Source organism: Anser anser (assembly GCF_964211835.1).
Source record: "Anser anser genome assembly, chromosome: 4".
Classification (NCBI taxonomy): domain Eukaryota; kingdom Metazoa; phylum Chordata; class Aves; order Anseriformes; family Anatidae; genus Anser; species Anser anser.
The window spans coordinates 34,356,843-34,933,558 of record NC_139724.1 but is presented as its reverse complement, the minus strand read 5'-3'; the positions used below and the strand labels follow the sequence as shown (position 1 = coordinate 34,933,558).

The 576,716-nt window shown below is 37.6% G+C and overlaps 4 protein-coding genes and 2 long non-coding RNA genes across 15 annotated transcripts in view; 3 read left to right on the top strand and 3 right to left on the bottom strand.

Moving 5' to 3' along the window:
- The first annotated feature begins 99,479 nt into the window (after positions 1-99,479).
- On the top strand, positions 99,480-102,811 carry LOC310899666. Its single transcript, XR_014584466.1, has 3 exons — positions 99,480-99,615; positions 100,843-101,121; positions 101,430-102,811. It is a non-coding gene; the product is annotated as an uncharacterized lncRNA (long non-coding RNA).
- A 5,895-nt stretch (positions 102,812-108,706) lies between these two features.
- Positions 108,707-113,754, top strand: LOC310899669. Of its 4 annotated transcripts, none has more exons than XR_014584470.1 (4): positions 108,707-110,038; positions 110,869-110,950; positions 112,587-112,763; positions 113,617-113,754. It is a non-coding gene; the product is annotated as an uncharacterized lncRNA (long non-coding RNA). The 4 variants fall into 4 exon arrangements; XR_014584471.1 differs by having other exon boundaries at positions 108,707-110,387; XR_014584473.1 differs by adding an exon at positions 113,051-113,139 and having other exon boundaries at positions 108,707-110,950; positions 113,617-113,731.
- Positions 113,755-117,314: 3,560 nt separating this feature from the next.
- Positions 117,315-222,551, bottom strand: LOC310899664 (uncharacterized protein). Its single transcript, XM_083836385.1, has 18 exons — positions 222,494-222,551; positions 221,890-221,953; positions 219,032-219,085; positions 217,062-217,115; positions 215,570-215,597; positions 210,049-210,174; positions 209,419-209,917; positions 207,812-207,876; positions 207,040-207,112; positions 188,691-188,793; positions 175,099-175,260; positions 174,301-174,397; positions 163,679-164,338; positions 151,938-152,032; positions 141,943-142,025; positions 141,580-141,710; positions 135,716-135,842; positions 117,315-117,410 (listed from the first exon to the last, which is right to left on the bottom strand). Exons 3-7 carry the CDS (start codon positions 219,041-219,043, stop codon positions 209,823-209,825), a joined length of 315 nt encoding a protein of 104 aa, XP_083692511.1. The 5' UTR covers positions 219,044-219,085; positions 221,890-221,953; positions 222,494-222,551; the 3' UTR covers positions 117,315-117,410; positions 135,716-135,842; positions 141,580-141,710; positions 141,943-142,025; positions 151,938-152,032; positions 163,679-164,338; positions 174,301-174,397; positions 175,099-175,260; positions 188,691-188,793; positions 207,040-207,112; positions 207,812-207,876; positions 209,419-209,822.
- On the bottom strand, positions 221,805-413,662 carry IQCM (IQ motif containing M). The gene is given in 16 exon segments (XM_083836382.1): positions 221,805-222,618; positions 222,620-222,696; positions 244,616-244,774; positions 279,016-279,150; positions 281,919-282,063; positions 283,416-283,605; positions 289,364-289,425; positions 299,168-299,265; positions 314,523-314,590; positions 318,108-318,198; positions 323,737-324,037; positions 340,250-340,329; positions 342,829-343,112; positions 343,392-343,526; positions 405,146-405,213; positions 413,316-413,662. Coding segments are annotated over 13 exon segments (1,587 nt in total). The 5' UTR covers positions 342,950-343,112; positions 343,392-343,526; positions 405,146-405,213; positions 413,316-413,662; the 3' UTR covers positions 221,805-222,558.
- Positions 413,663-413,770: 108 nt separating this feature from the next.
- Positions 413,771-500,387, top strand: DCLK2 (doublecortin like kinase 2). 5 transcript variants are annotated; one of them, XR_014584457.1, is made up of 18 exons: positions 413,773-414,634; positions 426,703-427,037; positions 455,067-455,169; positions 457,188-457,289; positions 458,618-458,668; positions 461,942-462,036; positions 471,279-471,351; positions 472,590-472,698; positions 476,497-476,554; positions 480,280-480,399; positions 482,093-482,239; positions 487,970-488,103; positions 489,051-489,128; positions 490,587-490,683; positions 492,448-492,528; positions 493,577-493,693; positions 494,753-494,835; positions 498,940-499,078. XR_014584457.1 is itself a non-coding variant. In XM_083836365.1 (17 exons), exons 1-17 carry the CDS (start codon positions 414,220-414,222, stop codon positions 499,159-499,161), a joined length of 2,337 nt encoding a protein of 778 aa, XP_083692491.1. In that variant the 5' UTR covers positions 413,771-414,219; the 3' UTR covers positions 499,162-500,387. The 5 variants fall into 5 exon arrangements, 4 of the variants coding, with proteins under 4 accessions (XP_083692491.1, XP_083692493.1, XP_083692492.1 ...); XM_083836365.1 differs by lacking the exon at positions 494,753-494,835 and having other exon boundaries at positions 413,771-414,634; positions 498,940-500,387; XM_083836367.1 differs by lacking the exons at positions 494,753-494,835; positions 498,940-499,078 and adding an exon at positions 495,369-498,933.
- Positions 500,388-508,238: 7,851 nt separating this feature from the next.
- The window catches only part of LRBA (LPS responsive beige-like anchor protein), a 397,026-nt gene continuing 328,548 nt past the window's right edge, over positions 508,239-576,716 (bottom strand). For all 3 annotated transcript variants that reach the window (XM_083836333.1, XM_083836331.1, XM_083836332.1), the window contains 10 exons: positions 567,173-567,340; positions 551,838-551,927; positions 548,269-548,446; positions 545,479-545,541; positions 542,015-542,170; positions 537,198-537,365; positions 519,968-520,069; positions 518,512-518,726; positions 512,006-512,157; positions 508,239-509,765 (listed from right to left, as the gene is read on the bottom strand). In XM_083836333.1, the coding sequence (XP_083692459.1) occupies positions 509,675-509,765; positions 512,006-512,157; positions 518,512-518,726; positions 519,968-520,069; positions 537,198-537,365; positions 542,015-542,170; positions 545,479-545,541; positions 548,269-548,446; positions 551,838-551,927; positions 567,173-567,340 (1,383 nt within the window). In that variant the 3' untranslated portion in view covers positions 508,239-509,674. The remainder of the gene's footprint in view (positions 509,766-512,005; positions 512,158-518,511; positions 518,727-519,967; positions 520,070-537,197; positions 537,366-542,014; positions 542,171-545,478; positions 545,542-548,268; positions 548,447-551,837; positions 551,928-567,172; positions 567,341-576,716) is intronic.

The window sequence follows — 576,716 nt, the reverse complement described above, 5'->3', positions numbered from 1 at the left end:
GAGCTAGTAGCTGATGGTTTTACAGTCTCTCAAAGGGTTTTGTACTTCTTAAAAGTAGCAAAATGTGTTATCCAATGCCATGAAATGGCAGAGAGAATGGCAAAAGCAGCTTTGTTCCTGTAGACTGCCTGAACAATGTGCTAATCCTTACCTTGAGAGATCACCTCTGGAAAAACAGAGGAGGCTTCCAATCTCTCTGTAAGTGTAAGCCAGTTTTTCTACTGTTGCAGCCAAAAAAGGTGCCAAGTGACAGCAATATAGGTGTAGTTTTGTGATGAATAGGCTTGAGCAAACCTTGGCTTTGTGCATCTCCACAAAACCAGGGAGGTGGAAAGAAAATAGAAGAGCTCAAGTGAAGATGGAAAAAAAAAATGTGTGTGGAAAAAAATAAGGTCATTATTATTACCAGTCATCTGTTAATGGATGGTGCCCCAGTGCAGTTGTACCAGAGCTAATGATGCATAAGAGGATGATGCAGGCTTGACTTTGTATTGGCACCCATCTTGGTGCAGGCAGACCAGAGCTACCTTGGAAAGCCCACCAGAGGCAGGGAAGCTGAGCTCCAAGGGTTCCAAAGGCTGAAGAATGTAAACTCCTTGCCCAAAAGGAATGGTAAGGGGTTAAGTATTGCCTTCACCATTTTTCAACATGAAGGAACTCAACACACTACTCACACTCCTCTCAGGAAATGTGGAAACCTGGACTGCTGAAGTGCTTCCTCAGTTTTATTTAAAAGTTCATTTCCCTAAGGAGGTTGTTGGAGGAGAATGGTCTTTTTTTTTTTTTTTAACATCTGAATGTTTTGCAACAGAAAAAAAATCTTTTTGAAATGTTTCTGTCCCATTTAAATATAAGTGTTAAAGAATCTGCTGTTAATTATCCATCCAGGATGATGGCATCTGTTATTTCTTTTTAAATGCTCCATTTACTTTAACTTTATAAAGAAGTGCAGTAAATTTATTTGCAGTGGTTGTTAACTCTTTGAATTACTCTTTCAAATGTTCTGTTTAATACAAAGTTTTTTTCAGATTTTTGCCATGCATTGTCCTCGAGAAGGACAGAAAAGAAAGCTAATATATAACATTTCAAGGAGGTTTAATTCTGACCTGTTATGAAACCTCTCCTGATGCTTCATACAAAAATTAGAACTTTAGAAATTTTGAAGGAAACAAACTATGTAATTCATCTCAACATTTTATTTTTTGAATTGCCAACATTTCATACAAATTTGCAGTCCAAAATCTTTCTGTTAGAAGCTATTTACATCAGAAAGGAAGAATGGTGGAGCTGGGGACAGAAAAGAAAAGCAGAACTTATATTTTTTTTCCATTTTACATAAATTTACTTTTTTTAAATATATATGTTATTTTATTTTTTATTTTTTGTTTTTCTTTTTTTCCCCCAGGTCTTTGTAACACACTGTGTTCCAGATCTCAAGCTGGATAGATTAAGTGGCATGCACTTTATTTGACATGTCAAATTTCTGTTACTACTGCCTGCAATACATGAAAGCATATGTCGCCTGTATTTTTTGAACACATGCAACAAATTTCAACCTAGTCAGCTCATGGGCATCTGTTCTTTCTTTCTTTCTTTCTTCTTCTCTTTCTTTCTTTCTTTCTTTCTTTCTTTCTTTCTTTCTTTCTTTCTTTCTTTCTTTCTTTCTTTCTTCTTTCCTTCCTTCCTTCCTTCCTTCCTTCCTTCCTTCCTTCCTTCCTTCCTTCCTTCCTTCCTTCCTTCCTTCCTTCCTTCCTTCCTTCCTTCCTTCCTTCCTTCCTTCCTTCCTTCCTTCCTTCCTTCTTTCCTTCCTTCCTTTCTTCCTTCTTTTTTCTGTCTTTCCCTTCCTGCCTTCCTACCTTCCTAGTAATGCCAAAAGGCCTTACAGCCAATCTAAATTTAGCTGACATCAGCTCTGTGATTTCTTACACCAAGTATTGGAAGGAGATTTCAGTAAAATTGAGAATCTTTCCCTCTGGGATGATTCTCTCAGCATATGCAGCCCAAGAGAGCTCAAAAGCTGGGAGCACTCTATGTCTGTTTGAAGCAGACAGACAAAAATTGAAAATCTTACCCTTTATCCCAACAACGCCTATTAGGTCCCTGCTCTGCAAGTCAGGTAAACTGGCCAAATCCAGCAAAGCTGGTGGAATAAGCAGGCCTGCCTTTCCCCCTATCCATGACCGTTACTGAAGATGTCTTTCCCTGTGCCCACTGGCAGGCAGGGCCATGCAGTGGGAGGTGGGTTTGAGGGGGATTAATCCAAAATGACTGTCTGCCTGGGGGCTGTGCCAGGTTGCAGCAGTGCCAAGGGTGTCTGGGACCAGGAGGAGGGTGGGGAGATATTGCACAGGAGTGCTGGCTTGAAGTGTTCACAAACCCTTTTCTTATAGATAATGATGGATGATCACTGAGAAAGTATATGCCTTAGTCACTTCTCTTGATCTGCCATTTTATTTTGCTCCCCTCTTGCAATAGCTTGTGTTTTATTTTAACTTAACAAGGTAGTTCTAAAAAGTACCTCTAAGATGTGATTCCTATTGCAAAATCTTGCCATCCCTTTAAATTGCTACCATAAGTTATTTCCTTCTCAAAGCCTGTTGTTGTGTGTAAGCTGCAATTAATCAAGGAAATGGGTTATCCTTTCTAATTCCAAACTGGTTTAAAAATCCTTCTTATGAGTTTGAAAAAGGTTGTTATAAAAAATATCTGTATGCTATAAGAAGTAACAGTGCAGCGTCACTTCTACTTTCTGACCATTGTGCACTGCTAATGTTGTTATGATGGAATGTAGAAGTTCAAAGCGTATAGAAATAAAAAAGTTATTCTATACAGGAAGGAAAGAAAAAACAGATCACTTTTTAAGTGAATTTTTCATAAAAATATTTAACTTGACAGTACGTAATTTGATGAAATACAAAAACTGGCTGACATTTATTATGAAACGTTGCATTTTTGCAGTACTATGTAAATTTGAAAAAGAAATTAAACTGTACCAAAGAGAATGTTATTGTAAGTCAAAACAGTAATTATGTACAGTTTCATAAATACTTTGGAGACTGTTTCTTCACTATGAGCAAGTATTCTGTCTGGAAAGACTTAGTGGACTCTATAGAGATACTTATGAATGGCTTCTCTCCTCAAAGAAAAAACTGAACCAAAATTTATTGCAACTGCTTGACCAGTTTCTCTGAAATTTCATCCAGAGCTGTGGAAAGCCTTTGAGATATTCTCACAGTTTTGCTACTCAGCTTCCAGACCTGGTGGAGGATGGAGGTTTCCTTTTTTTTCCCAATACTTCCAATTTTCTCCTCTACAGATTTCTGTCACCCAAAAACTGCAAAGCCAGGGAGATTATTTATTTAAATATTAAAGCTAATCCTACTCAAAGTGGAATTAACTGCTGTGAAAGCCTCTGATTAGCAGCCTGGTGTCTGTGCAAAGACAGAAAAATCTCTGATAATTAAAAAAAGCAAAATCTTTATTTCCATAAGTCCAGCTCTCTTAGTTCAAAGTAATAGAATTTCTTCTCTTCTAGTATGTTGAGCTGTCCTTTAATGCTTTCCTTTTTTTATTCTCTCTCCCTCTCCCATCCCTCCCCAGGCAAAAGAAAAAGAAAAACAAAAAAATCCTATTTTAGCAGGCATAAACATTGCATTTCATATAATCTGAACCACACTTTTCAACTGAGGAACTCTTACCTCCTCAGCCCTTGCACGTTGCCTGCCTGTGCTCCTGCTAGCCTTGGCTTTCTGCCCAAAGTTAAAGTGCATGTTTAGTATCTTTTTAATATTTCATGTGTCTCCCATCTGGTGGGCTATGTTCTAGTGTCATAGGAAACGGACTTAATGATCTAAAGTTAGGTGGCCATTTCTCACTACATATGGGTATTATAAACCGGTCTGATAACATACTGAAGTATTATTCGTTAATAACTACCTGGCTCTTTTCCTTTTCAGGATACCGTGTGATCACTTTACTGATGCTACAGCCCACATTTAGATTATTTTTCTTACGACCATTATTCTATATTTATCTGCACTATAGTGTATTTTTAGCCCATATATTTTATCAGTTAGAGGATCCATGTCCTGTTAGACCTATTTCATTCTTCCCTGCTATTTTCTGTATTTAGATAACTGGCATCTTCATACTACAACTTACTCTTTTGGATTGTTACGCTAGTGCTAAGGTTTTGCTGATGAACTATGGCATAAATTGCCTTGCTCGTTAATTAACATCAAGCATTATATTTTACAGTGAGTTCAGGATGAAATAGGATTTCCCCTTCCTACAGGATACGTCAAGGATATATGGATTTTAGAAATTAGAGACAGGCATGCATGCACACTGCATAAAAAAAATATATTCCCAGAAACCAATTTCCTGGTGGCAAATTATTGGCTGAATATCTCAGTACAGATGGCTGTCTAAAATGCAATAATGCTAGGCATGTGTCACCGTGATGTGGGAACTCATTCAGAAATGGAATGCTGCAGCATTGGAATAAATAGATATGTAGCTGAAATTACAGATTGTGGAATACAGGATGGGCGCAGGCTGCTGCTGCCGCCTGGTATTGAGGCTGTAAGTTTGCTTCCTAAAAAGTGTAGTTCTCTGTAGGCATTTTGTCATGTACTCGGTGCAATTTCAGCTCTTAATTACCTATTACAAAATGCGAAAAAAGAAAAAAGAAATAGGGTTTGGCATAGCCGGGAGCTAATGCTCAAGGTCCATCATTGTCGTTATGATCAATAAGGATCCAAGCCAGGTGGCTCTGTCTGCAGTCAGAAGCTAGCTCTGCTCCTAGGTGTAGCATAAGGCATGCCTTGTGATCAGAAAGAGATGGTATCCCGTGCTAGGGAGGCATGACATCCAGCATGAGGTGGGAGAAGTTTCTGTCAGTGATGTTTTCTACTGTGAAACTGAGGCCTTGAGACAGACTGAGTCCGAATATCCCAGATGCTGAGGTGAACTGGGGATGCTAGATGGCTATATAAAATTAAATAGTTGCAAAAAGATCCTTAAAACTATTGAAACAGAGCATGCAGATGCACTTGCACATGGTGAAAAGTAAAGAAATCTATCAAGTATTGAGAAGCTGTTCAGAGATGTCCATGTTACCTCAATATGAATTTACAAGAGCATCATGCAGTTATACTGGCTCTTTTTAAAAATACAGAATTAAAACAAGGGTCTGGGCAAATAGCATGAGTTACATTCCTGGCTGGAGAGCACTTACAGCTCTAAGACAAAAGTAAGTGTGTGTGCTTGCACATGTGTGCAGTCAGCACAGTGGAAACACAAGTTTGTGCAGAGCAAATTTTCTCTAAGCACATAACTTGGGAAAAGGCAAATAGCTGTATCTCATAATTGAAAGAAGGCAAAAATTCTCTCATTATTTTTGGTCCCAGTGCTCAGCCGGGACCCTTTAAAAAAATATTTGGAACTGTTTGCAAACAAAAAAAGAGCCAGATATTCTCCACAGTGCAATGTTTTATAATCACTAAATCTGTATGCGTGCAACCCTGGTTTTATTTTGAAAGAAAATTAGCTGGCTTTTCCAGACTAAACTACCTGTACAAATATTTTCATACATCCCTAGCACAGGAGGGAGTATGAGGGAGGATGTGAGCTACTTTGATGAGCCTTGTTCCAAATAGGACTTAGGACAGGAACTGCTATAAACCATTGCTGTGTGGTTTCCAGTGGGTTTCAGATGATCAGTTAGGTTTGGAAGTTAGGGCTGATATATTTGTTATATTTCTTACATGAGCAGGATGCTGTTGGCTCATCTTCCAGAGGCAGCCCTAAAATTAAAAATACAAGCTAGACCAATTGATCTGTTGAGTAATATGGGAAGCATTAGTACAGGTCTGTGTCTTTCCAAGAAATCACCAGTCAGTAGCTATGAAGTCCAGTTTGGTAACTGTTTCATTTTCATTGGCATCTTTCACTTAAGAGAACAATAGATTTGAAAGAATTGTGGATATCCCATATTTTGAAAAAAAAAATAATAATCCTTTCAATTAGACTAGGAGTTTTTGGTTTAAAAGTATAATCCTTGTAAAGGATACACAGGATACACTGTTTTTAATTTTATGCTGGTAGCCAAAGAGATCCAGTCCTCATGTTGTATTTCTGCTCCTTAACACAGCATCTTAACACAGACATCTGTAAATGCTGTGAACCCCATAAACACAGAAATAACTAATTGTTCTGAAGGTCAGTAATGAAGCAACTGTTTGAAATCTTGAAAGGACTGCTTTAAGGACCATATGACAAATTTTGAGTTTACAAGAAACCCTCTTAGAGTTTCAGTAAAAATGGATAATGGGGCACTTATAGCTTTTAGACTTTACTGCACTTCATGCTCTTCAATGACACCACACAACTGGTTATCATCTGATATATGAGATATAAAGATTTTATTTTAATTCTTTTCTACTGATTTTTTTGTATTTTTTCTGTGCTACAGTAGAACTAAAGAAGAGGAGATCAGACTTTGACAGCTGTGCCATCACAGTATATGCATAAAATTTCTTATCTTTTTTGCCCTATCAAGATATGTTAAAATCAATTTATTTAAAAAGTTGAAACAATTCTGATTAATACTAATCATTCTCCAAATTATCTTTGTCATGTCTTAAAAGCACTGGGCAAAAGAAACAAGGAATGCACAAAGCATTTACATGGCCCTCATCACACAGGAAATCAGTGATATTTCCTTTGTATACATGCGTACATAGTAAAGGACCTAGTTTGTCTGCAAAATAGATGTTAAGTCTGAAAAACCTGAAGACTATGGATTTGCTTCGATATCACTTTGAATAGTGATCAAAGAGGAAAATCAATGGTGTTTCCTCTGTATGTATGTATAAATCACTCTAATATCCTTATGCCAAACTGTCTTAAAGCTGTTCAAATACAAAAGCTCCCTAAGGTACAAAGATCAGACTATTCTCTCTGTAGCAGAATAGTTAGATATGTTACTTGTAGACCTGTCAATAGAAGCTGAAAATAGAGAAATTTGGCATAGAATCCAGCTTCCAGTGACAGATTCATGCAATGCATGGGCATCTAAAGTGTTGCACTGAGAGCAGAATTTTGCCATCCAACTTTGCTTAGAATAAAATCTGATTTTTGGATTAATATAATTTTTGAAAAGATCACAAGAAGATTGCAGTTCACAAAAGTTTTAAAATATTTTAACATTTAACCAAGCAAAAGTCCTGGTGGAAGCTGAAACTTTTTTTTTTTTTTTTTACTCTTTTTTTCTTTCTCTAAGTCCTGTGAATGTTTGTTCTTGGAATGTAAAAGCATAATATGAAAATCTGAGAATTCATGATATATTTGGGGAACAGCAATTATAATTGCTTTTCTCACTCTCTCTTCTTGTATGGGCATACTTGTACATGCATCTGCTAAATATGGTACGTATATTTCTCTCAGATTAGAAACAAGGCTGACCTTCATAACCATGTGTACTTATGTTCTGCCTAAGGATAAATACATTTTCTTTGAACACACTCAGAAGAGTCTTCTATTTAGTCAGGTAAAAACAATTCATGCTGTAAGAAATGTGCAGTTTTGTATTTATATGGAACCCTTTCGATGTGAAAGGAAAGAATATTAATTCAAGAAACCTCATGTTTTTCTTTCATCTTCAATATAAGAATTACTCTGTCCAACAAATTTTTTGTCCGTTTTGTAAATTAATAGTACTTATAAGTATTAAACAATAGAAGATGAAACATCACGTTCATTTACTATGTCATCAAAAAGATGTTTCATTAGACCTTTACTTTGTCATTCAAAAGCTAATTCAATTTTTAAGTCTAAAGGTAGAATTTACAGGGTATGAGACAACTTGAACTGAGTAAAAGCAACTTTTAGTAATAAAGGCTTAATAATAAATATGCTTTAATAAATTGGAAATGGGTCAAAAAAACATTCACTATTACTACGAAACTGCTGCTGCTACTACTACTACTACTACTCATCCTAAACGGCTCCTGACTTTTAAGAGTTGCCCCTAAAACAATTTCTTAGTTGGTCTCCTAGTCGGATTAAATCTTAATAGATTTAATGTGGAATTAGTCAAATCTCTTTTATGAGGCATGGACATTTTAGAGGTTATTTGCAAAACTCTCAAATGTCTTTCATAAAGGTCTACACTTTTTAAGAGAGTTTTGGAAGAGCTTACAATTTAAATGAGATGGAACAATAAATTTCTAGAAATAAACAAATGGAGAAAACTAGAAATCTGTGCTTGCACATGTGCTTTGCTCTCCAGTATGCACATATCCCCCAACACAAGCACAAACTGCAGGCTGCATCCTCACCTGCTATAAACTTACACTGTTTTCAAAACCACCAGTGGTATGTTCATACATCTATGATGATAGCTTGGAAAAGCTTAATAACACCCTTTCTATACCACAGTATATGACATACTGAAGGAAGAGAGGAATGAATTTAAAGCTGCTGCATCTGGTCCAAAGCAAACTTCCTTTGCTTTTTTAATTCCAGAATGAAAAGGTTATCACTCAGACATTAGCCCCATATTTCCATAAGAAGTGGCTATTTCAAATTAGGAAGTATATAACTCAACTAAAAGAAAAAATTGTAAAAGAAGGGAATAACCTCCCCTGCGTTTTTCTGAGCTCGGCTGAGGTATGTGTAGATTTATTAAAAAATCAAGCTGTATTTGCCTCCTTACACTAAAGGGCTTGATGCTTTCCTCTTGGCTTTCATGGGCATTTTGCCCAACTACAGGGCTCTGGGGGATTTACTGGAGAATGAAGGCTAATTAAACTGTTACATGTTGACATACCAGAGACTCCAGTCCAAAACCATCCTGAAATGTTTACTGCATTACCGTTTTCTTTTCCTTGTGGGCACAACTCTCTGACTGCTTTGGAAGCTTGTAGCTGCACGGAGTGACTGGTGATAAAGTCTATGTAGCTGATGGTGGTATTCTACTGTATCCTTCCCCACTGCTTGTGCCATTTATTGCATGTCAAGGTCTGTTGCACCAATTGTTACTTTTGACAAATTATCACAGCCACTCAGGTTGGTGGGTTCAGCTAAAATTGTTTGTCTGGCATATATCAGGATGAAGAAATCCATAATTTGTATATTGTTACTGACTCCAGAGCTCTTGACCCATAAACCAAAACATAAACAATTCATAACAAAAAGAAATTCCTTGTCCCTGTAATCTGAAAATTGTAATAATCATTAAAGATTAAACTTTTTTTTGTGATCATGTGATAGCAATTACGTATTTTATACTGTAGCCTAACTACAACATTTTTGTTCTCATAGATGTGCACCTACCATCTCTCTCAGTAATTCTGCAGTGATCATTTCTATAGGAATCTTAATGCTACACAGCAGTGACTGGTCCAATCTCTTGCCTCCACTCACTTTCACAGGTATTTCAGCTGAAGGAAAAATTACACGTTGGTGCCTTTTTTGACACAACTTTGCAAACCTTCCATCCTCAGGGAATTTTTTCTGACCTTATTCTATACCCTAAAGTGCAGGGCAGTGACGGTCCTTGTCATTTCAATGTAACAAGTATAAGTGAAAAAAAAATGTTTTAATTCACGCCATGGTGCAATCATTTCCTGAAAATGTAATTTATGTCTCCATTTCATACAGAAGTGTCAGCAAGTTGCTTTTACTCAGTTCAACTATAGTTTAATCTGCTCTCAGTTCCCAGGAATTCAAAGATGCACCTCCTATCTCTAAATGGAGAGACCTAAGCTGCGAGCAATAAACATCTTCAAGTCAAGAGGAACCACGCTCCCTACGTTACTTCTTGAAATCCTTCAGTGGTGGCAAAGAGTTCAGGATTTATTGATTGTCATTGATCCCAGGTCCCAGACACATTTAATTTGTGTTAGATTTACAGATGTCATTGTAGCCTCCTATGTGTGCTTGATTTACGAACAGATCATCTGTATAGCTTTGCAGCAGACAAGGTTACTGAGAGGTCTGGGGCCTGGGATGTGCTCTGGGCCTTGCCTCAGGACTGGCCTTCTGCTGCTGCGCCTGCCCTGCGCAGCCGTGGGAGCGCGGCCCTGACTCACTGCCCTCCCCTCTTCCCCAGCGGAAAAGGACCAGGAAACTGTAAAGTGTGTGGTGTGACTCCAGGCTTAAGTAAACTGAACTGAAAAGTTGGGCAAACCTCCATAAAGGAAAGAGCGAGGAAATGGAGTTTTGATTTTGAGTGCTATCAAAGGTGGTTTTGGGGGGAAGCTTGGGCTAGAGCAGTCAAAGCTCTCTGATGTGGGAAGCAAATAAATCTTGGCAAAAGCCATGTGTGTGAAGTTTTCTCTTCAGGCTTTGCTGAGGATTTTAGTGCAGTGCTACATACGTGTTTAGATCTAGTTATTGGATGGTATACAGAGATAAGGCAGGTGTACCGCATCTATTTTTAGATAGCCTCTTAGAAAAGAAGAGGAAAGACACATGCATTGAAATTTTACTCTGGCAGAACAACATAAAAATAATTTGCTTTCTGTATGCAAACAAATTTAAATCCCTATTTTGCAGTATTAAAAACAATGTAAAATGAACAGTTAGCACAAATAAATCCCCTTATTGCTTGGTGGACTCAGCTACGTCTGATAAAGAATGTAGATGCCCATATGTTTAGATGCTGCAAAGTGAATATTTAGCCAACTGGTCCCAAGAATAGAAGCAAAAATCTAACGTTAAGTGCTTGGGCCCTTCAGACAGCACACAGGCACATCAAAAGTGCTTGTTAAAAAAAACACAAACAAACAAACAAACAAAGCACCTCAGATCTAAGCAGAGACCTGTCTAGAGATAGCTAGTTGGAAACACAAAGCCCAGGACTTAGCTGTAAATTTGTCCTTCTACGCATGAGGCAGCCTTTCCTGTGACCCCCATCTCCAGCCTTCTGATCCACTAGTCTGCTGCTTGTTTGCTGTCCCTACTCTTACTCTGCTTTTCACACTTGTGGGTGCTGGGTGTGATGCTGTGGCCCTTTGCCGATGCTTGATGGCAATCACGGAAGCACGTGGCCATAGCGACAATTTCTTAATTTCCATTCTCCTGTGGTCAGAGCTTGCTGAAACACTCCTCCAGTTTATGGGAGCAGTGGCAGCCAGGTTTGGAAAGGAAGTCTGTGGTTTTGCAGGAACTCAGAGCTAATAAAATGATAATAAGGAAACCAAGAGAGAAAGATGACTACAGATCTGACGGTTTGATGACTAATCTGGTCGATGTGGGAAGGCAGATATGATTTGTGGATTAAGGTCAGCAGTAATCTCTGGTTATGATAACTGAAAATAAAACTAAATTGACCATATTTTTCAGAATGAGAAAGAGGATACTTTGATGGTGGCATTCAAGAGTCACAAACTATTCCTGTACAGCGCAAACGTATATTAATAACCTGCCGGCTATGCTGTGATTTGTCAGCCCCAGGTGACACACATGTAGCTCTCGAAGAAGGGAGTGTTTGAGTCCACCATCTTAACACAATTGTTGTGAATCAAAGAGAACAGATATTTATTGTGCATGAAACAACAGCAACATCCATAGCTATTCAACATTTTCTTGAGTCCAAAAATTGTTCTCAGCAATGATAATTTGTCCTTCTGAATTACCTGTTTCTGGTAAATATGGAACACATTCTGTTTGGAATCAAAATACAATTAAATACCCAGTTCTGTTAGTTAGAAATATAAGTCTTTTAGTGAAAACCTGGTGTATTTTATGTTTACTGAAAGAAGTTGTTGGAACTTCTATAAAAAATCAAGCTGGCTTGAAGAAATCCCCAAGATATAATCAATTTACATTGAACTCCCAAGCCATATCCGGCATTGAACTGCTTGCTTCCCATAAGAAGATATTCTAGGGAGCATAGAGGCTAGATTTTTGAAGATTTTTTAGATGTCTACTTCCTACTGATTTCATAAGGAACGTCTGTAAGTCCTGATTTCAAAGGGAGATCAACACCTACCTTCTTTAACCAGTATGGTTCTAAATTTCCTGCACATAAAAGCTGTGGCAGGGTTGGGAAACAAAGCCAAACTACAACCTCCCTGCAAAATCCTTTTGAAACATTCATTTTAGGTCTTTTAATAAATAATTACAGAGAAGTAGCATGCCAGAACCTGATAACCTGCAGATGTGACTGTATCAGAAGCATCCTGCTGAATCTCCAGGCTTTGGCCACATATTTGAACATCACAGAAACAACCACAAAATGCTACTTCTTTCATATAATTCATGTCACATTTTCCTCAGACTGAGATTTCTTAACAGAAATTATGTTATTACTTTTGTAAACAAATATTGAGAATTTCATGGCATTACTGTAGTTTTTATGAAGGTACAATGTATCTTTTGGCTACCCGTCTGTTAATGGTATTGGATTATGCAGTAACAACAGCAACAACAAAATCAAAGATCAGACTTCTGGGGTGAACTTGAAGCAGAAACGTACACTTACTTTATGCACTTGTGCTTTTGATGAGGCTAATACTGCTAGACCTAATTCCTGCTTCTCCCTTCAGTTAGACCAGTTTTTAATTCTAGAGAAGTTCTGGTGATTTCAATCAAATGTATATAAGCAATTTGCATCACATCTGTCCATGCACTTTAAAAATCTTTAGCTACTGCATATTCAAGACTTGGTAAACCGAGATAAGTTAGGGCAAGAAGGAAATTTACAGGACTCACACAAATATTCCAGGCACTTGGTAATTAGATTTATACTCTCAGACACGGGGAGAACGATAAGCTGTAGGCATTTTGAAGTCATTCCATAGGGGTCAACATCCTACTACTTAGATGCATATGCATGCATGAAGTAAACCAGCAATGTGGTGACACACCAAAGAAAAATGTTATGCTAGATCTTTCTTTTTAATTACATACAGAAAAATAGTTATGTGAGCTTCTGCAGGGAATTTTTTTTTTCCATAAAATATTGAGAAATCAGTTTGTTTAAACGTTAAGCTGTTCATGGGAAAGTAAGTCCCTGGAGGTTAGAGAAAGTGTTGTCACTCAAATCTGTTCTCCCAAAGAGCAATTACTGTAGTCATTAACGTGCCTCACTCCAAAATCTAGTTTGACATTAAATACTGCTTGAAATGTTCAGCAGACAGTTAAAAGGTAGGGATGGATTCTTTTCTCATGTAACATGCTGAAAATCTTCCCTGTGCATTCAGTCATCTGGCTTCACAAATCCTAGTGGTACTCTTATGAAGCTGTTGTGGAGCATATTGGTTGCATATTTCATTTGTTTCTGGCAAGAATAACTAGATGAATGTTTAATTAGGAGTGATTTTCTTTCATGAATCATGGCCAGCTGACTGAAGGGCTGATGACAGTCCATAATAACTAAGAGTACATGTATCAATATAACTCTAACTTGCTAGTATAACAAAATTACAGGTACCCTAGAAATACCCCCAGCAATAGCATAAATCCCCAGTTGGTATAAATCAGCGATTCACTGAAGTTGACAGGACTATTTTATTAGAAATCTCTTAAGAATCTAGGCAAATTTATTGAAATGAACTTAAGAAAGCTTTCTGCTTCATTGCACATTCCAGTATGGATTAAGAGCCATGCAAGGCATAAGACACTGTTCAGCCCCATGCCACCAGACTCTCCCTGCATCCAACTCACTTTATCCACCTATGCCCATTCCTTTGGTCCTACTCATCCCTGCCACCCTGGGATGCTATTACTCCACCCACCTGGGGTAAGGTACAGCAGGAGGTCATATGTCAGGGAGGAAACACCACCTCCTTTCTCTCTGGTAGCTAAATTGCCTCTGAGGCAGCACAGCAGGGCCAAAACCCCCTCTCTACTCCTGTATACTTACCTTCAACTTGCAGTAGCACCATGGGGCTGGTCAGACACAGGTGAATTGTCCATGAAATGAGGGGAAAGATCCTCAGAAGAAGGGCCAAGAAGCTGCCTATTTCAAGGGTATGTGGGATCCATGGGTGGCTAAATCTCTCCTGTATCCTATAACTTGTTTTGTCTGCATTCAATGCATTTGTTTGTTGATTCAGATTGCACGTCTGGGTCACTAAGAGATCTTTCATAACCTGTCTTTTTTACATAAATACCATGAACATGATATGTGTACCTGTAACCTGGAAGATTCATGTTCTTTTGCAAAGGAAATTCGGTTATTTTACATCCCACATTTTTTCCAGTTCTTCCTATTAACCTTATTAGTTTGTAGGACCAATATGTACATGCTTGTACCCAGTCATTACCAATTACTTTGGACCATGTCACGTTTGCTTGCTCTGGGATACCAGCAAGGAAACAGTAATTACTGAGATAGTTGCTGCTTTCCCTTGAAAGATAAAGAATAGAATTATGCTCTTTTGATAAACTAATAGGCTTGAATCAATTTAATGTATTTAATAGGAATGCATGATAACAGGAAGACACCTCAAAGCCTTTGCCGTGAACTTGCCCCATTACTTCAAAACTGCAGACAATGAAGATAAATGGAATTGCAATTCATCAACTATAGAAAGGGTAGGGGATGAAATCTGCCTAGAATCAAAGAATGAGCTGAATTGTGATTTTCTAATTAATGATCATTATAATTCTTCTGACATCTGCAAAATGCTTTGCAAACTTTAACTCTCTCATAAGTTAGACAAGTGGTATTATCCCCATTTTACACACCATAAATGTAACCAGCATTAAACCTGAACGTGCTCCTTGCCTCAGTTTTCCATCTGAAATGTTTGACACCAGATCCAGTGAAAGTTGTAGGGGTGGGAAAGACAAGCTATTGCTCTCCTTTGCAGAATATTTTAAAGTGGAACCATAGTTTGTGATCCAGCTTGGCTGGCTTTTGCAGACTTAAAGCAGGGAAACATTTGGCTCACTAAGATCAGTTGTGAAAGCTAAGTCTTGACCAAGAACTTGGTGCCTATAGGAGGATTTAAGTAAAGTGTGAACACTTCCATCCAAAAAAATCATTTTTTCCATGTTCACCTGGATGTGAGTTCAGTGTCCTTCAGCAGGAGCCCACACTTCAGTTTTTCTCAAGCAGGTTGAACCAGAGGAAATTTGGGGTGACTCACTGGCATGTCTCTTCTTGTGGTGACTCTGAGATGACGGAGACCTTGAGAGTGAGTGGTCCTCTTCCAAAAGATCAGTTTTATTTTGGTTGGCCTCCACCCAAGATGACACCTATTTTGGATCCTGCTGGAACATCTCAAGCACTTGTCCAAGCACTTAATCTGAGGCTACACTTCACTTAGTCCCTTCTTTTTGTATTTAATTGTTAATTGCAGATCTCAATCTTCAGACATCTGTAAGAGCCTAAACTTCTAATACCCAGAATAAGTAGTCTGATATTCAGAATTACTGGGTATTCATTTTACTCAGCAATACTTAATATGTCTGCTCTAGTTCATTTGCATGTCTTTGTTTCTTACCGTATCTACCTTTATGGAAAGAGTTTTCCTCTCCTTCCTTTTATTTGCCTATTGGCTGTTTGATTTCAACCTTGATAACAGTCGGCCAAATCCCATCTGATCATACAAAGTCATTTAATTTAGTACCTAATTGTCAGAATCTGGAAATTTACCCAATTCTCTTTAATACTCTAATAATAGGGTGCCTTGTCCCTTGCATGTTAAATTGGATGAGCAATACTTTGCTACTTCAAATAAGTTTTGTGAAGGTCAATTAATAAATACTCTGAAAAACTCAAAGTTAGTGAGATAACACTAAATAAGAAACACTAGAATGGCTAAAAACCTAATATACCAGTCTGAATTCTGGAACAAAGCCAAGGACAGGAGCACTGTGACGGGGCTTCGGCTCAGAGGAGAAAGGTCACAGGGAGGAATATGGAGCTGTATTTAAACATTTTTGGAACTGTATCTCATCCCATGAATTAACCAAACAATTGCCACGTGAATATGGGCAGGAAGTGTATTTACTAGCTTTTACTCTTCGTCATCTGCAAAAGAGACGAGTTAGGTAAGCTCTATATAGTGATTTACAGCTTCTGCCTTTTTTTTTTTTTTTTTTCCTGTGGATGAGTTGGGAGGAAGGGTAATAATCTGAAATACAAACAACCAGAACAATTATATAGCTTTAAGGTTAACCTAGTTCTGCCTTCAGACAGGAGGGAGGCAAAAGAACTTATTTATTGCCTCAGATTGCCTCTGTCTACAAATCTCAAGTGCAGTTAACTCCGCCCTGTCTTCTGGGCAAAAAGTAACTGGCATTAAGTACATAAATTTAAAGCTTAAGTAATTCTTATGTCAGGGTAAGCCCAGAAACCACCCACTGGTGGGGGTTTATTGCTACTGTGCATCACTAGGAAGAGGACTTGCTGTCTTAAAAACTGTAAGGTCTTTTGCTATTCATTTTGTTTGTTTGTTTGCTTGCTTGCTTGCTTTATATTTATGCGTTAATTAATTAAATTTATTTTTTATACTACGTAGTATTTTTTGCACACTCTAGCCTGGGAAGAAGCAGATCTGTATGGTGAACTTAAACAGGCACACCTGAAATGCAAAATAACATGCCACTGGTGTTTCTTCAAGCTGTTGATGAAACATTGTTTTAAATTCTCTAAAAGAAAATCCTTTAGCTTAGCTTGTCCAAGGAAATTAATATTTTTATGGCCTGCTTTTCCCCACACCAGCAGAAATACAAATATATATGAGTAAAGCTGGCTGAAGTCAAAAGGCCTGGTTGCTAGGTAGCCACTGTCATGATAGTGAAGGTACCAGTGAAGCACAGAGAGGTGAGTCCCTCATAATTGCAGAGATCCATTTCTCATTCTCCTTGAAAATGAGCTGTTTTTTTCTATACAGATTACAAGATCACTGGCTCAGCAAGAAAATTCTGCGGAAAAACACAAGAGGCTTTATTGTGTCTCCCCATAGAGACACAAAGATTCTCTGATGCTTCCTAGATGTGGGTGGGGAAATGAGGGAAGGAGCCCGCACTTTAATTATGAGAAGATGCCTAGATGTAATAACAATGGGTGGCAAACAAGTGCTGCATTGAACTGTCAGTGATGCATGATTATCAGTATTAACTGACAGAGCATGAAAAAAAAAAATCACTGAAACCTGATTGCTCTTGTTTCAAGAGCTATGGGAGCAGCTGCAGGCTGTGGGTCTCAAGTGAATTCTGGCCTTTGAGGTTCTTCTTTGGTCCTCTGGACAATGATGGTTTTAAAAGATAGTGAAACATCTGACTGGGAAATTAAATGCTGCTAATAAAGTCACACCTTAACTTGAGCCTGTGGGTTCTTTGGTGTAAATATGTAACAGTCCAACCACAGATTGGCTGGAAACCCTTTCTCTTTGATAATCACATTACTCACACTATGCTGACAATCTGTGAAATCACTGCCAGCTATTTACTTTGGTCCTGCTCGAGTCCTCCTTGGGGTAGGGGTTAGTGTCTTGGGGCACTATAGGGCTACTCAACTCATCCTCTGAGAAGGGATTGGTTCTGCTGATTGTACTGAAAGGGAAATGAGTTACAGGGAAGGTTAATTCATTTGCTTATAGGTGGACAGAAAGTCTGCAACTAAACCAGGAACTGAAACCAACCCAGGACTGGATCTGCTAGCACAAGCAATTATTTCTATCTATTTACAGTTTGTGTGCACATGTCACATTTTATGATATGTTCTTAAGAGACAGCTGCTTTTTTAAACATTTACTGACTGAAACAATAAACCATAATTGCACTGGTGAGGAACTCCTTACTTTGAAATTTGCTTCAAAAATCCTGCCCTATCACTTGTGGTGTGAAAGATTTACTCAGATTTCATCCTCAGAGAAGATAAAAGCAAGGTATTGATAGCAGGTGAAAGGAATCAGGGATCCCTCTGCAGAGTGTGTTTTGCAGAGGCAAATGTTATGACGTAGGGCGAGAAGCTGATTACTCAACAGGATGGATCTATCCAGTATCTTCTCTTTGCAGTTGATGTCTTAGGGCTGTGGGACTTGCTGCAGTTCTGAGACTGTACTATACAAGGTGCTTTCTCAGGCCCTTAAGTCTGAGGGAAAAAATAGGCTATATTTTAAACATAAGTTGTACACCATACAGTTGGGGCACTGTGTTACTCTTCATGTCTTAAAAACTGAAACTTGCTGTTTATCCTCCACACTTCAACAGATTACACAGCAAAAGCTGAAGGTTTTATGGATCTTGGGATTCAGTGGACCTTTGAAGCTTTTCTCTGCATTATGTCTGTTGTTATTATTACTATTATTATTAATTATTTTGTTTATTTACTTTTAAATTATGCTGGCAATGTGCCTCAGTCCTGATCTGAAAAGACAACCCTTGTGGCAGAGAAGCTCTTATGTCCACTCAGCCCATGTTTTTCTGAGAAGACAGCAAACAAGCCTGACAATTAATTCTGGGCCAGCTCTAAGACCAAAAATGTCTAAACCACCCTGTCCTGAAGATTCAGTTGAACTGATTTTGGGTAGCTGACGAGGCGGTGGGTGATGAAAGATGTGGGTGGGCTGGTTGGGCAGAACAAGGTGGGGGTCTGCTGTGTGGGCACCAAGCGATGTTCAGGGCAGCCCAGGCAGCGGGGTCTGCCCCGGGCCACCAGCAGGTGCTGGCAACAAAACCTGCATGGAGGAAGCAGGGGCCAGAGGAAGCCAGAGGTAGGCTGAAAGACAACTCTAGGATGCCTTGAAGCAGATCTGGGTTTGAGTCTTGAATGGAAAAGACTTTTTAAAAGGTTCTTGTGGACTCTTCTGGAGGTTGGTCCACCACCAGCAGCGGGATGTAGCAGGGCAGTGGATGCATAAGAGGGGGTGAGCTGCTGCTAGGCAGCCCATGGGGCAAAGACACATCTCCAGTGCAGCCAACACAGTGGTCCAGGTGCACAACTATTATCAGAGAGGGACATCAGTGTCTACATCCCACCAGTGTTAAAGCAAGCAGGCTGCTGGGTGAAGCATGTGGAGGAAAAGAAAGCAAAAGCCATGAGTTTTTGTTTCATGCACAGAGAGAGAAATCTTGAGGACTCGCATGACTCAGCTGGACAGGGATAACCATGTCTTGACTGCCTCGATACTCAGTCCACGTCATGATGGTTCTGTGTTTTTCTTGTTTTAAAGAAGGAGAAAAGGGGAAACAAAAAGCAAGATAATATAATGCATTCACTTGAAGCAGGCAACAGGGCTTTTTCTGAAGGCCAGGCATCTGCAGAGCCTGAAGGGATAAAGTTATGGCAAAGGTTTGGCTGCACAGCCAGTTGAAACAGGCAAGTGTAAGGCTTTAAAGCTGGCACAGTGTGCGTAGTAATAGTGGGAGGTTTACTCAGTAAACACTCAGGAACAGCTGGAAAGGTCTGCATTTCAGGTTGATTGGCATGTAGATGGTTAATGAAGTTACCATTCAGTTAGTTTAGTGGCGTTATCAGCTTTATGCCAATCTTTAGTTAAGACAATGGTTAACTGCTTATCTCACTACAAAGTGTGAGGTGTGGCCTCATGAGTAGCTATTTTCACTGGAAATAGTATCTAGAGCAAATACATTGATTACACAGCTCTAGCAGATGATTCAGCAAATAAGGTTAGGCCTCTGGCTCTGGTAATGGTATGAAAGAGAGGTGAACACAGAGCTCTCCTAGTGGTGTGCTGAACTGCGTGCCGGTCAAACAAATGACTTAATGACAAGGCAACCTGGCTTATCAATGTCATTGATCTCTAGCACATCATTAGAAGAGTAATTCTGAGAATACTTTAGTTTTCAAAGCATTGTAACACACTCATAAAATAATGCTCACAACATGACTAAGAAGAGATAGATAAGCACTATCCATATTTTATGGCTGGTGAACATAAATAGGAGAGGAAGAGAGATGTGCAGCACAACACCACATGGGTAGAGCTGGGATTAGGAAAGGGGAGGTCTTGGTCTCCACCTCAGTGCTTGCCATCTTAACCAAAGCCGGACTGTCCTCTACTATTTGGCTGTTTGTGGTAGGCTTCAGATAAAGGGGATAAGATAAAAATCACACTGACAGTGACAGCAGCACCTTGGGCTGACTCCCAGCCACTTCCCCACCCACTGTGGCAGTGGGGTTCAGCCATGGTGGGGATTGCCTAGGGACTTGGGGGCACCTGCACCAGTGGGCATGCTGTCCTTGCTCTGGGGCTTGTTTCTAGTATGGTACCCCAGTGTCTTTATGGTGGCACATGTGAAAATTCACACTCCTGATACTGCAAAAGCTGACTAAAACATGTCCCAGTGGGACCCCAGTCTTTCCCACCTTGTTCTGATGTTCCCAGTAGATTAATTTCATTTCCAGAGCTCTGTGAAGTATGATACCAGCATCTGAGGAAAACACAAGCAGATGCTGGTAACTGAAGATTCCACATGTGGTGACTTCGTGGTCTTCTCACAGGTAAGAAAAGATGCAGTTTCCTATGGGATTACCTCCTGCACATCAGCACTGGGTGTTTGCAGGCAGGGATGCCCCAGCTGCAGAAGCACAGCCCTCACCTGCACTCTGCCAGAGCCTCCAGTTTTCTCACATACCATCTCAATGGGAAGCAATACATTACACCGTGGCATCTGTTAAACTCTCTCCACCTTAACATGTATTTTGAAGAAAGCATCTTTTTGATCAAACTGTGCCTTCTTGGATTACCATTGATCTGCATGTGTTTTCTCTGAATAATTCTGATATTGCCTGACACAGAGCAGTCAAACTTCTCTGAAGTAGGCTGGACAAAGTGGAAAAGCATTGTGCAATTTGGCAGCAGCCTCAGTGACAAACAACACATTTTGTAGCGACTTGTTGACCATGCTGAGTCTTTACTGAGTGGACTCACAAGTGATCAATGCTAGTCACACTCCCAACAGAGTCATTTTAGCTGAGGTATGGAGATTTCTGTTAAGAAACAGCATACATTATAGATATTTTGACTGTTTAATCTTCAGAAACAATTATAAAATGTAACAGCAACATTTGTCTGTGCTTCCTAATGGATGGCTAAATAAAGCTGAGCAACTTCTATGAGTCTGGGTAGGAAGGACCATAGAAAAATAGTGCTCCTAGTTAAGATAAAAAATTAGACCTCAGCCATCATGACATTAATGATTACTAAGGCTAAAATCTGCGGCTGCTGAAATCAATGCACAATCTCTTTTATGACCATCTCTACCTACTTGAAATATATATATTTTTTATTTCCCCACTTCCACCATGTATTCTCATAGCGCTGGGATATGCACTAAGGTAGTGAAACTTTCAACTGAAATAAGAAGTCTGTGAACACCACGGACAGATGTTTCTCAATAGCTAGACTCAGAGCAAGAAACTCACTTCTCAACAGATAAGAGTGATTATTAACCTCGCTATACTTAGAACAGATAGATACATCTTCTTGCTTTGAACTGGCTTTTAATAAAAATAGCTGTTCACATACAAAAATAAGAAAAGACCACTAGTAATTATTAAAAAAAAAATAATGTTTGTATTTAGTTAGGAAGAGAGGAAAATATTCTTGTTGTTGCTTGTGAATAATTCTGGCAATTTAGACACTGTGTCACTAATTATCTACCTTTATAACATTTTGGAATATTTCTCTAATCTCACCTCCCATCCTATCTCTTAATTATCTCCTTCTTCCTTGTCTTTGACTCCAGATGTAAGAACTAACTTCAGCTAGGATGTCCAGATTTCAGACTGCTTCCTCTGGCAGCCTGTCATAAGCACCTGTAACATTATCACATTTTTACTGTATCTATCAACATTATCCAGATATTAACCATCAGGTACTAGCAACCTCTCCACACTGCCAACTATCTTGTCACTATTTCTGGGCAATGTTTATAAAATACATTTTCTTCTGCTATCACAGAATAGTAAAGGGTTATATATGCAGACTTTCAAAGAGAATCCTTCAAACATGAAACTTTTTGATATACAATTCTGGGCACTAGAAATTCATGAAATATAAGATTAACAAACCTTCCTCAAATGGTGAGCAAAGCACGTTGTAATCCTGCAGTAATAAACATTGCTGATTTTCTTGCAGAAAGCATGCATGCCTCACTTTAAAATTGAGATAGCCAGTAGTGACTGCTGGTGACAAAACATGGACAGCTCTGAGGACCAAATACATTTTTTTTCCAATTGACGTTATCACTTTGGAATAAATGATAGTTAAATCACAGATTTTGAAGAAATGAGTTGCTGGGAGATGCTTAAATTACAATTAAAAAAAAAAAAAAGTCTCGGCTGCTGAAGGACAGAGGAATTCCCTGCCCCCAGAATACTAATTTAGCTTTATGGTGTGTGAATGGTGAAGGGCAATGGCACAAGACAAGGCACTGATCGAGTGAAGCAGGCAAGTTTTGCCTCCCAACAATAGGGAAACTCAAATCAGACAGTAAGTGATTATGAAAGTGTTTTGTGCACTCCAGAATCTGAACACATAATAAACCAAATGCGCAAGAACGGCTTCTGTACTTTCGGTATTAGTGCTATACTCTTAGATATGAATGCGAAAATGAGTCATCATACTCGAGCATGTTTCCCCCTCTTAAAGCAATTTACATACATTGATAAAAGATGCCTATTTTTAATAGCAGAAAGGCATGTAAGTTCTTTTTTCTATAGGTGGCACTTCCACACTGCAGGTGGCTGTACCCGGTGCCCCTCCATGGGGCTGTGGCTGCCAGCAGCTTTGCCCTGACTTCTCCATGCCCTTCCCTGCAGCACCTCCCCAGCGCAGCAGCACAGTGATGATGTTCATTCTCAGACCTGTTTAAGCTGTCGTAGCTTCAAGCAGTGCGATTTTGTGATACGGTTCTCTTTGTAAAGGTGCTTAGCAGCAGCTGGGCTAAGTAATGCCATCTTCTGTCTTATCTGCTGTAGCAACTTCAGCAGAATAGCAGTGCCTTAAGTGTAAATGCTGCATGGTACGCAAATCAAGTGGTGGTGCTCCTCCTGAAGTTAGCTGTCATTACAAGCTCCTTTTTTTGACTTGAAACTTTGTAAAGAGACAGATGGAGGTTGCCTGGGAGGTTCTGTCATATTTTGGACAATATGTACGTGCATATAGAAAGCCAGTTCCTAGTCACACTTGGCTTCCCATGACTTTGGTGGTAATTCCAGTACTGAACTGCTGCTACCAAGATCAGATCCTGGCACCTAACATTCATTGTACCAACATTTGGAAGCCTGCCCCTGCTTTCAGTATGGCTTTCGCTGTTTTATCCCTTTCTTTGCCTTTCCCTGATATCCTGATGACTGCATAGCATGGGGTACAGCAGGCCATTGCTGAATGCCCTGTGTAGGACAAGGGAATCCACTCTGCTGTACCAATGTCCCTGGCAAACCTCTAAGGAGAGCGTGCTTGGGGCAATGGGTGCTGGTGGGGCTCAGGTACATGAAAGGAAGTGGATTTTCAGAAGTGTTTAGCATCAAGAGTCAGGGCCAGATTTTCAAACGAGTTTGTCTGCTTGCAACTTTTGCAACTTTTTTTTGGAAAAAGGAAGATCTCACTCAAATCACAATGGGAACTACATGCTGAGGGCTCTGCAGAGAATTGCCCTCTTCATGCCTAAATGAGAGGTGAGCTCATCTGAAAGCTCAACTCCAGATGTGGGGCTGAATGCTTGAAAATTTAACCCGGATCTCCTTTGAAAATCTGGTTCTGTGTTGGAACATCTGTCACTGAAATGGTAATCAGACTATTATCCATGTACAATTTTACCATTTACATATTCTAATGACTCTTGACTCTTTCAAGCAACTTTGAGAATGTATTTTCTTCAGGCGCGATGGATATGTTTTCAAAGGCAAAACCTAGCTCAGATGTTCAAGCTTTCATATTTCCTGTGACCTCCACAAACCAACGAGGTGTTGGTGTTTGGGGGTCAAACTGGGCACCCTCTTGTTTGCTGATGGGGAACATGGAGGTGAGAAGGAGCTGTGAGGGATCTTGGTGCATTCCCTGATCCCAGGGATCTGACTCACCCAACCCACTGGGGCCAGGGGCAGGGCTGTGCCAAAGCCTGCCAGGGTCATCTTCAGTTTCCCCAGGCTCCCTCATGGAAAGACACTGATGTTCATTTGGTGCTCGGAGGAGGAGTGACTGTAGAAGGAGTGGGGGAGATTAGTCTCATTTACTCATCTCTAATGAGTTTTCATGAATCCCTCCCGTCCCTGCATGTATCAGCGGGCATAATATCAGGCAACAAAGAGAATAAACTAGTTCTTGGAATCTCCTCCCTGTGCATTTTCTCTGGATGGGGCCTTATATCCTAGAGGCAGGCTGGGCCTTGTGCTGGCAGTAAATGAGGAAAGTCATCACATTGCCTTCCTGAGATATCTGCTGGAAACCACAGGCAGGGCTGTCTTTTTGTTATATTCTACAAACTGTTGACAAACCCAAAGGCATTCGGCTGCATGAAGAGGATTTGCATACATGTGGTTGTTTGTATAGTTGACGGTCTCCTTTGTTTGCACATAACAACATTAGCATATACGAGTCACTCATTAAATGCACACCTTTATCCAAAACTGGTGTGTAAATTCCAGCACAGCAGGGGCTAGAGAAATATAGCACAACTTTCATTACTGGCCAGGTTGGACACAAGGAAGTCTAATTCTCAGAGGCCAGCTGGTATTTTCTGAGCTGACAGTTCACAAATAAAGGTTTTTTATTTATAAATTGAAAAGAATATTACATCTGGAAGTCACTGAAATATAAACATTAGGCACTCTAATGCCATTTTTACAGTCACTTTTAACCACACTTTAGAACGAATGATATGTCTTGCTTCTGCTTAGCTATAAAATAAAAACAAAATGTGAACATATGCCAATTCTATATGCTTCCTATTGCCCTACTCAGTCTGTATTAGCTTCTTTAAGTGTGCAATTTCATTCATTTTATTGCTTCTTTCACAGTTTATCTTCAAACAAACAGCAAAATTCCCATCAGTGTTACTGTGTTTCTTGTGTTCACATGGATTTACCTGCATTTGGCTCTGATTTGCCAGTCAGGTGCACATATCTCCACCTCACCACTTGTGTGACACCCTATCACCTCCAGTGGGGCACTGTGCCATGACATCAGCACCTCCTCCTGCAAATGGGTCTCCAGAGAGCATTTGCGAGGGGTAGTGTATGTTACTGTCAGCTCCACTGTTGTTGGATATTGCCCTGATATAGCCATGGCACCAGACCTTGCTCCAGAAGCTCTTTCCCTGTTTTAGATGAAGTCTTCATCATATCTCTTCCCTGACTTGAGCCTGAAACGGTTGCTTACTGTTGCGCACCACCGTACAACTAAACCTTAGTTATGAATGGGCTAGAATTTCTTATAAACCAGTTTATCAGTGTGTTTCTTCAGCTTTCAATGGAAGAAAAAAAAATAAAATAACAATTTACTTGCGTAGTACAACAGAAGACAATGGAAGATGATAATTGAAATGAAGCTCTGCATAAGGGAATACAAAAGCAAAAGGAATTTATAGGCAGTCTTCAAAATGTGTTAACAGCAAACAGCTAATTAATTTCAAGTTATCACAGGTCCAAATAGCTTAAAGCTAATATTCATATTTGTACAGCTTTCTCTGAAGTGGTATTATTATTCCTTGATGGCTATTGTTAATAAACAAACAAAGCCTGATATTAGTCACAGAATCAGTGCATGGCTGCTTCAGAAAACAAAGTCTGCCAAGTACACTGCATGCAATAATAAGGACCTGGGGCGTTTTTCCTTCGTGGGAGGGAGCACTACCATTCACGTTTTGCTTTTGTCTGACACAAACTGCCGCTTGCCTGCCATTTCCACCTAAGCAGCATTTACTGTGTGGTTTGAATAATGTAACTTGGTCACTTATGCTGACAGGGTGTCAGAAAATATTGGAAAAACTGATGCCTTTTGATAGGGTTTTATAGAGAGACCTGGCCAACACAGATACAGAGGCTGAAGCAATATTTTGAAGTTAATGAGACAGCACAAGAGAAAAGAATTATATTTCAACAGCATTTTACAGGAGAAAACACACAGTTTGCTGGGTGCTTTGAAGGTTCCCCAGGGCCCTGCTAACAGAAGATTTGCACAAATTATAACATTTCTATAAACTTCAGCCTCTTGTTATTGATGAACAGTTCAGAAAATAAATCAACGTGAAGCTGAAGCCATTAAGAAACCCATCAGTGTATCACAGTTTTAAGAATGCAGATTAGCACAGGGAAGCCAGGCTGAAAAACTGGTGTTGGTAAATATGTTAGGCAGGTCTCACATCTTACCAAAACCTTGGAAGTTCAGTACATGTGGAAACAGTAGTAAAAAGTGCAGTAGTATGAGAGAGCAGAGATGAGGATGAAGCATAAAAATGATGTGACCAGCAAAAGGTTAGAGGCAAGAATCCCCGTGGGCAGATGCTTATTGATCACAAGAAAAATATCTGTACTTTTCTTGAATGCAGACTTAGAGGCAATTAAAATAGATGGTGAAGGAGCAAGAGCTAAGGCACTGCTTTTCTGAGGAAAAGAAAAAGCCAGAAAAGGGAGTATACCCAAGAGGAGAATGAGAACAAAAGGAGAACACTTGCAAGGGAAGATACAGATGATATTGGAGTTGGCTGACAACTTTTCAGTCAACCATTTTTTTAAAAAAATGTATTTTTCTAATTATGTTATATGTTACCCTGTGCACATTTTCCTAGAAAAGTTTATTTTAATACCACTTCCTTAATTAAAAACATGCTCTGTCTTCTCCCAGCCAAAATGAAACACATTTTTTAGCAACTAATTATTCCTTTGAGGTGGAGTGACTAGGAAGAGGGAAAGTCCATGAGGAGCATGGCAGAGAGAAAACACCTTTGCTGAAAATTTTTTCCAACATTGTTGACTCTCCATGGTCAATCATAATAGAAAGTTAAGAGAAATATTTTCCTTACTGAAGAAAGCAAAGCTATTTATAAATGTTAAGCTCTTTAAGGGTTTAAGAAATGTTTTTAAGCTGAAAAAAATAATTGTAGCTTTTCAAAGGCAGTGTTTGTGGTATGTCAATCATATGTGTGAAGACAGATATGCTTTGATACATTTCCCCTGCTACACACATGGTTGTGTATCTTATATGCAGAGAGGGCATGAACCATTTTATATCCATTTTTCATAAGTCTAAGTAGACAGACTAGAGGAAAAGCAGAGGAGAGAGAATCACACTCAGAGTTATTCACATTCATCCTTCTCATTTAGGTTAGTAAACCAGTACTGATGAATATATCCTATTGCTAAAGCCATGTAATGGCAGAATAATTTCTGTTTGACCGGTGATGGAGAACACCACAATAACTTATTTATCTGCTCTGCACATAAGTGAGAAGCAAAGCGTAGCTATCTGAAGTCATAAATGGTTCTCAGACTTCAGCAAATTTGGCACTCTGTTATGGTGCTTCAGTAACTCTTGCTGCTCAACAGCTACACAAATAGCCTAAATGCAAACATGTTACATAATCAGGTATCTGTGTACTCAGAGATATCAGAGCCTACAAATATATACTTTGATAAAGGAGGGTTCATGGTCCAGATATTCATTCTTATAGAAGTGTATTAAATGAAGTTGGAAATGAAGAAATAAGCATGTGACCATGGCAGCAAATTGCCACAAACAAACGTGGCCTTGAATATACATAGACATGTGGACGTGCATGTCTTCCAAAACAGGTCTCAGCCTGTGCTTCACAAAAGGAACAGCTCCCAGAGGGCGAGGAAGAGACATCCAAAGACACGCTAAGAGATTTTTACAGCGGTAAAATCTTTGAGCTGATGTAGAAGTGCAGCAGAAATGATGAGGTCATACGTGTGCTAGAGGAAAGAACAAATGACTACATAGGAATGGATGGAAATTTTCAGTGGGAGATTTGTACCAAGAGCCCCAGAGCAACTTCTGTTGTATTTCAAAGCTCTCCTTATGACACTATCTGATAAATTAGGGGCAAATCTTTATTAATCATTTCCTATCTTCAGCTGATATTTAAACTGAAATGGAGGCCCATACTGTACCGTTCTTCCAACAAATAAATTTTCATACTAGCAGAAATACACAGTCTCAGCACCTGCTTTTGAGTAACAGAATAAGCACCATGAATTTCCGTGCATCCTTAGATATCAATTTTATTCACATTAGATTATTGAAGTGTCTCCTACAGATAAGCAGACTTAGAATATTAAAAGAGTGCAAGCTAAATACAAATATAAATAAAGAGGATGCCTGCATACACACACTGATTTCAAAGCTGAATCTTTTAAGAAGTGCTGTGGATCATGGACATTTAATTGATGTTTAAAAAGCACAGAGATTGTAAGAGAAACAGAAGAGCTATTCATTCTGCATCTGTTAACACACACAATGTTGCAGCCATAATCAGGATGTAGGAAGTTCTGTGGTTCCTGAGTAACATGGCTACAGCACAGACAGCCTTTACCCAAATGCAGCATGTCAGAAAATGGCCACTGACAATCTGAAATAACTATTTTTCCAAAACCAGCATGCAACCCGTAGGTTAAGCACTCTACCGGCTGCCTCCATTTCCCTTTTTCACCTCCCCATGAACATACAGAAATCTATATGTCTATTCCTTTCCCAGGCTGGTTTATTGAACAACATAAAATAAGCACAAATAATATCTTTTTTTTTCCTCTCACACACAGAAACAAAAAAACCTTTCTCAGTTCATTGTAACTCATATTTCTTCTCTCTTGAATAGCAGCGAGCTGAAGAGAACAAGAAAGTATATTTTTTCCTTGTTTCTGCTTGGCTTTTCTCTGGACCCAGTAAATCCATTTAATCCTTTTCTGGGCTCAAAGGCTTCTTTGGCTTTTATATCCGGGCTTCTGGCTCCAAGACATTTAGCCTCAGGGCCCTGGCTGAGGGTTTTCCACGTTATATGACACTTGGCTTCCTGTTCTTTGCAGCAAAAGGCATCCCAATTCCAGGGGAGTTCTGCCAGCTTGCACGGTGAGCATAGCCGGAGCTGCAGGGAGGAAAGGGCAGGGGTCAGACACCCCTATCCTGCTGTGTCCGGGATTGCCCATGTGATACTCATGGGACAGGGAGGCACTATGGCATCCTGGCAAGGCCTTGAGCATCTCTGGCAAGGTGGCTTTCAATGGTGAGGAGTGGATCACTCACAGTTGGCCTCTGGACCTGCTGGGCACAGGTCTGTTCTCTTGCAAGGGGATCATTGCAAAGTGGATCAAAGTTCCGGTTTGGTCATTTTGGTGCCTAAATATTGTTTTGTCCATTCTTTCACACACTCTCAACAGACAAGTTATTCCATCATATGGCCAGGCATGCATCCTCACTAGAGGGGCAGCTTGTTGCAGAGTACCTCTAGCCCCTTGAAAGGCTCAGTGGATAAAAGGGTCAGCTGTTGTCCCCGCTTCCCTGCCTGTTCAGGCTGCAGCTTCTGAAGTCCTTGGTGCAAGAAAAAGTTCTCTGACCATACTTCTGGAGCATCTTCTTTATTATTTTTATTATTATTTTGTGATTCAGGCTACTTTATCTTTTGAAATGAAGGGTTGAACGACGAATGGGAAAATTGAAAGCATTTTATTTAAATTTAATAATTCCCAAATGTTACAGTTTTAGAAGTTAGTACCCTGAGGTTAAATCAGATGCTTGTAAGCCTTGCTGATGTGTATGCGGGCTGATCTAATCAGCCCATGGCGTTATATGAGTTGTAATGGAAAGAAAGAATCAATGTTAAATAGGTTCTACATTCATATACATTATCTTGTCTAAATATTTATTTTCCATAAAGTATTTGTGATACTATTGGGAAAATTTTAGTTACGGAAGATTAAAAATACTGGAGGATGAAGTACTCTGTTAATGCACAAATTGAGGGCTTGATCCTGGAGGACTTAGTCTTGCTAGCTTCAGTGGGGACTCTTCCTATGAATAAGAAGTGTATACTGGTAAGCACAGAGTTTTAATACCATTATGAGAATATAGGTACCTTCTACTTCCTGATCGGTTCCTGTAAAACAATAGCACTATACTTGTATAGAACAGCTATTTCAACATAAATCATTTTTAAATGCAACTGGTTTATTTTCTGAAGGACGTGTGTGTTTTGGATTTGCCCAGTGACTACATATTCATACAAATGCATAGTAAACAGCCAACTGTCCACTCTATTTACATTTTTGATACTGTGCAAAATGCCTTTCAGCTGGTTGATTTTACTAGACAGCATTATTTTGAAAGAGCATTGTTGGATTCTGGCGTGATGCATGGAAATATTCCTGCTACAAATAATCTTTTCAGTGAACTCCACTGCTCCTGACAAACTGGCAAGTTGAGGGTGAGCCAGGCTGCAGCGCCAGGTACTGAAGGAGATGCAGAGAGAATCAGGGCACAGCACCCTTGTCTTGCCTGGTGTAGGGAGCTTCATGGTCATGGTTCTTCCAGCCTGAGCCACGCAGCACCTGGTGTCAGGTCAGGGATGGCCCATGCAGTAGAGCAGAGGTGTGGAGTCATATAACATCTGATTGTGTGCTCCTGGAAAAGATGCCCTTCTTTCTCTGCTCTGGTTCTTCCTTTCCCTGTCCTCACGGGATTTGTACCAAAAATTTCTGCAGAATGGAGATTAGACCTGTCCTCAGCAGGGATGTAAGCATGTATTATTTAATTTTTAAAAACAACTGTGGTTGTTTTTCCCCATTTGGAGAAAAACAAATTTAGATAAAGAACTATATTGGACAGCTTAATCCAACTCTAAATGCAACATTGTCCAGGTAGAGCTGCCTGCCATCATGAACATTTTCTGGTAAGTAGAATGTGCATTTGTAAGTAGCTACCTGACAAAGTGATATCCTGTACCAGAGTCTGCAGAATATGCTCTTACCTCTGAATCTGTATGATGCTGGTGTCCCGTTTGCCAGGCTCTCTGTCCCAAAATATCTGTATATACAGATATATGCAGTTCAGTGAAGCATCGGTGCATCAAGGCTCATTTGTGATCCAAAGGAGCTGAGTGGCCAGTCATGTAGATGGGCATGCCTGAAGTGGGGAAAAAGAGACATATAATATGCAGTCTTGTTTAGTGATCCGAACTCAGACATACAGTATTTGCAATGGCTATTTCTTATATGGCATCTCTTTTTGTTGTTATTCTAATTACAAGTCGATGAGAACTTCATAATGAGCTTTCCTAGGAGAAGCAGGCTTTATGTAACATTCAACTTTATCCCAAATCAGTCCATGTTCTTTCTGTTGAAAAAAGACCTCATATTGTGCAATGTGCTCTAGGTCATCCTGCTCGGCAGGGGGATTGGACAAGATATCTTCAGAGGTCCCTTCCAACCTCAGCCATTCTGTCATTTTTAGGCTAATTCCTCACTTACAATCTGTTGGAATATTTCTGGAAAGTAGAAGAAAGATGTGATGCCTGTGTGTTCACACAGAAGTAGCCTGTGAGTCTATACAAAACAAATCTCATTAGGCCCAGATGAGTTCTGAAAGTATCATTAAGGTGATATTTAAAGCCTATCGGAACTCAAATGCAGCTTTATATGACATTAAGATTTTAGTTAGTGACATTGAAAATGCACCTGTTCTTACAAGCCAAAATGGGAGTGCCTCTCTATGGGAGGATGGCATTAGAAGACTCTGGGCAGGTGACCAGTTCAGGCTAATAACTGATTGCTAACTATTCAGGAGCAGGGAGAGGGCAGCATCCTTTTGTATTTTCTTTAAAGGAGGTGTTGCCTGTAGTCAAATGACATTTCTTTAGACTTGCTGATAATTCCCAATTTAGATCTAATACTTACTAGATTAGATAATAATATATATATATTTTTGTTTAACTAATTAAGGTTTTAAAAGTGTCTACAATTTTTTTAGGAGTCCTTACATATATTTTACTTATTTACCATTTTCAGCTGTTAGGGTCATATGCAGAGACATGACGTAAATAATTAATCATAAGATTCTATTAATCTATTATTCATTCATTTAAGTGAGGCTTTAGTGTAACGATTTCTTTTGTTATGTTTATGGGAGGGGATCTCTCTTAGGTCTTTTTGCAAACAGTGAAAAATATTTGAAGGACTCCCTATAAAAAAAATCTCAGACATGCCACTAGCTCTTGGTTCTGCTGCTGGGGGAAGGGAGTGCATGTAATAGCCAAAGTAAGCAATTCATTTCATATCCTCTTCTAAAAGGAGTAAGATTGTGTCAGCCCTTTTTGAGAAGCCCTTTTGAAATCCTTCACAATATTACACAGATGTTGTTTCCATACTTAATTCCTGTAAGCAGCAGGGAACTTAAAGAATTAAGAAAAAGGTCTTAATATATTTTCCAAATTCTACACTAATTTTTTTTTTGTCTAAAACCCTATTCAGAGGCAAATTCTTTGGTAGATATTTGAATATGCAAATCAAATGTTAAATTAAGTAAGTTACGTAAATGTACTTTTACACAAGTTATATAGAGTACCTGCAAGAAGGACAAATCAGCATGACAACAAAAGGGGAAAAGATATGGTATACGTGGTTGCACACCAGTGCAGTACCCATAACTTGGGTGCTGGTAATCCTGCGCTCTCTGAGTGTGAGATGAATGTACAGAGAGCATATATACCTGACGGTGAACAACAGCTTATCCCTGTACCTGTCTGGAAAATCCCTCAGTTCTTCTAGAAACAAAGGCAAAGTGACCTTTATTAATAGCCTGCTCTATTTTCTAAGCAGAAAGAGATCATTTAACTCTCTCAGCTTTCTGGCACGCGCATGAATGAGCTGACTTGCCTTTTGGATGAATCCCCCAAAATGATCAACGTGTATTTCTGTTGTTTTAATGCAAAGGGAACAACTGGGCAACACGCTGCCTGCAAGCCTGCAAGTCTGCCATGGGCTTCCTACGTGAACCTGTGGTTTAAGGGAAGCACGGCAGCTGCCTCTGAAGACTGAGCTCAGCCGCAGTTCAAGTCACTTCTCACTGAAGCTGGATTTGGAGCAGTGCTGCAGGAAAAAAAAAAAAAAGATTAAAAAAAGAAGTGATCAATCATATTTTCAGCATGAATGTTACTTACATGCTTCTGGCTATTCTCTCATACTAACACAGCCGTGCTGGCAACTGCTGAGATACTCTTTGTAGTTTCACCCCTATAAAAATGTTATCAAGATGGAGTTTTGGCTGCAGCGTCTCACAATACCTCCTTCAGCTCGCACCTCCTGTGGGAGAATAAAACCCCAAGCAAACATTAGAAAACCAGGAAGCGCTCAGTTAAGATCTCCCCACAAAACCACACGGTTACCGAGAGTGGCACTGCGTTGCTCAGGTTCATTTTCACTCACAGCTGTGGCCACGTGTTTTCGGTCTGCAAGTGGCTTGCCAGCTGCAGGACCCTCGGGGAGAGCCTGTGTGGGCCAGGGACCTCCTGGCAGCGAGGCTGGAGGCCTGGAGAGGCCACGCTCCGGCTGCAGCCAGCAGTGAGCGGGTCAGGAACCGGGGCAAAGCCTGACCCAGAAGTTAATGCATTTCTTTTTATGGGGAAGGCATGACGGGAAAAGACCTGAATGAGCTGGTTGGTGGCTGTTTTGTGTCCAGCAATCGTTAGCTTCACTTATAAAAGGTGAAAGCCTGAGGGCGTTTGGGGGGAAAAGTCCTGTACTGAGGTCTTGCTCTTTTTGTCCTTGCTTCAAGATCATGCCAAATCTGTAGAAGAAACAATTAGGGATAGGGTAATATACACCGTATGGAGAAATGTGTATTGAACACCATCAGGAGGTAAACCGTACATAACCTTAAAAGGCAATTCTGCTGTTCGGTTATCTTGTTGCTGCTTTTCCGAAACAGAGCAAAAACAAAGCTGTTGATCCCAACAACTGCACAATGAGAGGACAAAGCACTGCATACTGTTTCTACTCCTGCTTATACTGCCAGGGATAACCAAGGGCTTTATGAGCGGTTTTGGGCATAGCCACACAATCTCATTTGGTGCCCACAGAGCCAAGCTGGGGAGGGCGAAGGGGCCTGAGGCCTTTGCCAGGTCACCTGGTGGGGCAGCCGTGAGGACCAACACAGAGCCAGCTCTCAGCCTCTTAGTCAGCTGCTGTTGTGGCGATTTCAGATTCTGCTTCCAAAAGCCAGTCCAGCAGCTGGGGCAGGACTCAAGGCATCTAAATCTAGGTACCACAGGCTAGGCAAACTGGGAGATAGATAAAATTTCCATCCTGTGCTTGCTGCAGAGGGGTGATGGTTATACAGTATGAATCTGTGGAAATGTTTGTGTCCACTGCCAGTAATGCTGGGAAAGCTCAGACAAACCATTCTTCAAGTGGAGGCAAATGAACATGCAGATTAGCCACTGGAAGAAGAGCAAGTGAAAAATATTCTTCCTGGCAGGCACATCTGCAGTATAAACACTGACCTCCCACAGGAAGAAAATAAGGATGTGGTGTGTTCTTCTATCTGCAAAAGTGGTGTATTCTGGTCTTCCGCAGTGCTTACATTGTTCCGCACTTCACATGCTTCTGCAGTTCCACACTCTCTTGTACCCAGATCTCTGCTGAGTGTTTCTGTGGAAAAAACATTGGGCACGTATTTCTCTGGGCTATGGTCTTGCTTCTAGGAGGTGCTGCAGACTGCAAGAGGAACAGGGGTTTCATGTTTAGCTTACTTTCATCCATTTTAAAATGAAAGCCATTGTGGCTTTTTGCACTTTGTGAATGGGAAAGCATAATCACTTCCTTTCAAAATTATGTAAGCAAACATATTCTGCCTTTAAGACATTGAAAAGAAAACCTCTGCTGTAAGGTATTGATCTCTATTGTAACTGTGTGAATCCAGAGAAAAAGCATCTATATTTGGATTCCTCTATCGGTTGCTGTACAAATAGAGAAACTTCGCAGAAGTCCAGCTGTGTTATTTTGGTGTAAAATTGTGGTAAGTAATAAGAGAATTAAGTCTGATGGAATGTAAGAAAATGTTTACCACCCTTGTTTACTCCAATAGCAACACATGAGTCAGATTTGTACTGATTATTACACTTCTCACATTGATCAGCCCTTCTTCCTTTAAAATTTTTCAGAAAAATTGTTTTATAAAAAGCAGTTTTATATTGGTGAAGCACACCAATACTGTGGTGTGAGGCAGAGATGAAAATTTTAAACTGTGCTTATTGTCACAGATATTCACATCTCTGGCTGAAGCTAATGCTAATTTATTCTTCTTCACAGAGAAGAACTCTATGACCCCAAATTAATTTGTTTTTGTAGCTGCTCTTCCTTTTAAATTGTATTTCAAATCCAAGAAATGCAACACTCCCACATTATCTGAATATGTTTCAGGTCTGTGATTTGCTGTTATGGCTCAGTGTCTCAGTCAAGTAACCTACACTGTGACTGTTGTATGGGTTAGAGAGTGCTTAGGAAGCCGGAGCTGTTACATCGCTGAAAGAGTGGTCCATCACCATGAAAGCTCACAAATCTTGCCAACTTAACTGGGGCCAGCATCAGGGAGTGAACGTGAAACCCTGGAACCTGGGCCACCAGTAGTGCCACTGGAAGTTACAACTAGGGAATACGGTAACCTGGAGTCGTGCGTTCAAGAATGATTTTCTGTGTGTGAACAAGAGTAGCTACTGATTTATGACACTGCTTGCCAGTGAATGAAAAAGATACATAATGTTTTGCGCCAAAAATATACTAGTAATACACACAGATACTGGTTGAGTCTTTTGTTACAAAATTAGAAATATTAATGCCGTACTAATTATTAGAATGAAAAATAAAGGAGAAATCACTTTTTTTGTGTGTGTGTGTGGCAAGATTTTAGAGAGGAAATATTTAATTGTAGATCCACAGAAATTTGTATTGGTACGTTGTGATATTTTCTGAAGAAGCAAAAACTTTTATACAAATTGACCAAGAACACATGATAAAGGAGTTAGCAAAATCACCTCTACTTAAGAAACATAACTGGCTATGGATGAGGCCCTCTCACCAGAGTAGATGGATTTTTATCACAGAATGTGTGGTCTTTTCAAAGTGGCGAAACATTACCAATTCAGTATGGGATGTAACCTCAGAGCAGCTGGAATTTGCTGCTGTGGAGAAAGCCCGTGTAAGACACTAAGAAATAGACAATCCAATTTGTATAGCTTATTAGTTCATAAGTAGAGTCTAATGTATATTAAGCTGGTTTTTCATATGCATTAAGGGTTTTTTCTTTCATGTGATTACATCCATGAAAATATTTAGTCTGAAATATATATACAGGCATATCTAATATTTTAGGAATCTTTTGGATCATCTCACATGATCTTGGCTGTTTGCAGCTGAGCTGAAATTGCCAGAAAGCTGTCTGAGCTTGATGCAGCTTGGAAAGAAACTGACCCCTTACTAAAGTCAGCAATCCAGAGGCCAATAGCCTTTTTCTCTGTTCTACAATTTTTATTTGAGCAAATACGAATTGGAAAGCCATACTAAAGTTAGAGCAGAGAGAGAGAGAGAAAGAGAGAGAGGAGAAATAGACATTGAACTCAACCCCCAACCTCAAAATCCAGCAGAACTTAATCAAGTTTGACATTTTCACCGTCAGATGACTAAAACATTTTACAGAATACTATGCTTGAGATGTGTATACATATACTTAAAGTTATGCAGTGGCTGTGTAAAACAAACTTACATAAAATTTTCTGTTTCTGTAAAACTTTAAAGCAATTTTCTGTGAGGACATGCATTTCTGTCTGCTCTATGTTCTTTTTTTTTTTTTTTTTTTTTTTTTCCCAGTAAATATATTTACTGGTTATAAAACTACTAGCCTATACTAACAGAGAATCCAGTCTGTTTATGGTAGGATTGCCAGGCGGATGGTATGTTTCAGTTCCACAGTAAATCAACTTGATGAAGCAGTAATTGCTTACATCAGTTAGGAACTTGGATTTATGTATTTTATGGTATATTAAGATGGTGACTGCAGCTGTGCAACACTTTCACTTAAAATCAAATCTTCCATCATATGAAATTTTCCTGGTCTTTTCTGTGCTTACTGTCATCTAAACCTAAAACATCATTACCAAAGATTTCATGTCATTCACGTCCCATGTGAGCAAATCTCGGCCCAAATTATTTTCTTAGTTCATATATTTCGTGTATTTGTATTTTATATTTACCGTTTGCTTTGAAAACTATCAGGACCTGAACCTACATGGCTTTGTGGGGCTGGCCTATCAGGCAAAGAAAATTGGTGGTAGAGATTGTTTCAGCTATAAGGAGCTGGGAGGCTTCCTGGTCATCTCAGGATTTTGCAAACCAACCACAGTAAAAGAGGAGCAGATCCTTTGTGCTGCTAGTGGTGGACAGCATTGCTTCATCAGTGGCACAACACGTTGCCAGTGGTCAGAACTGGACTTTCTGTTCTGTCAGAGGCTGTGCTCTAGAGTGAAGGGATATGCTCAGTGCAGCTCTCATTGCTGGAAAAACTTGGTCGTAGCTCATGGAGTCTGGCTGGGAAGCTGCACCTCACCCAAGACATCCCTTCTCTGTACCCCTTTTGTAAAAGGATCAGGCTGGCCAACATCTCAACATAAATCAGAAGTCAGCTCAGACAATAATCTACACAATCTTACCGCCTGATTTATTTCCCTTCACTATACGTGAGTTACTTAGCAGGAGAAGGAACTACTTTTTCATTTTGTCCCATCTGACCAAAATTTAAAAATATGCACTGCTAGTGCATGTGCTTGTAAGCATCAACAGCTGAAATTCAATCTAAGCTAGTTTTGATCTTGCAGATCACATTCATTCCTCTCTTGAATGGATGAGGATACCTGTTTGGAATAAACTTCTGGAGCCAGCACCCATATTTCCAAATTAAAAATTCATTTCCCATATATATTCTCTAATACTTGCTTAAAATTTGCTGTTTCTACAAACGTTCTTGCCAGAAAATGCAATAGCTAGAACATGCACAGTAAGCAAACACAAAGAGGGCATTGAAACAGTTGAAGAGAATATGTTTATAAACTGAAATGAATATTCATTGGAAACTTTTTTAACAGTGCTCACCAGTTCTATATTGGAATACTGTGTAAAGTTTACACTCCATATAAAGAGTTGCACTGTTCCCTTGTGAAATCCGTCTTCTCTACTACCTCCATATTGGATATTTGCATTTTTAGAAATACCATCTGCCAAGCCCCACACAGACTGCAAGTGATTTCCTGGTTATATATTTTGGATATTCTGTGGTTAGAAAACTATGGAGCCATATTACATGTCCTATCCTCCAGAACATCTGTGAGACTAAAACCACATGAATGTAAGCAAGTTAGCATGATAAAAATGATGAAGAATTTCAATTATATTGTATAGGAATGCAATTTTTTTTTAATATATCTCTGTATATAAGCTGCTTTCTTCTTGCGTGTACAAATAGCTCCTTATTTTTTTTTCTAACATTGGACCAAAACAGGTTCAAAACTCCTCTCCCCTGACTCTTCTTCACTGTCTATTTTCTCTCCCCACCGCAGGACTTTCTGGCAGCATCATCAAAGGAAGGCACCATTAATGTAGTAGTTGGCCTTTCTAGTCCCCCAAAACTGGTTTGACTTCCACTTTTTCTGTGTTTGCTTTTCCACAGGTGCAAATAAGAAGTGGAAGGCCTACAGGCAATTGAAACTGAGCTTCTGGTAGATGTGGTTTACTATGGGAGGTGATCCTACATGGCATTTAACACATTCTCTTTAACTGGAACATTTGCTTTAGTGTAAACTGGGTCAGCAGCTGAACAGTGTCTGTGGGCAGTTAATGGAATAACTATGATGCTTCAGATTCAGTGTAACCTGAGACAAACTTTCATGCCAAGCCATTTCCTCCCTGAAAATTGGAGAAGTTGGATCTAGTTTCAGTTCTGTCATGATATTGCAGGGTATTCTTGACAAGTACTTCACCTGTCAAACATTTTTTGTTTCACCTTCCTCATTTATGAGATCTGGATATTATTTATCCATCTTGCAAAATTGCTGGGCTCAGTTATCTATTATTTCTCAGGCACTTCTGGAGAAATAGTTGTTATGTTCCTTTGTCAGTGGAACATGTTATTCAGTATTTTGAAGCTGGTGAATCCCTAAAGCAAATGAAAAAATGACAAAACATAATAAGTGCAAGGGACTCCATTCTGCTGCGTAACTTGGTACAAAAATCACTTTTAAAATCAAATGGATATATGCCTGTTTAAAGACTGAAGAAGTAATCCAGGGAAAGTAGCAAAATGCCTATATATTAAACACAGGGTTGTGTGTCTCATTTGTTTCTGTGAGCATTTAAAAAAATGCCATTGAGATGTAGATCACAGAGGCTTTGTAGAAATCTGTTGTAAGTCATTATAACAAAGGATCTCCACCTACAAACATGAATATTAGTCATTTCACTAACATGATGAGACTCCCTGGAATTTATGGTGCTTTTACCTGGGCCTTAAGCTATAATTTTGTCATGACTAGTTTGTATGATCAAGCCTCTGACCACAGAATTGTTCATAAAACCATTGATTGCCATTGTGGTCTCTCTTTGCTTCATTAGAACTTTTCCAAAGAAGTTGCCTTATTTAGGGCTTGTTTGGTATTTTACTATCTTATGTATGCTACGTTCATATGTATGTAAGAGAAAGACAAAGAGATTCATGGATTTTCACTTGTATATGTATAAAGGTTATACATACATTTATATGCTCTTTCATTAATGTATTCTTAAATTTTTGTGTAAAAAATGACCATTTCTTATAAAAATAGTCTAACTGTAAAAGGAAAGGTAATGGTTCACATAACTGGATTTATATTAAATGCATTTAGGACATGACAGATGTTTAATACAAACTGTATTTTTGCATATTTTATATACACGTGCATGTGTGTGTCTATACATACATTTAAATATATAAAACTAGTGGCTTGCAAAGGGAGTGCTATCACAAAGGAAGTCAAACCTAATTTTAGCTAAGAAAGGAAATACCTGTATTTTGAGATAGATTTTAAAAACAAGTTATTGCTATTAATTTGTTACCCTTACAGAATGGAAGTGTGTGAAATACAGCCCTACTGAAGACCGTGGCAAAGCTCCCACTGTCTTCAAAGAGATCTGGATTACACCCGTGTATTTTCTCAAAGAGAGCTGCCAGTAACATCTGCCAGCTGGAGATCCAGTTAGACGGGGGTTAAAACAAAAGAAATGCATGTCAGCATTTCGTTGCATGACAAAGGATAGAGGCTTTGAAAGTCTGCTGTGGTGGATTAGCACAGAAAATGAACTTCTTCCTTTAAAATGGGGAGCACTTGACGGATCTTTGTGTTCTCATGCATCTTCTTCCTAGGTGTAACCACATAGGGCACAACTGTGGAGTGTCCCTCACCTGAGCTACCAGGTTTCAGACTGTTCCCGTTCTCATTTCATACAAAATCTTACCTCTGCCACATCTGGAGGTTGTGTGGATGCTTTTCTCTTTTGTACTCTCTCTTTGCTTTTCTAGGGTAGTGTCCTGTACTCTGTCACTTGCTATCTAGATCCTCGCTGAGTAAGGAGGTTTGTTGCCCCTCATTTTCCAAAACCCCTCTATGTTCCTGTAGAAAACGAGCATTACCCAAGAGAAATCTGCCTCCTGACCACACCTGCTATTATTTCACTCATCTCCATCATTATTCATTAGGAAAGGAAAGCAGTATATAACCTCAAGTTGTGCAGTGCTGGCACTGCAGCAGATTTGCTCTAGAAAGGTCAATCTGTGATACCCATGTTGGGGATTTGGATTTTGCAAGATCCCTTCTGTGTGCTCAAGGGCAATGCTGATGATGGCCGCTGTATATTTTCAGTTTATTCCCTTTAAAATTCTACACATGTACAGGAATAGCTTTGAAATATTACTTTTTCTGATTAACAGGCTTCACATGGGTAGGAAAAATTGGAAAGTGTAAAGTCTGTATTCCTATGGGACATGAATTAAAAATGAAAACCACAGGTGGTTTGGGTTTTCTCCTTCTAAATCAAAACATGATGACTGAGGCTTAGCCAAAACCAAAATATGGCTGCCCATGGCCATTTTTTCAATAAAAGTCTCCCAGATTTGTTATACATTCCACTGAAAATCTTTATTGTGTGTTAGACACCATGAGTTTCCTGCCCAGAAAGGAGTTTCTCATTTGACTGTTTTTATACTTTTTTTTTTTAGCATTCCTAGTATTTTGCAAGTACGGTACTTTTTATTTGAATAGGATATATCTATCAGATTTCCTACAGTATTACATTCTGATATTTCTTTAAGAGAGAAATCTTTGTTTTGGCTTCTAATAAACATTATATTATGATAGCCTAAGAACCCCGAAGTCATGCAGCTAAAGCATTACAAAGATAAGAATTCATTCTTTTATCTTCTCTTTGTAATATCAAAAGATGTTTTGCTTAGTTCATTGTGTCAAACATTTAATAAGATTAATCATTTTCTGACCTTGGAAATTCAAACACTTCAGTACATTGGAAAAATGATCAGGCATATAAATGGAAAAGATTTACATTGTTTGTGGTGTCCAAGAAGATATAGATCTGTGCAGCAACAAATACCCAAGCTATTTCTCATCATTATGAATAGTAAACTGTAGGCTTTAGAGGGTCAGAAAAAGGTGAGTGTTGACTTATTAAATCATGTTCCACTGTAAAAAAAAGTAATCAAGAATTAACTAAGTAATAATCCTGCCTAAGCTAGTTAAAAAAAAAAAGAGAGAGAAAAAAAATGCTACAGCTATTGGAACGCTTCTCTGCAGGACGAAGATTTTACGTATATTGCCCTCTCCCTCTTCTTATTTTTACTTATTATTAACTCTGAGGACTTATTTATTTCAAAAGACCTAGAAACAGAATTAGAGAAGATCTTTAGACTTTCTCTTTGAAGGCTTTTGAAATCTGTCAAGTGTCTAAAAATTGTCCGAGAACATCAATGGCAACGCAATAATAAATGAACGAAGAGCCCAAAAGATGAAACTGGCAGCATTTACAAACTGACTGCCTCAGTTAGGTTCTGCAGTAAAGTTTGGACAGAAAAATGTAAGTGTCCCATTTCAGAGAAGTGTCACACATCCTTCAGTCAGAGATGTCATTCAGAGATGAGGTGCATGAGTGTTCAGTCTAACCAAATGACAATGAATTCGGAGCGTTAATGTTAAATGCACAAACTTGTTTTTTTGTTTTGTTTTGACAATAACGTTATTTAACTAAATGCTGTTAGAAAACAGTCATTTTCCTAGATGCCTACAATAAATATAAAGTTAGTCTGGATAATTGAAATTTTGAAATTTGGAAGCTCCCCTAAAGCTTGAGCTACTAATTGTGTACTGCTGCTGACATTGAGTCTTTTTTTCAGGAATTATAATTAGAGTTATGCTTAGGTACTGGTAAGGTAACCAGCCTGTGTCTAAGAAACTTCAGACAGATCACCAACAATACAAAAAAAAAAAAAAAAAAGGCTGTTTTGCAATCAGCTGCCAAAAAAATATTCACTTAACTTTATCTGAAATCCATGTCTTGGTACAGTGTCAGCTCAAAAGCATGCACAGAATATCAGTTTTGTTCCACTGACAGCAAATTTAACTTTTTAAAAACATTGTAAATCTTAAAAAAATTAATATCTCCCATTTTCCTAGGGAGATTAAGACTTGACTTTTATAGGCAGGCACTGTTTTTGAGGATATCTCTTACCAGGATAAGCTTCACTGCAGATATAGAGTGATGAAAAGATTCTAGCAGATGAAATGGAGGAAAATATTTTGACAAAACACTACAATTCTCCAAAAGATCTACTTGTCATCTACAAGCCTTGTGATCTACAAGCCTTGTCACTGCTATAGGCTTGAGACACTTCAATCATAGGAGTTGAAAATATTCAGTCGCTGTGTCCTGAATAGATAAGATTAATTAAAGACAACAGTTAGTAAAGGCATAAGGAATTTCAGAGGGCTTTCAGGGAACCATTTTTAGGCTGCGGTCTGCTCTGAGATTTGAGAGGCATGAACCTCTGTCATTGTTAATTGTTATATCTTCTTCTAGCAGTGCATAAAAGGTGGCCATCTTCTACAGGTACTTTGCTTGCACTGTGAGCTCTGACCTCAGCTGTCACTGAAGAAGTTGCTTGATTTCCAGATATAATGAAAACGTTTTACCTGTAGCTGAAGCAATGACAAAATACTTTTTTTTTTCCTCTCCAGGATTTAAAATCAATAAGATATACCAAACTTGAGACTTCAAGCCTTGTCTGGTTTTTAAAAATAAAAGGAAATTTCAGCTAGAAAAAGGTAGGTTTAGCAGACTGAATTTTCTTTCAAACATATATATATATTTCTTTTAAAGAAGCAAAAATACCCTGATGTTTTTCAGATTTCATTTCAAACCACAGTAATTCGAAAGGCAATGTGTCTGAAAAAAGTATCAGCAGATTTGGGCAGTTTAACGATAACCTTTCCTTTCAGAGCAAGGACTAATGTTTTCTAAATACTGTGTTCAGTTCTTTTCATTTGTCTCTGGTAATTGAATTTTTAGGTATTAAAAAAGACATCAACATTTTCTCTGTAATGTGACGACAAAAAAAAAAAACACCCTATTTTTAAAAAGCTGAAGTTGGAGTTTCAGGAGCAGAGACTTTAGAAAACATCAAATAAGGAGACCTCACTGAAATCGTGGGAATTGGCAAGAGAATAGATTTTGATTTAAAAAAATGTTGCCATTTATAAATAAAATGAAATTTTCAAGAGAGATGCAGCTGAAAGTTCTGCAACTTTTTGTCTAGTGTCTGGTAGAGAATAAGAAAATATTTTTATATATAGGATTTGATTGACTGGGTGTGTTGATAGATTATGTTGTTGCAGGTTTATATAAGTATATATAGATTGTATAATTTTGTGTTTTAACTATACTGTATATCTACTAACATATGTATTTTTATGTAGTGAGTAATACTGTGGCATATGTTCATGTTTTAGTACTTTGGAGACAGTTCAACTGAAAAGGAAACGGGATTTTATATCTCCTGGATGTTTACTTTGACCTTTACATGTACTTCTGCAAATCTGGGGGGATAAAGTTAAAGTTGGATGGGCAGTAGCAGTTGTGTGAGTCATGAGCATTGCATGGGACTTAGAAACTGCAAGTGTCTTGTTTCTGTATCTTAGAGGGATTCAATTTAATTTCTAGTGTAATGTTTTTAAATGCAATTATTGTCCATAGTATATTTTAAGGTTGGCTGGACTTGGTTAAACCTGGCATGCACATATCCCTGCACTACGTTTGACTGCAGGGCTGGCTTTTGGAGTTGTTCCTGGGGCAGGACCCAATACACGCCCACAAGCATCACCTTCTTAGAAGCCCACCATGAAGGCTGCACACAACATAACAAGGCCATCAAAGTTAGATCATATCCTTATGAAATAGGCCTAATATTTGATATATTTACATGGAAGTGCTGACCAGGAAGACTGCATTTTTGTTAGTTACTCTAGTGATTTGCATTTAGTAGTCTGACACAGGCCCAAGAAGAAAAAAAATGGTACATGTTCTAATTATGTGTACAACAGCTACAGATGCTTTGAGGTGCACTAACAATTAATGGAGGAATAATATTTTAGTTATGTAGTGAAAGCCCTAGGATTTTTTTCCAGTTTACCTGCCATGAGTAGAGGCCAATAAATTTTAAATCCTTTCAGCAATTCCAAGCACACTAGACAACAGTCTGGGCTTCTTACACCTATTTCTGATCTGAACTCATAGTCTCACAGATACAAAAGCTTGCCATCCCTGATTTCTCATGAGAGCAAACATCACAGATCAAATGAGGTAAGATATCAGTTAGCCTCTGTTCCTGGGAATTTTGACAGCAGTGATTTAAGGTACTGAAAGAGTTTTCTCGAGAGCAAAGGAAGTTGTTTAGGATAAGGCAAAGTTGAAAGTTAAAACCAAGGCAACCTATGTTCCTTTTAATAAAACCTTAATGTTACCTTGCAGTCAGTGTCGAGTTTCACTGTCAGGACATCTCTGTCTTGGGATAGAGGAAGAATCTGCTTTCTATGATGTCTCTTGTCACTGCCAGCTCCTTCCCTTTTCTTATTTCCAGCACCACGAAGCTTGTAGTTGGATAAGTAAATATTTCCATGATGCTTGGGGCCAGGCAGGGGTGTGCACTAACATTATTGTGCTTCCGTGTCATTTTCTATTATATCCTCCACCATGTTCCCTTGACTTCTTTATAATTTTCTTTTCTTTTAGCCTTTTCCTTTTGATTTAATGTAATGCAGCATGTAATGCATGGTACAATGCAGCAAGATCTCAGTTAAAGTGAGTTAAATGGAGGCGTATGTAATATTCGTAAAAATACAGCTATTCCTTTAACTCACCATGGAATTCAGTGTGTGATTTGATTGGCATTCAGTTTTACAGTCAATCAAGCTGTGCTGGTTTCCATTGGCAAAGCAAACATCTGCTATTGTTATCTAATTCAGGCTTTGGACAAACATTCTAACACATAAATCATTTTTGATTAATTTTTTACTTCAGCTTTAACTTTTAATTAATGTCACCACATATTTTACAAGAAAGAGAGTGGCCTTCAAAAAACCCTGAACCTAGTGAAATACTTGATTATTGATCTCATTGAACAAATTTATATAAATGTCCAACTCAAATCAGTGTGACTTTTATATTTCCTGTTCTGATCATTAAGACATTGCTAATACTCTCCAGATAGTAAAAGCAATAAATAAAATCATTTTCTTGATTTGCTAGAATGAAGGGAACATAGAGGAATAATGCAGTGGAGAATGCATTTATCACAAAAAAAACAACAAAAACAAAACAAAACAAAACAAAACAAAAAACAACCAGAAGACTTGCTGTTCCCTCAATATGCAGATCATGCTTTAATCTTTTTCTTTACAGGGGAAGGGAAGGAGGAGTTGTGATAGAGATTAATCAATTAATTGTTGCTCATGTTCCTATCTGACATGGGTATTGCGATCTGACTTGGATTTCCATAGTTGAGTACCCCAGAATAATTAAGACTGACAATACTTGGAGGATTGCTCTCTTCCTGTGGAAATCCTCTTTTGACACACATTTGGAGCTCCAGTTTAACAAATGCATCAACATTCTTGCTTTTGGCTGTTTGCTGTATTTCTATCACTTAAAGTAAGACTAAGACTCTTCCTTAATTTCTACAAATAAAAAGTAGTTCTCCGGCTGTTTTTCATCCAGTTTTGTAAGGCTCTCCTCCTTAACACTGATGCGATGGATAGGAAAGAAACTACTAACAAATAACAATGTAAACAGATCTAGAATACCACTGTTTCCTGCCATAGGTATAATAGTAGGGGAAGCAGTTGACTGATGTGTTGAGTCTGCAAAAGCCTTACCACAACTGGATTTGTCATAGAAAATCTGCACTTCAGCTGCTAGTGAATATATTGTTCAGGGTGGGCAGAAAGATAATATCCCTGAAAAAACAGCCTTACTAATTCAAGCCCTGTCCATCCTTATCATACGGTCATAAGCACCTAAGTGCTTCTGTTCTAGATCCAGCCTTAGGGAAACAATGAAAACAGATGAGAAGTTAAATAGTTTTTGCGATAGAGTAGAAAAAAAAATAAAGTTAATAGCTATTTGAACTAATCCTTATTTCAAGATTTTTCACCAAATATAATCTATGACTTGAAACTGCTTAACACTATGAGCAGTACAACTTTTTTTCTTTTGGTGAAGTGCTACTGCTTTGAGATCTGAAAGCTGTGCAGCTTGTTCATTACCAAAATGTAGAAAACAACAAACTGGGATTAAAAAAAAAACACATATAGACTGATTTTCTTCTGAAGTTATGCTCAAAATGGTACTGTATTGTAGTGTTCAAGCCTTAAAAACAAATCTACTATTCAGAGAAATCAACAGGATTTACAATGTTTTCTGATTCTTTCCTTCTTTAAATTAAAGGGGACTTCCTTTATAAATTTCAGTATTTAATATCATGAGAGAATGGAATGGTTTATTCCCTATATTACAATGAGGTACCATTCAAGTACTATAAGACAGGAGAAACTCACTCAAGTAGAGAGTGAGTAAGAGATACATGAACCTTTGAAGAGGTTTGTCTTCTCAGGAGCAGGATCATGGAGCTCAGGAGCTCTTGCTGTAGGCCAGGACTCCCTGAGGTCTGCACTGCATGAAGGTGGGTTACCTCCTTCCAGCCTCTTGCCAGCTGTTCTTGACTGTTTTTTGAGAGCAGTCATCCTCTCCTCACTGTATTTGTTGTCAGGTGAAAAGCTTCATGGTCTGCAATAAGTACAATGGTGACCTATTACAATTATCATTAATTTGCTATCCACACATTTTTTGTTTTATCTGCTGTAGGTCACACACAAGACATCACCTCTCCAGCTCCAGCCCCTGCTTTAACACACAGCCTGGACAGGTCTCAGTTTCAAGGGCAACCACAAATGACAAATCCTTTGTCATTCCTTCAGGTCTGTCATCTAGGTGTACACTGCTTCTCGGACCTCTTCAGGGGAGGACTTGAGATCTAGTAAGTCCCCCATGATGGCTATGAAAGTGTTATAGGGAAAGAGGTAGGGAGCTCAAGTGCTACAACAGCAATGAGATCATGCAGCTTAATCCAAATGTAAGAGGCCCAGAAGTGGCAGCATGACTGCACAAATATCTCAGGCTTCAGTGGTGCCCAGGTGAACAGTAGAGTTAACAGGGTCTCTACACAGCTATGGACATGAGTGATTTTATGTGTATATGGTGGTGGGGAAACAGCAACAACAAACAAGCAAACACAGCACAAGAAGCCTACCCAAACCTGTTACCCACCACTAAATACCCTGGGACTATGGGAGAAAGGAGGAGTAAAGCTTTCTTGTGGCATCATCCACTTATAGGCAGTGCAACAGCACCTGATCTGTGTAAGAGAGGTCTGTCAATACACCTGAGCATCAATACACCATGATACTTGCTTTTGTCTCTTAGAAAGCAGCATCAGCATAAAGCACAGGTTAGAGATGACTCTGGTGATACCTGTGCAGTGTCGGTATTTACTAAAACAGTGTTCCAACACCATCATCATAACATACTTGTGAAGGACAAGAGAAGACAAAGCTAGCACTAAACCAGCAGTATTATACACACTGTTGTAAGACATCAGATATATCACTAAAGCTTCCAGAGGTGTGAAGCATTTCAGACTTGTCTTTGACTCCATCTTCCCTAACACATGCATGTTCTGCACTTGGTTCTTATTGATCTGGCCTGAAGGCTGGAAAGAAGTGACGCACTCTGTCTCAGAGCTGAATTGACACTAGTAGAGAAATGAACAGTTTCTCTGCTCATGACCAGCATGAAATACATACTTTTTCATGTGTAAATGTGCATTAGATATTGCCATAAATACTTGGGATAACAGTCAGGCAGATCTGGGAAAAGTAATCCTGTAGAGGAATACTACGTCATAAATGGTAAAAGCAATCTCACCAGAAGATGCAAAAGCTTATTTAAAAAGTGTGCTCTCAGGAAACACTGAACAAGGAAGTGGAATTACTACCAGTGAATATCCCTGCCAGGACTTGTCCACATCTGTCTAAGAGGTGTTGATCCCCATTTCTGCCCCATCCCCACAGGAAAGAAATGTTGGTGTGTAATGACTGCAACCATCTGGAAAGGAGGGCCTACCAGCATGGTGTCTTGGACACCATCCACAACTCTGATGCAGTGGAGGAAAATAACAAACATTTTTGTTGTTGTTATGAAGGTGTAGTACGGTTTGTTCTCAGTACCACTGAGTTATATGAGGTCCTTCTTAAAGGAAGAACAGAGAAAGAGAAGAGGAAAGCAAAAGAAAGGTTCCTAATTGGAAGCACTAATGGTGTGCAGCCCAGTAGTGCACTGGGATACAGCCCCTCATACATGAGATCCCCACGTGTTCCCTCTAAGTAAGCACTAGCAGACATGTAACTAAGAAACAACAACATTCAAAGTTAACACAAAGGCTCAGAATAAATTGCTTTGTAACACAAGTAATCCACGACACTAGTAGAAAACAGGCAAGATTTGCTCTCCTCTACAGGACATGGCAGAAACAGCAGGGCTATGCAATCTCCCAGTATATTTACTGTGACAATAGCATAGGCAATTAATGGGCACGATGCTGTAGGTGACACCATGCTGCAATGCTGTGTAGGAGGGCACTCCCACCACTCAGGCAGTTGAATATAGGAATTGAAAGCAGTGAAGGGTCTAATGCTGAAGAATGCTAAATGACAATGCCAAAGATCACTAGCTTTTTTTTTTTTTTTAAGAAAATAAAATTAATAAAGAAAACAAAAATACCTTTATAACTAGTCACCTAGCATCATGAGTTTGAACCATTTTTTCTGTAGCTAACTCCCTTTTTAAGGTGAGCATTTATTTAGAGAAAGAAGTTTTAGAAGGGCTGAAGAATTACCGCTGGCTGGCTGGCTGGCTGGCAGAGTAGTCCCTGCAGCTAAGTAGCCAGTGGAGGCAGTGGTGTAGCACTTCTCCACAGCTACCAGGGCAGCCTCCTTTGAAAGCACTTCCAGTTGTTGAAGTAGCTCTTCAGCACTGGGTGGTCTCAGTCTGCTTCACAGGTGAATTTTTTTAGGAAGATTAAGGATGATAATTAATGTAATTCTCCCTTTTAACACAGACGATCTTGGATCCAGACTCCTCTGAACCAAAAAGGCAACTGTGAAAGTGATTACCTTACTCTGTGGTGGATTTTGGTGTAACATTAATAAACTTTTCCTATCAGCAACATTATTCTCAACACAGAACCTGTGCTCTTCAGAACATAAGTCTCTGTGGTGCTAAGGGTGCAGAAATCTGCCAGACTGACCTTATGGGCACTGATGAAAATGATCACTCCAGTAAGAGCTAGATAGAAACTTTAACATGGAGACTTAAGGTAGAAAAATCTATTTTTCATATTAGTATCTCTAGTCTTGTGTAGTTGGAGTATCTAGGTCACCAGAAGCTGAGCTTCCAAGGAACAAAGCATTAGATGTAAGAATACCATTTTAAGAAAAAGAAAGAAGAAGAGGAAAAAAAAAAAAAAAAGATGTAAAAGTATGTAAACCATAAAATCCTCCACACTGGCTGAGAGCAAAAGTCAGTCTAACCTCCAGTGTTGTAGGGATACTGGTGCACACAGAGGCTGGTTTGTTTAAGTGATAGTTTCCGCACCATGGTTTGTGATTTGGTTGAACTGGTTCCTTCAGCTTCTTTTGATGAGTACTATTTTCTTTAATTGAGCACATTCTGATTTAAGAACATTTTTTTTAAAACTTCTACCGACACATGTTGGGATAGGTCTTTTGTTTCATTTCTCCATGAGATCAGCTTCTGTTTGGGAGCTGCGTGGCTGCCAAAGTTACAAATAATTCACATAGCATTTTTGAGGGTTTTATTGTCACCAAGAACTTTGCTTCTTTCAGATCTGGGATTCACCCCCACTGAATTTCTGACAGACTTCCTGTTCCTGAAACACTTGAAAAAGGTTTTATTATTAACTTTTATTCCTTTAAAGAGTTCCTTTAATAAGTTGCTCCTCAATAAATTGGCATGCCTTACTGAGGTTTAACATTTAACCTGTCAGAATTTACACACTTCTCCTTTTTTGGAAGTGATTTGTTGTTTCTGAAAGGTATCATTTTACCTATGGCCACCTTTCCTCTGCTTCCTGAGCTCTCTTCCAAGCCTTCTTGTAGGCAGTGTACTTTGACAGAAGATAGGAATTCTGAACATCTCACCTGGTGTTGTTAAACACATCACCTTATTGCAAGCATTTTATTCTTTTTTTTTTCACCGCTCCTTTCACTCTCCTTCTCATTTTATGTAAGGTCCAAATATTGGATTTGGGAGTGTTTCTCATCTCCTATGGCAGTGCTGAATTTGAAAACAGTGTGGTTATTGTCATACATATTGGAGTGCATCTTGTCAGTGGTTACTTTCAGCATGATTCTGTGCACTACTTGAGGCCTAAATTAGCAGTGGCTGTTCCTGCCATTAAATACCTGACAAGTATCTCCAAACAGCAGCCCCACGGGTTGTCTAAGAATTGCACAGACACTGGGGATCTGCCTTCATGTACTCCTGCGCAAAATGGCACCCTGGCTGCAGCCCAGGATGACTGGTCCTCATGCCAGATAGGAGGCTTCTCTGAAGGTGGATTTTCCTGATCTTCCTGCCTCCATGTGCAGATTTGATTCTGGGGAAACAGAGATCACATCTGCATAGGTTAAACACCTGGGGAACCTGGCATGGGCAGTTCACAGTTCCTGCACATGTAAGGCTAATCTCTGTGTGAAATGAGCATCTGTGAATGATGAGGCCCTGTCGCTTGTGCTGAGGTTCTGCCATTCTCCATTCTGCTCATGCTGGCAAGCAGCATCTTCATGAGGCAGCTTCTCCTCTTCACCCCAACCAAAAATCATTCCCATTTTATATGTCATTCAGAAAACTGAAAAACAGCCAAACATTTTTTTTTTTATGTTGGTGATAAAAATTTGTTCCAGGTTGGGATTTCATGTGCCAAGTTTCAGCATAGAGTGAGTTTTTATGACTGAGTTATAAACCCCCTAAAATATGGTTTTATAATGGAAATGCTGACACAACCTTTATACACACCCGGCCATAATTCTAGATGATGTAAAATACCTTATATAGAAAGCCAAGATAAGTGGATCTCTTTTTGCTATAAAGAGCAAGTAGGAGATCAGAAGTACACCTTTTAGCTAAGTATTTTCATTCTTTGTTTCAATTTTGACCGAAGAACAAACCATACATCTTGAAGGGCAGATTTTTTAAGACATACTTCATGTTTGTATAAGACTAAATTATGTTTTTAATCTTTCTAGCAACCTAAAGTAATTCTCCCAGGAAGTTCACTATTTCCCAAGGCAAAAGTCAGGCTTATGTCTGCTACTGATAAATAGGCATTTTTAAAGGAATTTTATTAAAAATCTGGAGAATATCACAGCAAACATAAAGTAACATTTTCAAATACTAGATAAAGTGCTCAGAGGAAAGTGTGTTAGAAGTAACGGACTGGTTATAATTGAAATTGACCTCATAAAATCTACAATGTATTTTTGTGTTGCTGCTTTTCCAGGTCATTTCAGGATAGGTGAGTGTCCAAGAAGTAATGGTACGCATCACTGAACAGCACTCAGAGTTTAATTCAGCCATAGCATCCAAAACTTTGGGTATTTCCTTAATGATAATGTGTATGACCAAAGTTCCTTCAATTTGAAAATCAGCCTGATAACAAAATAGAAAATTACAAAAGGCTACTCCTGTTATTTTCTGTTCTATATTTTTAAAACAGATTTTTTCTCTGTAAATATATTTTTATTTTAATATTTAAATTTGTTTTCTTCTACATCTTCCTTTTGTTAAATTCAGAAGGATAGAAAAAGGAAATGGGAATTTTCTAGGCTTTTGGTAACTTGTAATGCATAAATTAAAATTTCGGACCCTGGAGTCCATTGTACTTCTGCATATACTGTAATCTCAAGTCAGGCTGTTCAATATCATACTGAGAAAGGACTATTTTCACTAAAAAAATATGCGTTTATATATATGAAATGTTTTAATATTAACTTATAAATTGATTTAATCAGTCAGATTTTCACCTCTGTGACATTTTCAAGACTTCACCTCATCTTTCAGAGAAGACTCAGTTGCGAAATATTGACTGTTCTCAGCTTTCTGACACCACCATTTCTGTCATCAGCTTGGTGGAAGTGCATATCCTCTGCATAGCAGACGAAGAAGTCAGGCTGCTGATCAAGCCGTCAGCTTCCGTTTGACGAGGTGTGCAGAGCAGTTTGTGCTATGGCTCTGAGTTTCTCTGCCAAAATTAAAATGGGATTTCAAAGCAGCTGAGCATTTGTTTGCCTTGCCCCCAGAGCAGGTCCTCCCCAACTGTAGTGATTAAGGTCACTCTAAAAACCTAAACAGATTTACAGACAAGGAAATGGAGACATGGAGAGGTTATGTGACTTGCCTCAGACTGAACAGGAAATCTGTGGTGGGACCAAGAATAGGTCTGAGGTGCTCGGCTTCTTCGCCTAGCCCTGTATCTCAACCACAAGACCATTTTTTTCTTCCTCTCAGTTAAGTAATGTCACTGCTATAAGGGCTAACAGAGAAAGTGTTGTGCTATGTTAAATAGCTACTCTCTCACAGCCTGGAGATCAAATATTTGCCCACAAATGTTCGGCATATCTTTGTGAAGAGAAAAGCTGCATATGTTGGTTGCAACTATGATTATAATTATTTTTAAAAGAAGATATTGAAAAGAAAATGTTTATTCAAATTAAAACAAAATATTATCTTCTTTACATGAAGTTCCATTTCTTTGTTTTTGAAGAAAACAGATGCTAATAGAGAAAGAATTATCTTTTTTTTTTTCCCTTGGTTTCAGTAAACATTTTTAAATGTTAATTTACTGACTCTTTATTTTGAGTTAGTCATATTTCGACATCCTCCCAACAAACAAGGATGCTGCAGGCATAGCAGAGGCCTTACACATGGCTGATTTTGCTGAAGGGAGCCTATGCAAAGCCAGCTTTGGTCCATCCTGAAAATGCTTGACAGAGCTGCAGACAGCACAGACCCAACCTTTTGGTGTGCTCAGCCTTCTCGAGAAATCACACCCATCTCTTAGAAAAGGGCAACACAGAGTCAAAAAACTCACAGTACCCTAAGGTGAGCAGAAGAATTTGGGAAATGTGAGAAATGCTGACAACAGATACAAACGTCGCAGCACAAGAGATGACTTTTGACAGTGCTAGGACACCAGTAAGTCTAGAAAATTTTAACAAAGAGGAGGCAGATGCAAGGGTTGAGAAAGATGAAGGATTGCAAACACCGTCAGCATTCAATGGCTGCCATCTCACTTGCCAGCACTCTTAAGGGATGGGGGCAAACTAGAGTTTGTGAATGTGGCTGAAACTGCAAGGAGCATCAGAGGAGAACTGGTTTTAAAGCAGTGTAAGTTGGGGTGAAACCCAAAGGCAGATGAATTTACTTTGGGCCAATTCTGTGTGAAATTCTGTGTGAGGTCGTGAAAAAAAACTATATTTTATTTTTCCTCAGACAGAGGAGAGCTGGCAGGTTGCTTCTCACAAAACATCTGGCTGTGAAGTGGGTGTTGCTGTCAAGGAATTTACAAAGAGCCCCCTGACTAGGACTAAGTATGAAGGACAGGAGAAATCCCTTTTTAGGCTACACTCCTTAGGAATAAAGTAAGAATCCAGGTTCATAAGAAAACTGAAGCATTTGCTTATACTTTGAGACTCTAAAAAAATGTGAAGTTGGCTGACACTACATATGCAGGGAAGTGTTATCCAAAAATGTTACAGAAAAAGATGAATCTATTAAATGGAAAAGATCTGGGTTATGTGATAATGGTGCAGGTTTTACAGAAGGCAGACTATAGATATTTCTGATAAATCTATATTATTTTTTTTACCAATGAACATGCCTTCATTTGTTGAACCAGCGGACCAGAGAATTATAGCTACCTGTTAAACATAGCCCCATGCTTTGCTTTGCTGAGGCTGTGCGCTCCACTGAAGCTAACAGTGATGAACATGCTGTTGCACTGGCAAGATACTAAAACTGTGTAACTCTTCAGTTTACAAGAGGAACTTGCCTCTATCTATCACTCACAGAAGTTAAAGAGAAAGGGTTTAACTGAAATTATTGCCTTCTGTTCTAAATCGTATGCAGTAGTTCAGTTTATTCTGGGGTGGGTACGGGCCCCATCTCAAGTACGTGTCACAGTGAGCAGTTCCAGTGGTGAAAGGAGGAAACAAATGTCATCCTCTTCCATCTCTGTATTTCCTCACTTTCCATGGCATAACATGATGACTCATTGCACACGATGGAATCAACTTCAGAAAGAGTTGAAATTTGTTGGTGTCTATCCCTGAAATGCAAGAAGGTGCTCCATCTTTAAATAGAATAATAGTGTTCGTTAGTTTTATTGATGCTTGTTTCTGAAAATTAGAAAAACATCTCTAACAATTTCAAAAATTGTGCAAAAATCTCTTTTACTTTTGCAGAAATGAAAAATGTTATGTGAACTTCCTTCTAGGAACAGTACGGAAAGGCTGAGGTGTGTTAGGGTAAGGAGCTGGCAATGTTACATGAGGCAAACAGCTAGTTATGGCATTCACTTGGACCCAATAGCTGTAGTACCCAAATATTTCATCATCTTTAGTGTGTTTAATGTGTCTAATTATTGAAGTTAATTTATGTTTTTTGTGAAAGAGGCTTTTTGCCAGTCCAGAAGACTTTGATTCTGAATGAATTGTGGTGAGAGTAGGCAGGGATGAAAACACGTATAGGCTTGTCCTCGGTTATTTACTCCATTTGTTAGTGAGAAGAGAAGAAGATTTAGGGACATGCAATGCAATCAATCTCTGGCCAACAGTATTTCAGCCTCTTGGTGACCATAAAAATGGCATATTTTCTTTCTGAATTACAGAAAAACACAAGGGACTTGTATCTGTTGTTCTCTGTTGGCTAACTTATCCTTAAAAACATTTAAAAACATACATATGTTTTTATAGAATAACAAAACAAAGACGTTGGGATTAAATAAAAATTTTGTGGTCTTTGGTGCTGTTCAGAAGACAGCTAGGATTTGGGCAGATTCTTGGGTGCTGCCAAGTATATTCCAGGACTGCAGGAGATGTGAAGAGTGTTCAGTACCTCCCGGGAACAGACTTGATCCTGAAGTCACTATTTATGCATCACTCCTATTCCAATCTGTGGGAGTTTTGCATGAGTTAAGTGTCAGTCACTTTGACATTTAGCCCAGCTGGTTGAATGATATACCATGAATATATAGTGCATTTTCATCTGAATTTCCTTTTCTACATAGTTTTCCATCTCTTGCTTTGCTATCTGCCCTCTAGCTATTCTGTGAATGCTAAAGGTACCATGTAGTATATTTGGTTTAGAAAGCAGCCTTACAAGGAGTTTCCCTGAAACAATTGAAAGCTGAATAATGGCAGGGGTGGAGGAGAAGTCAGCCTGAAGAGGATGCAGGAATTTCTGAACATGGCTTTACCACTAAAATTGATGCGAGTACGTCCCACCTTTGCATGATTCAGGGACCAGGACAGTGGAGTTTACCTCCATATCTGGCTCAGAGGAGCATACAGGTTATACTGCAATACCCAGGACAAACTATGTTAGTAGCAATAACTGTAAGCTGAAGGAGGTGTTTGGAAATGTTGTTTGATGAATCCTGCCATTTTCCTTTTGTGAAGTGAATGTAAGCTTGCAATTCACAAGTGCATTTACTATAAAATTCATAACTTGCCTCATTACTTATGCTGTGTCTTTTTTTCCCTGACATGACATCTCATTTTCTTAGTTGATCTGAACTTATCTTGTTTCATTTGGACTCCACAAATCCTATGGTATTGCATCTCACTGATGGATGAACATAACCAATAAGAAGAAATACCTCACAGAAAACCTGAAAATGCTTAATAGAAAATTAATGCTCAGCAAATGCTACCTTCTAATTTGCTTAAACCTTTTTCCATTTGCATATTCACACAGAACAATAAACACAAAAATAACTAAAAAGACTATGTTTTTTCTTTACCATCAAATAGTTTCAGGTTCTTTCCCCTACCACTGCCCACTGACTGACCTGATATTCTTGCTTTTACCTTCTTGCACTGGTTTCCCCTCTTACTCTTTGCATTTTATGTCTTTCTTGTCTCTGTTCTATACATATTTTCTTTGGCTTCAGTTTAATGTAGCATTTAAGAATAAGCTTATCTTGGAGCACACAAGCAGTGCTATTTCTCTGTGGTGGGAATGCTTTTGTACTCAAACAAATTGTTTAGCCAGATTTTTGCTTCCACAATAATATTCTACTTAATGATTTATCTGAAGTGAAAAGTTGTGGTGATTTCCATCCAAGTTACATCATAGTCATATTTTCTGCATTGAAGAGGTGGGATTGGCATGGGAGAAGCTTGCCACACACAAATTTTTGTAGTGCCAAAACCTTGAATTTGTTTTTAGTTTTAGCAGGTTCGTTAGTTCTGCCACATTTCTTACTGGGAAATATGTGCATAGGTACTTTAGAAAAAAAAAGAGGATTGTATTTCCAGAAATGAGCTTTCAGGTGACCTGGAGAATTTTTCAGGAGCCAGCATAATCATCTATTGTAGTTTTCTACACCCTCTGTGTCTAAAGTGTCTATGTAGAACTGGCAAATATGACAAAAGACCTATGAGTGATCCATTCAAAAAATAAAAAAAAACATTCAATAACTAGCTGGGCATTTAAAATAGCACTAAGCAGACATGCTTAAGCATTTGCATTCCACCCCAGATTTGTGTTTTAGCTCTCTGAGGACATTTTTGCAATAGAGAAAATGTTCAGTTGGAGAAAATATTTAGCATCCTTAATCATTATGATCACAAAATATTAGCAACCTCTGGCAAAAGTATAAAAATGGTCATAAAACTACAGGCAAAAATAAACATGCTTTAGTTGTAAATTTGCTTAAATATGCCTGAAATGTTCCTTAGGCTTTGTGATTTTTCACTCCAAATCACTGAGTGAAAAGTTTAAATTTCTAAGTCACAGCTTGACTACCAACTTCTTTGTAAGACAGTGAAACACTTTGCTACCGTGTGCTCAAGGGTATCTAAAAAGAGGATCTAACCTCCTTAAGTGTGTTCATCATCTTGTATTCACGTATGATTTAGTACAGATTTAAAAGACCTACAACCTTCTTGGTTTGTAGGAGTTATGCATCATCTGAAGGCTGCCCTGGGACTCTAAATCAATCTGTTCTTCAGCAGTCTCCAGTGCATTTTAGTGTTTAAACTTAGTATGTCTCTTGAAGAACAGGACTAACAGATACAGGAATTTATACTCTAAGACCAGGTGTGACAGCAAAAATGTTGATGTGCAAACCTTGACAGCATAGGAAATCTGAAATAATCTTTTTCTTTTTTCCTTTTCCTAAAATAGAGACCATTCTGGCTCTTATATTTGATTCAATTGCCTTAACCTTGTTACTACAGTAAAATAGCTTGTGACTAGCAAATAAGACAAAAAAAACAGTGTGACCTTCCATCCCTGAAGCAATTCCTTAGTAAAATGAGATACTTCAAACAGACCTCTGTTAAAACAAGAAAGCTTGTTAAAAACAAGGTTATCCAAAGTGCTGCACTAGAACTGTTCACTTCCATGGAGCTCATCACAAAAATCAATGTATTAGAATTTAGAAGATAAAGAAGAAAGCATGTTATTTTAATACTTACAGATATACATCCATATACATATACATGTGGTATACAAACTTGTTTCTTACAGTCAGAGACCAAACATATGAATCTTCTTATCAGATGACTCCTATGGGAGAAGCACTGTGAAGAAGACCTACGTTCAGAAAGTGCAGCAGAATTCAAGGCATACCAGTTCAACCAGGAAGTCTCCTTTTAAGACTCCTTCAGGGAAGCTATCTATTAGTATTCCAGTATTAAAAAGGATGGAATATAGTGATCAGATTGGATCGTCTTATCCAAGTCCTCAGAATCTAGAAGAAGAGAGAAATATAAGTGACTGCTGCAGTTTTTTTCCATCTTTCCTTTCTGTTTATTTTCCCAGCAGTCTTATAAAACATTGTACCATTGCACCATTTTATAAAACTCATTTTACACATATCTCTTCACAAAAACAAAACAAAACAAAAAACAAAACAAAACAAAACAAACAAAACACAACACATAAAGATTTAACACTTGTGCTTTAAAATAACTATATGATAGAGAACTAAACTGGCTAATTTCTGCTGCCTCACAAAAAGACCCTCCCAATCTGCCCTGCTATGTCCTGCTTCACGCACCCAAGCAGGACGATAATCTGTCAGGTGGAAAAGAAAGTGCCATTCAGAATATTTATCTGTACTTGCTGTCCAGGCCTCTTCAGAAGAGAACTCCTGCTGATACACGGCAATTATATTTTAAACAAAGATATTCTGCAGACCACAGATTCCTGTAAATCTCCATTATAATTTCACATAAACAAAATAGAGATGGAGGGTTATACAGATGGCTAGGTACTGCAGTGGCTTTCTTCAGCATGTAATCATTCTCATACAGTTTGAGAAGACCAATTAGGAGCTGAAGTCTCAATTTAAGACACAGTTTCTCTCTGCTACCACTTAAACTCTATTAAATATAAATACCTTATTCTCATTAGTGGCTGAAGGAAGGTTTTATTTTCCAATAAAACAACTCAGAAGTCATGAAATCTCAAAATTATGCGGTGCTCTTATCACTAGTAGACATTGCAAAGTTTTTTTTTTTTTTTTCCAGAAAACTATCCTTGAAAGAACTCTGAGCTGTAAGTGGAGGAATGCATTTAATACCCTGGTATTCATCACACACATGGTGCTCCATTCTTGTTTACAGAATAATAACCCGTGATCTGCCAGCCAGCATGGAAGTTAGTCTGTGACTCAGTTCCCCCAGTCAAAGCTGTTAGATGACTGATGACCCAACTAATTAAACAACTAGCCTAGCATCCCTGATTTTGCAGAGCCTGGCATCTGCAGCTGCTTGGAGAGAGGGCTGGTCCCAGGGATGCTGCATCAAAGCTAAACTGCTGCATCCAAGCTAAACTGCTTCAGGTGCAAAAAGCCCTTACCTTTGCAGAGGAAGACTTCCTAACACGAAAACATGTTACTGAGGTCAAGTGTATTGCAAATGTGTGAAGAACTTCTCTGTCATGCCATCTGCTTCTCCCTGACCCATGCCAGGCACCTGACAAGAGCTGTAAGAGGGGCAGTGCATCACAGGCATTTCTCTCTCTCCATGCTCCCCTTCGGAGCTTCTCAACTAAGAGAGGGAAAAGGAGGGGCTATCTAAATTAACACTTCCCTTCTTGCCAGTTTGGCTCAAAAAGTTAAACGATTTTTAGTGTAGGCTTATTCTTTCCTTGCCTCAAACAGATATGGGCCTACTCCCAGATGAACTGTAAGAAAGCATAATTTACATCCTGAGAGGAAGAGAGAGTTGAAATGAAACCAATTTAGATTATTTAGGGATTCATTCTGACCTCTCTTGACTAAATTTATAAGGTTTCTGCTTTTTTCCTTCCGCAGGAGCTACTGCAAAGTTCCTCCTTGCAAAGTAATGAGTTACATATTCAAGCTATTCAGAATGCTATGTCCTTCAGGAAGTATTTACATTTGTAATTTACACAAACATGATGAAACATAAATTTGTTGAAAGTACCTCATAACTCTAAGACACTAAAGTTTGAAGCCTTGAAATACTGTGATGAAGATTTTTAAGCCTAATTTTGGATTTTAAGTATCTCAGGCTCTGAGTTCCCACTTAGATACATCATGAAAGAACCCCATTTTCAGAGGACAAGTTATTGGAAATATTAAATTTTTGTAAGTTTCAAAAAATGGTCACAAAAGATTATTAGCTGGATTAGAAAGTATAGAAAGGACTTTTTAAGGCACGTCTATTCCATTAAATAAGGCATGAGGCAGTGCTCAACAGTTAACTGTTGAAGTGTGGGAACACTTTTAGGAAATGAATTTCCAATCACCTTGAATTGGAAGAGGAAATCTTTTCAAATCATGGAAAATAATCTTCTAGCTGCATTCTGTTTTAACAGGTATGATCTGGGAATCCATCTGAAATATCTAATACAGGATAGGGAAATGATTTTCTGCTTAAGTTCTGTTCTGAGTCTCTTTGCTACAAATGTGAACAACTGAATGATGCTTCCCTGTGGAGAAAAAAATCAATAATAGCTTAGAAGTAAATTATGGACAAGTACATACGAGCATTTTACTGTATTAAAAAACTTTGTTAAAACTTTCTTGCTGAAATAATGTGACAAAGTATGTAAGATACAATACAAGAAGATTGAGAGAAGAGCAGTGATTTTAGATTTTAATGATGTAACAACTTCCTCGTGCTTATCACTGCTCCTACTGTCAACTATGCACGACAGCTCATCTCTTTCTCTCTTTTAGTCATATTTGTGTCAACTCGAGATGACAGCATTCCAGTCTTAATGGTAAATCATAAATAGTTCTTTACTCTTCACTGTAAAAGCTTAATCATTGTTAACCACACTGGCATTCATGTGAATGTACTAAGAATTTTTCATAAGAATTCTATGATAATTTTGCAGAAGAGTTCTATGATAATTTTACATTGCGTGAAATTCACTTGGTATAGAACTATAGTGACAGTTTTGAGAGGATAGATATTAAAGGTTACTTCTATTGTCTTACATAATGTTCTGAGCCTTAAATGAAAATTGAGGACTTAATCCTACACAAGCAAAATTTGTGTCAAAATAAATGGATTTCCCTTCAATTGTAAGTGGAATCGAATTCCTTGCTATAATTAATCAAAAACTTTGCTTAGTGAAAGGTAAGTTTGCTTCAAGAAATGCTTGACAAGATGTTAGAATAACAAAAAAATCATTGACTATCACAGAATAAGTACAGAATGAGAGCTCATCTTATTTTACTTTGCTTGGTATGGTTTGTGGCGAAGACCTTTCATTTCGGTGAGATGAAAGTTACCAATAGTTCTGAAAACAACAAAATGTACAAGATTTGTTCTTGCTGTCCCTAGGCAGTGAGAAATCCTGGTTAATTTTAGTTGCACCTAAGTGAAATTTTATATATATATATATATATATATATATATATTTTTTTTTTTCCATAGTGTTGTGTACCTCCCTGGGCAGCTCTTTGATGTGAGGAAATGGAGAGAAGGAAACAGCATCTGCTTGAGAAAATGAGGGCGAATGGCCATCTCAAGGTGCTGCTTGCTCCCCTTGACACTTCTGAAGGATGCAGAGGCCATTGCAAAGGCACCTATATGATATTTCAGGGCTGTGAAACACTGCTCAACAGGCTACAGCACAAAAGCAAGTGACAGTGACAGAATCAGTAGTGACCCGGGCTGGAGTCTCCATGAAGAACTCTGCTTTACTGTGTCTTGAAATAGCAGGGATGTGACACGTACAGATGCTTACTATATGCTTTCTGCCACCATGTCACCAACACCCAACACTGTCATGCAGCTCTTCCTGCCTTTAAATTTATCTCTGCTTGATAGCAACAACTAAACTGTGTGAGAAATGCCTGAAATGTTAATAAAATATTTTTTTCCCTGAAACTTACCCTTTTCTGTGGTTTAACATGGTATCAAGTCTAAGTTTAAGTCCTAATATACATAGATGTAAACACATTGCAAAAATCTCTTCCTGCACCCTTTCTGTGGACTGGTGACACTTCCCGCCATCCTCTTGAAGCCTGCCTGCCTCTTGGAAGAAGCAGTAAGCAGGGGCAAAAGCACCAGGCTGAGGGTTTATGGAGGAATGAACTGATGGAAGTTTACAACAAGTACTGGGCTGCCTGCTGGCAGCCACTGGAGGCAAGATTCATTGTACAATAAAAAATTGTTAATGCTGAATAGCACCATCCCAACATTCCTCAGGACAGAAATTTAGAGGTTCAGTTCAGGAATTCAGCTTGGGTAATTGCAAATGCTGCTTTTTAATTCTAGAAGTCTTGGCCATAGTACTAGAACTGAGCTATGGGAGGTATCATTCATTACCAGTGATCCAACTGACACTGAGAGGCAGAGTCCCCCAGCACCAGTATGTCCTAATGTCAGAGGATGGTGTGGCATTTCCAGCTCCTTCATAAGTCAAGCAGTATGAGTTTCTACTGTGAAAAACTAAAGGACAGTATGTGTTATTATATGAACAAAAACTTTGTACTGTGGCAGCCTTGGCGATCCAAGTTTGATTTTTCAAGTGGTGCCAGATGTGGTCCATGGAAAGCATGGATATCATGAAGCGGAATTTCTGTAGCTTCTGCTTCCACCAGCCATCAATACAAAGCTATTGCCAATACCCATCACTGATTTTTATTCTGCATTTTAAGATACCGTTGCTGTCATTACCTGGTTCCATAATGTATTCAATTCTCTTTTGAAATAAGTAAATAAATGCCAATAGTTCTTCTATCTTAGACATTTCAATGCTTTGTTCCTCAAGGATGTATGTGTGATCAGTGAACAGGTCCAGCTGCCATGAGAAAAGAATAGATGCATGCCCTGCCCTGGCCCATTACCCTCTTATTCATTTCAATACACTGCTTGATTTGTGGCTCTTGCTCCTTGCTCAGCTATTTATTTTATGGCAGCTCATTGCAATTCCTGTCATTGCTTCCTCCTTATTTTTCCATTTTACCTGATGCAGCTTGGCATGTTTGATAAGTGTAAGAGGGCCCAACTCAGTCTTGGCATCTGCAAGCACAACTCAACAGACATCAGAATAAGCCACTAATAACAGGATGGACTTGGCACTATGGGTGCACTGCAGATCTCAGTGCAAACCAATGACTTAATTATTACCTTTATCAGTTTCACCCACAATCACTGCTTCTAAACCCAGCTGTAAAATAGTGCATAGTTTCAAGAAATGTGAACATTTTCTGCAGCTTGTTACATGTGGCTCCACCGCCAGTCTTGCTTCAGATTTCTACTCTTGGTGTTTTCTACTTCCATCATGGGACTACTTTAGGTTCCATTGTCCATGGTCTGAGCAGCAGTGCTTGGGAAGATGAAGCAGTTTGACCTGTGCTGTATTATCTGCACCTGCTTTCCATTCAGCAAGAAATGACTCTGAACTCTTTGCCCTCTCACTCTCCCCATGAATTTCTTGCCATTTTCCCCTAGTCGTAGGAATCAACAGAAGTAGAAATTCTAGATATTCTTGTGGTGTTGGATTGTTGTTGTTTTGCATTATATATATATATCAATCTCTATTAAAGGTAATCTGTTCTTCTAACTGAAAACATGTTCAATATGATTTTCTATTAATTTTGAATTCACAAGAAAAAAAAAAACACTGCAAGAAATTGCTGCCATCATGTAGAGAGAATAAACATTTCATACTCTGCTTGCAACTTTATGAATTTGAAATGTAGATTTAAGTCTTTTAGTGCTGGCTGTTTTACAGGAAACACCTAGGTAACAGTTCCTGGGAGTAACCAGGTATGTTTATTTGCTGTGCCTTGATTTCAGAGGAGAGGGAAATTGGTTGCAAGACTTCTGTTTTCAGAGTAGTGGATAAATCTCACTTTATTTTAAGGATCTTTAAAAATTGAATTTATCAGGGTTATCACATGCACACAAAAAGGAAGATTGCCAGGTGTGATTTTCTCTCTTCTGTAAACTCTACTCAGCAGCAAGCAGAAGAATAAGTTATATGTAATAAGTAAATTACAAAAATAAATACATGGCATCTAACACTGTTTTGTGAAATTAAAGTATGAAAGTAGACATAGAAGGGATAGAAAACAAAGAAAAATCCACTGATTTTACAAGAGGTGTGGACAGAGTAGGGAGAACAAGGAAATTGTACAGACTTTTATCTCAACTACTTATGACTTTTTCTGGGGGTTGTCTGTCTTTGTAGTCTTCCTCTACCCTACTTGACTCTCCCTATAAAGCATTTTACGAGACATGTTAAGTATTTTATGTAAAAAATAAGTTGCATTGCATTGCACTATAGGTCAAGGCAGGAAGGACACATTGCCTGAATAGCTAGTTAATCTCTTTCATCTTTCTCATGCTGTCATTAATGCTTATCTGTTCCCATAGGTATTGCACAGTCATCTGTTTTCTCCAGTGGCATAGTACAATAATAAAATCTTTTGATTTGACATCCTAGCTGTTTGTGATGCTGCTTTTATTCATTTGATTTTGAGATCAGATTTGTGCTTTCTTGTCTGTAATGTTTTTATCATGCTCTCTAGATTTTATTTTCTGGGAATTCAGGAGTTTAATTTCACATTTCTATCATTTCCCCCTGTGAGAGTGGTTTGATGTTGATGCACATGTCGTAACAGGACTTGGTTTAGATCATGCTGTTTAAAGATACTATGAATTAAATGGCTGGGTCTCTTTGTGGAGCTTTTTATCCCAGTGATTATCTGATAGTGCGTCTCTTACAATCAAAACATATCTAGTGTTTCCCTGCTTGCCTTGTGCTGAAATGGGAACCCACCATGAGCTACCGTGTCGTGCTCTGATGTCAGAAGGGAGCTTTCTTTATTCAGAAGGAGTCTTTGACCAGCTCTGTCAGCTTCCTGAGCACGCACAGGGAATGTATTTTGCCTGTGACAGTAAAAGGTTTATATAAAATTAATTTAAGGCAAACAAAATAGCTGAAGTTATTAGCAGCTACTCTTTGTTAATGTAACTTTCAAATGTCTCTCATTTCAGGATGTCTAAAATTCCTGTTTCAGGAAAAGACTGGCTTGCATTCTGTTGCTTTTGAAAAACGTTTCTAGTATTGTTTATTATGAATAAATGGGAAGCAGAATTTATATAAATGAATTACCTTTAGGAAAATAATCCTGCAGCTTTTTATGTATCCTTAGGGCTTTTTATTTCATTTCTTTTCTTGAAGGTTCTTTTGAGATGTTACAATTTGCATCAGGGCATCAGCGAATCAAGAAATATGACCTGCACCTTATCTGTGATTGCTCAGTTGGTTTTGGTAGTTATTCCTCAGCCATTCAAGACTGTGTGTGGTGCATGTGTATCAATACATATGTAACTGGAGAAGTCCTAATGAACTGGAGGGTGAGGAGGCAAATGCTGGGCAAATCTCTGTTGAGGGAGCTGGGAATAGTCAGCCTCATGGTGACAGGGAACACTGAAAACTGCTCTTCCAAGGTCTGTCACTGCCAAAGAGTCCAAAGATATAAATACATTTCTCAATAAATTAGTGTTTGAATAAAAATAAATAAATAATAATAATAATAATAAAACACAGAAATAATTTACTTTTCCATTCAAAGTTAAGACCAAGGCTTGGGGTGGTCCAACCACCAGGACGGTTATGCAGACACTGGACTATTGGGAAATATGTATATTTACAGAAAATATATGTGGTTTGCTACTCCAGGAGTTATAGAGAGGGAGGGAGCCCTTTTCGTGTGTGAGATTAATATACTGATAAATTCATGAGAAAGTAATTTGATCTTAAAATTCATGTCTGAGCTTTAATAGATCTAGTCATTCTTAGCAAACAGAAGAAATTAAGGTAAATGAAAACTAATTTTGTATGAGAGGACAAATGTCTGTGAGAGGGAGCTTTCGCCCCTGTCTAGTTTGTTGACTTGCAAAAAGATTGAAGTTGAATATTTTAGCATGGTTTAGTAAAATCCATAATTTTAAAGCACAAGAGAACTTATTTTTACTTCCTCAGGACTTTGACCCTTTTGTTCACGATAACTAACTAAGCAGTGATGTCAATATGGATTTCACTGCAAGCATCCTGTGAATACTTTTCCAGTCTGTGCAATGACATCTAAATAAATGTATATATGTATACATTTTAAAACATTACAGATTATTTCATCTGTATGACTGAGAAGAATATTTCTGTATGTTTTTCTCCTATCCAGGTGTATCTAGCTGTGGCCTGTTTTTCTATCAGTGTCAGAGATACATAGCAGAATCTATCATTGCTCCTATTTCTGATTATATGTTTGGTTGTTGAGGTTTAGTATTTAACAAAAAAGCAGATATGGGACTGATTTTTACTTTATGCAGGAATGATTATGAGAACTTATATCAGAACCCTCGGCACATCAAAAGAGCATCAAAATGAGTTTTATTGCTTACATTGGGCTTTTACACAGTAGTTTTCTTTGAAGTGACTCAGTGCATAAATGGAGGAGACACTGCCTGGGGTGTCAGGAAAAAGAGAACTTATGGTATAACTTCTCCAAATGACAAAAAAGTATGCAATGATCAAGTCTACCAGAACAGTGCTGTATTTGTTTATTACACTATATAAAGGTCCACTTGTTCTATATAGACCAATATTTTCAGGCTATCATGTGAGGATGAGGGGGAAAATACTCCCTCCACAAGTTAGCATGAACATCTGAGAAGATTTTTGTGCCCATGCTGTTTATGAAAGCTCATCTCATGCACTGTGATAGATGGTGATGGAAAGCTGCAAGGCAAAAGTCCCTAACTTGTTTCCCACCCCACTTCCTCTCATCATTTATGGCCAGTAACTTAGATGCATCTTTTCTCAGACATTTTTTTTGCCCAAAGCATAGAATCTAATAGCCTTAGTGGCATTTAAAACATGCATGGGTCATCATCACTTCAACTTGTAGAACGAGAAGGAAATGGGCCTCAGATGCATCATGCTGTGTGTGGTCATGCTAAATTTGGGTGCTTCTGACCACAGTTTTAAGGGACTACTAGAAGTATCTTTTTCCACTGTAGCCATAGCAGTAACCCTCTAGGCTTAAGTTTTGAATAATTTTAGTATCTTTTTTTATGCAAGTATCTCACAGTGATTTAACCGCCACTAAGTTTAAAAAGTAGGGAACTAGACTAAAAACTGTAGTATGTTTTTATACATTCAGAACAGTTTTGGTCTTTAATTCTTGTGCCAATGCATCTTATTGCAGCCTACCTTGTTAGTACCCCTTTTTTACTCTTTGTTTAGTGATGTCAACCCAGGAGTGCTCACTTGGGTTTCATTTGTGTTAATGAAAATTACTTACTAATATGAAATATATTACATCTTTTATATAACCTCTGCTAGGTTTTACCTTTTAAATACTTGAGATGAAGTTTAAATCTAATTTCTCTTTTGTCTCCAGTATAATTTTTGTTGCTTTTCTTTAATTCTCTTGCCATTTTAAGAAAAGATCTGTATTTGCAACATGCCACAAATATTATTTGGCTTTGAAAATGCCAGATACTGGTTTGTCAAAACCGTCTTGCAAAAACTAGCAGCATAGCTACTCATAGTATGTAAGGACAACTACATTTTAGGAAGCAACTAGCAGTTTTGCAAGCAAGAAACAGTACTGTTTTCAGGAGCCAGTAACCTCAAGGAGTCACTTATTTCTCTCAAGAATAAATGGATTTGAGCCTATTGTTTATATCAATAATGATTTTGGTTTTCTATAAAAACTGACTGGTCAAAGGACAAGTAATATTCTGTCCCATTTATGTGGGCTGTTATTATTTGCAAAACCTGTAATTTTTAGCCTGGTTTCTTCATGCAGCTATGTCAACTTTGGATGCAAAATTAAGTCATGCTGTTGTTCACTACAGAGGGTTTCTCTGCACTTGAACACTTAAGAACTGTGCTCAAAATGGGGAAGATAAAAGGCATCATTGAGCCCCAGAAGCTGGAAGAATAATTGCAAAAGACTAATAATTGACCCTTATGGAACAATGAGCAGACACTCATATAGATGGTCTACACTTAAAGAAAAAGACTTTTAAAATAACTAGAAATCCACTGAGTTGTCCTGTGTTATGAATTCTCTCCTTGGCCAAAAGCTCTTTGGCTGTCATTACACCAGCAGGTTCATAATGATGAATCATGGTAGGCAAAGGCTATTTAATCTTTGACTCCAGGATTGTGTTCAACCTTGAACAAGTCCATGACAGTTATATTTATAATTTGCTGTCTTAAATACTGATATATTTGATGCAATTAGGCAATAACAAATGCTTCCCATTAACTACTTAATTTTGTTCCTATTCCTGCTTATGTCCATTTGAAATGGCTGCCTGGTACTGAGCACTGAACAAAATAGCCTGAGCTGGATAAGGCAGGAATTATGCTCAAATAGTTTTAGGCAGCATTTGGGTTGTCATTGAAATATCGTCTCCAAGGGAAATCTCCTTGCCTTACAAAAGCATCTTGTGGTTTAACTTCCTTCTGCTTGACATACAGTTTCAACCCCATAAACTTAGCAGGAAGGGTGTTATAGGCAAGACAGAGGTGCTGTAGGAGAGGTGCGTACTTAAAAGCTTGCACAGACCTACCCACAACTATTCCTTGGTTCCTGCTCGTGGTGTTAACCTCTTCCTTTCTAAAGCAGCAAGACCAAAGCAGCTTTAAGCATTTCAAATGGATCAAGAATATTGTTGAAGGTGAAGGAAAAAGGCAAGTTAGGGGGTGGAGACCAAATTTTGGGGGCGTTTAAGTTCTTTAAGTCAGCTTTAATGACAAAGCTTTCTACGTGTTCTATACAGTTCCTCTTACTGCTTTACCACTTCCTCTGTGTATATGCAAATGTTATTTTATGATCAAATTCAGGTTCTTTTCTCCCTGACATCCTTCCTCCTTTCAGTCTGAATCCTGCCTTTCACACTGAGGCTTCCTGAATCCAGAAGCAGTCTTGCATGCAATCTTACATATATGTAAATCCAACAAGGACTGAATACTCAGAACTTTGGATGGAAAATGCACACCAGTTCTCCCAAGGGCTCAGTGTACTGTGCAAGTTCTGTTATGGGCCCCTGAGATGAGAATATGTTGCTGTCTTGCTGTCTTTGGTAGCTTTGCTTGTCTTTTTTATATTCAGGCATTACAGTGAACTATTGTACTGTAAATAAGGCTGTTACAGTAGTGTAAACAGAGCAGTAAAAGTGCATCACTTGATGAGTCAGTTTGTTTCAAGCAAGAGACCAATTGAAAAGTTGTAGAGCATGTTGCAAAATTATAGCAGGTCAGGAAAAACTGCAGAGTAAGAAAATTAGATCAGAGGGTGATATTTGCTATTAGTTTGATAGGAGCTTTTTTAAGGGCTGTCACTTGTCCCTCCTGTAAATGCCTGGTTGGCCTCTTTTTCTCTAGCTCACAGAAAATACCTTGGATACACTGCAGTCTTTGCAGCCCATTTGATTTATTCCTGCCTTGAATCATGATTTTCATGTGTTAATACTTTGCTCCAGTTCTTCTCTGTATTGCAGCATGTGGCCATTATTACTCCCCTCCCCCAGGCCCATTTCCCTTGTTATATATCTGTTAAATTTTCTTAGTTAAGTTGAATGTGAACCTGGGGTCAAGAACAGACAAGTCATGTGATGGGACTGAGGTATAACTGCATTTTCCAGTTTTTTTCCACCACATTGTCTAGGGGTTTGGGAGAACAATCTTACACACTGTGCAGAAAAACAAAGTTCACAGTTCAGCTGTCAGTTATAAAATAGGCTCATGAATTAATGTCCTTAAGGAAGCCTGGGCTGGAAAGCTACCTGATGTGATTTCTCTTTAAGGTGTACTTGTCAAGGTATGAAGCCTCCTTTTGGAAGGTATATTGATTACTATCCCTCCATAAAATCAATCTTCTGGAGGCCTTTCAGAGCCCTATAATGAGTCCATCCTGGCACATTACTGGAACAAATGTTCATTGTTTTTTAATCAGTTTTCCACAACCTTTAGAAATACACTGTCATGCCCTTGATGTATGGAGTAAAGCTGAACTTCATACTTAGCAAATGTGACAGGCACAGACAAACAGACCAAACACTGGACCTGATATATTAATGAAGTACTGTGCCTGGTTGTCTGGAGTTAGCTCCATGAGTGTGTCTCAGTACATGTATCTACATAAGTAAGACTCTTTTTCTTGGGCTATTATGCTGTTATGCTACCACCATAACTTTAATAAGTAGTGGGTCACTTTGCTATTGAGCTTCAAGGAACACAACATATTTTGAATGCAAGAACAATTATTAAAGGCTTGTAGTAAAGTAACAGAACATTTACCTAAATGACAGAATGGCTGTTGACAACCTGAACGGCAGTTAAAGTTACATTTAAGTTTTCCTGAGACATTTTTCATTCAAATTATGTCACTAATTCTGAGGATCCCTTTTATAAGTCTTGCTGGCATGTATCTCTATAGTGATAATCCCTCACTGTCAATATAGCCAGTCATTTCTTTTTCACATCAGTTTTGATTGAGTTTTCCCACACACCTATGTGTGTATAAACCTGTGTGAATGATTGATATGGATTCATGCTTTTATTCTGAATTATCCTCTTTTTTTTTTTCCTCTGGAACAACTACCAGAGTTTTTTCTGGTTTTGTCTCTATAGCGTGCAAACCTAGTCAAACCTGGAATAAAAAAGCTGTAAGCTGAGTATGGTTTTAGTACATTGTTGTCAAGTATTTTGAAAAGCAATATATCTTTGGGGCATGCAGTGGTAGACTGTCAGTCAGGTATCCCCACTGCTGAAATTCACACGACCTTGGCCAGAGTAAATTCTTTGCTAAAGCAGAACTGGGAGGAGCAGCCTTCTGAAAACAAAATATTGTACCATAAATTTATTTGACAACATTGCACAATTTAGCGCGGCTTCACGGCGTCTCTCCAGCATGGAGGGCATTGCTGAAGAATGAGTGATACAAGTCACACAAGGAGGCAAAAGAACTTGAGGACAAAAGTGAGTCTTCGTTCACACAGGTTACCTGGGGGGGAAATATAGTACATGATGTACTGTGTGATATGTCCATCATGCAGGTTGTTTCTGGAAGGTTTTACTTACTGGAGAGCTGTTGTTCATTTAGGGAGGAATTCCTCCCTGGGCAGAGTGCTTTGAAAAGGCAAATGTACCTCATATTCTCACTGAAAGAGTGTTTTGGCATAAAGGGCACAGCCTTGTACAATTCCCCTGCACATGGGTGAGTTCTACCTTTGCTGAATTGTCAGCTTAACATTCTTCAGATCTGAAAAAGTACAGGGGATTTATAAAGACATTGCACTTTGTTCAGGTTTTTGCAAAGCAAATCAGTCAAACTATCATCCCGAACTCTACCTCTGATGAAAGAGAGTGATTTTGTCCTATCAGGTCTTTCTGTAGAACTGATGTATTTCTGTCGTTGCTGGGTACTGAACTTTGCAGCAGGGGAGCTCCCCAGCTAACCGGTCCCACCACACATGGCTGCAATGCTCAGAGAAGTTGTGCACAGCTAGCAGGTATTTTTAAAAAGCCACTGATATATAAGCTGTGATGTTTGGCCAGCAAACATCACATGCAATGCGATATCACTGCACACCAAGCTGTAAAGGCAAGACTGAAGGAATGATATGCCTGTGTGCGCTAGTGTGGCTGATAACTAGACAAGGGGATGGCAGCAGAGATGGAGGTGGGGTATTGCATCTAGCTGGAAGCCCCTGATACTTACTTGAGGCTGCAGTGAAGATCTGCTGCTATTTTGCAGCTAGGTTAAAACCACAGACCATCACTTACCTCCTCTGTAAACAAGCTTTTTGTTGGTCTGCAGATGTGCAGAATTTTAAATCCATCCTTATAGGCAGGAAACACCCTCTACATATGAGTGATTTCCATTGCACAGTGCAAGTGACAGAACAGACGTGGACCACAAATTCCCTCACACAGTAGCTGCTGTTGTTAGTTTTATTGTTGCTCAGCTCTCAAGCCACGGGTCAGATGTACCTCTTGACTTGGCCTAGCCAAATTAATTGTTTATGACTGGAATATTGATTCAGCTATTAGCCATGAATACTCTAAGAGAAATGTTATTTATGCTTTACCAGCCTCAGCCTGTACAACTAGTTTGTACCATCCCTTTAAATATATCTAAATATTTCCCTTAGTAGCTATATTTGCTGGCTTAACTTCACAAAGCTTCATTTACTGTTCAGCCAGCCCTGAAGTGGTGATGCTAGGGCTGAGCCAGCATCCATAAAAACCAATACACAAACATACCTATCTTCAGCATCTCTTGAAAGGTGAAGAAATGTAAGTATTAACGTATACCATCCCCCCTCCCCAAGTTCAAGAAGTATCTAAGAAAACATTAGAGTTTCTCTACAGCCAGAGCTCCCTTTCCTCTTTTCTCCTTCTGGTTTGATGAGAGGATGACAGTGGCTCATTGTTTAGAGGATGAAAGCTAATGCTGGGTGTGGCTATGTGATCTGGATTTTTAAAGCAGCCTCTGTTTTAGTGAGCTGCAGTGAAGCTATGACCGTTTACATTAGCGGCAAATCTGGATTTTCTGCCATAACCCCATTGTTTCTGTCCATGTTACACAGGTCATGCTCTGTTCTTCTGCATCAACTTTAAACAATACATCTACATATAAAAGTAATTTCTCATGTAATCAGTATTGACTTAATTTCTGATGCACTGGTTGAAATACACAGGATCTGGCACAAACAGTGTACCAAATTAATTTGCTAATGTACCTAGTTGCCTGAAATCTCTATTGGAAGATAATAACTCTTTAATTCATTAGACCCTTTGTGCAGTTCATCAGACACACTGCTTTAATGAGGGCCTCAGATAAGCTATGCCTGATGGTGCTGAGGTAGGTAGTGATCAGCTAGGACAACCTCCTGCTCAGTTATGATGATAATGGAGATTTTTCAGCCTGCGACCCCCCCGCCCCTTGAATTTCTTTCTACTGTTCACCAAACCTAAAGTCTTAGTGCTCTGTCCTGTGTCTACGAGGTCTGGCATTTTCATTTATTTTAACATTGTTTAGGGCAGGATTACCAGAACTGTTGTAGTCAGCCTTGTTTGGCTAAAGTTTAATTTTTCTTATTGCAAATTAATACAGTACTCAAAGCTGTTGTATCCAAAACAGTTGGGCCAGCCTGCCTTGATGCACAGCTTTTGCAGTAGTGGGTTTCAGGCTGTTCACGTGGGGGACTACTGGGCAACTGTTAAGTTATGAAGGAAACAATCATCTATGCAGCAGTCTTTTAAGAGAATTATGTTAGGATTTGGTTTATCATCATTTCTGGCTAAAGTTGTAAGGACGATTTCTTTATATGGTTGCTTACAACTTTGGCAAATTCAGAGTCTTCCAGGAAAGCAAGTTGTACTCAACTTGCCCCAAGACCTGACTTTGCTCCTTATCTTGTGTCTCCTACCATCCCTCTCCAGATTTAGTCTTTCTTCAGCAATGTCTAGATGTTTGGAGGTTCTCTTCTTTTCCCTTCAGAAATGAGCTGGTCTCCTCTCCAACTTCCAATTCCCAGAAGCCTCTTGGAGAATTAATAATTCATCAGCAGCAATATAAAATTCGGTGTCTCATCCACCTCCTCTTGGTAGGATTGTTCATGCTGCTGTTACTGCTGAAAAAAAATGCGAAAGAGCCTGATCGTCACTTGCAAGACTTGTGGCTAGTTTAACAGATTGTGCTTGGTGTGTTGTATCCTTCAAGAGCAACTGGTGAACAAGACGAGAAAGTCTGGAGAAGTGTCTCTGCTGAACTGCCTCGAGAATGGGATAGTCCATATCTTGTAGTCAGAGCTACACAAAGCCTGTCCTTTTCTTACGGATGTATTTATTGCTTGGGGATGCATCTCTGGAGGAGGAATGAGAGACTTTACTCTGATGTTGCTCCACCTATGCAAAGACATATCTACCCTGAGCTCCACAGTGTAGTGTCTATACAGTGGCTGAGATGGACCTCAAACCCAGTCACCTAGGAGCTCCCCAGATCAGCTGCTACCCAAGAGCTGTACTTTTTGAGGGAGCTTGCATCCTACTCTACTTGTTCAGAGCAAGACTGTATTCTGTGCTTTAAATCCAGTGATGTCTTTGCTTCAGTTTTACAAATTATATCCCTTACTTATATTGTATAAATAATTAATTGTCACTCTATGAAACAGCTCTAGAAACCTAGAAAAAAAAAGTCTGTTGAAGACTATAAGCTTAGCTGTCTGCCTAAGTTAGTTCATCCCCATGGACTTACAACGAGGAGGAGAGGACATGAACACAGGAAAGGCCTACTGGGGACTTTGTAGGTCACTGCTATCTGCCAGTCAGCTGGCAACCAAGACGCTTCCTTCAGCCAAGCAGTGCATCTCATCTGGCTCTAGAGAAACTACACCAGTGAGACATCAGTGCTGTCTCACTGTAAGCAAGTGGGTGAAAAAGGATCTTCATATGCAGCAGATGCTCTGAGAAGACTCATGCATTGGGGTATAAAGAGTATGAGTAGCATGACATCCTGTTCAGATCTTGGATCCCGGCTTCAAGGATATCAAGTGTGTTTCCAGTCTCCTTGCTGGGAGAAGACAAGAGGAAGAGAACCTTTGATTAATTCGGTGACTCAGTGCACAGCGAGCGGATGGGCTTGTCCCACACACTAATCAGCATGAACAAGGATAGCAGCTGCTGTGGCACAAGGACAATAAACACAGCAAAGCATCTAAAACATGTCCCAGGACATGTCAGAGGACCTTTGGTCAGGCTGAGGAAAGTGAGCTCATTGCGGTGCACCATCATGTCCCTAGAAATAGAAGGTTTTGTTGATTATTGTGAAATGTCAATGCAACTTTACCTTCAATATGTATGCAGACCAAATGCTGCTGGGGTCCTTATGCCAGGATGACCTTCTGATCCACTTGGAAGACTGGCATACATAAAAAATGAACAAAACTCCATGGATTGCCCATGGACATTCCCCTGCATGGGAATGTAACCAAGGACAATGAACACAAGGCAGCACCAGGACAGCTTCAAGCTCAGACAATCAGTTCTGCCTGGCATTGTGCACAGTACAAGAAAAAGACCTGTTGCTTTCTCATTTCACAATAAACAATCTGAAACTTTGTATTGAAAGGAGAAAGAGTGCTTATTAAGCTCTCTAGCCATTTTTTCAGTCTTTTTTCATAGCTTATCATTGTTAATATATGTATATATGTCTGTATTTGACAGAACATTTGCTGTATGACTGGAGGTTTTGTTTTTTTTTTTTTTTTTAAATCAAACCCAGGCTTGTCCACATGAATGGATAGAAGCTGACCTGTTTATTGACTTACATTTTATTGTCTACTGGTTGGTCCCAATTAAAAAGAAAAGGAGAGCAAAGATCAGTTGTAGAAACAGAGTGTTGGTTAGAAAGAACATTTTTTTCTTTCACCTTTGGAAGTTTGTGGCAATCAGCAAAAGAAAATTAAATGGTGAAAATATTGAGAGAAAAGTCTCCCTTTTCTTTTTGTATTTCACTCATTTGAAGATGTATGAAATGTTGTGACAAATTATGTGAATCAGTATCAATAAGAAATTGATTTTGTTTTGAAATTCATCTGTCTTCATGTTATTCTGATCTGTTTTTATTTATTTTTAAAAATTATTTTACGTTTCTACTTAGAATTCAATTAATAAGAAATAAACTAAGGAAGCCCCATGAGTAGTTATGTCTCCCAGTGGATGCAATAATTTCAATTTCAGATTGGAATATTTCCCATAAGTTTTATGAACATAATTTCCATAAGAGAGGTCAATAGGTAAGCATTTTGCTACATGCATCGATCCAGGCTATCGGGAGACTGCAGATTTTCAGTGTCCCTTTGGAATCCAGCCTCATATCTTTCAAGCATGTTCACATTTTTTCTTATAAGTACACCAATTCTATTTTCATTTTTATGCATTTTTATTGAACTAGGATATTATTTCAATGTTTCTTTATCAGTTTAATTTTAAGTAAACATCTTGTCTGACTTGTTTCAGTGACATATGTAATGGCTCATAGGATGTGGTAATTAATAAAAAATTAAGATTATTTTTTTTTTAATCTATAGATCTTTGATCATGGCCTGTTTTTGTTGTTGTTCCTGTTGTTATTTGTTTTGTCCATTCCTGTGGATGAAGAATGACTTTAAGTCCTGCTCCTTCACCATCACCAGCAGCACAGATTATTATGGGGCTTTCAGTATTTTTATTGTACTGTCTTTTGAAAGAGAGGAGGGAATTCATAGCAGCCTTTTTTAAATTGCAAGTCAAACCTTATTATTTAGACTACTCATGCTGTATACATGTGCCTGGTTAGAAAGGAATAGAAGATCAAATAAACAATTCAATTTTGCAACAAGAAGACTAGGTCCTGTGGGATTTGCTCATGTAAGTCCTTCCATTCTTTTCAGGGGAACTAGTTTATGCTTAGCAATTTGCTTTTTCTGGCTTTTAAAACACAAATTCATTTTTTTAACTTTTAGTGATTAATCATATGGTTAAGCAAGACACTATCAATTGGAAATTTGTATTTCTTACTGTAAAAAAGTGAGCCTAAAGTGGATACATGCAATGCTGGAAATTAACTGCAACCTGAACAACTCTGTGAAAAGGTTTTTTGGAAACCATCTTTCAGCATGTCCTCTTTGTGCGCATTCGGCACAATTTTGCTTCACTTATATTCCTGGATTGTCAGGGCCAGCTCCAAACTCTGCTGAATTTGATTACAACAATTATAGGTTGGCCCCTTAATTTTTCCTGTCTGAAAATAAATAAATAAATAAATAATCTTATAAAAAACATATGAAGATTTAAAAACGTAATCTACTATATGTCATTTGCAAACTATCCAAAGTAGAATTAAAAACAAAACAAACAAAACAAGCAAACAGAAACACCACTAAACCAAGCAAAGCCATTGTCATTTTTTTTAAAGTTTAGGTTGTCTGTGTTGCTTTAATTCCAGACTCAGACAGATGCAGACTTAACTTAGAACATTTTTTTATTTAGGAGTGTAAGTCAAATCCTTAATGCTAATGTAGGAGCGTTTTTGTATTTAATTTAACATACATTTTGTTATCGTTTGGCTCAGTGCCTCAGGAGTCTGAGCCAAAGCTGTTATACTGTAAAATCCATGAGGTTCAGTTTTCTCTTTCACCTGCAATACTGTACTCTCAGTGTAATGCTAATGTGACTCCTGCAGTATAACAAAGAACCCATAATGACAGCAGCAGAGGGGCCTGAATGTCATTTACACCTATTTGCTATATTCAAGGTCAGCAAGAATGCGCCTGCAAAACACACGCACTGCACCCAGACTGGCTACAGGAAAATGGTCTACTGAGATGAGATTATTTTGAATAAGAGACTTTTTTTTTTTCTATTACACTCCTGAAGGTCTTTGTATGGAAGATCACAATGAGATATTCAAGGCAAGCATGTGCATTTCCCTGGTAACAATGAAGGAGACACATTTTGGGACAATGCTAAAGAACAGAAAAAAAATCTAAAAATCTATTTAATGTATTTATAAATACAGAGGCAGAAATCTTGTTTCCTCATAGCACATTTCATAGACTCTGGTAAAGGAACAAATTGTTGATCGAGTAATAAAAACAATCCAGAGTTACTTTGCAGCAGAAGAAAGACTAATCACTGCCTTTATTGCAAAGAGTGCATCAAGTTCTGTGTCTTGTAAAAGGAATGAAAAGCAAACGGTGGTGTTCTGATGTAACATCTTTTATTAAAGTATATTGAAAGACATCATAAATGTGTTTTTATAAAAAATCAATACATTGCATTCCACTGTTTTCATTCTCTGTAACAGTCCTGAAGGACAGTCCTTCTGACCAGCAGAAGCAATGAAGAAATAACATGCTTCAAAGTCCTCGGTACAATGAGTTCATTCTACCCTCTTGACTCCTGCAGGGTCCCTGCAGCCTAGGTTTCACAGACATGCAGGACCAGCAACCCCAGCAAGGAGATGCTCGGGTCCCTGCACTACTGGGGCCGTGGCTGGATGCCCTCTCAAGTCTCCGCTGGAGGCTCCCATCTCTGCAGCTCCCCATCACCTACCTGTCCAAAGCTATCACCTCCTCCTCTGCCATTGCTCTGGGTATAAGCCACCAAGTTCTGCTCACCTGTTTTGTCTCACCAGAAGCAGACCACACAGCTCCCACACTCCTGTGGCCTGCTGCACACATGTCCACGTGTTGTAACATCATTTATGTCCACAGCTCTTTTCAGAAGTCACATCTGTCTTCCCTTGCACATGGTTGGGAGTGACGAGACCTTGCTGGTTAGGCTTGCATGGGTATTTGGCTCCATGGGATCTCCAAGGACAAGAAGTCAAGTGGGGGAGCTGATGGCACTTCCCTGCCTGTTGACACTCCAGAAGAAAGTCTAGAGTGCAAATCTAGATTTATATTTTAAAATATAGATCTAACCTGGGTCAATAACTATAGGTAAGAAATCATTGCCAGACAGAAAAGCCATTATAAGAAGGATTTAACAATAATAATATACACCACTTCTGAAAGGAGAGGTCCCACAGCAGGGAGTGAAGGTTTTCACCCCACGTTTCACTAAGCAGAACTGACAGTGGTATATCGGTGTCAGTCATAACACCAGATAGTGATTCCCCAAATTACTGCACCTTCCCCCTACCCACAACCTCTGTTCTCCCCACTTCCACAGTGGGTCCAAATTATCATAGCTTCAAGAGCTCAGGGCCAGCTTTAGAGAGCAACCCCCCTTGAATTTACAATTAAGATAGGTTTTAGACAGAGCTGTGTTAATATTTCAGCATACTACATTTTACCTTTCAAGAGGAACATCTAATGTCAACTTCAGAGCAAATATTCATATATTCAAGCCTTCAGGTGGTTTTACCGTACAAGCAACACAAAATGATAACAGAGATTTCCTGTATTTTTTCATCTCTCTATGGAATGAAGAAGAAAAATTTTGAGTGAGGCAAATTTTATCTAATCTGAAGGTAAAGATTCATGAAAGATAATCTGAAGTACATGGATGAAAATAAACTTGTAATATAACTTTGTAATGTGTTCTTCCATTCTCAGTCCAAAACAAATTCACAATAGGCACAATTTAATCTTGTTGTGGTCGTTATATTTGCAGACTGGCAAAGCTCTGTGTTCGTGCACCTGTATACAAGTAAGAGTATACTTTGGGATTACTCCCATATTTTATATACAGCATGAATGACTACGTTGTTTTTCAGTGATCATAGACTACCCAATCTTTCACCTACACAGTTCAATTTGTTATCCATCACTGGTCTGTTTAGAAATAGCACAGATTTGAGAAAGCAGTCACATTTGGAAATACAATATACACAGAATTTATTTTGATTAACACCTGAAGAAAATGTTTAGAAACAGGCATAACTCATGATCTGGCTCAGATGAAACCCTTAGTTATATTAGATTCAATGCCTGCCTCAAGTGTCTTTTCTGTATTATTATGCTCCACCACAGTCTGTTTCAGGTGCCAGCAGCTGGCATATCTATCCCTGAATCTGTGTTTCTCTCCAATGCTGTATCTCCACTGCAGTATTTCCATAGGCATAACATCATTCTCATGACTCTGGGCATTGATTTACCAAATTTAATGAGATTTCAGTCAAAATTTAGGCATGACTTTACTGATGCAAGAACAGCTGAAATATCCTGGGCATACCTCTTTGTTGCACAGCATACTTTAATGAAAATTAGAGGTTTGTTTGTCTCAATTACAGACTGCTGACTGCCCTCTTGGATCCATTTAGTCCCAATCCCTTATGTAAATGAGTTTATAATTTATCCTTGTTTTTATGAGCTTTTACTTGTGGTCTGGGGTTTCACTTATGTAAGGGTAGGATCCTGGTGCAGAAGCTTCATTTAGGTGACGGTGACAAGCACAGCATGGTATGACTCCACTTGGCCTTGTAAATGATGTGAGAGATTAAAAGAGCTCAGCCTGATTAAATTGTCATAAAGGAAAATGATGACTGTGTACAAGTATGCTTTGGGGGAAAAATGGGGATACTGAAGGGTGCCTTCATCTGATGAGGGAAGGTGTGCTAACAGGAGCCATTGCTCAGGAGCATGGGGAAAGCAGCAATTTTCCTATGAATGCCTCTAAGACATGGTGTCCTCTGGAAAGCAAACTTCAGTCAAAGGTCAATGTAAGCAAACAATAAGATTTAAGAATCTACAATATAAAGGGCATCAAACTAGAGATGCATTTAGATCCTTCAACTGCAATATTTAGTATAGCTTGCATATATATAAGCATATACAGATATAACTTGCACATATAAAAGCATATATAGATACAGTCATATAGTAATATTCTTGTTCAGGCACCATTTTCAGATATCATGGACTTAGATGCAGTTGCAGCTCTCTCATGCATTCCCTTTTCTATTTTTAGCATGGAGCTTTTTTCTGTTTTTCAGTCTCAAGGAGTATTGCTAGTCAATCTGTCTTAGTGCAAGAGGGGTATTTCATGGTGCTCATAGTGGAGGATTCACTTTAATCTTGTATTCCCCAGGAAACTGCTGGGCTTTATGACGTGAATCTCTGTATTCTTCCATTACATCTTCTGGCTTAATGCATGCTGGTAGCATTGGAACTCAGATGGTTCCCAGTCTTAATATCTACACGATCAATTTAAGATTCAGGCATGGTTTGAAAGCAAGCTGTAGTGGAACATTGTATCTGCAATTTAGAATTGTAAATATTTTATCTTCTTTAATGCACATGCACATCTTGCACGTTCATGACTAAGCTGCAAAATACGTCCAGTTTTCTGACAATGACTGTGATAAGCTTGAATAGCTTTACCTGTTCAAATATCTTTATGGATATTAAAATAATATGTGCACTAAATATCAACTAATGTTTATCCTAGTGTCATTTCTCCCTGCTGGTAACCTCTGTGAGTACCTTGTGTATTATAGCTGAACCTACCGTTATTTCTATTCATGCAGTATCATACATCCACTGCTTCATTCCTTCTGTGCTGTGACCCTGAGTCCATCATGTTGACTTTCTGAGATCTGCAGATTTCCAATTTCCTAGTCTTTTTTTAGACATTCATCTGTGTTTTGTGGTTTCATGCACTTCCCACTTCCCACTGCTTCTTTTTGCTTACAGCTTCATTGTCTGCTAGCTTTTGGCATCAAAATTTTTTTTTGGTAATCTGCATTAAAACTCAGTGAAGCATTATCTTCTATTTAAACACAGATTTTGAGTGGAGTTGTGTGCCATTCTGTGTGTTTTAATTGTTTCATATAAACCTATTTCATTTGAACTTTGATTTAATTCAAATGTATTTTTTACATGACCAACACATAAACTTTCAAGGCATAAACTTTTGCCCAGCACTTCACATGTATCAGTAAAAACACAAAACACTTACCTAGGAACAGTAATTCTCTCCCAAAGTATTTTGTAGGCACATTCAGATGTTACACTCTTAAAGACTGCTTTGCTTTTAAACGCTAAGATTACCTTTGGGATGACAAGAATAGTAGGTCTATTAATAGTACACCATCACTAACAACCTATTAATAATATGTCATCAGTTGTTTTTTTCTCTTCAACTAATATATTCATCTAAATATCTACAGTACCATTTCCCCTTTTCATTCTTGATTACAGAAGACTCTTAGAGCATCATACTTCAGAAGTCCAGAAGCACTCTTTTTCCTGGGAAGTGCTGTGTTCCCAGGATTAATTCTTAGTCCTTCATTTGCAGAGCCATCCCTTCCATGGAGAGCAGTACTCAGGTGGTACTCCCAGGTTCATGTACAACTGTGCTCACTGCCAGGTTTTGCTTTGTCTGCACAGGCATATCTCTAAGCAGAAGCAAATGCTAAGCAGCCATCTTCAGCAACTGAGGAAGAGGCAGAGAACTGCTTAGAACCAGAGTCTTCTGATCGTATCTTATTTAGTTTCCTGGTTGGCATAAGTAGCTCATGTAACCTAAAAGAAATGCATATGACTAACAGAAAGAATGTTGTAATGAAGATCCTGATGAGCAGGAAAAAGGGAGTGGAACAAGACAGGTGGGAAGGTATGCTGTGAAATCACCACAGAGGCCCAGACAACCACAGACACCAAAACACAGTACAGTTTTCCTTAAAAAAAAAAAAAAAAAAAAAAAAAGTAAATAATATGAACATGGCTAGTTGTTTGTGGCAACAGTATATTATTCCAGTGAGAATGAAAGAGCTTTTGGTCCACTTCAATAATCAGTCAAGTCTGTATGAGCATTGTATATTTAAATAAACTTTTGGAGAACATTCATATTCAAAGAATGACAAAATACAATGATGTCCGCATCCATGTCTTGGAGGCATCCAGTTGTGACTCAAAATTGAGGTGAGAGGACTTTTGAGTATGTTATATTTGTCAGCCTACAACTGATTGTCAGCACACAAGTGCAGGCAGGTGTTTGTTGTTATTCTTTGCACCTTCTTGGAAGTAATAAAATGCAGTCTGGAACTTCAGCACAATGTTGCATCTCCTAAAACCCACACGGAGAAGAAACCTCTGAATGTTTCATTACAGTTTTTTTTTTTATTTTATATTTTATAACATGCCGCAAGGTGTGGAAAAGAAATCATAAGTAAAGGTTAAAAAATGGAAGAGGAAGACAGATCATATCTGAAATTGAAAATAAGTAAACGTATAGTGGTGTTCTTTACAGTAAAGGAAAAAAATGAAAATACATTTAAACGATTATTTGGGAAGAACATTTTTTACCTAGAAAATATAAAGAGTAATTATATTAGATATTTAAGGAATAAAGATAGCAATGGGACCAAATTTACTGTGTAGGAAATTGAAGGAAAGAGCTGAAAATTTGGTGGGAAAATAGAGCAGAAGAGTGGACTTGCTGCTAAAGGACAGCTTTGAGATATGAGAGATCTGGTGTTTTCCATCACCACATCAAGTGTTTTTTGGTGTCTTATATTGGCTGCATATCTAAGCTCTTCACATTTTTCTGTGTGGGTATACAGATGTAGATATATGTAGATTTATAAGACGCAAAAAAAAAAAGAAAAAAATAACCATCATCAGAAAACATACAGATTGACTAATGCACTGATTCTTTGGCTTAATCTGTATTTCCTGAATTGTTACACAGATGTACTTCCAAAGCCTACACTCCGTTGTGGAACAAGGACCCCCAGCGCCAGTAAGAACAACCTTCCTGGCAGGACTGAGCTGCTGATGTGCACGCAAGAGCAGATGAGGGGCCAGCCTATCCCTTTCCCCATGGAGCTGAGGTTTGGGCCTGGCCCCAGGCTGTGTCTGCAGCCGATGGAAGAAGCAGCTCCTCCATCTGTGTCAGCCCAACACCAGACTCCTCAGAAATGGTGCGCCATGTGCTGTTCCCACTGATGGAAACAATGCAAATAAGACCACAATTATTAACACCCTACATGTTGCGTACCGTTGGCATAGTAATGCCTCTGTCAGCAAAAGCTACATCCCACTGTCCTTCTCTAACCTTAATAATGTGAACTACTTCTCTGCACTGAGGCATGGATCCTCAGGCATGCAGAAAGCTGTCCTGTGCAGCCATGCAATACCCCTAACAGCCTCCCCACTCAGCCTGTTTTGCTCATTTCAGTACAGCTGTCTCCAGTCCAGCAGAAAACACATTAAAAGAGGCTTTTCATAGTAGGAACATTTCACATCTAACTGTCTTTAATATAAATCCATTTTTTTTTTGCATGCTTTTTCATAACTCTGGCAGACGTGGAAGTCTCCAGAAGAACGTCTGTTCCACAGGGTCTCTCCCACTTAGCACCCCATCAGTTGGAGCTGCTCCACTGGCGCGAACATGGGATGATTTCTCCAAAGTGCTTGAGGGGATGAACAAATTGCCAGGGATATTGAAGCAAGAGCATGAACGTGACCATGAAAGTGCTGGGACCCCAAGGAAAAGTGGAAGACTCCTGCTAGGTAGCCACGGCACTGTCAACATGCTATAAAATCCCACCCCATCTTATCCCTGGAGGTCACTGGTCTCAGGGCAGCACAAGTCCAACAAAAGAACTCAACTTTCATGTTAGGAAGTGCAAGATTCAAGGCATTAATACTTCTCACACATTGTTGGTGATGGTACGTATGTATTTTTTCTAGGTCTAAGTGTTGCAGGCTTAGTGAGCAGGAGCACAGCTCAGAGTGGGAGGCAGCAATGAAGGGAAGGGAAGGGGACTGTATCTTCTTCTGCTCTTCAGTAAATCCATCTTTGTACTAAAATGAATATCATGATTAATAACAATAGTGGCCTATGACTGTTATGAAAAATTGCATTGCTAGAAAATGAATGTTTCCAAATTTCTCAGAGGAAGGAGGACTTAAGAGGGGGAAAAAAATACACACAGAGCTGAATTTGAAACTATTTACAACTGTAAATGCTGACAGTAATCAGGGAGACGAGCATTTCAGTACGCTGTCCTTGTAGTACTTTACCTCCCTCTCCTAATCTGCTAGAAAGAGTAGCATTTTCTATCTTTGGCTAGGAAAATTTAGAAATTTATATATGGTGAATATGACATGCTTGTAATAGGGTGCCAACTGAAAGGGGACCAAATAAGAAAATCTGTTGTACATATCAATACACCCACACTATACCTCTTACTAATACTGCTATGGTGAAGAAATCTTCCTAGATGTTTTCTTTAACTTGTTTTATCAAATTTGAGAATTACAAAATTACAGAAGGAGAAGATAAGGATGCTGCACTGCTTTTGCAGAATGAGCTTTTACAGGGAAAGTTTCATCTATTTCTCAAACAGTAACTTTCAATGGGGAAACGATGAAAACTCCAGAGCAAAGGGAACCTGCTTGACAAATGATGTCTTAATGTTTGATCAAGTTGAAGGCATTAACGGTATCGTGCAGCATAATTTCTGCTTTCTTGAAAAACAGTGGAGCTCATTTAGAAATTGGAATTCCCTGGGGAATGCCAGGGGAGTGCAGACTATTAATTACTGTGTTCTCGTTATCTTTCTTTCAGAACAATAGTGCTCTGGAGGTCCTGTGGAATCCTTCTCCCCTGCAAGGTGTCGGGTTTTGATTAAGCATCATTTCATACAGTTCATTAACAATGTATCTTAAAATGAGCTTTTGATTGAACATTTTTATTGGGCATTTAATATAATTTATGGTTTCTGTTGAAATTTTACATACGACATTTGCCAAGCTAGTTATTATATATTTTTCATTAAACAATGGAGTTTTACATTTTCTGAAAGGTTCTATTTTATAAGTAAAGGAACAGATTATATAAAAATTGATTATGAATGCAGTATATCATGAAAATAGCCCTCCTGGCCATCTTTTATTCCAGTGGAGCTACAGCACATAGGTGAATGAGCGGGTCCATTTGCAAGCATCGTCATTTAAGACTGCCAAACTGAAAACCACCCCTTATGCTTAGTTGTCCTGTTTAGAGTGCTGATATTTCAGTCAATCTCTCTGCTTTTTTAAGAAGTTACACCCTAAAGTGACTGAGTTCCGATTGCCAAAATTCATCCATGAAATCAGAAATATTTTAGCCAATCTAAAAGAGCAGGGCAAAGAGAGGATATTTTGCCATGACAGCTATGTAAATTTTGTAAATATTTGTAGGAGTCTTGTCCACAAGTCCAGTTGAACACCTAGATGCAGTTACTGGGGAAACAATCTTTTAGAAGATTTACCAACAAGTTCAGAATTTGGCCTCTTGTAGTCTGGAATACTGAAAGCTGGTGAGTCCAGTCTGTGAATGGTCAGGCAGAATAGCTCTATGTCTTTTGTGTGCAACAGCCACAGCAGGAGCAAAACACACACTGAATGCTGAGTGGGTTTTGGATCAGCCAAGTAGACGTACATTTATACCCTCCAGGTAGAAAGCATTGTTCCAGATGGGAATCCTGATGGAAATATTTTTTTTTTTTTTTAACCTGGGAATGCATCTTCATTGTCTGTGTGCAAGTAGATTAAAAAATAATTGTTATATTGTTGAAATTGCATGTTGGGGAGAGAGTGTGCACAGAGAGACATGTTATAGTTAGAAACAAACTATTGGAATTTGTGTCCAGGGAAATTATTGGAATTATTTACATGCACATGTGGATATGCAGGGAAGTGTTCCAACACTGACTGACTGCTAACTTAGCATACAAGTCTGTTGGGAGGAAACAAGAAGTCAAGTTTTCACTTCAAAATACTCAAAGCAAAGCAAGCAAAACCCATCAGAAAGTTTTTTGCTGAGACTTGAGGCATTTCAGAGAAAGTCTTCCATAATTTTTTTCTTTTATGTGGACCCCTGACTTTGTGGTTGCCAGTGGGATGGGAATACTAGAATATTCAGCACTCTGTTTCCTTGACACACTGAGTATTAGAAAGCATCAGGATTTTTCAGGATATCTTGCTATAAATATTTCCCATTAAATTGTGCATATCCAGAGGTTGATACCGTTTGGGATTTAGATGCCTGACCAATAAAAAACAGAAATCTTTTTAAGAGATATGGGTCCCAGACACATCATTCAGGTTTAGATAGACGTTCCTGCCATAAAGTGGGGGGGAAATTGGAGCCAAGGTGTTCTGCTGCACTTGTCTTGAATAAAGGGGGTTGGCTGTAGTGTTTGGAGCTGCATCCCTGCTTTACTCCAAGTGGGCGCTGCATTTGCCATACTCAGCTGTAGGATCAGAGCCTATCTCTGATGCTATGAATGGCTCCCATCGCAAACAACCTTAAGTAAGGACTCATAATTTATAGAACAGCCTCAGTTTTCCCCTGTGCCTCTGGCTAGAGTGATAGTTACTGCTCTGTGATCATTCACATAGTCTTGCTCTTGAACCTGGTGACCCACACTGTGTTATTCAATCAACCTGGCTAAATTTCAGAGATCTTCAGAAAAATGACCTCTCACACTATTGGCTGCATCATGCCAACTTTGAGTCATCTCCATTTCCCAGGCCTAAAGGGTCACTAGGATACTGAAAACATAGTTTTTCTGATTTTTCTTAGGTACTGATAATGCTTCTAATACTACTGTAATTAATGGAGATGTGGAAATACGTATTCTAGGTTTTAATGCTGTGTTTGTATCTGATAGCACTTTATATTTCCATATTTTTTTCTAATTAATAGTGCAGTCAGATTTCCCTGTTCTTTTTAAATGACTCATTGCATAAAAGAAAAAGAAATGAAATCACTTAAAAACAGGAAAACAAAACTCTATGAAATGGATTATATTTCAAGCTGACAATGCACTTTTCCCTTCCTCAGTCTTCCATTAATAGCTGTAATTGATGCATATATTCTATATTATTCTTCTTTGTCTACTTTTCTGTCTTTATGATCCACTGTAAATTTACCTATGGTTCCCACTCCAGTCACAGTTTTGAGTGCACTAGCCTATTTTTCATTTTGTATGTAAACTCTCATGTCTTGCTTCCCGGAACTGGGAATCATTTCTTTCACAAGTACATTTTTCCTGAGTGGTTACCTTTTCTGTGAGTCAACCACTGTGCCAATCCCATTAAAATAAGCTTATTTATTGTTTCTAATCGAGAAGCTAAGATAAGGACATTCCATAACTAATCAGTGATATCATCTTATTTGGTAACCTTTGCCTCTCCTAACCCCGTCTGCTCCCAGGGATGCTTTATCCTCCTGTGTCACCGCAGGTCTAAGTTTAAGTTTCAGACACCTCAGGACAGGCACAATGTCTTCACGTGTGCTCTGTGAAGTGACTGGCATGCTTTTCAGCATGCTAAATGCAATAAACAGTAGTTGACCGGTGCTTGCACTCATGTTACTTACCATGTCAGCAAGTTTCTGTTTAAAAAATTGCTGTCTTAAAAAGAAACAAATTAAACTGGCAGGTTCCCCTGACTAGAAAGCTTATTACTGGCCAACACCCTCCTGTGTCATGTGGGTGTGCCTGTGAGTGTGTTTGTAAAGCCCTGAAACATCCAAGGTAAGGTAAAAAGCAAAACAGTTCAAGAAGAAGCTTCAACCTCAAATGCTAGTCTTGATGAGTGAAGGGCTAGTAGCAAAGTCAGTGCTGAGGATTTTATTCTTTAAAGCAAACAATGCAAATGAAACAGGAAAAATTTATGATTTGAAAAATAGGAAAATTTCAATATTTGGTATTCCTTATTTTGGATGGGGGAAATCAGAGGCTGTCCATGCTGGTGGCAAAGTCTGCTTCTGTGCCCTTGGCTCGCCGTGGGGGCATCCCCTCCTGTTCCACCACTGCTGGTCTCCCACCCCATTTCCAGTGTGGGAAGGGACAACTCTTTGGAGTTTCCTATGTGCCTGCCCAGCAGAGGTACTATTTATTGCAGACAGAGGGTTCCTGGGGAAAGGGCATCGGCATCACTTGGCACTGGGCTCGCAGTGAAGCAGCAGCTTGCTGCCGGGCTGTCTTTCTCTTACAACCCTGTCACTCAACCCTGGGGCACTTTTTCAAGTTGTATGGTATTATTTCAAGACACAGAAGATTACAGTAATAAAGCTCTGAGGCACTTATGTCTGGGACACTGCCGAGAAGCTGGGATGTGGCAGGAAGGGAGATCTCCCCTGACTAGCTGCAAGAAAGGAAGCAGCAGTTTTGGCTGTCAGCGCATCCAGTCCTGCAGAGGCCATTTGAAGACTAACGTTGCTGCATTTCTTATTTGCAAAACTTATTTAAGCTGAATTTCATCTCTGAAGACATTTATGCTTTCACACATAATAAATAAATAAATAGATTAAGAGGTGATGAGACACAAACACTCTGAGTATATTAGTGTATGTTTGCTTTCCTCTTCCCTTAAATGGTGAGCATAGCGAGCATTTTTCCCACCTCTCCAAGGCAAGGAACAAAGGGAAAGGGCTGAAAGAAATTTTCTGAGTTCTTCCTGGAATAAAGTTTGTTTTTCCCTGTTTGACCTTCAACTCCCAGAAAGCCTGAGTTTAACTGCTTTGATTTACTTCCATAATAAAGTGATCGATTAATGTTAAAGGCAGGCTTTATGAGGCCTGTCCTCAAACAGTCTTGGAGCCTGCCATAGCAAGGATGTTATACTGCCATGCTCTGCAAAAGGTCACATGAAGGGAATTAAAGACAAGATAAGTGATGGTTTACACATCAGAAAAGCTCTCCATAGTACAGGCAGGCAGTGGGGAACATGATGTCTCCTAGGGCTCCATGCAGATGGTATATAGTAAATATAGCCTGAGCTGCCTCCCCAGGGTTTAGCAATGTTGCTGCTGGGGTTGTTTTGGGTTTTACTTTTGGACAAATCTGTGCCCTGGAAGTGTGTGACACATGTACAGCCCTGCTTAAAATCTAGCAAATGAAAATGTCTGATAAGCAGTTTCAATGTGCTGGTGTTGAAGAACTTTCTCAGAATTTAAGAGTTTGATTTTTTTAGATTTTCTGTCCTCAGTTAAAAAACATAAGTTCACTTTTGTTTTCTAGCTAGGCTTCCCTGTAGGCATATTTCCTTAAAATAGGCAGGCAAACTTAATAACCAAAATAAGAATCAATTGAAAACTTCAGCCTTTGTTTGTATCTGTATGTCCTAAGAGGGAAGTTGTGTGATATGAAACAGAACAACAAAATTCTCTGGGTTTTCCCTCTATTTTTTGATGAGAAATTGTTTATTCTTGCTCCATTTTTGCCATTTTGCCTTCTCTGGTGTGCTGGCAAGTGGGTGGGCAGGCAGGGAAATCCCTCCAGAGCTAGCTGCTTCATAGTCCCCAGGGGAAAGAGATGGCTGTGGGCACAGACCCCAGATGCACCTCCAAGATCATCTTGAACAGTCTGACCAGCACTGTCCTGGCTTTCCCTCTGGCATAAGCCAAACAGGTAGCAAGGTCACTGTTAGCTTGTTATCTCCTGCAGGATGGCTGCCCCAGGTCTGCTCTTCTAGGCTGTAAAAAGGAAAGAGTGAATATAATGTCAGTTTGTGGTTTGTATCGCAATCAGTGAAAATGATGAAAATCCCACTGTGCTTTGCTGTCGGGTTTCAAGCTCCTGGGCAATAACAGCCACCAAATTAACCTGCGAACAGCCAATACACGTAACTCAGGAGCAAGTGGTATTATGAAAATTGTGATTCAGGAATGCACTGACTGCTGCTGGTGTTCAAGGATGGGACATCAAGGTGCTGAAATGCTGTGGAAGACCTGCCCTTAGTGTCCTCTGTCAAGAGGCACATGAGACCAAGGCAGTTAGTGCTGCCTCCTTTGAAAATAAGTTCCCCAAATGTCCACTGAAGGCACTTGGTTGCTGTGATCATGCAAGTCCATGATAAAATTTGTTGTGGTAGAAGGAAACCAGCCGAGCAAGAAGCTTATTATTAAAGGCTTATAACAAACAGGACTTTTCACGTGGCAGTAATGTGGTAAGACCAGGTCTGGCAAACTCATCTGTATTTCCATTTCTGTGGTATCCTTTGAGGGGAGAAGGGAAAAAAGGGGAGAGATCTATGGGGAAAGGCTCATCTCAAAATACACAGAGTAGAACAGTCGATGGCAAGGCACTGATTGATGCAGCCTGCTCAGAAAAATATTTGGCAAAAGGCATATAATGAGTTCTTCAGACTTCTAATATTTCCTTTTTATTATTTAGAGGACAAGCAGAGTTTAAAGACAAAAAATGATCTCCCTTAACAACATTCTAATCACTTATAAATAGGCAAATTACAATTAAAAACAGCGCATAAAATTGTAGAAAGAACTGATGAAAAAACTCCCGTCACTTATTAAATCCAACGCTTGCCAGTACAGAGTTGCAGCACACATTATACTAGCACTTCCATTCAGTCAAGTTTTAGAGCTGACTTTAAATATTCTTTTTACATCTGAGGTTTTCTTGCGCTGCCATCCCAGCCTTTTAGAGTTGCAACCCGTTAATATTCTGCTTGGCCCATGGGAAAAGATGTGTGTATTAAGGATCCAAATACAAAACACATTTCTTTCTGTGTTCAGTGTAACCTGACTAGACAGTACAGTTGGCAGACACCAGATGGTTGATTGGAGTTTCTAGTCAGTCTCTGCAATTGCCGAAGCCTTAAGGACAAAACAACACCAGGGAAATGGATTTGATATGATCATGAATCACTTCAGGGACCACAGCAGAGAAGTTAAGATAGGAGTCATGCGGGTCACCTTCTAGAAGCTCCTTCTGGTACCAAGTGCAAACAGAGACAGGGGAAGATTGATATTGGAGAGCAAATGATGATGGATGGTGTTAGTGGGGTAGTGAGGTGTATTTGGCATTTACTGAACATCTTCACACATTTTGAGAGGATCGACTAGCAGAAGTGTATGGGCTTTTCAGAGTCAAAAAAGGCAAATCTTGTTGAGGTGGAAAAGAAAGAAAATGAATGTTTCTGCTTCATTTAAATGATAAAGCAAGTACTTCTAACAAACAAACTATCAGATGGTTGTTCAGAAATATAGAATGAGGGATATGAAAATGTCCCCATTAAAGCTAGGTGGTTATTATTAAAAAATCTTCTTGAGCAGCTATTCAGATTATAAAATGAATTTCCTGCAGCTGTACTCACATCACTTTTTCCATTTTTCATAAATTCTTGAGTAACTGATTTTTTTCTACTCAAGTTTTCATGGAGAGGAGCAAGCATTAGGTTTGCATGCTCTAGAGCCTTGTGAGTTTCCACTAGAAAGCATACTATTTGTGTGAGAAACAGTTTGTACAAACAGAAGGAAGAGGTTTCTGAAAAACCTCTGTTAACACTCAGAGCAGATCTCAGTGGGTATTATGTGACCCAGACAAGACTCTGACTTTTGTATCTAGAAGTATATTTGTATGCAATTATTTTTTGTCATTTGGACAAAAGGAAAATTACATTTATGTTACAAACACTGCCAAGAAATCCATAGTAACAGATTTTTCTTATGTATGATGCCTCGGACCAGGTTTTTGAATCTCAGAGAATACTTTTTTTTCTTTTTTTTTTTTCTTTCTTTTTAAGAATCTGGTTGTTAGACATAAAGCTGTTTTATATTCAGGTTCTTCATTAAAGAAGACCCTCTCCAAATTAAAATTACAGTTAATATTCTGGTGTTTGCCCTTACTGCAGCTACCTGAAATAATACAGGCTATCTAGTAGAATGTTTCATATCAGACAATAGAGTAGGGCTTTATGTATGAAGTAAAAAGATTGGCCTTGACTGAAGAGCAAGAGATTTGTTCTGATTTGGTGGATAAATGAACTCTGAAATTAAGGAGATCATAAAATGATCACTGCACAGAAACAAATGTCAGAAGGAAAGCAGACTCTGGATGCTCTCTTGTTTTCTTTTGCTCTAGTTTCTATGCTCTCTGTGTGAGAGCTTGAAGGGTTTACTATAGCGGATTGGATGAATTACTAGGGCAGAGATATTTTGTACTTACTGTACATGTACTGTATCTGGAATTTCCTCCTTCATTGCCTCCCATTGCATACATATTCTAGCAAAAATGTACATTTCACTTTCACACCATTTCAGAACAATTTTCCTTTATTCCTTGCCGAAGCACCAGAGATGGACTATACCTGTCTGCCCAGAAATTAGCATAGTTGGTACTCAAACTATGTCCTCTGCTCTGAGTAAGGGCTGGGAAGCATTGCTTGCATAGCTGGCTGGCTATTTACAGCAGCTATTAGGGCTCTAGTTCAGAGCTGGACCAGGACAGAAGACAAATACAGTGAAGCCACTTGACTTGCTGGAAGATGACAGATGAAGCCAAGCACTAGCTTAGGACTGTGTGGAGTGTTGCAACTCCAACATAAGGTGCTGATGTAAACCCAGAATAATGTCCTGTAAGAATGAAGAATCTTCCCAAAATTTCAACCACTGAATAAGAGTAATACTTGCTCTTGTACATTTTTACAAGAGGAGAAGAAAAGGACAAAAACACCCAAGGTCAGTTGGAAGAGCAGCAGGAAGCAGGTTGTACTGGGAGTTAGAAGGCTGGCACTACCAAAGCATGAGATTATTGTAAATAAAAGGATAATATGCAAACTTGTCATTACTACTCTTGACTACTATTATTTAAAAAGTTTCATTGCCCTTTATGGAAGTACAGCATTATAAAGGTAAAGAAGAGATATTGAAGCTCTACCTAAATTATTTAAATTCTTTTGAAAAACCTCTGCCTTCACAATCACTGCCTATCATGCCTGGCTTTCCAGATGCTGCAAAATGGTGTCTGGCCACTACAGCTGGCAGGTGGAGTCCTGGCAACAGACTACCTGAAAAAAACAACCTCAAACTCCTTTTTACCAGCACCCATAAATAATGATCCTCAAGCCAAGCTGGTTGCAAGTCAGGCACATTTAGTTCTACCTTCAGATGTTGCAAGCCTTGTATTTTTATATGAGATGGGTGACGGAAAAGACTCCTGAGAGAAGAATGGGGTAATGTACTGTGGAACAACATCATCACTCCCTGGCACTGAAATGTTAACTGTAGTGCCTCTTAAATACAGTTCATGGTATTTTGATTGATTCTGTCTGAAAGATGATAAATGCCCAGCCCCTCTCAAAACTTCCAATCCTTGCAAACCTGAGTGGTCCTACTGAAGGGGTGCCACAAGTGGAGGGGAATTTTCTGACAATGAGAAAAGCTTCCTTAAACCATGTGCAATTTATTGGTCTAGTCGAGTCAATTACAGCCATGACTCACCCTCCAAAAAATGCAACTTGGCTTTTGTTATTGCACTCACACAGAGCCAAGTGGCTGGACCCATCCTTAAGTTTCAGTCATCTCCTTGTGCTGTACTTGTGCGAGTGATAGTTCAGTGATTGCAGAGTGGAAAGACAGAGGATTTCTTTAATTACTTTTCTGTACCTGTGTCTTGGATCCTGTCTGCGTAGAGTTGAACATGTTTCCTATAAAGTGTGCAAATATGTGTCTTTTCGCAGTTACTCTTTGACATTTGCAAAGATAGTTCCCTCTTCCCATCTCTAACTTGACAGTCAATCAAGAACAGAGTAACAAGAGAGAAAAAGACAGAGGATCAGGGTGTGAAGACAGAAAAGGAATACAAGAAACAATAAGAAATGTGAAAAAAAAAATAGAGAAGGATGAAACAGGAAAACCTTTGTTTAAAAAAAAAAAGTCATAAAAAAAAAAAGAAAAAGAGCTACTTTGCAACAGCTCTCTTGCGTTTTCCCATAGTCATCTATTTCCACCTCTTTTTTTTTTTTTTTTTTTTTTTTCTTTCTATTGCTATGTCTCTGACTTGCAGATGTCTAGCTTTTGGGGCCATTGGCTTCACTTGCCTTATTCTATCGCATACAAATTTGTAAAAGGAGTTCAAGATGTTCATGTGCTTGCTTACCACACAAAACACCGCTAAAACAAGCTGCAGTGTGACAATTTGCATGAGGCACAGGAGACCTTCAGGAAATGTCTGCTGATCTTTCCCACGGCTCCCCCGTGGAGAATTTTCCATGGTTACTTACTGCTTGCAGGTGTCACCAGGCTCCCTTGCTCTGCAGTCTCACTGAAGTCAAGGAGATCTGAATCCAAGAGCAGAAGTTGGCCTTTACAATTCACTTCCATATAGCATATGTTACTATATTGTATACCAAGAAATGTAACCAAGAGCCGTGGTATTTGCAGTATGCTAAAATTTAACTGTTGCTGTAGCCTTTTGAAGTCCGTGGGCCACATCCTAAAGACTTTGCCCATGTTTTACTTCATCTAATGAGAGCTAGAATTCTTACTGCTGAGGAATGAATGATGCAGTATGAATAAGGATTCAGGATCTGGTCCTCTGCCCGCTAGCAAACTGAGATTGTCCAATGGTGACTAATTTCCTTAATGAGTAGGGCAGGAGAGGTAAAACAGAGAGGAGTGAGGGATACTGATTTATTTTTTAATTTATTATTTTTGGTAGCAATGTCAGAGAATAGGATGTTATTTTGAGACAATTAGCCAGTAGCAATAGGTTTTCTTTTTCGACCCCCAGAGGAATGAAGTTGAAAGTGATACAATAGGTATGGGGACTGCTGCAAAAACACGTGTCTGTGGCACTTTTAGAAAGATACTGCTTGTAAAATCACTGCCATGGTGAACAACTTATGGCACACATGGTAAATTTTAAAGGACAATAATATGCTGTCAGGTATCTGCATTTTTCCTCCACCTGAATATTCCTTCTTTTAGGAGGCTGATGTTCCCCAAATAGTCAGGTGATCATCATACAGAGGAGGTATGAGAGTCTGCTCAAATTTGGTTGTGTCTCAGTCTCTGCATTTCCAGGTGAGTGATATTACCCACACGCTTGTGTCCATACATTCCCCTGTCTGTAATGCAATTTTGCAGCAGCAGGATTAGAACAGATTGCTGGCATTATGGCAGCAAGGATATTGTTGGGAGTAGCTTGGCAACACTTGTAAGTGTTGTGATGCTGGCTCTTTGCTCAAGGGCAAGGACAGGGGAGGGGATGCTGGATACAAAGCAGTGAGAGAAATAATGTCAGGGAAGTTCAGAAGATGAAAGCACTGACAGTAAATAAGGCTGAAATTATTTTAGGTTTACATACTTTAAGTCCTCAGTGACTGAAAACATAGCCAAGAATTGCTTCAGCAATATTTCTTCATAAATCTGCATAATAATCTCTCAGAGGGGCCTTGGTGAAATTACAAGTATTCATTTACTAAATTGGGTTCAGTGTCTGTATCATACGCCATATGAATATTCAGTACCATGAATTCGTCCAAACTATATTGAAGTTAGTATGGGTCCACAAAATGTCTCAAATGATAACCCAGTTAGTGGACATGGGCAGAAAGGACTTCTTTCCTTCCTTCCTTCCTTCCTTCCTTCCTTCCTTCCTTCCTTCCTTCCTTCCTTCCTTCCTTCCTTCCTTCCTTCCTTCCTTCCTTCCTTCCTTCCTTCCTTCCTTCCTTCCTTCCTTCCTTCTTTCCTTCCTTTCTTTCGTTCTTTCGTTCTTTCGTTCTTTCTCTCTCTCTCTCTCTTTCTCTTTCTCTTTCTCTTTCTTTCTCTTTCTCTTTTTCTTCTTTTTCTTTCTTTTTCTTTTTCTTTTTCTTTTTCTTTTTCTTTTTCTTTTTCTTTTTCTTTTTCTTTTTCTTTTTCTTTTTCTTTTTCTTTTTCTTTTTCTTTTTCTTTTTCTTTTTCTTTTTCTTTTTCTTTTTCTTTTTCTTTTTCTTTTTCTTTTTCTTTTTCTTTTTCTTTTTCTTTTTCTTTTTCTTTTTCTTTTTCTTTTTCTTTTTCTTTTTCTTTTTCTTTTTCTTTTTCTTTTTCTTTTTCTTTTTCTTTTTCTTTTTCTTTTTCTTTTTCTTTTTCTTTTTCTTTTTCTTTTTCTTTTTCTTTTTCTTTTTCTTTTTCTTTTTCTTTTTCTTTTTCTTTTTCTTTTCTTTTTCTTCTTTTTCTTTTTCTTTTTCTTTTTCTTTTTCTTTTTCTTTTTCTTTTTCTTTTTCTTTTTCTTTTTCTTTTTCTTTTTCTTTTTCTTTTTCTTTTTCTTTTTCTTTTTCTTTTTCTTTTTCTTTTTCTTTTTCTTTTTCTTTTTCTTTTTCTTTTTCTTTTTCTTTTTCTTTTTCTTTTTCTTTTCTTTTCTTTTTCTTCTTTCCTCCACAGACTCCAGTAAAGAAATAATTAGCAGTTATGTCCCTAAGAATGGCAGTAATACATGCATAAGTCTTTTTTTTCATGGAATTTCTGATCTTACAGCTCTGAATTCGGCAACAATATTTTTTTTGCTAGAAAGGGACCACAAATATAGTACAAAGGATTTATGAGTGATTTATCAAATAATATGATGATAACTGCCAGCCAGATACAAGAAAACTGTTTGACTGGGAGACTAATAGTAGAAACACTGGATATAAAATACAATGACCTTCAAAAAAACCAGTGATTGCTCTTTGAGGACTGAGAAAACTTTCCAGAAAGTCAAAGTTTGTATTGTGATCTGTGATAAGCTGTAATCCTGCATAATTCTCCAGTGTTTTGTACATTGTGAATCAAATATCTGGAAAAAACATGCATAAAGAAAATCCTGGGTAGCAAGCATCTGAAAGGTAAAAAATTCTCATCTGACTATGAAATGGATTGAATGTAGTTTACCCATGCTCTTGCTGAGCCTTCTCCAACCTTGTTGCACTCACTCTTGGTTTGGTCTTGTCTGGGTAACACAAGCTGGCAGTCCTTTCTCTCTGAGGCTGCTGCTTCAAACATAAGATTCTACAGTAATTCTACAAAAATAAAAGAAGTAATTCACAACTTGGAGATTTCTGAAGCTGTCTGTGGCAAATTGAGAGAGAACCAAGAAGTCACTCATACTACATAGGAGAAGGTGGAGCACTTCAAAGGCAAATGTTCAGTGGGTGGTTTCTCTGGGCCAAATGGCAGAAAGTGAAATGCAGAGCAGAATGGTAATTATAAGAAACTGCTCCAATGGATAGTTTCTCAACTTCTTATGTCAAATGTCATGGGAGTTGGAGACTATTTCCTTAGAAGGTATAATTAACCGAGGTAGTATTTTTGTCAGCAATCATTGCAGACAGACCAGTAGATATTTTATCTTCTTTTTTTTTTCCTGCATTCTAGGTTTAATTTATTTCCCCATCTGAGATTTCCCATATAAGATTGTGTTAGTTGTTATTCCTATTTTACCTAAAGTTTAAAGGGAGATTAATTCAATCTTTGGTTCACAAATCTACAACATTTCTTGGGGTTGTGCTTGCATCCTTTGTAAGGTAAATTCTGTGATTTATACTCAAACTGTGCCTGGCGTTCAAACTCCCCTGAATTTCTGCTGGTTATTCTTAGCCCTCCTTTATTGCATGATTTGTATCTTAAACAAAGGTCCAGTATTGAGGAGGGGTGTTTTGAGGGAGCATGTATGTCATTATTACAGGGCATTTAATCTTTATGTCACTTGCTCTAGGGGTAAATGAGGAGATTCAGATGCTATGGCTGCCAGTCCTGCCAACTTTTCTAGCAATAAATTCATTTGTATGAAGCCAAGGTGTATCTCTAATATTTAAACATTTATATACTTTTTTTGGTCTTTTTTATGCTATCAGAATGGAAATACACCACAAAAAGGGGTGCAAAACTCAAGTTGATAAAGAATGAGGAAGTTACTCCAAACTAAAATGAAAAAAATGCATGTCATGGCAACAAGGTCCTATAAGGTCAGAAGAAAATTTGTGAATCATGCAAGGAAATGAAATTCTGAGTTTCAAATTTTTTTCAGAATTTTCAGAGAGTGCTCTAAGAATGAGCATCAAGAGGAGCTGGGAAGCAGAACCAGCCCAGGTCTGTGATTCGGCACAAGGCATAGAGCCTGGTGCATTTGTTCTGGGTGAAATAGAAAAAGTTGAACTCCATGTCTACTACAGAAAAGGAATTACATAAAAAATGGGGTTTATCACCTGGAGACTTCCTTAAACTGCTGCCAGACTAAACAAGCAAGCAAACGAACAAAAATCAGGAAGAATAACTTCGCATGCAATAAGTATGACTGATACAAAGCCTGATGTTTTTTTTCCATTGCTGAAGAACTATCACAGCCTGCTAGGGAGAATGAAATTCAGCCAATGACCAAAGCTTCAAAGATAAGTAGTCACAACTGGGAAACATTAATTAGTAAATAAAGCTCATATTGATGACTTTAATTTTGAAAATGATTTTGAAAAATCATACCTTCAGTTTTGATCACTGAGTGTCATCCTTAGAACTGCTCATCTATTGTTCCACAATGTCAGGAGAATCCTTTGAATTCAAATTGTTTGTAAAGCAGCTAAATGGATCGTGGAGATTTCATCATCCAGGAGCTGTTTCAGAGGGGGATAAATACAAGAGTCCAGAACTTCCTTGCTGGACCTTGAATCCTGAATCACCTTCTGCCCCCCCCCCCCCCCCCCCCCCCCCCCCCCCCCCGTATTATTTTTATTTTTGGTAAAGATATCAAGTGACATTAAAAAGGAATAAAGGGAATTGATTATCATTGTACTTTTTCTTCAAACAGTTTTGTTTTTTAGATACAGTTTGAAAAGATTTCACACTTTCTGAGTCTTTCACCTGAACACCCTCCACCGCTGGATCACTTTCTTGGCTATATTTGCCAGGTTAGTATTCAGAAAATCTTGATCAACACAGTTCCTTTGCACTGGTTGCTCTCCATTAATATATAAATTCACGATCTTTTATCAAAGAAACATGCCATATCATCAGACGGTATAAAACACATTTTTGTATTCAAGAAGCAGAAAGCATAATAATCACTTAGATTATACATTGTGATACTACTCTGTTGCTTAGCAAGGGCATTGATTATGCTCAAGAGAAGTTTGAGGAACAGCTTTCTTTAGTCTCAGATTTGCGACAGTTCCCCTTTGAGTTGGCAGTACATTAATGGAAATGGAAACTTGCCTCATTCTAAATGTCAGAATAATAGAGCACCAAAAACAATTCAGTCATGTCTTTCAAACCACGCACATATGGTTCAGCACCAAATGTCACTATTCTTCCCCGCTTCCTTTCCATTTGTCACTGTCTCTTTGATTATCATTGTTTGGGTTAAAACTTTGATGAAAGCTCAGTGTGAAGCTCACCTTGACAGTAACTAGAAAGCCTCTGCCCAATATATTCTATACTTGGTGTATGCCTAGTCTTTCCAGATGCAAAGGATTTGAGATACAGGATAGTACTACTGCTTATATACTCCAGAAAAAAGCTCAATCTAATTCTTCAGTCTTTTGAGAGTTTCATTCTGTCACCTTGCTGACTTCTGTTGGGCAAGTTACACTAATAATACTCTGCGGAATAGAAGGAATTATTTTTTTCTACATTTTCTTTTGCCAAGTGCAGAAAATTTGCAAAGTAGCTAGCAACTACTCTGCCATAAGATCAGTTTTTTGTTTTAAACGTTTTTCTTCCTTTTGAATGCTAAGACTTTAATCAGCAGAATATGATTTTCCTTAAGAGTGTACCTTCTTTCATCCTTCTCCTAAAGCAGTGTCCTTTTGTGGCTTAAAATTGTAACTCAGGTTATCATTATTACAGGTGTTATGATATTGTTTATATTCAAGTTGCCATCCATACTTACAGGCAGATACTTTCTGCCCTAAGAGGTTTCAGTCTGGTGGCAGATGAAAGCAATATCTAAGAGAGGCAAAAAATGTAGAAAAGGAAGTATATGGACAAACCATAGTTATAAACATGGTATGCAAAAATCTTAAAGGATTGGTAAATCCTCAAAAATCTGATATTCTAGAGTTGCAAAATGCTCCAAATATGCAGCCTATGACCATATGATTGTATGCTTTTTTTTTTTTTTTCCTTTTTCTTCCCAGAGAATGTGGGCCTCATTCAATGAACAGGATGGATGACACTCATTTAATGGTTTTCTGTGGCAAGGTGCTGGAACACATAAAATAAATGACTCAGTGCTCAGTGATGTTTTTAGTTGGGGAAATTTTATTATTTTATTTTTTTTTTTTTACTTCTGGACCCTTTCTGTGAAACAAATAAAATAAATAACTTCAACTGGAAACACATATATGACTTCAGAAATTTTTAAATGCTTGAAGCTTCATCAGTGGATAAGGGACAGAAAATAGAGTTGTATAATGGTAAATGTCATTCTTTCCCCCAAATTTTAAACACTCTCCCCTTTCCCTATGTTTTACCATAGAACGGGAGATACTACTGGAGATTATTTCACCAATCCTTGCTTTTTCTTAGCTACTTCTGCCAGTGTGTTGCTGCAGCAACATTCAGAAAAGACTACTGATATATACAGGTATAAGCAAGTTCAGCACACCTGCTTAACATGAGCAGCAAGTCTAAGCTCAAGACTGGTATTTTCTCGGTATCAGACAGACACTTTGCTCTAAAACTTCTGCTGGGAGACTTCATTTTTGTTTTCTTTTTCACTCAGATCTTCTCTTCTTGGTCCAAATCATGGCTTGAAGAAACTGCAATGTAGCGTATACCATCACCTGTAGAAAAACCTCTGCAATTTTTTCCTTTTCCACCCTTACTCACATATGTAAGACAGGATCGGGTAATTTTATGCCTGCCAGTACCATGTGCCAAACCTTTTAACTGATGAGGAGAAAGAGTATTGTCTGCTGGTTTTCCAACCATGGCATGATGTTGTGGTGGGAGTAGGATAAGTGTGAAAGCCCCATTCCTGCTGGAGGGAGTAGAGACAGGCATAAGTGGTTGGGGGTGGGTAGCGTCAAACATGGGGTCAAATCGTTGCCATGCTCCAAAGGGACGTGAATGTGGCAATGTGGCCAGGAAATATCCTTCTAAGGAGGAAAGGCAGGGGAAGCAGATCCCAATTAATATTTGTATCAAAACTGTGTTATGTCAACCAAGTAGTATAAGGGGCCATTTGAGCGAGGTAATTTATAATTAAGTAATGTAAAAACCCTCTTTGCATTTCTATCCTTCAGTACGAAGAGTTTAGCATAGCTGAGAAGTCAGGCCATTGTTCTCAAAATGAAATGTGGAAAGTAGTAGTTTAGAAATATCCTTACATTTCTTTTAATGTTGCAACATGAACAGAAATTTTGTGTGTGATCTAATTATGTTAATCTATTATTCCAAATCGTGATTTGTTCTGTTTTAAACGTGCATGAAAAACTGGTTTCTCAACAACCATTTTTAATGACTATTCCCTTTACTAAGCTAAAGTATGTTAATTTATTTCTTTGTGACAAAAATTAACAGAAGTAGAAATAAAATTGAAAACACAGTACTTCTCTGAGTATTCAGTAGATAAGCATTCTTTTCCAGTCTGAGAATCCCTTTACACAAAGAGGTCTTATACATAATTTGCAGACATACAAAGAACAGATGTATTCCTTTAGCAATACAAGAGTATGTAGTAGAATTAAAAATAAAGTTGAAATATATTTTAAGTTCCTTAAAATTCGCTGGGAGTTCCTTTACATTCTGGTGAGAAGGATTTTCAGGAGCTACAGCACATACATCACAAAGCTTTTAAACAAAACATCTTTCACTTCTCCAGGAAATAAATATCAGTTGTACTTTAAAAATTATTTAACAAAGCTGTTTTATGGCCACTGTATATCAGCACTTATTGCTGTGTAAATTAAAATAACTAATCAATTAATACAGAAGTAATTTTATTACCAAATGGATAGAGAAGGTATGAAAAGCCCTAATTAAAAGCAGTCTGCTCTGCTTCACACTAATGATTCTCTAAGAACCAATGTTATTTTTGAATTAGCTTAATCACAAAAGAATTAAAGAGAACAAAATTATTTGTATGAAAATAGTGCTCTAAATGCATGGAGGCTAGACAGAAAAAGCACCCAGAGTCATTTCTATATCTGATCAACTGGCTTGTCTAATCCATTTTACTGTGGATAGTTGGCCTGACATGACTTCAGATTAGTTTAATAGGGATTAAAGTGGCATGAAGTGTATAAATCTATGAATTTGCAAGTACAAACATGTTTAGGAATTCATTTATCTTTGAGGGCAAGAGGAAGGGAGCAAGTTCAAAGTAAAATCTGGATACATTTGTAAACACAGATAATTCTGTGGGAAATTTGGAAAACAACTAAAAACCATGCAATTTGGGCAGCGAATCCTGATGACTTTAGTCAGTTTCTCTGCACAAAAGCAATTACTAAAGTCAAACAAGAAATACCCCAAGACCTGGTGTTTGGAGAATTGATGTTGAAGTCCTCAGGTAAACCTACAAGTCCTGTTGATTACTGCCCAAATAAAGCAAACCTCTGGCATTCAGCTTTCTGAGCTGGCATGATCAGCGCATAATGTCTTTAGAGGTAGAGCTGCCAAGAGAAAGGGATCAGAGACAGCCAAATTATGATATCACACCAATAAAACCTCATCGTAGTGACATACATAAAACACTCTGTAAATTGCTTTTTGTAACTTTTAATTTATTAAGAGCTTTTGAACTATGTTTTCGTTCTGTGACATGTTTTCATTTACCTCTCATATCCTTCATTAATTTGTTTCCTGTTTGAGAAATAATACCACATTTTTGGCAGTTTGAAACTGCTGAAAAAATATATCATACCCTACATGAGGTAGCTTGCCAGAGAATCAGGAATGTGCAGTATTTTGAACTGCTAGGCTGAATTACAGTGAATTATTTGACTATTCATTTTGCCTAGTATCGAGGTTGAGTCATGATAGCTGCCAGTCATGCTGCTGTTTGCTCATCCCTAAGCACAATTTCAAAACAGCTTCTACAGCTGAAAACTGGAGCCTTGGAGAGTTTGAAGATACTGTATTCATGCTCTGGAGAGTGGTGCATAGACCTGTTTGCTGGATGGCTGGCAGTGCTAAATAAAACAGATCAGATGCATTTTTCACCACTGGTTCCAGGAATGGCGAGGAAGTATCATCAGCAGATCTAGCTCAGGATCCAAACGCTGGTGTCCTGCTCACTTTCCAGTCACTACGTTTCTCTGCCATAAGTTCATAAAGGTGACTTAACCATTCTGGGAATGGGACCAAAGGCATAAATGGACAGAGTAAAGGATTAAAATAACTCAATACTGCATCATGAAGTGCTGACCCCTTAGGTATCCATCCATAAATCCATTTGAGAAGCATTTATGCTTCTTCAATAGCCTGCTCGGCACATTTTTCCAACTGCTCCTGTACAAAAAACTGTTCAGCCACAAGCTGCAAAATTTCTGAAGGAAGCCTTAAACTCTCTCCCCAGAATTCCTTTTCACCCTTGCCTCTTGAAACATTCCTTGCCTAAACTGTGACTGACTTTATGGTCCATTAGGTAAAATACAGCACTGTTTTGAAGTAGTAGGTCTATAACTTTGGAGAGCAAAACAGTGATATCTTATTACAGGTAGAGTTCGCAGCTATTGAAAATATATAGCACATATGGAACCCTACAGATATTATGCCTTTTCACTTCACTAATACCAGTCCCTTTGTGTTACCTGTGATCTAAGTTGTAAAATTTCTTTGAAATTCAAGAAACTGGAACAACAAAGAAATGCCTTTAAAAGTAAGGAAATAAGGTACAAGGCTAGCTGAAGTTTCCTTTTCTTTCCATTCTGCCACCACATATAACAGTGGTCAAGAAGGGAGTTACAGCACTTTTGAAGATGACCTTTCAAGGCCAGGCCATTCAGGTGATATTAATATTTCTCACCAGCTTCTGAGTTAAACCCCATGGGAGCAGAAGGGAGTGTTCGAATTGAGGGACACTGAACCCAAAGTGGCTTTTGGAATGGATTGATGGGAAGGGCTTAAGTGCACTTGGGAAAGATTTCTCACTATTCATGTGCCAGACAGGGAGGAAAGATCTTATGAAAGCAACAGGGGCCAAAGGTTTTGTGATGAAAACTGGGGCAGAGAAGAAAAAGCTTATTTTTGTTTCCTTCTGAGATATGACTGGGTTTTGACATGAAAAAATATCAGCTTCCTCCTGTGTAGGAAGCTCATACCATGAGATCAAAAATACTGTGTGTCTAGCTGCAAACTCATATAGCTTTTAAAAGCTGGGCATCTGGAATTAAGAGTGTCAAACCCTGATGCAAGCAACAAACGAATGAATGCTCAGCACTCAGCACAGTTTACCTAACAAGGGAAGCTGGAGACTGATTTCCATATATTCAGGAGTGACCCTAGGGAATGTCCTTGGACGTGCTGCACTTTAGCTGAAATCTGGTGATGACGTAGTCGCTAGAGGGTACCATAAGACATGGATTGGACAGCCCTTTTCATCTTTCTTGTACATGGCTGATGTTCACTTTTCCTGTCAAAACTGAGTTTTGTCATCCAATTTCTTTTTGGGAGAAGCTGATGTAAATAGAAAGAATTTTATTATTAATTCTGTCTCCAACTGTCTGCCTAGGCTCTTTTACCTGGGTATCAGTCCACCAGAACAGGGCAATGCCTATATGCCATTCACCAACATCTTTAACGGAGGACCAAAGGAGTCATTGGAAGTGAAACTGAAAGAGAACCTGTGGTCTCCCTAACACTAGTTTCTCCTCTGAATACAAATCAGCTTGCAGTAGAGTGAAAACTACTTCCAAAAAGCACGCCAAATTTTATGCAAATTATCATTGTTGTGCTGCATGGGTTCAGAGAGGTTATGATCTATAATGCAGAAATACATTCAAGAATCAACCCTCCAGGAAGCTGGACACTTTCCTAGAAATAACTTGAAAAACTTTGATGCTAAGGACCTTTCTATGTACTGCTGTCCCGGGATTTGGAGCAGGTATTTTCCACAGTGCCAAGTGACACCATTCAGAGTTGAGGCTGAACCTTGCGTATATTTCTCACCTTCTGGCCCAGATGCCTTCTCATCTTTGAGTCCCTAAGGGCATTGCCAGGCGTTCTGGGAAAGGGTGTGAAAAAAGAGGTAACTCACTCCCCCTCTCCTCTCTCTTATTTTAGACTTCCAGGAAGGAGGAGATTTACACACAGCTCCTGAGAGACTTTTATTGCCAGTGGTTAGTTGTACTGCATGAATATATTTTCTTTTCTGAGTGCCTTTCATATATCTATAGATCTCTCTATATATGCATTTCACTACCTTTAAATCTGCATTTTGTGAATTAATTATAATTCTGCTATCAGAATGAATGATAAAACCTGGCTATGTTGCCATCTAGAAGGTTAGATATTCTCTTTTAGATTTGGATAACAAATTCATGTTTGTGATTATTAACTCAGTCTAGAACATTTGAACTGTTGTCAGATCAAGCTGACATCATTTAGTTGTAGGTGCTACATATGTGATACTGGAAGGCTAAATATGGGTCTCTCTTCCATTCTTTCTTTCTTTCTCTTGACATTTGATCTCATGTAGCTACTCATTTCTTATCTTGTAGTTTGCAGTTTCAATTCCTTTTGGTTGGCAAGTTGTTGTCAGTGTTATTTTTGCTTCCTGTGGACATAGTAGTTTTTTACCAAGAAGTCAATGAGTCATGGTATGATTGCTCTGATTATTTATTTTTGCTGTGTGAATGATTATTGAAGTCATGTGGTTCTTTAATAGGAGAAGTAAAATAGATACGTAAGTAATCACATTTCTGATCTTTATATTATTTATATACATTTGCAGTGTGCTACTTTATGGTTAATCAGACTTCATTTTCTTTACCAAAATATTTATATATATATACGTATTTCAGAATATTTTCAAAATTTCTGTCAAATTTCCCACAAGTAATCCTTGTAACCAAATCATTGGACATTGAATTTGTCTCATTGAGGAAGACTTCTAATCACAGAGATATTAATTTGTGTTTTATTTTAAACATGTGAAAACGTCATTACTTTTAACTCACCTCAGTGAATTAAGTGCAAACATCATTAATTACAACAAACAGGAAAGTATTATAAGCACAAAAAAATAGTGAGAGAAAAATGATACACAGTACGCTAAATTTTTTGAAAGTAATTTTCCACAACATTTCCTAGAAATAGCTGTCCATTTTCTGAACTTTTCTTATCACTTTCACAGTATCACAGTATCACAGATTTCTAGGTTGGAAGAGACCTCAAGATCATCGAGTCCAACCTCCGACCTAACACTAAGTACTCCACTAAACCATATCGCTAAGCTCTACATCTAAACGTCTTTTAAAGACCTCCAGGGATGGTGACTCCACCACCTCCCTGGGCAGCCCGTTCCAATGCTTAATAACCCTTTCGGTAAAGAAGTACTTCCTAACATCCAACCTAAAACTCCCCTGTCGCAACTTTCGCCCATTCCCCCTCGTCCTGTCACCAGGCACGTGGGAGAACAGACCAACCCCCACCTCTTTACAGCCTCCTTTAAGGTAACTGTAGAGAGTGATAAGGTCGCCCCTGAGCCTCCTCTTCTCCAGGCTGAACAAGCCCAGCTCCCTCAGCCGCTCCTCGTAAGACTTGTTCTCCAGACCCCTCACCAGCTTGGTCGCCCTTCTCTGGACTCGCTCGAGCACGTCCATGTCCTTCCTGTAGCGAGGGGCCCAAAACTGAACACAGTACTCAAGGTGCGGCCTCACCAGAGCCGAGTACAGGGGCACAATCACTTCCCTAGACCTGCTGGCCACACTGCTTCTTATGCAAGCCAGGATGCTGTTGGCCTTCTTGGCCACCTGGGCACACTGCTGGCTCATATTCAGCCGACTATCAACCAATACTCCCAGGTCCTTCTCAGGCCAGCTTTCCAGCCACTCATCTCCCAGCCTGTAGCTCTGCTTGGGGTTGTTGCGCCCCAGGTGCAGGACCCAGCACTTGGCCTTGTTGAACTTCATACAGTTGACCTCAGCCCATCGCTCCAGCCTATCCAGATCCTCCTGCAGAGCCTTCCTGCCCTCGAGCAGATCGACACACGCACTTAGCTTGGTGTCATCTGCAAACTTACTGAGGGTGCACTGGACGCCCTCATCCAGATCATCGATAAAGATATTAAAGAGGACCGGCCCCAGTACCGAGCCCTGGGGGACTCCACTAGTGACCGGCCTCCAACCAGATTTGACTCCATTCACCACAACTCTCTGGGCCCGGCCATCCAGCCAGTTTCTAACCCAGCGAAGCATATGCCAGTCCAAGCCCCGAGCAGCCAGTTTCTTGAGGAGTATGTTGTGGGGAACGGTGTCAAAAGCCTTACTGAAGTCAAGGTAGACCACATCCACAGCCTTTCCCTCATCCACCAGGCGCGTCACTTGGTCATAGAAGGAGATCAGGTTCGTCAAGCAGGACCTGCCTTTCATAAACCCATGCTGACTGGGCCTGATCGCCTGCTTGCCCTGCAAGTGCCGCGTGATGACCCTCAAGATAATCTGCTCCATGAGCTTTCCTGGCACTGAGGTCAAACTGACAGGCCTATAGTTCCCCGGGTCTGCCCTGCGGCCCTTCTTATAGATGGGCGTCACATTGGCTAGCCGCCAGTCAACTGGGACCTCCCCCGATAGCCAGGACTGCCGATAAATGATGGAAAGCGGCTCGGCCAGCTCCTCCGCCAGTTCTTTCAGTACCCTCGGGTGCATCCCATCCGGCCCCATCGACTTGCGCACATCCAAGCTCCGTAGCAGGTCGCCAACCATTTCCTCATGGATAGCCTTTGTGGAGGCTGCCATTTTACTTACAATCCACAGTAGGCAGTCTGGATTTATTACACAGAGCAGGACTGGAGAAGGCAGAAACCTATTCATATGCAAAAGAAACAAGGGACTTTGAAAGGTGTACCTATGAAAAGTGACTGTGTAAAATGGCACTTTTGTCCCTAGTTTTGCTACCTGATGTGCATTCAGAGTTACATCTGCTGTCATTGGTTACAAAAATAATTTTTACTGACCTTTTAAACTTACTAACCCTGAACAACAATCTAGTCCAATAGGTAGAGCTGCATCCTATTCCTCCCAGTTCACTATCAGCCAGGTAACTCCCTGTATATCTCACTCTAAAGAACAGCAAAACACATCTGTGCCTACCCACTGATGGCAAATGGGGTGCTCAGAGGCTGCTGAAGGTGTACTCTGAAGACACAAGGGCTGCTCAAGAGCAATTGAGAAAATGATCTGGCTCTCTGGCTCCTTGTTACCAGCAATAATGGGCAGGAAGGAATAAGCCCAAATTGACTTTCATGTTTTAACTCGAGTTTGCCAAACTGACAGAAAATAAATGTGCTCTCTCTTTTCCACCCCCACCCCTCCTTCTGAAATTAAGCAGAGTTGCTATAATGCTCCTCCAACTGTACTCCTATATACAAACTACCCAGCCCTCTCCCCTTTCCCCCCAGTGCAACCCTTCTTTCTTTCCCATATACAAGTTACAAAAGTTTGCTGTCGTTCAGGGTAAACGTAAAAACTGAAAAGCATAATGGGTGAATCAACATTTCAGGCACAACAGAGCTTTCAAACAAGACCTTCTGAAAAGCAGAAACAGAAGTATTACTCATCTCTCTTTTTCTTTCTGTTAAACTTTTTTTCTCCTTCAAAATCCTCCCTCGTTTTTTTTTCCTTCTTCTCATTTGTAATCATATTAGAAAAAGGTATGGAAATTAAGTGTCATGCAAAGACAAGGATATTTTGTGACAGAAAATGTTTGCTACACTGTCAATCTATCTGTCTATCTGTGGCTATATGTAAACAATAACAAAACAGTAAACCAAGCCCAGCTAATTGTCTCCATGTGTGGATTTTGTGATAGCCTGGAACTAGGAGTCTTACGACATGCTTTCACTATGGAGGGCATGATTAGCTTATTGCAACTTCATGTGCCTTCATGGTGTAATTTAAGACAGCTGGTGGTTGCCCTAAATTATATCAAAGGACCACAGAGCACCTTCAAACTTTGTTGTGAGAACTTCTACCATTGTAAAAGCATCATCACCCTGACTCATGAGTCATTCTTTTTTACAACCTCCTGGGGAGGAGAGGTCTTACTGGGTGAATACTGTGCCCTCATACACAAAAACTAAAAAAATACATATTCTTTAAAACTGTGTGAGATTTGAAACTGAGGTGCTTTGCTGCCCTTTTCCCTCAGGAGCCAGGAGATGAGGGGGTGGGTTTGTACTTGCAACCATCCTTCCAAGTCTCAGGCTCCCAGATGGCTAATATTGCTGCTTGTTGTGGCATTGGCTACAGTCTTAGCTCAAACAGGCTTTATTGAGTCATCTGCTACTGAATTGTTATGGGGCATTGGCTTTCTCTTCCTGGTTGTGTTTTTTTGTTGTTGTTGCTTTGCTTGTTTGTGTGCTTTGTGTTTTTTTTTTCCCCTCCCCATTCTCACTCTTCTATTATGGCTTCTGCACTTTTATCATTGTAACTGAAGCACTCCAAAATGATGTAACATGATGAAGTTGGAGGTCAATATATGTACTGTACAGGTCAATCTTCTGTACCTGGCAAGTGTATGCAGTTATTTATTTTTCTGTTTGTTATAACACTTTCATTTAAAGTTACAGAGATCAAAAAGAATGTGAAAGAAATGATGGCACACCCTGTACTCTGGGGCTCCTGAGAAGGCAGGGCTCCTTCTTCTCTTCAATGCAACCTGTATTTTTGTTGTTGTTTTTATTAATATATATATATATATAGGCATTCCTTTTGTTGTTGTTGTTGGTTTTTTAATAAAAACAAAAACAACAACAAAATCAGCACAACAGCTATACAACATAACTGATTTCTTCAGTGATCCTTAGAAAACACATTTTTTTTCCTACACACCATTGCCATAAATGAAACCCGTCTGATTCTGCTCTTGTTGAAACATTAGTATATAGACTATTGCATTTGTCACCTGGAGGCTTGGAGAGGACTGGTGAAAAGTTTAGCAACTGTAAGTTTTGCATCTCTCACTATTAACAGTGCATCTGTGGCTTTTATGAGCAGATTGGCCATGTATGTCTTTAGGAGACAAGCCACAAGGAAGTATGACTAACTTACATGTCAGCTGCTTCTTCATGACTCCTTCGTAAGTAGATTTCTTTTTTCATAACAAATGAACATGATTTCTTGTAGAAGTGAATATGCAGGATTCGAATAGCACAAAATATGATAATTAAGATAATATAATTTGAAAGGATCTAGGGACAATCGATTTTTACTCTTAGATTGCTGTTGTACAGATTGCCTTTTATGGACAGTTAAAATAGCTAGTGTTATCAGCATTTTGGTCTAAAGAGACCAGGGTTGTCATTTGTAACATGAAACAGAAACCCTGCAGAGTTGAGCAAACAGCTTTTTTAGAAACTAGTAATCATAGTAAGAACAACAAATACTCAATCCATTTGCTGACTTTAACAGGAGAAGGATATTGCTCACAAATGCTTGCTAGACTATATTCCATTGTACATATGAAATTTCTTATTCCTTCTCCAGGCAATTTCAAATATTGAAAGTATTGTTTCGTAGCTGGATATAATTGAGCTGAATATAATTGATACAGGACATGAAGTTACTGAAAGTACTTCATCCTACTACTGAAATTAGTTCATCCCAGTCAGGTTTGGAAATCTAAATTCTTCCATGGTTAAGGCAGACAGAGAATACTGTCTTTGCAGTCAGTAGAGAGAAAAAGGTGTGTTTTGGTTACATACATCTCATCTATTTTAGGTGTCTGCTTTTGGATGAAAAGAATAGTGCCCTAGACTCTCGTCTGTGTTGCCTAGATGCCATTCAACTGAAAGGGAGACTAGCTTGTCTATAGCTATGTAGATGAGCCCCTCTTCTTTTTATTCTAAATAGTATAATTAGTTGATGCTTGTCAGATCCTTTCAACCTACAAATGCTGTATATGGGCATGTTCTACTCCTCTCCTATGAGGATGCGTGTAAAATATGTATGTATTTACAATGATTTGTTTTGAGCGAACAATTAAGAAAAAATGCATAGGGTGTCCAATGCACTGGAAGAAGCTGAGTTAAAGAAGTTTTAGAAAATTGTGTATATGCAATCTCCATATATGCATCGTCAACAGCTTATTACCGTTTTTCCATACCATGAGATCTAGGCTTTCTGCCAGAGTACTCTTTGGGTATGCTTAATAAGCAGCACCTGGAAGTACTTCCGAGATCACGAATTGAGTTGTGTAACCCAATGCCACCCTCATTTCAGAGGGCAGATTTACATATATACACTTCTCCCTTCCTCAGTTCCTCATTTCTTGGGGGAAGTAAACTAGCCACGTGGAGCAGACGGGAGTCATGGCACAGTTTGGCTGGGGATAGACTGGGATCCAGGCTATTTGGAATGGTGCACTTATCAAACAGTTTAGACATATGCTATGTGCCAAATGGTATTTAAAGAGCGTAGCACACCTCAGCACAGCAAATCAAGTTTTGTTTTTTACTAGACTTTCTTATAGTGTTAAGGTCAAATAATAGGGACTGAATTCAAGCTGCTTCCCTTTTTGCTGACCATGAGTTAAAGGGTTCTTCAGTAAATTGTTTCTTCACTAAACCATTTAGGCATCCCTTCCATTGGTGTTTGTAGAGCACACATGTAGATTATTACATCACACAAGACAATAAATATACTTGAAACAGTCACATTTTCTCTATGTTCTCCTGAGAGTGCATTTCACAGGCTTTGTTGTTTCCTTCTATTAGTGGTGGGAAATGCTCCCTTGTTCTCCCCCAGTCAAGAGGACTGTCACAAGCAAGAGTCACTAGAAGCAGCAGCAGCATTTTTCCAGAAAAATGAAATCCTCTGGGATCAGACTGGATGGAACAAAGGCACAGGGGAACTTTATATTTACTTTAAATGGAACCGTCATAGTCTTTGAGGTAATAAAATACCTTATATCTCCCTTAATGTCTTGCATATGGTATAACTGTAGTTGGAGGGAACTGTGTGCAATTGTTTTCATCTGGCAAGGATCATATAATATTTAGAGGGAATCTCACAGAAGATTTCAGGGGAACAAAAATGCTCCAGATTGACTGTTGTCGCAATATGATGGAATCTAGACTCACTTTGCAATTCAGATATAGGATTCAAAATCCACAGCTTATTTCTTTGGCACGCTTTTGTATTCCTCTCTTTCCTTGAAGTCTTTCTGAATTAATTGCAGTTCTGGGGCCAGTGCCTAAAGCTCTCTACAAAGACTCTGTTTTCATCTGTTGAGGCCTGAGATGCCTGAAAGATTATCACCTTAATAAGGTACCTTTTATTATGGTCAATCCTGCCACTAAGATGATGTTGCATACAAAACTGCATGTTGACTTCATAAGTGTAGGTGATATACAGTAAAATATTGTGTGCTAAAACGATTTTCCCAACTTTTCTCAGAGCAAGGCTCATTGCACAAGACAGAAAAGGCATCACGTTACTTTTAAAAGATATGGCATCACTGTAAAATGTTGTGCACAAAATTCCTATGTAATACTACTATTAAGCCAAGTGCTACTACAAACAATTATATGTGTATCTTAATCATGATGTAATATGTAAGTAACAAATTGTATTGCCAAAATTCCTGGTGGGAAAAGGTGTTTCCTAAATATACCTGTGTTATTCGTACACAGAGGTAGCCACTATGTGCCACTAAGTAATCTTAATCTATCATTATACATATTTACTTCTTGATTATTTATACATTAATATGCTAGTCCTCTGCCTCTTTTTTTTTTTTTTTAGGTATTTAGGTATTCCTAGACCTGGAAAATCAGCATTTGTAAAACGCCACATGCTTAACAGAGTTTGGTCTTCATTGTACACTACACTCTGGTATACCAGAAGACAAAGAAGTGCGGGGTTCTTGCTCAAGATCACAAGATAGATCAGTAGTATGAAAGTAATTCAGACATGTTCAGTGCCTACATGCTCTAACTTTCCAGAAGTCCTCTGGGACTACTTCTTCCCCACACAGGCAGGCACAGGATGCTTGGACAGTGCTCACTCCAGCACCTGGTGGCAAAAAAGTACGGGTATGATAAAGCAGAGGATTGGGGGTGGATGTACAATCTTTTGCACATTGTGTCTTTTACACTTTCAGCTTTATTAAACACAATGCAGCAAGTGTACTGCCTACCAGCTGAAAACCCCCACGAGCTGCATTTGCGGGAACTAAGAAGCTGCATTTGCACATCTGAAGGCAGGAACAGACTTTCTGTTTTGAAGGCTATTAAGACACGGTGGCACCTGTACCTTCTACCCTAGGCTGAAAAAGAGATCCACAAATTGTCTGCATAGATCACTAGGGAGCTGACCAGACCCACAACAAATGTGCTCTCTTGTACACAATCATGAGCAGTCCCAGACTGTCTGGGATGTTACTGGAGCTCAGATAGCTAGGCTATCTGTCTCTATCATTTTTTCTAAGCACATTTCTCATCACTTATCAGGGATATTGGCCATGGTATCTAGATATCAACCTGGAAATGGATTGTATGTTCTGAAATACCACGTTCTTAAACTGAAATCTCTGTTGATTAACAAATTTTGTGGAAGCCGACAGAAGTACCATGGCATTGCAATGGATTTAAAGATAAGGGTAGGGTATGAGCCAGCTAAGTTCTATTATTAACAAAACTTTTTTGCTTGGAGAGCAAAAGTGTGAATGCAAATCATTTTCTTTTGTCCATATGTGTTTTCCACAGAGGGAAAATTAGTCATCATCTTTTTTTCTTTCCTCCCTCCCTCCCCTCCCCCCCCCTTAAGCACCTGACAAATGTGTGAAAGACCTTTCCCCCCTTGGAACTTATTATTTTGGGGTTTCTACTAATTTCCATCATAGTGAACCACTGAGTCTATCACTGGGCAGCATGTGGAGGTGGCAGGTCACCTCAGAAGAAGATGGATAAAAGGTGAGATTATCCTTATTTTGAAGCAAGCTATCTAGCCAGGTGAGGAGGAGAATGACAGGTGATGTAACATTAGATGCCTGTCATTTTCCAGGGGCATTAAATCTCTTACACGTTGCGTCTTGGAAATCCTGTCATGTGTAATGCCTGCTTTGCTCTCTCCTTAGAAACAGAGCGTGGAGGACAAGCTGCATGATAATTTACTGTTCCTAAGCTGGATAAAATGCAAATTTATCAACACAGCACTCTTTTTAAAAGTTTTCATTAACAGCTAATGATCTGCAACAAGTAAAGGGATACACCCAGATTGCTGGTTTTTGGCCTCTTGTTATTTCCTAGGAAATGATTACTATTACTATAACCTTTTCCCAGTTTTAGTCTGTATCTTCTAATTGTTTTCCCTGCCTTGTTTTTGTGTAACAAAGTGTAGTCACAAGACATCTTCATGACATGTCAGGCTTCAGATGAAGCTACTACTGGGATGAGAGATATACGGCCGGTAACGTGGCAGGCAGGGAGCAAATTGTGCCCATGGAGCACTACAAGGGGAAATCTGTTGTAATTAGGTGGGAAACAAACAGCTGATCCCAGACACAGACGTTGCTGGCTGCTTTATGTGGAATGGCAGCTGCTCTTTTATTGAACATAATTTTAATAATCTTCAATGATAGTTTGTTTTTAAAGAGTCTTGCAGAGCATGGTTTATTCAGACTCTTGTCTTTTTTTCTTAGTTTGCCTGGGCTACTCTTTCTTTTAGGTACTTGAGTCAATGTAGAAACAACTTATTGGCTCATTTGCATTTGATAACTGCTTCCAGAATACACTTCAACCCACCTTCATCTAATTCCAACTGTACTCACAGAGACATTTTCAGTACAACAATTGATGTTTTGTTGTGAACATCTATGTCTATGTAAATGAAGCAATTAGGCAACCATGCTTTTCTGGGTCCTCATCACTCTGTTATATTCACAGAGATGCCTTCTCTTGGTGATTTATATCTATGCTTGTTCTTCATGCTAATGCTATTTTCTGTTAATATATACAACTATTCAAATGTTGAAGTGAAACAATCACAAATATAAACCTTGTAATGCAATGCTGGTGTTGTATTTTTATTATTATTATTTTTTTTAATCACAGGAAAGTGTACAGATGAAGGCATGCTGTTGAATGTAATTATGAAACAGATAAATGCCACATAATGTGTTAATGTTTCCTCCTTATTAAATGCTGAGTTTAATTAAATGAAGTCTTTACCTAAGAGAAGCAAATTGATTTTGTGATTTGGATACTGTGAATAAAATCATTATGACTAGTGAGATCAGATGTTAATAATTAAGAACAAATGTACAATTGTAACTTCGAGGCCATTAGTTGTCAACTAATGGAGAATCAAAAGAGCAAGGTTTACCAAGAAATTCATTCACAAATTATCCATTTATCTGACAATTGTATTGCTATGACTGTTGTTATCATTATTATTACTGTTACTAAGACATACTACTTAGTGAGGAAATCATTTATCACCAGGTTGGTCAATTCATTGATAATAATACAAAAAATGGGATTTAAAGTTAACATCCTAAAGTGATGGTTAAATACACACAACCTCTTATATCAAACAAACTCAAGCATATAGGGAAACTTGTGTTTCCTTACTGAACTAAATACAGATACTCTGTTTTTCCTACATGTGTATCTATGAAAATTAGACTTTTCCTTGGGGACAAAACAGTATAAGATCACCAGACAAAAGCTTGGCACTTTCTGAGATGTGGTCATTGTTTTGGGGACATAGTTTGAAATAGGTTGAAGAGGTTTCATTTCCAATAAGGGCTAAAGACTGAAAAAAAAAAAAAGAAAAAAAAAAGCACAACAGTTGACAGATCAAGACTGGCCTTCAAAGTTTCTTCTAGAAGACTTTCTTCCATATATTATTAATCTATTATAATTGGCCTATATAGAAAATTGCATTACATGTATAAGATAAAAAAAAAAGAATCAGAAATTTATGTTGCACTTTAATTCAGGATAGATATAACATAGCCTACTGAAGGAAGTTGAATGATTTCTTAAGCTTCCATTTTAGTTTAGAAGCTTAGGTTTGTCAAGGTTTTACATGTCTGGATTTCTGTCTGTCCCTTCTCAGAACTGCTCCTGTCTGAGATACTGACTGGGTAAACTCAAACACAGGGCTGCTAAACAGAAAGCTACGGTTACCACTCATCCTGTCAGACTTCATTAGTCTTGTTGTACATTTGTCTGGGAAAATACCTACCTATCTGTTTTGATTTACTGCTGAAAGATGAATAGTTTCATTTTAAGTCCATAATTATTTCATGACCTGTGTTCAGAAAAGATGCCAACTTTTTTTTCTTTTCTTTCTTTCTTTTGTTTTTTTAAGGACTCCTGTCTGACTTCTATGCAGACATTGGGATCGACTTCTTATATTAGACAGACTAGACACAGATGGACTTCTTATATTAAGAAGCACTTAACACACACATTCTGATGCTGTTTAGAACATACATCACAAAGAATATCCGAAAGGGATGTCTCTCAGCAGCAGAGTTCTTGGTTTGACTTCTAGCCAACTAGTCAGCTGTCCTTGTCAACAGGGAACACCTGCACAAAGAAGATGGGTAGGTGGATATGAGGAAAGAAATATATGAAAAATGCCTCCAAAAGCTCTTTGGTTTGGTTGGTAAATAGACATTTAAATTTGTTTCATTTGGAACCTAAAGATCCTATGGTACTCTAAGCAATAAATAAATAAATAAATAAGTAGAAAAGTGTTCATCTGTGAGAATCTGTAGTTCAGTTGAACATGATAGCTTCAAATGTAATTCATGGCATAGGAATCTTTGAGGTTTGATTCTGTTTGGGTTTTGTTGAATATATCATGTTGATATGCTCCAGTTGACCTTTGAAAGCTTTCAATCACAGCAGAAACTACCCCAAGGAATCTACATTAGTAAAAACAGCACTTTAATGTTGATTGATTCCAGACAGTGCAACAGCTCCTTCTATGAATGAGAAGTGAGGAAATCACTGGTAAACAGGGGTTTTAGAGAAGGAAGCAATAGTAGTTCAGTTAATCCAGGAAGTACAGGATCAGGAAAGGCAATCAGAATTCTATGATTTTTTCTACCTTCCAAATCCTGCCACAGTGGCACACAATTACGTTTCTGTGCTTTGACTTGTAGGCTGTGTGGTTCTCCTTGTCATAAAGGCAGTGTTTCTACAAAGTTGCTGTGTCATCTGAAGGACTTGACAAAGTCAAGGTGGCATCTGAGAATACTGTTTCCTGAGCAGCTTGCACAGAGACCCCCATGCCAATCGCTAACACCCGCTGGATGTATTCCTCAGATTACCTCCTCAAGGATACTAAGGAACATCCTCTAGGTTGCTGGAGAGAAAAGAGGCAGTTCTTGGTGTTCACAGCCTTACATGGTTGTGCTAGATTTTATTTTATTTTTTCAACAGAGGGTATTGATGATATTGTGGGAAGAGATTAGAAGAGGATTGAGAAGCAGTAAATCTATCCTACTACCCATTGATCATATTTATGGTGCAGAACGAGTCTTTCAACTCAAGGGCAAGCAAGACTTGCCTAGGGGGAGCCACTTTGTTGACAAAGCAGCTGAAAAGTAATTTCAGAGCAAGGAGATGTCTTGTGCACCTGCCTGTTTTTGCAGGTGTAAGGCCAGCCTTTGTTGCTCTGAAAAATATGATGGAGTAGCTGACCAAATGCTGTGGTACAAATAGTTCAGCTATGTTTTTAACACTGTCTGCATCATCTGATCTTGCATCTGACTGTGTTTGTATTACAGGAATATTTCAGCAATTGAATTCAGTGAGAGAAATGTTTTCCAGAGTACTCAAAATGTAGGTACAAAGTTCATTTTTAAATTTGGGTGCACAAATTTTTGTGGGGATTTTAGTTCTAGGTTTTTAAGACAATGCAATAAAGACAGAGAACGGAGCATTTTGGGCAGGAAAACCACCTGTTTAAATCATATGAAACCCCTCAATGTGGTGGGTGTTGTGTATTTTTATAAAGCTTATATTTCTAAAGGTCTTTATATAAAAATAGATGTTGATATATAAAGCTTATTCAAAACCTAACAGTGTTTTACATAGTAAGTATTTTCAAGGAAAATATTTGGAAAATTCACAAATTAAGAAAAATAAAGAAACAAATCAAAGATGCTGGTTTTAAATTAATGGTTTCATTTTTTTGTATTATCATCAGCAGGGTTCGGAGCCAGCCAAATTTTTCTGCAATGTGGTGTTTATGGTGGTTTTTGTTTACATTTTATTAGCTTTTTCTTCATGTCCCTTTATTGTGAGTTTCAATTAATCACTGTGTTCCCAAGGGGAGCTGAAAACTGTCTTGTTTTCTAGGGAACATTTTTTTCACCAATGGGTCCAGCCCAGTTCTTAGATCCATCTCCAGATTAGTTTTGCTGTTGTTCATTTTATGGGTACAAGTAAGCAGCTTCTAAGCTGCTGGTATATTTTGTTGTTTTATAACTTTGTTTTCAGTTAAAAATCTACCTGCTGCAGTTCAAATTAGGATTGAATTATGCACTTCTATAACTAGGTTTAGAACAACCATCAACACATCTGGCCATCATATTTTTGAAAAGGAAAAGGCGTCTCTCCCATTCAAAAATCCAATATTAAGTCTTTACATCTGTGACTGAACACAGGACATACACTTCAGTCAGCTTCACCAGGAATTATATTTTTAGAAATACGATATATCTTTATGGAAGTAGAAGGATGGACTCCTTGTCTTAAATTGAAACCCAAGTTCTAAATCACGCCTAGAGATGTAGCTGATTAATACTTGTCACCTGAAGCTTCCTCACTCCAGTCTGAGGTACAATTTCATCATCCCTCTCCGGATCCTTTTTCCTACAAAACTGAGGCCATATTTAAGCTTAAGCTAACTTGCAGTTTAAGAGAACAGGTTGAAGATAGGAAGACAGTCAACCTAATGATCTTCTGGTGATGAAGGTAGAAGCTAGCCTGAATTAGCACGACACACTCTGTTTCTGTTCTGCCTAGTATTGTTGACTTACTCTGGTTCTCTTCGTTTGAGGGATATGACTGTGGTACAGTAATAGTAGCTGCCTCTTGCGGTGGAGATGAGCCTTCAGATAATGCCTTTCATGTTGCAAAAACATGGGGTCAGCTTTTAAAGGCATTTAAGCGTGCCAAGATTTGGATAGGCAGAAAGTTGATTTTAAAAATTCATAGGTACCTCATTTAGATATTTAGAAGCTTTCGAAAAGTCTACTTATGGTCTGCCTTCCCAAATACACCTTAAAAGTCAGGTCCTTAGGGCAGGACAGACCACTGTTTGCAAACAATTGGTTTCTCAAAGGTTAATTTTTTCCTCCTATTTGTAAGTTATCCAGAAATATGGCCTTTTTAAACAACAGCAAAAAAAGTAATAAAATTATTTAAAATAGGTTGGCAAGCAGTTTTGTGGACATTTTTGAGTTATGAATTGCCATTTGTCAGCTGTTTGTAGTAAATATTTAGTAGACCCTTTGATGTAGGGTTGGTGTTTGGCTTCCTAAATCACAAGTCCTGCATTATTTTCCTGGAATGGATGATGTAACTTTATAAATGACTTCTGTTTCTTTCCATAATGAATTTTCATCATAAAATACATTTTGTTTGTTTTGTTTAAAAGGATTTCAGTAAGTGGGGCTTAAATTAGCTGTTTGGGATCAGTTGTACAGACAGCTCTTTAGTTGTTCAAATGCTAGTAAAAACTCATTAGCAAAGGGATAGGGACAATGTGGTTTCAAGGCTTCTTCCCTTCTTTTGATAAATGCTTTATGTATTATGGTTTATGACTACCTTTATCAGCTCTGCACAAACATTAACTAATTAGTCTCCAGAGACTGCTGTGAAACAGTTAAGCCTAGTGTTCGTCATCCACTTTTACAGTGGGAAACACCTAGGTGAAGACACACAGAGGTCCTACAGTGGTGGAACTGCAGGGACAGGTTGAGTCTGTGGTAACTGGTGCCATCCCTGCTCAGGTCTGGTTGTCTTGCTGTTGTGTGGTACATAAAGTGCAGCTGGTAGGTCTCTGGTAACATGCGAGCATGGTCATATAGAAATGTTCTGCTGAGAGTCTCTACATTTTATTCTCAGTGTGTTAACTTCCCATATTTTTGGAAACTGGTCAGAAGACAGTAATTCTCATCCTCAAAAGCTAAAGATGTTTTATTATTTTAAAAATAGTGTTTTAACAGATCAGAAAGCATAACCTCTTTTTACATCGCACGTAGAGAAGATAAATCATTGGATGCCTTAATTTATAAGTACCCATTATATTCCAGCTTCATTGCCAGTATCTATTTACACATTTCCCACAAAGAAATTAAAATAGAAGAACATATTGTTCCCCAGACTTGTTGATTGACTTACTGATTTATGGGCTTGGTTTCTGAGACTCAACCAGAGCCTTTCCCTTTGCACCACACTAAGAATCATGAAAATAATGGAACAGAAATACCACATGGCCAAGCCATGCATGCTTTCTGTTTAAGCAACTTCAGGCTGACCTTGAAATTTTCAGCTTTTCAAACCTTGAAACCTCCAGAAAGCCACACAAGAAATAGTTGCTCTACACCAACAAAGACATAGAAGAAAAACGGTGTTACAAAGAACCATCCATTTATTTTTCTTTCAACACTAACAGCAGAGAATTGATAAAACCTACAATGACACTGGATGTCTTCAATTTAAATTTCCTGGTAAAGCAATCCTCAGGTTCTACTCTGCTTTCAGATACACTGGCGTAAATGTAGAGTAGATGCTGTGCATAATCTATCTTGTTCACTCTGCATACAGCACAAACACCCTTCCTGGCTATGTCTCTTTTTTTTTTTTCTTTTTTTTTTTTTTTGTACTTCACAGTGCATACTTTTACTATATAGGTTTTCCTGCAGGTAATGCTTGTTTATTTTTAGCACAGCTAATGGTGTGCTTACTTACAACATAACTGTTCTGAATATGGGGAATGACTCACATTCATTAAAATGAATCTTGATACATTTGGCTACTCATATAAAACAGAGGTGCATAATGTGGGGGAATTAGAGGACACAGAATTCATTAATCCATGAGGTGGCAGTGATGCCAAGCAGAGACAGGAATAAATTTCTCATATGTGTCTTGGTGACAAAGTGATTGTTTTGGGAAAAAAGAAGAGAAGCCTTGAATTTGTGACCATTTAACTCTTGGTGGGGGATGTTCCAGAGGTTGAAAAGAAAAATGGATTGCGGAAATCAAAATGATAGAGAATCTTTAAAAGAACATTCATGTGACATCTTTGTATTTTTTGTTTCATTTTGAGTTTTGGTAATCCTTCAGACTGTTTTGATTCAGTAATTTATGTCTCTTGGAACAATTTAGCCTAGTAAATTATGTACTGGTGCACAGACCGAGAACAAAATCCATTATGTGAGTAGCAGCAAGAGGTGACATAAGCTTCATGCTACGTGGTGATTTTGATTGTGTGTGGGCTGGGTGTAAGTCAGCCCCTTCTGTTTAACATAATGGTGTGACCAATACAAATAGTTGCTGATGTGGATTCTTGGGGAAGCAGAGTAAAGGACAGAGAGCGCAAGAACTCTATGTAACTTTTATCTAAGAAAAACAGCTCTCAGCCCAGCATTTCTTTTAGGACCAGCCACCCACTGACTTCAAGAGGAATTTGCAGTGAGTAAGGGAGAGGAAAGTGGTCCAGCATTTTGAAACCAGGATACTTCCCATAACGCCAGTCCTTTAAGGCTGTGTTAGTGTGGGAGAGGGTCATCTTCACCACACACTGGTGGTTGTATGACATCCATTCAAACAGAACATTTGCCTCAGTTAACTTGCATGCCAAACACATGGTATTTTACAAAGCCTGTGTAGCCCTCTCACATCCTCCAGTATCTATGACAATATGTTCAGTGTTGATATATTTTAATATAGACAAAATAATACATAATCACCAATAATTTGCATCTAAGTAGCACATTTTATTCAGTGTCTGGTAAGCATATTACTGATTTGAATTGACTGGGTTTCCCAAGGTGTTTTTTTTTCCTTTTTTTTTTTTTTTTAAGAGACAAGTAAATGAAAGCTGACACTTTCAAACTTGGAAGGTTAAAGTTAGACCGAAGCCTCAAAAACAGTGTTCCCATATTCAAAACATCTGAGTCCCTGCAGTTTTAAATACCTCCAATATTAAGCAAGTCATTCAGCAAGTCAATGATGCAGAAGGAAAAGTTGTGAGGAAAAAAAGCCCTCATGCTCAGATCCATGTCACTCACACATCCATCAGGCAATGCCATGTGTCAAAATGTTTATAACTCGAGAGCAAGACACCTCACAGATCCCACTGGTCTCCTCCGGGACTTTGCTGCTACCATCTCAGACCTGCTGCAAAGGTCACAAGCATCAAGTCCTAAAGCATTTGAGTAGTTTGTGGAAGAACTCTTCCAGCCTGAGATTCTGGGACACTAACAATTTTGGGAATCTCCATTTGATATCTGTATCCCAATACATCCAAAGATATAGCCTTGATAGGATGTCTAAGGGGAGAAATGACATCCGTTGTGGATGAAAACCTTCCCTGCTCTTCTTTATTTTCATGCACTACAAATGAAAACAAAACTCAGGAAGAACAGGCTGAGCCTGACCTATGTGGCAGGATGCTGATGCTGGTGCCAAGCTCTGAGATGTAGACATTGCTTCTGCTGCGGATAATGCTGAACCCAACTCTTGCAGCTTTCCTATTGCTGTCCAAGATTTTCCACTAGAGCTTGCATTTTGCTTAGTTTTTAATGACCATGCCAAGATGCTCCTGGCCTAACAAATGCATAAGCAGTGACATATAACTCAGTGTCTTCAAAGTCTCCTTTATTCTAAAGGATAATTGTTTTTATTATTTTAAATTATGTAATAATGCTAAGACACTGCAGTAATGGATCCCCTAAAACACACACACTGTAATAATGATCCCCTTTTTATTATGTCTCTCTAGGATGCTTAAACTAATCATCTCTGGAAAGTTTTCCCTGCACCAGATGTAGCTAGTGAATGGTTTTATTGTTATTCCCCACACTACCAGCAACTAATCCATAGAAGCTAGCAAAGACTGTCCAGAGAAGGAGCAAATCAGCATTGATCACTGAGGGACTAATTTCCAACAGAGTGGATAAATCCTCTCTCTCTCTCCTAATGTTCTTCCTGGCCCAAGGCACCCTGACGAACCACTGGCCTCCATCCAACCCACTGCAAAAGGAAGTCAGAATTACAGTGAGATGATTCAAGGGAATAGTCTCATCAATTGCACCCAGACTGCTTAATTTTATTGCAAAGACCAACACCAGCTCCCACTGCCAAATCTGTCTTGCTGAGATATACATGAGCTGAAGTTGAGTCTGATCATGTGTCAAGGACAACAGCTAATCTGCTTCAACTGAAGCCATGAAATACCAGGAGCTGGTTGGGAGTGGAGTTAGGTCCATCTTCACTTTACAACTGTGTTCAAACCAAAAGCACGTCTCTTCATTTTAACGTTAGATGCTGTGTCAGACACGATGTCTATAGCAAAGTTATCCTGAGAAAGAGGGGTTGTACACGCCAATTTGTCTCCAAAACATGAGCAGATGATGGTTACAACTTAAGAAAAAATGACCAAATACTCTGTCTTTCCAGCTCTGTCAGCAGTGGCTGGGCTGGCACCAATGCCCTGGAAATGGGTGACGTTAGCTCTGCTAGCATGGGAGCTATGCTGGTGGTGGATGTTATTGCTGAAATGTTCATGGTGTTGCTGAAATGGGTGCTGCAGAAGGGTGTACTACATCAGCTCCTCAAACATATGCACCAGCATTATGCACAGAAAGACAACATTATGGATAGATATTATCATAAGAAGTCTACTTCTCCATTTTGTCCCTAACATCACTATGATATGTGTGATTTGCAAACTAGGGATTTCCAGGAAATGACATACCAGAACCCCGTCACCTCTGTGTGTGAAACCAAGAAAAATCTTTTCGTGACAGGACAAAACATTTTTTAAAAGCACTGGAGCAGGAACAACCCTGCAGCTATAACTCACTATTCATTAGCTCGCATTTCATTAAATTTATGGCACTTTTTTTTGAAACTGTGTTTGACCCTTCCATTTTTTCTTGGTTTTGGCTCAGAGTCTGCAGAATTTTTGGGATTCTAAAACTTTTCTTTTCTTTTCTTTTCTTTCTTTTCTTTTCTTTTCTTTTCTTTTCTTTTCTTTTCTTTTCTTTTCTTTTCTTTTCTTTTCTTTTCTTTTCTTTTCTTTTCTTTTCTTTTCTTTTCTTTTCTTTTCTTTCCTTTCCTTTCCTTTCCTTTCCTTTCCTTTCCTTTCCTTTCCTTTCCTTTCCTTTCCTTTCCTTTCCTTTCCTTTCCTTTCCTTTCCTTTCCTTTCCTTTCCTTTCCTTTCCTTTCCTTTCCTTTCCTTTCCTTTCCTTTCCTTTCCTTTCCTTTCCTTTCCTTTCCTTTCCTTTCCTTTCCTTTCCTTTCCTTTCCTTTCCTTTCCTTTCCTTTCCTTCTTTCCTTTCCTTTCATTTTCTTTCCTTTTTTCTTTTCTTTTCTTTTCTTTCCCTGAGCAGCATGCAAGAATCTGTCTGGCTCAAAGATAATTTTAAAAATAAAATATGGATGAATTTTCTGACCTTTATGAGTATGTTGGAAAGCAGAGAGCCATCTGAACAATGTGGTTTGACTAAAAGACTGATATTTTAGTGAAGCTGAAAGAGCACTAGACACTTATGAATATAATAGCAACTGTACTCATACTAGCAGGAATTAAATTACAAGGTCATCAGTCCTCAAGCTATGAGGCTCTGCCAGCAGTTTCTACCATTCCCAACTCTCCTACCATAAACACTATATTTTATAATGTAATGTAATGTTATATAATATATAATGTAATCGATATATTAGAATGTGTATAATATGATAGAATACATAAAAACACAGGGAGAGGACTTCAGATAAACCTGCATCCTTTTTAGAGTATGCTGTCATTTAAACCTCGCTCATTGAGAAAATGATGTTTATGTTATGATACTCTGAGATTTCCTACCCTAATCACGGAAGCACAGGAAAAAACGCATAAACAAGAAACACAAGGGGGCACAGCCTTTTTAAATTGCTCCAGCATATGTTAAGGAATACAGTTACCCTTTCAGTATTGAAACTGAGGGCTCTCAAGAAAATTTCATAATGTGCCTCGTGGTTGTTAACACCTACAACGAAACTAAGCTAGGCATACATAGATGAGCCTTCACAAGAGAAGTGTTTGGCTCACACCCTCCATGCTCTCTGACCAGTTACTCCCATTATGCCTGAAAGCACGGATGTGTTTTTCTCCTCCCACAGGCACACTGACATTGTTGAAAATATTCATTTAGCCCAGTTGCTGATGGTAGTTTTCCCTGCCTAGTCACTGTGGACCAGTAGGTCTGTTTCATAATTAACTGTTTTTTCTCTTTCACACTCAGAAGTAACAAGGGCTAATTGGGGAAATGTGTTAAAGTGTCCCCATTATGTTGAGTCTGTTATGACTGGTCCATGATGACTTTATGCTTCTGTTTTGAGCTGTGCATTTGAGCTCCGGAGGGCTCCGCGGGTCGCCTGACACCCAATGATGGATGTTGCCCATCCAGGACAGCGAGGCAGAGTGCTGCTTTTATTTGCAGCTAGCCTTCCTAAAACAATAGCCCATCCATTGTTCAGGGGGATTGTAGCTTGTGTACAAACAGGATGGCACGACAGTGAGAGGCCAAAGGGACAGCCTGCTCTCTATAAGTTCATCAGGGGTGGTAAACACAAGAGAGGGAGAGAAGCTATTTAAGCTACAGAACAATGTTGGCACAAGAACAAATGGGTCTGAATTGGCCATGAATAAATGTGAGCTGGAAATTAGAAGAATATTTCTAACCCTCAGCACAGTGAGTCTTGGGAACAGCCTTCCCATTGGGGGCAAGAAACCTAACTGGGTTGAAGATGGAACTTGATAAATTTATGAAAAGGATTATATGTTGTGGTTGCCTAAGACAGCAGGGGACTGGACACAATGACGCAGGATGCAGTTTCCAGGCCTATGTTCTTCACAGCAAAAACAACAATTACTCTTTCATATGTGTGTCTTTCAGGCCTTCTTTTCCAGTCCAAGGCTGCACATCTATTCATAACCACGTTGGAGGAATTTAGATTCAAATGTCGGCTTAACCTGGCAGATCGCTTACTGTGTGGTGACCATGCTGAACTGCCTTTTGGGAATGAAACTCAGCCTCGATTTCATGTGAAATTACATTATTTGATGCAACTGGAAAATGACAGAGCCTTAATTTTTACAGTGCTTTTACTGATGCAGAGACTGCTATGCAATTTGGCACAACATGTCATTTCTCATCAAGAAAAGCCTGAGACTGGAATAATAAGGAAGTTCCAAATCAAGGTGAAGGTGCATTGGCAAAACTGTTTTGGGAAGCTTAAAAAGCTTGTCACACCCTGTATACCTGGAGGATGTGATAAAAATAGTTGTTCATGCTCAGAAATGAAATTGTTGTATAGCTAAGTTGAAGATTTGCGTATTAACCTAAATTTCATTTTTAATTTATTATTTTAAAAATATTATTTAAGAAACAGTACTTGACATTAAGATTTCTGTATAACATACGTGAAACAATCATAATGCTTTTGCAGTAGGAAACAGTGGTGATATCATTCCAATATCTCTATTATTTTGTTTCAGGAAATGCAGTTATCACATTGTTTTAGTGCTAACTCATGGGCTAGGGACAGCAAAGAGACTTCCTTACTCCTATCAGACTTCCTCCAAATTACGGCTATGGTCCACACAGTCAAAGACACAGTACCTGAATGTCAGGAATTGCGTAACGTGACATTCCTATAAACACTTGAGCTACTAGGGGGAGATTCAATTCACGCAGAAGGAAGACGATCACTCTTCAGAGGAACTTCCCATTACATGTTTGTTATTGTCTGAACAAACTACTTACAACTCCAAAAGGGTCACATCAGCCTCCTTAGGTGAGAGCTGTTCTCAATTCTCTCAGCATTCAGCAGCCGTAGCTGGTTTCAGATCTATTTTTCATGGTCTCACTCTGGACATGAATCAGGAAATATTTTCAACAATAGCAGCGGTCTCTCTCTTTTTGGTGACTTCCCTTGTGTGTAATACAGTACAGCAAACTCATGTCACATACAGTACTGTATTAACCATTTTAGAAATCTGAGACAATCGTGTAACATAGTTATCTATCATCCTCTCATAGCTGTGTTGGATGTTGGTTTCTTGGCTGGCATCTGTGATCTGTTTTGGAAAGACTATAAAAGCTTTATGAAAAAGTTGAAATGTGGTTGGTCATGCTTCTCTGTCTGCCAGTTTTGCTATTCATATATTAGGGGTAATGATATTTACCTCCTTTGTAAAGTACTTTGAGGTGCAGTAAATGAGATTGTGATTAGTTGCTACTTTATGTTATAAATACAGCTGGTTGTTTCAGAGCTGCATTAACTTGAATCTGGAGTTCTATAAAATTTTATTAAATCAAGAAGGCGGATAATCATTTTACAAACACTATCTTCTACATGTCTATACTCACTCTTTACACAGATGAATTCCAGATGCTTCTCCAAAAGAGCTTCATTGTGCTTTATCTCACAGAACCTGGTATTTTAAACACCAAGGAAAACATGACTTCCAAGTACTGAGGGCAAAGCAAGTAAAGATATTGGTTGGATGCGGGCAGTCCATAGGCACCGTTTCCAAAGGAAGTGTCTCAAAAATTAACAGACTGCACCAGAACTTCAAACTGTTTTTGTAAGGAAGGCTAATCAAAAACAGCAGCGGTGATAGCCAGAGAAAAATCACTGAATGTCACAAGCTGGTTTGTGCATTAGAAATTAATTCACCGAAGAATCATCTTACTAGGAATTTATATTTTACACCAGGAAGATACCAGCAAGATTAAGTTTCAATGTATATAGTTTTGCAATATCGTCAATAGTTCTGTGTCACTAATTTCCATACCAAAGCACAAAGTACTCTCTCATGATGTTTGGAAACAATCATTTAAAAGTTATGAACAAAAACTATGTGATTGGCTCAGTGGTGTTGTGCAAGGTGGGTATTTATATCTGTGCATTTCAAAATTATTTTTCCAAAAAAACACTGCTCAGGTACTGTTACTGTATTTATATTTGGTTGGATTTCTGCTTGCAGGCTGCCTGCAGTTATTGCATCTGTCAGTGAATAAGATACTCATAGGCCACAAAAGCATCAGACATCATATGATGAGAGTAACATTTCAGTAAGATGATGCAGTCATACCGACTGACATTAATGCCTTATTCAGCTTTTTCACTATGATGTACTCCTCCACAATTACAAAAAAAAATACCGATGCAGCATGAACGTAGGATTTACCATAACAGATTGGCTCTGGTAAGAGCAGGAGTGCAGGATGGACACTCTGGCAGAGACACAAGATTCAATTCAGATGAAGAAGATGAGGTTTGATCTTTCCTTTTGTTGGAGTCAGTGGTGAAGTGCCATATAACAGCTAAAATGTAATTCACCCTGTGAACTGTGCAATACCAGAGTGGGATGTGTAGATGGTGTCATAAAATCATCCAGATTTTTTTTTTTTTAAATTTAACAGTAGCATTAAAATCTCTGCCTTCCAGCAGCAATAAATTGCAGAGGCAGGAAGAAGAAGTGGACATATTTTGGTTGGTACATTTTGATTTGAGGTCATCATCAGGTTTCCACATTTGTGTCAGAAGGCTTTAAAGCAGAACGTGCTTCCACTTAGAAATAAATAAATGGACACGTGAGAAGTACTCTTCCTTGCATGCTGGCTGCTGTATTTGTAAAGAAATCTCATCTGCACATTCAAAGCAGAAGAATTTCTACACAGTTTTTTTATTTTTCATTTTTGTTTTTTCTTGATGAAAGGAAGAGATGAAATCAATGTGATATACAGAAGTACTCGGACAAGCTTTATCAGCTTGGTGAATTTATGAGATCTTAGCAAACAGTCAGCAGAGGCCATTGTCTTTCAATTCCATAATATGCCACCTATGACTCACAGAAAGTATTAAACTGGTCTAACAAGGAGCATTTGGTATTGTACAACTTATTGACTGTTGAACTAAAACTTCGTTCAATGTTTTCTTCTTTACTCATCACCATCCTGTATTTATTAATAAGGACACTGCCTCGTGACAGATCCCAGCTGCAGATTTCTTGAGGTGATACTGTTCCTTGTTTTCAAAACAGCACGTGAACAGACAAGAGAACAAATGCTTTCTCTGTACTTTGAACCCTACCACTCCCACACCCTGCAATAAATAAATAAATATATATATAAAATCACAGTAGCATCATTTCTATCTGTGTATCTGCTAAGCAGAATCAGCATACTCTTTAATACAGCTTAACAGTTGTCAATTGGCCGATAATTTGCATTCTTAATGTTTCAACTTGCGGTCATCATTATTGAGCTGGCCCTTCACAATCTTAGGGCACTGATGTGATTTGAAGTATTTAACCTCTTGGATCAAGGGATCTGAAGCTCTGAATTTAAAACAGGAAAACGGAGCTTTGCTAAGCAGAATTGGAGTGCACGCTACCAAAGTATTTGTATTAAGCTCTAGTTTCCTCCTATTAAAAAGGCACACTGGGAATGGCTTTCTCAGCTGGAAGTATTGTTGTGTGTATGTAGCACACATACATCCCCAGGGAGAGAAGCTACGTATGATTTACAGTTTTGCTCATTGTAGGTTTGGAAGCTGCTCCCAGTGGCAGGATAATGCCACTGACCAGAGCAGAGTGGCATTGCAGCAGGATGCCATCTGGGGTAGCTCACTGCTGCGTCTGGCTGCCTTGTGTCCCATACACCTCACAGAGCAGAAGTAAACAGTGTGTTCCTTCCCAAAATGTGTCCCCCTTTCTGAGTACTGTTATGTTCAATTAGAATTTTTATGACTCTCCTATTTATGGTAAAACATTGTGGTTGAGATTAACACATAGGGATACATCTACATACACAATACGGTACTTTATGAAATACTGTACACATTGGTATTAAATGAAATGGTGGGTGCATTTTTTAGAAAAGTTGCAGATTAGAAAGTTGTTTGAGCAGCATCGTGACAGAGATCCACAAATCGCTTTAACTTTGGCAAAACAACATCAGCTGGTGTTACTCCCTGTCATGGTGAGAGCACAGCACAGAAGGGGACACTTCGCCCGTCTCCACCACACTGGTCCTGTAACGCTCTGCTGACCCATGCTGACAACCCCCTGAGCAGTTTGGGATTTTTTTCCCTCATGGTCTTGGGCCAGGTGCTGCTGGAGGAGGCACTGCAGCACAGGGGAAGCTTGTGCTGCAGCTGTACATTAAAAAAAACCTCTGGTGTTATAGCAGCATCAGAGCCTAGAGGCTGCCCTGATTGTTGTACAGGTTTATCTACACTTTGCCTGCTTTGAGCTCTGGCAGTCCCAGCTTGCTGCAGGGAGCACTGGGCAAGGGCAGCAGGCGCAGGGCTCTCCCTCTTTGCTGGAGGAGCGCCTTGCAGCAGCTGGAAAAATGCCTTAATAAATCTTTCACCCCGGAGGGTTTTCCCCACAGTATACAAACATTTGGAGATCACCCTGAGAAAGCCAGAGTGCTGCAGGACTCGGATGTTCCCCAGGCCTTCCCCTTGGATGAAGTTTTCTGCTCTGGAGCAACGTTTTCCCTGGGAGGTGGTTTCTCTGGACAGCCTTCTGGCTCTTGGCAAGGCTGGAAGTGGTGAGTGCCATTTTTTGAAGGGGAATGTTACTAATTATTCCCTCAGTGAAGTACAGCTACAGGTGCCATCTATCTTTTCTAAGTGACTACTCTACAAGAAAAGAGAAAAGTTTCAAAAACCCACTTCAAAAATGACGTGGAGAAGTGTTTGTTAGTACTCATATTACACTTTAAAGCTCAAATTATGCTTTACAGCTTCAAAGAATTTGAGAAAGTCCTCACTGACATAATGAGCCATGCCTCCTAGGTGTGCCTCTCACCATATAATAAAGAGAGAAAAGGAGCAGAGAAGGCTGGCCTTACCTGAGGAAGTCTGTGCAGGGTCTGCCCCATGGCAGCGTCCAGCAAAGCCCCCCAAATGTTGTCTTGGGGTGGGGGGTGGGGGTAATGTGTATATTTGCTGCAGGTTTTTCCCAGCTGAAAGTCCAGTTTGCATAGTGTGCAATTTCATATGCTCTAATCCTGCAGCCTGTCCTACATCTTGTTTGAGCACTGACTACAGATAATGTGGGTTTTCTCTACTGCACCTTCCAAATACATTAACAAGACCAATTAAAAACTTGTCCTCTTATCCTAGTATGGAAAAAAGGAAAACATTTCAGTGAGTTATTTGACACCATCCATTAAATTAGTGGAAAAATACTTTAGACCAAGATCTCAAGTTCTGTACATATTCTGCTAAGCCTCCTCATCAATACACTTAGGTGGATTTAAGCCTGAACATGGTCCTCACTGTATGTCTCCTGACTTCACAGTCCAGAAATAGCTGTTAACAAACAAACAAGCACAGTAGTAGTGCAAAGGATGCTTTTTCAGAAAAACACCACTAAGTGTCATCTCTGCCACAGGACATTCACAATAATAAGAAGCCCTCAAAATATCTTATTTTTGACAAAGCAACATTGAGTCATGGCAGAGAGGAAACTGAATGGTATTTCAACATCATTTGCACCAAGCGACTTTTACAAAATGTAATCTAAAATGTCAGAGTGTTTTCTTATGGCATAAACACAGAGTACTTGCTGGTATGAATTTTCTCATTCTGTCCTCTTATATATAGTGAAGAGGAAGTCCAAAAGCTGATTTCACAGCCTCTTTGCTGATGATGATCCATAGAAGAGGCATCATGCTCTGCAGTGGTGGCATAAAGGTCTGTTTCCTTTTAAACTAGCAACTATCAGACAGGCCACCAACTACCCATAAAGTTCATACTGTTAGAACTGATCTTGTCAGGATTTAAGATGACAGATGAAAAGCTTTTGGACACAGGCTCAGGATCTCTGTCTTTATGCCTCCTGCAATTTCCTGTTTCGCTGCCCATGACTTATTACTAAAAACTGGAGAAAAAAAAAAATCTGTCTTCCTCTCTGTCTTCTCAATCCAGAATTGAGTGATGGGTTCTTCAAATGACATGTGAGGTGTCTTTTCCTGTTCTGCACACCCACAACCCACAACCTTGACAATTCTGGTCATGTCTTACTGCTGGAAAAGGAAAGCTACCTCTGTGATTAGTTACACTCACGCAACGTAATGTCTAATTGCAAGTCCTAGTACTCCTTTGCATCTCTGAGGGCTTGTTTTGACTCTTAATGTCTCATAAATTATTTTCTCTGTAAGATCATCAGAGAGAGCAAGAGACAGAGGGAAAAATCCCAGATAAGGTGACATAATTGCTTTCTCTTCAGACTGAGCTTTAATAGAGCTGCTTAGACTCAGGCATTATTTAAAATCTGGTGCAAGAATCCCCACTGTCAACAAAAGGAGAGGAAAAATTATTACCCATGAACTTCAATACTCTAAAATAAAGGAAGCTAATAAAATAGCTGACAAGATGGTAAAAGCCTATTGGCCTTTTTGATGGATCACCAAGAACTTGCTGAAACTCCAATTGACAGACATTATATAAAATCTAAAATCATCAAATAAGTGAAGAAAAAGTTAAGAATCTATAACTGTGAAATCAGCAGAAAAGCCCCATTGACTTAAGTGGAAAGGAAACCTGGCCATTAAACAACAACTTGCCACAATCATAATATAAAACCTAATCACGAAATCAGAAGACCCCATACATTTTATTGCTCCTGCATTACTGTCTCCTTCACTGAGCCACAAATGTGGCAACAGAACAATCTCTATTCCTAAAGCAGCCCTCGTCAATAATGTATTTTATGCAAGTTATCAAACTGGGCCTGATGACAGAATTATGAATTGCAGCATTATTATTTTTCATTCCCATCCACCCCCCAATCTATCTCTTCATCACAGCCTGGGCTCAGGCTCCAAGTGCCACAAGGGCAAAGTGCTCACTGAGGGAAGGGGAGGGAGTGGTAGCAGGCAAGAGGAGGACCTCCATCTGCACCCTACCACAGAATGAATTAGTAGGAGACTTTTAGTATTAGTGACAGAAATGAGCTAACTGAAGCATTTTACCCTTTCTAAACTGCTTTTCAGTTTCTTTTCTTGTTAACTGTGAGAGACGTCTGCAGACTTTTTTAAGCAGATGATGGTTAGCTACCTGTTGACTTCATTTTGGGGGATGCAACAGAGCAGACATGGCTCTCTCAAAAGGGAAAGGAGTCACCGTGTCACCAATGCAAAGCTTTATAAAGCAACCTTTGAAGAGTGCCTCTTGCTGCCTGAGCTCAGGAGAAGGTGAGAACTATGGTCCTGTGAAGCAAGCCACTTTTGTGGTCTTTGTTGAGGCTGTGCAAAGCAGCTTGCAGCAGCCAGGGAGGACCTGCCCTCCTGCACCAACTCACAGCATGGGCTGTCGGAGGTGAGGACGAGGCTTCTGGCTACAGATCTCACACTTCCCTGGTTCTGTCTGCTCCTCTGAAGTTCACCTCAGTCAATGCTCAGACCTCGTATCTCCTCCTCAGAAGGAAGGAGCCATACCAGAAAGTTTCCCTCCAGAGGAACACTGGTGGCATTGCAAAAAAACTGGAAATATGTATGTGTTTTTTTTTCCCTGTAGCTCCAAGGTGAGAAGAGTAGGTCTTTCTGTAGTATTATTTTATATAGGTGTGTTGTGTAAAAGTTAGTCCAAGGAAAGAAAAAGGTGATATAAAGTGACTTTAAGATTTATTCCTGGTCATTGTTGTTGTAGCTGCTTTTAACATTGGAAGCTGCTCAGAGAGTAGCAGCCTCTTGTCTAATTTCATAAACAGTATTCTAATATTAAATTTATGATTGCTTATCTTTTCCAATTGCATAATCACATAATCAGTAGAAACACAGTGTTTATGCCCCAGACATAAATCTGGGATAATGTTCCCATCCCAAAAGACATGACTGTCAACTGTGAGAGTAACAGGAGGTTTCTGGTATGTAATGTTGACTGCTGTTGCTATTCTTCATTTTGAGAGCATGCTATTGCCTTCGGTAAGGCAGGATTTTCTTCTTCCAGTTCAGCTCTTTAGGAAAGTTACCATTAAAAAAAAAAAAAACAAACAAATAATGTATATAATTTTCTCCATTCACCATTTCTGCTGGCAATGGGAGGAAACTAGGTGGTTTACCAAATATGTACCAATCTCTGTATTTCTATAATTTTTGAACATCCCAATGGCATCTAAATGCAATCATATAAGAAAAGGTTGGTTTTAATCTTTCAGAACCAAGAAAGGATTAATGCATATTTGAAACCCTAAAACACTTAGTATTTTACAAGATACTGAAAATTGCTCTTGCACACAATACTAGAAAAAATCAATATAAACTTGTTTAAATTTGGAAGAAAAGTACCTAATTCCCATCAACTTTCAGGTTAAGGAAAATTGAAGAAAATAATGTCTCTTTCAGAGCAGGAATATCTCAGTTATTTACTTATTAACTGTTTTCAGTTATATTGAGATAGAGGGATGGACAGACACATACACAGAGACATTTCTGTGTGTTTATTTTATTGTAGTTGTAGTGTTGTAAATCCTATGGAGGGAGGGTGGATCAGTCTGAAGGTAATTCTGCCATTACAATCCCAGAGCAGGGCTGTGGTTTTATCCAGAGTAACTGCATGCTGAGAGTTGCGGTACTTACAGATATTCTGTTCATTGTATCTGTCGGGTAGACAGGTGGTCTTGTGAACTGTCTTTGCACTTCCCTCACATACACGGCTGTGTCAAAGGGTTTTGTTTGCCACTGTTTTGCCTTGTGTTGGAATTTCCTGCACAACAACAGAGAACAAAATGGTTAATGAGGATGAATGAATTGGATTTTATAATCCTGTTTAATGCCCTCCACCCAAAAGCAGATGAGACTGTTCAAGGAAAAGCGAAGAAGATTAAGGTAACATGCAATAGCTAGGTAATTTGAAACTGAATATATATTAATGAATCAAGGAGCTTGTACATCTAGTAATTCCCTGGCAGAAAGAGGTGTCTTGCCTCCAATATTCCCCCCATTCCTCTTCAAAAAGCATACAAGACATATTGCAAGGATGGCTGGAAGAGGCAGCCCTTCCTTCGCATGTGTCCTGCATGCCTGTTTACAAAGTCACTTTGGAGCAGTCAGGAGAGTCTCCATTTGAGAAAGTCCTGTCAAAAATAATTTAATAGTAAGAGCTCGCTGCAATTACTCTTCATATCACAATTTGACTTGTTTGATCTTGGGGATAAGTCAGGTGCAAAGGATGTTAAATTCATGCACTGGTGTACTTCCATCCTACTCATAAGCCTATTGCTAATATGGATTTTCCATTGATTATCAGAAATGGGCCATCTGGGACCATTTTTTGTCACCACTTATTCTGCACTTCAGATGTTCCCGTTTTCCTCCATTTACTCCTGTCATTCCACCTCATCTTCTAGTTGTACAGACAGTGAGATAATCATTTACACACATGATCTTTTATCCTTGCAATCATATTGAATCGCAATGCTCTTTTACTCATGCTCAGGCATATTGAATCAGTCACTCAGTCACCTCACATCACGTCCAGGTGGGCAGCCAGGCATATTTACCGCCAGACTTCCTCCCAGTCATATTTCCTGACCTGTTCACTGGCACTCCTTCATTACTGCTAACCTTTAAGCAGCAGCAGCAGCTCGGGAGAACTTGGATTCATAGAATTATTCCATGAAACTCTCTTTTGCTGTTATATTTCTCAGACATTCATAAACTACAGGTTGGTTTATTTTTATCTCTTTGAAGGAAACAAACAAAGGGAACATGTTTTTTGGATGCCTCCTGTGCTTGTAACTTGGGAACATTCATGTTCCCATTGAGACCACAGGATTTGTTTTTTAGTGGCTATTTCTAGCTCTATGTTAACTTCCTAGCCAGCACAACTGGGACAGGACTGATTGCAACTCTGAGGATGATTATATGATTATATATGCATATAAATGTTCTTATGTACATGTGTATAATTAATAGAATCCAAAGCCTAGTTCTCCTCCTTTATTTTTCACAGATAAACAGGACAGCCAAGCTTTATATAGACAGATAACACACTTTATTTGATCAACTCACAGAGTTAGAAAAAATGACACTTTCTGAGCCACATAAGCCTATTTGGCATTCCCTCAAGTTGCCACTTCTTTCTGTTCTTTTCCCCATAATTTTTCAGTAATCATATGTGGGTTTATACCAGGAAACTATGATTATTCATGTAGCAAACAACAGCACAGAGAGAACAGTGTACATGCAGTTTTGTGAGGTATGCAGAGATCCGAGTCTGATGATTGTTACCTATTTCTGTTCCACGTGCAAACGGAGTATGTGTTTTATGAGTGATCCCATGGAGAATATTTTCAAAACAGGAATTAATTCACGAGTTCCCTGCTCTGCTCCATCTGGAGCAGCTACACCAGAAGCCCAGCAGCAACCCTCTGTGCAAAGCTCTGCCACAACGCAGTCTCACTAGCGCTAATGAGTGCACATTTCTCTTTTAAACAGGAGCTCTATCCTATGTTGCAAATCAACTGAAAATATAGAACTTTGATTGTAGATACAGATAACATCATATTAGTAGTAGCAGCTGCTGATACCAAGTAACTAATGAAGTAAGAGAGCAACTGTCATTTTTCTCTGCCTTGTACTTTGCTCATCTGTCTTGTCCAGGAAAATGCTGTGATCACATCCATTTGCCATCTCTTGGCAACCTTCATTTCTCTTATACATCTATGACTGCTATTCTGTGACTTAATTTTGTCCACTGCATGTCCTGTTTTTGAGCTAGCTGTCCTACTTAGTTGCAATTACTTCTCTTTGTATCACTGATGAATATTTTCCTAGATGGATGTTTGTTATAAACCCATTCATTGATCTTCCTGACTGGCCCTGAAATATTTAACACCTTATATATTTCTCTGTGCTAAAAAAACATTCTGTAGAGACCTTTTATTTCTGCACTATACATCACTGTTAGCAGGATGCATTTTTTTAGTACTTGTAGAGAGAGATGATCCTATTCTTCAGAAAGTCGCAGAATTTGTGAGCCACTACATCCCGGTCTTGTTCTGATTCCCTTCTCTCAGGACCTGTGTTCTTTAAAGAGACACCATTATTCCTAGTTTTGCTGGGGTTTCCCATTCCACAGTAATCAGCATTTCTGACAAGACGCATCTATGTCCTCTGTGTTTGCTTCTTCCCTCGATCTCACCCTTTAATTTCCTTTCAGCAGTTCCCTTACCACAAACATGGAGCCCCCAGCTTTATCTCCTCTGGTATAAACATAGTGGAAGCTGTAAATGTCTAATGCTTAGACCACAGTTATGCTTACTTCACTCACGGAAAGAGTCTTTGAGGCAGGCTGTAACCAGTGCAGGTGGCATTAATGCTTCTCACAAGCTCATTTTTTCTAGTTACATGAGATGACTGCTCTTGCCTTCCTTTGCTGTCAATGCTGGGACAATTCTTGCTTGATATAGGGCTTTCTAACCCCAAACCAAGATACTTCAAATGTGAATGCTATGAGCATAAACCCAAAGAATCTCATCCAGTATCCAGGCAGAAAATCTGCAGTAAAACAGTGCATTATTGGACAGCATGGGCCCCTTGATTAAATATAGGAGACAAATCGCAAGGACTCTTACATTCTGCCAGCACTTGCAGTAAGAATACGAACTGTGGGCATATTTTGTGCAGCTCATCTCCTGAAGGGAAGGGAAAGGTTGAATGAAGGACCTTGCATACACCCCTTCTCCTCACCGATATACACCACGATATTGTCATCTTGGCAACCAATCTGAAAATGGGATATTGGTAGTGCCTGAGAATCAAGGTCAATTCTCATTTACTCCTGCAATTCCATTCTCCAAATTCTATCCCACTGCATGGAGATTATGGGCTTGTGACAGACAGCTGATTTCAAGGGTATAACTGAATCCTTTATCAGTTAATTTCAAAGGGTTCATTCAAGTCATGGCCGTGATTTATGTAGTTGATTTTAGGATTTTTTTTTCACCCTTTCACAGTGAAGCTTTTCTTTGTTTTTCCAGTTTCCAGCGAAGAGATCTTAGGATATTCTTGAAGTTTGATATAACTTGTAGGAATAAATTCAGGATGGCTCAAGACCTGGAGAGGTGATTTACAATTTATCCAGTAGGTAAATAATGTTTTTCTCAAACAAGCACTGACTGCTGTTCTATGCCTGGAGGAATAGAAACTCAAGACCAGAACTGCTCAGCTTCTTCTCCTTTTTTCTCCTGTTTATTCTGCAAAAGCCAATCTCCTTTTACACCCTAATTAAGAAAAAGGCAATTCTTCACATATTACAGCAGCTTGTGTACAATGGTAGAAAACAATCTGTCCTATGTGAGTCTCCATGCAAGGCTGCAATACAGATTATCGTGACTGTGGATAGTAATAACAGTGATAATCATTGTTACTGTATATCCTGTAATCAACCTAAAAAGACATAGTCCGATCATTAAGACATGCAGATTATGATGAATAGTTAATAGGATTTTTTTCTCAGATCCAAAATCATGGGTTGAATATCCAGGACAGAATTTGAGCCACATCATTCTTAAACTGTGGGTGTTTTCGACAAAGAACAGAATTTGGCCTCCTATGCATTAATCCTGTCTTCATTCTCCTGGGCCGTGTGCTGCTCAGGGTGGGGACCTGCAATTCCTTTTTGTTCTGTAAAATCCTAAGCATGCTCCTGGGTCTTATAATAAATAATAAAAAACAGTCCTAAAAATAAAGCAATAGAACTGCTTTCAAACAAGGATTTTTATTGTTTTCATAGCACAGACTTCCATATGTTTCTCAAAGTTTTCCTTGTGAATTATGTTGCCTTTGATAATTACATCGAAGGAAAAGGAAACGGTATTCAACTGGCTACTGCACAAATGTAAGCTAGCCTGTAATAAATGCAGTCTTTCTCTGGTGCACATATCTTTTTTACAGCATTTTTCTTAACAGTTTGTATGCAGCTGCTGTTCTTCTACGCTCAGGTAAATTACCATTGAATAATTGCAGTGCAAGGTCAAAAATCAATTAAATGGAAATTACAGTTATTTGTTTAAAAAGCTCAAGCAATATTTTATATCACAAGTCTCTTAGGTGACAAGTCAAACAGGTTAATCAGCAACCAGTTTTCTCCACGCTCCTGACTCAAGTCTGCCTTTAGCAGGAATGATAGAAAAAGAGTCTGAAAAGCTCACTTATGGTCAGGGGCCTCTGAAGAAATTGCAAAAGTTACTGGCATCTACCCCTGCTCTGCTACTAATGTGTCTTACTGTACCCGGATAGTACAGATTTTAGAATAACTTGGAGGAGAACTACACTGTGTACTGCTGAATGAATACATCTAGCTTTTCAGCTCATTCAAGCTTTTGAAATGTCTCAGGCCAAACCCTGTGTTACACCATCTTTTGGGATCCAGATTTGCACAGCTAAAAATGTAGATTTTCCAAGTAGTCCTTGCCTGTGAGCATTAGAAAATGTCTCAGTTTCTTTATTCCTCTCTTTTTCCATTTAAATTGTGGTTTTCCAATTTCTTCTCATTTCCTGCAAGTGTCATAATTGTAAAGCAAATATTGTAATGTCAGAAGCAAATATCCACACCTTCAGTTGTAAAATATGATATCAATATATCCATGATACCTGTGTTGGAAAAGTAATGAGAATTTTGTTAAGCCAGTGGCTTGGCTTAAGAAGTGATTTTTAACTAATCCAGAGCTTGTTAAGAAAATGTAAAAAGGAGACAACACAACAGGTTGTATGTGTGGGGGGGCTTAGGGTCATAAACAGCATCTGGCACATCTCTTACAATCTGTTGGTATCATCTAGCCCTATATCTTTATCTTTATCTTGACCAATATATATCCAGCATGCTTCACCTCCAGCTGCCATCAAGTCTTACAGTGAAAGCACTGCCAAACATGCATTTCCAAGATGATCCATTTCTGTCATGTGTTTGCAACATATCTAGGCACAGTACAGGAACCGACTTGTTATGTGTATGTATATATATGTTGTTTGTGGTGAATGTTGAAATGTAATTTGCAGCTCCAGACCTAATTACTGATGGAATTACAACTTTTTTATATCCAGCTGCTTTTCTTTAAATAAACAAAGCATAAAGTTCTTTCCTGTACTGTAATTAATGTCATGGTGACCTCAGCTAGGTGCACAGTGAGGTGATTTCATCTTGATTCAAAACATAGATAAATATTTAGGATGCCCATTATAGATAAGGACTCAAACGAACCACCTAGATCAGCAAGTCTCTGGCAACCATGCTCTGAAATACCAGCTCCATCTTAAAGCCATAATGTATTCTCACCTTATCTGTAGCTACGAGAGTGATGCTCTGTAGAGCATCAGGAGTGCTACAGGGGTGTTGCTCCAAGGGCTGGAAAACTGATGCTGGTTTTCAGACCCCTCTAAAAAAAGAGGGAAGAGCTAATTCTAGATTGTAATCTAGAAGTTAATGGTGTGATGCTTACCTGTTACCACACTTGTCTGCTTTTCTACACTTATGCTCATAGTCATTTTATTCATTTATTTAGTGGCCAAGAACATAGGCTTTAACTACAAAACTTGCATTGGTCTCATCAGGGTTTCCATTCATTATTTCCTGTAAAAAGAAGATGATAGATATGTCTAATGTATAGTTATAAGATTCATATACTGAGATGACAAAAAAATTAGGTGAGTTATTTAAATATTAATAGTTAGGCTGTTAGGGGCTACTTGTTTTCAGACTTTTTTTGGTGTTGTTCCCCTTTTCTTTGGAAAATATGACTCCTTTTTCCTTATTCTTCTTTCTTTCTCCTACTTTTCCATTCCCTTTGCTTTGCTGTCCTTACCTTTCCATAATACAATGTCTTATCTTCTATTGATTTGTCCTCTTTCCTTTTTTATTTATAATTTATTTTGCCATTTCCTTTTTCTGTTGGAGGGCAGGAGATAAAGCACATGGAGTGGCGAAATGGAAGAAGAACAACATGGTAAAAGTTATTAGCAAGGAATACTTACTCATTACAATTTTAGACTGGCCCAAGAATGAAAAGGAGCCACAAAGCACCAAGTTCTTTGCTTTTTATATCATTCAACCAGCTACATGTTTTACAGTCAATAGTGTTAAAATATTGCATTTTTTCCTCATTTCTAAGTACAATTAACTTCAAACAAATAGCTATGTGAACTAATTTTTTCAGAGGTTATCCCAATGCTACTAGTTTAACAATGGAGCATTTCACTACTTATTGTATGATCCGTGTTCTAAACTGTACCTTATATTCATAATTACCAAATAAAACTAACAAACTTCTCTGATAATGTAATTATTTACAGCCTCATATTATATTTTTGCTTTGCCAAGAATGTATAGATCCTAACCCCTTTAGAGAGGTCGCAACATCAGTGGCATGTTGTGAAGTGCTGCCTCTAACAGCCATGCCATAGGGTGTCAAACAGGATGATTTTTTTTTTTCCTGCAATAATACCAATGAGTAAAGCAGGGTAGAATTAAATGTGTACTGTATATCCTTTGAGAATATTATTTTGTGCACTAGATCATAGAGGGAAGTACAGTGAGACCGTTTTTACATGAATACTCAACAAAATAATAGACGTACTGAGCTAAGTTATTCTGAGGACACTAACAGGTGAAATGTGATACAAGAATGAGCCCACTTAAAGGAACACCTGAAAAATAAACTTTGCATTGTAGAACGATATAAATTTCACATACCAGCAGGGAACTTCAATGCGAATTAGTTTTGTGCAACATGCTTGTATGCGTAAAATGGGTTTCTACTGTACTTTGGCTTTAAAAACATTATTCACTGTTTCCTAGTACAAAGCCCCAGCAGGCATGCACTTGGCTAGCTAGTGAAGAACTCTGCCCCAGTTTTCCATAATGCATTCATGAAGGGATTTGTAACAACCAGTGGTTACTGCAGCAGAAAGACTAAAATGTTGTACTGTGGCACTTCTGAAACAAACACAAAAGTTCAATCACTACAGCTCTAACAGGCTAATGATGTGCTGTAAACACTGGCATATTGCTAGCAATGTATAATCCATACTCAAAGCAGCCATTCATTAAGACTTATAATTTCTTTTTTTTTTTTTTTTTATATATATATATATACTCCACTCCTCAGATTAAAACTATGGATTTCAGAACCTCTCCTGGTGACTCAGCCTCACTGTGGTAAGTACTTGCACCCTATGGGGCTCAATTTACCAAGAGTTTACAGAGAGTCCCCAGCATGCGTGCCTCTCAGCTCCCTACATCTCTCAGCTCTCTTTGGTGCAGAAGAGCCATTGTCTGGGCATCTACGATGAGGCTAGGAAGGTCAAAGGGCTCATTGGTATATCATCAAGGTGTAGAGCCTTGGGCTGCAGCAAATGAGCCTGGAGAGAGCAGCAAACTGCAGTCAAAACGAGCCTCAGGGCTGGGCTAGAGAGCTGTGACTGTTAAGCAAGAATAATTAGGTTGTTTAATACAAGCTAGGCTTAGCTAAAGGTGAAGAACAGCACAACCTCAGCCAAGAAATCACGGCTTGTTGGAATCGATGTCCTCCTCAACCCTGATTTCTTCCTCCCCACCTTTAACACTACTGAGAGCTTGCTTCTCCCTCTTTTCTGTCTGTTTTGTTTGTTTCCAGCAGTTCTCAAGGCTCTTTGCCTTAGTTTCACTCCTCCTGTCTTCTAGGAATTTTTCCTGCCTTTTGGAAGCTCTTTTTAATTAATAAAAGTTTAGCCTGAAGCTGTATGAGGAACAGCGTGGAAAAAAGTTGGAAGAAAACTTTATCATACAGGAGATTTTGTCCAAATCTCTATGGGAGGAGACAGGCACAGAGAAATAGATGCCATGTATGGGCCTCTCTCTCTTCACAGACCTTAGATCTTCCTTTGAACTCGACTCCACCAAAAAATAGAGCTCAGAAGCCTGCTGAGATGGTGCAGTATTCAATTATAAGAGAATGTGTCTTATGGGTGACAGCACTGACAAGCTACATTATTGCAAATTCAAGTAATTGGGAAATGCAAAAACAGATGGATGGCACTTTTCTGGATCTTCTGCCCATGTGCCCCAGAAAAAGATTAAGAGCAACATCTGCCCCGGGAGGAGTCTGGCCACTATTCAGCAGCTCAATCTGGGCAAAGCAGTGATGGTCAGCAACCCTCTATCAAAAGGCATGATCAAGTATGGTGACACAGATGGCATTTCATTCTCTATACCAGAAGAAAGGCACTAAACTGCATTGGATGAGGTTTAGCCCTAAAAGGGGAACTAGCAATAAACATTGTTCAATGCAACCACTATGCTATAAATATGTAATGTTATAACTGAGAATTTTCTAATGACAGGCCTTGTGATTTTCCAGAGTTTACCCTGAAAGATGCAAATTCCATCAATCTTGCACTTGCAAGGTTGGATTTAATCTACAGTGACTGCATTTGTATTTGATTTAAACCCTTGCAGATACTGGATATCAGCTTTCATCTGTGCTATTTGCTGGAACTAATCCCTTCTGGATTATACCCTTCTGTATCTGGATGAAGAATAAAATATACTGAAATTTGTAAAAGAACAACAACAAAAAAAATCCAGGTATGTTTTAACACTGACATTGGTGCAGACTGTCTTTCTGGAAACTTGATTTACGTGTGTGTCTCTGAAGAAAGAACACTTGAATTAGAACAAAAGTGCCTGTGAAGAAAACATTTTCCTCTTGAAACTCTAAGAGGAGAATTTTTCACTCTGAAATGAGACAAAGCATGTGCTGCAGCTCACATGCTGCAGCTATGGCAGAAACCAAGCCTCTTAATGTACAAGTCTTAGCAGCTCATACCTTTCTCATGAGTCAACCTGAAATTAACCCTTTCATGTACTGCAATTCATACAGAAAATATAGTTTGAAATTTCTTACATGTGTTACTTGCTTCTACAACTCCTGTGTTGTTTTTGCATGGGCCTTATTTTTATGGCAGGGTAAGAATAGTGCCATCATGTATTGGAATAATACCATGCACACTGTGCTCAGGTCTGTGTCATATCATTTATGAAGCAGAAATATCAGGGAGAAGGGTGGGGATTTGGGGCAGCCGGGGAAGAAGTTCAATCCAGGAGCCTCAGCTGGGCCTCCTAATACTACTGTTATGTCAATAAATCCTAATAATAGCAAAAATGAACCAGTTGAGAAGGCATTATTATCCTTTTTTATTTATTTATTTTTTATTTGCTGCAGGCCAAGGAAGTTATTCGTTTGATTTGCAGTCAAATCTCAAGTAGAGCTGGATGGTTGCCTGGATCCAAAAGTGTTCGCCAAGCACACGCAGTGAGGGACACGAGGCCCAGGAAACGTGGAGACCAAACCATGTGCACACCTTGTGGGGACTTGAGGCTACAGCAGTGGATTTAAAAGTCATGTTTAAATTTAAAATTTTTACAGCAGGTTTAAAAGTCACCTTGCATAAATAACCATCCTGCACAGGTTCTTCTCTAACCAGATTAACTGAGCCTTTTGTGTTTTCTTCACTTGTGATAATAAATTCACTTTAAAGTGATAAAAGATGGGGCTGAAGTCCATCTTCAAGGTTTAGAGAACAATGGTAAAACTTAAGAAAATGCTTCTGGAAAAAAAAGACAGTTTGCAAAAGTCTGAATCCTTTTTTTCCAAGTGATTTGCTGCTTGTTTAATTATACATTTCTGTTCCTCCCTCGGTGGATCTGAACTCTGCTGACTGAAATCCAGAATTTCCCCTCCCAAGCGGAGGCACGAACCCCCGCATACTGGAGCCCAACAAAAACAGCAAAAACCTACAACTGGATTTTCTTTCCCTAAAATTACTCCTTACCTTTCATAACTCCCACACAAATAGCTGTGATATTGTAAATATGATAAATCCCTCTATGTGAGCTGAATAAATTGATTAGAAGCAAAATAGTCATGTGGGCTGGACTAGATTGGCTTATTAAGGATTCAAGAGATAATTGCTTGCACAGTGGGACAAAAAAGAAGGAAGAAATAAATACAGAATGAAATATATGTTTGTTTGTAGAACAGCTGATGGGCTACTGGCCAGGGCAGGCTGAAAAAGACTGCAGGAGTTTTGGATACAGTGAGAACCTATTACCGCTAGCTGTCATGGAACAAAATTCAAAGGAAGAAGTCCACAGACTGCGGTGCCTGGAACAATATAGCTGTGGTTCAAGGGTTTTTTTTTTATTGCCTGATTACAAATGCAATATAATTAACTGCACCATATACTTGCACAGTTCCTTTAATCCAATGATTTCAAAGAACTTTACAGAGCATAATTAAGTAAGGAAAGATATTGACCTGGGAGCAAAACTTGGAGATGGATCTCCCAGCTTCCCACCCTTTCCTGTCTTCTTTGTTGGATGTTTCTCTGTTTACTGGATTGTGAACAGTTGGGCTGGAAGGCAAATCTAATTAATAGTAAAACTTGTTTGTATGAGGTAGGAAGGGCAGGAGCATGTGCATTTGAGTGGCAGTGTGAAAGACAGAAGGTGTCTAGCAAGAGTAAAGAATCAGGTAAGCATGACAGAAAAGGAACAGAACGAGTCTGTGTTATTAAAAGGGCTAAGGAGGAATGTGGCAGCCTTGAAAGCGTTGCCTCTCAAGGCAGGTTTTGTAAAATCCTTTGTCCACATGAGCTCAGAAGTCCTGTCCTCTCTAATAGTAAACATGGTCAGTTTTCTTCCTTCTAAATAAGGGTATGGACATAGTCCTCAGCAGCCAATGCAGAGCACAAATCTATAACTTCAGGGAGAAAAAAGAGAATCCCTAAGTCCTCTCCTTATATTCATTTTTCATAACTTTCTCAGCAACAATCAAAGGACCAGATACACGGCACACAAAGAGAAAATGACGGATTAATTTGCTCCCAGCAGATCTGCCATACCCTGGCCATGCACAATCTTCTGTTAAAAAGAAGTCCCTGGTCATTCTCCTAGTGTGAATGAGTGGGAAAGTGATTGGCTTCACATCATCCACATCTTAGGCAAAAATGACTAAAGTAGAAGAGAGCTGGACTGTTAATAAAGGAGGAGGGAATTAACAAGTGGCACAGTAGTAGCTAAGAATCTGAAGTACGTTTTAAAAATTGCTGATCAGTTTTCACCAGATGAAGGGAAATCCTAGAGCTGTGGACAGCTTAGGTTTTGTGTAGAAGGAGAAGTCATGATTGCTGCAGAACAGCTGAAGAAACTTTTAGAAATTCTGATCATTTACGCATAGGTTGATCTGAGGAGACAGACAACAACTCAACGACATTTCTGTGCCACTGAAAATCTATCAAAAATAAGAAGAGAAGCCTTTTTCTAAAATGAGTATTCCAGGACTATAGGCTGCATGGCTACTTAGTCAAACTGTCCCAGTGAAGTCAAGAAAAGTTTGAACAGTATAAATTTGTCTGTAACACAGTTAAAAACATGAAATAAGTTTTGGGATAAAGGTACTGTAAATCTACGAGCTGTAGATAAATGTAGTTTTTCTTAAAAATAAAAATGGAATGGTAAAAAAATAAAAATAAAATAAAATATATATTAAAAAAAATAGTCCTAACACATAGCACTAGGACCTCAGGCAACCACTGAATATAATTTCTCAAGGTATCAGAACTAAATAGTAAAGCCTGCCCAGAACTCCTGCAGGACCCTGTGCTGAGGCATCTCCCAGGAGAGGATATCGTCTGTGGCAGGAAGAGGAGAGCCTCTCCATGGAGGTGGATGGTGATGCTTCATTCACAAGTGCTCGTAACGTGCTTGGAGATCCTTGACAAAAGGAGCAGTGCTATACACATGTGAAGTGTTATTATTATTCCTGTTGCACAGGTTTATTAAATTTAATGAGGACACTGAGGGATTCCATTAATCCTAACCACAATACCAGTGTCTCTCAACATTTTCTTGATGAAGCCATTGAAAATATAACAGCTCTGAGTGCCTTGCATTTTTACACTGTGAGATTGTTAAGTGCACTCTACATGCAACTGCATCTACTCATTACACCCAACGTCTATTCAGGCTCATGCTTCATCTGCTTGGCCTCTTTCACAGTAGAAGAATAGGATCCTACGTAAAGTCCACAAATATATTTTTCCCATAACACTTTGCTATAAGTGAACATTAATTCATACTAAATTACAGTGGAGCTTCCATAGAATTACATACTACATCTACATGAGTATCCAGGGAGCAGCTTGATTAATATCATTATCACAATGAATAGTAGAGGAATTAATGTGATTTGATGCTAACTATAACAGAGAAGCATTTAGATTTCACTTTTGGAAGACATCTTCCTTATTTTCCTATATGAAGTCCTGCCAGCTAGAAGATAGAAAGAGTGTAAGTGACAGTCAGCTCACCAAGGCCTTTCCAGAGCAGAGCTGTCAGATTTTCACCTGCTATTAGGATTTGCTTTTTTTAAAGTCCTGCTGTGAATATATATATGCATCCCATCTACATTTTTTTCTCTTTTATAATTTGAGATATATTTTACAATAAAGTTTGTACTTGCATATAGTGAATTTGGGAAAGCTTCACCAACACATTTACAAGTACTCCTAATGATTTCTCTCCCTGTTATTAAAAAGTTATAAAAACTAAAAGCAAAATTATAATGAGATGCAATACTGAAGTTATAAATAACAAATACCCACAAGAAAAAGTATCCATAGTAACCAGCCAACAGAAGCATGTCTCTATAAAATACACAATGATTTGTATTATTTGTTACTGAGCATTTCTTTTACAGTACTATCTACAGAGCTCAGTGACATATACTCTTAGCTACACCTTTGTAAACTAAGTAGATGAACCCCATAAAAAATCAGGAGCATACAAACACAAATAAATATGAAATAAATTTACTGCTTAAAATACCTTTTAATAGGCAAAGACCTTCTACTAATATACCGCCAAACTAGCAAAAATTTGGGTAATGCAAGTAAGGCTACACAACTTCAGTGTACGAAAATACTGGCTCTGAAATACTTGTCTTCCTGCCAGGTACACATAAACATTGAAAAAAGTGCAAAGGGTGAAGTGACTGTTGTACAAGATGTTACAAGTTCCTGTTTTCTCGTATTTTTTCTTTGTTATACTACATTAAAATTTTGTAGAATGTTACCAGCCCACTTCTCTGGGGTGCTGTGCTTCTGAAAGGTGAGTGGGCTGGCATCCCTACAGCCTGGGGCTTCCTTAATGCTAGTAAGGATCACAGCAGAGCAAGCAGCTACTCATGTCTTTTATGAATGACCAAAAAAAAAAAAATCAAACAAACAAAAAAAACAGACTTAAACTATCCTAAAATGGTTATCCTGGGGACATTAGTTACTGTTCTTAAGCTCACTAACCCCCACCTACTTATGGTTAGCAGCTGCTGACTTTCTTTAGGGATAACTGCCATTCACTGTTGAATTTGAGACAAATAAAACTAACCATGATGTTTACAAATGCAACCTGCTCACTGCAAACATATTCACTACTGAAGAAGACTACACTGACTACTTAGGCATATGTCAGTCATGTACGCCCATACTTTCAAAACAGCATCCAAACAGGAGCCCTCACAGTTTCCTGCTGTAACATGTAGCCATAAATTAAGCTATAAAAATAATCTAGAATTATGCACAGGTCTTAGAGGTGTAACATGATGACAATCAGCCTTCTACTTACTACTTCAGGGCTTACTTAGTTCACCTAGTACCTAGTTTTGTATCTAATTAAAAGGTCCTTGCACAGATTTAAAGCAAGCTATCGTAGGGTGAGAGTAGGTGTGGAGCAGGGTCCTGCTGCATGGACATGTCATGTCATCTGCAGAAGTGCCCAGTTTGCTTGGGGTGAAGCTCTGCTGCCCTGAACTGCAGTTCTCAGGCTGCCCTGAGCTCCAGTTTCTCAGGCTCTGGTTTGCCTTCCCAGCTCCAGGAAGCTGTGGAGCAAAGGGGCAAAGGGCCACAATGGTGATAAAGAGACAGGAGCATTTCTCCTATGAGGGAAGACTGGAAAATAGAAGGCGCAGGGGAATCTTATCAATGCATATTAATACCTGAAGGGGGGATGCAATGAGGACAGAGACAGGCTCTTTCAGTGGTGCCTGATGATAAGCAGCAGTGGGCAAAAGCTGAAACACAGGAGGTTCCTTCTAAACATCAGGAAACACTTCCATTGTGAGGGTCACAGGCACAGGCTGCCCACAGAGGTTGTGGAGTCTCCCTCCCTGGAGATCTTCAAAAGATGCCTGGACATGGTCCTGGGCACCCTGTTCTGGGTGTCCCTGCTTGAGCAGGGGGTTGTTGGACCAGATAACCTCCAGAGGTTCCTTTGACCTCAACCATTCTGTCATTCTGTGATTTTTTTGGTCAGCAAGGCACAATTAGCATGTGGAATCAGCAAACAAAATGAGAAAAGCAGAAGATCACTAAAATAGGGGGCACTGGAGGGGCACTGGAGTCGCTGGGGACCACTACTCTGGAGCCGTGTTTGGCATGTTGGGCTGAATGAACCCTTTTTTCCTTGGTAGAACAGGAGTAAAGAAAGTCTTGCAGAGTGCAATTGTTGAGACTAGGAATAGGAAGTACAAATACAAAATGGTTTCAAAGTTTATGGCCATAAAATTCACAGCCTGCAAATAAAACATGCAGAAAGTCTACAAGTTGTGTTTCTATGATTTTTTTTTTTTCTTTCCTGATATGGTTCAGTAGTTATTTACTTTTACACAAATTAGAGAAATGTCTTATAACAGACATTAACTTCTCTCCTATCTCAATGCCTATCAAATAAAGGAAGTTTAGCAAGTTTCTGTACTTATCACCAACAAGTAGTGACATGTTCCTTTATCATTACATCCCTTAAAAAAAATAATAAAAAAGTATTTAAATGCAGTTCTATCTTAAGAACTAATGTGATAAAAAATCCTTACAATGCCTTCTGATTAACAAGACTCCTAAACTTTCACTGTAGGCATTGTGATTTAGATAAGCAAAGACTAAAGCAGTGCAGGAGTGCATTAGATATTATGTTGTTTTGTTATAAGGAACAAAATGAAAAACAGCATGAATTATACCTGAAATTCAAGAGACACATCCTGACTATGAGGTTTATCTAGCTCATTTTCTGAAGCAGAAGGCAGAAGTGCTGGTACTTCAGAATTTTAGGCTGCACTTGGACAAAACACTAGAAAATAGATGTAATAAGTAAATCTGCCTTCCCAGGGTGAAAAAGATCTAATGTATTTTACTGATCCCCAACTTTTCTGACAGCATGTTTACTCACATTATGTTTTTGGTGGGGGACAGTGAAAGACATTTAGTTAGCTCACTGCACGTCTTCAACTCAGCAAGCTTCATATGAAACTTCTAGATGTTGCAGACATGAGTGCTAAGTGCAGTGTTAAGGCACTTGTACTTATCCAGCTTAGAAAACACAGAGAATATTTCCTGCCCAGCACAGCAAACACTTTATACAGACCTCCTTCATTTTGCCAGAGGAATGAAGCTTGCTGGCGCTTTTCTTTCCTACACAAACACAAGTATTTAGGTTTCAGTTTTGACATAGGGATTAAAAGCCTCGACAGAGAGGTGATGGATGATGCCTGCCGGTGGGCTGGCTCCCTCGGGCAGTGCCTCGTGGCAGCCCTGGTACCAGCCCCACTCCATGCTCACATCTTGCTGGTGCTCCTATTGTAGCTACTCTGCTGCCCAAGCCAGGACAAAGCAGGATCTCCATTTCCTGCACCAAGGCTTGAACAGGATGTCTGCATCATGACATTACAAACACATTTTTTAAAAACATTAACAAAAAATTAAAGTTTGGTACCTCAATGATCTGAAATGTTCCATGAACAGCAACAGACTTCACAACGTTAGAGCTTCCTTTCAGCTTTTACTGGTGTAAAAATGGATTCTGTGATTCTAGGAAAATAAAGTTTTGTTTTGTTTTGTTTTGTTTTGTTTTGTTTTGTTTTGTTTTAAACAAGAACAATTTGTCTTTATTGATCTTTTCAGGAAAGGCTTGTCCTTTGGTAAAGCTAATGTGCTGTATTTATACAGTAAATGTGTACCAATGTGTTTTTATGCACATTTCCCTTATAGATGGGTAGAACTGCCCATACAAATGAACAACTAAAAACACACTGAAGAGGTACTTAGAAACAAAAGCCTAAAACTGAGAACATAACAGGACTGTTAGTTATGATACGATTATACAGTTCCAAACTTAAAAAATATGATCTACTGCCACCTCCCTCTTGTGGACAGCTATTTATAGTGACAATTGAACTGCAGATAGTTGCTTAGTAGTTTTATGTTATAATTTATACTCCAACTGAGGTAGATAGCTTATTGAATGTGAAAAATTACAAATGCTGAGTCCCATCTACCAACATTTATACATTCATTATCTCCCACATTTACCAGAAAGCGTGCTTACTAGGATCACTGCCACAGTAGTAATTTACTAATACACAGCAGGCTCTGAAAGACCTAAAAAGTTTGCTAGTTACCATGAGAAATATTGCCCTCAGGAAATACATGATTCAAAACCAGTTTGTACATGGTGAATGCCTACCCATAACCATGTATAATTCAAGTAATTCATGAACCAGTAGGAGCCTCACTTGTTACTCCTGAGACAACCAACAAATGTCATGGTATGAATAATAGAAGAACATGTATATTTGTATAGCACATTGAATTACCTACTGCAACTCCTCAACTTATTGCAGCTACTAGCAATTATCTCTGTGCTAGCGGACACTGAGTAAATGGAATATTTACCTGATTGTTTCTAAAATTCTGAAACCACTTGTCCAGAGCAGTCACCATTACCTTACTCTGCACAAGGGAGTCATCAAGAGCTATCTAATGCTGAGGGTTTGTTTTACAGCTTGCAGCTCAGAGTGATGCCAGTGTCTAGTTTCTTTTCCAGTGGGCTACTTTAATTTTGCAACTGTAGGTGTGGATAAAATTCAGGTCACATCATTCAGAGATAATCACCATCATTTAACTGTAACTATCTAAGCTGGTGGGAAGGAATATGTAATTTGTTGGGTGGTCTATCTGGAGTATAATAAGGCTCTGATCTAGTACACATCAGCACTACAGTGGGTTTGTTCACTTGCATTGTCCTGGCTGGGTTTTATCTTCAACACTTCAGATGTCTGGAGTGTAGACATAAAGAACCATGTAGTAGTCTAGACTGCTTGCATACCCAGTGGAAGAAAAAGGCATTATTCATTTCAACATCTAGCAAATATAATAATAATCATAATAAATATTCATTTGAAAGTTAGATGGTTAGGGGAAGATGAATTTTTCTCCAGATGTACCTACCCCTTCAACTGACTAGAAAGATTCTAGAATGACCCCATCATAAAAACAGACATCTAAGTTGCATATTTAAGGGAGATGAGCCATACATTTATTGTCAACAGAGCAACTGTTCCGGGTGTGAAATGCTGAATTTGGATCCATGAGTACTTCAGATCACAACCGCACTTTATATTTTCTGGACTACCTGTTTTTCAGCTTCAACCAGAGGCCAGGTGTTAATTAGTCTTCTAAATTCTATGAATATTGTTTTTTTTTTATTTTTTTTTTAGATGTATTTCAGTATTTACATTTAGTATCCCAAAGTCATTTGCTGAGTATGTGTTCTTCTTCTGTTTAAAAGCACAAGCAAAAACAAACAAACAAACACACAAAAGCCAACACATTTTTTTTCCCTTGGTTTTGATTTACAGAAAATGCAAAAGGAAGTTGCATCTTCATATTTTGTTTCTTTTCTAGCCAAATTGTTGATCAAAATGGTATATTACCCAAAATGGAAAACATTTTTAGCTCATTATACTTTGTCTGGTGTGAGCCATTTGGTGTTTTGAAATGAGAATAGTACAGATATTTGCCAGAAAATCAATGGAAAATTGCACACATTTGAAGAAACTTGCATTTCTGTTTTTAAGACACGCTAGCTTGCCACTCTGCCATATTTTTCCCAGCACATCTGTGCTTTTCTCTGTAAATGCCAGGTGAAGTTGACAAGATACAGAAGTGTTTGTTGTCACTTTTGTGTTTTTTAATGTGATTAATAAATGTACACAAGCAGCCTGCCCATGAATGCAAGTGAACTATATTCCCTGGGCATTATTCAAGAAACCAAAAATAGTCTCAAGTTAAAAAAATCTTGATATAAAGCAACCTAGCAATATTTGGCATAGTGCAATGTGCAGAACAATTGGAGTGTGGTAAGTCTCAGGAACGTAAGTTGCACAGATTGGATTAATGTGACTGGTAGGGATTTAGCCCAATGCAACTCACAAAAGCCTATACAATGCTTGTTAAGTGATGTGAAAGACAAACTGCTAAATACTAAGGAGCAAGAGAATCACAAATGACGTGCAGGATACTTTTCTCCACCTTGCAGGAGGTTTAAGATGTTCAGGGCATTCCCCTCCTTACACGCAGCATCATTTTTTGCTTCTCTTCTTCCCAGGCTGAGCACATAGCAGCTGGGTGGTGCAAGACAGGCCCCAGGGAGGAATCCCTGCAGGGGTCTTTTGTATACTTCGAGGTAGCCACCATCTGTCTCTCAGTCTTCTCTAAGAAAATGCATTTCCAGCCTTTCTTATAGACCATGTTTCTAGAACTCTGATGATTTCTTCTGGGATCTCTGTATTGGTTTACATTTTTCCTGGGAAGCAACATCTCAAGCTGGACATAGATATCATCAGTGAAAAGATGAAGGATTACTTTGTGTTTTATATCTATGGCACTCCTAGTTACATGTTTCAGCATGAAACTTGTTTTATTCCAACTGTAACTAGTGGTTATTTTACTTATGTTGAGTTTGCAATCCATCAGATACTTTTTTTGCAGAGTTACTGCCTACCACATCATTACTCCCCGTAATTGTGTGTGGTTGATTATGCCTATTTAAGTAGAATACTTATCACTCATCTTTACTGAAATGCTTCTTATTGTATTTCAGACCATTTATATAATTTGACAAGAACTCTTTGATTCCTAATCCTATACTACAAAGTTTTTACTCCCTCACAAATATTCTGAAAGTTTAATAATGTATTTTGTTATACCAGCAGGAAATAAAAACCTTTTTCAGTATCAGATGCAGGACAGGTCTGCGCAGAGCCAAACTTGATACATGTTACATGAGAAACCATGGACAACTGTCTGTTGACTGAAATTTTCAAATTGTCACTTTTATTTCACAGCAGTTTCAACTAGAGTGAGCATTCATCTCCAGCTCTCTTAAGCAGAATGTCATCATATATTTCCCCTGTTCATATACACGAGCTCTAGGAGGCAACTGGCTGGGGCTGAGATGATAAAACTGAAAATAAATGTTCATTATGGCATTAGGGACACCATTTTCAGTGTAATTCCTCCTGACCTTGAAGATCCTTATAGCTGGCTTCTTTTCCACTTACAGTATGTCTGGCTCAACCCTACAGCATTCGGGTTTGGCATGTGAGAGGCAGGAAGTCTGCTTTTGGCAATGGTATGTTTGTCTTACCCCCATAGGACAGGTAGATACACAGAAACAGAATTCCCCAGAGAGATCTGCTCATGACTTGGCTCTTAGCTGAGGTTTGGGATGCTTCAGTTACCTTTTGCCCTGCAGTAATTTAGGTTCATCTACGGTTTTGCTCCTGGTCTAGCCCTATTTTGTTTCCTGGGATAATAAATCTTCGGATACAAGAAGTGGCTACTTCAGGGTGGTTGCACAGTGCCCATCACAGAGGTCACCATCCCTGGCTATGGTGTGTAAGTACTACTCACATGATGATCATCAACAATAATGTATATTTCCTAATGTTTTGCCAGCTCCTATTAAGTGGATCATGTGTCATGGATTCCGTACCATTCCTGAAGATGTTTCTTAAGTAATTTTGTCTTCTTGTCTAGATTTCCTTTATATTTAATAAGCACAAAGGTTGTTCCTGTGGAGCAGGAAGCCTACATGATGGAGACCACATGAAATCCTGATGGGAGACGTTGACTTGCTGGTCAAGATTTGTTCTTTGTAGAATCATTCCACTCAGCACTTGTGTTTCTACTGTCCTCTACTTGCTTCCTTTCCCATTATGTAATGCTTCATTTCAATATTTACTACTTCGTTTTAAGAGGGAAAGAAATTAGTTTTAAGGGATTTATGTAAATAAAGACTTCAAAATAATTTTCTTGTGAATCCTTTACTTTCCTTTTCTTAGAAAAGCAGTTTCTATAGAGGAAAATTAACAGCTACCATTGTATAGTCAGTTTCATATTATAGTGCTTTTAAATGTTAGTTTGGGATTTGCATCTTTCTCTGCTTTATTTTGGATAAGCTAATTAATGTTAAAAATAGTCTCCATAACATGCAAAACATGGGAGAAAAGATGGTGGAAGCCAAAAGGTTGACTACAGTACGATTTGCATTGAATTAAATTAAACTCCAGTACAGAACAAACTCTGTGGAGTGCAGGAGGACAGTCTAATTTAAAAGGGTGTGCCTTGCTATGCAGCCTCTATAAACGTGATCTGCTTTTGGCCTAATTTTCTGTGACAGTGTATTTAATAACAGTGGTCTCTTACTGAGAATACCTTCCGCCTCTTCTGCCACTGTGGACATTATGGCTCTGTAATTGGCATGCCTTTGTCAATTCAACACTTAATTTCTTTAAGGGAATTAAGATCTCTTAACAGTTAGCCATACAGCTCTAGGTGAAGAAATTTTATGTTGGTATTAAAGCACCTCAAACCTAAGCCATTCCACATTCATTCCTCCTATGCTTTGTTAGCTATCTATTAGAAAAAGTAGGAACTTATAAAAAGGTTCCCTTGTTAGACTGATTATTTAAAATCCTAGAACAGACTCTCAAGGGCAGATCAGGAGTTTCACAACAATATGGATTAATGTGATTTTTTTTAATGTGTGTGCTAAAAATATGTGGGCACTGCTGTTTGATAAACGTATTATGGGGAATATGCATTTTTCATTTATGAACATTCATCATTAAGTGGTTTTATATTTAAAACATTACCTAATGGAGCTGCATGGAGGCAGGAGCCAACATGTAGATGTACTTCAGAGCTACTTGGTTTCCAAAGCAGCAGTCCTATTTAAATGTGTACATGCCTTCTGTGACCTGACATATTAGAGGTTCTGAATTCAATTAAGTTTGAGTGTGCAATTTTTTTCTTTTTTTTTTTCTCCACTGCAATTATGCAGGATACAGAGTATATATAGTAAGTCTATGAACATGTTGTGCCTGAAGAGCCCAGCAGACATGCTGAAGGATTATTTTTCTCTTTCCTCAATATCATACAAACAATTGTAGGATTAAAAATCAAAGGAATCTGCATTAATATTTAAGGGTCTTCTGTCTTGCTCTGCTAGATTTACTATAGACACAACAGGATAAAAACGATACTTGAATCAAGCCAAGTTCCTTATCTTAGGGAGTTTTGCATACAGTATCCAATATAGCATGTTATGTATCGCTAGCATATAACCAGTTTGGCCACTGGAGCCACAACATGCACAGCCCCAGGCTCGCAGCAGGACTCCTGGTACCCTGCCTCTTGCTGCAGTACAAGTATCCTTGTTACCAGCAGTGGTGAGGCAGGAGACACGCAGGGAGATTCCTCCTTGCTCCCAGGGCAACATGACTGTCCCATCCTCTCCCTCCAGCCCTTCGTGCTCTCCAAAATGGCGCCTTAAACCCTCAGCAGACTGTAGCTCGTCACCTAAAAGGGGCACAAGAAGCTGAGGAAGGTGGACCTTGTTGCCTTGCAGGCAACATCAGCAGGACATACCAGTTTCTGGAGAAAGCAATGGTCCACTTTTGTAGTCATGGGTGCAGAGCAATCTCCACTGCCAGGTCTTCCAGTGTAATGTAGAATAGGAGCAGGCGCACTGATGAAACACCAAGTTAATGGGTTTCCCATAAATGCAAACATATAGCAGGACATACCTTGGCAGCACCACTGAAGCTATCCTGTTGTCTGTATTTTTAAGGTTAAAAACTGTTGTCACAGTCTTAGCTTAGGAACAGGAGGCATCTGATCAAATAAATCTGAAGAAATGGAGACTGCTTATTTTCACTTTCCATTCCCTATGCACAGGAAAGGAGGCCACAATGAACTGTCTTGGACTAGACTAGAGAAAATGGATTTCAGCGCAACCCCATTTTGTCAAAGGGGATGTCAGTTTCCACACTGTGAAGCTTTGGGATTTTGTTGCGGTCTAGAGCAAAATTGCAAAAAAGCATAGCCATCCTCCCATTAGCTTTACCCTTCACCTTCCAGTTTACCATCACACAAGGCTAAGCAGAGATAGAAAGCCGAGGTGGCAGCAATTCTGCAAGTGAAGGTGGCAGGTAGAAAGCACAGGCTTAGGGGACCCCAAAGGGAGTTTTAATTTTAAAAGGGTTCATTATGCTACTGCATTTCATATAACAGTGTTTGAGAGGGGATGCAGTTATACATAATGAATTATTTTACATTCTTAAACCACTCACTAATTTAAGCCAGACACGGGAATACTGTATGCATCTTTTTATATAGTATGCATATTGTCTAAATTATCTCTTTATTACTCTCGCTAAGAAGTGTATGTATGAAGTTCAGAAAAGAGACAGCACATAGCCAACAAGAAGGAAAAAAAACAACAACACAAATATATTGGGGGGATTACTTCATCATTTGCTTCATTCATCTCAATCCAAGACACAGAATTTATTTAATGCTTCCTGCAGCACATATGTCCTAGGGTAAAAAGATCAAGGTGATTTCAAAGGTGTTCATGTTTATCTTCAGCAGCATTATTTGCTGATGAGTTTCACTCAGTCTCAATCTTTTAAATGACTTTACAAAAATGGAGTACCATGATTTCTGTCTGGAAAAGAAAAAACCTTCTCTCTCCATGCTATCGGCAATCATATTTGAACTGAGAAAAATCTTTTGGTCATCTCTTCTACAGTGAATGCTGGCTTTATAATGATAGTCATAGTATGCATTAAATTTACTTAGTGATACATTTGTATGACTAGAATAATGGCAATTGTCTCCCTACTCCACATTGCCCCTATACCCTAACATTAACAAAGCCATGTCTTTAAGTGCATCTTTCTCAAGCACTGATTGCCTGCCACAGACACCTGTACTCTGTGCCTTGTTAAAATGTTAACAATAAAACTTGCAGGAGTGGATTGATGTGAAAAGGTGCAAAAGTCAAATGGAGCCATATCTAATTTTATCTTGCTGTCATCCTATGGTGCATTCCCAGTCATGTAATAATAAAGAGAACAGAGGGAAGGCTGAGAAGAGAGGAGAATAGTAAATTGCTTTTTGACAACTGGCTTCTGACTTTTAGTTTCACACACACCTCTTCCTCAGGTCTATAAAAGTGTACTTTTCAGCATATGAATTCAGCGTATGAAAATATAAGAAGTCAAGGCAATATTTTCCACAAGCAGAATGATGAAAGAAGCAACTTTATACAGGGATATAGCTAATGGAAAGCCCAACAGGAATTTTCAGTGCCTGCATTTTTTAATGCTCTCTTCTTGTTTAGGGGTGCTTTATTACAGTCAATTGCTCCTCCTCATTAACTTATAGTTTGGCGCTGATAGCTCTATAAACTGCCCTAACAGCCCCCATGAGTACTGCTGTAGTCGAGGCTCTGGTTGTGTTTCCATTATAAACCTAGTTTCAGAGATATTTATAACTCGACCATTTTAATTTGCATCAGACTTTGGGGAACTTGGCTCACAGGTCAACAAGTGAAACAATTTTCAGCTTATGTATTTGAAAATAAAAGATTTTAGCCAAGAGCAATTTTCAGTACAGAAAAATTCTATCATGATTCAGAAGCTTCGAGGATAAGGGAAATTATATGCTCTTATGCAGCAATTATATAATGTGAATAATATATGTTAAATTTGTTTATATAAATGCAGATTAATGAGACACCGTATTTATGTTTTAAGATCCTTTAAAATCAGCATCAAAATACATTACTTTCACACATCTAAATAGTGAAAAGCATGGTTCATATAACTTCACTTTCATTTCTTGAAAGTTTGTAACCTTTTTTGCATTTATAACTGTTTCACAAAATGTGCGACATGAAAATATTTATGGATAATAGCAAAAAAATAAAAGCACAAGAACTACAAGATCATCTAATTGATTACTTCATGTTATGTAATGATAACCCAATGCATTAGTACAAGAAAAAAAAACTGTCATTTCCTCTTTCTGGGTTCTTGTATTTGCCTTGAAGGTACACAGTACCACATTCAATCACTAAGTTATTAATAAGGAAATGACAGAGGATTAACTCTCCTTTAAGTTTTGGGCTGGCTGGTAGTTACCTTTTACAGTTGGAGTGTTTTTCTACTGTGGATATATTTACATAAATATATTTGTAACATGCATTCAAAGATTTGTTTGAATATTCAGTAATGTTTGTCTTCTGGCAAATAGTATTTTAACTTATATTTATGGTAATTTTCTCAGTTTAACTTGAGAACCTAATAAACAAAATTTCTATTCCAGATAACTTCATTGAGATCCCTCTCTTTATTAGTGTTTTCTATTGCACATCTGCTTGATGCATGTATTTCATTTCTGTCACTAATAGTCTCAGCTCTGCTCTAAACCACATCGTTTCTAGTTTAAGTCAATTCAAATGCTCCTTTTCACTTGATAACTGGTCTTTCACTCCAGCTCCTCTGTCAGCAAGCTGCATTACCTCTTCTAGTTCACTGATACAAAAATTGAACAGAATCATCCTTAATGATTACCCATGTAGAGGTCCATTAGTTGCATTCCTTTTTCTGAAGTTCACAATTACACTCTGTCTTCAATGTTTAAGCCAATTTTGCATCCGTGCACATACCTTACCCTTTTCTCTGTACTTGCTGACCTTGTAGATTAGCATTTTTTTCTCTTTATTTTGTCTATCAAGATGCCTTAAAGTACAAGTAAGTTGTGATGATGGTTTCAGGAGTTCAGGTTTCAAGAGTTGGACTTGATGATCCTTATGGCTCCCTTCCAACTCGGAATATTCTATGATTCTATGATTTCCTTTCCCTTTTACTTTACCTGCCTTTTCTTCCCCCCTTATCCCTACCTGCTTCAGTAACATCCCTTTTTAATATATTCTCAGATGTCTGACCAGAGCTGTTCCCTGCTTTATATGAAGCCGTCTTCCCTATCATGAGTGCCGTTTAGCTACTGCCCACTCTGTCACAAAACTTTGATCCAGATACAAAACAAGCGTTCGTTTAATTTTAGATATACAGGAGCTATCTTTGAAGTAAAAGAGCATGTACTGCTGTTTATAGGTATGTGTACAAAAATCATATTGCTAGTACTGCTAGTCCACAGGATAGTTTGGAAATTGTATATATAATTTACAAATATTTTCACTTGGTTTTATTATGAATGAGATTTTAAATAGGACATTTTTCAGTTCTGCACTGTTTTGTGTTAAATAAACTCCTATCTGTACTGGTCAGTTTTCCATAATAATATATTAAGTATTTCCCTGAATATTTTAATTCAGTTCATCATATCTAAACTAGCTAGTTTTAATGAAGAATAGAGTATGTATATCCACTTTATCTGCTTTATCTGCAGTGTCAGTGTGTTCAGGGTTCTGTGTTCCTAAGCTTGGGGGGGGGGGGGGTAGTTGATATGTTGGACGCATGGTTTATATGCAAATGCAACAACATACCAGGAAATACTGATGTCTCAGATGGAAAGTTTTTTTCTTTTTTTTTCCCTTTTAATTTTTTTTAGTGCTTACAGAACGCTTGAAGCTCTGAAAATTTGATATCATAATTACCTTCACTAAAATTCCAAATGTTTCAGTTCACAAAAGGTTACAAAATAAATACATAAATAAAATAGCATTTTCTATTCATCCTGAACTATAATAAAAGGTCAATAATTTTAAGTTGCTGCAAAACTCAATTTTTGAGAATTTTCATTATCAAAACATGACATATAAGAAATAAACTTTTAAAAATCGAGTGTCTGCTTTCATGAGGGTCATAACTTTTTTTCTTACCCTCTGTTGAACTTCCATCATTCCTACATATCCTATATGGGGATATAATATGATCTGACAACTGGAAAAGTCAAAACATGCACTTTATCAGCCCAACACACTCCACGTTATCAAGACAAATCTTTACAAAGACTAGCAGAGTAAGACATTATTCTCTTTTTGACAAATCAGCATTTTCTGACTGCAAATAGTTGTGATTGTTCTAGAAATGATCCAAAATATTTGACATAGTTATCATGAAGTTTGATTCATGTCTGCTGAGATCCTCAAAGGAAACACTATAAATGGAAGCATGTATCACTGAAATGACGCCCACAGTTTCTTAGGTTCTTTTAATTTTGTTTTGAATAAGTCATCGTTGTTGTTGTTGCTGTTTTTTCTTCCACGAAAACTCAGAGTGGTTTTACAAATGAGAAATTTGGGGAGCTTTATCTAAAATATGGTAGAACTAAATACTCATTTAAGAATTATATGCAGCATCTTCACTGGCTATATAAGGGACAGAAAGATCTCATTATCTTCACTCTAAATCCAGTCCCTCTATAACTCCTATTTCCAAGGAAGATTTAAAATCTTTCTCCTTTGCCTCTTCCTGCTGAATTATAATTGAGCTTCAAAAAGACTACATAACTGCTCAGAAACCTCTAAAATAATGAAATTGAATTTTACAGGATTTCTCAGATTTTCTGCTCTACAGAGACTTCTTAATCATTTCCCCAGCTGTAGAAAGGCCTCGGTGAGATAAAAGAAGCAATGGTTTATTTTATTTTATTTTTTTAAGTTCACTAGTCATGTTTTTTGATTTTTCTTCCATGACCATTCCTCAGGAATATGTTCTCTTTCTCACTACAATAAATAAGACTTCTGTAAATAAGATCTGTGTCTAATGAATGAGTGGACTGTATTATATTTTGTCACCATAGTAAAATTTGTCTTCAGGGAGATCAAAAAAGACAAGAGGAAAGAAATGCCTAATGTATGCCTTTGAAGTTGCTGCAAAAAAGGGAATGTAAATAGTCATGGAAGAATACTATATTGTATCTTCACTAAATAGCGAGGGGCTTTGAGCTGTAGGAATGATCTACTAGACCACCCAAGATCAAGTAATATATACCATGTTCTGTGCCTTATGTATTCTATCAAGTCCTTAACATGAGGATACATTTACCACACAAAAATTTAGCCACAGGAAAGATTGTTTCTATATTCATTTAATCTCTTATGCATGTATGTTGGAATAATTACTCATGTACTAAATATTGTAAACTAGAAAAGAATTGTTCAGTTGCAGCTATCTGCAATGTAATAGCCAGTAGAATAAGCAACAGCTAGATATCTTGAATAAACAGTTCATTATAGTTAATTATCTGGATCTTATCAATATCAAATTAAGTTGAAAAAAATGCAAATTCAAATAAGATAGCATTTTAAAAGTTACAGGAACAAACAACAATGCTTTGCTTCAAAGCCTTAATCACCTGTTGAAGGAGAGTTATGGTGTTCACTGATGTTTGTTGTTCCATTCACAACAACACACAACTATTGGAGAGAGAATACATTGAAAAAGCAAGCCATTCAAATGTAAGATGAAGTTTCAAAAGTAGCAGAAGGAAAAAAAAAAATAGAATGTCTTAGAATCTGTGAGTTAACCTTGCAGACTCTTCTTTCACACCACGGGATAGAGAAGGAAGAATCAAGCCCTGGAGAAGGCTGCCCTCCAACAAGACAATAAAAATACTATGTTGTGAACCAAATTCATCAAGAACTCAAACTTACTAAACAAAAAACCATAAGGTTGGTGTTCTTTCCAAAATTAATAGAAACAGAATTACAAATAAATGAAATACTATTAATTGGTACGCAGAGGGCAGAACATGCTGACCCTCATCCACAGGCACCTTCTTTGACTCATACACAGACAAACAGAAAAGGAAAGTTATCAACTTTAAATGATTTAATTTCTTTCCAATTTAAAATATCACCATGTCAGAAACACATACCCTTCATCTTGCAGATATATCACTCAGAAGCTCTCCTCCTGTCTACAGGGTCATGATGCCAAGCAGCTGATACTCTTAGGAAGCATTTTGGCTTGAATTTCTGCAGCTGCATAACTCTCTTTTCATGTTTCCTTTGCCCTATGAACAATCCACAAAATAGCCTACTGGAGGTCTGTATATATTCAGAAACAATGAGAACTACATAAAGACATGAACATAAGCATTGTTCATATTTTTTGTGATATTTGCATGAACTCGCCAAACCAACACTATCCTATTCCAATTTATGAAACCACTTGCTCCTACTCAGTACTGCATTATATTTACGTGGGAACACTTGCTAGTGTGTTTATTTCCTTTTCTTTTTCATTCTTGATTTGGTCAGTTTCAAAAATACTCCTGCCACTCTGCCCAGGACCTCACAACACCTTGACCACAGGACTTTGAGCAGAGCTGCTTCAAGAGAAAGACTGAAGGGAGCTTTCTCTGATTTTGATGTCACCAGGAATTCACTTGCTGCTGAATCTGTTTCGGCCCCTTGGGCCTGTCAGTTCAGTATCTTGTAGGGATCCAGGGTGTTACACTCCAGAACATGCAGGGAAATGTCCTGTATAAAAATGCCTAAGTGCTATATAGATCTTAAAACTATCCAGATTTTCAGCAGGACTCTGGGGGAGTCTGTGTTTCAGCTTACAAAAGTTGATTTCTAATTGTACATATTTTTTCCCTTAGGAACACTTTACTGAGCACGCTGTACAAATAAGCCTGCTCCACATATCCTCTGTTAGAAGAGTTTTGTTGCTTTTCTTACATTTTGGTCTGTTGTAAATGTATCTCATTTATATGCTATGCACTACATGCAACTGAAATGTGCATTAGTCCAAGTGAGATAATAAAAACTAGAATCCTTCAGTGTCCTTGCTGTCTTCATTTTTCACTACACTTTCAACAGAATTTCACCTGTCACAGTCTTCAGCATTCAGTTTATACTTTTTTTTTCTCTTTGCACATTTGGACTGCCTCTACAGAAAAGAAAAAAAAAGGAAAAAAAAAAAAAAAGAAAACATACTAAGGAATATTTAACAAGAAATTATATCTCTGTGATGAGGTACATCATTTTTATTTTATTTTTTTACATTGCTGTGGCTATAATTTTCAAGAATAATGCTGCAAAAATCAAGATTGCTCCTACACGGAGAGGTAATATGCTAGTAATATATTTTCACACCACTTTTCTTACTTACCCTTTCTTACACCACTTATATTACCCCCAGGTCTAGGAACAATCTCATTTCTGTGTGTGCACTTGCAAGCTCATGTAGAAATCAATTTTGAATGAATATGACATTTCATAGTAAATACAATTTTCACCAATGCCAGAGTTTTTACATCTGAAATTTCATATGTGCAATTGAAACTATTTCTAGTAAATTACAGATACTTTGGAAAGATTCATATGTTCATATGTTAAGATGGTTTTAGATGATCTCTTTCTTTGGTGTTATGTACTGCTTCTGCCTCAGACTAGCCCTGAGACCCCAGGTTGACATTCATTTTTTATTCCAAATGAAATGAGGCTCCTGAGAGGTCTTAATGGTCTGAGCTGGGAGGGAAGATGGTATGTAAACCTCAAAGGACATAAAAATGAGGACTGTCCAATAAGCTAGCATCAGGAAAGTCATCAAAATGAACTTTACTACTTATATCCTTCAGCTTCACAGTGATATTAGCTCTGGAAGAAGAATACTCTGTATTCCCATAGGTAGGTAGCCATGGAAACGTTACTTCTGGGTACCAAAAAGCTGTTATCTCCCCACTGATACCACTAGGGCAACTTTATCCCTTATCTTATAACCTTCATGCTCCTCTAAGAATCCTTCTTCCATATCAATTCTTACACTTCATCCCTCCCAGTAGCTTGTCAGAGTCTCAGTCCTGACAGCATTGTATGAGGGTCACTTTTATTCTTCCCTGTTCTGGCTTGTTTGTGCATCACATAACACTGGAGGCTACTCTATACCTACTCACGACAACTTCTATGGGACAAAACAGCAGACGGAAAGGGGGCAGGCAAAGTTGGGTCCTTCCTTTCTGCTTACTACTTTGGACTTTAAATAAGCAGCAGAAGATAAATCAGAGAAGTGTCACTGGTTCTAATTTCATACAATGGTGGTCTTTTTCCATGGTTAGCAAAGAAGCCATTTCCCCACCATCTGGTTGTATAGAGTCTCAGGAATTAATCCTCAGAAAGATCCTACAAAACTATCTAGACTCGTTCTCTCTGTTCCCTACCAACTGCATTCTTAAGCCCTTACGCTTAAGACCTTTCATAAGACCTTTGGGAAGGCAGGAGTCTTCCAGAGTACTCAATTTGGTCAAGCATTTTACTGCATTGTCAGGTAAAAACTGTTCCCAATATCCTTCATCCTATTATCCTTTTTTTTTTTTTTTTTTTTTTTTACTGTTAATTCAACCTGCTTTCTCCTTGCCCAACCCTTAATCCATACTTCCATTGTCATCTCTGTTTCATAAATGTTTCGGGACACTTTCATTCTCTATACTCCTTTTTGCTTGAATCCCCATTTAACAATTAAAAAAAAAGAAAAGAAAGAAATAAATAATAATCATTAATTATAATTAATGAAGGTTAGTTTCAAAATGAAAAGAATGAATCCAAATTTCTCCTGATCTGGGACTGCACAGTTCTGAGCTTTGGCAAATGTCCGTATCTAATAATAACAATGCTCAATGACACAATGACTTTTAAAAACGAGGTTTAAAAAATCTGTATAAGCCAGTAGCCACATTTGTCACCAAAAATTCCCAGTATTACAGAGAAGATGGATTATCATGAGAAGAAGTAATCCCATCAAACTGTCTGCTAATTCTATCAAAATTATGCAAGTGACAAGTACTCTCTTAAGCACTGAATAACCCTTTCAGAAGTATCCCTATCTGTCACAGTATGTTGATTTTGTACTAGCTCTCAGCAGCTGGAGAACACATTACTCTCTATGTAGGTATATGCAGTACTTATTTTTAAAAGGACACAAAAGTTTTCACTTTACTGCTAGCATGTCGTTGTCTATCTTGTTGCTTAAACAGTTGTCTTTTTTTTTTTTTTTGCTCCCATGGGCAATAGATATGTATTCCTTATTTACAAAACACACAACACTGCTTATATTATAATTCTTTTCTACTTTCTGTATTCCATTCAATAGCCAGTATTTTAGCTTAACTTGATGAATTTTTATAATCAGAGTTTCCTATCTCATTGTACTTGTTTAACTGCTGCCAGTGGAAGGGCAGAGAGCCCTCAGACCACCAGTGGACTGAGAGTCATTATGGTCTAGATCTGAGTGTGACCTTCATAGGGGTACTTGGAGAATACATTACATACATTTCAGTAAGTACTTGTGATCAAAAGTTGTAGCATGCCTAGCTTGCATAATTTCAAAATAATTGGAAAAGGTGATTTATCTCCTGCCAACATTTAAAGATCTTTATAAAAGTATGCAATATGTCCCAAAGTGTTAAACTCTGTCCTAAGGCTGCTAGATTTTACCCATTTGCATGGCCTTTTAAATCAGTTCTAAAGCTGTTGCTTTCAGTTATTTTTAATGTGGTCCACAAAACTGATACTGCTCCATTTTTACCATTCTCTTTGGTATCTATGCAATGACAAGAATTGTATCTTTGACCTTTAATCTAAAGAACATTCAGACAAGACTGAGAAAGTGCACATTTGGAAATATTTCCTTCAGAGACAGGGGAGAGAAAAAAGAGAGAAAGAGAGAGACTTAGCAAGGGAGCAAACAATAAAGCACCTCTTTCATTCTCTGTCTCCAGAGTCTCTCTGCGTGATATTTGGGAGATCCAAATGTGCAAGTGGTCTCAAACAAACAAAAGAAAACATAGCAGATTTCTAGCAAATGAATCTTTAAAAAGAATTAGAAAATGTTGTTACCTGCCAGCACTAGGAAGTGGAAACAGACAAAATTTCTAATCTAAACTCTCAATCCAGAACACTAAATATATCTTTTTTGAAGGCTGGGATAGTTTCTGCCACTGCAATCCTTTCTCCATCAGCACCTCCCCACCCTCTATTTCCATGCATTTCAGGCTTGAAGTGGGAGTGGGATGAGAAGCATGAGAAGTCTGCTAGAAGAGCTCTGCTCTCATCCTTTCACCCTCGTCTCCTTTACTTGGCTCAAGTTGCACACATCTGCTTCGCCAGCTCTTTCTCTGGTGCCTTCTTCAATGGAGCCCCCCTGCCTGAAATTCCCTTCGTGACCCAATCCATTGTGCCTCCACCCCTTATTCTTTAAAGTCTCTTCTCAAAATACTCTTGTCTCATAAAACCCTCCCATTGAGTCCATCAAAGGAGCATAGATAAAAAACAAACAACCCCCTGCAGCCTTAAGACATGAAAACGAGCCAAATGCAAGTGCTCAGTTACTCTTCCTTTTTAGACTTTCTTCCTGCACTGTCTGTCTTAATTTGTCTATCTAAACTGATTGTTAACTGTTCTTCTGCAGTTTTATACCTAGGCTGCAAGTTTCCCAGAACAGGATCTTCCTTTTAATAAACATAAAAGTCCATACAAGATAAAAACTCCTCTTGGCACAGAGAGAATTTCTGTTCAAATATTCTCTAACCGATTACTCAATATCAAAAATTACTGAAAAGCTCATGATGGGCTATCACAAGATGCCTATCACAATTTATTTAGCTGAGAAATGCAGATAAGCATCTGGGTTTTCGGATGCTTCTGGAGACAAAGAATTGTATTCATCAGATGCTTGGAGACACAAAGTAACTATAAACTCAACTTTTTCTGGCCAGGGAAACAGTTTTACAGATGTTTTCTGTTGTCAGAATGACTGAAACCATATGGGTGAATCTGGTCCCAAATCTTCTGAGATCCTCCAATCACTTGCTTTCACCTAGACAGCTGCAAATTTAATCAGTTGCACTCTGACATCTGAAATTTTTAAACTGTTATTTAAGTCTAGAAAAGCTCAGTCTGAATCACCTTTTTTTCCTCCCTTCTTTCAGGATAGCATTCACCTCCATGCACAAGTCAGGCACAGGGCTGATTCGCAAAGGCTGTCCCACTTACATGCCAGGTTTCAGTAAGACTGAAGTAAGGAAAAGGCCTTCTGCTGACCATTTGTAAGGTAAGAAGTTCATTCTTTGTTACCCCAGGATTTGGGTCCCAATATATGTAGAACTGGGGCTGAACTCCGACCAAGGTCATTGCACTGTGATTTTATTTGAAGATTTATTTTACTTCACAATTTTGAAGAGCTCTGTACCACCTGCACTTGAGACAGCTGGATTTCTCCGTAGTTACATGTCTCAGTTGGAAGGTAAATGTGTTGATTTGCTCATTATTATGTGCATAATGGAAGAAGACCATTTTCATGATCCAGTGATGAAGTGTGAAAAAATTGTTGTTATGGAATACTTTGCTATGCTATTTTTTAAAGATATAAAATCACCTATCTAATCTACTTCAAAAAGTGATCTACAAATCATAGTAGATTATATCCTGACTCCCTCAGGCCATTTTGTGTGACAAAAAACAATAATTGTTTTGTTTGATTTTAAAAATGTTTTCCTCTGGTCATGTATAAAACACATGTAAATCAGAGACAAGATTTTTGAAATCTATAAGCAAAACAAGGAACTGACTATTTGCAAAATGCCATCAGATTTACAGGGGAAAACCTAGAAGCCTCTCTTTAACCATTTCACTAACACTTTTCTTCTTTTTTCCACTGGAAGTTGTTTTCCATAGTAACGTAAGGCACAGTGTGTTCAGAAAAAACTGAAAGCATGATTTTTAAACTGATGAAGTCTTTGGGATCTGTGCTAAATTATTTATTGTTTTGAGGAGCCTATACGCCAGATTTTTAGTGTGAAGAAGTGGTGAGCACTCAGCAGAATGTCTCATATTGATCTCTTCATAAAGAGACTTACTCCTTGCTTGAAGATCTTATCTTTTTTGTGCTTGTAACTTGAAAGCTTTGTGGGCCTGATCACTCATGCATAGCATGTATGCCACCACAACTAATTCTCATCTCACCAGTCAGTTTTGAGCAAGGTGGGCAGGATGTGTTTTCAAAATCTTCTTCCATCTTCTTTACCAGAAAATACCAATATTTGCCAAGGAGTTTAATTTAAGATAATCACTTCAGGCTACAATTTTTGGTACCTTTCTTCTTCTTTGCTTGGTCCTCTTTAAAAAAAAAAAAAATAATAATCTCAGTCTTTTTCTCACAGGGACACTGAAGGTAAAATGTAAAATGATGATAAAATCTAGAATGCAAGAAAATGTAGCTCTGGCCCAGAGCAGACAGCTACGTATTAGAGAAACCACAGGCAGGTCAGACAAAGTCTGAAGAGATCACAGTCTCCGTTTATAGTTGATCTTTGGCCAAACATATTGCAGGCAAATTTTGACATTGCGCAGAAGGCCGAGTTTCTTATATAACTGAGTAACTGGCCTGCCCAGCCTGAGAGCTGTCACTTTGTCACATTTATCTTTAGAAACTGTTGAATTTATATAACAATTCAAGACACCAGTTTTAAGGGGGAAGAGGTTTACCATAGTCAGTTGACTAGTTGGTCTACAGAGTTCCACCAGCAAGTTCACCTGTCTCTGTGCTCTGTAAAGCTGTTTTTCAAAAGAATTTATCCAAGCCAAAGGTATGAGCAGTGGAAAAATGGGAGCAGCAAACAGCTTATGCAACTGACCTGCTAGTCCACATTCCATGAAGTAAAAGCTGAAAATTGGCATTTTATTAAAATACTGTATGCAAAGACACTATGTTCCATATTCCCATATCAACTGTCTCTTTTTTAACTACCTTTGCATGAAGTATTGTTTTTTTCCTCCCTCTTGGGTTCCATTTCCATATTTTATTTAGAACAAAAACTATTAACTCAAAACATACCTTTTGTTTTCATTTGGCTTGCAATGGTTTTATTGACCACTATGTACAGACAAACGGATTGCATGTCATTGTTGCACGCGAGTGAATAAATTTATGTGCATTTCGTCTGCCGGTCCTCTGGCAGATGGGTGACTTGTTTCCTTTTTCTTGGCTAGGTAAGACTGTTCTCCTTGTACAGGAAGAAGGTAAAGGTTCTAGAAGGTTCTTGTACAGGAAGAAGGTAGAGGGAGCCTTGGAGCAGGTGCTACAGCCTTCTCATGCTCAGAAACCCTTCATGCTCCAGTTCTTCGGTGGCAACATCCAAGCATTTCAGGTGGCAGCACTGTATTCTGTACCTCCAATGTCAGGGTCAGCCTTATTGGTGGCTCCTGCCTGGTCATGATCCCGAAGAGCATGTGTAACATGAAGAGGACATTACATAATACTGCATGTGTCTGAGAGCTATGGGGCTGAGAGATACTGAGGCTCCTGTCATGTGTTCCTAATCAACCCCTCAAAATTTACCCTAGCATTTCAAGACTGGGTAGGGTAAATGGAAATTTGAATACTTAGCTATAACTACAAACTGCTTTGGTTATTTGCCTAATTTTCCATCATATTTTTCAAGTGTTTCTATTTTTACGATCTTTCTTTCCACTGTTCTCCAGCAGTCAAGAGGGCAAATCTACAGCCAGTATAAAAGTCTTACATCTCTTTGACAAGGCAATGACATTTATTTACTATCCTGTTTTCAAATCCTAGTTACAATAACACCAATGATTCTGTGAAATTCTCTCATGTTTCACTTATGTAAGAGAGATTAGTAGCATGGCTATTTGTTTTATTTGGCCATTTCATTGCTTATTGGGCCAAGAACTTGCCTAATTAGCCCTAGCTTGCAATAGAAGGAGAACTGGTGGTAAAGTAGCTTTCTGGTGTGTGAAAAACTTAACCTTTTCCAAACTTCACTTTAATCAAAACTGAACCAAAACCTAAAATGTTTTACAAGTTCCTATGAACGAGAAATTGTAACACTTTCTTTCAGAACCTAAAATACATAACACTTCCCAGATTAAGTATTTTCCCCAGAAGCTACATCAGCTCAGTAACATTGCCATTTTCCAGTTTCACTGATGCAAGAAAAGTCATTTCTGCTGAACAGCTGCCTGCAACTCCAAGGTTGTGGCCTGTGCTATAGCTAAGGTTTCCTGGCCTTTTCTGCTCCTCTTGCCAAGCAGAGAGGTGGGAAGAGCTAGCTCATCCCCAGTTGATGACCCTGGACTCCCAAGGACCCCAGCTCAGGAGCAGGCTGGCCCAAAAGTCACCAAATGAAATCCTGGACTGTATTTGGCAAATATTTTGTGCCAGAAATCTTTCAGGCTCAACACAGCAGCATTTTGTTGTTTGTTGCTGTTGTTGGAAATTGTTATGAATAGCACTAACTGAGAACAGCATGGGGTTGTCCCACTCCAGGGTAAATTTTGGGAGTTCAGAAGAAATCCCTGTAAATAGGTTATAGAGAAGAGTAAATACTGTCTTCCGTATCTGTGCCAGTGAAACCGGCAGGATCATGCCCAGGGCACATACTAAAAGAGAGACTGTTGTCTGTGGAATGATGATAAGAGACTATTTTCTGGCTTCTATCTTGTGTCATGATCAGGGCTATAAAAACGATGCACAGAATATATGGCAGGTTTCCACAGTTGCTGAAACCAGGCACTGCTGTTATACGTCCCATTTCCTCCCTGTCCTTTTTGATGACAGTGGGACTGAGCCACAGTCACAGCAGCATCCTCTGCAAAAGTGAGCACGGGAAAGGGTGGAGTTTGCGCGTCCCTCCTTTGGGATTATCCACACACCAGTCAGGTTTGACAGGGCCCCTCATCTCTAAACATCTAGAAGATGCAAAGATGTTGCTGATGGCACTGCTATAAACCAATTTTAGAATTCATTATTCATTTTTGTTTATGACCACGAACAAGAACAAAACCCCATACCTCCAAAAAAGGATGTTTATGTGTCATTAATATTACCTTTAGCTAGTTTCATAATTGACAACATCTGGTGGCCCAATCAGGGTCATATGTTATTAGGCTGTGTTTGTATATTTACATATATGCCATGGCATCTCTCTCTCTCCATGTATAGACATATGTATGTGTAAGTGTATATACATTTTAAAATGTACGCATACTTCTCAAAAGGAGGCCACTTTGTGGTCTGTTGGCAAGACAGCACTTTAAGGTGTACAAAGAAGGGACGACGTAAACTTGTGACCAGATGCTGCTGTTATCTGAATATGCATGCATGCACATGTGCACTTCTGAACCAGCTGCCCTCTGTGGTTGCCTTTCTGAGCCTGCACATGAAGCCGTGCAATGCTAATGGTGACAGAGACATCTGCATCAAAATCTGATGCTCTGTTAGATCTGGGCCTGAGGGTGATGGGTAAGTGGGCATAAACTGAAATAACTACAAGTAGTAGTATGACCCTTGTAAAGCAAGATATCACATTTTCAAAGGATAGTGTATTTTGTTCTACAAATGCAATTTGTGCTTGTAATTTCTCAACTGCATTTGAACCAATAAGAAAAGGAGGCATTTTCCCCTGTGTCCATCTCAGAAATCACAGGGTCAATAGCTGCTCCTTCTTCAGATACACCACTGAGTCTGGGGTCAGTGGGAGGAAAGAGATGTTCTTCAGTCTGTATGAAGATGCCATACCCCTTTGCCATGTTTTACATGCAGTCCATCCCAGAAAAGAAACAGTAAACATGAAAACAGCAGGCACCTTGTCCCTGTCACATGGAGCTTTATGAGCTGCTATAGTATACTCTGAAGCCAATGCAAATCCCTTTAGTAGTTTCAAAGTCCAGCTAGTGCACAGCCTGGTCAAAAATGTTAAGAGCCAAGGCAGTAACCATATTAAACTTGACTTCTTGCTTCAGAAAGATGCCTAGGTTTCATAAGAAGAACTATTTTCTCAATATTAGTTATTATAAATTAATGTTTGTTGTATTCATCATTGAATTATGTTCAATAGTATTATTCCACTTGATTTTATTATATTCTTTTGTATCTGTTCTGCACAGAAGATTTCAAGAGAAAGAGATCAAGAGTGAACGTGAATCGATGTCAACAGAAACTAAGGCTTCCTACCCCGGTTCCCATAGTGAAGATGAGTATCCCACACGTCAGTGAATCCAGTGCTGGTTGTACAGTTCATGACACGCATTGTGCATAGCTGCGAAAAATCCTGTGGAACAGAAGAATGACTATTCCCTGGGGTAGAGGAAAAGTCAGGGATAAGGGTGACTTTTGGGGCAACAGATGGGAAGGATTAAACAGGAGAAGGGAAAGACAGTAGCTACAAGGAGGGAAAAAGCTGAAGAGAACTGAGAATGTCTGTGAGGACAAAGTAAGAAGGTGCTACCAGAGCATGCTTCCACACAGAATATACAAAGAGCTTATAACTGCACTAATAAATGTTAACAGTTATCATTGTTAATTATGCTCTTTACTATATTAAGAACTATCATAATCATTGTGATGGTACGATTATTAACATAAATGTAATAACTATGCTAATGAGTTCATTAATAATTCAATTGCTGTAGTGTCCAGAACTCTGACATTCCTTTACTGTCCTGGAGATTGCTACCAAATCATTGGTGTGTCTCCACTTGCCTTCAGGGCCAACAGGTACCAGTTCATCACTGAGAATGAACCTGCGTTTTGAATCCAGAAAACCCGACTCTGCTGCTAAACTGATTTGTACCACGTGTTAAAATTTCAGGATGGGGAATTCTTCATTTTGAGTTCTCTAGGTATTTAGCATTCAGCATTTAAAAATATGACACTAAGAGACCCTTAAGTTTGTGAAGTGGTTGTAGAAGTGCCTGACTGGGCAGAATTATAGTTCTTGCTGTTTATCTGAGATACCTGAAGGGAACTTACCTTTTTTAAGATGATGTTGAGCATCTTCCTAAGAGAGGACAGTTCTGCTAGCAGTTCCCTCTGACAGCAGCTTATCTTGAACTGATAATGACTCAGTCCATTGGACAGCACCAGCAGTAGTAGGTCAAGATGGACACATTTACACATACTTCAGGATGTGTTCTGCAATTTTGACAAAGAAAATCTTGAATAGCTGTTAACAGTTTGCTAAAAAAGATGTCTTTAAATGCCCAATAACTTTTGCTTTTTAAGGGTAAAGCACCATCAATGTCATTTCAAAAGCCCTGCAAATTCTCAGGCATCCACTGAAGATCTGCATTAATATTGGCTCATGGAGACTACAGCAGCAGAGAGGTGCATCCTGCAACATCCCTGTAATGTAATCCCATTGTGGTTGGGTGCCTGGTTTCCTTCCCTACTGCAGTAACCATCATGCTAGAGGCTAAGGGGAAAAGTGAGAAGGGGAATTGTGCACTTTGACTTCATCTTAAGATGGAGCTGGGAGAGCATAGAGGGTCCCTTCATTTTGTTACAGTCAGAGGTATCAAAAACTTTCCTTTTCTGAGATGGAGAGGCTGGGTGTGGGGGCAAAGGGAAAAGAAAGAGGATGAGACAAGGGTTCATGCAGAGACATTTCAGAAAGTCTTAAAAGATGCAGAAAAATGAAGAGTTCATTTTTTCGCAGATCACTTTAACATTATTTTTAACCTCACTACTTTTATAATGACCCCTCTGGAAGGGTGAAACATGCATTCTTACCAGCTCTTTTTATTCAACTTAAAACATGCGTGCTGAGTTGTTGTTGGCTTTTACACTTGGGAAGTAAAAAGGAGCAGGATGTTAAGAGAAAATATATTTCTGAAGCATTATTTGTTAAAATGTCTACAAAGAATTTTGTGGCCTTCACAAATAGATGAAAGTGAAACAGCTCACAGCTTGACCTTCCAACCTTTCCTGGGGTCTCAGTAGGTGATACTGCAAAACCTGGAGCTGTCTGTTTCTCGTTGAAACTGCATTACATTAGATTTGCACCATAACTTACCTTCTTCCTAACCCCCACACAAATGATGGGTTGCCCCATAGTCTCATGAGACTGTCAGGGATATGTGTGCTGGGACAGTCCTTGCAAAGCATATCAGCTCTGACTTTGCTCCAGCAAAAAAAGATTTTTAAAAAGCGGTCAACAGTGAGAACAGGCAATGAAAGTGGGGTTCCTGCAGCAATCTAGATGTAGGTGAGGATGACAACACATTGGCAGATCTGAAAATATGAACTGAAAAAGAAGAAGACTCCAAACCCCCAGCCAAGCAGAAAACACAAGTGCATCAGCACTCCACCCCAAATAAATGAAGATGTTGCCAGGCATATTCTGTACTTCCACGAATGTGGAGACAAGGCTGGGTAGTATTAATGGAGTAATATCCATACCTACACTCGCACTTTAAGGAACTGTGTCTTGATTATGTTGACAGGCTCCTGATGCTTGTAGGGTTTAGACAGAACAGAACTTCATCTACTTTCTATAGTATTCCTAGGGGTCTAGACTCCCAGGTATGTCTTAGACCTATACTGTTTCAAAAAATTTTGGTAACTAATAAAAACAGTCATCTAAAGAAAGGCATACTCATGATTCAGGAGGTCTGTATAGAAAACTCTATATAGAAAATTTGGTCTGGAATGATAGCTGTATCAATGGGGGCAGTGAAAAAAACAAAGGAAAAGATAGACACTAATATGATATAAATCCATGAAGAGTTGCCACAGCACTATGTTTAAATATCAGTGAAGTGAGCTATTTCTCAAAATGTCGGAAACCAAAGATTTCACCCTTCCAACTCAGTCAGTATTATTAACCTTTGATTTCCTAGAAGTTCAGATGAGATCCCTGGAGATATTTTATCAGTGTGGAGTCCAGAAAGTTTTTCCTTGTGCAATCATGAGTCAAGAATATAATTACAATAGCCAGAAATGTAGACTCAGGAAACCTGTTCAGCTAAAAATGGAGATAGTTATAACCAGGGATTGGAATGATCATAAAAATGATCATAAAATTTCATTTATTTTTTCAACCACTAAGTTAGAAGAGGAAATTGAGACAACTCCAGATGCAAGCTCAGCATCCCCTTGTTCTGTTTTAAGATAAGGATATTAAATACACATCGTAATTACCCAAGCAGAATCCATAATGTAGATCAATAGTCTTACTGCTTCAGAAACACTAGATTTGATGAGTGTGAAGTGTAGCTAATAGACAAATTTCATACCAATAAAGTCTCCATTTCTCATGTCTGTATCTGCATATATTAATTACTGATAATTAACATGCTAATTAACCTCTTAGAATTCAACAAAAATCATCATTCTTCGATATTTATGTCATATCTAACTATGTCTGTTACAGAAGACATGAAAAATCTCAGCAATTTTAGGATCACAATGCAGGTCTGGCTTTAAGGGTTAGGGCAAGGCAAAGTGTTTTCTTTCTGCCCCTAAATTCTGACTTTCAGGTTTTGTAATTTGTCAAACCTTAGAGGCTCTGTCTTCTTTTGTTGTATCTTCTGATATACCCCATGTAGTGGCACATAGTATATCCTCCTACAAATGTATATTACTTTACATGTAAGCGAAGAATTGAGAGCTAAGTTCCTAGGTACTTTTCTAAGCTATTAAATGTGAATTGTTTCCTGGTTGTTGGTTTAGGGTAAAGGCATTTGTTAGAAACTAGGACTGGCAATATTTTCCCCCTAAAGGTACTTCTGGCACACATTTTTTGTTCCAATTATTGATATTCTGAAAGATCCTCCAAGTTAGCCCCTCCTTTCCGAGGTCCAGGAAGAAAAAGAAAGTCCACTGAGAACAGGGTGATCACACAACTCCTTCCATGGCTATTGCTGCTGGAGGTGAAATGAGGGGCTCAAGAGTGTATTTTGGCAAACTGAAGTGATTCTCCTCTCTATGCGTTATGTCCTGGGGAATAAAAACACTTGCAATCTCCAGACTGCCAATCTCCATCTGACACTTAGTCAGTGGGATTTGAGGTGGAAAGAATAAACACAGACGGTTAGAGTCCAGTCTTTGACCCCAGGAACGGCTGGAGACTTCTGGCTTGGATTTTGTAGTCACCTACTGCAAACCAGCTGTAATATGTCTTTTAAAATTTCAGGTCTTCCAAGTTGAATTGGGTATGTTTATTAAATGTACTGCTTACCCACCTCTCTTTCACAAGCGCAGCAGTCTAGTGCCCTTTGTAAGCCTTGCACAGAAGGTACAAAGTTCATGCTCAGATTCCATGCCTTCCGTTGATGATTTTCCACAATATTGCATAATTCTACCCAGAGTTGTTCTAAACAGATTTAAAGCCTGTCCCTTATTCAGGGAACTTCCAGTATAAATATGAGAGAGAAAAAGCACCAAATCAGGGAAAGGATATCAGAGCAAGACAGGAAGCACAAGTGATTGTTGATAAAAAGGACTGTTTGCTGGAGGTGGCAAAGGAGCAGGTAATCAGACACTGCATCCTTGGATCACAGAATGTGCCAGGTGGCCATGAACCCTGGGGTTTTGGCTTGGCCACTGCAGAGATAAGGCCAGCTGCAAAGCTTGGATCCCAATCAAATGTTTGCAATCCAAACACCCTGAGAGTTGGGGTTATTTGGCATGGGCCCATGTCTAGTTTATATTAATGTTTATTGCCCCTTGGCCATTTGGAAACTAACTTTCATAATTCACACCTCAGCAGTGCACGTTTGGCTGTCCTGATGGCAGGCTACAAATGCAACTCTGCTATCTAGCAGCACTCCTTTCAGCTCTGTGAAGCTGCCTTGCATGTGGCTTACATATTACAGCTGACAAGGGATGAATGACAACTTCATGGCTCACTGTTAGAAGCTTAGCCAAAAAGGTACAAAAGGCGTGTCTCCTGCTAGGGCTTTCATCTTTCACACCCACTCAACACTTTTTACAGTAATTCTTTGGGTGAGAAGATCACTGTCCTCTTTGCTTGCCTTCCTTTCCACAAGTCTCACTTGGCACACTGGCTATCGACAGCTGTTTCATTGGCTCCTTGGTTGCATGACTTAGAGGTTTAAGAGGGCTCTAAACTGATTGCTTTCCTCTTAAATATGGCTTAGACCTATCCTGTGATATTGAAACCTTCCTGTTAATGGTACTTAAAGATTGGAATAGATTCACCATCCACTTTATGCTCGTCAAATAACAAGACCAGAAGAGACCAGTCTGGAATCATGCTCCTTGGAGCAGCGGGAGAAGCCAATCATCATAATGAATAAAGTTACTTCAATATCTCCAAAAGATGAAGAATTCAGCCCAAGATCCTCCTGTTTCATTTTATTCCTCTGGCAAAAATTATATTTTATTAACTGGACTTTTACATTTAAGTCTACTCTATCCTTTCAAAGATATATTTCATAGAGTCTACTTCTAGGATCATGTTGGATACCTAATAAGTTCTTCCGTGAGCAGCCATTTCATGTATTAGACCATAATGATTGCTTGGGTTCAGTCTGCAGCCCACATTTTCTCTCTCTGTTAGATCTCCTTACTTGATGCCAGAAAGCCAGAGTAAATGTTGTCTTAACAGTACTTTCATCTGCTTACTGCTCTTCCTCTGTTCTGAGTCTTTCCTTTCCCTATTCATAATTTGTCTTGCTAAGTATTGATGGGCATCTTCACGGGTAGTGAAAAGTGAAGGAGGTAGCAGTACTAAGAATTACTGTTTTCTCCAGTGCTACTAAAATAAATCAGTCCTCAAAGACTTGCCTTATAAAGAATGAAGTGTACTAGCCTGGGCAATGAAAACTAAACTTCCCTTGGTAGTCTCCCCATTCATGTTATATGATAGGGCTCAGCTTGGCCTGTTTCTGGCCTCAAATTCTGTAATAACTAGCATGACCACTGAAAGTACCAACTGTGTGAGATACCCACAACCCAAATTGCCCTGCTTTCAACATTGTCAATCTCTCTTTAAAGGAAAAAAAAAATAGCCAACAAACAAAAAGAGAAAACAACACAACAGAACAACAACAAACACAACCTCAGTTTGGATGAACCAATGTTACAATGAATCATTTTTCTTTCTAATGCTAACAGAAAGCAGTTGCATCTCAGGCTCCTGATGACTTGACCTAAATAACCTTTTGATTGCCCTGTTGACTTCTGTTGTAAGGGGAGGACATTTCCCCTGTTCAGGAGCACTTCATGATTACTAGTTTTTCTGGAGTTTTTATTAAAATAAATAAATAAATAAATAAATAAATAAATAAAATAAAGAGCCATCAGGGGCTCTATTTTCATCTTTCTCACCCCCTGTGTGTTCCCCGTCCGCTCTGAGCTCGGCTGGCACAAAGTACTGCCAAGTCAGACTTAGGGAAGTGCTGAAGTTTCACACCCAGTCATCAGTGTATAAATGACCATACAAGGTGAAAAACAGTTTTCCACTCATGGAAGTAAACATCCATGATAAATCCCCAAGTAAAATATTTGCCTTTTTTTTTTTTTTAATGAAGTCACCATTTCAAAGCAGCCCAACATCTTTTCTCTTTTTTTTTTTTCTTTTTTTTTTTTTTTCAGTGGCTGCCACCTTCTCTGGCCTCCACCTGGATCTGCACAGCAGTCCTGCCTGGAGCAGCTGAGGGCAGCTGAGGGAAATGTCACTGGGAGGCATTTTCCCACTCTTATTACTCCAGCTCTTGCCTGGCCACCGGCCAGAACAGGCTTTGGCATTTTTTATAGCAGTCTTAAAATATTTGAGTCTGCGACTTGTGTAGCTAGCTGGTGGGGGAGCCAAGGGGCTGTCGGTGCTCCATGCAACACCACCAGACATCTGCATCCCAGGAACAGGACTCGGGGCATTTGGGGTCCCTCCAGGTCCCTCAGGGCAGGGATGTGGACAGGGAGTGCAGGGTAATCTAGCCTGGCTTCACACACCCTCTGGTGGCATTTCCTCGTGCTGAGGAGACTCTGGGCTGCTCTCAAGGTCCATTCATCCTTGCAACATCCCTGTTGCACAGAGAGGTCCCAAAGCGAAGCACAGGGCACCCATGTGTCTTTAGGTAGCACCCTTTCAGCATGGAGTATAATGAGCCTACAGCTGGACTAATTACAGAAAGCAACTGTTTGTAGATTAGCACCTTGATATTCACTATCTGTTACAAACTTGGCATCTCTCTCCACACCACCTTCCCCAACATGTTTTCTCTGCTGCTGGAGACAGCCCTGCTGCAAGGAATGTGTGCAGATCGGACCCCAGTTTAGGTTTGAGTTTAACCTTTAATGATGAGAAACACAATAACCTGAGTGAGAAAATATGACTAGACAATTAATCTTGCTCATATATAGCTCTTTGTGGAGAGGAGCTCTGTCTCCTGCTTGAATTTGAATCTTAGTTACAGAAAAACATTACTCTCCAGCATAGCCTTGAGATCTACATGGCGCTGTTTCCATTTAGATCTGCTGAGGCTAGAGATAATTTGTACACCCTAAATACAAATTACATCATGCTAATGAATTCACAGTAGTCAAAAGCAATCTATACGGAATAGATCTGAAAAGGCAAAATACATAATATTAATATATTTTAAAGAAAATCTGTCAAGAATCTTGTAAATCACAGTTAAATTAATATAACAATGCAGACTGTTTGAAAAGGATGCTTTTGACAATATTTACTAGAAATTTATATTTTAATATTTATTTCATCAAAACAATTATTTACGATCTTGTGCAATGTACAGTCATTAGTGTCTTCTTTTCTAAGATGCCAAGTAATAAATAGAGATATAATTTTCATGCTTCTCTGTATACCTACTTAGTTTGCATACAAACAACTCCATATGTTGCAGTGCATAGGATGATCAGGCCCTGCAGTGGAGAAGACTCCAAGAATACTCATTAAACCCAATTAATTGTAAATTGGATTGTTGCTTTATCATCGGCGCAACCTTGTCACCTCAAAGTCTTCTAATTTGTAGTGTGACCTCATAATCTCTCTCTCTTAGTGTGTATGAAATAATGATGCATATTATTTAACCAGTATTCTAGCAGTTTTTTTTCTTTAGATTAAAGAAAAAAAGAAAAAGAAAAGAATATGAGTATTGCAAGATTTTATGTTCTTCTCTCTCTCTTCTTTTTCTTCTCTCTCAACTTAATCCTGTCTTCAGTGACATCAATGGCAACACTTACACTGGTATCAAAAAGGATCCATAGTGTATAGAGGGAAATATGACTCTGACTATTAGGAGCCACAGAGGAATAAAAATTTTCTCCTCTGAAGGAAACTAAAGAGGGAGAAAGAAGAAAACAAATGAAATGAAAATACTGCATGTCTGACCCTATTTACTTTCTAGGAAATTACATTAATGTCACGTAGAAAACCTCAGTGCAATTTTGAAGCTTAATCAGATACATACATGTGTGCACACACTCACAACCCTGCAGAAGGCAGTCAAGCTGTGAATAACAGATATTTGTCCAAGCATCCTTCCCCTTTGCCCTTGCTGACAATCTTTATTGCCGTTGTATATTCATAAGCAAGTATATTAGGCTCTTTAGTCTTCTAACACACCAGACGTTAACCTTCAGCAAGGTAGTTTTAAATCTTTATTTTCTTCCCTGATTATTACTTCCAGTGCAAAAAATAAATAAATAAATCCTTTTTTGTTTATGAAGAAAAATCTTGACAAGTGGGGAAATGTCTTATTAATAACTGTCTCTTTTAAAGATCTGCATTTGTTAAAGCACTGCAGAAACTATGATTTTTGTACCAAAAGATGAGTCTGACTTAGAATCTATGTCTCCCATAGCCAGTTCTCACTGAAAAGTGAGTTCTCAACTCATTCTGAGTTTCTGGGGGAATTGTACAATTCTCTAATTTTTAATGTAGTTGGAGCTATAAGAATTGCTAGAGAGAGCAAGCATGGCATTTGGACATTTTTAGATGTACCTGTTCACACACACTGTTCTGCACAGACTTCCTCTGTAACATTCCTGTATTCGTATTACTAGGGCTTTTGTCCTTTGAAAGGGATATTTTCTACCCATGCTGTACGTCATGATCCAAAATTTTCACGTTGACATGTCCTCCACCCCACCAGTTTTTTGTATTTCTTCTCTTTTTGTAAACTGAAAGACATTTTCTTAATCAATATGGCTACAGTGGGTGAATTGCCTTTCACAGAAACTTCTCCACTCTCTGCCCATGGCTTAGCCATGTCCACTGTTGATCACAACTAAATACAATATTGTAAGTGATCTATTTTTAACAAGGACAGTCTTGAATTTGCTGAGCATTTCATATTGGCACCTTTTTAAGGAAATGACATCACCGTAGCTGTATTTCAGAGCGCATTCCAAAGAGACCCATTCCCTTCTCAGGAGACTACAAAGCATCCATGTAGAGAAGATGCAGAAGCTTTTAAAACGTGGGCAACACTGGGCAAGTCAGGGGAAAAGGGGTAAAGAGGTGCTGTGTGGTCAGCTCTGTGTGACTGCAGTCTGGTGAAATCCTGTCAAGCTGAAGCCACCATGCGATGAAATGAGGCCCCCAAAGCTATTAAGAAGCTTTGTTCTTAACGTCTCCAAATGAGGGCACTTCTTTATGGTTTGGGTGACAGAGCACTGGCAAAGGTTGCCCAGAGAGGCTGTGGAGTCTCCTTCTCTGGAGATATTCAAAACCTGCCTGGATGTGATCCTGTGCAATGTGCTCTAGGTGACAACGCTTGGCACAGGGGCTGAACTGGATGACCTTCAGAGGTCTCTTCCAACCTCAGCCATTCTGTTATTCTAGGAGGACCTTCCTCAGCAGCGTACATCCCCAGCACACCCTTTTTGTGCACTGTGGCAGAGCAGCTTCCAGTCAGCTCATTAAGTCACCACAACGGTGGGAACAGGGAGGGATGCAGGAGCATAAATCAGAGAAGCTGAACTAAAGCCCCAAGTTTGCAAAAGACTTGGCATTGATCAGACTGTGTGGGTGGACAGTATCTCTCTTTATGCACTAGGAACATGGAGTAATGATTAGGCTTCTGTTTTCTTCACTCACTTATGCTGGCTTGTTGGTACTGAACATGTGCTAAAATACTATGGTGCTTTACCCGTAGTCAGTCTCCATGTCATGCCACAGATGGCAGGTGACCTGAAATCACCCAGAGGAGGCAAAACCAATGCTTTGTTAAGATGGAGACTTACAGGAGAATGCTACTCTCTCTCTCGATGGTCGTGGAAATATTGGAAATAGCATAGAATATTAAAAAAGTGGTTGATACTGTAAAGATATCTGAGCATCTGTTTAGTAATAAATTCTGCACCGGCTATCCAGAAAAAGCTTTTATTTTAAAAAGTATCTTTAAATAGAGTAGGGCTACAGAAGGAAGTTTGACTCTATTCCCTCCCTTGAACTTTGGGCTGAGCCATAGATCTAAACCATTCCCCAAATTATGGGCTACAAAGCCAAGAAGTGTCTATTTTCTAACCTCCTTTCTTCTTGATTGTGTCTAAAGTCTCATAAAACTCTTGATGAGATTTTAGCATAGCAGAAACCTAGGTGATTAGCTTCAGACACCCAGAAACAGGTTTGCAAATGATCTTCCTCTCATTTTCTAAATTTTCAGCTAATTTTTCTGAAACTCGAATTTAGTGTATTCCTAAAACTGACTGGGACTAGCAGTCACTGGTCCCCAGCTGTGCCCTGGATGTGGCCACGCACAGCTGGAATGTTTGGCCACAGTAGGAGCTGCCTGCCTTATTTATCCCTGTGCATCACTCCATCAGGGTTATTCCAGGATGCCACAACAGCCAAATATTTAACAAGATGATTAACTTGTAATGCATGGAGCTCTTGATCTTGCTAGCTTCAGCCATTTTAGCTGTGGGAGCTGTTGCATCTCCATTGTGGCTAGAGCATCGTTAACGTCATGGTATGAGCCAATTCTCCTGATTTCTTTCAACTGGTCTCTGCTCTTTGTTCTTGAATCCCACTCACTGCAACATATGCAGTCATGGCCACATTGTCGATTCAGTTCTCCTGACAGTTATGGATTTGTTGGCACAACACAATGTATTCTTCATTGTGCCCATTTTTCTAAGTCTCTGAAATGCAGATCTTAGTGCAGGAAAAGTGTTTCTAAGAGATACTGGCATTTTTTTTCTGCTTAAATCATATGCACTTCAGCTTACCTGCTTACAGGTAGATAATATCTTTCTCGAAAGTGTAAATAGTTGAATCCAAAGAACATTTTGTGGGGATGCCAATCAGAAAACCAGCAGCTATTTGGGCACAGAATGAATCTAAGCCTGCATTCTGTGGAGCTTTTTCTTATAAGTGGTCGGGTCTAGCATACATGAAAACACAAACCCAGCTGAAGCTAGCTCCGTGTTGGGGCATTTACAGGAGCCTTTTTCCCATGTGGCTGTTGTAGTGCCTAATGATGTGAGACACCACTCTGCAGCTTTTCCCACAGTAAGGGCATTTACAGCATCTGTCTTCTCTACCCATTTGTCTATTTTCATGACATTTGTTACTTAATTATCTGGGAGAGCTTTAGCCCTCTGTTACGTTTGGCTGAAATCTGTCTTTGGGCTCAAAACTTAGTAACAGGCAAAGAAAAAGAGACAGACATCCAGTCAAACCCTATGCTCCCATAAACCTCATTCCCTTAAGAAACAAATTAAAAACCAACAGCAGCAACAACGACAAAAACAGCAAAACCACACAGTGAGAAAGATCACACACTTTCTAAAGCAATCCCCACAATCCTTGAGGAAATGGTGGGAAAACCACGTGAGGGCAATACCTCCTCCCTGTCCCATCAGCAAGACAAGTTCACAGGGCACCCAGCCCAGGAAGGGCATGGGAGGGGGATGTCTGACAGCAGCTCCATGCAACCTGTCAGCCCCAGGCTTTAGGCAGCACACAAGGAGAACAATTTCAGCAGCCCAGTCTCTCCTGTAACAGCTCCTCTCCAGGCTCGCACCAGCTGTAGGTCTGTCTTTGAGCCCTGACTCCCACCATCCGCTGAGCATTACAGAGGGCACCCCCTCTCTCCCCATGTGCCAAAGCCCACAGGGGAAAGTCTTCTGCTAGATTTTCCTACAGATTTTCCTACAGCAGTTCCTTTCCACCCCTGCTTCGTTTGCAGCTCTGTGCTGTGCCAGTGCTAAGCAGGAGAAGACACCAGAATGGTGGCTCTCCTGAATTCCCCCTGGTGCTTGTGTAAAAGTAGCACGTGCATAGGGATAGGAAATCTGTGGGGTGCTCTCCCACATAACATTCTGAGATGCTGCATATCTGCTGAGCATCCTCCCTCTTCTCAGATTTGATTCTAAGTAGAAAAAAATGTTTTTTACAGTTTAATTTTCTTGAAATGCAACCTTACACCACCAGCTGCTTAAATAAAGCAAGGCTGAATTGTGTATCAACATGGAATACTTATTTCCTACTCTCACCTACCTGCTATGATAGAGTGGATTTCCTTAACTATGGACTTTTATTATCATCATTTTTTTTCTTCTACATTTTAGAAAAATCCTTTTATACATATTTTACCTTTCCCTTTGTGCCTTTTACCCATGCAGTGCAACTGTCGTCTGCAGCTTTCCTGTCACAGGAAGTGAGATCCTTGGATTAGCACAAAGAAAAATAAAGCAACTCCCACCAGCTACAGCATAAGTGTAAATTACCATGTGGATAGTTGGGAACTCAACACTTATGCCAATTAAAATATTAATGAAGAATTCTAGCTGATTTTTCTATATTAAAAAGGAGGAAATTTTGAAGTACATGATTAATGTATAATATGCAATTTTAAAAGACCTCTTTGTTACTTGGTGCTCAGAATCACATACTTTTGAATACTGGGTTGGAATTTACCCCTGGATCCTTTTGAGAAGCAGAACAAAAGTTAAAAACACAGGAAAGGAAAAGTATGAGGCAGCCCAGCCTCCCTGAAGTGATGGATTGAGTGGGTGGTAGCCATTTGTCAGGGAAGTTCATCTGGTAAATTCACAAGTGACTTAATGTCAAAGGGAATAACTGCATTTCGTCTCCATGTTAGCCAGGCAGATCAGCATTTCAGAGATAACTGGACTGCAGTAATATTTCATAGCTCCCATACTTTCTTACGTGGGAAGATCATTTTGTAAAGCTCACCTGGCTGCAAATGCACCAGCTGGGTTGGAAGGGAAACGGGAAGGAAGCAAAGACAAAGGATTTTATAGGCTGGTTTTGTTTCTAAGGCTTATCATATTTATACAATGCAACCACGATAAGGATAAATAATTTTACTGTTTCTCCACATTTACTTATTTCCAGTGTGATCTGACAATAGTGAGTATGCAGGGTTTCCTTCTAAAGCTGGTGGTTTGCTCTCTGATCAATGTAAAGTATTGATGTATTATCGATGTGCCCTGAACATGGCTACCAACTCTGCTGGGACTCTGCAGGTTCAGGCATGCTCTCCATTAGTAGCCACATACCAAGGTTTTTCTGCACACAGAGAGAGACGTTTCTTTTCTCTTTACATCACTGTGTTACTAACTCCCAGCTATAGCATCTTACATGGTCATAAATCCTCTTCCTTTTCAGTGTTATGGAGAAAAGTAAAGAACTGCCAGACACTTGTAAGAGTGGTTCAAGCCCTGCAGCTGCAAGGACAGCCCCAGCCATGGAGCATTTTGGTGCTAGCTAATGACCTAGAAATGATGCTTCAGTTAAGTTAGGTCAAAGTTAAAAGCAGACTACTTACAAAATTCACAAAAATAACCAGATACAAAGATACGGATTGCACAGATGCAAACAACAGAAATAAAAGCAAGCTGCACTTAATCTGTTTGAAGTAAGGATAAATCTACAAGATTGCTCTTTACTCCTCTGTACCCAGCTGACAGGCTACAGATGTTTACCTAACCCATTTGGTTAGGAAATGTATCCTCTCGCATACATATGTCTCACACTACAGCCTAGGAGTGCATTCTCTTTTGGCAGCATGCTCTGGCTTGTATTCTGTGTTCCTTTCTTGGTTTCCCAGTCCATTCCACAGATTGAACACTGTATCTCATATCAACATGGAAATCCACAGTTATGCTTAATAGAAACACATAAACAGAATCAATGCATGCATGATTTTACACTGACGGTGGATTTGGGGTGACTGAATCCTACTCTGACCCATAAGTGAAACCATGATAACAACTTAATGAAAAATCTGCATTTTTCTCTTAGGAATGCCCTTAGTTAGATGGCAACGATATTTGCAAAGGATACAGTCTCTGTGTAAAAGCTGTATATGGAAATGAAACAAAGCCTTTGCTGCTAAGAAATAGGGATTTTTGGCCACAAGATTTATAAGAACTGTTTGAGAAGCCAGTTCCAAAGCATGTCCATGATTATCTAAAGCCAAGCTTTGGCATATAGAAAAGAAGTGAGATCAACCCAGGGGGAAAAAAGAAAGAAAAAAGTAAAACATAAATCTAAAAAATCAGTATAGATGGGGGAGTAACTAAGACAGCAACAGTTACAGTGGCAGAATTAACAACAAATTGAAACACAATCTGTGAATTATATTTATATCATAAAATACCTCAATTATATGGTCTTGAAAATGTAGGACTGGATCTTCAGCACTCTACTTAAAGACGATCTTGCTTATTGGAGATGATTTCTCGAAAGTTGTGGATATGTCACTGTAGGTGATGGGAAATAAAGGGTTAATATAATGAAATGTAGCTTTCAGCATAAAAAAGGTGAAAAAAATTGTGATGTCAGTTCATTGGTATTGGATAAAGAAATACTTTAATGAGAAAGAAAAAAAAAAGTGGTTTGATTTTGAGAAAAAGCTGTACTTAGGGTTTTTTCACTAATATATCAGGTTCCTATAACAAAACTGAATAAATCTATTTTATATTAACTTTAAATGGGATAATTATTTAAAAAATACAAAAGGAACAGATGTCATTTTGCCTGTCTGCTCCTTTTGTCTGCTAATCATATGAAAAATGAGTGTTTCTTGCAGATTTTTAAAGCCTCAAGCTCAAACACAGAAATGGAGAAAGAAGTTATTTAACAAATGAAAGCCATATTAAAGATGGAGATATTACACAATTGTTATAAAGATATTTTCCTTATTAAAAAAATGCACTACTATGTTAATGTCAGACATAAATAAATTTCCATCTTTTCCCTAGCAAATAAAAAATCAACCTTAAATGCAACCTATGCAGAGCTTTTGTCTCATGCTGTGGGCTGCTGGTTCAAGTTCCAGGGCTGAAGACCATTCTTGTATGAGTAATCCTTACTGGCACATGTATTTTCTTTGACTTCAAGCTACAAAATCAGTCATAGGCAATGGTGAATTAGCTCCTTTTAGGAATACGTTCCCAAATGTTAGTTCATCACACTGAAAATACCCACACTGATTTATTTTATCCTACCACATTAGGGCAATTTGGGTGGCATTATTGGAATATTTATTTATTTTTAATGTTTCTCATGCACATCTACATTCTTTAGGAGTCCACATTTTTTGAACATGGGACAAATTAAATCAAACATAACAAACAGCTCAAATAAACTGGCATAAGAGGCCTGCAGGGCTACTCTAAAATCTTTTCCCCAGCTGTTTCTTCTGGGATACATAGAAAGAAAAAAATATACACAAAAAAATGCCTCAAATAAACCAAACAAAAACCCATCAACAAACCAGACCCACCAATAAACCTCCCTGGCCATTGCATACATTGCTTGAAAGAGGTGCTGCTGCACATATACACACAAGCACTCAATAAAATCCCTCCCCAGGGAAAGCATGGAGCAGCTGGAAACCCTTTCTGTGTGCCCTAATTAGCCACAAAACTGTGCAGCAGAGAGCTAAACTGGCAACTGAATCCCAGTCCCAAGGACTATTTTACTCCCACATAACTTTCTTTCAGTAACAGGGATTATTCATTTCAGTGCCCTCATCCGGGAAATATATGCTCTTTTTCAAATAGCAAGATCCAGCATGTAGTTGCACACCAACATTGAAGATTCATTGATCTGGTCCATGCACCTTTGCTGTCACAGTATATTTGTGATTGACTTCAGTGGGAACAATGTCCCCAAAACAAAGGGGATAATAATCCCCTCTCCTCCCACCTTTCTCTCCACTCCATACCCTCCTCCCATGACACACGAATCCCCTCCACACCCTAACTTCCCTCAGATACAATTTGGCTGCTTTTAAAGTCCAATGAGCATTGATTAATAAGGGAGCTGTGTAACTCTTAATTCCTGTCACAGTCATTCTGTCAAAGTGGTCATTTGGTGAAGCCACTGAAATGTAGGTATTCAGTTGTGGCCATTTCACTTAGGCCTTTAACCATGAATTAAAATTTCAGGTATTAGATCAAATGAGAGTGACATGAAATGACAATATGATATCAATTGCAGACAGATGCATGAACAGACTTTTGGAAAAGAGACAATTGCATGAACTACAAAAAAAAATCTTAAATGATTAGGCTAATTTTGTAATTTAGCTATGTCTAAAATCTATTGTTATATTAGCTACATCCATTAATGCTCTTGTTTACAGCTGGTTGTTGAGGAACAGAGGTGTGGAGCACCTACAGTGCATTCTACCCAGCCCATTATTTCACAGAGGCTGGATCTAACCAAGACCTTTTTATTTTTTTCCTGCTCTGCTCCCACAGGTTCTTCAGAAGTCTTTGAGACTACTCAAAAAGGGGGTTACCATCACTTTCCTTTTTTGAGACCATAACAAGAGTCCATTTTGCAGCCCCCAAAAGCTGGATATTTTGGAGGGGAAAAGTGTCTTCAGCTTTCACTCTCACAGCAGGACTTAGAAAAATACACCTTACATGTATGTTTTTTCTGCCTTACCTCAACTTTCATTTCACTGCCTGAGTAACCATTAGTAACCACTGAATCTCCAGGATACTGACCCCAGGCATATAATAGGGCAAAATCTTGATTAAATGTGACTCATTTGGTGGGACTGCAGCCAAGAAAAGAAGTTACCAACAGTACTAGTTATCACACCTTCTGTATTGGAGGCATATTTATCCCTTAATGCACAAAAAATATTTATCTCATAAAGAAGATATTCTAATTTTGAAGATAACTTTTTCAAATTGTCAAGCTCAGAAGTAAAAGCAGAGGAGGACAAACTGAGTCTCACTAGGACAATATCCAAGTATAAGATAACATGGCTTGGCTTTTTTGTTTAACATATACTAAATAAACATTATTATAATAGTAAACTGAAGGGCAAGCAGAGATTTTGTTTTCAACTTGCTTATTTTTTCCTTTTCTTATCTCTTTTCATATATGTATGTGCACATATGTTTTTTCTTTTAACAGAGGACAACAAATGTTCCATACACAAGTGAAAACATACTTGTAAATATGCATTAGGGTAGCATTATGAATTCACTAGTTTTGTTTCACCTCAAGAAGATTACTTGTGTGTAATTGTGTAAAATATTCCTATGTATAAATTTCTGTACAATCAGTCTACACTATTCTAGTTGAAAATCTTAAAAAAGGAAAAAGAAAAAGTTAATTAACCATTAACAATGGAGATATTCTACGACACTGAGTGTTCAAAAGCAATAAATTATTTATTCATTTCTGATTGAGTGGATTTTTAAAAAATATTAATTTTCACTGTGTTCTCTGGCCTTAGCATGACTTATATCTACATATTTTGGTGGACGTATAGCAGCATCAATCAACCTTTTGTTTGTGACAATTGAATTATTGACAAAACTAGAAAACAAATAGAAAGAAGAATCAGACAAATGTTAATTGAAATGTTGGCTGATAAAAAGAAGGGTAACATATTTGTAACTACTTTGTTTGTAATGAAACATTCACTGTTAATTTTACATCAGAAATAACATATACTGTGTGTATATCATTCCTTCTGAACAATTAAAGCAAGCTGAAAGATTATAAATTAAGCTCCATAAATCTCTTTGTATAAACCCTATATATAAAGGAATTAATATTCCACTCCAACAGATGGCAAAACTGAGTAACCAAGATTAAGATCTGAATCAAGGAAGGGATATAAGTACTGCAACAGCAACTGAAAATCAGGGTCCTAAACACTCTTCCTCAGCTGCTGTCTAATGCTGTGAATCTCTAAACTGGATTTTTGACTTAAATGTGCTTAAGGTACCTCAAGCATCCTCTCTGAGCATTCTGCTTTTGCTACAGTTGCTTCCTCTGGTCCAAGCCCCAGAAGAGACTCAAGCTTACACCTTTCCTCCTCCACATTTTCTGACAAATTTTCTATGCTGGAAAAGTGTCTTGAGGTTGGGCCTAGCACCAAAATAGTCAAAATGGCATGGCTTCTCTACCTTTCTCTGACACACTGACCACCAATGTTCAGAGAGTTCACAGAAGGAGCTATAGACGCATCTCCCTCCTTGGCCTGAGAAAGCCAAAGCCCCGGCACCATCTCCCTGAAAGAGCAATGAAACTAATTTTGGCGAAGCTCATTGCAGCGGGAACACTGCCCTCTTACCTAAGCCAGGCTGCCAGGTTTCAGTATCTTATGATTCACGGAATTAAAGAGGAAGGAGGGGAGGAGCACAGTAGCATCCCATTTCAGGTATTGACCTGGTAGTGGGGCATCTGCTTTCACTCCATGAAAGGTTTGTGCATGGCTTACAACACCCAAACTGGTGGCTTGGGCACCTGGAGTTCAAGGCCATCACTCATGAAGAAGTGCTGTCTCTCACCTCTCGTAGTACTTCTTTCCTCATATAAACGCAAGAGCTTTCCTTCAGCTCTTTGTGTACAAGCTTGTAGCTGTCTGCCTTCAAGTCTCAGAATATGAAACTAAAGGGATATAAGGCACCTCCATAAAGCACAAACTAAACCACTCATGTCCCCAAAAGGGTTGGTATTTCAGATTTTCCCTTCATGTATCCTATTAGCATGCTCTAGACAGCAACTTGGGTTGTACATGCTGGGGCCACGTCCTGCAGCCTTCTGCTAGGCCTGGGCCTCAGAGATGTAACACTTCCTTAAGTCAGCTGAAAAGCTGGATGTAGAAATCAAAACACCTGGCTCCTGTGTGTGTCCTTTATACTTTATACTATGCTCCACTTAGAAGTTTGATGCATAATCATTTTGATGTAATGTCCACAGAAGCCATAAATTGTCCATTGGACCCATTGGGTAATTTATGGCTTCTGTGAGGGCATATCGATCCGAACAAAGTATTAGGTAAACTACACTTGTTCAAGTAGTTCCTCATCTAGTGATCCAGGACTGACTAAATGGCCCCAAAGAGCAAGTCCAATAAGGCAGAAATGTAAGCATCACATGAGTTGTTCCAAAAAGAAGGTAATTACTGATCTTATCATTAATATTTAAAGGATAATATATGTTCTGTGACACGTGGCACACTCCAGAAAGCACACAGGGAGCATTTTCATAGTCAATGAAGTATGCAGGTATTGCTATGTGATTAAATACCTGATCCTAACATTCAGTCGTGTTACTAAATTATTATGCCTAAATCTCTGACTTTTAAAGTCAAATATGACCTCTGTTCTTTGCAAGGAAAAATTGCTAAAAACGCACATTAAATGTTTTATTCACACTTCTTCTTCACGCAAAATCAGAATCTGGACACAGTGGCCAGTATATTTGGTGCTAGCCAATCTCCTCACTCTGTTCAGTGACAACATACACTATACCACCTCTTTGTCTTCTCAGTAGCCAAATCAGGTTGGGCTTCACAGGGAAAGCTGAAGAAATGAGGCTATTATCAATCTACAGGGGAAAAGACTGCTATAAACTCTGGGGTCCTAAGAGCGAGCAGCCTGACAGCTACCTCCTCTCTTTTATGATGATGGGACTTCATGGTGCAGTTGCAACCAGTCTGTTGTTGACTGCTAGAGGCTTTCTCAGACAGATACGTCACAGATGATTTGCCTTTTATTCTTCAAAACCAGTGTCTCCACATTGATCTGGACACCAAGCAGCAGCCAGAGTGGCTGACAGAATACAGGTTCAGTAAGCTCTCAGATAACATACAGCACTCAACAGGCTCAACAAGTCCAATCCTGCACATTTGGTTCTAAGGTGAATTTAAGCCCTGAAAGTTATTTATGTTTTTTCTATTTTCAAATAGTGAAGCTGTGCTTGGATGTAACTGAAACTTACCCCACACACATGCTTGCTCTTTCTGGACATTTCTTACAGCTCTTTATGCCATCCAGAGCGCTATGTCCAGAGCTATATATCAGCTGCGCTCTGCCAAAGAGCATCTGCCAGAGAACACTTCTTTAAAAAGAAAATGACATCTATTATATCAGACATAATTTTTGCTAAACATCCACTTAGCTATCTACTGTGTTAGAACCAACCACTACCATCCTCTTTAAAACTGGGTTGTTAAAGCTGGAGGAACCAGCCAAAGAATTTTAATCAGTGTAATCAGCTGCACAAAGTTTGATGTGGACTGAAGACTGATTCAACACCAGGGTGTGACTTCTACATCAATCCTAATTGAAAAAGGAAATGGATTTGTTGGACAAACACAATGTCTCAGGGCAACTTCTATCACAAATGATAACAGCTACCAAATTTTACAAACAACCTAGTATAATACCTCCATCAGAAGAAAGCTAAAAAGGGTAGAGCAGCTTGAAGAATGACATTGAGCTAGGTGGGAAACTCTGCTAATGATTTATCTCACAATTTCTTTTGTAGCCATAAAGAACTGTCTTTTTTGAAAGAGAGGAAAATCAAAACTTCCAACCGAAAAAAGAAAGTTAGCTTTCTATTTTCCAGTTGTGGATGAAGACACAGAATTTCCAATGTATTTTCACTGCAGTATTTCATAACGGAGAAAAAAAGCAAAACAGTGCATTTCTTTCAGTTAGCTTTACTGATCAAGTCAGGAATAGGAGTTGTAGTCACTGCTCTGCTTTATTGTATAAGAGATCTCATTTCTAAAATCTTAAGGTTGGGTACAGAAAAATACTGACTAGAGCAATGTAGAAGAATAGAAAATTAATTATCTGAGTTCAAGCTCTCTGCTATTCAGTCATCACTCTGCAGCAAGGACCTTGTCAGCTGCTGTTCGTTCACTGTTTCCACTGTACCTTGATGCACCTAGGTAGGACCTAGCACATGTATCTGCACAGGACAGACCCCACAGCATTATTCTCCAGATCTCTTGGATGACAAGTGAGCAGTGTTTGCATAACACAGGATCCCAGGAACTTCCAGACTGACTACAAACTAACCTTAATAACAACGTCCAGCTAGTCCTTGACGTTACTGATTCCTAAAGTTGTATGTCTCCTCTGATTGTGAATACTTATGTCAAGGAGCAGTAAGTGCCAGGTCAGATCATATGTATTCCTCTGGTGTGACAGTCTCAAAGTACATCAGGATAATCTACACAGCGCTTCTGCAGAACTGGTAGGGCACTACCAGCTCTGGCATGCTGCAGCAAGAGCAAAAGCATCCTCTCTGTGTTGTCCTAAAGATGTCCTTATTTATTTTGGCTCCTATCACTTCAGGATCATACCACTGGATAAAAGAACTGGCATCCTTATAACTCAAGAAGTAGCATTCATATCCTTGTTACTATTTAACTGTGGCTATACCTCAAATACTCCTTTACTTGATGTGTAAATAACACTCTTTATCAGTTTATCTTTTGTTTTTGAGGCTTTTCTTTAAGCTCTTTTAATAGAGTTTCTGGGAACAGTGGTTTATGCGTCAGTGTGCAGCTTGGAAATAATAGCTGTCATATTTACTTTCAGGTCGACAGTCTTCATATTTTGGCAGAGTGTAATTTGTTGCTGCTATGTGGAGTTCATCTGAGCTAGAGGCATACTTGTCACCTTTTGCCTGTGCTGGCCACACTCTGGGGATATCTGCAATCAATTAAAAAATGGTGCAGCCCATTGCTTTTTTGGGTCTATATTTCTTTTTCTGGACACTGTCCTTTTAATTGGTGGTTATCCAAACTATGCATGTTGCGGTGTTATTCTTGTTTGGTTCTGTGTTCGAGCTTTTCTTCCTTTTGTACCTTAAGGGTGTGCGTGTGTGATATTTTTACATACCAAATCAGGCCTGCAGTCTCAAAGAACTATAGAGTTCACCCCATAGCTGTACTGAGTTACTTCCTTCTGCACTAACATCCATTAACCATCACCTTCTAGCAGCTTTGCTCAGCTTCACTCTGGATTTTCCAGTAGCTTCTCTGAATTTTGTTCACAGCTTCCATTAGGATCCAGTCTCCTCTCAGCCTTCAAAATTGCAAGACTCTGCTCACTCTGAGCCAATCTCACACATATGTTTCATTTTTACATGGAATTCAGGGTTCCTCACATTTCTGTACTACCACTTCACAGTTAGCCTCTGCTCTACTTTACAGAAAATTATTAACTGCAATAAGCTTTATGGAGCCAGCCACCATTAAAAATAAGGCTACCTTCTGAATGTCTTCCTTTCTACAGTCACTGCTTGCTTACAAACACAGAGAAAAGTGCCTGCTGAAATTATTCCAGTTGTCTTCCACATTTTCAAAGAGTTTTGGCTCAGACAGAGATTTTAAGTTCTCCATTTCTTCACTCATGTTATTTTTATTCTTGGTACCATGTGGTGCTCTGTAACCACTTGGGGACAAGGTGTTTAACAGGGATCTACTCCATTCAGTGTCTCTATTCTAGCTGTTTCTTTATTACAGCAAATGAGTCTTTTAAAGATATAACTACTCACATTTAATTGATTGCAAACTATATTTGTGTAGGTATGTTCATTTTCTGATGAACAGCTTTTTGAGTAATCTTTCTACAGGTTATATCTGTGTGGGACTGTTCACCATGACAATTTGTTATTCTTGCTGTGTGATTTAACATATTACTGCTTCTGCCCCATAGTTATTGCTTCAAAACTTGTAAGTCTGAGGTGGTTTATTTTTGGTAGGAATACACAAGAAAATTCAGATTTTACAAGACAGTTTGCAATACCAGCATACTTCTTTGCAAATGAGCTCCTAAGAATGTTACTATAAAATGCAATTTAAAATGTTGGAACTAATGGAAATAAATAAAAGTTCTTCAAATGAGTGGTTACAATCTACTTTTTTTTTAAACATGTTTTTGCAGTACACACCAACACGCAGCTTTTATGCTGCTTTGGGCAAACTGGAAGAAAAAAATATGGATGTTTTTACTGCAAAGATGAAAGAGCAATTCCAGTGGAATTTCAATCACATATACTTCAGGAATTGTAAGAGCAAATAGAAGGTGGTGTCCTTAGCTGCTATGATTGGTACAACTCTATTGAATTTCAATGGCTTGTCTCAGAGAGTAATGAGCAAAGCAAGAGAAAACTATCAGCTATTTAAAAAGTCAAGACAGTAACTAAGGTGATGCGGGCACAGTGACTCCACGAATCTCCCTATGGTGATAAAGACATTTGATGTAGATTTACATCCAATGCCAGTAGCTGACCTGCAAGTGACATTGCATGACCCTACATGACCTGTTTAATGAGAACTAGAACTTCAGGTTAGGAAATGCTGAGCAATTTGATGGGACATGGTCTTTTAAAGTGGTTGATTTGTAAAATTGTACGTATGTGTTCAGCCAATATACAGGTGAACATTTCAGTGCATCCTGACCTGCAGAGGCTCTGAAACTGAAGATACGTGTGAGAATCAAAAGAGATGTCCTCTGGAGGTCTCCTTAGCCAGTAAAGTCTCCCTAGCCAATATAGTCTATAGTTGTTCTAACACTAGCAGATGATTTCCCACACAGGCATATTCCTAGGCAGGTCTCTTACCTTTGGTAAGACAGGTACAGTACACTTGAGAAGGTTTGGTGGGAATAGGTAGAAAGAGAACACTTCATGCATATTTATTTATCAACAAGAAAAGTTCCCTTTGTGAGTTGGCAGTTATGAATGTAGTCTATGCTTCATAATTACTTTAAAGGGCCTTTTTTTTTTTTAAATCTCCTCTTGCAATATTTCTTAATTCCCCTTTTTTCATAAACTAATTTATTAGGGCTACTTTATGTTCTTGTTTTATACATTGAGTCCAGTGCTTTTTTCCCTGAACAGCAAAAGTCTGGTGTTAAAAAGGGCCTTCACAATACATGTTACCAATGCTGAAGGCAGAAAAAAAAATAGATTTGGCCTCCATGTATTACAAGAGGCACTGAAGCACCTCTTTAATCTATGCCTATGTGTTGCTGTGGTGGGCAAGACCATGTCATCTCAAGGGGGTTTTACACCTTTTCAAAACCGAGAATGTTTGCTACAAAACAGCTTCTTCAGATGGACAAAAGCTTATTTGGTTGAAGTGTTTTTACTTTATATAAGAATAAAAAACAGCTAAATGCACTCTCCTCGCATGAGTCAAGGTCTGACCCTTCTCTCAAGAGAATCAATAACAAAAATTCCCATGCATTTTAGGAAGAACAGATGGGAAACTTCCCTTGGCAAGTGGGAATTGAGTCATTTTCACTTCAGATTTACATTCTGTCCACTTCTAAAGATCTTGGCCTCAGAACAAAAAGCATTTTTGATGACTTGGAATACCGAAATATTCATACTTTCACAGCTCTATTGACTATCTAGTGTTAATAAACACAAAAAACTTCAGTAGAATACACAGCAAAAATTCAGAGCACTCCTACCTAGTACATAACTGAGATGCATGGTGCCATTTTATGGCACAAAGTTGCTACTTTTAAGGTATAATAATGATTCCAACTAATGAGAGACATCACCAAGATTGGATAGAGTGACAGAAATTATGGTAGGATATTTCTTCAAGGTCTCCTTTCCTACAGGTTTTAAAAGTAATTGATTTTGGATGAAACTTAGTGAATATAATATTCAGTTTATGAGAAATTAAAAAATGATGAGGAAAACCAACATCCTCTCTCACTATTAAATCACATGGAGACCTTTGGTAATGATTAAAGCTAATGTTCATGTTTTGATACCAGCTAGGCTGAAACATGTTGAGAGAAATTGTGAATATAAATCAAATTGAAATTCTAGGCCAAAGACCTTCATTTTTCATGAAATGGAGATTAAAAAATGCTGGGCAAATAGTGTCTGTCTATCAGCTTAAAAATGTCACCTAGAGTAAAAAATATATCCATTTGTCCCCCTGCAAGATGCTTACAAAGAACAATGATTTTGTAACCAAAGACACATTGCCCTAAACAGAAATGGGTCAGCTGCTCAGCTGCAAATTGGAGAGCTCCAACAGAGATCTCAAAATTTTCCCTGATAAATGCTAGAGACAGCTCAAAGGAGTCTTTACCAAAGAGTTAGGAGATGAACAGGTTGAAGGTTGGAAAATATAGAATAATTAGAAGTAATTTCCATGTATTGAGACCCAGGGTCATTTTTGTGTTAGTCTTCAATACCATAGCAAATGGGTTTTGGCTATCTTAATGCTGACACATTTACTGCACTTGGCTTTCTGAACATACTGCTGTGGTGCCTGCGTGGAATACTAGACTTTTGTAAAAAATATCTTAAATGGATTCACCTTGAGTATCTAACTTTTCAAGGGTTACTGTAAATCCATTAGGTATAGATAATCATTTGCAGGTGGTGCAAATGGAAAATAAAGGCAGGCAGTTATAGAGAAGACTTGCATTAAAAGGACTGAGAATAAACATTGCGTCAGACATCTTAAATGTGTTCTGGAAAAATCATGCAGAACAATAGATTAATGACTTAAAATGAGCTTAATTAATTATTAGGCAGGAGGCTTCATGAAGGCTCATATCTTTGAACAGAATATAAATCATAAGCAAACTAGATATAGGGCCTGCATTATACTGAGAAATAAAACTAGAATTCATTTAGATGCAGACAAAATTGAAAAGACATTGCTCAGTATCATCATTTACTTCATCAGGGACAACAACATAGAGTTGAAGGTGCACAAAAAAAAATGAAGCCCAGCAATAAAATGGCAGTAACTCAGGACTGAAATATTTGAAGAATCTCCCACATAGACTATGGTCTCTGCTTCCACAGCTCACATAAAAACAGAGGGATGGAAAGAAGCACAAATAGAAGAAACTAAAGATAAGACAAGAAACATGAAAGAAATTCTTCTTGGCTGATGCTGAGGCCAGACTATTGGGCCAGTCAGCGTGTACTGAAGCTGCCTCTGTCATCAATCCTCAGCAGTGCTGGGCTTTGCTGTTAATTGCAGTTGTGAAGACATACTTTGCATGGCTGGTTAAACTACATACTGTCAAGAAGTGTCCGCAGACTCCATGGGCCATCTCTCTCTCTCTCTCTGCCATACAGCTGGAGAGTCTAGCAAGGAAGTTCAAGAAAGTTTATTCAGGAAAAGTGTGAATGGGCTAAAAGTAACTCTATCCAAGACCTGGGAATCGAACCCAAGACTGTCTTACCTTGAGAAATAGTCATGAACAACTATGACTAATACAGGGAAGTAGCGTTTCTTTCCTTGTTTAAACAAAACTTTTGACCAACACAGAAGAAATCTACTCTGAAAGCACCATTTATATCCATCTTCCATCATCATCCTCCCATTCCTGAGCAAGATGACAGAACTAAACCTTTGATTTCATAGCTAGGTAAAGCTAGGATGACGTGTTCTCTTTTATTTCCCTTAGGCTTTGTCTATGCTTAAAGGATTGGGTTGTCTATGCTTCTTCAGAGCAGGCTCACATCATGCCATTTGCAGGATAGACAGAAAGAAACCATGATTTCCTGTGAAAAAGCAGTGCTGGCTGGCTGCATGAAAAAATAAACAAATGTCTTTATGTGGATGGAAATCTTACTATGGAGAGTCAATAGCGAAAGTCCTCTTGCCAATGTAGGTCATTCTGCTGTGTGTTTAAATTTGCCTCTAGGCGGCATTACAGCTAGCGAGCCTGACTTCAGGGGCTTACCCTCAGGGATAGCTGTAGGCAAGCAAGATCAACACAGCTGCAATGGGCCCTGTGCTTAGCAGGACCCTAGGCTACAACACCCTTTCATGTGAGCCCAAGCTTTGGAGAGGTCTGAATTTAGCAAAGTCCTGCCCTAACACATCCCCTTGTTAATTATGGCAAGCACTCCACACATGAGCTAAATGCACTGACAGACACCCATTTTGTCTGTTCAAACGTACTCTAAAAGGCAAATCAAATTTATGTTGGTCCACATGTCCCAGCTTAAGCAGAACAAAGTGAATAAATAATAAATGGCAACTGGGGTTAGAGCACAGCTGCTCTGACTTCCCAGGTCTTGTAAGCTGCCTCTTCCTACAGTGCCAGCCAACCCAGTTGATTGTAGTGCGTGTACTGTGGACATGTTTTATGAATGATGTTTTGTTTGTTTCTCCATCATCAAACCTTGGCAGACTACAATTACCTGCCAGACACAAAGCTCTTTGACTCCTTTGTGAAAGGCTCAAGGAAATAATGTTCAGTGCCATTCAAACAAAGGCTTTCCACATTGGCCTCTTCTACCCCTTCCTTTAAGTAGCTGTCTACCTACCTACCTACCTACCTACCTACCTACTTATGTCCCTCCTTCCAGTGCACTCTTTCCAGTGAGGCATATTCACAAGAAATCTCTTTCTGACAGTGGAAATAATGAAAAAGCACTCTCTGGGCTCCAGAAACATATTCATGTCATATGTTCACACATATTAATGTACTGATTTCAGTTTTGATGCTTGGCTTTTGGCCTTCCTCTATCTAAGAAAGAAAATGCCAAAAGGGTAGCAGCTGAAGAGGCAGGGACCTAGATTCATATAGCAGGTCAGACTAATCGTTCTTGTCACAGAGGATGGCTGAGACTAAGCCTGCTTAAAAATGCAAATTTAAACATAGCATACAATCTTTATTGCATGCACCAAGAAACTACAAGGCACAGAGGAAACAAAGAGAGGTGCTGCTTCATAGCATCACAAAGTGTCCCAAGGACCAGTGGGGCACCTAGGGTATGAGGCAAACAAGCTGCCTGCAAGCTGCGCTCATGCTCAGCACCAAGAACGATTTCCAATTCAAAATACTTTACAAACAATAACAAAGGGAAATGTGTGTATGCTTGCATGCAAAATAGAGCTATTGTGGGGGAACTGTGTTTGCTTGCATGCAAAATGTAGCTACTACAGGGTGGGGGTTGTGTTTTCCTTTCATGAAGGAAAAGAAAATGCTTCTTCATCATAATCAAAAAAGCTGCACAAGAGTATTTTCCACTGAACTTTAACTTGTGTACTCTCTCATGTCCAGGGTAGAATATCTGCCAAAAGGAGAATGAAAGCACCCCCCACCACCACCCCTTCCTGCCCAGAAGCCTCCCACCAGACGAGCAGAAAATGACAGCACAGCCACTCCAGCCCAGACTTCCTAAGATTGGGAAGATTCTCTATGCACCTACCTACCAGGAATGACCTTCCTTCTTCCTGAAAATAAATGTTGGATTCCATCCTGGGGAAGGGGCTTAGGAGAAGATATATCTTAAGTTTTGCAGGCTGGGTATTCTGTTTCCTAGCTAGCTCAAATCCAGGCTAGTACAATTCCAGCTCTCAGGAATAAGGTCATCCATTCGCAGGGGCTGCTTGATGTTAGTTGTAACTCTGTATAGATACTTGAAAATAACAACATTGCAACCACTTTTTCTGTATTGGCTCCCTCCCTCCAAATGTTTTAAGTTTTTCCAGTGAATTCTACTAGGTGCAATATGTAGGGGTTAAGAGAGAGATGAGATCTGTCATGACCAACCTAATCCTATCTTTTGGGTTTTCCTGGGCATGCTGCTTCAAGACGGTTATTTTTCCTCCCTAATTTACTTGATAGGAGTATGCATGTTTCTAGTGGTGGTGAAATTTCTTGTCTCTGGCTAAAAATCCTGGTTGTAGAAACCACAGGGGAGTTGTCCTGCACATAAAAATGAATAGTCCAAACTTCAGTTATAATTACCTCCAAACATCAGTTATTATTAATTCCAGCTGTTGGTTAAAGAGGATAAATATATGTATTTTTATATTAATTTAATTTTGCTGTCTGATATATAAGATCAACATAATTGCTATAAATAAATATCTTTGCATTGTTTTAGTTCTATAGTAAGGTAAATAACAGGATTGTCAAGAGGATAGTTTATATCTTAAACTTAATGAGGTAGATATTATGTCAAGCTTGCCATCTGCAAAGTTACAGTAAAATATTTTTAGTGTCATAATGAGGGCAGGCTGGAGATCCTGCTCTAATGCATTTAGTCTCCAGTCCAATTCAGGGAATCAAAAAATGGTCATACGCATCTTTGTGATTCCCTGATCTTTGCTCATTACACAGCAGGCTGGACCCAAATTTCAACTTAAAAGACATTCAAGACGGTTACTGTATGACTCTGACTGCAAGGAGACCATTCTGGCACTGCAGGAGAGTGCATAGTACAACAGCAAGTCAGCTACTCCCTCTTTTCTGTAGGTATATGCAAGAAATCCTGAAAGAAAGGGTTTAAAGCAGCTTCAAGGTTATTTTGAGTCTTAAAGACCCACAGATTCAATTGTCTCGCATGTAATTCCTGCTCTGAATATGCATGCTGCCTGTTGTCCTTTTGCTGTGTGTGGCGTTTTCCAAGGCACTAACAACACTGAGCAGCGTTTCTAGACAGCCTTTGGTTTTGTATCCTCAGTAGCCTGGAAACATCTTGACAAAGAATGGTCTTATCTCAGCCTGCCAGGCAGCTGCTGACCCTGCATCAGCATGGGGCCAATAGCAGCAGCCACCATACGTCCTGCAAATGCCACCGGCTGCCACAGGCCATCTTTATTCTCCACGCAGCAAAAACAGTATAACTGGAATGTATAACCCAGGCCATAGATGGTCCCACACCAGTCCCGCTGCTCACTGCAGGCAGATGATATCCAAAAAGGGTTACTATGCTCTAAGCTCATGAATTGCCATCCGTGCTGGACTCAGGGCCTGAGGATGCAAGAATGCTTTGAAAAAAACGAAGGGACTGTTCGTACCGAGTTTGATGAAGCACAACTTGGTGATGTCCTGTGGGCAGCCAACTCCTGAGTATGGGATAAGTGACTGAACCTAATCAAAAAAAGATCCAACTAAAGTGTTTTCTTTTTTCTCTCTACCAAAAATAATGCACAGTAGCTACTTTCTGAGATATGATGACCTTTGAAGCAAGGCACAGTGGAGTGATCACACTGTATTTATCACTGCATGTAAGAACTACTGCCCACACCAAACATGATCACTGGATGCAATGCCCCCCTTCTTCCTCAGCTTGAAATCCCCTCTTCAAATGCATGTGGTTATTTGCAGCAGGGGAGTGGCAGGGGGCCCCTTTATTGGCTTGCTGGGTGAGGGTGGGTGTTTCTTTAAAAAAAAAAAGAAAAGAAAAAATAAAAAAAGAAAAGCCTGCAGCTAACAGCTTTCAGTAAACCAATTTTAAAGCATGGAACCGAGGCTCGTGTTGAGTTTTGCCAGCAGCCCTGGCAGGTGGGCAGGAAGGGGAGGCTGGGAGACCCCAAGGTCAGGGGCAGGGGCAGGAAGAGACCAGGGCCAGGCCAGGCAGATGCACAGCCAGGGATGCTCCTTCCCTTTGCATCGTTTGGGCTTTAACTTAGACATCTCTAATCCGCTAACCATCCATGCACAAAAACCTCTTATCCAAGGTTAATTTAGTCCTTTCAGACTAAGTTAGTTGGCTTGTACACAGCTACAGGCGAGATTTCCCCTCAGACTGTGAACATTCACTCTGCTGAGAGGATTTAGGCTAAATCATGCAAGCACTGACAGCCCTCCAACATTTCTCCAGTCTCCTTAAGTGCCCCAAAAGTCATTTAACTTTCCTACAGTTCACTCAGGAGGAATCACAGCTTGACCCCATGCAGGTTGAGGACCCAGGGGGTCCCTGACCAACATGGGATGGGTGCCCACAGCATTGGGTAAGCTGGCGGTGGATAGCCATGCTATTGCTGCAGGGCCACAGCACTGCTGCGGTGGCTGTGGGGCTCACTGAGAGCCCCAGCCTGATTAGCACATTTGTGCAGACCTCCATACCACTCATCTCCAGCTCCTGAATGTGTATTTGAAAGCTTTTCTCCCCTGGTCAAAGCCTGAGGATCAACAGTTGATGCCAAGGCTGCTTTAGAGAAAATCACAGCTCCACAGCAAGTTGCCCAAAAGGAGAGAGTGCAACTGTACAGTCAAGACATGGCACGCACAGTCCCAAAACAAAGGATCCCAAAGTGCGACGCATCCCAGTGAGCACAGGGTGCAGTGTTTGGCGGTTCACACCAAGAAGCCCAGTGACCCTGATCTGCGCAGGCTTCAAAATATTTCTAGTCATTCTTGGCATCTGTGTTCAAGTCTGGATTACTTCTAAGTGTGTTAACTTCCTTTCATAACTTAAAGCAAACACTATGTATCCCCTTTGAAAATGCTAGGGAAATGTGTGGAATGCTACCAAGAATTGTAATAATGTTACATTTATTTATGGAGAAAAGGCAGCCATGTAAGCATAACTATCACAAGTGAAAATGAAGACAACCTTAATTTTCAAAATAAGTATTATAACACCACTAATATTCCCATCCTCTTCCTTTGAACCAGGGTTACTTTCCTGGCTCCTTGGGGGTTAGAGGCTCTACCACAGCCAGGAAATTCTTCAGGACAGAGCCAAAAATATCCCTACATATCACCTAATATAGTATAATACAAATAACATATTGAGAAAAGGAAAACTAAAATCCTGTCCATAAAACCTCAGTATAGTTGTGGACTGCAGACCACTACGGATCAGGCTTGAGAGGTACCTGGAGGGGGTGAATTGGCTCTGTAAGAAGAGAAATCCCACTCCCCCAGGCAGCAAATGCTGCTGCCCACTGGTCTTTATTAGGGCATCACAGAGGATGCATTAAGCCTAAATCTTCAGAGCTTTCATCCCAGATCACTGACCCTGGGCCCCTTCTTGCACATTTTCCCACCTATGGCAAAAGTGGCCCAAACCTTTGTGCAACAAAACTGAGTTTTCCTAGCACTGCTACAAGTTCTTGGGCTACCCCAGGGTAAGGGTGTAATGACTATCAATCAGCAGAGTCACTCAAGAGTGGGAGGCAGCCAAAGCAGTGGAGAGATGTGCCAATTCCCCTGCATCCTGCTGACCAGTATTTTAAAAGTAATTTGTCTGCTGTAAAAACCTCATAGACCCCACTTCAGACAGGAGGACTAAACACGCCAAGGTACTGCATGGAGCAGGCTACCAATGTGACTCAAAGATAATGACAAATTATTTTGACTGTTATACTAAAGCTGTTGGCCAGTTTCAGATCAGCTGAAATGCTGTAAAAGAAAACAAGCACAATGGCTGGTCACAAATGGTGAGCACCCAACTAACCAGTGACTGGTGCTTTGCCACCAAGAACACTTGCACAGGGTAGGTACAGAAGGCCACCCCTCAGATCAGGTGTATTTTCTACCTGAAATTATCTTAGATGGCTACAGAAGGGAAATTGCAGGTCAAGCCATGCAGAGGCGTTTCGTTTCCTTGTTGAGGCCAGTGATGACTATGCAGTCAGAATGTGCGCATTTAGAATTGCCTTTTAAATAGTCTTTTGCTCATCCAGCCAGAAGCCTCTCAATCTGACATCATAAGGCATTGCTGTGGGGAACATTTTCCTGTCACACTGGGAAGATTAGAGATGAAAGAGGGCTATACGGAGTAAAGTTTGATGCAACGAGGACGAATTTGCTCTATAAGTTGAGTGATTAGGAGAGATATCTAGAAGTAAGACATACAGGCTAGATGTCTTTTTTGGACCATGAGCAAACAGGATTTAGAAAGTAGAAGAGAGACAGTGACAAAGTGAGGCACATGAGAGCTAAATGCAAACAGGCGTCCTCCCAGCTTTCCAACTTCTTACTCACCTGGCACAGTAGAGAGCTGGGAGTACCACAGGTTTACGATCTGTCTGTGCTGCCTACCTCTTCTGCATGAGTACTTGAAATACAGCAAAAGAAAAATGAGAGTGAGCACTAACCTTTTAGACATTGACCAAACTTCATATTCCACAGCCTTGCCTTTCTGCCCTTTTGACTGTGCATTAGGGAATGCCTCTCCCTGTTTACACTTCTGTTGTCATGTGAGTAGCCCTGCTGGGCTTATAGCATATTTATTTTAGTAAATCTTCCTTGCTAGAAAACACATTGCATTTTATTGTTATTCTTAAGACACTCGCATAAACGTTGTATCATTTCTATAATTACACACCTAAGTAGGTAGGATGCCTGATTGAACAGATTGTTTACTGTTATCCTTTTATAAATCTTTTTATTTCAGTAGTTTTCTTTTAGTAAGATGATAATGTGTGCTCTCACTCTGATACAGTACAAGACGCATGCTAGGAGGAGCAGATTGTTGACTATTGTTTTAATAAATATTTTTATTAAGCTGATTTGTATTAAAGTGATCTCTTTCACCAGCAGGGAAAAAAATGGTTTTGAGAATGACTAGCCAACTGCAACAGACATAATAATAGCCATCAAGTTTATAGCAGTACCTTCAAACAATTGCAAATGAAGACATATGTTGTTTCACAAAAAACCATGCATTATGAAACATGAAATTGCATCATGTTTAAGGTATTCTGCATACAGTATGTGTTAGTGAAGTGAAAGGGCACATCTGTGCCGTACTTACTCAGATGACTGTTTTATTCACTGGATGATGGCAATTTATTCATTGATTTCTGGACCCCAGATTGCCTAGAAGATATCAGATATCTGGCTGATGTTAAAACAGTTGGACCTTGCATTTGAATCTCATTCTCTGTAGCTGTTTAAAAATCATAACTGAATAATAAGCAAACAAAAAAGAACAACAAAACAGAAATAAAGAATCAAATAGCATTCCCTCCTCTCTGATCCCTCAGATGGAACAGTATGCACTTACATACTTAATTAAAACTTACTTGGTCTGTGCATATACTGAAGTCGAAGTCTGGACCATAAAATGAAGATGTTATAGGGAATGACTGTAGACAATCATATTGTTGTCTGGCAGTGCCATAAACAGTTTTCCAGAACTTAACAACAACAACAAAAAATCTTTCATTTCCATTTTTTTGCCTAAAGCCCAGTATGTGGGGGAGGTCTCATGCCTTCCTTCCCAAGCTAAGAGCAAAAGGGTCGATTGGTATACTCTGTTTACCAAGTAGAGGTGTAGTATACCACTGTCTAATGTGGCAGTTGCCAGCGCACTGTCTCGTCCTTGTTTCACTTAATAAATGTGTGGGCCTGATATGGGAAAAGAATCAAGGCTGGTACTTCAGCCACCATGTGCTAGGTAGGGTCCTCCTCATGGTCTGCTTGACTTCCATGCGTGGCTGTCTCCTCCCCATCCCAGGGACCATACCCAACCACCCAACTTTAGAAGGAGTGTTCCCAATGCAATTTTCACTTCTCAGGATCCTTCATTCGGGGTAACCAACCTGTACGAAACAAAACTCTGCCCAGAAACATGAGAAGATCCTACTCGCCCTCCGTCATCCACTGCTTAACAGATTATACAACCTTAATGACATTGAACTCAGAGGGACTATGCAGACAGATACATCAAAGCACCATTGACGCTCTGTAAAAATAAGATTACGACAGGATTCCCCTCGCGCTCATTGCAATGTGCAGTCTTTGTAAGAAATCTCTTTTAAGCTCACATAGCAGAACATGGCTGGAAGTTTTAAAAACAGAAAAGTGTACTCCCAACTTTCATTTCTGTACCTCAGAGTCTCCAAATATAATAAAAAGTGAGGTATATTGAACTGATACTCAGAGTAGAAAAATGAAAAGTTCATTTCTACTAGCATTCAGATATTTTTCTATGAAAAGTATTCATTTCATTGTGGTAGAAAGCAACAATGTTTTCTCAAGTTTACTCCCTCTCCCCTTGGGAAAAAAACATGCAAAAATCACAGCCCTTCCACACCAAAATAGTTCTTGATGGAAATATTAAAGGTAGAGGACTGATGTTTCTTCTGAAACAACTCACAACATTGTATTTACCTTTGCCTGATCGGTTCCACAGAAAATACTATTTATATTTAAGCTAAAATGGAACATTTTCCATTTTTTTCTGGCCTATGTGGTCAAGGCAATCTCAAAGCCATAGAGAATTGTTTCTATTAAGAGGAAAGAAGAATGGTATCAATCAGATAATTGTTCTGGAAAACACAGTGCTTTCACCACACTCTTCCTTCTGTAATGCCAAAACAACCCATCCACCACCAGTGTGTTTCCAAATATACTCACAGCTGAACAAACACAGAGGAAAACAAGGAGATGCAGGGCATCACAAGGCATCCCGCTTCGCTCCCCTGTGGGCCAGCCAGTGGTGCGGGTGGGCTGCGGAGAGGATCCCTGGGGACAGCAGTGGGCACCAAAGGGCTGCATGGTGGGCACGTGTCTGTTTACCAGATGCCGTTAAGGTCTTTCACCATAAGAAGAGGAGAAAAGGAGAAACTCCTCCGCCTCACTGTGGATAGATCATCAAAAGTCATAGTTACAATCAGTCAACCATTGCTCTGCCACTAGCAGTGGCTACTGCCATATTTCCTCAACGATAGAGGAGTGACAATTAAAACGTTTGCTGGAGGAGGCCTTGGAGGTAACCAGCTCCCAGCCCCTACTTGTAGCCGGACTATTGCCAGCCTGGCTCAGGTCAGCAATGGCAGTGCCGAGTCTTGAAAACCCCCAAGGACAGCATCTTCGCAGTCTCCCTGGATACCACTTTCCAGTGCTGCACATCCTCCTAGCAAGGACAGTTAACTCTTACCCATTTCTTCCCTACGAGCAAAGGAAGGTGTGACCGCTATGCTTGGTGCAGCAGGGATCACCTCTTCCTGGCACTGAGCACTCCCAGTCATCCCTCCTCAGACCTACCAAAAAGGGGGAAGCCGGGGCAGCATCCCCCCGAGATGAGCCGGGACGCTTGCCTTGGTGCGACCGCTGGCGTGGGCAGCCCACACAGGAACAGGACAGGACGCCTCGCAGCTGCACAGTTGTGATCTTATGAATGCATTTGCAAGAGAGAGAAAAAAAATTGGCATTATAGAAGGAAGAGTGTGGTAAAAGCCATAATTTGGCTGGGATTAAAGAAACCACTGGAAGTTCCTTAGTTTTAAATTTTGCACAGATGTCAACTATACTTGTTCCTACTGTCTTTAATTTAATGTCTGGAATATTGTGGTAATGTAATTCAGATGACATATGACTGGGAAACAGCCAGACCAACAGATTTGTGAAATTTTCTTTTTATGTTTAGATTTAATAAAAAAAAATCTCTCATGTGTGGCTTTTCTACACAGCAGTGTAAGAAAATGCTCTAGAAAGCTATGAAAAATGGAAGTGCGGTGCACTTGAAAATGCCTGCAGCCAGGCTGGAAGTCAGGGACACCTCGTAGCACTGGTGGCAGCTGCCATTTTCTCATTTTTCCCAGCTCAGCATGCCAGAGCTCTCCCCCTTCCCACTGTGGAGAAGAGGCAAATGCCGGCATGATTATCATTTGCTTCAGCTCCTCGGCCCTTTTTGGCATGCGCCAGGGTGCAGAAGCCAGTGTGCCCACGCTAAACGAGTCCTGTGCTCCATCCTGCTGCAGGACAGCTCCCTTCCCTTACCACTGCTGGTGGGGGCTGCTTTCCACACCCCCAAAATCCCTTTGCAGTACACAGGTGAGCAAGGAAAGTGAGCTTCATGACATGCTCTGCGTGTGTGATGAAGATGGCCCATGCAGCTGCTGCAGCCCGTGCAGCACCGTGTTAGAAATGCCCAGTGCCAGTCTAAGTTTGTGCTGCCTTCAAACCCGTCTTGTCTTGCCACCGGCCACACAGAAGATGATTTTGGTGAAGAGGGGAAGTTTTTCCACCTACGAAAATGTACCTGCCCCTAGCAAGCACTGAAGTTTCCTGAAACCTCACGTTTCAGGAAACAAACAAAGCTGAAGGGATGCTGGCAGCATCTCTCGCTGCTGGTGCTACCCTGTCTCACAGGGATGAGCAGGGCACTCAGCTGGGCCCCACATCAGCCAGCTGAAGGAAACCTCCAGTGGGGTGGTGCACCTTTCCCAAAATACTTCAACTCTCTGCACAGGGATTTACCTGTTCGTATATGGAAAGAGCATCAGAAATCAACTTTAACAAATAAAGAAACCTTGTAAGAACCAAGCGCATCTTGCTCTCATTATAAAAAAAAAAAAAAAAAAAAATTTGGATGATGACGTGAAATTAAAAAAAAAAACAAAACAACAACTTTTGGAGTGACCCTATCTGGTCCTTTTTGTCCTTTCAGCTCTTTCACAACATATTGTAAAACAAAAGTGGAGGGCATCAAGGCTTTTGGAATAGTAATGTCAGTATTTAAGAGACTTAAGACAAAATGAACCAGAGGCAGATTCCTATTATTTTGTATGCACCTGCATCTTACCCTAACTGTGTCTCCAGTAAGGTCCTGCTTAGTCTGGAGTAAGTGGTCCTAGAGATGACAAGCTAAACTATCCTTTCCACAATGCATTCATAACTACTTTCTCCCTGTCCCTGTTACCATGATGTGGTGAAGGTAGCACTGATTCCTTAGCACATGCCTCTGCCTGCCGGAGGAAACAGTAGCTTATATGATGTCTGGCAGCAGAGATGCCCACGCATTGGCAGTGCAGCAGCACCCTGCAGGAGCACCTTTGGGTAAAATGAAACCATCCCAACTGGCATGCTTAGTGCTCAGGTTGGCAGAGGAGTTGGAAGAACACTTCAATAGACGACTTCTTTAAAATTTCAGTCTAGCCTCACTCTGCGTGCAAGTGACTCATATTGTTTGGAATCTATTTGCATTTGTCGCATTATGCAACTGCAATAATCCAAATTTCTACTCATAAAACACATTAGAGCCATGTTCAAGCACAGCGAAAGGGCAGCAACAGGCTCCCACTGTCCTCTCTCTAGTTGCCATCAGCAGCTTTCTGAGTTAACTGCTCTTTCATGTATTTTAACTGTGAGTTTATCAACTTACTTATTGCCAAATTCTCATCTTTGACTTAAAAAAATACAGTAACTGATACGGTTCAAAATTTAGCCACCAAAAGAAAAGCATGGCAATCTACATGCATCTTTCTGCTGACCTCTTTCAACAAAACGTTACCTACACAATGGCCTCAGCAGCTTGGAGACCAAAACTGCTATTTCGAGAAATTTACCCCTTCGCCATATTACTGTAGGTCTACAAATGCATACGTTTTTTTCACTCAAAATGTTGACTCGGCTTTAATCTTAAACATACGGATGTCATTCTCTTTTTGCTCAGAGGCACTGATGCAACTGAAGAAAAACATTAAGTTTCTGGAGGGAGGCCAAGCTGGAGAGCAGCAGTGTAGGATATACACTGCCTCCATTGACATCAGATCTGGAAGCAGATCAGATGTGAATGGAAGACCCACAGTGAGTCAGGTTTGCATGTAAACCTCCACCAAGCCTGGATCAGCTCCAGAAGCTGATGTGGTATCAATGAAAGAGCTGCACTGTATCCACTCTCAGATACTTCTGCAGCACAATCAGATCAGTTTTAGCTCACAGATTAAAATTTGGCCAAACTGTGTGGATAATTTTTTTAAATGGACTCATTGAAACTTCATTAAAAGATTGTTAAGACATTACACAAAACAAACAGAGCTCAGAAACCCATGGTTAAACGGGACTCTGTGACCAGTCTTAGTTAAAGAGAGAGAAAGATTGGACTCTGCCAATTTTACCTTTTCACATTTGACAAACATTTATTTTCAACAGAGGCCTTTTGTTATTATCTTTTATTTCCTATTGGCAATTTCAGGTGTTTTTATCCCTTGGCTGCTGATTGATGGATTTATTAGTTCCTGGAATCCAGGAAGATTTTTGTCTTGGGATTAAAACAATTTACAGTGACCAAAACAGTAATTCCTTTCTGAGCAGCTTTCAGTTACAAATATGTAGGCTATCAAGCATTCCCCTGCTTTTTAATATATATTTACCTTTTCTGTTTTCTGAAATGTATATTTTACTGTTACATCCATGCTGTTTTCCCACTCTTCTAATTCTCACACCAGGTTTTAGAAATCGAATAATGCAAATGGAGAAGTCAGGAAGAAACAAAGCAAGCCAATTTCCATTAGTAAAACACCACCTTCTCTTAATTTTGTGGAAAACAATCTGCACGTCATGTATCACAAACCAAAGCAAAGTATATAAATGCTGCCAGATCCTCACTTCTACTGAAAGGTCAGGGTTCTTGCTTTTTATAACGTTGTAATCTCAGAACTTCCTACTTACCAATTTCTTTCTGTTTCTGCTGAACAGGAAGAACGGAAATACAAATCCATTCTCATTTTAGTTGGTAGGTTTAAAGGTTCTCACACACACTTAGAATTCAGTCCCTGCTGTGCAGCCCTGTCCTAACCCACCATGCTGATGTCTTCCTGGGTCTCTCAAATATCATTTCTTCACAGTAAACTCAGTATTTTCTTTTTTGTGTGCTGTGCAGTTACATAATATCAAACTATTGCAAGAATCTATTACATTTCATAGCCTCAATTCAAGACCAAAAAAACTTTGCCACCTTTGCAAGAACCCAGTACAATTTGAATGTGTTTAATTTGAGGTACATTTGCAGCCAGTAGGTTAGATGTGAGCAGAAAGGAGAAACTAATTTGTTTGTGTGCCAGGTCAGCAGTAAGTGGGTGAACTCTACAGTGCCCCTGTAATTTTGGAGGAACTCTCTCCACCAATGCTTACAGTTTTTACGCCACTATATCAAAGCATTTAGGGTTACAAATAATTAACAGGCGTCACATTGTGCATATAAGACATTTGAAATTGCAAGAAGGTCCAGGAGACACAGGTCTTTCATTGAGGTCAGAAAGCCCATACACTATTCTGCTCCCTCTTCTCATGTTCCAGATATACAATAGATACTGTAGCCCCTTCTGCACTTTTCTCTAGATCCCAGATCTGGGGCTACCTATAAGCTGGTGGCAGCCTTGAAAGACATGCATGGAAATGCAGGAGTTACTGTATCCTTTTTTTTTTTTTTTTTTTTTTTACCATGCATAAGTATGTATTAGCAAATGGAGATGAATCCTGCCCTCGGCAATAGACACTCAGTACCACATTCATTCATTCACTCCTTTGTTCATTCTACGGCTATGAAACAATACACTCCCACAAATTAAAAACATGCTAAACATTAACCATGCTCGTGGTTTTAGAACCATATGTATATAACCTGGTTCCCCATTTCTGTTGAAACCTCTGGGAAAGCTCCCACTTCAGACTTTCTCTTTTGGGGCAACAGTGGAGCCCTCTGCCTTATCCATTTTGTGACTATACCAGGATTTTACTTCCCACCTGTCTTCTCTCCCCTTTCCTACCCTTATGCATGTACACCAGGAATTGCTCCTGATGTGCCAGGTACATCCAGCCTTCCCTTCCCTTCCTTACAAGGGAATCTAATATACCTTTGTTACCTGCATTGTGGGGAAGGTTTGTAATGGTGCTTGAAGTTCCAGGCTCAGTGAAAATGCCACGCTTCATCTTCACTGCCTTTGTGAAATTCCTTTTTTTTTTTTTCTTTTCTTGTTTTAACGCAGTAGAGATGGAGTCTGACACTAGAGTCTTTGCATGTGTGAACTTTCTAGGTAAATGCCAGCTTGACTCATCCCATAATTAAAACTTGTCAGAAGGATATCCCAGTTTATATATTTGAGCAGTATTATTGTTCAAGGGACAAGCATAAGCAATTTATCTTAATTTGAGATGGCAAAGAAATGAGTGAGAAAGACTAGCAGCAGATGTACTTTTGTTTTCTTTGTGTGATGCAAAAACAAAATAGAAACTGAATCCCTCAGTTATTGTTTTTGTATGCATATTAAAAAAGATATCAGACTTCAGTCAAGGTTTTATCTCAGCAGTACATTTCATGGATTAACCCCCTCCTTTTATGCACTGCAGGATAAATTATGTCTCCTCTCAGCTGTGCCGGAGCACAGTATGTAGGGGAAAAGGTAACAGCTTCCCTCTTTCCTCCCTAGTGCGTAGGAGGCATAGACCAAATCCAGGTATAGGGATAACCAACCACTGCTGATGAACATCTTAATGACAGAGAGATAAGGTACTGTTAATGAAAGCTAAGAATGGCTTTACTGAGTCCACACTCCAGAAACACCCCTTATTTCAAAGCAATAATGCCATGGGACTGAACATCCTTTCTGTCTTCCTTATGAGGTTGGTAGCCTTATCCAAGAGCTATATATGACTCCTACATGTGAGGATGGTAAGCATGTAAAAATCTTTTGGCTTTGGCAGCTATAGGGTAGGAGTAAACCTAAGAGCTACTCCTGTGACACGTATTTATTTTGGTGTAGCTACTTACCTGCCTGTTACTTACCATACTTTTGTCTCGTGCCCCCCATGGACTGTAACATGAAAAAAAAATATGTTGGTGAGGTAAACTTTTGTTTTTCTCTCCATATGTAGAGTTAGAATGACTGTACGGACATCCACAAACCAATCTTGATTAAAAATTATGTAAATAAAAAGATTTAACCCTTAGAATTGTATGCAATAAATGGTGTTAATCTGCTGAAGATAAACAGATAATTTTATCCCTTGCTACTAACTTAAGTCATAAGAAACAGTTCAAAAATTGTTATACAACCCTCTCCATTTGAGCTCTCATAGTTTCCAGTTTCACCCATTGTGCTGATCATATGCTTTGTGTACGCAATCCTGATGGTATCCTTGGTACTTTTATCCCAGAAAATACCCATAAAGGTGTATGTAGTCTTCTTTGTAGGTTTCTCTGAAGTCTATATCCTTTCCAGAATACATCACAACCTTGCTGTCTCCAATTCAAATGCTCAGTCTCTCCAGAGACTCCTCTTCATCTCATTTTTCTTTCAGGGCGGCAGCTGCTGGACTCCTTTTTTGAGTCTCTCAGCAAAGCTCAAAAGCCAAATAAAATACACAGAAACCTCTGAACTAGATTTCCAGTTTTCTATGGGCTCTTGACCTATGGGTCTTCTCAATCTTCAGGTTCAGTCAACACAAGAACTAGCTCCTACCTTGTAACTTGACAGTGGCCCTAGCTGTAGACAAACTACTCGTTATCACCATTCTTTTGGCAAGCACACAAAACCTGTTAGCTTCATTCCTCTCCTCCCTACATCACTAGCCCCTTTTTATCTCAAACACACATCTTTACCCAGCTGCACCTGGGTCTGATGGAGTGGGGTCTGAACATCTGCAGACACAAGATGGCAGGCCGAACCCTTAGGAGCCACACTAGTGAGTTAGTAAGTGTGGAAAAAAGGTTTCAGTGTAGTCATATAAAGTTTTGATTTTAGAATTAATATTTAGCTTTAAGTCCCAATCTGCTAAACAAGTAAGTTTACTTAAGTGTCAGGATTTCAGGAAAACCACTTAGATATCACTTGTGTAAATGCTCAGTTTCATGAAAGGCCTGGGCAGGAAGGCATAGCCCCTGACTGCAGCAGAAGTCCAGAATTCACCTTTGTGCTGCAAAGAATTTGGTCCATGAGCATCGAACAGTATTTCTTATAAATGGGATACCTATACTCTTGGTAGCAGCCTATATGTCCAAACACTACCAACTGCTGCAGTCTAAGAAGTCATAAAAGAGTCATAAAAACAATTCAAATGCCAGTTTGCTCCAGGCACTGTACTTAATCGGTATGTCATCCAAACACATGTGCTTGTCATTAAAGAAATGGATTTTCACTGGTGAAGTAATATCAGCAAACTCTCTGATGATACCGATGATACCATTGATGATGGTAACATGCATTTCATTTTCATACATGAGCGTAACACAGGCTGACCAGGTGGTTATCTCCAAATAGAGGTTTGTGAATACTCACCAAAATGGTTAGGCTGCAATACCAATTGTTGATCTGAGGGATTTCTGGTGACTTCTGCAGAAAAAAAAAAAGGAGGGGGGGGGGAGGGGGAAGAAGAAAGATGGATCCAGACAGCAGTCCTTATAAACACAGTTTAAACAATGTGATTTCACAGTTGCTTAAAAGTCACAGAGCAGCTGCGTTGAAATTGTAAAATCTGCAGTTTTATTATGCCAATGACTTTCTATTGGCCTCAGTCATAAAATAACATACTCCTCACTGAAGTTCTCTGCTAAACAAAAAACACATCCAGACTGACTAAAAATCAAACTCAGACAAGCAAAAAGCAATTTGGCCTTCATCTAGCTGGGCTCAGTTGGTCCAATAATAAACAATTTTATTTTTCTTCTTCACTGCTACTCCTACTGATAACAGTGATAATAATACTGATACCTTATTCCCAATGGAGAAAATAAAGCTCTGAAAAGTAACTATCGCTGACAGGAATTCATAAGTAGTGTTTCACCCTCCTGAAGAAGGTAATGGCATGCTGAATTTTTTCTAAATTTTTTTTCTATTACTGTTTTTGTACAAATTTCAAATTTGTCAACTGCAGAAGAGGATGTGCTGAGGAGGTTTCTCTCCAGCAGAGAAGACATGCAAGTCTTAATCATTCAGTGCTGCTTAGGAATTCAGGCAGTGGCTTTCAAATTATTGCTTCTAGAGTAATAACTATTTTTAGCCCATATCTTCTGTGCCCATGTCTGTACACTTAGAGGGTACATTAAGGTCTAGTGTACTGTATACTTTAGGCAGAATAAAAATAGGTTCTAAATATAGCACTTACTTGAACACAAAATAGATGTTCCAGATAATACGTCAGACAGTGAAACTACTACAACACCGTACTGCTCATAGGTATAATGTCAAAGCACCAGGGAAAACAGTCCTTTTGTCAATCTCTGTGACGACAAGTAACATTTGAATCATATACTTTAAAACAAGGATATAGGTAGGAATATTGCCCTTCACTCATTTAAAGATAATGTTCAATATCTGATTTCTTCATGCTTTTTAGACTCACTTTTCTAATATTGAATGTGTTTTCTCATGCTTTGTACTCTCTGGCAACAGTGACTTGTCAAACAGTCAAAGTACAGCATGCCAGGATAGAAGGGGCACAAAACCTTCTTGAGAAGCCTGTAAACAATCTACTGTGATTTGTATCAAGTTATACTTGTATGGGATTGTGTCCACTAATTTGATATTTTTATTGGTATTCAATGATCATACGACAGGATAAAAGATAACATGGTATGGTGTTGCTATGGTCAGGGTATCAAATATTGAATCTGTAGGAATCTCCCAAATACATTCTGATTATCCAGTTACACTTCTTAGATTTAATTTAGTCTGTTATGCATACCCTTAGTTTTAGAAAACAGTGAATATTAATCTTCTGAAAGTATAAATAAAATTGATCTCTGTGGACATTAACTGATGAGTCATCTCTTGGACTATGTAGAAATTCAGTTACTATCAAATAAATTTTATTTTTGGTACAGCTAAAACTAATGCAGTCATCATGCTCACAATGTTTACCATTTAACCTTAGAGCTTATATTAATTTTATGGTGGAACTAAAACCATAGACCACAGTCATTTAATAGACTACCTAGCTACACAAGCATAGAACTGAGTCTAGATTCTTCTGCCCTCAAAAAGACATCAAACTGTGACTGTTCAATTTCCAGGTTTAGCAGCCGATTGAATTGGAAGGGGCCTTTCACACCTCTCAGAGAGATTTCAGATCACTTTGCACACTCAGCCTGATCCTCTTAAAGTATTTCTGGTTTACATTTGGATGGCAATGGCTAATGGATTAAACCATTCAGGTCAGCAAGAATTATTCAGGCTTCTACCTGAATCCCACCTTGACCTTCCATTGAAAAACTAGCATTTGAAAGTTAGAGCATCATTCAAGTCCCTACCTCGAGAACCATGTCACAGAGGAGTTACACTCCCCCCAGCATCGTAAGACTGCGCTGTGAAAAAAATGACAGATAAAAAAATTGATTTTTTAAAATATATAATGTATTTTTAAGTATATCTTACATAAGTTCCTGAGCAGTTCCTACCTCCCAGAGCTGTTGTTTTATGTACATGGCAACTCAACTATGAATGCATTAATTCTCGGAAAATTGGTGACTGATGAGTTTCTTAACAGAGTTTCCAATATTGAAGATAGCAACTGGGCAGAAATGGTGGTAGCGTGCACCACCATGTGCCTCCATACAATCTCCATACAGTTGGAAAAGGGAGTGATCACAAAGAGTGCTGGATGATTCATGGAAAGCTGGAAAAAATCACATGGAAGGCGATTCAGAGCTCTCCTGTGCTGGAAATTGAGGCTTCATTGCTTTGTCTTCTGGATACTCCACTAAGCATATAGGCAGACCAAAGTCCTAATTTAGGTACCCAAGGTCTCACATCCTGTATTTACATTTGGCATGTAAATTCTCTTGGTCAAAAATATGAAGCCCAGGTTACACGGACTGTGAAAAAAGGCATAGGTTCCCTCCCATCTGCTTTTTGAACTTTGAAGCTTCCAAAAACTTGGTGGTAAAAAGCTGCCAATGATGACAAGAATAAAATAATAAATTTAATAATGTCAATAATTTTTATGCAAACTGGACCTTTTGAAACTTCCACATCTTTATCCCAAATGATGTATGATTTGCAATTCTTAAAAGACAGACAACTTCGCCAAAACATGCTGCCAGCTTCATTTTGATTGTTTCTTCCCCCAAAATGTAACAATTCACAGAATTGATCTCTCTCTTGTTTTATTTTCAATAATCAAAGGAAGGAAGTCATCATCCAGAAATGCACTGTAAAGCAGACTGTTATCTAATGCAGTGAAACACAGTGCGTGATTTGTGTTTTTTTTTAACTGATTTAAATCACAGCTGAATTGCAAATCCCTCCTTGTCAGAGAGAATGTAAAATTTGGGCAGCACTGGAGTTCTAGCAAACCTGAATGATGACCTTGTACATCCTTTCTTTCCCTTTTGAATGCTCATGAACTTAATTTGAGCGTAAGTGTTTCAAGGATCAGTCTGAAACAGTGTTTTTGAACTCAGCTGGGTCATAGGAACTTTCTCAGCACTCTATTCTAATTTGCAGGTTTGCTATAATAAAAGCCTCAAATATATTGCTACTGTCTAGACATTTTATCTGAAACAAGTGTCCTTTGTAGTCTCAGAGGACTTTTCTATTTTATTTCCAGTAAATCAAAGTCTGTGAAGAGCTTTGGTTCTTATTAAGACATACCCTTCACAGTTCAGCGATTGCCAACGGAGGCAAGCCATTGACAGTTCATTTACATATAAGTGATGACTTCCATCAGGTAGTTGGCTCAAAAATACAATGGACATTTAGAGCATATCCAATATTTCTTGTTCTTTGATGAGCATCAAGTGCCAATTTATATATAGAAACTGACTATTGGAAAGTGAAGGTTTCTTTTCACTGACCTTACACTGTCTTTTGCAGATCTGGAGTGACAATATGTCACTCCACTAAAAGTGAGTTCATTTCCCCAAAGAGACATGTGAAGAAATACCAAAACAACTGTAATACCCTCCCACCCCCTTTCCCACTGCATTCCTTGGTAGTGCAAGTCACCGTGCTGTAAAGCAGCCAGCGGGGCAAGGGTTGGGGTCCCGGGGGGTTGAACCCCACAGTGCCAGAGGGCAACGTGGAGGTGTCGAGCAGCCAAATGAACAGCCACGCTTTCTCTCAGGTGGGAAGCCCCAAGGGTGGAAGGAGTGGGGAGTGAGGGCAGCTGCCTGCCAAGCACAACCTGGATGCCACGCTAATAGTGAATACTGGTGTAGTCACAGCAGGTACAAATACAGCTTGACAAGGCAGAGGGAGGTGTTGGGGCTGCTGCATGATGCAGCTGGCTCAGACAAATCCAAAATGGGGTTCCGTCCTTGATATGATTTCATGCTTGGGTGATATGGCAAGTGGAAAAATGGAGGAACTAGTGGTGAGCCATATCCAAAGGTCTAGCAGTGATAACAGATCATGGATGTGCACCCTCTGCCTGGAGAGGATGAGGAAGAGCAAACCGCTCAGGTAATGTTAGCTATTTTACTTAGTGTGTTCACTATTGGATGGCATTTTTTACAGTCAAGAGCAATGCAGAAAAGTATTAGAAAAAATTAGGAATATAATAAAAATAACATAATTTTTATTTAATAGTAGAAAAAAAAAAGAAAAACAATAAAAAATAATTTCAAAGCCAGAAGCAGGCAAAGGTGAACACGAATACCTTCCTTTTAGAAGATGGATGGGGCCAGAATACACGCCCCGCAACAGCATCTATTCAGAACAGTATTTTTTACATTTGTATTTAAGATGAGAAAGGAAGGAGAGAAAAGGAATTCTTCCAGCTATCCTACTACTTCCACTAAGAGAGAGCAAACAGAATCTATCCAGCAATACTAAATGCTTCAAATCTTCTTCCCCAAGTGTTTTACTGCCTCCAGGTCCCCATTAAAGCTGCAGCATGAGTTGCACGTATGCCACATGTGTATGCCTTCAAATTAATCGGGGGGATGCAGAAAAGTGGTTAGCTGATAACCTGGTAGGTCATTTTTATCTCAGAAATAGTAATCAATTCTTTCTTTGAGCCAGATTCTTAAGCACCTTGTTTGGGCTGAAGGAGCATGAACAGCTGGGGATGGACAGTTGGCAGCTCCTAAAGGGAGTCAGCTGGCAGTGGGTAGACACTTCTCCCTGAGCACCACATCTATTTTAGAGCATCCCCGTTGCCTCTCACCTCCAGGTGGGATGGATGCTGAACCAGCTGCTGGTGTGCCTGTGCAGCACAGGAGAAAAAATCTCTGTGAAAATAATAATGGGTTTCTTGCATCAGTTGTTGGCTGTCCTTACAGAGCAAAAGAAACAAGCCCTGCCTGCCCTTATTGATTCTTGTCTCCATGTTGCACAACACAATTATGCCGGTTTAAGGGACAGAAGTTCCACTGTACCCAATGAAAAAAATCAGAGGCATAATTTACTCTTTTAGGCCTCATGTTCTGAAATACTGTTTTTTTAGAGAAGGAAGCTACTGGAAGACTGGTAGAATAAAGATCTGTCCCTTATACATTTGAAAGACAAATTGCCTTAAAAAAATAAACACACTGGCTTATATGTTGCTCTACGAAGGCTACTGGATGGTACATTTTTATGTTTTTCTTCTCAGTTGACTACATCATAGTGTTTTAATCTTTGAATCTATTATGTACATTGCACACTGTTTTACCCTATCAAGTGCAAACTGATTGGTCTAAAATTACGTAACCTGATGGAGATTTTCACATTTATTTTTATAACCTACTTGAGAATGTCTTTAACATGAAGGAGCCCTGTGTCTTGCTTACTCTCAGATGCAATATTCTTTCCTATGAAAGAGTGTTTCTACACTGGAGATTGATTTCTAAAGACTTCACCAGCTCTTTTTCATGCAGTGACACCAGCAATCCTGATCAGAGAGGTGTTTTTTTTTTCTGCTCTTTCATTGAAGAAATCACTAATGCAGCTGACACTTGAAAATCAGTTTTCTTTGACTTCTTATGGGAAAATGCTGCAATAAGAAAAAAAAAAGCCATTAATTCATTAAAGTATATCACAAGTTTAATAATAAGAAGTTAGACAAACAAGGCAAATAACATTTCAACATCAAAAAATCCATAGATTTTACATTGTTGGGAGAAGACTGATAAATGCATTTTCCCAGCTGAGACTATGCAGAAAACCTAGGATGAATTTTCAGCTTGTTTCAGGAACACCAAACTCTAAATAAATAAATTATTAGCCAGAGTGACTTGACTTCACCCCATTTACAGAGGCATGCTGTACATGCAAGCCACTCTTAGTTCAAGTGTCCAAGGAAGACATAATATTACTATATTCATTACTAGTTTCGTTTTCAGTTACCGGATTCCTCCGCCAGTAAGTTTGCAGGCAATGTAGAACTGTTCTCCATGTGATCAAACAGATCTGACTGCTGTTTTAGATCACCTTAAATAGTTTCTAAGATTTTTCTTCTTCGATTGAGAAACTTGCTAACATGTCCATAATTTGGCCTTGCTGTAATACATCGTTTTTTAGACTGGTTTCAGGATTTGCTAACACAGTTGCTTGGTAACATTTTAGTTTTTTTAAACAAGGAGAAGTCAAGTCAGATATGTAAAATATGAACATTACAAAAAGAATGAACAATTTTTTAATATTTTATAAAGCCAAATAATGAAAAAGGAAGATAATTTCCACTTGGTCCTGTAATTCCAGGAAGGCCACTGCTTACATATTCTGGCCCGAAATGGGGCCATGCTTTGTTGTAAAGTAGAGGACTTGGAGAGCTCATTTAAGATGTTCTACTCATCCTGACCAAGCCCAGGAAGAAAAACATCAATAGTGCACAAGAGGAAAGAGTTACTTGCACCCATCAAAAAAGAAGAAAAATGGAACCAAAAATACACTCCTGTACACCAGTCAATCATCCCTACAGAAGGTTATAAGAGTTGACATAGAAGCTCCTAAGTACTGACACTAATTCCCCAGAACAAGACACTTTTGTCATCTTTATATCCCCTGGAGATACCCTCCTAACCTCTAAGCAAGAGAAAAGGGATTGCTAGGGAGCCAGGTATGACTGCATCAGGCAAACAAGGACATGCTGAGCAGCACGCTTTGCCAAGAATAGCAAAGAATGTGTTTTTACAATTAAAAGGTATGTTCCCTGTAAGGAGAGGAAGAAATACTGCTTTCTGTACTGCATTCGTATAGCAGCCCCTTACCAACTCGGCTTGTTGCACAGAAGTGCCTCACACAGTAAATACTCATTTGAAAATAGGACCAACACCATCCAGAGCTATGTTCTTGGTATGTATTTTGGCTTGCTTTAAAGTAAAGTAAAATAAAATAGCATATATTTAGCTTTAAAATGGCACATACTTGGCACAGTTTTGATGAATAGGAGTTTACCATGTGGATATTACTTTCTACAGAAAATAGACTATTCAAAAGAAATAACAAGAGCAGGATGCTTTCTAATATGTTCCAAAAGTAGAGAAAACAAACACACACACACAGGCAAACAAACAAACAAACAAAGGACTTCGTTCTGCAAATACTTTCACATGTGAGAAAATGGCACTTTGCTGCCTTCACGCCAGTTGTTATTTCTGAAAGGAGGAGGACCGATTCCCTTCTGACAAGACTAAGATTAATGCCGTCTGAGTAACAGGTAGTCAAGTGACTTCTACAGACATAAAAAAACTTTTTCTTTTCTTTTCAAACTATTTATCATTAATACAGTAGAGGATTGGAATGACACACAGAGACATACATGGACACACACCCCTAATTTGTGCATTCAGCCAGTACAACACTATTGTAAAGGGTTGGGTCAACAAGATAGTCCCACAGATTTCACTGTTGCTGACAGTGACTTTGCAGGCCAAAACGGACATGAGGTTTTCTGTCACATATAGACTTGGTGAGGTAAGTTAGGGACTAGGTGGGAAATGAGCTGCTTAAAGAGGATTCCCTCCTGCATCACTACTGTTAACACAGCCAAGACCATTTTGACCAGCGTGTTATTCCTGCAGTACCTCCACATCCAACATAATCCTTATGAACCGTGTTAAAAGGTTATTTAGCATTTACTTTAGTATTCGGACTGAGCAATGCAGTCCTCAACTGGAAAATGCAATTGGAATCACTGGAGAATTATAAAGAGTATAGAAAGAAACAATTGCCAAGAACATTTATATTATGATTTCAAAGTCTAACCAAGCCTCTCCTCCATCAGTAGTGAAAACAAGGAGACAGGAGGAGAATAACAACAGAAGGGAGAAGAAGGAGAAGCAGCTGGAAGAAATAAGCAGGAAGCCCCAGAATGGAAACTCTCTTGGCAGGATGTGTGGAAAATAGACCCATATCCATAAAGCTGAATTGTATAAAATAATCCATTACCAAATAAAGATTTATATAATACACATATTTAAGCTTTGCTATTACCTTCTCTGCCCAAGTAAAGAAAAAAAAAAAAAAGAAAAAAAAAAAGAAAAAAAAAGAAAAAAAAAAGGACCTTTGATAGTTTGGATAATAGTCCAAATACGAAGGGTCAACTGAAATTTATTTTAAATTTTTTCTTCCTCTGCATGTGGTGCACTTGGTCTCTTGACCTTTTGCATATGAAGGACACAGTCTCACCTAAACACTCCTTGTTGGACAGAGTATGTGGGGCTTCTTAAAATCTCAGCATTGAGGTAACATCAGAAGTGGAAAGTGGGACCGGGTAGTGGGAAGTACAGGAAACAAAGCTAGGAGTATTCCAGAAAACTAACTAACTAACAAACAAAAAAATCTAGAACCAGAGTATTAAATCCGTTTCCAACATAAACCTGACCATGGCAAGTATCCTTATAATTACTGCTGAAGACACTTCAAGATACCTATAAAGCAGAGAAGCAAAAAGCTGCCATAAGCCATCTCTCCACAATTATCCTACGCTACCCAAAAATTAACTTGCAGTGTTCACACATGAAGCTGTACATGCATATCGTACAGCAGAGGCAGCCGCTTTACAATGTCTTAAAGACATGTTGTGATGAGGTACTGGCTCCTGTGGGCAAAAAATTAGGGAAGCCTAATTTAACTGAAGTGGATTTCATGTGTCCATCTCTGCAGCTGTTCATTGCCTCTGATAAATGCTTCAAGCATACTTTGTCAGTGTGCTAGTACACTGTAACAAATTACCTTGGTTGTTTCCCCGGTTTTCTCATCCTGAAAATTACAGTAATACTGAACTCTTTTGCAACCATTAGTTATCTACTATTTTTTTAAAACTACAGAAAAATGTGTATCACTTACTATTGAAAATACGTCAGCAAATATACATGTTATATTGGTTAGCATCGGAAGTACAATGGCCTAACTCCTCCTGGACAAAATTCCCTTTAACTGACCAAAGACAGAACTGTACGAGTCGGCAACAACTCAGAAGAACTGCAACAGAGTAAAGACGGAGAACTGCAACTGATGTTGAAGGGATAACATGTTTAGGTAGTGTCACGAATACAGATATTGAGATGATGCATAGCTGTCCACTGAAAACTGCTGAAATTGAAGGTGTAATCCAGAATGACCCAGAGCACTGAAAAGTAAACAGTCAGTTTGCATCCTTTCATGAGGGGGAAGCTATAGCCTGAAATCTAGAGTGGTACCTGTCCTGCAGTCCCTGGCTAACTCTCGTTATCATGAATGAACCATACTTAAGTTACTTTTCAATTCTAAGATATTACATGTGTTAGAGATGCGTAAGTCACCTTGCCAGTTTAGATGGATATTATCGCATCTGTTTACTGCTGGTAGACATTAAAAAGGAGTATGAAGACACAGCATTTTATTCTTGAACCATTTACACTCCTGTAAGTACTTAGGATCATAACTATTTATTTGGATGACAAAAAGAATTTCTCGTTTTTCTTCTTTTTTACTTCTTTCTATTTTCACTTCAGCTTTTTGCTGAACCGATAGAGCTGTAAAAACAGCCTCAGTCTTACAGAAGTTAGCAGCAATATTGTAACATAAGTTTATGCTGGAGAAAATTCATTAAAAGCAAAGATGACAGCTTGACATGCAGAGTTACAAGGCTGGCATGCAAAGAAAAAATTCATATTGTTATTGGGTATGGAATTCTCTAAGAGATAATAAATATGAAAACCTGCAATGACTTTTTAGGTCAGTCTCCTGAATATAACTAATACTGAGATATTCTGCAGTATCCCAAGCTGGGCTGCAATTTACAGTTATGCATAGGCATACTTCCCAACTCACCATACAGACAACACAAATAATAATCAGGATGTACAGAGGGATGTCAACTACGTGAAAAACAAAAGATGTCTAGCAGAAAAGCAGCAATGGATGAGCATTAAAAAACTTGGATATTTTGTCTATTTTTCATAGCTAAATTTGCAGTTTTGTAGGGAGGGTTGGGAAGAGTAGGCTGTCTCTCACCCTCCAGGACTGTCATTCCCCCACAAAAGGTCAGGAGAAAGGCTGCTGACACATGGTGACACAGCCTCGCCTTGCCTTCAGAGCAGTATCAGTGACGAGAAATTCAGGAGTTCTGCCTGCCTCCAGTGAAACTGATTCATCTACCTAAGCATGTCTTTTTAAGTTGGAAAATCCAACATAACAGCGTTCGGAGAAAGGAAACTGGAGTCAATCGAGTCTCTGAAAGCTCTTGAGGGACAAACAACTCTCATTTTAAAGGAAATCTATGCGTAATACTATAAATCTATTTCAAATTCACCAACTATGAGTTTTTAAATTTAAAAACAGGAAGAAAAGTACAGTTTATATAATCACTGGTACATACAGCATTTGTACATATATACAGTCTAATGCATGTAATGTAACGCATGTAATGTAACCAGCTCTTGCTGTCTAGTTTCCCCAGTGGGTCCAGTGGTTACTCTACACACAAGATTGCATTATGATACAAGAGCATGGAAAAGCTGGTCTCTCAAATCATTCATTATTGTTTTAAACCTAGAAGCACAAAAGCTGGAAGAACGACATTTAAAAATGGGTAGAAGAAACAAGAAACAATAAAAGACACAAATGTTATTGAAATATTTGCTAAGGTGCAAACTTTTCTCTACATCATCTCGCCAGTAGAGCTTCTCTATCTCAGCTACAGTATATGCATGCTGGTATGGGATTATGTTCTTTGCATTATGGCTAGTTAAATATTTCTCAAAAGTTAATCCACTTTGAAATTTATTAAGCAGTAAAAGTAAAATTCTATTAACCTTAATGGGATTTACACGAGGGAATTCACACTTAATATGGATGCAACACTGATGCTTAAAACTGTTGCCAGGAAAAGAAGACAGGCTTAGAGAAGTTAAAGCCATCACATTTTCTATTTATGTAGTCCTTCACAAGGGTAATCCTCTGTATATTAAGGAGACAAGAAAATGCCACAGACTGGTTAGTATTTAAGCTTCTCAGATGCCAAGTGAGATAGCTGCCTGTGCCAATAAAGGGTGGTCTTATTATTGTGGGACTAATAAACATTGTTAGAAGGATGGGAAGGCATTATCTTTGGTTTTCTTATGGGTCCTGAAAGTGCTATTGCTCACATTTTCTACTGTATAATGCTGTACAGTAACAACACTGTTGGAATATGTTCCCTGTAATATAATATACATGTAATTCAATGAATACAAATTCACATTCTCCCTGTACCAGCCATTCCTCATAACCAAAATAAAGTAAAACTCCTCAGATTTTTCTCCAGAGATTGTCCATCTCCATTGTTTTCAGGGTAAAATTATTTGTTTGGTTGCCTCTAAATCATCTAGTTAACATGTGGGATATAATTGACTTCATTTGGGAAGGCTGAGTGAGCTCTGAGCATGTGATCCTGAATTCAGTGGTCCTTACCAAGAAGAAATTTACCCAATGTAATCCAAAATGTAAGATTGCTGAAGAGTTGAGATTTCACTAGGAGGGATCCAGGAGGTCCTGAGTTTTGTCCACAGGGGACCACTTAATGGTCAGATTGAGGGCTGCACAGAAAAGCATAAGGGACCCTGAGGTTTGGGCCCCCACCATGTGCCCCAAAGGAGTGGCATTTGGTGCAGACCCTACCACAGCTTCTCCCTACCAGCAGAAGGCAGCAGAAGCCAGAGAGCATTTGGCTCCCACAGGTATAACTGCAGGGCTACCTCAGCTTTCAGGCTTTGTGGGATCACACACACCACCTGCAACAAGCAGTTAACTCTGCTGATGATGGCAACCATTTAGAAGTTACCCTGATGGTGGTTTCATGGGTTTCAGCTGGCATGTCAGCCCCATTTTGGGTACCCAGGTGGTAGAGAGGTTGAATTATTTGTCCAGGCACTCCGTCCTGAGAGTACATTTCACTCAAAGCAAGTCATGTTACCCAGGTGGTATCCTACCCTAACAGTCTTAAATACAAGCCCCAACAAAAACATTTATAATACTGAGGTCTAATATTCTACAGAATAAAATAAAATAAATAAAATAAAATAAAATAAAATAAAATAAAATAAAATAAAATAAAATAAAATAAAATAAAATAAAATAAAATAAATAACACATTTGGAACAATCATGAAAGAATTAGAAAAAAGACAATCTTGTATAAGTTAGTAGAAACATCTCAGACTTCACAAGGTTGACAAATTTGAATACCCTGACCTAAAAGTAGCAGCCTGAAACAAAGCTACTGAAATCGTGCTGTAATACAAATCAGCTTGTTCTTTTAAAATAAACCATATTGTAAGTGCACTTGGATATCCTGACAATAACACGCAGTCTAAAATGATGAAAAAGAATCACTTATTTTCTTATTCTGCTTTTCTTTCATCAGGATTTAAATATTCTCATGTTTTTAGCATCTTTCCCTTCTCTGATAAAGCAACGCCGATACACTAACAACAACATAAAGCTGTCTAATATATATGGATTTGCATCTAAAAGACTGGTTTGTTATTCCATTCGTGTCGTTCTGCCCAGAACTGTTTTGAAGAAGGCCATTTTAAAGCCAGTAAAGACGAGTTCCTCTCCGAGAAGCATGATCTGCTGTGTCAACATTCTTCATTAGATAAGATAAACTACGCAAAAATCTGAAAATGAAATTAGACAGCGCAGAGATGAATTTAATGGTAACTATCTTCTGAACATAGAGATAATTTGATTTTGGTCTTACAGTAAGCTTTCTCATACAAAGAATCAGAGCCAAGCTACATACTGTGAAACTAAGCCTGGATCTTTTCTTGCTAGGCAGCTAGAGGGTTCATCTGCAAGGGCATTTGGGTTTGAAGATCTGGGGATCCTGTATTCTGGACTGCATTCTCCTTTCCATCACATAATTGTAATAATAGAGTGATAAAGTGATTCGTCTTTACATGTGTGTGCCAGGAGCCTTGAAATGTTGATTGATTTTGGTCACAGCAACTGATCTTCCTAGCAAAAGAACAGGGAGAACAGGAAGAAAGTCCTGAGCCAATCTTTTAATAAAGTATCTGAGATCGCACTGGATAGGTACCCAAACCTTCACTGGAAAAAACACTTGATATAGCACAAAATATAACAGATTTTTTTCATAAGCCCACCAAACTTAACAGAGCCTTTCCCTGACATTTAAAACCAGAGGATCAGGATCATAGCAGCTTGTCAGACCAGTAGGGACTTGGCGCCTGTCAGCATTGCAGCACGCCAACATGTGCCAACAAAGAGATATGTCTGGGCATGAACCCTCCAATGGCTTTGGTACTGTCAATGCAAAACATGGCAGCCTCTCAGCAGAGCACAAATGCACTTGCTGATGGCTTAGATTGCATGGGCAGGGCAAATGCTTGTGCAGTGAGTGAGGTTTCCATTCACTTGCTGCTCTCACAGATGAGCATTCAGGTTTTCCCACCAAGGTCACATCGAACTTAGACCCCCCATTGGATATGAACAGTGAGTTCACCATTGCTATACTCTCCAACAACCAGGGCTTACAACTAGTGTCCTTTTGATGACTGCACACCTATCTAGTTAGGAAACACAGAGGAGCCATCCCACAGACCTTTCTCTTGAACCCACTACCACACAGGGTGAGAAAACTGAGTACCTCTGAACATTCACACTCACAGTCCACTGAACTTCACGCTAAGATCACTGAAACAAACATTGCATTGCTCATCTTGTATTTGCATTTTTTTTTTGTAGTGATATTGAGGGGTATTTTACTTTCAAATGCTATCTGTCTCGAATTAATGAGGATAAGAAGCACGCAGTACATTGCTACATATTTTCAGTAGCCCTTATGTTGTTTTCACCCTGTGAATGTTCTTGAGGGGAAATATACCACTAAAAAAGACATATATGAAAGCAAAAAGTAGTTATACTGAGTTCTCTCTCCCTTCCTACTCATATATCTGTCTTTGTTCTCTCTGCAAAGTATCCACATGGCCTGATGGGCCACATGAGAAAGGATAGAGAGAAATATATTGAGTGAGAAAAAAATAAATTTAAAAGGTTTATTTCCCTTAAAAAATGTGCAGCAGACAGAGAACAGATAGCATAATTCTTTCCTAATATTCTAAATTCTTTACCATCCCCAATCATATTCGGTAAGGACACAGGCACTGCATCTGTACTTCCTTGCTAATTTGTCATCTACACCAGGCTCCAGAACCCAGATTCCCCATATCAGGCATCAATCTGTATCAACACACACACAGTCATAATTCCTTGCTATGAAAACCCACACACCAGGAAATGGAAGTGCAAACGGGTTTGTGCACATGGATGCAGGAATTCAGAAGCCCAGTAATACAGACAAGCACAAACGGCACATATGCAGGCTGATTGCCCAAGACCAGTTTATCTTCTGCTTTTTTTCTCAATTCCCTAGACATCTTTATATATATATATATGTATGTATATACATACACATGCACACATATGTAAGTATGTGTAAGTAATATACAATCTTCTCTTTTCAAGTCTGTACCTATATTATCCTCAAATATACAATTAAATTATTATAAGCTTCACTGCATTATTTAAAATACTACTTATAAGTTTTGATACATTTCATTGCATCTCTTTTTAAATAAATTCATAAAAATATTTTAATATATCATTGGTATTAATCTTAGTTGAATATTCAGCCTTAATTGAATTAATATTTAACAGATTCTTGCAATCTGTCCAAGTCCTTTTGCTGCAGAACAATCTCTTTCTACTGCAGCAGCTGAAGCAAGAATTCCTTGAAGTTTGAGAAACTGACAAAATTTCACAACAGAATATTAGATCACGTCCTCACAAAACGCTTCTGAAACATGCAAACATACCCACACATCTGGGAAGCTATTGCTGTAAAATTTCTCTCCTGCAAGTAATCCTTACTCAGCCTTTAGTCAAACTCCAACCACTCAACAGAGCTTGTAATTTCCTGAAAAGTCAACATTTTCTTTCAGAGAAAGTGGTCACTGAGTCAAGTGATGAAATAGAAATGCAGCAATAAAGATGCTAAATCAAGAATTTAAGAGAGAATGCATATTGCTCAATTAAATCCCTTTGCAATTTTTCCATTTGTCCAATATATGTTTTTGAATAATTTTTATATCTAGAAGCAAATAACTTCTTAACAATTAAAAGCCAGTGCATCACTGGCAGCAAAAACATCTTTTGTCCTATAATGATTTACTTTTTTATCAATGTGTGAATCTTGGGAAAACAACACTTCAGTCTCCTGTCAATATGGGTCCTATCAGGACCCACGGACTGCTTTATGCCCAGTTAGCTTCAGTATTCTCTAACCCGATCTTCTTTCACCAAGTGCATGTCCCCATCATGCTGCCTTGTAGGCACTTCCTTGCTTACATGCAAATGCTTGAGATGAGCGTTGGAGGTGACCCTGTTTTGCTGATTAGGTGTTCCCACATTCACATCACCCCAGGCCCTTGCAGAAGACCCAAGCAGCACAGTACAGCCATGTCTCAGCTGCTCTAGCCCTTTATCTACATAGGACCTGAGTCAAAAGTCCCAAAGCCTCTGGTAAAGCCTTTGCCAAACTATTTCCAGGACCTACCCAAAACAGACATCTTACTACCACATTTCAGAGCTCTACCCTGTTCGCAGTAGTCATTGAATCTTTGCAATAAAACCTCTGAATACCCATATGTGGCAAGCATTTGCTGTTTACATAGCCATTAGCCAATCTTTCCAGAAGATTTCTTTCTTGCATGCCGTTTTCTTACTTGGGTTACAAGTGCAAAAAACAGAGGCCTGTAGTAATATGTTTTAATAGGCAAAAACTCAAACATGAAGTCACAGCCACAATTTTTTCAGATGTGCTTTTCACTGTAGTCTTAGGGCAACAGAAAAAGCTATTTTTTCCTGCTTTCATCATTAGTTTTAGTTTCAAATTTCTTTTTTCAGGCTGATTTCTACATTGAAAGCAAGATTTAATCAAGAATTACATAGCTTAAGACTGCTTTGCAGAGCTTTGATTGATTGAGTCAGACTTCCTTTAGTCATATGACAAATGAATGGAATAAAGGATGAGCAGTCTCCCTGTCTGATCCCTCCATGCTCTGTGATGTTCACTCCAGCCTTAGCAAAACTGCTTTTTAAGATCAGCCTAAAAATACAGGTCAGAGCCTCTCACAACCCACTGTATCAAAGGAATATGCAAATCTTTCCTTGTTCCATATTCTCCTCAGCCTCCCACTACAATTATTAAATTACAGGGTATTAATAGAAACTAAATAAAGCACTCTGAAAAGATGAATTCCAAAGATGCAAAATTCAAATGCCAAATAGAGAGCAATTAGGTTCTTAAATAATTCTTATCACATTTCATGCTAATATTAGCACTTCCAAAAAACAATAGAAAACTGCAATATTCTCAGAGACGCTCAATTGAAACAGCAGAGTAAGGCATAGAGAAAGAATCTTGATTTCTTATATTTTGATGTTATGCACAAATAACATTTATCTCCAGCTACAATAGTAAAAATCATTTTGCTCTCTAGAAAGAATTCATAATATTTATATGATGATACCAAGAAAAAATTGTGGTTTTGTTTTCCGAACCAACGCAATAGCAAAAATGAGGCTGTTCTGCTTAGATTTTTCAGAGAACTCAAATTAGCACAAACTTTTACTTAATTGGGCTCTTCAAATAAGTATGCAGCAATGAGCATTAATCTCTCCTCATTGCTTTTTAAAACCTTTATGTCTATCCAGGTCCCATAGCCTTACAGATTTTAATGGTCTTAATGAAGAAAAAGAGCACTGTTATTCAATTTGACTCAAGCAGATCTCCATTCAGAATGACATTGTCGCCATTCACAATGCTATTGTTAGAGTCGTGTCATCCTTTCTATTTTAAACCTTGTTTTCCAGGAGTTTTTAACCTGCCAGTAATTTTTCTTCCTTGAGTCTGTAGGCAAGCAAAGTTGATCAGTTGGTCAGTCAGTCAGTCAGTCTGTCTGTCTATTACCTACACATATAATCTACACTCCTGCAGTACACATTGCTGACTGACAGAATCATCCATTCGAGAATCATCTACTCGAGTATCACTTCACAGACCTCAAAATCACTGTTTTTTTAAGAAGAGGAGTTTGGCAAATGATTTACTGACAATACAGTCAAATTCATTTTGATTTCCTGATGACTAAAAGAACCTAATTGAATATTTGCAGGACTGAGGTTTAAATATTTGCTTCTTATTGCTTGTGGTTCTTTGCATGTAACAGATCTCGAGGACCCTTCTCACACAGAACAGGTATATATAACAAGGCATCGCAGGCTAAGCAGACATCCTGCTTCTATCATTATTTAATATCTTATAATGTATTATGTAAGTTTACCACATTTGATGCATATGCTATACTGGAGATGACTGCATACCAGAGCAAGTTTGTGAAATTTAAGTTTACATTTTGCACATCTGTAAATGTACAAAGGGCCAAATCATCATGTTCAGATTGCCAGGTTAGATCAAGGAAGGTAAATGGAAAACAGGTCCCCTCCTTGATGCTGAGTGAAAGCCACTGTGCTTCAGGAAGAAATGCAGGATGTGAGGTCCCCAGTCTGTGTAAGTATCATTTCTCATATATCTTCTTCCTTTTGTGCATGGTCTTGCAGGCAGCCACAGGAAACTGAGGCTTTTTACTGCAGCAAGTCTGTGCACCATCTTCATCGACATAAATGTACCATCTTCCTCTTTTCACATTAGAACTGCGCTGGCTGCAGAGACAGGGGATCCTCGGTGATTGTGGACGCCTAATTAGCCCCCCCCTCCCTCGCTTTCCCCTCCCAAAGGACATCAACACATCTACAACACAGCTCAGCTCTCACACCTTCTACATCCTACACTCCCACAGGATTTTCTTCAGCAAACCCAAACAGCCCATCTGCCTCGCATGTGGTTGGAATGCAAAGCTCATTTTCGTTTCATAAATCTGATCACACTACTGTTGCTCCTACATATTAATGGTGCTACAACAGCTGCCTTGGATTTAAATCTCCTTTACTTCCATGTGCTGTACTGGTAACCATAAAGGAGATTTTTGACTTTCTAAGTGATGTGATCCAAACCAGGAGTTGAGCATAACCTGGAGTTACATGCCATCTCAGCATGACATAAAATACTTGCTCTAGGGTACAGAGTTTGCAATAACATACATGAAAAACTGTCTGGAGCAAGAATGAAACTTGGGTATTAGCTGAGCATCATTAGCTATCTATGCAGGTCTCAGAGAAAAAAAAATAGTGGAAGAAAAAATCTAGAAGAAAACTATTGCTTTCTAAATGCTGGACCAACTGCTTGGAAAAAATGGAAGGTGAAAGGAACAGATGGTTCTCTCTCAGACCAGGGAAGACTGAAGGGAGACAGTAGGATTGAGAGTTAGTGAAAAAAACTGTTATCTGAATTCTACTTCCTTTTTCTTCCTTTTCTTTCCCTCTTCTCTCTGACAAACAAAACAATACAAGTTTGCAATAACTGGTATGACTGCAGAAGTCACTGAAAGATTATCAGAGGCTGGAGAAAAAGCTCTTAGCCCTTGAAAAGCTACATTCACAGAGCCATGTTTGATACACTCAAAATGCCCAGTAAGTGAAAATCAATTTCTGGAAGAAAACAATTACATATCGTTTGAGGCTAGATCCCTACTCTGGACCTAACATCAAAGGTCAGATTAGGTATCGACTTATGTATTCTCCTTCAAGACATGTGAAATGGAGATTTAAATAATCTCTTCTTCACTGATAAGAGTACTAAATAGCAGATAGCAAATACATCAGCCGTTTCTGAATACATATCTGTACAAATTACGTACATTTATGAAGACGGCTGATTTGATTTTCTAATCAGAAATTATTTAACATGTTTTCTTGCTCTAAAAGGTGATCATTTTAAGACCACCACTGCAGAAGTGAAAATTTCCCATTAACTAGCTGGCAGTATAGTCAGAATATGCTTTGAGCTGACTAGATGTATTATCACCTGTCAGCTATTTAGAGCTCCTATTAAGTTAGCAGATAGACCCACAATGAGTTGGGGAAAACTACATCTGTTTCCAGACATCAGGCTGACATTTCCTGGAAAGAAAATGCCCCACCTGTTCACTGTAGTCTTTGGAGCTGCCAATAGGGCAAGCAGACATCATTTGCAGGATAACCAACTGAAAACAGATTAGTGATTATTAAAACTTTGCCACTACATTATTAACTGCAGTACGTTAGTCAAGACTGGAAACATTTGTATTAAATATGGCACCTGTTGGAGACTATTCAAGAGAGCAAATCAGGTACAGGAATAAAGCCAGTAGCAATAACGCTGGGGAAAAAGGTTCTTCAATTAAATGAAACCCTGTTTTCTTAGTATTTTGACTGGAAACTGCATCCACGTTGATGCTGAGCACTTTTTTATAATATGGCCAATGTTTTATTGATCTATATGTCTATTAATCCCAGAGCCTGGCTTTATGGGATGTAGCAATGAAAATAACTGCAAGTATGAAGCTTCTTTTGTTTCTGTGGATAATTCGTCATATGCATCAGTTGCTATTGAGATATCATTGGGAGCTCAACCATTCCAATCACTAAGATCACTGTTTCAAATTTCATAATTTGAATTATAACTTCTGAAATGTCTTTCCTGCTGTTAAATAAGGAGTTTGCTAAGCAACACTTCAGCATTTCTTTTTGTGATTGAAACCCTGATAGCAGTTATAAACACTAGAAAGTGGAAGTAGAAAGTGGGAAGTAGAAGATATTCAGCAATCTAATTCCCCTTGTATTCAAAATTTTCACTGGCATCAAGTAAAACAGATGCAACAGATATTTTGCCTATAATATCAAAAAGCAAATCCAAGAAGGCTTTTCAGTGGTATTGTAAAGTGTGTAGTTTTCATTGATTTCTAAGATGGACAACTCATTCACTAAATATTTTGTATATTTTTCAACAATTAAATGTTTACAAATTACATGAAAACATTAACATATTAATGAAAACTAGCACACTAACAAGTTAGATCAGGCAAAAAAGAATATAATGTGTGCAATAATAAACAGTGAATATGTTCCAAAAGCCAAGAAAGTAGGATTTAAAGAATTTCTAGTTTCATTAAAAATTACTCAGTTTGAGAAATCAATCTTGCCAATGGATTTCACATTCTAAGGACTACAAGTACAAATCACTGATTTGACAGCACTGAATTTTTTTTGACAGAACACACAAAGCTATATTTGTGTTTAGTTAATTTTAAAAGTGTTTTTTTTTTTTTAAAAAACAAAAAGCCTCCCCAGTACAATTACTTTTCCCCCAGAAAACCTCACACTAGCCTTGCTTTGGTTACAATTACCAGAAGATTGCAAGCTATCTCCATATATCTATCCAGGAAGGGGAGACAATAATTGTAATCTTAAAAAAAAAAAAATGTTACTCAGATTCACCATTCTGAATCTGATGCTCTTCATCTGTAATATTACAATTTTAATTTCTAATGGATCTGATTTCAGTGTTATGCTTGTATCATTCCCAAAAGAATTCTGAAATACAGCTCTTCTTGCTGTGGAATTCCAAAGCTTTTAAGTTATTAAAATTGTATGTCTTTGTATACTTCTATACATGTAATACAGTGCAGTAATTTTTTTTGAGGCTGTTATGGTCCTCTGAAATCAAGGCTTTGTTGCAACCACTAAAGTCAGAGCTAAGTGCCTTTTAGAATTTACTCAGGTTCTTCTTCTGCTATCTACCCTGGACTGGGAGAAATACTAGGAAATCTGTTGAGTTATTGATTGTATCACAATGCCAGTAATTGCCAAATGTTTAAACTTAAACTTTCCATTTGCATGTATTGTTTTAATATGGGACTAAATGATAACATGGTCTTCCTGTTCTACTAGTTCTTCATGAAGAACTGCATGCATTTTATTATTCCATATGAATTATGAAATCCAAGTGAGCTCAAATGGTAGGAAAGAACTATGACAAATCCCACATTGTTTGCAAGCATTTCTAATGAATGGGACAATTTCATTATCTTTCCTGTTCAGGAGATGAACTTAATGCTATGTTCTTATAACTGAACACTACCTATCTGGCATTCCTGTTAATTTGCAAGCAAAAGTGATTTTCACTTATTATTTTATAGCACAGATTTCTGCATCTAAGTGTTGGGACACAAAATACCTCCAGAGCATTTGCAGAGTTGGACAAATATTTCCTGTTCTGCAATGAAGTCATCAGGATGATTTTTCCCAGAATCCCTATCTTAAGGGCAGAATTCCCGCTAGGTTCATACTCAAATTCTTTATGATCTCTTTGTGAGATGCTTGCAGCCCTTTAAGAAGCCTTTGGGTTGATAAACAAAGGCTAACTTGACTCTGGACTGCAATTAGGACTCATGTTTTTACCCCAATATGGCTCATGAGTAAGACATACTCCATTTAACCATATAACTGCAAATAAAAATATCTCTTTTTATGATACTATTTGATTGTAATTCCTTAGAAAGAAGTATATCTTACTTCATGATAAGCAGCAAATGACAGTCGAGTAATAAATAGTAGTTAAGAAAAGAATAAATATTTTTGGCTGTTATCTTTGGTATTTTTAAAATTTGTCTTGGTTCACAATGAAATAATGATACTCCGGTTCAGCAGAACTTTAAAACAGTGACAGCTTGATTAAAATTTTTCTTTTTTATTTTGAAAGGTTTGAAATTTGTATTTCAACTACTTTGAAGGAGATTTTGAAACAAAAAAGTATCACTGTAAAATACTGACATCTTTCATTCAGAGGGTGCTGAAAAAAAGGATGCTGACTACTTCAGGCAAAAATAAAAATATTCCCAAAAGCAGTATCTGCTCTTTCCTTTTTATTATTTGATTAAATATAAATATCAATAATTATACCTATAAAATTCACATATAGATATATTTATATACAAATGCATATAAGTGTGTATGCTTATATATGGATACAATTCTATTTCTCATGATCAAATTATTTTGGAAAACTTCTTAGAAGACACATTTCAAAAACTGCAAAAAAAAATGTTATACTATTCCTCAAAAATTACAATGAATTAAGCTTTACATTTTGGAAACATAAGTTTAGTTTAGTAGATGCAGAACAGTTTAGAAATTATCTTAAATGTGCATTTTGAGGATTCTGGATAATCCTAGTATATGTGAAAATGGTTCAAGGTTGACACCGTGAATGCACCAGCAAAATAACATGAGTACTTGGTGATGTTTTTCCATAATTCTAACTTGGGCATGTCTCTGCATCTTCTAAGCAAACTTTCAGATGACCATGCTTGAATAATGCAAAGCCTATTTGAAAGTCAATATGAAGTCTTCATGCTCTGTTACTTGTGTTTCAGTGGGCCCAGTTAATCAAATCAGAAAACAGAAATAGAACTGTGAGATTTAATTGACTAGTCACAAACATGCATATGGGTCAGATTTCAAACCCCGACTTTGCAATGTGATGGATGAAATTTTAGAAAACTGCAGTTACTCCAAGAACCTCTTAAAAACAAAACTACACCAGAGTTGGCTTCTCTAAAAATGCTGGATATATTTCATTACTAAATGATCAGTAATCCAAGTGCCACATTCACATCACAGAATCGTATAAAAATGGACTGGAAGGGATCTGACATCTCCCTTTTGCCTTCTTCTAAAGACATTTCAAACAACCTATTTTTTACTTTTCATGAAATAAAATTCTTCTTTTCTAAGCAGTCAAGCTGTCATTTCCAATATTTTAAAAGGCTTTTTAGGCCGAATTTTACTTCAGATTCCTTTGATAACCAGCACAGCTAGAGAAACTAAGGTGGGCTATAAAGTGAAATGCCACACAGTAAAAGAGCCACAATTGTCACCTTAAGTGAGACACTGAGATGCAACTACGTTATCTAAATCTTTTACAAACACTTATGTTGATGTGCAGCTTTCCTGTCTCACTGCATACCCTGCAAACATTTACAAAATAAAGGCCTTTCAGTATAGTTTTGAGCTTTCATCTGTGAGTCCGAGTGCTGCATTCCCATATGCTTTTGAGAGACAGCTTTACAATCCCCCAAACTATAGCAAGCCATACTGCCAGGCTAAAACAGCGGAAGAAGCAGCTTTGCAGAAATGCAAAGGAAAAAATACAAACATACAGTAGATATTGCTAGGCCTAGCCCATTGGGCATATATTGTTGGTCACAGCATGGATTTGACACTGTGGGATATATTTACAGCATGGGGTATGGAGAACTACACACACAAACAATCGTGAGAACAGTGTATTTATTCTTATGTGAAATGCATTGAAAATTGACCCTGTTGGGATGTAAATGAGGAATTGGATTGTTGTGGAAATTCTACTGGTTCATGTGCTTTTGAAATGTTGAATTTTCTTTTAAAGGGATCAAAAGTGTCTTTGAGTCACAACAGTCAAAGATGGCAAAGACCACATATTGCTCTAATTCTGTTCTTCAAGACATCTTGCAGAGATTAATGCTTGAAAGATATTATTAGAACTTTTTATTCCTTTACCCCAAACTGACACCATATGAAAAGCTTGCTATGATAGCTCTTCAATATTGTTTCTTTTTATTTTCGAAGCTATACCATGTAAATTAAACTGGGAAAATCACATCAAAGCAAAACGAAAGAGCTAATATGCACTACATACAAAAATTTAAACACCTGCCATATCCTCTCTTGCCTAGGTAGTAGAATAATCACTCTACCCCTTGAATCATGAGTGCTTTAGCCTTCCATTTTGCCTTCCTTCTTTCCTGCTTCTTTCTTTCCCCATGGAATTGCTGAGTCTATGTTTATGAAGCTCCTTCTGAAGTATAGGATAAGAGTGAACAGTATTACAATGCTCCTAATTGGTAGGACATAGTACTTTCAGTGCTTTTTTATCACAGTTTAGTCTAGCAGTGGAAGGAGTTGACGGATTTGTGTCTATCTGAATATTGTTGGGAAACCATCCCTTGCAGAGACTCCTTACACCCATGAGAAAGCTAGCGATGAGAAAACAGGCTACTTAAGGCATACACCAGAAGGTTGTAAGGGACTGATCTAAACCACCACTGTAGATTTCCATTGACTTCCTGAGACTCTGAAGATAAACACTGTGTTTCTGAATTAGTTTCTCAAGGAAGAGATTATCTTCACAAACCTTTTACAACCTTACACCTCCACTCAAATTAACCACACTAAGTCCATTGCCATGCTATCAATATTAATAGTTTCAACTTATATTCATTTCTAGCAAGCACAGTAATGTTAAGTTTTTGTGGTATTATTTCTTTATTGCAGTAAAACATTGAAAAAAAAATACTTTACTGAAAACAAAAACAAAACAAAACACATCTTTGCTCCATAGAGGAGCAAGACTTCTGTAACAGATAAAGTAAAAAAAAAAAAAATGGTGTCCTTCCTTTAACTATCAGAAGGAAATATTGTACCACAAGCCTCACCGAGAAAAGCTAACTTTATGTCATCGTTAATAGCATTATACTGCTTAGCATTTAATAAAATTGCTCACGCAGCAAACTGAAAGTATTGCTCAATCACCCATACTATTATTCAAATAAGGAGGTTCCTTCACCTAAAAGCAATTCAAAAAAGTGAGTTTGAAATATTATCCCGTTCTCATATATTGAAACTGGGATATGTGGAAAGTTGAAATGTTTGAAAAACTTACCACAGTGACAAAATTGAATGTGAATTAAACCTTGATGCCCTGACTTTTTAATCAGTAAAGCAATCTGAATACAAAAGCTGGCAAATAAATTGAGTAGGAAGATGCATTTTTATATAGTTATTTTTCCAATGGGAAATGAGTATTATCTTCCATTTTCCAGTTAAAAAATGCAGTGAAGATTACTCATGCTTAAAAGAGATGTTAGCACACTACTTACTGGTAATGTAGGAGCAATAATAGTTGATATAAGTGCAGAAGTTTTATGAAAACATGCCTTGTATATCAATGATATGAACAAAACTATTGTATTTCAAAAAGGGTTTAAAAGCTTAATTCCTGCTTATTTAAGCACACGTAGAATTTTTATACTTAGATTAGAAATTCACAGCACACTGCACCAGGATCTGTAATTTACATATACAGCGTAAATGTATGCCTATGGGAACTTCCACATTTGAATTAAATACAATCACAGTTCAGGGATTATTTCTCTCAGATTAGATCTCTGCCAGATAGCAAAAGGCCTTTCAATAGATGAGTTGGGAAGTGGTTTTCAATGTTTCTTAATTACTTGCGGAATGCTTGACGCATCTCAGAAGCCACAGAAACAGACACAGTAAGCAAAAAAGGGGTGTATGTATCTTGCTGTGTTTATGAGTATTAATGGTGGAACACAATAAATTTGCAGGGCTATCCAGAGCTAAAATGCTTATTGGAAGAGGAGTCTCTGTGCTACAGAAAGTCCTCCTTCAATAGACTAATCTCTTCTCAAGGCAACTACTGCATCACTCTTGTCAACCAGTTTAATAACTGCTGTAACTCAAGAAGATGCAATACTCCGGTCACTGATCAAAACAACTCAAAAGCCCTCCAGAGGTAGATCTTACCATATACATCATAATCTCATTTGAAGATCTATTTTTGTCTCCTCTACTATTCTTGTCTGTATTATAATCAAAATCTGACAAACCAGTATGCTACCAAAGATCTGAATAAACAAATTAAAATAAAAGTCATTATCTAGAATATTGACTACCATGAGGAGAGCATTTAAATATTTCAGGCCTTGGCAGACTTAAGTAATCTTACACAAATGGCACCTGTCTACAAGTGTTGTAAACCAGCCTTGCTGCATTAATGTCAATGGATTTATAACCATTTCTTGAAGACAGGTATCCTGCTCAAAGAAAGTATAATTCAGCATATTACAGTACCAGTTCAAGCATAGTTAAAGAGACTGTTAATGAAACAATAGAAATGGGGAAGAGCCTTTGCACATTTTCCTTAAATGTACCCGTATACTTGCATGTAAAAAGAATAATCCTTTTATATTTCATTTTCAACCCAAGGCTTACAGCTGTTAGAGTCATGAATTATTACTTATGAAAATACAATTATGAAGAATTACAGTTAGTTTAAAAACAGATCCCGCAACTTAAGGTTTGAGTGAGACTGAAAGTATTTTTTGAATAATAATTTCTTCAACACAGCGGCTGTCACGGGGAACCTTGTGATAAATGATAGAAGAAGGAGACTGTCTTGTTATAACATCAAAGATGAGCACTACTGTCTTAGTTTCAATCCAGTGTTCCTTTTCCTCTGAATGCAATGCAAGAACACAGAATTGTCTGGACAAAGGATGGCTTCTACTCACCTCCTCCTTCACTTATTTCTTCTGTCCATCCATCTTCTGATTTATATATACATTTTAAACATAACGTGTGCTTGCAGAGCTGAACACTTTTCTGTCAGTGTCCTTAAATTCCACTTCTTTGTGCAACCTACAGAGTGCTACAGAGTGCTGTCTTTGGGCCAAAACCCTAGGAATAGGTTTAGAGTCTAAATGTACCACAGGAAATTCCCTTGAAGGTGTGGGAGCAAATTGGCCTTCAATTTCTAACATACAGCTTGGCTGCTGTTACTTATTAAAGTAAGGAGAAAGGGCATAAGAAGTGTGAAACATAGAGCATTTAGTACATTTAGTATACAGAATTTTACTCTATTTTCTCTGACTCCAAGCTTGTTATGAGGAAAACTCTCCTCACTCTGACATTAAAGAACAACAACAAAAAAAACTCTCTCCTGCTCACACAGCCCTTGACTGCAATCATCATCCGTTTCTCAGTGGCATCATGCACTGAGACAAACAAGTGCATCTGCTTGGACTTTGCTGTGGCACTGTAGCCTTAATGCTAGCATAGCCCAGAGAGGCATGGTTCTCTCCTCTAACCCCTCTTCAGCACAGGCATTATGAATTCTTTTTGAATGTCTAGATTCACTTGCCTGTAAATGTGGAGCTCCTCTGCTTACCTTCTAAGGCAAAAGTGGCAGAGAAACAGGCTTGTCCCTGAATTTGAACCTTCAAAGAAATATCAACTTAACATACCCTTTTTAATATTAACACACATGGAAAAAAAGTTACAGGTTAAGTGTGATGCTCAGTTGCCAAGTTAGTAGAGTTGCCAAGTTAGTAGATTTTGTCTTGGAAACTCCTAAAAATCAGGAATTTGAGCTAATTCTATTGAAAGCAAATAAGTAAACGAAATCAGTTTTATAAAAACATACAACAGTTTTTCAGCTGAGGATGATGTAGAGTAGGGGGGCATATTTTTCTGGAGATGTATGTGCTATACATACAATACTAATTCTAATAGATGATGCAGAAGGTACAACACCATCATGCCCTTCATTACATTCATATCCTTCTGAGGGGTTGGAATTTTTACCTGATTTCTTGGATCCAACTTTTCCATCCAGCAGAGGGTGCAGCCATGGTAGTGGCACTATAACTACGTTTTTCACTTTTGCACCAAGGGGAGGAAATAATGTGAAGGCCATTTCAATTGCTTGATGCTTTTTGATGCTTCTTACAGCAGCTGTGGAAGCTGAAGAAAAGCAAAAAAAAAAAGTATAACGACCAACATATTTCCTCTGATACATATATGCAATTGACATTCACAGTAATAACTCATACAGATAGATTTCTTTTTATGACTTTGTTAAAACACGTCAGGATGGAACTGTGAACTTCTGCAAGTTAAAAGGTTGAGATATATATAGATTTATAGGCTGTGCAGCTGCTGGATATGATTAAAAACCAGGACAAAGGTGCCAGTTTGGAAAGACTTAATTGATTATTGTTCTAATACTTCAGCTAGTTCAATATGTAGATATATTCTATAATGGCACTCACTAAATAAAATGGTTCAACCTTTTCTGAGTAGAGTCCAGTGATAAGCATGACTAAGATTCTCAAAGGCATTCAAAACTTAATGGAAGATGAATGTGTAATTATTCTTCAGCCCCTTTGAAAATCCCAGACTCAATACTTACTGTTTATTGATCACAAACTGTAGCACACCTTAAGTTAGAACATTAAATTACATGGTAGAATGAAATATTTATTAACAGTACCCTATTAAAAACCAGAAAGAGTGAAACTTCAGGTAAGAAATTATTCTCATCACAGTTTTGACACTGATCTTCAACAGCACCTGATCATAACAAATTTGAAAAAATGGAACAACTCTGACGTGAAAAAGGGAGTCCAATCCTGCAAGCATATCGCATGCATGTACTTACACCGCACTCAGGAGGTATGAGTCCTCATGAGACAAAGGAGCTCACATATGGAAAGCTCGCTTCCTGGTTGCAGGAGCAGTTAATGTAATGCAAATTTCTGTATATTACCTTTCTGTGTCAGTAATTAGAACAGCCAGTCTAGAAGCCTTTTTTTTTTTTTTTTTTTTTTTGAGGGGGTGGATAGTTTTCCATCCTGATTAACACCAAATACAACCCATGTCCAGGATGACACTCAGGGTAAGAATATCTGTTGCATCCTTTAGAAAAGGGCAATGAGCCATATGTCTTACAGCATGGCATTGTTAATAACTGAGACTGCTAGCAATTTGGCTTATATCTGAAACTACATCTGTAGGTGAAAGGATCTATATTACACATGGAATAAATTTCAAGGCCAACTCAGAACTGAACTTTCAATGTTTTGCTGCTACAGTTCAATAAAATCACTTTGTGTTACATTCATTTCTTTCCGTATAAAATAAAGTGAATGTCACACTTTTTTGTCATACCATTTTTATTTAACACTTTTTTTCTATACCCATTAGTTAAAAAAGTTATAACAAGGCAAATCATTTATCAAAATGAAAAATGCTGTACTCTTGAGCAAGGAAAGGGGAGTCTAAATAGAATGTCCCTGCTCTTAAATTAATGGAACCATCTTACATTTAATATTTTCTCTTAAGGAGTTATGTAAGCACTCCAAGATCATTAATGAAGAAGTACAGAATCGCAATTTACAGCTGAAGGGCAAAACTGCTAAAAAAGCATTTCAGAGTCATGTCATTGAGTGATACAATGTAGGAAAATAAATGTAAGGATCATTGATCTCCGATATCATAATTAAATGTCCAGAACACATGACAAGGAGAAAGGACAACAAAGTTCATTAAAACTTGACTTGGAACCTAAGCTTCAGGACTAATCAAACAGACATACCAGGGAAGGCTCAGGTTTATAAACAAGAAACCTTTTCATTTTAATTAACAGAATTTTAAAACTAGATTCTTTGTCACTATTCTGATTTTAAGGCTAATTGTTATTATCTATAAAGACAACTCATTTGTGTGCAGTGTCCCCAAATGTACCATTGCCCAGTTCATCTGTTACATTTCTGCCCCCTAGAACCACTACAGCAGTTCAGGTGTCCATCATAAATCAAGCCTGCACTTGCCATTCAGACACTAACACAAACACTCCCAGCCTTCTTTCTAAACAAACAAACAAAAAAAACATAAACAAAAAACCCACACAAACAAACAAACAACAACAACAACAAAAAACCTGGCATGGCAGATTTTCCCAGGCTTTCTTAGGTAAAATAGTAACTGATCTTTTAATGTACAATACTTTTATTGCAACAAAAGAAAATCCACAGAAATCAGATGGAATTCATCCCAGTGAACTAATAGAACTTGCAGAAATCGTGTTGGAGCCACCGTCTATTATTCTTCAGAACTAATGGAGAAAACCCAAGGTCCCAGAGCTGGGAAATGACGAACCATATTACCTATTCTGAAGGGGGAAAAAAAGCCAACCTACCAGGGGAATTACAGAAAAGAGAATTCAAATTCAAATTGCCAATGTAGCTAGTGAAGTGGTCAATTTGCAAGCTGTTACAAAAGCATGCTGAAAGGCGGGTAATAAACAGTAGAAATAGGAATTGGCAAAGATAAAGCGTGCCTATGATATAAATATTATTGAGCATGGGACTCCTGCTTAGTGCTATTGCCACCACTCAACCCCTTAGTACAATCAGACTGCCTTAAGACACTTCCACTTTTGCCAGCAGTTGTAATCGTCACCTTTTATCAGGCTTTAGGAGGAACAATCCACTGATCTAATCCTTCATTGTTTCCCAGCCCATAGGCAGAAAAACTTTATTTTGGTAATGCCACTTTACACCATTCAATCATTTTACAACATTAGAGCACTCTGCATTTGTCAAACACTAAGCTTTAAATTGTGTGCTGAGCACACTGAAAAGATTTACAGCATATAAGAGAAGACAGAACATAGATCTATCACACTCATATGAGAATATTCCTACATTGGGTTTAGGTCTACAATCTCATCAGCTACAAAAGCAGTTTAAGAAACAATTGCCAGGTTTTGGTTTGCAGTGTTTTAGGAAGGTCATTTCCCTGCCGGTTACAAGAAGCTTCTCATGTTGAAAATCGGCTGATAAAAATAGATTCCTCTTTGTTCCCACAGAACATGGGAACTAAAAACCAGCACACACAGAAACACAGAACAAGCAGGTTTATCAGGAAACATACACAGACACACACACACAAAATGCTTTCCTGTTCAATTTAGCCCTGAAGTACTTTGATAAATAATATGTTCAACGTTTCTGGAATACATCATTAGGTACCAGAAAAGAAATCATTTTCTCCAGGGTGGGAAAAAGTATATAAGGAGCGACTTTTGCAAACTGGTGGAAGAAACAAAATTCCTGTGCTTCTAAAAAGTAAGGGAGGCAAATAATCCCAGGTGCTAGCAAGGTCACCAACCAGAAGGAACACAGATACCTTAATAAGTTATTGACAAGTGCAAATGCAACTAGGCAGACTTATGCTGATGCTAACTTAACATCTTTTACTCCATACTACATGCAGCGAGTGAGTATTTGCCTTGCAAGGACTAGAGCATTCACTCTGTAATTCTATAAAACAGAAATGCTGTTCACTGCTGGAATCAGGTCAGTATCAGCTGACTATAAAAGCCACAGCAGCATGTTTTACTTATATAATTTCTTATTGCTATTCAAAATTTTTTCTAGTTGTTATGATTCATTTTGAAGACATCATTTCTGTTAGCTCTCATGTACTCAATGAAAATATCTAAAAAGCACAGAGATCACTTATGCTTATGACTTATTTTTAATGTAAGAGAATAACAACAATAATATTAATTCTCTCTAATATAAGAGAAAATAACCTAGAATGGTTAGAGCTGATGAGAATGATCAGTAATACAACAAAGAAAAGAATACATGCTTGGTTTGCCTACTATTATGGTTGCATCTCTTTTGAAAAACACACTGATGTATTCATAAAAATGTATCCAACATTACTTGCTTTTTTACTTTTATAATTTTTCTCATCCTAGATTTTAGTTTTTCTTAAAATTTTATGCCTTTGGTATTGGAAAAAATACAATTTTATTTCTGAATATTTGTCTGTATGTTCTGAACCACAATAGTAATCCAATACAAAGTATTACTATTTTCCCCTGATTTTTGTAGTTATGTGTTATTAGTTTCAAGGGTATGAAAGCAATCCACATCTGGTACCTGACATCACACACCACTTTGTATTTAGTTTGTTAGTAGAAGAAAATATGTGGAATCAGAGAGATCTAATAAATAGAAGTGTAAACAGGAATGTAAGAGAAATCCAAGCCAAATAGAATAATATACAAGAAAAACAGATGCAGGTTAGGCTGGAATTTCCATTTTGTAATGTTTTGCAGTGTGCTTCGATTTTGTTCCCTTCAGTTTCTTTTCCTTCAGTTCTTCAAGAACAAATGTCAACTATCCGTGGAACCAAAGAAAATCCTCAGTTAATTTTAAATTATTTTACAATGTTGATTTATGTGACAAAAATAAGACATTTAAAGGCTTTTGCCTCAAACTGGAGTAGCATGGTACAGCTACTAGCTCTTCCTTGTTCACTGCTCAAACATAAAGAAGCAGGAGTAACATTCAAATGACTATGAAACCCACATACCTGTTGTCTTCTGTAAGTATTTAGAAACAGACTCACAGGGTGAAGGGCCAAAACCCAATAATTACTTGATAGTATTGGAACAGAAATCCAAGGAAATCCACAGAATTTACCAAGTCCAGACCACAGCTCCAATATGTAGAAATTCGAAGTTTTTCTTTTTTTTTTAAAAAAAAAAAAAAAAAAAAAAAAAGGAGGGGAAGGTTTCAACTCCACAATCAAAATAATTTTTTTTTCTTATGAAGTTACACTTTAAATCTTAAACTGTGATTAAAGTTTGCATTGAATATGAAATGCCATGCGTAACTCTAAAATATATTTTCATATTCCATACAATGAGATAGTCGCAACAGATATACAATAATACAATACGCCTCTAAATGGATTGTGCTTCTGAAGCTCTGTTAGAATAAACTTTACATTCATTTTCATCAACATGGCAGACTTGTCTCATTATTCAGATTCATATTTGTCTTCCAGAGGACTTCAACTGTATGTGTTTGGTAGCCAACTCTCAAAAAAAGAAAAAGTGCATTCATCACTCCCCTAATATAGATATATGACAGCCTGAGGTGCAGTAAAGCTTGTATTGCCTCCAGCTTAGGATAACTATATTAATAACAGGTGGCAGACCTGTAAGTTTGATATATGTATTTTCTCAAACAACTCTCAAACAAAACTTTATAGAATATTACATATAAAAGAACTGATATGATTACTAAGGTTGCAAAGTCAAGTACTTAATCATTACAATCCCTTTTCCATGTGCATTATGCTATGGTCTTTAACTTCACAATACACATGATTTCTGTCTCCTTCACTGCATCAAGCTCACAGTATTCACCTTATGAACAGTTATGTGATATTTTGTTTTCTCCTTTTTCAGTATGTTATCCCAGGACTTCATTACCATACAGCACTCACACTGAGCTAAAGACAGAATTAGTGATTTCATTGTGAGCTTCTTCATGGGACTCACCATGAGAGTTATCAGCTGTTCACAGACAATAACAAGTTTACCTTTCCAACAAACCAATGGAGGAACAGGTTTTATTTATGGCCATTTTACTGCTTAGGAGCTAAGCAATATAGGATCAGGTTTTTCAGTTAAATCAGTACACAAAAATGCAAGAAGGAGCCTAGCAGTTTTCCCAAAAGTGCTAAAACACTCCATTTTCAGCATGCAGGTACTTCTGAAATTTCTTCTGAGACTATCCAAATCACTAGCCATGCAAATACATTTTAAATTCTGACCAAAACTGATTAAGAATGATGGTATCCATAAATTGTGGGGTCCAGTCCCAGATACTTTGGATCTCATTTTCAGGGTGTTTGGTATTCTACTAAGATTTTATATGTTTTAAACACAAACATCATGCTGCAGCAGAAATCTAAGTCTGAATTCTCAGCATTTTTGCAAATCAGTCATCAAGATCCCAAGTCAGGCATCCAAAAATACCGAACACCTCTGCAAACACTTTTACATAAATGAACTATCAGCAAAAAGAAACTCTTGTGGAGCTGCTGTGAGAAAAATTCAAATATGTAAGCACATACCTTTTACTTTCTGAAAAAAAAAATGAGGTGTCTTGACTGCAGTCTCCTTCACCATTAACTCTGAATCTCTTGTGTACTGAATGGGGCAGCAATTTAATGCAAATTAGTACATGATTGTGCAATGGAGGACCATTACTCTATGCATATACGTAGAGGCCAATTTGCATATGCAGTGCAGCTGATGTGCATGCTATAGATCACTTGACTTTGGAACTACAGCAGGGTTCTTTTAATGTTTTGAGGCATTGGTTTTTTACGTGTTTTTTTTTTTAAATTATTTTTAACACTTAAGATATTAGGGAGAACAAACAGGAATAATATAAACAAACAAACAAAAAGGCAAGAATGTGCAGGTGGTCATAATAACCATTGCCATGCGCAGGAGGCAGAATTCGTGGCCTTTGTGTTGGAGGCATTCAAACCAAAATTCATGCTCCCACAGTCTCAATAAAACTGCCTATAAACACCAATGAAATTCAGTTCTGTAACTAAACAAATAGTCTATTATTAAAACAATCACAGATTATACGCTTTTTTTTTTCCTTTCCTGCTTTCTTTTCTTTGGAATGTATGAGTCATCCTGAAATGAAGTCATATTTGTCGTAGTGATATAAAGTCAACAGAACTAGTTCCACGCAGGGAACCCAATCCAACATCCAACATCTGCAGCAAGTCCATCATTTATTTTTGTCTAGTCCTATACAGATAACCTGAACTACCATATGAATTCTAATATTATACTAGAGATGAGCTGGCTTTTTACAATTATATAGGTGTCAATAAAGAAGTGTATTTATACTAGCAGTTGTAGTTATTACATTAAATCATCAAACTATTATCTGTCATGTGATAGGACAACAGAACTTGAAGGACATCAGAGGAATTTATTTTTTCCTGTAAAAGTATTTGCTTATCACACCTGATGCAGACACAGATATATAGAAAAAATAATAAATGAAGAATCATCAGTGCAAGTAATAGAGACTCTTGAATGCTGTAGCAAATTTCCTGTGTACTGGAAGGATACTTCAGTTGTTGGCTAACACTGAAACAGAGAATAACGGTAAGTATATCTTCATCGACACTGAAGTATGTGTAAGGACAATAAAACTATATATATTCTCTTGTTCAACATCTTTGATGGAGAACTATCATTTAGAAATAATACATAATAGCGCTATAATGTACAATATATAATTATGTAAATAATTAGTATAATCTTGAGATGGGATGAGGGCTATTAGTGGCAGTGGATACTTTGAACCTTGCACATTTAGTCAAAAAGACCAATGACATCCAATCAAACTTCTTTAAAATGAATTGCAACAAACAATGGCAGCACAGCTGCTATTAGAATTATAATTGAGTTTAGGAGGGAAACAGCAGCTGAATGCAATGCAGATAATTAAGGAGCAAGCTTTTATTAACACTATCAGTAGGGTCATGATTCTGCAGATTGTGAACTTATTATGGCTGAACAAACTAGTCTATTTTTATAACAGAGGTATATTTCTGCTTTTTATACCAATAAAGTATATTCTGGCTACAAGATAGCTGATCACTTATTTATTTCAACTACCCATTAAGAGAAATGATAAGCATTTACAAAATCTAAGATTACCATGGAAACCTTATTCTCTAATGCTGAGGATTATGAGAACAATTGGTTGTACAATTAGGATGGGTAAATAACAAGCCTCCAAATATGACAAAGACCATACATAGCTGCTAAATTATATTAAGTAATTTCTCTCTTCCAGGCTAATATACTTCTTAGTTTAACCCAACACTGAAAGAGAAGCAATATACCTTATGTGAGTGAAAAGTGAAAAGAAAACATGTAAAGACATAGTATTTCTGGTATGCAAACAGAAACTGCATAAATGCATGTTCTTGTGGTCTTAACACGTAAGTTGTAGTCCCAGCATTAGGAATTACAGAAGTGATCTAAAATTTCTATTTTCTGTTGTGCGTTGACCAATCTTGGAACAAAAATTACCCATGAAGACAAGACAAACAAACAAGAATCACCAAAGGATTCAAAGTCACTCCAAGCTTGAAGCTTGGCACCAGAGTCAGGCAATGCGAGATGCTTGACCATTCATAACCATGACTAAGGGTTCCAGAAATGGAAAAGAGGTCATTAAAATGCCAACAATGTCACATCCTGTTAACAATACTACTGTTATAATATCATATTACCATAATAACTGGTGCTCTTTAAACAAACTAAAGAGTGTAGGTCCACCGAAGATATTATTATCACCATTCATACTAGTAACCCCTTTAACTCATGCAGCACAGACTCAAGATCTTTGGCTTAAGACAATCCTGCTCGCAACATAGGTCATTTCACTGGTAAATCTACATTTGTTAAGGACAAATGAGTAATCCTGCTTTGGAATCTCATTGACCTCAATGTGTAAATAAAGCAAGCACAATGTGTCTGACTGGCAGCAAGCCATTACTGTACTGTGTGCAGTAAAAACACTAATATGTCAAAGTGATTTAAAAATAAGCTTTGATATTTTGACCTGCTGAAAATTCTATTTTTGACCTACAACCTCCTAAAATAGTCTAACACAATTTTTTAAAATATTTTAACATTACTATACAGTTGCTTGTAGCAAAGCCATTTACAGTTTTTCCATTCCTCTTTCTGAACCTTCTAAGGTCCTGCTTCACTGGGCTGTGGAAAGGATAAACAAAAGATTGTCCTTATTTAAAGCTATTTTTATCTCTGTTTCTTCAGGAAATCCATTCCCAGTTTGAAGATAGAGAAAGCTTAATTTGGTCATTATTACGGTGGAACTCAAGTGTGCGTCAGTAAGACTCGGGAATGGTAAAATTTATGCCTGGTTCCAGTTCCTTCTAAGGGAATCTGGTAAAGAATAGTTATCGGCCAAGAGTAAAAAAATTTCCTTTTGCTCATATGCACAGCATATTGTGACGTCTTTACTTGCAGATTAGCTCTTGTCACATGTCAACAGAAATTTGAAACACCTTTAAAATTTTATAAAAGGTAGGGTTGATAATCTACTAAAACTTTCCTAGTACACTCTTAATGTTTACAGTGGAAGTAAATACATGGATGTATGTCTAGAAAATTAAGAGACAGAGACAAACGGAGGTGAAACTATATTTCGCTTTTGCAAAAGCACATTATCATGGCCACTATTCAAGCCAACATTTGTGGAGAGTTATGACAGCTGAATTGGAGCATGTCAAACTTTTATTGTATTTACAAACAAAATTTCAGGGGCAAAATTGACTAATATCCTCTATACTTTAACTGTAGGTAGCAGGTTTGGTATACTGCAGAATTAATTACTTAATTAATAACAATTACTGTTGACTTCACCAACATTGGGCACCAGTATTTTCAAGATGACCATGGTTAAGGACCAACATTCTAAGTGGATTCTTAAAACAAATTAAAAAAAAAAAAGAGTCCAGAATTCCCCGTTGTAGCTAAATTCTGGAATACTCTTTTGAAATTGATATTTTTTTTCTAATATATTTAAAAAATGTGCTGTATACTACAGTTGAAGAGCAGCCTAATGAAGAAACAACCAGCTTAAACTTTTAGAAATTCCATATTTTGTAAATATAAGAAAGTGTAAAAAAACTAATGGACTAGCATTTATTTTCTGAACTTTTCAAAGAATCAGTGTTATTCAGATATGAATGAAGAAATGGCATATCAAATATGAAACAAACATTTTTCTAACAGTCAAATATATTTTTGAACACCTTTTTACTGCAATGGCTGTCCCCAGGATGTCCAGATTTCCTTAGAACAGCACTGATAACCCTTGTGCATTGTGCCTACAAAGCAAGGCCTATTTTTCTAATCAACCTCTGTAGTCATCATTCCACAGTTTGCAGAGCAGCTTCAGGGATTTAGAGCCTAACAGAAAATCAACAATATCTTCTTTTAGCAAGAAAATGTTTCTACTAGTTAAAAGTTAAACACTATTGTTATGATTGTCTATGTCGTTATTATCACCACTGAAGATGCTGATGTAAAGCAACAATCAACCTGGAGTTGCTCTGCTTTCCATCTTCTTTAGATATTGTTTTAATGTAATGTTGATATATTTCAACACTTTATCACACAAGGCCCTCTTTGAGAGAAATATGCTGCCTACCAACTAACTAGCTTTGAGTATCTTTACATGTCCTTCCCTCTCCAACTGAAGATGGTTTTCAAACTGAACACCTTTTATACTTCAATGATCAAAACAATTTCAAATAGCTCACACAAGTTTTACTGTTGGAGTATCTACCAGAGGCAATAAACTGCTCAAACCAACCCTTCTTTCCTCCCGTCAAAACCTTCTAACACCTTCTCCATGGTACCATCATAAAAGGAGCTGAGCATTCAAATCAATCTCTCTCAAAATTCTCTCTATGAAATATCTACCATGTTTATGTGATAGCCTGACTTGAAGTGCAAATGTTTTCTGTTCATGCTAATTACAGGTATGACAAAATTAACAGCAATTCAGTATTTGAGTAAGAAAGTAACTTTCAAAAGAAGAAACAGGAATGCTTTCTTCCCTATGGAAAAGAGAAAAACAATAAGTGCTGCTAACTGAATAAGCTTGTAAAAATTAATCTGCTACAGTAGAAGCACTCACAGCAGCTAATGGACTTCTCAGTAGAGGGAAAAAGTGTCTGGAAACAGAACTAATGGGTAGACAGGCTCTACCTAACAGCTCACTGCCTGTCTCAGTGTGTCTGATGTCCCAGCAGGAAAGAATAGAAGAACTTCAGTTCTGTCATTTTTTATTTTTTATTTTTTTAAAAAACACATCTCTCTTTGATTAAGAATGCAGGCTTAGGCCACCTATTCTTCCAGGGGAAAAAATCCACAATAAAAGTACACAGAAGAAAAATTCAGCAGTGGAAAATTCTGGAGTTTTAGTTTTCCTTCTGCCATCTTTTTTATCTTTCCTTTTTGGAAAACTCTGAGCGGCCATGATTCAAAAGGCTACAATCACATCAATTTCTACATGGAGGAAATGTATCTCTTTTTTGCACAACTGCAATGAATGCCTTGAGTTATGGCATTACATGCTGGCATCCCAACAGTGGTTGGTCAGGGGACAGGCAGCATTTCACTTAAATAGGTATTAGTGAAGAAAGCATTTGGTCTTTAGGATATTAATTACCATGAAAGCGTGATTCCCGATAATGCAGGAGGGATAAAAACAAAGCCTGATTTCTTTTCCTGTTGTGGAAACAAAAAATAGATTTATTCCTAAGCTGAGAGGTTCACCACAAAATAACTGACACACAATCAAATACAGAAGCCTTCTTAATGCAATCTGACAGGACGATTTTTCAGCTAAAACACAAGTTTTCTCCTCCTTTCCCCCTGAATATCAGTTAGCACTCATCTTGGCTTGATTAGCAGGTCATATATGTGCTTCCTTTTTTCCATTGCGAGCTTCTTTTCCATAGCAATGTTTTTGCTACTCCACAAAGTAAGGGACTAAGTGCAAAGCCTGGAAGTTGCACCTCCCTAATCATTGTGTCACATTGCTACTGAGCCCTCAAGATATGCACTGGTCTGGAAAGCACATTTGGATGAAAATGACTTCTCTGTGGAAGCCTTACAGTACACAGCTGAAATCCATTAGAGTAATGATGTCTAGTATAGTACAATAAAATTCAGCACTTATTTATCACTATTATTTTTAAACACTTTATGAATATTAATTAAGCAACCTTTTTAGTATCCCAAGAGGTGGGATAATGTCTACTGTAAATAATATTGTGTTTTCATGCTATCTATAGTTCCATATAAACTTCATAATTTAATAATAATTTAATAGGATTTATTAATGACCTTGAATTCCATTCAGATTCTTATCGTAACTTCGGCTGCATGGAGCTGAAGCCCAGATACTCAAAGATATTTAGGCATGCAGTTTACGCTGATGGTAATGCAGGTGAGGCAGATAACTTTTGAGACTCTGAAGTGAAATACTTTCATGAAATGCATTAAAGGACAGGAACAGCACTATGGTTCCCTTTCTCTTTTTTTCTCCAATGGGAAAATTATGTGACAGTTTTCAAAATTATTTTTCATTTATTTATTTTATGTCTGCTGTGCTTCACATGTTTGATATTGAGGCAAGGTTAATGACAAGCAGCTTGCATTTGGAATTGAAAGTGGAGATATTTAAGGCGGTTCCTAGATCCTGTGGGTATATGATAGATATTGCCAGAATATACAAGAGATTAAATGATGCTTATCAAAAATAAATGTATACTAATTTTTTCTATCTGTCCATAGACAGACTAAATAGCCTGGGTTCAAAACACAGTGAACATAATGCCTGCATTTCATATATGCTAGCTACTCAAATTCAAGGTCAAATCCTAAATTACTTCTTGAGGCAAAACTCCCAGATAGATGATTAATGTTTTGACTGTGGTAGTATGTTAGGTTTTACATTATACAATGATTACATATGAGCCATCAGTGAAGGCTTGTATGGAATCAAGGATGTTTGATTGATGCGTTTAATGCTTTTAAGGTGTTTCCATGTTAAAATGCTTCTAAAAACTATATCTGTAATTAAAGGCAGTACAATGGCTGCCCCAATTATGAAGAATTATAACACGATTTGGGTAGTAAAAAGAGACTTGACACAGAATAAAGACTCCTGCATTTGACTGAAATTTTGTAAGAGATTTCTAAATTGAATGTGTGCTTGAAAGAGATATGAGAAAGAAAACTGTTAACACCAGTAAAAACATCTGATTAGGTCACCAAGAAACAACATTCAGCATCTGTTTCTATTGATGATTTCTTGTGTGACTGTTGGTAAATCGCCTAATTTCTCCATGCCTCCATGTTCTACTGGTAATATAGGCATAAAAATTAATCTTTCTTCAGTGAAGTATGGTTGAATTCAGTAGTGCACGTGAGACACTTACAAACTATTAATATGTAGAGACGGGACAATAAGAATTTCCTCGATATTCTTTTCCCTCTCATGACTGAGAGCTAGGCTACCTCACCCAGGAAATTTATTTATGTCTGGAAGCTTTCAGAAGGCTTGATTTACTATGCGAGTGTGGCCGAGTATAGTGCTTATCTCAGTTAGAAAGCATATTGACCAAGGAAGTCATTGCAGTTGAAGAAAGAATTAACTGCTCTGTTGGAGGGCTTCATAAACTCGTTTGTTATTACTTTTGCTGCACAGAGCCCCAAATGTCCAGCACAATTTCCTTCACACTGTATTGTCTGCTAGGAACAAGAAAGCCGTTTTACTGAATGATGAGGTGTTTTTTTTTTTTTCTTTTTTCTTTTTTTTCTATATAATAATGTGGTTAAAACAATACGCTGGGAGCTGTTAGGCATTTATTTACCATGGTGGGTTAATCTCATCTAGGGAGGTATAGAGACTCAATCATGAGTGCTACAGTATATAAGCTAATTGCCAGGATAAAACCAAATGAATAATTACTTAACTTCAGAATGAGGCCTGGGGGATTTTTTCTTTAATAAAGGTTTAATTCACCAGTGATAATGAATGCAATCTCACATACTACTGAACAACACCATTAGCATAATGGCTAAGATACAAAAACTATAATTAGACCTAAACAGAAATGTTAATTACAGCCACGAAGCTACCAAACAAAAAAGGAGTTTTCCTTTACCTGTGAAATGTGTATCTTTAGTAATCCCTGTGAATGGGTTATCAATTCTGCTCGAGTGACTGACAGGCAGAAATTAAAAACTGAGGCTTCCTTTGCCTTTTGGTTCCAGAGAGGACTGTGATTCACACGGGAGGCTTAGAGTACAGGTGAGGGCAGTAAAGACTGTACCTCTAATCATAAAGCTTAAAAATTAAGCTCCAGTGTATCTGAATCCTACACGTCAATTCCTTTTCACAAAAAGGCAGACCCATCAGGTCTGGTCAGGAATATTAGATCCCTTCCAAGCGTATTTGCTACCCAACTACCCAGATGTAGTTGCTGTGCACAGCACCATGTAGGTGGACAAGGAAACGTGGCAGCCTGCTGGCTAGGCAGCTGCTGAGAAGTTTCCTGATAACAAGCAGCTTCATTTCCGGCACTAACAACAACAATAACAAAAGCTCTTTGTACATAAAAATTTGCACAAACTCTTATATCTTGCTTAAATGAAATCTATGAGACGTCCTCATGGAGGAACACTCTTTTGTGCCATTTCTTCTGTGCATTTTCTTTAATCTCATACTACACAAATATTAAATTTACAGATTGAAGAACTCAGAAGTTATAAAATGTGAGAACTAATGCTGTATTTTTTCCCCTTGCAGGACTTATTCAGTGTATAAAATGGACACTAACTGAATGGGGAGCTATTCAGTTTTTCTTTTTATCTTCATCCTTCTGTGTTTGATTCCAGACCTTATTTAGCATACATCATCAAAACCCTGCGCTGAATACAAAATTACCAATTTCTTCATAGGCTTTTTTGTGGTTTTCTCAGCTTTTTTGTGGTGCTCTCAGCTCTCACTATAATTAATCTATCCTCACAACACCTCTAAGAAATCATATAATTGAAGCACAGAGAGATTAAGGCCACATTGCTACATATTCACTAATTCGGGTGCCTGCTTTGATACAACTAAGTATTCTAGGAGGGGAAAAAAGTCATTATTTATGTAGACCCTGTTTACTTGTACTTTATATATGAGCTTTTAGCATGCCTATAAACAGAAAATATCTGTAAAAAGTCTGTGAAAACTCTCATTGAAGAGATCTGCTTATGATCCCATTAGAATATGGTGCTGAAGGTAGGAGAGGAATCCAGTCCCCACAGTGGCATTCAGCCACCTGAACCATGAGACAATCCCTTCTACTCTTACACTTCTGTGCCTTGTGCGCTTCAATTTCTGCAACAAATGAACCAGCAATCACATTGCTGTGGGAATGAAAATTGGTGGGAAGGAAAAAATTAATAACAACCTGAGGAATTTGAGATTTTTTTTATTGTGCTTTCTAATTTCATTGTAAATTGGAGAACCTGGGGGCAGATATTGGTGGGAAAGACACTTCTACTGTTCATTTAACACCACTGCCATTGAATCTAATGAGGGTTGTCTTTCGTTATACCCAAACCTGACCCAAATTCACAAACTGGCAGGGAACAAACATGCCCTATAACAGAGCCACTCAGTGGGTGTCCTAAGAGAATGGGCTGCCACATAGCTGCTGTAACAGCTAGACACTAAGTGGTGAATGTGACCACTTTCGCTTAAGATGTCCCGAAAAGGGGTTAGTAAAAGTGCTTTCTGTTCTGTAACAGGCACGTGATTAAACATGGATTCTAAAGCATTGACTAAACCACCTTAGGGAGAGAAGGCTCAAAGTTCATCTGTTTAAATAGATCACTCACCACCTGGCTATGCAGGATATGTTATCTTTCATGTTTGATCTGGACAACATCAACAAATAACATTCAAGCTACAAGATGAAACTGTGGAGAAAAAAACAAATCCTAAAACCATGACATGACTTTTTAATGCACTAAATAAGATACTCTTCTGGGTGGCAAGAAAAGTTTGGTTCTGATTCTATTTGTGTACATTATCTAGTGACTATTTAACATGAAACACATAGCAATAATTACGACAACATGGACCAGAAACCAAACTCTTCTTCCTCTCATGGTCACTGAGTCCCTGAGCCCCAAGACTGGTCTCCTGCTCCCCCTAGATCTCTTTCTCTCATCTAGTGACTCATAGAGCTCTTTCTGCCCACCGGAACAATTTCCAAAAGTAATATACTCCAACCACCAAATTAGCATATATCACAATGATTAAGAAATTAATTTGAGAGGGTGGAAACACGGATTTGAATCTTTTCAGGTTAGGGAAAGCATAGGAACTTTAAAATCCCAAATTAAAAAAAAAAAAAGTAGCAAAGTAGACTGACTCAATAAAAGGAAAAACTTATTCACCATGAGGGCAGTCAAGGAAGTGAACAGCCTGCCCAAGGTTTTGCAGTTTCCCTTCTTGCATGTTTTCAAGTTCATAATAGCTTAAATCCTTAGCAACCTGTTCTGACCTCATAGCTAAGTCTTCTCTCAGCAGAGGGTAGAATATGAGACCTCCTGAGGTTCCTTCCAAACTGCATTGTTCTATGCTCCCACAGGAAAAGTGGGTGGTAGCTTTCTTCCCTGGTTCCTTTGGAAAAAGGAAAAGTTGAAACCAAATCTTATGAGGACCCCAGAACTACTTGCAGTAGACTATGAATGCTTACCAGACAGAGTCCTTCACCCTTCCCCATCTGTCTGATTATTTCAGTGTCTGAAGAAGCTATTTACAAGCTATTTCCATGTATCTTGTAACAGATTTTTATTTTTTTATCCCAGTAATTCTGGTAATAAAGACGTGTTAGCCTTACTAGAGAGTAAGAATATTTCTAGGTTCATTTTTGCATTTCAGAAAAAGATTACTTTTGAATTTTGGACAGAAATGACCTATTAGGCTAAACTGCCCACTCCATCAGAATGCTGTGCAACTTTAACAGATTTCAGTTCACTCTGCTTAAATTATGATGCACAAAGCTAAACAATCTTCTCATATGAATTTGTCTTTCATGCAAAGTAAGGTTTTCTGGAAAAAAAATGCTGTAAAACTAACAAAAAAGAACAAAGGAACAGCTGTAAGTCAAGAGTTCTTATGCCAATACACTGTTCAGCTGGGTTCCACATTCATTTCCATCCCCCACATCATGCTGATTATAAACTTAGATGCAGTTCTAATGTTTTCATTTAATTCATTTTTTTCCATATTTTAAATTCATTGTATTTAGTGAACATTCAGTTTGAAACATGCAATATCAAAAAGAAACCCCCACAGGTGCAGGGAATTTAAATAATCAGGTCCTCATAATCCCTGAACTTCAATCCAGTGATGTCTCCCTGGGACCATTTTAAACGTGCAAACGAAACAAATGACCAAATTACTCTAAACAATTGTGAGATAACAGATGAAATAAGGCAGGTGATTAAAACATTGATACTTACATTATAGTAATGCCTTCAGTCCCCCATGGAGATACCAGCCTTATCGTGCCAGACATTGTACCATCACACAGGATGGTCCTCTGCCCTGGGGCATTTACGGTCCAAACCTTGATTTTCCATCAACTTCCTCGTTGTCACAACAGCTCAGAAATAGTTGAGACAGAGTGTTGGGAAGAAACAAAAATATGAAACAACTATTCAGGTTGCCCAGCAAGCCCACAGTAAAGCTGGGCATAATGTGCAGACTTCTGCAGTTCTGGTCTTGTGCCCTACTCCCCAGGCCTCGCTGCAAACTAATCCTTTTGTATGTTTATCTGCTGTCCGTGACAGCTAAGCACTGGCTGGCTGTAACACATTTTGCAACTTTTTAGGTGTTTCAGTTTTTCTGACTATTGCTGTGTTTTTGTTTTGGTTTCTTTTGGTTTGGTGTTTTTGTTGTTGTTGTTTTGCTTTTTGTTCATTTATTTTCCAACAGAGACAGTTTACAGATTCACAGTTTGGGCTACTATTACCTGCTGGTGTCCTCTAAGGCACTCCTACATTCCACAGATACAGAACAACTGGGATATGCAAAATGAACAATGTGGTGCAAACTCTTACTAAGTTCATCTTCCATGCTCAGATTGCACAATTCATTTGATGTATTGTTGAAGTATAGCCAATGGCTGAATACAACCCAAAGAGCTGAAGGAGACAGCTTTCTCCTGAAAACTGGCATAGTCTGAAAAAAGTGGCATGCAGTAGAAGTTGTCATCTAACTGAAACCTTAAATTCTATCATTTGAAATACTGTTATGACATAGATGCTTATGCACTAGTGAAGATTTAGTGCTGGAAAATCAATAGCTGAACATCTGCGAACATCCATACCTACACTGAAAACTTGACTGACATCTTGGAAGTGGCATATTTGATCAGTTTCTCATCACAGTTTTATCCGTGGACCTTAAAGTGCTCCCAGTTTTATATCTGTTATAACTGCATAATCAAACCCGACTATTTTGTGCAACAGCAGTTCTTTATTTTATTTATTTACCTTTCTGTTTTTAAATGAAAATTCCTCATACTGAACTGGGTGGAAAAGAGAAAGGCTTTGCTACATGATAACAGGTATGATCCTGATGATGAATGAAATCTTTTTAAGGAAAGACTTGTACTGAGGTGAAGCAATATTTTGCATCCCAGCTATCAGCTTTACAAGTTAAAATACCAACTGGAGGTTTACTCAAACCAGATTTGAACAAAAAAATCATCTGCATAGTGCACATCCTCATCTGCATCCATATCACAGATAAAAAATAGCAGAGGTTTCAGAAAAATACCTGCTGATACACCATGTTCCTTATTTATCAGAAGGATTTCTATAGACATGGATAAGCCATTACTTTTTTTTGATGCCTTGTTGAGGTGTATCCAATGACTGAATATAGCCAATGTATCACAGGCAAACTCTCTTTTTGGCTGAGTAAGAACCCAAACTGCTTATTTCTTTACTTTCTACCTGTAAGCCAGGATACGTCTGTTGTTGCTTAACCTTGTCGGGCCATTCCCTTTTTTTCCCCTCAATATGCCTAACACTTCCACTCACACAGTCCATTTAATAATAACTTCTTAGACTTATTCAGCACTTTTTTTTTTGAGGTATGGAGATTTAGGATGGTACAGATTTTTGGCTCTGAATTATTTTTACAACAATGAAGAATAGAAAACCGTGATTCTTCTCTAATCTCTGTATTTATTTTATTAAACAAGACATTGTCCCTGACTGGGTAGTAAGCTCTTCTGAAAATCAGGCAGGTTCCTAAATATGGGTTTAAAAGCTTAAATTTAGGTTCTTGAATCTGAGCTGTGTTTGCCTGCAGGGTTCTCAAGCTCAAATTCACCCTTCATATCAGGGACTGTAGCTTTCCTGTCTTCCCTTTTAGTTTCAGTTTATTCAGTCTTGAGAACACAATTTACCACCTGTCAACACAATTTTTTGGTTGTGATTTTTTTTTATAATGAAGTTTTACCACCTTCCACTAATTTCCGTGTGAGGCCAACCTTTTCTTAAAGCAACCAAAAGCTTTACAATTAGCTGCTGTTAGTTTGTTTCTTTTCAGCTATCTATCTTGCCTCTATAGTGATTGCTGGGCTTTGGAAATAGACTGAACATATATTTATTGACTAATCAAAAATACAGTAAAAGTAGAAAGACACAGCAATATTTAAAATCTAGCTGATTACCCTTTGGTGGCAGATGACTAACAGCTTACCTCAGCAAAGCAAAAATTGCTGCCAAAGGTTTCTTCATAGAAATAATCCTTATTTATTATCCAAGTTCACAGCTGTATACACTGCAGGCAGTAACTAAAATCACTTAAAAAGCATGATGCTAAAAAAACAAATCCCAAGCTTACGTGACTATGATGCTTATTAAAGGTCCAATCCTTCCTCATTAAAACCAATGGGAGGGGTTCTGCCAAGGATTTCAGTAGTAAAGGAAATTGTCTCAGGGAAAATATTCAGACAAATTCATAAAGCTGCATTCTGCTCATTAGCAGTATATGTGTGATCCTTCTCTAGCATGAACAGAGAAAGTGCTAAACAGCTCCAAGAATTCTTAGGTTACTCAATGGTCACCTTTCTTGAAACAACAGGACAACAATAAAAGCCATTTTCTGCCCTCACTGCACACACACAGCCCCAGCTGTCCGAACTCTAGTATTTCTCTCTCTCTCTCTCAAAAAAAAAAAAATGTTTATATGCAGCTGTTGTAATAGCTTTTCGGGCCAAATCAGCAATCTTTGCATGGAAGAATATTTTTATAAGACCTATTAAAATCTCACTTATTAACAACAATCACTATTCAGTTTGGTGAAATGTGTGGAAAAAGACCAGATGAAAAGAGTAATATTCACTAAGCAATTCAACCACCTAACATTGTTTGCCTGGAGGGAAGAACACAGTGAAATAGTCTCCTATTCCTCTCCTACTATATACCCCATCTTCCCCTCACATGGCTTTTATTTGTCCTTCCTATGCTGCAGTCAGCAACATTTTCATACGCTCTGCAGGAGCCACATATGAAACTGAGTAAGGTTAGGGGACAAAATACCAGCCAGTGATTTGAAACTGAAGCAGACTGAAACAAGGTAGGATCAAACAGGTTCTGTTCTTTCTCTCTTGTACCACTACCATAGAAAATAAGTGTCTTTAGACAAAACATCTGATTCCACTTTTCCTGATACTGGGTTTGGGAAGGATATTGTAAACAACATCCCTGGCAGGTGCCTGGCCCAGCAGTTGCCCCTCTGCCCTGCTCACTGTCTCTGCTCTCAGAACTTACCTCACGACATCTAAGGCAAACCATGAAAGCCAGGAGCCTTCATGAGTAGTGTCCCCACAGGGCCTGTGCTCCTGTTGGGACTGGAAAGCGGATTCTGACATTGCAGGTCTACCTCGCAGGCCAGCAAGACAGAGAAGAATGGAAAGATCAAGTGTCTGGATGAACAAAAAATTCTCTGACATGAACTGAAGAACACAAAATGTTGGCAGGCTAAGTGTGGAAACAAAATTTAGAAGGGTGCCATGTAAGACACCTTTGTCTGTTCCTTGAGGTTAAACCTGGTGAGAGCCCAAGCACCTCTGTGCCATAAGGTCTCGCAAAGTGGGAGCAGTAGCTGGTGACCCAGCCCACTCGTTGGTCCCCCATGACTGAACAAGCATGCTGACACAGTACCACATGGCAATACCAGCTCAGCTCCCAGAAGCATGGCGAGAGTTGTGTTAAATCTGGACTAATTAGTCACATCTGTCAGCAAGGCTAATTAAGATCTGCATGTGTGCTGACTTGGTGATACTGTTTTGGTTCAAGAGCTAGCACAGGCAGTGATATAAACTATATTCCATCACGCGGCAGAGGCAACACCTGAAGGAACACAAACATGAGTCACTTAAAATTCTGTAATTTTAGCACTACAAACCATACTGAAAGAAATACAGGAATCGGTTCAGCTTGTGAGAAGTGCTGGGTGCATCACAAGAGAAATGTGCCACACAAGGACTGCCACAACTGGAACGTGCAGTTTGTGAGGCCTTTGCTTCTATATATGGCGGTATGACCAGCCTGGAAGGCGTTCGCTTGCCAGCCGTCTGTGTAGCCAAAGTTAGACAGGGGAGCAATGCATTGGTATAGCTGTGTGTGTCCTATGCTTGCTCATGCTGTATCAGCCTAGTAACTTAGAAAATTCCGATACAACGATTGCTGGGAGCAAGCCCCCAGCTGGCACCATTTGACATCAGGCCAAAGAAATGACTGGTATCACCAGAGCAGCTAGAGACACAGATATTTTTTTGTCTCATTTTTTTGAGTTACCAAGGTTGTCTTATTCTTTGTATTGATCTCCCCTTCCTCCTCCATCACTCCGGTTCTCTTTCCTACAATTTATCCAGGCCAGGTTTTCTTTTAGCCTAATTTTTCTGCTCTCTTCAATATACTTCCCACCCCCATTTATAATGGCCAAAACACCACTCAGTCCCACAACCCAAGAGGTTGCAGCAGCAGCTGCAAAGTGCTGTTCGGAGGTTTATGGACAGTTTTCAGACTTTCTGGTCATGTCCCTGATGAATCAAAAACCTCCTTAGCTTCTTGCACAGGAAGCCACTGATGAACTCTAGCAAGTCTTTGCAGTTGCCCGCACAGCAGCAGTATACTTCCAAAACTGCGGAGAGGCAAGGAATTTTTAACCCTTTCAATTCAATTTCTGGTTATTTCAGTTGCACTTTTGTCTCTGTATACAGTGTGGTGATTTCTCAAGTATAAATAATACTTTGTATAGTATACATGCTTCATTTTTGTACTCAGTTTTACTGTCACTAAATATACAACAGCTAGCTGAGTTAGAGAATATTTTCTATATTACAATATGCATACAGAAAATCACACACCACAAATTCCTAAAGAGGAGAACACACTTATTAATTGCTGAAATAATTCAGAGATGAAAATTAATTATTATTTTTTTCAGTAGAATTCTACAGCAGAAAACATCTGTATCGTAACCCTGGTGCTTAACAAGCATATGCATTTCAAGTATATATGTTTTCTTAAAAGGTGACTTTAAACAACAGGATACTGGGAAAGTAAATCCATATTTGCCTATTCTGTTTTTATAAATGATGTGATCTTTCCAAATAGAAGCACTGGAATAATTAAACTAATTTTCCAAAATTATTCTAGTATATTCAATTACAGATTTTAATTATTTTGGAGAAATAATTCACAATGTTAATGAAAGACATGGTAGTTAGAATCATGGCAGAGTATGGGTTTCATGTTTCTGCATTCCATAAACCTTATTAGAAAATGTAAATCAAATATTTGATGAATACTAAGAGCCTATTGGGACATTAAAATGAACATTACCATTGTGACTCTGAGAATCAGGTTGAAGTATAACAGAAGTCAGTTAAGGTAAGTGGATTTCAGTGCCAAAGGGAACATTAGCTGTTTAAAAGAGGCCTTTAGAGTATTATCCACTATTAAATATGAAGAAAAAAAATGTTTAAATAACACTCAGGTTGTGACACAAACCAACAAAAGACATCAGAATTTCAGTTTCAGCTGTTACCTCACATAAATTAACCTCATCTCCCATGTTGACTGAGGACAGCAGGGTGGTGGGGAACATATAGAAGGTACATGAGAGTTATCTTTGAGTTTCTTACGTAATCCCCTAATCATTTAACTTTGCTGTTAATGAGAACTTTGCCAGTGCTTTTGAAGAGACCAAGTCCTAACGCCAGTCCTGGCTCATACTTTAAAATATGATTTTGTATTTAATGTTCTGTAAAAGCATCCAAAGCTCACCATACTCTAAAATGGCCTTTCTGATAGCCTGAAATGTTACACAGTTTTCAGTAATTAAGCAAGTGCTAAATATTTACATTTCATACAGTATACAGTTGGTTTTTTTTCAAAAACCGTGCTAGTTGAAATCTATTCTTTTGAGGACATACCATGCTTTAGGGAAGGGTTAAATGGAAAACATTGATGAGATAAATCTCCTAAGGTAACAAAGGGAAACATACTACACAGGGTTGTTCCATCTCAGGTTTTCAACAACACAATGACAAATTATTCCTTGTGAACATTTAAGAAAAGATCTACCTCAACATTATATTCATTTAAAAGGATGGATGTTTTACACCAAGGTAGAAGAAAAGTAAAATTATCCTGTGCGCTTCAATACCTCCTTGTTGGGGTATACATACAAACACTGTCAGTAGATTTGGGATGAAAAGATAATTATATGCCTTCAAACCTGTTTAGGTCATAAATGAAGTCTGAAGATAATTAGGAAGGTGTTTCCATTTGGCAGAGCCAAGATTATAAACAAAGATCCTCCAAAACTTAATAAACTTCCTATCTTTAAAGATAGCAGATGATATGCTACTATGCCAAATGTTTCACTATTTGGCTGAAATGTCATGCGGGTGATATTTCTTGTAAATTTTAATTATGTACTAGCTGAACTCAGAAGAATAAAAGAATTTCATATTGTTCCAAATTGAACTTTGTACTTTTTGCACCAAAAAAATGATTTCCCTTTTACACTCATATTCAGACAATTTTGGTAGTTATCTACATTCTCCCCTTTCCCTGTTATTTCTATAATTATATTCGTGGCCAGTACATTTCACAACTTATTATGTTCAGGTATCTCTGACAATGTATTTACTAACAGAAAATGTGCATGTAGATTTCCTCTGCATGAAGTATTGCTTGAATGACTTCATGTTCAAGGGAAAGGAAGAACCAGTGTAATAAGTACTTTTGTTCCTAGTGCTTTCACAAAAGGCCTGATTCTGCCCTAGTTGTGCCAGGGTCCACAGTCTTGGACAGTACCACACCATAATCTGACACACAGCATAAACACAGATCTGTGAGCTTCTCAAAATTCCACTTCTGTGTATGGATGTTCCACGTGGACTTGGAAATCTATTAACAGTGGCTTAAATATGAGAAATATTAGTTTACACAAGACTACACTAAAACTCAATTTCAGATAGAATAACAGAACTGAGACCAAAATGTAATCACAGCAAGCCAAATAACATAGTTATAAAAGTTACTCATCATCAAAAATGACAACCAAGTCTGTTTTCTTCAGGAGAAACACAAACATTGATAGCCAAATCACATGCTGGTAGAGGATTGGTAATTCTCAGGAGAGTCATATGGTTAAAGAGGATGTTTTGTGTCAGTTTTGGACAAGCAGCTATAACAGATGACAACCAGACAAGTATTTAATCCTTCTACTGCACAGAATGCAGAAGATAATTTAGGGAAAAAAATTAAGTACTTTCTAGGCTGAGGAATACTACAAAACAGAATGCCAAAAGATCATAGTCTAATAGGAAATAAAGAAAAGGTCTTGGTAAGTCTTGATACACAGAATGCCTAAATAATAGAATTCATCTAATTATAAAGCTCTTTAATTATAATCTGTCATTTTAAAACCAGATTTGAAAAGGTCAGAATCTTAACAACCTGTAACTTCAAGATATTTGTCTGGAAATGAACTTAAATGGTTTATACCAACATAAATTGTTGGTATCACAGGTGTTTGATGTGATGATATCTCACAATATCATTTTGCTTTAAAATTATTTTTTGCTTTAGGTTTGAAGGGTGGGCAAGTTGTTCTCTAGAGGGCTATTCTTCAAAAAATGAAGCATATCTATGTCAACCAGGTGATTGTTCAAGTTTATGCCATCTAACTTGAGAGAGTTTAAAATGCAAAAAATAGATTACAGGGTCATGCAAAAGAACGTTTTAAATAACAAAAAGTTGTTATTCAAATAATCTACATTGTGGTAGGAAGTAAAGACTAGCTTTGCACACATAAGGAATTCTGTGAATATGAATTAGGTTTAAGAAAGTATTGAAAATTAAGTGTTAAGCTGATGACAGAATAGAACAATCTTATTAAAATCAAAAATTTTAAGTATATGTCTGCGGAAGAGGGCTAAGTGTGAGTGTGCAAACACATATATATGTGACAGATAGATAAAAATATAAGATGCTTCTTTGAATATGCATCTATCTCATGACCATGGAAGTAAGAACCAGTTGTCAGCCAACTTTAAACAATTCTAGCTAAACTTCTAACACTAATCCAATATATGATAAGAGACAAACCATTTAAAATCTTTTTCTTATTTCTCCATCTAACAAATGAGAATAATATATACTTATCTATAACAACGCAGTATTGGAAAAAATATTATGCTTTGAAAGTATGGATAAAAATCAGCAAAAAAGATTAAACCCATATATTCTGTAAATTAATCCATAAACTGCATATTAGAATGATTCTCCTTTCATATTTATTAAATTAGATGTTTAAGATCTTTACATTCATCACCTTGTCAAAGAGATCTTGGAGTATGGACGCAGTAATTATTCAGATTTATTCAGAAAATTATTTCTGTTCACTGGATATAGATCTCTTTTCCTTTCCTTTTTTTTTTTCAAGATACATTACAGGTCTTCTATTTTTACATTTTCTATAACACCTACCCACATACATTTATAGATATATTGTACTACGCATATGCTAAAATATAAATACTGTAATATATATTTTAATAGGAGTGATAGTTAAGTCAGTTTATATGGTCCATCTCCTCACAGACAGCAAGATGTTCTTTGAACTGTAGAAACCTAAACCATATCCTTCTGACCCAGACTACTGCAGTGATAAACCTCTTCACATTTTAGTGGAGAAGAAACTTTCTTAAATCATATAATAGACATATTTGTAGCAACAAATTAATTTCTCTCCCATATACTGCTATTCTATGCTAGAATTTGTGAATTTCTTAATAGCTCCCTAATCTTTATGAACATATTTTCTGCTGATTCATTTTTTTCTTATTAGAGATCAAACTATCCTACTCAAAGGGTCATTAAATAGTTTCCTGTCAAAACTAAGATGAAGTATAAAGTGAGATCTCAGAGCTGTTTGTACTGAGTCCGTTTCTATTCAATGTTTTCATTAACAATGACTGAGGTCATAGAATAGAGAAGACACTTATAAAGTTTGTAGATGACAATATACTAGAAGCAGTTACAAGCACTTTACAGGAGAGCACTCAAAGTCAAAATGATCTTGATAAATTGGAGAAAAGGCCCAAAATCAATAAGACAAAATTCAATAGAGATAAGCGCAAAGTACTAAACTTGGAAAGGAATAATCAAGAGCTCAAAAATTGGGGAAACTGTATAGGCAGCCATAAAGTCTGTTGTGTTATAGAGGACCACAATTGGAAGAGCAGATAGCAATGCAATTGCAAAAAGGGTAAATGTCATCCTGAGTTGTTCTGTCAGGTACACTTGCCATTCAGACATAGGAAGCAATGAACCTGCTCCATCAATACTGGTGGGCCTTCAAGAACTGTTCAGCCAATTAAAGAATTAAAGCTAAATCCTACATGGGAAAAGGTTAAAAAAGCTAATTCCCCTACAAGACAAGGGAACTTGATGAGTTCTTTTAGTGGAAGGGACTTCATTTATTTACTTAGTGTGGAAACTAATGTGCCAACAGCCAGAGATTTCAACAGATTAATACAATCTAGCTACAGCTAAGAGAAAAGATGAGGCTAGACACTGATAAGGATGAGCTGGAGACAAATCAGCAAGTACACACTGCTGCAGTCTTTTCATGTTGGTCCATAATAATGAAAAGGGGACTACCTACATGGACCAGTTGGTGATTTGGAATATCTCCTAGATAAAGAGTCTGAAAATGTAAAATAGACAAAGCAGCATTTCAGTGGGGCAAACATGTTAATTTGCTTATACCTTTAAAAAGGTTTTAAAATGTGTGCTGTTGTATCAAGGGAATGAACTGCACTTGATGTTATTGCATAAAAATGTACTAGAAAACTAAGCTGCTAATATCTATATAAAAATACAAATTCCTTGTAGTGACATTAATGAAAACTCAAACTGCCAGGTGTAAAAGAAAGGTGCTTAGTGAGATTGTCCTTCTTGGCCTGAGACAGGCCAAAGTGCTAAGACGGAAGATGGGCAACCTGATCAAGCCACTCTATTGCAGTGATCCTAAACAGTATCCTTGTTACAGAGAACAGGAAAAAAAAAACATCCTAAGCTTCAGTTGAGAGGTGATGCCTCACAAATTTTTGATAAGCACGTGCAGTGAAGAATGCTGGCCCACATAAAGTCCATTCTGCCTAATCTCCAGCCAGCTGTTCCCAGAAGTTTGACCAGCATAGACACTGGTCTGTGTTCCAGCACTGGCCATACAGTAATGGTTAAGTACTGCAATTGTGTTGTGTCATGCCTCCCACTCATAACCTGCCACTGGATTCACAGTGACAGGTATCATCCCTCCTTATATATTTGGGGGTGGAAGATGGTGTCTGGCATAGGAAACCAGTCAAATGTAAGGACTTTGTCTATAGACAAAGACTTTTCAGTGGTGCCCAGACTCTCTTCAGTGGTGCCCAGTGACAGGACAAGAGGCAACGGGCACAAAACTGAAACATGGGAAGTTCCTGCTGAATACGAGAAAAAACTTCTTCACTGTGAGGGTGACAGAGCACTGGAACAGGTTGCTCAGGGAGGCTGTGGAGTCTCCTGCTTTGGAGATATTCAAAACCTGCCTGTGTGCAATCTCGTGCAATGTGCTCTAGGTGGCCCTGCTTGGCAGAAGGGTTGGACTAGATGACCTCCAGAGGTCCCTTCCAATCTCAACCATTCTGTGATTCTGTAATACGGTGTAGGTAAGTTATATCATTTAAATTTAAAAGTTCCCCAACTTTCTTTAAAGCAGATTTGACAATGCATCAGCATTTGTACAATCTATTTGTATAAGGATAGTGCTCCAGAGCCCTAGGTGCAGAAGAGGACCCTCCGTGTCAGACTCTAACACAGATGAAACAAAAAGGCAGTCCAAGATTTTATAGTTCAGGTATAAGATGAAGAGACAGACAGGAGAATATAAATTAGACAGCATCAATCTGGATAACAGGCAGCAGTGTCAGCATACAACTAGTTCAACTATTGCAAACTATTCTGTAGGCACTGCAGCAAAGGAGAATTTAAAGCAAAAATTTCCTTCTCTGATAGTTGCATTGTTGTTTCAAAGTATTTTTTTTTAGAATAATTCTAAATGTCACGCCAAATGTGAACAGACAAGCAAAAACTCTCTTCATCAACTGAATAGGTCATTTGTTTTATTTAGGTCTCAACTTTATTATCAAGACATCTTAATAAATCCATAATGATGTTTTGGACTATAGTTACTGTCAAAAAGAAGTAACATTTTAATCATGTTAAAACAAGGTTGGTGGCTGGCCTAGAGTACTCCAGGCTGTGCGGGTAACCCAAATAGAATTTCCTGTTCCGATTTGCCAGCGTCAGGAAGAGCATACTGATGACATGCTAACAGCAAAACACTCAATCAAATTAAGTTTTTAAGCACAAAATTTACGTTCCTTTAAAAGGAAAAAGAGAGAGAAACACAGGCTTATGTTTGTATGTGTGTGGTATGTTAGAAAGGATGCTTGTGGATCCTTGTGGATCAATCCAAGCATTGATCAGACAGCATTTGGATCCAGCAGGGGCCTTTGCATGCCTGTTGACAAACGTTCCAGCAGTGTGGGAGATCTGAAACCTTTTAAGCTCATATTAATCTGTAAATTTTTTGGGAGGGAATCAGGCATCAGAGTGAGGAGCATACTATACAGATTTTATTTGCTTTTGCTGCAGTTGATGGTGAATGACCCACAGTCTTTAAGGCCTGAAGGGATCATTAGATCAGGCTTTTATTTAGCCTTGATCCAGCAACTATTACGTAGAAAATGCAAAGCTTTGCAATAGCTCTAGCAAGGCATTTTATTAATGCTTCTATTCATTATCACTAACTCACTCATAGAGTTCTTCCAAGGTGGAATTTCAATTTCTTGATGTTATATTTGGCTTAAATGGTCAGAATGGTAGTCCATGTCTGCCTCAGGACTCATTACCACATAGGTGTGGAGAACATTATTAAACAACAGTACTGTGAACGAAACTACACAGTATTGCGTTTTACCAGATGCATGAGAGCTGTTACACTTCTGTTCCTTTTACAGTATTTATGGGTTCTTGTTGCTCATCCTGTAATATTTTGTTTAATGACAAATAAACAGTTTTAGGAGGCTATTTCCTATCAGTGATGCAGGAAGCATATTTTTCTTCAGAATGTGTACAGAACTCAACACAGAAGGGTCCTGCTCTATAAATAAGGCTTTTCTGGCATCATTGCAACAGAAATTGCTATTAGGTGTTGTTTATTTTTAACAATTTATGCATAAGATGTCACAAATATGAACCACAGTGGGAAAAAGTTGAGAGAGAAAATAACTGCAGAGTGCACTGGGGAAAGCTTCAGAGTCATACAGTGCCATTTCTGAGCTGGACCTCCAAACATATGAGAGCTTTCCAGAAACCCCAGTAACAGGCACTAGTTATCATGGAATGGCCCAGTGGGACCGAAAAATGATGAAGGTTCAGCATGAGTCAAGCTCTAAACCACAAGCTGTGAGGAGGGCAGTCACACTGCTTTGCTACCCTCTATCAACTTCATGCAGGGAAGTATTCTCCAGGGAACTCTGAACTCCTGCATCTCTCTCTCTGTCTCTCCCCCTCTTTGTCTGGAGCTTGATAGGGAATTGGCATTGACTTTAATGAAGACATATTGCTTTGACATGTCTGTTAGAGCTCACTGTTTTGCACTATCATTAGTTGTTTCAAATCAAGCCAGACCAGTTTGCAACCTAAAAGCTCCTGTAAAAAGGAAAACTTTCCTTCCACTAATATATGCAAATTCAAGCCATATTTGCCAATTAACCACTGCAGTACTGTGCACACTTCTGTACTTAAATGAAGAGATGGTTTACTACCTTTCTGTAAATGCAGAACAATAAGCCATGAGGCAAGGCTGATATAAATTGAGATGGCTTATAGGCAGTGATTCAAATTTGCGTAGAATATGTGATGTTTCATATCCTTAGCCTAAACACTGAATATTTTGTATAAACACATGAGTAGTTATCAAGATCACAAATACAAAGATGTAGAAATCTGTTTTTTAGTACAGGCTTCTTAGAAGGGCCAATTGTAGAGAAAATCCTTACTGTGTTTACATTTCATTTGAAAATACTCCAATTACCAGTATGCTGCAGCCATCAACATTTTGCCTCTAACAAAAGGTACTGGGATCAGATCGCAACTATGTACCTCACAGCCTCAACCAGCATTAACAGTAGTAATTCCAGTAACTGCAGAACGAATTAAATAACAAAATATTATTGCCAGACTCTTCAGCAAATCTAAAAGTGAAATAACTACAAGTCCCAGTATCCAACCTACATGCGTGCATAGTTTCACTGAACTCAGTGTAAATATTTACCTGAGTAGGACACATAGCACTTTGAGTCAATCAGAGAAAAAAAGTATTTTTAAACAGTCTACTACACTGCTTTCTGAAAAACATTTATAGACATATTTTTCAGAACTACTGTGTATAATTTCAATGGATACTTCAAACATATGGCCAAAAAATAGATTGGTTAATTACCTCTGATTTTCTTATTTTATTCAAACAAGGTACAGCAGCATTGCAGTGGTTTTCTCTCATCAGCAATAAGTAGCAGCACAAATTGTTATGAAATATGATGAAATAGCATTATTACTTGTGTATGAAATCTAAAAACCACCGTACTATGACCTTAATTGTAATTGGCTTTTTCTTGAAACCAGCAGCTAAACCTCACCACTGACAGAAAACCATTTGATTAATCCTAGTCAGTTCTTAACTACTCAGTGAGCAATGTGTTAGCTAGTAACTCCGCCACATACTTTTCCTCCCACTGTGTGGAGCAAGATAAAGAACCATAGAATATCCAAGTTGGACAGGACCCACAAGGATCATGAGTCCAACTCCTGGCTCCACACAGGACCACCCAAAAATCAAATCCTGTGTCTGAGAGCATTGTCCAAATACTTCTTGAAATCCAGCATGCTCAGTGCCATGACCACTGCCCTGGGGAGCCTGTCCCAGTGCCCAACCACCCTCTCGGTGAAGAAGCTTTTCCTGACATCCAACCTGACCCTCCCCTGTCCCAGCTCCATGCCGTTCCCTCGGGTCCTGTCGCTGTCCCCAGAGAGCAGAGCTCAGCGCCTGCCCCTCCGCTCCCCTCGCGAGGGAGCTGCAGGCCGCCATGAGGCCTCCCCTCAGCCTGCTCTGCTCTGGGCTGAACAAACCAAGGGACCTCAGCTGCTCCTCATACGTCTTCCCCTCTAGACCCTTTGCCACCTGTGCAGCCTGCCTTTGGATGCTCTCTAACAGTTTTATGTCATTCTTGAGAATCACCCCTGGTCAAATTCATTTGATCTAAAGGAAGCTCGCTTTGTTTCCCAGAGGTTAAAAATCAGAATTCAAAAGCAAATCACAAACATGTCTTTCCTTGTAAGTGTCCATTAAGCACCCATAAGCTCACACCAGGTACCAATGCCTTATTTAGTTCCCAAGAGAGTTATCGCTATTGTCACATTTGGTCAAATTATTCTATTAGCTTTGCTTGTATAAGCAAAGCAACTCAAAACACTGTGTCTAGTAGCCATCCATACATTCTTTTTTTCTCTGTTCTACCTGGTACTTCTAATTCACATTGCAGGTACTTTACAAAGGATAGTCTACTTTTCTATTTTGACAGCAAGCTCATTGTTATATAAATACATATTAGCATTCTGCTACAAATATTCTTGCTTTATTCTGATGAGAATTTTACTATCTTATATTCACTGTCTAACTTTTACAAAAAGTAAACTGCTTCAAACAAACAGATCCATACAAATCAGATTTGTAGTTATGCAGATGTAATTAAAACTCTCAAGAGAACATATAAAATAAAAAAGACTTAAGCTTTTACTGTCAAAATTATTCTTAGCCAAAGACAGTACTCACCATTTCATTACTGGAAATGGAAAGGTGACAGGACATTCAACATCTGGGTACTTATTTTTACAGGTCCTGTTCTTTTAGTAATATTTAGAATCATTTTGGGGGAACAAAATGGAAGGAAGGAAGGAAGAAAGCAAGCAAGCAAGCAAGGAAGGCAGGCAAGCAGGCAGGCAGGCAACAGTAAAAGTAAAATGAGACAGAAAAAATTTAATTTAAAAATTTGAATCCTTTTTCTCCCCCCATGCTCAGAATAAATAGTCACAAGGCAAGGGTACTTCTCTTTTTTAACCTTCCATGGATCAGTAACATGGCCATAAAAGATGCAATGATCACTCAAAAAGCTCAATATGGTAATTACTAGATCTCTCTACCACTCTGCCCACACATATATACACAGACACATCCCTTATAGTCCCATTCCTGAATAACCAGTCTGATTGTATGGGATGCTCTGTATTGGCACAGGAGATAGCTGCATCAAATCCATATTAAGCAATTCAAAACATTCAGCCAGTTGCAGTGTCTCTCCAAGGCAATTTAGCAAGGTTGTACTCTATTAATAACTTATCTTCAGAAATAATGACGTTTGTATTACAAAATTGAGAAAGAGAGGGCACTTTATAGATAAGTGCCATTTATTCAAAATGCTTTCTTGTTAGAAATAATTTTATGGGTGCCCTTTAGACACAAGCACATCTTTATGTTTCAGCAGTTATTCATCATTTATACATTCATAATTTGAGAGAGTTTTGAATTTGAAATAAATAAGAAGCCCACACCCTGCCTCAAATAAGTGAACCAGTCTTGATAACACCTCATACCTAAGAGACACTAAATAAATTAAATAATGAGTGGGGAAGCATGAACATTTCCTACTCTGTGAACATAGCAAAAAGTAGCAATAGTCTCCCAAATCTAGGATATAAGACAGAAATCTGTCTTGCAGTCACAAAATCTCCTGTTACCATAGTGATGGGGACTGAGCAAATGACTAAAAATACCTGGTCTTATTCACACTGTCTTAGGAATGTGACCTAAATGACATGTAATACATGATTTTCCATGATAAATTAATTGCATTTGCTAGGAGCCAACACTGAGAAGCAGCCTAACGTGCAAGTATGATGTGTGGTCAGACACTCAGAGAGACCGCCTTCCTCTCAAAGATGCAGCTTGAACAGAAAGCTGGCTGGAAGACAGCAAAAAAAATCATAGAAAGAACCCGCATGTAGGCCATTAACAAAACAAAAGCACCAATTAAACATGGTTCTCTCTCACTAAAGGAAGTTGCACTTTAAAATTATTCTTTCCAAATGCTGGTACATGAAATTAAACGTAGTCTCCAAAGAAGATCACCATCTGCAAGAATCTGCAGTTGGGATGGATGTTAAACTTAAGAAGACACAGAGGCAATATTAATCTATGCTTAAGCCAGCTTTGGTTCAGAGCACCTGTGTATATCAGTACAAAACAAGAGTGTGCTACCATAGAGGAGAAATGGGAAATGGCATCTCCCACCCCACCCTGTGAGATGTCCAGTGAGGCTGCCTACATAAGTCTCACCCAGGAGCAGCCACTGCTGCTCTGCAGTAAGAGCAGAGCATTGTAGACTCTCCCACTGACTGCCCTGGGAAAGAGAAAAGCCAGAAGGAAGATGAGTCTAGGTTTATTTGAAGGGCTTAACTGATTACAACTTTATTTCTATTTTTAAAGAGCAATGTTCTCTCTCCTATTTACGGTACGATACCTTGATTCATGATGTCTTGTTCTATTTACATTCAACTATGAATGTATTCCTTTGAGAATGTTTTTAAAAGTCAGTTGGGCTGAGATGGAAGGCTAACACCACTGACATTACAAAATGTGGAATAAGGCTAATATTTTGCCTGGAGACACCTGCAACTGCAAACCTGCTACAAAATTGCTCTACGCCCTCTTACTACATTTCAAGACAGTATGGGACTGTAGTCCAGCATTGTTAGACACAGTGCAACTCTACAAAATCTACTTTATTTCAAGTATAAAGATAAAATGGCCCATTTTGAAAAAGAACATCAACATCAGGTAGGGTTTGTCTTGACTATGCTTTTAAGAGTAGTAGCTTCTTTATACAATATAAATAAACAACCCAAAGCCTACAACATCTGCAGTAGAATTTTTTGTACCATTGCAAAGCATTTTTAAGAAACAGCTTACCTGGAGAGACCAGCTGGAAGACCCGTTGTATTCCACTGGCAGGTATAAAATATCCACAGTCTCTAAAAAATTCAGATAACTGCTTTCTGTCCATCTTTTTGTCAAGCTCTCTCTTGAAAAACATCGCTTCATAAACTGAAGAAGAGAAGCTTCCATGAGATACACATTTACAATATGTTATTGGGCACTGATTTTTCTAGAAACATTTTCTTTAGAATCAAGTTAATGTTCTTGATAAACTATGTATGGAAACGTAGGCCAATAGTAGTTAATAGTATTCTTCTTGACTTGGCAGATGTGCTCAAGACATTGTCCCAAGCAATATCGTAATAGAAGTTTCTGTAGATGCCTTACCAAGGCTAATTAGAAAAGAACAAGGGCATATAGTAGGGGGCTAACAGTCAATTATTTTCTTGACAAATTTTATATATTAAATAATATAGTTTCAGTTAAAGAAATTATGTGGTTTCTTTTGCATTGCTCAGGGAGGGAAAAGTACAGATTAAAAATGAAAATCTTTGGTCTTCTTTACTCTGATGTCCACAGAACACTCCAGTTGATCTACCTAGTTAAAGATTTTTTCAGAATTGGTGCCAGAAATCTTCCTACCTGAGAGACATACTAGTGTAGCTAATTTATTATTTATCACCAGAACCACTAGTTTTCCTGTAAGGGTTAACAGAAATAAATCAAATTACACTCCTTGTTATGCACGAACATCTAGAACATGCCTGTTTCTGTCTTCATCATAGAAGAGCAAATTAATGGCAATTTAACATTTCAGAAAAACAGCTTCTGCCTTTTAACTCAGACTTTTCACCCTGATTTTTGAAGGCAAAGACAAAACAACAACACAGGACAATACATTGAGCTGCAACACCCTATCACATCTACAAACAAAGAAGCTTTGAAAGTATAAGTTGAAGTCTTTCTACTGAAAGCATCAGTGACTCAACCACTGACCAGCATTTCACCACAATATGAAGAGTAGTACAAACTTTTCAGGCATCAGACAGTAATGTTAGGAGCTATTCAGCCTGGGAAAAGGACGCACTTTTTCAGAAGGATATAGGTTATGTTTTAGAAGTTAAATAGTTTTATTGACATAGTTTTTGTAATGTACAGGGAAAAACAAACCATATATATGTACACACATATATAGTTTGTGTGTGTGTATACACAAACACATACGTATACGTATATATACACATATACACACACATACATACTTCCTATGTGGTGATAGGAATATAAAACCTGATTACGGAATTTCAGAAGTCAAAACTGAGACTATATAATGAATCTTTAGAAGATTTTTTTCAAAGATACATTCATTGCATGATTTGCATCAGTAAAGCATTTACAGGGAACTCAAAACCTACCCATGGAATATTTTTAAATTAAGTGTTAAAATCCTCCTCCTTTATACCAAAGCATAAAACTTTATGGATGCAGAATTAAAGGACTGAATGGAAATGGGAAACAAGATATAAACAACTAAGACATAGCATGCCCAAAAGGTGCAAGAATCAATTAGAACCTGCTTGCAGTGTTTAATGGGTGGTATATTTTCATTTCTCTGGAATGCTAATGCCTATTTAAAGGAGAACAAAATAAAGCAGCACATTCCTAACTCTTAGGTATGAAGATGGTCACCTAAGTCCAACATATGGTATTGCATTTTTGATGCACAGTTGAAAACTCAAACTAATTCTCTTTTTCTCAGCTTTTTCCCATCAGGAAAGCTATTTTCCACAGTATGCACTCATCTAATCTTAAATATCCTCTGTGATGAGGCAGCAACCTCTTACTCTGGAAGAGGAATTTGAAGGGCAATGGATTACATAAAAAGGAAGATTAGATTATATTTTGCAGTCTAAACTGTTTTTTCTTTTCCTTAGTATCTTTCTATTATCCTTAGGGAATAAGAACTACATGAATAGTAATATTCAAAAGGATGCAGAAAGCAGTCAGCGAGCATCTGCAGCTAAGGAACAGGCAACTTTGGTATTAGTCAACTGTTTCCTTTTCGTTCAACACTTCTCTGCTTACTGATCAGAAGAACCATCAGGAGAAGCAGCTCTCCTGTCTGTGCCTCCTTGATTATGACTTCAAGCTAGTGACATTTATGCTTCTCCTGACCATTGCTGTTCATCCTATTGTAAGAGCATGTCTGAGTTTTCCACCATGCAGCTGAACTATCCTCTCTACCACACTTGCTTGACTGTACAGGGAGCCATCAAAAAGAGGAAACAAAAGCAAGTGTAAAAACTAGTTTCATGAATAAAATTTCTAATACATGGATTGCTCACAAAATCTGCAAAGGGATCTTCTTTTAAGAGGCTTTCTAAACATACAAATTACTTATTTCTTTGTGGGAGATATGAGCACTATCCATTTTTCAAACAATCCTAAAACAAACAAACAAACAAAAAAAACCAACAGGACAATAATACTAGATAAAAAAAAAAATCACTGCCAGAATGACTGAAAAGGATATAGTATTAAGGTAATTATGATGATACTTAGTTTTGCACTTTCTTATCTACCATTTCATTAGATTCCTCCTTCCTGACTTTTCATGACACTTAACAATTGATAGTCAAGGACCCACAACATGATGACACAATCAAAATGTGCAGCACACAAGAGTTAAAATAGTTAATGATAACAGTTAATAATTACTTTCTTTATCAAGTGACCAGAAGAATCTTTTTATTCATGCTAAATCCTACAATTGGAACAACACCGTAGAAATGCAGTTGTGCATATGGAGACATCAAATCTGCCTTGCACCAAAAGTCATTTTAAAATAACTGTGTTGCAGACTTGGAATATTACTTAAGAGACAAACCATTGAAATTAAAACAAAAGAAACTGTGTACAAAAATGGGATGACTTACATTTTTTCTTGTCCATCCACTCCTCTAATTCAAAATAATGAAGTGGTGTAGATGGATCCAAAACACCAGCTCGATGTTTAATGCGCGCCATCATTTTACAATAGTACCTTACAACTGCTAGTAAGGATGGCCCATGACTTGCTGACTGTAATTACAGATATATTTCACCTTTATTACTGTAAGAAACAAGTGAAAGTTGACTAAAAAACATATGAGGAGTTAGAACTGAAAGGTGTGCAGTGTATGAGAAAATCTTAAATAAAAGCAAGAATAAATTCCATTGCTGTAAACATATGTGGACAGATATGTAAAAACAACTACTCCATAGTTCTGATAAGGGATGATTCTTTCCAGAGATGACTAGATAAAACTATTGGATAGAACTATTTTTAGATAAACACATTTTATTCCAAATTACAGAAGTAGATCACGAACTGTGTGAAATGGAAAATACTATCTGCACACAATCAGAATCTGGGAGGAAAGACAAGATTTTGTATCTCAGTAGAGGAAAAGTGGAACAGTGAAACTTGGCAAGGTGGGAAACTGTGTGTTCAACATCCATTTTTTGATTAAAAGTATGTCATGGGAGGAAAAAATATATGTTTGTTTCCTACAGCCCAGGAGTAGATATCAAGAAATGCAGTTTCACCTCATCATTAATCTCCCTCTCTTCCACCATATAAAGTGAAGGAATATTTTTAAAGGTTGATGATTACCAAATAATATGACCTGATTTTTACTATCCTATTTAGGATTCTGGAAAACTAATAAAATAGATAGTTTAATGGATGACTCAGTTCCTACTTGACCCACTTATTTGAATTAGTTACAAGTTTTCTTAGGGTTTACTTCTTAGACAGAAGGCTTAGAAATCACTAAAAACATGGTATCTTAACTGAAGTTATGCAGCCTCCATTAGCAGCCAGCCTTCAATATGCATAAGCGCTTTTAAATTGGTATAAACTCTGAGATTGAAAGCAGAAGTGCGTATTATGGCATTTTGGTATGCCATTTCTCAGAAACTGGCATTTCATTTAGCAATACGAGATGACAAACATGAAAAAAAGTATTTATACTATAGAATCCATGTTGGTTTTTTTTCAGTAATTTAAGCTTAAAAGAGAGTGGGAGAAGGGTGCAATAAGCAGTCTGTTAGCTAAAGCCTGTTTCTCTACCTCGACTGCGGGCTCCAGAATTAACAATACAATATGCATATACACCAAGACTATTAGAAGGCAAAGGGATCACACACCACACAGGCCATTCTTTTCTAAAAATGAGAGCCTTCCTACAATCAAGCGATGGAAACAGGTCCCAGCAGAGCAGTATCGCTGAATTCTCTCTGACCTTGAAGGTGCACAACAGAGATGGCATACGGACTAGCTGAACATGTTTTTTGTTTTGTTTTGTTTTCCACAGCTAAATATTAATAATCAAGAATTCTTACACTACTAAAATGTAAGCAGTACGTGGATTAAACAACCAAGACATTACCTTAATTTTTACCCTCTTGAAAACCCTGCGTACAAGCCACCCTCTCACATATCTCTGAATGCAAATGACTGCTTTAAGTACTTCTCTGCTCCCAGGATCCTTTGTACAATCACAAAAAGCTCCGAAGTCTTCCAGGTGAGTTACATTTTTCTTTTCCTTTTTCTGGGTTTGAAGAGAAAGGCGTTTGTCACTAGAAATTAAAGTACAGAAGATTTGTTTTTCAGTTTCATAGAAAAATGCTTGAACTATGAACCAAAATGTTAGACAAATTGTAATTTTCACCTAAAATAAGTACAGAATCATGTAGAATCATTTCACTTACAGGAACAGCTTGAAAAGATTGAAAAGGAACTGTTGGTCATTTACGAACTACATTTACAGAATTAGCATCCAAATCTGCTTGACAAATGTTTTGTGCAGATGTGTAGATCTCCACAATTCCCATGACTTTCTAAACTATAAGGATTAAGCTATTATTTTAAACATTCTTAATATTTTGATTTCCCAACCAACCACATAGCTTTTTTCTGTCTACTTTGACTTTTACAAAAAGGAGGATGTAAAAAGTCGTATCAAATGTGAAAAACATTTTTTGAAGTAATGAATTTGTCAGACTGAAAAAAATGACTTATGTTATATGTATACATGTTTCTTACCATTGAAATAATATCTAGTAGATAGGCACACTGAAACCTTTAAATGTGTCTTCTATAATAATTTTCAATTAAAAACAAACAAACAAACAAAAAATAAATTTTACAAGAACAGAGAAATGTGTTTAAGTCAATCCTTTTCATAAGAACATACCTAGAAAGGCTGTATTGGAGGTTTTCCTTTCAAAACAGGACAGCAGAAACACCAGAAAAGCCAAGATATCCAAGAACATGATTTGTAGAGGTATTTACTACAGTAAAATTAATAATTTTAAAACAAGAAAATCTCTCAATTTTGTCTTGATAAAGAACAAGGAATTCTCCAATGTCTCACCTCTACAGTTCTCCTATATGATACTTGACTATGTCCAACTGAGGAATGATCAAAACAATTCATGGTGGTTAATCAAGTCATTAGATTTTGCATTCCAAGCTGTGTAACTGGCAGAAATGTAAACTAAAATATAGCTGAGGATTTTATCATATACCACATCCAGAGCTTTCTTTTTTTTTTTTTCTTTTTTTTTTTTTTTGAAGGTGCAATTACGAATAGAAATAGTCATTTTATAGTTAAGGTCATAAGTAGCTACGTGCTGTAGAGTCAGTTGCAATTTTACTTACTACATCCAGATTGTGCCAAGACTAAACCAATCTGCTTCAAATATCATTTGAGAGAAAAACTTTTTTTGATGTCTGGTCTTAATTAAGCAAGGTGCTAGTCAGATACAAATGCTTGAGAAATGGAGATCAGAGCATTTCTCTAAACCTTGTATTTTCCTGTTTGTTTGTTTTTTTTGTTTGTTTGTTTGTCTTGGTTTCATTTTTTTGAGGTTATAATCAGTTGTTTTGGAACTTACAATGAATTCTAAAATGGTTATTTTCTGGGATTCTGTAGCACTTTCTCCTTCTAGCCAAGAGCCTGCAGGATTTCTCATCAGACCATCTTCTTATAATTAAAAAATATCATTTGCACTTATTCATCATTCCAGATTGTGCCACAAAGACAAATCTGTCCCATCAATCTTGATCTCTCTACTGGCTAAAAGAACTTTCAGGTATTTCATATAACTTCCCAGTATGGGACCACAATCTCACCACTCACTTATAACATTATACAACCTCCTAATCTTCTGCACTGAAGAAAGAATTCACCCCTCTACTGGCTTAATTCAGCTCCATACCAGCAAAGGTTATTCATTCATTATTCTCTTCAGAAATTCTATCAGATAACAGCATTTTAATTTGCTGTTATGGTTTCAAAGAAATTACAGTTTCATAAGTTGCACCGGGGATGCCTTGAGTGAACTTGTCTCCAGAGCCATTTCTAGACAGGTCTAGCCAGTTTGCAGGTGATGGCTATCTACTCTGAAACACCAGAACATGCTGAGCATGAGGATATCCAAAGGTTACATTAATGGAGTGATGAGATCCACTGTCTTCAAAGACCATGGAATATCATTATGTCGGATGGACAAGAAGAGAACTACCTGACTTATGAGAAACATGGGCATATAGAATGTACACACTATTTCTATTGTTCCTTTTTTCCAAATTTTGAGAAAAAGATTATCAGAGGCAATTATGAAAGTGAGACGGCAGGTCCCTTTGTGTTACCTTATAGGAAGAAAGATTGGAAAAGTTTTCTTAACATTGTCTTCAAATTTGTTAGTATTCTAGATATAGTTTGACTTTTCAAGGAAGACCCCCAAATCACTGCGTAAGTTGAGATGGAGAGGTAGGTTGTTTGTGAAAGACAGAGCACTCGGGTGAAAGGAAAATTTTCCTAAAACCAGCAAGTTTTGAATTACTTCTTTTTTATGAAAACATGTTTCAGAACAATTCTGAGTTTGCAACCACTTACATTCTTTTTAAGAGCCAGGATAACAAAAATTATACAGAAGATATGGACAAGTGCTTCTTTGAAATATTGAGTGTACAATCAACTCCTCACTTAGGTACAGCAGCTGTCTGCACTACAGATGTCTTTGTAAAATCAAATTCATGCCATAGATCTGATGGCAATGCATTGAATGGCTCTTCCTACTGAATTATGCATGTGGCAATTTTTCTATAATCTCGCAATTTAATTTCATGCAATTTACATATGCTGATTAATACTGCAGTGTAAAGATATATTTAATATGATCTGGCACTGGTGTATAAATAATGTCTTATATCAGTACTTTGGGCTGTTCTTAAAGATTAACTTCTTTTAACGTTGTGTTCAAGTTACACTGTCCTTCCTCTAATATACCACAAAAAACACGTACTAAACTACCTCTTGCTTAATGTGATTTCTATCAGTTGCACTACCTTTAAACAAGATCTTTTATGAATAAATATCTTGTTTTTAACAGAAGAAAATAGCTAGACAGAAAAAGTGGGGTTTTTTTGAGTATTTAGAACATAACAGAGCAGAACAAATACCAGACATGATGTTTGAAAAGGAATTTCTATCAAACCATCAGTTTATCTGCATTAATATATATTCCATCACTTATAAATTGCATTTCAGATATTGTTACTAATTAGTTTTGGCTGATATTGGAGTATTTTGTATGCCCCATTTATAAAAGCTGTTTGCCCATCTGTTAATAGGTTGGAAGTGATTAAAGGACACTTATTTTGGCTGTTGCAAAGGCCAAATCATATTAAAGCTGCAAATATGTGACAAAATCAGCTAAAGGTTTGCCAAGTTCAGGACCTGATTTTCCTGAAGACTTGTGGTGTCTGCTTCCTTTCCTTCCTGTATAAAGCATCTATGAGTTTTCAGTATATAAAAGCAAAAAATTCAGCCTAGTAATGATAGGCCGCACCTGCTATCTATTTGTTTAACCAGAGATTTTAATAAACTTTAAATGTTTGGGGAGGTTGTTTGTTAGCTGTTTTTTTAATCTGTGGCTAAAAACAACAAAAAAGAACATTTCTGCTGTTTGTATATTAACCTTGAAGCATTGCTTCTGAGCTCTTAAATAAAATGCGTCTTACAAGAGTACTCAGTATCACAATATTTTAATATCTATGCCTTCTCGCCTATTGTTTCATCAGTTTGCACAAAAGAGCAAGAAAAGAAGAAATAGGTCAATATGGGAAATATCAGGAGGAAAAAGAGAAGAAAAAAGAGGGTAAAGAATTGGATGAGAAGTACAGTCATAGAGAGTGAGCTGGAAATAACAGAAAACCAAAAACTCTAATAGCAAGAGATTTGTGTGTGCCATTATTGTGAGATAGTTCAAGCCTTCAGTTCAACCTAGGGAACAGTATTTCAGTCATATATTTAACTTAAATGAAGGTCTGAATAAGCCTCATACAAAGAGCTGGAATGACTCCTGTATACTATTTACATCCTATAGCCTACCTGAAGAAATCTCCCATATTAGATTATATACTGCCCTTTCTCCACATAATAACTCAATGCTTTACTGTGTTAGGGTAGAACCCAAGCTGACCCTTATTCCAGAAGAAATGCAACAATGGAGATGTGAAAAAAGTTTTCAACCAGATATTCTAACACTGCTTGGTCTGAAACCCCCTGAATAACTTCTTCCTTAATTGGATTTCAAATGTAATATCAAAGGGAAAAGACCAGTAACTAACCCTAGACTTCTTTGCTTCATCTGCAAATTTAATTTTATAAATGAGCAACATAAAGTGCTACCGACATACATTAAAGACATACCACCTGCTTTGTACTTCTCTAATGGAAAATCTGTCAAGCACTTTCTTTAATGATTATACGTCTTAAAATTCAACAAATGAAAGGATTATCACTGAAATCATATTAATCTGCAAAGGATTAACAGCCTACTGTTGAAAGACTTCATGAACTGCAATAGGAGAGGATCTGAAATAAAAAATGCAAAGAGCTTTTCACATAAATAGTGCAGAAGGACTGTAGAGGTTGAAGCAGGAAAAGCAAAAAGGGATTGAAACAAAGACTGGTGATGTGAATTAAGCACTTCAGCATCAAAAATAAAACGAAATTGTAAGAAACATGCTATAAGGTGTAACATCCCCACTACCTGTATACAGTTTACTCATTTTCTTTGTTTCTGCAACCAGTTGTCCTCTCATTCTCGTTTGTAATTTCAAACACATTTAGATACATTATCTGAAATGTTTTTCAAGAATGAAACAAAACAATATTGAACATTCTGAACCTAATGAAACATTGAGAATGGAATCTTGATTTCCTCCTGATAGTATTCTTTAATGGATAGGAAGAGTTGATAAAATATTTTATCTTCAACAGTACACAGCTTAGCTTTTACAATTCTGAGGCACAAATAAATTGTTCTCTGTTATATTTTCCCTGCCTTTAGGACAGTAATGAAATCATGGCCAGGCATTTCTTGTTACTTAATGGCCGACAGAGTTCATCTCATCGAACCAATTTCAGCAGTTATACATATTCATGAAACACTTAAGGATGTGTTTGATTTTAGCTTTAGTGGGACTTAAGGATATGCCTAAAGTTAGGCACGTACTTAAAATGCTATGCTGAATTGGGATGGAGGCAACTGCACGCTTACCTGAGCTAAACTCAAAATTAAGCATATGCTTAAGTGTTTTGCTGAATACAGATGGAGTGCTGAACTGGAGCCCAGTGATTACTCATAAGTGTCAGTATGTTCTCAATCCAGAAATTATCACTATACAAATAAAATCTGAAGATACACATATACATAATCAATGTATGGCTGAGTAGAATTTTGATGACCAGCTAATTAGAATTCATGCAGACATAAATTAAGAAGATGATGAAACACTGCTTAAACTCAAAGACACATCCTAAATTATTCACTCAGGATGTTCATAGAAGACAAAATATGACAGAGAAGCAACATGGAGGCATAAATAGAAGCCCTAATGACAAGCACAACAACAGCTTTAACTTCCAGCTGAAGACAGTTATTAACTTCAGAGGGCCCAATTTAGTTGGTCTCAGGCCTGATACTAGGCAAACTTAAAATTTTCAAATTTTAAATTTGCCTAGTTTTCTGAGGCCACAATGATGTTAATAGGAGGTTTCGATACACATCAAACAAATGGATCTGGTTCATCAGATCATACAAATCAGACCCAGAATCACCATTCTGAGGTTTTGTAACTTAATGGCATCGAAAATCTATAGATTCTATTTGGAAAAAACAAATGCATGGCTAAGGCCCATTCATGCTTTCCAATGCCTTTCTCAGTTTCTATATTAATTTCAAAAAGAAAAACATTAAAATAAATCAGTTTCATCTGCTGTCATTTTTTTACAAAAGATGAATAGGAAAAAAGGCACCTCACATTTTCTTTTCTGACTTAGCACCTGATGCAGCACTTTTCTTTTTGTAGACTGGGAAGTCTATCTGGAAAGAAAAAAGAAAGATCTAGTGAATTAGATGATATTTAAAATTTAAGACCGCTCACAACTGCCATATAATTCAAGAATTGTACATATACTTTAAAAGGTTCACAGTTTAGATAGGACTTGCTGCTTTATTGAGCAAAATTAATAGTTTAAAGAAATAAATTCAACCTGTGTTTTATGTTAGGGATAAACCTAGCAATACTTTCCTTTAAGCTCAGATGTACAGCTTCAGAAAGTGTAAATTTTGTTTTCCCCTTTCCATGTCTCTGTCAAGCTACTTTGGATTATTATTCTAGTAATGCCTTCATTACGAAAACACAGAAGACTAATATTTGGTATCATATTTTTCGTCTTAGAACCACTTGCGTAGATCAGGCTGGTTGGCTTTTGTTGTACTGCATTTCTGATCAGGCTAACTCTTAAAAAGGACACATCATCTGGTAAAAGATTCAGAAGAAAGAAAAAACAGAATGCAATGGAAACATATAAATATAACCCCCTCAACTGTCCTCCCCTAGTATGAAATATGGCTTTTCCCATATATATTTTCATTCTTGTGTTCCTGGAATACAGTTATGAACGAAGCATCATAAAAAACATGTATCTGGCTTTACACTGAAAAAGCACCCATCCCAGTGTGCTCTCCCTGACAATAGCCAACAAAGGAGTCTAGGCAGGTGTAAGAAACACCATACATTTGGAGTGATTTGTCTCCATTACAGACTTCTGGTTATTGACAGCTTAGTGACTGAACTACGGGCAGCATCTCTACCCTTGTGTTTAATAGCCACTGAATAACTAATCAGACATCAAATTGCCTAATCCCCTTTTTGATCCCCTCTATATTTTCAGACTTTGCAACACCTGTGACTACCAGAGCCATAATTTAATTTTGCATTATCTGAAAAAGACTTTTGGATTTTTGTTTTAAATTTGCTACCTGATAATTTCATCATGTTCTAGTACTTGAGCTACAGAAATAATAAATATCAATATTCTTTATTAGCCTTTCCCCCACTTTCAAGATTGTATTGCTGCTCAGTTACCAAGATCTTATGATACTGAATCAATGGATGGTAAAACGGTATATCATATTTATCATCAGTAAATACAGCATGAAACATTTTCTATCCTGATGAATCCCAATTTATTTAGTCTGTCTTATGAAAGAAACTATTCCACACATCTGGCAGTTCCACACACTACCTTCTAGACTCTATCTTTTTTGGATGGTCTGAATGGCATGTGATATCTAAGATACATGCGTACTATGGATGTAGTTAAGAACTATGTGCTGATTACTAGCCAGCTACATGGGCACTTTCACGTTCTTATTAAATTCCAGTTAGGTTATCCGTGCTACAGCTGGTCTCAGGAGACTTCCCGTCAATTAAAGACCAGGCACATTTGACCAGCTAAAGGAAAGACTGCATGCCTGACAAGTGATTTGCTCCTACCCACGTCGTGGACAAGTAAGTCCTACTGGTTGCATGTTACTGTTCCATATATTTTTGTCTATATCATAGACCCTAGTCCCATTTACTGAAACCAAAGTCTGATATTCAAATGTATACTAGCTTTGCCTATTATCTACCACCGTAGATCCTACCTTGCTCTATGGACTTCCTAATGTTTTGGCTCAGCTCCCAGTTATGCTATTCTCCCAATTTTTGGAATGACACTTCTACTGATTATTCTTCTGACCTGTTGTGCTTGGTTTCAGTCACTAACTCCTTACTGTAACCTCTCTGCACACTGCCACCTTTCTCAAGGTACACAGATATGATGTGTTCACCCCTGAATTATTTTTCTTATTATACCCAACCTCCTGCTATATTTTGTGCTCCATTTGGTGCCAAGTTTACAATTTCAGAGAACTAACCACAATGATTCCAAGTTCTTGCCTGTGTGAAAATGCAAAATTTAGAGCACATTTAGGTATACATATATATAGTAATTCCTTCCACCAAACATTTTCATTACTTTTTCAGTCACCAGAATGTTTTGATGAGCAAATAACAAAATAAAATTTTGTTTGAAAAATCGTAAGTAGTATGTGCTAGATTAACATTGGCAATGCATTTAGTATATCTACACCACTATTTCAGGAGTGATATTTAGCAAATCTACCCACAGAGCCTAAATGCTAGACGCTGATTATCATTTTTTAATCAAGAGTGCAGGTTTTAAAGGTTGCAAGTCACTGAACTGACTTGTATTGCAGATTTCAATCAGTGAGGTATGGGTTACCTAAATGTTAAAGGAAAAACATTCTTCTTATGAGGCTACTACACTTCAAGCAATTGCTATCATAAACAGAGGGCCTGGCTCTTCTCACCTTTGTATGTTTTTGGATTATTAGCCACCAATTAAATGTTATCTGCTGGGAGAGCTAAAATGCATGTGCATGCTCAGGAATAGCCTTATTTAACACCTCATTTTATAGGTGTATGGTTCTTTGGTCATTTATTTAAGATGTTCTCTGTTATCACTGAGCAGCTTTGACTGGTTTGATTTCATACTAATTTGCTGTATTTTGGTCTTCTGTTTTTCATCTAGGAATTTGAGTCCTGAAATTGCTCCTCCAATTGCTCCTCCAAAATGCCTCATTTTATCACCCCCATTCATTCATTTGGAAACACTGCCTGGGATATAAGGCATATGCTGAAAGGCAGTCTACCTTTTAGTTCATGTGGTCTAATGCCATGCCAATGCCCAATAAAGCCACCAGCTAGGATTTAATATGAAGATGAAACTACATTTCTTGTACAATTGAGATATGACTAGATAATTTTATACAATCTAAGCATTAACACCAGCTGCCTGGGAAAAAACATGAGAAAAGGGTGGACACAGAAGTGCAATAAGCATACTATCTGCGTAAGTATCTGCCTCAAGAGTCAATCTCCAAAAATTAATTTCTGGGCAAAGGTCCAACACTAAAGTAAGCAACTTTGCACATTTCTGGTTATAAATGTATGAATTCAGTGCAAGATAGATGCTTGATGATGTTTTAAGTTGCTTCAAATGTATCTTAACAATTAACAATACATTTACCAAATGCTATCAAGTCATTATCCAAGGTATTCTTGGGTCCTCCAGCTGTGCTTATCAGTATGTGATGACGATTATGAGCTGACAATGAAAATTAATATATTACTATACATGTGATCAGGATTTGCCAGGACCATATCTCTCTATATATCTGATATTCATAAAACAAGTATCAAACATCTGTAAAGACTGTTCATTTCAAAATGAACATTTTGATCAGCAGACTGCTACCTACAAGGTTTTATACAGCAGAGAGAAAACAATTTTTCACCTTAATTTCTTTTTAAAGTAAGATATATCTTACATTACTTTCTTAAAGTAAGTTGGCCACATAGCTTGAAGTATGTTCCCTTTTAACAATAAGGAAAATCATATCACTAACCCCTGAAAAGTGGGAGACACGAAACACACACAAAGGTTTTCTTTACAATCTGCACTCACCATTATATTTGATACACTGCTATAACAAAGGAGTCAAATGGTTTTATCTTCTCAGAATCTTCCACATAAGACAGTGCAGTGAAGCATGTGTTTGACTCAGAATGAGCTGTTCCCCACTTCACACTATGATGAGCCACTTGCCAATTGAGTTCAGCCTCCTGCCTCCCACTTGCAAAAGGAATTTAATTGGCTGTTACAGCAATCTGTACTCTGATAAGGTTGCTGAGAGGGGAGAGAAAAAAAAAAAAATCCTGTCTCATCTGAAGACCTTATATAGTGTTTTTCTTCCACAGCCCTCTATTTGTGCTGGTCCACCATCTCAGTGTTTAGTCACCCTTTGAACAGCCATTACTCCCTCTAGACTTCCCATTTCTACCTGGAGCCATCCAAAAGTTCACAGTTCGTTTCCTTTACTTCTGAAACTATCTTTGAAGTCTCCAGTATGTGGTCCAGCAGGTTGTGTATGCTTTCATCTGAGGCTGCCTCCCCCCCTTGAATTCAAAGTTTTATTCTGCCTGAGACAAGGGTGGCCTGCAATAAAGACCTTGCTTCCACTTCACAAGCCACCTGTTATCTTCTTCACCAACCTGCCAACTTCTCTATTGCTTCCCAGTCCTGCTGCTCCCCAGCCCACTGTGCCATCTGCACAGCAGGAATTCAGAGATAAACTTACGAAGTGTTAGAAGTCTCAGCTTTGTCTCAGAGCCGATGCTGTTTTGTGAGCAGAATAATTATTCTGGAATAAAAGTAACTTTTATTTAAGAATAATGTCTACATAGAAAGCTACTCTGCTTCCTGTTTTGTATGGGAAACAAGATCTATTTGTGAATACCTCAAGATTTCCTCAGTAAAACAGGATATACGTGGATATAATAATTGCATTAATCTGCAAAAGGAATGAAAAATGATTCAAAATATCATTTAAAAATCTTTAACATTTCCAGAATATCTGGAACTGGGGAGAAGATGAAATGAAGGACTCTGATGACTCAAAAGACTTAAGACTTCTGCCCTAAAATTAAGAAAGGAAAAAAAAAAAAAAAGGAAAAATTTGCAATGAGAATACAGACCACTGCATCCCAGTAGAAACTGAATGAAGGGTAGCATATAAAGCACTGGAAGAGGTGGCTAGGTTGAAACCAGAAAGAAAATCCAGCTTGTCTATTATAGCTAGTGGCACCATGCCACAGAAACTCATGAACTTAGTCTCGGTCCCAGGGCCCCAAGATGATGAACACTGCTTAAATACAATAAGTAGAGGACAATCACTAACCCAGGTAATTTCAAATTGCATTTAAAAAAAAAAAAAAAAAGGAAGAGGCAACAGTAGAATACAGATGGATCAGATGGATGAAGTAACAATGTAACATGAGGAAATAGTGAATTGATTTTGGTTGGCATGATACAGAATTGTCAAAGTACATCAGGAACTTGAACAGACAGCGTGGTAAAGCTTAACCTTAAGTATGAATAGAAAGTGCATTAAAGAGGTTGTTTTCAACCATCTACAAAGAGTTTCTGCTAAGCCTACAAGGTAGCACAGGAAAAACACCTACAGTTGCATGCTGGAACGTTAAAGCTGGCATCATACATCAATAGGAAGAATAGAAGCTGATCATTCTTTTGTGAATCAGGGATGATTGAGTGGAAATGGATGTTTCATATTTTGTTCAATTCAGATTATTATGGTATTCTGTCTAAACTGGTGAATTTCAACCATGGAACCACTTTGCATGATAAACAGTAGAACTCTTTGTCAGCCTTGAATCCTAATGAAGGAATGGTTAATTTGCAGCTAGCTTTGAAAGAGCTTTAGATTTAAATAACTGTCTCCTATTTTAGGTCAAGTACAAAACCCTAGTAAAGTGCAAATTGCAAGTAAACTAAGCTATCTCAGCTCTTAAAACACCACCATTATATCCTATCTCCTCCCAAAGAGAACAAATCAGTAATATAAAATAATGATTCTGACAAGGTAACACCTTGTCTATAACCCATTCTTCCTCATGTGCCTTTTTGGGAAAGATTTTATTAAGCATATTTTAAAGTTTAATGAACTACTCTTACTTTTTTGTTTTGGATAATTTTTCAGAGAATACATAAAAGCCATTCTAAAGAAACAATAAACGCTTGTGTGTAGACATAAGCAGAGCTGTGGGTACTTTCTAAGCACACTCCCTGTTTTATCCAGATTCACATGCTATAGTAATCTCTGTTGTCTTTTCTCATTGAATAAAATAAAATCAGACATAGAAATATTCTGAAAGACTATTTTCTTTCATGTGAAATGTTCATTAACAAAGATGTCTGTGCATGACAAGCTTTCTACTCCTTCTTCCTCACTTGTCTGTATTTTGATCCAGGCTAGTTTTTCATCTTGCTAGATTAGACTGTACAGCTGGCTTTCATCAAATGAAAGTGCCATGAGGCAAGGGTATACATAGCAACTCACCTACCAAAAACATGAGTATTGTAAATAGAAAGTTGAACTGATGTTAAAAATAATTGAAAGAATGTGCCTCAGAATCACTTGTGAAAACAACCTAACTGCATTGGCAATACAGGCCTACGCTCAATGCCTCTTTGGAGAAGATAGTTTAGCCATGTTATCTATGCAAATAAAGTACTGTCCTGTCTTTGGATAATGTATTCACTGCAGGCTCGCTCATAACATTACATGACATTTCAAGATTTCGAATCTTAGTTTTGTTCTGTTGCAAAACAAAATCAAGAGATTCAATGCAGTGGCAAAGGCATTCACTCAGGATGCCAGACTCTACTACAAAATAGAATGCCCTGAATGAATCAGCACAGCGATTTTCAACTTCAGCTTACCCAAAAAACCCCCTTGCATACTTGGTTTCAATAGTGAGTTAGCATTTCTGTTTTTCTCCGTTTCTCCCTACAGCAGATATTCAAGGCCTGAGAAATTCTTCTTGACAAAAAAGCCTTTGAAACTCATTTCTGGGGGAAAACACTTCAACTGGAGAGCTTTGGGATTTGCCTAAAGGCAGAGTATGTTTCTCAGTAATTTGCTCCTTGCAGAGGAAATGCTAGCTTACCCTTGCTGAAATGAGCATTTTTCAGTAAGTGCTACGCAGTAGTCAGCCTCTGTTCCTAACGCAATTGTTTGCAGTGTAGCAGGAGATATTCTGATTCCCTAAATTCCTTAAACTCACCCTGGGACACAGTTTCTCAGCAACGTCTGCTCATGACGCTTAGTCTTTTCAATCCTTCCGTGGAGATACAGCATTCAGTCTTATCTCATCCTCAACACCAAACAGGCTTAATAAGAAGAAACTAACTCTCTACTTAATGAAAGATCAGGTGAGGAATGATTAGAAATAACAAAATGAAACTAAATATAAAACACAATTTTAATTTAAATGTAAAGATCAGGTGCCTCTCTAGGCAAGAGGTAACCTCTTGTATCTAGACTTGCCAAGATTTTTCTATGACTTCAGAGTTGGAAATTTACTGCATACAGGGATACCTCTTCTGAATAGGGATACCTCTTCTGAATAGAAAAGGACAGCAATTCCAGATCATCCCATCTGATTCTTTTTTCTAATACTATTTTTTAAATATGTATATGTACATACATTTTTAAATATGTTGTATAATTTTTACTCTTTCTCAGGAAGGCTTCCTCAGAAAGGCTTGCTCATCATCAGCTAGCAAGGTTTTCTTCACTAATCATTTCATACATCTACAGGATTCTTCAGATAACATAATTCTTGTAGCTTAAATGATCTTAACATAAATTCCTAAGACACTGCAATTCTTAGAACACTTTTAAGGCTGAACATCACAATGTTTGTAACCACGTATCATTTTGCATATCTTTCATTTAGCTTTTAGTCATCATCAATCTAAGCTTGTACCAGAGAGTAAATGTGACATCCTAGGGCATGCCATTCATATTCACAACACACTTAGGAATACAGTAGTTTCATTGAATTACCTCTAGAGACATGCTGACATTGTTTCTGCCCCTGAAATCTTGTATCATTTTGACCGCTAACAAAACATTTAATGAAACATTACCAAAACAGGTCTCCCAAAACACACCCTCTTCAATAAGCCTATCCCAAGATGTAAACTAAATTTTAGACTCTGTGTCTTTACTGATGAATATCATCCAAGAGATCTTTAGAAAACCAAACTTCCTAGTACAATTTTCAAATAAGAAATAACCATATGAGGCACCAATTTGCAGCTAAATTCTGAGAGGCAACTTGTAAAATACAGAGTTTTAGATGGAGAACAAGTAATCCCCAAAATACAACCATAACACGTTTAATAAGCATAGAAACACATGCTACCCTGTGGGATGTTATATTCTGTATCACTGTGGTCACTCAGCATTCAAGCAAGGTGAATTCTGACTGGATAAAGTATGGAGAAATAGCTGTTCAGATAATCAGGGCAATGAAGAGTGTCTCAGATGAGAGGAAACAAGAAATAGTTTGACCTTTTTCAGCCCAGAGAGACAAAGGCTGACAGTGGACACAATTGATTCAGGCAGGAGTGGGCGTGACAAGTCAAGGATGGACAAGAGCTATAACTCTAAATGACAATGTTGGCACAATATAGTCAGTACAAACTCAGCATACCTAAATTTAGGGTGAAAACTGAAAGTTTCTATCCACCAAAAGAGACTAGAGCTGCTCTCCCATGGAATTAGTGGGAGCAAAAATAAATTAATAAATAAACCAGGTGAAAAACAGTGCTTAATATATATGTAAATGGCACGGTTGCCTTCAGCAACAAGATCCTGGTTTTATCAGATGAAAATGTCTTTCTCAGTCCAAAGTCACTCTCTCTTTGTGAATTAATTGAGTCTTAGGACAATTTACAAATAGGACTGAATTACAGTGAAGAAATATAAGTTTATGTTTATACAAAGCCTGGGTTCATAGTGTTTTCCAAAGAATACAGAGAACAATTATCCAACTGTATTTATCTGAGGATGACTCATTTAGAAGTAACTATAATTATGCTTTTACTGAAAACATCTCTCAGTTGAAGAGGTGCTAGAATTTCAACTGCCAAGATCCAGAATCCTGTCTGACTCAATTTAAGCTATCAAGCCTTCTCTCTTCTTTTATATTATTCTTTATTTACAGATAGTTTCCTTTTCAGAACAAACAACAACAAAAAAATAAAGAAAAAATAAACTTTTCACTCTTGTTTCTTGCAAGACTTTTAGTCTTCACAAGTGTTTTTCGAGAGCCTAAAATGAATTTACAATTATTTTATTATGTAGTAGGATCTATTTACTTCTAAGGCCATATAGAAAATTTTAAGTAGGGAAGTTACCTCCAACGGCTGCTTGCTGCCTTAAATTACATTTAACATTTAATCTTTGTACCTCAAAACCATACAGTGACTGCATTTCACCATACGGAATTTGGTGGTATTTAAGTTTTGTTAAATGTTTCTATTTCTTTCTGGACTTTACCTCATTTGTAATAATAAAAAAAATTGAGAACCAGTTATCTTTGACATGTTTGATATTTTTAAAGAAATATTTGTTAAAACTACTAAGGAGGTATGGTAATTTTAGCTATCCAGTCACTGCGTTACATCTCATGAAGTTGGGTCAAATAATTTCAGCTTTATTAGCCCACTGGGAAAAAAGCTTACGCTTCTGGATAGTACATTGTAAAAATCAAGTTGGCAAAACAACGAGATAGCCATGCCATGATGGTACAAATTCTGAAAATTAAATACCAAACTTTCAGTCCCTCTTCTTAAAGAAAGGGTACGTCTACACAACTGATTTCAGTTTTGACATTAGTAGTTGTTATCTAATACATGGTGAGTATTAGCATTTAAAAGTCTACGTACTCCAGAAATTTACACTACTGTTTGTTTTAGTTTAAAACAGGTATCTGTTCTTCGTAACAGGGCCTGTATGATACATGTAATACTCATGTACGTTCTGTAAATGACAGAATTCACAGAGGTTCCACTCATGATATTGAAGTACACTGACAGTGAAGCACCACTTTGTCCATAGTAGTTGGTAGAGTATTGTACATATAATAATCGAAAGTAAGACGAATTTTTGGGGTCCAAAAACTTGGCTACTGCTCCAACTATAAAATTTGTTCTCCCATTTTGATAACACCACTTATATTATAGACCTCTTATGGAGAAAGCAAAGTTTATTGCTAGAATGTTTCTCATTTTTAATGTACATAGAGCTGATCTCACTGATACTTGGTCAGTTTACATACCTTCTTACCCTTCAGTCTTACGCATTTTTGCCTCATTTGGTCATGCTCCTTCACAGGATTTGGTACAATCACACCTCTCCAGTCCTGGTATACTTTGCCTGTTGGGAAGATTAGTATGGTCTTGAAAAATATGTCATTTATCCAAATTACTTCACATTATTTCTTTACTTTCAATCTACTGAATTAGTAGTTTCAGCTTGCAGAAGTGGAATTGACATTTGCTTCCTATGGGGTCCGACAGGAGTTTCCATAAAACACTTCAAATATTTTTAGGCTCATTGCCTGGATCAATGACAACAAAACTAGAAAAATCTCAAAGTCTGCATCTCATTGCATAGCTTTTAATGCAGTCCCTTCAGTATTTTCAAAGGAAAAATAAAGTCTCATTTTATCCAGATATCCTTCATAGAAAGGCGTAAAACAGCTCTGCATTCTTCCATTCACTTTACCATGGAAAGAATCAGCATGGCTTCCCGTCCCTCTCTTGAAGCATGTTGGCTGCAAGACGTTCTGTTCTTTCACCTCCTGAAAATTACCTGACTTGGATGTCTCTTTTCAGATCAGGGCTGAAACCATGAACAAGGCTGCTTTTGAAGGTATTTTAAAGAGCCAGGCTGATTTCCCATCTAACTACAACTAAACCACAGCCAGTACAATATGTGTGCCTTGTGCCAAGCCACAACTTAGTTCTCACTATCATGTGTTAATATCTTTAAAATGTTCTGAACGGTGAAGTACACACACACTACTTTACTTCCCTATCAGCTTCAAGTACATTGAATTCCTGGTTCCAATACAACTTCATTTAGTGAAAAAGGAATGCATAACTTAAAATCATGAATTGCCAGCTTACATTGTAAAATAAAGTATTTAGCTATAAAGTTCTCAAAAATAATTTGAAATAAATCTTACCTCTCTGTACAAATGAACAACTGTAAGCAGTTCTTCCAAGTGATTATGTGTAATAGTGATTGTTATGTTCTGTATAAAATATCGCAAATTTTAAAGGTAACATGCTTAAACCATATCACAATAATTTTGAAACTGACAGGGTGAAAGAATTTTCTGCTCTACATTTTGAAAACATAAAACCTTGACTTCAATGAGTGCACTGCAACACCAGGGAGATCAAAAAAGCTTGATATCTCTTGCAGTAGATGAGATCATTTCAGAAAATCTGAAACAAATTTGGCTAGTGAGTGAAATAAAAATCTCAATTACGCCAGTTTTGCCTGTTACCTACATAACAACAGAGCTGCCGTTAAAGATAACAAAAAACGTTTTTACAAATACATCAACGCAAAAAGGAGGACTAAGGAGAATCTCCATCCTTTACTGGATGCGGGGGGAAACTTAGTAGTTACAAAAGATGAGGAAAAGGCTGAGGTGCTTAATGCTTTCTTTGCCTCAGTCTTTAGCGGCAAGACCAGTTGTTCTCTGGATACCTGGTACACTGAGCTGGTGGAAGGGGATGGGGAGCAGGATGTGGCCCTCGCTATCCATGAGGAAATGGTTGGTGACCTGCTACGACACTTGGATGTACGCAAGTCGATGGGGCCGGATGGGATCCACCCGAGGGTACTGAGCGAACCGGCGGAGGAGCTGGCCAAGCTGCTTTCCATTATTTATCGGCAGTCCTGGCTATCAGGGGAGGTTCCAGTCGACTGGCGGCTAGCAAACGTGACGCCCATCTACAAGAAGGGCCGGAGGGTAGACCCGGGGAACTATAGGCCTGTTAGTTTGACCTCAGTGCCAGGGAAGCTCATGGAGCAGATTATCTTGAGGGTCATCACGCGGCACTTGCAGGGCAACCAGGCGATCAGGCCCAGTCAGCATGGGTTTATGAAAGGTAGGTCCTGCTTGACGAACCTGATCTCCTTCTATGACCAAGTGACGCGCTTGGTGGATGAGGGGAAGGCTGTGGATGTGGTCTACCTTGACTTCAGTAAGGCTTTTGACACCGTTCCCCACAACATTCTCCTCGAGAAACTGGCTGCTCATGGCTTGGACTGGCGTACGCTTTGTTGGGTTAAAAACTGGCTGGATGGCCGGGCCCAAAGAGTTGTGGTGAATGGAGTCAAATCCAGTTGGAGGCCAGTTACTAGTGGAGTCCCCCAGGGCTCAGTGCTGGGGCCGGTCCTCTTTAATATCTTTATCGATGACCTGGATGAGGGGATCAAGTGCACCCTCAGTAAGTTTGCAGATGACACCAAGTTAGGTGCGTGTGTCGATCTGCTCGAGGGAAGGAAGGCTCTGCAGGAGCATCTGGATAGGCTGGACCGATGGGCTGAGGTCAACTGCATGAAGTTCAACAAGGCCAAGTGCCGGGTCCTGCATCTGGGGCGTAACAACCCCAAGCAGCGCTACAGGCTGGGAGATAAGTGGCTGGAAAGCTGCCTGGTGGAGAAGGACCTGGGAGTACTGGTTGATAGTCGGCTGAATATGAGCCAGCAGTGTGCTCAGGTGGCCAAGAAGGCCAACAGCATCCGCGCTTGCATAAGAAGCAGTGTGGCCAGCAGGTCTAAGGAGGTGATTGTCCCCCTGTACTCGGCTCTGGTGAGGCCGCACCTTGAGTACTGTGTTCAGTTTTGGGCCCCTCGCTACAAGAAGGACATGGAGGTGCTTGAGAGAGTCCAGAGAAGGGCAACGAAGCTGGTGAGGGGTCTGGAGAACAAGTCTTACGAGGAGCGGCTGAGGGAGCTGGGGTTGTTTAGCCTGGAGAAGAGGAGGCTCAGGGGAGACCTCATCGCTCTCTATAGGTACCTTAAAGGAGGCTGTAGAGAGGTGGGGGTTGGTCTATTCTCCCACGTGCCTGGTAACAGGACGAGGGGGAATGGGCTAAAGTTGCGCCGGGGAGGTTTAGGTTGGATGTTAGGAAGAACTTCTTTACCGAAAGGGTTGTTAGGCCTTGAATGGGCTGCCCAGGGAGGTGGTTGAGTCGCCATCCCTGGAGGTCTTTAAAAGATGTTTAGATGTAGCCCTTAGTGATATGGTTTAGTGGAGGACTTGTTAGTGTTAGGGCAGAGGTTGGACTAGATGATCTTGGAGGTCTCTTCCAACCTAGACGATTCTGTGATTCTGTGATATTGGAAGTGATCAATGGTCTTTCTTGTCTACAATTCATTCTCCAAAAATAGCACACACTCATCGCTTCTGAGAAAACGCTGTTAACAGGTACAGAGACATTTGCAATCAGCAGAGCCCCCCCTTCTCTCTAGATTGGCCGAACTCTTTAGTCATGAAGTTTAATGTCACTAGCACATTTTAGTGTTATCATCAATAATGACTCTAGTTATTCTTGCTGGTTTACATTTTGCTATCAAAATTTCATGAAGAAAAAAGCTCAAAAAGTAATTGCAGTTTTGTGAAAAGTATGGTTTTTTTTGTTTTTTTTTTTAGTTTTTATTTTTAAAAATCCCTTTCATTTTTTCTGTTAGGAAGAAGGGAGCATACGAAGATGGAATTTCCTGATCCATCTTTTCTTTACTACTCAGCATGCCTGAGAGAGATGTACCTGTTTAGCTGTCCCCTTTCTGTAGTACAGTCCCCTTTTCTGAAGCTATTTCCAGATCAATTCTGTCCAGGCCTTGGACAGTAAAAGGACCGTTCTGTTTCTGCCATGTTTTTTTGGAATGCCATGTCCAGGACTGCACACTGTTTATATTAGCCCTTAACAAAACAATATGCTTACTTCTGTTCTACTGGTCACAACGTTTACATGTAATAGCACATGAGAGCACGAGAGCTTGGCCCTCTATCCAAAACCAACAGAAATTGTGTAATTCTGTTATGGATTTACTGATGAAAAAAGATCAAAAGCACTAGGGAATGACAACTACATCAAAAAATAGGTGTGATACAATGGTTAAGACTCAGGTCATGCTCATCTGTTTTCCTGTCAGATACTTACTGTAACCTCTTCCACCAACCTAGGAGCTACCATCACTGCCAGCCAGATCCAGCCTTCTCTCTAACATTGATTGAATTTCTGCAGGGAACTGAAGCTAGTCTCCCAGCTACTCCCAGGAAAGATGAGTTTTCTAACTACTAAGTTATTTAGGACTGAGTGACCTCTTAGACTACATTTTAAAAAACACTGCAAATTCAGCTCTGTATTTGATAGAGCGGGCACAGCATAATGTTAGAAAACATACAGCTAAATGATGTTAAGCCTCTACTTGTAAGAGAGAACAGGATTTAAAGATACATCTTTCTTTTCAACCTTTTATATATTTGGTTAAGCAGGTTTTTGTTTAATGGGATGGATTTTACAGCTTCTAACTCCCTCTATGAATGCCTAATTCAGGGAATCCACTGCAAAATTCAGTTATTTGAGCTACTTCTAGAAACCCTGATCAGTTAGGAAATACAATAGAATGTTGTCTATTGCCTCTCTTTGCATTAATCCCTCGTCTACCAAATGAAGTCATACATGAAGAATGCCTGATATAACTAGGTAAGAAAGATAAAGGAGTTGTGTAATGACTGCAGGCAAATATCCTGATGCAGAGACATTCAGAGACTGGAACGGGCTGGAGCTCTCTGCTAGATTGTTTTTTCCCACCGTTCAGCAAAGTGCTTTTCCGTTATGCACAAAACCATCTACCTTGCAGCCTGAGAACTTAATAAATATAAGCAATAACAACAAAAAAAACGTGTGTGAGGAAAAAACAATGAGTTTATATCACTTTGCAGTTCCAGGGGCCAGTAAGTCATAATTCAGTTTAAAAAAGAAATAAATTCCTGTTCTTTATACCTTCTCAAGTTCTCTGACACTGAGCTTTCTCAGGTCCCAAATTAATATCACTTCTGAATTTGATCATGGCCCGTTTTGATCTCAGGCACTTTTATCTAGTCGCTTCCCATAAAGAACATTTCAGGAAGGTCAGACAAGCCCTTTTAACCTCCACAGACCTTTTTTAAAGTCAAAGGTTGTCACAGGAATCCTGTGAAAGATACATCTATGTGATCCAATAAACAGATGAGAAAAAAAAAGTGTTTAAAAAAGTGCTTCTCCCAAAAGCACTTTTTCCCAGTTACTATTTCAATCCAGAAATAAGTGCATTGGAAAGGAAGTGGAGGCAGTTAATGAAAACTCACAGCTAGCTAATGTCTTTTTAAATAGGACACTCAGATTTAATCTGTAGTGCTTACAAGCAATTATTAGCTGGATGATAGAATTAACAGTTCATAGTTTAAGTATATGTATAATTTAAATGGGGGGCGGGGGGCACGAGTTTAATGAGTTAGTGCCGGAGAATTAATTCAATTTTACCCATGAATTCAGTCATAGAATGCATGAGATTGAAGTTTATATCCACTTTGACATCTTTTACACTGACAGGATAGCACAAATAAGATTGGGGCTCATCAGAGCACCAAATATGTGATTGTAATCCCTGTCTAGAATACAATGTTCATTACATTTAAATAAATTTCCACACCAAAAAATAAGTATTTTCTATATGTCTCTGGTGACTGACACCATAACAGAATTAGGATATTGTAATGCAATTTTATATAAATTAATGTAATTGTTTTATAAATATTTATGTATACATACAGTAAGTGATTACATACACATACAAGAATCACTAAATACAACTTCATTGCAGCACGAAAGTCACTAGATATTCCAGAATGAACATAAAGTTAAGATATCTTTTAAATTCTCAGGTAACATAAGAACATTCAAGATCACATTAGAAATTTTTAATATTTAAACATGCATTGTACTAATAGATTTCTTTGTTACAAATTATTTTTATTTTCAAAACTTAATCTGAACTTAATCTTGCCAATTAACTTTTTTCCTTGACACATAATTTGTTTGAGGCAAACTTTATAAGTAAACAAAATCTCAGATGTCTACTTGGATTTTGAGCAACCTAAGAACTCAACTTCCAGGCAGATCAATAGAACAATCAAAACCTGATAGGATTTCCTAAAATGTTCAGGGCTCAGACTTCATTTTTACATGCCTAAACATTACTGAAGTCTGACTTCTTAGCCTCCGGTTTTGGTCTATTTTTTTGAATACATTACATTTCCTTGTCTTTTTTTGACATGGACAATGCAACTTCACAGAATGGGAACTACCTGTGCCCCCACGTAGGTACAGCAGCTACCATAATTCAAAAATTACTGCTTCTGTTCCCAAGCTCTTTCACCTCCAAGTCTCAGCCTTTTCCACTTCCAGTTTCAACTTTCAACCTATGCTAGCTCCTTTGGATTGCTGCATTTTTATCTTATGGTTATCTATGTAAACTAGATTTAACTAATGCACCATGACAGGGCTCATCTTCATTTTCCCTTGTGGATTTATACTTAAGCTACTTCAGAGCTTGTTAAGAGTATTCAAATGCAATAATTTTCTAATGCAAAATTTTTTTTAGTCTAGATAGTATAGAGGTTCTTAGTACATTTCCTATATTCCTACTGATTCATAGCTTTCATTTCATTTTTACTGATTGACGTGTCATTGTAGACAAAGCACTAGTAACACTGAAAACTATTTTCTTTCTGCTAACTTCTTTTCCTCAAAAAAAGCAGATCTGTTACTCTTTCTAATATCACAGCTACTACTGGTAACACAATTTCAGTGCCAAGTGGCCAATGTAAGATGTAATGATTCACAGTATAGAAATACCTATTGAATTTGCAGTAATTGTACTTTTTGTGTCAGGTTCAGCAGCAAGGGCAAGGATGTAGAAAAAAACCAACCCCTTCTTCCCACAGAAGTATTGGTCCCTGCCAGACACAGGGTATTTGCTAGAATTCATCAGTTGCATACCACAGCCAGGTTTTAAAAACCTCATTATTTAAATTAAGAATATATTCATTTCTTTTCATTAAAGTATCATGAAACATCCTTCTATACTCTAAACAAAGATACATCTTTAGAAAATAGTTTAGTATCTTTGCGAAAACATCAATTTGCTCACCAGAAATGTACCAGACAGACTGTGAATAGGAAGAAAAAGCTTCTGAAAGTGCACTCACAAAGGTCTGCTTTTCAGGGTTGATATTACAAGTAATTAACCTGACATTTAATAAATGACATTTCTAGGAACTGCTAAAGCTGACTTAACAAGCAAACAGAACAACCTTGTTTTGTTTAGGAAAGGTAGTTGCATTGTTGCACATTTTATTTAAAATGTTTTTGCCAGCTTATGTTGAAAACATCTGCATGCATGAAATATTCGAAATAAACATCCATAAAAATACACTGAACTTTCTATTATGGTGCTCTCTGATTCACACAAACTCTGATAAAAATGTCTGGTGGCAAAGCTGGTATATATTGCAACTGAGTGGGCTCATACTGGAGTAATAATAAATTTACTTTCACCTAAAGATGTGTTTGGTTTTTTTCTAAGCATATTTCAATTCATAAACAATTCAGACTGCATTTTACATTTTGGTCAAAAAAAAAAAGAAGAAGATATGCTGGAATTATCCTTAAACTCTTCCTAAACATTGGAATCAAGAATGAGAGTAGGAATTAATAGTAATTACTTTGAAGAATCAAGAATGCATGTGTTTGTCCAGTTATCCAACCCAGAGAAAAGGTTTGTTTACAAGCAACACATTTCAAATGTGCTTAGAAAACCAGAGTAATTCAAGAATACGTCTGAAATTTAGTCACATTTCCTGCTTGTGTTAAGGAGAATATTAAGTGTTTATATCATATGATGGTCTCATCAGCTTTATTTCTGTGCACTAGAAATCCTGAGGTTTCTTTCAAGTGCCTATAATATCAGAGTATTATTCACCCAGTTCAGCTGCTTTGTTAGCTTACCCACACCTCCCAAGGGAAAAGAATGGAGTCTTCAATCTGAATAGAGGAAATCTGATTATAATTAGGATTCCCATATAGCATTTGCAAATAGGGTTTTGTAATTTGGGGGGGAAATGAGGTTGTGCATATGTCTGTGTGTGTGTGATGACTTTTGCTTCACTAGTTAACCATGGGATGATGAAGATCTACAGAGCAATCCTGTTTAAAATGAAAGGTGTTGCAAAGCCCACTGACCTTTTTTTCCCCACCTAATTCCAGAGTTTGGTGATGATTTGGTCTACTGAACCAGGCACTGGAGCTGTCTCTAGATGCTTGAGAATATGTACACAGAATAACATGTACACAGAAAGGTCTAGAAAAGTTTGTTTGAGGTCTAGAGTGCATAACATACGAAAGAACGATATGTGAATTGTTAGAATGAGAAATATCAATGACAAATGTCCTATCATCTTTACTTCTTGACATTTTGGGAGAAAAAGAAACGTGATTTTTTCTCATTCTTTATTTTTTTCACTAATACTTTTTAGAACTTGAAGGTGACAGAAAAAAAAAAAAGCTTTTTGGCAAAAACAAAGTAAACCCTTAAAAAGTGATATATTCTCAAGAAAACTTCCATTTCTTAAAAAAAAAAAAAAAAGGAAAGCCTTAATAAAATGAGCAGTTCTTGTTCTGTAACAGTTCTATAACACCCCCCCCCCCAAAAAAAAAAAAATATAGAGTTTTCCATTGCATACAACTAGTGCTTACTAATGATGAAAATATTATGCTGCTACGATGGCCCACCTTCATCAAAGCAATACTGGATTTACAATTTCAGTGAACAAAACACAAGTTATACCAGCACACATCTTAATATCCTAGGGGTCCTTCATTAAAATTGTACTGTCATGTATTAATGGAAGACATCCCTAAAACTTCCAGTTCAGAAAAGATACCGTGTTTTCATTCACACTTCTTCAGATCTCTCCTGCTACACCTTGTAGGTCTTCTGTTGAACACCCTGTCCTGATCCTACCAGCTAATCTTCCCCCTTCATCCCTTTGTGTAGCAGATCCAATTCATTTCCAACCACCCAGTGATACCCTATTTCATGGCCATTCTTTACCTCAGTCATATAAACCCTTCCATTAAAAAACTCACTTTGCGCCCACAAGGCACTTCCTTAGGCCTATTTTATTGCAGTGAAAATGCAAACAACAGGGAAAAGAATCTTGTATACACATGAATGAATTATGTTCCCTCAGAAAAAAAACTCTGAACTGCAGTCTTCCTTCCCTCCTTCCCCTTCTCTTGTCGCCATGGGTTCTTATTTTCACAGCAGCTCTTCCCTGAAGTGAATGCTACTACTTTGGGACCTTGGTATTTGTGCAGTAATTACTATTGTTCAGCCCTGTATGTAATAGGCATGTGAGAGGACTACTAAAAATATAGCAGCACTCAAAGATTGCCTGTAAAACCTTTAGAAATACATACAAAGCTGTAGTCCCCAAAACAAACTCTGTTCCAATCAGCGACGCTTTTCTATTAAGCTGTAATGCAGAAATACAAGAAATAACTCTAGGGCAGAAGAAAAAGAGAAAAGAATAAAGACCGTAGTTCAAACAACCACGGCCTTGGTCAGGAGAGCAGAAGACTATTTTATCACTGCTGCAAACTGATCTCATTTTTTCAAAGGCCTCAAAACCAAGCTACCTCTAATTTGCTCGTAAAAGCCTTTGATTGTATCAACAAAACATCAAAGGGCCTGAGCAATATATCGTGTGAATATCTTTCATAAAGGTCAAATTGTTCTGTCTTGTAACGTGAAATCTCCTCACCTTTTTATTTCATGATGTGAGCTCTATTTGAAAATGCACTCTTTATTTGCAGCACTATGGGTGGGTTTTCTCCTTTCCTTTCTTCAAAACTTATTTCCAGCTAACAGTCTCCTTTATTAAATGAATCAATGTTTCACATGCTTTCCCATGAAAAAGCCCCATCAGCTGTGTATCTTTATGTTATTAAACAAGTGTTGTTTTTTTTTTTTTTTTTTTTTTCTGGTAGATGTATGACCATTAGCTGTGTTGAATCAAGCAAGAAAAATAGCTGGTTCCCAAATTTCCTCTTATAAGATGGAAGTGAGCCATCATAAAACATAACACCCACAAATTGTGCTAGATGGCTTGAAATTATACTTGTTCTAGTGTTAATTACCAATAACCCCAGCATTTTAGGAGCACATAATTGAAAAGCCAGTTACAATGGAATCTAAAAATGATCACATATCTTCATCTGACACTATTTTTTCTTTTTTTTTTGACAGAAAAATTGGTCATTTCTCTTATACAATAAGAAAAAATTAGGTAAATGTGCCCGAAGCAGACAGGAGTAATTTGATTGTTTCTTAAAAACCCATTTATATTGAGGACTCAAATTGAACCCCAGCCTTGGAAAAATGATTTTTTTTTCCATTCTACCTAGGTGTGACTGACTATAGATTACCTAAAATGGTGACACAAGAGAATTAGAGCTAGACTTATGCTGCTGCGGAAGCCCAGCAACTAGCCAGTGTCCCTTTAAAGGGGAAAAAGAGGGTTAAGATATTTTCACAATGAGTGAACTTTGGATGCAGTATGATTCTGCAACAAATCCTGTGTAGAAGTGAGCCCAAGTCACATATTAAGGCCTCCATCTTTTGGCAGTCCTTCAGCTCTAAAGATCAGATTTTCAAAACTGTTCAGCTGTCATAGATAATGCAGTACCATCCAACACTTGGCCTTTCAGCTTCTGGCCTTTATTGCACCAAGTCTTTTATTCAGAAAGCAGATTTCTTATTAGTGTCATCTGTTAAGCCAGAAGAGAAAAAATGACTTTCCCTGTAAAAGATATTTTTCAACAGTGCATTCAGAAGTGCTAATGTTAATGTGTTTTTTCATAGAGGATCTATTTGTGGAAAATATAGGTTTGGCAAAAATTTAGATATATATGGCTTCTGAGATTCTTTTTTCTATCGACTACCAGCTATATACATGAACAGTGACTTGGAAGAAGTACACTATTTTAACTCAGTAGAAGAAAGGTCAAGGACCTGAACCAGGCTTTGTTATCCAGGATGAACCGCTATAGAGACTGCAGTATTACTTTATTGAGCAAGTCCAACCATAAAAACTAGGTGGTCTTGCATGTGTTCCAATCACAGCATTACATTTTCTAAGTATAAACTAACCGGCTGTCTTGAAACACCTCACACATTACTAAGAGTGCTGCTAATATGTTCAGCGAGTCTTTCTTTAGCCATGGTTTTGCAAAAATGGGCAAAATGAATGTTGTTACCAGCCCTTCCCATCAAAATCAGTCAACACTTTTCCATTACAATGCCCCGTTTACAGCTACTTAAAAGAAACTTCAACTATTGAATTTGAAGTTCTCTTTGTTGAGCATATGCATCTTAAAAACAAATCAACAACAACAAAATCAAAACCAACCAACCAACCAAACAAAGAAAACAACCCCTAGACAAAAGCTGAATTCCAACTTTCCTCCTTGTATTCTTCTAGAAAATCATTATTCCATAAGACAGAAATAGAGGTGGGCAACAGAATGAAAAAGCTGAACTAAGTTCAAGCCAATGCTTGATTGTGACTCATCTCTGTTCATGAATAAGGATGAACCAAGTCAGTGCAAGGTTTCTGGCATTATTTCCTTATCATCAAATATGTTTGATTTTTCACATATTTGTCATCAGTTCCTTTGGCTTGGATTGTTTTTGGCTGATGGAGATAAGCTAGACCCTTGATTTAACTCAGCCTTTAACTATCTAGCTCACTGAAAGAGAAATATTCTGCATTCAACCATCTATATATGAGGAATAACTTATAGCAGAAAAAGAGAAGACAGTATCAGAGTTCTGTTCAAAAAATTCAGACTTTTGCTGAGAGAAGGAGGAACGAAAAACAGACTACAGGCCAACCTGCAAGCTGCTTAGGCTCTTGCAGGTCAAAGTGGACCTCCAAAAGAAAAGAATCAGGCTACTTCGCAGTTTACATGGCCCTAATCCCATCTAGTTCCCCTGTAACCTATCACTTATATGAACTTTATTTAGCAATGTTGGGTAGAGGACAGCAAAAGAAGCACTTCTATTCCTCTCCCCTTGTCTCTGCTTGTGGAATATCTCTCCAGAGTCCTGGAGTAAGACTGCCACCAAGAAATAATGACATAAATATGTCGCCTCTCTGTCATGCAAGACGGCAGTATGAACCCTAACAGGGTCATGGAAATAGTGTAAGGAGCTATATCAATAAGCTCAGAGGTCATCAGTGACCATTACTCTTCTTATTATTTGAAAAAAGGTAGGCTGATACTTATTTGGCATTAACAAATAAATGGATTATATTAATTCTGTACTACACATATAAGCTGTATCTGTAAGCAAAGTGGATCAATAGATGTCAGGAGTTCAAGTGTGTTTTTATGTAGTGATATACACACAAACATGGTAATGTACAAGAACTGATATTTGTCTATAGTCTTCAAGCTCTTTCTCATATTTTTAATTGAATGAATTATTTAGCTTTCTTAACAATGTATCAGCCTCTTCTACAAGACGAATGATTATATTCACAATTTAATATGCAGCTCAGACGCAGAGGAATATGACCAAATCTGTACAAACATTTACAAAATTAGTCAATTTTTGTTCCCAGAAGATACGGAAAAAGCTCTGGCCCTCTTACTTTACAAGACAGCTGGACTAATGCCATTTGCTTAAAACATTTTAGAATGAATCCTGACATTTTTCATCAAATAATTTACTGTTTTTTACTGAAGACTTAGGTATTCAGATAGTCTGACAGTTGCTTGAATGTGGTTTGAAGAATATTGGCACTAATCACTGAATAAATTATTAGAAAAAAATATATATTTTTTATATTCCTAGCCATTTCCATCACTATTTATCAGTTCCTAGTTCTTCATGACAAAATCCACTAAACCTAAGGAAAGAAGCACTTTTAGCTCAAGAAGGGTGTTAACTTGCAGTTTGTGTTCTTTTAGTAAACAAAACCAAACAAAAATATTTTTAAAAATGTATGCAATAAAAATATTAGAAAACATTAAATAGAGTTTTAAAATATATTATTTGAAATCACTATTTTGGCAGATATTGCAAGGGTATAATTATGGGGCTGTCTTATAAAGATGTGCAACAAACTTCATCACATAGCTGAGCTGATGCTCAGCCTCAACTTTCACTACCAATAGAATAAATCTACAAATAATACCAATAAAATAATCAGCTATTTTGTTTTAAAATATGCTGTTAGATTATGTTTCTCTCTCTTTTCATTCATGACCCCTGCACTGCAATCTAATCTGCAAGCATTCGCATAGCGAAATCAATGATTTTGCACACATCTAGGGCTTGCTCACATATATCAGTTCAAAGAACCAAATATGACAATATCTGAAAGTAAAAACAACTGTGTCCTTTCAAAAGCACAGCCAGAATTTTTTGCAAGATTGTCTCACATTCTTATGTTGCACTGAGTAGCATTTCATCTCTCTCACTGATACCATAAAGTTTTCTACTCTTCATCAGAGAGTAGACGTGCACAGCATGAATGGTTGGAGCAGGATATCCAGTCTTGCCGGCCAGCAGATCTGGGCCAGCTAGGATGGAAAAGTAATCCTGTGCTGAATAGACAGTAACAGATTGCTTCCTTCTTGTAATAGAGGGAGGAGCAAAACACAAACCGTAATTGAGAGCTACTCTCTTCCTGATCTGACCTGGGGAGGTGGACAACCATAGGTTGCTGCTGAGTGAGTTTAAGACAAGTGGCCATACTGCAATTTAATCCTAAAGAGCAAACAGCTAAAGCTTTTCAGCGCCTTTCTTTGCCATTTTTAACAATATTGGTAAAACACATTGTGGATATACTCTAAACATCCCTGTTTATTGAGACAGCAGTATCCTATTGATAGTACCTTAAATCATCTCTTTTTTGTCTGCTTGCATGAAAATTTAGATTTTGAAATGTGTAAAAGCCCTAAACAGAAGGCATGGATGTTAACTCATTCTCAATACTTGATTGTTTCAGAATCTATTGTTTTTATCACAGCCTTGCATTTCCTTATACCAAGTCTCTAGAGTGCAGAGAAAAGGGGAAGATCAGAGCAGATAGATCATTTTGCTGCTAGCAACAGACTGCCTGGGGACTTTTAAGTGCAGTAGATTAAGAAAATGTTTAGTGACTAATATGATTCAGAGCCCAGTTAAGTCTGTGAAAGCACTAAGAGGCGTTTATGGCAAACGCATTTTTGTTATTGTTTCTGTTTATCAAGGAAAATTCAGGTCAGATGAGTGTCTTATTTTCACAAGTCAAATCTTTTAACCTGTTTCTCAGTGCCCTTTGAAAGAGATGAAACTGATGAAGTTTCTTAGGTCTCAAAAGTATTGCAATTTTGCAATCAATGGTCTACAATTTTGCATCAGGAACTTTAACTGCAAATCTCTTGCTATCACATTATTTTTAGTGAGTTTGCATGGAGGAATAGTTCAGTCTTTCAACTGGCCCTTCTACTACAGCAGCTCAGGCCAGTGACAAGCTAATAAAAGCAAAAGTCAGGATTCAAGCAGTCAGTGGCAAAGGCAAGACCCAGATGAGGGTCAAAAGATCGATCCTGCAAAGTGGGGATGCCAAACAAAGAAGGCTGCCGCGGTATTATTAGGCAGGCTGTTTGGCGGCAAGAAACAGCTGGGACAGACGGTAGGATGGAAGGACAAGGATCCAAAAGTCAAGATAAAGAACCAAGGCTGAAGCAGACAGAAACATATTAGGCTTCAGGATCACAGAGCAGAACTAGTGCCACATGCCATACACTGGAAAAAACATCTACGAGTGCAGAGCACAGCACTGTGTGGGCTGCTGCAGGGAAAGTTAACTCCATCCCAGATAGACCCAGCACAACATCAGTCAAGATTTCAGGCCAGTATCTATGTCCCTGGGGGGCAGACTGTGGCCAGGCCATTTGACTGTTTGGATTGACAGTGATAAGATATCTGAGTATCCAAGTGAGGTTTAGAAGAGAGTTGACTCATGCCAGAATTGCTCAAGAATGGGACTTCATAGCAGTACAGTCAGTCAGACAAGTTCTTAGTACATGCTCATGTGTACAAAGAAATATGGGTAATGGCACACAGCAAAACACAGTAAGACATCTTTCACTTTGGCTTTGAAGGCTAGAGCACAAAGGTTTCGTGTAAAGTAGTAAACCCTGTTCACTGGGAAAGGGTTAGGAGATAAATACAGAGTATTGTCCCTGAGGTACTTGGATTTACAAATAAAACCTGAAATTTACAAAAAAAAAAAATCTAAATTGGTCTAACATCATTGTTTTAAACATTTTCAGGTTTTGCAGAACATTAGAAAATACTCATCATGAGGATTGTTCTTTGAAAATACCTCTCTCAGAAACAAAGAAAACAACCAACCTAAAAGGTAATTTTTTTTTCCTAATACTCCTAATATATATAGATTATCTACTCTCTGCACCACAATGGAATTTATGCCTCTTTACCTTTGTGTGTGATCTGAAACCCAGGAATATCGCATGGTCTAGGAGAAGCACTCGGTGAATCCAAGGATCTGCTTTAAAAAAATAAAATAATAATCTGGTCTCTATTTCTAGAAGATCACATTACAAACTAAACTTTCATATTGTGTAAAATATCACTCTGAAATATGTTTTTAAACACTTAAAAGTCTAAGTGAACCATTTGAACAAACAGTAGGTTTTGGGTTGGGAACCTGCTAATTGAAGAGTCTTCAATTTCCAAAATAGCTGTCCTTTTAAGATGTGCTTAAAAGTCATTATTATCTAAAAACTGCTTTGTGATAATAGAAAATAAATAGATAGCTTCATTCTAGTTCTTCACAGACTGACTTCTGTCATTGTGATTGCAATTAGCTGTCACTCGGTATTGTGACTATGAAAGTCAAAGAATGAAAGTAAACAAATATTTTCTACAGTAGAACTGGAAAACACAAATTTATCTGTATTGGTAAAGTCTGGGCAAGCAGCATTGCCTACATATACACTGTAGCTGTTACTTTAACAGGCATCAGTGAGACAAGAATGACTTCTGTGAAGCTTCCTTCTCTTTTCAATGGGTGGGAGCAGGCTCCTCTGGCCTCTGCCTCTTCATAGTCATGCCAATCTGTCTGCTCATCTGTTCACGGGCTGCTCTGCAGAATAATTCCGTCAGTTCCAGATGTTTCATTTATCTTACCATTAAAATAATGTTGTATGTAGCTGTCACAGTGAATAATTTCAGAAATAAAAAGTATATTCTACCAGAAAAATCAATTACTGAAAACTACTCAGTGTTCATGAGAACAATTCACCTGTTCGCTGAATTTTTATTTAGTCAGGGAGATTGTGCTTTTGGGCTCCATTAAATATATAAATATGCTAACATAAATATGTTTCTCTAAAATGTTTTAACCTAGCTGCTTAACTATAGTTAGTTTTGCATAATGCTGGGCACAGAAAACTTGCTCACACTGGGAAGCAAGTTTGTTCCCATGGCCAGTTTCTAGAACTGTTGTGAAATTACAAACAACCACAGGAGCCTCCATGGGATAAACACATCTCATTTTCAGCTCTGGCTCGCAAATGAGCCTATTAGGAACTGCCACAGATGATAGCAACACCGAGTGTTTTTAAAACTTGAGCATGTTTTTTCCAGACCTGCTGTGCAACCAAGGATCCAGGTATTTGTGAAAGATGAATAGGAAACTCATGGAAAGAAAATCACTATCACAACTCATGTATGCAATTGAGTTTGGTATTTAGGCATGCTATCATACAAAATTGTATTTTTATTTTTATTTATTTAATAGCCAAATTCATGTTCATAATATCAAGATATAGGATCCAATATATAAAAAAAGCTACATCTTGAGGTTTGTAAGATTTCATCAGTGTTAAAGGTACTTACCCTTTTGCTTATCCCAATATCTTGTAACAGCCACCAAGGAAACCGTTATCATTCAGAAGCATAGCACCTAATTCTGCTTTATCACTGAGCTACGTTACACTTTCCAAAAATAAAATCCAGATTATACACCTTAGTTTTAAAACTTTCATGTTCCTTTATAATACACTCCAGGAGTGATCAGCAAGCTGATCTTAAATTGTTTCTGAATTTTAAGTATGAAGGAAAAGGTGGTTACTTGAGATACTCAGGCTGAAAAGAGATTACACTGAAAGTAATACAAGATGAAATCAGAAGTACAGCTATAATTTAATTTTCTTGGGAGTGCCACCACTGGAACCATAAATAAATTCACAAGGACTTTGGGAGACTAAATGAGCTTTCCTGATATTCTGAAGAATCATAAGAGCCTTATGTAAGAGAAGGCAAAAGAGAAATTCCAAACAAGATTTTCCATCAATTTTAAGTTAAGGGTTCATGTTCATGCACTACTTATTAAGGTGGGACAGTACCAGTTTTATTTCCAGGCAGGTCTCTACACTTAAATAAACAAATATATACAATTGCAATGTGTGCCCTTCAAGTATCTAGGTAATGTTACTATTTTCACTTAGAAAACACATTAGAAGGTGCAAATACAACCACAAGAATAGGAGAATGCAACAGGCATACAGACAAATTTCCAATAAAGCAGGGTTGTCTGCAATCTGTTGTCACAAAGATGCCAGTAAACTCAAAGTACTCAAAAATATTCAGGATTATAGACCTCAATACAACATCCATTTGCTCATGACCATCCTTCCCCTGCTTTTTCTGCTTTCTAGTGGCCTTTTTTGTTTTATGTTTTATGATTCCGCTTCTCCTTTCTATCCACATGCACACAAAAAGTGGGGGGAGCAAAGGGGATACTAAGTAGTGGAAACCCTGCAAAATCATCACATAAAAAAATTAGTAATTATATTAAGGTTTGTTCTTTTGGGAAGCAGGAGCAAATGAAAAGTGTTTCATAAACTGCAATTTTGTCTCCCTTTGAGGATACGTGGAAACAAGCAGCCAAAGCTCACTGATACAGCTGAAATGTTTCCTGTGAGCAGCCATACTCATTGTGCTCATTCCAAGGCAAATATAATTAACCTGTGAAATAGATAAAATAAGTCTGTAAGACTACACAGTTAGATCTCTATATTCTCCTACCAATATTTCAATCTCAAATTGAAATTGAAAATCTTCCACCAAGAGTGTTCCTTAAAGTGCTAGGATTCAGATGATAAAAGGAAGGTATTGTCAACAGTTTTCAGGTATTATTATTAGAAAGGTGTTTGAAATGATAATAAGGATGTTTGAGGAATCTTCAAAACTACCAAAAGCATAAAGCAACTTTTGGGAAGATTTAGCTTGCAAAGTATCTTCCAAGATGGCAAATAAATATCCGTAGCGTACTAAGAGTGTGCTCCATTACTCATGTTAGCGCATGGGCATGTGTTCACACACATGGGCTGCAGCCATGAGTAAACACTTAGTTAGGAGCTGCACAGCCCAGGTCTGTGTCTGTTCACAAGAGGTGGTACTGCCACAAGGGAGAAATGTGCCATGGAACGATTAGGCTGTGCTGATCAGAACAGAATGAAATGTTCACACTGAGGAGTAGAACTGGGCCTGCGGTAAAAAAGATCACCATTCCGTCACCATTCATGTACTGGGCCAGAATCATTCAGGTTGGAAAAGACCTCTATGATCAACTAGTCCAACACTAACAAGACCACCACTAAACCATGCTACTAAGTTCTACATCTACACATTTTTTTAAGACCTCCAGGGATGGTGACCTAACCGCATCTCAGGGCAGCTTATTCCAATGCTGCACAACCCTTTCAAGTATATCATCAGAAGAATAGCTTCTCCTGCATTTTTCAGTGAGATCTTGGGACTGATCTATCTATTCAAGAGGCACTACAGAACTCCATAAAAATAAACAAGAAATCAAACAAAACTACAGAACATTTTTCCTGGAACCTACAGAACAAAAATTTCTGTAATTTCTCAAAGAATTTGCAGTATGAAATTTACAGAAAGTATAACATAGAGCCTGTAAAAAGAGAACGTGAACTTCTTTATTTGCCTTTGAGAAGGAAAGCAAGTAATAGCTTACCTCTCCCATGTCTTACCTGAGAGATGAAAATTTCTCCTTTTTCTCATTCTTCAGAGCTCTACTTACTGTGTCAATCCCAGATAACAACTCAGTTATACTTATTCTCTCTATGAAAAAGGTAAGTAATATTAAAAAAGATTTAGTATATATTCATTTGTATATGTATAAGCACAGCCAGCCCAAGAAAGCCAACAGAGACACCAAGTCATTACATTTTTGTTATTGTTGTTTTTGTGTGTGTTTTTTTTTCTTTTTTTTTTTTTTTTTTTTTTTTTACAGTAAAGAAGAGTACGAGAAATTTCTCAGGGAAACTACAAACATATGCACATACTGCAAACAGACATTCTCTCCAATGTCACTCTGCAATTAATTTTGGACTCCAAACCATTATGCAAGTGGACCACACACTCCACACAGCTCTGTTTTATATTCACAACCATGGTGAAAACTAAAACACTTTTAAGCACAAAAATTGCTTTTAAAAAGATCTTTTTAGGAATGTACACATAGAGCAATTGTTTTAGAAGAGCCAAAGATAGCAAAAACATTCAATAGACTTCAAATACATACACTATATAAGTACCATTTCCTTTTCCCTCACTTGTCCTCTCCCTCCACAAGTTTTCCTTAAAAAAGTAAAATTGTTCCCTCAGTATTTACTTCCCCAAATTAACATATTCTATTTCTTTTTTAATTATATTTTTTGTGTGCTGCTTTCCATTTTGTACTGTGTTCCCTCAAAAGCAGAGGAATTTGGAAACTGTTTCTTTTAGTACCCATGTAATCATAACAGAGTGCATTACGGGCAAAGTAGAACTGAGAATGTTCATTCCTCCAAGCCCCACCAGACCAGTACAACACACTGGCAAATGGATCATTATTTAAGTCTCTCTCTTGCAAACATCCATACTTTTCAGAGGGATACAACACACGTGAAAGAAATAAATTAGGTCCCTTAATTCCAAAAAAGCAAACTGGAATATGACAAGCATGAGCTGTAATTTGAAAATAAAAAATACAGGCAGAAAAAATCAGACTAGTCCAGAAATCAGTCAACTCCAACTGATCCTGTGAGCTCCTCTCAATTCATTGCAGCAGATGCAGTGCAGTACATGCAATTTCCACCCAGTAACAGCTCGCTCCTGTTAGCCTGGCAACATGCCCGTGCAGTCTTCCCACACTCAAGTATCAGACAGAAAAAATTACCACCAAACGATGGATCTCCAGTAGGTGGAGTGCCAAACCCCTAGGAACAGTGCTGGTATCTTGATATGTACCTAGTTAGAAGTATAAGTCCCCCCTGATATTTTGTACTTCATAATATATCACTTTGATTTCAGAGACCATTCTTCTCTTGCATTTACAATGTGTATACGTTGATTTAAGACAGGTATAACATTTTTTTTCACTTTCAACGCTGTAAGTAAATTCACATAATCCACAGGGGGGCTTAGGTGGGCTCCACATTTCTGGACTTCTCTGTATTTCCCTAGTTTTGTGTTCAATAACTTTATGCATTTTTACAAACACTGTAATGTTTGTCTTAGAATGACCCTAAACCCCACCTCCTCTGAGTTGTACAACTTTCAGTCTCTTTGATCTTCTGATTATTAACATATCATTAGCTCCTCAATCAACAGAGAATTTTCCATGGAAAATATGAATTTCAAATGTAGAACCCAAGCAGAAAAACTCTCTTTGGCATAAAGCTTTCAAGATTTCTTTATGTATCATCAAGTACACAAAAAAGCTTTACGGCACATTTTTCAACTTGCCTAGCATGCAGTGCTACTGTTCTGAATGCCAGGTACACATCTTTTATAAGACTTAATATTAGTGTTAATCTAATGGCTTTTCCAGCTGATATAGTCTTTCCTCTTTGCATGCAAGTTTGCAACATCTTTCTCACGTTTTGGCACTTTCATTTCATACTTCACAGTTTTATTAGCACTTTGAGCTTTGAAAGATAGCTCATTTATTTGCTATACCTAGATGCCACAAAACTTTGAATACACTATATAAAGATGTAGAGCAAGATTGTGATGGAGTACAGTCAGACACAGATAATTACCTTGATAGGATTCCAGAAACTGATGCAGTATAATTGCCCTTTGTCTAGAATACCAAAACCAGCAGTCCTGCCAGACTGCAGATTCATGTCTGCAGTTTTCATGTCTGAAAATTTCTTCATTGTATTGTTTGTTGAAAGATCAACCATGCTGATACTAATGCACAGGATACAGTGGCAGGCGATGACAAAAGTTCCATAAAGACTATGTGTAATTGGCCTTTAATATATTTCTTTTATATTGCCTCTATACTAATATACAGTTGCATAAAAACAAGCAAGAATGGTTGTAGGCTTCCTCTGACAGAGATTCCCTCCCAGCCATCTCCTAAACAAGAAGTATTTTAGGTCACTATCATTCACTGAATCCGCTATCTCTTTCTCACTACCTAATTTCGAGCCAACCTTTTTCTTCACCTCTGTCTTTCTTCTACCCTCAGCCAGCCATTCTGGGTGATGGCAGACTGAAATAGGTGGATCTGCAAGACCCAGAGGTGTTCAAAACCAGAGTCATTAATGTCTCTAAATAAAGGAAGAAAGTGGGAAAAAAAAAAACTTGGAAAAAAAAAGTTATTTCAGAATACATGGTGCAAGTTCTAAACAAATCTGCAAGGTTTTGGTAAAAGTTGGCCTGATTTTGCAGCAGTGCTGCTGTTCTGCTCAATGAAATATTCAACAATGATAACTCTCTTACTTAAAATGCACAGGGACCTTACCTTCTAAAAGTACGACCATTTAACAGCCAGAAACATTGGCTAAGACTAACTCTAAGGCAAAGCATGAAGTCACAAACATGCACAGATGTTACTATTTGAAAACATTAAAGAGGTACTGAAGTTCCTGAGCAGATCCCAAGTTGTGTTCATTTCAGCAGTTATGAGTCATAAGGGAAGAAGATACTACTGAAATTACATGCCTGGGACAGTTTTCTCTGCCACTTACATTTAGGAAAAAACAACAGTGTCTTTAGAAATACTTAATGGGGAGGAGAGCACTCTGAAAGACTGCAGATACCAAGAATTGAAATGAATAAATCTGCTTGCCTGTACTTATGCAGTTAAACAAGTACAATGCTAATGCATTATATATTTCTGATTATATCATGGAAGGCTCAGCAGATCCAATTTCACAAGTATATAAAAAAGGTGAGTGCTGAAGGTTACTGTAAGTTATGAGACTGATTATTTAAGGGAAAAGTTCATTTAATGGAATTTGGGCAGTTTTATAAACAGAGCAAAAAAAATGGGACTACTCACACATTCTGTGCCAGTCCTTCTCTGATTAATAATTGCACCAAAACTTCTGAAATAGTCACTTAGGCAAGCAAATACACTCAGGATGTCTTATGTTAGAAGTCCCTGAACCTTTTGTGAGTTCACTTCAGTAGCAGCTCAAGACTACCCCTACATGTGGAAACAGGGTTTTCATGCTGCACATGAAAGTTTACCACAGTGTGCTAGTACAGTTATGGTCACGCTATCCTGTTTGTATCTATCCTGTCCTTGTATTCCAGAAACAAACAGCTCCCAAATTAAGAAAATATTGGAAGAGATGCAATCCAATAACTCTTCTCACTTAGGCAATTATAATTCATGGTTTCACAAGGCACTCTTCAGGCGTGAGACTGAAATCTCTCAGCTGGCTGGCCCATTATCTACTAAAGAAACAGAATTCTAACTGAGGCAGAGAAGAGCTGATACTGCCCATTCTGCAATTCTACCAGTACAAAAAGACACACGGTAAAGGAGATAATTTAAGCTATGTTTGTGTTACTAAGTCAAGGAACAGGGTATCAGAACTGGAAGTATGTGTTCATGAACACAGAAATTTCAGACTCTTTTCTTCCCTTTGTTGTTCAGAGATTCGCCTTTTAGAAACAACTCTGCCCTAGACCACCTTTTCTGTGCAGAAACACTCTTATTTCCTCTCATGCCTCGAGAGAACTAGTTAACCACGCACACTTCAATTCAATAACAAGTATTCATCAACATCTCTTTGCTGGACTTCCACTTAAGCTAATGAAATGAGTCAGTGCACGTACCATGTCACCTTTTTACAAAGCATTCACTTACATATTCACCTACATATCAAAGTAGCAGTCTCTTCCCCTTTTCCTTATTATTTGTGGTTTGACTCTAAAATGTTTAAATATCCAAATTGAAGTAAATAAATTTAGTTTCAGTTATCTATCTAAATATCTAGACAGATATTTATGGAGAAACTGTTTGATTCAGAGTACTCAAAATGAGGTGTAATCTGCCAAAGGTAGGTACATTCTATCTTGACAGAAAAAAAAGCAGTAAACAACAAATCTGAATGTAAAAACAGTCTAGGGCTTCAGCACTGCCAGGTAGACTTTCTCAACATTTTTATCACGATGAAAAGAAGATCTTTTTTTTTTTTTCCCTCAGAACTTGCCAGATTGCATTGTATTGTGGAACTTAGGCCACCTGTACAGAATACAGATAAAAGTCTAAAGGTTACAGATGACAGGAAGCTGGATTTGGTTTATATCTTGCAGTATTTAGTGGTTTCATCCCTTTTATCTCTAAATAAATACTTGACAAGGCCAAAGGAGTAAAACTTGAAGGCATTTTTGCCAAAAAGCAAACAGTTTCCTCAGTGGTGAATAGCTTGAACATTTGCTCTACATAAAAGGAAAAATCAGATGTACAGATACTCTCCTTCAGAACAGCCCTTTATAGCCCTATATGAGTTTTATTTTAGCTCAAGTAGAACCAGCGGCAGTTTTTAAACTTCTCAGCTGGCTAGATCTGAAAATGCTGGAAATATTTCTACAGATTCCCTTTATTATAGTGGTTTTCTTCTTCAATAGATGGCCCTGGAACACACAGACTTTCAAAACAGAAACGAATGCAGAGATGTGTGGAGAATCTGTCCGCTCCTGAAAGAGCTTAGGGTCTGCAGTGAAAAAAAATTCTCTAACTTCAAAAAGTGACATTCCCTTCCACATCACAGAATTAAATAAAGTAAGCCCAAACCAGAACCATTCATATGACATCACATAAATGTTACAGGACAGACACACGATTCACATGACATCTTGCTCCATATTCTTCAACATAGGAGTGACTCGGAGAGTCACTGTGACAAAACAGATAAGGGTCATATTCAATAGAAATAAAGATATATAAAAATATAAGAAAATACATATAAAAATATTGGCTGAAAATATACTATTTTGACAGAAACTGGCAGTTATAATATTTTATCTCTAAATCACCTGCTTTCTGCAGAAAAAGTTTTGGTTTTTGTTTGTTTGTTTTGGTGAGGAAAAAAAATCATCTCCACGATTGAGGTCTGCTCAAGATTTTTTTCACTATGCACTTTTTTTGGTGTGTATTACTTATAAACCAGGTTATACTATGCTCACACTTTGAGAAGATTATAAGGACGCTCATCATCTGCATACATCTATTAACTAACATAGAAAAATACCTATGCTAAATCACATAAGAATGTGGACTCATGACAAAAGAAGCAACAGCGGGCAAACAGTGAAGTGCTGAATTTCCTCCTGTTTTAAAAATTACATGTGAAAGGAAAGACTTCTCACCTTCTTGCTCCACAGCGTACTGTGGAGACAGGTAGATACAAGCCTTACAACGTTTGACAGCTTTCTCAGGAAATGCACGGTTGGACATTACAGTAAATGGTCTTTCAAGAGCCTTGTAGAACCTTTCTTCTAACCAAGAATCTTGCTGAAAATTTCTTTTTGGTCTTTCAATTCCAAAAGCTTCATTGTCGTAAGAGTTGGCATTTTCCAAAATAGAAGAAGCACTCACAGGAGTCTGAGTTGAGCCCCAGCTGCAATAAGGCACAGAAAGTTTCTGGGAAGACATGGACCCATTGCATTTCTGTTGATGAAGCAAATATATATTATTAAGACACTGATAATTTTAAATTATTTATTTTGCACTAAATTATCTCCAAGCCTCTGATGTAAAATAATGAAAAAAAGTTATCTCTGAAATGCCACAAGTTGACAATACTTCCCTTAGGAAGTGAAGCTATAAGATCTAACTTCTTATGTTTTAATTCCATTTAAGATAAATTGTTGATTTTGTTCAATAAAAATCATTAGTTTGTTCTTAAATAAAAAATATGAAAGAGGAAAATTAATACGTCGAGCTGCAGTTTTCAGGTCATCAAACCTCTTCTGACTCTAGAATCTTTACATACAGGTTAAGCGCTGTGATATGAAAATCTTTGGCAAGAACCCATCCATCCTTGACCCAGAACTATGAGGTTAGATTTTACACCTACTTAACAGCTGGTCACTTACCATTGGCCTATTTTATACAAATAGTCTTCCATTTAAATAACAGTCATTTCCATTTATTATCATCAGAGTAATTCAATTTCCTGAGGACAGCGTAATAATACAGCCGCCCCATTATGCCATGGATGAATGTAGTCAAATACTTGTAATTATATTTTTAACAAGTTACTGCTATTTAGTATTCTACCCCATCCACAACATGGTTGGTAGCTCACAGATATGAAGTAGAGCAATCCCTGTCTTATCTAGAGAACACAGTTCAGGTCTCTGTTCTAACAAGGATCACTATATTAGTGCATTTTGTAATGCTCATGTAGGTAAAATTAATGAAGAAAAGCTTAATAGACATTCATTTTAAACACACATTCATAGGTGAATTACAGCAGAGGTGAATTTCAGTAGCAATTACAGTATTTTAGAAAGTTCCTCTTCCATCTAAATTCTGAACCTTGTTTTGCCACAGACTATAACACCACCCTGACAAAGAAGGGGTGCATTCACCTTGCCTGAACTACTCTAGCACTAGGTGAAAACATCCTAAAGGTCTTCTGCAACCAAGCCAGTTCCTATCGGAACAGTACTGCAAAGGACCGCAGTCCTTTGCAGGCTGCAAAGGACTGTTCCTTTGGCACAGACAGCACAGGACCAGACCAAAGAAGGGCAGCATATGAGCAGGGAAAAAAAATAAATAAATAAACGGAGAGAGGTTTTGTAGAACAGAGAACACATTTCTTATCTTCATAAAGAAATGCATCAATGCTGTCAGTGTCCCAGAATTTCTAGCTTCAATTACGCACAAGCGAGTTCCCAAAATGAATGACACCAAAGTTCTCCCTTTTCTCCTGGGCACTCAGCAGACGATGCATGTGCTTCTGCCACAGCCATGGTACCTTATAAGCCTGAGGCCCAGCCCTGGGGGAGGACTACCTCTCAGGCACATGGTCCACTACGGACCCACAGATCCAGACCCGACACCAACACACAGGTGGGCTTTCTGGAGCAGCCTTGGGTGTACCCCATCCACATGGTCCTGCAGTCCCAGGCTGGCCCTGACTGCCCCTGGGGACTGTGGTGAAGGGTGCAGTGCTGAAGGGACGAGACTAGCTGGTGGGCACACAGCAGGCCCCCAGCTCCCCTTCTTTGGGAGCTGCTGGCCCCCACGGCACCCCAACAAAAGCTACGTTTGTATTGCTCTGTATGGTGGTGCATGCTTCTCCAAGCTACTACAAGAAAGTTTACCACATCTTTTCACTGCATAAATAAAGTAGATTGATATGTTCAAGATATACCTGGGCTGCCCCTGTCCATGTGAATATAAGTTAATACTTATTTAATAGTCAAAGATGATGGAAAAGTGGTAAACTTTTATAAGTTCTATCATAATTTGTATCATCCAAGACCTTCCCTAAGAGGTTTGTCCTTAATCTGATTTTTTGTAGGTTCCTCAAAGCTTGTGGCTTCTTCCCCCACCAACACTTTGCTCAAGATGCTATAAGGGAGACTTTTCATTCATCTGTTGACTTCAAGCTTTTGAACTCTTCTGGGGGCCACATCCTTTCCTTTCTCCAGTTCCCAGATGAGAAAACTATCAATGTTCAAAATCTGAATTGTCTTCTGCTTATTAAGTTAGAGGTGCTGGGTGATATTTACACTTTCAGAGCTTGTTGGCTTAATGATGCCTATTTGGATTCTAAATCGGAGAAATCACATGAGTTTTCAAGTATTTAATAAAAATCACCATAACAATGAACTGTTTGGAGAAGACAGCTAGCAATTATTTGGCTGTATGTACCAAACACAGCAAGAAGTAACATTTTAAATATTCTGCAATGATGACGGGTTTTGCTCTTCATAACTCAAAAGAATCCATTCTAAAAATTATCTGCATCCTGGGCTAGTCACTTTCCAAACTTGTATACAGATGCAATCCCAAATTCAAAGCACTTACAATCAAAGACAAGCAACATTAAATGAAGGAAAAGGAAGAAAATGCAGCCATCTTCAACTGCCTCTTCCCTAAACATTATGAATTAATTATTTTCATGAAAAATTTAATTTTATACCAGCTTTTGGTGCAAAAAGGAGCAGTTTCCTGAATAGTTTGACTCAACAAGGATATGATCTTATCAGCCATTGGAGAGGCACAAAAAATAGTGCTTGTCAAATCTGTTTTTATTAAAGAGGCTTAGAGAGTACTGATGAGGTAAATAGAGGTAAAAGTATATACAACAAAAGTAAAGCTGTGGAAGAAACTCAAATATAGCAAATAGAAAAGATAATGAATGGAAACAATGTAATTTAGTCAGAGAGACAGTAAAAGGATTGAATGAGTATGATGGGCAATAGAGATGTTCTGGAGGGAGATGCATTCAGGTGATGAAAAACAAAATCAGTTGTTGCAGGGGATGGGTCAAAAATAAGTCAACAATATAGAAAAGGCAGAGAATGCAGTGCAGAGGAAAAGCTCTTCAGGGATTGACAAAGTCCCCAGCAATCTTGCAGTACAAAAAGACAATGTGCTGAAAGAGTTGTGGAATTAAGTAAAGAAGTGGACAGAAAATTGCAAGAAAGTTTCACCAAACACTACAAAAGATATTATTTTCAAAGGGAAGACTGCATTAACATTGTGAAGGGCATAAAGAAAATAAAGGAGAAAAAAGTGGAAGACATTGCAAGCAACTCCAGGATTTGGCTAGCTGAAAGAAATTTCAGGGAAGTATTGAGATAGGAAGCTGACTAGAGATGACTCGCAGTGCAGCTGCAAGAACAGAAATGAAGTAAATACCTTGGTTTGCAGAGCCAATGAATATAGATTTCTAAAGAGATGGAGCACTGGAAATTACTGATGGGACATTTGCCTGCATGTTACAGCTTGAGGTATTGTGTACAGACAGACAATTTTGGGCCCACAGCATCTATAAACTGCTTAATCAGATTGAAATACTTCTTGTAGTGTATATATACCTATGGAAAACAATGTTGTGTATTTAATTTCAAATCATTTACCTGCAGAAAGAATTATCTGTGAATGCACATCATTTCATGTTGTAAATGCCCAAGTAATATATCACACTTCTCTGCATAATAATTTGTTTTATGTTTATTCAAGTAGCATAGTTTTGTTAATTACAAATAAAAAATGAATTATCAAAACAGTTCCTCCATATTAATGTGCAGTATGATAAAGAATGACTTATCTATTCTCCTTCCAGCTGCTTATACATTTGAACTATTTTGTGAGCACTAGCCATTTATGTTCAGAAAACTTCAGATGAGTGATGAATATCCCAAACACTAGTTCTAACAAGAAAGTATAATTATCCATATATATTGTAGAAGCCCTTCAGCAATTTTTCAGGTAGTAAAAGGCAAACAAGTAGAAAGAAACAATTTTGTACATACAAACAAGATTCTCCTCTACAATTTTGTAATATTATATGTAACCTGGTCAATAAGTTTACTATGTGAATGTTACTTCAGTTAACTGTCAGGCTTTAAGGAGAAGAAAAAAAAAAAAAAAAAGTAGGCAAGGGTAAACCTCCTTCTAGGTAAACAGTTGAGGAGCTTTATGAAACATTACTTTTCCAATTAACTGAAAAAATCTTTTTTCCCAGGTCTGGCTGATTTACAAAGTTCTGTTTACAAAGAAGGATCAGTGCAGCCAGCAAACTAACACGACTTTAAATCAGCAGGAATTAAATGGTTCAGGGAATGTAACTTCCTGTATTTACTGAGTCTAAAGAATAGGAACCAGTCACTGTATTAGCCACCTGTCAAAGATTATTGAAAGAAAAAGTTGTAAGTGCAAAACAAAACCAGGTCTTCTCCATCTGTTTTTGAGGTTAACCAAGGTCTAGTGTAAGAATTGGAAAATCACATTACTTTAGTATTTACAAAACAGAGACCTAAGAAAATTTATGCAGGCTTCTAAACCCAGTTTACTCTGATGCTGACCTCAGTTCAGCCCACATTCTCACACTCTTCCTGCACAGCTGAGCTGGACAGGTATCCTACATCACCATCCTCATAGTTTTGAGCCAGTTTAACTCCACAAGTATGCTTATTAAAGAAGCAGATGAACATTAATATTGATAGAAAACAAGCAGCTCTGTAGTGGGAGGGAAAAAGGACTATAGCAGCTCTGACTTAGATCAGCTTTCTCTGTTTCAGAGCAACTTCAATAGGAACGGATCAAGGAGAGAGAAATGCCACCACTGTCATAACCAAAACACCTGACAACATTTGCTAGCTTCAGATTTCATTCTTCATGGTCCAGAAGGACATCGAAATGCAGTGATATCCTGCAAGCTTAGAATGAATTGCTATTTTAAAATTTAAATAACTTTTTGGAGCTTATATCCTTCATTTAAGAAAAAAGGATTGTGAAATGTGGCTTTCTTATCTTCCCCAAAAGTTTAATTGATTTTATGGAAATGGAGGATTGTACCTTGAGCACTATTGCCGCAAACTTTAGAGTTTTTCATGGGAGAAAGAAATTGGTTGATAGACTTACATGACTTTACAGCACTTGGCTTGTTTCCACACATCTGTCACATTCTTGGGGTGAGGGGTGGATAGTTTAAATACAATAACTTAAATCATATACAAATTATTAAAGTTTCTTTTAAAACAATTAATTAGTTATAAATGTTCTAAATATATTATAAACTTGTCTTCTGCTATAAATGAGAAATGTCTATGTAATTACAGCATTTATAATATGGGCTAGCCAGTATCTATATCTTAAGTCCCCAGTATCAATCCTCAGATCAAATTTCAATGATCTGGAAGAAAATACAAAGTGATTGCCAGCAAAACTTGCAGAGCACACAAAAACTGGTGGACTGGCAAGTAATAAGGCAAATGTTCTATAGAATGATCTGATTCAATTGGTTAGGTGGCTTCATTTGAACAAGATAAATTTTAATAAAAACAAATGCAAAGTCATAAATCTAGGGACAGGGAATGCAGGTCAAATTTATAGGATGGCAAACGAGAAAAAAAGTGATTCTACAATTTTAGGTGGGTAAGAAACTGTCAACTTCCAGTACAAAGCTGTTGCTAAATGAACTGATTTGATCCCCTAAAAATTAAAGGAATATTAAAAAGAGGTAGCTGTCTTGCATTATTTCCATATTCATACTGATGCCACCAATGCTGGATCACTCTGTTTAGCCTGACATTTCCATTTTTAAAAACATGGCAAAAAACTAAAAGGATTCAGAAGTGAATTAAAGGATCATTAGACACTTGAAAAATCTACCTTAAGGCCAGAGAAGGTCAATATATTTAGTTTAATCAACAGAACACTAGAAAGTGTTTTCTTCACATTGAGAGAAGCTAGAGTAAACCAGCTGAAAGCGTGGAAACGTGAGAAAATCTCAACTGCCTAGAGGAGTATGTGCATGATACATATACAGAGGTCATATACATAGATGTTACGTAGACAATACTCTCTATAAAAGGTATCATTGCTCTTGATTGAAAGGGATTGGCAATGTTAATTCCCAAGAAACTGGGGAAACAAATAACAGAGTTAACAAAGTTACTGCCTTATCACCACTCACCACTCATGTTCAGACCAGGTATGAAAAAAGATGTTAGTCACCAGGTGAAAACACTGTGAAAAATGTATTTTCTTTCACCAGTCTTTCAAAAATAAGGGACAAAGGAATTTGGATTAGCCACTCAAATAAGGAGTAGATAAATTCAGATTTGAAAAGAGTATGAAACAGTGTATAAAGATATTGAATGAGGTTTAGAGGGGAGGCTCTTTGGGCTTTGGGGTGGTGTTGTGGTGGTTTTTGGTAGTTTGTTTTGGTTTGGGGTGTTTTTTTTTTGCTTGTTTGGTTTTTGTTTGTTTAAAACAACCACACCATTGGAAATAAAGGAAAATCCAACAAAAGTTGAAAGGAGGAGAATCCTTTAAGAACCTTCTCAGCAAATACAGACAATATCTCTAAAGAAATCATTAAAAATTGAATTACTTGCTTGTAAACCAAGAACACTTACTGTGTTGCTCCCAATAAACAAAGGTTCAAACAGTAAAATTTGTGTTTCCGCTATCAACTTTTCATTTCATGCATTTTTTCATACAGAAAATCGTCTGTAATAACTGAATAAGTTTTGTGCAACAAATCACAGTCTGCATGTGACTACATAAGATTTCAAATACTGTCTTTTCAATTAGACACAGAGAGGTGTGGTAAAACCCAACATGTAGAATTAAAATGAAGTGCAAAAATTCCTCAGCCGTGTGATGAAGGAAGGCAGTCTAGAGTATTTTAACTTTCCTTCCAGCTTTGAATTCTCTGAAACTAAGAACTCAGGCATTCCTGAATCCCACTGCAACAGAAAAAGTAAGTTGCACCAGAGAGGAATGGTAGAACATCTAGACAGGCATAAATCCTAAATGAATCCTCATCTGCTACTGAGGGGCAGATGATCTATCACTTCCTGGCTTTTTTGAAAATGCATTTTATAGGGTGACCATGCAGAAGGAAGATTCAAAAGGCTAAGAGGGCATCAGAAATTAAAATGAATATTTATATGTATGTGTTCATACTTCTTCAAACTGCATCTAATAATTCCAAGGACAATCATAACACAGGACAAAGCATTTAATTTTCTGTACACACTGTTTAATCACCTAGAAATACTTTTAATTTCTTAGGCTTTCAGCATCCTCATTTTTAAAGGTTTAAATATTGTTTATTATAAGTCTGAAGTATTCCATGTAGTGTTTTTAAAAGATTCTCTGTAATAGTGAGCAATATGAAATGTTAAGTTGCAGGAACATATTTGAGATAATGCAGATTTTATTTTGTAAAATACATTTTTGCTTATTGCAATAAATAATAATGTGGTTAATTTATGATGGGAAAAATATATGAAGGTATGCAATTAAGTAAAAAATAATAATATTTTCTTGACAGTAGATTCCATGATAGATAAATTGTAAGAAGTAAAGTGGAGAGAAGCAAAGGATCAGAGGGAAAATTATAGGATATTTAGTTGTATGACAGAAGCATTTTCCTCCTAAATATGAACTACTGTATTTGAAAATAAGGCTGTCATCAACATTCCTATTCCTGAATGTGAAGCTTTATGGGTTCTTTTTCTCAAAAATAATCTTAGAATTACAGCACAGGTGAAAATATTTTTTCTAAATATGAAGGGGCATGCAGAAAAAGTTCAACTTGTCACACTTAGCAGTTCCAGCCAAAACTAACACTACTTTATGTGACTGTAAATTCTGCAGTGCCTTTACTCTCTTTTCTCAAAGATGTCCAGAAATATAACATGTTCCCTTATCTTCATATCTGAACAAAAAAGTAATCCCATTTTCTTAAGACATCAGAGGTAACTCTTTTGTGGTGATTTATAAGGTTGCAGTTTTCTTTGTATTCTGTCAGACAGACTTCTGTATTCTCCATGCAGCTGACCTCTGAATGCACCGTAGGAAGCAAAAAAGTTTGATACCATCACTGCAGGGTAACTTCTTGTTTTTGAAACAATGACTAGTTGAGCAGCAGGAGACCCAGTGAGAAATCTCTTAATTCTAATCGTTGAAAATAATTCTTCATCAAAATGACCCTGGAGTTCCTGATCTGATTCTTGAAAATGACAATGTTTAAGTAGCTGCACTCAGTCAAGGGAGAATTTTAGTATGAGCAGATGTGGTAAGCATGGTGTTATTTTTCTAGGATGCCTCTGAAAAATGTACCTGCAATTGCTTATAAATTCACCACACGCTTTTTACCTCTAAACTGTTATTTCTAACCCAGATTAAACTCACTCTAACTGTGCTCCCTACTGGTTATTAAATAGCAAAGAATAACCTTGGAGTGCTGTCATCAAAGATGTTGCTTCTCACAATATGTTTGGAAGTTAGCTGGTGGGAAGGTACACAACATCTAGGATGAAAGCAAAAGCAGACTTTCAGGGACACTGTCGTGTAATTCACCTTTCTCCCTCCACTTCTGTTTATGGAAAATAGCTTTTTTTGTACACACACAGAAAGATACCAGAGCATCACAGGGACAATTATTGTAACAATTGAATGGGAAAATCAAAAAGCTTTTGTACACAGTTACACAGTACAAGACATAAACCACTAATTTTGCAGTAAGGGAGATATAGGTTAATGATGAGGAAAAGAAATGTCATAGACAGAAAGCACTGGAACAGATTGTTATGGGAACCTGCTGAGCACCATTGATGGATGTTGGGCAAGCACGTGCGGGACAGTGGAGCTACAGCTGATCCTGTCTTTGGTTGGATGGTAAATGGATGATGGATCAGAGTGGATGGATTTGAGGAAAAAGACGGTCATCTTGTATCTGACTTACTTGGCACATTCAAGAAAAATTGTTACAAGAAAAGGTATTTAGCTTTACGTAAATAAATGTAACTGCTTCCTAACATGCTCTCTAATGGAACATTATGACGTTTTGTTTTGTTTTCCAATGAAGGTATTTGTATTTCAGTGCAAGGGTTTTCAGATTTGGAAGTCACTCTCTAGATTACTTTAAGAAGCTTTATGGACTACCACAGATCAGCTGACTGGAGGTTGAATAACACTGCTTCAGAAAACCTCCCATGGGTCTTTCTCAGCTGTGTTTTTCTTATGGGTTTATTTAAATTTTAAAAAAAAAAAGGAAATAGAAAAAAAATATTTAAAGGCTGCTTAGAAACTATATGACCTGAAACACTTGGGAGGCAAACAACTCAAATACTAATTATCACTCCTTGTTAAGATTGTGTTACAGACAGATGAGACTGAAAAGTTTTTTCTTAACACAGGACTGCTAGTAAGGTAGCTCTCAACAGAGGACTACAAGACTTTCTGCAATTCCTTTTCCAGACTTGGCACTTCTTCTAGGTGAATGCTTAACACTCATTTTGGAGCCAGGGGAACGTCTGTAAAAGCCTCTGTGCTTACGTATAAGTAGTGGTGGTCCAGGACCAAGACCCAGCTTTGGGGCCAAGAGATGCTGATTTCTCTTGGAGAAAGCTGTTCGTAAAAACCACAGTCAGCAGGAGTCCAGTGCTTGAGCTGGACTGTCTCTCTTTTATTTGACAGCATAGATAAACATGGGCTCAGAGCAAACTAGAGCCAAGTGCTCAGAAAAATGGATGTGGCAAGTTTGTGCTGTTTGACCTCAAGAACCAGAGAACAGATCCTAGTCTTCATTTTATTCAGTAGTACAGAAAATGCAACAATGCAAAGAAATAGACCTAAATGTGACAGGAGTCTTTCATCCTTGTGAGAAAAACACTGATTTTGACAAAAGCACTTCCTAACAAGATGATCAGCATGAGTCAGTTGAGTGTCTTGCAAACTAAACCCTTCCTCATTTGAAGTTCCTTGGCTGACTGGCTCAGGCACAGGGTCTGCGCTTTGACCAGTCCCCTGAAAAGAGGATCAGGTGGGGCAAGTCCCTGACTGTTTGAAAGTCAGACAAGATGGAGCCCTTTAGTCATAAAGTGCAAGTGTTGAGCTTGTTCTCACCATCCCATGTCTATATGAGTGGGGCTATGGACAATACAACCCCTTGCTGTTGCAAAGCATTCTACAGCTGCTATAAAGTTAACAATACTCCTGAACTTCACCCATAGCCTTCCTGACTTTTCTTTGGTCTGCACTGTACTGTTTTCTTTCCCCAAGATTTTCATAATATATATAAAATCAACTTCCTACAGTTTATTTTCTTAATAACTTTGTTAATCCAGCATTTAAGGACATAATGCTTTTAAATAGTTTCTCTTAGTTGTTCTTCCAAGAGATTTGTGCTCATTTTTTTTTGTTTGTTTTTTACATGGTGCTGCAGAGAAGAGAAAACTGGCCATCGCAGAAAAATACAATGACATCATTGTAATGCTATACTCTGCAAAGCTGCAAATCAATCCCCAAATGGTATTAGCTCTAGCAGTAACTTGGGAAAAAAAAAAAAAAATATATCAGGTTGACTCATAACTGCAAATATTAAAGGCTAAGAAAAAAGAGGAAACTATAGGGTCAGCTCCAAATATCTGGGCCTTGCTGTAGAGAGAAAAGCAGCACAAAAATACTGCATGTCAAAAAAAATTGCTGGTGAACATTAAATACCATGCAGGTCAGCTACATCAAGTGGCTTCTTTCCAAAAATAAAAATTAACAGGTAAGAGAAGTTTCTCTTTCATTGCCAAAAGCCTGTCGTCATTTATGGGATATGACTAGCAATGAGCAAAGAAATACATTGACATGTAGAAAGAGAGCTAAAACTTCCAAAGGAATAACTGATACTCTCTCCTTCTGTGGATAGAATTGATAACATAGCTAGTAAAACAGAGTTAAGTGCTGAATTGTCAGTTGAAGGAACATCCCAGAGGATGCTATCCTTTTTCTGCTCTCTGATGATTTACTTTTAGGCTAGCTCCCTTCCTTTAAAATCTCCTGTCACTTTTTCCTTACCTATGCCTGGGGATTTAGGAACCTCTGTGTTCCTCCTGTTATTTCCACAACTGAATGAATCAACTTTACTTTTCTGTTAATTTCCAAGTGCTGCAGCACAGTTATCTACAGTCATCAGTCCCTAAGTTACCTAGCATAACAACTGTTCAAAACAAGTACCAGGAGGTAAACATGATGCTTCGAGCACTGTTTTGTTTTTGTTGTTTTGTGGTCGTGTGCTTTTTGGTCAATCTGAAGATACATATATCTATTGAAAGGAAAATATAAGATAACAGGCAGTACTGCAGCAAAGCATCACAACTGAACAGGTATCCCACCACAGATAGGTCCATAACAGAAAGGTAGATCCATAATAGAAAGGTGTTAGCAACAGGGCATATGACCAGAAAAAGTCCAGCATGGGAAGAATATGATAACAAATTAATAAAGACATGGCTAAGAACAGAGAAAAGAGGCAAAACAAAGGTACTTTGAAGCAAAAAATAAAGACACGAGAGATGTTAGTAAAAGCTCTGAGCACCTGCAGTTTCACTTTTCAAAACAAAACTTCTGAAGCTTTCTTAAGGTTGGGCTGTGGTAATGAAAATCATTACTATCCAAAGATGGGCACAGTTTCACTTCAACAATGCACACAAGGCTTATATCCACATCATAAGGATATGCAGAGTAGTCCTTCATAAAGAAACGCTAAGTTCAAAACATGACATAAAAGACCTAAATTTCAGTTTTACAGAAGACACCAGGCCCACTCAGAACCTTGCAACATTGGGCATTTCAATGCTCAAAGATGCAGAATAATCTTCCCTCCAGAGCCCCAGTATTGAGATACTGCAGTTTTTGCTCTTTTTTTTTTTTTTAAGTGAATCTCTCTGTTTATCTAAATACTTCAACAAATGAAACTTTCAAGAAGTATGAACTTTAGATGTACAGATCTTGCTAACATATTTAAAAGATGTAAAAGACATACCACTTTCACCACTGTGTGGACTGTGTCAGAAGTTAGGATAGAATATCTTAATGGTAGAAAAATCCCTCAGAATGACAGTCAGCTAGCTACTTTAAACTTCCAGGCAGGGGATCCTGCTAAGCATTTTGTTAAAGGAGGTGGGAGTCGTTAACTATAAACTGCTTGCTCTTCACAGCCAGGGGCATTTGGATAACTTCTAATCTAGTTGCCAAACAATGCGTAAAGGACGCTCTGCCAGTCTCGCTCTTTTTGCTCAATAGGGCACCTTCAGTAACAATTCTACCAGACACTGCAGAATCTGTCCGTCCACGCAAAGTGAAGCATCACATTTCCTTTTAGGACCAATTTTCTGGAAATCAAGATGTCTCTATGAAGTCACAATAGATATTGACTCATTCTGAAGCAACTTATATTGCTTGCTTAGCTCTTTCTCTAGTCCTACACCATTTAAAGACATCCTTGTTCTGGTGTCAAGTACGCTCAAGTACCAAACTAAGTAAGGGCCATAAATCTCTCTTCTGCAAGTTCAGCTCAACTCTTCACTTCTTTCACACCTTGTATCAAAAAAATAAAATAAAAACTGTAACTACAATAAAAGATGCTTAAGAAATCAGAAAGGCTACGTTTTTCAAGACCATTTCTGTGAAAGCAGAACTCTGAAGCAGCACAAAAACCTCAGTCTAGTTCTAGAAAGGAGAGAAGGGATTAGAAATATTTCTTTTCCTGCTCATCATCAACAGTCAAGTTTTAACTATTGCAAACTTTTCATTTAGAGTTATTCAGAAACAATTTCAATTAATAAAATGTTCTCACTTGACCTCTCAAAGCCAAATGTCACTTAAGTCTGAAAAACTAAAAACTAGTTAAAATATATCAAGATTTCTTTTCTCGGAGCCTCTCTGCAGGTTTTATGCTACATCTGAGGACTGGATCCACTGTCCAATGGACTATCAACACTGGAATTTCATCCTTGATCTACACTAAAGTACTATCTGGCAGCAAAAACTTAAAAAAACCACAATAGATAGTACATCTGACAGTCACTTATCTTTCATACAGCCTCATAAAACTGACATCACCTTATATAGCAAAAAGGAACTTTTCTAGTAATGGCATCTTACATACAAAATTATACATCTATCTGCAAGACAGCAGTACAGTTTTTATACTGAGATCTCAAAAAAAAAAAAAAGATACCTCTAAACTAATAGTCCATTTTACCAGTCTTACTGGTCTGTACCAGGGACAGACCACAATCCCAGGTGGTATGGGATCTGGGACACAAAAAGCATGGGTTTGCTCAGTTACAAAGATCTTTGTATATTTTGGCTCACACAGACCAGGAGCTTCCTGTTATTCTTGACCCCTCTGTCCACCATTCTTCCCCACAATATAAGAAAATGTTTGGTTAATTAATGCATAAAGACTGAATAAATGGCTATATATATACACACACACGTGGCTGAATTTTGTGCAGAAGTCTACTAGTAGGTTTTAGTTTTTATCAGATCAATAAGTTTAATGAACAAAATCCTATAGAGACTTTTTAACCTCACTTCAGTAGGTACGTTGTTTGATTCACCAGAGTGGAGACAAAAATTGTCAGATGCCACTGAATGTTTAAGCTTCAGCTTTTAAATCACCAGTTGACAAAGAGAGCCCAAATGTATAACATTTAAAAATACTAACATTCCCATATAAATTAATACTGAAATATACTAAGAGATCATGTTAACCTGCCACTCCATCTTGGTGCTGTGACTACAGTGAGGCATGGCTGCAGTTTCTTATGACATCATCAGAACACATCACTGAAATCAGAACCTTCTGGTATAAGTGCTAGAAGATTTGAGCTAGGAGAAGTCAAGCAGTCACAGCTTCCTAATCAGTACTTTTCTTCTAACAAGCTACTCAGATTAATAAAAGAACAATTACTTTCACTCTCAATCTTCTTCTAAATTGTGGTAATCTTGGATAAATAGAATTTAATGAGATCACCTTATGCTAAATTGATTTTCCTATTCTACAGAGTAAAGTGCTTTTCAGTTCAGAACTCAACAGTACATACAGTGATCATGATCAAAATAATACATTCAGTAGATGAAATGTGAAGACACGCACAGTATATTGCTTTGCTATGAAATTCTAATATAAATGTGGGTAATTTCTATATTCAGATTCCTGAAATGAATGTTTTATCCCTTGCAATAAATTATTTTTTTCCCTTTTCGGTGAAGGATTTTTCAAAAATATACATTCCTTTTGGAAATCACATACATCCTCATAAGACAGATGAAGTCATCCTATGCTGAATTGAAGTCAGGACCTACCAAATCTAATACATCTTTTGAATCAAATATATGATCTACTAAATCATATCAGTATTATGTATATTGAAAGCTAAACTGATGAATCACTGGATAAATCAGATAGCAAATGCATGACAATACAGTATTTATTAAAATGGAACAGTGATTTGTTCCAGTTGCCAGAACTTAATATATCAAGTTCTAAAGAATTCTTTAAAATTGCAGGGATTTTGCAGAAAGGCAAAAGACACAGGTAAAAATAGGCTAGAAAAGAGCTATCTGTGTGCGCATCCACAGAACAAGATACTGTATGCTGTTGTTTTGTGGGGGTGTTCATTACGGCTTCCAAGGAAGTGCAGATATTCTGCTAATAGTCAGATTTAAGCATGTGTTTGGGATTTTACATTTAACAGGCAGGGGAAAAAAATGCAAAAAAAAAAATATAGGGAACAAAACCAAAAAAGACTAAGTATTTTGAGAAAAGCCCTTGGTGAAAGGCTGAGAAAAATAGGTATATTCAGTCAAAAGAAATAAGAATGAGATATGGTAATACAACCCTACACATACATTTTTGATTTCCATCTCTGTTAATAATATTTAGACACAGTGTTTAACAAGGTAATGAGTATTACTAAAAATACTACAAAAAGTCTTAAATGAAATTCCAACCTAAAACAGCCTATGTAAAAAACTCTCATCACAATTCCACTCTATCTGTTCCAGGAGAGACCTGAGAAGGCATGTCCTTAAGTTATTAACTAATGACAAATAGATCTCTGCCAGACCACAGCAGCAAAGCAGATTTCAGATTTTTGAAAATGCAAAATGAGGTTACAAATAGGATATGGATCAAATACCATCATGATCCCAGAAGAGCAAGGGAAATATCCATGAGATTGACGTGAACAAGACAAATGCAAGATCAATACTGAGAAAATTTTAAAAGTCCAATTAAATAATGGGACAAGTGGTCATGACTAGCTGCAGAACTGTAAGCAGTAAAAGATTTGAAGCTTGGTCAAGCTCAAATGACATGCTTCATGCTCCTTGATGCTCAACAGAACCCCACCCAGATATATATATATATATATATATATATATATTTTAAATCCACTCAAATTTGTGACAACACTGGAATGTTAGTTTCCTTTGTACCCCTCCTTTTCCACCTCTGTGAGGATTAAAGTATTACCTGAATTATCTGCCAGAATAAACGGTCTGTGAATTCATTCCAATTTACACAACCACTATTTATTTATTTGACATTTTGAATTAAGAGGACATGCAAATAGATGTTTACAGTTGAAATGATAGCAGCATGGTTAAAACCAGTAAAATATCACTATGTATTATATTTAAGGAAGAAATTCTTTAAGGAAGAAATTCTTTACTCATAGGGTGGTGAGGCACTGGAACAGGTTGCCCAGAGAAGCTGTGGATCCCTGGAAGTGTTCAAAGCCAGGCTGGATGGGGCTTTGAGCAACCTCATCTAGTGGGAGGTATCCCTGCCCATGGCAGGAGGGTTGGAATTAAATGATCTTTAAAGTCCCTTCCAAATCAAACCACTCTATGATTCTATGATTTCTGATGGTTTATTTTAGCCATTAAAAAGAAATATTTAAAGATATTTATATGGATAATACTCCTAACAATGTATTTTCCCTGTATTTAGGATAATGTCTCTTAAGGCTGAGGTAGGTCTGGTCCATAAAATGTAATAAAGACAAGCCTGGAAGTTAACTCTTTTCTACTCTTGCCCTTAAGTGGAAAATAAGTTCCTGAAGATGTCACTTTTGCCTTTATAACATATCTCCGTATTTTAATCTGCAAGTGCAAAAAGCAGAAACAATTTTGCCTGGTGTGGCTGATAATAGGGCCTATTTTTTCCACAGAGACCCAACTCCATTGCTGAAAAAAAAAAGGGGGGGGGGGGCATAATGTACAGCTGTATACTGAAGTCAGCCAGTTAACCCTCCTGTGCTGCACATGGGATCATTACTTGCACTGCTGAACACTTTGACAAAGAATAATCCCACTTGGTAGTCACATACTCACCAATTGCATCAGAAGTCTGAAGTCTCTAAAAAGGACTGCCTCTCTTCCCTCTTTCGTTAACTTGCTGCATTTCCAGTACCCTGTACATAATTAGGAGTAATTAGTTTTCCTTACAGTTTTCACAACCCTAAAAAGAAGTATTTAAAAATGGAAGAATCACTCAGCATATTTACGTTCTCTCTATACAGAGCTTCCCTTATACAAAATAGTGCACCTTTACTGCCATGAATGCAAAGTCAGAAATAGGGCAACGTCTTCATCTACCCATCTTCTGCACAGCTGACATTGGCACAACCAGCCTCACTTGCCAGAGGAAATTGAGTGAAGTAGCTGGGCCTGCCTAATTTCAGCCCTACTTGGAACACAGACTAGACCACATCAAGTCTGGCTCCCTTGACCCCCTCAGAGTCTTCCAATGCTGTCCCACAAGGCTTCCTGTGCCTGCAGGGAGTGTTTTAACTCACTGAGGAAATCAGAGTCCCATCCCTGAAGAGCACAACCACAACTGGGGGCTGCCCAACCTTATCCCATGGCCAAGCTCAGGCCACCTGCAGACACATCTAGGGAGGGTTCTCCCCTAGGGCTGCTGGGATGAATGCTCATGGTGTTAAGAAAGAAAAAATAGTTTAAAAAATAAACACTCAGGAACACAAGTAAAAAGACCACCGAAGAGACACACATGGCCTAGTCCAGCAGGCAACTTTAGCAAATGGAAGACTAAAGTCAGCAAAGTTTTAGCAGGCTTGGGAAAGGTACAAGCTGGGAAGGTGCTGCAGTAGCTAGACAAGCTGCTCAGCATGGGGCAGAGCAAAGCACTTATGCCGCAGAAAACCCAGGCAGGTAAGGACAGCCAGGTCTGGAGCTGCTACAAAGAAAATATTGGCATGCCACCACAGTCTCAAACAGGTCACCAGAGCTAACACTAAGGGTCTGCCCATGCCTTAGCTGGAAATTGGAGTATTGGCTCCGGTTCTGCTAACAAAGACAATTAAAAACCAGTCACTGTAATTTTATCAGACATAAGTAAAGTTGGAAAACTAGCAGGTCAGATGTACAAAGGGGCTTTGGTTTGCAACAGGTTCATTTTATGCTCAGCTTCTCAGACAGCCTCTGTCAGGGAACACTAGAGTACATCTTTAGATACCCAAATTTGAAAGAAATGGCTGGTATATTTACTCTAATTAACTTTGTTTATTGTCTGCATTAAAAGCCAGGGGGATGTTCATATGCTTACCTATAAGGATATGCTAGAGAGCCTTGCTACACTAAACTGATTTAATCTTTTGTTCTGTGGTCTTTTATATGTCTGTGCAAAGATTTCTGCTACTAAAATTTGTAAGCAGACTCTCCTACAGATTATAGTGTTATAAATAGGTGATAAGGCAGAACAAGAACTAGCTCAATAGTTTCAACATCTCCAAAATCTGCTATTTAATTTTCTCCAAACTAAAGCACCAAGAACAGCATGAAAGGACACTGAAAGATAAGAGCTAGGGACAGTTATTCCATCCAACTGCCAATGTGTTGTATGAATTTGTGGTTCCCATGCATTTTTGAATTTATCTTCCTCATTTTTTCACAACTTCTGTGTTATCTCTTAGAATGAAGTAATTTCTGTTAGAAAACATTCATTCCCAAGCTGCTGGATTCTCATTAGTTTTCCCAGTCTCTGGGCACTTTTTGTGGTTGAGATGACCTAAGAGATTTTTCTTTGTTTTGCAGCTGGTGAAGTCCAGCATAGGATTTAAGAAGCTAATATGTATCATAAAAGGTAGTTACTTTGAAATTACTCTCTTTGTATCAAGGTCAAACTATCTCAGAAAATAATAGCAAGATGATAATCTCTAAATGGGGCGTACCACAATAGTAAAACGAGAAAACGGGACCGCTTAGGCCAACATAATTCCTGTTAGCCATCAGTATCTGTCTTTCAAAAATTACTGTTTGAACACACATTCATATGATTGGGGGTCAATATTGCTGGCATCTTAATTGTGATATATTCCACAGTTTTCTAAATGGTTCTTGCCTACTTGCCAGGTCCCATCATTTCTACGGAAGTAAAGTGGTACTGCTGGCATGGGACACTCAGCAATTTGAGTTTGCCACCTTGTTTGAAAGGAAGGTTGATAAACTGAATACAACAAGCTGCAATGGCAGCGTATGTGATGCAGTACAAAAAGCAAATGAGGAGTTTAAGAGCAGTGGTATTTAACACTTTTGAAAATTACAGAATAGAAAAGCAGTGTGTCATGAGATAATATTCAAAGCTGAAGATGTGTCAACTTGTTTAGCTATCATTTGAATTGAGTTGTTAAAAACTTATTTGGAAAGGCCTGCAGGATGTATGATTCAAGTCATTTTTTTCCAACTCTTTTAAGCTTTTTTTGTGTGTGTGTGTGGTTATAAAACATACATATGTATTAAAATATATGTACATCCTTCTTTCCCTCCCTACTTAGAAGTAATTTATTGGGGCTTTGTCACTCAAGTTCTTCAAAAACATGCTTTCACATTTTCCTAATTTCATGTTCTACTAAACATTTCTGTGTCTTTGTAAAATAACATTCATTTTATACCTTTTTTGATTTTTGGCTCCTTCTCTCTTCTTTTATAATTTGCTAGTATCCACCATTTGGGATTGTTTTGTTGTTTGGGGGGTTGTTTTGTTTTTAATGCAGTGGTTGATCTGAAATTCATTCTGCTTTCTGGCAGCTGAAGGAAAATTCATATTTGCCTTGTAAATAAATTGAACCTGTACGTCAAAAAAGCAGCATGGAACATGTTCCATGATCACACTCTCTATATATTGTTGGATTGTGTCAGTCCATCATCCTGAAAACCTTGTGTTTCTCACATTTATCTGTGGGTAAAAAAAAATTAACATACCTTAGACATCTATGTCACATTTTCAGCAGTCAGCTGTGTGTTTTGGACCCTAGTTCCATTAACTGTCAATGGCATTTGGACTTCTTTATCCCTTTTAAAATTAAGGCATTGTTCACACCGGGGGCAGAATTTTCTGAAATATCCATTCTCATTATAATTAAGTCAATTAGAAAATCTTCTACAATACCATCACTATTCATTTGACATACTCAGCTATTTTTGGATATTGGACTATTATATATTCCTGAATTACCATTCACATCCTCAAAGGTAGTATCTTCTTGATAAAAGCAAAAAGGATGCTTTGATGTACAGGAAATGGATCACAGAGTTCCTGTTCACTGGATGGAACAATTCACAATGCTCAATGAACAATGTAGTGACAAACCTGTAAGAATGACAAAACAACAGTAGTCAGTGTGATTGTTGTTGTTGTTTCATGTTTTTAATACTAGATTAGAGATTTTTGTTTTAAGGTGAAGTAAAAAAAAAATACATAGGAAATAGAAACCATAGCTCAAGAGGAATCTCACGTTCATCAAAATTTGTTACCAGATTACCTTTAGCATAACTCAGAGCACCTTTCTAAAGTTCTGTTTAAAAATTCTATAATGCAGATAAATTAAAACATACGCAGTACTGATTTAGCTGAGATGCAACACTGTGTCTACAATGGAGTCCTTCTGTGACCTTGCCAAGTTTACACAGTGTGCCAATAACAGAACTGGGATTAAAAAACTGACTGATTAAAATTTTGCTCACTAGGATAAAACACTTGAAATGAATCATCTCATTTTCCAGCATGTCCTCGGGTTGCTGCAGGCACAATAAATTACATTCATATAATAGCAAACAACTATAAAAAATTAGAGTTCATACATTTCATATATATTGTAACACCATGGCCTATTTTTAAAACTCTGAATTGCCTAAAGTTTTTATGCTCACAGACAATGAAATATATGACCAGTATTTTTCAGAGTGAAATTTCAGAACCATGAGCCTGACCCAAAATACATATAACTAAACTGAAATATTTCTCTGACTCTGAGGCTCCAGAACAAACCCTATCTGCACATTTTTGATTAACATCAAATGCTATCCCTAATACCTCTGCAAAGAATGCACTTGCAGAGATGCTGAATGTTCTGGGTATAACCTTGTGCACCAGTGAAATGAGCAGAATATAAATAGAAAACAGCAACAAGCAATTGCAGTGGAAAATAATCAGCAAAAGTAGTAATGGAATTAATGGCTGCCAAAGCCTTGCATATCGTGGCAAAAATGCAATCCATCATGCAGCTGTTTGTCATTTTTGCACAGGGTTCCAAACAGCTAAGGTTCGCCTAAGGAGGCCAATCTCCTAGGTGTCCTCTCTAGTAAATGAAGAGATGTAGGCTCCTCCACAAGGAGATTAATTCCTCCAATTGCTTTCTGAAGAAGCCCATCTACTCCACCTACCATAAAGACAGCCTGATCAGATCCACTACCCTGGCGTAAAAGCCTTTTATTTGTGCAAGCAGCTACACATAATTCAATTTTTCTAGCAGAGAAAATAGTTAACATCTGAAAACAACCTGAAACTTTTGTCAAGACAGCGAGGAAGCTATTCAGCTAGCTTGGTGGTCCACTGGACAAAGTGATAAGCAGTGTTCTATTTTAAGCTCCTTAAAATTTAAATACAATGTTGCAGTACCAAAAGTTTCAAAGAGTATTATTACAGATGCTCTACAAAGACATCAAAAATGCTATAGTAGCTCCTCAAATACATCTTTTTCTATTCTTCTCATGCCATAAGTAACTGTGCTGCAATTGCTGAAAGGTTCAGGAGTTACATTTTGCACTCTGTGCATTAATCAGATTTGCAAACACTTGAGCACACATACACGTCAAAATGCCAGCTATTGGGCAAATAGGGGAAATGTCAAATCTAAAAGCAAGTGTAAAAATGAAAGCATTAGGGAGGTTCTAATTTTGCTTAAAATTAGAATCAGGCTTTTCAACTGAATTTGAGAGGAAACAGACACTCTTAAAAGGAGCGTCGCCTTTGTTTCAACTCCTGAAAAGCCATTTGTATCTTTCAGAATACCCTACCTTTCCACTATTCTGGGATCCAGGTACTGCTGAGGCAACTGAGACAGCTTTGCATCACAAAACACCCATCACCATTCCAGGAAGTGTTTGTGTAGGAGGGAATTAGAATACATACAGATCATACTGAAAACTAACAAGATAAATACAAGGACAAATCAAGACAACCTGAAATCCCAAGCCTCCATTTAATGTATAGATTTAGAACACAATCACTTCAGTTGTTTTTTGTCTTCTAAATGAGGTGCAAACTAGAATTCTTTACTTAAACACAAACTGAGATTCACTGGACTAGTATTTTTTTTTCTGCAGTCTGGCTCCAATCTGTGTGTCAGTTTTCAAGACCACAATGTTAGCATTTCATTGTAGGTCTTAAGATATCTGAATTTCTTACAGGGAACACTAGGATTTTAAAGGAGAAATAAGATAATGGACTCAAAGACTTCTTTTTCATTTTTTTCCCCTTTTCCTTTTTTATTCCTTAAATGAGGGTAACCATTTCACTAGCACAAACTATTTACAATCACAAATGTGTTTTCTGGAAAACAAATATTTGCAATAAAAAATAACAAGCAATTATCTTATACATACAAGAATGATTACAGAGAGATTCTGGGTGTCGGGGGGAAATCTGTATTCTTATATACCTTCTGAATCCTGATAACTGATACTAGATTTTTTATTTATGTTCTTAACGTTACAAATTGCATTACCATAACAAGGAGTCAATATATGGCCAGTTTTTTTAGATCACAACCACAAAAATATTAGCAGGTTAAAACTGACTGCTGAAAACATCTAATTTTTCACAGTACAAATATTGTCCTTCATTTTAAAAAATGTCAGCCACTGCAATTGCAGACAAACAATAAATTAATCCTAAAGAGCCATTTATCCAACTAGTAATAAGGCACAAACATATTGCCTTTAAAAACTACATTAAACTACACTCTTTTGCTGAGTTTGCTATATATTAGCTTTAACATTTTACAAATGGCTGCACAGGTGACAAATGAAAAAGGTTTCTCCACAAAATAACTGAAGGTAGATAATGATGCCTCTGAACCAAATCTCTAATATTCATGGATGTTAATAAATTTATTGACCAATGATGAGATGCAAGTTCATTTTAAGGAGTATTTCTCTTTTCCTCTGATATTACTGCAGCCCTGAAATAGAGTTTTGCTCCAAGTGGAACGTAGCATGCTGTAACTACAAGGAAATAAGGCATTTAAAATGGGAGTTCAACCTTTGTGATCAAATGTTTCTTTCTATATCCACTAGAAAAACAAATATATTAACAGAAGCTCAGTCTTTGGTGAGACACAGAACAATTATATGGAAAAAGATGTTTACTGGAGTGCATTCACTTTAAATTCTCATTCAGGAAAGCATCCTTATTCAGGAAAACACTTAAGCACATGCTTGACTTTAAACACATGCTTTGGGCCCAGTGAAGTAAAAGATTTAATCACATTCCAGATAATGATGGATATAAAGCCAAAAGATATTAACATGAATGGTTTTTGGATCCAGGCTTTGCATTTTTCAAGACTTAAATATACACATACAGACATGTACATACACATATACATACACCCCCACACAGACACATACACAGAGAGATCTGTCTCTAAACTAAGCCAAAACATGGGGAACTAGAATTCGAAAGATAATTTGTTAAGAAACCAAAATTAAACTGAAAGAGCAGATTTCAAATACAGTGGCCACTTCATCTTGCTGGCTCCTTAAAACCCAAGCTTATTTACTGTAAAATAAACATTTATGAAAGCCTAGGCATTTCCTATCTGCAATCTTCCTTCTATACTCTCACGTCCCAAGTTTTGATCTCACAGAAAAGAAATGGTTTGGCGTTAAGAAAAATCCAGTTTACATAGCTTTTTTTTTGGCATGTTCTGATGCCAGGAACAAGAATCCATTCCTCTTCTAAAGAGATGAGTCTCCTGATAAGAGACTGATGTTGGCACAAGCACAGTCTTCACATCACAGCTCACTTTATGGGCTTTTTCACATGAGATACAGAAGAAAAAATAAGGCATAGCTTGTGTATAACAATTAGTTTACTCAGATGATTAATTAGTCAATCACTTATCAGGTTAATCATTATTTTCCTGATATAGAAAATGGGGATTCCTCCTCATTTTATCCCTCCAATGAAGAAAAGATGCCTTTTTAGAAGCAATTGCTAAAAAGGGGGTTGGGTGAGCTCTCATTGAAGCTTTGTAGCACAATAACATCCTTTTACTAGAGTACATTTCAAATGCAGTTAAGCTCTTTTTTAAAGCTTAATAATAACCAGAGCTTTCCTCCTAACACACAGCGTTCGCACAAATCTGCCCATTAGTTAGACTAAATGTTGAGGAAGACTTTTACTGGGGACTGATGATAGAGACCTGGTTATTATTTAATGAAGATCTATAGATGTGTGAATAGAAGCAGCCAAAACAAACAGCCCGAAAAGCTAGGGGAACAACAAGATAAATACTTGTCCTGTGACTATCAGATAGTCTGTACTATTTGGAAATCAGAATGAAATAGAAAATAAACTGCTACTTCTTTCCTTCCTGTTGTGCTTGAGGAAGTAGTTTTTACTTCTTTAGTATACAAGCAAAGTGGCATCTAAGAAATACAGTCGAATATCACTAGTTTCTCCCCATAACAGGAAAGGAAAAAAGTATGTAAAAAAACCCAACTGAACCATAAAATTAAAAATACTGAAAAAAAAAAAAAGACTGATAGCTGAATAGAAGGCCACATTTCGATGACTTACAAAAAGTAAGTGGGGAAATTTCCGTGACTTGATGTTCTGTAACAGGTTTGTTTAAAGGTTTCTCTTAAGTCTTAAAATTTGCAATTTTATGTAAAGAATAAAACCAATATTTCTCTTAAACCATAAGAAGCCCATTTCAGCCAAACCATTTCACGGATGAATATGAAACACAAAGAGAGAGAAAGGGAAAGAAGAGAATCAGCTCCTTGTAGATGAAATCTTACACTAAATCTCTTATTTCTCCTCCTTTTGGGGCGCCAATCTAGGTCTATTTAAAGTCAGTTTATAGACTGACTGCAACTATGCCAGGAGTACAAGCATGAGATTTTTATTACCTGTGGCAGAAGACCTCAACTCCAACAAGAAGAATGTTCAGGATTCTACTTAAAGAGCCTGTTTATACTGATTGTTGTTCTTGTCATCTTTGGTGGGGGGTAGGGTTTTTTGTTTGTTTTTGTAAGAGCTAGAAATACTCTATCAGTTATGTTCATCAGCCTGAGAACAAAATGCATTGAAAGTAACATGGCCAAGTCTGTCTCATTTATTTTCCATGTTTCCAGCAAAACAAAAGAAGATCTTGTCTCACTGATTGCCCTCTACCTGGAGCATGGATGAAAAGCTGATCCTGCAATCTATGCTAATTTCAGCAAGCTCTGCAACAGTGTGGTTTACATTTTCAACATCATACAAACCAAAGTGAATCATTACTGCCTTATTTGCAAAGCTTCTGAGGATGGCTCAGGCTGTCAAGTTAGGCATTTAGTATGTAGAGAACATATAGCTGAAAGGCATCCAAAGAACATCCTATAATAAACACGGAAAAGATGCAAATATACCTAAGCTGCTAAATTTGTATATCACATAAGCAACATTAACTTTTGAGTTTTGATTCAGAACCTGTGTTCAGTGCTTGAAAACAACAATGCTACTCTATGGACTGAGATGAACATGGCTTCTGGGTATATGAAAGACTTCTTTTTAGTAGCTATGATCATTCCTAATAAATGAGAGTTATCAGTCTTTTACTTGTCAAGGGTGTTCTGTTAAGGTCAGCTCTTTTGGGGAAAAAAAGGGTTGGACTTGAGACAGGAACAAGAACTAAGAGGAAAGACTCATTTCATATAGAAATTTTAAAAAATAGTTTGTCTGAACATCTGTATAAACATTCATATCAATGACTGATAAAGTTTGCAATCTAAAACCAAATGGTGTAGGAATTTTAGGAATTATTGTGATGGCTAATTATTTTATTGCTATTCAATACAGAATATTTGTTTTCTTTGATAGTTGGTTTTGCTTTATTTCTTATGGTAGCAAAAACAGTGTAATGCTTGAAATACATTTTCTAGCACATATTAATATTATTCACTAACACTAGTCACTACTCCAAAATTTAATTATATTGATGTAATTTCAAAGAGCTTAAGCACATGGATTCAATCTTATATATATAAATAAATATGCATTTCTCTACTAGAGAGCACAGAATTTTACCTACATCTTTCATTTGTCAACTTGTATCTCAAGTATTGCTTACATAGAGCAGCAGAGAAGCAGCAGGATGTACAGCCCACAGCCAGCTAAGATACATAAAATGGCAAACACACAAAGACTCCAAATGCCCAAAGGAAGGTTTCCACCTGGGGAAGTAGTTGTCACTTATCTCTTCCCCAGAAATAAAACTTTATACTTTTTATAAGCATAGGACTTTACAGCCTATCCAACTAAAAAAAAAAATAAAATCTTTTTTCAGATTTCTTTGTTTTTTTTTAATTGTTGTTGATTTTTTTCAGATTCTATTGAACATGATTACCAAAGGAATTCAAAATATTTTATCAAAATCTATCTGTACTATAAATATGCCTTGAAGAGTTTACGTTATTGAAATAAAATGTTTCTAGAAAATCTTTTCAGTATTCTCTAAATGAGAGTTTTGGGAATCTTTTTTATTATGCCCTTCAGTTTCTTATTTTGATTCAGGATAAAAGGTCAGAACAGAAATTCTGAATTTTGACCAGCTTAAAAACATCTAAATGCTGTTTCTTATAATGAAATGTAGCGTAGCTGTCACAATTGCATATCTTTATAGACATCAAGACTACAGTACTAGGAACTATACCAATACCATTTTACCTTTCATCATCTCATCTTGCACAGCTACTTACAAAGATCTCAGTTTATCAAGATCAGATATTTTTACCAGTTTTGCATTTCAAGTTGGAATTTAACCTCAAAACAGTAAGGTCTAAGCAAAGTATTTACAATGGCTCATAAGCTATCCTTCACCCACACTGATAATATTCTGCAGTGGTTTATGACATTTCTTTTGCATTGTTTTCATTTTAGCTCCAGTACTCTCAATGCACTCTTGAGATATGAAGAGGCAATACTTACCCAAGTACAGGACATATTTTTAAAAAGCAGCATTCGGATCTCTTATTTCTGATGACACCTGTACAAAAGAAAATTCTTTGTGCCTTGCATGCAGATTTATTGAGATCTGATACCAATTATCTTTGACTGGTGACCTTGACCAAAATTTTCCTAGGATTTCCTGCCCTCTCTCCCCCGAGTTTGGAAGCAACTGACTCTAAAGGACATTTTCAACTCTTTTTGCTGTATCTATGTATATCAAAGAACATGGAATATTTAAGATCAGTCAAGACGAGAAGTGGAACATATTGTGCATGCCTTGAAAATCGGGTGCCTACCAGTTGAGCAGCTGTATGGATAATCAGAGAACCTGCACCCAGAATCTCTTAATTATATGGCTCATTCCTCTGTTTGCTAGGCACCACAGGTTCCTCAGAGAGAAAGAAATAGAAAGTGCTCAGACTGCTGGGAAAGAAAATAATTCAACAACAGCATTTTATTTAAGTCAACGTCCCTAAAGTGTTTTAAATGAGGCCAGTCATTAAGGTCTTATGATTAAAGCCTTGCACAATTATAAAATAATTAGGGCCTGATCTTGTAACATCTTTTCTCTGGAGAGCATACACATCAGGTTCCCTTGGAATACTTGTACACTAGGCACAACTGCTGCTAACGCAGATGCATCTGAACCAGCATTACATAAACCACCCTGAGTACTTCTATGAAGACAGGATGAGAGTTAGAGTTGTTCAACCTGGAGAAGAGACTGCTTCAGGAAGACCTTATAACAGCCTTCCAGTGCCTAAAGGATGACCTACAGGAAAGCTGGGGAGGGACGTTTTGTCAGGGAATGTGGTGACAGGACAAGGAGTAATGGCTTTAAACTAAAAGAGGTTAGATTTAGATGAGATATTACAAAGAAATTCTTTACTACAAGGGTGGTGAGGCACTGGTACAGGTCGCCCAGAGAAGCTGTGGATGCCCCATCCCTGGAAGTGTTCAAGGCCAGGCTGGATGGGACTTTGAGCAACCTGGTCTGGTAGGAGGTGTCCCTGCCTGTGGTAGGGAGGTTGAAACTGGATGGTCTTCAAGGTCCCTTCTGACACAAACTATTCTGTGATTCTATGATTCTACCGGTAGCAGTAACAGAGCAAAGCTCAGAAAAGGCTACCATCTAAAGTATTCACCAGTCTCCTTGAGCACATTTTTGTAGTCCACACAGCATTCCATCATTGCGGCTGTGCTGCAAGCAGAAGCCAGCCTGGACCATCTAAAACTGCAGTGTAGCTCTATATTACTTTGATGAGTATATTCTGTAGTAATAAATCAAAGCTCATAGTTTTCTATATCGCCTAAGGATGCCAGATATAGGTTCCCATAGTATTAATAAACAAAAATATTTTAGTGAAAAGAACAACATCCAACTAATTCCAATACAAAAGCCAAATCAGACTCAGCAAAGTATAACTGAATTATCTTTGTAATAGTTTTTCTTAGCTACAGGGAACATTATGAAAGGGAAGTAATGTTTGTTTTCCTCTATTTCTGACTTTAACAGATTTTCGTTGTAAAAATGAATAAAAATCAATCAATGTCTATCTATAGCTGTGCAACTGGATGTCAGGTATCATTTTAAAAGCTTCACTGAGTGTTCAGTGCATAACCATACTTCAAATGTTGTCCTTATTCTACTCCACAGTAATGATTACATAAAAACTTAGCAGCGGCCTGAGAAATAAAACTCATGGTCTACTAAAATGCTGTGGAAATTGATAGTCTTGCATATAGATTCCACACAATGATGTTAGCTTGAAGATTTTATAACCGAGTGACAACTAAAATATTAGAAAATGCAGGTTAACCTCTCAACCACTATTTCTGAAATTATATTAAGAATGACTTATTTAATATTAGAAACATGGCTTTGAAGATACAAAATACTGTTAATAACTAACTACTGTTTTGAACCAGTCTGCATACAATAGCGTCCCCCAGAAGGGACTAACTAACCAGAGATTCAAGCAATTCAAAATATATGCCAAGCAAAACTACATTTCACTGCCAAAAGTTTTCCCCAAGAGGTGAATAACATTTTCCATAAGTCTGTGGAAATGACTAAATTAAGTTTGGTAATGAAATACTCATAGCTACTTTCTATGTATGATTCAACGTTTCATTTCTCTACTGAATAATATGGGTTGCATTAATTACATAAAAGGGAAGCTCATATTTATTATTCAATGAAAAGATTAACAGTCTAAAATACAATATTTTAATACACTAAGGAATATTTTTCTGACTGTTTAAACCATGAAATTTGGTTATCTTAACCTACTTTTCATCCTGGAAGATTTATATTATTACAGTTTAATTCCACAGAATTTCAATTACATATAAAATATATTGAACACATTATGTATTAAGTGGTGATAATTACACAGTGGATATTTTGTAATTAAAACAACTTTATGTAAATTAGAACTAAGCTCTGTATATAGACCAATTCAACAATCACCAGTAGAAGCACTATTAATGGGCTCAGGAACAGAACATTTTTTCATGTTGTTCTTTTCCCAGCAAGAAAGACTGGGGCAAACCTGTTTGTGTGGTGACCAGCACTTCACCAGCAAACCTCTGCTTTTCCTTCTGACTTTTTGGGCATTTCCTCCTACATACGTAAGCTTCTCTGCTGATGTTGGCTATCTTATTGTCCCACTGGAATATAGCTCTCATATGAGGTGAAAGTCACGCAGAAAGGCAACTTCCCAGTTACTGTATGTTAACCTAACAGAGGCCTGTAAGTATGAAACCCAACTTCTGAATTTGACCCAGCAGATTACAAGTGCAATGAGATTAAATTCTCTTGCTGGATTTTATTCTTCAGAGAAAACAAACAAACAAAAAAACACTGAGCTTTCACATTCAAATCTGTTTAGTATTGTATACATGTCATTTGATTTCTACAGTAGAAACATGGATGTTCACAATGAAGTGTGTGGCTAGCATCTGCCTGGGTCATACTACAAAAAAAAATAATTAAAAAAATGAAGCCTTCTGATAGCTTCCTCCCCAAAAAGTCATTTTTCCAGTTATTGAGTTGCTGGAAGTAATGAGCAGTCCAGATAATATCAATGGTGGTGTTAATAATCTGAGGAAAATGACGTCAGTAGTAAATGATGTTATAAACTGGCAAATTCTTGGGCTAGCTGAACAACATCAACTCAGATTTTCCATGATTCATTTCAACCAGATGCTCCCTATCCTGATTGCAGCCAAGTCGTTGCATGGCTGGACAATCATGCTTAGCATTGTGACTGTCAGTGTCACTGCTGTTGTTGTCACTAAAATACAACCTTTGCTTTCTGTTAGCAAAGACATTCATTAAAGAGGAAGACTGAAGAGGACTGTTCCTGTCTGCCTTCTCCACTATTACTAGAAACGCAGTCACTGTAGAAGAATTGATTGAGAAGACAGCCTGGATGTTGAGAAGTCCCGAGTGTCAACATGATGACATAGGACCCTAAAGAAATCTATCCCTTCTTCCCATCACAGAGTTTATGTGGGTTGTGCTTCTGAATGGCCTCCCCCATAATCCCTAGAAAATCAGGACAAGCTGAGATCCTGAAATTGGAGGTATGTGGGTCATGGCCCACAGCAATACAGTGGAATAAAGTGAGTTAAATGAAGCATTTCTTCCTAGCGGGAAGGAAGACCCAAAAGAACAGACGTGTTAAAGAAACTTTGCAAGATGTTACAAGATGTTAGGGGCAAGTAATTAGTTCTGCTTTTTCTTTATTTGGCTGTTTATACAATTGTGTTTACTTAAAAGTACATCCTTCTGGGAAGAAAATGAGCTAATATTGGCTGTAATTAAGCCATGTTCCTCTGCCTGATGTAACACCAGTGAAGTCAATAAGAAACTTAAAGGCTTTATTTCTGGCCTCATTTGAGAGTTTCTTCCTTCCTGCACTATATACTTACTCATATACTCTTTCTCTATTCATTCTTTTACTTAACTATAATCTGAACAACTCATGCAATTAGATTATTTCTTTTGAATTCAATGTTGTGGGTTTTTTTAAGACCTATATGATATGCTCTTAAGATAAAATAAACTGTATTGCAAGGTTATGCCACTCAGAGTTCGTTCAGGATAAAGCTAATGAGCTTTCACATTTAAGTTTTACTGTGCAATAAATTCTGGTCATGAGGTATTCCTAAGTATGTATACAGGCATAATATTAATTTATAAAAAGTGGACAGTATCAAAATAGAAATATCAACAGCACCACTCTTCTGGTCTAGCTTTCTCCATGAAATATGGAACAGCTAAAGTCTTCAAGCAATTCCTCAAATTTATGTGCTAAAAGCTATTCAAATATAAAATAAGCACTAACAAATGGGCAACCTTGTCAGTTGCAATGTTAATAAATCAAATTCACCAAGGTAAGTTAGCTACATTTTCAGTACAAGTGGATATATCATAAGAGCCTGATAATGATACAACTACCAGAAAAAACAAATGTGCATTCTCTGACCTTGACAATAATTCACTAACAGCTTGTCTCACCATTTTCCTAACATTGAGCCACTCTTCAGAGGCTATCTAGAAAGCGTTTACATTTCTGTGGATAGAGAATTTCATCTGTCTCATCAGCACTATTAGGGATTTTAGTGCACTATTAAGATTAACTACACGCACACAAAAAAATAAAATTTCGGGGTAGTACTCTATGAAACTACCCAGGGGAAATTTGTGGGATGGGAGGAGGGGGGGCACTGCATCTTTTGTTGTGTTTCTTTCCTTTTGGTAAAGAGTGGCCGGAGGACTGACCTGATGGCCTTCAGAACATTCCATGTTGCTCTGAAACAACCAAAGCTGAATTTCCTACTTATTTGTTACTCCTTAAAATGGGTAATGAGCAAGATTGCAGCTGAGCTTGTAAAGGAAAAAACACCTTACCAGTAGTGACTTCAGTGAGGGGAGACCAAAAGAATGAGGTTTTATTTATATCCCATCATTTCACTAAATGATGTAGATGTGTTCTCTATTACTACATTATGGGGGTAAATTATAGACAGTAAGAACCACCATCTAAGCTAGATGACAGTGTTAGCACAAGAACAGTTGGTTATAAACTAGCCATGAAGAAAATCAGGCTCAAAACTAGAAACAAGTTTCTTGCCATTAGAAGAGCATAGCTCTCGACAAGGAACCTAAGCAGTTACTAGATGGAATTTGGTAACTTTATGGAAGGGATTACATGACGCAGTTCCAGAAAAGGCAAGGAACTGAATCTGGTATTTCTGCAGGTCCTTACTTTGCTTCCAATGTGAGGTGCAAAGAAGGGTAAGAGAATAACTCAGTTCCTTTGCATGCTCTTTACAGCCTATTATAGTTAAATAAAGGACTCCATTGTTTTCACGAATACTTTATCCCCTGGTGATTGTTCTCCTTCTCAGAAAGTCAGTTTAAAACACATGCAGAGGCTAGCAGTAAGGCATTTCACACCACAAAGCAGCAGCTACCACTGCCACCACCATTTATTGTGGTTGCTCAGTGCTTACTTGTTGTCCCATGACCCTCTGTTGCCAAGAGATATTTGTAGCAAGGAACTTTGACACAGAACTTCTCCCAAAATCTGCATTAAGTGCCACAAAGTGAACCAAAAGAAAAACCATCAGGTAATCAATATGACCTACCACACCACTTTAGGGACAGGATCCATGGGTTAGGGCTTAGAAATGGTGGGTATAAGGCAAGATGCTGAAAGCCAGCTATGGGATTGTTAATATGTTACCTCAGTGTAGAGCATGGATCTACTTCTCATCTCCCTTTCGTCTCCCGCCACCCACAAAGCAGAGCTCTGTTTAGCCTGTGAAAGGCAGTAAAACTTGATATACTGTTAACAGACAAGCCTATCAAGGGAGAATGGGGTTAAGTATCAGCGCCAGTATATCATCCAGATGTACCTACAGTAATGGCATCTGCTATTTAAAATAGCACACAACCCATTAGTAAATGATATTTATTACAATCACTTTCACTAATTTAGAAAAGTGTTGAGAATTGCACCTTGAAGAAGCCATGCACTGAATAAAACACTTCTTTTAACCTGCAAAGTTAACTTTTTATAGAAAGAAACTCACAGACCAGTATCTCTGCCCTGTCTGTAAATATATCAACACGTGCAACTGGCTTCGGGGGTACAAAATGCAATTACAGAGAGGGCTTGACTCACTTTATTATGATTTTTCCACTGTCTAGAAATCAAAAACAATGAGAGAGAGGGAAGAAAGTGTACTTATCTAATTTTAAGTTTTTTTTATTTTTTTAAATTGAGTCAAGGAGCTTTGCTTTTTCAAGTGAGGGTTAGATTTTTATTTTATTTTTTAAACTTTTCAGCAAATGCATTTTTCTCTTGCAAAGTGCAATATGTGTAGGAGTCAGCTCACGTAGAAAGTGGTTCCCTGATCAAAACAGATGGCATGCTGGCAGGGTAAGTTTTAAATGGCAGAGTGTTGATGTTGAAGGATTTCAACAGCAGCTTCCATGACAGGGACGGAGACGTAAATGACAAATACAAAATACAAAGACATTTCAATAACTTACCAGTGTATCACTTTTCAAGTTAATATTTCTCTCTTGATTCTCAAGATGCTACAGGGAGTCTTCCTAGCTGTGGGTACAATATTATATTCTAGCTCAACATATCTCAAAAAAATAAAAATAAAATAAAAACACTAATGATGTTTCTATTTTTAGGACAAAGATGCACGAAAACAGGTTTTACTGGCATGGGGAAGGAATGAACTGGCTATTGGAAAGGTTTTAGCAAAGTTCTTGGTGAAACAGAGTAACCGAGTGATTCTTCCCCTGACTTTTTGCCCTCTTCAAGTTGTCCTGGAAAAAGATTTATTAGACTCTCTGACCTTTTGTCAAATGCTTTTTACTTACCCTCTGCTAATCTGTGAAGCACAGTAAGCCAAAGTCTTCAAACTGGGGAATCTGTTTTCCCCCCCAGTCTGTGAATAACACTTTGATGTTTTCCAAATTTTAAAAAACATGCAACCAAATAAATTATTTTAGATACTCAAATTTGCACATCTCCTGTCCTTGCTTTGTCTTCTCTACTCTCATTCCTTTTGTATATCTGTATCTGTTTGTTAATATTGTTTTAAAGATATTAAGCCTTTTTTTCCTTAAAAAATTATTGATATTTGGTATAAATTTTCTCATCTCCCCTGGTTTCACAGGCTTTTCCCCAGTCTCACTGGGAAAAGATATTTTTTTTTTAAAGAAAAAAAGAGGCTAATTTATCTTCTCTCTCTTCTTACCAGTACTCTAATATTTTTCATTTTCTCTGTCCTTCCATATTCAATGCAGCATCCAGCTTTCCATGAAGCATATACTGTTGTTTTTTTTTCTTTTCTTTAAAGACAAAACAGAGCCATTGAGCTTGCTGCAGAGAGGGATGCACAAGACAGAATGACAGGGATGCTCAGTGAAAGCTCTGTGAAGCAACAAATTATCAAAAGGACATCAACAATTTTTTTCCTCTGCAATGAGAAAGGTGTGCATATATCAGCTTGTACAGAAGGTGCTCCTTGATCAAAAGAAGTGATATATAGCCAAGGCAAATTTAAAGTACTTTACAAAAATATTTCTCAAGAAATAATCTTGGCAGGAACCTATGAAGAGTTCTGACAGAAACAGGAGTATTAAGTAACTTCTTTATAACTTGCTTAGAGAGATATTTCAGGGGGAGAAAGAAAGACATGGTAGCTGTTAAATTTGTCATATTTGCCATTATTTTTTATATCTGGTAATGTTTATGGCCCAAAATGTATAGCAAGCAGATTCTGTACAGTCTCTGAGTAGTATGCCTCTGATAGATTATAGGCGTCTTTTTTCACAGCCTGTGCTTCCTTTGAATTACTCCAAAGTAAAAAAGGTATATGAGCTTTTATTTTCTTTATGATTTAACCAGTTCTATGGAAATACCACCATCTCTGTATCCTATTGATATGAACCAAAGTGGGTTAGATTAAATCAAATAGTCTGGGCAAAAGTAGATTAATAAATATATAAATACTAGATAACACATAGTAAATAATATTAATGCATGATAATAGTAAGACAATAAATAAAGAATATTATGTTCGTAATCTAAAATGACTCTCGAAGGCTTGTATAGAACACCCATATAAAACAAGTTACTAAGGAAGATGACATCCCTCTTTGTAAGACAGAATCTGTTGTATCTTCATGGATCTTACATTCTGGAAATTCAGTCGCACCCATGCAGTGGTACCAATTTGCCTCTTATTAACACAACAATATTATCAAAAGGGTGCAGTAAAACACAGGGGGTTGTCTCAGCCATTCAACTAAAATGATGAAAACCAAAGTGCATCAAATTTAAGGTTTTTATTATTACTGATATGAAGAAACGAACTATTTTGTCAATTATATACTCAGCAATTGACATGACTAAAGCAAGGTTAAGGAAGAACAGAATAATGATACTCCCAGTGTCCAGTAAACTTCTTTTCACTTCCCATTCCAAAATAACTTGCTTAGTGCTAATACATATATACAGATACAAGCAACCTCAATTATTGCATTCTATAGCAGTTGTTAGCAGTTCTCAAATTCAGGTTTGCAGTTACATAAATATAAGCTTTTGCCTTTATATATTTAATAAGGTGTGTAACCTTTAAGTATCCTTGCAAAGAGCCTGTCTTAGTAGGAGTTAAAACTGGTTAGAACAAACAAAAAACCCACATAACAAAATTCTGGACACATTTGTCTAAAACCAATCAGCTACGTACAACAAAGTTTTAGACTTCACAGTTAAATGCCTAGCCAAGAATTCATACATTAGTTTTTAGCAGGCAAGTTTGCATATTTAGGCCCTTGATTCCAGTTTTGCAGATTTCCACTATTCTGGTTTCTTTCGATGCTCAGATACCCGAAAATATGCCACCCTTTCTACTAGCATGATCTGAACCCACAAAAATGACACCCGCAAGCAAGACAGCTAAAATCTGTATACAATTTTCACCTTCAATTTTGTTTTTGTTTTGTTTAAAAAAAAACACTTTGCAGATGCAATGTTGTAGCATGAAATTCAATGAGAAGCTTCATGATACTGTTTTCTCATTTATTTTGCCATTTCTATGCCAAACAAAAGCTTTCTTTTATTTAAGCGAAAGGGGAAATACCAATTGTGCTCTGGATGTACTACTGCAAAGTGTCTTAAGAAAAAGCAAAGTACTTTCTGAGCAGAAATTGAAGACAGAAAGGGGGAAATCAGAACTGAAAAAGAAGTGCATTTACCACAAGTCACTGCAATTTATGGCCCCAGCAATACAGTTTGGCAAGGTATCAGTACGTTATCAATTTCCCTTCAAAACCTGACTGTATCACTTAGTCTTCCACTACTCTTTTCCGGTTTGCTGTTCACTGTCTGCAGACCTTCCTCTACTAGGAAAAGCTTAGTGACTCCTGCCACTGAGCTCTCTAGCTTGTCCCATCTACTGCATAGCAGCTAACAGCTGAGAAGCAAGACTGAACGTACTGCATTTGTCTATCTCAAGTACTCAAAGTCATGAGATACAGCCCAATGTCCTGAGCTTTAGAGAACAATCTGGGGGATCCTCTTACTTGCCTTCGGGTCTTTGCGACTTCAGTATTTTCTGCAGAACCAGAAAAGCTTGAAACATAGCTTTCAGGAAATAAACAAATCAACCAACCAACCAGAAGTCTTAGATTGTCACTCTACTTTAACAAAAACACAAAACCTCTGAAGGCTCATAAAATAACAAGATTCTGCTAACCTGTTCAACGTCAGTCAGAGCCCATTTTAAAAGAAGAAAAAATGTAGCAGTCTGGGCAATCACATCCCTCCCACTTCTTTGTGAGAGAGTGAAGAAATAGTTAAACAAAAGCAGCTGGCAGCTAACAGTAGGGAACAGCTAAAACGGCCAGTGTGGGACAGGGGGAGGAATGGAAGAAAGGAAATGCAAAGCTGCAAAAGCCCCCAAACCAATCAGAAAACGCAGCCCCAGTATTTTTTCCCAAAAACGTTTATAATTGGATATGGCAAAGTCTGACAGAGTAACTATATAATAATTTTGTGAGGCCTAATAGTCCAGGATATTAACTGAATGTTACCCAGCTCCCCAGCATTAACAAACAGTGTTAGGAAAAGCTCACCATCCAATTTGGTAACAAAACACTTATTGCCGTTTCTGACATCAATTTGTAGAGGAGATTGGTGGCTATTTTAAATTGTGCAGCATCATTTTTGCTCCAACTAGCACCTAGATCAGAACTCACATGGGTCAAGAAGAAAGTGCACTCAGAGTTACTTTAATGCCAGCCAGAGCTTCCCTAACTGGACAAACATGCTGCTGCAGAGCCTCCTACCCACAGCCATCATAAGCTGCTCAGCAAAATGAATCATAATATTAATTTCAGTGACATATTCCTGCCTGTTTGCTCATTGTACTCTTATCCAAACATTTCATCCATTCAACTGCAAAATTTTAGTTGGCAGAACCCTGATTTTGAAAAAAAAAAAAAAAAAGAGGAAACTGGAATGGGAAAATAGGAGATGCGCAGACTCTGACACTCTGACACCTGGCTGCAGAGCCATCAACATCAAGTAAGTGTATAGTCAATCTATCCAGCAATGAACTGAGCGATGGTGCCTGTTGAAACTTTCATCTGTAGCCATTCTCCCAACAATTTAATATGATGACATCCTGATAGTTTCTTTTCTGCATGATTAAGTCTAACAAAATAATATTAGCTAAAGTGAGGGGGAAGTGGAGAGGTAGCACTACAGAAAGGGAACCCCAATCAACATTTGGAGCAGAAAAACACATGGAGAGAACTTGTCAACCTGGCAAGTAGAAATAGGTACATGAATACAAGATTGCTTCTGAGAAAGTCAATGCACAGGAACAATGAAAGAAACAAACTCACTTATAAATATGCTCCTTTATAACAGTCTATACTTTCACAAGAGGTTGAGTGACTCCTTGAACACCCCAAGACCTAAGCCATTTCTAGACTGAGACTCTAGCACTCTGCAGATTGATTTGATCCCTACCTCCACAGCAGAGTATGGGGGACCACTGCCAGAGAAAATGAAGCCATCCATCTTTAAAAGGGACAGCTACCATGCAACAGTGGGATACAAAAATTTCACAAGAGAACAAGAATTCCATTTATCATGTTGAATTGAGTAAAGAAAATAGGGGAGTTGCTGCTAAACCAACATGAAGAGAACTATGATTTACTGCTCCAAGGTAAACATATGGGGCAAGAAATAAGGATGCCATAACTTAAAAACAAAACATTGTACCCATGACTTGACCAGAAAAAAAAAAAGCCACAAACATGCCTTCCTCTTTACCCTTTATCTCAGAGAAAGAGCTAAAATCAGAGAGTAGTTCAGTTAATACTGACATGTAACCTAAGTAGTCACAAAAACAATTTTCACATGAAATGTGATCACAGGCAACTTCTACAAAACAAAAATACCCGGCTCATACCCACATTAAAAAAAAAAAAAACTAAAAAACTTCATTTCTACACCACAGTATATCCAAAATTTATTATACTTAAGCAACTACACCTACTTTATAAGAGGTATTATCACTGTTGTTCTAACACTTTTGCAGCATGCATTGTACTGCTAGTACAATCTGGAGATGGGCATATTTAGCATCTCAACATTTGATTCTCCCAACAGCAATCTTGTGCCTTGTCTTTACTGAAGCTTCCGCTGGTGAACATACACTGATAATCTGAAAATTGTAAGACTCGCTATGAAGCACCCATTTGTCTACCATAGTAATTTATTTTCAAAATGACAGAGATTGTGAATAGTTTAATCTACTATGAAATGTTCATTCAAAAATAATTTGATGTTCCAGGAATCTTCAAAAAGTTCTTCATATTCTGTAATCCATCTTTCATAAATGCTAATTTTGTAACCTAAAAACTGAACCCTTTCACTGTGTACAGCACACGATTCAATATACATTGACTACCAGACAAGTAACCTGTTACAAAGAAGCCTTGTTCATGACTTGCAGTACATAATAAGTACTTACAATGACACAATATATTGCCCTGATAAGATTATAAACACAATATCAGAAGGAAATCCATAAAAATCTAATTATGCACAGACAAAAGTTAGAGCATGAAAAGCTATCTGAGGCACTTGGACAGAAGGTTTGAAATTATAATTAATTTTAAGTATGTAACACTCCTGGTAGACTTAATTTCTGCAGGAATTTAATTTTAAACTTTACTACTACGTGCTGATTAGAATTAGAATGGAGCTGCAAGGCCAACAGGCTTCTAGTATTGCTTTTAAATTAATACAGATGTTTAAAACAAACCCAGTTCAGGTAGGAAGAAACAGGCAAATCAGATGCTTAAGAGCTTAGTGATTGAAAGTTATGTGCAATGAACTACTATACTCAGCCTGCAAAAGGGTTTTGTTCCCAACTTTTCAAAGATTGTAGTTCAAGAAGTACAAAGAGCAGCGCACAATCCAAACTTGGATATTTATTGTAAAAATGAATAAAAGAACAAACTTGTCACACATGATGATGTAACCACAAAACTGAGGTGTTCTTTCCAGATTGCCACAATCACCTACTTGCTCCATATTAACATGAAGGACCTGAAGCATAAATTTTTCTAACTGCCAGTACCATGATAATGGAATTTTACTGCTTGATCATTACCATGACCTCACATCAGTAATGATAAAAAGCCTAGATGACAAGCTATGATGTGCAATACAGCACACAGATTGTTAAATGCACTTTTCAACAGGCAGACCAACCCTATCTGTTCAGAAGAACTAAACTGGGAAAAAGAAAACAGCATCATAATCTAGGGTAGGATAGGGATGATATAAGAAGTTTAGTTGGATACTCACCCTTCCCATCAGGGATAAGGAATAGGAAAGCATATAAGAAGGCAAACAAATATTCCTGTTGCCAAGGGGCAAGTTTGTTAAGTTTTTCAGTGTAGATGCTATGGAGTAAATCTATTAAAGTTAGTGAAAAGATTTTCATTGACGAGATGTACTAAAATCTCAACAGGACACAAGCAGGAGAAATCCAATTCTTCGTTCTTTAGGGTAAACATCAAGACCTCTGATACACACACGTGTGTATATATCCTGATGATAAGAAAAAATGCAAAGGCTTAGAAGTTTCAAGTGAGAATGCCAAAATCTGAGCACAAAATGGCAAGAAAAAAAAAGATTGAGAAACAGATAAGGTTAAATACATTCTCTCCAAATGCTGATAGCTCAGCACACAATGCTGAACGTAGTTACAGAAAGGGTAAAAAATTCAGTGAAATTGATAGATGATATGTCCAAAATCCTGCCATAGTACCCTTAAGCTGTAAGAACAATTTTTTTAGGAAGACCATGAAAGACAGGAATTACCAAGACAGGAACAAGAAATCAACAAGGTATGAGTGAGAACAAAATCTGACTGCCTTCCTGTCATTGTAATCTGAAGATCTGCAGGAGAGAAAAAGAATGAAGAAAATATTTTTTTTTTTTTTAACTGAGTAGTTAGGGTTTATCGAAAACATTGGAGCCCCTGTCATACATTCCTCTACTCCTCTTGCTTACCACACTATTATCACTTATTATCACCCAATTGGATATGTAAAATAAAGATGATATATTTTAATGAGATCCTAGCAATAGGAAATTTCCATGAATTCTTCAACCAATACAAAAAGTCAAAATAAAGCTATCGGAGAGCAGGTAAGAAGCTGAAGAACTAGCTGTCACACAGACAAAGTCTAATTCCTTTTAATTATATTGTTGTGAACCTGCGATGTTGCAAGAATGAAATTGGCAAAGAATGTAGCCAGTGACAACCAAGACTGAAACCCCACATAGAAAGAACTAAAAGCAGGCCAAAGGTAAAAAGAAAAGAGGAAAATAGCTTATTTGCTTCTGACAAGAAAGAGAAAAGCAAAATTAATAAATAAAATAAAAGAAGCATTGAAGTGAACAGAAGAGATGTGACTGCTAGCCTCAGGTGCGAGAGCCATTTTACTGAAGTTACAACACAGAGAAAGGAAGAGAAGACAGTAATGTGTATTTCTATACCAACTAAGAACAGCATATAAAGTGGACAAATCGAAAACATAATTGAACATATTAAATAGCTGTATGCATTCAACTTAGTCATTTCTTGAATATAACCTCTTCAGTTTCTTTTTTCCAAGTGACAAGTCCTGGTATTCCACAACATGGTGAATTTTGCAGAGACACTACTCTTCAACGAATCTTTGTAAAATGTTGCACCACAAAATGCAAGGCTTGAACCATGAAAATAGAGGGATGATTCAATGAGGAAGTAAGGAACTTCCTCCATACCATATATTTATTGTACATAAGGATAGAGAGGCATTGCTTATAGGCAAAAAAACGTGTTTTTTTTAATATCTTCTGCTAGCATAAGAAATGAGCAGCCCAGAAGAACACAGGACAGATACCACTAGGTATCCACCAACACAGCCAACTAGTTTGGTGCTTTGCAGATGGAGGAGGTATGCTGCACTCAAACATACAGTTCACTCTGCAAACTGGGGGCAACATTACAACCAGGCTGGTTGATTTCTATATGTGTTTCTTGTTAAATGCCATTAATATAAATAAATACAAGTTTATTTATTTATTTGATCCAAAAGCCTGATTTCATTAACCCAAACAGTCTTTTGAACCCACGTGTTTTCAGGTCACTGAGTGAAGAGTTTGAAAAGAGTAATGCAATGGTAAAGTGTTTGTGTTACCTGTCTGCACATTTTGGAAGTGAACGCACTGCCTGTTACAGCTGGTTCCCAATTAGGAAGCGTCTTTCAGAACAATAAAAGTAAAATTAATGTTTCTTTCTTTAAGAGAAATTTATGCTCCATGTACATATGCCCTGAAGGCTACATTCAAAAACCATCTACCTCAGTCATAAACGTAAACGCTTTGTTGTTCCAAGATGCTGCAGTGAGAATTAGATAAATACCATATTCCTCTTAGTAGAAGAGTGCAAGATCTGTTTACTTGCATGCAAGTCTATGTTGAATAGGTTTAGGATGAACTACAGAGCAAGTCTGCAGGGGGACACTTCTACCATCTCTACACAAACCTCAAGGCTTTCAACATTTACTATCGACCAGTCAGGCATCAATAAGACCAAACAAATCACAATCCAGTAGTGGCAAATACAAAAGCTTCCTACCTACAGTGTAAGCAGGCTACAGTGAATCGAAGAGCCAATGACGTGAACAAAATCACATGTGATTAAGCCTGCTGTTGGACCAGCAGGTCTTACCATAGCCTATGTTTGTGAGAAGTTAAGTTTAATCCAAAAGAAGGGGGTCTGTTTGCCACAAACATGATTTTAGTAACCGTATTCACTAGGAATGAACTCTGAACTCCGTGCAAATATTACATGTGTGCTGTGTTTAGGTGGCCACCTCAGAAAATCCTGCCTCATTTCACAATACTGCAACATTCAACTCTGGCTAGCTCATCAAGAAAGACAAAGCCAAAATAAGATTTTCTTTGCGTTCAATTATTGTCCTGCCATTAACTTCGTACCATAATGCTTTTATTCAAAGTAGAAAAAGCCAGTATGTACATCAATATTTACCTTAATTCGTATTTTCTGTTCGTTTTCCTCGTCAATGCTGCCACCTTCTGGCAGCCAGCGGTTTCACCGAGTCCCACCTTATAGCAATGAGGATATCTTAACTCCACTGCTCGTGGGCCTTCAGGCTCACGAAGGCCTCACTCCTGTCCCCCCGCCCCGCTGCTCCAGGGGGATTTTTATGCACACACAGAAGCGAGGATTTGCAGGACAAGTAGCTACCATTGTACCACTGCTAACATTTATGAGACTAAACGGGAAAGATGCAAGAACTGCTATGTTTATCAGTCTAGTTGGAAGCTGCCCATGCTCACGTGTCACTGCCACAGCTGAGAACTTTTGGAAGTTGCTGGAAACAACACTTTTTTTGCACTCTCTCCTACAACATTTACTGTGGAAAGTCCTTGGCTTGGTGCATTTTACCCTCCATTTACAGTTTCTGTGGTATAAGATAGTTCCCCAGTCCAAACTCCTGGGTTTGTCTGAAGTACTGTTGAGCCTTTTCAGGTTGGTCAGCTGTTTATCTGTTCTGTCTGCCAAGGTCAAGGCTATCTAGGGAGAGGCGACGGTACAGATAGACAGAGTTATTCCCTTGAAGGATATTAACTACTGAACTACAACCTTGAACTGAATTCCCCTCAGTAGGAAAGCTGCCAATTTCATATGCTCTCATATCCTTAAAGATTTTCAACAAAACTCACTTCGTTTAATATCACAGGCATTGACCTCAGTCCAGAGATGAAAAAAAGTAAAAAGAATCTAAGAGATCTTCAGAAATCCGTCATTTAACAGAGCTTTTAACCTGCTGGACATAACCCAGTGCAATGTTTGGATGGTAATTAGCATAGCAGTATTTGATTAAAAATAAAGAGAAAACAGATTTTTTGATTGATATTAAAAGCATGAAAACAAACTTTACAGGCAATGGTCTGTCATAGTACCCAATGCAGACTCCCACAGACACCTGCAAGAACAGGACATGGGCATGTAATACAGACACAAATTTCACACTTAGCAGAGAGAGAACAGACAAACAAATCATAGAAAGTGCAAGCTGATCTTACCCTAAATTCTTCCAGTGGAATAAGAACCTGACCATAACTTTCTTATATCACAGTTAAGTGCCCCAGCTCTTGTCTACTGAAATAGAATCAGTCATTTTCTCTCCCTTTTTCACTCAGGGGCCTAATGAATATTTAATGCTCCAATCTGCCTCCAGATCAGACAGATATTTTAACTGCAGTCTCTCATACCCCAGACAAGCAGCCCAATCACTAAACCAACAGTACCCGGGGTGCCCATGTGCCTCCTTGTGTTGAGTGTGGCATCACTGAATGTTGGCCTCTGAGTGAAAGAGGCTGAGGAACTTCCACTTTATGAGTGGTGGTGAGATTCAAGTAACAAAATGCCCAGACTTGTCAGGATTTGAAATTCCTAGGCAATGCCAGAAGCAAAAGTGTGACACAGACTGTATCGATGGAAATCTAGGCAGTCCTGGGATTAGCTCTCGTACCTATATTTTGGACTAAGGTGCCCAATTTAGCAGTAGCCAAGCTAACACATCTATGACATGTGACAGTGCAACGTAAAGAAGGCTTTTATGTGCCATCTGCAAATCTAGAAGCAGCACAGCTCTGCCTGATGGCACTGCACCCAAGGAAGGACTGCTGAAAGGAAGGACTTACTATCTTGAGCACAGTACTGCAGTAACACTGTTGTACTGCTTTCCATACCCACGCTGTACATGGTGCTGTACAGCACCTGAAGTCACCTCAGCCCCGTACTACCTTGGGAGGAGACCTAACTGCATCCATCTGACAACACAAACACATCCAAAACATTCTAGTCAGAATCTAGCCCTTGTTGGATTATGGTTATTTATACACTTCTGACAGCTCTTTATACCACAGTAAGAAAGTTCTTGTGCACACAGGATTATTTATTTTTTTTTTTAACAATCACCGTGCTCTAGGTATGTGATAAGACTTCGTCCATTCCTTTTAGTTTAGTTCTTTCAATTTCATTTTATTGTTGAGAATGTGTTCACAAGGGGGTAAGTATAATACAGTCCACTTCTTTAGGCTTGCACATGCAGCTATAATACACAAGGATATGATAGCTTGTAACTTGTTGAACATTTGCTACTCTGATGAATTATTTTAACAATCCAAAGAATAGTGCACTCCATTGGCTTTTAAGCACCTTACAAGATCTCTGGGAAAAGATGTTACTCTTACAGCTGAATATTTAGAGCCAAAACTGCTAGGTTTTATGTCATTAAAAAAATGAATCTCAAAGTTTAGCAAGTTGAAAATACCAGATAAGTTTTTAATACCATATACTGAAAGTGGTTTGTGACACAGAAATCATCTTAGTTGAGTACAGCTCAATACTCACTGATCAGTTTTACAGGAAATCTTCTGGAAGAGCCACAACTCAACATGAGTGTCCTATCAATTGTGCCAGCTGGCTCACCATATTGAGAAATGAAAAATAAAATATCTATAGATTTTCAGGTCATTTTAAGACACAGTCTGAGCACAAACCTGTATTTGCTGTACAACCAAAATTTCTGTGATGGAGAATGAAGGTGCAGAGTCAACCACTAAAAATGTTTATAATGTAACAAATTTCCACGATTAGTAATAATCCTTTTAGAAATTAGGAGTAACACCAAATTTAAAAAGACATTTCCACAGAAGTTTTTGTTTGTTTGTTTTTTTAACTATCTGCATAACAGCCAACAGCATAATTTCACACTGGTAACTTAAATTACTGCCCAAATTCTTTATTCCACCCATTTTAAAACTTTTTACAAATGGCAGATTCTGTTCTTGAATAAAGCCTTTCCCTTTAAATATATTCAGAGAAGTTAGTTGGAATGCTCCCAAATAAAGGTATTCTGTCACTTCAGTAACAGTTACTGAAAAATAGTTCTAGACCCAAAGAAGAGAAGCAAACGTATCATCTTATGGGGCCAGTAGTATGACAAGTAGTTTAAAAAAAGAGAGACATGTACAGTATGTTCAATGAATGCCATGACATATAAAAAGCCTGATCCACAGATGTCAATGACTACTGAATTAGGTCTAAAATATGTCAAACAAAGGAAAGCCAGGAGTAGCAATTCTCATTCTTGAGAACAAGTTCTCCTTGATTTTCCTTAACAGAAAATTTTTAAAACATTATGTCAGTATTTTTGACACTTTCGCTTGCGTTATTCTTTGAGCATATATATACTTTTAATTGCCAAGTATAAATGTAGTTTAAAAGTAACAGCAACACAGTAAAAGAAATGAGCTCCAATACTACATAGGGTTATACAAATCCATAGGAAAAAAACATGTCTTTGCTTCTTAAATGGTATTTAAAATATACATTAATTATACTGTGTCCTCTAAAAATATTTTTGGAGCACTTCGCATTTCTTTTGCTTCATGTAAAAGATAATAATTTTCAAAAGATCTTTCTAAGAATTATAGTTGACTGAAATAGCTTTAGGAGATGGCTGAATAAATCTGACAGTTAGGCAGTGAACCTAAATATTGCTGCCATAGAAAAGGGGTTTTGGTTTTCCAAGTCTCACGGATTTATCTTTTCACACCTACCCATATATACGAGAAAAAGGATTGTGCAGAACCAGGATTTTATACATGGAAAAAATGTTGTGGAAATCAGGAAAAATTGCAAGGGAGGAAACTTTATATATAAACAGAGATGACAAGAAGCAAAAACAGACAAAAGAATTAGAGGTTTTAGAGTCAAAAAACAAAGACTGAAAAATTCATATTGTATCAGTGCAATGGTGATGTCAAACCCTGAGTGCAGATTGAGAGCCCTCCTTCATGTTGGTATGTAGCATCCCACAGAAAAGAAACTTACCAAGGTATCTTGTGTGCATAACTGTTCATTGCTGTAAAGCAGTAACAAGTCAGCACCAAGAAGTTACCCTGTAAAGCCTGCTGTAATGGCAAATGCATTCGTGCATAGGTCCTTAGGATGCATTTCCTTCTAGGGATACATTTTGAGAGATTTCCATTAGAAATGCTGTATGAAACCAAAAAGGAAGTTGCACAACCTATTGCTGAGCTGAAAGATAAGTCTGCACATGCAAGTGAAAATATAAATATAACAACAGTAAACAATATGTTACGTAATTTCAATCTATAAAATATAGGTACCGCTAGCAACCACAGTATACATTGAGAACCAGACTATCTCCTCTAGGGTAACTCATATACCTGTGAACTACTGCAGTTACCTGAACTATACATGGTAAAGTCATCATAAATTAGCTTGTTCACTTTATGAAGTGAAGTTTTTTTTTAATGAAACTTCTTTTATGAAGTTTTTTTTTTTTTTTTGATTCATATGATCAATTGTTTCTGTGGCCTGACCCCCTGGAATAATTTAGTTACATAAATCTGCCACATGGATGGCAAGGAAAAACAGGGAAAATTTGAGCTGAGCAGCCCAACAGCATCTCCCTCCATCTCTGAAATGGAACTAAAACCAGCACTTCTACAGAAAGCAGCCTGCAAAATACTTTTTTTTTTTTTCCTGTGTATTCTGATCAAGAATGGTCCTGTGAAGGCTTCTTATGCTCACGAGGGAAGATTACTATCAGCGTCTGCAGCCTTTGTAATTATGAAGAAAAATCTCCGAGGTGTGCAGACGTAGTAACAACCCCTGTAGCAAGGCACCAGACACATGGAATCAGCAGTAGCAACCACATGTATCAAGTGCTCCTGTTGCCTCAAAGGAATTACTGTTTCTTGAAAATAGTCGTGCCCTCACTTTGTATAAAATGTAACAGAAGAAACTCCTTCTGAAGGCCAAATATAGAGTAAAAAAATATATGATAGAAGATAAACATGAAAGCCCGAGGAAGAAGAAATGACTGGAAGGGGAAGAAGAAAAGAGTTGTATAAATAACGTACTGAAAGTGTTTCTGGATCAGTAAATGTAATAGAACTGCCTTGCCACTAGGTGCACAAGCACTGAAAACACAGATCCTTCCAGCCCTTAAATGCCTCCTGTTGTTTCACCTTTGCCCCTCCTCCCAACCCTTCCTTCTGTTGTGTTGGCTCTTGCTGTATCCAAGTAACAATCTCTCATCTCACTCTTCTTTCTTCAACTATTTGTTCTGTTCAAACCTTATGCTGCTCCCCAAATCGCTTGCTTCAGCTGCTTGCTAAACCTCTGGAGAAAGGAGAAGCAACAGTCCCCATTACCTGACAGCAGCCAGCTTCTGCTGAGCGTGGCTGTGACAAGGAGCAGTCCCGCGGCCACCACCACTCTGGCTCTGCAGAGGTTGCTCAGCAGCACCTGGAGCTGGCAGGCAGCCTTAGGTCTGTGTACTTTGCTCCAATAGCTGCTTTATAATTAAATCAGGAACTATCAACTTTCTGCAGCCTGATTTCTAAGCAAAGTTTACAGCAGCAACAGGTTAGAGAAGGCACTCAAGTAAGTGTAGTTTTAGTAAGGTTATTGGGTTAACCAGGATTGTATGAATAAAGAAGTATACCCAAATAAAATCTCACCCTTCAGAATGCAAGCTGATCACCTTCAGCATCACAAATAAATCATTTGTTCCTCTTGCTTTTTGTTGTTTGGTTTGTTAGCCAGGTGCATTGTCATTCACTTCTGGTTGGATGAAGTCTAGCAGGTAAGGCTGGCCAAGCTGCAGCCTACCCAGACAGCTAGTGCATGGTGGCTCTTCTACCCATGCCTTGTCCATCTCTCAAGCCTCCAGCTCTGCCTCTGAAAGGCTTATTCAGCACTCACCATTCTCCATTCTTCTGAATTAACGGAATTCAACTTTTAATATTTTTGTGAAATCATAAGGTGTAGGATCCAGAGCACCTGTCATGTCACAGAAGACATTTTCTTTCCTCTGAAGTGCTTTATCCAGTCTGTATGGGCTTAGAAAGATGAAGGGAGTGTCTGCACTGATACAATTGTACAGGCTGTAGGCACGTCTAAGCCCACTGTAAATTACCAATGCCACAGCAGCAGTTCCAACAGAGAAGCCTCAAGTTCCAGCACAGGCTAATTTACCCCGCTTCTCAGGTACTGCTGTAAAGGCAAGCCTTAACAATCCCAAATGACATAGCATATCTTAAATTCCTGCATGCAAAACTCTTTACAGTCTGAAAATATCTCATTGCTCACAGAGATGATAACATATCTTGCAGCACAGAAACAAGACTTCACCCTTTGGTTAAATCGTTCCCTTCCCTCATACCCCCTTTGTATAAATTGTACCAGATAGATTTAGCCTGTTTCTTAACATAGGCTGCAAATACTAATCAGACCTCCAAAGAGGCCTTCAGGATGATTGACGGGGAAGCCCTTAATAAAGGCTTTCTGTTTTTGGCATGCAAGCAGGAGAGCAAGCAAGAAAGGAAGCAGCTTGAGTTACTTGAAATGCTGAGGTGGAGGCGTTTGAGAAACTGTGAAGGGAGAGGTGTTTGATGAGCCCTGAATGGAGAGCAGCTGCAGAATTCTGATGGGCCTGCTGAAGTGGCCATGAAATAAGTGGTTGTTAAGTCTTGATTTTCCATTTTTGCCACTGGAAGAGAGGAGAGGTACAAAACAGAATCAGCAAAATATAGGTGAGTGGAACCATCCTGATTTTCACTTGCCTGTGAAAAAAGGAGACTGGAGGCCTCCCTGAGTTTTACAGGTCACATCTGAAATTCTTGCTCTGTCAACAGATCCTGTTTTCAGAGCTCTCACTGAATTCAGCAGTACATTTCTAAAGAGATGAGGAAGAGAATTTAATCTTGCTTCCTGGTACTGCAAATAGTGTAAATGCTGGTGAAGTCTAAGAGCATCTCATAGGAGTAGCAAGGCACTGGAAAGTCACTGAAAAAATTGCCCATGAAGAAGCAAAGTAATGTTTACAGCATCAGGTGTCCTGAGGAGCACACAACAGCCAAAATCACTGCTCCAGGCCAAGAGGATTGGCCTGGAGCAGTGACATGTCATCTTGATTGAAGAATTCATAGCAAATAGAAAGGTCTTAGATCTCCCCTCAAGTTTTTGCAGTGGGAACTAAACTAACTATTGTTATTTGATAACAGTAAGCCATAGAAAAGCACGCAGACAAAAGAGGGGGAAAGGAAGACTGTGGGGAAAGATGCAGATGCTACATTTTGCCAATTTTTGTAACAATAAAACTCTTACTCTGATGTATTCCTAAACACTATTCAAATTGAACTTAACTAGATTTCCTGATGAGAACTATAACTGTGTAGCACGAGGCCTCAGTGAAAGCGAAGAGTAGTTTCTGTAAGCGACATACTGGTTTCACCATAGAAAATCTGCCTAATGGCTAAATTAACTTACTATGTTCCAAAAAGATAAAAATAAAATAATAGAGGTATTTCTTGCAGGGTAAGCAAAAGCTACTAATTTTATTCTACTTACTCTGTTCATTCTGTGTTGAGATTTCTCACATTTCCTTTTGAGAGACCTGATCTCAACAGAGTGCTACACCACTGCATGAGTAAATGATATAAGGATTTTTTTTTCCCTTCTTGCTTTACTGTTTTTAATATGCATATTGTTATGAAAACTCATCCAAGCTCCCTACTACAAAATGGTGACAGTTTTATCCTATGAAAACTGAAAAGATCAATGCTCTTGGCTAGTTATGGCTAGCAAATTCAAGGGTCATATTTTTAAAATATAATTGTTGTTCAAGTTCTCCATGCAGAATAAATCAAGCGAAATGAGCAATCCCCTATTTGCCCCTGCAAGGTGTACAAATGTTTAATATTGCAAAACTGGAGTCAATATAATTAGTTTTGACACAGAGTGACCATGCGTATTTCTCCCCTATTTGCCCCTGCAAGGTGTACAAATGTTTAATATTGCAAAACTGGAGTCAATATAATTAGTTTTGACACAGAGTGACCATGCATATTTCTCACTAGCTGGACAGTTTGTTTACTTTGTGCAACACCACCAGACCCCAGTTTGCTCAACCAGCCTTGGAGTGGAAAAAAGTGATGTTTAACAAGTGAAGTTTTATTCAGACTTCATTCTGCAAAAACAGATGGAATTTGATTTTCTCACAATTACTATGAGCTGAGAATAGCGAAATTGTTGCTGTGGTAGTGGAAAGGTACAACAACAAAAATAACATACAAGTCTAACAGTCTTAAAGCTGAAGCATAAAAATATGGCTTCACATATGGATTCACCACAAATGGCGCACTATAGTAATTCATAGGATGATTAGACCTAATTTTACAGTGAGAATAGGTTACTGTAGCTATAGTAGTGTATGTTTTTTCCTACTCAGGTCCATTCTAGAAGATAATCAAATATGCATGACATAACACTCATATCCCATGGAAAAAGCATGCGACTGCTGCTACTTGTATGTAATTAGTAATCAGTCAAGTTTTACCTCAAACTTAACTCTGCGTGTTACCTCAGTAATGTATTTATGAGATCTTCCAAGCTTTGTGTCCATTCTTAGAGGAATAATACATTATGCTGTCTGACTTAGACTTCTTTTCAAGCAAAGGAAAAAAAACAAACGGGTATCCCTGGGTATTATGTAGTCCAATCTCAAAAACTATTCTACTGAACCTATAAGTTAATTCCCAATACAGATCCATATACATTGACCCAAGAAGCCCAGCCTCAAGCACATGGAATTTTTCTTCTGACTTCACTGGGACTTGGCCTTAAAGACAGAACTACTTCTTTCACCAGATTGAAAGGCTGAGGTGCAGAGGGCAAAAAACCTCATTGAAAATTCAACAGATGTATCGCTTTTAGAGACAATCAAATTAGCCCAGATAACCTCGGTCTGCCCTCCTTTATGACCTAGTTTAATGAAATCTTGAGGAAAATTTTACATCAAAATGCTGTAGAAAAATACAGATTATATGCAATGTTTTGAACTTAAGAGAGGATATTGTTTCATTTTAGAGGATTGTCTTGCTAGTACAAAAGGTGAATCTCTTATTTTGGCAACTAAATTATTTGGAACTGGATATAAAGAAATATTTGGAGATGGAAAGCTTTAGCCACTATCTAAACTGCCTAAACATTATTTGCTTTTTTTCAGTAGCGTACAAAGGAACCATTATGAAGAGATGAATCACAGGTTGGGATGCCTTTATCACTTTAAAAAAATATACGTTTTGACTGACATCTCTAAATGCTAATTTCTTAAGCTAATAAGGGAAGTAAAAAAAAATGATCAAGGACCTAACGCAAATTTTATGGATACAGGTTTTCTCTCAAAATATCGGTTGTCAGCTAAGATTTGCCAAGCACCATTGATCACAATTCCAAGAAATGCAGAAATAGAGCAATATTTTAAAAAGTTGGTTTTTTTGTTTGTTTGTTTGTTTTTAAATCAAATTCCCAAACTCTATTAATCTGATTTGGTCTGTGTACCTGGAAATTTTTCAGCTGAAGGTTGTTTTTCTCAACATTATTTTCCTTTGTTAAAAGGAAACGAAAAACTCTACAAATCTTTGTTAAAATAAAAAAGGAGGAAATAATATATGTTGGAGTGTTTGTATTAGACAAATGGGTCTTCTCTTATTCCCAATCCTTCTTCCAAGAGTTTGACACTATATATCATAATACACTTACTTGAATTATTTAATATAATAAAACTTATCTTACATAATGCTTGTGTGTATATTCTCACATATAAACATATAAAGTTTTACACAGATTTTACATAAATATTAAAAAATATTTCTATTAAGTGCACTTCACAAGCCTCTAATCTGGCATATGTAAAACTATGCTTTTGCTCTTTAATACTATTCACAGTTCATTTGTAAATATGAAAGTATCTACAACTTAGCTGTTCAGTTCAGCTCTTGACTTAGTCTGTTATATCCCCCAGACCAGCTACGTGACTTGTTTGAAAAAAAGCGTATGAAGCTCATAGAGGGTGGAATTGGGAAAATCAGGATACTACCCCAAAACAACTAGAAGAGAAAAAGAAGGAGGGGGCTACATGGAACTGCACAACAGCACAGTAACATATTAACTGTGCTTTCAAATGATATTATTTTTTTCCTGCTTTAATATTCTGTGTATTTTTAAAAGTTTACTTTAGAAAAACTCCATGGGGTTCCTGGCAGAGCCGCTCTGCCACAACAGTTTATATCAACCATCTGTGGTGTGCCAGAAGCTTCCCGAATGTTCTGCCACCTGACTCAAAATCCTGAAGCTTTTCATGTTTTTCTGCCAATTTTCATCCATACTATGTCTGTTTCCAACACTGAAAACCTAAAAAAGCAAAATATATATCTAAAAGATGCACAGGGTAGTAAATTCAGCCATAATATCATGGCCAAAAAAAGACCAAAGATGACATCAATCTTCAAGTGTGGGCTTTAATCATCAAGGACAGTCACATATTCTGAAAATAAAGTTAAAGAGCAAGAAGGCTCCTGCCTCATCTGAGGACACAAAATAGACAAACTCACTCTCATTTCCTTTTAGCACCTAATAATGTCAGGCTAGATATATGGCTGATTTCTATTTTTGTAGGTGACCAAAGACTTTTTCGTCACCATTGACAATTCTGTTCTGCTGATGTTTGAGTTTCCCATCTGCAAAGCAGAGAGGATACAACTATGCTTTGACAATGCTTGGTCAGTTAACTATAAATGAAGACAACCTTCTGGAAGATACAGCAGAGCACAATCTGGAAGATCAAATCAAGTACAAGAAAGAAAAGGAAACTAAAATAATAGAACTGCTATTCCTGCCAATAACAGCAAGGGCCATAATTCAGGAAAGATTCAGGCACGTATTTATACTGCATTTAAACAGAGTACCAGGGAAACAGATCAGCAGCACATGCTCAGGTTCACGGACCGATGTCTTCTGAGAAGCAGACTCTTCCTGAAAATGAAGCCCTATTTACACCGTCAAAGAAGGTAAATCTGATTTCAATGGAGGGTGGCACTGAAGGGTTGAATTCTTACTGACATAGTCAGCATGTAGAAAATAAACATTGTGTGGTGTTAAGGAGCTCTGAAGAGCTGTTAATGGTGTGGAAATATCATGCTGTCAATATGGACGTGCATATGAGCTTTGCTTTTCCATTCTGACTTAAGGACCTTGAAATGCTGTGTTCCAGTAAACTAACAAAAGCTGCCTTGTTTATAAAGATCATCCTGTTTCTCTGAAAAATGTCTGCTGTCCATGTAATCCTGAAACAAAGTCCCAAACAAGCTCAAATCCTCATGGAGTCTGTCTCAGCAATAATTGATACCCACATGCAAGGAATTATGAAGGGCTAGGACTACTATCAAAACACTGTATACGAGAGGGACAGTACAGCAGTGAGAAGCCAGTTTGCTTCTGGATGCATGAGAGTAACTCTACAATAAATTCCTCAGAGATGAGCCAGCCCCACCCTTTCAAAAGCTAAGAATAAACCTCTGAGCTATCAAACAGATTTGGTTCAGCTGTTTCTGTACAATTCCACTGAGGTTAGGCATGTGCTAAAGTATACATATCTAGATTCAGATTAAGTTTTTTCTGGTTAAGTTACATTTTAAAGCAGATAAAAATACTTCTTGCTAACACAGCATTGATGCCACAAAACAGATAACTACAATATATCAATATCTTCTAAATCCATCTGACATTTGAGTTATAATATCCATCTTGCTCTTCTGAGTAGCTGCCCAGGAATCATTTAAAAAAGATTGGTTTATGAATGAAGATGCTGTAAAATGCTGCCCACTGGCCAGTTCCAGCACAGAAAGCTTTCCTACAGCCCAAAATGACTTTATAATTGTGACTATCCCAACACCAACTTTTTGAGCCTGCAATTATCTTCCAGCTGGGCACCCAAGTACACATGCTGAGATTTCTCAGAGGCCTCAGACCATGCTTTCCAGATACTGTCTAATCCTAGCAACACTGACAACGTAATTAAAAAAAAAAAAATTAAAGTCTATTCCCAGACCACATTGGAATAAGCCTCTTCTTTCAAGTGTGGGCAGAAAAGTGCTGCACTACAGATTCATTTTGCCATTGTATACCCCAAAGCAATGTCCATCCCTAACCAGAATGTTGGGATCCCATAGTTTATGTCATTATCTCTTGACGGCATTTGCAGAAGCTTCCCATTCTTTTCAATCAATATATTTAACTAAAACAAAAAAGGCAGATATATATATTTCAAGCAAAGCACCTATTGGTATTGGAGTTGGTTTTGGGTTTTGTTTGTTGTTTTATTTTTGCTTTGTCTATGTCAGAGAATTTTGTCTGTTTGCTTGGAATCCACACCTTGTGTAAGCCAAAGCTTGAAGCTTAGAAGACCTTTAAGCTGTAAATATCCTCAGCATGCACTATTATATAAGACTATACAACTCCCAAAGCTTGTGAAAGAGCTAAGTGTTCAGAAGCCAACGTCCTTCTTGAACTTTCCTCACATCCCCTTCAAACTTTTAAAATGGGTAATGAATTTTCTGAACTACATGCTTCAGCTGGTTTCCTTGGATCTGATGCTGATATTAAGAACACCACCAGCTGTCATTTGCTTTACCAGACTCTAGACAGTGAGTCAGAAATGTGTTGGCCTTTGCATGTACTATCCAGTTTTTGCCAGTGTAGTGGTCCTAAACCTGCACTATCTCCACGCTACCAGATTAAGTGTGCCTTAAAATGTGTAGATAAACTTCCATACTTTCTACTAAGCCCCTTTTTGGCTTTATTCTCTATTATCATCGTTATGTTTTTCTCTTTACCTTTGCTCTTGTAAAATTTCCTGTGGGCTCTCAGATTATAGCAGGAGTTTGCAAGTTGTTCTACAAAAGCCTGTGAGAAGCAGCATGTCAACAACAAAAACACTTTTGTTTGAAACCAGTGTTCACTACATGTTCCATAACAGCCAAAAAAAATTCCAAAAGCTAAGCATGTTCTCCTGCCATTAACAGCATACTGTTGCCTGTAACTGTACGAACATTTGAATTACCCTTCTCTCATGCACAGCTGGCTGTTTTCTGTCACAAGCAAGAAACCTGCTGCCTCCCCTAACAAGCCACTTTGCCCACGTTGAAAGCTACTACTGATTCTTTCCTCCACAGAAAAATACCTCTCTCTCCTTGTGGTCTCCATGCATCTTTCCCACAGACAACTTTTTTTTTTCTTCACTCTTTCCCCCCCTAAAGAAGGGCTCCAAATGTTTACATTTCTTAATTGAATTTATGCTGAACGAACTTTGGCTTCTGTTCAACTGTAATTCAGATACAAACTAGAAGGAAGTTTGAATTTAAAGGAGACATATTAGAAACTCACACCACCAAATGTTATTCAGTGGCATGTCAAACGCTTATCAAGATATCATTTACGACATATGTAATTGTTTCTTGTAATTTGAGTAATACAAAAAACTTTAGCAATAATGGATGGTTCATTGTGTTTCTTTTTGAAGTGCTGTCTGAAACCATGTTTAAAGAGGATGCTATAATTAGACTTGGCTGGAAATGTCTCGATTAAACACTTTTCATTGAAAAAATGCTGATTTGTCAGAACTGCAACTTTGCACAGAAATGTATGTGCTTTAATGAAATTTTCATGAGAAAGTTTCTCAAGTTAAAATGGGAGAGACGAACCATGACAACAGAGAGCTCACAAAGGTAAGACCTTGCTCTGCTGTCTCCTAAGACAGCGGCCTAACCACGAGGCTGCTTTGGTCTGGGTTCCCTAGTAACTGATACAGCCTAAACTGCCATCATATTTGATAATAACCTGGTGGTTTATCTTTCCTTCCAGCTCTGATCATCTCACCCTCTTCCTCCACAGTCATCTACTTACTTCCTTACTGTAGAAGTTTTGCCACTTTGGCCTTATCAGATTGTCCTGGCTGTCACTACATTCTCCTTGGCTATGCCTGTTCATGCTAATCTAAACATTCAATGTTTCTGGATCCAGGACGTTTCATTCTACCAGGTCACCCTCCACACTGCACCTAAAATAGACGAGTTTATCAACTTAATTAGCTTGTTTTACCTGGTACGTGAGAATCAGCGCAAACTGATGTTGTCATGTCACTGAATGGAATCAAAGACAACCTCACCCTGAAATCCTACACAATTCAAGAGTTCAGAGATACCCTTAAAACTTAATCTGTAATGAGAAATACAGTAAATCATTCAGTCAGTTAATTAAGACTGAAAAACTACTGTGACCTTTTCAATCTCCTTATGAATTTCATAAAGAATTGCTTTCCAGAATGAGTAGGATTGCATGATATAACGTAATAGACTGAAGCCAAAACTAACAAGATCTTTGAAGGTCTTGAATAGTCTGCTTCCAGTGAAGTCTAGAGTCTCCTAGACTTGTTACCTGGCACATGAGCTGTATCATCAGTTCTCATGAACAGATTGTAAAATTTGCAATTTCCTAGGAAAAATTTTGTGCTGCAATCTACCCTGATTTTTTTCTGTTGTCAGGCTGCTCACTTCTCATGCCAGCTGCTCCACCCACCTGTTCCCCTGTGTATAACTTAATAATCTACATTTGATATAAACTAGAGCAGACTGAGGAAGTGTAAACTTTCAGTGTAGGATGATAGCACAGGGTGACTCTGGGGGTGTAGAATGTCTGGCAGTATACATACCGCAAGTGCAAGATTTCGATCAGCAGTAATGAATAGATCAGTTCAGAGATAATGTTCATTAAGTTGGTTGGTGTTAAGGGGGTTGATTTTACAAGGTTCTGTTCATCTTTTAGCCATTCTAGCTTTTCTACATAAATGAAATACTTTTTCCCACTTTATCTTCTTGCATTTTTCAGAACTCTCAGCAAGGATTACGGATACAAGCAGGAATTGTAGCTTTTACATTTGGGGGACAGACAGACACACTTAGGTTCAAGCCTTTGACTTTAACCTACTCCCACACCACTTTAGAGCTTTCCAAAGTCTTGTGTTGAAGGGATGGTGGAGATTTCTTAGCATTTTAAAAACTTTAGGTTTCAATGTAACAGTATGAATTCTTTGTCTGGGAAAAAATAGTGACTTAATGTTATAGAAAAGAGCAGTCTTTCTGCTTCCAAACATCAGTTGCTGAAAGGTCACGTGCCAGAGGTAACAGCCAGGCTGACCAGCTTCCCCTCCACAGACAACAGAAGGGAGAGAACTTGCAAATTGCAACTTATTCCATCTTTTATAGGAGAGCAAGAAACACATTTTGAAGTTGCTTATTTCTCCCTATTGACTAGTGAGGCAATCTAGATGAGGAGGTTGGAGTAGATGTGTAAGTTTGGGGAGTTAAACGTTTAAAGTTGGAGTGTCACAGAAAGCTCACCCTAAAGATTTTCTTGTACATGCCACTACATACATGTACAAATATTTGTATAACAACATTACATAAGAAAAGCCAACGTACTTTCGTATCACCATTATAAAGAAACAAATATTTAAAGATAAATTGTAAGTACACTAATTTTCAAGATTATCTTGGAATAATTTATTAATTGAGAAAGTTTTCATGGTTCTCTCAAGCTGGTGGCAAATTTTTCCCCTTTGGAACCAGGAAATACAGCACTAATTAGTTTTCTAATTTTAGATTAGTGTATCTTGGTTTTGATTTTACATTCATTTAATTGCCTTTTTAAGCATTGGTAAGGGTTTTAGATATTGAACAAAGGTAGTTTAGCTAAGTAGACAACTTGCTTCTTTGTTTAATTGAATATTACCAGTGTACAGCCACAGACTTCACCTTATTTAGTCAAGCAGTCCCACAGCATTTGCTAGATTACTTAAGCAAGTAATATCAGCTGAAGTTGTCTGAATGACTCAGAATTAGATGGCTAACTCATCATTGAAATCTATGGGGAATCAGAACCTTAAGTCTGGAGAACTAAATAGCCTTCATGGACTTGGGCCTCAGAGTGCCAATCCTTCTCCTTTTCTGATTTCAGCGTGAGCCAAGGAAGTTGAGCATCTCACATCTCTGCCTGGATGTTGAGCTCATTTAAAGCCGGCGGTAGCTCTAAGGACCAATAGTTGGGAAGACAGCTATACAGAGAAGTGCAGAGTCCATTTGGTCTACGACAACAGAAGCAGGAAATGTATCTTGGGGACAAGAAAAAAAGATCTCAGATGATACCATCTAGACTACTTTGGAAGCAAGATATAAAGAGCAGATTAGCAGAAGCTCACTGTGGCACTGCACAGTTAGAATTCACAAGTTTTACAAATTAGAGCCTAGAGCAAAACAGGGAGAAAATTGCTTTAAACCTATGCACCACAGGCTTAAGTGTAATAGCCCAGACAGAGGTAAATTCACACCACTGTGAGAACAAGAAACTAAGGTTACCAACAATTTAGAGAAAAGAGATAGGATGTCCTTATCCGTTTTGAAAGCAATGACAGACTTCTAGTTCCTCTCACTTAGGATCTGGACTGATCTGTTAGCACGGTGGGTTACCTGTGTTTTGTTTATTGCTTCACTATGCAGGAATATCTTAATTTGATTTTTCTAATCATTATGGATTCACAGTGTGTATGCATGCCCTTCTCCCTACGTTTCTTAATGTTCTGTTGAGTGTTTTCCAAGGGAATCCACCCCTCAGTGATACTAAAGTACAGCACTTATTTCTAAAAGCAGACAACCACTGTTACCAGTTTTCCTCTAAATATCCAATTTTGTATTTTAGACATTGTTACACAAGGTGGCAGACAGGAGCTCACTTTACTGTAATGAACCTAGAATAATTTTTATTTCTGCAACTGGGGCAAGATGCAGTCCTGAAATCCCAAAACTTTAATCACACACAAACACACCAGCAGTGTATTCTAGCTCACTTTGCAAGACAAAGCATGTTGGATGTTTCCAAAAGGCTCCACCTGCCATATACAGCCATGCTTAAACACATTTTGGCACAGATACTTTTTATGTATTACAGTTCTAACATATGAACAGCTGTTCTGTGTGGGCCTGATAAACACTCATTACATGTGTGACATACTTTGTTAAATTATTACAGTGTTATGCTTAGGAAAGAACAAATCCTGCCAGCATTTATGTACGTGCTTGACTTCACCAGCCTGACTCCTCCTGGCATCAAGTATAATGTTCATAAGATCACGGCCTAAGATATCATATGCAGTAACTTGGAATAGAAATGCCTTCAGAAAAAATAACACTTCCCTAGCTGAAAGCTACTGAGATTTCATTGTGATTATCGTCAGCAGCCTAGTGAATAAACATGAGACATTCGGGAATTGACTCTGGTCAGGCATCAAGGAGAAGAACAGCATGAAACAAAAAAGGGGGGGAGAAACGAGGCAGAAGGGCAGAAGCCGATTCTTTATAGCTTCTGAATGCTGTAATTTATTTTGAAAGGTCTGATTATTCCTACTGAAAAGTCAGACAGGCCTACAAAAGAGTGAAACACTCTTGCCGGGACAGAATTTCGCACTGAACAGATTTTGGAAGCAAAAGCTCTGGAATCATGGTAGCTTTGTGTCTGAATTCTGCACCTGGTACTAGAGAAAAGTTTAATGTATCTAACAACCCCTAGCCACAGATCTGCTTTTCCTTTCCCTTATTGTTAGCATGGTGGAAAAGAGGCTGAAAAAGGATACATGTGATTAACAAAAAATCTCATGCTGCTCCATGCTTGATACGACCTAGATTTGGAAAAAAGCAAGTATACTAATGTGAATTATCTGGCATCCCAATGAATATCTGGAAGTTGTCTCATTGACTGGCTTGGAAATGTATCCAGCTAATGCTATGATTTCTTAAGAAGCAAAGCTTATCAGACTCTATCTTGTTAAGTCACCCTTCCATTTTCCATCAAATCCTGATTTCCATAAGTGATCCATTACTAAATCCCTATGCTACGTGAGAGGACCTTGGAAGGTAACCCATGAGTTTTACGTTAAACAATCTCAAATTACTGAGATAACTTTAAATGGTGAGCCACAGACAAACCGAAACAGTGACTTACTTCTTCTATTTCTGATGAAATTCTGTAAGCTTTTGCCTCTGTTAAAAAAGACTCCCAACTGTCACATTCCTTGTACATGCTTCTAGCATTAACTTTGTTAGTATTTTCTTACATTCAAGATTTCCTATATCTAAACTGCGGAATCTGGAAGCCCTTCCCTACCTATTGGTCTAGCTGCAGGCTCTGTCTGCATCCTGACCCCATTTCAAGACAGGTTTTCACAAATGTTCCTGGCTCCCTCCACACTTTTCTCCACACCTTGCTTCCCATGGGAAGAAAACCAGACATGAAGGGCTGAAGAGGGCTGCAGTACACTCTTGCCAAGTTTTCAACTAGGACAATTAGATCTCTGGGTGTATCCCAGTGCTTTGACAGTCATTCATTCTGTGTTTAGAATAGTACAGTCACTATCCCTAGCACGAACGGAGAAGGTGCTGGAAGCAATCAGAGCCAAGACCATTCCTTTGACAAGGAACAGACCCAAGATATAGGAATTTCATCCTAGAAGAGCTCTGAAAAACAGAATCTTTGAAAGATGGATTGCAAGCAAAGTAATTAATGTCACTAGGATTTCCACCATTACTGAGGACATTATTCCTCATTGCTAATTTCTATATTAGCCATATTGGACTTGTATTCTAATTTCCAGTTGTATGTAGGCAGGATGAAAGAAGGAGGATTAAGATACTTAACACAGAAATGTTCCAACAGTTATCTGGCATGGCAGCGTGCAAGGGCTAAATGTACTGCAGGGAACCATGGTCCTGGCTGTGAAGGGACTTGTAAAGGTGAAATTGAATCAACAATAAAGCTCATCAGTTTTAGATCAGAAATGACACGTTTTATATAGTGTGTTGAAGGAGAAGGAATAAAGTGTACAGTAATTGACCACGCTTGTGGGACTGTTGAAGCACTTTCTCGTTCTTTTTTTCCCTTGCCTTCTTATTTCTCCATTACCATTCAAAGGGGCTTCTAAAAACTGCACACCACTGTTAGAGCTTTTAACTTCTTGCTGAGATTTGTGGCTAGCAAGGCTATTGCATTCTTCTATTCTTCTCTGGCAGTGAAGAATGAAGAAAGATTGGAGGTTTCTTTCAGAGACATTACAGGAACAGAGAAGAGAAGGAATTGCCTTGCTACATAAAGCAGCAAAAAGAGACTGCAGATCCTCTTCAAACACTATTCTGAGACAAGCAAAGGCAGTAAGATCACTGAATAAATGATCTTGAAAACTGTTAGGAGAGACAATCACAGAGAGAATATTAAAGTTCTTAAAGTGTTGATAGATTATGGCATTACTGCAAGGAGAGGATCTGGTTTGGAAGGAAATACACTCAGCTATCAAAAGAGTGAATATTATTATCAAACCAGCTGCTGAACATAGCAAATGGAAGGCTGCTTCATCCGACCTGTCTGTACAAACAGAAAAAAAGCACACTACACTAGGCTTGAGAGACCTGAAAAACAGAATTTTCCTGTGGCCTTTTTTTCCTCCATATAATAGATAATGAGCAGGAATTCAGGTACTTCTAACCTTATCCTAAGAGCTAAAAGCTGAGAGAACAAGTAGCAGGAACTGACAGAAGTTAGTGTAATGCAGAGATCTAGTATTGCTGAGACTTACTTAGGATTGTGCCAAACTCCTTATTTCATAGAGTTGTGGTTGTCATTAGGTGTGTTAGAAGCTTTTTAGAGGGGAATTCTGCTTTTGTTGTGCAAAATTTCAAACATACTTGAGCAACTGGATTCACCTGACACTATTCAGTAGGTATTACAAAATGATAGATGTCAAAAGCTGGACTGACAACCTGCTCTCACCCATCCCATTCAGCCAAGTACATTGCAGGACAGCCTCATTTGTAGATCTGCCACTGAACAAGCTATTCAAAGCCTAGCCCCCCACAAGAATCACTCCTCTAGCTCCTCTTGGTTTCTCTCAAATTATTTCAGCATCTCCTGCCTAGTAGCCACACCATATTGGGCTATAACTCCCCTTTGCTGAGCTCATGGTGTAGCCTGGGCTTCTGTTGCCACTGCAATCTTCACAGCAACCTGACTCCTGAGGCAAGTTGCCCACTTCTGCTGATGCAACAGTACTCCATCCACCTTCTCCTCTCACCATGCTGTCTAGCCAGCCAACAGAACCTGCCTATAGGTGCATTAACAGCCACAGGAAAACACAATTTAGCTGGCTACAAGGAGCAGGACACAGAGCTACATGGGACTGAGCAGTCCCCGAGTAAAGGACAAGAGATATGATTGGTACATTTTAGTAAAGGTGAGATTTTATTTTAAAGAAAATAAAGTCCCTGAATAATTCTACCTGTTTTTTTTTAGGTAAAGAAGTTGCTGAGGGAGACAGCTTACAATCTTATTTTAATTAAAGCAGGAAAGCAATAGTGAATAATTACATTCATAAAAGGAAAATAAACACAGTTCAACCTACAAATATTGACATGAAACTAGATGAAATTGAACTTACAGACATGAGAAAAGTGTGCTTATGTCAAAGACTCATCATAGGATTATCCTCAATAGGAAGATGCAGACTTTGCTCTTGAAACAAAGCAGTTTCTTAAGATATTAAAAGCAGATCCTCAGGTCAACTTCCTTATCACAAGACTAGATTCTTGTTTGCTATGCGTATCAAAGAGCAGAAAGCAGTCTTGCTTGTGCTGACCAGTCTGCTCTTAGTCCTTGATCTTCTACCACACAAACATTCATGGGTCTGCCAGGTTCATTGAAACAGGAGTTTCCAAAGAGGTAATGAAGAGTGGGGACATACCTGCTGTTCCACACATTCTAATTCCTTTTCCTTGCTGTCACTGCAGTAGTATGAATCTCAAGCTTTCAAAAATAATTGTAAACCAAGTCCCTCTACAGTAGTAAAAATGACTTCATGGAAGCAGAACTGCAAAAAAACAACACGCTGCAGAAGCAGACAGGGTGGGGATTTTCTTGTTGTTCAGCTTTTACAGTGCATAGTTCCAAATTCTCTTAAGAAACTATTATTTCTCTACATATTTGAAAATTAATGGCAGATGATACTATCTATAATTAGTTAATTCCTGGAGATATTTTATAAGCAACATTAGTTATCTTCACACTGCTTCGTTATAAGATCTTACATCCACTGCCAACACAAACATTCTCATGCCCTTCTCAGAACACCTTATAATTCAAGATTTAACAGGAGCCAAACACGGAAGTGAAAAATTGGCCAGACATCTTTACTAATTAAGTGCATTCAACAAAATAGTTAGAAACAGTTTCAAAATACATTTTCCACCTATGCTGCTTTGTAACATTTACTTGGAAAACACATACTTCCAGTCAAACACCAAAGACATACGCACAAGATTCAAGATATGAAGATGTGTACATTCAGATGACAGATAAAATTAATCACTAAAGCAGAAAGAGGAGAAAAAGTTATAAAAGAATCTGTGGCCAATGACTATTAAAACACACACAAAGAATTACTCTTACATTCCATAAAGATGACTTGCTCTGCTTGCAATAGACTTAGGCTTGCTGTCTGCAATTAGAAAGCTTTTATTCAGTATCCTCTGCTCTGCAAAAACAACACTGTATTATTAGGATCCCTCTTGAAAAGTATCAGAAAGAGAGCTTAAGTATGAAATAAAAACCTGAATTCCACATGATAACACTCACGTTCCTGAACTTTATTATATAAATACTGTAACAGAACTTTATTTTCCTTTCGGTTGAAATTACAAAAAATTCTTCCCAATACCCCCGCTAAGCTGAGTACCTCCTCATACAATAGCATTGTAAGTTTTATTGATACCAAGAGGAGGCTGACCAGTACTTTGCAAATGAAGGAGGGCCACCCTGTTTGCAGATAGTTTTCTGCATGTATTTGCAGGCCTTTCAGCTTGCTCAAGTAGGAGCAGAATTTGCTCTTTGCCATATATAACTGTTAGAAATATTAATTTGCCAAATCAACAAGTCTTCTAAAACAGCATTGTTAGGGTAGTTATAACAAGAAACATAGCTTAGCAACGAGAGGAAAAAAAAATCCTTTTGTCATTTAAAAGAAATAGTGCTCATCATTCTGCTTCTGTACTTCTTGTATATGTATATTCTTGCCAGCTCCTGGAGAAACTAGCTGAGAGAGTTGAACCCCACAGGAGATGCAGATGGCTCTTTGATTTAGTTATTGGTGAAATAAATAAAAACTCTGCCTGTGGAAAGCAAAATGGATTTTGTTATTTTCCATTTGCTGAAGATAAAAGTTCCCATATAAGAAATGCACATCTCCATGCTGCATTTCTTGCTTATACAGTCACCAATGACCTAGCATGCACACAACTGTCAAAACCTAGATTAGACACTGTAAATGACCATTGCATTTTCTTCCTAGGGCTAAAGCGTGACGTGATCTACAGCCATTTTTTTTTCTATCTTTGGTAACTGCAGAGTTCATGCTTCGGGCACAGTGAAAACACAACACAGAGCTATCAAGCAAAAGTAATCCTCTTTATTTCAAAACAGATGACTAGCTATTTGCATGGTTAAAAATACCAGAGTTTTCCCTGGGTAATCCACTTGCCAGTCTGGTTTACCTCGTTCCGCCACAGCTCTAGGTCATTCTTGGATTAAAAACAAAAGATTTCACCCTGACTGAAATTCTCTTTAATACCTTCACATCAAACAAACGAACAACCAAAACGATCATCTAGATTATAACAACTTTTTTTTTTTTTTACAACATTTACTTCTTGTCCTTCATCACCTTTTTTGCAGTTATATTTTTAAATTTGTAAATATTTAATATTGTAGGTTTACTTTTTGTTTTTTATTTTAGGTTTATTTTTACAATATTTTTAATATCGTAGGTTTGTTTTATGTGGTAGCTCAGCTTTTGCAGTAACATTGTTAGATTTTTGTGCTTCCTGTCTGAACAATGAAGGTTCTGCAAGCATAAACTTATTGGGAAAAATTCTGGTACTGGAACTGCAAGAAACTAGATGAAACCTCCCTACGCCTTTGTGAACTGCAGAGAGCCAGTGCCAGCCACAAGAATGGGTAACGCTGGCTGAAGGGGCTGTGCCACAGGGAGCATGTGCAACACCTTGCGGGAACCACATCTCCTGGCAGGGCCCCAGGAAATATTTAAAACTCCCCTCTACCAAGAAAGCACCCTCCTGTGGACATGGCAGCAGACACTGCTTGCTGCCTTTGTAGCAGACAGAGCAAGGATTTTGCACAGGAGTCCAACTTTTATCACAGTGAGTGAGGTCCAGTGAATGTAACTGCAAATAACCAAATGTTCCTGTGTGACAGCTTTAGATATTCATTGTAGGGATAGATAGATCGTGGCAGGTAAAACAACTCCCTCCTCTTTGCAGTTTTACAAGTTCTGAAGTTGCATGTGAGTATACATTAGTTGCATAAAAAAGGAAAAATCAGGGGCTTGTTTAGAAGTCAGTACTATGATCCAACCCATCACATCAATGTGTCAAGATGAATGGATTCTTAGGGAAACAGCAGGTACAGGCAACAATATTTTGGCCGTCAGTAATAGACATAAACCTATCTCCTTTCCCTCCCTCAAGAAATACGGATGTGAAAGGGAAGAGAAAAAGAAGCCAGAACCTACATGTTTCTGAAGTAAAACTAAAGAAAAAAGCATTAAAAAAAACTCAAAAGGCACTCAGATTAGCTTTCTGAGGAATTTCATGCTTACTAGCAATATCACTTTTTTAAGAAAATAAGTATATACAACTTTCAGCCCCATTTTAAGACATAATCCTCCGTGAGAAATTACTGGCAAGGTATCTTTTATAACATTGCACTAATATAGATCTCTGGTAACAGCCTTACACAGGCTGTCACTGCTATTCTCTGATGTAGGAGGGAGACAAGTATGTGAGGCAGCACAGACTGGCAGAGCAGGCTATACACACTACACTTGCCAAGAAGCCTTAAGTATAGAGGAAAACTGTGCCATTCAGCCAAATTTGGAGCCTGTGGAAGTCTAGCAGCGATAAATAGTGACACCTAAGGGAAGGAATGGAGCATTCCCAGGTGGGGAAAAAAAAAAAAAAAAACAGCTATCCAAAGTCATGTCAAAATTACCTTTGAGATTCCCAGGAAAAACACAGTTGTAAAATGACAAGTTATCTACCACTACCCGGCCAGAATAGGAAGACTACAGAAAAAAATATATATATCTGTAATTAGAAATATCATCTAAGGCAACTTCATCTGCCTTTGTCCTCTATGTAGAATTGACAAAACTCCTGGTATCCAAGAAACTTTCCACATGCAGAACTTTTAAAGCAGTACAATATAACATCAACATTATGGTTGATACCAGATCAATTCCACGGAACAATGAATTTCTCCAAAAATGGTCAGATTCATTCTCTCTGTGGAAGAAATCATTTTCCCCTCTGGAACAGTAAGTTGGTAGCTTCATATGGCACAGGATCAACAAAGCTTGCACGTCCTCTAGATAGTCTTGGTGGTAGCAGGCAATAGGTTTGTTTTCCTGTTCTGCTATTCTACAGGCTACACCTCCTCAGGAACATGCTTCTCACAATAATTTTCTGCTCCACGTCTCTGAGAGCAGATCCCCACATTTGTACCATTCAGCAACCATAATGCTTAAAGATTCTGTCACTTGAAATAGAAAACTGCACTGACAAAAGAATTATATAGGCTTACCAGGCTAGGAAACAAATCTTCCCTTCCTTTCCTGCTTTAACACCTCTGAGCTTAATTTTAGCTCAAGCAAGTCCCTGTCAATGCCAGTAAAATACTTTAACTGAGAATTAGACCTCAGAGACTGCAGGAAATTGACCTTAAGTTACAGTCTCACCATTCTGACACATCTTCAGTATCGTACTGTGTCATGTTCTTGTTTGTCCATGTCCCGCAATACAGCATCTGTGTGTTTCTCTAGCTTAATGTCACCAAATGCTAGTTTACACAGAAGGGCTTGCTTAGGTTCTAGCTCGTTATATACTGTACAAACACAAATTAGCAGCTTACAAAAAATTATTCTGCAAGCTTCAATATCTGAGATCATAGAAACAGACAGTTTATTGTCTTCAGTAGCAGTATAATAGTAGATTCTTACAGAAGAGTGTTAACAGCACAAGTATGCAGTTATATATTCCCCGTACTCCTCCAGCTTCCAGCAGCCTGTGGTTTGAAGAATTAATTCCTTTATATGTAAGTGTTACAGCTGTGTTTAATGAGCTTCTCTTCCATGACTCTTAACCTGTGCAAACCTTTTGGCATCTACAATGTTCTTTGACAGTGAACTCCACAGTTCAGGGGTACACTATGAGACAACTTTTTTCATTTTGTTTTGAAACTCCTGATAGTTTCTTTCGATGCCCTTCTTTCACAGACTGGAAAATACAATGACCAATTGCACCCTATTTGTAGTTTCAACATCATTCAACACTTTATAGACCCTATTATACCCCCCCAGAGAACTCTTTCACAGACTGGAGAATCAGGTTTACAGTCACTTCTCATGTGGAAGTCGTTCTGCAATTTTGATCTTCCTTGCCATTGTTTTTGCTCTTGACTTATTATATCAGAGCAGTTATGGTATTTGTTTTGTTCACATTCCATGTTAATCATTCCTAACACCTACCTGCTATTTTTGTAATCACCACAGAGCACTGAGCTGACATTTTCATAGAACTACCCATATCTACAGTATCTCTTTCCTGACTGGCAATAGCTAATTCAGAAGTCTTCATCACATATATAAGTAGCTAAGAATCATTTTCTTCATGTGTTGTTTTACCTTTCACTGCAGTGAACTTCATTATTTCTTATGCAACCAATGTGACAACACCCTTCTTCAGCTCTTTGCAGTAAGCTTTAGTTTTTACTGCTCTGCACAGCTTAATGCCATCAGCAAACATTGCCACCTTCCTCTTTACTGTTCCCTAGATTGCTGACATTGAATAACATGGTGAAAAACCTACCCTGAGAAAACCAGGCATTTGTTCCTATCTGCTGCTTTCTGTCTTTTCAGCTGTTACAAATCTATATGAAGGCCTTTCCTTTTATCCTGTGGTGTTTTGATTTCCTTTAAGTATTGGGGGGGGGGGGAAGAAGGTGTATTTCTGAAGACCTTTTAAAGTCAACATGAATTACATCACCCTTGTCAAGCACACAACAGTGATTCCTTCAGGGAACTACAACAGAGTTGTGAGACACAATCCCCTGCAGAAGTTACACTGGCTCTTCCTGAATATATTATCTTTATCTACGGCTTCACTACCCCATAGAGACATTAGACTTACCAGTCAGGAATATTCCCAATCCAAAGTCCTTTTTAAAAATGGTGACACATTTTCCACCTTCCATGGTACCAAGGCATTTTTAAGGGATGGCTTGTATAACACAAGCAAGGCTCAGTCGTACCTAAATAAATCTTCAACCATTCACTCTCTCCTCTCTATTTCACATTCATGCCACCTTTTTCAGAATGCCATAGTAACCTTTCCCATCCATTCTCTAAGGAAAGCACAGAAACTATTAGTAACAATTCCTTATTAAAAGCTTCTAATTTGTTTGGGTTTGGGTTGTTTGCTTGGTTTTTGTTGTTTTTGAAGAAGGTCTTCTCCTATATGAAGGGGGCCTAATGACCAAAGTTTCTATCCTTTACAAAGTAGGTGGATTACAAACAAAAACAACAACCTTTTTGACATTCATTCAAATTCTGACCTCAACTAAAGGATAGTGAGGAACACCATAACAACAGTATTTGGAGTGATAAACATCACATAAGAGCGATCAACATCCATCTGCTCGGGAATGTGCATACAAATAACTCGGCAATGATAAAAACGTGATTTGGAACAACAGGTCTGATTAGCTATAAAGTGCAGGTCTCTCCTGATTTTAACTGTTATTTAGGTTTTGTTAAGGAAATTTAAGGGAGAAAAAAAAAGTTTTCAGTGCTATACTTTTAGTGACACTTAGGCATCAAACTCTGATTTTGTGCACTTGAAAACCCCTCTCCTTTCAGTAATCTTAAGTTTTGCATAAAATATAAACAAAAGGGAAAAAAACAGAAAATTATATGCATGTGTATGCTTCTTACAATATACAGTCGGTGAACATAAGCAAAGGATTTACATTTATAGAACAGAGGTAGCAATTAGAAGATCACACTACTACTCCAGGTTGAATGATTTAGATCTTTTGTGGTATCACTGAGTAATTGCCACTGAGCAAATCAATTTTGTGAATGTCATAAATACTGAATAACTGAGAAACATGAATTTTCAAAACCTTATTGATACCACACAATTTAAAAAGTCATAATCATCTTCTAGATTCTTCTGGAGGATAGCATTATTTGAAATAGGTTTAAAATAAAGCTTGACTTTTAAATATGGAAGTATCATTTATTTATTAGTAATAATATAGTTCATGCTCTATTTAAAGTAATCCAACTCATTGTTTCACTAGGGAAACTCCAAGAAAACAAGTACAACAAGAGGAGCTTCCTACTGAAGCTCCACTGTTGACATTCCTTTATGGCAGACTTAGGATCCAGTCCAATGAAAATGTACCAGAAGTAAATCTGTTCTCCAGTGTTCTTAAAGACATTGTAGCAGTTGAAAAGAATGTAGACATATAACCTGTTGCATACCCCTGCCAAATGGTAAGTCAAAAACTATTTTTTGCTATAATAAACAAATATCCCAGAGCAGCTCCAGCAAGAGCTTGTTCTTAAGACACACATATTGGAGCAGACTGATCATTGCCTGCTCCACGGCAAATGGTTGTGATCCACATTTGATATGAACACACACAAACGATATCCATGTAGCTCATTGAATTCTTATGCATGTTTTACCCCCTTTTGTAATCTTTGCCAACTAATCCAATTTACCACCTCTAGTATCACTTCTTGCAACAGTCTGACCTGCACAGCTTGCCACTGAAGTATTTCCAGCTTCCCTCTCCCTGGGCTTCCACCTGAGAGTCTAGCTGTCCAAGGTATAATTGACGATATCAACAAGAGACCAGTAACAGAGATCAAAATTTAACAGTGTTCTGGGGAAAGGAAAAGAGAATTGCACTACATCAGGAAAAATATAAAAGCTTACCTTCCATAGATGTAAGAAAGCTGTTCCCGTCTTATTAAAGATATCAGTCAGTAACTGGATTAATTTAAACTAGTTTAACAACTGCACAAGCACACTTGAATAATAAAGTATTTCACACAAATTCAAAGAACAGTTTTACTAACCCAGGCTATTTATATAACCTTGTACTATAAAGAAATTTCCTGTAGGGATTTTAATCCCTACAGGATTTATTATTAATTAATTAAATTTACTAGGTATTTTAATTTTAAAAATTTAATTTTTAAATGTATTAAGTATAATAGAAAGTTGCATCTTAGTTTTAAGGAATAATAATATAAAGTCTGTTCTTGTAAGTAGAAAGAAAATAGTTGTAGAACAACATTTCTTTCATCTTTATTCAAGTCTCTTGGTCTTTTATTGAAAATATTCAATAATATTTTATGACTCATGGGTGAGAATGAAGATAAATCATCACAGGGGAATCCACAAAGCAATCACATTTTTTTGGTATCATATTTGTTGTGTAGCTGAAAAGTTTAGGATCTGAGCGATACTTCCCTACTTGAATGCCCAGTTAGATGATCCCAATCTGCTCTATACTCCAGCCATCTCTTCCCAGCCTCCCACTCATTAATAGACAATGGTGTAAGGAGACAGCAACATAAGCCTTTACTGAATTCAGTAGTTTCTGAGATCTTGCAGCCTTTCCTGTAAAAATACTAGGAACATAAACTGAACCTATTTAGAAAGGACACCCTACAGGAAAGTCTCTTATAGTCCCATCTCTTATGTGCCTTTAACCTCTGGTAACAGCTGAATGACGCACGGGGCAGATTTGTGGATCTCCAGCAGGTATTTAACATGCAATTAAAATCCCCTATCCTGGGATATTTTCTTATAACTACCTCTGGCCTTTGAATTGCCACACACAAAGAAAAAAATAAACTGTTTACAGGGCAGGAATGCTAAAAACACATTCCATTAAAATAGTAAATTAGTGCTGACAGTGTCCCATTTAACTGTAAGTTTTGAGAAGTGAAACAAGAGGAAGCCTAAGCTTAAACATGTTTATTTAGCTAGAACATGAAGGAGCTCACTTTTTCACCTGTTCTGCTAATTTATACACAACCTATTTCACTCTTCAAACATGCAAAGAATTCAAACTTTGAGGAAGGGAAAAAAAAGTAATGTCAACCCTTTCAAATGGCTATTTGTCAGCATGGAGTTTCCTAAACTCTAAATCCAAGACCTTGTCCATTGAGCGCAATCCTCTTGGAAAGCAAAAAGGCACAGAGATGTTAAAACAAATCTAGTAGAGCGGTTCAAAGGTATTCCAAGTGTCTAACCAGAGTAAACATCAATGTTATGTAGATCGCTATGAGGATCTTGCTATTCTCTGTATTGCAATAAACTGCTCTATTAATGGTGTTCCTTGCGTTACTAACTCCCTCAAGCTTATCAGCTTTCCAAGATAGTTTTTCCTGAGTTGATGTTGACTAGCATGCCTGGGACAGTCCCTCACCTTTCATTTTTGCAGTGGTTTAGTCCCTCCCCACCACGTCTTACATGACCCTGCCCACTGAACAGATATGACAAATTTTAAATTTTACCATGTAAAAAATAATCACATCTCTCCTATCATTACACAAGCCTGCCTTACACCTTGGCACTGACGGATATAACACTTGGAGTGGTCTGGAGAGGGAACGTGCCTGTGGAATAGTAATGATCTACTTGGTTTGGAAACTCACTAACTGCAAGAACAAACTGAGGTCCTCCAGCCAGTCACTACACTTCTGTGGCTAGAGAAACGTTACACCCTGCTTGTCTGGTCATAGCACACTACTTACAGCGAATAGATAAGAGAAATGAAGGAGAAGATGAAGTAGAGAAATGGGACGAAGGAAGAAGGAAGGAAACTATGGGAAAAAATAGAATACCGGAGACAGATTCGCTAGGATTCAGCTGATAGAGGCTTGGCAATAAGTGTCTGATGATAAGCAGTTGCTCTGACAATTTGTGGAAGTCAACCCGCAGCTCCTGTCAGGTTTTGGGATCAGCTGGCAACTAACTGTTCCCAGCTCCAATAGTTATCACAGCATAAATAGTTCATTTGAAGGAAAAACTAATTCTCCCCATAGGCAGGGAGTCTTGGTCTCCTGTTCAACTCCAGGTGGAGTATAAACTGCTCTCCTAAATGATAAAACACACAAAAGGAACATGGCAGATTCTTGACCTTTTATCCTTTACTGAGACAAGCACTTATTGCAGAGTAGCTGTCCATCTGCTCTGTTAATACCATCTACATTTCAATAGCATACAGTGATAAAAAACAGCTGTTCAGCATCAGAAAATGTAAAGTTTACCTAATTTAACACCTGGCACAAAATGCAGCAAGTTATTATTAAAAAAGGCAAGTATATTGGGATGCATTTCAAGGAAAAAACACAGACCCATGCTTAACAGATTATTTATGACATGTCTAGTCAAGTATAAGAATACTCACTTCATTTGAGTTTTAAACACAGACCACTAATATTAGTAACCTCTATTCAATCTGACTAACCTCTACTGAGTGCTAACCATCTGAATTACCAACTCTCACTGACTTATTAAAAAACCATCATTTCTGTAACTTCTCATTTAAGTTATACAAATGATGAAATGGAATGTTTTGTGAATATTCCTTTGCAAGCAGGGGTATTATCAGCTGTATAGATACATTTCTGGAAAAGAATACAAGGAATGAGACGCAATCAGGGACTAATTGTGCATCAAAGACTAAAAGAAAATGGAGAAATGGAAGCAAACGAACACAAATATCCAGAGTGTGTGACTGCAGCAAAGAGAAGGGCAGCCAAAACACAAAATGAATTAGTGCAGTCAAATCAGTTAGAGAAAATTGGATGGGTTATAACAAATCATGAAAAGAATAAAACTGAAGACAACGAAGGACTTTTAATAAATGAAAGGGCTGCTGAAATTAATGAGGCAGATCTAATGGTTGAATACTGCACTGCTTTACAAAAATGTCTTCTGTGAGGCAAGTTGAGAAGAGAACTGGCAAGTCATCTAGTAGTATAGACATGTAATGCATTGTAGGTAAGAGAGGACTTTAAAATGTGGCCATATATACCTAAGACCTAAACTATAGGAGAGGGTGGGAAAGGGGAAAGCAAATATGATACCACCGTAATAAATACAAATACAATCCTTGTGATTGTTATCAGTAAACCCAGCTCCAGTTACTGGCTAAATAATGGAATTAAACCATTTACTGTGTAGGAGGTAAAGTGAGCTGTTATCCAGAAACATCATGGATATGGATGATTGGGTACAGCTTATAAACATCTTACACATGCATTTAAAAAAATCAAAGGAAAAATAGGAAATGGAATTTTTGAAATTTATTTCATGGAATATTTGGGGATTTCAATTTACTTCTGCATAACAGTATTGTAAGAAGTTGCTATAAAACAAAAGTCCAGACAAGGGAAAGAAAGTAGAAGATATTAAAGGTGGTCCCATCATTCCTTCTAGTATCCTTTGCCCTGACTTTGCTATTCAAAATCCTTAACATCTGTTCTAGCTGTTTCAGTCCTAACCATGATATAATATAGGTCAGTTGATGTGCCTGTCCAAGGCTTGCTCTGTGAATCTCCTCTCAAAAGAGCAAAATGCAGGTAAGAATGAGGCAGAGGGTATAACAAGATCTTGTTGCTGACTGATGTGTACATTATGTTCTTCGTCAAATTACTTTCCATGGATTTCCTCATATCTGCAATAGGACCAAGGGCTAGTAATACAAGAAGGGTTTTCAGATAGCATTTTGGAGAATTAGTTGATACATGTAGAAGACTTAGTTGTCTTAGCAGTGCTATATAAACCTATAAATCTGAAACAATTTGCCCACTCTGTATATGCAACTCTTGCTTTCTGTGTGGGGATTGTTTGGATTTAGCTGCCTGTTCAACCACTGTCACTAACATGCACTATTCAAGTCTCCTTATTTATTCATCACTGTTCAGGGAGAAGACTGAAATCAGCATGGTTAGAATATGACCTTTTTGTTTCAGTTCATATAAATAATGTCATGAGATCGTATTTGCGCTCTCCCTGATGTGAATAGTTTCATAAGTGAACAGAAATAGAACCTTTCAGAAGTTTTGCAGTCACAAACACAGCATCTCCCCTAAGCGACAAAACAACAAAAAAGTGCAATTCAACCTCTAAATAGCAAGAATATAGAAAAGGCAAATTTGACCTATTTACTCAAGGAAAAGTGTATTCGCTTTTCCTGTAATCCTCACTGATACTGACAGGAAATGTAAGAGTTCTATTTTTTTTTTCCTCCACATCTTCAATAACAGAAGAAATCATTTTACCCTAGTACCGAAGTAAATCACTCCTGCCCAATGCTTTGATTTTACTCAGAGATCAAAATACTTTGCAGCTATTTACAAAAAACTCTCTCTGCCTCACAGATGGAGTACGTGAAACAGACTGGCGACTTGTTTAGCAGCTTTACATCAGAGGAATGTCAGGACTCTAATTATGGCCATGTAATTCTCTGCTACGTGATCACGACCAAGCCTGGTCTAGCTCCAAAGCAGGCCTTGCACTGAGTGGAAGGTGGGACCAAATGACCTCCAGACAACTCTCTCAATCTAATGTTATTCCGTGATTCTAATTTGCTTCGTATCTCTCTGCTTCCCAGCCTGGACATACAAATCGCTATACAGATTTCAAGCCCCTGATTCAATGCACTGCTAGGCTTTTCCCAAAGTCAGCAGCTAAACAGAACCTAGTAAGACACAGAATTTTAAACAGCAAAGTCTGGTCCTTAGCATTTAAGCATCGTAATATGTGGAGTGACAACTGAGTATCATTACAATTTTTAAAGTAAGTCTTAGCAAACAGCCTTCCTCCACAGTGCAGAATACCCAGCTGTTCTCAATTGGAAGAAAGCACCCATTGACTTCACTACATGTAAATAAGCGAATCGTATTTGTAAACAACTGGAGCTGTTTAACAATAAAGATCACACATCTAGTTTTAAAATATAAACTTCACAGAATTCTAAACTTTGCTGCTAGTACTGAACACGGGAGATCTCTTCTGTGCTGCAGTTTTGTTTAGATGTCAGTCAGTATCCAGTCAAAGTGGTTTGTTTTCTTTCCTCTGGGAAAACAACTTGAAAGCATAGAAAATATCAATTGAGAAACAGGATGGAATAGATTTATTTTAAAGCAAAGAGATGACCTCGTATTAGCTACCTTGACTAAAAGATCTGAATAGCTTCTTAGGCAACCAACAGGGTTATAATTCTAAAAAATAGAATTACTTTTATTTCAACTAACTCTTTGCAAATCGGTACACACGGTGGCTGATACTAGTGTCTTTATGATATTTCATTGCCACAAGTAAGTGGTCTAAAATTAGGACTTTTTTTAAAGGCAACCCCAGACAGTTACCTTGCAAGTCTTCTGAGTTTTGTTGATGTACCCGTGTTTTCATAATTATCTCATTTGCCTTTTAGCAAGGACAACACATCTTATGATTTGTCAAATGTCAGGGGTTGTGCTGATCATGCTCTAGCATCAACATTCTTGTTTTATTGCTGCTTTCTCTGCAGTATTTGCAAGAGATTCTTAAATCCTTGCAACTACAGCTTTTCTAATTTTATTATTTCAGTTGTTCCACATTCATCCAAGGGCACTTTCAAAACTTTAATTTAAATTGTAATTTCTGGCTGCTAGCCACAATACATCACCTAGGAACCAGATAGTTGTTTATTTAATACATTTGGGTCGTTGTTTTTTTACTTTCAATTGTGTTTGTTTCTTCCAGATGTATTTTCTCTTAGAGGTTCAAAGAGCTACTTAACCACAAAACTAAACCACAAAACCCACTTCTGATGAGCTGGAAAGAGTTTGGGATTTATGGAGTACTTCCCTATTTACAGCTGAAAATCAATTGCAGGTCATCATGCCTTTTAGTTTATGATCTTTTGAACTGGAGTGCACTCGATTAAACAGTTACCATCACCCACCATCTTCCTGTCTATAAGATATTCCCCCATAACAATCAAGAGGAGCAAATCTGTGAAACTACTTAAGCGTTGCAATTCAGAGCCTGCTGCAGTTGATTAGCTCACCAGCAAAGACAACACCACAGCCAGTACCTTCTGTAGGGAACAGAGGGAGCTGAAGAGCTGCCAGGAGAGGTAACCTTCCGCAGACACAAAGATAGATGGGGAGGTAGCAGCTTAAAGCACCGGAGGTAAAACTGACACAACATGTCTGTCAGAGCCTTTGTATGTTTTTAAAAAGCACACACAGTCGATGTTTCCTTTGAGAACAGAAAGAAGGCACACAGAGATCTTTCTCAGGTAACATACCTCTAGCTTTGTTGCAGAAGCCACTGCCTTTTACATTTACATTATGCCACTGCCTTTACACCTCATTCAAAAGGAACTATTGCGCTTTATGCATTTTTTGTAATATCTACCCACCCTTAGCTTTCCATCAGAGAAAAATTATCAAGGAGCAAACAGACTGCAAGGGTGAGCCCCTGTGCTTGCTAGCGTCAGCTGTCAGTCTTTTTTTTCCCCCTTCTCCTTTTCAAGATGGACTTCAGAGCTGCATTTCTATCCTTCCAAGGAGTAGCTTTCAATTCCTTCATTCTCAGAGATTACCCACCCAAAGAAATTAACAGGAAAAAGTACTGTGGAACCAAGTATGTAGCATGTATGTAGTAGCTGTTATGAAATCTCTCTCTGCAGATACTCACAGCCAAACGAAGGTGCCTCTACCTTCACTGGTTGCTTTGTAAAGTCTGGGCATAGGGATCAGACATAGGACATATGCAGAATATCAACAGCAGGTGATCGCTACAGAGCTGACTTGACTGGACTACAAGTTTTGCCCTCATGAACTGTGACCAAAATTGAATACAGGGATCCATGCTAGCTTTTTTTTTTCCAAAAAGAAAAGACATGTTTCATGAGAAAGAGCAGGAACAAACCATAAGCAAGACCAAACGTGGTTTTTTTTTTTTGTTTTGTTTTGTTTTGTTGTTTTTTTTTTTTTTTTTTTTTTTAGTTCCAGGCTTATTTCTTCCCAGGTAGTTCAAATCTGGGGGGCTAAGATGTATTCTGCCCCCAGTTCTACCTTATTCTTCACAACCATCCTTTAGTTCACCCCAAGCTTTTTGTTCTGTTTCCCTGCCTGGGTTCCAACTAAACATTCTGACACATTCAAAAGAAATGCACTGAAGTACTTGACACCTGCAGTAAAGTATTAGTACTTAAGATGTCTGAAGTTCATGGTCCCCATTCTTCAAATTCATATTTGTTATTATATTTAGGCATATATTAATAACAAAACATTGCAAGACAACACACTTGTCTTGGTTTGAACCTGCAAAATAGCTCTAATCTAATGACTACAAGCCACTTCTCAGTTCTCTCATGAAGAGCTTCACCTTGGCACACAGCCCCTTCCTCAATGGTATAAATCAGTAACATTTCTTTTTCTTTCCCATAACAATGCTTAACTACTATTTCCACAGTGGTTCACTTAGCTTGCTGTAGGAGGCAGGAGATCTATATAAGGAGCAAATCACAGGTTTTATTTGTTTGCTGCCTTTGTAAATAGTTTGCAATATGTAAAACCATGAAGATGAATGGGTAATAGGAAAAAGGAGGTACAATTCCTACCTCCAAGAATCTTACCATATGATACTGTGTAGTACTTATTCCCTTCTCTAAAGGAAAGGAAAATGTCCTTTTTACCTTCCTTCTTCTGTCTAGCCTGATCTAAATGTAAACTCTGTGGGTACTATGCATCATATGTGTAGATACCACCTATTACAGCTCATTACTCTCAGCTAGGACCAGCATATTTGCACAAACAATAATAAAAGCCACAAGAAGTCACCTGACATCTTCCAAGTGTTATTTTTCTGAGTTGCACAAAGAAATAGGTATAGATTAATGAGTTTTAGCAAGTTATGTTGATGTCTACATATCCAAATTTCCTTTCCCCTGTCTCTTCTTGGCATGGAGAAGATCAGACACTTGCACAAAATGAAACACTGCTTTATTTTTAGTACAGAAAATCACACAGCCAGAGATATGGCTAGCTAGAGCTGCACAGCTGCTTAACAGAAATTTGTGAGCTAGAGATTCCTACGACCATGCATGATCACATCTCATAATTCTTCCTAGATCTCAGGGAATATCCAACAATTTGGTTTGAACCAGCCTAGTCCACAACAGGACTGTTATTAAGCATGGCAGTAATAGGTCACAAACTACTCCTCAGTGATGGAAATGCAATGATATAATAGTCAAGCAATCTGTTCTAGAAGGAATCTTTAAGACACCAAGGGTTTTCTCCTCCCCTCCACCCCCTTATTTTTAGTGCTGACAGACAAATAATTGCACTCCAGCAAATGAGAGATTTAAGATTCCCTTTTGTTATTGTTAAATGTCATAGGTAGCAAACACATGTTCCTCTGCTTACAAAAGGCAACAAGAGGAAGACACAACTAAGCTGTATAACATGATACAAACACATGATTTAGTAAATAACCAACATGCATTTCATGCTCTATCCTTGGAAATTATGTTATTTTCACATTTTTTCTTTGCCTATAACCACACTAACATTTTCTTTCTGTAAATATTAATATAAAATGTATATTTCTAAAATAAATAAATAACCCAGAATTCTCCACATCCTCTAGTTACCCACGAGATGGCAGTGCTTGCATCATACAGAGCAATCTGACCTAAACGATTTTCAGTACAATCTTTTCCCCCCACCCGTGATTATGCATACGGCTGTTAGAAGATGGTATTTTCCTCATATCCACACAAGACCCTCACCATTCAGCAGCTGGTTCAGCATTATTTACCATGCTGTAATAATGCATTTTACAGACTACCCATCAATTGACAGCAAGTTTGGAGAAAATGTCTTGGGGTTGACTCCTGTGAACATACTAGCCTCAGAAACGTATAAAAAAAATTGCAGGCTTCATCTCTGGTGCAAAGTAACGCAAGGGCAGCTAAATTCGTTGGTTTATCTCCTCCAGACAGCTGGCTAGCTATCCAGTACCCACTCAACAGCTTAATCCAAACTGGTGATGAATTGTAATAATCATTTATCATTCTATGTATGCCTATGCAGCAAAATAAAAGCATGATTGTGCAGGTGTTGCAACGCATGTACTAGTTTAATATAGCTATTACAGGAAATAATAGTATTGAATACAAAATAACATATGCTGTCAACTCAGCTATGAACTTCACATATACCCTTAGTTTTCATTCAGCTTGCTGATGTCATTCATGCTAACAATATTAAACATACACCGAACACCTGCATTGCATACAGTCGCATCTGCATTTAGCTGCACAGACATTCACTGTCCAGATTAAATCATGTTTTACCTGAAAAGCAAGGAACTATCATTACTGTAGACAAAGGAGCAAAACACGAACGTTTCTGCTACTGTGAAACTATTACCACTCCGAAGATAATGTAGGTAAATGATAGAAAAGAAAATCTAGTGCAATGGTGGTACTACCATTTTCTACTCTAATTAAAAATAAAAGTCTTCCCTTCAAAATAGTAAAGTATCAGTCAAGCAAGAACAGGATCATGACCTTTTATCTGAAAAGGTTTTCACATAAGACATACTTCACAAATGAAATATTAACTCCCTGTTCTGCTTTCATCCAGTTTACTCTTATATTCTTTAATAGATGTTCCAAGGCCAAATAACATCAACCTGCAATTTCAAATGTCACTAAGCCTGAGAATCTCCTGTTCTACAGTAAAAGAGCATCAGAGGTGAAAAAGTTCTAGCATGTCCACAGCACAATTGTTTTCCTGCTATTCAAAATTAAAGTCAGTGTGCTGCAAAAACGTTCAATTTATTAAAAAATTATAAAATAAATTCAGACTACAAGTATTTTTATAATATGGTAACAGCAGACTCATGATTATCGTGCCAGTAAAAGATGAGACAATAAAAAAGAAAACCAGATGGAGTAACTTTTGACATATGTAGGTTTGCACACCAATCAAATATACTGTATATACCAGCTGGTGTAAACCCAGCTCACATGGGACCATAAGCCTGTATATTAATGGCTAAAACACTGAAATAGGGCAGTTACTGCATTTGGACTTGGAATGAACTTGTATGCTCATATTCTTTTTTACCCCTGCATGTCTTGCTAAATTTGAATTCCTCTTATATAAAAGCAGAATTACAAACCAGCACAATTTAAACTACTTTGGCATATGTCCTTGTTAAGCAGATTAATAGCCTAATTCCCTGTCATCTGCTCTGGCTAACTACTAGTTTCCAAGTGTTACAGTTTTCTGTTCTATAAAGTAGCACACACGCTGAAAATTTATTTGATTTTTTTTTTAAAAAAAAACCTGTAAGAGCTAGCATATTTCCTAAAATTTCTCTAGGCTTGATTTGGAACTAAACCCTAGCATCTGACCTTTCTACTTCAGCTGGAAAAAAAGAAAAAAAAAAGTCAGAATTATTACTTTCTTTCCAAATTCAGACCTCAGCAAATATTTTTCTGGATTCTGGAATGGCTCAAGGTTACTTGATGCCTATAGTCATACTTGCTCTTTTGTCAGCAGCTAGCTTCTTGTGCCCTTCAGCTAGATATATGACTGAGAGTTATTCCTGATTGATTCATAGCTGACCTTAAAATTATTTAGTTTAAGGCTTTGGCTTCTCAAGAATAATAGTTGGCTGCAGTTGACAATCTATGTAAAATACTTGAATTCCATATTATTTCCTACTCTGCAAAGCAGAACAGACCACTACCATTTCTGGAAGAGACGTGACTAGCTTTACAGCAAACTGTTTACTTTCTAGCCCATTCACGCTACCAGAACCTGAGAAACTCACCAAATTTCCCTCACTTACCTCTTGTGATTTCTTTATTGATGAATCAAATTCTTTTCCTCTCCTCAGATCTGTCAGGATGAGTGATCCTAAAGGAAATGGTAAATCGAGAAGTCATGATGTAACAATATTCTCAGTCTAAGTCATCTATAGAGAATAAAGGTGATATTCACAACAATGCTAATGCCAACAATTAAGCCCCAAAGCAACAGTTTATTATTCTATTAAGGCCAAAAGTGCAATTTGGCAGAGTTCCAGCATAAGCTTTGACCATGCTAGCTGTAGCAGCTGAGACACAATTCTCCTCTAATATAAATGGTTGTGCTGGCAGAAAATAGTCAAATGTATGGATTTGTTGTCAAAGATACAAAGAATACTGAAATGTACAAGCTAAAGTATCACTGGTACAGAAAGAGCACATGAAGATTAAAGGAATAGTCACTGAATGGTATCTGATCTCCTTTTAAAAATTAAGGCAACATTCTTACAAAATGAAAGCCAATTGATTGCTAGCTCTTTTCTGTACAGGAACTGACACCAATAACTGAACTTTATTTTGTAGTGTGCCACTGAACAGAAATTATTTTACTAAGTTCAACTAAAACCTTTGCTTTTACTTAAGAACTAAATAGCAGCATGCCATTCTCTAGAAAATCTGACATCACACATAAAAACATCCACTCTGTAATTACTAAAGCAGTCACACAAACCAAGAAGGGCAGGGTTAGGTTTGGCCCCTCAACTCCAAAATAATGCTTCTCTTTAGATGCAACTCTCTAACAGAAGTTACCAGAGCTCTAAGCTGAAACCAGTCACGTGTCCGTAGCGTATATTAAAAGACAAAGGTTGAAATCACTGTCCTAAGGAGATACAACTCATAGTACCCTTCCATACCTAGCTGCGTGATAGGCCTTTAAAAACGCTATAAAGTTATCGTCAGTGATTCCATCAGTGATCATATCAGTGATTTCCATTTCTCATCATTGTATTGGTAGGGTACAAAACACAAAAAGTCTCACGCACTTTGCAGTCTCATACCAGCTTATAGCACTGTTACCTAGGACTTCCACAACCAAGTAACAACAATGGCAAAGCATGAGGCTTCCCAAGAGAGAGATGCACACACATATGCAACTTTGCTCACCTTAGCCATAGCAACATACACCATCATTAGTAGTTTGCTTCTTCTCTGAAAAGAATTACAGCTTAATTCTCCTTCATCAGAATTTCAGTTGCAATCAATCATTGCATGATCAGAAAGAGGCTCCCTCAACCATTTTTTTTCAAATTAAGTATCTCACTTGACACTCCTGATTACTTTTGCCTTTCTCACAGCTGTATCATGTTAGCAGCCCAAAGAAAACTCTAATCAATAGAGAAAACTCTAATCAATAGTTCATTCTGCTCTTTCTTCCTTTCTGTTATTTCCAAGAGGTGCGCCACACCTTGAAGTACAAATTAATCCCTGAATGTATGACTTTACACTTTTACTTCTATGTTTCATCCCACTGTTTCTGCAGTCTTCAAGGTATTCTGTAAAATGTCATCATTCTCTGCTGTGTTAATTATGCCCCTTAAAGAGGCATTTTTAACTCAAGAGTTAAAAAAAATTCCTCCAAAAAGTAAACCTGGGAAGTAAAATTTAGAGTTCTACTAGATATTAAAACTCATATGTTCAATAGAGGTTGTTTTTTTTTTACACATCATGTTTTTCTTGAAGTCAGTTCCTCATTATGCCTCTATCTCTCACAAGCAAAGATCACCTATTTTTATTCTTTGTACCATGAGGCTAGTAAGCTTACTACCTTCTCTCTTGTCAATATGCTACTCTGATCTTAAATTTGATTAAGTTAAGTAACTTAGGCTTAGAGGTTTGTTTTGTTTTGTTTTCAAATGGTACTGCAAAATTTCTTCTCTTTTGGATGTAAGAGGTTTGTGTGCTTAAAAGCTTGTCAGTTTTCTAACAGCTGTATCAATTGCTCTAACGCAAGGCATCATTGCGTCTCCTTTTCTTGAAATTTGATGGTATTATCAAAAGATGTAATTTGTAAACTCTCCTTATTTGCTTTTTTTTTATATATAAAAAAATCAATCCTTGGAATATTTTTATCTTAACGGTAATGGATGACAATACCCCTGAAGCCAGTGAAGTCATTTGTGAGACTGGGAGAAAGCAACTGGAAAAAATTATTACTTATTTTCTTTCTCTAGTCATTTTATTGCCTGCTTCTTGACAGACCTAAAAAGTTAGTTAATGGCATAGAACTACACTGTACAACAGCTTTGTTCTCAAAGTTAGCTGAAGAACATGCTATCCAACTTTCCTGTCCTTTTGCATTTTTGGAGGTCACTTCCCTGATCCAATTTGCATCATAAATTTACTGTTGGTTCTACCTGAAAAAACAAAGGCAGCAACCCCAGCTGGTCGGAAGAAACATCTAAGCACAAGGCTGAATACATGAGAATTTTTTGTAGTTGGCTTCATTTCAGTAATCACCACATTATAAAACTACAGTTTTCAAAAATTCCTTGAGCAGTTCATTTGTTGCAAAATATGTATTGTTCTATATTGTTGTTTCCATCTCTAGTTTCCATATATCATCAGGTTTTGGTCATCAATGAACTTCAGTTCCCTTTGCTGAAGTAGCTGTGCCAGAAAGCACAACTAATTTTTCATTTAAAGTCTACTGGTAATTCACTATACCAAACAAACGTTAGCATCGATCTTCAAAAAACGTACTTGAATCTTCTTGTTATTAATTTACTCTGAAATAACATAAATCTTCAGTTTTGTTTTTAAGATCTTACATTTCCCCTATTTTTAATACTGTGACTAATCATACTTTTCAGTAAGACAACTGATGAAACAATCCATTCAGTCCTGGATCATGGATTGCTCAATTAGACATAGAGCAACTAGCCAGACTGTCATTTTGACTAAAGATACAGAATTTTGATGTCTTATATTAAACAGCAACAGATGGAATTAAAATTATTAAGGATAATATAAAAAATGATGATAAAGTTAACAGGAAAACAGTATTAGATAAGTTTTAAAAGCCCCAATGACTTCTTCCTTGATAGGCTAGTGGAAAAGAGATGAGGTATTTCTTTGTCTGCAAATCGTGCCTTTTTTTTTCTCTTGAAATTATCTATTTTGTTGTTTTCTGGAGATAAATTATGCTGAGATTCTAATCTTAGAATATATAATGTATTTAATTCCTATAAAACATACCAAACAGTCTTGTTAACTCCCATATTCAAAATGTCTAAATATTTTTTTGAATTATATAAGCTGAATTGTTAAATTGGTAACTGCATTACAATGTCTATTTTTGTATTTCTATTTGTATTCTCAGATATATAATCTGATAACAGAATAATGCTCTACTCTTCAATAAGAATAATAATGTATTTTTATTTTTATCTAGTTGCAGTGGTATTAGATAGTTGGGGTTCCTCTGATTAACCTTGGCTTGTCATATGCAAAGCCTAAATGACTGATATTAATTAATGTAGCTGTCTTAAACAGTTGGCAAGAAAAAAAAAAGAAAAAAGAAAAATTAACAAATGTCTTGCAATGCAGATTCACTAATGAAGAAGTATGATTTCACACACTACAGTATTTCTAATGCCTCTTCCTTTTTAAGCTTTCAGCTGCACATTCTTTATGTTTTTATTTGGAAACTTTCCTTTTCAAGGCAACGCTGAATCACATCTGGAGGATTTGATAGGAAAAGGAACCTGAAGATCTTCATATAATCCACCAGTAAAGGTTCTGGGAATTAGGCATTTGTGCATACCATAGACACATACACAATTTATTTAATCAGTTCAAATTTGAATGGGTGAGGATCAGAACCTCATGGCACTAAGCAAGAACAACTAGGAACTGATTTTTACTGGACCACAAAAAGATCCAGATCCCAGCTGGCTTCAGTAGGAGTCTATTGGGAGGGTAACTTTTATCTTCCATGACATTCACGGTATTACAAAGACTAGGTCTACATGAAGTATTTACTTCTTTTGAGAATTTTACAACTTCATTCGTACTGCTCTGGATGGAGGTGGCATCCTTCTCCTCTTATCCATTCCTCTATCAAAGACAGCAAAATGGGACAAAAGTGATTCTGCTGAATAAACGCTAAGTGCTAGAGAAGTTCTATAGGAAAACACTAATCTGGAAGAGAAAATAACTGAATATTAAGAAAATCGTTCCTTTGAGCATATTACTGGTTGATAAGAAATCTCACACATGAAGTGTCTTTAAAAGCAGGACATGCAAATGTTTGCTGGGAATGGTTTCAGTGCATTTGAGTCTTCCTGGGTACAGAAAATTGAAATAGAGCATACCATGAGCATCTTTCCATCTCTACATTTCTGTGTTTTGGGTTCAAGATTAGTTTTATAAAGCTTTTATTCATATGTTTTTTTACTCCTTTAAGGACTCTTAAATGAATGTTCAGAAATAACATTATTCAAGATATATTTAAGGGCAAGGGAATCCTTTGGCTAGTGTACAACGTCCTTTAACATATAACTGAAGCCCTGTATGGCATTTGCATGTAGTCTGTTGAAACATGAACAGTTCTGAGATCTTCTGAATACAGATAAGTATTACAGATACTGGATTTGGACATTTCTCTAAATATGGTACATTGAGATGTACTAAGATAATTCAATATTTAATGAGCCTCAGACTGACATTCCCACTCATCAACAAGCATTGACACAAACATGCAGCATATGGGAATTATTACTGATTCAAGCTAAAGTATCTTTTCCTATTCTATCTGTGCTGCTCTATTTCTTTTTATGCTTTGTTTCTGTACAGTTGCTTACATTTGCATCTGCCATTTTAAAAGCAATACTGTATTCTGCATGGGATTCATAGAGACACTGTTGAGATTAAAAGAATGGGGTTGAAGAGAAGGTTGTTGGTTCCAATCTGACTTTTCTATTACTTGGGCAATATCCTTAAACTGTTGGTTTCCCATTTTATGTATCTATGAAGTAGGGCATAACATCTCACAGGGATGCTGTAAGGCTTTACTGAATGAATATTTTAAAAGAATTTTGACATTCTTGGTTGAAAATAAATGGTTACAAATAACAATTTTGTTGCTTAAATACTGAAATTTGACATCATTGGTGCTACAGATAAACATTTTGTTATTGAATTATTCAAGGAACGTTTGAATCTTGAGCTGAGATGCCAAGCTTACACAATTTTTTTCTTCTTTAGCAATATTATGTATTATTTTCAAGGTGAATGCAGCAAGCTGAATGCAAAGGCCAGACACATAAATGTTCTTCTAACATTCTTATACATGGTAAACTACACTTCTGAACTCGATTTTGATAACTCAGCTGTTAAGTACGCTACATAACTTGAATTCTACCGATTCCAGTCAGGAAACTAAGGAGTTTAGGCAAGAAGAAAAGACATTGTGTCTGACAGCAAAGTGTTCTTGACTTTCTTTTAGCATTTTCCTATGGGGGGTTGCTTGTTACAAAACAGGTAAGAGGTCTTTTAGATGCAGGGAAAGATTTAAACCACAAACTGGTTATGAATATCTCATTAAAGCAGGGGAAAAAAGGGGGGGAAAAAAAGAGCAAAACAGAAAGGAGAATTGATTAATTGGGTGGACATTAAAACCGGAAGCTCCTTCGTTTTCAAATGGGAAATGTATATTTATTCTGAGAATAAGAATATCCCAAGAATGAATGATAAACTCATTATGTTGTCAGGAGATGTCGGTTCATAACCGAGGTAAAATTATACATGTAACATCGCATGCTTGTAAGTGAACTGCTATTTTGTGAACCCTATTTGCGAAGATCGAGTGGGAAGAAGACAGTGGGACTGCATAGCACAATTCCATGTAAGATTGCATTATGCATACTGCTTTTCTCATGCATAAAAGCAAATGTAACTAAGCAGCAAATTGAGTTGTTTTGGGGTTTTGTCCCTCACCTCTGAAATTCTTTCAAAACATCTGTTAGACTACAGATAGCTCTTTAAGGGAAATGAGGTGGCAAGGAAAAGGCACATTTATGAATAGAAGCACCAATCCCACACGGATGTTAGAGAGCTTATTAAAAATACAAACAATATCTGCAGAGAACCAAAGAGGAAGAAGACAAGTTGTAGAAACATGCTTCAGGTGTCACCAGGCATTTCCTGGACAGTTATACATACAGCTCTAATTGCAACCTCCCCGTAAATAGTTTTTTTTTCCCCCTCATCCCATCTCCCCCATGCAGAAGTCAGAGCAAGTCCTGCAAGTGACATATACTACCACCCAGCAAAGTAACCCAAAACCAGTAAATTGTTTGTCCTGACACTGAACTCTCTAACCTAAATTCAGTCACAGCCACAGTTAATACAGTAATTTATAGTATACTTTACATGTTTGCCTGCATGAATCCTCTACACCCTGTTAAGCATTGTACCACAGATAGTAGGCAATAGCTAACAGCTGGTAGGAGATAGGTGTGGGCTCTAGTTAATAGCTGGTAGGAGATAGAAGGTGTGTGAGGGGGGAGGTTAAATGTCCCTGAGCTTTTGTGGCCTGCCTTAGGGCAAATTGAAAAAAAAAAAAAGTTTGTCCAAATAACATTCAGCTGAGGCTTAAAATGATTAATTTGACTTGTTCCGCAACCACAAAGGTGAAACATACCCATGCAATGTGGTACCATTAAATGGTATTTGGAATAATGCAGCCTCACAGCTGACACGAATCCACTTTGGAGCAGTTAGTCAGATGAGTTTGAACTTTCTAACTTTGTCTGGAAACAGAACTACAAACCACATATCAGAAGCAGTCTAGGAAGTTTTCACTGACTTTTGTAGTTTCTAGGCATGGCCTGTATTTCTGCTCTCAGTAGCCTATTTGAGTTCCATCTGTAACAAAACTCCTTCGGTTCCTTCTGTTGATTCTACCACAAGGGGATAATCTAGCTCTGTGGTTCATCAATTCCTTTTGCTTGTGGAACTTTCCAGGCATCATGGAAAGTGATACTTCAAGAAAAAGTGAGAATTGCTGACATTTTCCTTGTATTGTCTTTAGGAATATTGTAACTAGATATTCCATCCACTCTGTAATAATTCCAGCAATAATGGTGAGATAGTGCTTTAAGTTAATGATATTTCAAAATACGAGAAGTGAAAGATAATATATCCATAGGAAATATGGCAAGTTATTTTCAAAAACTACTAAAACGAAACCAAAAAGATAACCAAATCTTTTATCTTTCCCACTATGCACCGACACAAAACCACATCTAAGCTTTGCAGAACGTCTCTCTCTGCTGAACTAAGTTCTGTCCTAAGCGTGAAAAGGACTTTCATAAACTCTCCTGTATGTCTTTCAGTTCCCAATTTACTTTATGTATAGAAAAGCTCCACGTGCAGAAGCTACACTTGCAACACAAAGAATCAAATTGAGTGCCTCCTTTTGACACTGAGTTAGTGGTATAAAGAATGAACAAAGGTTTTTATGGGACCTGGACAAAAGAGCAGACTTTGGAACCACCTGTAATGAGGTACCAAAACTGCAATTTCTCAAAGCAAGAGAAAGACACGAAAAAAAAAAGTGAAAACTCGTACCTAGTTGTAAGTGCCTTTTGTTTTTTTCAAATACACATTATGTCAAGACAAGAAAATATGTTCAGTATTAGTTGAAAATTAAATGAAAATGTTTATAAAAGTTGAACCTGCATCCATTTTGATGCATCTGTAGGCCATTTCTACCTATAGTAAATTTGACCTGAGTGACATAGGGAACATTTAAAAGCCATGTGGGGAAACTGTGGGCTAAAGCCGCTTGAGGAGGTTACCACTGATTTGGTTCCTCTAAGAGAGCAGGAAACCTGGTGGGTAGGTAAATGGAGGCCATGGTGGTATCCACAAACAAAAGAAGGGAATCGTTAGGGTTGGAAAAGACCTCCAAGATCACCTAGTCCAACCATCCCCCTACCACCAACGTCACCCACTAAACCATGTCCTTAAGCGCCAGGTCCAACTTTTCCTTAAACGCCCCCAGGGACGGTGACTCCACCACCTCCCTGGGCAACCCCTTCCAATGCCTGACTGCTCCTTCTGAGAAGAAATGTCTCCCAATTTCCAACCTAAACCTCCCTGCCTCAACTTGAGGGCATCCCTTTTAGTCCTATTACTAAAACTTACAGGGATGTGGAGCTCTCTGTCCTGGGGAACATACGCTGCGGGAGGCCCACACAGAAAAGCCAGCGGCCTGCAGTTTCAGCCTAGTGACCGAGTCACAGTAGGGCCGGGGCTATCGGCAGCCCCACCGGCACGCCTGAGGGGCCGGCAGCACCTTGAAGGACTCTGCCAGCCGGTGCCACCGCCTCTGCGGGGCAGAGCGGCGCCCTGAGGGACACCAGCCCCCCGGGACCGCGTTCGCCTCCCGGGAAAGCCCCCGTCCCTATCGGCTTCGTCACTCTCGCCCCGCTCGGGGGCTGTCCCGGTGCTGTGGCGGACAGCTCGCCCGCCCCCGGCCCCGGGCAGCCCGGCCCCTGCTCCCGCCCGCCCGGCGCTAGGGCCCGGCGGCTGCCGGCAGCGGGGCCGCAGCTCGCTCCTCCCGCCGGGGCCGCGGCCGCCGGTTGCTCTCTGCGCGCGGCGGGAGCGAGCAGCGCCCTTGCCCGCGGAGGACCCAGGCGCTCCCCGCGCTGACTGGCGGCCGGTGGCGGGGCCGGGAGCGGCCCGGTCAACCCCCCCCCCCCCGGTTCCCCGGCAGAGAAGGGGCTGAGCGAGGCGGGGAGCAGCGCGCCCGGCATCCTCCGCATTGTGCGAGCCCGCATATGGGCACGGCGCGGAGGCGCGGCCGCGGGGCTCCCCCGAGCCTCCCGCCCCCCGCCGTGCGCTCGCTCCCTCCCTCCCCGGCGCCGCCGTTCGCCGGGAGGCGCCGAGCCGAGGCGTGAGGGATGCTTTTGTGTGCGAGGGGAGCGGCGGCGAGCGGCGGAGCCAGCGGCTGCGACTGCGGGGCAGGTGGCCGCAGCCCTCCCGGCGGGAGATGCTGAATTAGGCGGCCGGAGCCCTTGCGAGCGCGGGGGCAGGGCTCGGCAGCCCGATGGCGAGCAGCCGGAGCATCGAGCTGGAGCACTTCGAGGAGCGGGACAAGAGGCAGCAGCGCGCCGGGCCCCGCCGCGGCGGCTCGGGCTCGGGCGGCGGCGGGGGGCCGCGGGGTAACGGGCTGATCCCCAGCCCGGCGCACAGCGCCCACTGCAGCCTCTACCGGACGCGCACCCTGCAGGCGCTCAGCTCGGAGAAGAAAGCCCGCAAAGCCCGCTTCTACCGCAATGGGGACAAGTACTTCAAGGGCTTGGTGTACGCCATCTCCCCCGACCGCTTCCGCTCCTTCGACGCCCTCCTCGCCGAGCTCACCCGCTCCCTGTCGGACAACGTGAACCTGCCCCAGGGCGTCCGCACCATCTACACCATCGACGGCAGCAAGAAGCTCACCAGCCTGGACGAGCTGGTGGAAGGTGAGGGGGCTGTGGCAGCAGGGCACGGGTGGGCCTGCCCTGGTGTGGTGAGGCACCCCAAGAAGCGACGTGGGGCCCAGTGGGCTGTGGGCGCTTGAAGAAGCTGAGGGGGTCCCCTTGCTGAAATTGGGGGGCTGAGGGGGTCCCTTTGGTGAAATTGGGGGGCCGAGGGGGCCCTGAGGCAGGGGCAGGCCTCGTGTCCTCAGTGGGGCTCAGAGACGTGCGGGGGGCCGGCTACGATGGTGGGCAGGCAGCGGGGACGCTTTTCGTCTCCAAGATCCGCAGGGAAGTTCTTGGCTGCCTTGCAGTTTTCACCGTTTGTGGGAGAGAGAAGTGTTTTAATTTAGTTCCCTAGCTGTTACTACGCTGTCATTGATGCCTCACGGTGGCTTAAGCTTTCCCACAGAAAGCCCCTGTGCTGTGAAAAGGGATGTTTATACCCTCCCACTCGCTAAAACAAGCTGGTGTGAAGTCCCATTTTCAAACGTGACCCAGAGTCTGTGTTCTTAAAGGGAATTAACTACCTATTCTGACTTCCAAAAGCATTCTAAAGAATCAAATGCTTTTTGGAGTTGGCCCTCGGTGGTTTTTGATAATGGAACTTAGCTGTAGAGATTACATAGACCTTGCAAGTGTGAGTAGAGCAGCACTTGACTACTTTCCAAAATGGGGCCAATAGTGCCACTTCTGAGTGAAACGTACACCTCTTCTTTGCATGCAATGAGAATTACGGGGACAAGGAGCAGATAAGATTTGAGTGTTTTTTTTTCAGCTAAACTTACTGTGTCTGCAAGCCTGTTGTGTCACAGCTTCTTTTAAGTTCGAAGCAGTAAAATATTTCAGGTGTATTTGGAGCACCATATCTGGGAGTGTGACAAGATACCTCAAAGTAGGCATATAGGTTTGCTTAGCTTCTGCAGGCACATGTACCCAACAAGCCAAGTTTTCAGTAGATACATGCATGTTCTAGTTAAGACAACTTCCCTAGTGCTCTCTTGTGATATTTTAAAATAGAATTTAAATTCAGCGTTATACAAATTATCTTTTCAAATGTGTAGGTCCTGTTGTGCACGATGTAAGGCCCATAACCAATTTGCACTTGATGCTTCCCCTCAGGTATCTCATGTATCTACCACTGCAGTCTTCCAGCCAGCGAGCCTATATGCCAGGTGTAGCTGATTTGCAGATCTTTAATCTGTTGACGAGCGATGCCAGATCATGCAAGAGGGGAGAGGCTTTGGTATTTGCTTCATTGAGAAGGTCCAACTCAAAAAAAATAAAATGTAGAAAAGTGCACTTCATGGCGGTGACAATGCCTGAGGACTTTCCCTGTCACGTGATGCAATATAAGGCAGTTCCATGGTCAAAACAGAGAAAACATGAAATGATTGCAAAGTAAGATACTGACTCTGTGGTGGTAAAATAAATGTGAAATCAACCAGAAAAGTATTCCATGATACAGCCAGTGGTTAATTTAAAAATAGCTTTAAAAAAAAAAAAGGAAGAAGCTGGTGTGGGGATGGTAAGAAAAGGAGATGAAGTAAAACTTGGAGAAACTTTTGAAATGTTGCAGAAAGAATGATTCTTAAGCTTCCGTGGCTTTAAAAAAAAAAGAATGACTTGCTGAACAGATGTGTAAATGCAGTTTATAGTCTCACAACTCTGCTTAAGTTAATAACTGAAAGCAAAAAAATGACTTCCTGTCTCTTCAGATACATTGAAAGAGTGACCTTTTTCATTGTTCTTCACTGGAAGAATAAAGCAAAGCAAATGTCACAATTGAAATGCTACTTACATGCTTTCTGTGTAAAATAAAAGGGAAAAAAAGAGTCCCAATTACTTAGTCATCTATCCATGACCAACACAACTCTCAGGAATCTTAAAATAATCCTGTAGCATCATAATTGGATTAGTACGTGCTCCGATTATCATCCCCAAAAACTTTACCAGTTTAAGTCTAATCGCCATATACAGTGTTGGGAAGAAAGCAGACAAATAGGGAATCCATCATTCCTTGAAATTCTCCGAGTTCTTTGCCAGCTGTTTTTTGTTCTTGAGATCCTGGAAGAGGATGATTTGTTTGTTTGTTTCTTGCTTGCTTTCTCTTTTTTTACAGTTCACTTTTTTGCAGCATAGCAGGCTTGAATGTTTGCTCTTTAACATGTACTTGAAGATTGGTAATATGCAAACTCTTGAACTGCAATACCAGAAATAGTTTTGAATGGTGTTTTGTTGTGTTGCTTTTTAATTTTCAGAAAGGAAGGGAATGTTAAAGTGTTGTTACACATGCCAGCTACTGGCTGAACACCAGACCAAACATGGCTACTTGACACAATGCCTAATTATCTGGCGAGTTTGCTTATACATCATCAGTGTTACTGACAGGGTACATGGAATCACAGCAGTTCAGGTTTACTAGTGGTAGCTCTTTGAAGAGAGCAAAAGGTGAATCCTTGGCCACCCTTACCAAGCCAGCAAGATCTGTATTAAACTTCCCCAACTTGAGCCTATGTGTGTTGCTTGTGGCCACTGATGTGCCTCAGTGCAAGCGGCTCTTTAAGGCCTGTTAGCTGTTTAGCAGGTTAGTGTCTGTCTCAAATACAAAAGCTGGCAGTATCAGATTCTATATTGTAATAGTCCAGACTGGTGAATTGAGTCACTGATGCATGTTTTTGGGGATTTGGTTGTATTTGGCAGTCTGTTTTACTGTTTACCATTCTAAAAGGAAAAATATCTAATGCACAGATGTATTCTAGATTTCAAATATTACAGATTGAGTCACAGTAATAAATGTGATCTGGTCACATTTTTATTGAAAACTAACAAGCTCCATTTTAATCATACTGTTTTTCTTAACTGGATCTAACAGGCAAAAAAGCATGTTCTGTTGGCCCAATCTTAGGCAAATTTCATTTATATTTCTAGCCCCCTACATTAATGAACATTATGGATTATGAGTTTGACATCTTTCTATTGCTTTCTTAGAATGGGACAAGTGAAGAACTTTAGTGTTGGCTTCTAATGCTCTTCCTGATCCAGAGAGGGGATGGAGTTTGGGAATATTATGAATTTCTTCTAGTTTTGTTATACAACTCTACTGTCTGACATTACAGTGACGTTACATTGACATTACATTCACTTTTGGGTAGTAGATTGCTTGTGCAATTTTATGTCTTGGATAGCAGTAATGGAATAATAATTCATTTCTATTCTATACCAAAATCAGCTAATTAAGCATTTGTCTAAATCCTTCAGTTTTCTTTAAAAATGTAAGCTGTCTAAAGCATAACACAATGGTAGTAGAAAGACCTGTGCAGTTCATCAGTGCTGAAGCTTCTGTTTTACATTGATACCAGTCATGCCTTGTCTTGCTGTCCTGTGCTTTGATTGTCTTGAGGTGAACAACGTGGAGTCTCCTGGTTGTTAAGATCTGCTGCGAAGTTGGGAGATTTTGTTGGGTTTTGGGAGAGGAAAGCAACCATAGATTCCTTTCTGGAAAAAAAAAGTCACTATTTGTTATGTGATAGGGACTTTTTCTAGTTCTTTAGGTAGGAAGCACTGATAAAGAGTGTTTATTTCTTCACAATGCTTAATTGATACAGTCCTTTTGAAATGTTGGTAGTTTTGTCTGCACAGTTGGAATCAGCAGGCACCTGTAAGAAAGTGTTTGGGGAGAGATTGAAAGCTTCTGAGCAAGGCAGTCCTTAAGCATGGCTAGGATGTGCAGCACAGAGCAGGAGCTGCTTTAAGGAAACGGGCTCTGCCACAGGGTCAAAGAATGTTTTGAAACCAAACGTGGAACAATCCAAGTACCTTCTGCCTGAGATCGTTATTATTTCACTTTATATTACATAAAATGTAATATGTAGTAACATAAATTGTTACATTAAAATTAAAAATCCTACTTAAGTACCTGGGATTCTCTTTAGTACACTGTTATATTAGGTCAAGAATATATTCCCTCTTGTCAGGGCAAGCAGATGATAACAGCAATTAGGCAGTTTGTAATTTTGCTTGTTGCAAAAGATATGATTACATTCCTGTGCTAAAGACAAAAGCTATAATGCTTTAAACAAAGGCAGAAAAACTGTAGCAGATTTAACAAAGAAGGGTAAAAAGAAAGGATAAAAGGATTTAAAAAAAAAAAAGCAGTTATGTTTCAGACTATATGTTCAAAGCACTGTAGTTCCCTAGTCCTACAGCAATGAGGTGTCGATGTGAAATATTGATGTAATTGTTACATCCAAACAAAATAAAATAGTCCCACCACTGTGCACATCCTAGTTTCAGGGAGGGGAGAAGTGTAACGTACCTGAGAAAAGTTGCTTACAGTAGAGGAGGCACATGGTATTAGGGTTGATACCAAGTACCCAGTTGTCTTCTGAAAGCTCTGCAGAAAGCTTGAGATGAGGGGTTGGACCAGAGGTACCTTCCAACCTCAACCACTCTGTGATTCAGGGAAAGCTTGTAGGAAGCTGTCTTCTGAACCTCCTGACTAAGTAAAGTCAAAAGAGACCTAGGAGCAGCTAGTCATCTGCTAAAATTCTTGGTCATCATACCAGGTTTTAAACAGTTTGTGGGAAACGTAAATGCTCTAGATGAGGAATGCTGGTGACCCATACAGGATTACTGGAGGTGACATGAAAGTGACATAATTGTAAGAAGCTGATGAGGAAGGAAGTTCTTTGAGAGAAAGGAAGCAAAGAAAGATGTAAATAAAGTCTAGTCCTTCATAAAAGCGAAAGTTTTATTTTTAGATCAGTCCTTTTATACATGCCGTGAAGACATTGTTCTGCTGAGCTTTGTGTCACAGAACACCAAAAAGGTGCTCTGCCATGATCCTTAAGTTGGAAAGTTAGTAGTCCTAAAAACTGTTGCATTATAGTGAACAAGCAACTTTTGGCACTCTTGAAATTGATGAGCTCCACCAAAACATGATGAAGGATGTGGGATGGTTATATGAAGTGTACTCAGAAACCTGCCCTGTTCTATGTGCTCCAAAGTGGAACATGTTTTAAAAATACGAAGAATAATGCTGGTTGTTTTTTTTTTGTTGTTTGTTTGTTTGTTTTGTGTAGGGATATTTTTACCTGTGTCAGCTATACCATTTTCTGTTATTCAGTGTGTCATTTAAAACGCGGTGCTTTATGTGACTCTCAGAAGACAATAGTGCTAGTTAACACCTTGTAAAACACTAACCAGAAAATCTTGTTCAGAGGCTTTTCAGATGTCTTCACTTTTGAGCGTTATATACTTAATTTCCTCCTTACAATCCCTGCTAAATGGAGTATGCTCTTTTTTTTTTTTAGTTAGCCTGATGCTAAAGAAAACGAAATATCTGCAAGTCATTCATTAGCAGACACTGTTTTTAAAGACAGCATGTCTGAATGTTTCTAGGCTATATTTTAAAATGCCTTGAAGTTGGCTTCAACTCACAAAACTTGTGCCATGAAGAACCTCAAGCTGTAAGGCAGCTGTGTTTCCTCAAAACTGTGCATTTTTTGTAAGTGATGTACACTTGTGATACAAAAAAGACAAGATACATCTCTCTTTTCCTATCCATACCTAAAATTGCATGGCTGAATTTTGGAGATTTCACTTACACCCTAACTCCTTCATCCCTGCATTTATGTTTTGAAAGGAGCTGGATAACTTTCCTGTGAATAACAGTGTGGAAGAAACAGATGGCAAAAGAAAACTTTCCTGGATGAGTTTTTAAGTAGGCAAAACAGTATTTAGGCGAATAATGGTCTGTGGCTGTTTGTCAGTTGGATTGACCAATATAGTCTTGTTTTCTCTTTTAATCCATTCTGTTAGTCATCTGTCTTTCCTGTGGTGGGGGAATGGTGAATATTATGTTTAGCCTGTCCACTCTGAAACTGGAATCCTTCTACCGGGTACTTAAACATGCTACACACACGTGGGTCTTGCTTTTTGAATAGCAGTGCACCTGGTTACTAAAGCAGTGCAGGTAAATTATGAAGAGGCAGGTAGTGTTTCCTTGCTCAGAGGTAATACTTCATGTCTTCTATCTGTGTTTGGTGTTTTTTTTTTGTTTTGTTTTGTTTTTTTTAGTGTTAATAAGACAGAGAGACAGAAGTAAACTTAATCCATTTGTTGATCATATTGTGACTCAAAATGTCAGCAGATGTTATTCCTTTTGAGTTATCATATGCCCCATTTGAGGAATTTTTGGTGGTAGCAGGATTTCTTCATTGAAGAAGTGACACTTTTAGATTGCTAGGGGTACTGTCATGAAGCGTTGGATGGGTGGCACATATGTTCTGCTGAAATTATGATGCCAACTTAAAAGGAGGTTTCATGCCTCTGCCAAAACTGCTCTGCAGTCTGGCTGAGCTTTCTGCTATAGAGTAGTTTGTCTGGGTTCAAAGCCCCAGCTGTAACCTGTGTATTTGATTCTTGCCTTTTTTCTTTCTTTTTTCTTTAAAAAAGAAAAAATACACACGTATATATTGCTTAATAGATCTTTCTACTTCATTAGTCCATATTTTAAATTTTTACCTTCAAACACCTCTTTAATATTAGCGATTAACTTCACAATCTGGTTGAAAAACTAGGGACCTGGCTGTTTCCTGCTAATGTTAAGTCAAAGACGTGCTATTTATTTCCAGTAGTGCAACTGCTATGAGCATGTGTCAGTTAAGGTTAATATGCATTAGCTTTAAAATATTTCAAGATGGTTTCAAATGGAAAGTCGGCCTTCAAACCATAAAAGTGACTGTATCCAAGTCAGTAATAAAAATATTTGAAATATTGTTTATACCTATCTGTGGAGTTAATCCAGCAGACCTAGAAAGTTGACATACAAATTACTTTAAAAGCTACAGTTTGCTCAAAATGCCACTGAAGCTTCAGAAAAGATTGTTTTAGTAATTGAGGTGATATATATTTAGGTTAGAGGCATGAAAGTCTCACTTAAGGCAGTTAGTGAAACAGCAAACTTATTTATATATGTGATTTGAACTGTAAATCTGTGTTACATTTTTAGCAATGTTTGAAATCAATTTGGTTTAAATAAAACAAACCAAAAATGAACAAAAAAACAGTGCTGTATTTTACGTCTTACAAATACCGATTTTCTGGGAGTGTGTGAAGATTATCCGAAGTGTGTATTTATACTGAAATTAATTCCAAGCGGATTTAAAATCAGGTTTTATGTTCAAGCAGTGGGCAAATACTATAGGCAACGTTACACTTGCAGGTTTCTCTATCTGAAAAATATAACGTGACGCATTTTTACAAATGACGTGGAGCTTCTTGCGAGTAGGCATGCAAATACATTTTGTACTTAGAAGGGTGGCTAAAATAACAATTTAATAGCACAGTATTCTAAAATGAATGCCTGCTCATCAGGTGATTTTCTTAGGCTTGCTTTCTGAATATACCATTCTCTAGGAAAGTTTCCTGTAGTGAGCTTTATAGCTGTGATTTAGCTCACCCCTGCCATTTTTTTCCTCCTTAAATATTTTATTCTATTGAATAATCAGTTGGATACTGTGTGAACCCAACAAAGTCAATGGTTAATTCCTAGAATGGTCAGTTCCTAGAAAATTAGTCTTCATGCAGAATATAACAAGTGCTTTCTTATGTTCTATTTATGGTGGTTTTCTGGCTACTTTGCAAGGTTCTCAGTAGAACTTAGAAACTATGGCTGAGGTCCTGGTTGTGGTGAAATCATTAGAAGATTAGATACTAACTGCAGTGGAATAAAAACATCCTTTCTCTTTTAAGTTACGAACAAAGCAAGTCACTCAGTTCATGTGTTTTCCTCTCTAATGTTCTCTAATCCTGCCATATGTGCCTGCCTTGCAGGTGTAGTAGTAAAATTCGTTTTCCATGTAAAAACCTGTATTACTAATTTTAGTTTTTATGACTGATGTAAGAAAGCAAGCATGGAATTTAAAACACATAACAAATGACAAATTGGTCATTACAATTCTCAAGTAGTTAGTCTGTTCCCCTATCTGCCAGTTATAGGAAACTGTTTTTGCCAGATATGCTTTTTGAGAAACTAAAACAGTTTGTTCTTCCCATTGAGGTTTGGTTATATACAGCTGAAAGAAGTTATCTGAAATTCATTCTATTAAGGTGTTGCATTATTTTTAATTAAAAGCACTTTCTATTTTTCTCATCTAAAGAAGGAAACTAAGACCCCTGCTTAATGTATAAGAAATAATAAGAATAAATCTGTAATAAATGGGTATTGAAGTTCAGATCATCAGGAAATTTTGTTTTAAATATGCTTCAAGCAAAGGAACTGGTAGGAATGAGGATGTTTTACACAACTGTTGTAAGTAAATAAAGATCTTTTTTAGTCTGTCCTGACTGAAGATCTTATAAAAGGACAATTTCTGCTTTTCAAAGGGGTGTTGAAATATGATTTGACAGGTTGTAGGTCATGTTCGGTGACGGCATTAGGAAGATACTCTGTTATGTGTCTGTAAATTAGAATACCCTGTTGAGATTCTTCTATGGTAAATCTAGCAAAGAGTCTTCTTATTCTCTACCTCTACTACTTACATGTAACAGTTTATTTTGAATTGGAGATCCTGTTTCTGAATAGTTGTCATTTTGTTTTCCAGCATTGTTACTTAAAGCTTCAGCTCTGAGGTTTAAATGTGAATTATCTTGAAAGCGTTTCTTGGTTTTGTTTGTTTTGTTTTACTTTGTTTTTAGCCTTCAATACGTAGTGATTGCTGAGATGAAAGTGCAGTGTTATTTTGAATCAGAGTGTTACAGGAAAAGGCTGGTCCTGCTTTCCTGTTCTAATAATAACTGCTTTTTTGTTGGGTGTTAGGAATCCTGTTTTGTGTTTTTGATGGATTTTTTTTTTTTTTTAATGGAGGATGTTCATCCTTTTCTAGTTTGAAAGGATTTGTTTCTGAACATGGTGGCAAGTTTTGAGGTATTTTGTGGTACTGATTGCTACACTTTAACTCCTTATGCACTGCTCTACAGTCTGTACTTCAGAAGTTACTCTGACTTAATAGGTGACTTCATGTATTGAAGCTTATTTGAAAACTTTTGAGATGCTAGGGGCGCTTGCTGTGTTTACAAAGATATCCTCATGCACAGGATATTGTCATTTTTTTATACAACAGTGAGGTGTCAGGGACTTTCCGAAGTTGAATACCTAGTATTATGTATCCTGAATAATGATAAGGTACCTTTTTTGTTCTTTTTTTTTTTTTGTATGAGGAAATAATAATTAGCATTCTTAAATATCTTAAAAATCTGCAGGTACACACACTCATATAAAAGACAGCAAGAAACAAACACAAAACAACCCAAAGCCACTTGTTAGGTGTATCCACAAAAAGTTCAGCATGTAATATTGGAAAAACATATCCTGAGGGTTCTATATCACACAAGAAACTAGTCACAGAGAGGAGAATAAAATGATTTCTGAGGCTTTCTTTTATTATTCAATTATTATTCACTGTCACTCAGAATCTGGTATCCCGTTCTCAACTTGCATCGTGATTCTACATCAGCAACAGTGAAGAGGCTGTTCCTGTTAACTGACTTTAAAGTAAAAATAGATGTCTGTAAAAATTAAATCTTGGGACTTAAAGGAAAACAAAGGCATACTGCATCTGTTGTCTGTGTAATTCCTTAGCAGTTATAATGTTAATAAGTCTATTGGCATGAATTAGAACCATCAGCTTCTTTGAGATACTTCTTATTTGCCAGCACTGTGTTTAGAGCTAGACAGCTTCATGGCTCATTAGAAATTATTCTGAAAATAAGCAGGAATCTTTCGAATCTTAGCGGGTGTAGGGATGTAGTGCTATTTCACACTAACAGGATAGACTAGAGAAATATCTCCGGAAGCTCAGGCTGCTGGAAGAACCGCTCCACCTATTTAGAATGGTAGGGTAATGCAGTTTGGAAGAGACCTCTGGAGGTCATCCAATCCAACGTCTTGCTCAAAACCAGAGTGATTAAATCGGATTACTTACAGACTTGTTGTAACTTAGCATGTGGTTCTGTGGCAACGTAAGCTTCTAGGCCACCACACTTCTTCCTGAGCTGCGCATTGGTGTTTTTTTTTGTGTTCACCCACCACCTGTAGGGCAGTGCCTGTGTGAGTATGCAGGTGCATGAATATATGGATATTCCATTCAAGGAGCTTGTGGGCTGAAAGCAGCTTATTTATGTATTTATCTATCTATCTATCTATCTGTCTATCTTTCTCATTTCTGGGGAGAAGAGGAGGAGTCTGTCTATATCAGTTCCCATTTTGTGCACCATTTGATCTTTGAATAGAAGGAGGAATGGTGGGGATGTGTGAAGACGAAGGACACAGGCAAGACAGTGGCACCAGTGAAACCTCACACCAAATTGTTTCCTTGTACCTCAGCGGAGAACCATCCCAGAGGCTTGTGGAAGCAGAACTGGCTGCCAAACTTTCTTGAACAGAATCATTTGTTAACTTGACTTAACTTCATTCATTGAGTGAACAACAACTTCATTGTTTTCTTTCAAATACAGCAAGTAAACTTTCAAGAAGGTCTAAACACTTGATAAATTAGACAGCAGTAATTGGGATGGGAAAACATCTTTCAGACTACAGAAGTTCTTAAGGGGTCTGAAAGTAGTTTTCTATCTTGCTCTTAGAGTAAACTATACAACTTTTCAGTAAGATCAGCTCTCCAAACAACAGATCTGAAAGTAAAAGCGTTGTTTAAAAGCCCACTAGTGTATATCTAGACATAGGTGTACATTTCAAAACTTTGACATTACTGTCCCACGGTTGTGTTTGCATTCTTTGCTCCTTTTGTGGTGTGTGTATATATAGGAGGATTTTTTGCAGTGTGTTATAGGTTGTTTTATTTCAGTAGCAACTTTGAGCACGTAGCTTTATTTGCAGAACAGTATAAGGTTTTTAAACAATAGTTCAAAAACTTCTGCCTAGAGGCAGGGTGTGCTGGCCAGCGTGGAACACTTGTACCATTCAGTGCTTATAATCTGCGATAATCTGCCTCTCTGAGAAAGTCTTTAGAAGTCATTTTGTGAACTCCTGAAGATGTAGGTTAAAAAAAAAAAAACACAAAACACTCAGAATTGAAGATGTTCTTTGTCATGGTTTGCGTATTGCTGGCAGACATTAAAAGGGTTGTGCTAAACAATTAGTGGCAGTTTGGAAAGAAAACTTTCCTCTTCAGAAAGCTGGAGTGTCTCTAGCCTTGTGTTATGTTAGAAGATGGAGAGAAGTAGTAAGACTCCTTAGATCTACATCATGGTTGTTTCTCTTTAGGTAATTTGATGCAAGGATACGTATTACTAGCCTGTAATAAGTAACATGTTCTGTGTTTTGTTGATGATGTTCTCTCACCTCTTTTCCTCCTATTCAGGAGATAGCAGGCTTTGAACTAGGAAAGAAATCAAAATGGGGAAGTCTGCGCTTTCTTACACCTGTAGTCTTGGTCTCATTTGTGGCATCAACAGGTGCTCTTGGTCTAAAAATGTTGCAGTGACTCCATTTCAACAGGGTATCCTTGGTAGAAAGGCAGTATGTACATACTTCTGGTAAACTGATGTGTGCTTCAGGACAAGGATCTTGAGATGCTTGAATTTTGTTCTCTTAAAACTTGCTCCTTTTAAAATAACCTATTATTAAACAGGGGTGTGTGTGTGTACATATGTTTAAGTATGTATTTGAGGAATATATAGGGGAAGGACCCACATGTTTGCTATAGGAGAATGATCTTAATGTCATGTCTTGTGAGCTCAAGTAATTTAATCACTTGCAAAATGACTTAGCAGTCAGAAATTATGATCAAAAAGAAATGGGAAATATTTTCAACCTCTTTGTTATCCTTTACTGCATTTTATTGCTTAACCAGAAGTCTTTTGAAACCTGTTGACACCACTCTGTGAGATTATTGTTTGGACAGAGTTCTTCTAATTTACTGTCCTTTAGTTAAAACGACCTGCAGTTGAAATACAGGGAAGCCACTGCTTCTGACAAATTTGTTATCTTTTCTAATTGGCAAAAATAGCTGTAAAACCTCTTAAATTAAGAAAATGTCATTTTTTTTCAGGTGAGAGTTATGTATGTGCATCCAATGAACCATATCGCAAAGTTGATTATACCAAGAATGTCAATCCAAACTGGTGCGTGAACATAAGGACTGGGTCTACTCGATCCTTGACATCTTTGACATCCACAAAGAGTGAAGTGAAGGAGAGTAAAGATTTCATTAAACCCAAATTGGTGACTGTTATTAGGAGTGGAGTAAAACCACGAAAAGCTGTGAGAATTCTGCTGAATAAGAAGACTGCTCACTCCTTCGAACAGGTCTTGACTGACATCACAGAAGCCATTAAGTTAGATTCGGGTGTAGTCAAGAGACTTTGTACGCTGGATGGAAAGCAGGTAGGAGAATAAATTGCTGTGAACATCTACTAATTATGAGTTAATCTAAATAAGCTTCTTTGTTTTCATAACTTGAATTCTTGTTACTGTATGTGTGTTATCTCCTTCTGAATAAGGACAATTAAGTAAACTGTAACTCTTGAAATTTCTATTCAAATATTAACATCTATAAAAATTTAAGATTGTCTATATTGCAAAAGAAATTTACCACATTACCTTTTTATATACGTTTATATACGTATTATACGTTTATATACGTATTACCTTTTTATATACGTTTTTGATTACGTTCAGTAATACAGTTTGAAACATTTGAAAGTAAATTTAGTAAAGTTGTTAAAATACGTGCGTGTTTTCAGAAGCAGGGTCATATTTTCAGACTACTATGAAGTGCTGAGTGGTATAGAAAAAAAAAATACTGCTGTCCCCTTCCCTTTCATTTCCACAGACTGGTATTTAAGAAACAAAGGTATTGGAATGTCATCCTGGAGATACTAACTGAGATGGTCTAAGGTCAAGAATTTTATCTGAAATAAGTATTTCAGAGGTAGCGTTCATGTCTTTGAAATTTGGTTTTACTTCTAGTTTACTACTGCAAAAACATGCTGTCAAGATTAATGGTAAAGTAGATCTTTTATTGTAACACAGAAATACAGAGGAGAGACCCAAAGAATATTGTGCTGCACCAGATAAAAGTGTCAGTAATACATTGGCTGTTGATCATTCAAGTGAATGGCTCATCTCTTCATGGCACAGGACTTCGATACTTGATGCTTTTATTTGACACTCATGCAGGACTTCAACAGCACAGGCTGCAAAGTAGATCATGTTTGATATCTGATACCAGGGCTACGGTATTGTTGACTAAATATTAGGATCCTTGCTCATTCAGAAGGTATTTTTGCACATCTGCATACCTGTATGTTTGCATGCACTACTTGTAAAAGTTTTGATTTTGTATAAGGAGAGCTGGGAATTTTTATTCTCAAGCTTTTCATAATGTGCTTCAAAGAACACATTTTTATGTTGCAAGTTGTTAGCAAATGTATCATAGAAAAAGTGCACTTATTCATGTCATCTGAACATGAGGTCTTTCTCAAGTTATGTTCTGTGTGCTATGGATACATCTTTTATAATCAAACGCTTGGAAAGAACTACTTCTGTTCTCTGGTATTAAGTATAGTGAGGCAAATGCATCACTGAGGCTCTTGATTTGCAATATCTGACACTATAATATGCTCTTTAGTTCTAATATTTTTATTTTAAATGAAATTTGTTACAAGAGAATCTTTTCTAGGAATGTGCTTTTCTTTTTAAAAGTCCTGAAATGTGATTTAGTCATGTTAAATTTAATTCATTACAAGATACCTTTGAGTATATTTATAATACAGAAATGATTCTCTTCTATGCATGAATTCTTCTGTTACTGTCCCATACAGGGAGATTTTAATTTTCTCAGGCAAGTAGATAAAAAAGATTTGGGAAGAGTCAGGAAAGGCTAAGATTTGGAGTCTCAGTTCAGATTTGCTTCTTCTATTGAATTGTTGATACCGTGGAAACTCACCCATCTGCATTTATGTGGTAGCTGCAGTGGTGCATCAGGGAGTAATAAAATTAACTAACTTGCAGTTGTACATTAAATTTCACATATGTTGCTTACACATTAATGTCACCCATGGTGGATGATGGCTGTCTTCTCGGAATAGAGGAATCCCTAGTTCTCACTGTGAGCAGCCTGCACTGTGAGCAGCCTGCAGTACTCACACTGTGAGTAGCTGCTCCTTAATACTCATCTCTGTGTAAAATGTTTCAGCAGTGGCAGTGCATAAATGTGGAAACCTACACATGTTTGGAAGAAAGGACTTTTGCTCTTCCAGCTAGGCTTCAGGAAGGAGCCTTTCCTTGCACAACCACAATGTAATTATGATTTGGGGGGATCGTGTGGTACAGGTCTTCTACCCAGGACTTCAGACACCCTGATAATAAGAGCCTCCTTCTGCTTCTTTTGGAGGATAGAGACTTCTGGAAGTTTTTGTTGTTGTTTTCCCCAAGGTGAAAGGCTGAGCACTGTTGGGATTTTTTTTTTCTTTCTCTTTTCATTGCTGGTATATGTAGAGTTTGGTGCCCAAGGTCTTTGTGGGGTTTGGCAAATAAAGAGTTGCTTTGCTGCCAATTACCAATCGGTGGAAATTTCTGAGCCTATTTTCTCTAATGTGGTAATTGCTTATTCTTCTGAATCTGCTAGGGAGGCAGATCTTTTATATTCGTCCTATTGTTGGCACAGCTTGAAAGGCAACCATTAAAAAAAAAGGCACTTTGTAAATGGCTGCATCTTATAAATGTAGCTGTTGTGATTCTCAGGGTTCCCTCCCTGCCCGCTCCCCCTCTTTTATCTCTGAAGAAATACAGATTTTTTTTCCCTTTTATGAGAGGCAATGGGTTTAGGTTGTGTGTCCAGTTTAATGTGGAATTGATGTTGAAATACAAATGTATAAAACATGCATGTATAAAATTTGTATCCTTTTATTAGGTTATTAGGGAACGTGAGGTTCTCTCATTAACATATGGGACAATTTTGCCTTCCATTGAGGTATTTAATGTGGGTAGTAAGAAATAATCACGAAACCAGTGATCTATGAAAAAATCTTGTTTTTAATTTTGATCAGTACAATGGAAAGGATGTCTATAGAGTAAGTTTTATACACCCATCTGACTTCATTAATCTTTAGTATAGTAAGACCTTGGTAATAGTAAAGCAGAGAATAATATCAGTGTTGAATCTTTTCTTTGACTGTTTTGTATGAAGACAGACAATTATCTAGCTTTAAATTGTAAGATTTTATAACATTAACAAGGAATCTGTTTATCTTTGTGTTTGAAATGGATTATTTCTAATGGATAAGACTTTTGTGATGGTTTGTGTAAGGAAAAATACTCCTCTCAGTAGCTAGGCTTTAACTTTGCGGCCTGGCTTCTGCAATTCCAGTCTTTGTGCTTCTGACACTGAGGTTCGTCTAATGTATTTGCCTGACCAGAGTGCTTTCCTTACTTGGCTGCATTTTTTTCCCTCTGTTCTTGCTGGAATCTGTCACTTCCCTACTGTGAAGCAAGGACAGTCACACTGCAGCTTCTGCAGTTGGGAAGTTAACCCTTCCATATCTCCAAAATGAAGATAAACAAGCTTAAATTATTGTGAAGTGTAGGGTAGCAATATAATGGTAATTTACCTACTAATTGTTTAAGAGTACAGTGGTGGTGAATTTCCTTTGAGAAACTCACAAAAACTGTACAGAGCTCTGAAGCATATATTATTGTCACCTAAAAGAAAATGAAATCTTCACTTCAGGAAGATAGTAACTTCTCAAGCTTGCCTTGTGTTGCAATTGTATGTATGAAAATATGTAACAGGATTGAAGAGATGAATGAGCCACCTCTTCTATACTCCATTCCCAAAATATTGAGAACATGCTGCAGATAAAACATACCTTTTTTTGAAACTTTTTTCTGATGAGCCATAAGTATGATGGTGACGCTCTTTGAAACCTAAAGCTCCCTAATTTTCTGATAACAATTTTTATAAAGGACTTGTTAAAAGTAAATGGGAAATTAATGAAAACATGTTACAGCTGGAAGAATTCATCAGACTTATCATACTCAGTTTTTTATTTTCTAGTGACAGGTTTGAAAGCTCTTAGTAGAGAGATGATGGCTTCTGTAAACTGAATTTTGTATTTGTATTGTACTGGAAATTTGAATAGACCAGCTGCAGCTGTTAAGATACCCCTCAGAGATGGCAGATCTTCCTAGAAACTGAAACAAAGGTTCAGCAGGGAGATTGTAAAGGCTTGAAGCTCATCAGATCTAGAGGAACTCCATGGCAAACAGTCACTGTTGAATTCAGGTTAATGAGGAGGTGATTTTTGTTACAGTTTTGCTGTCTTTTTTATTTTTTTCCTTTAAGAATGGGTTTGTTAGAGATCACTCAGGAGCAATTGGAGTTTAGTTTGCCTTTCTGTGTGGTAGATAAATGGGGTCTGATAGTCTCTGCGGTTCCTGAAAATTCTGCTTCTATCTGAGTGTTTTCTAACTAAAGGCTGTCCACAGCTTTGGAAGAATTGTTGAACTGGAGACAAAATAATAAAAAACTGAATGCCAGTAAGCATTAAGATGTGTACGTATACGCACCTGCATTTTCCATTAAAATTCATAAAGCAAGGTTTACAGGGAGAGTAAATTCAAACCCAGTGGTAGCAAACTTCAGGTAACATTTGGAATGAAAGGTGATTTGGGGGAAGCTGGGCTTGTGCAATTGTTTCAGAGAGTAACAGTGAGAGATGTAAGCCTGCTGGGTGGAGGATACAAATTTTATGAGTATGAGAAAAACAAAAGAATTAAAGAGGCCCTAAGGTTGTGGAAGCCTGTATGACAGGAAATGAGTTCATCTATGGACACTGCTACACAGTGTTTTTGTCCAGACTTGCAGTCGGAAGGCCCGGAACTGGAAGCAGTGGATATTTATTGCTAGAGGGAAGGAGGAAATGGTGTACTCAAACAGAGGAGATAATTTTGGCCTTCATCCATGGATATACAATTTTTCCCATCTGTGGTTATTTATGGAAGGCAGTGTTATCTGAAACTAACCTGAAATGAACTGTGCTCTGTCATAGATGTAGGGATCTGAAAAATACCCTAAATATGAAAATAGAGACCTTTTTCCACCTACAAATCATGTTGGGGAATGCGTCCTAAAGCAATTTCATTTAATGTAGTAGCACAAAGGCCACACGTAGATGATGTGTGGTTTAGGATTTACCTCAAGAAAGTATTTACAGCTTTTGCCACAGTGGTCAGAGGATCATTACCATTTTGAGGAGCAATGAAAATGCAAAGGGGTAAGGATTTTATTTGGAAATATCAAAATGATGATGCCTGTGGTGTTAAAGAAAAAGTAGTAAAAAAAAAAAAAAAAACAAACAACAAACCAACAACAAACTTGAACATCTTGTGAGTCATCTAACAAGAGTGTCTTAAACTGGCGGTGAACAGTCATGCTGAGAAAGCTCTTCAGCTTTGTTGCATGTGCAAAAAATTAAGGTCATGCCATTTGGAATAGCTGCAGTCTAGCACTGAAAAATTTGGCTTTCAAGTCTTTAGAATTTGTTTGGGGATAGGAGGGTGGCAAGGAACCTGTGTAGTATTCATACTTTCTGGAAATCAATAATGTAGAATACAGTACAGATGAAATGGAGAATGTATGTTTCCTTCCCCTCTTCTCTCCCTCAGGGGGATATAACTCTGGCTTTGGGGATGTGGTGTAGCATTACTGAGAATGTAATGGCAAGGGTCCACTGGGGGTGAATTTAGTCTTTTTCAGTGATGTAAGGTTTAGATATATAATCACTAGTAGCCACTGCCATCAAACTAACAGGTTAGTGAGGTGGGATGTCGAAATAACAGAATATTTATCAAAATGAATGCAAAATCAGACTCTGATATGAAGTCAGCGCTTCTAAATTAGACGACGGCAACTGAAAAAAGCTGCTGATACTTTAAATAAAAGCAAATGTGTGTACTGTTAAACTGACATCCAACTTGCCAGCGTCTTTCTGGATCCACAGAGAGGGTAAATCCTACTGGGTTCTCAATTTTTGTCTGTGCGCTCCAAGAGCTGATGGCACTTAATAAAAATGACATGCTGCACGGTGTGGGAAACGACGGCCGCAAGAATAGCGGTGTCACCAGCAGAAACGTGTATTTGCTGATGTATGATTACCATAATTTTAGTACTGGGTTACCGAAATGGCGTGTGTAGCTCTTAGAATAAATGAAGGGTATGCAGTCATTGTCTGCCATCTGCCATGCTACGATCAAATCACATGACTTGGAAACTAAACCTTGGGAATTTGTTGTGTCCCGCTGAGCCCAGCCATTAACAGATAATTAGTCTGGTAAAAATCTTTTGAATTCATTCTGCAGCTGTCATATGCCAGATTAGGATTTGTGTCACATGTCCCTTATTACTTTGAGATCATGGATTTTTTTTTCCCCATAGTTAAATTACCCTATTTTACTTTAGTAAACAGTTCTTCGATTACCACATTTAAATATTCAAACTTTCCTTTAATAAGCCTGTTACACCTCACATTGTAAAGCTGTTTACCAACTGCATTTGAAAGGGTTTCAAGATTGAATTTTCTCTGTTGCTGTTCATAACAGTCTGTAAACAGACTTTCCGTTTAAGATCTTTCAGGTTGTCAGGTTGATGGATCTGTTGTACTAGTTGCTGCTTGGTTGGCGGTATTCAGATGGTCAGCATCTCTGAAGTATACTGAAGCAATAATACTGAAATCTTAAAGTATGAAATTTTCTTATAGATTTTTACCATTTATTAAGACAAATGACGTTCTCTTCCATAACATGTTCATGTCAGGAGACGTGACACGATTTGTCAGAGAGGAAATGGAATATTCGTCTCTAATGTTTAAAATATTACTACCTGATTAATTTGCAGTGAACCTTTAAACACAGTAGTTTGAAGGGAAGGTAATAAAGTAAGCAGTAAACGCCAACTTTTAAAAGAAGAGAGCTTTCCAGCACTTAGATGGAATAATGACCCTCTTTGTGGCTGTCAGGTTGTAAGCTTTGCATAGGAAGGGGTGATGGTGTTTTCACTGTAGGCAGTGAAATTCGGTGTCCTTGTAGCACTTCTCTCACAAGGTCAACCACCATTTTCTTCTGTTGTGTAAGTATGCCATTTATGCCACGTTCTTAAATATTTGACTTGTTTGTATTTACTTGACATTTTATTTATTGATATATGGCACAGGGTCGCTGCAATCATGGGAGACTTTTTGAACTAAGATAATACAGGAAAAAAAAAAGTATAGAAAACAACTTGTAAACTACGGGGAAAGTTAGGTTTTTGGACTGAGGTCTGGGTAGGCATTTCTTGGCTTTGTCCTTATCTCTAACTTAAAGCTCAACTAGTAATATTATATTAATTACTATATATATTCATTATTAATATATTATTAATATAGTACTAGTATTTTGTATTTAAAATAACTTCAGCATTTTGAGTAAAATTATTGGAAAATAGGCCAGTTAGTTAAAGAAAAACAAAGAGTTTGGTATCAGAGAGACAGAACCAGAATCCTCCTTGTAAGCACTTTATGAGGATGCCCTTTTTTTGCATGTTGAGAACATGCAGTTTCTCTTTTAAAGTAAGAATCTAGTTGATTTAGATGGAAGTAAAATTGAACCAGAGAGGTTAAGCACAGATAAATGTGGAATTGGGTCCTATTTATGAAGTATTTGCCGTATTCTCTCTCAATTTTGCAAGGGAGCCTTGCAGACAAGGCAAAGGAGCCTCAGAATATGCCTACCTGGTTGAGCAGGCAGACATCTGACCACAGCTAGCTTTGATCTGTATAATTTGCAGACCTGGATGTGGTGTGTGTCTGGTCAGGCTGCAGACTACCTGACGTTGCATCTACTTACTGTTAGGTGGGTAGATATATTCTCACTCAGTCAAGAAAATAATCCTTTTTGAGGCAGGAAGTATTAAGCTTTTTTTGTGAAGAGAATGAGAATATACTGTGTGTGCTTCGTGATTCTTTTTAGATTTCTATGTGGGTAGCAGAGAAAATTTATTTTCCTATTCTTTCTTTCTCTCCAGTCTCTTCTATAAGTCATCCTAACCATTTATCAGGTAATAGTAAAGCAAACACATCAGAAGGAAAAATACTAACTTTTTACAAGCTTTTTCGTACTAAGTTTCAGATTTTTGTTTCTCCTTTTCCTGCAGAAATGAAGAGTGACTTTAATGAAGGGCATTTGGTACAGTGATTGGGGTACTACCCTTTGTAAAATTGTGGCAATGTGACTATATGACTTATATTAGTACAGCTAATCCAGAAATATATTTTCTAATATTCCAGTTCTGTTTATTTCTAATCTATATAGTTATGCTTCTAACAAACTGTTCTATAAACATAAGCGTTCTGAGTATCTGGAAGAAATTTTCACTTCACTGGAGCTGTAGGTGTTACACAGGGAAATCTTTTGATGGTCCCCATGCAAGCTCTGATACAGCAGATTAATGTGCAAAAACATTAGGGCATATTTGTAACATTTGTGTTAATGTATACTTGTGAAGTTTATAATATAAGTATACTTTCTATTAATTTTTCTTAAAGCATAAATACAGTAAAACCAGTCCTATAATTATGGGAAATCTAAGAGGAGGAAGATGAACAAAGGATAAAATCTGATTCATAAAGTGTCCTTGCAATTCTGTATTTGTTCTTCTTTGTTTTCACATACAAACAATAAAATTCGTTGCAGTTTTAACATCAGAGGGGCTGTTGCTATAGACAATGGATTTGTTACTTCCTATATAGTCCCTGAAGTCTGATGCCTGCTTAAGAATTTACGTCTAGTTCAAGCATTATTTTCCCTTTACTGAAAGGGAATTGTTCTTAGTTTGGGACTGATATATCTATTTGAGGATTGAGAACCTCGCTGTTTTCTTCTGTCACAAACTATCTAGAAGCCCATGGGAGATGGTGCAGTCTAAGTTGCCAAGATAGTATCAAGAAGTTTGTAGGATCTGAGAGGGCTTCGTCTACTATTTAAACTAGAAGTTTGGGTACAGGTTTGTTATTTTTTACACATCAATACAGTTTGATTTCTTTCAGAACACAGTCTTTTGCACATTTTTTTTCCATCTTCTACTTTTGAGATGTTAGACTTTAAAAAACATGGTTTTGGATATAAAAAACATTTATATCCAAACAACCTCAAGCCTTACAAAATTCAGAACTGTATTATAGTAAATGGATGAATGAGGATGTTTGATAACACTTCTTGTGAATTGCATATGCTTAGCTGGAATTCCCAAAGTAACTCTCATAGCTTGCTTGCATATTTTGGAAATGATCTGTGTGAGGTGAAAATTTCTATTCCATGAACTTCTGTTTTAGAACTTTCTCAACACAGTAGAAGATCCTTTTTTAACTGTCTTCAATGTATTTATATCTTAATTTATGGAAGATATGAAATAAATGTTAATACTAGGAGTGTGCACTGGTCATAATATTGTGCCACAATTTTCTTGCTAAAAACTGCATGAAGAGAAGTACAGGTGTTAGACAAGACAGATAAACATTTTTCTTTTTTTTTAAGGAGGTTTTTCGTCTTCATTTAATACCTATGTAACATAGTATGAGTATGACTGACATTACACATCTATTAATGGAAATGAAAAGACCTATCTTTTTCCATTTTTTACTCCTGTACTCATTACAGAAATAATGGGTGGACTTGCAGCTGTCTAGACTTTTGCTGAGCTACCTCTGATTGCACAGAAAACAGCCAGAACACAGTGCTGTTCAAACACACTTCATCATTTGCACTGGTTCTTCTTAATCCATCTTATTCTAATTTATACACTGCTCCTATATTAGTGGCAAAAAAACACTACAGTGAATTTTCAACTCAAAACCCAGTTGGCTTCCAAAATAAGAGGGGGACTCTAAACCTACTAATAGCCCAGCCTCAGAGATCCTTACTTGTTACTCACTGTGTGGGAAGATTCTTGCGTAACATCCAAGACCACCCTTCTTCATCTGTTGGTAGGTGGATGTAGGCCCAGAGCCTAAACACTTGTCTGAAATTGAAGAAGATTCAGCTTATCCATCTCCCTCAAATAAGGATTCTTTAATTATAATAAAAACTAACGATAATAGTGATAATAAAACCAGGTTTCATATAGTTAGTCCTGTCACTAGGGACTACCTTTGATGGTTGGGGCCATTTTGTTTTTCAAAAGCCTTCCTTTTAAGTAAGGAGCGGGAAGTCTGTGGTGTTGTCATATGCAGAATGATACTGTCCTGTACAAACTGTTTTCTACTTACTCTTCCAGTTACAAAGGGTAAAATTATAATTAGGAAATGTCAGCTGGTAAGCTAAGAAAAATGAAAAGCATACCTGCTTTGGTTGTTCTCAAGTGTTTGGACACAAGTACTCACTGCACAATGAGGTATAGTTTCTGAACAATTGAAAAGCTACGAGAATAAGAGGTTTGGATATTTTCATTAAACGTGACTCCCTGTTCCTACGCTGCTCTCAGGTGTGCAGCATATATTTAAAATAACTTCCAGATCTCCTAATATTTTTTACCTTCATCTGTAGCAGAGTTTATTGGTGAAATTCTCTTGAAATCACGTCTGCATTAGAGGAAAAATATGCCTCAGGTGTGACCACACGATACAGTTAGAAAGTGTATCTGTCATTTGACTGGAATTTTTTCCCAAAACTTTTCCAAAGTAGTAGTCTCTGCGTTTCTGCCTTCCCTCCAAAACCAGTGATAGCCGATACAGATCTTGGTAACAGGTAATATTGCTGCTCATTGCTCTGAACATGAAGTCTTTGTTGCTGTAGATCTTGAGGAAGGAGGGAGGGAAAGCTAGGGTCCAATATTTTCACATGCAGAACCTTCTATGAATCCTTGTTAGGACAGTGGTACGCTACATAAGAATTGCAATATTTGTTTGTATGATGAAAGGAGCGGTTTTGGGGTTATGTGAAGTTCAAAATGATGGGGGACTGAAATAAAAAAGATTCGTCAGGTATGTCACGAGTTATAAATATTAATTTCTGCTGTGTAGATTGTCTTTGCTAGGGATGAGACTGAAGTTAAAGGTTCTTTGTGACCTTTTTTTTTCCCCTCACTATTTTATATATCCATATATAATTAATTTTAAAATGTTTTAAATGATTCATCCACCATCATACTCTTGAGTCATTTTCAGCCTGACTAGCCTACTTAAAAATATTTTTAGCTAAGGGCTAGATATTGAGTTTATGATACCTGGATGTTTGTGAGAGGATCTTATTTGTAAAGTGTCCTCAGTTGGCAGGGAGTAAGTTATAATTTTGTGTTATTCTATAAAATTTTACTTTTAACTATCATTTGCCACAATGGAAAGTGCAGGTTTTCTGTGAAATGGAATATTAACAAGGAAACTCTAATACTGTATTACCAGGTTTCAGAGAGAAAAGTGACCTTTATCAATAGCATTCTTTATCATATATATACTTGTGTGTCTACTTTGTAAAATACATAAAGTTTTTTTATGAATCTGTATCCTCAAAACAACAAAAAATCATATATTTTTAATAGAAAGTATTAAAAGAAATAGAAAGTATAGTTTAAGGAGATTGTTCATTTGCTTCTAATATCCATCTGCAGCAGATTCTTTGATGGGTAAATCTGGCTGCCGTTTCTTAAAATTTGATCTAGTAAGCTATACTTAAAATCTCAAAATTCTTGAACACATTTCCAGCTATTTTAAAAATCAAATTCTCTTGTCAAAATCTGAGCTCTGAGAAAGTCATTTCCCAAAATACCTGCACGTATGTACAGATAGGCATGAAGCTCTTGGTAGCATCTGGATCATCTCCAGCTGGGTTCTTGCAAAGAATAAGCAGAAGGTTATAACCAAATGTACATATGTAGCACTTGACAAATTAGTCACTTGCAAAACTGTGGTTATAAAACTGCTGGTTTCAAATTACTAGTTCTGCCTCATTTCTATAGCAAGAACTCGAAGTCTACCTTCCTCTAATTCACTGTGACTCTTCTCCATCACCTCACTGATGGGATTTTTTTTTTGTGTGATTTACATTTCTTTTGTTTCTACTATTGTGGGGAATTAATAGTCTTGGAAATCCCTCGAATGATTTCAGTCTAAAGCTGGCTTTTTTTTTTTTTTTTTAAGCATTAGTAATGTTAGTGTGTGCTAGGGAAGGTATACAAATGAAATAGCTATTTATAAAAATGTTTTAAGCTTTCACTCTTCCTATCTTTAACACAAATTTGGAGGTAGATGAAACGTATATGATTTAAGTAATGTGATTTTCATAACTGTTATATTCTTAAATTTTGTTTCTTTTTTGTTCTTGCTGAGTCTCTCACTGCTTGCTACTTCCCTTCATATACGTCTTGCAGTAGTAACTTGCTGATACACAGGGGAATACCTGAACTTTTATGGAGTATGTATGCAAATTTAAATTTGGGATGATGGTGCTTAATGAAAGATGAAGCGTATTAAGAGAAACTGGGAGTCATTGCATTTCTGCTGTGATTTTTTTTTTTTTTTAAGCCTAATGTTTTTAGAGTACCTTCGGGAATATCCATAGTGATAGGTATTGCTGAGCTGAGAAAATTCAGCACAAGTCCAGAAAACCTGACCATCTCCCACTTGTAGGCACTGAGCTGTCATGTTTTGTTTGATCTGGGTATTAAATGAAAAAAAATAAAATAAAAAAAAATCAATTTTAGACTTTAATACAGCTCTTTGGAGAAAGCTTCTTTTGATCCTTGCATGTAACCAGATTTCAGGATGACTGAGTTACTTTGAGTTTATTAATAGTTCTCGCTCCTTTAAAGGCACCGTTATGTAACTGCCATGTACTGAATGTAAATATTTGTATAACAATTTCAAAGGATTGTTTAGACTAGTAAGCAGAGAGTTTTAGAACAAAAATAATATTGCTACAGTCCCCTTTCAACAAAAGAAAAGCCTGGCAGGGAAACACGTATGGAATACTTAGCAGATGCAGTGTGAACCATGGATTTCTGAAGAGCTGCAGTTGACTTTTCCATACCGTATTTGAAGCAGCAGTTTCAACATGGTGTTCATGGAAAACAGATGGTTTGTACAAACCTAATTAGGAATAGTAAAGTAATATATTTGATAATTTTAAATTCCCTTATCAGGAATCTGCATCTCTACCAGAAATATTTCTGGGGAGCCTCAGAAAAAGAAAACAGAAAAATATTCCACTGATCCAATATATGTTTTCTAGAAAACTTTTAGGATTATGACTTTATTTTGGGAATAAATGAACCACATTACCTCTAGTCCCTGAGACCTTCCTCTTGCAATTAATTTAAAACAGACTTATTAATGGTAAGTAAGGCTCTGTGTACCAATACAAACCATATCCTTAGACACTTCCCTTAAGGCAGCTTCTAAGAGAGCTGCTTGTTTGTGGAAGGCTTTGCAAGCCAGACAGGTATCTGCCAGCCCCTTTTAATGCACTGTACGGAGTGCACTGTACTGCCAGTCCATTTTAATGCACCAGTACAGAAAATGTCAGGGTAACTGAAATCAAGTAACTGTGACTGCATACGCTGATGTAGATAAGAATTAGGACTCTTGCCTGTGAATCTGCCAAAAGTAGCTGGGCTTGGGTTCTAATTTTGAATACTAAATCAGTTGATCACTGACAGGGCTCCACAGAGATCTGCTTGGCACACATAGTGAAACTCAACCCAGAGCGAGTAAAAACAACATATGTTCCCAGAAGCTGCTTAGGAAGCTCTTTAAGCACTGAGGAATATCTACAAAAGCATTAGACCTTGAGAGTAGAAATAAGGACACCGGTAACCTCCTGATGAAGGAGTAGTTGCCAGAACTATACTCCTTCTTTAGCAACAGCGACTACATAGATTAAGGCTAATACTGCTGTAAACAAGTGTAGGAGCAGCTGACATTCAAACCAGAGCTCCCATGTGTACAGAAATTCACTCAATGAGAGGAATTGCAAGAGGGGAAAGTGTCAAGTGAATCTGTTAGATAATTAATGCGTGAGATTTATTGATGACATCCTGACATATTTTTGTGTAATAGTCTGCTTTCCCCTTTTATGGTCTGTATTATTTCAAGACTGTGGTGATATTTTAGCAATTGAAGAGAATGTCAGAAATCGTTACTGAGAATGCATTTCTGCTTTTGCAGAGCATCAGGTACTTGTGGCCTCAGGAGGAGGAGAATGATAAATTTTATGCAAGATATTAATCAAAAGAGAAAATCTATTTCTTTTGTTTTAATGCTTGTTCAGGATCAGACAACTGATATGTTAAACCATACATGTAATAATGGAAGTTAGCAGAATGAAAACAGACAAATCACATTATATGCTTCTTAAATTAGGATGCTTCTCCAGACATTGCTTATCTTTTGAAGATGAAACAAATAAAGTCTTGACGAGACTGCAGAAAAATGGTGGAATGGGTTTAAGGCCATGTTGTTGTATGTGTAATTGGAAGTGTGTGAAAATGACAGCCTTGCTGCAGTGCTCACTTCAAAGCCTATGTAATTCCACTTCTGAGCAGATGCAGTATCAGCTCTTGATCTGCTACTAAATAGCACTTCCTGGTGCTGCTGCTGGTTGCAAGGTATGTTTCTGATTTTGAGACCACCCACGCTATTTTTATTCCAATGTATTGCAAGCTGTTTGTAGTGTATGATGTGCATTTCTGTGCAGTTGCATACCCAAGGTGCAAGCTGTGCAGTGGTCTTGTGCATACCTCCCTACTGCATGGAACAGGGGTGAGTTTGTAATACCGTTTGGTCCTGGGAGGATCACTGCACAGAAGAGGTGCAATTGCAGCGTGACTCTTTAGTTGGCTCTGACACAAACTGCAGAGAACTGGCAGGGTCCCAGGTATCAGCTGCTGGCAGTAGGACCTAGAATGCCATTATTTTGCCTTAATGCAAAGCTTTATGCTAGAGCATTGCTACAGTTAGTACTGAATATAGCTAGATAAAGCTACCTTGGATTTGTCTGTACGAGGTGGAGTCCATGTTAGCAGAATCACGTTTAGAACTTGCATACGGATGTATATTTCTGGAAAGTAAATGTTTGTTTCAGGCATCGTACCAGTGAAACAAATAGATTTTTATAAACTTACAAATAGAGCATTTGGAAATCGTTGTATCTCTTTCCTCACACTGATAACTGATCCCAGGTCAGCACATCTCTTTCTTACCTCTGCCCCTTTACTGAACTGGAGGAGCTGGAACTTTGGGGAGTAAGAAGGAAGGGAAAGGAAAGCTGTAAGCAAGGCTTTGTTCCAAGTCTTCACCGGGATAAAATATTTGTCCTTCTGTCTGTAATGACAAATTAATGCACCTGAAGCATCATATTTGTTTAATTTATGTATTGTCTTAAATGTGTATGGGGATGTCATGATAATGGTGTCTAGAATCCTGATAATTTTTCCTCTGAAGAAATCTGGGGACTGAAAGACAACTGGTCATCATCAGTCCTATTGGTGAAGTAAGTGTTGTGGCTTTCATTTTGTAAACTTACGGTTGGCTTAGATTATTTAATGATACGATTTTTCAGAAATTTCAAGTATGCTTATATGTATATTATTTGTGGTTTTGAATTCCTTTTCAAACACTAAGCATAATATTTCAGTCTAATATTTTGGGCTGGTATAGTTCCCCAGAATTACAACAACATACCATCATCGCCAACCTCAATATTTTTTTTGTCTAACTGTAGAATAAATTGAAAAAACATTGCAAGTATACATTTTAGCTCTTTTTAAAATCATCCTATGTCTGCTTAGTCTTGGTTAGGACATTGGTTTTGTTGTTGGTGGTGGTTTTTAAGGGAAAGGAGAAGGAGGAAAGTCAGAAGATTTTTCTGTTTTGCAAGTTAATCCTCTTAATAGTAATGAAAAAACTGTAATCTGAGGATTCCCAAATCTTGTTTGCATAGGTATTTCTATCAGCTGCAGCAACAGGTGCATTTTGAGCCAGACTGAGCATCTTGATATCAGCCTCTTTAAAGCAGAGCATAGAGTATGGAGCACTGCAGCTTAGATTCAGGCAGACTGAGTGGGACTTTAATTAATTCCACATGTTGGCAGCTGTGATAGGAACATCACAGGAGGTGCTGCAGCTACAGCAGCTTCCAGTTCTGTGCAAAATAAAATAGCAATTCACATGTTGGGGCTTCATTCGCTATTCTCAACTGCATCAGGCTGGCTTAGGATCAGGATCTGCCACCAGGCAGGGCTCACACAGGGAGCATCCTTGGTACCGTTGGAGGTGATCTCCATGTCAGTAGAAACATACGTATTGGAGCCAGCCACTCTCATCTGTTCCCAGTTTTGTTGTCAGCTGTAATGGTTTTGAAAACAAGTAATGTTTTTGAAAACATCCTCTTCCATCAACATTGAAAACAGGTAAAACAGATGTACTCAAATGCCAAAGAAAACTAATTTAGTGGGGAAAAAGACACAGAACAGTGAAGCAATACTATTTATATTACATAGCAGCACTATTAGGCACAAAATTGACTCATAACTGCTCTTGTTAATATGTGATTAATGAGAAAAAATTATGGCATCTCCATAGCTCTTCCACTTCCGTAGGCTGTTCTTAGTTCTAGCCTGAAGCTGACTGGGTTTTACTTTTTGTTTGTGTTTGTTTATCTAGCCAGAAATAGGTGATTAAGGACTTCCAGATGGACTAGCTGTTGTACACAATATGACTAGGAGTGTGAGGGGACTCAACTGCTGGATTTACCGTTTTCCATATGTGAAAGAAATGTGATCAGTGCATTGAAAATAATGAGGGCTGATACAGATTTTTAAGCATTGTGAAGACAAAGTATGAGGAAATGCTTGATGAACTGGTGATTTAAAAACAAACAAACCTTGAAATCAACAAATGTATCCCAATTTAGATTTCTTACTGTATTTAAACAACTCCCAGCAATGTATGAGGGCTTCTAAACAGGTTTTGGTGCAGAGGAAAAAATGTTTATTTGGGAAAACAGCCCTTGGATAAAATAATACATTTAGTAAACTCTGACACTTATTACAACAGAAACACAAACTTGGAAGACTGTCATGTTAGCACCAGAGATCACAATGAAAATTTTGGAAAAATAAACTAAGCAAAATCACTGAAAATATTTGGTTAGCCAAAACTTAAGATAATACAGATCTAGATTTTGCATTGGGCCTTCCATTATGTAAATTAAAATTTAGTATTTTCCACATTCATGTAATTCTGAAGTCAAAAGAGGTTTATATTACAGGAATAAGTATGTTTTGTATTTGCTCTTCTGTGGGTGGTAGGAGTCTGGAAGAAAGTATTGAATCGAGTATTACCAAATATAAGTGGAAAAAATAGGAAAATTATTTTAGTACCAGTATTGGTTTCTGCGGGTAGCAGAGCTAATACATGACTAGCCTTCAGTGTTGAGTTTCACTGTGGTTGATGTTAGAATTTGAAGACTGTGTTTGCTTCATTTTACACTCCATAATTCAGTATCTTATAGAAGGAGGCATGAAAAATATTTTTAAACTTTCTTTAAAAAAATCAAAAATGCAGTGTTTTGGAAATGGATCTTCAGTAACAATCTGTGATGTATCAGTTGTTCCTGCTTTCCTAAGGTTTATTTTCAGATACCAGTAAGGAATTCTGAAGTAATTAATTCAAAACAGGATGATGTTTCTCATGCATTTCCAAAGTACCTACATTATTGATGCAGAGGTCCACAAAACAGGATAGTGTTACCAGGTGCTTCCAAAATTCAGCAGCCTTTGCATCTTGAAATGTTTATTTTACACAATGTCCCTGATGTTCTGTCTCGGCAGAAATAGTCATCCAGGCGGCTTAAGGATTTTTTAATTTTCAGTAGTTTATTGCTGAATAATGACCCTTTATGCAGCTAATCTCTTGATTAATCTGTTATATCCTCATTGCTTCTACTTGGTGCCAGCAGTCAAGCGTTATTGTTACGGATGTTGCATGCAAGTTTGACAGACCAGTGTGACTTATGACAGGCAAAGCAAAGCATGGAAACTGATACCTTCACAGTATATATGGTAGTATTTTTATATGGTATTTCTGTTATTTCATCTGTGAAATGTCATGGTTTGAAAGAGCGAGTAGAGAACATGCATAAGTTTAATTTCCTTCCTGTATTTACGTTGCAGTTCAGCGAGGAGGATACAAGAAAACTAGGAGAGGGACTCTTTGTCAGGGAGTGTAGTGATAGGACAAGGAGCAATGGTTTTAAACTAAAAGAGAGTAGATTTAGATGAGATATTCTTCACTCAGAGGGTGCTGAGGCACTGGAACAGGTTGCCTAGAGAAGCTGTGGATGCCTCATCCCAGGAAGTGTTCAAAGCCAGGCTGGATGGGGCTTTGGGCAGCCGGATTAAGTGGGAGGTGTCCCTGGCCATGGCAGTGAGGTTGGTATTAGATGATCTTTAAGGTCCATTCGAACCCAAACCATTCTGTGATTCGGCAAGAATCAAAAGCATTTGAAAGATCTGTGTGTGCAGTTTGAATGTATGGCAAGCAATTAGCATTACAAAACCTGTAAGCTAATGGAACCACAAGCTTAGCTGGAAGCATGGTTGTTATATTGAAATAGATATAAAGCTGATTAAACGAAGTAACTTAATGTTTAAAAATGTTAATATATGGAGGCAGTTGACCCAAACTTAAAATGCATGCAAAACCCATTATTGTGCTCTGTAAGCAGCTCAGTGGATTTTAGCAAGACTTCTGGTTACATGAAGTGATATAAATGGGACAGAATATATATATATATGGCACAGAATTGAAAGAGAGACGTGAATTTCTAGAATACCTAAACTTTTTCCCCTCCTATTGCAGTGCTGTGAGAAACAGCTTTGAATGAGTACCAGATTGAAACCTTGAGACAGGAACTTAGAAAACAATAGTTTTTTGTATTTCCACATAACAACATTGAATTGCAGCGAGTCTTGCATTTCAACTAGTATATTGAAACTTAAGAGTTATTTAATTCGATCTTTTAAATGAAATTCTGTAACCTCTCCAGGAAATAGTGTCTGCTCACAAACAGTAGAGGCCTTGGATTGCAGCAGATTATAGCAGCATGCCTCAGCAGGTCTTCTGATCTAAAGAATCAAAGAAATGAAAGTAGATTGAGTATTTGGCCGTATGATTTCATTCTTCTGAGTTCTCTGTAGTATGTGAATGCTGTGTTTGTCAAGTAAGGTGATTCTAGCTAAGGGCACTGACTTCTATAATGCAAAAGAGGTTGTACTGAGGAAAATGATACAGTTTATATTTAACAGCAGTTGTGTCATAGAATCTATAATATTTTACTGAACTGGATGAGCCAGCTGTCTGTCCTTATAAGTAGGCTTTTTCTTTTTAAGTTCTTTCTTGATACAAGTAGCTTTTATTTTTAGATTAGCTACTCAGGGCTGAGATGGAAGGTTAGCTGTATGAAGTCAGGGGCTATTTTTGGTTCTGTATTAGTCTTCCCAGTTATGCCACTAAAGGAAAGAATCTGTTATGCTGACTTACTTGTGCTGCCGTGACTAATGCATCTATGGGCAAGGATATAATTCTTGTCTTGTAACTGAAAATGCTATGTTTTTTTTTTTCCTCACACAGGCTGGATTATGGTCACAAGCTGCATTTGTTAATTCTCTGTTTCCAATTTCCACTTATTTCCTTGTTTAATAAGGCTATTGTTTCTAAGTGTAACTCTTTAAATTTAGAAGTGTGATGTTAAACTTCACCGTTGTATAATATACTGAGCTATTCAGTATATTATATTTTATAATATTCTGAGATTTTGTTCAAGTACTGGATAATACTGGGGGAAGGGTTTTTCTGGGCTATTTTTCGTTACAGAGAACGATAATGTGATTTGTATTGTGAATCAAGGTGTGATTCAAATTATTCAAAATTTACAGAATTTTAGACTTCCCAACTGTAATTGTTCCCATATCGAAATAGCTGCACGTAACCAGTGCAATCTTTGAAATACTGTGTTGCAGAAAGAAGTCAGGTCTGTACTTTGGAAGACCAGTGAATGGCCCTTGCCAGAAAGTCCTACAGTACTGGAAGGCTTTGGGATACAGCTACGTGTAGGAATACACTTAAACTTGTGCATATTTCTAGAGCTTAGTTTTCTGACAGACATTTCCAGTACAGTGAGGATGATCTGTCTGTTGAAATGCACCCAAATGCAATCTTCCATTTTCATGCGTGTTCGTTTTCTGAATTAAACTCTAGGGATATCGAAAAATATATGCAAAAATCTGTTTAAAATTAAAATAAAACTAAAACGTGGTATGTGCTGTATTCTGTCATCTGTTCCACATAGCTGTATGAGTTGTGGTGACCTGACCAGTCTGTTTATGCAGTCTTTCTGCATTGTCATACTGTATTAGGCGTTTCCTGGGCTTGCTGCCAGACTTTTTCCGTTTACAAGGCAGCAGGCGAAGACTTAACATTTGTTTTCTTTCTTACTCTTCAGATTCCCTGTGGGACAGAAGGGTTTTGTCTCCTTCGTTTTCACTGTTGTTCCTCATTACAGGGTATCAGTGAAAGGAGGTTCATTTTCTGATGATGACTGTAATATGTGTCACAGCCATTGATTAAATAATCAGTTAGGAAGCTGGCCTAGAGGCATTATTCTTATTATGGTCTTTGTTTCAATATTCTTTTTTTTTTTTTTTTTTCCCCGAATAGGATAACAAGCTGTCTTTATCCAAGGAAAATTCAACATTTACAATGTTTTGTATATATTCAGAAGATTTAATGCTTCCATCACTGTTCATTGAATTTAATGAACTTGAAGGCAAAGATAATCAGACAATGCTTTATGGAAATCGTAACCTAGAAATCAGATGTAATATATAATTCTACTGCAGTGTCCAGCAGAGCTGAGGAGGCCCTCAGGCCTTTCACAAGTTCATGCTGTGCTTAGTTTTGTGAATGTGAGTAATTCCACTCACTGCAGCAGGACTGCTCTCAAGCCTAAAGCTTGGCTTAAAAAGGGGATTTGCTGGGCTGGGACCAGAAAGCAGGGGACACTGCTTGATCCAGCTATAGAAAAAAAGACCACTGAGATGTTTTCAAAAATGGATAAATTGAGATTGTAAGGATGATATTAAAGCATCTGAATAATTGCTAAAGTATATGTCTATATCATTTTTAAAAGGTTCTTTATTTTTTTCCAGAAATATAGATTATTGTAAAGGAAAATCACAGACTTAAAATATTAACTTAATTTGCCGGTCTCAAAACACTCACCGAGATGTACAGGGATATAACAGAAGACCAGGTAGTGATTTTTGTCATTTTGTAGCATTCGTTAGTTTTGCATTCTTTCTGCATGACCTGATCTTTAACTGTGTTTCACATTTTAGTCACAAACAAAAAAAAAATCTGCACTTGAGCTTCAGAAATGGAGGTATTTGGCCTAGTCCCAACTATTTATAAAAAACAAATGAGATTTTTTTGTCCTGGTCTGCTAATGACCTTGAAGAGATTGCCTGCTGGGGTAGTCACTGGCATGCATTGCATAGTACTCATAGCTACAGTCAGTAAGAAAGGTGTCGAGTGTCTATCAAGCTCGTGGCTATATGTCCCCAAACCTTAGGACTCCCCAGCCTCTACCCTATGGCTGTTTCAGGCAGAGGTGCTTAGTCCTAGAAGCATTTGAGCTCTTCCAAGCGCTGCATCAGAGGCTAGTAGTTTGTCTATCCATCTTTTCGTATTCTGTAATTTTGTTTAATGTGGGGAGTACCAGCACAATTCTGCACTAGAGCTGTTACTGACCACATAAGCTGGTGAGGAACAGAAGAGTTTTTTGCTGTTCAAGTTAAACCTCAGAGATGGCAAGTGCTTCTTTCCTATACCAGCAGGAATCTTATTACTCAGCCTTATATTCCAGGCTTACTGCCTGTCTGATCTAGCAGTGGTTTTGTTGCTATTCTCATGTACCCTGATGTGGGCTTCCATACCTGCCTGGCTCTTGCTCAGTTTATTTTTTTTTTTACCTGCTTCTAATTCACTTAGTATTGCTGCCTTTGACTCTGTCGTTTCTGCCAAGTGTTAATTTAAAAAGAACAAAAAGAATACTGGCAGTTACAGTACCTTTTTTTTTTTTTAAGGGCATATCAAAGGTTCACTGGTCTACGACTTTTCTCTATATGTCTTCTTCCTGGATATATCCTGGCTACTGATTTGGTTGTTCTCTTGCTATTTACTGAAGACATGGCAGGAACTGTGACTCAGTATAAGGGGGAAAATAGCTGCCTTAAGCTAGTAATGAACAGCTTTCATTCTGGTCTTAGTTCAGTCTCGAAAGACATTTATAGTTTCAGTAAGTAGTTAATAATGGTTAAATGCATCCATCCCCTTTCCCTTGGTCTAGCTGTTCAGTGGAAGTACAGGGACCCAGGGGAAATTCCAAGCTAAGAAAATCCATGTTAAAATCACAGTGCTCAGTAAAAAAGAGTGGGAATGCCCTTTTCACCTTCCTCTTTGAGTTCCTGAGGCTGCCCAGAGGAAATTCTTGCTTTTGAAAGTTAAGTCTGCCCCTGCTGGTGATCGAACTGAAATAGAACATGGACAACTGACCTATTTCTGCAGGACTTCTTTGCTTGCATTTTGTACTTTAGGACATGTATAAACCCTTGAACTGTCAGCCTGACAGTTACAGTGGGATGGATCCAAAAACACTGCAAGAATTTTAATGAGACTGTTCATGTTGCAGTGATGAGGAAGTGGCAATGCTATCTTTATTTGAAAAGGGAAACGAAAATGATGATCACAAAAATGACCTGTCAGGCAAAGTAGACAAATCTTTTAATTTTGCTTACTCAGAAATAAAAGTTGATGCAAGGGGCAAAGGGCAAAACTGTTGGTACAACATAGCTGCAATCTGCCCCAGTCAAAGTGGAGTAGCATTGCCTTGGAGAAAAGCGGAGACCTGTCAGACTGAAGGTACGAGCAGGGAGGTTGTATCTGGTTTTGTTATGCTGACATTCAGTGAATTTTTTTTTTGTTTTTTTTTTGGATTTGTTTTGTTTTTTTTGTAGCATTTTTTTGGGAAAAGGTCATATTGCATTTCTTTAAGAGTTTCAGCCCCTAATGCCTGTCACTACTGCTGAGCTGCAAATATGCACAGATCCAGCTGTTACTGTGCATGCCACTTCTCTTACTTTTCCTTTTGCCTCGTATGTTATGCACTTCCTTTTTCAAATATTTACACCATATCCTATTTTCTTGAAGTCAGTAGGTATACATTTTCTTTTCATTGTTTAAAAAAAATACAGACAATCTTTTGTATATTTTCCAGTTGGATGTCTTAGTTCAGTTTTCATCTAATGTGGGGATTTTGTCATCCAGAGCAGCTTTCCCTAGGCGCAGGGTGTGGCTCTTAAGACTTAAACCATCCAGTCCTGTTGCTGTTACTTAAATTGAATCAGCCGTACTAAATTGAGCCAAAGTATTTGTCTTTACAGCTTGTCATTCTACATTTAGAATGAAACATAGTTGTACAGCTGGAATAAATACAATTTATTCAGTGGGCTCCTGGCTGAAGGGTCTTGATATATGGATCTGCTGTGTGCTTTTTTTGTTTGTTTTAATTTGTCACCTAAAGGAAATAGTCTGTTTTAAAGTTACATCACAAATGCATGTGTTAAAAACTTGATTTTTGTTTTGAACTAAAACTTTAAACTAGTTGAAGTCCTCAGATAATATTTAAAGAACACCATACTGCTTACTTATCTGTGTAAATTTCTTTCAATTCTGCACAGCTGTGTTTGGGATAACAGGATATTTAAAGGTATCTTTCCTCTGTGAACTGTTCCACTGTTGGTTAATCTGAATAAAGTAACAATGACATTGTCATAGTCTGTGGCTCAAGAGGTTAAATATTATTACGCTTTACGCATCATTTTTTTTACATGAAGAGAAATGCCATTTGCTAGGCTTTGTGCTCCAGTTGCCAGTTGTCACTTCCTGCCTGTTACTTGCCTTTCCTCTGACTCACAGGGCGCCATACAAAATATATGCCTTTTTTAATGAAATATCCAGTAAAAAAAAAAAACTATAAGGTGGTCATTTAATTATAGTTGGTTACAGGACTCTTTTTCATATTAAAAATTTGAGACAAATTGAATTCTTTAGTAGTTTTTAATATGTTTATAAAACACTGTAGTGTCAGTTTCTCAAAATCTTTTAGTGCTTTTTTTCCTCTGGAGGATGGAGGACAAATACCTTGTGGGCGAGATCGTCGTTCAACTTTTCTAATTGTAACTTTGTCATGAAGGATAATTATAAAATCCCTGTTGAATTCTGTCTATAAACGATGGGTCGTTCTTCTTGTGTCTTCCAGGGATGCATCTTCTGCTTGTTACAGTCAGAGGTAGGAGTAGGGGTTGGTGCAAATTACATTTTTAGGCTTATGTGATGGTAATAATGGGAAAGGGATTTCTGTAAAGGTCACGGTTTTCTATAATCTAGTCCTGTAGCTTTATTTGACTGAAATACTTCTTTGTAAAGAGGAAACTTCTTAGGTTGGCTATAAATATTTGTCAGAAATACAAACCAATTTAAAAGGTAAATGTGATGGTTGTATATGTTGCATTGAAACACTGCACCAGCGGACAGCAGAGGATGAGGAAATTTATTTTTCAAATAGATGTGTTTGAACAGAAGCCGTGCAACAAGACAACCTGACAGCAGGCTGGACAGTCAGAGGAGCAACAATGGGTCGCTTTGTATTCAAAATAAAGGGAAAGTAGTGGAGTTACCAGCAGAACATAGGCAATGTTTGTCCAGGAAAGGGTGTTGTCTTTAGAAATAAATAGGGCTTAACACATTTAAAACACTTTACTTAGAATTAATTAATTCAGAGTTAATTAGCTAATGTTCTTTTTAAAGCATTCCTAAAGAGTTTTTCTCAAAACATATTTCATTTTTCTGTTGGAAAAAAAAGAATTCAAAGAAATATGAAACTCTGGTGTAAGGCTTTGTAGTGTCAACTGTAATTAATTCTACAAAGCTTCTTCATGTACCTCCGTATATGCCTTCTTTTAAAATATATATATATATGTTTAAATAGACCTTTTCTTTCTGTAGACAAGCAAATCACATTCATCATCTTCTTATTCAAGACCATTATCTGTGGTAATTTAAGCCACAGACAGGAGAGATGTTCTGATTGAGTGTTACTGCCAGGCCACTGCTGGAAAACAAGCGCTCTGAGTACTCATGTAGAGCTTTTGTGCTTAAAGCTAGGAATTGGCCAGACCTAAATCTCAGAAATGACATAAGGACTGTAATTCTAAAAAAGCCCTCAATAGTATTGAAAATTAGATATTCTTCTGGTGCTTGACCTTGTCAAGGTGTCTACAGCTTTTCAAATTTAAACATCATGCACAAAAGCCCACAGCATCAGGACTAGCAAGAGAGTTGTTACTTGAATGAGTGAATGAAAGACTCCTTATTTTGCTGGTTTTGCTATGGTATGCATATGTGCAACAAAACAAAAAGAATGGGTAGGACACAGCAGACAGGCACTTAGTGGAGAGAAAAGCTATATTTATCATATACTAGTTCAATAAATCAAATTTTGTTCACTAGCTTACTGAAATAGTTCTCATATGCAAAGGTTCTACTGCTGATGAAAGTAAAAAGATAAGTAATGTTCAAAATTCAATTGTTTTTAAATTTCTAAACCGATGAATCCTGTTTGAAGCTATAAACAATTGCTATATGATCAAAATATAGATATTGCTATTTGATCAAAATATAGATATTCTTCCAAGCAGAATTGTGTTATTTGCAAGTGAGACCACAGTGGACCTGCAGCATGCAAAATCTCATGCAAACTATTCAGTTCACCTTTCCCTCAGTAGTATTTTTGCATGCTAAGTGAGCACTGTTATCATTAACTGCAGCATATACATTAGTTTGAACTCTGTGGGAAATGAAGACCATTTATTTTAGCATCTGCTTGCATCTTGGGAACTGATTCTATGACTTTATTATGAAGGCCTAGAAAAATAACCATTAGATTGTGCTTTTAGGAAAACCAACAATTTCTGTGAATGTGGTTTTAGAAACACTTTTCTTACCTTGTAATTTTTTATTTTTTTTTTGGGGGGGGGGGGGAGCTTGGTAAATTTGAGCAGATCTTTGTTCTTCATTGATTGAACTCTTAAAATATTTTTTTTACATGCTTGCACATTTTACATGTTAACCAGTCAAGACTATTTGTAGGGAGAAGGAGGAATTGCAGTATTCACTGTATGGCAAGCAGCTATGTAAATGTTTCTCACACTTGCATTTATCTGGGTCCAGTTATAAGTACAGTTTAAGACCCTTTACAGTCAGCTGAAGCCTTGGCTTGTGATGGACAGGTGGAAGTTGCGGTGCTTTAAATCAGAACAGAAGGATTCATTTTAGGCTCTGTTAAAGTACAGCATTCAGCTGTAACCTGCTTGAAACAGCACTGCGAGGGCACAGGGGCACAGGTAGGGCAGTGGTGGGTGCGCAGACGTTATGGAAATGGAACCTAGTTTGGGGGCTTTGGGTGGGAACTTGGGCTTCATGGAGTGTTTCCCTCCTTTTCCAGCAGTGCAACTGGGGTAACTATTCTGAAAGGTTTCCCACGCCTTACTTTTCTTATAAGGATGGGTTTGAGTTGGTTGTTGAATTCTCTGCCCTCCTACTCCTTGTAGGTGGAAAAGATATTTGGTCTTTGTATCTAAAGCAAGCTTTTACATCAGTGGTGATGCTCTTGGGAAAAACAAAACAAAAAACAGAAATCTCTGGGGATGTAGACTCTCCTTATTAGTAGAGTGAGTTATTAGGTAGAGGGGAATAAATACCGTGTTAGCAAAACTCTTAAATTTATACAGCCTTTTGAATCCCATTGGTACTGCCTCTTTGGTTAAACCACCATCAGCAGTTTCAAGTACAGCTTAAAACATCTCCGGGAAATGCAAGTGGGTTGTTGTTGTGACAATAAGATAAAAATAAAAGGATTTTGTTGATGGCCGGAGCCCTTTGGCTTCCTAACACAGTGAAACCAGCAGTTGATGCTGCAAGTGGCCGAGCCGTGTGGCTCCTCGTGCTGCAAGGGCACCTGCTGTTCTTCCAGGGAAAGCTGCCATGACAACTGCGTGGCTTGCAAGCGCCTGGTCCTTGCTTTCCTGCAGCAATGGAGGGTCATTGGTATTCTGGGCAGCTGCCTGCTGCAGGCAGCAGCAAACCCTTCCCTTCCTCGAGATCTGCCAGCACTCGCTGTTAGCACCCTGGGTAAAATATGCAAATGGTGTTGACAGGTATCTGGAAAAGGAAAAAAGGAAAAAAGGCCCGTTTGCATAGAAGCAGTGATTTGTTTTAGCTTGTTAATTAAATGCTTTTACCAAATGGTTCTAACTTTCATAGCTTCTACAAATCTTTTATTCCCAAATCTCATTCAGAGTATGCAATGTTAAATAGGAACGTAAAAAAGAATAGGGAAGCGAGGTGGGGGGCATGTAGAGCACACAGGAAAACATTAATCAGCTTACATTTAAAAAATATCTTCCTACCTGCAATCACTTATTTTCTTAGGGACAGTTAAAAGGAGTTTGGAATTTCTTTAGTGGCATTTTTGGTTTTAATTTGTTTTAAAGCAGACATTTCTTCACAAACTGGCTTCTTGGCTTTTGAGGGGTGGTTTTATTCAAGGTCTTTGGTTTTGTTTCTTTAAAGAATATCTAAAGCATTTGTCATTGTGACATTCCCATCCTTCTCCAAATGTATTTTAACTTCATTATTGCAACAATAAAGAACAGAATGAGCTGTAAAGGGCATGGAAGGAACTTTGTTTTTCCTTTTTTCTTCAGTAAGGACTACCTTTTAATGACAGGGTGAAATAGATGTCTTGTTGGGTTTGTTTGTTTGTTGTTTTTAATAGGACACCAAAATATGAATATTAAATGCCATAGATAAAAAAAAATGCAGAAGCACAAAAATTTTAACAGATTTTCCCACAAGCAATTGATGTAAGAATACCAGAATGCTTCAGTAGGTTTTCTAGCTGTTTTCATCAAAGCCGTCAGCATGCACATATAGGCAAAAATACAGGTATTAAATGTAAGAGAAGGTGGTCTTGGAGGTAATGGGCAGTCATACTTAACATTCTTGACTGTGAGGTTTCCTGTACTTCTTCCTGTACGTGGAAGATAGCTGAAATACTTGGGAACTAGAGTGTTTGTCATTATAAAAGAGCGTTACGGTATCGCTGTAAAAAGGAAAACAAACTAATTAAGTGTTGCTGACTAACTGAAGACTTAGCATTTGAAAATACTGCATTTGTTTATTTTACTTTGTATATTTTGCCATCAAGGTGACATGCTTGCAGGACTTCTTTGGAGATGACGATGTCTTCATTGCATGTGGACCTGAAAAATATCGGTATGCTCAGGATGACTTCGTCTTGGATCACAGCGGTAAGACTATACATCCTGAACCTACTGAGATAGTCAAGTTCATTGAGATTTCCTTTTTTTCCCCCCTCAAGCTGTGCATTATAGATTGGTATATATTTTCTTATTGATGAAAGCATTTTCCCAAACCATCATCTGAATTCTGTATATCTGTTAAAATGCACTAACAATGTTTAACGAACCCTGTCCCTAAAGTTCAATGGAAAACAGCACTGAATTTTCAAAGGTTCAGTTATGTCTCTAAATGTTCCTAAAACCAGTTATAAACATTTACTTTTGACTTCTATGGGCTACAAGATGGTCTCACATATTGCTGTCATCATGGGATGTTTAAAAAGATCACATATGTAACTGCTAATTTCAGATCTCAGGTTGTCCTGCTAGACAAGTCATATTCCATGTTGAGCCTGTTTATACTGTGAGATGGTAGGGGGTTTTGTGCGGAGAAGGAGGTGAGACAAACCAGGATGTTATGTCCACACTGTCTTCCATTGACAGATCGTGAATTTAACTTGTTTAAGAAAGTTACTTTTCCATACAGAGAAAATCTATAATGCAAGTTCAAGAAAAAGTTCCCTACCAGGGAGTTTTAGAATTGTCTCGGAATATCAAATCATACACGCTTTTTGTTGTTGTTGTTTGTTTTTTCCCTCCTTTTCTTTTTAGGTCTGTATTGTCTGTAAAATCACAGTTTTCCTTCTATGAAAAATGAATCTGAGTGGTAATAAAAATTGCCCTGGCAAGAACCATCAAATTATTTGAGGATAGATTTGGGTTGTGAACTTTTGCTGTTTTTTCTAATTTTTATGAACACCATAATTTCATTACAAAGTCTGCTGTTATATCAAGAGGCATAGGTACGTACCTAACCAGTGGTCCATACAGTAGGACGGATAGAGGATTTCAACTGGCTCCCATTCTAGTGTAATCGACAGCATGCTATTCTTCCAAAACTACTTGATTATGTTGATTCAAATAAAGGGTATGTTTTAACCATTTAAAACTAGCTAAGATATGTTTGTATTCTTGTGCAGACATAGGAGAACATGGTAGTATTAACTCACACTACAAATTCTAGCCTGAACAAAATTATAATTTCCTTTGTGATCCCAAGGCTGTAAGTTTACTCTTCCCATTACACCATGGACAGACTGAGCTCATTTCCTTACTGAGAACCCAGTTATGGAGGGTTTCTTTCTCAATTTGTCTCTTCACCTTCAGTGGTCCTTGCTTCTTGTTACATGTCTGGAGGTCATAATGGATAAAAGCAGTTTAAGTACAGAGTGGATCATGACTTGGCTGGCAGGGGATACAGCTCTACATACTACTTCTGATGGCGACTTTGTATCACAGTCATTGCATTGCCATCATGGTGATGAATAACAGAGACAAAATCGAGAGGGAAATTTATATGATTTCATGGGGAGAGATTTGCAGTAGATGCTAACTGTAGGAATTCAAATTTCATCAAAATGTCAATACATGTATGACTATTTATTCCTTTCCCATTTAGGTTGTCCTTTATTTAATGACATACAGTTGGTGGTAAATGGCAGTAATCTGTTGTCTCAGCATTTTGAAAGCAATAGACATTTTTCACCTCTTCAAAAATTGTTCACAACATCAGCTTCTTCTGAAGTAAGGTGAATTGAGCTTGCTGTGCAGTTGCCCTATGTGGAGGTGCCGTTACAGCACACAGGATTTACTGAACTGTCAGAGGAATTTTGTCATTGGCTGGCTTTACTCTTTCAGCTGTGCTAACTTGAATAATGGTCATAATCTGACTTCAAGATTTCAGATATTAAATGCAGAAGGTTACATAAAGCATTTGGCTCAAAAATATGTATATGGTATGTGGGTTGAAGTTCTGAGGTTGTCATTATAAATTTGTTTCATTCAGTTTGGCAAGCATGTTTAGGAAATACTGATGTTCTTTTTCTGGATGATAAACAGCAACAGTAGGGTTTGGAGGAAGCTGGTACAATGAATTGTTTTTGAAACTCCATCTGCTTGGTTTGTAGAATGCCGTGTTATGAAGTCGTCTTATTCCCGATCATCTGGCATGAGGTATTCTGGGTCCAAAAGTCCAGGACCTTCACGTCGAAGCAAATCACCTGCCTCAGGTACAACTTCTAAGAAAGAGATAAACACATAAAATGCATGAAATCTAGGATTTGTTTAATGGATTGAAAAGGCTGTTGGCTATACGTGAAATATAAGTGCCATGGTTTGTTTCCTGAGGTAAAAATGCTTTATCAGTTTCTCTCATAGATATAATACTGATTTATAACAAAATACACATTTATTTTTGAATCCTGAAAAGAAGTGTGGCTTCTATTTATTGATTAACAGGCATAAAAAGTTTCATTTTATGAAAACTGGAATATTTTGTACTAATTGTATGCTTGGGATATGCTTTCAGCATGGTGCTTGTATTTCTTGAAGTCTCTAAGTACAGGATGGCTATGTGGTTAAATTGACGCTCATAGAATATAGCCTTAAAACTTTTGAATTCGAAAAGTTTTTCCTATATAAGATAAATATTGTCAAAACATAGGCTTTTGTTGTTTCATGTAATTTTAGGAGCTGTTCTGGAATATTTTTGCTCATTAACAGATCTTTTTTTCTTGTGCTTTTTGTAATTTCAAAGAAGGGTTCACATTGTGTATATGCCAGCAGTTTGACTGAACACCATAAATTCCAAACACTGAGCCTTTTATACAAATAAGTAGAAGGGAGAAACTTGTTTTTCCTTTTTTAGTTCTGCATTTAATTTCTAAATATAATAAAACTTAATTGATTTTTTTCCCTCAGACCTGGAGAAGTAGCCCTGAAATCAAACCATTGAATATGTAAATATACAATGCTCTGTTTTGGTTGTAACTATATGCATGTAAGCTCCTGTGCGTGCATTCAAAACTGCAACATGTTTCATATTCTCATATCCATATCAATATTTATTTTGCTTAACTGATGCTGGTTAAAGTCATTTTCTGTCTGTGAGTTCTTTAAAAGTGGAATATTTATCATCTGTTTATAAAGTGTGAATACTTAACTGAAAAGCTTCAAAGGAGGACTGTAGTAAGAACAAAGAAAAATAAAAATGTAGCATGAAGGGCGAGTTTCACCAGCGATATACATTTCATGCGATCCTGTTAACTCCAGCGAGATTGCATGGGAAATCTATCAACAATGAATTTTATGCAACGTATTTAGAAATCAGCACTGTCATTTCCTTACTTATTTCTACTTGGACACATCCATTGGTTAGGTTAATTTGAAAAGTTTATCCAAAGTGTCTGGTATTTATCCTTCTATTTACTTGCCATTTTTCCTCATGTAGTCTTTAGTTATCTTTATTTTCCCTTCTTTCTTTCATGCATGTTCAGAGCTGTTTTAATAACTTTTCTCCTTAATGTCTTTTTCCTTTGTGTCAAATATATGAGTACAGTAAAGAGGGGTGGCCACTACTCCAGTGCATATTCTTCAGCAAAATCCCCAGGTGAGCCATTACTGTTATGGCTGTATATCACTAGTGTGTCTCCTTCCTTTCCATTCACCTTTCCTCTGCGTCTGTGAATATTTCCAAGCTTGTAACACATATTTTGCATTCGGTGAGCCAGAGACTCTAGTGTTTTTACTAAAGTAGATCTTTGAAAAAATATAAGTGATGCTTTATAGTTGCTGGACATCTGCTAATGGCGTCAACATTAAATTTGTGAAGGTATAATCTCACTGCAAGTAGAGGAGCATTCTGAGCAGCAACACATTCGTATTCTAAAGCATGCAATAACAGAAAATTTGAACCAGTGCAAAAAGAAAGGGGGAAGAGCTGACAAAAAAGCAGTGCAAAAACACGTGCCACAGTTTTTCATTTTATTTACAGTTTCTTACTCTCCTTTTTCTTCTTTTGTTATTTCAGCCTAAGTTCTAAAACAGTGAGAAACTTCTTTGGACTTTCAGTTCAAAGTGAAAGTATGTTTGTCATTGCTTTAAAACACTACAGCTCTTAGAACTAATGTGTGCTTTCATTAGCAAATAATTTGTGACTTTGGACTATTAGAATTTAACTATTTAAAGGGTATTCATAGTTTTTTCAGTTTTCAAGGTTCTGATATGGTAAAGAATTGTCACCTAATATGTACAATTTGAAGAATAACAGAGAAGATATTTTTCTGTATGTTCAGGCCACTACATGTGTAGTAAGAAACCTCAAAAGAACTTATAGTTAGAAAATAGATAAGAAAGGTAAGTTTTGCATACACGTAAAATAGCAAATCAATAGCAGCAAACAAGTTTAAGTGCTAAAAACAAATACAGGTGACTTATGTGTTTTGTGGTTTAAAAAAAAAAAAAGTACTGCTGTCTCAGTAGCAGCTGGTTGACTATCTGTACCTGTGAAATTTTTACATATACAAAGGGCCAAGTCCAGCTTTTACCGTTGTGGTTGTGTACTAACTTGCATGAAGTGGATCATAAAAAGCATTCACAAAGCTGTATCTACAGGCAGCTCTGTTAAGTATGAAGCTCAGCGGAGTGTACAATGTGTGGTAGAATCATAGAACAAAATTTGTAAAGGACATCAGGAGGTCATCTAGTCATGCCCCTGCCAGACTTGTCCACCAAGTCTAGCTAAGATACCAGCTAAGAGCTGGAGTACTGTGAGGGTGGGATGTACTTTCCTAGAGAGTTATGAGAGAAAAGATGATGTTGATCAGCCAGTCTCACGGGTACAGTTCAGTGGTTCTGTCAGTGCTTTAAAGGAGAATAGTGACTTAGAAACAGATAGAGATGTCTTACAGTGCAGCCCTCAATGGTCATACTCAGGAAATACTGACTTTTCAATAAGCTTTATAAAAAAAATTTGTGAATAAAGAAAAATTGTTTTGCTCCTGTAGTAATAGTTGGTCATTTGGAAGCAGATTCTTCAAGTGAAATATCTGATTTTTGTTCATGAACTTTACAGATCAGAATTTACCCAATGGCTAGAGCAAATTGTGTATGACCTTTCAAGAATAAGAAAACATAAGATAGCATTTGCTAGTCCTTTTCATCTTCATACTTACAAATTCTTTATAAAACGATGAAGTGTTGATATGCCCAGTTTAAAGAAGGTTATCTAAAACAAAGTGATGAAAAATAGTGTATTTAGAGATCTGCAGGAGGGACGTAGGCTCCTAAATTCCTTTAGCTTCTTAAAAAATGCACTTAAGCTGCATTTTGCTATTTGCTATATGCAGCTTTGCTATTGCTCTTGCATGTAATGCTTGTTAAAGTCAAAAGTAAAATTATCCTAAGAATACCAGATGCTTTTTGCATAAAAAGAAAAAATAAACCTTAGTCCTGTAACAGAGCTGCGAACGTAAATTGAACTTTTAAGATTTCAAGACAAACTTATTCTGTATCTAAATGCTAATTAGTGGTATCTTAACATCATACTTGAGAGAGAGAGACAGTTCTGGACAACAGGGATTTGTGGAAGCTACAGTGCCATCAGCCTGGCCTAGTGATAGATAGACTACCTATAGATAGACTGCTTAAGTAGAAAATGTGGTATTTAGAAAGCATCTTCAGCACTCAGAGAATGTTGGGGTACTAGGTTAATAGATAGTTGTAAAATAAAGTCAATAATGTTCATTAAGAAGTGATGTATAACCTGTGATGGACTCCTGAGTGTGTAAAGAATGTGTGTAGATGTAACCATTATTTACTTTGTAGCTAAACTTCTATTTGTCAGGGTTCCTTTTTAAAATTTCTTTCTGAAAAAAAAAAAAAAGATTCTTCAGCAGGAATCAGCTGTGAAACCTTTTAGCTCTTAAATTTCTGCCTAGTGTTTTTCCTCTCCTAGGAAAAATGAGGTTCAGTTAGAGAGGAAATAATGTTGCATCATATTGTGCATTGTGTGTGATGAACAGTATGTTATTTTCATAATGAAATTCATCAGTCTGTTTTTTCAGAAAAATACAGGGAGTAACCTAAATGTTACTCAAATCACTACAGATACAACAGGTATTGTATCAGACCTCCCTGGAAAAGTGGACTTAAGATGAATGAATTCCTGAAGTCAAGAGGGAAAATATTTAATGTTTTCATAAAATACTACAAACAGATACTTGAACTTCTTGGAAGTTCAGGAATTACCTACTAGCTTTTAGGTGCTGGTTTGTTGTTTGTTTTTTTTTTTTTTAAACTAAATCAATTTTTTCTGAACTTCTAGTCAAGTTCCGTATCAGACAAACAGCTCGTACTTCGTTTGCCTATTTTGCTTAAAACAAACAAACAAAAACTTAAAAAGGAAAAAAAATACAAAAAGGGTATGTTCTGTGAAACATTCCACCTGAAAAGTAATCATTGATACAAAAAGGAGAGGTGGACAGTTCAATGTATGTGCTTATGAAGACTTTCTCTTTCCATAGTTTATTGTGCTATATCACAATAAATTATGGAATTTAAAGAGATTATGGCTATTATTTGCCCAAAGCTCTTCCACTGGCAAAGTACAGAGTAGGCTTTTTTAAACTCTGGAATGGCAATGTGTTAATTGTCTGTTGTCTTGGTCTGATATCCAGCCACATGGGTTTTGGGGGAGCAATTGTGTGTCACGTGAGCATATAATTTATTCCTAAATGCTGATGAGTCTGTTTTGATCTTTGTATGCAGACTTGAGTATATTATGTTTAAAAGCAAGTTAGGTGTTGTTTTTTGTTTTATTTTGTTTTGTTTTCCTTTTACTCATTTTTTCTTTCCATTTGTTTGCATTTATTGCTTTGGCTAGTTAATGGAACCCCAAGCAGTCAATTGTCCACCCCAAAATCTACAAAGTCCTCCAGTTCTTCACCAACAAGCCCAGGCAGCTTCCGTGGACTCAAGGTAAGTAGCAGAACCATCAAAAATACTCAATTCCCTTATTAATTAAATGATGTATGACATTAGCACTGAAGAATAGAAAGAGTTATAATTCTGTAGGGCAGCCTTGCTAGTATGATTGTTGAGTTAAGGTGGAAAAGAGAGCTGAAGTAAGATTTTTGTATTTTGTCTTAGGCTTCCAGTATGAAACTCAGCTTAGGGAAGGTTGAGGGTGGTGATGATGGCTTGAATATGTCAATTTATCCTTCAAATTTTCCATTGTTTTGTAGATTGCAGAAATTCCCTGAGTAATTTATATTCCCTTAGGCTATTTAAATGTAATATCATCTTCCGGATACCTTATCATCCTGTAGTATTGATCAAAATTTCATCTGAAGCACCCCTCTTCATCCACGGCACTCAATTTCACCACTTAATGCGATCTGAAAAGCATGTGAGGTGTTCCTTTGGGAGTGTCCTTTTGTCTGGCAGCTTTTTCTCTGTGTTGCACCAAAAGAATTCTCCTCTCCTACTTAAAAAATGGCAACATGTACAGTTCTTAGAGGCTGCTCTGAGCCTTTTGCTTGGTGAAATAAAAGGAATGGTCTGGAGCACAGCAGAGCTGCATTGTGCAGCTGTCCATTCAAGGAGAATTTTCTTATGAAATCATCAATTGCAGCCTTTGTGGAAGCGCACTAGATGGTTCTTTCTCTGATTATTCTGATCAAGTAATAGCTCCCACTGGTGAACACAACAGTTGTGAAGAGGCTGTACATTCTGCAGAAAACTGTTGTCTTAATTAAGGGACTGGCAAAAGGACGTGATTTGAATAGTATTTAGTTTTGGGTTTTGACATGCTAATTGTTGCCGCATCTTTGTCTGTTTTTCAAGGAGTAGCACACTGACTTCTGCCAGGCTTCTGTGATAATTTTGAGAAAAGATTTTGATTTATATGTTAAATTTCAATATATTTTTAGTTGTTTGGTTCATTGAAGCAATTTAGTGTCGATGATCTGTACCATTCTGTACTCTTATCTCCAAAGCAACATGGATTGGTCTTTCTCTTTTAAAGCATTTTCAAGAGCAGTTATAGTTCAGACATTGAAAATTATAACTGTGGTCTTAAAATTTTTCTGGATAGCTCTCATATAAAATTTACACAAAGCCCTCAGCTTGTCAGTGCTATATTTAACACATGCTCTTTTTTCTTTCTTTAGTGAAACTACAAGTTTAGAAACTAGATAATTTGGTTCATTGTTTTTTTCCTGCACTGTCTAGTCTGCTTTTAGCAGATTAAAGCTCCATTAAGAAGCAGATAATTCTGTTAGTAACAAGCAATTTTCAGCAAAGCGGACATGTCGTACTTCCCCTTCACTGTCAACCTCACTGAAGTAAGCTCTTGTACATTTTCATTTTGGAATTTCATTGGTGCTGGGTATTAATGGGTTTTCATGTCAAATAACTCATTCCTCTGGCCAAAGAAAACATCAGAAACTAATTAATCGTCTTGGACCTGAGGTAGTGAGTACCTCTTGTTTTATCCCATTGGGGTGCATCTTTTCAGTAGGAGGATCCCAGCTGCGCTCCTGAGACTAAAGACAGAGAAAGTTAGCTGGTGAATCTCAGAATAAATTCCAAAACAATCAAGTGCACCACACAGTTTCTTGTCTAGAACATAACGTTCTAGAAGTAATACTTTTGTATTACTTAATCAACATAAAACCAGTAACATGGAAAGCATGGTTTTATGCAAAACCAGATTGTTTTAAGAAAACCGTTATTATTTTTGTAGGATTGATCTTGGTCAGTCTGTTGAGGGAAACAGAGAGAAAGCAGAGATCAAGTTTAATATTTTGAGATTATTGCTTTACTCTATTGTTAAAGAATTCCTTGTTGCTAAGACTACATCACTGCACAGACAAGTAGTCCGGCTTCCTGCACTTATTTAAAGAAGGTGCCATGACAGTTGAATGAAAACGTAGATATAAATAAATACTGTGGCAGACAGTGAAGGAATAAAGTATATTTCTGAGATTTTTGGCTTCGAAAATGCAGTATTGTGGCTGCCTTGTTGTTTATAAAGCATACATGTTTATTTTTATAGAACATGAAACAGGAACACTTAGAAAAATGTCAAAAATATGATTTTTTGTGAGCTTGAGTTAGCAGGAAAAGGGAACAAATCCTGTAGAGAGCAGGCCACCAGAGCAGCTGCACACAAACTGTCCTTTATAAACAATGTTGCATGGAAAGACAGAGCAAAATAAAATACATCACTATAGATTAGAAGCTGGCTAAGTTGTTTGAAGATCAGCCTAGTGCTAGGTATCAAGGCAGTAAACTTATAAAAGATACTGATTGTAACAGCAATTTTTTTCTCAGTCTCAGACATCACATCTTACATCATATTCTCTGCATGCCACTTTTCCTTTAAAGTAAAGTCTTTTCAGTCCCCAGGGATTCCTTCTGCTTTACAGCACTTTATCAGAAGTGGTATGCTCAGGCACAGAATCTCCTTGCAGGAAACAGTCCTGATGAACAGCCTATCTTTTAAGAGAAGGGCTTTCCTTCTGCCTCTTTTTCACTCTCCAACTAGAGTACCCTTGTACTATTAATTGTTCAGTACATACAGTAGGCCAGCGTGCTGTTCAACATCCCAGTTTTGCAGAAGTGTTTAAAAAGATTTTACTGGAGTCTGAGGTGACATTGAAGTCCTAGGATTTTATGCTATGGTTGCAGAATAATAAAAACTACAGAATTTCCCCACAACCCCAAATAAATGCCTTTATCCTAGTAAGTGAAAAATATGGATATTGTCTTTTGAGTACAGATGAGTAAATAAATAAGGATACTCATTAAAGAAGCACACACAGTTGTGTGCTGCTATGTATTTTTGTTATTGTTTATTTTTAACCTCACAATTTTAGCCCATTACTAAGCATTTGACTTTGCAGAGAGTTTGTTTCAAGGTAAGGATTCAAATATAAAAAGTAACAGGTAAGGGCATGAGGTAAATGACTGCTCTGTATGATAAGCTTTTTTGAGCTAATGTGCTGAGCTTTTTATCTTTCTATTAAGTTTTCTATGGAGATTAAAATTTGTTCATGGATTAAGAAATAATAGTAATACTGCATTAGTTGGCACAGGACAAATGACTGAGGAGTCCTTTTTCTGTTCTGTAGACAGGTGACATGGTTTAGTGCTCTTATTTGGTTCTGTGTGTTTATAGTCTCAGATATGTAATGCCATTAGGGGTTACTGAGCACGATTTTTACCATAAAAATGATCAGTTACTGGATTAAGTATGAGATTTTGAAAAGTGGTGTTGCAATATTTTTATGCTTACTTGAATGCATTTTGTTGTTCCCTCTTGAAAATAAGTACTATGAAGTCTTGACATCTCTTTAAAGAAATAAAATTGTACTAATAAAGAAGCTTTACATTTAAGGCGTTTCTTAGAAACCCAATGCTAAATAATAGTGTTTGAATTTGTCTCTATTACTTTTTTGACTGATTGACCAAATGACCAAAGTGAAAGGGTATTAAAACCCAATCCAACAAATAACATAAGCACTTGCTTAACTTTAAGCTATTGAGTAGTCCCGTTTACTTGAGACTGTTAATGTACTTAAAGTTAAACATGTGCTTAAGTGATTTGAGAGATTAGTACCTTACCTTCATCAAGGCTTTAATCTTCAGTATTGTACACGTGTCTATCTGTTAGCAATTGCATATTAAGAATATTTACAAGGAATTATCCAACCTAGGCAACAGCGGTTCTCTGAGGAATTCTTTACCTGTTGCCCGTGGTGAAGTTACAATTCACCATCCTTCTTGCTCATAGAGCGGATGAGGAGTTGGATAATCTCTGCTGGAAGGGAAACTGATGTTTTGCACTCAGTGTTAAGTCCTCTCACCTCTGTCTTACGTTCACTAAAAGCTTTACATAACGTGACGAAACTCAAAATCTCTTTAGGAGAAAGGGTAAATCTTGACATGATTCTTCAGTGTTTCCAGAGCCAAGAAATAAAATGTATGACATAATAGATATGAAATACCATGTATGCTCAAAATAATGCTAGCAAAATCACTAAGTGTTAATTGGCTATTTTATTGTTACAGGTATAGCTCCTTGATACAGGTGGGCTACTGGTGATTTTGAGTTTCACTTATGAAGTTCTTGTATATAGTTTCTGTCTTACAGATTTTGTTAGTATTGAGCATTATAATAAATACCAACAATATCTAACTAGAAATACTGATTATATAAATATGATTTCATTTGTTTCAAAATATCCTGTTGCCCTTTTTTACCACAGCTTTTCACAGATGAGTTACAGTGACACTGTGAAAGTGTTCCCAGATTTCAGAGAATACTTCTACAAATAGTTATTTCACAATTTCACTAAAATACTTGTAGTCTACAATTAGATTCACCAGCAATTTTAATTCTTTCATGAAGACAGAGAAAGCTTCTTTGAGAATATCAAGTTTTTCTAAAGGCTTGAGAGTTGACATTCTCTTCTTAGCTGTCAATTGAAAGACTACCTTAGCAATGCCAGATCAGACCTTGAGAAAAAGTTAACAATATTAGACTTTTGCTCAGTTTGGACAGATAGACTTGGAGGATTTTACAGGACCTTGAAATATTAGTAATAATATTTGTGTATTTCTGACTAGAATTTTATAAACAGAAGGGTGTGGGTGCATGTACACATGTGCCACACAGATCTGTCTGTTTAGCACATTATGAATGTGCTGGAGGACAAAGGCATTACATTTAGTGTATATCAGACATAGTATGAGGCTGTTGAACAACCATAAGAGGTCTGACTGAGGTCAAGGAAGCACTTGCATGTACACGTACAGGACTTTTGTAAACCTAGCAATATGATGGCAAAAAGTCTTCCATTTCTATCCAGACAGGCAAAACAGACCGTTAGGTGGAAAGCTGTAACATTACAGAAAAACATGCTCTAGAAGGCACCATCCAATGTATTTGCAAGAGGCTGCCCATTCAATATGTAAAAAGCCCAAAACATTTCCACAAATACCTGTCACAGACAATTAATCTACCACTGAGTGCAAAGGTTTGTCAAATAAGGTACCATTCTACTTCAAGAGAATATGGGTTTATCCTATGTGTAGACTTCCTCACACTCTTATAAAAAATAAAATCCTACCAGATATATAGTTACATGGTTTTACTTTATCTCCCTCCACCTTTCCATTTTAAATACAAACACTAGATTTACTTTTTTTCTGATGTACAGTACTGTTTTGACTCAAAAGACTTACTAAAAGTCATCTGTACTGGACCAGTAGACGCAGCATAATTAAAATGAAGACTGACAAGCTGCTGGTTTTTTTTTTCACTCCTAAATCGTAGACTCAAATTCCGAAACAGATCTTAAGGGACCCCGACCAGTCCTTCCTTGCTACTTATCCATCATGTTACATTTGCATACTCATTTCAGTTCATGCTCTTGGACTCTGTGATGGTTTAAAGGCTTTTTATAGGTTTTGCTTGATCTTTTTTTGTTCTTTTGATTTCTTATCATTAACTTAAAAGTAGAGAACCTGATAGAATATCTGGCAGGATGCAGCTGTCTGGCACCAATAGACACAGCATACTTCATATGTCTAAAAAAAAAATCCTACAGTGCTTTAATTAGTATTTATCTGTTATGTATTAGAAATAGGTGTTCTACTGTGAATGAAGTAATAATGTTGTTTAGGGGGTCATCAAACAGAAGAATTCTCCTGTGGACAGGACTGGATATTAGTCATACAGAATTTAGACTTTCTCTGTAGAGAAAACTTTTTGTTGTTGTTTTTTCACCATGTTAGCATTGAAACTTCTTAAAGTACAAATTATATTTTGAGGTAAATTGTATACATGGACAGCATGCTAGAAATTTCTTCTATAAAAGAATTTCATTCCTTTAAATAGTTTTAAAGATAGGTTTGCCTACTTGGATACCAGAACCAGTTTGAATAATGCAGAATTTTTAACAGATTGGATATTAGCAGAGATGAAAGGAAGAATGCTAAATGCCTGACGGTTAGTTAACGTCAAGGTACAGTAGCCATGTTAGGTACTAGAGTACGTGTATTATATTCACAAATATGACAAAAAATAGTGTGAGTGTTTCTGAGAAAATGGTGTGTCATATTGGTAAACCTGGTGAGATGAGCCACAGTCAATCTTATAAAATAGTCTAGAGTATAGAGAAATGTGTTGAATACTTTTGTGAGCCTGAAAAAAATGGTTCCACAGAAAAATCATCTCAGTGTATTTGTGTGGAAAAACAAAACAACAATACAGTTGGGCAGGTTTGCTAGCAACCTTTTATAGCATATTTAATTACTCTGTAAATTGATTTGCAACTAGTTTTGAAAACTGTGTTCACTGAGACGGTATCAGTATCTCTAACAATTGTATTGCATTGTGCATTTGGCTCTGGCTGTGCTGTTGAAACAAATTACTTGTGGGGAGACAACCTGAGGGAAGTAAAGGCAATGACTGATATGTCTTGTATTGCATAATGCATAATTAATAACAAACACCACATGAGCGACTGTCAGCATTAGGTGTTCATGGCCAGTAGCATCCCCATTCTGAGGTGACTGGCTTATTTTGAAGACGTTGCTGCTCTAAATTCCGACGTGAGCTTTTGAAAACAAGAAGTCAAATTCTCCCTCAGGTCTGAGTTTTCTAGGATTTGCATATGAGTGAGAGGGTAGATTTAAGTCCTGTGCACTCTGAATTTATCATGTGTAAGGGGAGCAGTATTTAAACAGAGCAGTAGTGCTGTGTGGACTGGAATAGAGGAGAAGGAATTGTTTCCAAGTCTAATCTGCAGTGTGATCATAGATTCCATGCATATTCACTAGTATAGTATCAAAGCAGCGTGTATCCTTTTCTCATCTCCTTGCTAGTTCAGGCATGACTAGTGAACCAGTCAAGTGGGATACCAACAGTGGAAGTTACTCCAAATACTACGTCTGGTTACTTAAATGATTAGAAATCACTTTCTTAATAATAGTTACTTAATTATGTGTCACTTGTTATCAATTCTGACCTCTTCCCAACCTTTTCTAGCTAATCAAGCACCTCACAGACATCTTGAGAATTTATTTCTACTGTGCTATGACACGGGAGGGAAATAACTAGTCTGGTTTTGCTGCTGAGAAACTGAGACCCCCCAGACCCACAGCTTCCAAATTACTGGTAGTGTGGGTTTGCTCTCATCTCTAGAACCACGAGGTAAATTATTGGCAGAGCTAAAGTTAAACCTACTGTTTCAGGTTCTGATCCAGCATCTCTGCCACAACAGTAGCAATAAACCTTTTCTTTTTCTTATCCCTCTTTTTTCCTGCTCCTATTTGCTTCCTTCCTGTAAACACTGTGGCAAGAAGGAATGTGCCCAGTCGCATTCTAACTTGATTACAAGGATGAAGGAAGTTGGAAATGTGGGCTAGGTATTCCCTTGTATTGTCACTCACTCAAAATCCAAAATAGTCATCGGAAAAAATATTAGTGATCTAACGCTTTGCAGTGATCTCTTCTGTTATCCCTGCTTCACGCTTGAAGAAGATGTGACTGACGGGTTAAGAAACTGACTCATAAATTTGCATCAATGTCTTTTAACCCAGTTGTCCTTGCTCCTGGACCTTGTTAAACAAATAGGTTGTTTAGAAATACAGCTACATTAACATAGCGTGATTTATGTTTTTTTAGCAGTGTGTAGTAGTAGTAGCTGCCTGGTTGCTGTTTGTTGCTACTTCTATGCCAAATGCTGGTAAACAGCATTGTTTTAGAGGTTCTGCAACATTACGTTGTACAGCTTCTAGTTACTGTACCTTTAGCTGATCTGGCAGTTCAGCTGCCACTAGAAACTTAAGCATTCATTAGCATTTCATGAGCCTTTAGACAATATCCCTATCTGTCAATTCAGTTCTTTCATTGACAATAGTGTTAATGATTTAAAATATTCTGCAGTGTAACCAGACAATGTCAGCTAAAATGGGAAATGCTGCATTTGCATTCCCGGTATCATGCAAAGCCATTTCCACAGACACTGAGCTTAAGGCAGAGAAGCATTTTAATCCTTGATGTGGTGAGCAGTGAGAACTATTATAATAGCCCATGAAGAAAACAAGGTACTGGAACTCAACAGAACAGCAAGAAATGCTACATAGAGAAGTATATTTATAGTGTAATATATTTAATAGAATTTATTAAATTACTAAACTACACTTAACTGTAATGGGAGAGTTTATAAAAGCAATGGTGCATAGAATAGATCCAGTATGTTTTAGTGTTCATTGCATTCATTCATATGCCTCCACTCCTTTTAAAAATAAAATCTGATTGTTGTGTATATCACTGGGCAGTATGACAGGACAACTTTGAGTGGAATTGTGAAGATTCAGATCGAGCACCAGTTAAGTTGTTAGTGCAGCAAAAGCAATTTTCTCCAGACTTCGTCCTTCAAAATCAGTTAGATACTTGTTTTTTTACACAGACATCTAGCGTGAAGGTCTTGTAGATGCCTTGAGTCTTTACATCCATAATAACCTAAAGTACAAACTGCTAAATTGTCTAGCACATTTGACTATCATACATGTTCTAGGCCACCTATACCAAAATTCTGTTCTTTAAATGTAAACTAGTAGGCCATGCAAGTCTTTCTACATCACCTTCCTAGTGTGCTTCAGTGCTAATCTGAAGAGGGTGTGGATTGATGGAGTTCAGTTAAGGAAACCTCTGACACTGCCATCTGTGACATAGATGTGTTAGAATACAGCAGGGACTGCGTTCTTGTGGCACTGGCCACTCAGTAGTTGTCTGGAGATGACTGTCTTTGGGTTTGAATTTATGTGAAAATGTATTTTAACCAGTATGCAGTGTATTGTAGTGATCTTGTTCCACAGAATGAGGACGGAAATGTTTGTGCAGTGGGAGGAAATTTTCTTTGTTGTTTATAGGCTTGCTGAAATGTGTTCGACTATTTATGTAAACAGGAATATCAAGGTTGCATCTCAAGTTGGTGAAAGTGTCACTGATGTATTATAATGAAGATGAACTGTGAGAAAGCAAGAATGAAAATAAAATGGAAGTGGAAAAGTAAACTGACTCTCTATAGGTGTTTTCAGGCTTTTTGAAAATTTGTAAATTTGCTGTTGTTTTCTCGAAATTTCTCCGCCGCCTTGTGAGTACTTTACCATGAGAAATAATAAGATCTTACATACTTTCATAGATCCCTCCACATGGTGGATCTTCTTCCAATGTGAATGGTATACCTGAATCACTCCGTTGCCAGAGTCCTGAAGGTAAGACACCAACAATTACTTTCCTTGCAAAATTTTTTCTCTAAGTAACAGTTGGTTCAGCAATGTCAGATGATTTCCAGTGTCTTCAAATCACTTTTTGTTCTGAGATACCTGATACCCTATTAACAGCCAATCAGAAAAATTGTTAATTGCATTTACTACATCAAGGCCGTAAAGCTAGAAAATAAATTTTATTCTTTTTTGTCAAATAGTAGCATATTACCGGATCCCCCTTTTCACTAGTCACTCTTGAGAATTTGAGTGATTTTGAACGTGACTTGTAGGGCATCACCAGAAATGTGTTACGGCTGGTTTGAGAGTGAGGTTCTCTTCATAACTGCATGTGGTGCTTCAGGTAGAATCACTAGGCCCACCAGCTGACCTTAGCTAAACTTAACCTTTAGTTCCTTAGCTCTTTAAATCAATGTTACTTCTTTAAAATTTTATTTTAAAGTCTTTTTAAATTTAAAAATACTAAAATAAGCAGCTATCAAACTTACATTTTGGATGTTTCATCAACAGTTAAGTGAACTTGAAGAAGTTCAACAGATAAAACATTTGGTGCGTTCTAAAAATGATCAAAGACTTGGTGCCTCTGAATCACTATTTAATTCCCGTTATTGTTGATTTATTTTTTTGGTATCATCTTTTATGGAATAAGAAATGTAGGAATCAAATTTCGTATTCATTGGTCGAGGTCTTATTGCCACATTAAAAGAAAGAAACAAAAGTGTAGCAGATGATTTCATCATGGCAATGGTAGAGCCTGCTTTATTCTAAAAAAAAAAAAGGGGGGAAAAAAATAATTGGATGGGATTATGCTCTTTATTTAATAAAGTTATTTTTACTTGCCATTTTGTTTTTTTACCTGCCTTTTAGATGAATCTTACTTCCATTTTTTGCTTTCAGTATGCAAAAATATCAAAAAGATACTTCAAAACAAGTGTTTTGTGTTCAGAAAATATTCTGTGTTCATTACTTTTAAAGTACATCCACACACAAAGTAATATTTGATTTATGTGTTCAAAGGTCAGATAACTCTGATTAGCCTTACCTTGTTCATTGTTATGTTCTTAGGTCTTATAAGATAAAAATAAGAGAATAAGCTGTGAGGAAAACAGCTTACTTTTCACTTCTGTTTTGTGTTTATGAATCCTTATTCCGTATCTGCCTATGGGGGATACATTACATCCTGCTGACACCTCTCTTCCTTCGTTACTGACCTTGCCTTTTTGCAGGTGTGAATGGAAACAAGTGCTTAGTGTCATCCACCATTCTAGAGAAGTATAAAGTTGGAAAGGTGATTGGTGATGGCAATTTTGCTGTTGTGAAGGAGTGCATAGAACGGTGAGCAAGGAAAATGTTCAGTAATGCTGTTTATTTTACTGGATAAAGCTGTGTATTAGCATAATTGCATGAAAAATGTGATGAGGTGAATACAAAGAGCAGTTGCAAAGATACGCCTATGCTTCAGGAGAGCTAGACATAGCACAACACACAGAGCTCTCTATGTGTTATTCCAGCAAAGGAATATGAGAGCAGCAGTGGAACATGGCTTTTTTATCCCCCAAATTAAGGAGGTATTACCTTCTTATGGAAGCTCTTAAGGAAAACCCTGTAGATCTTCAAGAAACTCCCTCTCACCACAGGTAAGGCTGTTGTGGCTGGCAGGAAATTTTATGTGGAATCTAAGCAGTCTCCCAGAGCACCTCAGCTCTGCCTCAGCAGTTCTGCTGCTGTAATATCCTACTGCCTGCTGCTTAAATGATTTTTCACAGCTTTAGGTAATACTGTGAGCAAAGTATTTTTAAAGGTATAGAGTCGGTGGCAGTTAGCCTGTGCTATTGACTCCCTTTTGCTTGCTTGTTCGGTGAGGTAGTATGGTGAGGAGCCAGGGACTTAAATCAGTCTTTCAGTATTCCAGACTCTGAAATATTCTTGTGCATGACTTCCCTTGGGGTAGGCAGGATACCTTTACAGACCTGTGCTGTATTACTGCTCTTCCCCTGCAAACTTTGTGTCACACTTTGCTGCTGGTGTAAACATAGCAGATGATGTGACTGTCACTTTCTCAGTTTATGTTTTAGAACCACCTTCTGCTATCTTCATCACTCCGAGAGTTATGTCAGCTTCCTAAATATTATGAAGAATCTCCAACTTGACTACAAGTACCAGGCAAATTCAGCAAATGTCTGTAGAAACCATAAAACTTACAGGAACAGTTTCTATTATTTGATCTCTGTCTGATGGTTTTCTTTAAAAGAAACATAATTATGAATGGAAACAACTCATTCCAGTCTAGCAGATCATAGCTTCATATACAGACACTCTTTCCGAGTCATCCAAATGATCCAAAAGGGTTAGGCAGTAAGGCTGAACATGCTAAGCATAGATGTATGGGTCTTACAATCCCTAACATTATGCAGCCATTACTGTTTTTCCTCAAGAGAAAGGTTTCCTGATACTGTGTTTGATTCATTTCTCTCCATTACTGAGGATAATATTGGCAGATGATATGCAACACAAATCTAATACTTCCTTCTGGTTTATAGCAATGAATGATGATCATTATTTTTAATACCTTTTTGAGAAGGTGATATACTAGCATCCAAGGTTTATATATTAAAGAATAAAGACTGAGGTGGCAGCTTCTAGAGATACTAGCTGATTACAGTACTGATAAAGAAAAAAAAAAAAAGTGACTAACAGTGATCTGAGTATGCTACAGTTACTGTTCCAAACAAGTTCCTATTGCACGTGCAGGTTTAAGATAATGCTTCTCGTCAGTGTCAACATCTAGATTCCATGGTCTTAATGCTTCTTTTTTTTGGAATGGTTTCTACCAAGAAACTGTGGTTCCACATCAAAGTAGAATCATTTCCATAGTGCATTAAAAACTGCAGGTCTGATACAAAAATTGTGAAAAGGCAATATAGCCAGCTGTGTTGAAAATTGATTTCTGTCCATTTTGTCTTGCAAGAAGCTACACATAAGAGGCTTGAGAGAAACAGTGAATGATGCTTCACAGTGTCTTCCCACACTCTGTAAGGCTGGCCACAAATCCTTTGTTATCCACAGAGTGAACAACATTCATAAAAGATATCAGGTTAAATGCATAAGATAACATAAGCTAATATTTTTAGGAATAACTGCTATGCATTTTGGAAATCACATAAGTTCCGCTGAAAATGGGACATGGGCTGCTAAGTCACTTGGGTTTCTAAATGTCTTCTGTGCTTTCTGGAATGAGAGGATTGGACTAGAAAGACAACCTTCCAATTATTTAAAAACATGAAAAATAAAATTTAAACTTGATTACCTAGTTTTGTATTTGATCCCACCTTTATATTTAGTGAAGCATTATTAAATGAATTTTATATAAAATAAATATACTGCAATTGTTGCTAACAATAATGAGAGAGGAAATACCAACTATAAATTCTCTTTTTTTTAATTTCTTTTTAATTATTATATCTAATTTCTCATAGTGCTGTGCTTGGAAGCCTCAGTTATAAAGCCAGGATCCCATTATATCAGCTGTTCTACAAAAAGAATTAAATGCTCTCTTTTGCAAAGGGTGCCTATATGTCTATATATGAAGACATGAGTCAACAGATGGATACTGACAGCTAGATAGAAGAATGCCAGAAACCTGTCAGACAATACTGGTCAATATGATAGGCAGTGATATCAGCACACAAATTGTGTCGCTGATATCCTTTTTTTTTTTTCTTAGGTGTTATAAAGGACATTTGCAGAAGGGATTTGAAATTGGTTAATGAATTGGCTTTGTGAATGTTAACTCCTCTTTCTACACAGTATAAATGCTGAAGGTTTCCTAAGTGGGTTTTGCTGATCAGTTGTTTGCAGACTTTCAGATAGTGCACTTAATTTAGTGTAACATAAATTGCGATTTTGAATTATACACTGTATTCATAGTAGAATTTACATCAGGTCTGTAAGAGGATAGCATTTCACAGATACCACTTAGATAGCACTTCTGTCTAAATACTGGATCAGGTTGTAACTATGACAACCTAGCAGATACAGCTGCACTGTGAGAGCAGAAATTCTGTACTGCATCTTTTCAATAACGGATAATTTGATTGTGAAACAGTAACTCTGTTCCTTTTTTGCAAAGTAGTCATTTTGATTAGCTGTATCTAATGCAAAAAAGTATAGTGAGAATTAAACTGTAAGCTTTAAAATGTACCTGATTTTTCCTTTTGTAATTGCCTCCATTTTTTATTTATTTATTTTTAACCATACAGGTTAGTGCTGTTCTGAGGGACACTGGAGTCTCTTGGTACTAATACGAAACAATATAGTAGCAATAGGACATTTAATTTTAACTCATCCTTAATATAAGTAGTAATGTCATCTTTGGTGTTTTTTGTTTGTTTGTTGTTTTTTAAAAAAAAGTCATTCACTTGTGCTTCTTTCTCATTTTTCCCCTTCTGAAGAAATGTAGAACATTTTTGTTGCTTAAAGGGGCAAAAAGCAAAATAGAGCTCCTTCTTTCAGGGACAGTATTTATTGAAAATAGTCATCCTTTTTACTTCGTATATAACCACCTTCTCAAACGTCCGGTCACTTTAGATACTTGCTACAGAGTTCCATAGAATGCTGAATAAAAATAGAGAATGAACGAAATACAAAAGGACAAAATTAGCACCTAAAAAAATCCAGCAGGATTTTAGACTAGTCTGTAATAAAACAGAAGGCCTTAGCTCTACTGAATCCTATTAAATTTTTCCAGTAGGGTATCAGTTTTTCTTCTGCTCACTTACACGTAAACATGCATGATTTTATCTTTAAAGCCTAGCAGTTGAACAAAGCTAAGTGGAAGGCTTAAGACAGATTTTGCATGTTGCATTAAAGTGAGTGCTAGGTCACAGAAGAATGAATTGCAGCTGGAGCCTGGGATTAATATACAAAGTGAGCCAGGTTGTGGTAGTCAGGGAAACAGCAGGCACAAATGTCGCTGAGAAAATGAAAAACAAAATCAAGTCCATTCTGTGAATTTTCTGTCAGCAATCTCCATGGGTCAAGGCATTAAGATCTATATTCTTACAGATAATGCCACATAATGTTGACTGGTTTCTGATTAATTCTGATGAACTGTTCTCATATTTTTATTGCTAGATCCACAGGAAAGGAGTTTGCACTGAAGATCATTGACAAGGCTAAATGCTGTGGAAAGGTAGCGTACAACAATTTACATGCATAAGAATAATAGCAGAAACAGCACGAGCAGCTGCTCATTAGTCATAAATGGTGGGTGTGTTTGGGTTTTCTGACTGTCTGTTCAACAGGGTGATGATATTCCATCCAAGAAGCAAAGCAGTGAGTGTTAGTCTGCTAGATTATAGAGTTAAAAAAAAAAAAAACCTGTACCAATCAGAGAGAAATTGATGAAATATAGCCTGATGATTTTGATCTGTAAAACATAAGAGGAAATTTGCTGCTATATCTGTATTTATATAATTCCCTTCCCTCTCTGCCTCTTACTTTTATCTTTTTATGGCTATACATACTCCTTTTATATACAGAATATATATTTGGAAAGAAATTTTCTCAACCATTTCTTTCTGTTTATTTAGTTTCACATCCTTGAGAACAAAGATCTCTTAACAAGAGAATTCATTATGCTTTATTTTTAATACATTAGAAAAAGACAAAAATTTCCTCCGCAACAGAAGAGCATGTTACGTAATGGAAGTAAGTATCCTAGAGTTTCACACACCACCTCACAACTACAGGGATTTTAAAAACAAGGAAAAAAATCAACAACAGGTAAAACACAATCAAGAATGTAGACTATGTGTTAGAACAAATAACAAAAACATAAAATACTTCTATTTTAACTGCGTTGCCTGTGAACAATATACCTTAAAAACAAGGTGCTCTTGAGGAGCTTGACTCAAATGGATAGTTTAGCGTTAGCTAAAAGAAAACTTGGGGCACAGTATTAATTAACAATCAAATTCTGGATTAAAGACTTTGAGAGCAGGACATGAATTCCATTCTCTCAAGGTTACTAAAAAGACAGTCTTTTTTGATGCAAATACCTTATTTTGTATGTAAATGACCACACTGAAATGATTCTGAAGTTAACTTTGCAACCAAGTCAGGCTTTTAATTCAGTGGTATCCTTTTTGTCAATTACATGGAGTAACTGCTTACAGTACAGTTCTGAGTCACAAATGCTAGAAGTGACCTTGTAGGATGCTGTTGTAAGTCTGTGTGATGTTCTTTGTATGCTAAGGAGCGGCACATTACCGGATACTAATTGTATACTAGCATTACTTGCTATGATGACTTGCTCTGGACCTCTGCTTAGAGGTGCTCTAACAGAAATGGTCAATCTGTGGAGATTTTAAGTTGTGTATTAGGTAGTAGGAGATGAATGTTCCCTCCCCCCATCACTTTTTCTCATATTCTCTAAGTTTATTTAAGGGAGAATTTAGAAAGGAATCTTAAAAATGTATAACCACAAGAAAAACAGTGCTAGAATTGCCTTACTGAGATTTAAATGTTGGCATTTCTTCGGCTGTTGGAAGGACGAGCTAGTGTGGTTTACTGCAAAAGAAAACTTCTGGGTGATTTTTACTGCTTGCAGCTTCAGATGTTTCTGTTACTTGTCTGAGTCAGCCTCTTAAGTATCATGAATTGGAATGGTCTGGAGACAGACAAGCCATTCTATGCAGTAGATTTTAGACTTATTTTCTAGTTAGCATTGCTGCTACTTCAAAACAAACAAAAAAGAACAAAAGAAGAATAACACTATGGATGTACACCTGTCTGTTTTGAAAGGACCAGTATCTGTATAGCTGCATACAGATGTGTTGTGTGTGTGTGTGTGTGTGTGTGTAAACAGAGGACTGTGGTTAAGAAGATGTTGATAGCTGTTAGGGCAGTGCCAGAACTGTCGAGAAAGAATTTCAACAAATAAAATACTTAAAATTTGCTACAGCTTAGTCCTTCCTCACCCTCTCTCACATGCCAAGATAAGCCCTATCTTAAAAACAACCATCTGAACCAAATATGCATGACTTGTAAGTTGCTCACTGCTCTCTAGCAATTTATGTTGGATGTCCTAAAACTTGAATACAGTTGACTAATGCATTTTCTACAAGCAGGCTAAATGTTAATTATGTGTTAATTTATCTGTAAATAAAACATATGAATGTAGACTAAAATCTATATTGTACTATCCAGGAGAATGTTATAAAAAGTTTTAGAATTATTTTTATAAATGACAAAAATTGACAAACCCATTGTTGTGGTTGAAAATAAGTAACTGTACACTAGTCAGCATGTTGAAGACAGGCATCAAAACAGTAGCTCAGCAACATTTTGGAATCTTTTTTAAATGAACATTATTAGTAGTGATTTTAAATAAAGATCACTTATGCCTTGGTTTTTATTTAAAACAATTAACAATTGAGTCAAGTTAAATGAAGAAGGCATAGGTGAAGCATAGTGTCTCAGTCAGAATTAATGGATATAATAAATTGAGTATGTTACCTGTTCCTTAGGTAGAAAAATCTATAATAAGATTCTAGATTTTGTTTGGACTATTAACACTAGTTTTGAATTTACAGGCTTTCATCCATAAGGCTTAGTATGCTGTGGCTGTTCACTTTTGTCTGATGATGAAATTCAGCATTGTGTTTAACAAAATTGCTTCATGTTTGTTTGTGTTTGTTTTTTTTTTCTCCAGAGCACGTTTGCTTGGAGCAGACATATGTTTGTTCAGAATGACAATTGATGCTCTTTCAAATTGAATTTCAAAGGTGTGACTGTTGAACCCATATATGCCGCACTGTACTCACCAAATGAGATGCACACATGGCATGTGGTTTCTGAGTTACATAGCCACATAAAGCTTTGGCAAGAGCACTATAAATAACCCTGGAAATAGAAGTTAAAGTAGCATAAGATCTTTAATCACTGCTTATGCACAATGGATCACATCTACCTCTCGTGCTCTGCTCACAAATGCATGAATTGCATGCTACTAATCAGTGCATTAAACATTAGTAAGTTCAAACTCCGGTGAGATGATTTGATATCTGCCAAAGTAAAGGAAATTTCTGTTTTAAGCAGGCCTTGTTACTTAAAGGGAACCCTACATGCAGTATCTGTATTCCAATGTTTATAACAAAAAACGCAAATCATTCTTCCAATGAAAGGAGCATGTAGTTTTCTTCACTCTCCAGTGTTAACCAAGTGCTAAGACGTATTGGAAAACAAAACATCCTGAAACTAGTTGTTCTTGAAACCCCTTATTTTCTCAGAAGTATAAGGAAGGGGAAATAAAACTCAATCTGTGTGCTCTTAAGCTGTTGGAGCCACACTGACTTAACTGAGCAGGTACCTATTTTGCAGATTGTAAATCTGAACATACATATAAAATGAACTGAAATCTATAACCAAATCAGTTATCATATTTTTCACATATATAATCCATGTCCTTTTTAAAGTGCCGGTCCTTGAAATTAAATCCTAGGTAATCTGTCCTTGAGTAACCTACGCTAAATGAGAGGTGAGAGCTGGAGTGGATCAAGAACATGTTAACTATTGCTGGGGGGTGGCAGGCTACAATGATCCAGGTTCATTGATGTTCTGAGCATCCTAATACCCTCATAAGGAATATAATCTGCACTTCCTGAATTGCTGTCGTGTTCCGGGGTCTTTTTTTGGAGATAATCCATGGGTTATGTGTTTGAAATGTGGTATTTTAAATTAACTGCTGAAGTTCAGTTGGGCTAAAATACAAGTTAAAATCCAGCAGCTGACAATAGTTCTTTACTACATAATGAAATATCAAAATGAGTGCTCACTGAAGAGCTGATCAAAGGAAAAGGAAATTGGCCATTTTGTGTCTATTCATATAAACCTCTCTACTCTTTTACTGACCAGGAACACCTGATTGAAAATGAAGTATCTATTCTGCGTCAAGTGAAGCATCCAAATATCATCATGCTGATAGAAGAAATGGACACCCCAACAGAACTCTATCTGGTAATGGAGTTGGTCAAGGTAAGACTAAGGGTTTAAAAAAAAAAAAAAACAATTCTCTGTGCTAGTCAAGGATGTAATGTCTAGGAGAAATATATCTAGAAAGTATAATCAGATAAGATTTTAGTGGCAACCTCCATTTTTAATCATGCAAATATTCTTGTCAGTCAGTTACATTCATGGGATTTACATCTCTTCAATTTTAATTAGACTATTTGCATGCAGGTTTGAGGTAATTTTGCAAAGTATGTGCACAGCTTAGAGAGAAGCGGGTAGTGTTTTTTTATAGCATGCTTAGAATATGCAGTAGCTAACTGTGGTGTGCATATCCCAATGGAACATTTGCGTTTATTTTGCTAATATCTTTTTTTAATCATTTCCTTTAAAGGAACAAATTCTCTTTAATTAGTTTTTCTTAGTCAACTGTAGATACAACAAATAATCTAAACTCAAATGATTATGTTCCATTAAAATTAAACCTTAAAAAATCTCACCTCTTTTGCTTGTATCAAACATTCACTTACCTTATGTCCAGTTGGCCAAAAACTTGATGGTGCTATTGTACTTGTACAGAGAAAAAAAACTCAAACTCCATTCTGCTGTCACTTTGTGAACCAAATATATAAGTTGCATCAAGTTTTATTTCTGCACTCTCTCTTATCTGTGTTCTATACATACAGAGCAGCAGTGCCCATAGGGTTGATCAGCATGTCAGATACAAACTAGTGCAACTCATCACTTTTTATTTCTGTCTGAAACATTGTTAGATTCAGGAGTCCCCAGCAGAATGGCTGCCAGCTTGGGAAACTCTGAAGAAAGTCTGTAATTGTTGAATTCATAATTTTTCTAACATCCCATTTCTCTCCCTTTCTAGATGTTATTTTTATGTAATTGAGGCGTCTCTATTTTTAAAAAAGTTTGTTTTTTTTTTTTAATATTTTAATAGTTTACCATCTTGGTGCATATTTCCTGGATTTCTGCTGCTTTTCCACGTGTACTGAAATGCTTGGAATGCCACCCACAGTGGCTCAGATAAATCACTCCTACAGCTGTATCCAGGGTAACCATCATAGAGACACCCACGTAAAACTCATGGCAATGACTGGAAATGCTGCATTAGTAACTCATTTACGTGTTGTTGTATATTCCAAGAGAAATAGGGTATTCTAGTCAGAGACTGCACAACTGGCCTACTCTGAAATCACCTGGAAGTTCTGCACTTCAAAGGCATCCTGTTTAGCTACATTTATTTGACATTTTCACAATATATCCAATATTTCCAATTTGTAGTTCATTACAATTGCTACATTTTTGTGTTATGTTAGGCTTTTTTTTTTTTTTTTAGCTATTGGATTTATATTACTTTAGGCTTTATGCAAAATCAGAGCTGTTTTTTGCTATATGAAAGTAGTATTACACTGGTAAGATGAAAATGGAAAGTGTAGTCATGTATGTAATATAAACAAGTAATCAGAAAGATCAATAGAATGAAATCAAGACCAAAAAAGGGCTGTGCTTTGTGGATGACTCAAGTCACGGTATAGTATCTTGGTGACAAAATCATCTTTTCCCAAATCATTTCTTTTTTAAACTCTTTAACAGGCCTCCAAGCATGTCTTTTGTACAGGAAGATTTTACATGGTGTTTTTACAAGGTATCTTCAACATCTTAATTATTTTTCCTGAAGCGATCTGTTATCTTTCCATTGCTTTAGGGAGGAGACCTATTTGATGCTATCACTTCTTCTACAAAATACACAGAGCGAGATGGGAGTGCAATGGTCTACAATCTAGCCAGTGCACTCAAATACCTTCATGGTCTCAACATTGTGCACAGAGACATCAAGCCAGAAAATCTCCTGGTATGTCCCATTTATTTTCTAATATTTTATCTTACTTTGTTCTCATTAATGCAAATGCTTGTAGATAAATGTCAAAGAGCTGAGTAGAGAACATGAGGAATATTAATTTAGAATAAGTATGTATAAAATAAATCTTCTGCCATGAGATAGCAATCACCATAACCCAAATGAGCTGTGCTCAAACATGTCCTTAGACCTATCTTTATTTACATTTCTATTGGCTGCCATTTGGGTAAGTGGGAATATTGTCTCACAGAACAATGAATTTTAAAGCTGTGTTGATGAATTATTTATTACATTTTGCAAGTGGGAGAGAAGGTGGGCTGCGTGCCATTTCTTTGAGTGATCATATGGTTATCTCAAGAAAATTTTTTTCTTCTTCTTTCCCTGTCATAGCAGGAACATCTTTCTGATGACTTACTAGTATTCTAGCCCTGAACCAGCTCTGTACAAACATTTCTTTTGTGATAGGTCACTGACTACATTTTATTCTCAGCAGAGATATAAAATGAGTCTGTTGACAAGAATTACCATGAAATCTGCTTTGGGAACTGCTTGGGATACAGTGCACAGAATGGGAACAGGGTGCTGCCTTGCTTATATACAGAGGTGATAATCAGGTATTACAGATTGGGTATGAGATAGCACATGTGGTGCACTGAACAACCAACCCTGCTTGAGTGACTGTCAGCAGGAATGCTAGTAGCATTCATCAACACTTGATAGGCATTTCTTAAAGCCTTCTGTGGTGTTTGTCGATCACATTTAACATGGAGTCATGGATTATCCCAGAGCAAATTTTGAACTATTAGAAGGATGTGGTTATAAGCTGAAAATATTTTCTAATTAATAGTCAATTCTTTCCCAACCAATTCCACTGGCAGTCTTTAGCAATTGAAATCAGCCCTCAAATAAATTAGATTGTTTAGCAAAAGAAAGAGGGGGAGGCTTCTCCTGGAAAATGTAGACACAGCAGCATAGCATATAAAGGAAGGAGAACGAAAGTGGAAGTTTCACCTCTTTTCAGCACCTTTTCAAAAACAGTCAGTCCAAAGAAATTTTAAGCTCTCATTAGTATTTGAATACGTTACAAATAGGCACAATGTTCTTTATGTCTAGGAAGCCTAAAGAGATTCTTGACAGATGCAAGACTTATTCACAATGATTACAATGTCAGCGTGTTAAGATAGCATACTGGTATTGAATGTAAATGCAAATATTTCCCGTCAATTGCCACCTGTACTTGGAAGTAGTTAGGTCTTTTGCACAGGGTCACCCAGCTGTCTGAATTCTGTTCTCTTTACCAGTCATGCATTCAAAAATACAAACTATAAGAGTAATAGCAGGTACGAAGTTGCTGTATCAAGGATAAAAACATTTCCATTAACGATATGAATTATACAGAGGAATGAAGGAAGGTATTGCTGCCTTAGTGTTACTCAGTTGTTTGAAGAAACCGAACAAATTCAGCCATTCTAGAGATGCTGGAGTCCTGTGTTCTAGAACCTAGATCCCACTGAAATCACGATAACAACATAAACATTTATTTTAAGAACAAAACCAGTATTAATTTATATGGAATGTGTCCTTATAATGTCCTGTGCTTTTGTTCTTTTTTTTTTCCTTGTTATTACTGTCATATAATGCTTGTCTTTCTATTAGAAACTACCTTCTTTCCCATGCAAAATAACTCATAACAAGATCTGCTAGATTCTTTATGAGGCTTTTGCATAAGATGCACTTGTATCTGCACAGAACCTTGGATACTTCGTAGTCAGCTTTCTCTTTACTGAACTCTTCTAGTATAGCTGCACCTGTGAGACTAAGTTTAGGTAAAACATGCCTATGGTTTAAAAAATCTTTCACTGACCAGATATTCCAATCTGATTGTGACCTACAAATTGGCAGCTACAATAAATTGCAAGTATGTGATTATATTTTTTGTATTATATTTAAAATCTATCTGTGTTCTGGGATTGGTCCCCCGCGTATTAATTGCTTGAGGCTTGTGGTCTGATTTTAGCTGGCAGACAGCTCCGTTGAACAGCAGCTCCAGCTGCACTGTGGCAAAAAGTTGCCATACCATTTTTCTCTTTTTTCTTTAGAGCAAGGAACCGGAAACATCACCCCAACCCATAATTTAACAGTCAGCATAGCCATGGTCTCACAAAGGGAATAATTTGTTGCTGTGTCATGGAACAAGCCGAGGGGAAGTACCATCTCTACTGTGCTGATCTGACAATATTGCACCTTACTCAGAGCAAGCTGTGCGGTCACCTTCAGTTATTTTAAGGGCTTTTACATGTGTCTCTAGCCTCAGACTGTATTTCTTGGGATATCTTTTTGGAAGATATTGGTGGTGGACTGACTTCGCTACTTCCATAGAAATGTTATGTTTGAGAACTGTTACCTTTTCATCTCTTCTGGTTTTGGTGACCAAGTATTCATTCACATTCATTTGATGCATTATATCGTGGAAAGTAGGCAGAAGAAGAGAGTAGCACTACCAGATAACAAATAACAGTGAATTGTCTAGGGTGTTATCAGAATTAGCCATACAGATATTTTGCAGCAAGTTTGGTCTTCAGTCCTCAAGGCAGAAATTAAAAAGTAACAATGGAGACGATAAGATATATTGTAAATTTTCTGGAATTTGCCAATTATACAAACTGTCCACAGCTAAAAGTTTCATATTACTGTTCAGACTTATTTTCTGTGGATAAATTGCTTTTCTCCAGTTGTTATTTGGGGCAGAGCAGATGAGTGTTTGTGGATGTGTGTGTGATTATTTATTACAGTGTTGGCACTCCACTTTTAATTCAGTTGGTTTCATTTCAGACTTTGTCCAGACAGCTTACAGTTCTCATTTGAGCATAGTTTGTCTATGAATGGGAGTAAATATATATTGGATTCAGGAAGCAACCAAACCACAAGGACTGAGCAATTGCCAGTTGTGAAATCTTAGGATAAGAAAAGATTGGTCAAGTGACAGCTTGATTCTAAATATTTTTTTTTTCTTATAAATGCTGTTTTTCAAACAGCTACTTTTGTAGAAGGATAAAAATAAGACTGGACTCTTGCTTCCCCTGCAAAATCCATTATCTGACACGTATTGTTTTCAGATGTTTCATTTTACTTAAATGTAGCAGAACAGATGTACTTTTCTCAGTTTATTTGTATGTGATGATCATTCTTTCCAGTCATGAAAAAAAGCTGGAAAAAATTGTAGTCACGGATAGTGTCCAAAACAAATGAGCCCAGTTGTAGTCTCTAAGTGTTTTCTGATGGGAGCTCTGAATTTACAAATATACTTACATTGAATTTCATGCTGAGAAACAAGTACATGAGGATTCATTGGTGAAAGTGACATTGCTCAGTAGAAAGCAAAATTAAACCTAATAGGGAGGAAGGTGGAGATTTCATAACAATTTAAGTAACAGCTCACTCCATTCTTACATAAACACTTTTTTTAATAGACTATTGAATATTTTATGAGTGAAGATTAACATAACAAGGTGTGCATCAAGATGCAATTCCTATAAGATGTTTATGTTAGGTAAGACAAAACTATTACAGCCTTCAAAATAATGTCCCTTGTTTTGGGATGGAAAAACAATCTATTCAACAGTTATAAAGACTCTAGAAGTTTGTGCTATATTTCCGTAGTAGATTATTTTATTTATTCACAGATTCACAGATTTCTCTAGGTTGGAAGAGACCTCAAGATCATCGAGTCCAACCTCCGACCTAACACAAGTACTCCACTAAACCATATCCCTAAGCTCTACATCTAAACGTCTTTTAAAGACCTCCAGGGATGGTGACTCCACCACCTCCCTGGGCAGCCCGTTCCAATGCTTAATAACCCTTTCGGTAAAGAAGTACTTCCTAACATCCAACCTAAAACTCCCCTGTCGCAACTTTAGCCCATTCCCCCTCGTCCTGTCACCAGGCATGTAGGAGAACAGACCAACCCCCACCTCTCTACAGCCTCCTTTCAGGTAACTGTAGAGAGCGATGAGGTCTCCCCTGAGCCTCCTCTTCTCCAGGCTGAACAAGCCCAGCTCCCTCAGCCGCTCCTCGTAAGACTTGTTCTCCAGACCCCTCACCAGCTTGGTCGCCCTTCTCTGGACTCGCTCGAGCACGTCCATGTCCTTCCTGTAGCGAGGGGCCCAAAACTGAACACAGTACTCGAGGTGCGGCCTCACCAGAGCCGAGTACAGGGGCACAATCACTTCCCTCGACCTGCTGGCCACACTGCTTCTTATACAGGCCAGGATGCTGTTGGCCTTCTTGGCCACCTGAGCACACTGCTGGCTCATATTCAGCCGACTATCCACCAATACTCCCAGGTCCTTCTCGGCCAGGCAGCTTTCCAGCCACTCATCTCCCAGCCTGTAGCTCTGCTTGGGGTTGTTGCAGCCCAGGTGCAGGACCCGGCACTTGGCCTTGTTGAACTTCATGCAGTTGACCTCAGCCCATCGCTCCAGCCTATCCAGATCCTCCTGCAGAGCCTTCCTGCCCTCGAGCAGATCGACACACGCACTTAGCTTGGTGTCGTCTGCAAACTTACTGAGGGTGCACTGGACGCCCTCATCCAGATCATCAATAAAGATATTAAAGAGGACCGGCCCCAGTACCGAGCCCTGGGGGACTCCACTAGTGACCGGCCTCCAACCAGATTTGACTCCATTCACCACAACTCTCTGGGCCCGGCCATCCAGCCAGTTTCTAACCCAGCGAAGCGTACGCCAGTCCAAGCCCCGAGCAGCCAGTTTCTCGAGGAGAATGTTGTGGGGAACGGTGTCAAAAGCCTTACTGAGGTCAAGGTAGACCACGTCCACAGCCTTTCCCTCATCCACCAAGCGCGTCACTTGGTCATAGAAGGAGGTATATTTAGGTAGCTTTAGAGTTAGCGATCAAGAAGTACTTAAAACACCTTAACAATGTAAGGTCTCTAGAAAATTACATAGAAATGAAAGATATATTAGATACAGCAGAAATCTCCACGCATAGAATTTATTAGCAAGTGTAAGTATTATTATTTAAAAAAAACATGGTCATAAGCTGAACAGAGAGCTTAATTTAAACATCTGTCTTTCAGCCAAAGCTTTGTTTCATTTCTAAGCATTATGTGCCAACTCCTGTTCTAGTCTAGGTGTCTTTATAGAGACCAGGATTCCTTCAGTGTAACGTGGTTTTACCGTAGCGCAAAGACATGGCCTAACTGGAGCCAAGAGTTATACAGTTTCCTTGTTTTTTTTTTTCTTGGACATTTATGTCAGTCACATTAAGAAGTTACTGTGTGTGTCCTGGACAGCAACCTACCATTTCTCAGATGTATAATATAGCCATCTTTAAGTTTTATGTAAAATTACAAAATATTAGTAAGAGAAATTTTAAGTTCTTGGCTTTTTAAGAACTTGTAAAGACTAGAGTGTCCAGAAGCAGAGTAAACTATAGCAAGAAAATATTTTCATATATTTCCTTTTTCAAATTGAGATTACTTATGGCTGGACTGTCAAGAGAAGCCTGTTCTTTGAAAGTCTATAGCTTAAAACACATTCAAGAATCATGGACCTTAACCCAGCTGTAATACAGGACTGTTGAAGTTACATCTTATTCCTACCTTCTCAGTGTGACAATGATTATTTTCTAAGTAAATCAAAAGATTAACAAAAAAATGCAAATAGCCTCTTCACCATTCTGTTTCTCTTTTCCCAATTCTAGGTTTGTGAATATCCAGATGGAACCAAGTCTTTGAAGCTAGGAGACTTTGGACTGGCAACTGTGGTTGAAGGACCTTTATATACCGTTTGTGGTACGCCCACATATGTGGCTCCAGAAATCATTGCAGAGACAGGGTGAGGATAAGTAACTTAAGACATAGGTCTTGTAACCAGATATTTTTGGCAGGTAGCTCCTACCTGCTGTAAGAACTAGAATGCTCTAATAGGATGGTCCATCTCTTTTAACCAAAATAATTATGAGAAAACTGGCAGCATTCAGCTCCTGAAGGAGGCCAATTTCCCCACTCACCCTGTTGGTTTAATTAAACAACCCCATTTTTCTGTATCTAAACAGGTGGTTGCGTAAATCCAAAGTAATTTCGTGAAATGGCAGAACTTAACCAGTCTTCTATCCTACTAGACAAGAGCTCTCCATTCCATCTTAGCTGACTCTTGCCTTAACTGTGAATTCGATCCTCCTAATGGAGGAAGGTTTGTTGCATTGTTTCGAGCATTGTTCAGTGCATTTGTCATATGGACAAATATTTCAGAGCTGCAGTGATCTCAAATGTCAAAGTGCATTTCATTGGCATGTTTTACATTTGGACAAACTGAAGCTACTGAATAGGAAAAGAAATAAAAGAAAAAAATCTCTTGTTGACCTCTAGTGCTTTAATTTCTTTGCTTTAAATAAAGGTGCAGTTCTTTAACCCTGTGTTACTCATTCATTTAGGAAACTGGAGAATCTTTCTTGTTGCTTAGCAACACATAATAATGTCAGATGTAGTTACTCCAGTATGGGGACTAAGAAGACACATCCTTGTCTTTTATCGCCAGTGATTCTGGATTGGGAAACCTTGATGCCGAATTGAATCGGGGTAGTGAGGGGGGCAGGGATGGAATTCTGTGGAAAATGATGTTATCAGGGCTTTCTAAGTCTGTGAAGGACCCTAAGTAAAATCCATATCATCAGCAAGCAATTTATAGCAGAATCACAATGTATGTTCATGTAATTTTCATCAATTGTTTGATTGAGTTTTATTTTTCAGTTGAGCACAAGTAACGCAATCTTGTTTACTCAGGTATGGCTTAAAGGTAGATATTTGGGCTGCAGGCGTGATCACATACATACTGTTATGTGGATTTCCACCTTTTCGAAGGTGAGTGTCACTGTATCTCCTTTCTGTAAGTAAGCCTTATCTGTCTCCTTAGAAAAAAAATGGATTAGACTGATACATTTCCTTTACCTGCTTGGTCCTTTATAAAAGTGGTTTCAGTTGTCCCGCTTGTCATGTTTTGGGATTTTATGTCCTTAATTTTCTATAGGAGCAGCTGGCATACTGCTGTGTCCGGAGATGTGGTAATGGTGGTGTGAGAGCATAGTTTTTCCTTTTGTCTGCTACATTGGACCCAGTTGAATGAATGAGTATACTTTGCCCTCTTGTGGCAGCTTTCTGGTTTTGTGTTAAGGGAAAAAAAGTTAATAGTATACTGAGGCGAGGGGAAGAATTTATGTTGCATTTTTAATTTTGTTAATCTTTTTTGGCAAGCGTCATATGGTTGATGAAGTTTGTTAACACGATTCTCGCTGCTTAATATCCCTGTATGCATGAAGTCTACTAAAAGTCAGATGGATGTGCTTCGCTTCTCTGTAATTTTTTTTGCCAGGGAATGAGAAGGAATTAGCACATTTTAATCAGGAATTCTCTCCTTCCCGTTATTCTTGTAAATAGTGTTTGTCCATTTTTACAGCAAAACACCTAGTTTTTAACTAAAAATCACCAGACCAAATATTTTGCAAAGAATACAATATAAATGATAGTCAATGGAAAAATTATCATTTAGTTTTGGTACTTGTTTTTTGCATGTTATTAGTTTGTTTAAAACTGAAAACATGTTTTGAAAGCTATATTATACAAATAAATTACAATTGCTTTGAATACAGTTTGGGCTGAGGAGGCAAAATGTCCATACTATGCTATCAGAATCAGGACTTAACAAAGGTTAACAAGTATTTGTTGCAAAACCAACCCAAAACTACATTGTTTATAACAGAGAGTTTGAGTGGATGTTCACAGTAGTTGGGGCCAACAAACAATTAAAAAAAAAAAAACAAAAAACACTGCCTCTGCTTCCTGAATATTTATGATACCATACTTTTGATAAAAAGGTACTTACCCCCTCAGTAGCCTGCCAGTACTCAGTGGATCATGTGTTTTCCATATCATCTCTTTAGCTTTTGAAAATTCTCCTGTTGCACTAGCTTAGTACAAGAGACTCGTTTCACTACACTTCTTCCCATGTCATAGTCTTTTTGTGGCAGGTCCTTTAGTGCTAGGCTGGCAAGTGACTTATTTTTGAATCACCTTTACTGTCAATGCATGATGTGTTAGCTATGTAGTCTCTATTCCAGTAGAAGTATTACTTTTCTGTTCTTATTACTCCTGATGGTGTAACTATGGCAAAGACCTCAGAAGTGCTGCCACTATATAAGCCTGCAAATTATGCTCTTGTAACAATTGATATAAAATCATTTCTGTCCCATTTCAAAATCAAATTAAAAAAAATCGTGCCAGACTTCTTTCTTCTGATCTTTTTAAATTATTGCTGTTCTACAGTGAAAACAACCTTCAGGAAGACCTTTTTGATCAGATACTCGTTGGGAAGCTGGAATTTCCTTCGCCCTACTGGGATAACATCACTGATTCAGCAAAGGTACTGATACGTTGTCTAACATGGAAAACAGTGTCTGACAAGCCACTGAAAAGACTGTACCCTGTTGAAAATGCAGAACAAAAGATTCAGAACAGACTTACCTGCTCTTCCAGCTGCTGTGCCTTTTTAGTTAACTTAATAGTGCTTAATGAAAGCTCAGGTTTTGCAGACCTACTATCATGTTATTGTCTGAGTGAGTAAGTAAGTATAGCAAAATGGCAGTCACATTCAGTGAACATCATGTTGTTGGGTTTACTTAATGAAGGACTACTTATAGCAGGTTCAGCACTTCCCCTATAACATAACTGTCTCTGGATTTTCCCCTCCTGACGTTCTTTTAAAAGAAGAATGATTGCTATGTGGACTGAATACAATTGACATTATTTGTTCCTATTTTACTCTAGAGCCAGTTATTAGAACTTTCCGAGAGTTGCAGCCAGCTTATTTGCCATTGCTAATAGTTCTTGTGTTATCATTGACGTTTGTGTTTAAAATGATTGATTCTGTAGGATAAAGGTTTCAAATGTTAAACCCTACTTGACAAGTTAATTCAGGTAATGTTCTCTAAATTATGTCTAAAGATTCTCATTAGCACACAGAGGTTATTTATTATCCAGCTAATGAGAAGTTGCATTTTTTCCTGAATTTCCCAATGGCTGTTACCTGAAAAGAGAGCAAATTTATTGATTTGCCAGTGTTTCCCAAGGTCCAGTCATCTCCTACTCTTCCAGACTTGCATTAAGAACAAACAAGGCCCTCAATCTTGGTACTAGAAGCTGTCTTTCACTTAAGATTTACACGGACTAAGTGACTTGGCTGGTTGAGAAACCTCTCGGTTTGTACGTTATTTGCATGAAGAAGCCTTTTCTCAAAACTGAAATGATTATAATCTTGAAATACTTATGAGGAGTGAATATGACTGACAATTTGGAGGTTATAAAAAGTTTTTGAAGGGGGAATTTGGCTCTAATTACATTAATTTGTTCATAAGGGAGAAGGAAATATTTGTCTTGATAGGCTTGTAGAACCAGGAATTACATCAGTAAATTAGCTGTTAGTTACATAACAATAAACAGTTGAAGAAAGTGTGGGGGGGTTTTTTTGTTTCTAAACTTTACTGTCTGCTTTGCAATAATGACCTCTTTAAGGTTTATCATATCCATAAGCAACATAGTCTTACCATTAACAAAAGGTCCACGGAGGCATTTGATAAAGCTGAAGACACCTGCTCTAGTGCCTCTAAAACATGATGAAAGCTGCAAACAAATTATGATGAAAACCATAATCCCAAATCTTTTTTGATTTAACCACGTAATTAAGTATTTTCCCCTATCTATCTGCCTTTTCCTACACTGGGTGATTCTGAGCTGGAGAATTGCGTTAAATGTCCTTTTATTCTTCTGGTGGAACACATAAGAGAACACAGTTTTAAAATAATTTCAGCAGTTTCTTGAATTTCTGATGAAGTTTCTTACCTCTGATTTGTACTCTTTACGTACTGTGACTATGTACCTTGCCCATAGAGGATCATGTCTGTCCTAGGTTTGATTTCATTCTGGTCCCCTGCACGAATGTAGAGAACAAATTGGAACATTATCGCTGATGCTTGCAATATTTACTTTTTGTCTGGTTTTAAAAGAGTCAGTGAATCATGAATACAATAATAGTTGCACTAAGAAGAATTCAGTGCAGATAGCTCTTTTCCATTGTAATGCCCTTCCCCATTCCACTCAAACTCTTCTTTTTCTTTTTCCCTCTCCAAAGGAGTTAATTAGCCTGATGTTACACGTGAATGCTGAAGCTCGATATACAGCTGCACAAATCCTAAGCCATCCCTGGGTGTCAGTGAGTAAAGTATATTTTGTCTCTAATTTAATATTAAATCTATAAAACTAAATATTACAGTGTAGTTTTCAGAAGCAGCAACATGATTCTGCTACGCCCATTTCTGTTTATTGAACCACTAGTCCCTTCTCCAAATGTTAAAGAGATCAGCACAAGTCTGAAGTTAGCTACAGCTCTAACAGTTCTGTTAGCTACTGTGCTCTAAAAGAATAGAGCAACTATTAATAAACTATTATTAACTATTGTTATTTATTAACTATTAATAAAGCAACTATTGCGCACGTTGACATCTTGCTGCAATGCTACTTAAAAGAAATTACTATTGCCTATTTTTTCACAAGAGAAATAAAATTAGTAAATAATATATTATTTTTCACATAAGCACTAAGCTGATGACAGCTAGGTACTTCATCTTTTTGAACTGCAGCAAGAGGGAACACGGAAGCGCACTGCTTATTGATTTAAAATCCTGTTTTTATTAATAAATATTAGGTCTACATGTATATAGCCAACCTTTATTTCCACGCACATTTTAAAAGAGAGACCAATATGATATATGGAGTTCCCTCAAACATGAGAAAACAACTGTAATGATTGTGTCTATTCGTAACAGCTCCTTTCAAATGTATTTATGGCACTGTATTTTGTTTCTATGTTTTTGGGGATGTGATGGGCCATTTAAAATGCTGATATAAATAAAGCCAACTGACAAATATGCTTTTTATTTTTAACATTATAGTTATGCTCGAATAAAACTTAAAATAGTGGGACAAATTCATGGACTGAAAGTATACAGTATCACATGGCATTTTAAGAAATAGGAGGTCATAAATAAAACAGCAGTTGCTACGTTCCTTTCCTACGTAATTTCTCTTAACCAGTTTGAACCATAGCTCATGTATGAGAGGGCATTCTTTCTGGGCTGCTTATCTAAATGATTATTTCACAGGAAGTACCTCCGGATGATACAAAATTTCTCTTTTGCTCAGTTATGTTAAATATTTTATTACTATTCCCTAACTTCAATATTATGTTTGTTCTTATACAGGATGATGCTTCCCAGGAGAATAATATGCAAGCTGAAGTAACAGGTAAACTGAAGCAGCACTTTAACAACACCCTACCCAAGCAAAATAACACATCTGCTGGGGTTTCTGTCATCATGGTAAGTGAAATTAAATGGTTTTATACGTTCTATATTACACTTTGCAATTTTTCTAACAGTGCTCTATGAGCGTGTGTGGTGCAAGAATAGCAAAAGCAAAGCTAGAATAGTCTCTAATTCTAGTTTTTATCTGTGTATTGTGTGGATTCTCCCATCAGCGCTTGAGAGCAACCTAGTCTACCACAGCGTGCTAGCTGAGCTATAAAAGCAAGCTTTCAGATACATGTTAACACTAAGTAGTAGTATGTTGAAATGGAGTTTATGAATGATTTGAAATTTTTCATTATGAAAGCTGTAATATTGTTTTTAATCATACTGATCACCTAGTTAGTTAAGTTGGCTCTTCCCAGATGCCAAACCAATGTTTGATCTTGAGCATGCTGTTGTTCAATACTATGCTTGTGGGGAAACCAGAATCCCTTTTGGAAATTTTTCTTAATATTGAATATTTACCACATTAATTTTGTCCCAGTCTAACCACATGTATGTTCCCTAAGGGGGTACTTTATTCAAAGCATATGAAGGAACTCTGATGACCTATAGCTTAACTTACATAAGCAGTACTTATAGCAGGCAGATATATGAATCATGGTAGAAGAAACGCAGTTGAGTTCACTGTTGTCAGTGCTCAGAACTGCACTCGTAATTGACTAGTCACTTTTGCAGAGAAAAAGTCAACACTTCTAGAGGCTGAACTGCCATTCTTGTCTTATTGCTGTCCATTGTGGTTTAATGCAAGGGTGCACACTGTGCACAGAATATCTTCCATTATTAATAGAAAAATAAAGCCATAGCTGATAGTAATGTACCAGTGACTTCTTTCCCCGATAGAATTAATTACTCTCAAAGTCCAGCCCACTTATGTTACCAAAGAGTTGTTCTTATCAACTTAAAGTAGGCAAATTTAAATAACATGTCTGCATATATATACTTTTGCAAATGCATTTATATGAATTAAATAGGCAAAAGATCTAACATGGAAAAGTAGTAACAAAATAAAAAAGAGAAGTCAGAAAATGTATTTCAGGTTCATGCTGTTGTCTGCGTTTCATTTGACAGTTTGACTTGACAGTTTGAGAGGGACTTCAGAGCTTCATTCTTTATACTGTTGAGACTATGGATAAGCCTGAAGCTGAAAACTGGTATAAAATGCACTATATGTAATAAGAGCAATTTTAATTCTAACTCTCAGCCCCTCTCCAACTTGCATGCCACTTAAGCCTATCTCAGATCTCTGACACAGCGTAGCTTCTGGCTTCTTATTGGTGTAGATTTTTTTCCTGATTCTGTTACTACTGACATCCCTTCAGCCAGGAAAGTACACATCGTTAAAACTTTTATTTTAATTTTCCCTTTTTCTGCCTTATTTCCTCCTAACCGGTATGGAAGGATGTAAACAATTAATTATTTAGTTCTGAATGCAGCTCCCAGTTACTGCTGAAGGGAACATCTTGTTCAGAAAAAGCATAATCTAATGAGAGTTAAGCCCCCAGTTTGTTATTCTTGCCCTGGTTTATCTTGAGCACTGAAATTTAGTTATCTTCAAGTTAACAAGGTCTTCACTTGTACTAGAAATCATCACTTAAAAACATTCAGACAAGCACAGTATTGTAATTCTCATGTATTGCAGTGCATTGCTAAATCAGCAATATATATTTAATGGAATCCCTTTTAGCATCACTTCATTCAAATACTGTCATCTGGCCAATGCAGATAATACCACCATGTGGCAGATAAGTAAAACTGCACATACCTACTTCAGTGTTCTTGCACAGAAGACTTTCTGCCCTTAAAAGCATGTTGCTGTTAACTCATTACTGATTTTTTTTGTCAGTTTATAAATGTTCTGTTAATCTAAATTTGCTGCAATTGTGTTAGTTCTGCTTAAAGTAAGTCTAGTTTCTGTCCCTTGCTTCCTTCCTTTTTCCTCCTTTCCCAATGCCTGCATTGCTTTCCTCTGAGTAGGTCCAAGGCAATGGTACGTACTAACTGCAGTGCTTTGTTCTGCTGCACAAAAAATACATGTGCTCTGTTCGTCACAAGGAAAAAGGAGAAATAATTCAGCCAGTCTGAAGTGGAAAGAGCTTTACCACCACACAAAAATGCTAAAATAAAATCTTCTAAATACTTGCAAAAGAGTTTTCTATATATATAGAAATATAGAGATATCTATCTACCTATATATATAGATGCATATTTGAAATTTTCTAGGCTAGCACTGATAGATGGAACTAGTCATTTCTTATCTCCTCAGATGTATCTTAGTCTATTCCCGAGAGCTATTTTGTATATATGTACATCTTAAAGTATCTGAAAGCATTAGAAAAAATACACATCACCTCTTGTTCACACCACAAAGCTACAACATTGGATACCCTTCTATGTCCAGAGAACAGATTGACAGGTGGCACACATTCCTTGTGAATGTGACACAGACAGTAGCCCAAACTAACAAAATGTAGAACTGCTTGATGAAAGAAAAGGTGGCAATTCTATGAAGAAGAAACCAAAACCAACCAAAACAAACACAAGCAAAAACAACAAAACAAAAAACAAACCACTGAAATAAGAATTGTTTTCATAAAATACAGTCACATCAGCCATCATGTGTAACAGAGCTAGTCAGAAGGTAATCAGTCCTAACTTAATAAAAAATTTTCTTCCTCCAGAACAGTGAAATTCAACCTCCTCTCTTCAGTTCTAAAAAAAAAAGAAAAAAAAATCCTAAACTTTATTACATATGTTGTATTGCTATATGCAAGGTGTGAATGACTGTCAGAAGCTGCTGTGAGGACAGCACCATCTGCATGAGCTGTGGAAGTACTTCCTTTCCTTTCCCTTTTTAAATACCGTGCCTTGCCCCTCAAACAGCAGGAACCTATTTATTCACAATTCTTTTTCCAGCAAGTAAAAGAGGAAATGCAAGCCTGCCTGCATAGCAGCTACATTGATAATGGTAAAACTAGTGCATGTCATAGCTAATCTCAAAAGTCTAGCTACAGTTCAGCTAGACGTTCCCTTGCATGCTTCATTTGCAAAGTTGATTGCTAGAAGCAGAGAATTCAATTGGGAACTATTGAATTTTCTCCTTGTGCCTGTATGCATGTAGACTTCTGTTGTAACTTGAAAAACAGAACAAAACAAACCCCCTCACTTCAAAATACTTAACCCTTGCCTTTTAGGGGCTCTTATACTCAGTACTTGGGGCTAAAAAGCCTGTCAGGAAGGCCTTGCTGGGAGGAGGGGCATCACCAGGCTGCTGGATGATTCCCACCTAGCCTGCTCATTAAACCTCATATAGCATGCAAAAAGAGTTAACAAAACACAACAGAAAGTAGAGTTAAGCCTGAAAAATACAGGAAGGAGATCTTTGCACCTCCAGTGTGATGGATAAGAGGCAGGTGTAGGAGCCCTTGTCATTGTAATTGTACAAACAGTAATTTGAATCACTGATGTTAAGGAAAATCTAACATGGATCACCATCTTCTGTCTGTTCTACTCAGAAGGAACTGACCCATTCCCAAAGCCAATTGTCAGCAGGAAATGGAGTGTTTTTCAAAAGGAGAAAATAAAGTGGCTCTAGCTTTTTCTTGAGTTTTAATAGTTATACAAAGTAGAATAGTTCTGGCAGGAAATTCTGAGTGAGAACGATTCCAGAACAACCTGCCTTCCATATACCTGCAAACTACAGAAGTCCTCTACTTGAGAAACTGGAGATGCCAGGCCAGCTCTCTTTGCCAAAGTCAAGTAAAAAGAGAAATTCGAATTTCAGTACCCCATAATGAAAGTTTTCACTACCTAGCTACATGATCAATTTGGAGAGAGGATATTACTTTTTCTCTGCCTTGTCCTTGGTGACCTTGATGCAATAAACCATGGCTGAAACACATACATACTGAAGTTAACTTTTATCAGAAAATTATTTCAGTATCAAAACAACAAATTTTAGTGAATAGTGTCTTAGACCAATTCCACTAATACATGGAAATTATCACATTACAAAAGTCTTCTGTAACAATTTCTTCTTTTAATTGTTCAGGAGAAGGCAGAGCACCTGATCTTACTGCACGGTTAGTACATCCCAGCTCAAAATATGATTCCCAGAACTAGTGTCTTACAATGCTTACACATACATATGCAGAGGTCACTATGAAAGTGAAGCATATATTTGTACTCTGCTTTTAACTTCAAGTATCACATGTTTGTAGATTACTGTAGAAAGCCCAAGCTGCACTTGACTGGAATAAGCATACCTTGCACCACTCTACATAACTGAATAACTACAAAGAACTTAATCTGTATTAATTTAAATCTGTATTATCATTGGTAGTTAAAGCTCTTCCATGAAGCAAGTGGTTAAGCCAAGACTTACAGGGTTTTATAATGATCAATATAAGCCTTCAAACTGTGAAACAAGACCCATTGTGCTGTCCCTCCAAGTCTTAGAAAACAATGCTGAAAGACAGTTTTGACACAGGCACTACAAGATTTCCCTCTAGGTCACTTCAAATATCCTCCTAGAAATGAAACATTACACTGTGGTTTAATATAAATTTGCAGTAGCCTTCAGAGGCTATGAAAGTTGTCTGATTCAGCAGACACCACAGACTCTAAAATAATCCACCTATTGCACTACAGTGTTCTCAGTTTCCAGGATAACCTCGTCTTCATTAAACCTGTGCATTTTCAGGTATAACATTCAGAAATTAACACGGTTTTGCCACTGTATTCTGTCGGATGCAGGAGAGCTCACCTTCCTTCTTTCAACAAGAAACAGAAAAGGATTCTACTTAGAAAAATTCCTTACATTTCCATCTGTCACCCTCAAAAACTGATAGAGTTCTGTTCCTTGTGGCTACAGAAACATATATTTAAATTATATGTTTAAATTAAAAAGTATTATGTTACTTCCTGTAGCTACACAACTGCAGGTACATAAATTTTGCTAAAAGCTAATATGAAGAGTTCAGACTATATGACAACCACTTTTTTTTCCACATCAGACTTGTGAGACAAAATTGTCTGCTTGTACCATCACAGCAAACACAGGTCTCGAAGACGCATTTTTTAAAGACTGCACCATAAAAACCTACATTTAAATAAGATTTCTAATTTTATTTCTCCTTTTTTTCTGGCTCTAATGCATGCACTTGTCTTGTAGATTATTTTAACCCTGAAGTTAACTCGGGGCTTTGATTTAACTGCTGGTTTTTTTATTTTGCCTTGGGTTTCTTGTTTGTTTTTAGAACACAGCTCTAGATAAAGAGAGTCAGATTTTCTGCAGCAAGCGCTGTCAGGACTCCGATAGAGCTGGAATGGAAACAGCTTCTGCAATTACTGCTGCAGCTGATGATCCTCGTGTGACTGGGTCCAAGACCCTCCTCCCTGCTGCTTCTGAGCCAGTCAGATCCCCCTCGCTCCCCACCTCAGTGTCTCCTGAGTTTGCTGGGGATCAGCCTGGTGTGTAGGACTGATTAAACCAAGTGCAACTGAAGCTCTCTGCACTCTTGCCACAGTTACTCTTCATTTCATATGATGGTTTGTTTCCAGTTTTCTTGCACCCTCCTGTGGCAAGCTCAGGGCAGGCTCTGCCATGAGAGACTGAAATTCTAACAGCGGGTGAACAAATGTGGTCTTCTGAGTGCTCTTTGCCCTCGGTCTGGAGAACATCACTAGGGAGAAAGATTCTGGTAATGTTAGATGATTTTTAAGTTACCTGTGTTAGTTTAATTTACTGCATTCACACAGCCTTGGGCTCTGTAAGTAGACTAACTTAACTGTGTAGCTAACCATATTTTTATATAGGCGTTTGAGATGATGAACAGTTGCCAGGCTTCGCGTCTACCAGCAGGCCCCAGTGCGTTCTTTTGATGAGGAGTCTCAGAAAAGCAAGAGAGGAAGACAAGGGAAGAAAACTCATATTCACCTTCTATTCTGATGCCTCTACTTTTAGTCAAGTTTCCACCAAACTTGAAGAGGCATATTTTCATTAAAAAAAAATAAATTAGTGAACTAACTGTAAAATATCATGAGGCAAACACTGGAGATACAGGGAAAGATGGTAATTTTTGCATAAAGTTTGTTTAGACTTGCAGGCTGCAGGGTAGTGTTTAGATAATGTGAATTTAAATAAAGTGACTTGGGATATGAACACGAGCACTGGACATTTATTTGTAATGAAGACTGGAGTCAAGGAAGCCTTTTTGTTCAAGCTGTTTTCTATCCTAATCACAAATGTCGCATCCACACCTTTCTCCAGAGTCAGGCCACCTATTAGATACAACAAAATGACTTTGGAGCTGTGAACAGAGAGCCTGCTGCATGTCATCTAAGCTAGGATGGATGGAGCAGTTCCTAGTTCTAGGGCAAGCTGATAGAGGAGCTACTACAAATGGCCTCAGAAAAAAAGCTACCCACAAAAAGTAGCTGTCAGAGGTTTGTCAGTGCTATCCCCCTATTCACCTGGTGCAGGCACTGGAAACAAGGATTGGGGAGCAGCTATCCTTAATCTGCAGTCACAGGTAGATGAGGTTTTATCTTTACCATACTGCTTAGTTCAATATTGTATCTATTCAGCTTATTCTTTTCCTTTGCTTGTTCTTATGAATTGGTCATAGATCATTTTCTTTCTTAGCTATACTTTCTACTAGAATTGTAAAAGACAAGACCTGCAATAAACTTTCTAAAATTAAAACCCTCGGTCATTTATTTCTTTGAGAATTCACTTATTTTGTTAGTGGAGAGACCAACTAGGTACCTAGCAAGAAGATTTCATAAAATAAATCCAAGCATTTCCCATAACCTTTTAAAGTCCCTTGATATGTACGGAAGACAGAGGTAATACATAACTGACCATGAGTAATTGTCTCTTCAAAAGGTAAAGCAAAGTGCACAAAGTGCCAATTGATAACTTAAAGTCACAGTACAACTGAGAGATTTACAGGCATATTGACAAAAAAAATGGGTATGAAAAGGTCATAAACTATCATGAAAATGTTGGGCTAGGTCAGGACCAAAAAGGTCTGAGTTGCAACTAGTTATTGTGAGTTAGCTTTTTTTTTTTTAATGGGATCACTGGAATGATTTCAAGATTAAGGGAGACTAAGGGAATAGCCTTTGTATTAAATTATGTACATTTATATTTTTGTACAGTACAACAATATGAAGATAAGCCTAATCTTACCCAGAAACTAATGAGAGTCCACAGGATAGATATGTGTATGCAATTGGTAAGTTTGGTAAGGAGTCTTGGGCTAAGGTAAAGAAAAGATGTGTAATTTCGGATGGGATGGGCTAACCCAAACACCTACAGCAAAGAAAGGGAGCCTCTGACAGAGAAGACAGCGACAAGCTACTGAACTGGGAGATGAATAAGGAAGAAGTAGCAGAAAAGTGATGAAGACTGGGTTATTTTAAGCTCTTGTTTTTTTCTAAGAGGATGGATATTCAGCTGTGTAAGGCCTAGATACTTACCTTATGAAGGAAAAATTGACACGGATTAACAGAAATAGCTAAGAAGTTGTTTGCCACAAAGCCTCATAATAAAGGAAAGGATGAAAATTTAACCAGTAATCAGCAGTCAGTTGAACCACTGTTTTGTCGCATGGAAAAAGAGGGCAAAAGGCTTACAAATCTTGAACTCATGAGCCTAAGTTCATGACTGACCAGCACATGAACATTTGAAGACAAGTACTTTGATTCACAGAGGAGAGGCAGCTGATAGGCTAGGCCAAGACACCTACTTAAAAATAGTGACAACAGCTGGGAAAAATGATCATGTGGCCAACATACCAGAAAAAAACATGGGATATCTGGGCAAGATCTTAACTCAGTCCATGACCGTAGGAAACTTGCATCACTTCTCCATGCCTGAATTTAATGCCACAGATGTTAAAGCTATGGGTATCACAGTGGAACATCAAAATACAGGTCTGTCAGTTAACAATAAAACACTTACTTAATGAAGACTCCTAAGTCCTATGTTTGGTTTGTTATCTGTTGCACGTTCACTTAATCAATCTTTATCCATCACTTACTGGAAGAAGGCAAAAATTATAAAAGAAAAGGTAAAACAGAACTATGCTGTCTGCTACAAAGGGATAGTATCAGCACATAGTAACAGCTAGAGAAACGTTAAATTCAAGTTATCCTTTTGTCAAGAGAGGACTGCCACATTTTTCATCTTATAAAAATAGCTGAAAGTTATGTACCATTTTGATAGATAGTGATTAAACACCAGCATTTTCATACACTCAGCAGTGCCAGCACAACTGCCACCATGTCTAAATTAAACAAAAAACCAACTGCATTATAAAAAAATCTTTTAAAAAGCCTATCTTTGTAGGTCCTTTGATTGTGAGTAGTACTTCGTATATATCCCAGTGGCCCAGTTCATGAGTTCTAGATTTCAAATCTAGAAACATAATTGAGTCTACCCCGGGTGTAAATCAACATAACACTAAGTTCATTAAGATTCTTGTCAAAATTTACCCTTACACATACACACCACATAGACTGCTATACACACTACAACTTCCAGCCCATTCTTGGGCTTATAAAATTAATTACAATAATTGTCATTAAGTACATTAAGGTAGAAGATGTTTTATGATGTTGGTACTATTATCCAGCACTGGCTCATGCTTACAGTCATTAAGAATATTTCTATAGCTCATTAAATCCTACCTTGCACTATATTAACAAGCAGAGATCTTTTATTTTTAGATGCAGACAGTTTTTTTTCCCCTCCATCTCACTACATACTTGAGGAAGAGAAGACAGGAGAAAGCAATGACTGAATTTAATAGATTTGTGTTTTTTTCTCCTAAGTTAAATATATTTTATTTTTTTAAATAACTATATATGCTCTAAGTTAAAAATGTATGTACAATACCAGAAACTACTTCCAACCTACTTTTGATCGATTCCCGATTTTCCCTTTCTTGCCTTTAAAAAACACAACCACAGGCTTTTTGTACTATACTGGAGTACACCCACTATCTCATTTGACCAAACCTTTTCTATGGCTACAGTACCTCACCAAGCACTTCAGTTTCAATCCAAATTCCAAGAGTTTGATTTTACAGCCAGAGTTTTAGATCGCCTCTAACGATTATATTTTCCTTGTAAGGATCCCACAAATATTTATGTATTTGTTATAAAAATATTCTGATTACTCTTAACAGTTGAACATACAGAGGACGTATTTATTCCTGCAGTAATGCTATCAAAGACAAGTTGTTGTTGCAGAATAAAGGGAATAACATTTTATAAATAATAAAATGTAAATTACATTATTTATACGGAAATAAAAAATTGACAGCCCTAGCTTTGCAGAACACAAGAACATGTGTAAGAAAAGGTATGCTGACTTTGTACTTGGTGCTGTTCCAGAGCTGGATTTAGGAACAAAAAGCATATGGTGGGGTTTGAGCTGGGGAAGGTCGAAGGTCACTCTCTTAATCCAAGGAAGCATGTCTCCAAGACCCCATTAATCTCTCAGAAATAGAGGTTCTGAGATTTGGGTATTTGGTAAGAAGACTATGCCAACAACAGTGACTTCCAAAAGTAAACTCCACTGTCATCTTTCCTGTCCATCTTTACTCAGAGATCATACTGAATGTATAAGAACTAGTGTGGCAAAATACACAACAAAAACTAACAGGCATCCTTCAGAAGGTGCCAGACACTTACTTCCCGTTACCTCTTGGAGGGCCCTGGTGATGCAGGAGACAGACTCTCCTGCACCCTGGTTTGTGCTGAGATCAGAAGCAAGATACTGTTCATGATTTCCAGCAGAGACTCCCACAAGAAGACTGTCATTTCCCTAATCTACTTGAAATCAAAAAAATCATTAGCCAGGAAGCATTAACTTGATATAATGCTGTCTGTGCCCTCCTTAAAACACGGTTCAAATTCCTATTCACAGAGGTGGTTCTGATTGTCTCAGGCTAAACCACTAAGTTAAGAAAGCCAGCAGCAGACGACGCAAGCAGCCTCATTTAATCCCTGTTCTAATAGCCTTCTCCTCCGGTAGTCATTGGTCTGATTATTAGAGCACTGACACCAAGTTTGATGCTTTCACTAATCCAGAGGATACCTTAAAAGTAAGGTAAATACACTGAATTATCCACTATTACAGACATATACACATCTTTCGATTATCTTGGTTTTAACAGTTCAAAAATAGGAAATGATGTTTTGTGTTTACTCAGTTCTTTTGAGCTACACAAAAATGGCAACTGGAAAGCAACAGAAATGCACAAAACTAATAACCTATCCTAAATGCTGATTAAGTAAAACTTTTAAGATAAAAAAAAAAGCAAGGTAATCAAACACTCCTACTGACATCAGTTTTGATGTCTAATGTAAGTGTTAACTAGAATTAGTAAAGTGACAGATTGTTTCTATTCACTGTGGGACTCATTTTCAAATGTTGTTTAGCATATATACAACTGGGTTTGTAGTTGGGCTTAAAAAACACATTCAGCTATGAAGAGCTGAACATCACTGGGAGCTGAACTACTGCAAAGTGAAGATCAGCACAGGCAGCAGAGGGGGATGGCGCCCTTTGGGAACCTCTGAGGGCACTGCTGGTTTGGGACTTACCAACTACATCCGTTTAATTGGGGGGATAAGTTTCAGTGGCTTTTGAGATTCCTGTCAGAAGGAGATGATCATTTGTGGTGGCATTTTTGTATTTAATCTTTTTAATTTTTTATAATTAAATTAGCATTGTAAAAAAAAAAAAACAAAAGGGCAGGGCCTGAAGAAGCAAGCTGCGGTGCCACCATCCACGAAGACGTTTTCCTCAACTATTGCTACTGATCTTGATTTTTTCCCAATGACATTTGAATTTTATTCTTTTGTCTGTCATGTTTGGAAACAAACACCATAGAGTAAGAATCTTACAAAACGTTGCTTTCAGAGAAGCAAAACCTCAACGGGAAGTACCACCAGCTATTCCATTGTCTCCAGATTACCATTTGCCAATTAAAGTGAGATACTGAAGTCTAGAGTGTTAAAACACTTTAAACATTTAAACACAATTTAAACACTTCGCTTAAAAAGAAACCAACTGTACTGTTCTACGCACTGTTCAGAATGGTCTGATTATGGTTTTGCAGATACCAGGGTTTGCTTGAAAAAGGATCACTAGCACACATGATAAACAAGATAAAAAGCAAAACACTAGAGCAATCTGCAAAGCCGCCTATCTGTTGCTGGGCAGAGCAAATTCTAAACACACAAATAAGACTGAGTTGTACTTCAGTGCTTTGCAGCTCACAATACACAGTGCACAAAGTAACAGTGGGAAGAAAAATTTAGAAGAACTTGAAGAAAGTAGTAAGTGATCACATCAAACTCTTTCCATTTAGTAAATAGCAATTAAAATCATTTTTCCCCCCCAATTCCATGCAATACAGATTAATTTCCAAAACACACACATAATTAATTAGTTGACTGTCTGATACAGCTCAAATTAGGAATTTGTGATTTCAGATTTTGCAATACAAGTCACTGTGCATTTCAAGAGTATGCATTTACAAGAAAATAGTTGTATTTCTCATTATTTATCAAAGTTGTGAAGTATTCTAAATATTCGTTATAATAGCATGCTTCTTTATGATAAGTCTCCACTAAAAATAAACTGTTCACAGATACAGGTTAGGATTGGTTCTTTTAAACTTTGTTTCATATGTTTCAATCATTTTTTTTCCTTCAGGAGACTGGCTGTATTTTAATAGCAGGTCTTTAGGTTATGCCTAGTTGAATTTCAGTAAATCTAAACAAAATCAGAAACAATTTCCTACAGTTTTTGACCCAGAGCAATTAAAGACCAGCTTTAATTTACGGTGTATAAATACTGACATGCACTGTTAAATTTATTGGTTTACCAAATACCTTTAGGCGGGTTCTGCATAGGAGTAAGCTATTTTGGATTTCACGTAATGTTGTATCGCATGGGAAATGCAAGAGAGTGCCTCATCTCAAGCTTTACACAACTGTCCTAACCACAAACAAGAAAGGTATCACTGGTTTAGAGCAGAAGGGGCTGTCCCTGGTTTTATTTTAGCTAGGACGCAGCCAGCTTCTTAAAACAATATAGTCATCCTTTATTCCTTTTGAACTATTTTTAAATGGAAGAGAGACAGCAAAACAGATGTGCCCTAACAGAAGCACACGCCACTCAAATTTCTGTGAAGATGAAGCTTAGTGCATAAAATGGAAGAGCTACAATCTAGATGGTCACCATATCCACGCCATTTTACTCACTACATCTAACAGCAATTCTATCCTCACAGCAATTCTGTCCTCACTAAAGGTGCAGTAACACTCGTTTCTCACAGAAGTCTTGGTTTTGAATTTCCTTTTGCTACTAAAAGAAATGAAAACTGAATTTTGTTCCAGGACAGTAGCTCTGTACCAAAACCACGGGTTTTTAGAATTGCCGTTGTTCAGATCTGTGAAACAACTGAAGAAACTCCCTTGTTCTTTAAAAATTCCCAGCCTGAAAAGCACCACAGCAAATAAAGGATCTCCATAATATTTCTCAACAGAAATTCAACTTGCATGCTTTTAGAAATACAAAGAGGAATCAAAAATCATGCCAACTTCTTACAGTAGTTTTAAAAAACAACTACTATTATACTGCAGTAGCATTAAACTCTCATTTTCCTAATAAATAACAACCTTCATCAGCAGAAAACCCAAAGTTAATTGTTCCTGTTATCTTGGTACCAGATTAACTCTTTTGGACATTTTGCCTTTTGGGTGCTATACCAGCAAACCTTCAGAAGAAGCAAATTGCTGCAGATGGTGGAGGAGCACCAGGACTAAATTCCAACCAGAAACAGCAAAAAATGTATCTACTTTTGCACGCTTTCCAGCTGTAGAAGTTTTTTGATAACACACTGCACAACATGGCCAAGAACTCACAAAATATTCTCGAAGTATTAGTGCATTCATTTACCTTTGCTTGCAGTATCTCGCAACACAAACTTCCTTCAGAAAAAACCACCGCTCTGTACACACCATCAGCTCTCACCAGAACCTGTAGCATCAACATCAGCAGTTTCCACAAACACAGAACTGATTTCAAGCTACTTGAACCAAGCCTTTCCCCACAAACCAAACTCACAGCACTGCTGCCGAGCAGCCTGACTCCCCGCAGTGGCCAACACCACCTTCCAGAGGAACAGCCCTAAGCCACAATTAACAAATGCCCATTTGGACTTACCAGAACAGAAGGAGGACCGGACTGTCAGGTAAAAAGACGTTGTCCATAAATGCTCCATCTGAGTTTTGAGAAAATGGAGGACTGGGGAAAAACTCGTCCTGTAAAGTTCCCTCTCTTCAGGAACATTCTGCAAATAAACGCCAGCTCAGGCACAGCTGCAGGTTCATGCCTGGCACCTGTTGATGTCCCAGCTGTGCAGGCAGGGGAGCTGACGCAGGTGCTGCTCTGATCAGACAACCTGAATAGTTGGAAATGTAACCCTTTTTTGCCACCTCAGCACAAGCCACATGGCGTGGACTAGTTCAACCAGAGCTGAGATCCCAAGTGGAAGTCCAGCCACCTGCCCGGTGTCCGAGGTGTGTGCCTTCACCCGCAGAAGGAGAGGCATTTCCTACTCACCAGAGCCACCAGCCAAGCAGGGGAGGTCTTCCCAGCCTTGTTCATGGAGCAGAAGTTGAAGATTTTCTTGTCCACAGGAGACCTGTGATATGCAGAACCCTGAACTGCAAAGAAGGAAAATATTCTGCTTCCCAGAGGTGTACTTAATGCCATCACATAGCTGCCACCAGTGCGCTCCCACCAGCTGGATTCAGCTCAGGATAGCAACAGAGTCACAGACACAGTCACGCTTTCCCTTTGGGAAGGCATCTGATGATCATCAGGGCCTTTTCTAAGGCAAGCAAACTGATTTGGTGCTGCCATACCTACCAAATCAACTCCCCATGAAATATTTTGGCCCTAAGATCCCAGACTATTACTTCTGTCAATAATTAAATGTTTCCTAAGTCAGCAGAAGATTGTAAAGAGAAAATTTTCAGGATTTCCACTTGGCAAAATACACCTGGCCACAGCAACGTTTCAACATTTCCCTTTTTTTTTTTTCCCCTCCACTTAGCATACCAAAGCCACTCCTGGCTTGAGAAAAACGCAAATTGTACTTCAAGAGCATACCAATTTCCTCTCAAAATCTTCTGATGAAAGGGCATGAAAGTTGCTGAACTTACAGAAACACAAAGTACAAGTTTTCCATACCAAATGCTGTTCCTCAGTATACCTGGCACTTACCACGGACATAAGCATAGCCTTCACTTAATCAGATCATCCCTCTGCTACACAAAACATACACATGTAACTGTACCGATACCACCATAACCATAACAGTTTAAAAATGTAAAGAGCACAGAAAACTTAGTCACCATTGCATAAACAGCAAGAGTACTTGTACATGCATTAGCCATAGCGCTTGTTTTCTCTGCTGTGAATATACATTGAGCCACAAGAACTCAATACACCCCACCAAAGCTCTCAATTAGAAATGTAATTTTATTTAATTTCTTCACTCAAACTGAATTTTCTCATTCCAAATCTTTACTTAAAGAGATAGTAGCTAAATGCTTAGAAAAACAGGAACTGCTCTAGTAGGCAGCTAGAGAAACGTATGTATTGATACAGACGGAATGTAAATTTCAACTCATAGATCACAACATACAAAGAAGATTTTTATGCAATACAGACTTACAAAACAATAACAGTTCTTTTCACAAATATTTTCACAGAGTTCTGCACAGCAATCTTGTAGAAAAGTAGATTTGTGCAACACCAAAATAACTTATTGTTCCTTAGTATAAATAATTTTTTTCATTTCCTAAAAGAAAGAGAGCATTTCACATGCTTGGACAGAATCTGACTGGATTTGGTGATAGCAAAATATAAAAGATGTTCCTGCCATACATAGAAAAGGAATATGGTGTGTGCTACAGTATTGCAGGAGTCAGTTGTGGAAAAACGAGAAGAATAGCCTGCAAGTCTAGTGCTTCTGCTGTTGTATAGAGGCTGTGCACCAGCAAACATCTGCCTTTTTAGTGCTTTCACAGTCAAACAGCAGAAATGTGCTTTGGTACTTGCACCTATTAAAAAAAACCCTGCCTCTGCGGGTTCCTAATTTGAGTTTAAAGTCTCCAAATAACCTTTCTGATTTTGAGGAACAATCCACATTTTGGTGTGCTTTGAAGGAGATGCCAAGTAAAAACTAGGAGGATTCACACTCGATGTAACACAAACTCCGTTGCTGATTTCTCTCAACTGCACAAAGCATACAACTAAAAAAGAACTAATTGCCTAGGCCTAGAAACATGCTTGAATAGTAGCATTGATGGAAACAATTTGCAAAGTTTAAAATTACATTAACCATAATTTAAATATTACTATTGATTCCCAGAAACTTCAGTGCTGTTGTAGTACAATCATTTGGAAAAGTACAAGACAAAGTGTAGTACAGATAGTACAGATTAAAATTCCCCAAACATCACAATTCATTTCCAGTATGCTAAAATCATATATTCTTCAAGGTTATAGATAAAGCTTCAGGTGGAAAATTCATTTCTTCATAGTACAGCTAGAGCATGAGTTTTAACCATCTTTAGTTTAGGTTTCTTTTACATACAGGGATCAAAATAAACTTCTCATTATGACTAAAAATATAGATTTTTAACTACAGAACCCAGCAGCCATTTTTCTGCTTCATTGCCCTTCCCCCAAAAAAGTCAAGCAAGGTCTACAAAAATAGCGATTAACTTTAAAAAATAGTTTGCTTCTCCCAGGAAATTTAAGTTACATTCAGATGGTATATAGCTATTTATAAGGAATAACGCTGTGGCAGGACACCAAGGGAGGCATGCTATGGCCAGTTTCATTTTGACAACAGCTGCCCACATCAGTGCTAATCGTGGTCTCCGTGAAGATCAGTATCGGGTTTGATATTCATGATGCCAACGATTGAAATCATTGTAGAAAACCACTATGCTCCCAGATGCCATGCCAGTCAGTATACACCTAGGAAAAGCACAATATCATGTTAGTCAGCAGACCACCGCACGGTCATGTGTATGAGCCAACACACCAACGGGTTACGCCAAGACAGGCACGAGGAGACAGCTGGAGCTGGAAGGGCTTCACATGTCAGAAAAGTCCTTAGGGGCTCCCAAAGACTTCAGCAAGCTGGATTTAGCTAATACTGCCATCTGCACAACCTCTGACAGAAGATTTATGGACCACAAAGCCTACCAAAACACCATGCAACGGTTTGTATGGTTGGCCCAAAGCTACAATTGACTCAAGTCACACGACAGAATAGTTTACCAGCATCACTGTCCTGCAACCGCTTGAGATTTCTTGGGATTATTGTTTGGCTTGCTCATTTGTTTTTGCAGCGTATGGGAGTGGGATGAAGCACTGCTGAAGCAGCGAAGTGGAGAAGGTTTGGGAGATGTATTCATTTCAGTTTAGCCTTCCCCATTTAAATTGTGCTCTATATGAAGTAATTGGATGTTGGCATAGTACTTCAGTTGGACATGTTAGTGTTTGGGTTTGAAAGCAATTTGAAGGCTTCAGTGGTTTTGAAAGTTCTTGAAAGCAATTGCTGTACTTTCCCACTGTGGAACTCTTTCTAAATTCCTTAACATTGGCCTACTACGAGAGATAATTTAGACCTATTTGAAAAGCCATGACGCTGGCAATAGCACACGGTAACAAGAGCTTCTGTATCATGATTTCTACTGTTTCATATTAAAGTTTTATGAAAATCAAGAGCATGAGGACATATAAAACTCTGGCATTTTGAAAAAAAAAATCTTCAGAATGAAAAATAAATATTCAGATGGAAAAGCTGCATTTTTTCCTTCAAAACAAAGACGAAATATGAGATCATTAAAACACTGCATTTTGATAATGTCACTACTTCATTTCAATAGAACCATTTTGACTGTTTTTGTATTAGGTTAAAACCTTTCTTACACACAGTCTGTCAAACATATACATTCATGCACGCCAAATAAATTAAATCCTCTTCTGCGTTTCTGTCTTCAAACCCAAAGTGAATTGGTTCCTGACTTGAGCACATGGATACATTTATAGATGTCCATATTAAATTCCAGTTTATTGACGTGAACATTTTGTTGACATGCTATTATAATTACCATTTATAGATTCTCTAAATGCAAAACTGTATACATATTCAGGGGTCTAAAATTCAACAGCTGTAACTCAAGCTTTTGAAATACTTTTAACAGCACTTTGTTTTTAATGGAACACTGTTGTGTTTTTTTTTCCAAAATGCCTATAATCTCTAATTATGTTTAACAAGAAGAAGTTGAATGTTTGACTGAAGTCCACAGATTTTGCTGACTTTTTTTTTTTTTTTAATAGATCATTTCATGTAAGCATTAGAAATGCAGTCCAGGTGAAAAAAAATATTAAAATATTTGCTATGGACTTCAGTGGAAGGTTAAGAATCTCAACAATATGCTTTACTACACAATGTAGGTGCTCCTAAGTGATCTAGGAGCTCAAGCCTCTTCGAAAAGCATACGGCAACTCCACTAAGCATATACACCAAAGCAAAAAAAAAATTCTCACCTGTGAGCAAGAAGTGTACAAATGAAATTGTAAACATGACATAAAAAAACCAGTACTATTATAATAAAAATACAAACATCTTTTAAGTACAGCAGCATTGGCAAGTGCAATGAAAAAACACAGTAAAAATATTATCTAATTGTCTTCAGTAGAAGAAATCTCTAAGGGGAGTCAGGAATTATATAGATAAAATTACTTCTCTAGAAATGAACATTAGTATTTGCTTTTACCGAAGTATGGATGTGTAGAAGGAATCTTACTGTGCAGCTCTTTTAACTGATCTATTTTTTACACGAAGATCTGGAATTAGGAATGTGATTTGTACCGCAAGTGAACAAAGAAACATGAAAAGCACATACGTAACCTTCCACCTCCATCTGACCCATACTGTACATGCACAGGCCAATAGTTCAACCTATTCTGAAAGTCTGCCAAAGTAAGACTTCTTGAATATCTCTTCACTCCCTGCAAGATCTGAAATACTCAAAAAGATTATCTGCCCTAAATATGACATTCCAGAAAGAAACTTATGAAAGTACAGAATTCTCAAGATAACCATCATGATCTGAGATCCACAGAATATCAGAAGCAAAACAAAAATATAATTTCACTGTAAAAATTTCTCTGAAATTCACGTGAACACCAGACTTTGCTCTAACCTTTGGTCATATGACAGGGCCATGGATCGGATTCCAGCATCACACCCTGGGTAAGCAAAAAGCTGCTTGAGGTCCCACATCTGCCATACCATGACAACTCCATTGTCTCCACCTGTAAGCAGGTACTGTCCATCTCGACTCAGTTGGATTGCCTAAGGGGAAATCGCAGATATTTGTTGGTAAATATATGTTGCTTTTGTTCCCCCTCTCACACTTTCATAAAAAAGTTTCATATTGACAGCTGGCTGTCTAAGGAGATTTGATATCAATGCAAGCTTTTGGAATACAACATCTTGTTATGTTATTCTACACAGCAATAGAACTAATGTTATTATGCACAAGTATCTTTAATACATTAGACGGCATTACTTGAGTTTTACCTCACTTGTGATTTATTCCATATTCCAAAGATGTAATATGATGTCAACTAAAGAAATTTACTCTTCTAATTAGACTTACAAGATCCAGCAGCACTGGCTTTAAAATCTAGTACCTGACATTTCCCCAAATGTTTTTAATACTAGCCTAGCTGTAGCTGTCCTGTCTGGCAAAGGGCCGAATAACGAAGGGAACTGTAATGATATACAAATAACAAGAATTAATTTCAACCTGCATTGTTACATTCCTGCCCTGGATTAGTAAGATAATGGACCACCCTTGTTAATGGGGACTGTGGTTCTTTTCAACATCTATCCTGAAACTGCCTGTGACGAATTCACTGGCTTATACCCTGAATTTGCTTGTACCATGAGGACTGATGGCAAAGCTACATTTGAAATCTTAGTTTGGGATCCAGATCATGCTGAAAGATTGGACATCATTGGTTTTCACAGTGAAGACTTCTTAAAACAGACGTTTGGAATCTATTTTGATGTTTCTTATGTGCTATTGGAAAAATCATGATATATACTGAATACCTGGAAGAACAACAACTTTCCTCAGTTACCTGATGATGATACCACAATACTATCTGACATTAAGATGACTGCAAAGCATGAGAAATATTGCTTAAAGAGGAATTGTATAATATAAATAAATGTCACTTTATGTGACATTATGTGACATTTATTTATATAAATAAATGTCACTTTAAACAAGCCAAAATGTTCAAAGAACTGTTCTTGAACTTTTATTAAAATAAAACATGCCTATGGGGTCACTGCTACCTTCTGCTAGTCTCTGACAAGTTTCTACATTCCCACCTCTACTTGCTCTTGCAAACATCCTTTTCATTCTGTTCTTGACTCTATCCTTGATTCTGTTCTTCTTTCTCTTCTGCTCCCCACCCCCCGATACCCCTTTCCCTTCCTCATCCAGGATCACTTCATCTCATTTTTGGTTATGGAAATTTTGTGCACCTTACTGTTGGAGTTGATCATTGCAGGGAAAAATTTGCACCTCCTGCACCCCTGGGCTGCAGACATCCAGTACTGAATGTAGATGCTAAGTAAGCATTGCCTACTGAATGCATTTAACCTGAGACTTTTCAAAGATTTGTGCATTGGATAAATATGGGCAGCTTTCCAACAAAACACAAATCCTTCACATCAGAGCTGATTCTTGATAAATTTCAGCCTCCTGACCCAAGGCAGGGAGCCACAAGACTTTTCAATAGAATAACGTAATCATGTAGGATATTCAGAGCAATGACTTTTAAATTCTAAGCAAACACATTTGTCCAGCCCCAACCACACTCTACAAATTGGTTGGTCCATTTTAAAGCCTTGTCAGTGAAAGGCAAGGAAATTGCCTGAAGATGATAGCCTACAAGCAAAATTCCAGCTCAAAGGCTTAAACTTAGGAAATAGCAGAAAGAACTTAAGGCAGGGTCTTGCAAACATATCCCTTTGTGTTGAAGTCTGTAAGTATTTTGGCACTTGCAATCTCTGCTTCTACAGACTTTCAATTTGCAAAACTTACACTGTGATTTTAAATTTCTGAGGAAGAGGAAGTCATTGGCTTTTTAATATACTGACTATAGAGTGCATGCACCACAAAACCAGGAGAAATTAAAAGACAAAGATGTTTCATTCATGCAACATTAAAGTGTTTATACAGACTGCTGACAAGCCTAGAAACCAAAATAAACAGTCTATATAAGATACTGCTTTCTGAACAGCAATAATTGAAGTCAGACATACTGCATATCTGTATTTTTTGTATTGCTGTACTCTATTACTATGATGTTAAATACATCTTTTAAGGATTATATGATGTACAATACTTACATTCAGATACAGTTTCTATAGGTGACTTTTATATTATCAGCTTTGAGTGTTTACTGCAACAACCCCAAGTAATCAGAATGAATCACATTGACAAGATTTTATTTCATACAACAACTTTAGATGAATATAATTCAAATACATATACTGTAAACAAAATACGGTGATAACACTGAAATAAATAGATGATAAACCTATTCCATCTGTGTTTTGAATTAAAGTAACAACATATACATGCAAATCTAGAAACAATAAAGCAGAATATGGCTTTTATTCAACCATTTCTAACTATGGAAAACTGAATACTAACCCAGGTTAGAGCTTAGTAGGCTAAGCTGAACCTTCTCTCCCCAAAAACAAATGCTCCCACCACAAATTGTTTCTGTCAGCCTACAAAAATACGCTAAGCACCTCCCAAAGTGTAGCCCCAAGGAGCTTGAAAATTAATTCAGACACTCTAACAAGAGCATAACAACTCAGTGTTCACTCTTTCTGGTGTAGAAAAACTTAAGAGAAGACCATGAAAATTATCTAGAACTTGTATGCACTGAGTAGAGGATCATGAGATCTAACATACCACATACAATTATTAAAAAGATTATTCATTAGAAGCAAAAATCAATATAGGGTGGGTTTTTTTTTCCTCAATAGCAATGGCAGTCTCCTAAGGGTATTTTTAAACTGCAATGAAGACTGTGACAAATAATTATTTGCTACACTTATAAAATTCAGCTGATGAAAATCCATTAACCTTCTGGTCATGGTTCACTTGAATTTTATACTTGAGGCTTTTACTGAAGAAATGCTATATTAAAAGGCAAATTAAAGCCATTAATCTTTAACTCTTCCCCTACCTGCATAATGCAGTGTTTTTTGTGATCTTTTGATTAAATAAAGTATAGGCTTTGAACCCTTATTTATACCTATGCAATTTTACTAAGTCATTGGCTTGTCAGGAAGACAAGATGTTGATTTATTTATTTTTATTGTTTACTAATAAATATATCAGCCACTTGCCTGCCTCTGTATATACACGAATGAAGGAATGAATGAAAGAAAAAAGTCACACTGTCAACATTTCAGTTTCATGACATGCCCTTCAAGATTTAACAAAAGAAAGGATGCTTTTACTCCCAAGTACTCAAACTGGTATAGAAGAAGACATGAATCAATTTTACTGTTCTGCTTTTCCCCAGTGTGGTTTATCTGTGGTTCTGCTAGGTATGAAAGTGAAACAACTCTGCAACTAATCGCTCTCACAACATGAGGTTCAGACTCTCAAATAATCCCCAAAGAACACAATTTCAGCAATGCTCTAAAAGCTGCATTTCTGACTTGTGTTTCCTTGGAAAGTCTCGAAACTTTGCACAAATCCTTTAACATCTCAGATTTTTTGAAAGGCAGTACTTCGTAAAAAGGCAGAACTGACACTGTGACAGCCCTGGCTTACAGCAGCAGGAGTCTTGTGGGCACTTCCACATTTCAAAACAGACTCAGGGAAGGAAAATAAATTGGTTCCTCTGGGTGAAACAGCATACAGCCTTTGTTTAGGGTAAAATAACTTTACTTCTTAGAACAAGCAGACTATTTAGAATTAAGTTATTCATTAAGATATCTAAACATTACATGGTAGACGTACTGCGATATGCCTAAGCTCCACTGAGCAATACAGTATGTAAAACAAAAACAGGTGGAAGGCATTGATTAGATTCTGAATTTCCCCAGAGTGTCTGAAATTTTTCTAGCAGTTTTCTAACACAGGACTATGAGAAAGAAAATTAGAATGTTGCTCCAAACATCATTATTGAAAACTGCTAGTTTTGTCAATAATGTTCTGAAATGCAAGTCCATAATGACATAGGCAAATATTAATGAGAATTTTATGTTACAGATTTCTACACTTCTGACCTTTTCCTTCCCTTGTCTATTCTTCCAGAGCAAAAAGGAATGGAAAGTGTTTGTCTGCACAGCCTGTGGGTATATACTTTTCATTTTAAATGCCCCTACTTTAATTACGCAGTTGCCACTTGCCTTCTAACATGATATAGTGCAGAAGCACTGGGAAAAAAGGGTTGTAGCTTGTTTAAGCATAAAGCCCAACTGGGACCACTGGGAGAGAGGGAAAACAAAACAAAACAAAACAAAAACAACCCCCTGTACATATGTAACTCTGGCCAACAGAGAGCGGAACTTCCATTGCCTCCAGCAAAATTCCCAAAGCTGTGGGTACTGACTGAAACACTACAGAAATTGTTTTAGCCAGCAAGGGATTTTGAGATATTTTACAGATTTGCTTTCCTGGCTGACAACATAATCACAACTGAAAGTGACAGATCATCAACGTTATTATTATAAAAAGAGAAAACACTGCAATATGTATGTGTTTTATGGAAAGAACTGGGCTGAAAGGTAGGCTGAAAATATCAAAAGCAGTTGTACAAGGACAGCTAAAGGTGCAATTCAGAGAAATTAAGAAAGATTACAAATTGAAGCAAGAATTTACATTAATTTGGAAAAATGGCCTGGGACAGAAATATACACTTTCCTACTTTATTTCCCCAGCCTCACATCTGCACTTGCGGCTGCAATAGCATTCAAAGATTGTATGCCCTCTCATCTACTGCAGAACAGCACTCTCATTATGGAAAAGAGACCTACACAGAGAGTAATTTCAGCATGTTCTACCACCAGTGCACCTGAAATTTGGAAAAACACAAGGATGTTGGATTAATAGAATATAGCACACAACGGTGTTTTAGAAGGTTGTAAGTGGAATACAGTGAACTACACTGGAGAATTCAGTGGTAATGGTGCGTTTACTCTTTAAGTTATAAAATGGAAATAATGAAAACTAAAATTCTTTCAAATATATTGGCATGTTCTTACATCTTAATAATATGATCAGAGTCGAGAACAGATGCAAATTTAAAAATGCTCACAACTTTGCCCAACATATGAAAAAAAATCTACAATTCTGTAGAAAGAGCATGAGGACAAAGTGGAATTTTCTTCCTGAAACAACTAATCCAAAAAAAGGAGAAGCCTTTGAGAGTTTTCAACTCAGGACAAGACTGGAAATATCAGCAGCTGACTTGCTAGGTTCTTACATCAGATTTTGGTAAGTCAGCTTAGAGGCGTAGTACTACTACAACAGCAGAAGTGCCCTTTGACTGATGTTTGACTGACTTTTTTTTACTGTGAGGGTGACTGCGCGCTGGCACAGGTTGCCCAGACAGGCTGTGGAATATCAGTCTTTGGAGATACTCAAAAGCTACCTGGACAAGGTCTTGGGCAATCTGTTCTAGGTGGCCCTACTAGAGCAGGGGAATTGGACCAGAGGTCCCTTCCAACCTCAACCATTCTCTTATTCAGTGTCCCTCATACCACAACAACTAGCATACAGACCATAATTTCAGGTAACTCAGGTAGCCTGAATGCTGACTGAGCAATGTGGTCTCACTTGATGTTTTTGTTGCATTCTGTAACTTTCTACTAGATTTGATAATGCTTGTTCATTTTCTTTTTAGTTTCTTTTTCCTTTCAAAATGAAATTTCCTTTTTCATTTTCATTGTGGTAATGCTGGTTCATTTTCTTCCCTTCTCTTCTCTTCCATTCCCTTTTGTCCTCATTCGAAGTGGGAATATTTTTGTTTCGAGGAAAGGATTCTTTTGACATTTCTGCTTCACTGCAGCATAGCTGCCAGGTTCTGCTCTGCTTCATAGGTACTATTTCATAGGAACTGTCAAAAGATCTGCATTTTGTATTACCAAATAATTTCCATAAATCCATAAGCTTAAAATACCTTCTGCATAGTTTTGGACTTGCTCCATGTCTCTTGCAGCTGAAGACGTGGAAACTAGCTGCCTGGTCAGCAAATGCTAAAGACACTTTTAAGAGCTAAAGAGTTGAAATATAGACATGTGCCTATAAACTTCCTGTAGCTCAGCACAACACGTGCTATCTCAAGCTAATATGAAGGAATGTAGACAGAGATGCCAAAAAAGGGCAACTTCCAAAATAACACGTCCAACAACCTCCTCCTTTTAGACTCAAAAGTAAAGAAATAGCCTGACTTCTGATCAGCAATTAGTAATATTTGTATTCTTCTGTTCAAGGAAATGCCTACAGGATGTTTCTTACTATATGAACAGAATTATTCTAAAATAAAAATAATACTTCTATGGCCTGGCTATGGAAAGCAGCTCCACACAACTCTAGAACTGAGAGCTTCTCCTGATACGAGAACTGACAGTCCTTTGCACACATTTGAGTACACTCACCTTGATCTTGTCATCTGTTTCCATAGTGGCTTGAAGTCTCCCATTCACACTGAATACACAGAAGAGGCCATTTTCATAATATATTACACATTGGCCTTCTCTTGAAGCTTGAATAAGTTTTGGTCTCAGGCAATTTTCAGGACCTTCTAATGTTTCAGGACCTTCTAATGTCCTCAGCAGATCTCCATTCATAGAATGTATGAGACATGGTCCTTCTATGAGACAGAATAAAAACTCTAGATATTCATTCACATCCTCATTTAAAGATACAAATATATTACTATTATATATATTATATAATATATATATTATAATAAATTATAATTATATATTAAATAATTAGCAATGGATTCTATGTAAGTAATTGCTATTATAATACATTGTAATACATTGCTATTATAATACATTGTAATGATTTTTACCATGTTTAAGTGGAAAGTCTCTGAATTTAAGGGTGACAGAGTAAAATGAACAGCTGATGCTTTAAGAGTTTTGTGTTAAGGTATTTTAGAACACTTAGCAAACCTAGTTAGAGACCTAACGGAGATTTTATTTTGTGGATTTCCTTTTAGAATTGGTAGTAGTTAATTCTGAGAGCATAAAAATAAATGTACTGAATCCTTACATGAGATTATCAAAATATACATAATATAACAAGACACAGAGGTAAGTGTAATGAATTTACATATGTGTGCACTCTAAAAGAGCATTTTCTCATATTAAGATTTTTAACCCATGTATGATTCATTAAGTATTTGCTTGTTAACATATTCAGACAAATAATTGATTTGCATGTAAGCCACAAGTGTTCACATGCATAAAACAGAAACACATACAGGTGCATACATTAAGTACACCCAACTTATTTGAAAAGGGGTTTCAGAGTAGATACTTTGGAAACACTAAAACAGAGAGATCCTAGTTCTAAGAAATTCCCAGTTTAAAAATGAGAGCTTGAGCAGAATTACTACAAATTTTAGTTGGGAGTTTATATATACACCCTTCATCAAACAAACAAGACAGCACATTCACTTTCTCCTGAAACTAATTCTTGCTTTCCTTTATGAGAAGTTATCCGTAAGGAAAAGAAAGTCAACAGCAGTAATACATTTTTCACCTTCCTGGCAGTCAAGAGCTAGATCCAACTGTATGCTATACGCAATTACACTGGATAAGCAAACAAAAAGAAATTATAATCAGTACACTAGAACAGGGAAACTGATGTGGTTGCCTCTTCTTGTAGATGTCTGAAAAAAAACCACTCAGTTTTACTATGTTTAAAAAGAGGTTTCAAATTCATTTGAATTCTGTAGCAAGGTTAAAAATAACCTTCTGTAAACAAGGTTAAAAATAAAACCACTGTAAAGTTAATAAATTCTGTCACTTTAGACTATATTCCTTTTTGCATTAGGACTACAGCTTTATGAACAGGAAGAAATGACAACAGCTTCCTTACCTTTTGAACCACTTATTACCAAACCAAGTTCAGCACAAATGGTAGCACAGGTGATCTCATAGTCGTGTCCTGTCAAAATAGCTCGAGGAGTTGCAATATCACCTTCAATGAAAAGACAATAAAAGCGATCCTTGGTTACAATCTGTTTCCAAAATCACCACTTCCAATCACTGAAGCATCTTCAGTTTCCTTGTCCGTGGAGTTCACGTTCCCTACAAATCACTTCTATGCCGCTGTTCGCATTTGCTTGTTTTGTACTCATATCTATGTAGTATGGCAGAAATACGCTACAGGAGCTCAGCTTCTGCTTTTACTAATGCACATTCATATGAAAGTCAGGTGTGGAGTAAAAAACAGCACAAGTTGGAGCACACATACTTGCATTTTCCCTTCCCGCCCTCCATCTCCTCCTCTACCTTTGTTGTGGAGAAAGAGACCTAATTCAATTACAAAATCTTCTTATAGCACTAATAAGTAAAGACAGGCATCACTATGACAAGTATTGAGATGAGGCACCTAAAATGCCCCAAGATGAAGAAAAACATGCACTGGGCAGTTTTATTTTAATCTAGCAACAGTGTTGAAACTTCAGCCTGATGTCTGAGTTCCTTGTAAAATGTGGGGCTTGAAACACACTCAGTATGAATTTCCGATTACCACTGGTCCTATTAGATAGTTCCCTGCAACAAGAACAAGCACACAAAACTCTTTTTCCAAGATTCTCTTTGTAATCAAACATACACTGATTCCAGAAGGAAAAAGAAATTGTATAAATGGCAGATTTGAATGAATAAAATTTCGTATTCTCCAGAATACAAAGACACAAAAAGGGTAAGGAAATGCTATAAAGCTCTTTAAATAATTGTATACTTTCACTCACAGGTCACTGTCTGCACCACCTTCATTTAGAATGCTAGCATTTCACAGAAAGCACATGTTATTCTTGTATTACTGTATAATTATTTTTTTCATAGGATTTCATGAAGCATACAAACTTAAAAGAATGTATCTTTGGCAATGTTGTCATGTAGTTTCAAAAAGGATTAGACCAGTATTTAAGCTGCAAGAAATACTTTCACTTCACAATAAATGATGATATGACTTCTGTGAGATGCCAAAAAGACAGTGAGGTAGTAGTAAAATCAAACTTTTTTTTTTTTTTTTTAAATTATTTCAAGAACAGGTGATGGTTTTGCAAAGGCAGAGAGAAATAATAGTGCCAACTGACTCCATTTGCTACTGACTCAGGAACACTCAAATTATATTTGAGGTTATAACTTCTGAAAAGATAAAAAGAGCACAATGTCATTAATTTGTCCATGTAGAGCTTTAGCAGTACTAGAAATAGTGGTTCTGTGTCTTGGAAATTATGCAAAATATTAAAACAGGTAGCTATTCAGACTGCTTGTGTACAGTGAGAGAGATCTGTGGAAAGCAGCATAGATTTGGGCATGCATATATAAAGCCTCAGCTATTCTCAGTAGTTTACATTGTTAGTCAGACCATTTGCAACAATTCCCAGAGTGTCCATGCAGCTGCCACATTCAAATTGCTTTTTAGAAAAGGTCGTAATCTATGACCAAGTACCAAATCAAGGATTTTGACCTTTCTAAATCTTATTTATTCTCCAGTCACTTTTATAATTTATATCTAAAATACAAACTTTTGAAAAGTAAATAAATCTGTTTCTTCTTAGATATATATATGCACGCTAAATAGTATATGAATACACACACACATATATGTATGTTATCAGCATTGTAAGTCTGAAAATGCTTTGGAGCAACTCACTTAAATGTCCCTAATCTCTTAATAAATAATCATTAAAAGCTATTGCTTTTGTTTCATATAATGTTTTGCAAAACACACTCAAACCCAGGAAGTATGGCAGACAGTTCAGAAGCAAAGGAAAAACTCCCAACAAATTAGAAGCATAAGGGTAGACTTAATGACCTCTAGGTACTGCTCAGGTGACTGATTCTACAAATGCGCACAAACCTTTTTGAGAAAGTTTTCTTTATTGAACTTTCCTCACCTAAACATGAGACAGGCACCCTAGAAGATTCATAAAAAAACACTGAGTAGACAATCCACAAATTTGCAGCTTTTGGGGAAAAAATGTAATAATAGCCATTACTGTAACAATTCAACTTCTTTAACCGAGTTCTTTCTCCCTGTTGTCCCAAAGACCTAAGACAGGAGGGAGCTTTACGCATTTAAACCTTCTGTTAGTGTAGTTTCTTTTAATTGAGCTACCTACATTAGCAAAATGTTAGCATTCTGTGTTTTACTTTATTTTGCATTCAGAAATTGCATTTAACACATACTTGCACCAATCAGCAAGGAATTAATCTAATTATATACTACATATGTTAATGAAAAATTCTTGTTTTAAAACTTTTGATATCAGAGAAGTTTTAAATGTACAATTTTGTAGTGGAGGTAATGAATATAAGATGTTGGAGTTTGAAGGACTTGTTAGAAGCAATGCCTGAATGAAATGTTAGGAGGTGCAGATGAACAAAATCCTTACAGTAAACTTATTGCTTACAGCAACTTCATTACTGTAGGCTTTACCTGTGTTAGGCTGTCAGTAAAAATAAGCATAAAATGTAGGAGATAAGATTTTTAAAAAGTAGAAATTGAGCATATATATTTATCACAGTCCACAGAAAAGTAAAGTTAATAAGTAACACCCTCAGTCTTTTTAGAATTTGGACTTGGCTTCAAACATAAAAGAGTACAAATCTAAGGTGGCAGGATCAACATTTCATAAATTATATCAGCTGTTTACTGAACTACATTTAAGAAATACTTTAATATAAAACAGAAATACAAGAAATCTCAACAATATCTTTAAAGAAATTAGGACCTGAATAATACTGTAAAACAGGAGTCCTGTGAAAAGTCAGGCTGACTCCTTTGATAAGAATGTTAAGTATTTAGGGGTTTCCAAGCCTCTGATTTTCCAAATAATGGGGTCAACTTAAAAGCTGGTTGTAGAGCAGAACAGATTTCTTTAAAAGCTTTTAAACTGTTATTGCTTCAGAAGATTGTCATGGTTTTCAATAATGCAAAGAGAAAATTTTATTTTGTTGCTGGTTTAAGGGGCACCACTTCAAACTTTTCTAAATTGTTTTAGGGAACCAGCTTGCAGACCTTTTGAAAAGCTGGGGAAGTGACTTCAAAGGGAAAAGAGTCTTTGTCCGTTAAGCAGGTTTACGACCAGTGATGCAAACCCTAACTAAGGACTGAAAAGAATACTCAGTGCATCTTTATGGAGATCCTTAAGGAAGATGAACAAGTCAAATGAGATTAAAGATAGTTCAAATCCTAGCACTAATAACCAAGACACAACAGTTTTACAGATGTGCTTTTCTCAGCATAGTATATAATAATATCCTTAATCTATACCGTTGCTGAATTGCTACTTGCAGTTGAATGCTGCAAGAATCTTAATGCCACATTCGCATTGCAGCAAATGTCATCAATGATTTATTTAAGTCATAGGAAGTACACATAAAGTTATTTCCCAGTAATGGACAGAATACTTTACCTTTACAGTAACCATTCAAATTATTTCAAAAGGACTCTCCTACATTTCAATAAATAATTTCTGCAAAGCTGTTTTCCCATAGAAAACCACTCTTCCTTAAGTGATTAAAGTACATTTTAAGTCATAAAACTCAAGCTTCAGAAGATAAAAGAACATCATATGATATCATGTCAGCTTATAGTGATATTTCAGTGTAAAAAAAAAAAAAAAAAAGTTAAGCATTTACAAACTATGTTTAAAGAACAGTGGGATTATAGCAAAATCAAAACTTTCTTCTAGTTTAATGACATCCAGAAGCAGAAATGCATTACTGAGCAACAAGAAATTGTTTTGTTTTGCTGGGTCTTTTTCCACTATTTTTTCAGCTTTGGTGATGCTACAAAAGAAAACTGATTCATGACATTTTAAATCCTTCAGCAGATTCTTACAAAGACAACTTTCTATGTGTTCAGTACTAAACTGTAAGAGCTGAGCCAAATATAGTAACTCATCCAAAGAAAAACGTTTCCAGAAAGAAAGAAAGAAAGAAAGAAAGAAAGAAAGAAAGAAAAAGAAAGAAAGAAAGAAAGGTAGATCAAACTAGAGGTTGACCAAAAAACTTATCTCACAATAAAATACACGAGATACTTCTCCTACTGTTTTTGGTGAGATAGTATTATGCTATACAATAAAATATAAAATATTTGACTATGCTCTTTTTTATGTTTAATGCTGAGAAGACAGTTAATTATGATAAGTCACAGACAGCCAAACAGTAATTTCTAAATTATTATCCCATGATTGTAGAGGCTGTAGGGCACTTTTAAATGGCAAATTAATTAAGTGATTTTATGTCAATATAAAATCCTAATTAAATGAAGCTTCAGTTAACCAAACTACCTTTTTACCTACTTCTTGCTAAAACAAATGATTGAATACTTTCTCAGTAGGATATGTCAATCAAACCAAATTACATATGAAAGAAGAGACTTCAAAAGGCATTTTATAAATACTGCATTTTTGGAAATTGTTTCATGACAAAAATTGAGGAAAACAAAAAGTTTGAAATAGATTTGAGAAGTAAAAATGTACTTACAGAATATATGACATTTGGACACAAGAGCTTTCAGTTAAACGTAAGGAAATCAAGAAAACTACTTTGCTGCTAGGCTTCTGTGTTAATTATATTGCGAGTTTCAGAGTTTAATTACATCAGTAATTATACTATCAAATTACATCAGTGATGACTATCAAATATTATAGAACTCTCTGTATTAAAACTATTTATAAGTCACACACAGTAAACACCTAAATAACAACCAACTGGTTAAAAAACATTTCACTGCTACAGAAAGGCTAGCTTTTTGATGGATGTGAGATCTTACTAAAGTGATATTTCTGAATATTTAAAATATTTATGAATATTTCAAATATTTTGGAAATATCTGACACTATTTTTCAAGTATTCCTAAAACTTCAGTTTCAAATCTTTCCTTTGCGATTTGGATTTTTAACTTTTTTTTTTTCATATTATATGGGAGCTTTACTGTTTTCCTGTTCCTCATGACATTCATCAGCATTTCCTCTCATTCCTTCAATTTTTTTTTCTCTAACTCCTTCCCATCCGTTCAAACTTTTTACAACAAAAAATACAACCTTATGCCTAGATGCAAGTTTTGTTTTTGCAAAAAATCATTTTCAACCATACATTTCCTGATGAAAGGAACGATATATTTGAATAACATATCATTCTATCCTGATATTGAATCCAAAGTCATAAAAAGTATAAACCCTATGCTATAGTGTTGTTCAGTAAAGAGAAAAATGTTAAGTTTATCTTGTAGAATTCGTTTCAGTGAATATAACACAGGGAGGGCTTACTGTATATATTGTCATATTGTACAAAAGTTACTAATACTTATTCAGTACTAATATGAGAAGTCTTCACACACATTTTATCAAGAGAACAGGTTCACTATGTCTACAAAATAAACATAGTGAAGAAAATTATCTAAAAGGCCTTTGTGAATTGAATACACCAATTCAGATTTCAAAAAGTCAGTAATCCCCAGCCTCTCCATTCCTACACTGTGTGCAAAACAAAGCTTTCTGTAACCAGTTCACTCTTCCTACGGATTCATCTGCTGGAAGTCATTCAGCAGCACCCCCAGCTCCATACAGACCTTTTCGAAGCCCCCTGAAAGTATCTGCAGGTGAATATTCAGGGTCAGTCTACGCTAATATTTTAATATTTGCACAATCCCAACTTCATAAACTGCTACTTAAATATCAGCTTTGAAGTTTTAAAATACTGTCATTTTTGTTTGAGAATGCTCTAAAACAGCTTTATGAAGGGGCTTTTTTTTATTTGTTTGTTCATCCTTAAAAATCTGTTTTTCTTCATGTTTATATCGTGTGGTTTATATTTATAACTATTTGATTACCTACTGAGTCCAATAAACTAGAAGAATAGAATAGAATAGAATAGAATAGAATAGAATAGAATAGAATAGAATAGAATAGAATAGAATAGAATAGAATAGAATAGAATAGAATAGAATAGAATAGAATAGAACAGAATAGAAATTAAACAAAATAAAACAGATAAGGAGGAAAAAATAAGCAATTATTTTACAGTGAAATAGTGCCTACTGCAGAATAGTTGTAAGAGAAAAGATATCTCACCATATGCTGAAACTGACTGCTAGTTTGAAATGTATACAGTATTTCAAACTTTGATGAAAAATAATTTGAGATTAAAGGCTTCGTATGAGATTCCAATTCAGTTGAGCAGTTATCAATGATCTCATTTTTGCTACTGAAATATATCAAAATAATTTTTGTTTGAAAGAAGAAAAGTGTATCATTTCAAAATAATACTGTTCCATAACAGCATGTATAAAAGCCTGTGCTTAAGATATTAGATTGCTTTCTTAAAGTTGATTTGAAACCAATGCACTGTTTGTGTACTGAACTACATAGATCCCTACCACCTTTTCATATTGATGTAACTAGGAATACTGAAAACACTAGGTTCAGAGCAGACATACATTAGTTGTCTTTTTAAAATTATTTATTTCAAAACAGATAGTTTTTCAATGAAGCAGGCCATAATCCTAATTACCTACAGTATTACTCAGCGGAGTAATCCTTACTTGTGTGATGATAGCATTAAAAGACATTAGTCCCAGAAACCCTTACAAATTAATTTCTGGTCCAAGTCAGAATTATTGTACTGACCATACTTTTTTTTTTTCTACAACATTTAAGTTGGTCATGAAGATTCTAAAATATTATATCCTAGACTATAAATTATTACTTCTGCATTACTCTGCTTTCTCTTATTTGGTATAGACTTAGAATTGAATGCTCATATTTCCCAGCAACCAAACCAAACAAGGTAAATAAATGTGATATATTAGTACATCATCCGACCACTATGCATATGGTGCACATTAAGGTTGTATTCATTTACCATATGAATATAATTCCTTTTACCACATCAACTATTAGTTACAAGTTGTAAATATAGCATTGTTTTTCCTGGAACGTGAAGGTCTGCATTACATCATGAAGCACTAAATATCCTTATCCTTCTGGAGAATTTCATGCATATAGTTTTAGTGACACCTGAAGCTGGATACTGCCAAAAAAGCAGCATCAAAACTCTTCCTCTGTTTCAAGTCTCAGAATACATACTGCCTTCACTTGTGCCTGGATTGTGCCTCAAAACTTGCTTTACTATATCATTTGCAATTACTTACTCTGATTGTCAAATCTTGAAACACATTCTCCCTTTCCAGTTGAAAACAAGGATAATACAGATGCTGTACATAGTGTAGGATATGCTTTTAGCCAGAACAAATAAATATTTACAGCACACAAATTTACATATTCATCAGAACCAAATCATACAACTGTTAAAATGGTTTGCTGAACCATCACAGAGTGCAATTGCAAGTTCTGCTTGATGAAGACCTTGCCCTCATATCTATCTATAAAATTACTTTCTTGGCATTATATAAATACACAATTAGATTGCTTATACAGTATTACTGCAACTTCCCAGACATATCACAATTCATCCACCTGTTAAAACTCTTCTTTTTCCAGTTTAAATATTTGGAGGCTAGAACCATCAATTATATGTGATTTATAGACTATGTGGAAGAATGAGGCCTCAATCTCTTTGAGGTGTCAATGTGTGACAGTTTAAAAAAAAAATGACAGTGGCCTTTTGTAGCTGTATAATTTAAGGCTCTGTTCTAGGTTCATGCTGATAGTCCCAGTGCTTGCTGCACTGGCTACAACAGTGCCCTGTGAAGACACAGGGAAATTGCAGGTCCAATTGCAGCATCAGGGCCTCTGTCCACTAAGCTTTCATGGGGCTTTCATAACTAACATCAAACAGCACAACAAATGTTTGGTAGAATATTTAGTGGTTGTTACCCTTTTCAAAACATACTTCAGATATTTTTATATACCTTGTGGGTCTTCCCTATGAAATAAGTTTTACTGAATTTACCTTGTAAGCATAGAAAAAGTAAACATTGTACTTGCTGAAATTCTAGTTAAAAAAAAAAAAATTTATTTCCTTTCTTTTTTATAGCCACGCTTAACGAAACACTTCTGATATGTTTCTATTTCAGTACATACATTAACCTTAAATTCACATTGTATTTTCTTATTACAATGCTAATAAAAAGGTGAAAAAATATACTAACAATGAAATCCAAATGTTTTTTACACCAAATATGTCAAAATCCATATATTTTAAACATTTTACTAGGCAGTGCTTTGGAGAGAATCAGTCCCAAGATCAGCTTTCAACACAATGCCAGCAGATGGTGCTATAGGATTCTTGCTTTACATACAATATTAAGCGACTTTGTCCAGCCATTTTTGAGAAACAAAGAATATTTGTTATGTCCGCAGTTAAATAATGTTAAAATATTATTGAATTATTTACTGCATTTTTATGAAGGAGGACACACAAAATAATATAATGCATATGGGTCAAAAAGTAAATGTGCTGTTGAACACAGAAATGAGCACATGCAGACTGTTTTTAAACTCTCAGTGCTGTACTATCATAGAGGAACTCTCTTTTCTTAACAGACTGACTGCAGTGAATGGCATTGATAGACTTACTAGCCGCCGCAGTTCCAAGCATATTTTAATGTTTGAAGGCTCTGCAGATTTTTAGCTATTACAGTGAACCACTGTTTGACAGAAATTAACAATATTAATAGAAGAATTTTCATTTATAACTAATGCAATTATTTAAGGACATTTTGAAACCAAACTAGCTAGCAGGATACATGCAAAAGGGAAAATTGACAGGTATAATTTTTACAACTACTTCCCAAATACTTTTTTTTTTTTTTTTTTTAAGAAAAGACAACGTTATGTAAACTACTTCCCAAAATGTTTTTGTTTAGGAAATAATAGTTAAATTCTAAATAAATATTTATGCTATAAACATTATTTAAAATTTGGAATACCTTCTCTATTAACATGGGTTTTGAAACTGAAAACAAAGGTCTGTATGATGGAGAAACTTGGGAACCAAAATGTAGGTGTAATTCAAGATGAGGATAAGGATGGGGAAGGAGGTAAAGAGGTTTTTTTGCTACCGAGTTAACATCAGGCAGAACTACTTGCAATCTGTGTGACTTTTCACTGTATGCAAAGGCAAGCACATATGTAAATCTTCATAGCATTCAAGTTTATAGGATTAGTGTGTCTGAGTACACAGAAATTATTATCTATGACATTACTCCTATATCAACCAATGCAGAGATGCCCTTCAAGACATATTTTCAAAATTTAAATCACCTGCATGGTTCACAAGAAAAAATAATTATCAAGCATTTATTAAAAGTTTGAATTTTCAAAATGAAAAATGTATATAGCAGTTGAAATACCGTTTTTTTCCTTTTGCTATAACTAATACAATTTAAGCTAATGAATTCTTTAGTCTCCAAACCATAGCTTTCATTTAATAATCATGTTAATTGAAAACTAGTCTTTCAGAAATTGAAATGCTGATTTAGCATTTCAAAAAAAGTATCTGTAAAAAAAAAAAGGTTCTTTCAGAAGTAGCTTAGAGAGTAGCTAGACTGTTCTTTGGCAAGACAGGAAACTGGTGATTAAATGTTGAGTCCTTTGGGAGATTCTGTATTTTATGAATTGAAAAGATTATGTATTTTTAAAATCTATATTTAAGAAAGATATGCTACATGTTAACAACAGTAAAAGTGTTCAATGAATCCTCTCAATTAAATCTCTGTTAAATCCAGTAATTCTTTTTAAATATGAAATCACATGCTTACAATCCCACATGTGCCCTGCTACACAGCTACACTACTAAAAGCATTTAATTTCTCTAACACACTTCAGAGAACCTGAATATAATATCCTCTAAAAATATAAAACTACGCAATGAAAGCACCACCACAATCCTCATGATGCAAATGTGGTACATACAGAGAGTAACATTTTCTAGTTTTATGGGCTAACATAAAAGAGGTAATATAATTTGTTTTATTCACATATGTGTGGAAGATCAATGCAATAACTCAGAAGAGATCACATTAGTATTAGTGGTAGTAATACAGTTATACACTGAGTCTCTATATTTCATTAGTACCGGATACTTTTATTGGTTAACCCTTAATATCTTTAGGCAAAACAGATTTCTATATTAAATATATTTTTGGTTTTTAAAATAATTATGAACGAATCTGTAGAAATTTTAAAAGCAACAGAATAGTCGCATCATAGTCTATGGATATAGTGCAAGAATAACAGAAAAGCACTTTATCTTCACCTCAGCTGTGAAAATGCTTACCATTTGATAAGCATAAACAAAATGAAGATTATTAAATTTACCACTGCACACCAAGAAAGTGCAGCCAAAGAAGACAATTGCAACGAAAAAAACACCTTTGAAAACATTTGATTGATAGATTGACGTTCACTATTCTGATTGGTCTCTACCTAGTGTGCAGAGGTGAGGAATCACTAAGAAGGCCGGAGGAAATGGGATATTCCAGCTAGTAAGACATTTGTTGGTAAAGTATTACAAGAAATTCTCTGTAGCAATTTTTTTGGTGACAATTTTTAACTTATAAGACATTACTAGAGATGACCTTCTAGATAAGATTATAACAAATAAAGCAAAACAGATCAAAAACTTGATGGTGAAAGGAGCTTACACAAAAAGATACGAGAACATTCAAGATGCTTTATAAGTGAAAAAACAAGGGCAACAAGATAATTTTTAAAGTATTTTGGTAAGAAAAGTTTCAACATATACAGAGCATTGCTCCGTAAGATCTCATGGGAAGTAAGTCTACAGAAAAAAAACAAAGATAAAGATAAAATGGATACTAGCAAGAACTTCTCTAATGTAAAAGAAGGGTAAGACAGACAAGACACCAGCTGGCATAACTGAAAGTTCTCCAGTGAAAAGGAAAAAAAGTCCTCCAAGAAAAAGTCAGGCAGAAAGATCAAAATAGGTGTACTGTTCTAAGAGATACGGTACGAGCAAGCAAGGACAAAAATGGGATAGCCAAGGAAAGATGAGGTACAACTAGCAATGACATCAGGAGTAACAGTCAGTCTGTAAACACAAAAAGAATGTTAGGATGTTCATGAGAAGTTGGTCCATTATTCAGTAAACAGCAAGCAAGCAATATCAATAGATGATGTCAGGCATTTCAAAGTATCTCAATAAAAGTCTTCAATGAGAAGGCGAGCTGCAGTCAGACAATGAACATAAGTAAAAGCAGCAATGAGAACTGTTGTCTCATTTCAGAGAATACCTAAAATGAGGTAAATGTTTGGAACTCAATTGGCCTGATTATAGTGATATGAGGATATCTTGAAAATGAAACTAAATAATCCCAGAGTTGTACCTGGGAGACTGGGCAAGGTTCTGAAAAAAAGAAAAAAGAAGAGTTAAAAAAAATAATATATATATATATATATATTGTGTTGTTTATCTTTAAGAAATAGGCAAAGGAAGAAGTGAGAAATTAGACAGTTGTCTGCTTAATTCAGTTAGAAAAATAAAAATACTGGCAGAACATTTATATATATAAACATACACAATTTCCTCGAGGAAAACAAGGAGAAGAGTAACAGCTGATTTGGATTTGTCATGAAAAAATCATGTCTAAGCTATTTTTTTTTCCTGCAATGGCAAGTAATCGGATTTGTGTTCAGGGAGATGCCACGTATTTTGACTTTAGTAAGGATTCTGGCAGTTTCACATGAGCAATTTCATATGGAAAATAGAGAAGCACATGTTTAGAAGATGGTACTATAGGTCAGGTAAAAGGCCAATTGGAAAGTTGTATTCCAAAAGCTATTCATTGTCAAAATGGTAAATATATCAATGAATATTCCTGGGCTGTGCAATGTTTAACATTTTCATTAATGACCGATTTCATAGAATAAGACTGCAAATTACATCTGCAGACATGAGTTGCTGCAAGGACAACATGAGAATTCTGAATGCATTTAAGAAATCGGAGAAACTGTCTAAAAATATATATAATTTGGGAAGAGTAAAAACAAGATTCCACAGTCAAACTGCACAGAGGAAGAGTAGCTAGGGATTCTTCAGAGAAGACTGAAACTTACATTGGCTCAAACACTTCAAACAAGAATTAACTTTTAAAGAATTAACAGTTGTGCTGTTTTGAAACAAACAGGTACCCCACACGGATGTGAGAAGTAGTGCTGTGGAAAACTGACTCTTTTCTACTTATTACTAGAAGGGCTTCAACTGCAATGTCTACTTTGAGAAAGACAGACAATTGAAGAGAAGAGGAACAACAACAACAAAAAAGAATCAGAGGTTTAGAGGAACATGATTTATGGCAAAAGCCAGAAAAAAATGGGTTAGTTAAGTCTGGAAGAAAAGATTTGTGGGTCATAGTAATCCAAATAAGTTGTTGTTGCACAGAAAGAATGAATCTGTTTTCTACACAAAGAATAAATATATGTGACAGAATTCAACTGAAACAAAATAAAATAAAACAAACCAACCAACCAAACAAAAAGAACCTGGACAGTAGTCTGAACACTGGGAAAAGATTTCTAATGATAGGGGTTTGGGGCCTGTAAAGCCCCAAAACACATCTGCCAAAGTTTTTACTAGCAGGTTGACAAACATCACTCAAGAATGGTTTTGATGTAGTTTTCCCAAAGCTTTCTCTGGGGAAACAGTGACCAAAGTTCCTGTCAGCTCTGCTTCCTATGTATCAGTCATTACAAAGTAAAATGCAATCCCTCAACCTAGGAAATGTCCAAACACTGAGTTGCCACTTGAGCTTCAAAGAGAGAGTAGGATCTGAAAGTGATGCAGACCATTTGTATGCAAATGAATTCTCTCATCTTTTTCCCTCCCTGCCACCCCCCACTTCTCGCCTCCCCTCCATCCCATTGCACTAGGCTGGCCAAGTGCAAAACCTCGCATGCTTCTGCAAGTGCACCGCCCTCTCTGAGTACCCTCTGCACATAATACCACCTTATTCGGGAATGTTATGAGTCCTGAAACATTATGTCACGTCCCCAAGTGGTACTGTGCTATTAGATCTGAGTCTCTAAATATGCAAAAGCCAACCTTGTGACAGAGATCACACATGGGCTTCAAGGGGTACTAAGGGGAGGGTTTGCATCCTCTCCCTCCTGCCTCCCCCACCTCCCAAAGCCAGCCGCATGCCAAGCAGAGAAATATAAAAGGCCCTTATGCTATCCAAAGTGACTTCACATCTCCACAGTAAATTATGCTAATTAATGTGAACTTAACATGGCTCAGGGCTTTTCTAAAGGATACAACTATTTCAGATACTTTGCTCTGTTCTTAATTATTTCTAGGCTTGGTCAGAAATTGTCCACAAAAACATTTCTGCAACAGAAAATGCCTGTGCACCGAAGTGAAGTACTGCCATGTTTCCACATTTTCCAAAACAATTTATTTAGAAAGAATAAACCCTACATTTGATCAAAGAGCATGGTGGAGTATTTTTTGAATTTCAGGTTTTAATTTGAGAAGAAGGAAAAAAGGACTTAACCTAAATGTAATCAAGCTGTTTGGTGAAGAATAAAAATAGTTTCCAGCAGATGTGTCCCATGTAGGAATTTGTATCTTTGATATTTAAATTCATCAAATTTGGCTTAAATTGATCAATGCAATCGAGAGGTATATAAAGTAAGCAGACGGTGAGACTGCGTATCATTTCTTTAAGAGGTCAGCTTAAAAGTTAAAAATTAAAGAATGTAAATAATGACTATTTCAGTAACATATTTCTTCTGTTAAACCAAAAATGTAAAGAATTTTCCATACAGTCCAGTTGGCCAGAAAATTGTCCTTGATAAAGAATATAAAACAAAACACTTATTTATCACGTATGGCATAGCCCACCTGGCTTGTCAGCTTGAGTTAAGTAACATTCTAAAACACGAATACATGCAGCCAGAGATCAAGAGCTCAGTGCTTCCTAAAGTAATGAACCCAGATAAAGGCACTGAAATAAAATGTAACTGGTTGTACTAGTGGGTGCCCAATGGGATAATATTTAGGGTAACTTGGTCATACTGGTCTGCTGACTGATATATATCAGAGGCACCAGGAACTATGAAAGAAGGAAAGAAATGTTCCTGGTTTAGATTATTTTGCTCAAACCTCTCTAGCTTCATGATTTGGCTACAATCATGGCTATTTAGATGCCTGTTGCCGTGAAGTCATTTTTAAGATAGAAATTAGAGATAATTGAATAAAGAAAAAATATGAAAGTATCAACTCCGAGAGTATCTAAAATTACAATGAATAAAGATCATTTAAAGCATGAATAAAATATACATCAAGGTAAAAAAAAATCATAAGCTTCAAACACAAAGAAACAACATCAGACAAGTTAAATAGTATCCCACAAGTGGATCAAAGATACAGTTGCAGTAACGGAGCTCAAATCCCAACAAATCTACTGGTGCTTTCATTTCTGACAAAATCAGAACTAAGCAGAAACAGCTCTTTTTATTTGCGTTTTCAAAAAAAAATTATTTGATTTTGATTGAACAGAGACGCCTATAGAAAGCTATTTCTGGGAAAAATTAAATCCCCAGATTACCATCTCTTTGAAGCAGAAACTGTCTTTTGCTATACACTTCTAGGCCAATGTATAGTGCCATGAGATTCCAATTCATTACAAAGCTTTCCAGGCATGCATGCTACATCCCAAAAATAAAAAATAAAAAAATACTATTCATAGGAACCATTGTATCTCCCTTAAAGTGCAAGTTTAGTAGGACTAGGAATTACAAACAAAGAGAATCATCAGTAGTTAAAATAATCTAGCATAAAGTTTGATTAACTTTGAAAACTGCAAAATTTTAGTATCGTAGACATTTGCATTAGAGAAGATGGTCAATGGATTAAAACAAAACATACAGACCTACTCTAGTCGTACACTACCAGCTACAAAATCTCAGCATGTGATCTGCCAAGGTCATAAAGGAGCCCATAGCCTCAAAGCCTTGTTCACAAAAGAGGCAAGTCTCAAATGCTGTGGCAAGTACTCAACAAGAACTTCTCAGGACAGGCCTAGAAATTGCGAAGATGGGCTGTTCTTGCAAGCCTTGAAAACAGTGTAAGGAGACACCTACAGATGTTCACTCCTTCATCTAGGAGTATCTCGAGTTTTCTTCTCAAAAGGACAGCCTTTCCCTTTAGGATTTACAAGCTTATTTGACTAATCTGTCAAGGTCTTAAGTTCCTTTCACAGACTTTTGGGAGTTTTCAGGTTTACAAGCTCTGCAAAAATAGTGCAAAGTTTGCATTTTCTTTAAATTGACAGATTGCAAAATACACACATATAAAGTATGTGCAGAGATTTTGTTCCTCAACCAACGCCATATTTATTTAACAATGCTCATAAAATTATGCTAGCCCTGTTCAAAAGGTCCCATCCCTTGAATCAGACTGTTGGAGGAATAATTCTGATAGATTGCTTACATACTCTGCCTGAAGTTCCTGCAATTTCATGACCAGAACCTTGTCATTCAGAAATCTTGTGCAATTTTTGAATAGTTCTCAAATGCACAACGAACATCAAACAATTTACATGTTAGTCAGATATTCATTCCAATATTAAACAATTGTGCTTCTTCAGACTAGTTCACAGGATGCAGTGTCAATTGAACCATCTCCCTCTCTTTTTCTTTTCTTTTCCCAAATTCAAATAAATCCAGTTGGGTAATAGACTGAGCATGAAACACACTACCAAACTGAATAACTTGGAGGATGCTGGATATTGTTGACATTATATGAAATCATAAGCTAGTTGTAACTGCAGTATATGCCAGATGTAACAGTACTTCTTGTTCTCCAGATGTCCATTTTGTCTTTTGCAGACAGAAGGTAAGTTCTTACCAGTCAGAGAAGACTGAGTGAATGGCAGAAAACACTCTTCTGAAGAAAGACAGAATATACTGCTTCTCACCCCTTTCTATTCAGGCCATTTTCTTTTTGGCTGAACAAGGAGAACAGAACCATTATTTGGCCATGATGTCCCCCTCTACTCACACAGGTAAGTTCTCACCAACCATCTAAAAAGCCTGAACTCTGTGAGCTGTGAACTGTCTCTTTCAGGATTTTTCTCAAGCTATATGTCTGCCTTCTTCTTTGTTTTGGGAATCAGAAATGATTTTTTGTAAGGAGTAAAACTGGCATAATTACAAGATCACTTTCTACCTTGTCTAGTATATAATGCAGGCACAGTTACATTGAACAGTCATGTAGTTTCATCATTTTCCACAGGAAATGATGAGTTAAAAGACTGAATTTCCTTAAGTAAAAAGACTTGAGATTCCTTGGGAAATGGAGGAAGATGGAAGAGATCAAAATCTTTGGGAAGTGTGAAGTGAATTTGGTTGAGGAGCGATTTAAACTGAATTAGGTGGAAGCAGCATTACTCTGACTTATTAGTTTGATTATATGGTTTGAGCCTAGTTGCTTGCACTGGAACCAATTAAAATGCCTAGTACATGACAGCAAGGATTAGGCTCGTAGCGCTCTACCAAAGTGTGAAATAAGTTTTTGCCTGTTTCTTTAATCCTTCCCATGTGTCTCCCCTTCTTTCACCTAAATATCCAGCTCAGGCCATTACACATCTCATTACAATGACCACGGTCTAAGTTAAAATGCAGTATTTGCATAGCTCTATTGATAGCTGAGATACCACTATGAGAACCTATGAGCATCAGATTACAGTTGCATAGAATACAGTCTGCATTGGAGTGATGTATCATTTGTTTGTTTGTTTTAAACAATCCAAATGCAGGTCTGTCATGAAATCATCACGTGGAGAGAAAAAGATCTATCCAGATTGAAAAGGAATTACACTAGTTCCTTTCTCTCCCTCCCAGAGCCACTCCTCCCCATTTGAATGAGTCACAAGACCAAGAATGTATTTGTAATGTTCAGCATCGCTTAACTTTAAAAATTTCTACTCATGCTGCAAAACAAGCACTGTTTATACTCAACTTTTTAAACTAGAACTGACCACAACTACAAAAAGGAAACACTGTATTTTGACATCAGCTTTTCCTAAAACTTTGTTTCACAAGATGTTCATCCAAGTCATTTTCAGACAACTTCCTTATAAAACAGGTTTTGCTTACCTCTTGGATTATCACCAATGATGTTAGTTTTGCCATTCCAGTACCAAAGCAGCAGTGTTGCATCACGTGATCCTGACAGAATATAACAATTTCCTCCAATATAGGATTCAGAACGAGCAAGACAGGTTACAACATCCCAGTGGCCAAATATTACTTGTATCAGTCTCCCTGAAACAAATAAAATCCATTGTTTTAAAAGGACACTTGAATGCTTTGCCAGGCACATTATATACATCACAAAATGTTTTAGAAATATTTTGTGTATAAAAATAGGTTCAAAGAAAAACTATAGTGGATAGTAGTACTCTTTTTCATAACTTGATGGAAACATTTTAAAAGTGCATTAGTCTATATACAAGCTGTAAAAAAAAAAAAGGCTTCAGTCCATAAAGATCATATTTAATTCAAAGGCCGATCATGCCATGGTTTTTCTTTAAGTTAAGTTTACAAGAAAATGACAGGAAAAATACAAATATGATGATGATGTGGGAAATGGAAGCAGAAGATGCTACAGAACATTTAGGACCCATAAGAAATTGGTAGTATGAGAATTGCCTACAAATTATAGCATATTCAGCTATTGAACATATCCTTAAACAGAAAAAAAAAGAGATTCAGTTAAAAAAATTTACACTTATTTCAACCAACATCCTTCCCTTTTAAAAAATTCTGTAACATCCACAAAATCTCTGAAGACAAATGCAGAAAAAAAAAAAGATAACGACACTTATCTATTCATATAGGACAAACATGTTGGCCCTTGTCAGGCACATATAACGTTAAAAGGAAAGGAAATCTCAGGCAGTTAAAAATGTGTCCTTCAGGAGTCTACATACACATGAACATCACAATTACTCTTTAACGTTAACTAAACTGGACAATATTTTCAGATAAAAACGTAAATTTGGATGCTCATGTAAAGCGGATTTGCATGTGGAAGGGTGAACATGTGTAAGGTCGACATTGGAGATCTCTGCCAGACCACCCTGCCAGAGGGAGAACAAACAGGTGGGGAAAGCTCCGTCTTCAGCAATCTGGCTGAAGACAAAGAGATCACTTGCCAGAGACTGGCTCCTACACAGCAAACACTTCAGGGGCCTCACTGGTTTCTGGATCTGTCAGCAGCGTTTATGGTTCTATGAAATGAGAGTGTGAGCACTAAAATCCGTCTCACTGGATATGCTGAAGCCTGACAATTGCAGATCTTGTTGGGAAAGGACAAAAGATACACCCACACATGCTTCGTATGAGCCTGCTTGGCCCATTGAGGTAACTTGGGCTAGGCCAAATTCTGCATCCAATGACAAAAGGGAATGTGATGCCACTAACAAGTAACATGGGTTTTCTCAGCCTTAATGACCATGCATCCATTTGTGTTCTGAACTTAGTAAAGAATTCGGAAGAACAGAAGGGATAAAAGAAATCCTGCTTTGGCAGAATCAATGATATATGAAAAAAAAAGGGGGGGGAGGAAGGGGGGGGAGGATTTCAGTACTACTGTACTTGAATTAAAATGCTCTGAAAAGTGTTTAAAAATAATAACTAGTAATGTGACAAGTAGCAACACAAATTAGTGTTGGGACTCAAATTAGGCATGTCTCAATAACATCTTGTGGTTCATGAATTAACAAAAGCTGGTCAATCATATAGTATAGGTAGTGGGAAGCATTCATAGCTCTTTCTACACACTACAAGGGCATTGTATTCATAACTAATAACTACATAACACTTAATAATGAATAGTAACAAAAGACCTAAGTGAGAACAAGGATGTCAATAGCCTGATTTATAACAGAAGATCAAAAAGTTAATTGCATTAAAGTGGAGAAAACCAGCAAAAGCAAGAGATAGGTATGAGTATCTTCCAAAAGGAGGATTATTTACATTGGTACATGAAGAGAAAACAGAATAGCATGATATAATTTAAAGGAAATTTAATTTAAAGGAAACTTATACATAGGATTTAAAATGAAACACTGGCTAAACTCGGAAGTTAAGTAGAATTCTCCAAGAGAAATTGTGAAATGAGGTATTATCTCATGAGCATGTTCAGACTGGAAGGGACAAAACCCATGAAGGCATACCTACAGTACAGATCTACCTTCTGTCTCTAAGGAGAGGGATCAAGTAGGTCTTTCTATCACTAACCTCTGTAAGTCTATAACAGCACTCTATAGCAGTCACCTCTGTATAACAAGGCTTTGCTTTGGGCCAACGAGTCACTTGAGTGTCTCACATGCTGACCAGTCAACAGATTTGGTCAGAAGAAATTACTGAACTTCAGAGCTGAAAAGGGAGCAATGAAACACTCGCAGGCAACATAACCTCCTTTTGGCAACACACAAGAACATCTTAAAAAGTGTATGTTTTTCCTTGAAAATTCAAGTTGGCAATTACCTGGTTTAGATTTGAAAGTAATTTAGCTATATGACATATTTTTCAGTTATATACCCTTAGGTATTCAAATACCTGAGGTGATTTATGCTCTTAGAACACAAGTTTATGTTATAAACATTGCTGAGTTATAGAGATTTCTCTTTCAATTATACTCTGTGTTTATAGGTTCTGTTCTTGAAAACAAACATTTTTCAAGGCTATTTGTTTGATAGTTGTTCATGTAGTTGTACTTGCTAGTTTTACTTTGTTATCATGGAGCCAAGGTTCAGTCAATTCCATCAAAATTATCAAAGTAAGAAATACACTTTTGTTTGTTTTCTTCTTCATATTAGTAAAAAAAAAAATCATTAATCTCGTAAGAGTTCCTCAACTTTCTTATTTCTTTCCTTTAATATGAGTTGTCCTCTCTATACAGTAATATCAAACATTACCATACTCACTCAGATATCCCTTTTTGACAGAACAAATTTTCTAGTTAATGTTTTATTTGACAGCTGTGCTACAAATAATTAAAAATAAGACTCAAGTCTCTGCACTACTGAATCTCAAAAGCTGTCTAGAAATCATTAGCACTGCTGGAGGAAGGTTTTATTGTGCTTCTGCTGTGCTAGCTGTGCTGAGAACCCATGATTTATGTTAAAAGTATTTCCTGCTAAAAACAACCCCCCCAAAATCTAATAGGAGAAAGGTCCTCTTTTCCTGTAAGAGCTAAAATATAATTAAATTCAACTCTTGTGATAACTTGCTAATATGTTTTACTGATCATATCACCTTTCTCCCTTGCTGTTCTGCTGATTTCAGAGTAAGCATTTCACTGCTCTATTCTCATTTTAATTCCAAGCAAAATAAACTACAACTGAATTTACGTGATTTAAGCTAGAGCTAGAGTTGCTATATAGACAAACAGGAGACACACAAAAGACAACTTTTTTGCAACCTTTTTGACAACTGTGCTTTGCTTTATATCATAATTAGTTATGCTAGTATCAAGGTGCCTAGCATATCTGACTTACACACAGAGGGCATAACTTAATGAAGTATGCATAGTTAAGACTGATACAGGTGAAATAATATAGCTTCCTTCCATAGATATAAGATAAAATAAATCCTCCAACATCAAAAGAAAGCTATCTGTTCATATAAATCAAGGATATACACTATTTATTGTAGTTAACTAAATTTTCTGGAGATCTTTAAATTCACAGGTTTCACAAAAATTTATTTTCATCAGTGAGAAAATTAAACTAAAACAGGTCTAACCAGATGTCTGTATAATGAATTGTAGCCAGTCAACATAAAGGAAATGGAACTTCTCATTTATACTTAAGGTTTTAAGAGTGCAAAAATGACAGATATGCTGTACTGCTAAAATATGCCATGAGATTTAGTCTTAACAGATTTGCATAAAAGACCATCCTGTTTTGTAAAATATTTTGGTTTGCCAAGTGTGAAAAACTCCATTAACTAATGTATTTAAGAAATGATGACAAACACGTAGGATATTCCCTGCAGATTAATAACTTATTGGAAAGCTTGATGGCACACACACACACACATATTAACCACACCGGGTCATTAATCCCAAAGAAGTACCTTGCAGTGAGGTCGCTATTCCCATTATAAGATAATGAAAGGGAAAAAATCATATTTATTTTTTTCTGGGGGCTCCATAGCATTTAAATTCCCGCAGCTCTTTCACTCAAGGATTCTTTTCTATTTAGCATGATACATGTGTGACTTCAACTGTTTGGATACATGCCGGTTGACAGACTAATTTTACTGCTACCCATTACTTTGATCAGCTTATGTTATACAAAAGAATTCAGTAGCTCCAGATCAATTTTTCTAGTATACCATAGCTTTCAAAGGTTTTCATGAGTATTCCTTTGCCAGATTTCAAGACTTCATTTTCGAACTTAAGGTAGAAGGGTTTGTACTTGTTCTGTGATGCTTGCCTGTATTTCCTTAAAGAAAATCTCTGGTGCTTAAAGCCAACCAGAGTTAAATTCAAGTAAGTGCTTTAAGTACAGTTAATTCTCCTCATACACCAACCTTCACAAAAACCCATTAGAGGCATTTACTTGTGAAACTACAGTGTAACAGCAGGCACGCCTCTCACACAGTCATATGGATTTGAAGTGTGATGCTATGGCTAAATAAGAGCTCCTTGTCTTATGTCTGCCATCATTCAAAAAAACAAAAACAAACAAACAACAACAACAAAAAACACGATGGTATACAATACACAGTAGAGGCAGAAAGAAAAGATCTGACAAATATTTATCAGTAGGTGAATAAACACACTCTACTCTCTCCTCCCACCCCCTCTCACCCTCCCCATTCTTTCTTTATTTGAAACAGCAGGATGATGATGAACAGAAAATCATTCAGGCTATTCCCATATTTTAAAAATACATTACCTGAATCAGTAGAATAAACTCGGAAACTCTTGTCCCAGAAGCCACAGACCAAGATGTAACGATTATCAGAGGTGATGACAAAACACTGGGAATGTACCTGAATGCTTTGGTCTAAAAGGTCAGTGATTTGCCTTCTGTGCATACCTGTATTGCTGGCTGAACAGAAAGACACAGAAATCAAGAAATTTCAGCATCCACGTACAAAGAACAAAAGCACATTTTAGAATCTTTATGCTCACACCGAAACTATTTCTTACTGCTGTTACTTGTTTTTGTGGCAGGGATATTTTCTTTCTGTTTTTACTATAAATTACTAATTACACTTCTGGGAATAATGATAATTCCTAGTACTATATATTCTAAAATAGAGGAAATCCTTTCTTTAAATAAAATGTAACTGACAAATATAAATGAAAGACTCCAAAAATGAAAAATATATAAAAATGTAATAAGCTTCCCACCCCAAAATTTCTAGCATAGGAAATTAAAAATGTGTATGTACAGTGCTATATAGTGGCTCCAATGCAGCAAAGAACAGACTTATGATTTTAAAACTGTATACAAGTAGTGTTTCATTGCAAGCATTGTAATTTAAAAAGAATAACAGCAACAAATATTACTACCAGGCTCTTACAGAGCACTTCACACATTTTGAGCACTGCACAAAAATTAATGAGCTCATATCCACAACCTGCTTTAGAGCTGAGAAATAATATTTATCCTACTTTGGTCACCTGCTGTGTTTTTTGTTTTTTTCCATGTAATCTTGTATTGTGAACCAACAGAATAGACAGTAATAAAGGAACATATTTTTGTATTATATTTTGTCTTATTAATTGACGCATTTATGTATGTTTATATAGGTCCCAATAGGTATGTACCATGAAAATCCTACTCTGTAAGGAGAACTTTTAATACGCTTTGTTTTTGAGGGAACCTGGCCCCCATCCCAGGTAAGTAAGTTCTCCTTAGCCTGGGTTTGTCTGCCAACTGCTCGAAGCATGATCACTTCCATTCCAGGAGGACTGTGGGCCCTGTCTCTGTACTGGTCCAGTGTTCTTCTCGACAATTTGTTCTTAATCTTCTTTCTATTTTCAGAGGCTAACCATCCCCTAAGCTTTGCGCTTATTCCATTTACTCTCTATCAAAACCTTAACTTATTTATGCTTTCATTATGTATAAAATGTTGATACTGTGTTGTCCATCTTGGTAGCAAATAATTCTGTAAGGTACTGTTACTTGCTGTGCAGGTAACACTTAACACGGCATTGATCACTGCAGGGACCACTTAAAGAGCAACAACAGTGCTTAATAAAAGCACAGTGAAGCGCTCTTTATTACTGTGACAAAATAATGGCAAATGAAACCAAAGAAACGTTCAGATCAATGTATTCAGTATAGTTAAGACTTTGAAGACTTTCCACCTAAAAAAAGAGGTCTATAATCTACATCATTTCAGACGTTACTGTTTTATATCTTCCTGTGCAACTGGAAAATTAGGAAAGCATGAATTCCTCCTTATGACTAAGACAGCAACAAGATTCCTGCTATAACCATAAAAGTGTAATTTTGTAGTCCTCTTAGGTGCCATTTCTAGGTAAATGTGTCTAGCCACAATTAAGAACCTTTAATATTATCTACATAATTACTTGCTTGTACCCAATGATGCTACTTAACAGTGACAAAGAAACCTTTAAACCTTTTAAACTATGTCCACTGTAATCACAAGGCTGACTTGAGATCTATTGTATGAAGAGAATTTAAAACATTTTTCAGAACCCAGAATGTTAATTTTAAAGGTGTTTACACCAAAGAAAAGTATATTTTAAAGTAAAGATATGCCTAAAAATGGTATTTTAATCTTGAAAATTGTGAAAAATGCAAATGATAATAAGAAATTCGTTCTTCACAAAGGGTAGAAAAATCATCAGGCTCAGTGTGATTTGTTGTCTGGTTTGGATTTTTTTACTGTGATATTTGTTGTTAAGATCTATTTGATTGCAGGCTTTAAAGAAGAATACACATTTCCTGCTCTAAACATTTTTTTGGATGAAATCTATTTCAAGAAGGAAAACAGAGTTACAGCACATGTTTTACTCATTATAAATTATAATTACTCCATTATTCAGAGGGAATTGATTTCAAAAAACTTTTGGAAAACATTTCAATTTTATCAGCTCTGTAAAATGGTTTAATATGCCCAGAGTGTTCCTGACTTAATTATCATAGAGCTTATCTAGCAAAATGGCTACACAGCAACAGCCTATATCTATAGACCAATACTATGCAGTTCCTACTGATGTGTATACTTGTTTTTGAAATTAATTCTCACTGGCTGACAAAACTCTCATTCCACCCTATCTAAAGAAGTTCATTTTTGTTCTGTTCCATGCTTTTATATTTGTTTGCTTTAGTTCTTTTTCACTTAAATTACCATTAACAGTTTAAAAAACAGAGCTAAGTTTGTACTGTAATATAATTGGGGGGAAAAAAAGAAAAAATCTCTTTTTTTTCTCCTGTGAACTGTTGTGCAATTGTTTATATTTGGGAGCTAGGTTGTAAAGACTTTTCGGGTGTTGATCACGTTGAAGGCTCCATTTGCCAGGCTACATGCTCCCAAGTTACAGTCAAGGATACACTCCCGAAAGTATGGGGCTGCTATGAAAGAACTGACCAAACTCTAACCATGCTAATAGAAAAATCAGCTCTATATAAACTAATAAACCTCTATAATAAAAAGTCATGAATTGAATCTATTACACTGAGTCATTAAATAGAAGTTAGACATTCTTCCACCCCTTTTTAATAAAAGAAAAACATACACAAATTTAACTAGTGATGGTGATCAAAAGATGCAATACCCTTGAAAAATGAATACTAATATCTCAATACTAAAACTGAGTGGGCAATATATTTCAACTTTGAAACCGCTTTGCAATTACACATTAATCCCCTCTGCCTGAACAGCAGGTCTATGAAGAAAGGATTGATCTCCTTTAATGATGAAACCCTGGCACCATGGTTTTATTTTTCACAACACGGTGCAGTTAAGAACCCCACTGTTATTATGAAAATTTCCTCAGCAAAGGAGCTCCATCACATTACCAGTGCACCAATTCATCATAACGTGCCTCGCTCCTGCTCATCAACAAGTCTGAGTGATGAAAAGATCCAATATTATCCTGACAGTACTTCATGCACATTCTCAATCACACATTATTACAGCATCCATATTAATTTTCACTGACACGCGTCCTAGGCCTGTTCAAATTAGGCAAACCAACGAGGGGGAGTTGATGAAATACCAGCATAGCCACAGCTCATTGCATTCCAATTTGCATGCAAATGGTTTATCAGGAAAATTCCATTCCCAGCAACCAGCAAGTGAAAAACAACCGTAATCTACACTTCAGGGCCACCATACAGAGCTTAATGAATCGCAAAGAGAGAAGGAAGTGACAGACCTATGAGAGGATCGATTTCCACTGGCAGCTGGTAAGGCTGGTCTTGTACAGCACCTTGATGAGCTGGAATTCAGGAAAGAAGATTTTAAAACTCTGCATTTTTTTAATATGTGATGCCACATACATTTTGTACATCAAAATTATGTCCATTTTTTTTTTTAACCATCCAAGATTCTTCTGCACCATTAAAAAAAAAAAAATCCAGGTGCTTTCACAGGCTGCTTATTAAACATTTATTTTAGATTAGTGCTATTCTGAATGTATGCCATCAGCAGCAGCTCCGGTCCTGAGCCATAAGCTCTAGCAGATGCTTTACTGGCAACCTCTCCTGTCGCAACAAAACAAAATTAAGTGGTAAAGAGCACTGAAAACAAAATGTGACAACCATCTGCTGACTGTAGCAAATACTGTTTTCTCCTTTACTTTTTAAAGCACTGCTTTGAACAAGTAAAGCACAAAGGACATTTTTTTAATATGTCAGTTTATGATGCAGACAGGGAAATCTCATAGTCATACAGTATTTAAGGAATTGTGTATCACCGAAAAACATTTATTTGCAATTTTGCATAGAAGTTTATATATAATTCTGCAGACCTACATTTCATCTGAGCACCTGACATGCCAGCAAGATGTTTACCTCCTGAATTTTCTTTCAGTGCTTAAAAAAAAAAAAAGGCTTTTTTTTTTTCCACAGCTTTGCTAAAAACAAGCAACTCCCACCAAACAGCCCAAGACATTCTTGCAAGTGGAACAAAACATAATGGCTGAATACTTACATCTATGATTTTTCTAACTATCCTCCATAGCTTAATATAAAAATTAGTATCAACTGAACAGTTTCCTGAGCAATTGGGAAGTCAAGGTTCTGCTGTAATGAAACACTAAAGCAGAACAAAACAGGAAATCTGCATGACAAAATAGAGGCCCTCTGTTGGGTACTAGTGCCATTAGACATCAGCAAAGCCACCAAACTCATCTACAAAAGCAGGAACAATTTTTTTAATACACATCGACAACTAGTTACTTGGCAACTTAACGTTCTTACCACGATGCCTCACTAGTAAAGACAATGCTCAGCCCACAGCAGGAGATAAAGAGTAGTACTGATACCTGACCTGTAACCTCAGCAAATCCTATTTTGGTATAAAATTTGAAGGCAACAATAGTGAAGACTAGTTTCAGGTGTCCATATCCGGATCTCTTAAGTGTGGTATACCACTAACGGCCTTCAGGCTTGATCAGTGTGCTCTCAAAGAGATGGGGTGAAGTGTTTTTTTGTTGGGTTCTGGTTTTTATTCGGTTGGTATCAGGGTTTTTATTTTGAACTGTAGGCTTTCTCAAGAATTATATAAAGGCATGACAACCATAAAATATCTCTAAATAAAAAAAATAGTGACTCAAAAGCACAGATTACTGTCCTCCCTTTCAGAAGAGAGGGGAAAAATAACAATATGTGAAGGTTTCGTTCAACTCATAATAGTTGATTACTACACTCAAAAACCAGTTGCTACTCTCAACAGTTGCTTGCTTTCTCACAGATGGCCAACCAGCAGGCTTATGAGGAAGTCAAAATCAACTCCTACCACTTCAGAATCTTTTCTCTTCCCTTGACTGTGGCACATCCTCAGAGACATTTTTAAAAGGCTGGGTATTATATGCCCACGGTCACACATCCAAGGTATGGGAGTATATCGTCATCCTCCTTTCAAACAAATGTCAAGAGCCCTGTAAATAATTCTTGCTCATACGATGTTATCTAGACAAGCCTCCCTTCCCCCCTTCCTTCCCGCCTTTCTTTTTAAGCATTTCTTGGGTGGGTGAAATAATACATAGATGTTTCTATTTGCACAAAGTTGAGAGGTAATTTGTAAGAATCAGGAAAAAGCATGGGAGTTATCTGTCTTTTTTCAAAATGTAATCAGATACCTTAGCAGGAATTTTAGTGATGCGAGTATTACTTTGGTGCAAATATTTTCTATGTAAGTTATTTGAGTAGAAGCTCTTTTTTTCCCCCTTTTTTTTTTGAAAAGCTTTTGACCAGATTTACTGCACAGAACAGAAATAAAACTACCTTTCAGGGCTTGAGCCTGAAACTGTCATAGCTAGAGAAAAGAGGATGAGTCCCTTTAGAATTGAAAATAGAATGGCTATATTCTCAAGTCCAACACATTTTTTAAAGTATAATGAATTTGATTGATTGCTATGCTAATGGATATGTTGTTTTCCTTTCATATTGACAAATACATAAGCACCTAATAACTTTAGGACGTTTCAGTCACAGAAGAAACTGACTTCCCACATATTTTTATCTTGTAATTCTCATTGAGTGGCTTTAACATTAGAATATGGTGTTTATAATAAACAAGAAAAAGATAGCAGAAAAGACTTCAGCCAAATTCTGCATTCTTTAAAACTTCTCTCTGACGTGATGTGGTGCAGGTTTCCATCATCTGTTTAAAGAGTAAATTGAAGAGGAATAGTGCGACTGTTTATTATGATCAAGCAGTGATATACTGTTTTTGTCTTCCTGCTTATTTCTTGATGACATGGAGAGATTTTTTTGAAACAGTTTGTTGTTACACACCTTTTGTGTGCCACACATCTCACTATTCAATAGTTCAGATTACCTTTTTAAGGAGAAACTAAATCCATATGTGAAGAGCACGCCACAACGGGGCTTGCACTTCACACTTTAAATTTAAAACAGTTTGGCAGCAAATTTTGAAGCAGACAATAGATGTACTGCCTGATTGCAGTGGTTTCTTATGCTACTTACTTTAATTTACTTACCAGGAAGATTATGCCACTTGTTTACAGCAAATAGCCTATTTGCAGTAACAGTGATCACAGCAGGGTTGGTCAGACCTGGCTGGGTGTTGGCTGCTACATGAGTGACAGGGGAGTTGGATGGGAACTTTAGAACCATGATAACATCCTGTTGAGCTTGGTCTGTGAACATCAACGGACTCTGCAGGAGGAGATACTGTTGAGTGCACACAACAAGAACCCAAATACATGGGAAACGAAAACATGGGGAGGAGAAGAGAAGACAGGACAAGAGAAGGAAGACTGCATTAAAACCCACAAGATCCAAAAGCAGCTGCAGTGAAAAGCAAATGCAGTAATAGTGAAGAGGCTTGTGGAAACAACCATTTTAGGTAGAAATTCTCTATGTACACAATTAAGTTGACTGCCTTGCTGAACAGGGGTGTCTAAATACAGGCTTTGCTCCAGATCACTGAAGATTAAACCAAAAGTTTCCAATCACCTAACTCTGCCAAAAGAATTCTCCTTCATATATATCTACAGAGATAGCATGTCAAGGAAAGCAGTGCCAAACCAGGAGGGAACAACAACAACAAAAAAAGAGTAAGCAAAAGAAATTCCTGCTCCCTGAGATTGTCTCAAGTTGCATTACATTGGCACACTACAATTCTTTACAAGCCAGATGAGAACATAAAAGCACATTAAAATAAACAGATACACACACAGACTAGATATATGCTCTGTATATATTTCTGGTGTACAAAAATAAGATTTATGAATGCAAAGCAGAAGATTTCACTGCAAATGTGTTTCAAAGGACAAACATAATTAAATGCAGTTGTAAAGAATATAAAGTGGACGTGATTACAGACTATCCTGTGTTGTTTCTAGAAATACTAATGGGAAGGAATGAATCCAGACTCTCATTTTCACCATGATATTTTTAGGGTTTAGTTTTTTTCATTTGATAAGTTGAAAAGATTAATAACCTTTTTAACTAAGATCTCTAACAACAGTGTGAATGTCGAATCAAAATATCAGGGACCTGAGAGCTGGATGTCAAGCATAAGGAGGAAAAGCAAATGCAATAATAGTGGATTTGCAATTGCGTGGTGTACCTAAAAAAGAGAACTCCACTGAGATGTAGAAATACAACCATCCTAGCCACCAGTAGCCATATTGCATTTGTATTCTTCTAGTATTTGTATTTTTCTAGAAACTGAATTAGAACACAAATGAAGTGTTCTTGGCTATTTTCCACCTGCAATATTTCATTACATATATGTGTATGTAACTACATACATTTAATGTATACTTATACAGAACTAATAAAAAAATTAAATAGATTTGCATTTTTATTATCACTCCTTTTTAAAAAGTTATTAAGAGTACTTAGAAAAACATATTGCTCTATGAATTCCTATTTACAGTCTTTGCATAAAGGTGTAAATAAAAGCAACTAATAAGCTACCCAGACACCCTTCTGAGCAAGTGGCTAAAAGCCAATCAATATTATGAGTTAATCCTCCCTGGATGCTCATTCAATTAAAGGTGTCAGTAATGCCTCATCTGATGTGGCCTCAATTAAATCCAGCTATCTGATGGTTGAAAACACAAGGGGATACAGCAACAGCAGCAAACCCAGACAAATAGGCAGCCTTCGTGTGACTGCTAATTACTACACCTGGTGTATATTATGGCTTGTGCACTTAACACAGCACGTGGTAGCTTTCAATTCGGTTGTATTCATGCATACGTGCACACACAAGGAAACAGAAAACTCAGGAAAAAATACAACTATAAATAATTTAGAATTGTGACAGGGAAAACATCCTTACTGTATTTCAGCTCCAGGAATACTACTTGTAAAACGCTTACTACAGTGCTATTATATAATCACGTATTAATAACCACAAAACTGGTCAAAGCAAGTGGAGAATTAAGGTTTTTGTTTCTGTGTGTACCTCAGCCCAAAAAAACACTGTAGTTAGAAACAGTTTACTTCACAAAAATCATTTTTTTCATTACAGACTAAATCTTTACTAATTCAGCATCATGAAAAATACTATGATCAAACCACACAGACTGCTTTCTGGCATGAGATCTATTTATCTAACAATGGGTCTGACAAACACGTCAACAACCAGCTTCTCAAGTTCCTCCTCTTACTGAAACAAGTCTCCATAAGTTACCGCAAGTGCATGGTACACAGTATCATGACAGAGAGGGTCACATCCAGCGTATAGACGTATGATGAGGATGCCTGGGCTCCCCGAGATCTCTTTTGACAGAGCTCTTCTGAAAGAGAGCCCCTTGGCTGCATACCCTGCAGGTCACTGCACTGGTCTGCTGGCCCTCTCCTTCCCTAGGACACCATGTGGGAGGTGCAAAGGGCCAGCAGATCACAAAACAGCACAGTCAGCTTTGTCCATACAGTACATGGGATCCGAGGGCAAAGCCAGTCTACAGCACAGCTGTCAAAGGGTAATGTGCACATGCTGCACAAACGGTGTTGGGGTGGACAGTCAGCTGAGCAAACCTCATGCCCAACACCTTTATATATTTGCATTTGAGAAAGGCTAGTAGCTCAATTTGACAAAGTTTTCATTTCTTAGACTCTTGGATTGCAAGGTTTGTAAGCTACTTTGGACAAATTTCTGATTTTTGTGTAAGTTTTCTAAAACCATTTGAACTTTTGATATGTTTTTAATCTAATAACCTCAGTCTGCCTGTGTAGGACATAAAGATCATGTTTTACAGAACATACATGAAGAAAATTCCTTTCTTTCTTTATGTCTTTCTTTCTCTCTCTCTTTTTTTTTTTAATATATATTTCAGGATAAAACATCCATCTTAACAATAAGGGAATGTAACCTTTTGAAAAACTTGTGAATTAGCAAACCATTTGCTCCACTTGTCACAGTATCACTTAACATACTTAGTTCTGGATCTGTGACAACACAAATGATATTTTAGACCCAAGGACTGCACACAACATGATATGGAAAGTAATCAGTAATAAAATAATAGTTTGTATAATAAAATTATATTAGACACAAGTAGAGGTAAAAGGGAAAGCATGCTAATGCTCACTGCCTGGATTTTATCACCCTAGCTTTACTGCAAAACACATTTAGTCACATTCTTTGCTATGTAAGTTTCAGCTCATGAATTCCTAGTAATCCTGGTTTTAGGGGAAAACCTATGCCTGGGGGAAAAGACAAGGAAGTTCCACCTCCTAAATCCATGCTTCTTGGGGAATCTGCCAAAGATTAACTAAATTGTCTCCATGATGACTGGCTCTCACCTGTACAGGTATGGTATTAACAAAATAAACTGATGAAGTGTTCTTAGATTACACTGACAAAAAAGGTCTGTACTAGAAATCAATAAAATCCTTCCAGCAATAAATAAAAGAATAGTTAAGCATTGCATACATTCACAGTCCTACAAACTCGTAACTCATCTGCTCTTTTTAATAACAGAAGTCCACGACCACATAAAAGAAATGCAAAGTAGCAGGTACTGTAACTTTAAAATAGCAAAGGAAGTGAACGAAATGGCAGGTCGCAAAGAGTTAACGTGGTACTTACCACCTGCATGGCAGAACTTCTTGGAGGATGTGGTTCTATGAGCAGTTGGGAAGGGGTCTGTCCAAAACTTCGTATTTGAGCTTCAACAGCCTGGAAAAGGCACAGGCAGGTTTGCATGTTAAGAGGTGCTAATTACAGGCAATAGAACCATAACTGTCACCTGAAAATGTCATTCCACACTTCTGGCTTGTTTCATGTTGAAAATCAACCCCGTGTGTTCACTGTGGGGCTAAGTGCTTGGCACTGGTACTAAGAATGAGGTAATCATTTTAGTACTGTGGATGCTATTTCCATGAGAAACTCTGCAAAACCTCATCCTGCTCAATGATATTAAACAGAAACCGGCTATTATAATCAGAAACCCTCTTTATTGGCTCCATTTTTCCTTTCTAACACTGGCTTATCCTGTTTGTATCATAACTCAGACACAAAAGTTAATTTTTTAAAAGTTTCTCTACGTATTAAGCATTCTACGTTTTATTTAAACTGCATCGCCTAGTTTCAACAGCAAGAACTGCAATGAAAGCTACAGCAAACTATTTTTTTAATTTTCATTTTTATCCAAAAAAAAAAAAAAAAAGGATTCATTAAACCAACAGCAAGGCTAGTATTAAATGTAACTAAAGGGGAATGTGACGATATAATACAGCATTTTTTTTTAAGTTTCACTGTATCTTCAGCAGCATGCTGTATCATTTTCTTCATAGGGCACAGATGAAGATACCATTTAATGCTTTGCCATTTCTTAAAGTTATTTATTTTTAAATGTGTGAACTTATTTATACCTCTTGCCTATAGATGCCCAACTTGTTTTCTATGTTTCCACCTATTGGCCCACTGGTTCAAATTAAAATCATGCAGCCACAATTCAACAAGTTATTTTTTCTCAGCCAAGCAGCTGAACTATAGCCACAGGACCATGCTAATCCTACAGAAAATCTCAAGTAATTCATTTTAGATTAATATATTTCATTGTGAGCTAAACTAAGTAAAATTACCTTGCAGTTGCTGTCAGCTATCAGCTCACATATGGGCTGATACTTCAATTTCTCTGTGTTGCTTGGTGCATCGAGCCCTACATTCCCAAAAGTGTCTAGTAATGCTGAATACCTAAGGTGAGGCACTACTAGCAAGTCCTAAAAATCAGAAAATCAGGCCTTTCAGTAAAGTGCTATAAACGGGGCACTTGGATGGTAGAACACAAAAACACTAGCTTATTTTTAGCTTTTATAGCACGATTGTTCTTTCTCTCTGAGATTCTTCTTTTTCATGGTTCAACACTCATCTTATTCCTAAAATCAATTATTTTACTTAATAATAAAGCCTAGTACTAGGAAACACAGTCATCTCCTGTTACAGGAATAACATCAAAAGTAGAATGCACCTGAGGCCTTCAGATCACCAAAATAATAATGCTCTGAGATAGGAAATGTGCCATCCAAAACAGTACATTTGGTAGGGCTTTTGAAATACCTGAACTCATCAGAATAGGACTTCAAATTGCTCTATGGTCAGATTATAAGACTCTTGCCCATTCTAGAAAGCACCTTAATCTTCAAAGAACTGGTGAATACATAAATTTAGCAAAAGCTCGGTGTAATCTGCCATACAAATGCTGAAATTCAAGGAGTACTTTTTGAGGAACAGCAGTATCACAATTTCATGAAACACTAAAGCTCAGTAAGGCCATCAGAGCCCCCTTCCTAGTGACAAAACATCCTAAATTAAAATTCAAATCTGGATTGTTGTGACTTGAGATATCAAGGGAATCACAATGGCATAGAATTGGAGGTCCCTTTAGACATGTGGCAATAACAAAGCAACATCTTACTGATCAGCAGCTCTACGCTACCTGTAAAAAGCTGAAGGCTTCCAGATTAAAAGATTTACCTATGTTTACTTGCAGATTAAGTGGATATTTTTACTAGCAAATTGAAATTCTGTTTTGCAATGAAAGTGATACCAGAAGAATATAAGATGCAAAATGCAGACAGTCCTGGATGCAAGCTATTCTGTGCACATTAAAATCTTTAGGGCAAACCTACAAAATCTATTTATTTCTCCATATTTCCTACATATTACTCAAAATGAATAAAATACTTTTTGAAGCACAACTCCCATGCATTTATTTTAGATAGAGCTGAAAATAGAATTGATAAGATGAGGAAATAATAAGCTTCAGATTTGTTAACTTGCTTTTACGTGGACTTAGAATCAATATAGAAACTTGCATTCCCAAATGTCCCATATTCCACATTTAAAGAGAGTCAGAGTTTTGTGATACCCATTGAATCTGCTGTGTCCTTTAATTTCCAGTGCTACTTCTACAAACTATACTCACTTACATAGTGCCAGTACTAAGAAAGGGAAAATTAAGCACAGGAACGTATTAATGCAGAGCATTTCAAATACATTAATCATAACAAGAGCACATACTGATGTAGAACAAAAATCAGATGTTAAAATTGCTTCAGTCAATGAAAAATCAGTGGTCACAACACTATTTTTCAATGTGCAGACCTTGAGGAACTCACCACCATCCATTAAAAACTGGAGGAGACACAGTTATGATTCCACTGCTTACTCACACACTTGATGCTCATCATTATCAGATGAGCAGACCACACTGCAGCAGCAGAACAGCTATTCATCTCCCAGCCTGCCTTAGTGCAGAGGATAATCCCTTTGGGATCGTAAAAAGAAGTATAAAATATTCTGCTCAACCTGCAAGTAAATAGCCATTGCCTATTTTCACACAACTGGTGTTCCATCAGCACAAACTGCTGACCAATGGGACAATGTTTTTGCCAAAGCCTATCTTAGGGGACCAAAAATTCTCGATTTTCAGTCTGTATGTAACAGTCTGTTTCCACATCCATGTTTATAATCTAACTTGAGCTTGGGTTTTACAGTTTAGGCACAAACAAGTCTTCTAGACTCATTAGCTTCCATTTGGTCCTCACATACTTTAAGAGAACATGAATTTCTAGGAATACAACAGCCCACTGAAACGATCTTTCTCTTTCAGCCAATGGAAATGGGAAAATCTACATTTGGATCACATCCTACCACAGGTAAAAGTTTGATAAAACATCAGATTTGTAGAGAGTACAGGCACAGATAATGGTATCTGTATGTTCCCTTTACCACACATCTTCAGAGATCCAACAGAAATTTGCAAAACTCGAGTAAAAATCAAGGCAACAACACCTGAACAATTGTGTCTAGACATTGCAGCTGGACTTCAGCAGAAAACCTCCTTGCATTCCTTTTCATTACTAATAAAAATGTAAAGATTTTTTTCTTTAGCTTCAAGACTTCTTTATGACTTCTTCATGCTGACCAAGACACTGTACTAGCTCCCCCAAATGATTAGTTCCCTGTCACAGATTGTATTCAAAGTCTATCCAGATGTCAACAGTACATGTTCTGATGATGTCTCAGTCAGAAGGATCACATACAGAAGATGCAAGATGACCTCCCTCCATCAGCAGAAACATACGATGGTGGTGAAGCTAGAATCAATCCACATTCTCTCAATTTACATAACATGAGAAAGAGAAATATGGGGGCATTTTAGTCACCAGATGTCACTCAGACTTTTATTCAACCTATCAAAGAAAATAAGTTAGGAGCACAGAATGCTTTCCTCAGAGAGATAATTATTATCTCCTTTAAGATAAAGGAAAAGGACCTACCACTTACCAGAGAATATACAATAAAATGATCATGGGTCAAGAAGCCATCAACTTACTTTCTAAGAAATTATAGCCCAGCTTCTAACTTCATTTTCTTGAAAGATGCATTAATAGCATTAGTCAGCATTACTAAGAGACGGCCAGCCTCTTCTAATGGCAGAGGAAGGGTATGTATTCTGACATTGCTGAATCTCTTAGAAGCGTACAACTGTTTTGATTACTATAGGCACAAATATTTGGGAAATTTTCTATCTATTGGAGGCACTGTATAACTGGAAAGGAATAACCTTTGTTGAAAGATACCTTTACTTCTACAATCTCTGAAAGCATGCTGCACACCACAAAGTAAAAGATAATATCATTCAACATTTTGTTTCACTGCTTCTCAAATATCTCAGTAAAATAGCTTTCTTCCTGTTAATCCTCTACAAAAACAAAACTTTGGTAAGGCCAGAATTGTTCCAGATGCTACAACAAGAAGTAATAAAATGAAACAAGCTAACTAACTCTTTACTATAATCCACACAGTATGCATCTCAAGCCACGTATTAATATGATAAACATGGTATTTCAAATGTTAATTAATTTGTAAGCACAGAAGTCATAAGCAAATTTCACAAGTTAAAATTTATCTGATTACCACAATACAGTGTTCGTAAAAAAATCTCCTGGATTATCTCCTCTTTTCTTGGGGGTTGAGAAGAGGACAGGGGGGAATAAGGAAGCAAATTAAAAGAAAATGAGTGTAAAAAGGAAAACTTGCTGTAGCTATAGTACAGCTTTTGGCTACTGCTTAACACAGATCTTTTCAGTCTCTGAACCTACCCTCTAATCTAACTGTGAAGCAAGTTAATTCAACAGTATGCAGTACCCACCAAATACGGCTGTAAATTTTTTGGGAAGGAGGGTGATGGGGAGGTTGAACATATGGATGCAGTTAAGGTAAAAACAGATGTTTGTTACTTTTCTTTGCAGCAACACTCAGAAACTAAGTCAAAATTGCTTTTTTTTCATGTTTATGTCTGAAAGAACTATAAAATTAAATATGAGGGAGGGAGGGTGGAGGGGGAACTGCAGTGAGTGTCACAGAGAAAGAATGAAACGGTCTCTAGTTTTGAACTCAAATCCTGAAATGAAGGCCTGTATAGTTAAAAAGCAAGACATACACCATTTAACTCTAGATTTAAAGACCCTTAAAAGAGACCTAACTCAGAGTGGCTTTCATCATGCATGCTCAGACACAAAGCACCAAACTGTCTAAAGTGTCTAAGAGACACCATACCCATGTTAAACTGCACCCCATAGCTTGAACGCCCAATTACAGGTTACACACTTATCGTTACAAAGAGGCTACTTTCTGTCAATGTGTCTTTACATATCTGTATGTGAGTATTTCCAGTTACCTCTCAATTATCAGTAGAATTTAAATGCCAAACATTTGAAAGCTCAGGTGAAAAAACCTCATGCATTGCAACATATATTCTTTCAGAATGTGTGTTAGGGACAGGAAAGGTTTGGGGTTCATCCTCCATCCTTATACCCATTATTTACGTCCAGAAAAAAAACAGCCCTCAGAAAAATAATTACTTTGGCTCTCTGCCGCTCCTACCTCACTTTTCAATATTCAAAAAGGTTTACACACATGTTCCTCAGTGATTTCTATTGGCTTGAGTGATACGCAATTATGATTACTTGTCTTCCCTCTCCTTCCACCCAGATGTTGCTTTGCAGCACCAGAGAACACAGACCATTTGACAGGTTTCCCCTCAGACAGCGAAGCGGAATGGCTTAGCAGCTAACCGACTAGCTCCCTTCCCCATGGGATGGCGATTAAAATCAAGCTCTGATAACAAGTGATCAGAAAGCCTCTTATGACCAGATAGTCACTTATGCTTCCATGGTACGGTTCTTAGCTCAATTCCTCACGGACTGCAGCCCGGATAACACTAGCCAGAGAACAAGCATGATTCATACCAATTAGATAAAATTGCTGAAAACAGGCTGAAGATTACAGAAGAGAAGCTTGTCGTAGTACCCTCTCCCCTTGTTTCATAACAATCCCCATTAGATCAAGATTGTGAAAAATGGGCAAAATGCTTTTCTGAAACTGGCAATGTATACACTCGCTGACTGTACACCTGCCCTGGGGATATTGCACTACACTTGACCCAGGGAAAAAATACAGCACTCAAATGTTCATATCGGAAATTCACACACTCACATCAACTGTTCTCAAAATACAAGAGGCCTAATTTCTTCATGCCAAAACAGAAAATCCTTCTTTTGTTTTGACCTCACAAATCAGACCCTTTTCATTGAATCATTCCAATTATTTATTTTATCAATTGAACTATTCACTTAATGTACTGTTTTAAAGAAAACTGCCTCTCCTAGGTTTGCGATCTAACAAATGGCAGGGGAGGAAGGGAACGAGGAGGGAAGAAAGGATAAAGAAAAGAAAGATCAAGTGTTACATACTGTTCTGCAAGTATCATTAAGCACACCTACAAAACGTTTGTGATAACAGAGTGTAAAAGATTTCTCTTGTAGCCCACTAATGCTGTTACTACTTCAGCTCAAGTAGCATGGGTTCATGGCTCCAGAGCTGAAGCATGGGCAGAAATACTACTGACAGCTGCACAGGGGGACATTACGAGTACACCAGCAAGCTGTTAGGAAGAAAAAAGTGCACAACCCTTGTCTGCAGCAGTGCATTGGGAATATGTGTAACAAAACTGAACAGGACACATCACACAATAAAATGATATAAAAATGAAGAAATGAAAGCCATCAAATATAAATGAAGCATAGATTTCTTTTTTTTTTTCTTTCCTTGTAGCTTCTTTGTGAGAATCAAATCTTTTGTATTTATTTTAAGTTTCTTCTGTGCCTCTGTTCAAAATACTGTTGTTGCCTGGAATTTAGGTTACTAGTCCAACCACTTGCTGGTTTTTAAATCCAAACTACCACTGACACCTGGAGGTTGGGCTTTTTTTGGATTTTGTTTTTGTTATGCTTTTTGTCTTAAAGCTATTTTGAGAATCAATGTACGAGTATTTTCTCCTGCTTGTGTCGTGAAGAAGTATAGAGGGGAGCACAGAGTAGGATACCTTCCACCACGGCTTTAAAAATAAAAACACTAACCTAGCTCTTAAACTGCATCAGGAAATTTTCTGTGAGAATCAAGAAAATTAAGTCTTTTTGTCCTGACAAACCATCATGACAATTATATGGCAGTCATTAAAGTAAAACAGGAAGTAATCACAGTTTGTGAAAATATAAATAGATTCCCCCTTGGGGCCGCATAAGTTGCTCCAATCTGAATATATACATTCCAGACATATTAAACAGAGGTCTAGCACGGCCTCACTGAAATCTCCAGTTCATGCAGCTGTCCGTCTACTGCAGCGTAATCCCAGCTGCCAATCTGAAAGAAACCAGTTAGACAGAGCAGACACAACCAACAGAAACAAATGTCACTCAATAATGTTCAGAGGCACTGGGTTCATGGATAATTTCAAACAGTATCTCTGTCTGGAGCACTGATGTGCTCACTCAAAACACCTAAATCTTTGGCTACTGGAAAGAGGCAGATAAAAAAACTAGAACTAGAAAAACAGGTCTGGAAGTACTTCAAAGAGACTGACAAAGTAAAAAGGGGAAAGAGTCTAAAAAGAAAGCTGAGACAAATTTAAAGACCTGCAAATAATGCTGGATTCAGTACAAGCAAAATCCTAAGCAGCTCTGGGGCTAATTTTTAAAAATCTAAGTGTCTCCATTTTATGTGATCACCAAAACCAAAACTGCCTAATTTCTCTGTTCACTACAGCACTGAAGTTTTCAAGAAAATAACTCATTGCTTTCATTTAAAATCAATAATTATGACATAGAAAGCAGTGGTATTGCAATATGCATTACCTGGAAGCTTCACCATTTTTGGCATTGTTCATTCACCCCTTTAAAAAGCAAAGAATAATCTTTAAAACTTGCTTCCTACATACAGTCTAGTTAGCTACTTAGCTGACTCCAAATTTTCTGATATAAAACCTTTTGCTTTGGAAGAAAGCAATTTGTTCCACTCTGTTAGCATTCCATGGAGTTTCTCCAAATTTGATACCATTTCTATTTATTCAATAAAACATTTTGATATGAGGGAGGTTAATACATCCAGCATCCAGTGATCTTAAAAACCCTTTGCATGATCACCTGTTAGAACCTGTAACAAGTGTGAACAAGAAACAAATTAACTCATTTTGCTAAGCTAAGCTAATACATATATTTAAACTAAGGCATAACAAGATCAAACTATCTGTTTTCAAAGTACGGAAAAAATATTATCTCAGAGTTTTCTACTGCAATTATATTTTTTTCATCTAAGAAAATGTAATGTTAAACTGAGGCTTCATTTTTGGACACTGATTGAGGAAAAGCATCTTCAACATGACCTCAGGTTTCTCACTCACAAAGCAGCTATTTTCAAATATAACTAACACAGATATATTTGCAGATATAATGCAGTTTGGTAAATAAATACACCATCTACAGACACAGTGGGAATATTCATGAGCTAGACACACTAGACTACAGTTTGCAAATACAATGAAAACACTCCAAACAAAAATTTTTAGTTTCCCAACTGTTGTACAAGGTATTGATTGGACTGCATAAGGAATCTGCAAATAATCTAAGGATGCTAGCAATACCAAATTAATGAAATATTTGTACACTGTTTGTCTCCATGTTTGATTCAGGCTCGATGACTTAGTCTATGAGAACTGTAGCTATTATACACTAGCATATCTCATTCTTTCCACATAGGGAAGAAAAAAAAAGATTAAAAAACAAAAAAAGGAAAAACTTTCCCTTCAAAAAAGTTGTTTTTGATAGTTTATGAACAATTCTTTTTTCCATCTCTTGTTTACCTTTTTGATTACTTGTTCTTCTTAAATGTTGGCCAACAAATATGTCAGCTATCTAAGGCTGACCATCCAGGCACAAATGAAAATGAAAAGAGCCCAGGGGGGTCTCAAGACCTCTCTGGCTCTGATAGATCCACAAGACAGGTCAAGCAAGAAGAGGTAAGGGAACTGACTGCACTGAAAATTTCTATCCTTTGAATTACAATCGGACTGAGAAAAAAAACACTCAGAGCCAAAGAACTTACTTGCACGAGTTACCTCTTTCCATAAAGCTTTACTATTTTTAGTCTAAGCAGTTGTTTGATTCTTATTTTGTTAATCAGGCATCTCAGTCCTACTTCAGATAACTCTAAAATATCACACTTTTTCCTCTTGGATACAAAAGTAGAAGCATCAAATAAAATTAGGATCTATTCTGTAATGAAGAGAACATTCAGGTCAGCTATTTTTCTGGATTGAAACCTAGCTGAATACTTTTATGTCAGTTTCTAAGCAATTTACTTAATACATAAGTTAAGACAAAGGGCAATAAAACCCCATTTGTCATGTCAAACTCTGGGCTAAATAGAATCAAGGAAATGCCACAACTCCCAGATATCACAGCGAACACTTGATTATATTCAGGTTGCCTGTTTACTCAAACACCACAGATAAGTCACAGTGAGAGCTGAGATGTGAGAATTCATAGGTAAATAATATGGACCAGTGGCAGTACTGGTGCTCTTGTTATTTTAATACTCCTTTTAAGCAGAAGAAAATACTCATCTTTTCCTGGGAGAATCCCAACATCTCAACAAGCTGATTTCAAGCAATAGAGGGAACTGCTCACCTACAACGGCAACTGAGGCTCTATCTTCACTATGCTATTTTTCTCCGTCTTCCATCAGATCAGCATTTGCTTGCAGTTGACAAGTCCAGCTCTCCTTAGCCATGAAATCAGTATGCTTACTTTAAATATATTCTTCTTAACTCTGGTTGCATACGATATTTTAATACTGATTTTCAATTAGAACTAGACCAAGTCTTAACATTTATTTGGCTTTTCACGCTGTTCCTGTGCTGCACAACGTCAAGCATACCATCTGTGCAACACACTTCTGGCCAGAGATGATTCAGTGATTGTTTCAACAACAGCTTGAATTTTGCCTGCATAAATTCGTTACTTACAGAATTCAACACATTTAAATTTACTGCTCTGTGACAGTATTTTATAATCACTTTATCCCACTTTTTAAAACTCATCACAGCCACAACAAAGACTGTTGCCCAACCTGCTAAAACCAGACTGATCATTTTCCCAACTATTTAGTAAATGTTAACTATGCTATAAATACAAATTGTGTTTATACTTTGTGAAAGATTCACTGCTGTCAGAGTTCTCCAGCTGAGTTAGAGCTGAAATATGCTATTAACTCCCACCATGAGCACAGCTAAAAGAGAGGCCAAAAATGCTTTCTCTGGGATAAGATATCAGATCTGCTACTGCTGTCATGAAACTGGGGTCATGTAAACTAAACATCCTTGTAGCTTCTTTTGGAAAGCACAGAAGTCTCTCAAATTGTAAATATTTAAAAATAAAATTAGACTCATAAGAGATAGGTCTAAGATGCATAAAACTTACCCAACGATATTAATCTGGGGTAACATTTAAAAGCTATTATCCATTAAATAATTTATGCCATATGCCTTAAAACAGAAAATAAAAAGAATAATTTCCTCTCTTTATATAATCAGAAGTGGCACATTGAAATAACATACCAAATGCTATGTCCAAACTGATTCTTCACAATTTCTTAATCTCCTCAGTTCATATGGAAATAAAATATCAATGGTAGAAAGAAAGGTGTCAATAGAATGGAGAAAGCTGTGCTTCCTAATGTTAAACAGACTACCTTCATATAACAAAATGGTACCTTCTTTCCAAAGGAAGAAGTATAAAACAACTGAATCATCTAAGGCTAAGTGCAAGTCATTTTGTAATGAAAGTACATGGGATAGTAATTGGATGGGTCTCACTCTCATGTTTTTCAAACTATTATTGCTAATTCTAAAATCATCAGTCTTCCTTAATTACTGCCTACAATTATCATGCCATATGATATTTTAAAATTTTTTCAGAGAATACGGTTAGGTGCTTTTTGATAAGTATGATACATAATTTTGTATACCTCCTGAAGCTGAGGGGTTCCTGTAGTAAATCAATATATTCTCCAAGTAATTTTTTGACTTCTGGCTATAATCTCTTTTCTTTAAGCTTATCTAGTGTTTATGCTAGCCACAGAGGGGTATGAGCGGAGAAAAGGACTTTTAATTATAAACTCCAAGTGGAGCCCAAATTCATGATGGTCTTCCCTTACTCTATGCTAGAGACAACAGAAATTTTTATTCTGCTGACAAAGAAAGTAATAGAATATAAATTAGTCCAAGATACAAATTATTTTCTACTTCACTCCTTCATCAGTTGCTTGTCTGAATGGCATTAAAAAAAAAAATGCAAAAAAACTTGGACAGCTGTTTCAAAAAGAGAGCAGAATTTGTGATAAGAAGGTGATGCAAATTCTCTCCAGAGCCGCTGGATGACATTTATCTGTGGTACTGTGACTTCTTACCTCTTCCATGCAGGCACAAAAAAACCCTTCACAGCAAATTTTATGATTGCAAGTTCAGATCAGAATAGTTTTTTTCAAGACAGAGTCAACAGAAGGTAGTAATATAGCATACTTCTGCTGGCAAATACCATATTTTCCACAGGAAAGAGATGTGATATTTACTGCTTGTCAACTAACAGCAACATCCCATTGCAGTTGGAACCTCTTTCAGAGAGATACACAAGTACAAGGACCAGAGTTGATGACAACACTGCTAAAATGGCTTGAGGAAAAAAAGAAGTGAATGAAGGAATGGTCTCTGCAGGGATGACTTGTGCACAGATATGGCAGCAGATGTACTGGATCCCTTGCCTTGCTTCTCCAGTTGTTCCCTTCCCCCACTGGCTCCAGCTCAAACCCTCCTCTCTTGATCTGCTCCCCCCCTCCTGAGATTTGCCTTTGAATTATGCAAGCTTTGCACTCCCCAGGGTTTATCTGCCAAAAGGTAGCATGTGGCCCATGGTTTGCATTTTAGTTTAAAATTTTCGATTATAGAAGTCAGATCCTTTCAAAATACTTTACATCCTTTATTCCCATAGGCAGAAAGAATGGCAGGAAAAAATTGTTCACAGCAGTATGAGAGGATGTAAAAGTTCTACATTTTCAGTTAAAAAAAAAAAAAGAAAAAAAAGAAAAAAAAGAAACAAAGTTGGAATATGGTTTTAATCAAGTAGTTTTCCTTCCTAGACGAGTGCTTCCTTCTTGTAATATATATAACCTGACTGCCTATAAAAATAAAGGTGCCAGTTGGAGCCATTTAGGAGACCTAAGGAAATTCTGCATTAACCTGAACTCCTCCACTCCTCAGTTCCTTCCACTATTATTCTGTGTGTGGCCTCTCCTGATGAGTTAGGTCACCGATATCCACACACATATCTGTGAAGATACTTCAGAAACATCACGGGCTTCTCATTACTGATGTGGTCCAGGCTTGGCAGCGTATATACTCGGAGACTGTCTTAGTGGAGAAATTGCCATGGTTTAAACACATACTACTATTTCCATATGATACCTAAGCCTGGGTAACTTGCAATATAGAAGTTTCTCCTTTTTTCAGGTTTGCAAAGAAAAATATATATTCCACTACAATTTTCAGGATTTAAAGCCCCAAACCTTGAACTTTATCGCAAGGAGAAAGCTTAAAGCATCCTTTCCAAAACCCAGAAATCTAGAATAAGATTTCTGGTTTAATACTTACTTAATAAACAGACAGTAAACCTGTGGTGTCATGCCTGCCTAAAAATACTATTAATTGTCCAGATCAGAAACTCATTCGACCTCTAACCGGGAATTTGGTGGAGAAAAGAAGAAATATTTTCTGGCAAGCTGACTGAAGGAGAAAAATAAATGCTGATTGAAGCTGCTTGGCAGTACAGAATGTTAGCGTAGGTCCTCAGGGAGATGGATTAGTAAGCAGGAAGAAGGTGAGGCTGTCAAAGGTGCATGATAAATTCATTTAGCACATAGATATAGAATGATTATGCACATAGATATACACACAAGCAGATTTTTTATTACTTTCATCTTTACTCACAAGTAAAAACAGAATAACTCACCATTGGTGATGACACTCATTAAATCTCTTTGCACGGTTATCAGTATCATACCAGAGCTGATCATATGTACCATTTCAAATTACATATACACGTGTATACAATACAAAATATGCTATTACAAAATAAATATAAGTAGGAAAGGATGCTTTACTAACCAGGAATCTTTCTACTGTTGGAATATCCTTAGACCAGCTTAAAAATAAGGCTGAAAAATGCTAAATAAAGATATTCTATTGGACCAATCTTCAAATAACACAGAATAAAACTACTACAGATAACATTCATTCTGCTGTCTGCATTTATCAGTACGTATTTTTTACACCATCAGTAGTGTTTCAAAATTCTGCATCTGCTAAGCTACTCCATTATTATGAACTCAACATCAGTGATTTCTCCCTCTCCTGTTTTCATTTTAATATGCTACACAGTTCAGCCAGTACAGAACAAATCAGAAATAAGAAACGTAGAAGTGACATAAAAAAAAGCCATACTCAAAAGATTTGGTAACAAAATATATTAATATATTTATAGAGGTACAAAATGCCGTTCTAACTGAGACAATCCACACTTCCAGATAGATTTGTAACTACTTTGTTGTTCTTAAACTAGTGTTGTTTTTTTTTTCAGGCTATGACACAAGGAAAAGAGATCACAGTTAAACTGATAATAGAGCTGCTCTAGAAAAATTCAAAACTATGTGAAATGTGTGTCTGGAAAGCTGCTCTTTTGATTAGTATTACTTCAATTTCTAGCTTCATCATTTCACTTCTTTAAAAAATACATGCCTTAGTAAAAAGTTACATTTATGTTATGTTGTGTGAATCATAAAAAATAAAATCAAATAATAATATAAAATATCTGAAGACATACTCTCTAACCTATATTTCCCATAGGTGTATCAAAATTAAGGATGAAGACTGAACTAATATGAATTTTTACACAATACCCAGTCTATGTTTTTTTTTGAGCTCACACTTAAACCTACCACTTCAAGAGTCCAATAAATACTATTACATTGTAAGCGTATTTCCTTATCAGTGTACAAGGAAACAGTGATAAACATTATCAATGAAATGAGAAAATGACAGGGTGAACAGTATCAACTAGTATCTGTGGGTCAATAACTGTTTCAAACCTGGTTAACACAATTTTCCTTAAAAGCCAAACATTCCAATATATTGTTTCTTAGCTCATTGGAATGCAACAATGTGCAATGTCTGTATTTTAGCTCCAAGTGGACCAAGATGAAGTCTGCAGACTGTCTGCAGCCCAAATAACACTGACAACCAGCCATAGCTTCTGCTACTAACCCAGTCCTCACGTACCTCTACATGCCCTGCATACCCCCAAGCCTTTCCACTGCCCCACTTTCCTGCCAGCCACAACCCACACTGTTGCTATGACATGACTTTCTCTACAGAGGGTGTCAAGGTGTCCCAACAGTCAGATGGCTGTATGTACAGAAAAAATAGTATTATTGAAAATAATAATCACTTACTTCTTGCGCCTTCATTCAACAAAAAATGACAAGAAACTTACCTTAGGATTAGTCTACAATTCTACAGTGAACTTCAAGCCTAACATTTGTAAATAGAAATATAATTGTTCTTTCTTTTTTAACCTGTTTGCAAATATATTTCCTGCTGGTATACATCTAGCCACACTTTTAAACAAAATTGTTAACAGCATTCATATCACTTTGTTCTCAGTGACTTAGAATATTTTACTGCAAAGTACCAGTTACATTTATTCTCTAATTGATATACTTACAGCTATTTTTAGTTCTGGTCTATTGACTGAACAGAGGAAGTAAAACCTCTCAAAAATAGCTTTTAATCACCCTCCCCACACCCTCTTTTTTTTTTTCTTTTGGAAAACAGCTGTTCAGGTGGAGGAGGGAGTTGTTTTCAAGCCCACAGTAACATTAAGATATTTTATCAAATAGATTTTTCTCAATGGTGATGAGCCTGAGTAAAAGACACAATCTTTCCACAGTTCAAATATTTACTTTTGCTTATCAAAAATACAGGACAAGTTAGTATTAATTTGATAGCAAGCTAAATAAAAATAATGGAAGCTACAAAACTATAGAGTGCTTGATATGCACTCCATATGCAGGATTGCATTAAAAGACAATTGTTAAAACTGTGGAATTTAATTCAAAAGTGCAAACCAAGATTGCCCACAGTCTTCTTCCATTAAGATCCTGCATTAGTGAGAAGAACGACTGCCCTCAGAGCAAATAAAGCAGTCCTTGAACATTTATTCTCATACTGGTGTGGCTGAATCTAGGTGCATAAAGTTTAAGAACAACTTGCGTGCTTGTTCTACTTTTGCATGCTGTGATGACTGGTTCAGGCACCTTGCATTTGTCTGGCCTGTAGCCAAACCACAAGAGAAAGCAAAGATTTGAGCATTCACTGGTAGACCTAAACAATGTGGAGTCTTTACACTTTCAACAGTACCAAAGGTTAACAAAGATTTTGCTTTTCTAGATTTGAAGTACGAACTTACCTCTCTCAATACAGGATCTGTTATTGAACTTAAATTAACAGCTCCTTCATAAGTCAAATAGTAGAATACATTCAGGGACCTAGCAGCCTCTGGCCCTTGCTGTTTGTAGCCAAAAATCAGATCAATCCACTGATGAAGCTGGCAGGAAACAAACTCACTTTCTAATGCCTGTAAAAAAAAACACACAAAGTATATAAACTTGAGTTTGACAGATAGTCATCATTTCTTAGTAGTAGAAGCATATTTTGAATAGCATACAAAATTATCTTAACAAGTCTCACTACAAAATTGATAACAATAGTCTAAAATTATAGTTTTTTAAAAAAAAAGGCCCTGCAAGAGATGACGGGGTCTCCTGACTAACCCTACTCTACTTCCAGCTCACTGTAAGATCTTGCTGTTTACACTATAATAGTGGGAATAAGAGCAAAGCAGTAAGTGGAAAGCATTTATGCATTTATAGGCAGACAGGCTAAGTTTTCATGAACTCTCAAAATACAGTTGTGTTTTTTCTATGTGTGATCTTCACAATGAATAATAACAGCATGTTAATCTGATTGTGACAGACGGACAGAAGACTGACAGATCCAGGAAAACTCAACTAACTAGGAGTGTCAGGGTACAAAATATTTAAATGCTGAAATATCAGCCTGCTAATACTTTTATGCATTTCTTGTATATGTCTCTTAGATAAGCCTTTACAGAAATGGTATTAGGATGCTGAATGATAAAGCCACTTTCCTGAAGATGTTATCCAGTTACAAACCAATCCCCCAAACAAAAGCATCTAAACCGTAATGAATCTCTCCATAACGGTATTAGAAATAGTACAAATATATTAAAAGATGACTTAAAAATGATTGTAATCTAAAGAGTTAATTCACCTAGGTTAAATTGCTAGCAGAATTTGTTTTCACTATTTCACACAGAGGATTCAATATCTTTTTTATTTTAATGAGTAGATGAAACAATGCAACAGAGTCTGATAATCTCTTCATCTAAAGAAACTAATAGCATTTTCCTTGTAAAGGAAATTCCTAATTTTGAGCAGAGGAAGTTAAAATTAATCTGAAAACCAAGGAAATCACTCTGCAAGTTGCACACAAAAATGATGGGTTTGTTTCATTAACTGATGCCTGAAAACAACATTTAAATTGACACATAAAAACAGCAATTGTCTTAATTTGTGTGGTGCACACCACACAAAAGCTCTAAATATGTTCAAATTAGAGCAAGCTGCTTGATTGTCACTGCAGCCTCGTGTCATATTAATGCATGACAAACATTAAACCATACACTTAAATGGCAATTTATATCATTTAAATGTTTACTGCCACGCCAGATCATCACTCATTTAAATGTGACTTTCTGACAGCTAATTTCAGTTAATTTTCCTCGATTCACTTAATTAGAACTTTCAATCAAGAAAAGACCTGTACATATCTCCTACTTCATATCATTCTTTTTTTATTATTGTTTTTTATTAGGATTCCCAGCTATTGAACTGCTGAAAGCATTCTTTAAAATGAATTACCACAAAGGATAGTAACTCTTTGGACGATCATATGGAAATACCCTATAACATATATGCTTAGACAGGATTTTTCATGCTTTTTTTAATTTATTTTTCTTTGTTTGTTTGTTTTTAAATTAAAAAAATGTTTAGACACAGACACACAATTAAAACTATAAAAAACCACATGCAGACCAATTAAAAATTAATGATTTCAAAATTGTTTAATAAGATAAAACCAGTCAGGAGTCTCATGAGTGTCCATAATACTACAATGTGCAGCCATAAAATCCTACAGGGCTCAGCAAATGACAATGATAGGAATTAATTTTCTTGCTATCCTGCTAAAATTTTTTAACCCTAGAACATACTTACTGTTATCATTACAACTATCTAGTGTCAGGAAAAAATAGTTTTAAGGACCTGTGACTTTTTTTTTTTTTTAATATCTATGTTTAGTATGCGCAGAGGTTGTTCCTTTTTCCTTTTCCTCAAAAGCTAGATTTGTAATGGGTTGTACTACACTCACAAAGTACCTGGACATGAATAACTAAAGGAATATCATTCTGCAATCTCCACAGATTAACAGATTCCTAAATCTGACTTTTCCTAAAAAAGCAGAACCAAAACACACTCTTTGCCTTTTCCTGGAATGGTTTGTAGCCATCCGGGAAGTACTTTTCTTTTTCAAGTTTACAAATAATTTACACTTGTAATTTAAACAGATTCAAAACTAGACCATTCTCTTTTATTTCTTTTTTCCATATTAGGCCATTTTAGACCATCTTCCTCATTTGCCAAATCACAGCTACAACGGCTAAACAAAAAATGACTACAGTCAACATCAATACCCAGGGCCCTGAAGGACAGACCAAATATAGCACACAAATTCAGACGATAAATAAGCTTGCCTGTCATTTCAGATACACAGTTAAGCTGTTGGTTGCAGGGAGGTGCTTATTCTATAACCCCACTGATAGAGGAACAATAGTTAGCAGACTGTACACTGATTAAAAAATAAAGCAAATTTTCAAGGAAAACAACACAAGGTACCAGAGTGTGATGTGCATTATAAGCACACTGGTATATACAATTTAAGAGGGGCACTGCTTAAAAAAAAATCTGAAAAGTGAAAAAGTTCCAACGTGCATAAAGTACTAAAAAGGAGTTCTTTAAAAACTTTTTACTGTTAGCATTTGCCTCTTGCAAAACTAAACCAAGGGTATAGAATGCTAAGCATTTAGGATTACTTAAGCGTCTAGGACAGACAGTGCTCATTAAGGCTCTAGTTAAATATGGCATGTAGCTATGGGATCCTAGTATCCTTCCCAGGCTGCTTTTAAAGCTACCCAATCAATTGCCAGCACTCCCACTGCAGGCTGAGTACATCATTTACACCCACTACATGCTCACGGTAAAACATGTAAAACAAGAAAATCCTCTAAAATGTCCAGCCTAACACAGTAATATTCAGTCCTATTGAGTTATTGTAAAATAAATCAGTGCCTAATGCCCAATTGTTAAGGAGCAAATAAGACCATGAAAAGACTGTCACGTGAAGCCCCACACAAATTGTCAATTCTGTCCACAGGGACTCGTATTAACTTTGACAAACTGTCTTGGGGTTGATATCTGTTTCTTTAATGAGATCTATTAGGCAGAGACTAAAACACTTGAGATACGCTAAAAAGTACAGTATACAGATGTCAAACACAAACACCTATTAGTAACTTTCATTTCTCCATTCCCAAGGTAGAAACGCTTCAGAAACATTGAAACACTGAAGCTTTGATCTTATCAGGAAATGTTTGTTTATTCATAAATATTTTTCAGATGTACAATCTGATATCACTAAGTGTAACTAAAATTACTTCTTTGAGAACAACTCTGAAATGCTTTATTTTGTGCGCATCTTTTTATGCCCTGTTTTCTGAAAGGAATGAATGGAGAATAATCTGCTGAAGACTATCAGTGCAACATCGATACACACAATCTAGCAAAACACAATCAGAGCGATGGAAATACAAAACTAGCACATTAGAAAAGATTTCCCCCCCTCCCTTTTTTTTGAATAGAAATACTCTGACCATTTATTATGATATATTTTCCCAAACAATGTTATACCTCTGGAATCAAAATTTGTACCTGTAAAGTAACTAACACAGGCCTTTGCTCTCTACTTTTCTTTCTCTTTTATTTCTGTTCGCCTGTAAGGACATACAGCATATGAAATTATGCCTGTTAAAAATGAATATATATTTGAGATTGGGATGTGCCAATGCTGAAATCAGATGGAAGTATTAACTGTATTTCTTTGCACTAGACAGAGACAGCAAAGAAGTCCTACCTATACGAAATGTTTTACGTAATTAAAATTAAAGTAGAAACTTTTGATTAGACAACAAAACTGTTTCTCCAACATGAATAATCTTTCCTATTCATGCAATTATAAAAAATCCAGGAAAATATTACTTTGGCTAGTAAGAAATTACCAATCTCAAGTACAAATAATTGCCTATTATCTCAAAGGGGCTAAGTATTTTAATTTCTCTTTGAAGTAAGGAATCTCCTTTGTAATACTTAAAATAATAGACTTTTTAAAAGAAAACACACTACATTTGAAAAATATTAATGTATGAACAGAAAAGCAGGATTTAGGATTTCACACATTTTTAGCACAAACATAATTTTGATGTGAAAAATTCTCTTCCTGAGTAACCACAAAGCACCCACGTAACAGAAGTACGAGGTAACTACTTCAAAGTCTTTAAGTATGTATTCTGGCTTGGAAGTATGTCTGTGCACATACTTTTGAAAAAAAAAAAAAAAAAAAAACTAACATTGGTTTGCACATATTGCATGTGCAGACTTTCAGACACTAGCTGGTAATGCTGCCTTAACATTGATATATGACCTTTGTAAGTTACAATGAAGAAGGCTGGCTTTTTCAGCCTAATTAGAACTGTTTCAAATTTTCCTGCTAAATATATGATAGAAAGTCCTTTCAACTTTTTTTTTTTATTATTATTATTCTAGAGTTTCTTTCCATGTCAACTTTGTTCCAATCAAAATATGTTTTGAATTAAATGATTTTGATTCAATATGTGGATCACATTTCACTTCTAAGATTTAAAGTCCAAAAAGGAAAAGTTTAGGCTGTTCAAACAAAGCAAAAGCAGCCACTTTGCGGAAAGCTATTCACATTTACCAAGACTGACAAATTGTTTGTGTGCACCATTAGGTCTAGTTTCTGCAATAGTTGCCAGATTTCCTGTCCTCCTAATAACACATTAACTCTTTAAGTGCTGGCTTTATCTTTTGAGGTTGCTCAGTGACCACTAGTATTCAGAAGTAAGCTACCAACTACACTTTCACCAGAAACACTATTTGATCACTTGGGTATACAGCTGAGGAGAAAAAAAAAAAAAAGAAAAAAGAGTATAAAAATCTACTAGAAAGATACTGAATTCCAGCCTGCCTTGAAGATATCAGGAGGAGGAGGAAGAGGACAGCAGACATACTAAGGAGAAAACTCAGAGTTTTGCATGAGGTAATGCAAATTTCAAAAGGATGAAACAGACACAAAGCTTTTTACATGATCGCTGGTTTCTGAATTGCTGCTACATAACTGTTCCAAGCGGATTGTTACAACTATACTACACAGAGTTTTATTTACTGTATTTTGCAATTTGTATTAAAAATTAAATACTTTAGACAGACAGCACTTATTTTACATCTTAAGTTACATGAACATTCTCATTGCCTTTAATTTGTGTTCCCTTTATTTTAAAATGCTGCCCAGAAGTGAACTGCCAATGCATTCTTCATTAGTGTTACAACCAAAGTTAGCATTTTATTTTGTTTCTGTTACGGGTCACCAATACCATGATAAAATAGAAAAAAAGAACTCTGGAAAATACCATCTTAATAAATAGTTTTAACTCATGTTTTATACAAGACTGATCTTAAAGAACAAAGAGTATCAAAACCTGAGAAGGTCATACTTAAGAGACCTCTGGAAGATAAACTTCTCTTCCTGTGCTCCCTCTAGTTCTCTGTATTTATCAATAAGGTACTAAGTAATGACAACAGAGAATTTCTGTGTAATAGTGTAACTGAATGAAAAAGCATTTTCTGGTGAGATACATTCTGCGTAAACAGTATGTAAACAATGAAAAATATTTTGCAATCTAATGACTCAAGATCTCACTTGAATTTATGTAATTATTACCAAAACAAGAGTGAATTAGCAGAATGTTTACCTAAAAATCTTGAGTACGTCTTTGGGCAATTTCTATAGTCAGCCCCCAACTGTCATTTTGTAGTTGAAAACAGACAAGTCAGACAGCTGTTATATATTTCATAAAATGAAAGCTACTTTTCCTTTGAAATTTGGCTTTAACCTCAACTGAAATGTCTATCACTACATGCAGGAATAAAAGATTTAACTGAATATGAAAACTTGCCCTGAAGCATTCTTAGCTGTTCTTCTGTTAAGGACAGTGATCACCCTTAAAAAATATATTTCTTAGTATATGCAATTGGCTAAGCATACCCACGATAACCTGCAAATTTGAGAGCAATATTTTAAGGCAAAATTGCTGCAATTTACCACAACCAGTATATAGATAAACTGACCAAATGCTGCATTTCTACTGTTAAGTTTCAAAGTTTAGACATCTATCTCAAAGTGTCAACAGTGGAAACATTTACACAATTGCTTAACTTTACTCATGAGCAACTTCACGGCCTTCATATTAGAACAATTTAGAAGGGCAAAGTGAAGCCTCCTGCCAGGCTTGTAGGATCTCTTATGTTATCCGTTGTAAGAAGAAACAAGCATATGGCTATTAGAACATTTGGAGAGCCAAACTTAAAAACAAGATTCAAAAGATGACACTACAGTGTAAAGAAACCAAAAGCAGATTAAAGAAAGCCAACATGCGTGCCAAAAGCAGTGCAGTTATAACGTCACACTGAATAAGTGCTGATTTGCTCACATTACATGTCATCGGTATACCTTTTTCCCTGAGCATGTCCACTGGTACTTGACAGTTAATGAACTATAAATTCACATGCTGGCTTACCTCACTTGTTCACATATTCCAGCAGTGATGGTTGTGACAATACTACCTTCCCCACCAAAAGAAAGAGTGGGCAAAACCTGTCTCAGCCAACTGGCTCCGTAAGAAAACAGATGCTTTTCAAAAGGCATACCAGCAATGACCCCTTCCTAATAGCTGGATTTCCTCTCAGCCAGAAGACTCAGAAGACTTGTGATAGGAACAAAAAAGGATCATGAGGACTTTATTAAACTCCCCTACATGAAAAATAATATATAAAAGCCATAATTAATTACAGTCATAGAATCACACAGCTATTATTCATAAGCATGATAACACTGATACATATGGGGCTTGCATTTGTCCTTCTCTAGAGATACACAGAAAATCTAAACACAACTGGTTAGATAACTATAAGCATTTCTTGCTAGAAATATGGCTAAAAGCAAGTATTTGTAACAGCAGGAAGTGCTGGTGATTTCCACCATTTCCACCTCTTCCCAGCCCTGAATTTTTTTCCATGCTTAAAATGCCTGCTACATTGTTGGAGGATTCTCTTCCTCGGAAAATATCAGCAACGTCCAAAGCCCAAGACAGGCTGGATGAGGATCCCTTTTGAAAATCCTCACATACAGCACCAAAAGGAGGCAGGAAGCTCCCTCCTCCCTGAAAATCAGTAATTCCTCTCAGTTCCTCCAGCACTTGCCTGCACGAAGACTGACAGCCTGGATCTGGAACCCATTACCCATGGAAGCACAGACTGTTAACCACACAGCTGACAGTTGGCTCAGTCAAATTAGTTTAAATGAAGTTTTGTATTAAAAAACCAAACAACAAAATCCCCCAAGATATGACTACATTTCACAGTGCAGTGTTGGGTACTGACAGAGCTGACTGAGCTGGCAGCAGGGCTGTGCCATCAGGTTAGCACAGCATGCTGCCAAGCTAACACAACCTTTCTCTCAGGTTAATGCAGGTACATGGCTTCCAACACATCAGCTACCTCGCATACCCCTAACCAGAGGTCTTCTGTATGGCATCTCCTTGTGCCTTGTCACCACGAACACAGTTGCTTCCAAATGTCAAGTATTAGCCAAAGGCAAACTGAAAGGTCAGAGTACTGCACACTTCCAAAGGGGCATTTGTCATAGCAAACAGAGAGAGATTCGCCTTTTCATGTTACAGATTCTTTCTCGGTAACAGAGAGGTGCAAAACACACACTACAAAACATTAAACCATGTCATATTTGCTTGCCTTTCAGGCTGAACAAACATCTGCTTTTTCACTGAAGACAGAAACAGATGAAACTGAAATTCAGAAAAGTGTTATGGCCAGAGTACGCTTACCCAGTGTTAGGGCTTTAGCTTACTTTTTCTAAATGAATATATAGCTTGCATAATTGTTATGTAATGGATGGTGAAACTTAGTGAATACAGCGAAGGTCATGAAGTTATAGAAAATGTCTAAAACATGAACAGAACTCGCGTGATCAAAATGCAGAAAAGGTTTATATCAGCACAGACAAAACTACACTTGAAATAGCTTTCATGTTATGTATTAGGCTGTGCGCTACAGGTTTTGATCTCACTTAATCCTCAAATTAAAGTTTAAGCCTACACATACTGTCTGATTAACAACAGCACAATACGTTTCACACTGGGAGACACTGGTGATTTTTCACTATGTATTTTGCATCTAAATGTGCTCATACATTTTTCCCTTCTGATTTACTCTGTAATTCCTAGAAGTCAATTGTTGCTTTATTTTTGCGCTCTGTTTCAACAGCTTGCAGCATTTATACTGTGCTTTGATGTGTCAGCTGTATATGCAATTCACAAGAACTGTGATGATCAACAAGTATTAGTATGCATGTAAGAAGAGACAGAAATGGTTGCAAACACATGGTCTTCAGATCACTGCAAATAGCACAAGCAAACATCTTAGAAGAGTTGTAGAGACTAATCTAATTTGTCTTTGAAGCCAGTTCTGGGAAAAAATGTTCTCGAAAAATTTGTTTAAGATTAGGAAATAGTACGACAAAAGGTCAAGGAATTTAAAATTTAAAACACAGTTTAGATGCAAGTCAGGCAGACAACCCATTTCAATCTTGTCATTTGACTTCTCAGAATAGGAAGTGTTCAAGAGCTTTTGGAGAACAGATTTGCAAAGGCAATTAGGGTACCACTTCTGAATAAATCAAACAGTTACGAAATGGGAAACAGCACTATATCATCACATGGCACAAATGTGTAATCCACTACGGGACTAACGCATAGATAAGCACAGGTTTTGCTTCCTTGCAATGATTATCAACAGTCAAATTGTCAAATTCTGATCTTTTAGAAAGATGTTCTCTGTGGTTGCTTAGGATGACAATAATACAAGGTATGTTTGGCAAAGACACTGCACTTATCAGAGTTGGCATTTAACTAGAATGACACAGGAGAAACATTACTTAAACAGGACAGAGAAAGAGAGAATTTGTGCAGTAAAGACATTATCAGTACAAGATTCTACAGTTCTCAAAGCTTTTCTGCTGTTCAAACCAGATTTTTGTTCAGCACAAGAAATACAAGAGAAGGGACTGTTGGAAGGACTGGCTCTTCCCTCTCTCCCCTCACACCACAGCTTCTACATTCAGCATTTAAGAAAAAATGCCGATTGGTGGAAGATACTATTTGGAAAATGACATGCTCTTTGCAAACTTGCCCAAACACAGCAGGTTCTCATTTAACATCTAGTTCTGGTAAATTTGCTAAGCAAGCTACCAGGAAGCCTAGATCCAGATGAGCTGGTGCTCAAGGGCAGATCACCTTATATCAAACCCTCTGGTACAAGCACTTCCAGTCTTCAGATTAAGGAGGACCCTGTCCCGGGCTTGACCGTGAGCCACACCATGTCCCAGTGGATCCCCTCAGCTGTCTCCCACTCCTTGGGAGTAGTTTGGCTACTGCTGGAATTTGTAGC

What these genes read in the sequence shown, in the direction of transcription:
- LOC310899664 (XM_083836385.1), bottom strand. An exon ending in GGGCACGAGACAAAAGTATG is followed by an intron (nt 210,175 to 215,569) that starts GTAAGTAACAGG and finishes TGCATTCATAAG; the next exon opens with ATCACAACTGTGCAGCTGCG. An exon ending in CCCCGGCTTCCCCCTTTTTG is followed by an intron (nt 209,918 to 210,048) that starts GTAGGTCTGAGG and finishes TGTCCTTGCTAG; the next exon opens with GAGGATGTGCAGCACTGGAA.
- DCLK2 (XM_083836365.1), top strand. Translation starts at nt 414,220, where the DNA reads ATGGCGAGCAGCCGGAGCATCGAGCTGGAGCACTTCGAGGAGCGGGAC. An exon ending in CCTGGACGAGCTGGTGGAAG is followed by an intron (nt 414,635 to 426,702) that starts GTGAGGGGGCTG and finishes ATTTTTTTTCAG; the next exon opens with GTGAGAGTTATGTATGTGCA. An exon ending in TCAAGCCAGAAAATCTCCTG is followed by an intron (nt 482,240 to 487,969) that starts GTATGTCCCATT and finishes TCCCAATTCTAG; the next exon opens with GTTTGTGAATATCCAGATGG.